General features: G+C 43.7%; 1 protein-coding gene and 2 pseudogenes across 2 annotated transcripts; all 3 read right to left on the bottom strand.

Moving 5' to 3' along the window:
* The window catches only part of LOC132576011 (heterogeneous nuclear ribonucleoprotein A3-like), a 1,589-nt pseudogene extending 111 nt beyond the window's left edge, over positions 1–1,478 (bottom strand).
* Positions 1,479–59,637: 58,159 nt separating this feature from the next.
* On the bottom strand, positions 59,638–452,371 carry GALNT14 (polypeptide N-acetylgalactosaminyltransferase 14). Of its 2 annotated transcripts, none has more exons than XM_060245496.1 (15): positions 452,243–452,371; positions 263,143–263,312; positions 178,633–178,731; positions 147,044–147,111; positions 146,661–146,726; positions 128,707–128,828; positions 105,891–105,978; positions 105,284–105,368; positions 93,467–93,570; positions 89,910–90,036; positions 84,930–85,022; positions 83,578–83,661; positions 77,874–78,018; positions 63,640–63,759; positions 59,638–62,253 (listed from the first exon to the last, which is right to left on the bottom strand). In XM_060245496.1, the coding sequence occupies exons 1-15, from the start codon at positions 452,366–452,368 to the stop codon at positions 62,095–62,097; spliced, it is 1,656 nt and encodes a 551-aa protein (XP_060101479.1). In that variant the 5' UTR covers positions 452,369–452,371; the 3' UTR covers positions 59,638–62,094. The 2 variants fall into 2 exon arrangements, with proteins under 2 accessions (XP_060101479.1, XP_060101470.1); XM_060245487.1 differs by having other exon boundaries at positions 263,143–263,315.
* LOC132585204 (haloacid dehalogenase-like hydrolase domain-containing 5) lies at positions 303,761–342,184 on the bottom strand (annotated as a pseudogene).
* Positions 452,372–518,614: the final 66,243 nt, after the last annotated feature.

Here is a 518,614-nt window from a genome sequence, read left to right on the forward strand (position 1 = left end):
AAACACCTCACAATCATCAATTGTCACAAAAGCAAACCCTCTTTTCTTTCCACTCTATCATCCATTACTTGCATACTTTTGATCAGACCATATTTTTCAAAATAGTTCCTTAAACTATATTCCTCCAGGTCTCCAGTTCCCCCTACAATTTTTTTCCCCAGTTAGGTGGGCACCAGGTTTCACAGAAGCTTCCCTAGAAGCTGCTTTCTTTAGTCTCACCACCCAGTCATCCACCTTATGTAGTTGAGCTGCCAGTGCAGCATTTGCCTCCACCTGGCAAGAATAGGTCACAAACCCAAACCCATGGGAAAATTTTGTCCGTGGATCTCTCACTACCACATAGTCAGTGAGTGTGCCCCAAGTTTCAAAGTGTTCCCTCAAGCTGTCACCTGTAGTCTCAAAGTTCAAACCACCAACAGTTTCCTCAGCTGTTCTGGTTCCTGAGAACCTTGTCTCTGTGAAGAGCTGTGTTGCACTCTGCAGCTTTTCTCTCCTCTGTACAGTCCACTTTGAGAGAGTGTTTTGACTCAGTTGCTTTCTTCTGCCATTGAAGTTCACATTCCACCAAATCCTCCCCTATAAACATAGCCATAGGCATGTTTTCATACACAGCAACCTTCCATGTTCAATTCTACTCCTCATACTGGATGGGTATCCTGGCCACTGGGAGGGTAACTCCTTCAGCTTCATGAATGCACAGCACCTTTCTTCCTTCATCTGGGATGAAATATTTGGGTCCACAAGAGAACAATGGACAGAGGTCAAAAGGGAAGCAGTGTCTCGCCAGGCTGTAGCACCATGCCCATCCACAGTCACTTCCTTACAGTGACACTGAGGAATACACTCAGGGTCCGGTTCAGAAGAAGTGAGTCCAGGGCCCATAGGCATCATGTGGAATACCACAGTAGTGGTGGACTTTGGGCACTGACTCCAGATATTCCCCAACTCATTGCAGGAATAATAATGCACATTAGAGCTTTCACCTCATCTATAGTCTTAGCATCAGCTACTTCAATCCATAGGTCATAGGCCTTCCCCAGCCTATACATTAATTTTGGGTAGGACTCTTTGGGTCAGGTTTCACTTCCTTGAACCTCTTGCAGGCTCTTTCCTTGGAGAACCCCACCCTCTCATGTACTCTCTGTTTAAACAGCTTGTATTCTGACCACCTTCCATCTGCACAGACAATGAAACCAGAACTCCACTTAGTTGGGGTTTCAACTTCTCCATATACAGTTCTGGGGGAAGCTTGTAGTCCATGCAAACTTGCTTAAAGCTTTGTAGGATTGCTTCAATGTCCTCCCCTTCCTTGTATAAAGGGTACTTTCATCTATCCCCTTGTACAGCAGCATCTAGAGAAAGCAGCCCTTAATTTGCAGTTGAAAACGCAAGGCCTCTTCACTCAGGAATGCCATCTCTCTGTCTGGTGTTTTCTCCTCAGACGTGTAGAATGTAAATTCAGATTTGCACTTGCGCATGGACAGAGTGCCAGATAGATTTCCATTAATCCTGATCATAGAACTCATTTGCACTAACCTGCCTTGCACTACTGTTACCTATTACCTTTAAAGTATTATATTTGCAGAACTTGCCTTAAAGTGTATAGTACCTTTTTCCTATGGATTTCTTTCCTATGGAAGAAAAATAGGCCTCTATTAGAGTCTTTGCTAAGCATAATAATATAAAGGAAGCACATTGCATATCACAAAGCACATTTCTCTAGCAAGAGAACATTATCAAAGTTCTGTTGGCATCCTTTGATAAGGAAAGCTTTTCTCCCTGCCTCAAGGAAGGACCCCCAAGCCTGAAAGGAGCCATCACTCCCATGCAGTAGAGACTGTACTTACTGACACATTCTCTGGAACCAAACCAGAAACCTTGCGGATGCTGGATGCCAGGAAGACGGGAGATTGGGAGTAAAAAACAAAGAAATCCCCAAGGAATTACCTCACCCTGGTAAAGATGGGTTTCTTTAAGCCAATGAGATACCACAAAAGACTAAGAGCGAGGATTTGTAACCAATCAACTAGACCTGCTTTGTTATCAGAAACTGTATAGATATGCTATGTTTTGTAAAGATGGGTTTGAGAAAAAACGCAGGAAGGATGGTGGTACAGAAAGAATATGGCTTTTTCCTCCTGCCACTGGTGGTAATAAAGGAATCTCTGGATCAACTCACTTGGAACTCTGGCTGTTGAGTCTCTTAAATTGGGCTGGAGGGACTCAAGGATTTTTTTTTCCAAATTCCAAAATTGGGAAGGTAAGTCAAGTCCACTGAGCACTCTGCCTCTGTACTGGGTCCAAAATTTAGTCCATCCCACTGCTAAGGCCACCATGTCACACAGCAGGGGCCTAGCAGGGGCTTCTACTGGCTGCCACCACTCTGGTAAGGGTCTGCATTTTAGGGCCCAGAGCACCCAACCACCCTTGTCTTCCTTATTAATAAATACCTCTTAACTGTGACCAAGGAGATGTGAGAACCAAGGCGGTGGTATAATGCCATACAGTCCACCTTCCAATCATTAATCATTAATGATTTGGAGTTGGGCATAAGCAGTGAAGTGCCTAAGTTTGGGAATGACACTAAATTGTTCAGGGTGGTGAGAGCAAGGGAGGATTGTGAGGCACTCCAAAATGATCTGTCAAGGATGAGCGAGTGGGTGTCAACATGGCAACTGAGGTTCAGTGTGGCCAAGTGCAAAGCAATGCACATTGAGGCCAAAAATCCTAACAATAAATATAAGTTGATTGCGTGTGAACTGGTGGAGACTGATCAAGAGAGAGATCTTGGGGTCGTGGTACATAACTCATTGAAAACGTTGAGACATTGTGTGACTGCAATAAAAAAAAGGCCAACGCTATGCTGGGAATTATTAGGAAGGGAATTGAAAACAAATCCGCCAATATCATAATAACCTTGTATAAACCGATGGTGCGGCCTCATTCAGAATACTGTGTACAATTCAGGTCACTGCACCTCAAGGTATTATAGCATTGGAAAAAAGTGCAGAAAAGGGCAACTAGAATAACTAAAGGGTTGGAACACTTTGCATATGAAGAAAGCTTAAAATGCTTGGGGCTCTTTAGCTTGGAGAAACATTGACTGAGGGGTGACATGAAAGAGGTTTACAAGATTATGTATGGGATAGAGAAGGTAGAGAAAGAAGTACTTTTCTCCCTTTCTCACAACACAAGAACTTGTGGATATTCAATGAAATTGCTGAGCAATTGGGTTAGAACTGATCAAAGGAAGTACTTCTTCACCCCAAGGGTGATTAACACATGGCGAACAAACATGTGGACAAAGGGGACCTGATAGATATTGTTTACCTTGACTTCCAGAAAGCTTTTGATAAAGTTCCTCATCAAAGGCTCCTTAGTAAGCTCGAGAGTCATGGAGTAAAAGGACAGGTCCTCTTGTGGATCAAAAACTGGCTAATTAATAGGAAGCAGAGAGTGAGTATAAATGGGCAGTCTTCGCAGTGAAGGATGGTAAGCAGTGGAGTGCCGCAGGGCTCTGTACTGGGTCCCATGCTCTTTAACTTGTTCATAAATGATTTGGAGTTGGGAGTAAGCAGTGAAGTGGTCAAGTTTGCAGATGACACTAAATTGTTCAGGGTGGTGAGAACCAGAGAGGATTGTGAGGCACTCCAAAGGGATCTGTTGAGGCTGGGTGAGTGGGCGTCAACGTGGCAGATGAGGCTCAATGTGGCCAAGTGCAAAGTAATGCACATTGGGGCCAAGAATCCCAGCTACAAATACAAGTTGATGGGTTGTGAACTGGCAGAGACTGATCCAGAGAAAGATCTTGGGGTCGTGGTAGATAACTCACTGAAAATGTCAAGACAGTGTGCGATTGCAATAAAAAAGGCCAATGTCATGCTGGGAATTATTAGGAAGGGAATTGAAAACAAATCAGCCAGTATCATAATGCCCCTGTATAAATCGATGGTGCGGTCTCATTTGGAATACTGTGTGCAATTCTGGTCACCACACCTAAAAAAGGATATTATAGCATTGGAAAAAGTGCAGAAAAGGGCAACTAGAATGATTAAAGGTTTGGAACACTTTCCCTATGAAGAAAGGTTAAAACGCTTGAGGCTCTTTAGCTTGGAGAAACCTCGACTGCGGGGTGACATGATAGAGGTTTACAAGATTATGCATGGGATGGAGAAGGTAGAGAAAGAAGTACTTTTCTCCCTTTCTCACAATACAAGAACTCATGGGCATTCAATGAAATTGCTGAGCAGTTGGGTTAGAATGGATAAAAGGAGGTACTTCTTTACCCAAAGGGTGATTAACATATGGAATTCACTGCCACAGGGGGTGGTAGCAGCTACAAGCATAGCCAGCTTCAAGAGGGGTTTAGATAAAAATATGGAGCAGAGGTCCATCAGTGGCTATTAGCCACAGTGTGTGTGTATATATATATATATATATATATATATATATATATATATATATATATATATATATATATATATATGTATATATATATATATTGGCCACTTTGTGACACAGGGTGTTGGACTGGATGGGCTATTGGCCTGATCCAACATGGCTTCTCTTATGTTCTTATGGAATTCACAGCTGCAGGAGGTGTATATATATATTGGCCACTTTGTGACACAGGGTGTTGGACTGGATGGGCTATTGGCCTGATCCAACATGGCTTCTCTTATGTTCTTATGGAATTCACAGCTGCAGGAGGTGGTGGCAGCTGCAAGCATAGACAGCTTCAAGAGGGGATTGGATAAACATATGGCGCAGCGGTCTATCAATGGCTATTAGCCACAGGGAATAGATGGAACTCTCTATCTTGGGCAATGATGCTCTGTATTCTTGGTGCTTGGGGGGAAACAGTGGGAGGGGTTCTAGTGTCCTGGCCTCACTAATGGACCTCCTGATGGCACCTGGTGTTTTTTTTTGGCCACTGTGTGACACATAGTGTTGGGCTGGATGGGCCACTGGCCTGATCCAATATGGCTTCTCTTACGTTCTTATGTTCCAGAACTGCCACTTTCTTCAGGGGAACTGATCTCTGTCACCTGGGGATCACATGTAATCCCAGGAGATCTCCAGCTGCCCCCTGGAGGCTGGCAACCCTAACCTCAGGCCATGAATAGCTTTTACAGTAAGCACCAGCACCTTGAATTAGACTCAGAAACAAATAAGCAGCCAGTGAAGAGACATCAGGAGGACTGTTGTAATGTGGCCATGATGGGCAGACCCAGATCACTGCATTATGCATATGTGTCAGCTGCAGCTATCTTGCCAAATGCCGTGTTGAAAATGTCTCCGTTTTTTTTTTTTTTTTAAAAACCCTCAAAAGCCTGCTCATTTTGAATTGCATGTTGTCATATGAAGTGTTAAAGTTGATGTGCAATTGATGTTGTAAACATGGTAAGTTTGAATGTCAATCACATTTTTCTGAAGGTTGCAGCATCCCTGATGTCAGAGTCTTTGTGCTGCTCCTTGTTCCGTGATATTTAGGTATCCAGATTGTAACAACAGTCTTATTCCTTTTTGTTGCACAATGGGAGCTGAAGATCTGTACTAGAGAATATAATTGAATTCTCCTTCGCATCAACAAGGCGGAGATTTTCTGCTATTCTCCCTACCCCCCCCCCCACAGCACCGTAATGTGGTGTTATTGAAAAGACCCTTTAAAAAGCATATTTCCTTCTCCTCCTCAATGTAATTTACTATATTTGTTACATTGTACTGAATCTAAGCTCCTGTAGCCATTAACCAGAGAGTCAAGCTGTAATGTGTTTTCTCTGATACATGTTTTAATGAGTGACGGGAAATGGTATTGAGAAGGAAATGCAACAGCCCGAGATGGATCCGGTTCCAGGAACAAATAATTACCTTCCTCATCTCTGGCAGAGCTTTCTGCTTTCCTTACAGCCTGCTAGCAAAGCACACAGAGTATTCTTATTAAGAATGAAGACACAATGAATTCACTTTCGACAGGCAGTCCAAATGGCTTTTATTTTGAATAGCTTTTTCTTTGCTGTTTGCAGGAAGAGAAGGACACAAGAGCATGCACATTGGATCAAACTGATAGTCTGTCCAATAAACAGCTTGGCTACAGCAGTGTTCAGATAAGATGATTCAGGATGTTTCAACAAAACTTCACACTGCCTGGGTCTTCCATTCTACTTTGTCCTTTCTTGGCCTCAGGCAATGTAGGCTATCCAGGTTGTTCTAAGCATTAAAAAAATGCACCTAATAGCTACTGGCTTTCCTGCTTTCAACATATTTTTATATGCTACAGCTGATACTTCCATCTGGTGGCAAAGACTTCTTCAAGTCCATTATCAAGGTCCTTACCCCTGCCCATGATGAAATAAAAAGTTCCACTTTCCTTTGTAAATGTTGAGTTCACATTCTGTGAAGGCTCAGATGTTGAACTCAAACCATCATTACAGGTAGTCTGCAACCAGCTCTCCAGTTTCTTCTAAATCCCAAACTGCAGAGTTTGGGGCAAGAAAGCCATTACAATATAATGAATGGGAGCTCAGAGACAGAATGGATGGTGGGCTTTGTACACATAGTCAATGAAGACTGTTCAGCATGAAAGGAACCAAAATGTTCTAGCTTTTTCCTTACCCTCCTTGGTGAATTTGCAGATAGAGTCAAGGGTGGGGAGAAGAAGACATTGGAAGAAGAAGACATTGGATTTATATTCTGCCCTTCACTCAAGAGTCTCAGAGCACCTCACAATCTCATTTATCTCCCTCCCCCACAACAGACACCCTGTGAGGTGGGTGGGGCTGAGAGGACTCTCTTCTCTGGACTTCCTTTGCTCTCTTCTCTGGACTTCCTTTGCCCAGTTCTTCCCAGATTGCTGCAGGGCTTGGAAGAGTCACTGTGGCAGTTCAAGTAAGTTTCCCCCACATTTTTTATTTCTATTTCTTCCCCCCATTTCTTTATTTTCCTTTTTTCCATTTCTTCCCCACATTTCTCTTTCTCTCTCTCTCTCTCTCTCTCTCTCCTGAGTGGTGGGTTTTGTGAAGGACGACTGGTGGGGGATGTGGGTGCCTTGGGCCTGGTGGGAGCAGCTGCAGTTTCTGCAAGAAGAGAGGGAGGGAGGGGTGGCAGTGGTAGGGGGTGGGAGCCAGCTACCACCAGTTCAACTTGCACTTGATTATCCCAGATGGTGCGGCCTAATATGCTAATATTAGGGGGTGTGGCCTAATATGCTAATGTGTTCCTGTTGGCCCGCAAATGATGTTATAAATTTCTAAATGGCCCTTGGCAGAAAAAAGTTTCCCTACCCCTGCCCTAACCAATGACAAAATGCACAGTTCTCCTGCATTTTCTGTTTTAGCACATAGGATTAAAGTTCAGAAGAATTGTGTCTCTCATAGGCTGTGATTACATATGCTAAATAATGCTATTTCAATCCACTTTCAATGCAGTTTTCAACTGGATTTTACTGTGTGAACTGGCAAAATCCAGTTTGAAAGTGCACTGAAAGTGGATTGAAACTGCATCCTCAGTGTCCTTGGAGAGTCAGCTAGGATTGCCAGGTCTGACTCAGGACATATTAAGGGACTTCAGAGGTGGAGCCAGGACCACTTTGGGGGTGCAGCCAGGAGGAAGGTTGTGATAAGCAAAATTGAACTCCAAAGGACTGCGCTCCTTTAAAATGCCTTCCTTTCATTGGAAAATGGAGGATGGGGGCACCTTGTTTGGGGCTCATAGAATTGGACCCCCAGGTCCAATCTTTTTTGAAACTTGGTGGGGGGTTTTGAGGAAAAGTACCAGATGCTATGCTGAAAATCTGGTGCCTCTACCTCAAAAAAGAGCCACCCAGGCCCCAGATACCCACAGATTGATTCTCCATAATACCCTATAGGGACTGGTTTCCATAGGGTATAATGGAGTTCTTAGCGAACATCCCCCCCCCCCCCATTTCTGATAACCCTGAAGCCAGGGGAGGGCTTCCAAACCAGGGGATCCTCTGGTCCCAACTGGAGATTGACAAGCCTAAGAGTCACTGATCTATGCAAATGAGGGTGATTTTTTTCTCTTCTTTTTCTGGATTGAATAGGCTCTGGTTGGCACCTCACGTGAGGAAGCTGTGGGGCTCACTTTAAGGCCTCTTCCTGCATCTACCTTTCAGTATTTCCTCAGAGAAGAGAGTCTGGGCCTAAAGAGATGACTGCCTTCTGGTAAGTATTTTATCATTGTGACCAGATTTTAAAAGGCTGTGCTGCCAAATTACATAAAATAGTTCATATAGAATCAATAAAAGCAAATGGTCAAACTATAAAAATAAAAGCCTTGGTAATTATCCTTATGGCAATCTACTGTGTGGATTTTTGGAAAACTATGAGGCAGTTCTATATTCAACACATCACATGTAGCAGGAGCCGCACATTTCTGGTATGAAACGATTTTACTCTGGCACCAAAGCAGAACTTAGCAAGGCATAAGCTTTCAAAATGACCAAGTTAAGTTATTTTCATACAGACCATTTTTATTCACACCCCAAAACAAACAAGGCAAGCCCCCAGGCTTATCTATTCAACATTCCCCCACCCCCTTGCTTTCCTTCCAGTATTTTTTCACTCCTGTCCCTTTGCTTATCAGCTTTGCAAGAAGCTTCTCAGAGAGGCCTGTCTGTTATCCAGTACACATCTGTGAATCCACACCCATTGAAGGCTGTCTGCTTCTAGCAAATAGCTGCTTCAAACTTTGCATTAGACATTCTCTTTTGAAGGCAAAAGCATATTTTTATTTTTTTTTATTATAGGGGTATTCATTAATTATTCAGAGGCTACCCCTTCACACACATACCCTCTTTTTCTGTTTCTCTCAGGTTTTTGAAGCATTAGGCTGCTGATTCAGTTAGGGTTGCCAGGTCCAACTCAGGAAATATCTGGGAACTTTGGGAGTGGAGCTAGGAGACTGGGGGTGGAGCCAGGAGACTTTCTCATCCCAAATAAATAAATAAATATACAGCAGTGCAGTTCCCCTGATACAGTCTTCTTTTCCTCCTAAACATTTTTGCCTTTGTTGTTCCCTAGCAGCTGCACTTCCACTAAATTAGACTGAACACACACACACACAAAGCAGCCAAAATAGTCTGCATGCCCAAACTTTTGTGATCTCCCTGGAGCAATGGTGTAGATAGCTTTACTCACCAGAGTTGTTGAATGTAACAATCTGCTGTATTTCAACCAACTTAAAGAAAGAAAGGTCTAGGGGGGTGGAATTTTCCTCTATTCCATAATCAGGTTCTAGTAACTCTTTACTATCCCAAACAGCTTTTGAAAGGAATGCAAAAGGAACAGAGGGACTAGCTGTCTCACTTACTCTCTCACATACTGGCTCTGCCTCCTCACCCCACTCCCTTGCAGCTTCTGTCTCACTGCGATTTAAAGGCACCCACACACCTTCCAAAGCAGAAGCAATTTGTAAGCTTCTAACCCTGCCTGAGATCTAAAGACACATCATGGCTGTTGAAGAGCACTTCCCCTTGCCAGCCAGCTGGCTGGCGGCAGGGAGAAGCCTCCAAAACTGAAGAATCCCCCACCTAGACCTGGGGACTGGCAAGCCTAAATTCAGTTAACAATAGAAAACTGAGTCAGATTAAGGTTGCCAGCCTCCAGGTGGAATCTGCAATCTCCTGGAAGTACAACTGATCTCCAGACTATAGACTTCAGTTCTTCTGAAGAAAATAGCTCTTTTGGAGGTGCCATTATACAGCACAAAACTCCCTTCATTCCCCAAACCCCACTCTCCTCAGGTTCTACCTCCAAATCTCAAGGAGTTTCACAAACCTTACACTTAACAGATATATAGACTTCTCTGAGCAAATTAATATAAAGGCCCTCCAAAACTGCAGATGGTGTGTCTTCCACTCTAAACATGATCAAGGTTCTTTATGTTTAGGTTGCTTATTGGCTTGTTTATTAGTTTGCTCCTCTCAGCGTCCCCACTGGCTCGCAATAGATTTTTTTTTTAATTTCAGAGAGTTTTTCATGTTTTATAATCTTCAAAGATATTACAAAGCTGTAAAAACAATGAATGCAGATGAGGAAACAAAGCAAATGCATATAAAAAGAGATCTACTTGAAGAGAACAGGGTCAAAGTACTGAATGTTGAATAAAAAGTGAACTTTCTCCAGGAAGCTTCTTGTTATAAATTATTCACCTCATGCTATTATTGCAGAAAAAGGAAAAGGTGTTACATCCCATTACTTCTCTCCTGATCCGTCCATGTATAATACAATTTGACTTTGTTCTAGAGGTCATTTTGAAGAGGCTATCCTAGAGGCAGACTGCATATAATGAATCCTCAATACTATTTTTCTCTAAAGAAAAATACTTTGGGCGAGAAAGATAATTTTTGAGCAACAAAGCATAGGGGAGGAGTGTTTAATCTTCCCCTACCAATCATTTCCTCACTCCAAAGTACCTTCCTTGTCCCAAGTATTGCCCTGTTCCTTATGAAATCCCAGAGGGTGAACAAAAACACAAAAGCCAGTATAGTACTGTGATTAGAACGCCAGACTAGCATCTGGTTAAAATCCTTTAACCTTGGCTAAAATTCTCACTCTGTCATGAAGGTGACTGAGAGCTAGTAAGGTTCTCCAGCCAACCCTACCTCATAAGATTGTTTTGGGAACAAAGATGGGGGAAGGAGACCTATGTTCACCATCCTGAGTTTCGTAGAGGAAGACTGAGATAAAGATGTGCAAGAATGTGAGACCCTGAGAGATCAGAAGCAGTCTGGAAGGTCTTGGGAGCTGCCTTGTTGGCTGGACAGAGAGGCATCTGTTCTCAAAGGAGAGCTAAGGAAGTAAGTGGATCTGTTCTAAAGGATGAAAGCCATAGGAAAGTAGCCAAAGCTGGAAAGCATAGTTAATTCAGTATATTTTGTTGCTTGCCAGATTCTTTTCATTCTTCCTGTCTTAGATGGACGCAAACAGCCAAATCACCAACTGGTCTGAATATGTTGTGTATAGCAGAAAAACAAGTACGGTTTTGTGAAGACTTTTACTGAAGCTGTGACCTGTTTGGTTGCCTTAATGTTCTCTTTTGGGAGGCAGCAAAGGCTAAAGCACTTTTCAAATATGCTCCTGCTGATTGCCCTTAGTTATGGTCTTTAAGCTCAATTTGTCTGTTGTTTGTGTGCATTAGGCAGCTGATATAATGCCTTTGTTGCCTGATGGGCTCTCCCTATTCTCAGGTGGGCGATCAGCCATCTCTCAGCATCTGCTCCCTTCCTTCATTAGGCTACAAACAGGAATCATCATGCACCAGATTTCCTACAAATCCAACTGAGACAAAATCAACTTTCCAGTGACAAGGTGCCTCATTGTCCAGCCAACACTGGCTGTAGTTTCAAGCACAAATATACACACACACAAACACATACATTTTTGCTGCTTATTTACAACCTTTAGCTTTATCTACTTCTCTTCATCACTTGCCATGTTGGGGCCCATTCACACAACCAAATTAGCATGTTGAATGCAGGCTGAGTCAGGGCCAGATTAACAAGGCCAAGTAGGCACTGGCCTATGGGCCCCCACGCATTTAGGGGCCCCAGACTCCCCCCCACTTGCAGCCCTCTTAGCCTGCACATGCAGCCAGCAACTGAGCCACTCTTTGCCCAACTTGCCTGGTGTGGCTGCTGCTGCTGTCATCGCCAAGTTGGCCTCTCTCTGCCTCTCCCTCGCAGCTTTGTCAAAGGGGCTTTTGAGAAGATGCCTGCAGGATGCAGTGGGGACTGTGGGTGGCAGGGCGGGTGCTCTAACTCTGAGATAATTTGCAAGGGGCCCAAAAAAATTTCGACTGTGTAGAGGCCTCCGCAAGGATTAATCCGGCTCTGGGCTGAGTGTATCCCTGTAGAGTTGGTAAAGGTTTCAAGGGTCATTGGACTGCTTTAGCACTATCTAGTTCATAACTCAACTTATATTTACTCTTTTTTGTGGGGGGGAAATCACTGAGGAATCTCAGATGCCTTCAAGACTAAAAAGGGTTTATTCTAGAACAAGATGTTGTGGATTGCAAAACTGGGAAACAGTACAATTTGATATAGATTGCAAGCTTGGTGCCCAAATCACACATGCACCATTTGTGACAGACTGTACTTTAAATCTTAGTAATCTTAGAAATGCTGGGTAAACTGGTAATGGACTGTGAAGGGTTAATTCCTCAAAGAGCCAGACAGTTTTGAGTGACAGGCTGCTCCAAGAGATCTGATTGGTTAGCATCAGTTGAGCAGAGAAAAACTTGAGAGCTGAATGCTGAGGAGAGGGCAGTCTGAATCCAGCCCTGACTGAGAAGAGTCTAATACTGACTCTTCTAATACTAATCCTAAATACACTTTTCTGGGAGTTATTTCTGAAATTTAAGAAGCTTCAGGTGCCATTTCAGTTTACAGGGGGGTCTTAGCCCTTCCCGTAGGTTTCTAGGCTGAGCCAACAGCAAGATTTCATACTGTTACAGGGTGGGACAGTCATAGCTCTTCACAAAAGAAGAAATTTTAACAAATAGTGCTGCTCAGTAAGAAAGGGAGAGAGAAAAACCAAAGGGAAAATCTTGCATCTGAGGGCAGAAAGTGGGCATGGTCATCATATTTCACCATAATGCATCCTTTCAGCATATATTCACTCAACTCACCCATTTGTTTTGTGGATCGACCACTGATGCACAGTTAATGCCTTCTCACTTGAGGCTTACCTGGTGCCTACTTCACTGTCTTTCAGGCACTCGGCCCAAACATGTATTTTTACCCAGGCTTATGATGTCACTTGCGATGCAGTTTATACTTAGAGGTTTTATCGCACCATTTAAAAAAAACAAAAACCTGTCTGCTTTTTAAAAAATGGTCTGATTCTGTGTCATGGATAGTTTTACACCATGTCCAATGACTTGTTTTTGTATTGTTACACTGGTTTAATGGTAAAAAGCCTCAAGCAGGCTTATTCTGATGAGACAGCATGGAAATATGCTTTCAATTGATTAGCCAGTCAATTAATTAATTAAGAGTGCCTTGAAAGCTTAGAAAGTTCATAGTTTGAAAAGAAATCCAACAGGTGTGAATTTACTTCCTTATTGTCAGAGCAGTGATCAATTTAGCCCAGTTGTTTATTTCAATGGGCTGTAAAAGCAGAAGTCTTTTCCCAGCCCTCCAATCCAATCAGAGGTGCCAATAAAGGAACCTGCAAAGCATACACTTTACCACTACATGAAGGACCCACCTTGACTCTACCTTGCAGGTGGAATCCAAGGTGCCAGGATGATAAGAACATAAGAGAAGCCTTGTTAGATCAGGCCAATGGCCCATCCACTCCAACACTCTGTGTCACACAACTCTAACAATGCCATCCAAAGTAGAGATATATCCTATAATTCTGTTTAAGATTGCATTTTACATCATTTAGGCTTTGTGTACATTTAAGAAAACTTCTCTCCATTTGCTTTCACAAAATCTCATCAGTGTGCTGGCAGTGTTTTGTTGTACATTAAATTTGTGCACCACATACCTTCAATGAACACACACTGTTGCTTTTTGTGATTTGCTCAGCCTGTTCCTGAGAGCATGGAAATTGCTGGTGGGTATATCTCCAATGTGTATATGGTTTTATCCATGCAATTAAGAATGTACATCTACTTACCCATTGCTGCTCCTTCTGAGAAGCAGCAAGCAGGGCTATTTTGAGCAGAAATGCACAGGAATGCAGTTCTGGTTGGTTTGGTATCAGGGGGTGTGGCCTAATACACAAATGAGTTCCTGCTGGGCTTTTTCTACAAAAAAGGCTGTGAAAACAAGTAACTGTGACCCAACTCTTCAGATGTTTGTTGTTGTGGCCCTGCTTCTTCTCTTGCATCTGACTGGCCTTCTGTTTCAGACACAAGACTGCTTGCACAGTGGCTTTTCAACTTGCTGTTAAATTTCATAGCTTATTTGACAGGCATTCCTCTTAGTCTGCTTCTATCCTTCCCATCAAGGGTTAATTAACGAGAAAGGAATCTGTGTCTGACTTACACCAATGAGATGACTACTGTGTTGCAGAGCTGCAACAGTGTTTGACCCCAGCCAATGACATTCCAAATCCTCAACCATCTCATCAGTCCAGCATCTGCTTTATTTGTGCATTTCTTCCCTGCATTGGCAGAGCACTGCCGGGCTCCGGGGCATATAACTCATGTTGTAGTCAGTGCGTGTCACAGATGGAGTGTTTTCACTGGGGTTCAATGTAATTGCTAACATTTATCACTTTAATAGCCTAATGAAGGTGAGATGTAATTAGAAAGGGTGTCAACTGGAATATGGAGTTTGTTCTGCAATTATCCGTACAGCGGGTAACCACTGTCACAGAACAATGGCAGTTATACAGCCTGCAATGAGTGGCATAAATGTTCATCACTGGCTGACTTAACGTGACAACTTAAGTTCCATAATTGCTGCTTTTCTTTGGAAACACTTCAAAGCAAACATGAAACGACAAGCCCTTTCCTAGGATGTGTTCCAATATGCTGAAAGCATGCCTTTACAATGGTGGTGACATCATCCCACCAAATGGCACGCTGAGTGGCGGCGGAGGCAATGTTGCTTGAATTGGGTGTTTGTGTAAGCAAGCTTCTAATGAATTCAACACTTGCAATAAGAAGAATTCTCAGCGGAACAATTGCTGGCACAAAGAAATCTTTAGTCTAATGGCTTGTAGCTCCATAATTTGCAGACTGCAATTAAAATGTTTGCAAATGAAAGGAGTATTCCACTGGTGGAACCTTTGGATTTAAACACAACGGCAGCACATATTACTAAGTGTTCTGGGAAGATTTCTCTAGACAGCTGGCTGGTTGACCCTTATTTAAGGGAGAACATCAAGGGAATTGAGACAATTGCCACCAGATAATGGTCTCCTGCCACTGGATGAATGCAGAGGTTTGCTGCCTCATGGAAGCAGTACAGCAGAATGCCGATTGTGGTCTGATTGGGTTTCAGGAATGGCTCTGTCTGCATTTAAACAATTAACAAAGAACTGAATCAAAGAACACTTTTGAAATTTTCCTTTTGCTGTTAAAAATGCCAACTTTCTCTCCCCCCTCCCCACCCAGTTCTTATACCTTTAACAGCAGCTTACCCTGAATACACTAGCCTTTACTCCACACCAAGGAAAACTTTGCCTGTTGAGCAGCATCTATAAGGAGAGGACCAGGCCAGTCTGGCTGTTGAAATGCTTGAGTTTCCAGATGCCCAAATGCACTTTTAAGGTATTCCAAATGAAAACATTAGCATTCTTCCTTTAGAAGAGTACATGAGGATGAATGCTGGGGATGTTGCTTTTTTATGAACACAGGAACTGTGCCTTCAACAGCTGTATGACAACCAGAAATGCTACAGAGATAAATTTCTAGTGCAATCCTAAGCATACTTTATACCACTGAACTTCACAGGTATAACTGTTGAGGAATGCACTGTTAATATTAATCAGCTGAATTTAAAAGGATAGAGCCTCTGTTCATAGAAAAGTTTGCAGCTCTAAAGAATGCATGATGACTTTTTCTCTGCTCCTGCCTTTTGGGGTTACCTACAGTGAAACAAATTTAAAGTCTCTTTATCTTCCACCCCAACCCCTGTCCTTTATTCCTTGACTTTTATTGTCTGTTTATCACTTTCCTGGTGATGTTTGTAATACTAAACTTTGCTGAAAGGGTTTTGGGTTAGAATGCTGCCAGTGCCAATGGTGGTTTTACTGTTGGTCTGTCGCAGATTGTTCACAATGTTTTTTTTAGTTTCAACACTGTCTCAAGAGCAAATTTGCTCAGAGAGCGGTATATAAATATTTCAACAGAATAGGTTGATTGTATAAGGCTTCCCACAGAATTAGCACTGTGGGTGGTGACTCTATGGGAAAGGTTCTTATGATCCTCTCTAGGGTTGCCAGCCCCCAGGTGACCCTGGAAGATCTCCAGCTATTACAGTTGCTCTCCAGATGACCAAGATCAGTTCCCCTGGAGAAAAGATCTCTGCTTTGAAGGGTGGACTATGGCATTATACCATGCTGAGGTCCTTCTGATCCCCAAACCTCACTGTCCATCTCCAAAATTTCCAGTTATTTCCCAACCCAGAACGGGCCTCTCTGATCGCTAAGCCTCCCTGATCACAAGTCTGCAGATTTCTGAACATGGTAGGAATGATCCAAAATAGAGTTGCCAAGTCAAATTCAAGAAATATCTGGGGACTTTGGGGATGGAGCCAGGAGACATTGGGGGTGGAGCCAGGAGCAAGGGTGTGACAAGCATAATTGAATTCCAGGCGGAGAGACAGCAAAGAGAGTTGCTGTGCTCCCCCCCATTTAAACACCACGGCGGGATGTTTAAATGGGGAGGAAGATCCCCCCACCTTTGCTGTCTTCCCGCCAGTTGGAGAGACAGCAAAGAGAGTTGTCATGCTCCCCCCCCCATTTAAACACCATGGTGGGGTGTTTAAATGGGGGGGGGAGGAAGTTGACCCACCTTTGCTGTCTCCCTGCCAGGCAGAGAGACAGCAAAGAGAACTCCTGGGCTTCCCCTTCCTTTCCGGGTGTTTAAATGAGGGGGGAGGCAGATCGCCCACCTTTTCTGGCACCTTTAAAAAAAAAAAAAAGCCAAGCACAATATCCCACGGTACTGTGCTTACGTGAGTGTGGAATGCCATCTCAAAAAATGAGGTCCAGTTGAGACCTCTGATCAACCAACGACGGGACCAACACTGCTTAGAACTGAAGAATGGAGGGATGTCTGATCAGGAAATTCGTTGTAAAAAAGCTGCGGGGTATAATAGCAACGGGTTAAGGATGGATTTAATGGTGAGTGTGACCGCGGCCAAGGAGTGTTTTTTCCAACTATGTTTTATTTCTTCTGTTCACTTTTTGAAATGCCTATAAATAAATATTTTGTTTGTTATAATCTTGAGTCCCTCTGTGCCACATAGCTCCCCCAACTGCTTGGAATGCTAGGAGTGGGTTGGAGAATCCTTACGGTGGAGAGAAGTAGTGAAAGCTGGTTGCCAACTCTCCAGGGGAGCCCCAAAGTTCCATGGGAAGTTCTGAGCAGGGTTCCTAGTAAGTCCAGAGGGAGGTTAGGAGTCTGTCCCGCCTAACTAGAATCCCAGACAGGGACAGTGGTGGTAGTGAATACCCTGAGGCAGCAAAGTGGAACAGGCCTTTCAGGTCACTATACCGGGAAGGGCTAGGCAGGGCCGGGGCCAGCTAGCAGACACAGGACCGGTCTACCATAATTTCATTTTTAGAATTCTATCTCATTATTTCCCATTGGTTGCAGCAGAAGACCCTATATCCTTCAGGGTCCCAGTATCTCACACATAGATGTAATTCTAGTGGCTACAGCCTACAGTCAATCAAAAAAGCCCAGAGACTCTCTTCTTCCTTCCCCTAAGGAACACTGTGCTTCTCTATGCCCTTATTAGGACAATGCTGCCTGTCTTGTAAAAGTGAAACCAATGGAAGCAGAGACTAATAACAAAACAAAAAACCCCCAGAAAGGAATAAAACAAAACAAAAATCATGGTTTCCCCCCCCCCCCATTAGGCTTCCTGAATTTGCAGCCTCCTCCCCCGCTCTCCAAAAAACTGGAAGCGGGGGTGGGGGGGTGGGAAGAACATGCGTGTAGGCATCATGTAGTTGTAGAGCTCCTGATCCATTTGTAAAATGCTTTCCTTTAAGGCTGCGCAGGAAACAGGAAGGGCTTCATTGGAAAGGGTCAGTAATAGTTTACATGGAGAACAGCCCCTCCCTTTCTTTTGCTTTCATTTTCGCAGCAAGTAGAGTTCTGCAGGAAGAAGATCTAGTAAGTATTTGTGTGTGTGAGAGAGGGAGGGGGCAGGAGATTCCCTGGTTTGGAGGCCCTCCCCCCCTTTAGAAAGCGTGGTGGGGGAGGGAAATGTCTACTGGGCACTCTGTTATTCCCTATGGAGAACGATAATAGGGAATTGATCCGTGGGTATTGGAGGCTCTGGGGGGGGCTATTTTTTGAGGTAGAGGCACCAAATTTTTAGTATAGCATCTAGTGCCTCTCCCCAAAATACCCCCCAAGTTTCAAAATGATTGGACCAGAAGTCCAATTCTATGAGCTTCAAAATATGGTGCCCCTATCCTTCATTATTTCATATGGAAGAAAGGCATTTAAAAAGGTGTGCTGTCCCTTTAAATGTGATGGCCAGAACTCCCTTGGAGTTCAATTATGCTTGTCACACCCTCGTTCCTGGCTCCACCCCCAATGTCTCCTGGCTCCACCCCCAAAGTCCCCAGTTTTTTCTTGAATCAGACTTGGCAACCCTACGCGGACCAGAGGTTCCCCATCCCTGGGTTAAGGTGTTACAGCATAGTAAAATTAATCTCTAATGGCAGATGAGGAATTTACTGAACTAGCTGACTTCTATTAGACCACAATGTGGAGTTCACCCCTCCCAACTTCATCTCACTTAATCCCTTTCACCAAGGTTTCCCAAATTGGTGCCGATGGGCAACCCTACCCCCCATAAAGGCTGTTTAGATGGGGGATCTGTTTATATATACATTATAATAATGATAAAATACCCCATTTTTGTAATTATTGTAATTAATAAGTAAAGACATGCACACATCTTCTAATCAGTGATTGGCTAACTTCATGCACTTTTGCATCTGAGGAACAAACAGGCCTTTGAGGCAGGTATCTTAAATTCTCTTTAAAACAGGGAGCATATCAGTGAGGCATGCTTCAATCTGGGTCTCAACTCCCATTATTTACAAACTGGCTCTCCTCATCTTGTGGTCTTCATAAATAGTTCCTACATAATGGGACAGTGGTTTGTCCCATGGTTGTATTCAAAACCTAAATGGATCTTTACAATCTCATAATCTTGTGGATCTTTACAGTCTATTAATCAAGCCATTACATTGTTAAGCAGTTCTAATGTGACTTTAGCATCTCATGGTTATTGTCTATATTGTTAATTATCCTTCTGGAACTGCACACTCATACAGAGATTGCATTCCATACAGAGCTAAAGCTCACAGAAGATAATCTAGGGTATCATGAGAGCTGTAGTTTCCAACCTCTGCTTTAAAAAAGTGCTACAACTCGTTGCATGTTCCTTATAGTACACTGGCCTATGGCTTACTGCTCACATTAGAGGTGGAATCAGTGCTCTGTGACCATGAGTAAAGATTGCAGACTAGATACGTTCAGCACAAAGCATCCAGTCTGCAACTTTTAATGAAACTTGAGACACCTTCATGGAACTCTATATTGCACTGAAGTGGCAAAAAAACATTTGGGCTGTGCTCTATGCTGGGAGTAGACTAAGTTGGATTCTTCTCTTTAGATTGTTTAGAAAACAAAGTTTATTAAAATATAACTTCAAAGAATTCTAGAGTTGGAAGGAATTCTACAGACCATCTAGTCCAAACTTCTAAGTTGCAGTGGCCCTTCAGGGCCTGAAACAGAGGTCTTTCAGATTACTTCCTACCTGTTCCTTTTAACTGGAGATGCTAGGGAATGGTCATGTAACCAACGCAAAGCAGATGCTCTGCCTGTAAGCCACAGACCTTCTCATGAGAGCTTCAGTGGGTGGTCCTTGCTCTTCAGTGTCCCTGACAATCCTAACAGAGTCACCACCCAGCATTCTTATGGTTCCAAGATCCACCTTCAGTGATCATACCTTCACTTTAATAAGTCAGTGTACAAAAGCAGAAATCTGTTCACATTTCTGATGCTGGTGTTGTATTTTACTTCGTGCCTAAGCCTAACTATTATCCTTCATTACCACATATCAGGGCTTTTTTTGAGCAGGAATGCAGTTCCGGCTGGCTAGGCATCGTGGGTTGTAGTCTAATATGCAAATGAATTCCTGCTGGGCTTTTTCTACCAAAAAGCCCTGCCACATATCAACAAAATTGCCATAACTTAGCAGCAGAAAGTTGTTCATCATTTTATGTTCTATTGCTCATTATGATGGTTGGATTTGTGTGCAGATAGAGGATTTGTCTATTACAGGGGTCTTTGGAGTTGTGATGCAGATGTCTAGGTCTGATATCTGCATAGAGGCATACTGCACACATACCCTTGGCATCCCTGACTGTGACAGCAATGTCTGCACATTAGGGTTGCCAAGTCCAATTCAAGAAATATCTGGGGACTTTGGGGGTGTAGCCAGGAGCCTTTGCAGGTGGAGTCAGGAGCAAGGGTGTGGCAAGCACAACTGAACTCCAAAGGGAGTTCTGGCACCACCTTTAAAGGGACTGTGCTCCTTTTAAATGCCTTCCCTCCATTTGGAATAATAAAGGATACAGGCACCTTCTTAGAGGGCTCATAGAATTGTACCTCCCAGTCCAATCTTTTTGAATTTTGGGGGGTATTTTAAGGAGAGTCACCAGATACTATGCTGAAAATTTGGTGCCTCTACCTCAAAAAACAGCCCCCTAGAGCCCCAGATACCCACAGATCAATTTTCCGTTATCCCCTATGGGAATCGATCTCCATAGGGAATAATGGAGTACCCAGCAGACATCCCCCCCTGCTTTCTGATGACCCTGAAGTGGGGGGAGGGCCTCCAAACCAGGGGATCCCCTGCTCCCATCTGGGGATTGGCAGCCCTACTGCAAATCCATCCACTCCCCATAGGAGCAGGTAGCAGCAGTTCACAGTGAAATGACAAAAAGAGTGTTCTTGGATTCCACTGGGTCAGGGATTAAGCATTGTGACCAGTCCTCCTGGAGTTTACGGTAGGCCCTGTACTAAAACCTCTATAAGCTCTTGGAGGATTGGCTACATCAGGGGGGTGTAGCCTAATATGCAAAGGAGTTCCTGCTACAAAAAAGCCCTGCATGTAGACCATTAGTTGCAGTGGTTTCAAGGCAAACCATGTGATTCTGCAGTTTATTTGTGCTGTGTTCTCTCACATTGATTTTGGAAGAGAAGTCATGACAATGTGACAACGCTACCAGAAGACTAAATGTTTGTTCTGAAGGTGTGCATTTGTGTCAAGGGATTGGGGATACGTTGCCATTGCTGGGTAGTGAATTGGCAGCATGAGTGATAGTGTTTACTTAAACTGGAAGGCCATGTAATGACAGTGATGGTTTGTGGGAAAGTGATATGAATAGTAATTGCCACAATTAAACTATAATGATATAATTAATGTAAAGATTATGCATGGCTCAACTCCAAGCTACCAAAGTGCAAGAGGTTTTGTTGATCATTGCCTAGACTGCAATTATTTTTGTTGACGTAGCATCAGATCTTTCTTTATCACCTGCTTGTGATATAAGCTTTACAAGAACTCAGGGAACATTAGAGAAACAAGTGTTCACCAGTGATAATAAACAGGCACTGAAACACAGGGGGGAAAATACCAAAACAGGAAAAGGCAATCTATCCAAGTGAAAATGAGACTTGCTTCACAAGCATTGGGTAATTCCTATACACCGAGGGTGGGGAACATCCATCCTGAGGGCCGTTTATGGCCCTCAAGACCACTTGGTCTGGCCCTCGGGGATTGCTGGGCTGAGTGAGCCATGTGGCGGCCTCCCTGGGGCCCGGCTGGCCAGTGAGGATCATGAGGCGGAGCTGCACTGTGCAGCAGCCTCCCTGGGGGCCAGCTGGCCAGCAGGGATCCCTTTATTTCCCTTTCTTCCCTACATTTCTTTATTTCTCTTTCTTCTTCCCTTTATATTCCTTTCTTTCCATTTCTCCCCCCCCCCATTTCTTTATTTCCTTTTATTCTACTTTCTTTCCCTCTTTCTTTATTTTCCTTTATTACCCATCTGCCACCAGTTAAATTTGCAATTGTTTATCCCAGATGGTGTGGCCTAATATGCTAATGAGTGTATGACCTAATATGCTAATATTATAGGATGTGGTCTAATATGCTAATGAGTTCCTGCTGGGCTTTTTCTACCCAAAAAAGCCCTGAACCCAGGCATATATGGAACCTAGGGTGCGTGTGTGTGTGCCAAATTAGGCTTCCCCGCGTGACTTCAAATAGAAAAACACTTATTTGCATTAATTTTGCCAGCCTGAATTATTCTCCCTTGACAGAGCACTGTTTTTTAAGCTGATAATTTTGTATGGCCTGCGAATGATGTTATAAATATCCAAATGGTCCTTGGCAGAAAAAAGGTTCCTCACCCCTGCTATACAGAAATCAGCTACATAGCCTGCTTATGTGATTCACCATATGTAATCATCATATATGTGGATACTCCACCCCACCCGCTTGAATATGTGCTGGGATCTGTAAAGTTTCTGGCTTTCAGCATGTGGGGTGGGTACTGCATACATATATGGCACAAAAAACCCTGCTTATATCATCAGTTATCACAGATGTTTGGTCAGTAGGCTGTTTCAAGCTATTGGCATTCAAGTAAAAAATGTCTCATCTCCTTATGAAGCAGCCCTAAAAATGTCCAAAGGATAAAGAGAATAACATCAAGTTTTTCCAATTCTTTAAAATTTAATTCACTGACCCACTTGTGCATCCCTGAATCAATGCAACTCAGCACTACCATATATCCCTGAAATGCTACCTGAAATGGCCACATCTTGGTAAATAAATACCTTTGTTGTCTAGTGGGCAATATCTTGATCTTGGAAATAGCTGACTGTAAAATCCACGTCTGCCATAGAATCATTACTGTATGACCTTTATAAATACTAAAACTACAATGGTGATTTTCTTTGCAAAATTACCATGATAATAAAATGGAATTAAAATTGGTGTTTGTATTGCTTGATTTTGGAAACCTTCCTGACTGGGTAAAAGCATCTGGAGTTAGTGGCTGGATTGTACAAGAGGGCTACTGTCCAAGAAACAAAGAAACCAATTCCCTTTGCAATGAGGACAAGAAGGAAAAGGCTTCCATTTTATATCTAATCCTGAACATGGCCCCAGAATGTGGATGTAAAATTTTGCGCAGTGGAACAGCCCATGCTCCCAGGAGATGCTTCTGCAAGGAGATGCTTTCTAAAATCTTTTTCATCTTTTTAAAGCTACCCACCCACCCAAAACACAGAAGCAATTTTAAAAAGATCTCACAAGACTATATAGTAATCCCATATGGGGGCTGTTAAGCAATGACAAAACATTATAAAAAGTCTGGAGCCTCAGCAGAGTGTAATGTTTACCATACTGAAGGGCTTATGTTCTTTCCAGTGTATTTACATTCAGCCAATCAGTTAGAACCACAAGCCCTTCAGCAAATGAAATATTATTCTCTTTATGATGCAGGGGCTTCAACAATGTTGTTTAGGGTTGCCTAGCAAGATCTTACAACATAGCCTCATTATATCTCAGCAGCCATGATGTTATCTAGTAAAAGGCAAAGAAAAAGAAGTAGAGACAAAAGAAAAGGAGGGGCCACTGCCAATGTGGTCTTAGGGATTTTGGGGTCCTGGCCAAAAGTCAGGAATGGCCCTATCCTCTATATTCCTGCCCAGCTCACTCTGAACAAGAATAAAGTGCCCAATTTCCACAATCAGGGCCAGTTCTAGGCTGGGGAAGGGAATTCCCAGGGCATCCTCCCTCCCTGTCCTTTGATCCCACCCACTCATCTGGCTCCCACCTGCCTGTATGACTTTCCCCTCCCATGCTCACAGACACCTGCACCATCTGCAGCCCTGGGAGTGCATGCAGTTGGGAACATTGTGGGGGTGGAGCACTAGCAAGCAAGGGAGGGTCAGTAGCAGCAGACGTTCTCTGAAGCCCTGGGCCTTGGCAGCTGCCCCATCTTAGGATGAGCTGATGCTGGCCCTGGGCTTCTGGGTAAAGGGGGAAGAGTAACACTTGCTTTTTCCCACATGCTGTTGCTTATCACAGTGCACCCCTCCCCCCTTACAAGTCCTATGCTCATACCTTTACTATTTGTATAGAAGTGAAGATTTTGGTAGATAATGGAGGGCAGGTTGAGAAGAAATGAATACCTAGAAAAGCCCTTTCATCTTGGCAAAATGGAGCTCTCCTATTGGTTGGGGGTCCGCTGCATCAATCTCTAGCTTGTCAAACCATCAATCAATAGAACTTGTGTGCATTTGGTTGAGTCCACTCCTCTTTCCTGCCCAAGTGGCTATTGCTAGCCAACTAAGCTGATTCTGTCAGCAAAAGGCAACCAACCTTGGTTCTAGCAGTTTCTGGTTCTCCCTACTTTCCCATTGACTAAGCCACCTGTCATACTGCTTCACAGAGGAGAGAAAAAAACTATTCCCTCAATTGGCTAAGGAAGGAGGAGGGAAGCTACCAGACAAAGGCTTCCCTTGATTGGCTGAGGGAGGGAGAAGGCAGTAAAGAGCCAGATAAAGCCTTCTTTCAATTGGCTGAGGGCTCCTCCCCCTCCTCCTCTGGAGGTGAAACAGACAGAGAGACTCATTGAGAATCCATTGAGCTCAATCCTGACTAGGGCTGCCAGTTCCAGGTGAGTGGGAAATTCACTAACATTCCTCAGAGACCATAGCAGTCACCTCTTTCCTGTCACTTCCTTCCTCCCTCCTCCCCTCAGCCTGGGGGAGCTGCTAGCCAGAGGCTGTTGCTAGGCAACCAAAGTTGTTTCTGTCAGTAAAGGAAGAGCCCTCAGCTGCATAGAATGCCATAGAGTCCACCCTCCAAAGCAGTTATTTTCTCCAGGGGGGTAGAGATCTATTGTCTGGAGTTCAGTTGTGATACCAGGAGATTTTTAGGCTCCACCTGGAGGTTGGCTACCCTAGACCTGGAAGCAACCTTTGGGTAGCTTGATGCCACCTGACTGACATGACGTAACTAAGCCTGGCTGCTTGCTCTTGTTCAGAAGCAGCCCTCACTATGATAGCCAGTATTACTTAGCAATTGCCAACTCCAGGTTGGCAAATTCCTGGAGATTTGAGGGGTGGAGCCTGGAGTGGGTAGGGTTTGAGGAGGGGTGGGACCTCAGACAGCTCCAATGCCCTAGACTGCATCCTCCAAATCAGCCATTTCCTTCTGGGGAACTACTGTTGCCAAGATCCAGGTGAGTGCTGGAGATTACTCAGAATTACAACTACACTCCAGATTGCAGAGATCAACTCCCCTTGAGGGGGGAGGGGAGTGAATGCTTTCACTTGGATGGGTGGGAAGATAGCAAGAGTGGGGAGGCACTTGCCCAGATCCTCTTTCTAGAGCCTGTTGTCTTTTTCTTCACAATAGGCCTTATTCCTATTTTACTCTGTTAAAGTAAATGGATGCAAGTGTTGCTAGAAACCAAAACAGGAGGAACTTCTCATGGCTCTGTTTCCTCCACTTTTCCAGCTTTTGTGACTTTCCCCTTTCTTGCTGGCAACACAGACATACAGAAATGTTAGAAAAAGCCCCAGATTCCACAAACAGGCTGCATCACACATCTGCTGAATCAGAGTTTGGAATGAGGGAAGCTTCATATCCAAGGACAGGAGCAAAAGTAGAGGAAGGTGGATGCAGAGATATGGGCAACTGAAGTGTGTGTGTGACTGAATGCCCCTCAAGCCTTACTTCCAAGGTTGCAAGAAGCCTTCCTGGCTGCTCCCACTGAGCCTGCCACTCTTAATGCTCCTGTTTAACTTCACAATGTTTGAAAACCAGCCTGCCATCATTCAAAACATCCCTTAGCATCTTGGTATTGAAGACAGGTAGAAGTGATGGCTCACAGAGCTTCATAGATCATCCAGGCAAGGGAATTGTAGGAGTCAAAAGCCAGTGCTGGCTGCCCATTTCATCAGAGCTCTCATGAATCTTGTCAGTTTGGGGTCATTCAGGCATCCTAACTTGTGAGATTGTCTTGCTGTACAGAGGACAGGTGCAACCTCCGTTCAGCAGAATGAAGACTGATGATGGTAGTGAATTCATCAGTTCACTTGGGATAAGAATCCAGGAATTTTTTCCCTTTAACTCTTTTTGTAAAGAGAAACTGTAATACAATGGTTGAAAGACTGAGTTGTGAGCTGAAATGTTCTTGTTTAAAGTCCTGCTTCTGTCATTAACTTGGAGCAGACCTACATTTTGCATGGCAATATATTAGTGTACCCACAACCAATGCATAAAATGTATATGCCATATTCACATCCTTAAGCACTGTACACATGTATATTGGATCCCTGATGTACCCGGGCATTTGAAGAAGAATTGCAGATTTATACCCTGCCCTTCTCTCTGAATCAGAGACTCAGAGTGGCTTACAATCTCCTATATCTTCTCCCCCACAACAGACACCCTGTGAGGTGGGTGGGGCTGAGAGGGCTCTCACAGCAGCTGCCCTTTCAAGGACAACCTCTGCCAGAGCTATGGCTAACCCAAGGCCATTCCATCAGGTGCAAGTGGAGGATGGGGAATCAAATCCTGTTCTCCCAGATAAGAGTTCATGCACTTAACAACTACACCAAACTGGCTCACCATTTAAAGATGCTAGCATTTGCTGTATGAAACACTATTGTAACATGGATGTTCCTTAGGGTTGAAAGCAATAGGTTGGGAAATTCCTGGAGATTTGGGGGTGAAACATGGGGAGGGTGAAGTTTAGGACACAGAGGAACCTAAGCAGGGTATAGTGCCATACAGACTACCCTCCAAAGCCATTTTCCTCAGGGGAGCTGATCTCTGTTGTCTGGAGATCAGTTGTAATTCCAGGAGATCTCCAGACCCCACTTGGAGGTTGGCATTCTTAGTGCTCCTGAAGCAGTCATGTCTGCCCCCTGTACTAGGACTGAAAGGGCCTCAAATCACCATCTACCATGGAATTCATTGGACAGTGCCTTGAGCTAGTATCCAACCTACCTCACAGGGCTGTTTTGAGGGAAAAATTGAGAAGAGAGAACTGTGTATGCTGTGCTTTGGAGGAAGGGCAAGATATCTCTCTTGAGATGCTCAGGAGAAAGGCATGAATGCAAATATTTTAAGTAAATTAATTAACATGTGATAGATTGGTAGTGCAATCTTAAGAAAATTCAATCCACATTGAATGGACTTGAGTAGAATTCTAGTTAAGACTGTTCTCTTAAGTGTGGAGCAACTCTGCGTTCATAGGGAAGGGAGCCTTAAAGCACATACTAAGGAGTGATTTTCAAACTTTAGCAACCCAGAAATCCCAATTTTGACTTTTAAAAATACTTGTGGATTCTCAAAACATCTTCATCAGCACCCATTATGCACTGTGTGGAGGAATGCCTTGTCTCCTGGGAAGCTGACAACAAGCAGGGTTTCCCTGTGCATTTTATCAGATTTTTCCCTCACTAGTCAGAGGAGGAAGTCGAATGGCTGGCACATCAGCTCATCATAGAGAGCTAATAGATGCTTGAGATGTTATTTGCCTTTGACCGAACCCCAAATGAAACCCCAACAGTCCAACAAAGAGGGACCTGGGATTTGTGTTCTTGTAACACCATCTTGGCCACATAAACATACATTGTTAAATGTCTGAGGAGAAGTAATGACTTTCCATTTAAACTATGGAGCATTCTGCTTAATAATAAATATGCTCTTGACATTGTTAAATGATAGCTAGGTTCTAATAAACCCCATGTTGATCTGTGTGTTGGTTAGAGTGGGTAATTCATCTTCCAGGGCTGCTAAAACTGTAGCTAGGCTTATAACGACAACATGAATCAGGCATCTCAAATCAGCTTCCCTCCTGCTGGTTTGCTCATTTTCTAAACCATCAGAAAATATTGGCCATTTTATTTAGTTAGTTATTGCTTCCCATTATTAGTTAACTTCGTGGCTCATATGGGTAAGGAGGGACTGTTGAGATGTATTATTGAGAAAGCCCAGTGCCTGTTTTCAAAGCTGGATGCAGCAATACACACAAAATGTACACAGTGCAAAAGCAATGAGAGGATGTGTGTATGTTTGTGTGTGTTGGGGGAAAGAACTAGGATTTTTAGGTCTACTCCACCTCTTGTTACATTTTCCTCTTCACTATTTCCCAGTAATGTTTCAACTGAAAGCAAAGAGGCCTTCTCTTCCTCGTCTCATGGAGTCCAGGCACCAAAGGAAAGAGACGCACTTACCTTTTGTAAGGTGCACCCTTAGGGAGTGGCTGTGGTTTAATACCAGAACACATACTTTGCAAATAGAAGATCCTAGGTGCAGTCCCCAGAACTTCCACTTAAAATAATCAGGTAATAGGTGATATGAGCCCCATGGCGCAGAATGGTAAAGCTGCAGTACTACAGTCGGAGCCCTCTGCTCATGACCTGAGTTCGATCCCAGCAGAAGCTGGTTCAGGTAGCTGGCTCCAGGTTGACTCAGCCTTCCATCCTTCTGAGGTCGGTAAAATGAGTACCCAGCTTGCTGGGGGGAAAGTGTAGATGACTGGGGAAGGCAATGGCAAACCACCCTGTAAAAAGTCTGCCATGAAAACGTTGTGAAAGCAATGTCACCCCAGAGTCGAAAACGACTGGTGCTTGCACAGGGGACTACCTTTACTTTTTACCTTTAGTAGGTGATATGAAACATAATGGAACTTAAGCGGATAACGGCAACTTATACCAGCACAGAGGATCAACATGTTAGTGGGAGAGCCAGTTTGGTATAGTGGTTAAGTGTGCGGACTCTTATCTGGGAGAACCGGGTTTGATTCCCCACTCCTCCGCTTGTACCTGCTAGCATGGCCTTGGGTCAGCCATAGCTCTGGCAGAGGTTGTCCTTGAAAGGGCAGCTGCTGTGAGAGCCCTCTCCAGCCCCACCCACCTCACAGGGTGTCTGTTGTGGGGGAGGAAGGTAAAGGAGATTGTGAGCCGCTCTGAGACTCTTTGGAGTGGAGGGCGGGATATAAATCCAATATCTTCATCTTCTTCTATATCCAGGGATTGTTTTGTAGAAAAATAGGTGGTGGAGCTCATCCAAGGGATTGTTATGAAGCTGCACATACTATTCAATGGACAAGGAGGTGGAACTCTCAGAAGGAGGAGGTGGAACTCTCAGAAAGGTGCAGGATCTGTGCTCCTGTGAGCTCCCACTGAATCTGAGGCCTGAGTATACCATACAAAATGCATGTATTACAGAAATCTACAAGTGATGTAAGAGGGAGTAAAAGGCAGGAGGAAGTGATGTGAGGTGGGAAATTTAAAAATTAGCTTTGAATTTTGATGGGATGAAGTGACCCCACAGGAAGTGGGTAGTTTGAGGAGCTGATCTTTGACTTGGAGGAAAGAAAAGGTTTAATCTTTACAGCCCCATATGCTTTTGCTAATCAAAAACAGGCTCTCTATGCTGTTATTACCCCAAAAGATTCCTATCTTTTGCCCATCTTTTTTCTTTAAAGGGCTATAGTAGCAGTTTCAGTTAGCAAAACTATGGCATTATAGAAGGAACAAACTTCCTCTTCCTTGCATTTGTTGCCTTAATCTGCATCAGGGAAGTGCTCAGTTGTAATCTAGTGCAAAGGGACGCTGGAAAGCTCTATTTGTGAGTCTCTCAATGAATTGTCTGTTTTGAGCCTGTTTCTAAAGACTTTGAAATGAGGACTGAAACCCGGAGAATGCCAAATCTAGTGACATGTGCTAACAACAAGGCACCCTGCAAAATGCAAAAAAACAGAACATAGGGCTGTCCAAATGCATCCCTAATATTCAGGTCCCTTAAACTACAGACAAAATTCTCCATGTTTCAGCATCCTTTTTTGATTTACTAAGCACACCCCAGTGTTATACTACCAGGCATCCTGAGTATTATAACAAGATTGTGAAATATGATACCCACATTTTGAAGTGGAGCAAATAGGCTTGCCAAGTTTCAGTGCTATCTCATGGATGGGTAGAGATCAGATCAGCTGTAAGAATTTCCTTTTTATTGTACCACTTGTTATTCATGGTAGGGCAAAAATAGTTTCAAAGGTGATCCCAGGTATATCTCCTTGCATTGAATGTACTCTATACAAACCAAATTGGTTTTTGCTTTGGATGGCTCTTGCAGAAGAAAATCAATTTTGGGTTACAATGCCTTTGATCTTTCAAGCTAAAGATCCATTGCAAATGTGCTAAGTGGTTAGGATATAAAGCTATACAGCATAGATGGAATGTGTAAAGCAGGCATTCGGATCAAGGCTTAGCTTTGAATCTGTTTAACAAACAGCTGCAAATCTCGTCAGCCATTCTTCATGCAGGGTCCCAAATGAATATTGTCCTGACTTGTTTTTTTTAATCAAGTGACAGTAGCCATGACGGCAGTTGAAGAAAGCCTGGGCTTCTGTTTATAAACTGTTCTTTTTCCAGTATATGAGGTACCCCATAGGACTTCCAAACAGGCCCGTAGCCAGAAAATTCCAGATGAGTGGCTCCACGGGGAAAAAAATTGGATGGAGGGCCCCCCGGCGGCCCTTGCTCTGGCCCCGATCTCTGTGCCAGCTCTGGTGACCCTGCCCCCACTCCACGCAGCACCTCCCCCTCCCTCCCAACTCACCAAAACAGGGAAGAACAGGCTTCAGGGACTCTTTCAAGACCGCCCCTGTTGGTCACGTAACTGGCAGGAAAAGCCGCTCCGAGGCCAGTGATTCTGAGGCTGGCTTTCCAGCATGCTCAGAACATTCAGCGCTGGGGTGGCCAGCACTGAACTTGCTGATCACTTAGGAAAGCCAGTGTATGAACTGCTGGCCTCGGTGCGACTTTTCCCGTCAGTCATGTGACCATCTTGAAAGAGTCCCTGAAGCCCACTCTTCCCTGTTTTGCAGCATTGGTGAGTTGGGAGGGAGAGGAAGGGAGGCGCCCACGGAGTGGGGTGGGGGCCACCAAAGTGGTGTGGAGAGAGCAGGAGGCTGGGGAATGGAGAGGCCATAAAGGTCCAAGGGGGGGTTGGGTGGGGGGCTGTGTCCCCCGGGCCTTCCATGGCTACGGGTCTGCTTCCAAAGCTGTTTTTTTTTTTAATCCCAGAGTCTTTCAGCAACTTCTTGAATGCATCCAAGTAAAACAAAATATTTGAGGAACTTTTCAAGAAATAGCCCACCTTTTACCTGGCTTCCATGAAACACTACACTTAAATGTGGATAATGATTCACACAAGCATATGTTTGCATTTCAAGTTGTCATATGTACCAGGAAATTTGTGGGCCAAAATGATCGGGTGAATTTAGTTGATTACTTCTGACTGAATGTAGACAAAAGCCATGCTTCTTTGTTGCTCCTACTGCCAGTAGGCTACTGGATGAATCCGTAGTCTTTGGTATAGTAGATCATCCCATCCTATTGAGGCATTTGGCAGCAGAAGTAGGTATCAGGAGACATATCTTGGACTGGTTTAAATTGTTCCTCATGGATTGGACTCAAAGGGTTGCCACTGGAAACAAGTTATATTCAGTGAGGGAGTTTTGTGGGGTCCAACAGGGTGTTATTCAGCCTGTATGTAAAGCCTTTAGGAGAAATCATCCATAGTTTTGTAAAAACATTTTTTTATTATTCTACAACATTATATCACTATTTCATTTACTTCTCTCAAATAAAAGTCAATATGTTGCATCACATTTTCCACCTCCCCTCCTCCCTTTCAAGACTTCCCCAGTGTTACTTACAATATAAAAGCAATAAAGGTAATTTAACATTAAAAAAACTATTTAAAAAGAAAAAAGGAACTTATACTTCTTTATGATTATTACCTCATTCGATTAATGATCCAATATATTACTAAATTAAGTCATATTGTCTATCTTATTATAATCTTTTAAGAAAGAACAAAATATTTTCTCATACTCTCATTTTAACTGTCATTCTTTTCCCAGTAAATTAAAAATAGCTAATAAACAAGTTATCCATTATCAAGTATCACCAAGTGTCCTTTCACTCTCCAATGTTCTTCCACATAGTTCTGAAACTTTCGCCATTCATTATTAAATTTTTCCATATCAAGTTCCTTTAGTGTTTTTGTTAATTTGTCCATTTCACTCCAGTGCATAATTTTCATAACCCAGTCCCATTTTTCTAGAATTTTATTTTGCTTCCACAACTGCGCATACAATGTCCGTGCAGCTGAAAGCATGTACCAAAGTAATGTTCTGTCTTGCTTCGGAAAATTTTCTATTTGTAATCCCTACAAAAAGATTTCTGGTGCCTTCTTCACTTTGTATCCCAAAATCTTTGACATTTCTTGTTGGATCATTTGCCAATATTGTACAGCCCTTTCACAAGTCCACCAAATATGCTAGAAGGACCCTTCATGTTTTTTACATTTCCAACATCGATCAGACATCTAATTATTTGTTTTCGACAGTTTTTTGGTGTCATATACCATCTATACAACATTTTGTAACAATTTTCTTTTATGTTATTACATGTCGATATTTTCATAGAGTTTTTCCACAAATATTCCCATTGTTCCATCTGAATTTCCTTGTTTATATTAATTACCCACTTTATCATTTGAGATTTTACCACCTTCCTCTGTAGACCATTTCAGTAACAGTTTATATACTCTTGAGATCAATTTTACGTCCTCACCAAACAGCATTTTATGTTTGTTTTTGTCTTATTCCTTCATTCCTAATATCCTGCTTCAGCAGACTTTTAATTTGTAACCATTGAAACCAATTAAATTTATAATCCAATTCTTCCACTGATTTTAATTCTGCTTTGCCTCCTTGTATTTTAACAATTGTTTACATGGTAGCCATTTCTCTTCCTCATTATCCGAATATAACTTCATTACTTCCATTGGCACAATCCACAGCGTTTTCTTCTCATCATATTTTTGGTATTTCAACCAAGTTTTAAGCAAACTACTTCTTACATAATGATGTGAGAAAAAAAACCATCCATTTTACTTTTCCCATAGCACAAATATGCATGCCAACCAAAAACCTTTCCATAGCCTTCTAATGTTAATAATTTTCTGTTTAATAACACTATCCAATCCTTAATCCATACCAAACAAATTGCATCATGATATAGTCTTAAATCTGGTACTTGGAAGCCTCCCTTTTCTTTAGCGTCTGTCAGGATCTTCATCTTAATTCTTGGTTTCTTACCAGCCCATATAAATTCCGAAAGTTTCCTCTGCCATTTATGAAATTGCTTATCTTCTTTCACCAATAGTGAATCATCCATAGTTTTAGAATTGAATGTCATTGATTTTTAAACAGAGGCTAGATGGCCATCTGAAAGCAATGCTGATTTTGTGAACTTAGGCAGATCATAAGGGGAGGGCAGGAAGGGTTGCATCAGTGTTTAGTTCTCATGGCCCCTTCCTACACACTCAGGGAAATGCTGATCACCACTTTGGGATCAGGAAACAATTTTCTCCAGGTCAGTTTGGCCAGGGATCCTGGAGTTTTTGTTTCTTTGTCATCTCCTGGGCATGGAGCAGGGGTCACTGGGGTGTCGAGGGAGGTAGTTGTAGGTTTCTTGCATTCTGCAGGGGGTTGGGCTGGATGACCCTGGAGGTCCATCCAACTCTATGATTCTAATATGTGGGTGACACCCAACTTTATATATCTGTATCCAACTCCCCAGATGATGTGATAGAAATCTTGAGCCACTGCCTGACTTCAAATTGAACTTGAACTCAGACAAGACAGAAATTGTGGTGCCTGGGAAGGCATTGTTCGACAAGGTTCATCTGACCCCTAGCTGACCTGATTAACAGCCCAGGAAGCCATTCTGGATCCACCATTGCTGCTGGTGAAGCAAGCGAATGCAGCTGCAGAAAACACTTTCTTCCAACTCAGTCGAGCCTGCAAGATGTCCCCCTACCTTAAAATGGCTGATCTGGCCACGTGGATCCACGCCACAGTAATATTGAGACTATCTACTGCAATGCACACTATAGAGGTCTCCCCTTGAAGCCAACTCAAAAACTCCAGTTGGTGCAGAATGCCACAGCTCAAGCTTATTATCAGAACCTAGGTGGAGCATTAATATTTCTCCCAATGTGCTGTCACTCTATTGGCTACTCTTCCGTTACCAGGCTCAGTTCAAGGCAGGGTTGCCAATGCCCAAGTGGGGGCAGGGGAGGCCCTCTCCCCACTTCAGGATTATCAGAAAGTCTGTGTGTGGAAGAGAAATGTCTTCTGGGCACTCTGTTATACCCTATGGAGACCAGTTCCCATAGGGTATAATGGAGAATTAATCCATGGGAATCTAGGGCTCGGGATGGGGGCTAGTTTTTGAGATATAGGCACCACATTTTCAGCATAGCGTCTGGTGCCTCTCCTCAAAACATCCCCCCACCCAAGTTTCAAAACGATTGGACCAAGGGGTCGAGTTCTATGAGCCCCAAAAGAAGATGCCCCATCCTCCATTTTTTTCCATTTGAGGGAAAGCATTTAAAAGGTGTGTGGTTCCTTTAAATTGGGATGCAGAACTCCCTTCAGAGTTCAATTGTGCTTGTCACATCCTTGTTCCTGGCTCCACCTCCAAATTCCCCAGATATTCCTTGAGTCAGAAATAGAGCTGGGGTTTAAAAGACACTATCTTGCTATAAACACTCCTTGGGGAGGGGGAGATTTTAAAATTCTGCTCCCAACCAATCAAAATTTTCTGCCAAGCAAAGCTGGATTATGTGGTCTGTGTGTATTGTGCAGATTGGGCAAGTTTGCATCGTCTCACATGTTACAGAACTTATTCTGTGGTTTGTGCTGTTTTGTATACTTTATTTTGGTATTGCTAGAACATGGAGCTATGCAGGTCTCTGAAGCTCTGTCTTCAGGGCTGCCATCTACAAATTCTGAGGTGGGTCAGCTGCCAAGGCCCAAGGCTTCTGGCAGGGACCATTGCCACCAACTCCCTGCAAATATGCCTCCCCTGCCACTCACCTGTCAGTTTCCCCCACCCACTCTCCTGTGAGTTCTCTACAACCAGCCCTGCCTGCTGCAATATCCTCAGGGAAGAACACATGGGTCCCCCACAGCAGCCACACACATTGGGGTCAGGACATGTGAGCACGCATTATTCCCTCTAAGATGAGTTAGTGTGAGCTGGCTTACAGTTTTTTAGCCTCCAATGCACATACTTTTGTCTTAGCTCAGGAAAAATGGCCCCAGAGCAAACTAATTTATGCAGTGGCTCACAGGCTCAATGCCAGTAGCTCAAGAATGCCCATTGCTCACAAGACTCCATAGCTTAGAGGGAGCAGTGCAGGTGGCTGAGAGCAAGGTCAGCAGGATCAGTGGAAGAATGCACAGGCAAGTGGGAGCATCCTCGTGGGAGGGTGATGAGGGAGGCAGAGTTTAAGCCCTCTCTGACCACCTACTCCCCCAATAGGGTTCCCAAGTCCAATTAAAGAAAAATCTGGGGACTTTGGGGGCGGAGCCAGGAGACTTTGGGGGTGGAGCCAGGAGACATTGGGGTGGAGCCAGGAACAAGGCTGTGACAAGCATAATTGAACTCCAAGGGAGTTCTGGCCATCACATTTAAAGGGACAGCACACCTTTTTAAATGCCTTTATTCCATAGGAAATAATTAAGGATAGGGGCACCATCTTTTGGGGCTCATAGAATTGGACCCTCTGGTCCAATCGTTTTGAAACTTGGGGGGTATTTTGGGGAGAGGCACTAGATGGTGCCTCTACCTCAAAAAATAGCCCCCCTAGAGCCCCCTATACCCACGGATCAATTCCCTATTATTCCCTATGGGAATAATAGAGTGTCCAGTAGACATTTCCCTCCCCCCATGCTTTCTAAAGGGGGAGAGGGCCTCCAAACCAGGGAATCTCCTGCCCCCTCCCTCTCACACACACACAAATACTTACTAGATCTTCTTTCGGAGAACTCTACTTGCTGTGAAAACGAAAAAAAAGGGAGGGGCTGTTCTCCGAAGCCCTTCCTGTTTCCTGCCCAGCCTTAAAGGGGCACACATTTTACAAACGACTCAGGAGCTCTACAACAATATGAAGCCTACACGTATGTTCTCCCCCCCCACCCCGCTTCCCGATTTTTAAAGAGCGGGGGATGAGGCTGCGAACCCAGGAGTCCCCCGCCAGGGTGGGGGGGGGGGTTGGGAAGCCTATCCCCCAAACCTTGAGCCAGGCCTGTCTGCCTCCAACTATCAAAACATTCACTCAGCCATCTCGAGGGTTGCCAGGTCTTACCTGGCTTCCAGCAGGAGAAGTTTCTCTCTCTTGCAAAGCACATGGGGCATGATGACATCATCTGGAAGTGACATCATCACACTGGGCATGTCATACAGGGAATGCTTTGGCATTTGGGTAAAAAACTCTATGGTGTCAAATTTTACCCAAATACTAGAGCGTTCCCCATGCAACATGCCTATGGGATGATGTCACTTCCGGGTGCTGTCATTGTATTGCACTAGGCACATGAGGCATTGATGGAGCTCTTTGAGGGCAGGGATTCCCGCCCCCCCACAGCAAGCTTCAAGCTGGTGGGTTGGGGGTCCCAAAACCAGGGGAACTCCCGCCCCAGTGGGAGACTGGGAATCCTAACCTTCTCTGTGAGATATCAGCAGGTAGCTAATGTCACCCCATCTTAAAAAAGGGTTCCAAAGGAGATCCAGGAAATTACAGGCCAGTCAGTCTGATGTCCATACCAGGTAAGTTGGTGGAAACCTTTACTAAAGAGAGAATTAGTAGGCACATTAATGAACAAAAGCTATTGAGGAAGATTCAGCATGGGTTCTGTAAGGGAAGATCTTGTCTCACTAACCTGTTAGAGCTCTTTGAGTGGGTGAACAAACATGAGGACAAGGGGGACCCAATAGATGTTGTTTACCTTGACTTCAAGAAAGGTAATGTTCCTCATCAAAGGCTCTTAAGTAAGCTCAATAGACATGGGGTAAAAGGACAAGTCCTCTTATGGATCAAAAACTGGCTAATTAATAGGAAACAGCGAGTGAGTATAAATGGGCAATTTTCACAGTGGAGGGTGGTAAGCAGTGGAGTTCTGCAGGGCTCAGTACTGGGTCCTATACTTTTAAACTTCTTCATTAGTGATTTGGAGTTGGAAGTATGCAGCGAAGTAGCTAAGTTTGTGGATGACACTGAATTGTTCAGGGTGGTGAGAACAGAGGTCCATCAGAGCAGAGGTCCACCAGTGGCTATTAGCCACAGCATATTGTTGGAACTCTCTGTCTGGGGAAGTTATGGTCTGTATTCTTGATGCTTGGGAGGGGGGCCCAGTGGGAAGGCTTCTAGTGTTCTGACCTCCTGATGGTGCTTGGGCTTTTTTGCCACTGTGTGACACAGAGTGTTGGACTGGATGGGCCATTGGCCTGATCCAACATGGCTTATGTTCTTATGTTCTTTCAAGCATGCCGTGCAAACATAAGGGCTAGGGAAAAAAATTAAGAGGGAAGGAAAAAAAAGCTGATATTTATAGGAAGGTGAATTCTGAAATGTTTTCTGTATTCCTACAGAACAGGATACAATATACAAATCCTGGTTATAAATCTTGCTAGAGATTTAACCGTGGCGGAATGCACACACAAATAGAGCATGCCAAATGTGACCCTGTGGATAAGAAAAGTTGTATCTTGGGTACTGAGACAATCTGCCACTAGGTCTTCTGACAGTCACCCTGACACTAATGTAACAGAGCCATTAGGAAGGAGTTTCATGTTTTCCCAGCTGTTTGTACTCCCACTTTTTAAAATGCCACCAAGCAGTACATTTTAGGGTTTGGTTGAGGCATCCAGGATGATCTTAGCCCTGCCCCGGACACTGTTGGCACTGTTGATATTGCTAAAATACCATCTACAACCTTATGTAGTCCAGTTGTGATACTGGAAACGAATGCTTTCAGCGGGAAACCCTGTTTTAAATAAATTTTATACTGGAATAGGGCATCCTATTCCAGCTATCATTCCATCAGTTGGCCTCCCTTGTAGTGGCATTGTGTCTTACTACAGTGCTATCCTGCTATTGCTACCATCATTTAATCTGGGCCTATAATTGTTTGTCCTGTATGATGTGCCCTTCCTGCCTGTGGTGCACTTTATTAATTGTTTTCATTGTTTCTACTTGTTTAATTTTAATATAGTGTTTTAACTCTGAATTGTAGGTTTTAATTGTTATTACTGTATATTGTGATCTGCCCTGAGCCCGTTTACGGGAAAAGGTGGAATATAAGCCTACTAAATAAATAAATAAATAATGTTGTGATCCACCCTGAGCCCATTTGCAGGGAGGTGAAATATAAATTTAAATATAAATAATTAAATTGCCAGATCTGTGTTGGAAAATCCCTGGAGACTTTGGGTTTGGGGAGCAGAGGAGCCCCAGCACGGTACAATGCCATAGAGTCCACCTTTCTAGGCTTCCCAGGTCCCAGCAGAGATCCCCTGGTTTTACAGGCTTCCCCCTGCCCCAAGCCAGCTGGCCAGCAGGAGGAAGGCCCGCCCCCCACAGTCACCATCTACCTGTAGATCTCCGGCAGCTTTAGAAACCTGCGAATAGGTTCCGTTTTAAAATGTATGCATGTACCTTTAAATAAGAGCAGGAAACAGAAAGTACTTCATTGGGAAGGGTCAGAAGCAGTTCGCTTCTTCAAAACAGAGTCCGTTTATTTTGCTTTTGTCTCAGAGTAAGTAAGTGTGTGTTAGGGCTGCCAATCCCCAGTTGGGGGCAGGGGATCCCTGATTTGGAGCCCCCCCCGCTTCAGAGTCATCAGAACCGGGGGGGGGGGGAGGGAAATATCTACTCGGCACTTCATTATTCCCTATGGAGACATTCCCATGGGAAATAATGGAGAATTGATCCACGGGTATCTGGGGGGGCTGTTTTTTGAAGTAGATGCACCAACTTTTCAGTATAGCATCCAGTGCCTCTCCCCAAAATACCCCCCAAGTTTCAAAAAGATTGGATCAGGGGGCCCAGTTCTGTGAGCCCCAGAAGAAGGTGCCCCTATCCTTCATTATTGCCTATAAAAGGAAGGCATTTAAAAAGGTGTGTGGTCCTTTTAAAAATGATGGCCAGAACTCTCTTGGAGTTCAATTATGCTTGTCACACCCTTGCTTCTGGCTCCACCCCAATGTCTCCTGACTCCATCCCCAAAGTCTCATGGCTCCACCCCCAAAGTCCCCAGATATTTCTTGAATTGGACTTGGCAACCCTACTTTCCAAGCAGCCATTTTCTTCAGGGGAACTGATCTCTGCTAGCTGGAGATCAATTGTAAAAGCTGGAGATCTCCAGGACCCACCTGGCAATTCTAAATTGTTATGCTCAGCTTGTTATAGGCTGTAACAAAGCAAAATCTGCTTTTGCAGTTTATCTAGCAAAGAACATTATGAAAGGTACTGACCTCTGCGTATGGGGACAGAAGCAAGTCATGGGGTTGTTAAGGGACTAGACCACCAAGGCCCCAGCAGAACATTCAGTGACTCACATGCCGTGTTATGTCCCTATCAGTGGCTAGTGATAGATATTGTAGTCATCAGCCTCCCACATGTGTGTCTATTCCTCCAGTTCTTATGCTGGATCTGCAGCAGTTTAAAAGGGAGTGCAGCCAGTAGAGGAATCAAACTTAAGTTTGGTACCATACTTATGGATGCATTTGGGAGATGTAATAAGGGCATGAAAAGGGAGTCAGAAATTGGTACTGAAACTTAGAATCATAGAGTTCGAAGGGACCTCCAGGGTCATCTAGTCCAACCCCCTGCACAATTCAGGAAACTCACAATCACCTCCCCCTAAATTCACAGGATCTTCAGTGCTGTCAGATGGCCATCTAGCCTCTGTTTAAAAACCTCCAAGGAAGGAGAGCCCACCACCTCCGGAGGAAGCCTGTTCCACTGAGGAATTGTTCTAATTGTCAGGAAGTTCTTCCTAATGTTGAGCCAGAAATTCTTTTGATTTAATTTCAACCCATTGGTTCTGGTCCTACCTTCTGGGGCCACAGAAAACAATTCCACAGCATCCTCTAGATGACAGCCTTTCAAATACTTGAAGATGGTGATCATATCACCTCTCAGCCGCCTCCCCTTCTACCTAAACATCCCAGCTCCTTCAACCTTTCCTCATAGGATTTGGTCTCCAGACCCCTTACCATCTTCGTCGCCCTCCTCTGGACCTGTTCCAGCTTGTCTATATCCTTCTTAAAATGTGGTGCCCAAAACTGAACACAATACTCCAAGTGAGGTCTTACCAGAGCAGAGTAAAGCGATACCATCACATCACGTGATCTGGACACTATACTTCTGTTGATACAGCCCAAAATTGCATTTGCCTTTTTAGCCACCGCATCACACTGTTGACTCTAGGGGTCCGCTAAGACCCCTAGATCCTTTTTGCACATACTACTGCTAAGACAAGTCTCCCCCATCAATTAACCATGCATTGGATTTTTCCTACCTAAATGCAGAACTTTACATTTATCCTTGTTAAAATTCATTTTATCGGTTTTCCAGCCTGTCAAGGTCATTCTGTATCCTGTTTCTGTCTTCTGTGTTTGCAACCCCTCCCAATTTTGTATCATCTGCAAAGTTAATAAGCATTCCCTCTATTCCTTCATCCAAATCATTGATAAAGATGTTGAACAAAACAGGTCCTAGGACAGATCCTTGAGGCTTAATTTGGTAATTTGCTTAGAAGGGGTTTCCTTTATGATAACCATGTTTTAAATATATGTAGATTATATGGAAAGCCATCTCTGTGTTCATGCTTGGAAACGTCTGTTAATACTAGTGATGTCACTGAAATTCAAAACTGGAAGGACTTGTAATAGTGAACCTAAGAGATCATGCCTTCTGTTGCCTGAGCTTATTATGAGCTAAGCCAAAAAGCTAGTGTTTTGAACTGAGCCTAAGCTCGCATTGAGCTCAGCCTCAAACACATGCCATTGCTGCAGCCTTTTGACACATACACACACACTGTAGCTTACCTGACTTTCAGTGACAACCAGGGGAGTTGTGGGATACTATCTGTGGAACCTCCATTACTTCTTGGGATGCTGAAATAACAATTTCCCATGTACCACAGATGATGGAACATACTGATTTCCAGGCTGTTTGAGTGCTTAATAAGGACATTAAATTCCTTGGAAATGACACTTGTTAGGGCTCAAAAAGGATGCAGCTCCCCACAGTCACAATGGCATTCCAGGTACAAGAAGGTCTAAGACATGAAGGTTTTTTTCAGGACACCGGTAAGTGAGGAAAGTGAGCAAGTGGACAAGTGAGGTAGTGCTCAGGTTTTTTTGGTGAAGGGTATATGCAAGATCTACAATTCTGCAGGGCCTGTAAAATGGAGCTATTCCACCAGGCCTTCAGTTGAAGTTGCGTATTATTATTGTTATTATTATTATTATTTTGCCTAATCCCGGCTGGTGCCAAACTCTAGGCAATGTACACCAGCAAAGATACATATAAAATCAGTAAAAACAGTTAGTTAAAACAAATTGCAACCCAATGACATCCTTTATAACGTGCTACAGTTCTGCTTTCTAGGCATTGGGAGCAGGGAATCTGCCCTTGAGAGGAGGGGGGGGTGCCAGCCCAGCCTCCATCGCTGTTCTCAGGCAAAAGTCTGCTTTACAGGCTCTTCAGAACTATAGAAGATCCCACAGGGCCCTGGTATCTCCTGGCAGAGAGTTCCACCAGATCATGGCCAGACCTCTTTAGGGCCATGGATCACCAGTAGACTTTGACCTGTAGAGCGTAATGCTCTTCCAGGGACATAGCAGGGGCCCCTCCTGTTCAAACTCCCTGCCAAACTGCTTTTTAACTGTTGTGAGTAGGGACTGGTAAACCTGAAATGCTCAGATCTGACCATATTATCAGAATATTAACAAACTTAGAAATAGAGCTGGGATGGCATTGGGCTGCCATCTTGAAGCGTCATCTTTTTGTTTCTTGATTGAAAATTGTATGTTTTTAGAATTTTAATGTGATTGTTATAATCTGGCCTTGGATTCAGCAGGAGCTCACAGGAGTGCAGCTACTGAACCTTTCTGACAGTTTCACCTCCTTTTTCCTACCTTGTCCATTGAATAGTAGGTGCAGCTGCATAACAATCCCTGGATGAGCTCCACCACCTTTTTTTCTACAAAACAACCCCTGGTTATAATTGTATGTTGTAACCCACCTTGAACCCATTTGAGGGCGGGATAGAAATTAAATTAATAAATGGGACTTCCGGGGGCTGGAAAATGGAGAGCTGAACTGTCTCTCATAAGGGAGGCAGCTGGAACCTCTGTGTGGGGGGTAGAGAAGGCAATCTAATGCCTACTACCTACTTTTCTCATCCAGAGAATAGTCCAAGACACGCTTGGGAAACTTGGAGGAGATTTACTTTGGCAGAAAGGGAGCTCCAGAGGGGGCTCCTTTGAAGCTTTGAAGATTCTCCGGCAACGAGTGATTTACATCGTCTGCAGAGGGTCTCCAGAGTCATTAAATTGACTTAAACTCACCAGGATCCAGCACCGCTATACTACAAATAACATCTGGATTACTATCAGGACGGTGTCTACTTGGATAGCCACTGCAGAAGGTATTGATTTTTATCTTTCACTCTGGGACTAAAATAAGGATTTTACAAAGGATTTACAAAAATAATTAAAAGGTGGAAAAAAGACTATAGCATACTTATATAAAGAAGAGGAGGAGGGGTGAATTTGGAACTATTTAATATTAAAGAACAGAGTTTAAAAGTGAAAAAACAGGAATGTTTTGAATACTTGAGATTTCTGAAAAACACCCCCATTGTCATAGTATTGCTGGTCAGTAGAATTCCACAGGAAGTGACATTTTGTACCATTGCGTGATTTGACTACCAGCGAGAATGGGACTTGGAGGCAAGAAAAGCAGGAAGTAACCATTGGAAGGTCAAATTGCAAGTCAGCCAGCCTACTCTAGGACTGAAAAACCATAGAAAAACATCGGCGGCCATTAAAAGAAGGGCAATATATATATATATTTAAAAGTGCTTGGGACTTTGAAAATTGGTGGAATTGGTATATTTGGACATTATAAAGTTAATCCTACTGGACAGTACTGTTGAAAGCAACTATAGAGGCCTAAAAGGAAAAAAAAGTTTTGAAAAAAAAGTGAAATATTAATATCTTGGCTTGGGGGGGGGCCTAGAGCAGCAATTTTAGGCTCATTGGAAAGAGCAAGTGCTGCTCTTTTAAATCTGATACATAGTTTTCAATTTGTTGAAATCAAATTTTCGAGCATTTTTTTAATGTCAGATCACAAGCCAATACGTACAAGGGCCATCTCAATGGAAAAGATGCAGGAGCGGTTAGAGGCTATGAAAGCAAGGCTGATGAAAGGAATGAAGGAGCTCAAGAAAGAAATTAAAAAGGACATTGAAGCTAGTACAGTAGCTCTAGAGAAAAAAATTGAAGACCTTAAAATGAAACTGTAGTAACATCAAAAAAAGTGGATGAGGTGGAGAAAAAAGTAAAAGAATATGATTCCACCTTAAAAAGTGTGCAAGAGAAAGCTGTATTGCAGGACTGTAAATTGATGGAAAACCTGGTACGTCTGAAAGGGGTACCTGAAAATGAACATGATCTGAAGGACTATATAATAAAAATTATTGTGGATTTTTGAAAGATGATTTAGAAACATCAAAATACCAATATGACTATGTGTATAGAGTCAACTCCCTTTATGCCAAGAAGAATAAATTACCAAGAGACGTAGTAGTAAAATTTGTGACACGGGACATGGTGGAAAGAATTATAGCCAAAAGCTTTGAAAAGAACTTTGTGGTGGAAGGCAGCGTAGTGAGGATTATGAGAGAGCTGCCAAAGAAAGTACTGTCTGATAGAAAGACTTATAAAACATTAACAGGAAAACTACGGGACAATGATATAAGGTATAGATGGATTTTACCAGAAGGTTTGAGTTTTGAACTCCAAGGGATTACAATTACAAGTGTACAAGAACTGAGAAGATTTTTGGAAGAACATAAAGAATTTGGCGACATAGCTTAAAGAAGAAAACATAATGGATTACAAATTATTATCTTGGAATGTAAATGGACTAAATTCACCTCAAAAAAGAAAAGCAACATTTCAGTGGATTACAAAACAAAAATGCAACATAATTTGTCTACAAGAAGTTCACATTAAACAAATGGACTATAAATTTTTATGGAATAAGCAATTGGGTTTGGAATTTCATTCATTGGCTAAACAAAAAAAGAGAGGTATACTTTTTTTATATTAAACAAGAATTGGAGCCAAAAGAAATTTTTAAAGACAATGATGGGAGATATTTAGCAGTGGAAGTAACATTAAATACAAAAAACCCACTGCTGCTGGGACTATATGCACCAAATGATGCGAAAGACTCTTTTTTTTAAAGAAATAATGCAACAGCTTGATCAAGAGTCATATGAACAAACTATGATAATGGGAGATTTTAATGGTACAATTAAAAATATATTGGATAGATCGGGGAAGAAAAAAATAAGGAAGGGAAACTGCCAAAATCTTTCTTAGACATTCAAAATGAAATAAAGAAAAAGGAATGAAATTAAGGAAAAGACTCAGGAAGAAAAAAATATTAGGGAGATTACAATGCTACAGACACAATTGGGACATTCGTTAAACAAAGAAGTAGAGTGGAACCTGAAAAGACTGCAACAGAAATCTTTTGAAGGAGCAAATAAACCTGGTAAATATTTGGCTTGGCAATTGAAAAAAAAAGAAAAGAGAAGTTAAAATTATAAGCAAAATAAAGGTTGATGGAAAAGAAATTGTAGATCAAGAAGGAATAAAAAGGGATTTTTGAAAATACTATGCCAAATTGTTTTTAAAAATCGAAAATAAATAAAGAGAAGTTGGAGGTATATTTGCAAAGAATTAATGTGACTTCTCTGACAGAAAACATGGGAAAAGTTTTAAATGATCCAATAGAAAAAAATGGAAATTGAAGCAGCAATAAATGTAATGAAAATGGGGAAAGCACCTGGTCCAGATGGATTTACAGCAAAATTTTATAAAGTCCTCAGAGAAGGGTTAACATCCAAACTGCATAAATTGATGAATATTATAAGAATGGAGGGGGAAGTACCAAATACATGGGAAGAAGCGGTAATTTCTTTGATTCCAAAGGAAGATAGAGATGTCACTGATGTAAAAAATTATAGACCAATTTCATTGTTAAATGTGGATTATAAAATATATACAAGAATACTAGCAGAAAGGCTTAAACAATTTTTGATGAAGTTTATTAAAGAAGAGCAATCAGGATTTCTTCCAAGGAGACAAATAAGAGATAATGTTAGAACTGTTGTAAATATTGTAGAATATTATGAAAGACATCCTGAACAAGAAGTGGCGCTATTCTTTGCGGATGCAGAGAAAGCTTTTGATAATTTAAATTGAGACTTTATATTTGCGGTGATGGAAAATTGAGATTGGGAGAGAATTTTATTAGAATTGTGAGAGCAATATATACTGAACAATGGGCAGGACTTTGTATTAATACAGATTTAATGGAGTATATGATGATCAGCAAAGGAACAAGACAAGCTTGCCCTCTATCTCCATTGTTGTTTATAATGACTTTAGAAATTTTGCTGATGCAAATACAGGAAGATAAAGAGATGGACTGAAATTGAAGGGATTTTGCTATAAATATAGAGCATTTGCTGATGATGTTATGCTTATAAATGAAAGTAAAATACAAGAGTATAGAGAATTGGCTGGATTTTATATAAATAAAGAGAAATCAAAAATTTTGTGTAAAAATATGAGAATTGAAAAACAGAAAGAATTACAGAGCTCAATGGAGTGTGAAGTTACGTCTAAAGTAAAATATCTAGGTGTGGAAATTACCATGAGAAATATTGACTTATATAAAAATAATTATGAAAAGTTATGGCATAAAGTGGAAGAAGATATGTTAAAATGGAATAGACTCAATTTGTCATTATTGGGAAGAATAGCCGCAATAAAAATGAATTTTTTACAGAGAATAATGTACTTGTTTCAAACTATTCCAATTGTGAAGAACAATAAACAATTTAGTAAATGGCAAACGAAGATTTTGGAATTTGTGTAGGCTGGAAAGAAACCAAGAATTAAAATGAAAGTGTTAACAGATGCTAAAGAAAGAGGTGGATTTCAACTACCAGATTTAAACTATATCATGAGGCGGTGTGCTTGGTGTGGATAAAAGAATGGATAATGTTGTTAAATAAAAAACTTTTAGCATTAGAAGGACATGGAAACAAATTTGGGTGGCATGCATATATGTATTATGGTAAAAGTAAAATGGACGGCTTCTTCTTACACCATTATATAAGGAGAAATCTGTTAAATATGTGGATAAAATATTAAAAAATATGATGAGAGAAAGCCGTTGTGGATAGTGCCAACGGAAGTAATAAAAATATATGCTGAAGGTGAAGGAAAGTGGCTATCATATGGTCAAATATTGAAAATCCAAGGTGGTAAAATCGAATCAAAGATGGAAGAATTAAGAAACAAATATGATTGGTTTCAAATTCAACAAATTAAGAACTTGGTGGAAAGTGACATTAAAAGTGAAGGAATAAGAAAAGAGCAAATCGAATTGGAAAAAGTTCTGCTTGGAGACAATAAAAAGTTGATTTCAAACTATATAAATTATTATTGAAATGGTCTACTGAAGATGATGTAGTCAAATCTCAAATGATAAAATGGGCAATTAATGTTAATAAAGAAATAAAGATAAAAACATGGGAATATTTTTGGAAGAACTCTGAAAATTTCGACATGTTATAGTATCAAAGAAAACTGTTATAAAATGATGTATAGATGGTATATGACTCCTAAAAAGCTAGCAAAAATGAACAACAAGATGCCAGATAGATGTTGGAAATGTAAAAAGCATGAAGGTTCTTTCTACCATATGTGGTGGACTTGTGAAAGAGCGAAACAGTTTTGGCAAATGATTCAACAAGAAATTTCTAGAATCTTGGGATATGAATTTAAGAGAACTCCAGAGACTTTCCTATTGGGATTACAAATGGAGAAATTTCCAAAAGAAAATAGAACTGTTATTTGGTACTTGCTTTCAGCTGCTAGGACATTATATGCGCAGTTATGGAAGCAAGATAAAATACCAGAAAAATGGGATTGGATTGTAAAAGTAATGTCATGGAGTGAAATGGACAAACTGACAAGAATCTTGAGAGACTATGAGTTAGAGGGATTTAAAAGGGATTGGGATAAATTTAGAAAGTACATAGAAAAAGAATGGAAAATAAAAGGACACTGGGTGATTTTTGAGACTACCACTTAGGTTTCAGAAGAAGAAAGAAGATGAATTATAACAACTGGGTGGGACTTTATAAAGAATAAGAAATGGTGTTTTTTTAACTTCGTTGCAAAATTTTATATATACATTTTCTTTTTATTTCTTATTATTAAGATTCTTTTAAAGTTAAAGATACCTTTTGATATTAGAAGTTTGGGTAACTGACACCGGTGGAAGTCAAGATTTGGGAGGAGGAGGGGAGGGGAAAGTGTAATGTATGGGGAAGGTAGTAAGTGTTAATATGGCATTAGAACTGGATATAATTACCATATATTACCAAATAAAATTGTGTTTAATACAAGAAATTAAATTAATAAATAAAATAAATAAAAATAATGTTTCCAGAACTCATCACACATCCATTGAATATGCAATGAAGTCCAAATGGGCTCAAAGACAGTATCAATTATTTCAACTTGTTTTATCCATTCTGAAGTTGGGTAGAAGGGGTATCAATCATATGTAGATACCGCTACAGAAAATGTTTAGATGAAATTTAAATTCAGCTATAGTTTTAATGAGGAAGCAGAAATCTTGGAACAGCATATCTGTTCCTCTAAAAAGACTACCATCAATTTTCTGGAGCACATTTGTTTGATTTTGTACAACTGAAGAATGCTATAAAGTACAATACGAAAACCCCTCCTATGCCCCTGTTAGAAAAAAAAATCAGCCCATAGCCATAAATGTACTAATGAATAATTTGGAGGGGGAGCCTGTTGGAGGCAGAGCTTCCCAAGAACCTGAAAAGCAGTCTTTCTAACTCTATTGATGGTGTTTTTGATTTTGAAATTAACAAAGGTGACACTAACACACTACAAAACTCCTTAGCTCAGTGGAACACAAGTCATTGAAATTTTAGGAGAATTACTGCTAAGTTAGCTAGTGGGAAAAGCTATTTGAGGAAATAAAACTGACATGGGAATGAGCAAAATGAAACTCACTAGTGAATACAGATGATCAGCCTAACCCAGGCCCATAGCCAGAAAATTTTAGGTGGGGGGGGCAAAGGAATACAATTTCAAGTGGAGGGGCCCGCCGCTCTCACAGCCCTTGCTCTCACTGCCCCCGCTCTTAGCACTGCCACTGCTCTGGTAGCCCCCGCCCCCTCCATGCAGTGAAGCACCAGCTCCTGGGACTCTTTCAAGATGCTTTTTTAGCTGAATGTGCCGAGAGCGCCAGAAAGCCAGCAGAAGAGCTGCTGGCCTCCTCGCTGCTTTTCTTGCAGATCAGATGATTGGGGGTGGGTGGGGGGAGGTGGCCTTGAAAGAGTTCTGGGAGCTGGCGCTTCTGTTGGTGGGTGGGTGGGAGGGGGAGGCACCATGGAGGTGGGCTGGGGGCTGCCAGAGCAGTGGGGAGATTGGGGAGATCGGGCTGCCAGAGCGGTGGCCACAGAGAGAGCGGGGGCCACGAGAGCGGCAGGGAGAGCCAGGGCATACAAGTGGAAGGGTGGTTTGGGTGGAGCGGCTGGGCCCCCCCGCCCTCCCCATGGCTATGGGCCTGGACTAATCTATCAAGAAAGTTGGCTTGTCAATGTAACAGTGATCAGAAAAACCCCACTGCCCAGAGTGAATGAGTGGATGAACGCATGGCCACTAAAAACGTAAGGGGGGAAAAAAAGAAACCCAAACTGCACTACAGGGATGGCATGCAACAACTATGTGAACTCACCAAAGCACCCACCAAAGCACAAAGATACAGGTACAGCACACGGGAGTGTGATTGGGATTTGGCCACTCCATTTTGGGGCGGTACAGTTTGGGACACCTCCGATGTGCACAAAGCCACCCGTCTATACCCAGCCAGGGAGAGGCTCTCCTGTCAGTCTCACCAATCAAAGAAGCTTATCTGGTGGGGACATTAGAGGGCCTTTTTGGTGGCAGTCCCATGGTTATGGAACAACCTTCCCACATGGTACATTATGGTTTACCTGCCCACATAATTTCAACCTTCACAAGGCAGCTGAAGAATTTTATTTAGAACTGCATTTGACTAATTTAGTTTTTATTTATTGGCAGTCCTAATAGTCATTTTAAACTGTCATCTTGTATGATGCTTCTCTAATTTCCCATAAGTCAAAAACTTTAAATGGATGGTTAAAGTCCAAGGAAGAAACCATCTAAATGTTATTTTCCCTAATTCGTATCTTAAAAGGATCAGCAAGATATACCGTATTTTTTGCTCCATAAGACGCACCTAGTTTTTAGAGCTGTTTGTGTGAATTTAGAGGCATTTGTGTGAATTTTTTGCAGTATTCGCTCCTTAAGACGCACACACTTTTCCCTCCACTTTTTTGGGGGGGAAAAGTGAGTCTTATGGTGCAAAAAATACGGTATTTTTTAAAAACTCCCTTTGATAGGATACAATGATATGTGATGAACTAAGATCTATGGGGTTTTTGTGTGATCTATTCTCTATAGGAAATGAGAAAGAGGTTTAGAAATGGAATAATTTTGAAAAATGGGACTCATAAACCATAGATCTCTTCTGACATATTTAAACAAAACCTGAAGAAAAAAGGGGGTGGGGGTAGGAAAGATAAGCTAATACATTTTCATTGACTATAGATGGAAAAAAATGTTAGGTTATAATTTCAACACTTTCAAATTATTTACTCACAGGTGACCGATGATCATTGCAAAAATTCCCAGCATAGATAAATGTTTACACAGAGCCTGCTAAGAGAACAGGGGGGCAGGGTATTGTATGTCAGCAGTGATTAATCCTATCAGTCGCTCTGATTTCTTAATCCTCTTTTTAGTAGGGGTAAATGAAAGAAACATTGATATGTGCTTCTTATGAATGAGACAGATTTTTATGCTTTGTGCCTGTAAAGAAACAGGAGTTGTTATGGAAGCTATTTGTTTACCTAGTAAAGATCCATGCATTGGCCTGATGTGGAATTTTAATGTTTGTTTTGGAACAAATTGGTTTGAAATTGGCTTAACGTTGTAAGTGGTAATGGTCAAAAGAGATATAAAACACTAAGGAACTTAGGGCATTATTATATTAATAAATTTGATCAATTATTTAAATTTATTTTTAGATCTCAATCAAATGTTTGTGATGCAGTAGAATTAAAAATTTAGAGGCCTTAATGTTTCCCTCAATTAGAAGTGATGGTGACATTGAGTACATTTTAATCTCCCAGCCTTTAAAACAGTTTTATAGAAGAAAGCTTCCTTTTTAAGGACAGGCCAAACAGTGAACATCAGTCCCATATTTAGGTACCCCTGGAGAGAAATCAATTCTGTCTAAGGAATATGGCAGATAATACTGTACAAGTATGCGCAAACAGTTAAATGGAAATGCTAAGTTGTGGAATAAGATGTCAGAAGTGTTCAATGAACCCAGAACTAGCACATATGAAGCTATAAATGGACTCCTACAGCAATGAAGTTTCTGTACAAGGAATTTATTGTGTAAGAAGGTACAAGAAAGATAAATTTTAACTCCAGCTCCAGCATTGCCACACATGAAAAGACTGAAGAGAAATTCCTGACTGTGGAGTCTGGAGATTGCAAGAGGTCAGAATTTCTGAAAAGTGGCAATTCAAACATCAATCAGTTGGAGAAGCATTAATGTTGTCAAATGTCTGATGGCATTAATCATTTTAATCATTATAATGTAAAAACCTTCTCTTGGAGTCCACTGAATGTAAAATCACCAGCTGTTTTGCAAAAGGACATTTATCTTATTATATAACAATAGGGTTGCCAAGTCCCCCACAGCCTCCAGTGGGGGACTTCTTCGTACCATAGAGTTTTCCTTTCCAAATTGCTAAAGCGTCTGGGAAAACTCTATAGAGTTTTCCCAGAAATGCCTAGAGTGGCCGACGTGCTGCATTGCCGGTGCAATGACATCACTTCCAATATGGGCCAGCAGGTTGGTAACCTCCAGGGTGGGAGAACCCCTGCCTGGCCTGGGCGGTTGGCAGCCCTATTAACAGTAACTTTTCAAAGTTATATTTAGGTGGGTAGCCATGTGGCTCTGAAGCTACAGAACAAAGTTTGTGGCCAGAGGCACCTTCAGTCCATACATATAGGCAGAGACTCACACTCTACCTAGATGTATGGACCGATAAATTCCATTTCATTGCATGCACACAAAAAGCTCAAACCTTGAATAAAGCTTTGTTGGTCTTAAAGGTGCCACTGGACTCAAACTTTTTTCAAAGTCAGACTAATTCTTAGCATTGTACTTTTTTATTGCATGTTTAAAGTTTCTATGGTGAAAATATAGAAATCAGGGAATAAACGTATTCTGAAGAAAAAACAGGTCCCTGCCCCCCCTTTATTGTGTGAAAACAGTAATACCTTGGAGTATCCATAGGTTTTGATATCCAGAAAACATTAAACTTAGATTAAAATTAATGAAAATTTTGAAGAACTTTCCAAAGGAGTTGCAGATAAGTTTTTTCTATTGTATGCCATGGAATGTATTGAACAATATAATTGTAAATGTCATAGGGCAGATCCAAAGGCCTGTAAGCAGAACTCTAGTAATAGATCAATCTTTTTTTTGCCTTCCTTGTCCCTCTGCAGCCCCTTATGCATTCTTAAAAGAAAAGAACTGTAGAGAGTCATGGAGTTTTTAGAAACACTGTGGAATATAGTTTATAGATCTGCAGTGGGAAGGGGAATAGGTGAAAATTGCCTCTCTTGTTGTATTAGAGAAAATGCCCTTCTGCTTCTGGAAGGAGAATCTTGGATCTAACCCGTAATGTTCTGAAAAAGCTGGCAAAGTAACACATGGCCAGCAGGGGGAACCTCCCCCGACGTTGTTGGTGCAATGAAGTCACCTGGAAGTGATGTCATTGCGCTGGTGATGTTGCACGGCGGCCGCTCTAGTTATTTCCGGGAAAACTCTATGGTTTTCTCGGATGCTCTAGCCATTTGAGTGGGAAAACTCTATGGTACAATAGGTACCATAGAAGAGAGTCCTCCGCTGGAGGCTGCGAGGAACCTGGCAACCTGTAATGCAGAGTGTAACTTGTAACACTGCACCCCACCCAACAAAAAGGAAAAAAAAATGCTGTTTGCTACCTTCATGTTTGAGAGAAGATGAATGGGGCATCATAAAGGAGTCTCAGTTAACTTCCCACATTTAGAAAAGATTCTCTTACATGTTTATCTCCTATTTTGTCATGTTTACTGCACAAACTTGTTCCCTCTTAATTAAATCCATGCAGCTATTTAGAGCGACACAAGCAGCATGGACAGACTGGTGCGTGAACCTCATCTCTGAGTCGTGTGACCATTACTACAAGGTACTGCCCTCAAAATCTCCCTATTTCTTCTCAAGAAAGATGTACCTTAGATAAATCCAATTTCATGAAAATGTATGTAGTTTCCTGCTTTGTTAACTCTGTTGAAATAGTTGCAAAATGTTACTTCTTGTTTAAGCTTCAATATGGGTCTATAGAATACTACCAATTCAGAAATGTCCCTCCACTTTTTCTTCCATGGTGGTGGTATCGAAGAGAATGTAGGCATTTATTGCACACATTTATATGGGGCACAACTGTAACATCAAATAAAAATTCTATACTAATCAGAACATAATAATCAGAAGGTAGTCTTTGTCAAGCATGGTGAAATTCCATTGATAATTGATTGTTTAGGGGTCCTGCCTAACCTGGTCTGTGAAGTATCATGGAGGATCCTACTTTGCTAGCTTGTTATTCTTTCCCTTCCCCCCGTCTTGCTTTATGGCTCATAATTAGAAGTAGTGAGAACTGAAACCAAGTAATCAGCACCTTCCCATACATTCCTGTAAGGGAGTAAGAGACATCTGGGGAAAGCAAGGACGGTCCTGATAACGCTATGGGAATGTAGACATTTATGATAGTTTATGTGTGAATGCTACCCCGCAACCCCATCCCTTGGAATCCCTTTGAAGTAGGCCTTAAAAGTATTGTATCAATGTGTGTTCAGCATTACTCTCAAGAACCTGTTACCAAAGTATCGGTCTATCAATAAACATAGTCTTTGTATCAACTTCGACTCGTCATTGAACTCGCATGCTTGACAGTCTTGATGGCTAATGATTCACTGTAGTTATTCTAATAGTGCATTTCAGTTCTTGTAAATGTATTAAGCTGTTCACCATACTCCTGTGTTCTTTGCTTACTTTACATCTATTTTGTAAAGGGCCATTAGAAACATACAACTTTGTATAGAAATTGAAAAATGCTCCTACCAGTTCTTGTATGTAAAACCAATTTTATTGTTTTTTTGCAATATACCAGTTCTTCATCAGGTATGCTCATACCCTGAATTTGTTGCTTAGCTACTAAATAACTTTTCTTTTGTTAACTAATTCTTTGAGTGCTTTTTATCCGCTTTGTTTTGAAATACATTTTTAACATGCTTACACAGACCTTGTAGCCTTATATGCATTAATCAAATTCAGCTGTTTTCTATATCTTGTTAAGCCATCTTGTAGCCTAATATGCATTTTCAGTTTGGTTATTATGTGCTTCAGTTTTTTCCCCCCAGTAGTAATTCTAACATTCTAGTTTTATGTCACTTGTTTTTATAAAGTATTTGTAAAATGATCTGTTATAAGCAGAGTGTTAAAGGGGAGGATTCAGGAAAAGAATAGGTGAATATTCATGTAAACTATTGTGATAGCTTTTGGGTCTCTTTCTTAACGTTCATCTTGCAGAAATAATCATTTTGATTTTTAATTCTTATTATATTCGATACTCTGAAGAGTTTTTTTAAGCCGGTGGAAACTCCTGCATAATCTAAATAGAATGGATAATGACTTCCATTCCATTATCTGAGATGTATGGAGGAGGGTATTACTTTAAACCTTCACAAACCCAGGGCCATATGATGCCAAGGGTATACAGAGGATCCATCTTAATTTGACAAGGAGTCATGATCCACAGTATTGGGAAATAAGTGCAATAAAATGCTGGATCACAATAAGGGAACCAGTGTGGCCTGCCTTGTAACTCCATGAGACTTCCCCCCTCCCACCCCATCCAGATGTCTACATAAGGTTGCCAATCCCCAGGTGGGGGCAGGGGATCCCCCGATTTGGAAGCCCTCCTCCCGCTTCAGGGTAATCAGAAAGTGGGGGGAGGGGAGGGAAATGTCTGCTGAATACTCATGATTCCCTATGGAGACCTATTCTCATAGAAAATAATGGAGAATTTATCCACAGGTATCTGGGGCTCTGGGGGCCCTGTTTTTTGAGGTAGTGGCACCAAATTTTCAGTATAGTATCCAGTGGCTCTCCCCAAAATACTCCCTAAGTTTCAAAAAAGATTGGACTAGGGGGTCTAATTCTATGAGCCCCCAAAGAAGGTACCCCTATCCTTCATTATTTCCTATGGAAGGAAGGCATTTAAAAGATGTGCAGTCCCTTGAAATGTGATGGCCAAAACAAGTTCAATTATGCTTGTCACTCCCTTGCTCCTGGCTCCACCCCCAAAGTCCCCAGATATTTCTTGAATTGGACTTGGCAACCCTATGTCTACATCTCACCTAGATGGCTTCTGCATCCCATCAGTGGTACATATACCACTATCCAAGAACCACTGGATTAGAGTAAAATGTGTAATTTCTTGAACCAGTATTGCAAACGGTTCACCTGTCAGCTAAACTTTAGAATGATCACATTGTATGAAGAACTGTAGGCTCTAATCCTTAATGGGGACCATAAATATAAGCTAAAATGACCATTTTACTATATATATAAAACATTGCTTTGCACTGGATACAGTTACAAAACAGTGAAAGGAAATCTTTTCCCACAAAATACCTAATGGAACATCCAGCCATGCTGGACAAAGTATTGTGAAACTCTTTTATCTGGCTATGAGCTTACTATGGATGTACTTGTTACTGTAGATGCTTATTTATGAAAAGCTTAAGAAATGATACAAGTTTTGACAGAAATTTCCAGTGGATATGGAAATCCTTTAAGAACACTGGCAAGAATTATTAAAATCACAACACTTTACATGCTACTTGATAATTCTTCACAGGAAATTGTATTTTTATAGCATATTAGTTTGTTTAGATTAATTCGTTACTATTATGCACAGATATATATATATACTTATGTTCCACCTGTACTTTATAATAATAAAAATTTTATTTTACTTTATGTTAGTTTAATGATTTTAATTGCTTTGTAAATGCTTTCAATCATAAATAAACTTCTTTTAAAACTTTTTTTAAAGGAAAAAAAATGTTGTCATAGGCTTTAATGGCCAAAGTTCATTAGTTGTAGATTTTCCAGACTGTATGGCTGTGGTCTTGGCATAGTAGCTGCTGGTGAAACATCAGGTACTACTATGCCAAGACCACGGCCATACAGCCTGGAAAATCTACAACAACTAATGAAAAAAAAGATGTTAATTTCGCAGTGGTATCTCTTTCTAAAGGTAGATCATGATCAGCAAGAGTACTTCTAACAACTGATATTTCTGTCTTTGAGGAAGGCTTTTACAAGGTTGCATTTCTAGAATACAACTTTTAACTTATTTGGCTGATAGGTTTACTAGGATTCCTTATTTGTGTGCATGTGGCCATATGTTAGGGGAGAATATAGTCTGCTACATCTATGCCCTCTGTTTAAACTGCCTCTAGAGAAATTTTAATCCGTATTAAAATTTGCTGGGTAGATCTGCTGGGTCAATGCATTGTAGTAAGAGCTGCTAATTTTTGTTTGACAAATGTGTAACTCCTAAGATAGCTTTGTTCACTAAGCAGCTGAAGAAATTAGAAGTACATTCAATTTCTGGCAGTTTCATAGCATGCCAATAAGATTAGGTTACTGCTAGCTTGCAAATATTTCTGTGCTTTTTGCACTATGTGCCTAGAGATTTCTTTTTAATGATTTAAACTAGCCATCTTAGCCCATTTCCCCCATGATATTACTTGAGCCATGTAGATAAATCGTTTGTGGTACCATTTTTTACAGTAATCTATAGTTTTAAGAAAATAAATACAACTTTAAGTGTTTAGTGGGATATTTTTAACATATTTTTCAGTTTTATAATATTTCCCGATGGAAATCTGAGAAACAGAACCTACTGCTGTGAAATAACTTATAGGAGTTCCTTCAGAATGCAAATTATTGAGGCTCACAACGTAGAAGCTGTATTACATTAGTAAACTATGCACCTTTGCCACTTTTGGAAGCACAAAAAGATGCTAAAAAATATTCATGTAAATTATAATCTGATCCAATCCAGGCCTTTAAAATATTTCTAGTATGCTGGCAGAAAAAGGAAGTACTTAGCATTTCTGCACTTGGAGCTATTATACTCAAGGAGAACAGGAATCTTTAGTGTTGAAAACAGTCAGCTTTTTGTCCCAGAATACACTCAAGGAAATCTCAAGAATTTTGGACATTGTGTTCAAACTAAGACCACTGAAGCCACTTCCACAGGAATATCAAATTACATTTTGAAGAAAACTGAACCTGTCTGAAAATTTTTAAATTGTGAGTCCCTTGATATGCCAGGTTTAGCCTTGCCCATTTGGCCAAAAAATATACTAAACCATCTGAAAGTAAACTTTATGTGGCTTTTATCCATTTAAAAAGGACCTTAGACTGCATCCTCTATGCTAGATTGTGGGAAAAATTAGCAATTATCTCTATGGCTAATTCACAAATTATATCAAAATTATCAAATTACAGGTGAGATATAGAAATAATGGCCAATTGACCAAAGGGATCAAAGTACGTATAGGTGTTTGACAAAGTTGCCTTTTGCTGCCCTTTCTCTTTAACCTCTATTTAAATAACATTGATAGTCGAACAAAGCAGGAGTCAAGTTGCACCTTTAAGACCAACCAATTTTTATTTAGAACGTAAGCTTTCGTGTGCTCTCTTAAGCACACTTCATCAGACGATGGGATCAGGTATTATGTGGCCGTGTGATCAGTTAGTTTATCCTCTTTATCAACAAAGTGCTTGTATTTCAGCTCACAATACCTAATCCCCTCGTCTGATGAAGTGTGCTTAAGAGAGCACACAAAAGCTTACGTTCTGAATAAAAATTGGTTGGTCTTAAAGGTGCAACTTGGACTCCTGCTTTGTTCTACTGCTTCAGACCAACACGACTGCTCACCTGGATCTATTAAAAGTCAACTTTCTGGTTAATTTTTCCATCCACCTTACCTGTCCCAAAGACCTGTCTCATATCTAAATGATGATGATGATGTCATGCTGTTATTTCGGTCTTTTGTTGTCTTAAGACTCTTACTGAACCCTTTCGCATCTTATTGCTCCCAGGAGTCCTGAGATATAAACTATCAAAAGATCAAAGTTGTTGTTTTCCATAAAGGTGTTCCATCATGCCATTTATCTTGGTCTACGAATGGCCATTTGATTGATCAGGTGAACAGCTTCTGCTATCTTGGTGTCCTTTTTTCTTATAATTTGTCCTGGTCAAGTCATATCGCAGGCACAGGGCTTAGTAAGGAGAGGTCTTATGGAGTTCCACAAAAACAACACCACACATCTTTTTTGAATAAAATCAGGCCACAGTTTTTATTGATTACAAACCAGGGAGCATTGGCGAAGCATGGGGGTGAATCCAAGGAAATCGAATGACCTGCCTGCCGTTCGATCAAGCCGTCCCACAGCCCGCTTGCTGGGGAAAACCTGGGAGTGACAAATATCATTGGTAACACATGGGTGGATGCCTCTGAGTGGTACCCACTTGCCACCTGGGTGAGCCTGGGCATGGCCCCCCGAGCTGGGCCACCCGCATGGTGGCTCACACCCCAGATCCCTTAAGGGAGTCCCCATAAAGGGAGGAGGTGGGCACGCAGGCCCGTCTTCCCCGAATGGATCCGCCCCGATGTGCAAAAAAACCGCCAGTTGTGACAAAAAGAAACCACCAGAACCTGAAAAAGAGGGTGTGTGGGTGGGGATCCCACAAAAATCGCACTGCTAAACCCACCAGCAGTGCAGCTTTAAATAATCTTGGGCAGGCTCCACGTCAACATTACGTGGCACCCGCCAAAATTCAAACTGACCAGCCAGGCTGGCCTCCCCAGATGACGCAGGGCCAGCAGCATGGTCGCCTGAGGCTCCTGCTGTTCTCCTGCTGGAATGAGGGGAGGGGGACCTCCTCCAGCCCTCCCCTGCCCACACAGCAATCCAGCCCCTTCAGGTGAGTCTTGGCCGCATTTGCTACTGCTAAGAAATTAGCATCAGTGCACCCATCAGCATTCCTGAGATTCTTTTGGACTTCAGGAGGTAATTATGTACCTGCTGCTATCAGGATTTTTTTTTTTTAGGTTAAAGTAGTTCCTTCATTACTGTATGGTGTACCATTGACCATAGCCAAGGTCAGTGATAAGTATGACTCTTGTTTAAACTCCTTTCTATGTTCACTGTCTAATTTGCCAATGTTAATTGCTGGTCCAACCATCCATTTGCAATTTGGATAGCATCAATGTTCTTCAGACTGAATTTTTTTTATTATCTAGAGGGGTACTATCTGCACCATCTTGTTAATGATGGCTTTTGAAGCTCATGGCTAAAATTAGTCAGTGATATGCTACAGAAGTTGTTCTTCTTTGAGCTCTTTAACCAAATGGAACATTCCTCTTGCTTGTAAGCTGATTAAATCTAGCACGCAACACTTCGATAAATGGAGCACTGGCTGTAGAGCCTGAAGGATATGTTCCCTGTATTATTTGGGTGTTTCAACTCCAAAGACTCTACCTGCTTACTGTAAGTTTTTAACAGTTCCCAAATTTAGAATAGTATTCTCTAACTAGCAGGTAGGTTCTCAGGGATTCCATTCTCTGAGTGGCTTTGTGATTGCAAATCCAGGAATTTAGATACCATTTGGCACTTTTTCATCGATTGCAAAAAATATAACACAGCCCATGATAAGTGGATCACAATTTACACCTACAAATGGAGTCCTGCAGTAAAGCAAGACATCGTAGCTAAGCTATTAGCTGATACTAAATCAAATGTGACTGTCATAGTTGCAAAATTTTTGTCCATGGCATTTAATGGTATTACCTTTTACTGTAAATCTTTTACTTGTAATTCTGTACCTTTGTGTGTTCCCATGTTTGTCAGTATACTACTTTCCCCCCTCTTTTCCCCTGTTTTGTTTATGACCTGTTGGTCTATGAGCACTAATAAAATAAAGGAATGGAATGCCAGAGCCCTGGATGGCCCAGCTTAGCCCAATCTCATCAGATCTCAGAAGCTAAGTAGGGTCAGACCTCATTAGTACTTGGATAGGAAACCACCAAGATAATCCAGGGTGGCTAAGCAGAGGCTGCAACGACAAACCACTTCTGAACCTCTCTTGCCTTGCAAACTCTATAGGGTTTCCATAAGTCAGCTGCAACTTGATGGCACTTTACATGCACATAGAGCCTTGTCCATTGTGAATAAGGATACAAAAGGAAAAAGGAGATTGTCAGTAGAGGCACTCATGTCTTGCAATTAAAACTCTCATAAATTTCTGTATCATGAAAAAAGAACAAAGAACACACAAGAGTCAAGCATTCAGGTAGCAAAATATTGTTTTATGATGTATGTGAAAATTTCCCCTATTCCAATGTCTTAAAACAGTGAGACACATTACAGTTATAGAGGATCACCCAGAGATTTCAAGCTCATCCATGACCCTCTCAGACACAAAAAGCAACAGTGTTATCAGCCCTCTCAAACAGAATCAAGACTCGAACAGAATCAAGACTATAGTGATGACTGTACTCAACAAGTCTGGTTTGTAATTCATCAGTGACTATTGGATTGCTTTCCCACATGTCCAGCATTGGGCTGATTTGTAATTTGAAGACCAGTATTAACATGGTCATGTATTCCAGACTATTCAAATCTTTAAGACAGATGAAGTAATTCCAGAATTCTGTACTAGAGATGGGCATAAACCAGGAAAATCAAGATTCATTTCAGTTTAGGGGCTACACAAAGCATGAACCTTCATGAACCTTCCTGTTTATTGAACCAGTTCATTTCATGAGGTTTGTGATGTGGTAGAACAGCTGTCCTGCAGGCTAGAGATACCAAACTCACAGCAAGTCTCCAGCTGACTCTCTTCTACCTGCCCTCTGAGACTGGTGAAGGCAGCATTTAGAGGGGCCAAGTTACAGCCCCCCAAGCAAGTGCCCCCAGGAAAGTGCTAATCACAAAGTTCAATGGGAGGGTCCTCATCCAAGGAACCAATGAAGCTAAGTCCCTCTGCTCAGTGTGAGCAGAAGGCAGGTGCCTCAAAGACCCGAGAAAGCACCAAATATCCACAACATTATGGTCCACACTGAGGAATGAATTACAATTCCCTTCCCTCTCTTTAACTGCCACATGGTGTGCCAGTTGCTGATGGAAAAGAACAGCTGTGTATGAGCTGGAAATATAATGGAAGCTCACTTATTGGTGGCCAGCGCCACCCATCAAGCTTTGGAGAGCCACTATTGGTGTTTCCAAGACTGCAGAAGTCCTGTTGCTTTGACAATTGTAACTGATCTGCACTAGAGTGTTTGCTGTGGATGCCACCAACATCCACCACCACAAACCACCCAAATCTCCAAAAATCATACGGAGGATCATGGAAGGTTCATTGCAGGAAAGACTGTGCAGATCTCGGCTAACAGACTAGGCAATTTTCATTGCAAATTTAGGCTCGTGTTTCAGTTCTACCCATCCCTGTACCATTCTGTACCACTACTGATTGCTCCAAGGTACAAGACTTTCATTTTTTGTAGTGCTTTATGAAACTGTGAAACCTGCTTGATCAGAGACCTCCATGGCATAGAGAAAACAAATGTCTTATCTCCACAGGGAATGATAGCTTTATAATGCTGCTTCCAAGTGTGAACAGCTTTTGCTGGTACCCAACCATGGTCATCTCAAGTGCTTAGTCTTAGCAGTACAGTTGTGTGATGGAGACTTCAACAGCTCTACAGTACCATAGCCAGTACTGCCACCTGGCAATGATAGGCTACTTGCCAAAGCTTAGAAGCTGTCAAGAAGACTACTGAGCAGTATAATTTTTTACTGCACAGAGTACCTGGGATGATTAGAAGCAATGTCTCTGTTTTCAATATTCCTGGGTGCTTTGTATAAAGCAAATAAACCACATTTCCCAGAGTGCTCAGCATGTCAACTTTCAATGCAGGGAGAGTATGATAATGACCTAGTTTCACACTAGGCTTGGGGCTCTGTGCAAAGAAAGAGTGCATTTTAGGAGAGGACACTGATGGTTTCTTTCCCAAGATTGCCCAAAATTTAGGAGAAAGGTTCATGCAGCTGAGAGCATGGTGTAAATATTACCTTCTCCATGTGTATAGATTCTGACCACATCTCTCAGACTGCAACATATGCATTCTTATTTTCTTACTCTCCTGCCAGACATAAACAGTATCTAGCACACAAGTACATCGATCACAAACAAATCATAATGTGCAATATAGCTTAGATCTGACACTCTTCCAGAGATGTGCTCAGTTACATCAATCAAAAGTGCAAGATTAGTTGGCCTTTTCAGCTAATTCCCAACATGTTCATTTCTGTGCTCCTATAACAACTAGATAAACTCTCCTTCCCACCCACCTCCCAATTATTAACCAAGGCTGTCCCACCACCTTTGCAATGACAAAAATAAATACCGCATTTACTGATTTCAGCAGTTTTCCCTTCTCAAAAATGAGAAGCCTTTCCTGCTTCAACCACAGATGAGGGATGTTATTGAAGGAAATGTTCAGATTGTGTTGTTCTTAACCATATGGGTGTACAGCCCCACTGGACCCAATTACTGCCATGGCTCTCAGAGCCAGCACTTACGTGCTTTATTTAACCTAGGCACAGCTGCGTGTCCTTATTCTTTGGCTTGTGCCCTATTATAAGGCAAGCTCTACCCCACCCCCAAAGCTTGTACAACAGCTTTGGCTGTTCTTCACAAAACTCCTGTTTGGCTCAATTCACCATCATCTTGGCAGGCATGGTCACGACATCACCATCTCCCACCGTTGACTCATGGCTGTGCTCTCACAAGGGTTAATTACAACTTCTCTCATGTTCTCATTGGTGTCCCCCACCATTTCAGTGTCCAGGCAGTAACGTGTAGCCATGTGCTCAATGTGAGAACTGACTTTACTCCATCGCTTTAGGAGAGAAAATATAAATGCAAAAAGATCAGATCTAGCATGACCCATGAAAACCCTGACTTAACCAGTGGAATTAAGGCTCTTGTGGGTTATAGTGCATGAGGGAATGGTCTAGCCAGCACCACATCTATTGTCTTGTTCATGTTTCCCATTCCAGGCTATTAACAGTTTGTTTTTAGCAGAACTGGAACTCATGGTAGCCCCTTAACAAGGAAAACCCTGTTTGTTGTGATCTTGGGAGAAATAGAGGAACAACTCATTAAACTAATGGGGGATTCTGAGTGCTTAGCATGTACAGGCTGCTGAGTAACTTCCAAGGACCATCTTATTAATTGGTGTCATGATCAAAAAAGAGTGATTCCTAGAAATATCATTTGACTGGCTGAATGAGAAAGCATGTGTCAGTTTCTATGATGCAGTGTAGATCTGTTGCTTAGACCAGTGTTATGATGTCCTAGACATTTGCTCCTGCATTGTCATACCTCGAGCAGTCAAGGTACTACTTTGTTTTTCTAAAATGACTATGGTTGCTCAACAAATAATATTTTTAATAAAAAAGAAAGTAGATGGTATAGAATTGAAGACAAAAGAGTCTCCCTAGGGTTTTTTTTAATATTCCAGACTTCCAACTTGTGTCTACATGTACACATTGTTAAGGATATTGCAGAAGATGAGTGGAAAGCCCACCCATTAGCTATTGCTATGCTGCAAGCTAGCCAACAGTGATGTGTCTCCAAACCTATCTATTACCATACACGAGGACACTAAGGAATAAGCAAAGATACAAAGAGAGGTGCTGTTGATGTTTATACCTGTGGATGGATCATCCATAGGTATAATTAGAACCCCAGTTTTACTGTCTGATTACTACACCCAACTCTAGTCCAACCTCAGTTTAGGTAAGGAAACTGGAAATATTCATGTAGTGTGGTGGCCTTACATTGATTTTAAAAATTTTTTGATGTTGCTTTAAAAGCTTATCCCTGATTTTGTTCTACCTTGTTTAAGTATCAGCAAATCTATGTAATCTCTGAGTAGATTGCAGGCAAATCTGGATTTCATTAAGTACCCTTAATCTCCCATTCACTAGCTTTAGTGGGCGTGTTCCAAGTAAACACAACTCATTTCTGCCCATTTCCTGAGAAATGTGTGGACACAGGCAAACAGTCATTTTGCAGGCTCTTCTCTGCTAAAAGTATGAAGTGTCTGTTGACTAGGGAAAAGGACCAATGTTCCAGTGGACACCCGCCCCTTTATTGATACATATTTAGGGCTTTAGTGAAATCACTGAGAAAAAATAACTTTTCACTGATGTTACAGTGTATTGGAAAGTTGTAATCTCTCTGTTTCCAAGACTGTTAGAGAAAGAACATTCATCCTTACCTGCTTTCCATCCCCTTCTTTACAAGGTAAGAGCACCACCTGGGAACCTGGAAAGAGAGTTTGTACGGACAAGCATAGCTGACTGTGACGGACTTGCTGGTTGTAAGTATATATCCATTCCTGAAATAAAAGAGAAGACATCAGTCTCATTAATTCCATTTTCCTCTTCTAACTCAGTCATCTTCCATTGTCTCCTCTGCATTTTAGCAAGCTCAGATTTCCCCTTATAATCACTTCTTCAGCATCTTCTTCCTTGTTATTTTGCCTATGCTCAATGAATAATTTCTGAGCTTTTCTAACTTGGGTTTTTCTCATTGCATTCAGCTCAATAAGTTCTGACTCCTGATCACTTCTCTATGGGCCAAGTAACATGAGTCTCATAATGCTTGTTTTTAACAATGGCCAACAGTAATTGTACATCAAAGAATTCAGGTTTTCACGGCTGGTAACATCATTAGGGTTTGTAGAATCTTTCGGGATCAAGTGCCGTGTTCTACTGGAGAAAGTTTTCCTTCCAGACATTTCGTTCTCAGCTGCGGAGAACATCCTCAGGGCGTTGCAGCTGGAGCAGGCGCTCAGACCTTCTTGGCTGCTGTGCATTGCCCACTCAATGCACAGCAGCCAAGAAGGTCTGAGCGCCTGCTCCGGCTGCAACGCCACTGAGGATGTTCTCCGCAGCTGAGAACGAAACGTCTGGAAGGAAAACTTTCTCCAGTAGAACACGGCACTTGATCCCGAAAGATTCTACAAACCCTAATGATAGTAATTGTACATGTGATGAGCCAACAATCTCAGGAGGTTTGAATTATTTTTTTATGCACTCCTAATTCTTCTTGGTCTTTCTAGCACTTGTGACAATTAGCAATTGTCACAATGGTTGCTTCCTCTTCAACTTACTTTTCACATTATGTTGGCCTCTATTTGTTCTACTTTCTACTACTTAGTTTTATATGACTCTTTTTTCTGTTTCCTTATGCTCCAAATATGGTCCTTGCAAGATTCAGTCCATTCTCTCTTTGGATCAGGTTTGTCTCTCCTTATTCTAAACACACAGTATGAGCTACTGCTGCTTAAGCTGAGGGCTCCCAAATCTAGTTTTCCATTGCATGATTTCCTCACCTTGTCCAATCACTCTGCCTTCAATGCTTTTTGCTGTCATTTCCTCATTGATTTAACTATGTGCAAATGTCAGAGCATTGTGGAAGAGAGTCGAGTGACATTCTTATGGATAGGGCAACACTAGGAAGACAATTACTAGAAAGAAGGTAGTGAGAAGGTCAACATGTCTCCAACTGAACATCTATGACAGCTCTGGGATCTTGATTGGATGATCACTGTCAGAATCTAGGATGCAAACCTAGATGCTGCTGTTGCCACTGTAAGTGAACAAGAGTAGGAACTCCCAGTATGGAAATCCAAGTAACTGTATATGTAGGCACAGAGAAGGAATGTGGCCTAATTTAAAAAATCCAGGCATATTAACATAAACACATGCAAGCTGTAGCTGACACTTTCCACACTCTGATTTATAATTATATTTGAGATGCTGATGGCCTATTCTCTGTAATTATAATGATAGGAGCAACGACGAAATCACTTGTATGTCCATAATGCCTGACATCCCTGCGGAGGAATGCATTTTTTCCTGGAGGGAGGCTGGCAAACAGCAGAAGTCTTCCCTGTGAGTTTTACCAGTTTTTTCTGTCTAGTCAGAGGAGGAAGTCCATTCCCTGGCACATCAGCTCACCTTTATACAGATGCTAACGGATGTAGACAAAGGAATGGTCAGCCATCCCCTTGCTCTCTCCTGGCAGGGAATAGTTGGGGATGTCAAATTCTAGAGGGGCCTGATGCTTGAGGAAGTAACTCTTGACCTGGCCTGATTTGTTAAAGCTGCCTTGCAAGGGGAAGGTGGTCTCTTTTTTCCTGAGGATACTTGACTGAGGAGGATGCTGTGCTCTGGTCTGCAAGCAGGCAGCCACTGTACATGTGGTTGGCCTGGGAGAGCTGCGGCAAGCTTTGAAGGTAATGAGTCATAAGTCACAGACCTTGCCCTATATTTTACCATCAGATAGGGTATATGTCTAGAGCAGGGACATACTGAAGCTCAAATACTTTGGCCACCAAATGAGAAGGGAGCACTCCCTGGAGAAGATCCTGATGCTAGGAAAGACAGAAGGCAAAAGAAGAAGGGGATGGCAAAAGATGAGATGGCTGGACAGTGTTACTGATGTAAAAAACATGAATTTGAGCAGACTTTGAGGAGGATGGTGGAAGACAGTAGGGCCTGACGTGACTTTGTCCATGGGGTCGCAAAGGGTTTGACTCGACTGTGCAACTGAACAACAACAAAGCAGGGACAGAGGATTTGCATTTCTTACCACGTTCTTTTGGTCTAGTACTGTGCTAAAAGTATGCTTGTAAACATTTAATAAATATTTTATAACGTTTAATTATCACAGTGGTTCTCCATACCACACAGACCTATACTCAGAAATGCTATTTTAAAAGGGAGCCCTAGAAGGACGGGGGGGGGGGGGGAGGCAAGCTGTTGGCAACTGGCAATTCCCCTAGGGGCACCCAGGGCATTAATCTTTCCCCATGGTAGACACTGAGAGAAGGCCTCTGAGCTTGGAAGGAGAGCTGAGGGCCCTGATCCCTTCAGTGGGAAATTGCTATATATTGATCAGCTGGTGGCAGCAGCTTCTGGAGAAAGGAAAAGCTCTTCCAGGGAGTTAGGAACCCTCTAGGACGGCAGGGCAGAATGGGGCTTGTAGGTCAGAGCAAGGAGGTTCTGCCACAGTAACACATTCAGAATCTGGTGCACCATTTTATAACTGCCAGACACTGTCTGTTTCCAGGCCCAACACAAAGTGCTGGCTTGAGGCCTTATATTGGATCCTGCTCTGCCTCCCTCCTTTTTCAGAAGTAAGATGGGTGGAAATTAGGAGCAGCATGCCTGGTGAAGATACAGTTTTCTCTCAGGCTTTAGGGTGAAGTTTATCCTTTTTTTCTATCCTCCTTCCTCCAAATGGTTGCTTTATACTTCTGCTGTATGCCTTCTTCAAGTTTTAATTTGGATTGCAATTCAAATTCTTTTTAAGTCTGCTGACAGCTTGTTTGAATGAATGTAGGTGCCTGAAATGTTTGGGTTTTTTACACCGTTTCATATTTTGGAAAATAAATTTTTATCTTTGGCTTTTCTTGTATTTTTAAATATTTTAAATCCTTTGTTACCAACAGAGAAACCAGTTCTCTGGTTGGAGGGTAAGATATAAATGGTTAAAATAAATAAATACATGGCTGTATTGCACATTAGAGAATTGGAAATGGGTCAAGCATTGATCTTTGTAGAATGTCTTATAACCATGGAGAAGGAGCATGTGCAGATCAGACAACCACTCTGAGGACTTCTATTTGACACTGCCCGCCCCCCCCGCCCCCCACACACACACTCTGCTTGAAGATCATAAGAAAAGCCCTTCTGGATCAGGTCAAGGTCCACTTAGTCCAACATTCTGTTTCCCATGATGGAGCTCCAAATGCCCCAGGGAGGTTTAATGGAGCAAGACCGATGATGTAGCTAGCTATCATTCAGGCAGACTACATTATCTGCTCTGCATCTCAATTTTTAAAAACTTAATGTATTTGGAATTATTGTTTTGCTACCTTTTCAGACTCCTGCCTGAGGCAACTTATAATTAAAAACCACAGCATAAAATAAAAGCCACTAGATATAAGCAGCATGAAAACTATTCATGCTTCGGCGGGGAGGGCGGGATATAAATAAAATTGATATGATATGATATAAAACACAGCAGACCATGAAAAAGCTGAGAAGATGACCCCCTAAGTAAGAGCCAGTGTAAAAAAAGACGTATTTAAGCCAGGCACCTGAAAAAAGTAAAGCAGGTGCCAAGTGGGCCTCAAGGGGGAAGATGCTCCAGAGACAAGATGCCACCACAGAAAATGCCTTGTCTCTAATTGTCACCTGCCTTACCTCTGAAGATTGGGGCACCGAGAGCAGGGCTTGAGAGGCAGATCTTAACTAGCAGGCTGGAGACTGGAGGCGACAGTCCTTCAAGTATCCTAACCTCAAGCCATTTAGGGACTTAAAGGGCTAGAGCCAGCATTTTGAATTGTGCCTGGAAACAGATGAGTAGCCAGTGAGGATCATTCAGCACAGGAGTGATATGATTCCTCTTCCCAACCCCTGACAGTAACCTGGCTGCTGCATTTTGGACCAAGTGAAGTTTCCAAAACCATTTTCAAAGTCAGCTCCATGTGGAATGTATTCAGCATGGATCACTATGGTCAGATCCCTGCACCACTACAAATATCTCCAAAGGAATGACTCAATTCAGTGGGATTTGTGTGTGAGAGGGAGAACTTAGTATCTTCATCATGCACATAATCCATTCAGGTTGACAAAAAAAAGAAGAAGCAGACACAGGGATGATTTGTTTGTTTTTACAAGCACCAAAAGCACTTGAATGGAATCGCCATATTGAATGTGTAAAGAAGTTGTTTCAGCTTCTGGATCCTGAATGACTATAGCTATAAAGTTTCCATCTTGTATCTGTCATAATAATAGTGGAGTGAACAGAGTAGAGGTAAAACAAGGTCACAGTGGTGGAGGCTGCTCCCCCCCCCCCACTTCCTTTAGTAAATGACATCCATGTTCTGAAGATTTCTGTATTTTTATCAGAGACTTGCCATCTGTTTTCCATCTGATTAAATGGCAGAGGAGGGAAGGGGTGCCTCAGCAGCCTTACGAAAGTCAGCCAAAGATGATACTTTACATTATTTCTTGAATTCACTATGACGCTGAGGAGCAGTGACAGGTGTCACCTTGAATGATGTTAAAGCTTTGAGAAATAGTCCCAGGCCTCCAACAGCGTTAATGTAGCTGGGATTTCAATGGGAAATCGTTAGCATATGAATTGAGTCACCATTTGGAGCATGAACAGCTGAACTCCCTCCCCTACAACCCTTATATTTTTCTCTACGGCCTTTCCTACCACACAGAGACTTCCAATACTTTTCACAAGAATTCTGCTTGTCTTCCAGCAAGGTGCAATTTTATTTGCTGCTTCACTACTTGACTACTACGCACATGAAAGGCTTCCTGAATTCCCTTTTATGTGCTAAGAATAGTAAGAAACAAATGCAGAATCTGTATCCCACTAAAGAGGCATTTTGTAAGGAAAATTTCTGGGACATGAGATGCATTCTTTAAGCAATGTACAAAATGGTTCTAGAGAGGCAAAAAGATGGATCATACATTGGTGTTGGGTGGCTGAACCATGAAAATATAAAATATTGTGCTAGCAAAATATCCATGCTGTGCATGGATGCATTAATTGCATGCACATCCCTTCAGGAACTGTGGCAGCGGAGGCTGATTCATCCAGTGCTGGAGATGATGAGCAGGCTTAGTCCCTATCACTACTCTGTTCCAAGTGCAACATTTCACTTTTCTTAGATAGGCATTCATTAACATGAGTAAATGGTTGCACTAGAGTGAACCTGATGCCTTCAGCAAGGGAAGATTCAACCTCCCCCCTCCAAGTGTTGACATTGCTGGCTGGATGTGAGCACCTGCAATGATGCCTTGCAGTACCACAGTAGCCACTCAAATTGACTTGTTCCTGAGTCATTTCAACTTCTTATCTTGCCCTTGTGATCTCACTTTGCCTTACAAATGAGCTGGCCCTCAGTTCAGCAGGGACCCTGTTGCTAAGAAAGCATTCCTCCTCAGTGTGGTCTTTCAATGTTGGTTAATTCTGTATTTCCTACCATTCAAAGTGGAACTTGTAGTCCATACCCTAAAGGAGGCACTGCTAGATGCTGGCTAACATGTTTCTATGTTCAGAAATGAACTTTTATGGTAATTCACCAGTAAACTATCACTAATGAAATTAGATCCATGACCCACTAGGAGCAATAGTTATGAAAGAGTGAGCTGGGTCTCCCTGTAACTAGGACAGTGAGATGCTGGCCTGTGGGGGCGACTATGCAGCTTCAAGACTGCTTTGAACGAACAAATTGGGACATCTTTGAACATCCAGACCTAGAGTGTTATACAGATACAGTTTTGGGGTATATGGCCCACTGTATTGATACTGTTACAACAAACAAGTGTATTCGAACCTATCCAAATCAAAAGCCATGGATGACTGGCACTGTTAGGTTTCTCTTGCATAGGAGATATAAGGCTTTTAAGTCTGGGGATGCCTCACTTTACAGTGTGGCCAGAGCAAATTTGAAGCGGGGTATTAAACAGGCCAAAGCTGCATATAAGGGCAGGATAGAAGAATGGCTTTCTCAGAATACTTTGAGACAAGCCTGGCAGGGGATTCAGCAGTTAACTAATTTCAAGGCGCTAAAGGCTAGTACGAATGGAAAGCAGGAGCTGGCAGAGGAGTTAAATACTTTTTATGCCCGGTTTGAAGTGGATCAAAAGGAAGCGGAATTACTAGTAACATCATCATTGGGGACCGAGCAAGGTGCTCCTTTCGTTGTGAGGGAGCACGATGTTAGGTGTATAATGAAGGCAGTAAATTCTAGAAAGGCTGCAGGTCCCGATAATATCCCTGGTTGTGTGGTAAAGGAATGTGCAGGGCAGTTAGCCGGGGTGTGGACTGAGATTTTCAATCGTTCTTTGTCACAATCCATTGTTCCCACTTGTTTGAAGGCTTCCCTTATTGTCCCAATACCAAAGAGGACGCCAGCAAAGGTTTTAAATGACTATAGGCCAGTGGCCTTGACTTCTGTGATAATGAAGTGTTTTGAACAATTAGTTCGAAAATATATTATTTCCTGCCTTCCTGTTATTTTTGATGAATATCAGTTTGCTTACAGGAAAAATAGATCTACTGAGGATGCTGTTAATACTGTTCTTTATACTGCTTTATCGCATTTGGATAAAAAGGGGACGTATGTTAGAATGTTGTTTGCAGATTTTAGTTCTGCTTTTAATACAATATCACCCCATAGATTGTTGTCTAAGCTTAAAGATTTGAAGCTGTCGGACTCTATATGTGAGTGGATTTTGAATTTTTTGTCAGGTCGTTCACAAAGGGTTAAAATGGATGGATATATTTCCTCCGTGAAGATCTTAAATACTGGCACCCCTCAGGGATGTGTCTTGAGTCCACTTCTTTTCACTATTTACACATCTGATTGTGTTTCCAGCAGTCTGAGTAACAAAATCATTAAGTATGCAGATGATACAACGTTGGTAGGGCTCATCTCTGAGGATGATGAGTCTGCGTACAGGAGGGAAGTTCAACAGCTGTCCCTTTGGTGTAAAGTAAATAATCTTATTTTAAATATAAATAAGACGAAGGAAATTATAGTGGATTACAGGAAGAGTAGTTTGGACACCCAGCCATTGTTTATTGATGGTGTTATGGTAGAACAGGTGACAGAATGGAAGTTTCTGGGAATTACCATGAAACAGGATCTAACATGGGGGGCAAATACTTTAGCTCTAGAGAAAAAGGCCCAGCAACGACTATACTACTTAAGACTCTTAAGATCACTACAACTGTCAGGGAGTCTGCTGGTTGCCTTTTATCGTAGTTCCATTGAGAGCATTTTATCTTATTGCCTCTGCGCGTGGTTTGGGAGCTGCACGGAAGCAGAGAGAAGGGTGCTCCAAAGAGTGACGAGAAGAGCACAAAAGATTTGTGGATGTTCTCTCCCCTCATTGGTGGATCTGTATAATATGGCATGCAAAAGGAAGATACAAATGATCCTAAGGGACCATACACATCTGGGCCATTTGCTTTTTGAGATCTTACCGTCAGGTAGACGATATAGAGTGTTGAAGGCTAGGACAAACAGATTTAAGGACAGTTTCTATCCAAGTGCTGTGGTTAGGTTAAATGCAGGGTTATGAAGGATTATCTGTTTTAGATGTATTTAATGGTTTAAATGGTTTAAATGGTTTTATGAATGTTTAATGGTTTTATGAATGTTTATTTAATGGTTTAAATGGTTTTAATGGTTTTATGAATGTTTATCCGTTTTAGATGTATTTAAATGGTTTTAATGGTTTAAATGGTTTAATGGTTTCAGATGTATTTAAATGGTTTATGAATATGTGTGTTTGATGTGTTGGTATGTTTGTGGAAGAGCACCTCATTTCGTTGCTCTCTTTTTGTTGAGAACAATGACAATAAATTCATCTATCTATCTATCTATCTATCTATCTATCTATCTATCTATCTATCTATCTATCTATCTATCTATCTATCTATCTATCTATCTATCTGTCTGTCTGTCAGAAGAACAGGCTGTTTTAGCAAAGGGCTGGGGCTCACTCATAGAGCATCTGCTTTGCATGCAGATAACCCCAGTTGCAGTTGAAAGAATCAGGTGATGTGAAAGAATCTCAAGAGGGGCTGCCACTCAGACAATACTGACAATAATAAAGTCTGACTCAGTAGAAGACAGATTCATGTGCTCAAATGCCTTGACTAAACCAGTAGGCAGAGTTCCACCTATTTGTGGGCATTAAAGCAGAATGATAGTTCAGGGGTAGAGCAATCATTTGCTTCTACATTCCCTAGGATGCCTCCAGATCTATAAGCTCTTCATGGCAATTTCCAGTTGACCAAATTGCCCCCAAGCTCATGACCAGTCTAACAATTTGCCTTAGCTACATTACGGGAGGTTCAAACCACTGTCCCCTTGCCTTAGTGGAGGTGCTCAGTTTGTCAAAGTAGGAAAATCCTCTGGGAGAAAGCTGCCACATCAGAGCATCTGGATGTATTTTCCACAATGGCAAGACCAAAATGATGCACTAGCAAACAGCCAAGCTGGTGATTCACCCAGTCACAAGATATTTTGAGAGGCAACAGGGGCTGCAGCCCTGCTGTCGATTTCTTTTCTTCTTCTTTTCCAATTTCCAGAGAGTGATAGCCACTTTCTCTGCACACAGTCATTTCGATGCCGTTGCTGCTGCTGCTGCTGCTGATGTACTCAAGTGTATCCAGGCCTAAGAGGCTTCTGATTTCTTTTCTAAAGCTTGTCAGCTTTCTTGGAACTGCTAATGATTAATGGGTTTATTAAATGAATCCCAGAGTCAGAAATCCATTCCAAGAAGGTTACTGCAAAGTTTAATATCAACTGATGCTCTGTTCTAACAGAAAGCCAATGCACCAGCCAAATGGTGACATCTTCATTAGACAAAACCAGGGCAAAATTACGATCAATTATTTACCCTCAGATGCATTTCTTTGGTGAAGAGCTAAATCAATCAATTCCTTTCGCAAACGAGACATAAACAAGACCGGAAAATGCCAAGCTTCTGATTTGCAGCAGCACTGCAGAGGCCGCACACTCAGTTTCAGAGGGGCGCAGGGGGGTGGGTCACAGATCACTTAGCATGGCTCCTGTGTGCTGTGTACAGAGAAGGCTCCAAAAGGAGCTCCTCCCAGCCTCTCTCTCTAGAAAAAAATGTTAGCATAATCTAGGCCTGTGTGCAGCTATGAAAGTAATGGGCACGAGGAAGCCAAGTGTCTTCTTTCTCTGTTACTAAATCAATCTCAAGGGCAAAGCATCCCAAAATGAAATTTTGAGAGAGTTACATTTATCACAGACAATAAAATGTTGGGTTTTTTAAATAAATCTGCGAATGTAAATATAAAATAGTTATAGTAAAATTACATCTGGGAACTGGAGGCAACTGTGAGGCTGTGACTAAGTGGTAGAGCTGCTTTGCATACAAAAGGTCACAGGTTCAGCTCTCAGCTTCTCATGTGAAGAAGAAATTGGATCTATACCCCACCCTTCACTTGGCATCTCAGAGAGGCTTACAGGCTCCTTTCCTTCCTCTTCCCTCAACAGGTAGGTGGGGATGAAAGGACTCTTTTAAAAACTGCTCTTGCAATCACTCAGCAGGTGCTTGTAGAGGAGTGGGGAATCAAACCCGGTTCTCCCAGATCAGAGTCCGTGTACTTAACCACTACACCAAACTGGCAAACCAAAAGGCTGTAGTAGCTGCTGATGTAAAAGACTTGAGATGCTGGAGAATTGCTGCCAGTCAGAACAGTCAATACTGACCTTGATAGATCAATGGTCTGATTTAGTATAGAAGAATGTGCCACTGAGTCTCAGCCAAGTCATGGCAACCCAGGCAAGAGACGAGCAAAGGTAGTTTGCCATTTCCTTCCTCCATATAGTGACCCCAGTCTTTCTCAGTGGTCTCCCATCCAAGTACTGATTGTGACCAACCCTGCTTAGTTCCCAAGCTGTGAAGACCCAATGCTAAGTTGGGCTATTTGGGCTGCTCAGAGGACGTCGGAACAAGTTTGCGTGCAGTTTTGAAGGAGAAATGCTTTGCAACTGAGCACAGAAAAAAAAATGAGGCCCATCTGGTGACAATCAGCAGACATATGCATTGCAGTTCATGTCACTGTACCTCCAGTGTCAACCTATTGATACAGCAGGGCCCTGTTCAGACGCACAGTATAATCAGATGTCGCTGCTGTTTCCTTCTGGATTTAAAGTGGCTGCTAAGACAGCAACATCTGCCTCCCGGTATTAACTTGTGGTAGACCACCCCCCAATCCTTCTCGGAACTGGATTATTTTGTTACCTGCTCCTTTGCAGTGTTTTTTGAGTTCTCTGGTTTCACCTCATAGTTTTCTCCATCTGGATAGTTCTGCTACGATATTAACCAACTTCCGGATGTCTGAAGGCTGTCCCAGAGCAAAAGGAGCCTCAGACATCTTGTTTATGGTCGCCATTTTTTTTTACTACTTAGCGATATGTGCATAACCACATGTTTTAATATATGTGCATATGCACATGTGCACATATGTGTGCATGTGCATAGTGCACTCATGCGCATAATGCACACATGCGCATAATAGTGGAGAAAAAAGAACTGCATAGTGCCGTCGTGTGGACGACAGAAGACAGTTTCACCATGGAGTTATTTGAATTGCAGTATGGCAGTCTGATCGATAATATCCGTAACAAAGATATTCGGAACAGAACTGGGTCAGTTTAACACGGACTCAACACGCTGTGTGAACAGGACCCAGATGTGAGGAATCATAGGTTGTTCATGGGCTGACCCGTGCATGTGGGAAAAGCAGCAATGGCATTTAGAAAGACTCCACACTGCAGAAAGTATTCTGTGATTCTACGCGATAACAGGGCACTGACTTCTTTAAATCAAGGTGAATGGCATCAGGCAAGCTAAAGATGTGCAAGGGGAAGGAGGGCAATGTGACGTCGCAGCCTGTGCTGTGGGTTTCCTCTGGGTCAATGGCTATATCCATCCAAATCAGTAAGGTAATTGGCACTCCAGGTCAGGATATGTACCAAAGTCACCTTAAGGGCCCAAACTCCAAAGACAGAGCCCACATAACTTTCATAAACATTGTAAAAATGATACCGTGGGTTGGTGCTTGATGGCATGTGCAAATGAGTATTAAGGACTGAGGGTTTAGTGGGTTTCCCTATTAACTGGACCATTTGTGCATTTTAAAAATATATATTTACCTGCCTAGAGCCCCTGGTGAAAAGAAAAAATGAAATAAATACAATCTAAATAAATAAGCACTTTTTTTTTTACTGTGAACACAGTTTTTACTGAAAGCAATGGAAGTTTGCTGAAATGAGTTATTTGTGGGTGCCGATGAGGTAACATTAGTAACACTGGTTTATTGGAATTTCTGTTTGCCCATAAATCTGGTTTGTTGTTCTCATTTCCTGGATAAAGCTTGCTATACAGGAAAAGCAGTATTTTGTCCATATCCACAGATACCTAAAAGAATCATTTACATCTTGAGGCGGTATAATTTGGAAATGAAGATGTCATGGCTCGAAACCACAGGCAGAGAGAGAGAAGGGTTGTGGTTCTGAGTATTGGCTGACATATAGCTGAATGCTCAGTACCATCCCTTCAAAATTGTAATTGTTTTTCAGGGAGGGGCAGAACACCTTTTTGTTATAAATGGTACCTAATTGTTAATTTAGTTCAGAGAATACACTCTGATTGACACTGCATATTTTTTCCCCTTTAGCAGTTGGGGAGGCCTCATTAAGCTCTTTCTCCTTTACCAGGCAATTTAATATTGAATGAATGCAGAGCAGGAACTAAAATAAATCACTGCAATTCTGCGCTGTTGTTGAACTAGAGAAAAGAGTAAATAGGTCTGAAATATGAGAGGAAATGATAGTTCTCATTTGATTTTTCTGATCCTTGAAGAAGAATAGTATGACTGTTGCTTGCATCCTGGGCACAGACAGATGCACAGTGAAGGTAATGGAGTGCTTTATGTGTGTGCAATATGGGGGACCTAGTGGAAGGATGGAGCTGCTTTGATACTAGGGATGCTGCGAGTATCTCTGATATGGTAGTCCCAAAGCAAGAGCTCCACATTTGCTGTTTAGATAAGTTCACTGATCAGGGAGTAAGTTTGCAAATGTTATAAGTAGTGCCACTATATGGTGCAAGACTCTTGCCCACATTTTTAGAAGTGGTTCTAGTTTAAAAATTGCTAGGTCCTGGAAAATGCCATGAACCAAACAGGGTGTTTTTAATGGCGGGAAGTGGGGTGGGAGAGACATACAGCAGCTTGCAGTATTACCATGTGGGGAATTCTTTCACATGACCATAGGGGCAATGAATTCTGAAGGAAAATCCAAAGCCAAAAATGCAGGTGATAGATTGCTTACTTGAATATTCACCCACATAAAACCTTTTGGCATAGAGAAGGCTAGGCATGTTTTTGTGGGCAAGGCTCTGTTTTTTTGTCTTACATGGGAAAACATTCGAAGAGTGCAATCCTGAAACCGTGTTTTCAAATATCCCATCTGAAATACACCCGGTGTCTTTTTTGCAACTCCAGTTTGGCCATGGCTCTGGCAATGCACTTGATGACTACTGATGGTATAGATGTGCCTTCTCTGTGTTACTGGGAGAATGTCTGCATGGCTCCAGTTTTGAAAATGCTATCATATATGAATAGTTATGATGGCAACCTTGAAATGACCTTTCAGGCAGCTGGTCCCACAAATTACAAAATAGCTAATTCACTATGCTCAACAACTTCCTCCTGAGAAACAAAAAACTGATCCAGCCAACAGGCAATTATAGAAGGTCACTTCTGAATAGTAGTTGAACTCAGAAGTGGAAGGCTGGCAATTTCCTCAGTCCTGAGAGATGTGTTCTCACATTGCAGCATATATGCTGAAGCGGCTCTACACAAATCTGTTAGTCCTCTGAGACCTTCCTTGCACTGGGTACTATCTTTTGGAGACAAGATCTAATGTTGCAAAAGGCAGGGCTTTTTCTGCAGTGGCACTGAATGATTCCATCTTCTACCTTAACTACTTGGCTTTTGGTGCTGTGGAGATTTCTTATACACCTCAGTAGCTGAACTTCACAGGCTGCCTGATCTTTCCTGAGTTCAATCCAAAGGGCCAATTTTGGCCTTTAAACCCCCCAAAGTCTGGGACGGCCTCCTCCCACTTGAGTCTGCCTATGCCACTTTTAGTATCTTCATAACTGGCTCTGCTTCCTATATCTCACCTTCAGAGGGCCTTTTCTTTTGTGGCAACAATCCCCTCCCATGGACTTCACCTGGCATGATACCTGGTAATCTTTCAAATATGTTGTTCTTCACAAAGAATTTTTATGCTGGCCCATGTTGCTTTTATTGGTGTGTTGAGATAGTGTTTTACTGTTTTGTTGAATTGCTGTGTTTACTGTGGAAACCAAGTGAGTTTGATTTGGGAGACTGTACTATGGAAAATATATATTTTTATTATTTTCCAAAGAATTTTTGTTTGTTATTGAATCTGCAGATTGGCCTTGCTTCTGGCAATACGCTTGGTGACTCCTGATGGTATGAATGCACCTTTTCTGTGTTACTGTTTTGTTATTGCCTTCATTTTGCAGATGTCTGTTTTGTTTTAACTCTTGTATATCTTACATAATAATTGGATTTGATGTTTTTATGATATTTCACTGACTGTGTTCAGTCAGAAAAGCCAAGTGCAAGTTTTGCAAATCCATTCCACCTTAGCCATGAAATCAAGTCAGTGAATCTTAGCATGTCACTTTCTCAGCCTCCACTTATCCATTGGTAGAATGGGCTTAACTCACAGAATTTCATGATGATTGTGATAAGGACTTTTTAAAATGCCCCAACAAAAGATTAATAATATCCTTTATATTTGTTGCACTGTGCCATCCTAAAGGTTACCTGTGCCACTGCAGCTGTGGTCTTGCTGATAATGCAGGGATTCAAGATTACAACTGGGAACTGCTGTCCCTCAGACTTCTGGGCTTCCAGGCATCTCTGTCTTTGTCGTATTATCCCAGACTGGTAGAGTGATTCCTCAGGGATTCTAGAAAGAGAGACTCAGAATAAGGATAGCCAGTTTTTATTTGGTATAAACTGCTACCTACAATAATCTTATGTAGGAGAGAGGAGCATAAATGTGATGTACTGTAGTGGACAGAAAAGTTGAATTTGGACTGGGAAAATCTGGGTTTAGCTGTGAGAAAGTGCTGACTGATTTTACACTACTTTCTCTCAGCTTATTTGATTCTTATTCTACCCTTCCTACAAGGTGAACAGGGTAGAATACATGTATAATATAGTGCAGCGGTCCCCAACCGCTGGGCCCTGGATCGGTACCGGTCCATGGCCTGTCAGCAACTGGGCCACCAGCCTTGCTCCTCTCACTGTGGTGCCCTGCAGCCTTCCTGCCCACCCCCCCCCCCCGCGGTGCCTTCTCCTCCCTCTGTTTTTACAATGTTAAGCCGGGGAAAGTGCCTTGCAGGCTCTTTAAAAGCTCACCCCCCCCCCCTCAGCAGTCAGCTGATCCACGGTGAAACCACGGCAGCAGCAGCGAGCGACCGCTGAACAAGCTGTGCTGCCCTTGCCTCCAGAGGCAAGGGCAGCGCCGCTTGTTCAGTGGTTCACTCACCACTGCTGCTGTGGTGTGTGTGTGTGAGCTTTTAAACAGCCCCGAAGGCGCTTTCTCTGGCTTAAGATGGTAAAAACGGATGGAGGAGGAGGTGCTGCGGGGAGGGCAGCGAGGTTGTGCAGTACGGGAGGGAGGCCAAATTCAGTTCCCCCACCCTGGTGGCCCTGGGGCTATGGTGGGTGGGCCACCAGGCCCTGGTGCCAAAAAGGGTGAGGACCACTGATATAGTGGGTTCAACACAAGGAAGAGGCGAGATGGAAGTGATCATAGCTTTTTATTGCAGTACAGCATAGTATATGGCTGCACTCTGAGACTGCCAAACTGGGCCCACAGGGCCAACTATATACAACTCAGGGTTCCCACACAAGCACGTTATTGGATCATTCAAACCAGCAGGGGACCCTTGATTGGAGCAGGGCAGCAGGGATTTGGATCCTGCTGCTCATTGTTCCCAAGTCTCCAAGCTCCATCCTTCTGGCTCCAATGAGCCCAGCAGGAACACCCATCACTTCACTTTGGTCGGCATACATAACAACATGCTTTTTTCCCTCCATCCATTTTATCCTCACAGTAGCCCTTGTGAGGCAGCTTAGGCTGAAAGAGTGTGATTGTTCCAAGGTCACCCAGTTCATTCAAGGCTTTGTATCCTGGCTAGTACTCAAAACACTGTACCACAACAACACTGGTTTACCCCTTACTTCTTAGAGGAATTGTGAGGATAAATGGAGAGACCATCCCGAGCTCCTTGAAGGGTCTAGAACTGCATCGAATAAGTCAGCAGAATGCACTCAACATTAGATAATATTCTAATCCTCCCTCTCCCCCTGGTTTCCTATAGGCTGGGAAAATAGAATCACAGAATCATAGAGTTGGAAGGGGCCAAACATATCATATAGACCAACCTCCTACTCAATTCAGGAACAGCATAAAGCAGTGGTGGCTAACCTATGGCATGTGTGCCAGAGGGGGCACTCAGAGCCCTCTCTGTGGGCATGTGCATTCCCTCGCGCCCCCGCACACGAGGCTCGGCTCCCCCTCCTGCAGCCCCCGCCTTCCCTCCCTCCCCAGAGCTGTAATGCAGCCATGCTCCATGGCCCCCCCTTCTCCTCAGAGGTGCGATGAGCTGCGCCGCGCCGAAGCTGGACCCTACCGGCTTTGATGTGGCCGAGCGCCTTCTAATTCTTCGAAGCCCATGCAGGAGGTTTCGTTCCCCCTCACTTCCAGCTTCAAAGAGTTAGAAGGCGTGCCAGCCGCATCGAAGCTGGTAGGGTCCAGCTTCGGTGCAGCGCAGCGCACCTCTGAGGAGGGGTGCCACAGAGTGCAGCTGCATTGCAGCTCAGGGAAGGGAAGGAAGGTGGGGCCAGCGGCAGGGGGGCTGCAGAGGGGGAAGCTGAGCCTCGTGCATGGGGGGAGGGCGAGGGAGGGTGCATGCCCACAGAGAGGGCTGTGAGTGGCTTGGTTTGGAGAGGGACTTAGAGAAACAAATGCTTTCTCCAAGATGGCCGATGGGGCAGTGGGGGCTTCAAAAGCCACACAATAGTTGCGAAAGAACCATCTGTAGCTCCCGAGCCACGGTTTGGCCACCCCTGCTCCAGGTGGTAGTTGGAGGTTGCTGGCTTTTACAATTGATCTCCAGGTGATGGAGGTCAGTTCACCTGGAGAAAATATCTGCTTTGGAAGGTAGACCCTGTAGAATTATACCCTTCTGAGCATGGGGCAGAACAGGGTTGCCATCCCCCAGGTGGTGGCTGGAAACCTCCTGGGATTACAACGAATCTCCAGGTGATAAGAGATCAGTTTTCCTGGAGAAGATGGCTGCTTTGGAAGGTGGACTCTATGGAGTCATATCTCACTGAAGCTCCTCCTTTCCCCATACTCAAACTCCTTCCCCCAAATCTCCAGGTATTTCCCAACCCAAACCTGGCAACCCTAACTGGGCCTCCTTCAGAGAGACAACAGGGCACTCCAACCTTTTTGAGCTCGTGGGCACCTTTGGAATTCTGACATGGGGGGGGGGGTGCAACCACAATGCAGCCCCCAAGCACAACACACAGAGGAAAATTCCTTGCAGGTGTTCCTGCAGTTTTAGGGAGGGGGTTAGATGGGACCCACAGGGGCAGGGGTGGCCAAACTTGCTTAACATAAGAGCCACATAGAATAATGTCAGATGTGTTAGAGCCACCAGACACAGACGTCAGATGTCTGAGAGCTGGAAGGAAGTAAGGAAGGAAAATAGATGGTGGGAGGGAGAAGGGAGGGAGAGGTGGAAAGAAAGCAACTTGAACTTTAAATGCATTCTCCAAGCCACTGGCTGGCTTGGCTTGAAGAAGTGGTTTAAAGAGACAAATGCCTTCTCTGGTGGGGGCTTCAAGAGCCACATTATGTGTGTGAAAGAGCCACATGTGGCTCCTGAGCCACAGTTTGGCCACCCCTGCACTAGAGAGATGGGTATAAGGCAGCTTCACATTTTCATGTGGCCAAGACCTGATTGCGTTTCATATTTTAAAATTGCTGTGGCATGGTCCAAGCCGAAGGGAAGAAGAGAGCATGACGGGGATGGGGGGAAGAAGAGATCAGGAATCAAGCACGGTTTTTTGAAGGGATGTGGGTTTATTACAGGAAATGTTGGATCCCACTAATCCGGCAGAAACAGCAGCCGGGATCGCCTCTGATTTAGGAGTGGAAAGGGAGGAACTGTAGGCTTCCTTGCTTTCAAATATGATGCTTCTGATAGCAGTATCTGAGCAGAGCTCTTTCAAACTACAGGGACTGTAAGGGAAATTGTTGATAAGCTGTTTTTGAACTGTTGCACTGCTGTTCTGGTTTTCCAGAGCATCCCTGACAAGTGTTTGTCCAGCCGCTGCTTAAAGACTGCCAGTGAGGGGGTTGATTGCACTGCTGAACAACTCTTACTATTAAAAGGTTTTTCCTATGCCAGTCCTCTACTCTGCTGCCAGCAGGAACAGCTCCCTGCCCTCCTCTAAGTGGCAGCCCTTCTAATAATTCAAAAGAGCAATCATGTCTCCCCCTTCAACCTCCTCTTCTCCAGACTGAATATCCCCAAGTCCCTTAGCCTTTTCTCATTGGGCTTGCTCTTCATGGATACTCGAAAGTAATCTACAGTGAGCACTGTGGCACCTACTCTCTACATATGCACAGGATTGCAGTTTTAGTTTCAAGAAACAAGATATTGGATTTATATCCCGCCCTTCACTCAGGGCCTCAGAGCAGCTCACAATCTCCTTTATATTCCTCCCCCACAACAGACACTCTGTGAGGTAGGTAGGGGCTGAGAGAAGCTCTCCCAGAAGCTGCCCTTTCAAGGACAGCTCTGTGATAGCTATGGCTGACCCAAAGCCATTCCAGCAGCTGAAAGTGGAGGAGTGGGGAATTAAACCTGGTTCTCCCAGATAAGAGTCCACGCACTTAACCTCTACACCAAACTGACCCTTCTTTCTCACATCAAACTTTCTAGTTAATACAATTCAGACTATCCCTGAAGTTTCCAAGGGTAGCCATGCTGATCCATAGTAGAACAACTAGATTTGAGCCCAGGAGCACCTTAGAGACCAACAAGATTTGGGGAGGGGACACAAGCTTTCCAGCATTAGAGCTCCCGCAATGAAATAAAAGGAGCTTTGACTCTCAAAAATCTTGTTCTCTAAGGTGCTGCTGGACTCAGATTCAGCCATATAAATCAGTGGACTCCTTTCATCAACTTAATTTATTAACTAACATCACGTATCCCCTGCCTTCTTCCCTCAAAAGGACACTGTAGTGGTTTGACACACTCTCCCCTTCTCTTTTATTCTCACAATGAACCTATGAGGTGGGTTAACTCAGAGTATATTACTGGTCCAAGGTTTCCCAGCAAGCTGCCAGGGTAGAGTGGGCATATGAATCAGGACCTCCCAGATCTGATTTGGACACCCTAACCACCAGCTCCTACTAAACACACTATATTTTAATGCATTCTTTTTTCCTAGTGGCAAACTAGAATGATGTTTATAATGTATGTTACACGTTCAAAAGTAAATTAGGTGGACAGGAACACCTCTGGGAAAGGCATGTTCTCAGTTTAACCCAGACTTGTAAGCAACAGAGCAATGAACAGCCTCCATTTATTACCTCATGACACTCTCACCATCATTCTCCCATTCTGACATGTTACTATTTTGTTGGTTTCTAAGCAAATGCTATCCAGACCAAATGTTCTTTCAGTGTGTTAATTTCACTATGAATTGTTTTTTCTAAACTAAAACTTCAGTATTCAGGTTAAATTGCCATGTTGGCACTTTGCAATAAATAAGTGAGTTTTGGGTTGCAGTTTGGGCATTTGGTCTCTAAAAGGTTCGCCATCACTGGCCTAAAGCATCCCTGACAAGTGTTTTTCCAGCTGCTGCTTGAAGACTGCTGGTGAGGGGGAGCTCATCACTTCTCTAGGTGGTCAATTCCATTGCTGGACTACTCTTACTGTACCCCCCCCCCCCCCAATATCCAGCCAGTAACTTTCCACCTGTGATTTAAAACCCATTATTGCGAGTCGTCTCCTCTGCTACCAATGGGAACAGTTCCCTGCCTTCTCCTCTGAGTGACAGCCTTTCAAGTACTTAAAGAGAGCTAATCATGCCTCACCTCAGTCTGCTCTTCTCCAGACTGAAATGTTTCATAGACATTGTTCCTGGTATGCATGAGGAGCTTCTATTTTGAGAAACCCTGAGAGCGGAGTTTCATGACAATTCATGAGGCAAATGAGTCACCACATGGTAAAATTTGCACACTGAAATAACAGCTAAAGGAAAAAAAAGTGTTTAAAAATGTGGTGACTTTAATCACAAAAGAAAGCTTGATTAAGACCTTATTATTAAATGCATCTTAAGGAAGAAATCTTGGTGATTTATCATTTTTTTAAAAAAGAGATGTTTCTGAAATTCTATTATTTAAGTGGCATATCACATGAAAAACTGGTAGTACCTAAGTTCTGGATAAACATTTTCCAAATACCACTTGAAGGAATGACATTTCAAGGCCTTTCTCAGCTCTACTCTGCTCTGGATGCTGTAGAAAATAAAATATTTTTGAAATATAATTATGACAGCACATAGTGTTAAATCTTGAAACAGATTCAAGTCATGCCATAAATCTAGTCAGTGGCAAAACTTCATGGTAATTAGGAGTCCTTTAGTTCTGCCACTGACTCAGTGGGTGACTTTCAACAAGTTGCTTTGAAATCAACTGTCAAAGACCAACAAATAATTGCACAACTTCCCCCCACCACTATAATTCCACTTGAAGGATGGTGCCAAAATGACATGTCTGCTATGGATAGGTTCATAGCATATAATGAGTTAATGTGCTTGTGCAAGCAGCTTCCATGTTCATTTCCTTGCTGGATGAGGATTTCCCACAAATAGGTGCTGAGCACATGACTTGAAGCTCAATCCAATAACTGGGGCTGCAAGTACAAAACTAACAAGACTGGGGAGGGGGGGTCATTACACTGAATCCTCCTGACTCTTTCCAAACTGCTGAGTAGCACTATTGCTGATAGTTTTATCACAATATGCGCATGTGGTCAGGGAATAAACTTAGCAATACGTTGTTTTAAGAATCTCATTTAACAAACAACAAATGTTCTCCACAGCTATCAAGGTTACAAGGAGCAAGTAGGTCAAAACATAAAGTTGACCTTGATTTTGTTGTGACTATTCTTGTGTGTGTGTGTGTGTGTATATACACACACACACTATATAGAGGAATTTGGCAAGGGACAAAAAGCAAGCCGAGATAACAGACCAGGTGAAATTAGAATAAATTACTCCAGATTTTCTAGGGCAAAATAACTCTCTACTGCCCTAAGGCAAATATGGAAATAAGGATTTCAGCTGCCAGCTTCCTCTCCTTTATTTGTTGCGTTGCCCTGGGGCAGTCTGCATTCACACTGCCAGCTCATGGATTCAGGAAAGTAACTTCTCTCTTTCTTGGCCCAATAGGGTAGTCATTAAAGGAAGAGACATTCTTGGATACTGACCAGTGACATTTTTCTAGCAGAACAGGACACACATTCTTTTGTTTTTGATAAGAAAAGCCGGCATGGTTTTCTATAAGCTAGCTTTTTAATATAACAAGCAACTAAAGAGTTTATTTCTGTATACTTGCAGCATCTGCTTACTATTAACATCTAATTAACTGTTCCCACAGAAACAAAATGCAAGCAACCCAACAGCTGGACGATACTCCCATAAAACCATAATGAGGTTCCACTGCATCAAACAATTGAGTCGATCTCTTTGTGTTTTCCTTCACCGCCAGAGGGGGACACTTACTCTCCATATGGCCTCCCTTGAGCCGCAGGCCGGGCAGCATAATAGTACTGCTTATACTCATCCATCCACACTTCAGCTGTGCGCTTGGTGTTTCTAAAGAGAGATATTAAAAAATTGGGAGAAATCAAAGAAGCATGCATGAAAGAGTTTTAATTTGATCCCTTTGAGGAGGGAAAAAAGGTTGTAAGGAAGAAGGAACAGGGGAAAGAGAAATCCTCCACTCCCCCCACTCCATCATCTAGGATCCTAGGTGGTAAAAACATGAAATGCAGGACTGAACAGATGAGCACATATTTCCTCTCAAGAGAGGTAGATATCTTCTGTCAAGAAGCTAAGAAAAAACTGAGGTTGAATTGACTCTCTGGGTTTAAGAGCTGCTTTACATTTCATGCTTTGAAGCTGTACACTGGCGGTGTTTACATGTGCACCCAAACATTTAATACGTAAATTATACAGGTGTGCTCATCAGAGATCTGGGACTGGCTTCTCCTGTCTTTCAAGCATGTATGCAGCAGTCAAGGCCAGAAGATGTAGTGATAGCAACAAATAGCTTTTAAAAGGGATTAGACAGATTCATGGAGGATAGATTTATCAGTGGCTACTAGCCATGGTGATAGAGGGGAATCTCCACATTTAAAGGCACTCAACCTCTGAATCCCAGAGCCAGGAGGCAATATCAGGGCAAGGCCTCTGCCCCTCTACCCTGTTGCTGGCCCTCTAGAGGAACTGGTTGGCCACAGTGTGAGACAGGATACTGGACTAGATGAACCACTGATCTAATCCAGCAGGGCTCTTATGTTCTTAACCCTAGTTTTGCAGCTGTATGATTCTACTGTTTTAGCAGAAAAACAGGACAAAAATTGATTAACTGAGGGCCAAAATACTCATCTCTCACAAGAGTTTGCCATGCGACTTGCAGCCCTACTGCAGCTGTGAGTTTTCAGTGACAGCTCTATTTAGAAGCACCACAGGGACTCTGTTGTTAATAATAACTGAATTTCTAAGCCACCCTCCACTGAAGGGCTCAGGGTGGTATACATCATATACTTCTGAGACTGCAACACAGAGAGAGGAAGGACTCCTGTCTTCCACTCCTGCACCATTATCCCAGATGAAATGGCCCTGAGGTCTAGACCCCCTTGATGGGGCAAAGAACACCACCCTAGGCTGTTTCAGCTCATGAAAATGGTGCAAGGGGGAAGGCCAGAGCTCTTCCTCCCCTTTCTTAGACAATGTAGTGATTATGAGTAAGAAGTGGGTTACCTTCCATAAGATCATGTGGCATGGTTTATGTTTTTGAAGAACATATTTGTACTTATGTACTTATGCTGTTCCCAGTGATGTGCCAACAAAGCAAAGTCCATTGTCTAGTGAAGAGATACACAGATTATGGATGAACTCCACATCTTTCCAGAGTAAGATGAGACTTGCTTTTTTGATTTTGGTGCGAAAGTAACAACATGACTACCTGAAAGGGCCCATTATGGATATCTGCACACTCAGATTGCTGCTAATCCATTCTGTTTCTAGCACTGGCAAAAAGAGCTTGTTCTAACTCAAAACCTGCAAAAGTGAGCAAAGGCTGACAAATTTCCACATTGCTAGTTTAGTGGAAGCGTATGTGAAGAGCTGTATGTATAAACAGCCACTGGGAAGGAGTGAGGCTTACACCTATCTTTGGGTCCTTCAGGCAAGGCTATAAAATGAAGCTATTTAAAAGAGTTTATGGAGCAACAAGTGAGTCCCATGGTGCAGAGTGTTAAAGCTGCAGTACTGCAGTCCTAAACTCTGCTCACGACCTGAGTTCGATCCCCAGCAGAAGCTGGGTTTTCAGGTAGCCAGCTCGAGGTTGACTCAGCCTTCCATCCTTCTGAGGTCAGTAAAATGAGTACCCAGCTTGCTGGGGGGGGGAAGCGTAGATGACTGGGGAAGGCAATGGCAAACCACCCCATAAAAAGTCTGCCGTGAAAACGTTGTGAAAGCAATGTCACCCCAGAGTCAGAAATGACTGGTGCTTGCACAGGGGACTTTTTCTTTCCATGGAGCAACTTGATGCTTATAGATGCTGCAGTGATGGCAGCCAGCTGCCAATGCAAAAGCAGTACAGCTGGTCCATTCCCTATGGATACTCCACAGGTGGAAACAACATGTGCCCCCCTCCAAGAAAGCTCAGATGCCATCACAAGTTTGCCAGAGTCCATAGGAACCCCAACTACACCCACCAATCAAACAAGGTCACTGATGATGGCCCTGTAAGTAGCACACACAGGCACAGCCAATCGCAGCCCACTGACTTGGGCACTACCCTTAGACAATGTTCCCCCTCCAAAAAAGGAAAGACTCAGCAACAGCTCAACCCCAACAGAGGCAGGCAGTCTTAGTGCCCTTCTAGTCCATAGGGGAAGGGTACTCATATGGGAGCAGGATGCAGCAAAAGTGCACCACTTCAGGTTGAGCCTCTGGAGAGAGGGTATCTATTAGGATTCTGAAATGAGACAATAGTCCCGGTATAGACTTTGCTTTCTCCCTTAGAAGTTGGTGCTAAGTGCTCTTTCTGTTCCTTTCCTGATACTTGAAATGCAACATTGCACACTCCATGTGCAGGGCAAAGGCCTCTGAGAGAAAATCCAAAGCCACACACCCTATCTACCAAACACAGGACATCCTGGTTAGGGTTTATGTAGTGCTGGGGAGGGCAACTGGGTGCAGGGGAGGGGTTTGGCTGCAGCTGGGAGGGGATGATTAGATGCAACTCTAGTAGGCCTCCTGTGTTCTGCCAGGGCTTTGGGAAAGGACCATTCCTGTAGGGGAAGGGGAGAGGCCTTGGCATGCCCCACTGTATAGGTGCCTATGGACTATGCTGTGGGTTTTGATGGCATAACTTTTTGCTAGTTTTGGGTGGTGATACTAAGCTGGTATGGGTTAGGGAGTCGGCTAACTCCTGCCCTGCCTGAGTCCACCTGTTTCCCCCTTGGTACAGTGGCTTGCAGTAGTGTTGCTCCAATATGTTGCCACATTTGCACCCAGCTGGGGTGCAGTACCACCAGGACCCTCCACCAGTGCATCTCAGAAATATGTTGGCAGAGAAACTTTGTTGGTTCCATGTGTGCATCCAACCCCCATGCCCCCCCCATTTTGCTGTGAATTATGTGCTTTACAGATTTGAAAAGATGATATTTTTGTATTGTATTTATTGTTGTTATCCGCCTTGGGTCTTGAGTGTCAGGGCAGAAGCAGAGTAGTGCCAATAAATAAATAAATAAATATTCAAGGTTCAGTCCCTAGCATCCCCAAATAAAGACTCTAGGGTAGTAAGGATGAACACGAAATTTGCTTCTAAATCAAAATATATACTATTTTGATCAACTTGACCTGTAATTATCTGATTGGCCACAAGGTAGTTTCACAAGTCAGGATGCTAATTGCATGCCCCAGCCCCTGTTCTTGGCACCCTGTGGTAAAATTACAGGTCCCACCCTGACATCATATGGGTTACTAATCTCTCAGGACCAGTAGTTATAATTCCAAGACACTGACTTATTTCATAGCCCTAATATGCAACAAAAATAGTACATATCTCAAAAAGACAAATTAGTGTATCGGGGTCTGTACCTTTCTGTCAGCCTCTCAGATCTATTTCAGCTTTCACTTTTATGTCTCTTCTCACCTCTTTCCTAGAATACGTCAATACCATCTCGGTTGCTTCCCAGAATCTACCATGCCAGTTTCTTGCAAGAAGAATAGGTGATGTATGCCTTTTGCATTCAGAAGCATAAAAGCAACTCAGTTCTGGTGGTGTGTATTTTACAGCTTGTGCTAATAGATTTTCAGTGAGAAGTCTTCTTTATTCAGTCTAGCTTGGTCTTTTCCATCCCCTTTGCTTCTCCTTCCCTCTCCCCTTCTGTTCTTCAGATGATTTTTTTTAATTTAAGGCTTAAGCAAACAGTTCAAGAAGTCTGCATTTCCTTTTTTCCACACTTGGTTATCTGTCCACATTATGACTTGCAGCTGATCAGTGGGACCATTAAGTATTGCACTTATTCAGCACAATTCAAGTATTTTTAACATGTCTATATATGTCTGGGGTTTCCCTTCCACAATGGCTGTCTCACTGAATTCAACAAAAGCAGTATTTCCATGTGTCCTTCTTACCTTGCTCATTATGAGATGTCCTTGTATGGATGCACATCTTAAATATCTATTAATGCTTCCAGAGGACACTATGTCATTAAATACATTTCCTTACAGTAATTCTGCAAGAAGCTAACACAGTGCTGCTAAATTTTAAAATAAAAGTTTTATAGCAGTTGCACCAGCAATAGGAGTCACAATAATACATGTTTTTGATTGTGCATATTTTGATCATCTTCGCGCTGAATCATGGATTATTAGTGCACATTAGACTAAAGTATATATGTACAAAAACATCTGGGCCTTGAATAATTCTAAACGTAACAAGGATCCTTTTCCATGAATTGGCTTACTGGATTTACTTCATTTTTGTAACATTAAGTTGTGTAGTTGCAAAAAAAAAAAAAGGTACAACATATGGAAAGCATTTTTGAAGCAGTTGTTCTGACAGAACAAATGCACAAAGTGTTATTAAGTCTTACTTTTGCTCTGCTTTCTTTCTGTTCTTTTCCTTTTAAGAATGATTCTACTAGCTGTGCAGTGCTGGATCTTTTTGCAAAACCAACACTTCCTGGTACTAGTACAGTGAATGGAAGTGGTCTTGCTGGCAACTGGTACCATATGGAGGAGGTTACTGCCCATACTTACTTTCTGCTCCTCCTTAATGTGACTTCAAGGCCAGTGTATTATAAAAATACAAGGAAAATATGCATTTCCATATAGGATTCTGAGTTTGGAAACACAGACAATGCAATGTAGTAAATAATCTGTTTTGCTTGTGGCTTTCCACAGAATCTCTGTTGGTTTCAGTTAGTAGAGTGCAAAAACATGTAAATGAGAAAGACATACTTTATATAGGTGTTAGCATTTCCCTCAGGGAAGGTGTAGGGATGCTTCTTTCGGAAGACGTGCCCGACCCGACTACAGGGGATGATTTCCAAGCTTCCTCCGCACATCCACACCCGGAATGAAATTTCTGTAAGAGATTCTGTTTCAGCTTCTTAAAGTCATGCAGCAGGCTCTGTTCTGGCTTTATCTCATCTCTCGTGTTACCTTTTGCCACACCACATCAGGGAAACTCATTATCAGAATGGGCTTTCCTAAGCTCATTTGCAATCTCCTTGTAGGACAGTTTGATTTGTGATGTCACAGAGAAAGAGCCAGGGTGTAAGCAGGACTCTTTGTATAGAGCAGGGCTCACATCTCAGCAAGCATCTTTCTGTTTCTTATCATTATTCATCCAGAGTCTCCTAACGAAGGGTTTGAAAAATGCCAGAATATGGGCTGTATGCCAGCATTAAAAAAAAGTTCAAATATTTTGAGTCAAACTCAGCACCATTATTTTTACTTAATCCACACAGTATATATAGTCTACGAAAGTACACAAAGGAGTCAGGCTGTCAAGCTCAATGTAACTCAAGATTTCACATACTAATGCAATAGGGACTGCAGGCAGCATGTGTTGTTTTCTCTGGAGGCATCTCCCTCCAACAGATTCTGTTGGGGTAAGGCAGCCAATTGGTGGCAAAGCAACTTGGTGCCTTGGCAGCAACAACTGTGAAAAGGACTTCCTGGCACAACTCTTGCATTTGCTCTAGAACCCAAGCATAGCCTCTGTTTATCACATCACCAACTGCAAGAATCAAAGGAGAGCTTTTGTTGATTTGTTTGCTCCTGCTGGATTCCAACAGGCTCAGCCCTGATTACTCCCAAGCTTTGCCCATAGCTCCATCCAGGCATCAGCACTTTTTAAATAAAGAAACTGGCAACACTACCACACAGAGGGCATTTCTCTTGCCTTTGCAGTATGTGGCTTTGCTCACTTGCTCATGTTGTCTGGATCTCTTGCTCTAACAGCAAAGAGTTTGACCAGTTGTCCTTTGGGCTCATTCCAACTTTGCAAGTCAGTTTCTGTTATGAAAACAGAAGTAGCCCTTCAGATAGGAGAACTAGCCACACTGCTCCTTTAAGGAATGGATTATTTATTATGGTCAAAGACCAGCACAATGCTCCTTTCAGGATCCATCTCCTACCACAAAAGAACAACTGCTGAATTCTCCTGTTGATTTTGCACCAAACTACTCCCTGGCAGCTACAAGTGCTTTCAGTTATTTGTAACAGCTGTAAAAATGTAGTAAAGTGCTACTAGTGTCTACCAATCTTACACACAAAAACATATACCATGAATAAAGCTGTGATGTTTGTTCTGCTTCAGACCAACATGGCTAACCCCACCTGAATCTACCTACCACATAGAAACACTTTTCATACAAACAACTCACTGCCATTAATTAAGTCAGGAACAGTCAATGGCACAAGGAGACAGTGGGAACCAAGTGACACCTGCAATTCCACATCAGGTTCAAAAGCAAAAAGTTTCAATCATTCTGTGCTGCCTCATTGCTTGCTGCTATATCCCATATGTCTGCTCTTTATGTGTTTTTAGATTCTGCCCAGGGCTTTGAGCTAGTGCCATCCTATGCAGAGTTATACCCTTCTAAATCCATTGTCTTCAACAGACTTTGAAGGGTATAACTCTGCTTAGAACAGCTTTGCTAGTCTTCTTCATTGTTCACAGCTAGGCTATGAAGTTGGAAGAACCTCTGGACTAATTCACCTTTACAGAATCCATGTTTCCAGTCTATTTAATTACTTTTTTTTGTTTCAGGATAAGAGGAACTATTAAGGGACAAGGTATATTCCATAAGAAGGTCAAACAAACAGTTTCAAAACACAGCTCTTATACACGCACTATGATAAAAGGCTTCCAGGGGAAAAACAACAATGTCAGACAATGGATGGGATTATTGCAAAGCAGGAGCATCTGTTTCTATGGATCACTGGCAAAGCTGCTACATCTGCTAAGACACAGGATTATTTTTCCTTGCTAGCTACATTCCCTAGAGGTGTTGAAGTATTAAAAGCAGCTTAAGATCTGTCTCCCTGACATCCCAGTGCCTCCCTTGCTCTTTCAAGGCTGCAGACAACTCCCTCAGATTTACAGCCTCGTTACAGTCACAAATAATTTTTTTTAAAGGGAGAAACAGCAAAGGTTGAGTGAATCTTTCAGCATGATAGAGGAAAGGGCAATATCACTTCTTACGCTTCCTGCAAGAAAGTCTAAGAGGTGTCCCCAGGACTGAAACAGGGTAAGCTAGCCTTGCACAGAGAGCTACGTTTGAAAGATTTATGACAGGATTCATACTAAACCTCCTTCTGCCTCAACTTCTCCTTTCCCCTTATCTATAATTGTCCCTATAGGAATTCCCCTAAATGATTTTCTGTTCACATATATGAACAAAAGCTCATATTGAACAAACGTTGTTAATCTTTAAGGTGCTGCTAGACTGTTGTTTTATTTTGGAGAGACAGACCATGGTTGCACTTGTCATTAGTCATTGTTTATGTTTGTGTTATCTGGGACATTTCAAGGACAGCCACAATCAGCAAAGGACCTGTTACTGATAATGGTAATTTTAAGCCTTTCCCCCATCTCCAGCACTTCTCCTAGTCTTGGTATAACACAGAGAAATTTGCCCCACAGATACGTTTACATGACGTTGGGGTCATTCATGAATCAACAAAGCAAGGCACCTTTCCAGAGCTAATTCATGTATGACCTGTAAATCTGTTGCAAGGGAACAGATGGATGAGTGGCTACATTCAAACTTGGAAGATCATGAACAAGTACCACCTATCCAATATTCATTTGTGGTCCTGCTGAGATGTAATGCTCCCACATGCCATCCTCAAGGGGTTACAAAAAAGTATGCACTAACCTCTTAAAACAGAACACTGAGAACCCATAACAGATGCTTTAACTCTGCCCAAGTAATAGCCTCTCCCATGGCCATCATAAAGTCATCCTGCAGATGAACAGCTCTAATTCAGTCTCTGCTTGGTGACACACTAATACAATACACTGCACTAATTAGAGAGGTCTCAAAGGAAATCCCTACCAGACCTTTGGAATTAACTTTGATACGGCCCATTTCTCTTCTAAAATGCCTTCAGTGGCTGATGGCGCATCAGATCTGTGTATACCACATTTTTTTCACACAAAGTTTGTCTTTTTTTGTGAACAGATTGCCTGCCTGCCCTTTTTTGTCCTCTTAGAGAGTGTGAAGTTGATAATGGCATGGGGAGATGATAGTATATATGTCAACACATCATGAAGAAGTTGCAAGGAGGGATGGCAAAGACAGAAGGAGTCTTTAGAATGTTTGTAGCACTTTAATAAAGAACCTATCTTTGTTTGGCTAGATTTCTGTCAAATTAAAAAGTGGGATTTCTTGAGTGGTGGGCATTTAGCTCCACCAAGAGAATGCTGATAGACAGCCCTCACCCCTCCACCTCAAGTCTTCAAAAGAAAACTTGCTCATGGATGTAAAGTGACAATGGCTCACCAAAGTTCTCTCCACCCCAGATATCCATGGCAGGGTCATATTTCCCAAGATGGTTGAACCAGGCCTTATCAATCACAAAAAGTCCCCCTGCAATGATAGGAGTCCTGCATGGTTTGGAAAGAAAGAAGAAAGAAAGTTGCTCAGATATGGTACAGAAATATTAGCGCTGCACACTAACAATTCAATTAATATTTTTAAAACAAGTACATTTCTATTATCTATACACTAAAATCAAAATTGGCCAAATCTTTGAATACTTAAATCTGGTGACTGGAGTTGTGAACAGGCAAGACAAATCTTTCTACACACTTGAAAAAAGCCCCAGGTTTGCAGAAAAATGTGAAATTAAAATGCATTGGTTAAAAACTGCCAAAAATGATAAAAAGAGCATCTGTTGCTTTAAACAATGGATTCCCTCAAGGGCTATTGCTTGGGAACCACAGTATTCCAAACTTGGTTGTGTCAATAAAAGGCAGGGGGAGGGCCTTTTCCAGGACTATTTTGGTCTTTGAGGGAGGACTCCTTGGAGACAGGCTAGGATTTGCCAGTTCCAGGATGGGAAATTCCTGGATATTTTGTGGTGGAGTCTGTGGAAGGAAGGGTTTAGAGAAGGAAGAGGCCTCAGCCAGCTACAAAGACACAGAATCATCCCTCCAAAGCAAGCATTTTCTCCAAGGGAACAGATCTCTTGTCTGGAATTCAATTGTAATTCTGGGATATTTCCAGGTACCACTTGGAGGCTGACAACCCTAGGCCTGGAAGCAATCTCTGGGTGGCTTGATACCACCCTACTTGCATGATTCAAGTAGGTCTGGTTACTTATTACTGTTCTACAGCACCAGCCCTATGAAAGCCAGTGTGGTATAGTGGTTAGAGCTTCAGATAGGCTTGCCAGTCCCCAGGTCCCAGTGAGGGATCCCCCAGTTTTGTAGGCAGCTTATCCCCGCTGCCAGCCCGCTGCCCAGAGGGGACAAAGCCTTGCCTCAACAGTCACCATGTGCCCTTAAACCTCTGCAGGCTTAGAAGACACTTGCAACTGTTTGTGTTTTGAAATGTGTGCCTTTCAATCTAAGTAGCAGGAAGGCAAGGGCTGGGCAAGCAGGCAGAGCCACAAGTGTGTGAAGCTGTGAGAAAGGCAGAGAGCAGAGTTCTTCTGTTTTGCATTAACTTCAGAAGTCATTTCAATAGTAAAATGGATAGGAAAGAGCTAGAACCTGATTATGGGTTGGAGGAAAACACCACCCCCTAGGCTGTTCTCTTTTCCTGTTTGAAAAAAACTGGCTGAAATACAGCAGATTGTTACATTTAGCTACTCCTGTGAGCAATTTGTCCCAGTGAGATCACAAAAGTGTGGGCTTGCAAACTCTATTTATTTTGGCAGCTTTGTGAGTGTGTGTGCATGTCCCTTTAAAAAACACTTAACTTTTAACATATGTAGAAACTGGAATGCTTATGCCAAATTGGTACGGAAATTTGGCATAAGTGTTCCAGTTTCTACATATGTTATAAGTTAAGTGTTTTGTGTCTCCTTGCTGAGCACATACATATGAAATACTTCAATCTAATGGCAGACCTTAAGAAAATGGGAAGCCTTACTGAAGTTGCATGACCACAAGAGCTGAATACATTTAGACCCCTGAAAAAGGACAGTGGATTCTGAACCTGACTAATTGCCAAGTCTGCATTTTTTCACCTTAGGCGGGCGAGGCAGTTGGCCCCTTTCCTGGAGCACAACGATCTAGCAACGGTGATTCATGCCACGGTCACCTTGAGGTTGGACTACTGTAATGCCCTCTACATGGGGCTGCCCCTGTGCCAAACCCGGAAGTTGCAGTTAGTGCAGAATGCTGCTGCTCGGCTGTTATTAGGGCTCCCAAGACAGGAACACATTCAGCCGGGGCTTCGGGACCTGCACTGGCTGCCAACAATATACCGAGTCCAGTACAAGGTGCTGGTTATTACCTTTAAAACCCTATATGGCCTAGGACCTGCCTACCTTAGGGACCGTCTCTCCCCACATGTTCCCCAGAGAGTACTGAGATCGGGTTCTCAAAACCTGCTTGTAATCCCCGGGCCAAAGGAGGCCCGTCTGAAATCCACCAGGGACAGGGCCTTTTCGGTAACGGCACCTTGCTGGTGGAACCAGCTGCCGGAAGAGGTGCGGGCCCTGTGGGACCTTGGGCAGTTCCGCAGGGCTTGTAAGTCAGCCCTCTTCCGGCTGGCTTATAACTAACTGACATTGGAACTTCATGGAAGGTTGTAGTGTAGCATCTTGGCAGATCGCTGTTTCTCCCTTTCTCACAATACAAGAACTCATGGGCATTCGATGAAATTGCTGAGCAGACAGGTTAAAATGGATAAAAGGAAGTACTTCTTCACCCAAAGGGTGATTAACATGTGGAATTCACTGCCACAAGAGGTGGCGGCGGCCACAAGCATAGCCACCTTCAAGAGGGGTTTAGATAAAAATATGGAGCAGAGGTCCATCAGTGGCTATTAGCCACAGTGTGTGTGTGTGTGTGTGTGTGTATATATATATATAAAACATTTTTTTGCCACTGTGTGACACAGAGTGTTGCACTGGATGGGCCATTGGCCTGATCTAACATGGCTTCTCTTATGTTCTTATGTGCTTATATGTTTTATTATTTTACTGTTTTAAATTGTTGTAAATTAACGTGTCAAAATCAAAATTTGACTTCGTAAACCCAACAATTTTATCATCATTATATTTTGCCAGAATTTGGGTCATTACCCACCAGTCCGGGGAGAACCCTCTTTGTTCTAGGTCTACCTTCTTCCTTATTTTGTTATTCTCATCTAGTAAATCTGAGTATCTTAGAGACTTTCCCGGAGACCACAATTGTGGCCGAATTGATGCCTCCATTGGAGATATCCACCTGGGCGTTTTATCATAAATTTTCCTTTTTATTTTTATCCAGGTTTGCAGTAAAGATTGGCGAATTAAATGATTTTTAAAATAGTTTTGAGGTTTCTGGATATACCACATATTGGCGTGCCAGCCAGCTTGTAAATCAGCACCTTCTATTGCTAACACACGAGAGTCTTCTAACATTTCCCAATCTTTCAACCACCAGATTGAGCAAGCTGTGTGATAAATCTCAAAGTCGGGTAACCCAAGGCCTCCATTCTCTTTTTTATCAGCTAATATTTTCCAACCAATTAGGGGCTTCTTCCCCTGCCAAACATAATTTTTAGCCAATTGATTTAATTTCTTAAGGAAAGAGTCTTTCATAGCAAAGTTAGCCATTTGAAACAAAAATAAAACTTTGGGGAGAATATTCATTTTGAGTAATGACACTCTGCCCATGAATGAAAGCCTCAGATTAGCCCAGCTTTTAAATAAGGTCTCAATTTCTTTTAATAAGGGAACATAATTATTTTCATAAATAGCACTGCACTTGTCTGAGACGGCTATACCTAAATATCTTATTTTTCTCTCTCTTTTGAATCCTGAAATTCTTTCAAGATCAACAATAGCTTGTGCCGTCATATTTTTGGTTAGCAAAGACTGGAAAAACGATCAAGAAGGTTTATAATTACTTACTACAATTAAAATTGGAGGATGAAACGGTCAAAAACGTAATGGTAAAATGGTCAATGAACTTAAAGGGTAATATAATGTTGGAACAATGGGAGATGTTATGGAGGAATAACTATAAGATTATAAAACCTGTCAACTATCGGGAAAATTTTTTCAAACTCTTCCATAGGTGGCATATCACACCGGTGTTATTAAATAAAATCAACCATGATTTCCCACCCAATTGCTGGAAATGCGGAGTAAAGATAGGGACCTATTATCACTTATGGTGGACATGTAAGGTATCCAAAAAATATTGGAAAGGTATTCATAAGATATTGACTGATATACTGAAGGTTAACTTTCCGCTTAAACCGGAGTGTATGTTATTATCATTAGTCAGAGGGACGGTCCCCCGAGAGGATGAATTCATTGCAGTTTATATCATAACGGTGGCCAGAATATTACTGGCCCAAAACTGGAAATCCAAAGCCCCTCCAAAGAGGGAAGAACTAATTTATAAAATTATGCAGTTGGCTGAAACGGACATATTGGCTAATACAATACAAGGTAAATTGAAGGAGGATGCAATAAAAAGATGGGAAAAAGTATATTTATGGTTAGGGAAAAACTAAAGATAAGTTAGGATAATTGAAGCAGTATTATATTTATCTAATAATGTCAGTATTATTAAAATCAACGATGACTTTTCTTTGAAAAGGAATACAATAAGTTTAGTTTTGGGACTTTTATGCCACAGTAACACCCTAAACGGGAAGAAGGAATGTTGTTATAGGATGATGTTAATCCTATAATTCTTAATGTGGGTTGAGTGTGTTGTTCAAGATTTGCTGTATTCAATTGAGGTTTGTTTATGTATTTTTCATTTTTTGTTTTGTTATTATGCTTCAGGTATTATTGTTTTGTATCTATGTACTGTATGGATGAATAAAATAAATATAATTATAAAAAAAAAATAAAAAAAAATAAATTGTTGTAAATTGACGTATTTTTAAAGCCAAACTTTATGTTAGATTTTATATGTTGTAAGCTGCCCTGAGCCGCCTTGGCGTGAAGGGCGGAATATAAATTGAAATAAACTGAAACTGAAACTAATTGCCAACTATCCATAGGGTCATCTATAGAAATATTTATGTTTAGGTCATTGTACATCTTCCGATCTGTATATATGTTGTTTCTAGTATCACTTATTTGCCAGTGATACATGGTGAATTTTTGGGAAAATATGGATTTTTGATAAAATATTTTAAAACCTCCAGGTGGGGGCTGAAGGTCACCCAGAATTACAACTCTCCAGATGACAGAAATCAGTTCCTCTGCAGAAAATGACTATTTTTGAGGATGGACTGTATAGCATTCTATCTTGCTGAGGTCACTTCCCTGCCACAACCTCAACATCTCAAGGCACCACCCCGAAATCTTCAGGAGTATCTCAACTTGGAGCTGGCAACTGATCTTTGTATTTGGAAAATCCTTTGTGATTCCAGGCAGGGCGACAGCCAGAAAATTCCAGTTGGGGGGGGCCCATGGAATTTTTTTTTGATTGAGGGGCCCCCCTCTGGCGGCCCCCCTCTCTCTGTTGCCACTTCCCCCTCCAAGGCTCTGGTGGCCTTGCCCCCCTCCGCGCGGCACCTCCCACTCATGCACCAAGGGGGTGAAAAAGTAAAGAGTGGGCTCCTGCGGCTCTTGAAGGCGGCCCCCCCCCGCTGATCATGTGATCACTGGGAAAAGCTGCGCAGAAGCCAGTGGTGTCTACGCTGGGCCAGCGCTGAACTTGCTGATCATGCTGGAAAGTTGGCATAGACACCGCCGACTTCTGTGTGGCTTTTCCTGGTGATCATGATCGGTGGGGGTTGCCTTGCAAGAGCCCCAGGAGCCTGCTCTATACTTTTTTCCCCCCTTTGTACGTGAGTGGGTGGGAGGGGGGGATGCTGTGCGGAGGGGGACAGGGCCGCCAGAGTCACAGGGAGAAAAGTGGTGGCGGAGAGAGTGGGGGCCGGGAAAAGGAAGGGCCACAAAGGTCCGAAGGGGGGTTGGGGGGAGGGACAGCCCCCCCCCCCCCGTGGCTACAGGCCTGATTCCAGGAAATCTCCAGGTCTCACTTAGATGTTAGCAACCCTAGAAGGAGATAAGCAAGCAGGAAAAGGAGAGAGGCTATGGGTGGCTTTAAGGAAAGGGAAAGGAGTGGGGAAGGGAAAAATGAGATGACCCCTGCAAGTCCTTTTTGATTCCTGCTTGTTTCTAACAACCAAAGTCAGCCAAATGTGAGAATACTTGTGGGTAAAAAATCCTAAAATGATAAAAAGAGACATTGCAGATTTAAGAAACAGAAGCCTTCAGTTGCTGTTGCTAGACAACCATAGCATTCTTGGTTTCTGTCAATAGACTTTGTTTCTGTCAATATTAAGCAGGTGGGGGGGGGCAGGGTCCTTCTCAGGGCTCTTTTGGCCTTTGAGGGAAGACTCTTAGGGGCCAGGCCCACCTGGCAGCAACCACTGGGTGACTTGATACTACCCAACTTGCATGACTCCCCTAGACCTGGCTGCTAGCTACTGTTCTATGAAAGCCATTTTTCAAAGCCAGTGTGGTAGATCTTCAGAGTTGGGCCTGGGAGACCCAGGTTTGAAACTGCATCTTGCTGTGACTGTTCACTGGGTGATTTGGGGCCAGTCAAACACTTTTGGCCTAATCTACCTTTCTAGGTTGTTGTGATGATAAAAAGGAGAAGAGAAGAATAATATATGCTTTGGTCCCCACTGTGGAGAAATGTGGGATATAAATTAAGTAAATAAATAATGAACAAGTGGAGACCCCCCAAAAAATGTTGCATAATGTATTGTAGTTTGTTTTAAGTTGTAATTGCATTTTTTAAGTTACAATAGGATTTATAGTTAGATATATAATTGTTCTGTATGATACTGACAAGGGATCGTTGTTTCTGACAGAAAAGGGCAGAAATTCTTTCAACTGTTCTGAGAGGTGTCCTCTTAAGGGAGAAGGCAGCTTTATGGCAGCCTTCTGTGAAGGGAAGGGACAGTTGTGAAGGGAGCCCACTTTCCCATTTGTTTTCCCCTTTTTCTTTATCAAAACTGGAAACAGAGCCCTTTAGCCTTGCTCGGTTCCCTTGTGCATAGTCAGCCAGCTGACTGAAGTTGGCTTCAAAGAGGAGTTTGCCTGGGAATTACAATCACTTTATTTATGTGAGGTGAGATTTCAAAGATGGATGTACTGGGTATTGCAGGTCTTGAGATGCTACAGGTGTACTGTACCACTCTCTTTCTGAGTACCCTTGCTAAAAATAGCCATTTAAATGGCCACTGGTTTACCAATGAATCATCCTGAGGCACCTTTGCATGCTTAGTCTCTTGCTTTATCATAGAGAACTGTGTGGCTCCAGTCTTCTTCTGCCTGCAATGAGTCCACATTCACCCACACCACCACACAGTATTGTCTTTGGCAACTTATCTGTCAGGGTTACTAAAGTATGTTCTAAAAGGTGATGTGTATGCCCTGACCTAGATAGCCCAGGCAAGCCTCATCTCATCAGATCTCGGGAGCTAAATCAAGGTCGACTCTGAGTAATACTTGGATGGGAGACCTCCTTGCAATACCAAGTCGGGAGGACAAGGGCTGGCTTTATTCAGCCATCTCTCTGAATATCCTCCAGGCTCCAAGAAGAGGTCAGTCACCAGATGTCAACATGACTTCTGGGTGAAGGAAGTCACAAATACACACAAATACAAAAATACAAAATATTTAAAAAGTGGTGTGAACAAACTGACACTAGTTGGAGGAAATCCCGTCTCCTCTTTACCTGCCCCCTACCCCTAAGTCACTGTGCTTGCATTCATCAATGACACCCCAACTGTCGTTTTATAACTTCCCTCTGGTTTCTAATCAGTCAGAAGAGAGAAACAGTGGGATGGGAAGAAGCAATGGCCAAGTTCTTGAGGTGGTGGTGGGGGGGGGAGGGAAGCAGTTAAGAAGGCAGAGAGAATGGTTTTAAACTACAGTGGAACCTACAGCTACAGAGAATGGGGTGAGAATGAGTCTTCTCTTCCGCTTGCAAGGCCTTGCAGTTGCAGGCTCAAATGTCCTTTTAAAATGTTCCCCTTATATTTAGCCATTCATACTGAAGGAAAAACAGCATTGGAGATGGGTGAGTGGCAGCGAGGAATCCTCCCCAATCCCAGCTCCACTTCTGCTTTTGCTTCCTCTCCTCTTCCCACACCCATTATCTCTCTGTCTCTTTCTCACCCTCAGCCAGTCAGTCTTTCTCAAGCTGGTGGAGGGGGAGAAGCAGTTAGAAGCCTCCCCTCATGAGAAAGTTTTAAGAGGACAGCAGAGCTCACAGCAAAAGAGGAAGGAGTGAGAAGCTCAGATGTCCTTTTAAAACACCTCCCTAATTTAGCCATTCATAGTGCACCAGCAGTCCTCCCCAATCCCTGCTTCAGTTCTACTTTTGCTTCTTCCGAGTCTCTCTCTCTCTCTGGCTATCAACCAGTCTATCTCTCACTGTCAATGTGGCAGGGCCTGGAGTAGATTCCTGTGGCAGCCATTTCAAAAGGTATGGTGGGGTGGGAATTCAGCCCTCCCCAAGTTGTTTTTTTAAAAAAACTTTTTGGATTTTCCTACATACCCACAGAATCCCTTGAGTGAGTAGAAAAATCCATTGGGAGAGAGTGTGCCCTTTGTTTATGGAAATAAGTATCTGCAGGTAGAGGGGACTGTTGAACATTTAATATTTAGATAGAGCTGAAGATGGGAGGAAGATAAAAGGTGGGCTGATGAATGGCTCAGGAGGAAAGAATGAGGCAGGGAAGGGTGAGAGGATATGGGGGTTGCCAGTCCCCAGGTCCCAGTTCTATTTTGCCACTTTGTATTTTTAATAATTGATTATATGACAACCACTTTTCTTCGCCTATCTCAGCCGTTATTTTTATTACTTCAGCTGGCACTAACCATAACGGTCTTCTCTCATCTCCATATTTCTTGTATTTCATCCATGTATTTAATAAATTATTTCTTATATAATGGTGAGAGAAAAAACCGTCCATCTTCTTTTTTTCTTGTTTCAAGATGATGTATAGATGCTACATGACTCCTAAAAAATTGGCAAAGATGAATAATAAGATGCCAGACAGATGTTGGAAATGTAAAAAGCATGAAGGTTCTTTCTACCATATGTGGTGGACTTGTGAAAATGTTTTCACAGATGATTCAGCAAGAGATTTCTAAGATCTTGGGATATGAGTTTAATAACGTTGCAGAGACTTTTTTGTTGGGATTACAAATGGAAAAATTTCCAAAAGAAGATAGAACTTTAATCTGGTACTTGCTCTCAGCTGGGATTGGATTATAAAAGTTATGACATGGAGTGAAATGGACAAATTAACAAGAATATTAAGAGACTATGATTTGGAAGTTTTTAAGACAGAGTGGAAAAAGTTTAGAAGATATGTAGAAAAAGAGAGGAAAATAAAAGGACATTGGACAATTTTTGATAATGATTAACTTTAAAAAGAAGAAGAATATAAATTTTTGTTTTAATAGTTAAGGGTACCTTTAAATATTTGCTTTTTAAGTAAATAACACTGGTGGGGGTCAAGTAACGGGGGAGGGGTGGGTAGAAAATAATATATGGGGTAGATAAAAGAAGTTTTTAAAGATGTAAGATACAGATTTATTGCCATATGTTACCAATAAAATTGTTTTAATAGAACTTTCCATCTCCTGTTTTCATCCTTTAATTGACTATCAGTTGCTTTCAGCTTCTATGCTTTCTGGCCCATGCTCAGGCCAGTTTTTGTTTTTTATTTACACGTATATATAAGGTGTTTTAATGTTATACTGCTAACTGCCTTGAAAGAAAGGATATAAATAGGCTTAAACAAATGAACCTACTATCCAAGCAATCCTTACTCCTTGTCCTACACTCCTTTAGGACAGATGTCAACAAAAGAGGCAGAAATGTTTTGCATTTTTTCAAGAACATTTGTTATGCACTCCCATCATCCCTGAGAGGTAAGAAATCCAAGGGCTATAAGGCTCAGTTTCCATAGCATGCGAATGAAAGAGAGAAGGTGCTGTTCCAAGCAAAGTTGCACCCTTCTTACGACTACTGATGTTAATAGGCTTAGAAGTGTAGACCTCTGAAAGACAGGGCATTGGAAACTTATGGGGTTATTGTAATTTACTAATATACCGGCATAGTACACAGGAAGATAAAAGACTCTAGATTGCCACTGATACTGGTCTACAATTCCAAAGAGCAGCCATTGCTCCCACCCAGACACATGTCAGGATGTACCTAGCTCCATATACCTAAATTGAAACAGCAAATACTCCTTCTATCCCTCCCCCCAAATCTAATGGGATCAAAGACTGAAGCTATCAGGAACACTCAGCTCTTTGTTAAGTTCCTCATCAGCCATCCAGATTGTCACAGAAAGTGACAGTGATAGTCCTCTTAATGCTAATCAGGGTTGCCAAACATAACTGTACTTTTTTCTGAGAGTGAAATGATCGAGAGATAATTCTTTTTAGGCTGTCTAATACCTACATCCAGAAATCATCGCTCTTGCTCTCTGGACAAGTAAAGACTCAAACAACCCTTGGTATTTTTCTGCCAGTCATAACTCCTCCCCCCCCCCCCCCCCATAATGAGTAGCTACAGCACTCATCAGCACAACTCCTACGAGCTTGAAGTTCACAGCCCTGATTGCAGGCTTCCACATCAAAAATGCATTTAGCGCTTGGGGGTTATTTACATGGCATTATTTAGTCGGGGTTCTGTATCGAGTTTTATCCTGCTGGAAGCACCATCTCAAGGGGAAGGGGGAAGTCATACCTATTCAGAAAGACAAAGAAAGAGCTTTTAAGAAGCTTTTTGTAATCAGCTGGATCTGGATTTCAAAACAGAGTTATTTCCCCTCCCCATTTTCCTTCTGAACAACTAAGACGAAAAGCAAAAAAGTGGCATTGATTGAGATAGGATGCAAAGGAGACTGTTCCAAGCACCACCATTCACTTCATGGGCCATGCTTTGCTCTCAGCACCCTGGCTTATGTTTTAAAGAGGTTGAGTCCTGAGAAGGAGGATGTACTATGATAAAGCAAGGATGTGCTTGCACTCAATTAGCAAAAACAACTGGCAATTGGGGAGGGGGGGACAATGCCAAAGCCTCTGAATTTTGTAAAGTTCTGAGTTCCAGAGAGCATTTCTGAAGCTCTGTACTGCTTGGGTGGTCAATTTGCTTCTGGTTGGTTTCTGAACATGCTGGTAACCAACATTCTGTATTGGGTTGCATTTACATGTGAACATATACACGTTAACATGAACACACATCTCCTTCTGCACTATTCATGCTCCATGAGCTAAGAAGAGATACATGTAAAATTCTGGGGAGGTGGTGGTCTGAGATGTTGAGGGCAGCTGTTCTGCAACTGAGGATGAAAGTCTGGATTATGATCTTTTGGTATTTTCCAATTGTACTATTCTTACAACCTGTCACATGTCCATGGCCATGTTGAATCCACTCAGATGAATGACTCCAAGATACTTTTTACCATTACAGCCCTATTAGATTAGAAATGGTTGTTTCTCCAAAAGCTGCATGAAGCCTAAGAATACTTGATTTTCTATCATGCACCCCAGGTGCTGCCAATTAAAAGCCTATTAAGCCAGATTTTCAAAAAATGGAGAAATCTGACTCTCTGGGGCTTGTACAGCAGCAGCAGCCAGGTGGGGTGGGGGTGGGCGTGGGCTCAGGGATGGAAAGGGTACAAAGGGTGGAATCAAACTGGAATTATTGATTAATTAAATGATGCAAAAACAATAGCATCATGGAAGCCATAAACCTCCACAGATCTGAATAAATCTGGTCTGGGAGGTCAGAATACACTAAAGGTTATGGTCACTGATTTCCGTTCTGGGGTGTGGAGCTGGCCTCCCCACAAATTTTTAGCTTCTCAGTTATGCTGCCTTAATCAGATCATGACTGTATATATTTCGTTGTTTTCTGGTTAGTGACAAACCTAGTCACTATGGGCTACTTTAAAAAAACAGATAAACATATGCATTTACTTTGTAATCAAGTGAAGTCTCTGACTTTTCTGGGCTCTGGTCAGGCTCTTATCAGGCATATTTATCCAATATTCACTAAAGTGAAGTATCTTTCTGGTACTTCTACAATTCTTTCCAGAAACCTCCATGCCACTTTTCTTTTCATCTTCTTCATTCCTGTCACTTACTTGATGGGCTCTGTAGGGTCAGTGCGCTTTGCCTTCTGCTCTGGAGAAAGCTGTTCCCATTTAAAATGTAAGCTCCAATCAAATCCTAAATACAAAATCAACAGCAGGGACAGAAAAGTTAGAAGTGGTTATTAAAATCATGATTCATCATATAATCATTCAAATCACCCAGACCATATGACTGTTGGTCTATTTAAGAGATGATTGTAAACCCTGAAATTAGTTAAGGATTAAGAGATACTATTTTAATATCCAGTTTATGGTTTCTTTTGTATTCTTCTGCTGGTCCATATTTATCTGAAGATTTGCAATGCGCTAGCTCATAAAATATAATTGATTTATCTATTCTTCACCTCTGCTTTGTCATAGGCATCACTATCTGTTGAAGAAATTATTAATAGCCATTGATATGTAATAGCAGATTCCAAAGGGAGCTTAATCAATTCCAAGAACATCAAAATTCTCCTGACATTTAAGTAATCCTTTTCACCTAAGGGTAACATTTGAATTGTGCAGTTTCTTTGAGATTTCTTATTCCCCTTACAATACTGTAAGTAGCCCTCTTGGAAAGGTCACCTGTCCACATGCAAGTTGTTTTCAGACTCACCACCTCTCAGGTCTGAAGAAGCTGCCACATAAGCAAAAGTATCCAAGTTGATGATGTCAATAACAGGACTCACCACATGGACTGGATCCTGGTAACAACAAAAGCAATTTAGGTTTCCAAGGACCCTCAGGATAGTTCATACTCTACATATATTATGCTTCTATAACACTTCATGTCTTGTATTTGTGGACAATGGGATATTCCCCTAAGATAACAGTTCCAAGAAGAACCTAAGGCTGTTTCCTCTGTGTAAAGAGAGAGAATTCATTGCCTTAAAATACACTTAAGAACTGGGTGGTGGAAAGTGCCATTAAGTTGCAGCCAACATGGCAATCCCACAGGGTTTTCAGAGAAAGAGACATTCAGAGGTGGTTTGCCATCACCTGTTTCTGTGTAGTGACCCTGGTTTTCCTTGATGGTCTGCCATCCAAATACTAACCAGGGCAGAACCTGCTTTGTTTCCATGATTTGATGAGATTGGGCTAGCCTGAGCCATCCAGATCAGGGCACACTTAAAAATTAGCTGAAGAAAAATATTTTCCTCTTCTAATATATTGGTTATGTGTTACTGAACACGTTCCTACAACATTAGTGGGATCAATGACCTTTGATTCAATTTGGATCAGTGCCTGTTCATACAGTTTGAAACAACTTTAGTGATGCCTAGTCCTCAAAGACTGTCCCTCTGTTCTTACTTCTTTGATGGAGAGAGCAATCCTTTGCACTTCATAATTGCATAGGAGGCAGGGGAAATAATGCTAATGAATCAGGACAAGGGATGGGTGCAAACCAAACAACAAAGAAAAATTTGTCATGAACTTTGCCCTGTTGGTGGTTCATGAACAGAAGTTTGTGGAAGGTCTACCATCACAAATGGTGTGTGAATGGAGCAGAAAACAGGGTTTTGGGGGGCTGTTTTTTGGCTGTCTTGAGCAGTCTCTTTAAAGAGACTGACAAAACAGCCTGAAACAGCTTAGTGGGGAGCAAGCTGCTCTGGCTGCTAAGCTGTTTTTCTGGCTTCTGCAAACCCATTAAAAGGACTGTGGTCCCTCTCAGGAGGGTCTGTGGCGCCACAAACCAGTTTGGTTCATGGTTTTGTTAATGACTTGGACATTAACCACAAATAGAATCGTATTTTTGCCAGTTTGTATCAATCTCTAGTCAGGACAAGCTGAGTATCATGTTAGCAAAGGAGTTCAGATGCAGTTGGTTTGCTCATGTGAATCAGAGCACTACCGTTTTCGCACACAGCTTACCTCGCAGTCAAAATCCTGCTCCCTCCGCAGCATCTGGTCGGATTTCCCACCATCTGTGCCAGAGTTACAGGAAGTGCCGCAGCTTCTGCGTAGCAAACATAAACTGGGTTTTAGCGGTTTACGTTTGCTACGCAAAAGCCGTGGCACTTCCTGTAACTCTGGCACAGATGGTGCGGAATCCGACAGGACGCTGAAGAGGGAACAGGATTATGACTGCGAGGTTAGCTGTGTGCGAAAATGGTCCACATTGAGGAAAAATGTCTATGAGGTGCTAACACATAAGAAACACATTTTCCTGTCCACATGTACGCTTCTGCCTTCTGCAGAATTACACCCTTCAAAGCTCACTGACTTCAATGGATGTAGCAGAGTGTAATTCTACTTAGGATGGCATTTTCAAGTCTCCATAAACGTCCCAGTCAAATGTGTCAATTTATTTTTTAAATTTTTAAAATTGTGTTAGCAGTGTTGTCAGAGGGTTAGATGCATGCCCTACTAGGCCAACTGATTTTACTGTTGTAAAAGGAAAGCCTCTTCCACATGATTGAATGCTAGCCTCTTCGTGAAATCCACGTAGAAAGGATGTCATTTCCTGACCCACATGACTCTTTTCTAGAAGAGTTACTGGAGAAGTGTGGAATCCAGTTATGCAAAGGCTGCTCCAAAAATGTTCTGGTAATGCAAGAATCAGCCCACTGGAAATACTATCTGAAGAAAAACAGCAAATATGGGGAAAAAAACAGTATAAAGTGGAGTATGTGAATAAGTTTTAATGTCACAATTTCCTGGATTAATCAACTTTTCACCAACTCTGAACTCATTCCTAAACAACTGTTCTGCATACATAGAAAGTGTGGGTGTTATTTTTATTGCTGAGAACATTACAAATATTTTGCTGAATAATTTAACATCACCGTCTGAGCAAATTCTTCAGTTTGGAACCTGCTCCCTTATTAATGGCCACCGAATGTCAATGATAAAGCAATGATGGAGGCCAAAGAAAGAACCAGATTGCAACCCAAAAGAAACAATCATAAGGAAAGGAATATAAAATTACATAGTATAAAATCACTTATTTAAAAATGGCTATTTTTCCAGCATGGAGAAAACAGGGAAAGAGAACTGGAATATTTGTCTCTTGCAACTCAATTAACAATTTGTCATGGGTGGAGAGATTACTTGTACAACATATCTGGATGAGGGAGATTCTGACAGTTCTAAATGGTTCTTCACCTTCCCTCATCTTAAAAAAAATTCAAACTCCAATTACAGCTTAGCTTCCCCCCCCCCTCCCAACTTGCTTTTTACAGGAATACAGATGGAGGAACAGGATCCTAGACTTGGAAATCAGTTCTGACAGAGGAGAAAGGTATTCCTAAACAGGAAGTGGACTGCATTTAAAAGACACTAAAAATGGCTGAAGTAAATCTTCTATCATTTTCATGTGTGTTCACGAGTGTAGGTGCTTAATAATAAACTTTTATTTATAGAGTTTATTAAGAGGCAATGATGACCCCAAAACTAGGCTATGGAACTTGGACAGGAAATCTAATTCCCAGGAATGCTGGCATAATGCCCAAAAGGAAGGCACTCAGGGTCGGATGGGGATATTCCATGGACAAGACCAGGAGAAGACCAAACAAATGTATAAGGCTACCCCTTTGAGTATGAGGCCCAGGCAAGACTCAGTGGACCTCCTGCCCCACCCCACTCTGATGGGCCCTCTGGTTGCCTGTGTTGTTTTACAGTTTTTTCACCCCCTGTGCTTTAATATTCACTTTTAAATTAGCATATTTTTACAAGTTGGGGCCCCTACAAAGAATCAATGGAGGGTTTTGCAACAAAACGTTGTGAATTGTTTGTCTGAACAGCCAGTTTGGTGTAGCGGTTAAGTGTGCAGACTCTTATCTGGAAGAACCAGGTTTGATTCCCCACTCCTCCATTTGCAGCTGCTGGAATGGCCTTGGGTTAGCCATAGCAATCGCAGGAATTGTCCTTAAAAGGGCAGCTGCTGTGAGACCCCTCTCAGCCTCACTCACCTCATAGTGTGTTTGTTGTGGGAAGAGAAGATGTAAGAGATTGTAAGCTGCTCTGAGTCTCTGATTCAGAAAGAAGGGCGGGATATAAATCTGCAGTCTTCTCCCTTTGGGCCTCATCCCCAAATAAAGCTGAGTTTTTCAGCTTTGTTGCTTTAATAGTCAGGCTTCAGTTTCTGAAGCCAAAGTACAGTACCTTTAAAAACCAAGACGAAAAATTCAGCCATATAATGAAACTGTCTGATTGCACTGGAATTGAAGGTAGGAAAGGGGCTTGCTTCTCTAGTCAGCAGCCTCTGTCAACAGTGCTAGGTCTGGAGCAATTTCCCTAAGACACTGCAGATCTCAGAATCAGGCTGGAATCCTACCAAAGCTTCAGTCCTGGCTACATAATCCTTTGGGGAGATTTCTACCTAACACTGCTGAAGTAGACTTGGAGAGGGATAATCAGCTTGCTCTTGACCTCCTCTTTCCCACTAACATCAGCACTAAAGGGAATATTGCTTCCTTTCCCTCCTTGTCTTGTAGGCTGAATAAAAGCAAGCAGCAAACATTATTCAAAAGGACTTATTTTCATTCTGCTGTTTTGGTTCCATGTCAGTATGAAAGAGAGTTTAATCCCCCACCCTCACCCCATTTTTTGAGTGAAGAAGGGAAAATTTGTTTGGAAATCCCTTTCCCCAAATCTTGATGATACTTTCAGCTCTCAGTGGACTGACAAGTCAATTACCCCATTTCTGTTTTCCCTTCCCCCTTAACTCATGCTCATCTGTTCCCAATAGTCTGTGTCTTCTGACAGGCAATGAAAATGCCTAGTCCTCAAAGACCGTCTGCTGTTGTTGTTTTTTCTTCTTAATTTGCAAGTATTTTTCTATGTATCTAGGAGTCTCCCAAGCATGCAGGAATCTTTGTCTATGGATGACCCTGTTTTGCTGATAGGCATTTGGTCAATGAGTTTGTTACAATCTTCATTCCCAAATAAAGTAACTCCTCAGGGATACAATTATCTCTTAGCGGCCAGAAATAGCCAATTTACTGTTGCTTCCTTCCCACAGTTAACACTCAGTGCTTGAACATGAAAAGTGGGGTATAAATGAGGGAAATGAATAAATAAATGTCTTGTAAGAGAAGAGGGCAATGAATATGTTCAGTTTTCATCAGGCTGTTTTTGGGAGGTGCCTTCTCTTTCTTTTTTAATTTAAGAAAATTTATTTTTCTCCAACCTGAATGTAAGAAGCCTTCTTAATCAGACCTGTGGTCTCTTTGGACCAGCAACCAGTTTTCTTCAGCCTGTCTCCAGCCAGTCTCACCTTCAGCTCCTTGGTCTTGGAGACCTATCCTTGGCCTTCAGCCTGCCTACAGATGCCCACTCTCCCCTGGCATCTTCCCCAACCACCTCCTGGTGTCTCAAATGCAGGGCCACTGCCCAGTTGTCCTCCTGGGCCTCCTGAAATACAATAACTGCCCTGTTGTCTTCTGGGGCCTCAACTCAGCCCCTGTCACCTTGGCTTCACAAGGCTGTCTCTTCAGCTGAGCTGTACCCTTTGTGCTTGGCATGGACCTTTCCCAGCTTGGGTCCTCGACCCCAACTGTATGGCCCTCTTGCTGCCCCTACTGCCTGCTGGTCCCCTTCTTCAGGCCCCTGACCCTCTTTTGACAATGCAGCCAGTTGGAGTGGGCCCCATCCTCCCAATGACATCCCAGCACCCCTTCCAACCTAGCTATGCTTTCTTTCAATCAGACTGTTCGGAGTATCCTGATGCTGGCAGGACTCTGTTGGGCCACTCAGGCAGCCACACCCTAATCAAATATTCTCACTGTTTCAATGCTTTTTGTTGCATTGATTTCTTTCTTTCTTATGCCCCCTCCCCTTATTGACCTCACTGTCTTTGGTTTCATTTCACCTCATTGCTGATAATCCCATTGGCTGTGGCAGCACACATGATATTTTTAACAGACTTTGAATGAACAAATATCACAAAGTCATGTGAATAACCACAACCAATCAGATGATGTGGCAGTGTGGTAAAAGGGTGTAGGGACACCAAGGGCTGAGAAGAAATGGCACTGAGAGACAGCAACAGTTGCTGGGGGGAAGGGTACTGAATAGCAATGAAAAAAAGATTAACATGTTTATAAGCATCAAAAATCAGCTAAAACAAGAATTTCTGCCATTCACCCCAAAACTTCACATGAGTTTGTAAGCAGTTTTCAGCTCGGTCTTATAGAATGTCGCTGATAAACTGTACAAGGCACTTGAGCTTCATGCTTAAGAATGGATATAACCTGTATTTTAAGATGTCTGCTTTCCAAGCACTTGAATGCAATTTGTAGCTGTTGGGCTCAGTTAGATCTAAAGAATATTGCGTTCATGTAAAAAAGTATCAAAGTCAGGACTTGGGTCAGTTACCCTTCTCAGTACTAGTGTATTTTTTTTGGAGGGGGGGGGGTGCTCTCTAGAGTTGCCAAGTCCAATATCTGGGGACTTTGGGGGTGGAGGTGGAGCCAGGAGCAAGGTTGTGACAAGCATAATTGAACTCCAAAGGGAGTTCTGGCCATCACATTTAAAGGGACTGCACACCTTTTAAATGCCTTCCCTCCATTGGAGATAATGAAGGATAGGGGCACCTTCTTTTGAGGTCATAGAATTGGACCCCCTGGTCTAATCCTTTTGAAACTTGGAGGGTGTTTTGAAGAGAGGCATTGGATGCTATGCTACAAATTTTGTGGTCTATTTCCAAAAACAGCCCCCCCCAAAGCCCCAGATAACCGTGGATCAATTCTCCATTATACCCTATGGGAATCGGTCTCCATAGGGAATAATTGAGTGACCAGCAGATATTTCCCTCCCCACCCCACCCCAGCTTTCTGATGATCCTGAAGCAGGAGGAGGGCCTCCAAACTGGGGGATCCCATGTCTCCACCTGGGGATTAAGAACATAACATAAGAGAAGCCATGTTAGATCAGGCCAATGGCCCATCCAGTCCAACACTCTGTGTCACACAGTGGCAAAAATTTTTATATATATATATATATACACACACACTGTGGCTAATAGCCACTGATGGACCTCTGCTCCATATTTTTATCTGAACCCCTCTTGATGGTGGCTATGCTTGCGGCTGCCACCACCTCCTGTGGCAGTGAATTCCACATGTTAATCACCCTTTGGGTGAAGAAGTACTTCCTTTTATCCGTTTTAACCTGTCTGCTCAGCAATTTCATCGAATGCCCACGAGTTCTTGTATTGTGAGAAAGGGAGAAAAGTACTTCTTTCTCTACTTTCTCCATCCCATGCATTATCTTGTAAACCTCTATCATGTCACCCCGCAGTCGATGTTTCTCCAAGCTAAAGAGCCCTAAGCGTTTCAACCTTTCTTCATAGGGAAAGTGCTCCAGCCCTTTAATCATTCTAGTTGCCCTTTTCTGGACTTTCTCCAATGCTATAATATCCTTTTTGAGGTGCGGCGACCAGAACTGCAGGGATTAGTGACCCTAGGGCTCTCTTAAATCCTCATCCTTGTGTACCAGCCCATCCCACGCAGCCAGAGAAAGGAACAGCTTAGTGATCTGCAAGGAAAGGGGGAAATTGGCAAAAATTGGTACAACAATATTTTTATTTATTTATAAAAAATAAGTACTGGTCACAGTAATAGATTGTGCAACACTGTTCCTACAGAAAAGTCTTTTAAATGAAAAGCCTGTTCATTCACATAGATCTATTCTGCTGCACAGCAATAGTAGAGTCCCTAACTTTCTGTTACTCTTGTACTATTCTAGCCTCCAATAAAGAGTTTCAAAAAGATGTCTATCACTGAGTCTTAGAGCCAAATGAGAAGTTACTTTTTCATGAATTCACTATAGGAGCTTGCAGCCATACTGCTGCTCCAAGTCCCTGTGGCACTGTGTGTGTGTAAAAGACACAGACAGGCCCAATTCTGACCGGAGCTGTGGGGGCAGGTATTATTGTTGTAGTTTATTGTTGTTGTTGGATTTGTACCCCTCCCTTTACTTGTAGTCTCAGAGTGGCTTAATCTCCTTCCATTCCTCTGCCCTCAACAGACACTCTGTTTAATTTTTTTTTTATTTCTTATTTGTATTACTGTTTTATCTGGTTTGGTCATTGTTTGACCCTAACCTGTGAGCCGCCTTGAGCCTGCCTTCAGTGGGGAGGGCGGGATATAAATTAATTAAATAAATAAACGAGAGAGCTCTTTTGAGAAATGCTCTTGAGAGAACAGCTCTAAGAGAACTGTGACTGGCCCAAGGTCATTCAGCAGCTGCATGTGGAGAAGTGGGGGAATCAAACCTGGTTATCTCAGATAAAAGTCCACTACTCTCAACCACTACACCAAACTGGCTCTCCACCATTAGGAGGCTGAACATATTATTTGCAGCCTCCCAACAGAACAAATAGCACCCTCTCCTGCATCCCTGGAATCATTTTGGCTGCCTGAAACAGCTGAAATTATTCCAGGGAGGGAATGTGGGGAAGGCACTGTGCTCCTGTCCCAATCAGAATTGGACCTGTCTGTTTTTACACACAAGTTGCCATGGGGGAAGGCAATGGCAAACCACCCCATAAAAAGTCTGCCATGAAAATGTCATGATGCAACATCACCCCAGAGTCAGAAATGACTGGTGCTTGCAGAGGGGACTACCATTACTTTTTACCTTTTCTGCCATGGGGACTTGCAGGTACAGTATGGCTGCATTTACCTGTTGCCAACTAAAGAAAAAACTAGCACCTAGTGTGGCTTAGTTATCTTGTGAATCTACCATATTATGGTCATCTACAGAGGATGAATAATATGCAGAATTTGTAAGAGAGAAGGAAAAGTGAAAGAAAAAGATATGAAATAAGATAAGAGGGGCTTTGGGAATCCCCAATATTCAAATGTATTACTATGCAGCTAAAGTAGGTTGGATAACTAAATGGATGAATGAAGACAAAGATACAACATCAACTTTAGTGGACCAGTCTTTTACCCTTAAGAATCTAGATTTGGTTGAATAAAAGAGATTAAAATTATTATTATGCCAAGGACAATTTTGTTATTAATAGTTTAGAGAATGCCTGGACAAAGGTCAGATCAAAATTAGCTTCTGGAACATCAATGATGGCTTCTGCTATAAGATTTAACTATTTTAGTCTAGTTGCAAAGGAAGGGAATTTTAAAGTCTGGGGAATCTAGGGATGTCTGATTATAAATCCTTAATACCTAACTAGTAAATAGTTGTTGCATATGCAAAGATGTCAACTTTAAGCAATGGGCAAATTTTTTGGCCCCAGCTTCTACAGGTTAAAATATCTCTCTCTCTGTCTCTCTCTCTTTTAAGGAACACTACAGTGAAATAAAAACCCAATTGATAGGTTTTGAAAAAATAGCAATCATTGGTGAAAAAAATTCTCTAAGATATATAATTATTTATTGGATGCTGATAGTAAATGGCAGAAAAAAAACCTAACGCACTGAACAAAAGATCTGAAAGCCCTAATAAATTCCAATATTTGGGCATCAGTGTTAAGAAGTGATTTAAATTTTTCAATAAATCTTTCTCCCAAAGAAAATTTAATAAAAGTACTATATCAGTGGCACCTGTCACCCTAGAAATTGGCAAATATTTACCAAGGGGCTAATGGGGATTGCTGGGTATGTAGAGCTATCAATGCCAATTTTAAACACATCTGGTCAGAACGTAGTAGAGTGGTAGAATTCTGGAATATGATTGCTACACCTATCTCTAAAGGTATAAGTAAAAAGTTACCATTATATTCTTTTTTGTTGAATTACATAGATTTTATTTCTAAAGATGTTTATGAATTTGTTCTTAATGCTGCAACATCTGCAAGGTTAACATTTGCTCAAAATTGGAAGAATATCATTCCAAAGAAGGAAGATTGGCAAGAAAAATCAGCAGAGTGTATTTGCTTATGTAAACTAACCTGCTTATTACATGGCCAAGCGTCTGATAAATTTGGAAAAATTATTTTTTTTATTCAGAATGAGAAGTTAATTTTGAGCATGTATAATTGATGCTTATCACAGCTGTGTAATGTATGTTCTGTATTTCAAATTTTTGTCTATATCGAATATTTTTATTTTTTTAATAAGTAAGTATTTAAAGACAATAAACAATAAAAAGAGTGAAAAAGATGAGAGCGTTTTAGGCATGTCAATTATAGCTCATCTCCAGACTACAGAGATCAGTTCCCTTGGAGAAAATAGATGCTTTGGATGGTGGACTCTATGGCATTGTACCCCACTGAAGTCCCATTGAAATGAAAGGCTCCACTTCCAAATCTCCTGCACTTTCCCAACATGGAGCTGGCAGACCTCCCCCCATTTCCTGTTGGTGGTCAGAGAGGACCTGCCAGCCCTACAAGTTCCTACACTCTCCCTGCAGTAGGCTAGATTTTGAGCTTCAAAACAGTAACTATTTTTAGAGTGGGTGCCCTGTTAACCTTATTAGTCAACAATGTTAATATTATTACCATTTACATATTATACTGTTATGTTTACTACAATTTATTAATTTTCATAAAGAGCAACTCAAATTTTCCTGGGCCCACTTTCATATTGACACTGCATTTTCTCAGTTCTCCCTTCCCTTTTCCCTTTAAGGCTCTTTCCTTTTTTAAAAGAAATAACATTTAAAATCAAAATCTCTTTCCCTCTTTCTGTCTTTGCTTCTGATTTTTCTCTTGAGCTCATTCCAACCTTATTCAGTCTATTTTATTCCCCCCTCCCGCAACCTATTTTTCTCAGAATCCCCCCTCCCCCGCTGATCCCTTCCCTCAGATTCCTTTTTAGGAACCTGTTTACAGTCCTGTCCTACTTCAGATAGCCTCTAGACCCTGTGTCTTTAGCTTCCTTGCTCTAGCTCCCTGATCTCCTCTCCCTGGATGACACAGTATAATAATCAGTTTGCAGACAGATTAATTTAATCCTTAAATGAGGTGAATGGGCAGAATTCCTCTAATGAAATTCTACCGACTTCTTTTACAAGACCTAGGGCATCTAGACAAATGAGTCTGACATGAGCCTTTGAGCATGCCTTGACAAGTTTCAATATGGGGGAAAAGAAAGAAAATGTATCCCAGGTATTTTGTACAGCCACCTCTCATAAACTATCATGGTCAAGAAGAGGCAATGGACACTTCTCCCTTCAGGCAGGATTTCTGCAAAGCTATATAGCTTAATGTTCCACCTCCAACACCTCTCCTCAAAGAGGAAGAGAATAAAATGGCTGTCAGATGGAAGTGGAACATCGCCATCCACTGGCTCATTATCATGGCATTAGCAAATGCATTTTTTCAGGTGATGAAGATTGATTCTTTCTGTAAAAATGCCTTGGGCTTGATAATTACATTTTAGGGAAAAGTTATTTGGTTGAAACAAATTGGTAATGGTTTGAAATGCATTAGCTCCCTGGGCAAAAAACAAGACAGCGCACAGACGCACTCACCCATACATGCATCAAGGAAACTGACATTTCCTTCTGAGTGACATGTGGTTGCTTTGTGATTCTCTAACCTACTGATACTGCAGACTCCCTCATCTGACAGTTGTGGATTTTTTCAGCCAAGCACATTCCTTTCCATACCTAAATATACTCTATGAGATGCACAGGCTGCCTCAGATGTGTGTATGGGCTTGCCCCTCCTCTGAGAAGCCCATTCCAAAAGGAGGCATGCATACACAGTGTTGCCACCAAATAGTCAAACAAAGCAGGACTGTGGTCCAGTGAGGCAAGAGATTCTGGAATTCTCAAAATATTATTCTCGTATTTCTGAGCTTAGTGATGAGAATGAGTGATACTTTTTACCATTTCTCAACATCTGACAGCCAGTGATTTAAACTTGATAGATGGCTTTCTGAGGATATAAATGGAAGCAGGATGAAGAGTCATACACACGAAGTGGGGCTGGATATACCCAGCCTGGTAGCCAGTGTCACACATTTAGCCAGTCATACATGGATGGAATTCTACCAGAGGCTGGTTTTCTCCCGCGCTGTTTCTTCTGCTTAAAAGCTGACTGAAGTGATTTCCAGCTACTTTTACTAAGCTCTGAACAACAACTCCAAGTGCTGTATGTATGCTCTGCTGGATCACAGTCCAAATATTTAACACGGGCCACAGGGACCAGGTATAGTCTCCCAGTCTCCTGTGAGACTCACTAGGTAGTCTTCATGCCTCTTAAGACTCAGGCTAGCCTTCCTCATTGTGAGGACAAAATTCTTCTTGTGAGGACAAAAGGTCTTCTTGTGAGGACAAAACCTCCAAGGGCAAAGCTCAGGAACAAATACAATAAATATGATCTGGCAAACATTCATTATGATTTGAAATGGGGAAAACCAGTCATGATAAGCAGGAACTGAAAGTCCTTGAAAGAAACACCAACTAGCAAGAGGCTGGGAACACTCCACATCCCTACCTCTACACACAGACATATTTAGAAATGCCCTAATATTCCCTGTGCTCTGAAAACAAATTTTAGAGACACAATCTCATGCAGAGAAGAAGTGTCCTCCTGTCTCTTTTCCCCTCAACTCCCTTCCAGCTGCTATAGAGACATGGGGTAGCAACTCTTGGCCATGGGCACAAAGAGAGAAGAGTTTTCCTGCTTCCTGTTTCCTGTATTTGATATTAGACATGTTTCACTAAGTGACTGCACCTTCCAAAGGGAGGGGAAAAGGAAGCAGGGAGAGTCCTCTCTCTTGCCTCTTGTTGCCAAGCTGGCTCTGCTGCCTGCCTCTACAGTATCAGCAAAGAAGCAGGACTGAGAGGGACGAAGTAGGGCTGTGGGAATCCTAATGTTATCTCGATTATATCATCTAGAATGCTGTGGGATTCCAGGCATCTGCTTGAGTAGTCCAGTCCAGTCCAGTCATTTATTGTAATTAGCCATTGGCTGTTACAAATCTACAAAAATCTCAAGAAAAAGGAAAGTAAACTAGAAGTTAAAACATACAAAGTATCATGTAAGGTATAACAAGGGTATAACAATGGATGCAATACAATGGCAATAAAGATGCAGACATAAATCTAAAAGATGTAGATTTAAATCTAAAGATGTAGACATAAATTAAAAGTTATCCCTTCACATTGCCACCTTGGCATGTATTTTCTTTGCTGCAAGGGCAAAGACTGAAACTTTCTGGGAGATATAAGCATCAATATCAGATAAAAGAAATACTATTTTTTCCTCAACTGAATAAGCACTTAGGTCTGACAGAATTCCATCTAAAAATTTAGCCCTTGGACTGGTATAGAGTGAACAGAAAAGTAAATAGTGAGGTAAATCCTCAATTGCATGAGAACAGCATATGCATACACGTTGGGCCACTGGAGTTTGGTTAAAACAACCTTCCATGACTGCTGTTGGCATTGACTGGAATCGTAAGGAGGTAAAGTTCGCTCTAAGAACATGATTAGAAATGTTAACTAAGTATGGAGATCTTGTATGTTCCAGTTTAACTAATTTGTACCATGGCGCTCTTTTTGATTTTAATATTAAGGTACTCAGCATTGGGCTCAGGCTAGTTGCTGATTTATTAGCAAACAGCTTAGCTTGACTGAACCCAATTCTATGGTGAGCTCAAAGAGTTTGCCCATCACTAGGCACTATTGACTGAAGACAGGGATATATAAGCACTTATTATTACTTCCCACATATGAAGCTGCCCTATATCTAGTCAGACCTTTGGTCCATTGGCTCTGTATTGTCAGCATTGATTGGAAGATAGGCTTCAGGCAGAACCAAAAGGTCTTTCCACCACCTGCTACCAGTGCAACTGGAAAGGGCCCAGGGCCTGAACCTGGGGACTTCCACACAAAAGAACCAACCAAGCCACATGGAAATGGCACAAATGAGATTCAAGCTGGGCTCTTTCTACCATGGTCTGTTAACCATTATAGTTCACTGATTCATCTGGCTACTAACACACTATTATGTGCACCATGTGCATCTTGGTCTGGGGGTCATTCTAAGCAGTGGCTCTTGGGTGGGGTTCAGTTCCAACACCTCTCACTTAAGCTACTGCTTTCTGCATGAACTTTACAAATCTATCCTACACCCACCCCTTCTCCTCTGCCAGTTATTTTTTTTAATGGCATGCAGCTACAGACAAACAGATGCTCCCTCTACCTATGACAAAGAGGCAAACAAACTATCCCCATCAAGGCAGACCGAATGAAATGAGTTTTTACAGAGGGACTGTTTGCAGTGACTTCTCAGGGCTGAAGTCCCCAGTGGGACCCTAATTTATGTCCCTTGTCAAGACACTGAGCATTTATCATTCAAGATCCAACTCTGTAAGTGGAGGAGTGGTATGTAAATTAAACTCTACAACACAAGTACTGTCAAAGTAGAAAGGAGCTGTCACCTCACATAGGACCCTCAGAGAAAGATGCTTCAGCCACGTGTACTCTGCCAGGAGAAGGTTTTCCCCGACTGTCTTTGGGGTTTGATGGCCTGTGTTAATTTACCTTTCCATTGCACCCTCCATTGCTTACCCATACAAAGACACAAATATACTTTGTTTCTTGGATGCTTGCCATGTGTTAGAAATCTGGCTAAACAGCTGTTTGCTGAATGAAAAATGGAAAGTGACGTGTACTTTTGCAAGGGGAGCAGTTGCTGATTCAGATACATTTGGGGCCCGTTGCTCTTGTAATCTTTGAAACGTGTAAGCTTATTAAAGTACAAAAAATGGACCAGTCCTGCCAGCCACAAAATTAAGAGAAGAACATTAATCTTTTTCTTTCTTGCTTTCTTTTCCCCCCAATTTAGTAGGGAGAGAACAGCAGAGTAAATTAGTTGCCCTTCCGACACCAGCCTGAAGGTGGCAGCAGGAACATTTCATACAGTTCAGCAAACTCTGTCTGAAACAGGCATAAAAGATGGATGAGGTTTAGTCTGGAAATTAGACAGGGAATGGCTTTATATGAGAGACTACCCCCACCTGTAATATCTAAAATGAGGATATGGGAAGGGAAAGAAACAGCACATAAACACACATGCACATCATTATCGTCATCTAGCAGTTCAGCTGAACAACACTGAAAAGCTACGTATGTAAGACAACACATAATGGTGCATACCCACACAGCAGTTTTGAAGAGAGATGCATGCACATCTAATGCACATGTTCCCTTTATTTCATCAACCTACCTCTGCTTTGCACTTAACATCACTGGTGATGCCATTGCAAAAAACACAGCAGTAGCAAACATGAATTTGGCAATGAGCCTGAAAGTGTTGTCAGACACCCTTGGTAGCTTCCATACTATACAGAAGCACTAAAGTATGAACTAAAGTATGAACCTATGAACTGCCTTGTATCTGGTCAGACAACTGGTCTGTTTAGCTCAACATTTGCATTTCCTGACTGGCAGCAAATCTGCATGTTCTTAGCTAAAGACTTCTCTAGCACCTGCTGCCTGATGGTGACCTGATGGCACTTGTGACATCCCTTGGCACCTCTCATTTCAACCCAACATAGAACTGGAAGCTGCAGTCACAGAATATGCCACTCATCTATTCACCGGGGGGGGGGGGCAGCAGATTGCTCCACTTGCTCTTCCATTCTCCTACTCCAGCAGTTATGCAACCCCAGATGCTTCTTCCATCTTTTTGAAACCAAAATTAGCAATTGGGTCGTTTCTTGGTTAGAAGGGAGCGAGAAGCAAATTTAGCAACTGCGTTGTTTCTTGGTTAGAAGAGAGAGTGAGCAAAGCAAGAAAGGCATTTGAAGTGTCCCCAATACAGTGCAGAGTGCTGCTACTGAGAAATGGAAGCATGGAGCTACACAGAGCCAGCATGGTTAGTGTTAAAGAGTCAGACCAGGACCTGTGAGCTCTGGGTTCAAGTCCCCACTCTGCTAGGTTGGAAGGTTGCTGAGTGACATTGGGCCATTCCCACACTCTCAGTCTGCCTCACAGGGTTGTGGTTGTGAGGATAAAAAACAAGAACAACGTTGGAAGCCCTTTTGTGTCCCTACTGGGAAGAAAAGCAGGATATAACTACAAGTGGCATTCCAAGGGACATGCGGTGGTACAACCTGATGTAGCTGCGCCCAGATTTCTGTATCACCGGTATCAACCGGGGCGGTGGTTTGGCGTGTGACCTGCCAAGCACAAATACGGGTACCTGGTCTTTTTCTCAGGAAATACCACCGAGCCCAAGTGCCGCACCTCTGCCCATTAGGAAAGGAAATGTGCATTGGAAAGGAATGTGCTCGGTGGCCTACTTAACAGTGGCAGGGCATCACTGAAAAGAAATCATGGCACACGAAGTGTTAAATTTGGGATTCCCAACGGCAGGAGCCCGGAATCCAGGAAGCGACGAAGCGCCTCCAGCGGGGGCACCGGGATACTAGATTTCTTGTGAGCCATGATACCAGGATGGGGAGTCTATGACCTGCAGATTTATACAAGAAACCTCTCCAAGATCCTGCAGGAAGGACTCGAGAAAATGGCCTCCTCCTTGTTTTCTGTGCAAAAGGAGGTTGATAGTATCGCTAACGTAGTGCTGCAGAATAGAAGGGTTTTAGACCAGTTGCTTTCAGAACAAGGTGGAGCCTGTGCCTACATAGGAGAAGTGTGCTGCTTTTATATTAACGAATCTGGCCAAATCCTCTCAGGAGTAAAGACCCTGAGAAGCTTAGTAAAGGAAGCGCAAAGTACAGATACGGCCTTCAACTCTGGGTCAGGCTTGCTCACATGGTTAACAAGTTGGCTCCCAGATCTGTCTTGGCTATGGAAAGGATTCCTTGCTTTCCTTGGGTTGATTTTGGTATGTGTGATGGTTTGTGGATGTATTCGGTGCCTACCAGCTATGATGGCAGGCTGCGGCAAAGTACACACGGCACGTAAGCAGGAGCCTGTGTACGTAATGATGAAGTCAGTCCGACAACAGTATATTACTGGTCAGGCCCAGCCTGAAGGATCAGGCTAAGCCTGAAAGAGGGGAATGTGGCAGCAGGCCAGAAAGGAAATATTGAGGAGTATCTAGACCTATGGAAAAGGGATGTCTTAGGATACAAGGATCAATAAAGACAGGCCTACCCGGGCATGCCTGGACTTGCCTGGCTAATAGATTGTATTGCAGGGCTACAGGCTCATGAAGAAGGCTTGCTATGATAAAAGATTGTTGTGGCTGGGCACAGATGGTTTGAGGTTAGGGTTGCCTAGGAAACCAGTGGTCCATGATGGTTGAGCAAGAGACTAGTGCCACACTAAAGGAAACTAGTAGACGGCCAGGCACGGTACTTACAGCACCTTCAGCACTTATAGCACAACGCTTATGCAAATATAGCAGAGAACGTTGAAAGGAGTCAGAACGGGAAATGATTCTGCAAATGGTATATAAGGCCTGCGTGCCTCTGTGGTCTTTGCTCAGACGCCCACCTTGGTCTGAGCCCGCACGTGTGTATCCAAATAAAGCTTGGCTGTTTTCCTGACTTCGCCTCAAGCCTCCTTTGTCATAGCACCAGTTTCAATTGACAGAGCGGGCTTTTCCTGCTACACTGACCCGCCAGCACAGCCTTAGGAAGTCAGCTGGAGGTGCTTCAAGCCAGCCTCATGCTGAGGCCAGCCCAACTTCTTCACTTTTTAAACTGCAGTTCTGGCTGCAGCCACTAGGGGTGCAGGAAATCTCAGCATAGCAAAAAGCACCCTAGGATCTGCTCCTCATCTTGATCTCTAGGACAGATAAGACTTCTGTATCTCCAGATCATACATGGAAGTCTACACCAATATGAGAGCTGCTCATTAATTGCCATGCAGGTCTTTTTTCTCCAATAGTCTAGCCTTTCTCTTTGTACACAACTCAGCAGGATCTTGCCAAGCAGTAGTTAGGGTGCTGCAGCAAGATACAACAACCTTTCCCTTTCTTAATTTATCTCCCTCTTCTCCATGCCTTTCTCATTCATTTCCATCTCCCTTCACCTAATTTTTTCACGTCTCCCCTCCCCCCCTTTCATTTCTTGGTCTCAAGACCTTCTCTTCCATATTTTGCTTGGTGAAGGGTGTACTTAAGAGTACTATAGTAGGCAGTCTTCATTAATATTATGAACAGGAGGTGGGAAAGAGTTAATATTTCCCCATGATCTAACAAAGCAGTAAAAGGATGCTTCGCCTCTCCTCCACTCTTTACATGCATGATAATGGGACATTACTTTGTTTAGTGGTTATACATGTGGAACAGAAGTTACAACTCCCAGTTCAGGCACAGGATTGTTGATCATTATTGTACTGGTGGAAGAGCTGATAGCCATTTGTAAAAGCTATTTTGCTATATGACAAATGATGCCATTTAAAAATATAATTACATATTAGATGTATAACAAATACCATACCCAGTCTTTCTCCTCAGTGGAGACCCAAAGCTGCACTCCCTGCCCTCCATTTTATCCTCACATGAGGGCAGGACATGCTTCCTGTCTAGAATGGAGTTCTTTGCAAAGCTGCACTCCCCTGCCCTCCATTTTATCCTCACAACAGGCTTGTGAGGTAGGTCTGGCTGAGAGTGTGTCAGCCAGCAACCTTCCATGGCTGGGGTCTGAATATTAGAGATACATGACAGGTTGCTTAAAAGCTCTCTTATTACATGCTATTTGTCATGAAGATAACCTGGTTCAGGTATTCAAGTTCCCTTCATTTTTGGCCCTGTAACTTTCAAGAGTCAAGCTATCCAACTTCCTTTATATGACAAAGGAGTTTTGACTCTCAAAGGCTTCTACCCTGAAAATCTTGTTGAGCTCAAAGGTGCTGCTGGATTGGAATCTGGGAAAGGTGGGGAAGGGTATTCCTTCTGCATGGCCACAAAGAAAGCCCAGAGACATAAGAAAGTCTTAATTTATGGCATGTCACGAGCCATCCTCATCCAGTTTGGTGACAGAAAGTACTGGGTTTGCTGGGCATGGTACTTTGCACACTTTGCACTGGTTCTGCTGGGCTTCCAATCCACCCCCTATGCCTTGCTTGTACTGTGATTCTGTGTTTGATATCAGCTGGCACTGTACATTGCACTGGTTCTGCTGGGCTTGCAAAATGCTCCTCCTCAACTTCTACTGCAGAGATTCTCTGGTTAGTCTTTAGTCCTTTGGAAACAATGGAGGATAGGGGCACCTTCTTTGGAAGGGGGTGTTTCTTAACATTCAGTCTGGTGAAGTGTGCGATCACTATTTTGTGATGCTTTGGCTAGTGTTAGTAAAAGTTGGTGCAAAGGCTTCTAGTTCTCAAAAATGCCTTGGAGATGTTTGTGATGGCTGCCCTGAGCCCCTCAGGATACAAATTTGATAAAATAAAAAATAAAAATAAATGGTCAGCTCTTGGGCTTCAAAATGGAAAATAGAAGCATTCCAAGCGCCTGCTCAGAAAACAAGTGGTCTGCTGCTATCCCTTTGATGTGTAGATTGCTACTCTTATGGAAACTTCCTTCCAGCTTGAAACCTTCTCTCCACACTATCCTAGCCTTCTCCATCTTGGCACCATGAGGGCAGGACATGCTTCCTGTCTAGAATGGAGTTCTTTACAATAAAGGACTCATATTAACTTTACAAAAGGCTCCATGTGTAACTTTGTTTCTTGTCAACCCTTTCAAGAGTCAAGCTATCCAATGTCTCGCATATGACGGAGCTTAGACTCTCAAAGGCTTTTATCCTGAAAATCTTCAGCTTCTACCCTGAAAACACTCTGCTGCTTTATGTTCCTTGAATACTCTGTTAACACAAACAAGCCAGCACCCATTCCCAGTGTATTGAGATTAGCAACAGTCTTCTGAAATTTCAGTCACAGGCCTTTCCTGAATGTTTCCCAAATGTTGCAGAATGTGGACTTCACAACTCAGTTTAGGAGTCCTTCATTTACAGTTTATAATTTGTCAAATAAAGGGGTGGAGAGAGAATGGTTTGCAATGACTACTGCAGGGAGCAGGAAAGTATAGCTATTCCAGCTTCTTGCCTGTAGTGCCAAAGATATTTTGCCTGCACTCAGGAGACTTTCCACCAATCATCCCATGTTTGGAGACAGGTATCATCATGAAATTTTAGCCAAATGTGACTGTCACATTGATGAGGGTCAGTGCTATGGGAACAGACCACATTCCGCCATTCAGTGTGGCATAACGGAGGCCTCTTGCATTAAACAGGCTTGATAGTTCTTCTGCTTCTACCTCTCTTCTTCATTGCCTAAATGCTTCCCTTGGTGTTCTAGGCACATGGCTAAGAGTCATCAGAAACCCCTGCAGAAAAAGTGTCTGTGGGACTCCCTCACACCACCCATATCTAACCCCCCATGACATTGTTTGACTGACCCCATGGACCCCCACAATCTTGTCACCCCAAGTGCCTCCCACAGTAGCCCCATCTCTGTGCTCTTAGCCCCAAAACTTCCCTGCTTGCTCCCAATCTCCTACAACTCTTGTTCCATTTCTGGAGGAGCCATGGTAACAAAAGCAGATCTCTCACAAAGGTGCAGCCACAAGTATGGATATAGCACCTATTGCAAGCTTTTGTGCATGCTCCCATTTAATTGGATAAAATAGAGAAATTACAAATAAAAGAAGTCAGCACAAGTGACATTTTGCTTTTATGCTTCATTCAGGCTGTGCTGCTGCAGCTGCCACTGCACCCGTGTAATGAAATTCCTACGGCACCGCTACATATGGCATCTACATTCATCCATCACATCAGCTCTGAGCATGAGCTACATTCCCCACTGCTGCAAGGGAAATACAGGCTGAGCTGCCATTCTGCTGGCTGCAACTCATCAAACATCTCAGGCAGGAAAGGCGCTGTCACCACTGAGAGAGGGGGGGGGAGAGAGTGCCCTTTAGAAGAGCACAAGTGAGGAAGTGTGGTGCAGAAATGGAATCAAAGAAGGCCATGGGGCTTTTCCTGAGCAAACCCACTCCATCTTCACTCTCCTATGAAGCACACTTTCAGAGAAGTTACATTGACATGGAAGGAATCTGCTCGCAACTAAATATGCTTCCGATTTGGGGATAAGCATTATAAATGGTCTGGACTGACGACAGATAGCAAGGGATGCCATGTTAGGGCCAGAGATTCCAGCAATAGCAGGAAGATATAATGGTGGGTCAAGGTGGTGCAGGGGAAGGAGATGCTGAAATGCTCAGTCTCCTTCCTACCTTCATCCCATCCTGAGAGGTTATAGGGCTAGGAAGTCATACCCTTCTCTGACATTGTTATTGTGCAATGCCAGGTCTATTGATAATAAGACGACTTCTGGCCTCCAGAATTACCTGTTGTAACAAAATATAGACCTGGCATGTATGACCAAGACCTGGGTGAGAGAGGGCAAGACTGTTGCCCTGAACCAACTTACTCCCCCAAGGTTTTCAGTCCTTCACCAGTCCTGGACAAACGGGTGGGGGGGTATAGTGCAGCTCATTCAGGAGATTTTCTCCTTCAGGGCGGTTTCCATAACAAAAATTGGTAGTATTGAATATGTTGGCCTAGTGTGAGAAGCTGAGGAGAGTTTGGCTATCTGGCTGGTGTACTGACCACCTAACGCACCAGCAGATAACCTGCCTCACCTAATGGAGGCTGTGTGTGGCTGGGCATTGGAATACCCTAGGCTTCTAGTCCTGAGGGACTTTCATGTCTGTAACCTGGCTTCTTTTCAGCCTAAGGACTTAGTGTCATCCATAGAAGTGCTGGGACTCTCCTAGTTTGTATTGGCTCCCACACACCAGGCAGGCCACTCAATGGATCTTATTTTTGCCAAGGGGATTAGAGTGGATCTGGAATCCATAGAATTAATGCACCACAAACACCAAGTATGCTGCAATGGGCAAAATGTTGGACTAGGAATTTGGAGACACATGTTCAGATCCCCATTGTGCAATAGAACCGTGCTGGGTGACCTTGGGCAAGTCACCGTTCTTAAACTAACTTGTTTGCTGTGAGGATAAAATGGAGGTGAGAACAATGTAAGGTGCTTTGGGTCCCCACTGGGGAGAAAGGTGGGGTATGAGTAAGTAAACCCATAAATAAACCTGCTATAGAAACGATAATGATGACGACAATAATTAAATACTGTAGAAGTCAGCCATATTTTCTAGGGGAAAATTCCAATTCTCCATTATTTGAACATTATTGGGCTTTTTATTTATTAATTTTTTTTTGCTATACTGGAATAAATCTGTTATATTGTTAAACATAATATATGATATTGCTACAGTCATCAGCTGCCGAAAATAACAATACGAAGTAAACATTTGACCTATTCATTTTTGAGCACTGCCATGCCTGCTCTCCTAGTACAGCTCAACTCAGAACAAAAAGCACATTGCTGTGAAGAAGGGGTAGATGCGTGCTCCCATAGTACAAGTGGCAGAATGGGACCAAGAGGAGCAAAGAATAGTTGACAAAGGCAGGTATTCATGTGTCCCCTGTTCTCATGGAGAAGCCACGAGGTCATAATGCTAGGACTTTTCTGTAACTGAGAAAGACTATGCTAGGACTTTAATCTCATGTTTCTGTCTTGACTAGAACAAGAACGCCATTGTCTGCTGCAAAATAAAATCAGTAGGATTTAATTCCCATTAAATCAATTTATTAAAGCTTAATTTGCATGAAATTAAATTCAGCCCCTATTCAAAGAGCCATCACTCCCCTAAATCATTCAGCACAGGGAATTGAACATAGGCCTAATTAAAAACTTGGCTGGAGCCATGCCCGCCTATTTCCCTTGTACCACTCAGCAACTCTAAGAGAAGCCCTGGGGCTCTGCTAACTTAATTTGCACACTCAAGGGACAGGTCTTCCTTTGCTCACTCTGTAGTAGGGTCTTTCATACTGCACGGGTGGCCAACAGTAGCTCTCCAGATGTTTTTTGCTTACAACTTCCATCAGCCCCAGCCATCAGCCATGCTGGCTGGGGCTGATAGGAGTTGTAGGCAAAAAACATCTGGAGAGCTACCGTTGGCCACCCCTGTCATACTGGGTCTGATCTGTGACTTTGTTCACAGGACAGCTGAGATGGGGAGGGGGTTCATCTGTTCAGCCACTGACTTGCTTGAATAGATCTATTGCTGTGACTTCAGAAGTATACCTAGAAGAGGAAGCTTCCAGCCACAGGTATCAAGGAGGGAAGCAGAACAGCATTTTCTACCCTTACATGACAGTATTGTGTGTTTCTGATGGATGTTCTTTCCTTCTGTTTGATCTCCTGGTTTGTATCATTTCGATTTGAATCCAGCAGCTCCTTAGAGACCAGCAAGAGAGTCCCAATATGTGGATCTGAGTCCTGTTCAGGAATTCAGAGGGCTTGATTTGAGCCTTCCTGTGGATGGTATTTCTCAGAGGTTTCTACTGTAGTATTCTGTCTCAAAAGGCCACTTGCACTGTGACTTCCTCTGGCCTCTTGCAAGTCACTCCATTTAAAAAAGAAAGGAAGAAGAAAAAAAGCTCCATGTGGACAGAAGTAATGCACTTTGCTACCTGAGAAATAAATGGCCCTGCTGAGCCGCTTCACAGAACACTTACCTCTTTGATCCTCTGCAAAAGAGGCAGCAGCCAGTCCTTGTTCACCTCACAATGACTGTCTAAGAAAGTCAGAACTCCTGCCTGTGCCATGTCTGCTCCTCGAATGCGGGACCGGATCAAACCTGTGAAGATACACACAAACTCAAGAGCAAATCTGAGCAGAAAATTAGTTGCTTATCATGCCAGGGCACATCCTTTTCATCATGCCGGGGCACATCCTTTTCATTTTCAATCACTTTGTCAGGTCAAGTCAGGACCTCTTTCCATCTTGATTCATGCCTCTTTTGCTTGGCAAGATCACAAATGGACATAAGGAAAGAGCTTCTCTACAAGAACATTAATTCTGTGGCTAATACACCCAACTTTAATTCTTCTGGCTGACACTATGAAAGCAAGAGAGGAGAACGTTCATATGAGCATGGCAGGATGTAAGCAACTCCTCAAGTATAAAGTAATCAAATGCAAGCAGAGTTTGTCACAGACCTTTTTACCTAAAGCAACATTTTTAAAAAATGCAGAGGAAAAATCTCAGGATTTTCAAAGGAACCTAGACTGTTAATAAGACTAGTGATTTTTTAAAGAAATGTTTTCCACAGTTACTGCCAATTTCCTGAGAATGGTTTCAAAACAGCAGTGGCAACATTTCCTGATGAGGAAGCAGAAACCAAACAAAACTTCAATTGCTGTGCCTTGCCTGTTATCATTTCCTCAGATAGAGGAAATCTTTTAACATGTGTGTTTCAGGTATTATTCTTCACTATGGGTGATATTCTCATTGGGGATCAACCAAAGATGCTGGGAAAGAGAGGCTGAGCACAAACTTTAATTAATCAATAATCAATTTAGGTTAGCTGTTTAATTAGTGGGGAGTAATTTTAATTAGGAAGAGCAAATTGAATCACTGGGAAAGAGATCTAAGGGTTGCTTGTTTATTGTTCTGTTTCAGTGTATTCCTTTAATAGGGATGAGAAAAAAAGATATTTCATTTTTTTGAATGAGTGGCAACTTTGGTTAATCAAATTTTATGTTTTATCATACTTCCTTCAGTGCCATTTTTTTAAAAAAGATTTATTATTAACAGCCCACGGTCAGTATAGAAATATATAAATATCACAACAATCACACTAGGAAAATGATTATACAATAAAATGATTAAAACTTACTAAAATTAAATACATAGATTTACAGCTGTAGCAAAACAGTTATGCAATTCAGCTTCCCACAGTTCCTTGAGAAACATAAATGGAGCGCAATTTCATTGCTTTAGTACAGAATTTTGCAATTTTTTTACTAATCTCCGGGTTCTCATCAGAAAGAAATTTATTAACAATCTCTTCGTCGGAGATTTTGGAACCTTTTGATAATATTGGAGAAATAAACGTCAAACGAATATCATTATATATCAGGCAGTGAAGTAAAACATGTATTATTGTCTCTATTGCACCAACATTACAGGGACAAACTCTCTCAGCTTGAGGGATTTTATTATATCTACCCTCGACCACTGCTGATTGCAATACAGCTAACTTTGCAAGAGAAAAGGCCCTTCTCTGATTGGCATTCTCTAGGCTATATAGACAAGGGGACAGTTGAAGAAGGTTACGTCTTTGGGGAGCTCCCCAAAGACGTTACTTCCTTCAGTGCATAAAAAAGGAACCTATACCGACGACTTGGTTATATGGAAACTGACTGGCAAGTAGCCAACAAACCACCAACAGAAAAGGTGCAGATTTTCACTGTATTCTTCTCTCTCCTCCCCGCAATGTCCTTTTCCACCCCATAGTCCTGGAGTCAGGGGTCATTTCATAGCAGGAGCTCCTTTGCATATTAGGCCATACACCCCTGATGTAGCCAACCCTCCAAAAGCTTACAGGGCTCTTTTTTGTAAACTTTTGTAAATCCCCTGCCTGGGATTATACCCTGTCCGGTCCCCGCCTCCGGTGGCAGAAGCAATGTGCCCTCGGCCCCCACACTCACCAGGGGGACAAGGAAGCCAGTGGCTGTCTCGATGGCCCCAGGAACAGCCCTCTCGGAGGGCGGGGTAACAGTGGAGGTCTGCAAAGATGTGGGCAGAGGGAGCCACCCAGCAGGACCATGGGCCTGGCCCCAACCCAGGGCACCGCGTCAGGCAGCTTCCCCAGAGGCTCCGCCAGCTGGCAGGAGGAGCAAGGAGAACAGCAGGAGCAGCGGACACCAGGGGGAAGCGACCCAAGCCGCGGCAGGCCTGCAGGGCCTGCTGTAGCAGTCCACCAACAGCAGCCAGCCCTGGCAGGCACAGCAAGCCCCAGGGAAGGACGGGACATGCTGGGCATCTGCCCTTAAGTTGGAGGGCGGGGCCAGGGGTGGGAACCGCTCGGGGCAGGAGCAGGAAGGAGGGAGGGAGATAAAAGGGAAGCAGGGCGGCTGATCAGGAGGTCTGTGATGACGAGAGGGTAGGGCTGGAGCCTGGTGAGAGTGAGCCGTGCAGAGAGAGAGAGAGAGAGAGAGGCAGCCAGAGGGGCATCAGGGTGCGGTAACTCGGCCCACCACCCTCCCCTGAGATCTCCCAGCCACCTCAGGGTGGGGCCCCAGGGGCCGCAAGGCGATGGCAGCATGAAGGGTGCTACTTCCGGAGGAGGCGAGGCATGACAGACAGTTGTATATGTTGGGTGCTGCACTGAGAAGTAGTGAAGGGATGAAATCATCCCATCCTCTTTTCTGTGAGGGGAGCAGCACATAAAGGAAAAAATAATTTCCCCAGGATTGAAAGGGGCAGTGGGATTGGAGGAGGAACATAGTGAAAATCTATGTTTTACTGGTGGTTCATTGGAATATAATTGAGGAGAAATAGGAGAAAGTAGGAGAAAGTAACCTTAGGCAGATAAGATTATTTGTTCTGTACCTGGAGCGCAAGGACTTGGCAACAGTGATCCATGCGATGGTCACATAGAGACCAGACTACCGTAATAATGCCCTCTACATGCCAACGCGGGGATTCAAGGGTTGGCCTTACAGTGGCTTTCCTCTTTCCTCAAGGGTCGGGGACAAAGGGTGGCGATCAGGGGTGAACTGTCCCAGAGACACATGCTTGACTGCAGAGTGCCTCAAGGGGCGGTACTCTCCCCGATGTTGTTTAACATCTACATGCTCCCCCTTGCCCAGATTGCCCGAAGGTATGGGTTGGGTTGTCATCAGTATGCTGATGACACCCAGCTCTATCTGCTTATGGATGGCTGGCCTGCCTGTGCCCCAGAAAGTTTGGACCGGGCGTTACAGGCCGTGGCTTGGTGGCTCAGGCTGAGCAGGCTGAGGCTAAATCTGGTGAAGACAGAGGTCCTTTACTTGGGTCGTCGTGGTCCGGGAAGGGAAATCCCTCTACCAGTTTTTGATGGTGAACCACTGACAGCGGCGCACAAGGTCAAGAGTTTGGGGGTACTATTTGAGCCTTCCCTAACAATGGAGGCTCAAATAGCAGCCACTGCTAAGTCTGCATTTTTTCATCTTAGGCGGACGAGGCAGTTGGCACCTTTCCTGGAGCATGACGATCTGGCAACAGTGATTCATGCAACAGTCACCTCGAGGTTGGACTACTGTAATGCCTTCTACATGGGGCTGCCCCTGTGCTGAACCCGGAAGTTGCAGTTAGTGCAGAACGCCGCTGCCCGGCTGTTATTAGGGCTCCCAAGATGGGAGCACATCTGGCCAGGGCTCCGGGATCTGCACTGGCTGCCAATAATATACCGAGTCTGGTACAAGGTGCTGGTTATTACCTTTAAAGCCCTATATGGCCTAGGACCTGCCTACCTTAGGGACCGTCTCTCCCCACATGTTCCCCAGAGAGTACTGAGATCGGGCTCTCAAAATCTGCTTGTTATCCCCAGGCCAAAGGAGGCCTGTCTGAAATCCACCAGGGACAGGGCCTTTTCGGTAACGGCTCCTTGCTGGTGGAACCAGCTGCTGGAAGAGGTGAGGGCCCTGTGGGACCTTGGCCAGTTCCGCAGGGCCTGTAAGACAGCCCTTTTCCGGCTGGCCTATAACTAACTGGCATTGGAAACTTTATAGAAGGTTGTAGTGTAGTATTCTGACAGATCGCTGTTTTATTTGTTTTATCATTTTACTCTTTTAATTGTTATAAATTGATGTATTTTTAAAACCAAAATCTATGTTAGATCTTATGTTGTGAGCCACCCTGAGCCGCTTCGGTGGGAAGGGCGGGATATAAACTGAAATAAACTGAAACTGAAACTTCATGGGGTTGCCCTCGATTCAAATTCGGAGGCTGCAACTGGTGCAAAATGCAACAGTCAGGCTGTTAATGAAGCTACCTGTATAGAAACACATTCAGCCTGTGCTGGAAACATTACACTGGTTGCCTATGGCATTCCGGATTTGCTTCAAGGTGTAGGTTAGAACCTTTAAAGCCCTATATGGCCTGGGACTTGCCTACCTTCGGGACCGCCTCTCCCCATATGTACCCCAGAGAGCACTACGATCAGGGTCCCAAAATCTTAAGATCCCAGGACTGAAAGAAACTAGACTGTCCACCACCAGAGCCAGAGTGTTCTCAATAATAGCCCCCGCTTTGTGGAATGCCCTCCCTGAAAACATCAGGGCCCTGTGGGACCTGCCACAGTTCTGCAGGGCCTGTAAGACCAAACTGTTCAACCTCGCTTTCAGTGGTTAAGGGGAGGTGGCTATTATTCCACAGCACTGATAATTTCACTGAACCAATATAATTGAAACCAGATTATCAGAAAAAACAGAACATCAATGTGCATCTTGGACTTTTAATGACTGTAAAATGTATGGAATGATTTTATTGCATATTCTGTTTTAATATTTTATGTTGTTTTTAACTGTTGTTGGCCGCCCTGAGCCTGTAAGGGAAGGGCGGGATATACATTTGATATAAATAAATAAATAGATTTAAAAGTATAATGGGAGTAAGGTGACAATTATAATTCATGAAGCATGTTAAGGTAGATGCTAAGCTGATATAATTTAGTACACCTTCCAGTGATGTCAGGGGTGCGTGGCATATGCAAAGAGTTATGCAAATGAGTTGTGCTAATGAGCTCTGGAACCTCTTCTTCTACAAAATGACCCCTGCTCTCACTCCCTCCCCTCTTTTTTCTACCTCCCTTCTGTTCTTTCTCTCATTCTTCCTCTGTATCTCTGTCTTTCTGTCTTTTTATTTCATTCTGGCTGCGATCACACACACTAAGTAATGCACTTTCAATTAGGGTTGCTAGGTCGAATTCAAGAAATATCTGGAGACTTTGGGCATGGAGCCAGGATACTTTGGAGGTGGAGCCAGGAGGCATCAAGGTGGAGCCAAGAGGAAGGGTGTGACAAGCATAATTGAACTCCAGAGGGAGTTCTGGTCATCACATTTAAAGGGACCACACACCTTTTAAATGCCTTCTCTCCATTGGAAATAATGAAGAATAGGAGCACATTTTGGGGGGCTCAGAGAACTGGATCCCCGGATCCAATCTTTTTGAAACTTGGCCAGTTTTTGGAGGAGAGGCACCAGATGCTATGCTGCAAATGTGGTGCCTCTTAACTCAAAAAACTACTCCCCTAGAGCCCCAGATACCCACAGATCAGTTCTCCATTATACCCTGTGGGAATTGGTCTCCATAGGGAATAATAGAGTACCCAGCAGACATCCCCCCCACTTTCTGATGACCCTAAAGCAGGGGGAGGGCCTCCAAACTGGGGGATCCCCTGCCCCCACTTGGGAATTCAAATAAAAAATACACTGCTTACAAGCACTACAACACAACAGTAAGAATATTTTAGTGATAGCCAGACATAAACAGTTTTTACACAAATTTCAGAAATAAATTCCAAATATATATATGGACGACGGTGGGTCAATCCAAAGTGCACAGTTTCAAATCTTCATCAGGTCCAAGATGAATGAATAAATATATAGCCTTGGTATCACTCTGAAATGGGACCTTTAACCTGGACTCCAAAGAGTTTACAATCCTAATAATTATCACTTTTGGAGCAGGGTCAAAGCAGGCTCCAAAGAGCTTGTAATCTTATAAACAAGAACTTGTGTTTGTATGGGAATCGCCTCAAACATTCACACATAGCCGAAGCCTACACTAATTACACAGGGGAACTTTCTGTGTGGAGAATGTGTCGCAACTGTCTGCTCTCACCTTCAAGGCAAAGGCAGCCAGGCGGGGAGTCGGCGCAGCTTCCCTGAGCCAGGCTTCCCTCACAAAGGAGGCCCAACTCCAGCTACCCCATCCAGCTACTCTTGCCTTCAAGGCAAAAGCAGCAAGGTGGGCACGGCCGGCCCTAGACTATCTGGCGCCCTAGGCAAAACTAACTTCTGGCGCCCCCCCCCCCCATTAATTACTTTTTTAAAAACATGAATTGTGGGGAAAATGAAAAGCACAAAACTTGTACTTGATCCATGACCTGGATGGTCATAAGTAAAATTATAACAATCCCTTCTAACAATATTGTATAAACGAGCTATTATGTACAATATGGTGCAGTCTGGAACAAAAAATTAAAATAATAATAATATTATTCTATTATTAATAATAGAGTTCTGTGCTGCTTCACATGAGAGACATACAAAGACAGCCTGCTTCTGCCCCTCTCTTCTTCCAGTCTGCCCCTCTACCTTTTTCTCTCTGCCTCTCTTTTTCCCTCGCCCACACACCCCTTCTGCTTGCTTCTCCAGGGCTGCTTCTCCTCTTTTGGGGATCTTGCAAAAAGATCCAGATTAGGAATTAAAACACTTGGGTTGGTCCTAATATCTTGGGAGTGGAGTGATTTATGATGTCAAATGACAATAACACACATTGGTAATGAGACAGAAAAACTAGCCCTCAGTTCAGTGCAGGAGGATGCATTGACTTGAGTGTCACTGTTAACTGCAATTCAGTACTCTCTTTCTAATCTCCTTTTGAAATTCCTTTGTAAGAGCACTGCTAGGTCAGCAACTGAATATCGTGGTTCTAGTGTCAGACTTATGTCCATTTATTCTTTGCATCTTCTTGGACTGAATCCTCCTGGATGTAATTGAGACCTAGGTTTCCTGTCTCATTACCAAAGGTGGTATCTCTACACCGACTACCCCTGTGCATATCACATCTAATCCAATCATGCCTGCTATTGTCATTCACCTGTTGTTGCCATTCAACACCTAAAATTACCTTTATAAAGTTTATATCTTCGGTACCTAATGTTGCATTTTATGGCACATATGGCCCAGCCCAACAAAGTGACATTTATGTCAGATTTGTCCCTTATAACAAATGAGTTTGACACCTCTGCTTTAGGTTGATCCTGCATTGAGCAGGGGGGTGGACTAGATGTTCTATATGGTCCCTTCCAGATCTATGTTTCTATGACTCAGTCAAGGAAGCCACAGCCTTCAATCTGCAATCTAAGCAAGGCTGTTAATAATACAATGTTTTGGAGGTCATTAATTCATGGAGTACACGTGAGTTGGAAGTGACCTGACAGCACTTAACACACACACATACACTTTCAATCTGCTCCCAAAGTGGTGCATGCTTATGGGTGGAACAAGGATAGCAGTCCATCTAGGACACACCCTTTTATTCTGGTTTTATTTCTGCTGTACTAGTCACCACTATCAACATCAAAAACTAGACTGCAGTGGTTGGGGAGAAAGCACTACAGAGTGAATGGAAATCAGAACTCTAAATTTATAACATTTTAACTAGAGTCTGACTCAGAGAGGGAAAATAAGTGCCCTTCTCTGCCTTCACTCTTACCTTATAATACATTCTTGCAAACACCTGCGCTACACTCCTGAATCACTTAATGCAACACTGCTTTTAAGTGGAAGTTCCACAATCAGATCTCCCATTTAAAAAAAAAAAAGTTGGAAGCAGCATGAGGAGGGAATGGGGGGTGGGGCATTGGATCAACTCCATGGCACTGGGCAAAACATGGTTAACTCTGCATTGATCCTATACCATTTTCCTGATCTAAATTCCCCCTGAACCTGTTACACATTCCTTGGGAAAACCATACAGGAACCATAAAGGGCCTTCCACAATTTCATGTAGTTTGGCCTTTAATAAACACAATTATTGATTTTTATTTATTATTCCTGCAAACAAAGGTTAGAAAACATTAATTTAGACTGTGGGTTTGGGTGGAATACTGTGCCAAGAGGTTGCCAGTAATAGCCCCTGGAGCCTGCTGCGGTGATACACATCCTCTGTACATATCTATTTAATCTTTAAAATACAATTTAATTAAATGTATCAAAAAAAATTCCCAGAGAGGCGGCACGAGCCGATCTCGTCTGCTTTGTTAGAACAAACAGCTTTAAAAAGAAGACCCCAGGCTTTGTTTTGCCTGTTCTAATTTTCTGGCTAATAAGCTGCAGCTGAGACTCGCTGGATGTATTAATAGACCAATCTCTTCAAGAATGGGGGTGGGGGGTGAGAGAGAATCTATTTTAGTTCCGAGCCTTTCTGAACATCTTTATAGTATTTTCTCCCTTAGAGCCAGTTTGAACTCATAGTCATAGGCCTTGGGAGAATTAGATTATTTTCACACAACAGCCCATGTGCATGTCGAGCAGGCCTTGTGAATCTCTGTTGAAGAATCATGCATAGCAAAGCAGGTGCTTGCCTAGCTTGCCTGACCACTGTTTGGCTCAGCTTACTGCACACTGGCAGGCTTGCCCATCTAACATATCTACATCCTGGTCTTTGCCATCAGAACTCAAAGGGCTCACACAGGGCTTCTCCCCATTGACTTGTTATAACACCCCTGTGTGACAAACTAGGCAGAGTCTCATCTCACTGGGTCGGTGTCACTTAGTATGTTTAATAGCTGAGCAGGGATTTCAGCCCAGGCTTCTTTAGTTCATATCCATGACCCTTATTCACCCATAGTAAATAAATTATGGAATGATCCAAAGAAGCTAGAAAAAAAGTTTTGTGAATCAATCCTCTGTCCATGGTCCTGACTGCACTTGCATGGATTCCGGTGCTACAAAACGGAATGGGACTTAGGGGAAAAGTAGATTTGATGGCAACAGCAGATCAGTGTACCAGAAGTGGATCTCACAGAACGCTTCCATGTCCTGTGCTTTCCCTAAACTGCTTCTCCCTTACTGGAAGGGCTGAGGAGAAGCTATTTTTGTATGGGAATGACAGCACTTAGCAACCCCCTTCCATAACACATTTTAAAATGTCTCCCATTCCGCTCTGCTCAGCCTGATAAGCTCTGATTATGCTGCTCATTTAAAGGAAAGGTTATCTACACATCAAAAGTAGAACCAAGGGCCCAAATTCCTCTCAATTGTTGGTTTTATGTTTTCTGCCAGAAACTCAGCCATTATATGTAGGAGCCCAATTCATAACAGAAAATCCCATTTGTATATTTTGCCATAAAACAGGCACATCTAATACTCAGGTTCGAGTCCTCATATTAAGGGCTGGGATTTAATATCCAAGGAATGCCTGAAGGAAGGCAAGGGAGTTTGGTGTCATGTGCAGTATGGGTGATCCCCCAAATGATATGTAAGGGGCAGCACAGGGTAAGTTTTAATAAAGTTCCATTTTTGTGAGGTGGACCAGATTGACAGAATTTTGTGAGGTGGACCAGAGTGACAGAATTTGGTTACTGGTAAGGGTTGATTTCACAGTACACTAACCTACAGAAATGAATTTCCAGCTTCAGTAATAGAAATTTCAGGTAGGCAAACTAATAAAGGCTGAAAGAAAACTAGGCATGTCAACAGATTGAAAGTTTTCCTTTAAAGGAAACTCATTTAACTTTGGAGTGTTTAACTGATTAATTTACCAATTAAACCAACATTGCAGTGTCTGTAATACACACAAAATTTAGTTACCATTAATACAGAACACAAATTATTAGTTACTTTTGAAAAATAAATCACATTATTAAGCAAATACTCTTGGTCAAGAAATATTTTACAGTGTTGTTTGGCTATGAACTAATGGGAATGGAGGTGACAGTGAAGAATGCAGTGCCAGGACCTGCCCAAGTGTACATACACTGGTTTCCCAACAAGGTGAGCTGCTTTCCCCTTTGGGCTCCTGGAATTGGAGAAGGGGTACATGTGAGAGAGGAAGTATATTTGCAAGATGAAAAAAGTCTCATCTCACCATCACCAAAAACCTGGTTGAAAAGGACAAGCTGAAGTGTCCTAATGAGGGGAGATTATCTTTTTCTAGCACAATTCCATCTTAAAACTCATGTTACTTCAGTAAATGGAAGCCATTGTACCTTGATTGTCCCCTTCACCACCAGGACCCTGGGATTACATTGGAAGAAACTCTGCTGCAGCAGTTCCATCCCATATCAGTCAATCCTTGGGACGGAATCCTTAAGAAGAGCTGTTTTCTAACATTTCTAACATTCTGTTTCCTGATGACTTAGAAAGGAGTAGATCTCCCATACCTCACAAATAACATGGGTACTGAGACGGGGTCTTTCATTCCATCTGGTTACTGTGGAAGGAGGGTGCTGTGAGGGGAAGATCAGAACCTGCCAGGGCACAGGAGGATCCTTCTTTTGGTAGTGAAGCCTGGTTTGAATTCACCTTCCTATTGTAATTCCCCAGTGTAAATGTGGGTAGAAAATAAATAAACAAATTATCTAGAATCCCTCGTCTCATTGGTATACTTCAGCCTCTTATTCTTGTGCTACTTAGTTATTTATTCATAGATGATCTCCAAAGGCATCTGGACTGAGGCAGTTTGGCAGTGCTGCTATTGTTAGATCTGTCAGCTATGTTTGATACAGTTGACCATTAGCTTCTGACCCACAGCCTCACCAATGTGGGGATTCAGGGTTCTGCCCTTCAATAGCTTACCTATTTTCTCCAAGGTTGGTGACAAAGGGGGGCAATCGTCCTGGAGGCACCTACTGATATGTGGCATGCCTCAAGGAGCAGTTCTCTCTTTGATGTTGTTTAACATCTATATGCACCCCCTTGCTCAGACTGTCCAGATATGGGCTAGAGTGCCATCAGTATGCAGATGACACCCAGCTCTATCTATTGTTGGATGGCCAGTCTGGCTGAGCCCTGGAAAATCTGGACCTGGCATTGTAAGCTGTGGTGAAATGGCTTAGGCAGAATTGTCTGAAATTGAATCCAGTGAACACGGAGGTCCTGCACTTGAGTCACGGCTGTCTGGGAGGAAAGATACCCTTACCAGCCTTTGATGGGGCACCTTTGGTGCTAGTGCCTAAGGTTAAGAGTCTGGGGGTCCTCCTGGAGCCTTCACTGACAATGGAGGCCCAGGTGGCAGCCACTGCCAGATCAACCTTTTACCATCTTAGGCAGATAAGGCAGTTGGACTTATCCTCCCGAGAATACAGTGACTTGGCAACTGCAATCCATGATACAGTCACCTCTAGAATAGGCTACTGTAACATAACACCCTCTACATGGGGCTGCCCTTGTCTCAAAACCAGAAGCTGCAGCTGGTGCTGAATGCAGTGGTCAGGTTGCTATTAGAGCTTCCTATACAGGAGCATATTCAACCTGCACTGAAAACACTGTATTGGCTGCCTGTAGCATTCCGGATTTGTTTCGAGGTGCTGGTATTAACCTTTAAAGCCCTATATGGCCTGGGACCTGTCTACCTTCGGGACTGCCTTTCCCCACATGTACCCCAGAGAGCACTGCATTCAGGATCCCAAAACCTTTTAACAATCTTCAGGCCAAAGGAAGCCCAGCTGACTACCACCAGGGCTAGGACATTCTCTGTGGCAGCTCCCACACGGTGAAATGCACTATTGGATAACATCAGAGCCCTGTAGGATCTTTCACAGTTCCACAGAGCTTGCAAGACTGAACTATTCTACCTTGTGTTTAGTGATTAATGGGAGACAGCTGTCAAGTAGCCAAATAACTGACAACCTTGGCCAACATTGCTGTATTAACACCAATGACAAGATCCTGACAAGATCCTTGGATAGTATCAGTAGCACTATTGATTACTGATGATGTAATTTTAACTGTTTATTTTATGGTATAGCATTTTGTTGATTGTTTATGTTTTATGCTTTAATGTCGTGTTTTTACTGGTTGTTAGCTGCCTTGAGCCCATTACGAGGAGGCCGGAATAGAAATCTAATAAACAAATAAACAAACATTTTATTTGCTTCATTTCTACCTTGCCTTTCACCCCAATGGAACTCAGAGTAGTTTACACCATTATTTTCATCACAAAAACCCTGTGAAGTAGATCATGCTGAGTGTATGTGACTGACTAAAGTCACCTAGCAAGTTTCCAGGGTAGAATGGGGATTCAGACCTGGGTCTCCCAGATCCCAGTCTGACACTCTAATGCCTTACACACTGGTACTTTCAGTACTTTTCAAGAAGGAAGAAAAGGAACAAAGAAGCTGCTTTCTGCTGAGCCACACCATTGGTTCATCTCACTCAGCAGTCTTCACTGACTACCAATGACTCTCCAGGTTCTCAGTCAAAGAAATATCAGACCTTCTGCATATAAAGCAAAGCAGATATTCTATCACTGAGCCATAACCCTTCCTAAAAGATAGATGAGGGGAGGGCAGGTAGGGGGTGTGGAGGCAGACACTATCTCAATTGCTACCAGTTACTGACCATTAGTTTACTGCAATGCCATATGTCCATGTCATTTCAAAAGGAATGCCTCTAATCAGAACTAGATGGAAACCTGTAATTAATACTTGCTATTTTCCTGATGAATGTGGTTTTCACTTGCAAAAGAATAAATATCTTCAGGAATCAAGCCAAACCTAATAACGATTAAAATATATTCAAACTTCAGTTCAGAAGACAACATTATTTTTAAAGCCTCTGTATACCCAAATTAGAACTGAACAGAAAAACATAACTCAGGTTTTAATATTGGAATAAGATTCCACCTACATTCTGATGGAGCATTGGACTCAGATTTTACTATCCACTTCCAACTGCCCACTCCTGCTGTATAACCATTGTAAGCATGCAGCATCTCCTGGAAGGTTTTTTTTAATGTCATGTTTGCCTAGAATTCTTTACTTTTTTCAAGGAATTGTAAAATGCACAATAAAGCCCTTTGCTTTAAGATTGCTATCATCCATATAAAAACAAAACAAAAAGCTTGTAAAATTAGTGCCAAAAAGCAAGATGTGAGAATGATGGACTGGAATGCAGTTCTAGTAGCTCCCCCCTAGCAAAACAAAACCCTACTGCCATGAGCCAGCTTGGTACAGTGGTTACAGAGATGGATTAGCCAGGTTCAAGCCCTGCCAAAAAGCTAGGGATCTGACTAGATGACCTTGGTACAGTCACATTCTCTGATCCTAACCTACCTTACAGTGTTGTAAGTATAACACAAAAGAGGATGAGGAAGGGAAAACATGTATACCACTTCCTTCCTTAAAGGAAGGGTAGAATAAAAACATAACTGGGGGACAGGTGTTAGCAAAGGAGGGCAAAAATGTTTGCACACTTGCAGCGAGGAAGCTTTGCCTTCCATCAGATCTGACTACTTAATGTCACCACTAGACAAATCTGATTGGGTTCCCAGCACCATGATACCCTAACAAAAATTTCATTATCCTGAAATGGCTGGATTATATAGCCAGCTTCAAGAACTAATTTCGTTTAAAAAGGTGCTGAAACAACTGCTGAAAGGGAAAGAAAGAAAGAAAGAAAGAAAGAAAGAAAGAAAGAAAGAAAGAAAGAAAGAAAGAAAGAAAGAAAGAAAGAAAGAATCTTTCCCACATAAATGCTTGCTTGAGAGCATTCACTAAAATTGTTGGCCCTTCCAATGTTTGCACAGAATATTGCAAACTAGTGTCATTCAAAACCAGTGCAATTCAAAGTGACTTTTGATCCACCTTCAGAGATGAATTGCCTGAATCTTTGCTTCCCTAGCTTCATGAAGCCTCTGATGACATCCATCCCAGGTAAAGACAAGCCATTCAGAGCAATAAGAATTTACTGATTCTATTCTGTCTATGGAAGAAGGATAACTTATTTAAGCAAGGAAGTGGACTACAGACTTACATGCATGGCCTGCTTTTGAGCTCGTCACTGTCCAGCATCAAGCACAGATGTCATCATCATTACTGAGAACTTTAGTGTGGAGGTTTGTAATAGACTGCACTTTAAAAGGTCATAAGTGCTATGTAAACATATGAAGGATTGCGAAGGGTTAATGCCTCACATAGCTAGAGAGCCTTCAGTGATAGGAGGCTCAAAGGGATTGAATTGGTTAGTGTCAGTAGAGCAGAAAGACGTTGGAACTGACAGTTGAGGAGAATTTAATTCAATTTTTTTATTTATATTCTGCAAGTGGGCTCAGGGTGGCTTACAACAGTAAAACAAGAGAGTTAAAATAATATCATAAAAACAGACAATACAAAACAGGAGTAGCATAGTAAACAGTTTTAAAGACATAGGCAAAACCACTCAACAGCATGTCGCTGATGATTGAAAGCATGCCATAACATCATAATGGTGAAATGCTGGGGGAAGTGATGACTTTCAGAGGATGCCTGCTAGATTAATTAAAAGCCTGGTGGAAGAGCTCCATCTTACAGGCCCTGCAAAACCCTGATAAGTCCTGCAGGGATCGGATCTCCAGTGGGAGCTCATTCCACCAGGTAGGGGTCCGAACCAAAAAGGCCCTGGCCCTCGTTGAAAGCAGCTGGGCGTCCTTAGGACCAGGGACTATAAGAAGATGTTCAGCAGCCGACCTCAGAACTGAGGGAAGGGGTTCATATGGGGGGAGGCGGTCCTGAAGATATGCAGGCCCCTGGCTGTAAAGAGCCTTAAAGGTAAGGACCAACACCTAGAACTGGATCCGGTACTCAAGAGGAAGTCAATGCAGTTCGCGTGGCACTGGATGCATCCGTGCCTGCATAGGCCTCGTAGAACTGGGAGATTAACACTGACTGAGGACTGGGAAAGTTGGCAAGAAAGAGTGGAAGGATCAGTTAAGACCCCCTCTTTGGGCCAGGAAAAGGAATACATCTTCTAGTTAAAGAAGTGATCCCTGGTGTGTTTAGAGAAGGATTTTGGATACTTGGTAGTGTATTCCTGCCTTCTGAAACTTGAAGAGTCAGATAAACTCAAGAAAGTATACTAGAGTATTTAGAAAACAATGAAACAAAAGCCCCTCAGGCTGTGTGAAAAGTTTAAAACTCCAATTGCTGGATGTGAAAATATTAAACTCCTCAGAGTTCTTACTGATTTATCTCAGACATTTTATTCCTGATTTCACCTGACTTTCCCCCCTCTAAGGAGAATAAAATATTGTGTCTATTTTTGAACATTATAAAGCCTCTCACGTGCCATTTCAGAAGTTTAAGTTAAGAGGGTGATTCTGTCTCTTCCCTCAAGTTCCTTGGCTGAGCCAGCATAAAAATACAATAATGTGCCAGGGTGGGACAGTCATAGATCTTCCAGAAAGAAGAAAATAGCACAGCTTGCTTCTTCTGCAGCTAGGAGTTCTGTTTGGGCAATATCAATGGCTTTCAGTGTGTCACATGCAAATAGAAATACAAGCAGCACAGTAACCATCCTGCACTGCCACTGGAGTAAACCATGTGTGGAATGCAGTTATAGGTTCCAAGCCATTATGTGGGAGATCCATGATTGGATCTGCAGATCTTCTGGGAATGGGGCATTATTCAGAGAGGAGGTGGCACTGGAGGGGGAAAGGGTTCAATTCTTACTGCAGGCACCATTTCCTGACAAAAATGCCTCCAATCTGCTGTTAGCTGTAGCAGGGGAAGAAGGTGGCTACAACACTGGTATCTTCCCGGATAGCCCAGGCTAGACAATCTCATCAGATCTCAGAAACTAAGCAAGTTTCACCCTGGTTAGTACAGAAGACCACCAAGGAATACCAGAGTCATGACATGGAGGCAGGAAATGGCAAAACCAGCTCTGAACATCTTTGCCTTGAAAATCCTATAAGGCTGCCATAAATCAGCTGTATTTGGTGTAGTAGTTAAGTGTGCAGACTCTAATCTAGGAGAACCAGGTTTGATTCCCCACTCCTAAACATGCACCTGCTGAGTGACCTTGGGTCAGCCACAGTTCTTGAAAGAGTTGTTCTTGAAAGAGCCATTCTCAAAGGAACTCTCTAAGCCCCAATTACATCACAGATTGTCTGTTGTGGGGAGGGGAAGAAAAAGGAGATTGTAAGCTGCTCTGAGACTTCAAGTGAAGGGCAGAGTATAAATCCAATCTCTTCTTCTTCTACTTGGTGGCACTTTCTGTTGCCATCTTCCAGTGTCTCCTATGAGGCTAATAGAAATCTAGGAAACATTTATATTGGGAAAACGGCATGTGTGGTATGAGTTAATTGACTCGCCGTTCTTCGCTTGCCTCAGTTGCAATCCAAATCACTTCTCATGTGGCCTCTTTTTAACATTACAGAACAAGTTAGCAGTTGCAGTAGTGAATCCCTCATATAACTCAGAGAACTGGTAATGTTCAGCAGCCAACCTCAGAGAACTGGTAATATAGGAGACTCATATTAAGCAAAGCAGTGTGTATAATTTATGATAAATTGAAGCCCGAAAGAGGTCCGGCTGTCCTCAACAGGGGCCAAGACATCAGGGCCCTGTGGGATCTTTTACAGTACTGCAGGGCCTGTAAGACAGAGATGTTCCGCCAATACTTTGCATAAGAACAGTGATGATTACCATGCTGGCACATTCTTCTCCCCACCCCCACTGGGGGGGATCCCCCCTCCCACCCCTGATGTAAAGTCTAAACAATAGCACTTTAAATGAGACACCATCAGGGTTTTGTAATCTATTTTTAATGTAACTGATTTTATTGATATCAGGGGCTTTTTCATAGAAAAAGCCCAGCAGGAACTCATTTGCATATTAGGCCACACAGCCCTGACATCCCCATTGTTCCACACAGGGCTTTAAGCCCAGCAGGAATCATTTGCATATTAGGCGACACCCCTGACATCAATCCAGTTGGAACTACGTCCCTGTGCATTCCTGCTCAAAGAAAGCCCTGATTGATATTAATATATGTATTCTATTTTAATGTTGTACATCACCCAGAGTCTGTCACTAGCTGTGATGGGGCAATTCATCAAGTTTAAATAATAATAATAATTCAGCACAATGTATTAAGTGCAAAGTTTAAACAAAGCAATGGCATGTTCATCCAGATCCACATATCATAAAGTCTAGAGTGAGAAAGAGAACACATGGGTATCTTTGAGAAACCTCTCTCTCTCAAAAAGGAGAAGTGCAGAAAACAATCTGGAACCATCTGGGAGCAATGGGAAAGCAGAGCACAGAGCAGTTATCATAGCTCAGCAGTGGCAAGTGGGGGAGGAGGTGTTGCAATGGTGGTCACAGTGGTAGAGAAAGAGAATAGTATAAGATCCCTGCCAAATTATCAATCATGTTGGTATTAAAAACAATGACTCTGCATAGTTTTGCTTGTGACATTAGCCACTACAGTCACCCATTAACTTAGCCTTTCCTTGGCATGGAGCAGACTTCAGACTAGTTGATAATTTGGTTGCCCTTTATCTGCTGCACAGAAGGAAATGGCAGGAGCATCAGCATGCCTCTAAGATTCTAAGGAATATGCACAAATTAATCTAAGTATACAATACAGCTTTAAATTGGCTCTGAGGCAAAATTATCTAAGGAAGTGACATTTTGTTTTACATCCTTAACTCAGACAGGTCAGGAAAGTGTCTTAAAGGACATTATTTTTTATCATTTGACTCTTTATCATTTTTTAAAAAAACTATTCATGAAGAAATTGAGATGCAATTGTTATAAACTTTCCAAAAATGATGAAATACTCAAGAGTACACTGAGTTGCTGAAACACTGTTAACTCCTGAAACTTTTTCTGGGCCTGCTACAAGGCCTGCTACAACTACAGCACCCCAGCATGTTCTCTTCTTTTGCCATATCCTTTCTCCCCTCACTTGGCAACAAAACTCTTACCTTCTCTCTGCCTGTTGCGTAAACATTTCACTTTAGGTAGCTTGACCAGCAAACGGCAATCATCAGCTGTAGAAACACAAGCAGAGAGCTGCATACATTTTTATTACTTTCACAGGCTTTCAGGTCAGATAATTAGCAAGAGGAAAGTGGGATGAGTAATAGGGACAATATACACCTGAAAATGTTCAGTGTTCAGACCACCAGCTTGTGGACTTCAACAGAGACAGCAAATAAGCCTTAGAAGACAGCATCTCCTTCTGCTCTTAGCATCCTCAGTTTTTCAGTTTCATGAAGATCCTAGCAGCCATTGCTTTTTCTCTGCTCACACAAATACACCCTTTCCCCCTCTCCTTCCCATTTTCAAATGTAAGGCAGCCACTTACGATCATCACTGAAGTCATCCACCAAAATGATTTCATGGACCAGATGCACAGGGGTTCGGTTCAGAACACTAGAATCAAGAGAGAAAATAAATGCCAAAAGGAAAATTGAGTGTCCATGCATTTTCATACATGAAAGGCTGGGACAAGATCACCACAAGACAAATACTTCTAACTCCACACTGTCTGAGGTAATTCAATAGGATTTGCTAGACAATTGAAAGTTATCCACTAGTTTTGCCTCCCTTGGAATGCTTGGAGCTGGGCAGCCACCAGTTTTCTGGAAAATCACAGAAATTGCCAGAAATTGCCATGATCATCTAGGTCAAGTGAAGCAACAGATGCACTTCAGTTTCTTTTAGGGTATTACCATGGCAAAGGGGCAGTTCCTTCTAGCTAAATCTAGTCAAGAGAAGTCAGAACACTCATAGCTGACCAAACCATGAAGCTATGGATTGGGCAGCTAGAATTACTCTGTGTACCAGTGACATTTTAGAAAAAAACAGAGTCAATGTGAGTGGTTACTGTGTAAGAGAATTACAGAGGAAGCACAAATTCATCCAACGATATGGGTCACTCTCTCCTAATTTATATCATAGGAATGTCAGGATGACAAAAGGGAGGGACCATTCATTATCACTCTGAGTTCCCTGGAAGAAAGGCAGGATAAAAATGTAATATTAATGTTAACTAAAGAAAAAATATACAGAAAAGTTGCTTCATCAGTTTCCTGGGAGAATATTGCAATAGAGAGGGCTGACAGTGTTTTTGTTTTACAGGCACAAATTCATGCTCCTGCAGCTGCCACCATTGAGACAGAAGTGATATCAGAAAGCACATGAGAGAAACACTGCTGTTTATAAAAAAAATGACCTGTGTAACTAGTGGGAATGTCAGCATTAGGAAATGCCAGTTTCTGCAGATAGCAAGGTATTGTAGATGTCTTTAATGATAAGTTGCCAGAACTATTATAACTGTGAACACTTAAACTGCATACCAATGGATTGCCTAACTAAATAAAATAAATATTTCAGTATGGATGCCAGTATGAAGATATTCAACAAAGATAAGAGTTCCCCTTCTTTAAATAACACTGACAAACTGTTCATTGTCCAGAAAAAAAACCTTCAGTTTCTTGTTGAAATATGAGAAAGTTGCCATTTGCTACCTTTTGAGAACAAGGATTTCTTCAAGAAAAATTCAATGAAAAAAATATTGCAGTTGGCATTGGAAAGGCAAAATTCTGCATTGTTACATAGTATGCAGACCTAGCCAGGCTGAGCCATCTTTGGGCTGTTATAGGCAGCTAATGGCGATGTCTTTAAGGTTATCAACTTCAAGGTGATACCTGGAATTTTCGTCAAATTACAACTGATTTTCAGACTACCAAGATCAGCTCCCTTGGAAGAAATAGCAACTTTGGAGGACAGGAAAACAGAGGAACATCACATCCATTCTTAGTTGCTTCCTCTCCCCAAATTCTACCTTCTCCAAATTTCCAGGAATTTTCCAAGTCGAAATCAGCACCCCTAGATGTCACATGCTATGCAAAGCACATTCCAGCTGCCACAATCTACATGGCAACCAACCTGGCACCATGAAAAGTTAATGTGTTGTGCGTTTGTAAATGTATTTTTCCCAGTCAATAGTCAGTCTGCCTACTGGTCTGTCTGTCTGTCTGTCATCTCTGCTCATCTATCTATCTTTTCTGCTATCACCTTAAGCACAAGTTAGAACCATTTATTTTAGGAGACCTTACTCAGTATTATTTCTCCTATATTTTATTATTGTGCCTATGAATTTTGCTACTGAGAGGGTGACACAATCATTTGTATCCAACAGTAGACATGACACCTGGGCTTGCACATTTAGCAATTCCAAATTTTTAAGTAAAGGGGTGACTAAATTAGTCTTCCACTTGTTGAATATAGGGCATAATTGTATGTTTGAAAATTTCAGTTTTATCATATGAGCATCTCCATGTTCTATTAGCAGTACAGTTACAGGGATTCTTGGATGTTGCTTCTGGCCAGGCCATGGGAGACGGTACTGGTCGTCCTCATGGATGATCTCTTGAGACATCTGGATCAGGGTGGCTCGGCTGAGCTATTGTTGTTAGATCTGTCGGCTGCATTTGACACAGTTGACCACCAGCTTCTGTCCAGCTGCCTTGCTGACGTGGGGATTCAGGGTCTGTCCTTCAATAGTTTACCTCTTTTCTCCAAAGCCCGGGACAAAGGGTGGCTATAGGGGAGCAGTTGTCCCAGAGGCATCCTCTTGTTTGTGGGGTCCCTCAGGGGGCAGTCCTCTCCCCGATGTTGTTTAACATCTACATGCACCCCTCTGCCCAGATTGTCCAGAGATACAGGCTGGGTTGTCACCAGTATGCAGATGACACCCAGGTGTATCTATTGTTGGAAGGCCAGTCTGGCTGCGCCCTGGAAGATCTGGACCTGGTATTGCAAGCTGTAGTGAAATGGCTCAGGCAGAATCAATTTAAATTGAATCCAGTGAAGACACTGTGCCTGAGTCGCAGCAGCCTGGGTAGGAAATCCCCTTGCTGGCCTTTGATGACATGCTACTAGTGCCAGTGTCAAGGGTCAAGCGCTTAGGGGTGCTTCTGGAGCCTTCGCTGCCAATGGGGGCCCAGGTAGCAGCTACTGCCAAATGCACATTCTACCATCTTAGGCAGATAAGGCAGTTGGTTCCATACCTGGAGCGCGATGACTTGGCAACAGTGATCCATGCAACAGTCACCTTGAGAATAGACTACTGTAATGCCCTCTACGTGAGGCTGCCCTTGACTCAACTTCGGAGGCTGCAACTGGTGTAAAACGCAGCAGCCAGGTTGTTAATGGAGCTACCTGTATGGGAGCACATTCAGCCTGTGCTGAAAGCTGGTTGCCTGTGGCATTACACTGGTTGCCTGTGGCATTCCCGATTCGCTTCAAGGTGCTGGTTATAACCTTTAAAGCCCTATATGGCCTGGGACCTGTCTATCTTCAGGACCACCTTTCCCCATATGTACCCCAGAGAGCACTACGTTCAGCGTCTCAAACTCTCAAGATCCCCGGACTGAAAGAAGCTTGATTGATCAGCACTAGAGCCAGAGCGTTCTCAGTAATAGCCCTCACTTTGTGGAATGCCCTCCCAGAAAACATCAGGGCCCTGCGGGACCTGCCACAATTCTGCAGCCCTGTAAGACTGAACTATTCAAGCTCACCTTTAATGGTTAGGGGGAGGTGGCTATTACCTTCAGCACCAACAATCTCACTGAACTAATATAATGGAAATCAGAAGCTTGCCATCTTGGATTTTTAATATGTATGGAAATGTTTTTATGTACTTAATTTTAATATGTTTGTAAATTGCTAATGTTTTAAAGCTGTTGTTAGCTGCCCTGAGCCTGTTGGGGTAAGGCGAGATATAAATCTGATAAATAAAAAAAATAATAATAGAGTATGATACTCTACTATATCTGTCCTCCAAAATTGCCAAAGGAAAAGTATTCATTCCTGCCAGAGTAAGAGCTCTTCTTTTACTTTGTCAATTGATAAAACTATTTGGGCAGTTGTACTGGGAGTGCAATTTCCAAATAGAGTGATGAACATACTCTGCACACCCTAATAGACATACTTATAACATCCAACTTATAACATCCTTACACACTTTTTGTCTTATAATGTCTTTAGCTTCTGTATTTTTAATCATACCGTTTGTTATTCCTAGGCATTTCATTTTCTTTTCCAGTAGTTGATCCCATTCGCTATAATGTTTATCTGTCTGGATAAGTCCAAGTAGAGTAAATTCTGCTCCAGATTTAAAATCTTTACTTTGAAGAGAGTAGCTTCCATTGATAATTTGCCTAGTTTCGCTCTCAGTGCTATGCCCAAGACTGAAAGTGGTCAATAAGCATCAGAAAAAGTTGTAATGGATGGAATCCATTTTTTCAGAAGTGGTCTGAGTCCTAATGTCCACATTGTACAGGAATTGGTTAAGACTGAGGGAACAAATTCACCTCCCAATGAGTAGAAGTATTTTACAATTGTCCTCCCTACTCTCAAGGCCCTTTTTTTCCTAGATCCAAGTGTATTTTCCATGTAAGAGATGCTTCAAAGTGGATTCCCAGATATTTAAATTGATTGGCCTGTTCCATAAGTTGGCCTGCTATGTCCCATTTGAAGATATTTTCCTAGACATTATCACTGCATCATCAGCATACAGAAGAACTGGGACTTCGTGCTTAGATAAATGTGGAAGATTATATGCTTCCTTCAGGAGACAGGGTCTGAGATCATTTATATATAAATTGAACAACAGGGGTGCAAGTAAACATCCTTGCTTGACTCCTTTGTCTAGGATAAATGGCTCCAGTGGCTCTCCTAATTCCCGGCATCTAACCCAGGTGGAGAGGTGGTTGTAAAGAAAAAAAAGAAGAAGATATTGGATTTATATTCTGCCCTCCACTCCGAATCTCGGAGTGGCTCACAATCTCCTTTACCTTCCTCCCCCACAACAGACACCCTGTGAGGTAGGTGGGACTGAGAGAGCTCTCACAGAAGCTGCCCTTTCAAGGACAACTCTGCAAGAACTATGACTGACCCAAGGCTATTCCAGCAGCTGCTAGTGGAGGAGTGGGGAATCAAACTTGGTTCTCCCAGGCAAGAGTCTACACACTTAACCACTTCACTAAACTGGCTCTTTTGTTGGATTAAGTAAACGAGATGTGGTTCAATGCCATATTTCTTCAGTTTTTCCCATAGAAATCTGATCAAATGCTGATTTTAGGTCCATTTAGTTGCCAATATGCCTTCTCCAGAACTCATGTATTTATCAACCAAGAATTGGAGGGTATGGCAGTGGTTGATGTACTAGTTCCTTTTCTAAAACCAACCTGTTCAAATATGTTATTCCACCCAAGACCCTAACTTTTCAAGAAGCATTACAACATAGAGTTTTTCTATAGCGGACAGCAAGCTTACTGGATGGTAATTCATCAGATTCGTTGGATCCCCTTTTTATAGATCAGAACAATTATTGCAGTAAGCCAGACTTTGGGCAGTCAATAGTCTTAACCCTGCCTGTTTGTTTTTCTTCAGTTCTTGATTGCATTTACATACTTTCAAGATATCCATATTGTTTCAGACTACAGGTTGTCTTCTCAGGAATTGATGGTATGCACTTCCTGGCCTGGATATTCCTATCTTGCCTTCCCCTCAGGGTATATAACTAATAAACAACAACAACGAGGCATCTCTCAGTGCAACAGCATTGTGTATAAGATAGCCAGGAGATCCTTAAGATTGTCTGGCAGCCATAAGTTCTTTTAGAATTATGCACCACTAGGTGGTGAGCTAGACTTATTTTTAGAGCAAGGGATGATTCAGAGGTGGTTGCCATTGCCTGCCTCTGCATCATGACCCTGCTATTTCTTGGAGGTCACCTCCAAATACTAGCCAAGGCCAACCCTGCTTAGCTTCTGAGATCTGACAAGATCAGGCAAGCCTGAGCTATCCAGGTCAGGGCATACAACCGTTTAATTGTAATGATTGTTAGATATGCATCTAAAACAGGAATTTGTGAAGTGGCCAGGGAGTACTTGAGTTTTTGCACTGTTGATTTGATAAGGAAGAATGAGTTTATATGTTCTGCCCTGGAGGGTTATTACTGACCCCCCTCTCCCATTTTGCCTTTTTTTAAAAATGGGTTTTGAACATGCGGGCCACTGTAGGTTTCCAAATGCAGTTATTAAAGAAAAAAAAGAAAAAAAACAGCTGACTCTTCATCCTTCCTTACAGGCTCACATTTCCTCTCTCCTTTTTTCCTCTCTTGCATGTGTGCGCGCACACACACAGACACAGCATGAGGTTTAGATGTGCTGTTCCCACTTGTCAAATTTTCTTTTAATTATTATTATTAATAGGTTTGTTGGTTCTGAGGGCTTTCTGTTTTTTAAAGAAAGTTGAGTATAGGAGCTGAGTTCAGCAAATTACTGCAACTATGTCAGGAGATGGAGACAGGAGAGCAATATCACGCTTGGTAGAATATTTAACAGGCACTGATTGCCTGGAAACCAAAATGGGTAAAAATGGAAGGGAAACAAAAAAAATGTTAATGAACCAGTGGAATTAATTTAGGAATGATAATCTTGTGTCTGCATGCTTGTATGTTGAGCATGTGTACAACTGGAAGTGCTTTGATAGTGTTTGTGGTTTCCTAATCAGAAAGGTATGGCATTTAATCACTGGTATCAAAAGCATACTGACTGGGGCTTAGCTTTGTTTGTCGGGACATATGGAGGGATATACATACCATGGCTCTCTATACTTAAGATTGTCTGATGAGCAACACCATCAGAAGGACCACTAACAGATAAACAGAAGAAGGACCACTAACAGATAAACAGAAGAATTATGACATCAATATAAACTGATCCGCCTATGTTAACATTTTTGTATAGCACCAAATATTATTTGTTCAAGTTTTATTGTTTTTAAAATTACAACTGAAATTGTTGTTTTTAATTTGACTGTTAGCCACCCTGAGTCCACTTGTGAAGTGGGCAGGATATAAATCTAAGGTAAATAAATTAAATAAATAAATATACTCTAGTTATTCCAAAAACTGAGCCACCAGAAGATACAAGGATACTGCGAAGGACAACTTCAAGGAATAGATGAGAAGCTCAGGAGTTTACTGTACCAGCCATGCTGTCACGGAGAAATCTGTGCCATGAAGGCTTATTGGTGTTTAAAAACCAAGCTACACAAAGGAACACATCATAAGGCCAACAATAAGAATGCGATCCCTCACACTAATATCCAACACATATGTTTTAATATATACAAAAGGCCTGGATAGACTTCTAGGTCACATAAGAAGCCATGAAACTATGGAAATGAGATGGCAATATCTTAATACCCATCTATCATCTATCAATTCCTTTTATTTTGCTCCTTCTTCAAGGAGCTCAGGATAGGTTTCTGTGGTTCTTCCCCACCTAGTTTATACTCACAACAACCCTCTAAGGTGGGTTTGGGTCAGAAAGAGGAACGGGTCAAGAATTGATCAATAGTTGAGTAGACGTGTGAGCCCAGATCTTCCTCATCTGGCACTCTAAATGCTGCACACTTCTGGCTGATCATTACAGGAGGGATGAAAATACCAGCGGAAACTTCCTGTCTTGAACATACTTCTTCAAGGCTTCTAGGGCCACATATAATCATTCTCAGCTTTTATTTCACTCTCATCCCTATCAGGGAATGCGCTGCACATGCCTTTTGCATTGCATGAAAGGAGCAACAAAAAGATGGGGGGCAAGTTTCTGTTGCTGAATAGACTGAATACATTGGGGTAAATGAGATAATCCTAGATATTTTTCCAGAATAGTATGCTGGATATTTTATGCATTTCAGAAAGGTAGTTTTATTGTTGCATTTAAACATGCACAAACATGAAAACTTGTCAATTCTTCCCATCTCCAGATGGCATCTCATTTGACCTCTGAATCTCAAGTAACTTCCACAACATTGGGGTGCAGAGGGCGGTATGGACCACTGAATACAGCATTTACAGCACAGATCTCTCATTCTCTGAATGGAGCTGGCTGCTGTTCCTAAATATACCAAAGTAAGATTGGTGAAAGAGAACTTCATTGAGCCCTAGGGGAATTCACTATGGATTGCTTGCACATATCATGCATGTTCTAACCTCTTGGATATACAACAGCTCTCTTCGATGTTTCATAAAGCATTCTTAAAAATTCAGCTCTAACTTTCCAATTATGCAGATCTTTCATCAGCTTTGATTTTGTTTGTGTGTGGGTGGGCTCCTTCGTTTGGCTTTGATACACCTAAAACACCACATACTTGATATGCAGTCTTTGAAGCGTCTCAGCTTTTAAAAATAAATTACCAGTGTCTCTATCAAAAGGAATACTAAAGAGTCAAGAACCAAAATCTATGAGAAGAATTTTTATGGTCACCTGTGGCTGTCTTGATCAGCCCTCTCTCTGCAGAAAACAAAGCAAAAGAGTTTGACTCATATTATTTAGTTATGCTTTGACTGAAGCCAATTGAGAGCTTAGTAAACCCAACTGGAGTACTATGTATTCCATCTATTCATGGTGAGCCTATGCTGGAAAACATCTTTCAATCCCAAAATGGTTGTCATTTGCTTTATGCCACTGTCAACCCAGTCCTATTCTGCCATTTCAGTTATTGGTATGCAAGCATGAGGCATGTAGAGTATCTGGCTTAGATTCATCTGTCCTGAAGATCCTTAATTTTATCCCACAAAAACCTCTGTTCTCTTTACAACAAATGGCTTTTTGGATCCTAACAAAAGGGTTAACAGCTGCCATATCCAGGAACAGAAATAGGCAGAAATAACATGAAACAATCACATCAAGCATAAGAATATCATGTACAAAACCAAGATGAAACCAAATCAGACCACTGGTCCATCTAGATCAATACAATCTGAATAACTGCCAATGGTTCCCCAAGATCTCTGATGCCTTTCCTTGATCTGCTTATTGATGGGTTAACGCCCTCTGGATTTCTCAGAACTGATCTCAGAAACAAGAGTTGGCAAAACAGCCCCAATGCAAGGAGTACTCCTTCTGTAGGTAGGCAGCTGCTGCTGGTGACAGTGGTAATGGTGATTGTTGGCTAGCCAGTGGGCTAGCAATGTCTCTCCTTCCTGGTCTGAAGTGCTTAATGTGGAGCCCAAGAAGGGCTACCCTCTGTCCAGCAGCCCATAGTCACTGCCACATAGGAAGGGGAAAGGGTCAATTTTTCTGGCCTCAGATACACAAGCCCAGCCAGAACATAATTTCTCTTTCTCTCTCTTTTTGTATTTGCATGCATGTGTGTGCGTGCATACCTGGAAGTCATGGCAACCTCTGATGATTGACCCCTACTGGGGGCTTGGAGGATATTCAGAGAGGTGGCTGAATAAAGCCTGCCCCATCACCCAACTTCTGGTATTCCAAGGAGGTCTCCCATCCAAGTATTTGCCAGAGTTGACCCTGCTTAGTTTCTGAGATCTGATGAGATCGGGCTTGCCTGGGCTAACCAGATCAGGGCCCAGCCAGAACATAATTTGAAGGTATAATGCTTACTTTTGTATTGATGATGAGGCATTTTGAGTTACAGAAGTTCAGGGAATATTAGTTTCAGTGGCATCTCTAGCTCCGCTTTCAACTGTAGATGCCGAGGTTGGAAACTGAGGCCTCCTGCATGCAAATTGTATGGGCTATCACTAAGTAATGCTTTCTCCCCTTAGGTTCCAGAGTGGGAAGGAAGGTATTTATCCCATAACTCCGTGATCCAAACCAGTTTCTGCAAAACTTAACTGAAGCAGAACTGCTAACAGATTACATCTACATTGATGTATATAGACCATAATATTTCATGTGGTATTACACAGTAGACCAAGTCATTCAAGGCAGTGTTTCCCAACCTGTGGGTCACAAAGCCTGTGAAAGTGGATTTTGCAGTTCTATTGATTTATGCAGGCTCTTTTTAAAAAATAAACTGGGGCTTGTGGGTCACCATACCATAAAGGATGGAAACCATAGCCCTTAGGAGCTCAGATTGGTTCAAATGCTTAGGGAAAATGTGACAGGCCTCTGGAGAACCATTGCAGCATAAGATATAGGAATACAAGTCATAAACTTTCCCATGTCTCCTGTATAAAAAAACTCCTTGAATGTGCAAAGTGGATTAACAGTCAGGAACAAAGGTCATTCTCCCTACTGTGTTCCTTACTGTGTCTCTGGATTACATGTGTTGGGAGCACTGGATTTGGAAAAGCATCCAGTCCCATGACATCCAATATGCCTTCTGAAGGGATACATTCTTAGCCGAACTACACTATATCTTTTAGACGAATGCAGGGACTAGTAGCAGGTTAATTTCTGATAAACAGATGGACTAAACACTTGCACATTTCTGCTCAAAACAGAAACACTTTTAACAAAAGGAAGGCAAGAGTTTAGAGCACCTGCGGATACTGTGCAGTGTACATTAACGGTTTATGAAAGTGTTAATGCAGAATCTGCTGCATGAAGTGTTCTTGGGTGATGGACTACATGCCCCTGGTTTTCAGAAGGCTTTTAAGGGGTGCTATACCTAAATATTGTAATTTTTAGTGCCATGGTTTCATTCTTTTCACTATTGTGAAAGCTGCCCTGAGTGCACTAATAGTAATAGGGGTATAAAAATGTGGCAAATAAATAAATTTCTACGATACATTTCAGTGCCACCTAATTGCATTTGCCTGGCTTTTGATTCAGATTCTTGTCTTTATGAATGTTGCTTTGATCTGCTATGTGTTATCATCCCCCTTCTGATTGCTTAATTCCTGTTTTTTCAGTACTTCTTTTAGTATGCTTTTACTGTTCTTTTGCATTTTTGGAAGCCATCTTAAAGTTTTTTTTGAATGGGTTTTTACAAATGATTTGAAATAAACCAGTAAAGACAACATAAAAACAAAATATGATCAGTCTCACAAAATGCAGCAGTATATTTTCTCTTCATCCACTGAGAAACCCTCTGCATTCCTTGAGGGAAAAGGCCTTCTCTGGGATGGCCCCCACTCCTAAGGAAGCCTCATCTAATCACCTCTCACCTTTACGGAAGATCCTTCTTGTATGTGAGCTGCGGGGTACTTGTTTAACATTGTGAACTGCTTTGGGAGCACATTTTGGCTGAAAATATAAATGTGTGTGGGGAATTTTGGAAAGATGCTTGGATCCCTTCTCTTATAGGCACATAAAGCCTGTGTAAGGACAAAGGCACAAGCCCTTGGGTGCAAGCTGAAGGGCAAGAGCTGATAGGCTCGTTACACGGCCTGAGGTCTAGTCAGAGGGTATCAGACTAGCTCAGGATGTTCAGTATCCCTTTTGGTTTTGAGTCTTTCTTTAGACTGCATTTTATTTTGATTTATTTATATTGCACTGGGTTCACATTGGGGAGAAAAGAAAGATAAGAAATATCTAAAATATTACTAGTAATAATAATGGTAACAATAATAATTGAAGTACACAGGTCTCACTGAAATGCCTAAGAGCTGCACTTCAGCCAAGATTTACACAGAAGGAGATGTCAGTGGATCATGTCCTATGCCTTTATGGAATTTCATCAGCCCCTTAATATTACCTGATATTGAAAAGCAATTCCAGATGTTGGACTGTGTTTGTTTATTAAACTCATTTCTCTCCATAGCAACACATTAAGATCTGGGGTGGGGAAAGCCAACAATAACCTACAGTACCACAATGTCAGAGATTACAGATACTGAATCAGACAGAGACCAAGAGAAGAAAAAAATGCCAGCTGAAATGAAATGCTCTAACATCTCCAAATGGCTAATTATGTAGGAAAGGGGGAAAGAGAGATCGCACCAAGAATAACCATCAATGAGCGTTGATTACATGGAAGCTTCTGCATCTTTCTCTCACATACCCCACCAAGCTCTTTGAAATTCAAGAGTTCTCTTATGTGAACATCAAAAAGGTAAAAGCATGTGCAGGGTTACAGGCTTCCTCATTCAGAGAGATGATTAGCAAAAAATTTCTAAATTATGTGGCCATGGGTTAGGAGGAAAAAATAAAACAGAGGAAAGAAGTAGTCAGCAGAAAGCACTAATTATACAGTTTCAGCGTAACACCTGGCTTATTTTTGCACTTTTAATCAAAGTCATTTGAGCTGCAGTGCAGTACGGTTCCTGTAAAGTTCTTCAGTGCCTGGGGACTAGAAATACACGGGGAAAGGTCCCTGCTTTCAGCAAGCATGCTTATGAATAGGCATGATGCCTTTAGTAGCTTCACAGCCCAACCCTAAGCCTCCCAAAGCCAGGTCTGACTCCTAGTCAGTATACTATGTTCAATCAGCAGAGGGGGGAAATCTCTTTTTTTTTTTGTAAGAATTCTCACAGAGGTGCAAAGAGTGCAGCAACTACACTAGAATCCAAAGCAGTCCCACCAACTCCCAATAATCATTCAGCTGCATGCTGATAATGACCCCCCATGACTAGCAGAGATGGAATCAGCCGAGGAGCATACAATGATGCAGCCACATCCCCCTGTTGTTAGCCTGCCAGCATCAACATGAAAGTCATAAGGGGGGGAGGAATACAACATCCCATTATAAGGAGGACTGTGGCATCAACAGAGGCTGGAACAAACACATGCCACAGAGCTCCACAGAGGTGGTTCCAAGCCTCTCCCACAAGCACATCCCCTTTTGTCAGAGGCGCATGCAGGAAAAGTAACAGGTTCAATCTAGCCATATCACTCTCATGCCTCTGCAGCTCATTTGGCAGGTGGAACCCTGTAGAAGGGTTTGGATCACAGGGACGGGGTAAAGGGCTAAAGAGAACTAGCCTTTTTTTTGCAGACAAAAGAGATGCTGGCCCTAGGGCAAGAACATCCCGTCAGCTCCTCCAAGAGCTTAGTGGGGAAAAGCCCCCAAAGCAGTATACAAGAGCTGTAGATCCAATTAAGGAGGATGCTGGGAAGAAGACAGAGCACCTCATTTTCCAGCGTGAGGCTGTTCAGCTGAACTAGAACCTACATCTCACATGCTTGGCAGACAGTTCTCTAAACACATAACCAAATGGACACACAGGAAGAAAACCCCACAGCTTGATATCAACAGCTCCCACACAGACAAGATTAGGGAAGGCTGTTGCCACAGATGCAGGGACCCTGGGTTGGGAGGATCAGCCATAGAGCTTCTTTGCTGATCTGAAGGCTGGTGTGTCCCCTTGCTTACCCCTTTCCTGCTTCCTGAAGATCAGGAAAAGAAGGCATAGTTGCTCTCCCCTCCCAGAGAAAAATTCTCTACTAAGCAAATAAAAAAGGCCAGAAAAAGTTGCGGCAAAAGACAGAAAATGTAACAAAATTTGGAAAGTTATAATGAACATGTGGCCTCTAGGGCCATATGAATTTAATCCAATTTTGTTTTTGTTTTTTTGTTTTTTAAAAAAAACCATGCTTCCACCCATACTGCAATTACTTACAAAACATTTGACTGGAGTCTTTCTATCCATTTTGTCCCCATCCAAAGGGAGCGCACAAAATTCTTGACACAGGATCACATTTTCAGATTTCTATCTACTATTCAGATTAGATAGTCTACTGATGAAAACTGCCCTCACCCAGATTTCCAGTCTCCTAACCAGATACTTCCCGAAATCATGGATAGTCAGGGAAGTGAAAACAGCACAGAAGAAAACCTGAGAGGCCCCTGCAGTGCTAGAAGTCAGCATTGCATTCGGCAGCACCCATGACAGTCATTGGCTCATCCACTGCCTCCTTCTGTAAGCAGCGTGAGAAGAGGCAGCTGCTGAGCTGAAACTGATCATCACTGCTGCTGAAGGATCCAAGCCAAATAGCTCCTAAGGGGCTGGCAGAGCTTGCTTGTTCCTGGCCAACACTGGCTTTGGGAACTTCCCCTTTAAGGTAAATAGGCAGTGGGCCTCTGCCCTAATATAGATGTACACATTGTCGTTTACATGGCTCATGATGTCATGTAATTCAAACCAGCATGTAGGTATGGCTTCAGCAAAGGTGACAGCCTGAACATCTGTAGTTCACAGGTAAGATTCGTGAGCCCTACATACTTCCTCTTTCCTTACTTTTTAACTTTTTTAATGGACACGGACTATATGGCCTTTAAAACGCACCACCTCTATTTCAAAAGTTTATTGAGAAATACATGGAAATAGGGATTGCAACCCATTTTAAATACATTGAAAAGAGCTGCAAAATCATAACAATGCAGTTGAAACAATCTTTTCCATGTTGGTAAGCACATTCCAGATCATCCTTTGTTCTGTCATTAATTGTTCTTATGCTTTCATCTTGCTGCTTGCTCGAAACTCCATGCTGGCATGCCAAGCCTCTGTCTTTTTTCCCCCTTGCTATCCAGCTTGGCACCAGCCCCCCACCCCCAATTCTGCCCCAAGGCCAGCCAGTAATCCAACAGGGAGCTGGGCATTTTGCCTACAGTAGCATATACACCAGCTATTCCCAGCCTGATTGAATGCCAGTCAATAGGCCTTTTGAAGCTTCTGCTCTCCTGGATTAAAACAGAAACTTAAACTCCCTCCCCACTAGCCTCTTTCTAGATCTTCTTAAAGCACACAAGCCAAAATGAGAGAGAACACTTGACTGTTTGCAAATTGTATGTCCTGTAAGGATGTATTTTGCAGACCTCTCTATGCAAAGAGCTGTTATTCACATCTCACAGCAAGAGGTGAATGCTGGGCAGTGTTGCAGGTCAAGTAGAACCAAGGGTGGGTTCCTGGGGGGCATCCAAGTCCAAGGGAGAGAAACCAAGTTGAGAGTTCAGTCCAAGAGTTCAGAACCAAGCAAGCTGTTACCAAAGGCCTGCCCAAGAGGCATAGTCAAATAGTCCAAGGATTACTCTCAAACAGAAGTCTAGCAGAGCCAAAAGCCATAGTAGAAGCCAGTCCAAAGGTCACGTTGGCAAGGCAGGATCCAGGGCTGTGGTCAGAGACCCAGTGGTAGAATGACATTAATTCCACACCTACCAGCCTCCCTTGGCTGGCTTTTATATGCATGCGCCCAAAGGTCAAATTTGCAGCCATCTGCTCGGAAGTAATTCTGCAGCTGGTGTCAGGCCAGAAGGAGAGTAATCTGCCATCTACCCTGTAGTTCTGCTCCCTCAGGTGCTAAAAGGGTGCAGGTGATACTGGAGGGTTGGGAATGATCAAATTGATGTATTTGAGTTTTATATGTGGACCTTACAGCCATAACTTTCCTGAAATAAAAGTTTGAATCCAGTTGCATTTTTAAGATCAACCAAGTTTCATCCATGGTATATAAGCATCCATCTCTTGAATAAAACTGTGTTAATTAAAGGTGCCACTGGACTCAAACTTTGTTCTACTGTTTCAGACCAACATGGCTACCCACCTGGATATAATTTCCTGAGGTAAAATCAAATCACAATCAATAAAAATTTATTTATTATTTATTTCTCAGATTTATATCCCGCCCTCCCCGCCAAGAAGGCTCATATAAACAAGCAGTAATAGTAACACTGAAGTGCTAAAAACTCCAACAGAAAGCATTTGAAAACAATAAATTTTATCAGAAAAAAATACGAAAATACAAATATATCATTCAACAGCAGACAAAAATACAGCCAAGATTAACAAAACAATTCTGAGATTTTAAACAATTTTATTGATAGCATATGGTAACAATATCCATTTATATCATCTCTATCCCTAACCCATATGATATTTTTTCTAATCCCCCCTCCCTCCGTTACTAGACTCCCGCTAAAGTTATATACTTAAAGTTCACTTATAAAGGTACCTTTAACTATAATAATCTAAATTCATATTCTACCTTTTTCTAATACTTGTTATTAAATATTAACAAAACAATTCTATTAAGTTACTTCTTTGTAATATTTGTGATTTTTATATAGTACACTTTCCTGCATTGTGCAGGGGTTGGACTAGATGACCCCAGAGGTCCCTTCCAACTCTATTATTCTATTATCCCAAAGGGGTCAAGGTGACATATTTTCCCCCTTTATCCTTATAATATCCCCATGAACTATGGCAGACAGAAAGGCAGTGGCTAGATTAAAGTAAGTTTTGGGGCGAAGTATGGATTTGACGTCGACACTCTGAAATCTAAATTTAATACCCTAACTTCCCTCCCACACTGGCTGTCATGCCTGCCTCATAATGGCATAGATGGGGTTTTCCTTTCTAAACTTCAGAGATGGAAGAACATAAGATACCCCCAGCATAGTCTTCAAGCAATTTTCTGTGAATATTCCTTATCAAGTGATAGAGACTATTACTCCAAAGGCAATATGATTGTCTTTGTCTATAGTGCATGACAGGCCTCACTTGCGTGAATCATCTGTATATATTTCCTCTGTAGTCACTGTGATGGTGCAGGACATGACACCGCATAAACTGAAATTAGTACTCAGAGGGGGGAATGCTCTTACCTGGATGGCCCAGGCTAGCCCAATCTCATCAGATCTCACAAGTTACACAGGATTGGTTAGTATTTGGATGGGAGACCACCAATAAAAACCAAGGTTGCTATGCAGAGGCAAACCAGCTCTGAACACCTCTTGCCTTGAAACCTCTGGGGTCACCATAAATCAGCTGAGATTTGACAGAAATTTCCACAGTCACCACCAGAGGGAGTAGGAGTCCTCTGGCCCTCCTACCTACTGATGTGATCTCTGACCAGTTAGCAAGGAACCTATGCACAAAGGAAGTGTGTGTGCATAACCACCCTCCATGAAATTGGGAATGTAAAAAAAAAAGTGTTCCTGACCATGTGGAGGGAATCTATGCACATAGGCTCATGCCTGTTCCTCTTCCATATATGTTGATTTCAACATACTTTGTATTGTGTGTAGATAGCTTTTGCTCATGCCTGATCTCTGCTGTAGGATATTTTGGTCTCAATTATGTGGGGTTGATCTGGGATGGGATTGGATAAACCTCTTTTGAGGCAATGCAGTTTGACCTAGTAACCTTTGGCATTTTTCTACCTTTGAATTCCTCATATGTTTCATTTTAACATTTTGAAACATTATACCCAGCAATTCCACCCAAAGTGGCTTACAAAACAAGATGATTAAAATTAACAAAGAATTAAAATGTAACTCTTAACAGAACAATTATTCACAAATCCTGCAAATGACATGTATCAGGCTGTCAAAATCAAGACAGAACCAGGGTTTTTTTTTAGTATTAGGCTATTTAAAGGAGGAAGCCCCGTGGCGCAGAGTGGTAAAGCTGCAGTCCTGCAGTCCTAAGCTCTGTTCACAACCTGAGTTCGATCCCAGCGAAAGCTGGTTCAGGTAGCCGCCTCCAGGTTGACTCAGCCTTCCATCCTTCTGAGGTCGGTAAAATGAGTACCCAGCTTGCAGGGGGGAAAGTGTTGATGACTGGGGAAGGCAATGGCAAACCACCCCGTAAAAAGTCTGCCATGAAAACATTGTGAAAGCAATGTCACCCCAGAGTCAAAAACGACTGGTGCTTGCACAGGGGTGTGCTGAAAGAATAAATATATCTTTTCTTAACTCTTGAAATCTAAGAGAAGAAAGATTTGTGAGAAGTACTTTTGGCCTTTTCCTACCTTTGAATTCCTTAGATGTTTCATTTTTATCATTTTAAAATATTATACCCAGCAATTCTACCCAAACTGCCTTACAAAACAAGAAGATTAATATTAACAAAAATTTAAAATATTAGGAGTCCAGTAGTTGGGTTCAGGTAGCCAGTTCAAGATTGACTCAGCCTTCCATCCTTACGAGGTTGGTAAAATGAGTACCCAGATTGCTGGGAATAAAGTGTAGATGACTGGGGAAGGCAATCGCAAACCACCCTGTAAAATAAGTCTGCCAAGAAAACATCATGATGTGATGTCACCCCAGGGGTTGATAATGACTCAATGCTTGCACAGGGGACTGCCTTTACCTTTTTAGCAACTTAAAGACTAAGAAAATTAGAGTTGGTTGTGAGCTTTCATGAGTAACTCACAAAAGTTCATACCCTACCACAGATTTTGTAGGTTTTTAAGGTGTTCAATAAGTTCTTTTCTACTTCTACAGACAAACATGGCTACCCATCTTAAAAAATTAAAATGTCACTCTAACAGAACAATTATTCACAAATGTTACAAATGACATTTATCATACTGTCAAAATCCAAACAGAGCCAGTTTTTTTTTTAATGATAGACTATTTAAAGGAAGGTGTGCTGAAATAATAAATACATTTTCCTAAGTCTTGAAATCTAAGAAAAGTAAGATTTGTAGATCTTTCCTGAGGAAAAAGTTCATAACCATAGTTTTGCAATACAACGCTCCTGCCTTAAGTGGATGGAATATTTTATAGGAATGGCCACATCTCAGTAGCAATAATTAAACTTCACATGCTGGAGATCTCAGGTTCAATATCCAGCATTTCCAGTTGAAGGACAGCAAGAAAGTTTTCGATCTTGAAAAGCCATTGCCCATTCTGTTCTGGTAAGGCTGGCAGGCATGACTCCTGTACATACACTTAAGCCTTGGTCAGGACCCAAGACAACACTCATTGCAAACTCCTTTGGTGAAGACATTTCAATAAAGATCTGAACTACAAACCTGGGTATTCATAGAAGTCCTATGAACGTCAGAACCCTGACTTTATTAATGTGTTAGCAAGTCTTAGATATAATGATAATACTGTTCTTGAAGGACCAATGGTCTGAGTCAGCATGGCAGTCTCCAGATCTGAATGTCTAAGGTAGCCTATATGGAAGGAAGTACGAAGGGCTTCTCATGACTAGGTGATTTAGTGATCATCTGCAGGCATAGGATCTATAAGCCTATGTTTTTCTTCCTGGCTTAGAGAACAGCTTTAGTTTTGCAAGGGCCTTCCCTCATAATGATTAGACTTCTTCAGCATCATTTGTATGCTGAACGACAATTACAAAGGACAATGAGATGTTAAGCTCTCTTGGTCTGCATGGAGATTATGTTTTCAAGGACAACCTCTGAGTTTCTCTGGATGAGCTATGGAGAGGTCTGGGCACATGGCCATTTTTTCATTTGCTACTTCACTCTTGGCTAGGCTTTCCTACAGGGGATTGAGGAGATGCCTAATTTTCACTGCAGGCTTTCTAAAAGTAGCATTTAATCCCTATGTGCATCTTGAATCTACTAAGTACTGAATATGTTCTTTCCTGTAAAACATAAAGCTGCCTCATGGCCACTTTTTCCATATACATATACATTTCACTGTTGTGTCTGTATGTTGAAAAAATTACAATGGAAGCACTTCAAGTGCTGTGTGGGTGCCTGTTTTTTGTTAGTATACAGCAACTGCAGTAAACTGTTCTTAACCCAAAATTAGAATAACATGCACGAATTTAGCTTTATTGATTGTAATGAAGGCAATATTTGCCCATAAATAATATTTAAAGCACATGCAAAAAACCATGTCCCACATTCCCAGGCAATTAAAGCCTGGTGTGAATCAAGACAGGAGAATATAAAGTCAAGGCCAATATATATGGAAGTAAAGAAGACCACTTTTCTATTGCCCACAGACCAAGAGACAGAAGTTGGTCATCTAAGAAAGTGTGTAAGAATAAATCAGGAGGTTCAGGTGGACTAGCCCTACATGGATTCTTAAGGTACATCCAAGCAGCAATGATGGTGGCAAACCAGTGCTTTGATTGCTGCAATCCAGGCATACCAGTTAGTGCTATTGATAGAAATTGGCATCAAGAACCACTGACATCACAGTTAGAATGCTGATTTATACCAAGCCCAATGTCATTTACAGAAACATCTAAAATAGTATGTGGAAACCACTATTCTTTTGAGCACACAGCAAGTGCAGAAGAGTTCTGTTAAGATTGCCTGGACTCCGGTCTTCCGGTCTGAGTTTTCAACAGAGCTTCAGCCCTCTGAATAAGGGGGAAACTTAATCCTTTGTTCAGGGTAGTAAGGAACCCTTTTGGGGTTCCCTGCCCACATCTCTCAGTTAGAGATTTGACCAAGATGACGCAAGAATACCTGGAGCCGTGGATCTCAGCTTAAAATTGACAATGAAGGTTGTCTTTTTGAAGCTTGGCAGAGCCGGCAAGGAGGGGGTGCATCTTTCAACATCTACAAAGGACTAAGAGCCATATAATTGGCTTAAGCCTGTTTGGATCTCATTCTCTTATGGGACTGATATACATTTAAAAGAACAGGAAGACCGAAGGTGAAGGAACATAGCCGCTAAGGTACTTTGATCTTTATCTCCACTCCGGGACATTTCTAAGCTAGTCTAAATAACAGTAAGATTGCCTGGACTCCTCTTTTTTAGATTTTACATGTGCAATCCTGAAGAAATGCTTGAAGCCAAAGCCTATGCTTGTGTACTTGGAATTAAGTTGCATTTAGTTCAACAGGACTTACTTACTAATGAGTGTGCTTAATGTTCCTTCCTCAGTAACCCACAAGACATATGCTAAGCTGACATTTCCAGAGCTGAATTGCTTTATCTTTATAAGATGTTATTCTCTCCCATATCCTCCACTTCTCATTATCATCCATTTCCTATAGCACATGATGATGCAAAACCACTAGATTTTTTGAACTAGTACCAGTTTCTTCTCCTGTGCTGGATCCATTTCAAAATCCTCTCGCTGGTCTTTAATAACTGTAATAAACTAACTCTTAAAATTCACAGGTAAATCACCATGATTTCCTAGCTCTTGGGATCAGGAAAAGATCATGTCTTGACCAGTGTTCCCTCTAAGCTGAGTTAGCGTGAGCTAGCTCACAGATTTTTAGCCTCCAGCTCACACCTTTTTGTCTTAGCTCAGGAAGGAGGGCCCCGGAGCACACTAATTTATTCAGGAGCTCACAACTTTAATGCCAGTAGCTCAAAGTAGAATTTTTGCTGACGAGACTTTACAGTTTAGAGGGAACATTGCCCTTGACACTTCTAAATCCTAATGAATCATACATAGGTAGACTTGTAGAAGATGAAATGACGTTAAGACACTAGCCCAGTGTATGCAGTCCACAGAAAATGCTCTATTTAAGACTGATCCAAATTACAGCTGTTCTGTTCTCATGCCCCATAAGACATGTTAGTCAAAGTCCTATTTTAACTGGTGACGGAGATCTGGCAAAAGCCCTGGCAAACAAACAGGCTTTGACATGCCTATTAGAAATCTCCAACAAGGGGGCACCCTTCACATCTTCAAGGAGCCCATTCCACAGAATGGGAGCCATAGAGCAGGCAGTAGGCAATGCCAGGTGCTGCTCTAGGTGTGAAACAGCCTGCAGGTGGCAGCTTGAAGACCACAGTTGCTATTGATGAATATATGGAAACAGATAGTCCTTCAGATTTGTGCGCTGCCCCACAGTGATGCCAGATTTTGATTGAGCATAGAATTGAACATTTGATTTCTCATGAAGAGCTAGGGCCAGCTCCAAATTAAATTGCTCCATGTATTAAAGATGGTTGCCCACTAAATTAGGGGGGGGGGGGACCGGTTCATTAATATTGTGAGATAACACATGTGTTGTAGTATTATAGGGCCATAGCCATTACTCACAGGTCACTCAAAAGCCACAGGCACAAAGCCCTTCTCTTCCTTACATGTAGTACCGACTCTGCTTGGCTTCAGTAACAGTTAAACTGGGCTCAGGACTCACACTGAGGAGGAATCATCATGCAAGTATGAGTTAATAAGCTCCTTTCTACATCCTGGTCCTCTCTGCTGCAACTCTGCTGGTGAATATTAGAAAGGCAGCTATCTTTCAATTTTATAAATACTGGTCTCAATACACTATCACATACTGGCCCTTCTGGCATTTGAGAATCATGTGAATCTGTTCTACTAGTGTAGGCATTTTCCTGTGATGAAAGCAGCCTTTCAGTAACATAAGATGCTATTGCATCAATGGAAGGCTTCCTGCACCTCTGTTGGAGAAACAGATCCATAGGATCCAACCCCATAGCCTGGATCTGATGGAAGGAAGTTGTTTTGATGGAGCAGACTTTTCTTGCCTTCTCCCAGCCCCAAATGCCTTCTGAACTGTTGTTCCTGGAGAAAAGGAAATTCCCAGGAATAGAAAGATAGGGGCATGGGAGATCTGTAGCAGGTGGGAGAAGAATCAATTTAAATCTCTGTTTGCATTTCTTTTGCAGAAATCCTCCATGGGATTCAAGCCACAGCCTGGAAGTATCAAATGCTGGCTCATATCCAGCTTTAAGAGGAAAACAAACAACCTCCTGAAGGAAATCCTGCACCCAGCAAACAATAAATAAAACAAAAGTCACACAAAACCAGGTATGGCCTCACCTGAAGTTTGCACAAATGTTTCCTGATCTGGGGAAGTCAATAGGCTGCCTGGTTCAGTGGAGTTGTCCTGGAACTTGAGAGTCAACCATAATTCCAATGAGCATTTTTTGTAGAAAAAGCCCAGCAGGAACTCATTTGCATATTAGACCACACCCCTGACATCACCATTGTTTCACAGAGGGCTTTTTGGTAGAAAAGGCCCAGGCAGAGCTTATTTGCATATTAGGCCACACACCCCTGATGCCAAGCCAGCTGGAACTACGTTCCTGTGCATTCCTGCTCAGAAAAAGCCCTGGATCTTTCTAACTTGGTAGCTCCAAAATGTTTTATCATATTAGCATCAAGGGCTCCTGTCCCAGTACTAGCTTTTGGTGGCTCCTAATAGAAAGACCTTCCTACTTTCAGCAATACATGTCCATTTAGAAACTACACAGTGATTTTACTAGTGTTGCTTTTGTGAATTTAGCTGGTAACAACCAATACTCATCCTTCTAAGCTGTGGAGTCTTGTGAGCAAAAATTCCTTATGTGAGTTACTGGCATGAAAGTTGTGAGCTACTGCATAAATTAGTTTGCTCTGAGATCATTTTTCCTGAGCTAAGACAAAAATGTGTGAGCTGAAGGCTAAAAAAGGCTAAAAAGCTAGCTCACACTAACTCAGCTTAGAGGGAATAAAACTGGAACCAATAGTATGTAACAGAGGGTGAAGCAACTATACTCTGCTAATATAACCCTTCATTTCTCCAATTACTTTGTCATCTCCCCTCACCAGTCTTTTTGTACTTCATTATAATGCTGAGTACTCTGCATTAGTTTTAAATCAAGGGTCAAACAAAGTGTAACTTTGAACAGACCTCCCATGACTTTTTAAAGTATAAAAAGGTGAGAAAGTTCAGTTTAGGACTATTGAGCATGAGCAAAGCATACTTTTTTGCATCTCTCTGAGGAGCAAACAGTAGCTTGGGGAGGGGAATGGGTTTGCAAAAATGGTATGAGAAAAGGTTGAATCCTTCCTCCAACACACCGCAGCTCCCATCTGAATCCTCCTCCTCCATGGCTGCTGCTCTGTATTTAAAAAAAACCCACAGAACATTTGACCAGGGATCTTCCAAAATCACATTTTGCCCTGGAGAAAAAACTCCTTCGGGCCATTTTAAGGCTGCAGTCTTATACATTCTTGAAAATAAAGGACACAAAACTCAGTAGGACTGGCATGCATTAATACTAGCCTTTAAAAATTATTAAAATGACTTTCACTTCTATCCTGTAAACTTTAAAACGAGTAAATTCATTTCCCACATGGCCGTTTGAAAGGCATCAGTCCAGAGACTGTCTGTCCGTCTGTCTTTTTCTCTTTCACACACACACTCACAAACACACACCTGTTTTCAAACCCAGCTCACATTCCATCTGCATCTTAAGTCTTTGCAAGCTAATTTGCGCTGTCCTCTGACTGATCTATTTTTCCTACACTCAGCAAATGCTTGGGCTTAATTAAATCTAACAAATCTCTGTCCTATGATATCTATAACATCTTGGAACATTTTTTCTATGTTGGTAGAAATGAAACCATTTGATTAATAAAATGTGTGTTTCTATAGGGTTTTCAAGTGCTACACAGAAATGACTGTGATGAACATCCCAGAAGTGCTGTGATATTAGCAAGCATTACTTTCTGCTTATTAGAAACTGAACAGTAAATGAGAACTTGTTTTGCTCAGTAGCAATGCAGAAAAAGGAAGAGAATCCAGCCTCTCTTTTCTAAGTCTCTCTATTTGCCATCTCCTGTCAAGTTTATGCAGAAATATATGCTTGATCCTGAAGGGACTTAGCTAACAATGAAGTCAAGATTTTGACTATTCCTTAGGCACATCTACACATTTTTAAGAGGTCTCCTATCACACTGGATTTAAGTGGGATACTGTGCCATCTCTCACATGTCATACAGTAGTGTCCCATCCATACCTCCTGTGACAGTAAATCAATCAATCATTTTATTTATATCCCGCCCTCCCCGCCGAAGCAGGCTCAGCAAAACATGTACACGTGGCACTTATACTTCACAAGATCACAGTTCAGCCAAAGTCAAATGAAGTCAACATTTGATTAATACAATGTGTTACTAGCACCAAAACTGTTTAAAATTGTTTAAATTGTTTACTGTTTAATTTGTTTAATGTTTTAACTTAAATTTTAGAATTTATGAATTGTTTAAATGTTTTATTTCTGTGAGCCACCCTGAACCTGCTTCAGTAGGGAGGGCGGGATATAAATCCAATAAATAAATAAATTCATATCCAGCAAATACTATGCTTAATTTGACTGAGCTCTCCCTGGGAAGCCATGGAGGATTCAGTCATCTTAAATTGTGGATTTGCCTAGCAACCCAATGCAAAGGTTGTTTTTAAAAGGGATTATTTTTCATTGGAATCTCCATCTTAAACCTTTGTAAACTAATCTGCCCTGTCCTCTGACTGATCTATTTTTATTTTACTTTGGAATCTCCAATGTGCAAACAATGGGGGGAAAGACAGAAGCATACACCAAAAATACACAGGGCTGTTAATTCTACATGTACATTATGCATAGTCAGCATTCTGAGATTTTTTATAACAAAAAAGCAGTCATTTCTAATCTTTACACTGGCAATAATAGCCTTCAACATTTCAGCGACCACTTGTGAAATCACTATGGAGGCCAGGAAGATCACCAATGGACCAGAAAGTTGATCTTCATTGTCTTCAATAGCTCTTTGTTTTTCTTTAACTAAATGGTCAAAATAACCAAATATCCACATTATTTGTGTATTTAAAAAAAAAACTGATGCAGGATGTTGAAAATAAGGTCTAAGCCAAAAAAGGGGAACTTTCTGTAAACACTTCGGTCAGCAAAGAAAAGCACTTCCTCATCTTTCCGTAATTTTTCAGAGCAAAGTTTGATCATTCAGAGCAGGGACAATGCTTCCTTCAACACATTCACTTCACTCAGAACTGGCTTTGGTTGCCCTTGGTGACATTGTCACACAGCCAAATCTGACTAACTAGATAGCATCAGATCATCATTTATTACCTGATCAATTGATTTGCTTTAGGAAGCAGAAGTTCTAAACAAAGAACTAGGCTGAAGCAGACAGAGAGGGGGAACAGAGGCTGTAAAAAGCCACAAACTACAAAACCTTGGTATGTTAAAGGGTTCCCCCCCACCCCCAGGAAACTCTTAGAATCACAGAGTCATAGAGTTGGAAGGGACCTCTAGGGTCATCTAGTCCAACCCCCTGCACAATGCAGGAAACTCACAAATACCTTCCCCTTAATTCACTGCTTTTGGGGGATCTTCATTGCTGCCAGATGGTCATCTAGCCTCTGTTTAAAAACCTCCAAGGAAGGAGAGTCCACCACCTCCCGAGAAAGTCTGTTCCACTGAGGAATCGCTCTAACAGTCAGGAAGTTCTTCCTAATGTTGAGCCGGAAACTCTTTTGATTTAATTTCAATCCATTGGTTCTGATCCTACCTTCCGGGGCCACAGAAAACAATTCCACAGCATCCTCTATATGACAGTCCTTCAAGTACTTGAAGATGGTGATCATATCACCTCTCAGCCGCCTCCTCTCCAGGCTAAACATTCCCAGCTCCTTCAACCTTTCCTCATAGGACTTGGTCTCCAGACCCCTCACCATCTTCGTCGCCCTCCTCTGGATCTGTTCCAGCTTGTCTATATCCTTAAATTGTGGTGTCCAAAACTGAACACAATACTCCAGGTGAGGTCTTACCAGAGCAGAGTAAAGTGATACCATCACATCACATGATCTGGACACTATACTTCTGTTGATACAGCCCAAAATTGCATTTGCCTTTTTAGCCACCACATCACACTGCTGACTCATGTTCAGCATATGATCCACTAAGATCCCTAGATCCTTGCTAAGACACATCTCCCCCATTCTATAACCATGCATTGGATTTTTCCTACCTAAATGCAGAACTTTACATTTATCCCTGTTAAAATTCATTTTATTGGTTTTAGTCCAGTTTTCCAGCCTGTCAAGGTCATCCTGCATCCTGTTTCTGTCTTCTTCTGTGTTTGCAACCCCTCCCAATTTAGTATCATCTGCAAATTTAATAAGCATTCCCTCTATCCCTTCATCCAAATCATTGATAAAGATGTTGAACAAAACAGGTCCCAGAACAGATCCCTGAGGCACTACACTTGTCACTCCTCTCCAAGAGGATGAGGGACCATTTGCAAGCACTCTTTGGGTGCGATCAGTCAATCTGTCTTAGATCCTAAAACTACTACAAGATGAAATATCACATCACATAGGCTAAATTTTTCCTCTTGTAGTATCATTCAATAAAATAAAGAAGATTGCAGACTTTGGTCATTGGAGCATTTAGACCACAGAGTCAGGAAGAGTGGATGAAGCCGTACAAGTCCAATAGGGGGAGGGGAAGGTAGTAAGTTGCTAGCAGTAAGTTGCTAGCAGTAAAGTCAACAAGAAGGACATGAATGGTTTGATTCCCGTATCAAAGACATCACAAGTAGATTTACTGAACCAAGAAAACATCTTGTGAAGGTGAGGAAGAGTTGTGGCAGCAGGGAATTTCCCTGCCCAGAGAAGGATCAATGACTATGAATAAGGACAGCAGATAGATATATTAACATGGTCAGCTATGCAAATAATGTCTGACGTATCAGCAGTTGTAGAGCCAGATCATACTGAGCATGTTCCACAATTTCTGAACAGGGGCAGGTTGAGCTAGAATAGATTAACAAAGAAGGCAGGTAAAGAAAGGGACTGGGCTAAGGGGCTTTCTCATCAGCTCTAAAGAGGCAGCTGGCTCATCACCATGGGAGGAGATTATAGTGAGTAAAACCTCCTGCCCTTTAAGCAGAGGACACCAGAGGGAGTTAGAATTACATTCGTCATACAGTGCTATTAACTTGATGGTGATACAGTCAATCTATTAAAATGATGTAAATGTCTTTGTTTGTTTGCTTGTTTTGCTATCAAGGAGCAGCTGACATAGCAAGGGTTGTAGGGTTTTCAAGGATAGAGATGTTCAGAAGTGGTCTGTCATTGTCTGCCTCTGCATAGCAACCCTGGTATTCCTTGATGGTCTTCCATTCAAACTCCAGACAGTGGGGACTGTGGGGGTGCTTCCATAATTTGCCCATGACTTTCGCTCCAATGTAAAATTTTTGGCAACAAAATTGCAGGTGGACCAGATGTAAAACTAGTCTATTCCAGTGTATACATTTTCATTTCCCCCCTGAAATGTGGGGGGAAATGAAACTGGCATGCTAGTTTCTCAGAAATAAAAGTTAGATGCAGGTTTGAATGTTCTTCACAGACTCTTCATTACATTGCCTGGCACCAGACACAGATGAAAAGTTGCAGACGACACACAGAAAATAATATCCCAGAGGCTGGGTGTCTCTTAGAACCACCAACACCCCTCCCAAGTGCAAAACAGCTTGTGATTTCCAGAACTGGAATATCTGAAATGAATCATTTGTGAACAATCTGCAGCCCTGCAATTAATTGCTCTAGAAAGCGGTGGGATCGTTTTGAATAATGAATGAGCTTGCTAATTGCACGATCTGTTCACAGAGGATTTGCCAATGCAAAAAGGAGGGAAAGAGAACTAAATAACAGCAAAAAGAATCACAGAATACATCATTCTCTGAAAAATAGCTGTTGGGTATGGAAATCACCAGCAAGCATTCAGAAGAATAAAACAATATTCTAGAATAAATCAGGGGACTGTTTGAGGAAGGCATAAGGAAGAGGATTGTTGTTGTGTACCATGATGGACAAGTTTAACTGTTAAGAAACTTGTTCCATTATTTATTATTATTACTTTTGATTTCTATCCACCCTCTCCACAAGTGGAGATGTTTAGAGGGGGTTTGCCATTACCTGCCTCCATGACAGCCCTGCTTAGCTTCTGGGATCTGACAAGATCAGGCTAAGCTGGGGCTATGCAGGTGAGGGCCCCTCCTCTATACAACCAAATTATTTTCAGTAATATTCATGAAATAAAATGTATAGCAATAATGGCCAGAAAAGAAAGGCAGACAGTGAAAAATGTATCTACCTTTGTATATATACAATCATATTTAAAAAAATCAAATTCCAACTTGCTATTCAGTCATGAGAGCCAGCATGGTGTAGTGCTTAAAGTGCTGGACTAGGATCTGGGAAATCCAAGTTTGAACCCCCATTTGTGCCACAGAAGCTTCTTGGGTGACCTTTGGCAGTTGCATTACTCTTAGCCAAGCCATGATCTGGATGGCCCCCGAGTAGTCCAAGAGGCATCACCTTTGTCTCTTCTGGGAGCACCTGTGCAGAAGCAGTTGCTTCTGTTGCGAATGCTTGGCTTGGAACATTCCAGCATTTTTTGCAACTTAACGTTATTTTGTGATTCGTTAGTGGCATCACAGCTAGAAGCTATTGTAGGAACTCTCGTTTACTGATCTATCTAATCCTTGCATCCACTGCCAATTTAGTTCCTCAATGAGTAAAAACGTACTTTCTTGCAAGAACGTAATACGAATCTCCAATATCAGGATCTAGTACTAGCAAAGACCTCGCCGTATTATGCTCTCATCTCTTTTTATGACTTCGGAGGGGGGCGGGATTTGGACCCACAGACTGCTGGCCTTGCTTCTCCATTTGGAGAGGGGAAAATGTCTACTGCAATCACAGCCACACATCTAACCCAATTTTAGATGCCTCAGACACCATCCCCAGAGCTGCCAAGAGTCACCATGGGCCTTTGGACAAAGATTCCATCTGCCCCCCCCCTCCCTGTATGATCCTGATCCAAACCAATGAACAAATCACTGGGCTTGTGATTACCGTTAATCAAAAGAATTGGCCCTTCTGTCCATATTTATTTATTTATTTACTTTATTTATATCCCACCTTTCTCCCCAATGGGGACTGAAAGCAGCCTAACATCATTCTCCTCTCCCATTTTATCCTCATGACAATCCTGTGAGGCAGGTTAAGGTGAGACTGGCCCAAAAATCCTGCAGACTTCCATGGCAGAGTGGGGATTTGGACCTGGATTTCCCAGACATTAGTCTGACACTTTAACCAATACACCACTCAGGCAGGTGTAAGTTATCTGAGAATAAAGCTAGGAGACTCAAAGCTAGCCAACAGCTTCAGGATAAGTGTGGGAGTGCCATGGCAAAACCAGCAATGCATGGGAAAATCCTGGCCCAGGTGAGACAAACTACCACCACACCATGCTATTTGCAACTGAGGCTAGGGGTCTCTGTGGCAAGTAAGCATAACTCTCTACGGGTGTCTATTCTTGATCTGGTTGCCCTCTCTGGCCAGCACTGTCATCTGTGCTAGGAAATGGAATAAAAACTGCCATCTCTATGAAATATCGTGATGTGAGATGGCTAAGCTGGGCAATAGGTGATGTCATCTGAGTGCTGTTGAGTTGTCTGTTTATAGAATGTTTTTATTGTATTTTATTGTTTTATTATATGTTGTACTCCGCCCTGAGCCCTACGGGGAATAGGCAGAATAGAAATATGCTAAAATAAAATAAATAATGCTACATGTTTGAAAACTGGCCACTAACCCCAGAATGGTTATGTAAGTTATGGATCCAAAAATGAAGGGAACTGGAACACATTGAACCAGTTATGTTCATGACAGACAACATGTAATAAGCAGCCCAGGGCTTTTTTTGTAGCAGGAACTCCTTTGCATATTAGGCCACACACCCCTAATGTAGACAATCCTCCAAGAGTTTACAGGGTTCTTAATACAGGGGTGCATGGCCTAATAGACAAAGCAGTTCTTGCTACAAAAAAAGCCCTGAAGCAACCTATCCTGTGTCTCTAATGTTCAGATCCCCAGCCATGGAAGGTTGCGGGCTGACACACTTGCAGCCTGACCTACCTCACAAACCTGTTGTGAGGATAAAATGGAGGGCAGGGGAAACAGTGCAGCTTTGGGTCCTCACTGAGGAGAAAGACTGGGTATGGTATTTGTTATACATCTAATCTTAATGAATTTTTAAAAATGGCATCATTTGTTAAATAACAAAATAGTCCTTACAAACAGCTATCAGATTTTCCACCAGCACAATAATGATCAACAATCCTGTGCCTGAACTGGGAGTTGTAACTTCTGTTCCACATGTATAACCACTAAAACAAAGTAATGTCCCATTATCATGCATGTAAAGAGTGGAGGAGAGGGGAAGCATCCTTTTACTGCTTTGTTAGATCATTGAGAAATATTAACTCTTTCTCACCTTCTGTTCATAATATTAACAAAGAATGCCTAATATACTACTCTTAAGTACACCCTTCACCAAGCAAAATACAGATTAGAAGGTCTTGAGACCAAGAAGTGAAAGGGGGGTGGGTGGGAGGGGAGACATGGAAAAATTAGATGAAGGGAGATGGAAATGAATGAGAAAGGTGTGGAGAAGAGGGAGATAAATTAAGAGCAGGAAAGGTTGTTGTATCTTGCTGCAGCACCCTAACTACTGCTTGGCAAGATCCGGCTGAGTTATGTGCAAAGAGAAAGGCTAGGCTATTGGAGAAAAAAGACCTGCATAGCAATTAATGAGCAGCTCTCAGATTGGTGTAGGCTTCCTTGTGCAATCTGTTAAGCAAGTCTTGGAGATACAGCAGTCTATCTGTTTTAGATGATCCTAGAGATCAAGATGAGGAGCAGATCCTAGGGTGCTTTTGCTATGCTGAGATTCCCTGCATTCCTAGTTGCTTTAGCCAGTTTAAAAATCAAAGGAAGAAGTTGGGCTGGACTCAGCATGAGGCAGGCTTGAAGCACCTTCAGTTGACTTTCTAAAGCTGCACTGGGGATGGGCCGCAGCTCCTTCACCACACCTCCCTTGGTATGCCACTGCTAATAGCTCAGCATGACCCATTATCTACAAGTTTTGGTTAGTTCTGCTTGTCATGCTTACACTGAACCTTCCTTGATTACTTTTGATTCTATTTATATCCTACTCTGCCAGCTACCTACAGTTGGGAGTGGCCTGTACCCATTCAGAATGGATTGGCCATTGTTTCTCTTGGTAATGTCTACCCCACTCTAACCTTCTGTGGCTTGGAATATGAGTATGAATACATTTCCTATAGTCATACATTTTACAGATCTGATGTGGAATGAGCTCTGACTCAAAAAAATCTTATAATGGAATAAATGTTGTTAGTCTTTACAGTATCACTGTAGTTCTCTTTAGTTTTGTAACGTTTATCTTAGTTATTGTTTTAAAAGCACTGAAAGGTACTGAGGTCTTCTTAAGATAAGACAGGTTTGTTACTAGAGCAACATTTGAATTAAAATTTCAAGTCCCACATATAATCCCAGACAAAGTCTACATTAGCAGAGCTCCAATCTGGTCACTGTCATCTATCCTAAAATCAACAAAAAGAATTCAGACTTTTCCAACCAGATTCGTTTGAGGCAGAGGTCATGCTTGGAGCCTTATCTTAAAAGGAAAACAGTACAATTTTATCTCCTCTCTGCATGATAAGCATTAGAGAAAACTTCCAACCACTCTCAACATGTGATTTTCTTTTGTCAGTGGTTGGTATGTAGCCACTGTTAAACAGTAAGTGCCAGTGCAATCAGTTTTACTTGCATGTAGTTTCAGTCCAAACTTGAAGACTGGCATCTCTTCGACTCTCAACTGCAATATCCAATTCATCAGTCTTACCTTCTTATGGTTCTTAGTAGTGTTGACCTGGCTTCATTATGAAAGGTGATAATGATGCTAGTTGGTGGCAGATCTTTACGATAGTGCAAAGTAGTGCATCTGGAAGAGAGAGACAAAACAGATTACCGAAGTTACAGAAATTCAAGACACTGACACTGAACACTTGAAGCTACTTTATACCAAGTTGGACCATTGGTCTATAAGGGTCAATATTGTCTAGTTTGTCTAGCAACAGCTTTCTCAGGTCTCAAGTAGAGGTCTGTCATATCACCTTCCATTTAACTAGATTGAACTTGGGACTGAATCTGAGAACTCTTGCATGCAAAGCAGACATTCTACCACTATGCCATGGTACCTCTCCAATACAACAGGTTCCCTTTCTGATATGAATTAGGTTAGGTTAAAAATGAAAGACTGCCAGTGCAGTTTTAGAAGCTATCCAGAGATGTATCCAACCACACAGTTCCTTCAACAGTTCCTCCGTTTGTGGAAGAGGAGGCAAAAATTTATACACACAACCACCCTCCACACCTTACACACTGCTAATTGAGTCATCTCATTCCACTTTTTCTCTGTCCAGTCAAGCTGCTTATTCTTTGATGTTATTGCATTATTGTAAAAGACGAATAAATTGCCACTCATTTGCGGAACTAACAGCATGAATGGAAAGGGAAAGCAAGCTTTTCATAAATTCTGAATGTGCAAACTACACTTCCCTGACTTCCTCACACCATGATGTGCAAAGAGCTGTTGCATACCATTCAATAGGCTGGAGGACCTTTGTAAGCAAATCTTTAGGATTTTGCTATTCATCATAGAAACAGATTTCTCCTTGAGGCCTTAAAAATGAATTGGTTCCTTTTACAAAAGAGCAATCCTTTTTAAAAATCACTTTTGATATGTTGTACTGGCTCATCTCGGCTATATCTACATTACCTAAACACTTTACCACATATGGACCATGAATGGTTCAGACCCCCATCTGTTGTAGTCTTTGTTCCATTGACCCCAGTTTCTTCTCCTGTCTGTAGGGAGAGGCAGAGGTACAGATATTGCTACACATGATTGGAAAGCCACTCATAAACACACAGCACTTCTGCCTCCTCAATGCACCCAGAGAAAGAAGAGGAATGACACTGACATCTAAGAAGAAGCTGAACAACTCTACAATGTACTCCAGCTCATCCAGAGAGAGAGAGAGAGAAGAGGATTCAACTAGAAGAACTCAGGGAAAGCCTGCAGCCATTCCTGTGCAAGATGCTGAAACAAATCCCACAGAGATCCCCCATGTCAAAGGGTTTGGAGGTCATTGCAAAAATCCAACACTGCCATTTTAATCTAAAACACACTAGTTTTAGAATTAGCACTAGTTTTAGAATTACTACATTAGGTCCTTATTTGGTAAGGCTCCAAATCTGCAAGGCCCTCCATTTGTCTGTACATTTAGATAGCAAAGATAGCCATACTGGTGAAGGCTCAATATAGGACAGGCTCTCTGTTTAGGTGACACTGGTCACTTTACACAGATACACTCTGCCTTTGAATATAAGGATTCTGTTTTTTACTATTATTACTAACACTTATTGACAGATCCCACTGTCCAGAAGTTTGTTTGTAACTTTTAAAATGGTCTCTTTCGTTTATGAAGAAATGCAATGTCCTTTACTGTAATCAATACATTTTCTTAGTTTAGCTAGCTGTCTTTTTCCTTTCTTTCTACGATTATTTTTCATATCTATGACTATATTAGTGTCACCAACTCAAGCCAGATGGCCCCTCCAAATGGTGCCATCTAACTCATCAGTTCATAACTCAAATTCCCTTTCCTGTTCCTTCTCTACCAGAAAAAGACATTTTAGACAAGATTAAAAAGGGAGGCGTGTGACTGAAAGAAGGAGATAGCAGGAGCTTTAGCAAGAGTATAAGAGGGAAATAGACTGGAAGCTTGCTAGTAAACTTCTTCATTCATATCACCCTCCCACACTGGATGGTAGCAGTGACTAGGTCCAGAGGCACAAGATAAGTGAATGTTCAGCGGCAAGAAAGTGACCAACTCAAGGAAAGGAACCAAGGAGGGAACCTTGTCCAAGGGACTCTCAAATTCTGGAGCTTGACTAGCCTATTAAATTCACAGGAGTGGCTCTTCATTTACACATGTGAGTGGAAAGAAGACTCTGGCCATCCAGGTGACTTCCCACTTCAGGAGCTTTGCACTGGCAGCTTTATAGACCAGGTTCTTTCTTGCAAATTTTACATCTTTTGGAGCATCAGCCTCAAATACTGTTTTTTAATTGAACCAGATAGTTCCATCAATATTGACTTCTGCAGGACATAAGGAATTGCTGTGTGTCCCGTCCCGGCTGAGATGGGACTCTGGCGGGGGCCCCTCCCACACCCCCGGGCTGCGCTGGGATGTCGTCGGGAGCCCCCACCCACCCCCTGAGGCCCCAACCGACCTTCTGGCTGCCCAACGCGGTCTGCCCCTCCGAGATGCCAACCAGAGCTGAGAACTGATGGGCCTGCCCCCAAGCCCGGCCAATGTGGCCAAGCCTCAGCCACGGCTGAGGGAGGGAGAGAGAAGGAACGCAGCCCAGCTGAGAGGGCGGGGAAGGAAGGAGCCCTGAACTGCGGCGGCACCAGCCACTGCACCCAGAAGCAACCTCAACACCCCTGTCCACACACCTACCGCTGGAAGACCCCACCCCAGGGAGCCCTTCCTCGGCATCCCCGCTTATAAGCGGGGGCAGAGCTACCCGTGGGTGGGACCAGGGTGGTGGGGAGGGGATCAGGGGAGGGATAAAAGGCCGCAAGGCTGAGAGGTCAGGGAGGAAGCTGGCTGATGCGAGAAGCGGGCTGCCGAGACAGAGAGAGAGTGGAGCCCCAGCACAGCCGGGGAGGACACGAGTATAAACAGGTGAGGTAACCCGGCTCTGTCCTCCCACATTCTGAGACCTCTGGGACGCCTAGCTGGGCCCTGGCCCAAACCAGGTCACTAAGCGAGCAGCAGTCACAGCGGGGTGGGGGCCAGCAGGGGCGTGACACTGTGTGTTTATTCTCATATTTGATTTATTTTGTACATGATCTAAAAAATGTGTAAAGCAGGAGAAATAAAAGCAGACATCTCACAGGAGGCCTCTAATTGTTTCCCTTTTGTTCAACTATAATCTGATATAATAATGCACAGACAGGCAGCACAATATGCAGAATGGTGAAAGAAAAAAGAAATTATAGACAGAGCCTTAAAGTTTGGACACTATTTTAGGTAAGCCTTCTTGATGACTAAGGAATTGCCAAGACAGGCTTTGCTCAGATGTATTTGCAAAAAAGAGAACATTTTAATTGTCTCTAGTACCAACAGTCATATTAAGAATTCTCATTAGTCACCTTTCTTCTTAAAATCTCTTATTCTGTATCTAGAATTAGCTGCACTTTAGTACCTAATGGGAAACCTTCAATGGGATTTCATTAGCTTAGCTGGGTGAAGTCAAGGTGAAGTTATCAAAGCTTGGCCAGAATATGGGGGCTGACATTTTGTGCCCTCAGTTATTGCAGGTTTGGCTCTTTAGTGGAAGTTTAGTTCTACTTCCTCTACTACCACAGCAACCATTTTCTCACTGGCTGAAAATCTCAATTGTCTTGGGATTCAATTAGAAATACAATTTGTGGGTATAGAATGTTTTGAATGCCCTTTGAATGGCTCTGATGCATGCAGAGATAGAATCATAGAGTTGGAAGGAACTTCCAGGATCATCACGTCCAATCCCCTGCACAATGGAGGAAATTCACAAATACCCAGGGCCAGCCCTCCCACTAAGCAAACTAGGCAATTGCCTGGGGTGCTGGTCTTCTGGGAGTGACAAATTGGGTGCCCCCCATGTGACTTGGTGATGTTATCAGTGAGGGGGGGGGCACCAGAAGTTAGCCTTGCCTAGGGTGCCAGATAGCATAGGGCTAGCCCAGCAAATATCTCTCCACCCCATCACCAGTGACCCCTGCTCCATGCCCAGATTATGGCAAAAACAAAACAAAACAAAAAACCCTCCAGGATCCCTGGCCATACTGAAGTGGAGAAAACTGGTGCCTGACCCGAAAGTCATGAACAGCATTTCCCCGGGCATGTAAGAAAGGGCCGCAAGAACTAATGCAACCCATCCTGCCCTCCTTCTCATGATCTGCCTAATTCACAGAATCAGAATTGATGTCAGATGGCATCTAGCCTCTGCTTAAAATCCTCCAAAGAAGCAGAGCCCACAACCTAGTAAGTAAGTAAAGTAAGTAAAAGTAAGTAAAATTTTATTTATATCCCGCCCTCCCCCGCCAAGCAGGCTCAGGGCGGCTAACAACAGCAAAATAACAATACATTTAACAAAACATTAAATTAACCCCAAACCGATTAATACATTAGTTAAAACAGTTACTAAGTCTAAAAACATTAAGTTAAATCTGACAGTACCGTTATTAATCGACGCTATGCCTGTCAATTTGTGTAATGATGGCGGATCTCCAGACTGGACCATTTTGATGTTTCTTTGTGGACTTGGTCAGCCGTTCATGAATGCCTGTTTGAAAAGGGTGGTCTTGCAGGCCCTGCAGAACTGATCAAGGTTCCGCAGGGCCCGCACCTCCTCTGGGAGTTGATTCCACAAACATGGGGCCGCGGTAGAGAAGGCCCGTGCATAGGTAGTCCGAAGTTTAACTTCTTTTGGCCCAGGGGTGGTCAATCTGTTTTTACCTACTGACCTCAGTGCTCTCTGGGGCTCATACGGGGAGAGACGGCCCCTCAGGTAGGTCGGTCCTCGGCCATATAGGGCTTTAAAGGTAATCACCAGCACTTTGTACTGGACCCGGTATACAATCGGCAGCCAGTGCAGTTCGCGTAGCCCCGGCCGTATATGCTCCCATCTTGGGAGGCCAAGCAGCAGCCTGGCCGCCGCGTTCTGCACTAGCTGCAATCTCCGCGTCCGGCACAGAGGCAGCCCCATGTAGAGGGCGTTACAGTAGTCCAATCTTGAGGTGACCGTCGCATGGATCACCGTTGCTAGGTCCCGGTGCTCTAGGAAAGGGGCCAACTGCCTCGCCCACTTCAGATGAAAAAATGCTGACTTGGCAGTGGCTGTTATCTGGGCCTCCATTGATAATGAAGGCTCCAGTAAAACACCCAAGCTCTTTACGCGCTGCGCCGCCTTCAGCGGCGCACCGTCAAAGGTCGGGAGAGATATTTCCTTCCCCAGAGCGCCACGACCCACACAGAGAACCTCTGTCTTCGCTGGGTTCAGCTTCAGCCCACTCAGCCTAAGCCATGTTGCAACAGCCTGTAGGGCCTGATCTAGGCTCCCCGGGGCAGAGGCGGACCGGCCGTCCATTAGCAGATAGAGCTGGGTGTCATCTGCATATTGATGGCAACCCAACCCAAACCTCCGGACAATCTGGGCAAGGGGGCGCATATAGATGTTAAATAACATCGGGGAGAGAACTGCTCCCTGAGGCACCCCACAATCTAGTGTGCGCCTCTGGGATCGTTCACCCCCAATTGCCACCCTTTGTCCCCAACCCATGAGGAAGGAGGAAAGCCATTGTAAGGCCAACCCCCTAACCCCTATGTCGGCGAGGCGGTGGATCAGCAGCTGATGGTCGACTGTGTCGAATGCAGCCGACAGATCTAATAACATCAGCACTGCCACACCGCCTCGATCCAGTTGCCGTTGGAGGTCATCTACTAAGGTGACCAGGATCGTCTCTGTCCCGTGGCCTGGCCGAAAACCAGACTGGCACGGTCTAGGACAGAAGCGTCATCTAGAAACCTCTGTAGCTGCAACGCCACTGCCCTCTCGATAATTTTACCTAAGAATGGTAAATTAGACACTGGTCGGTAATTTGCCAATTCAGCCGGGTCTGCTGTAGGTTTTTTCAAGAGGGGGTGGACCAAGGCCTCTTTCAGAGGTGTTGGAAAACGCCCCTCTGAGAGGGATCTATTTATGATGTCCCATAAAGGACATCTAAGCTCCCTCTGGCAAGATTTAATCAGCCAAGAGGGGCAAGGGTCCAAATTGCATGTTGTTGGGCGGGCAGCAGAGAGGATTCCATCGACTTCCTCCAGGCTGAGTGGGTCAAAGTGGCCCAGCGTAAAATCCGAAGACAGCTGCGGGGCCTCAATTTCACTCACTGTATCTAATGCAATAGGCAGGTCTTGGCGGAGCGACGAGATTTTATCTGCAAAATATTTCGCAAATGCCTCACAGCCTATCTCTAATTCTCTAACGTTTGGTTTGCCTTGTGGCAATGTTATTAGATCCCCAATTACTCTAAACAATTGTGCTGGGCGCGAATTTGCAGATGCAATCTTGGCTGCAAAGTATTCTTTCTTTGCAGCCTTGACTGCCATCTCATATGACTTCATAAACGTTCTATAGGATGTTCTCGTCGCTTCGTCCCGAGTATGCCTCCACCGCCTCTCTAGTCGTCTGAGCCCTTGTTTCAGCTGGCGTAGCTCCAAGGTATACCATGGGGCCAGCCTCACACGAGGGCGCAGAAAGTGCCGGGGTGCAATTTCATCGATAGCCCTGGATAGTTGGCCCTGCCAAACTTCCACCAGGTCATCGAGGGAATTGCTAGTGGGCCAGGGATCCCTCAGGGCTGTTTGGAACCGTTCCGGGTCCATCAAGCCCCGAGGGCGAGCCAAAATAGGCTCTCCGCCCATACAGGGTTGAGGCGACATCTCCATACCGGCCTTAAGGGCTAGGTGATCCGACCATGGAACCGCTTCCACCGCGATATCGTTCACCAAAATCCCGGACGCAAAGATCAGGTCTAATGTGTGCCCGGCCTGATGCGTGGGAGTTGTGACAAATTGAGAGAGCCCCAGTGTCGCCATGGAAGACACTAGATCCATCGCCTGAGTAGAGGCCGTGTCATCGGCATGGACATTGAAGTCGCCCAGGACCATGAGCCCCGGGTACTCCAACGCCCAGCCCGCCACTGCCTCCAATAGTGATGGTAAGGCGCTGGCTGGTGCGTTGGGCGTACGGTACACCAGCCAGACCGCCAACCCCTCTCCAACATCCCACGTCAGACCGGCACATTCGATGCCGTTGATCTCTGGGGCCGGGAGAGCCCGAAAGGAGTAACCCTCCCGTATGAACAACGCCACCCCTCCCCCCCGCCTGTTATTCCGTGACTGGTGAAAGACCGAGTAACCTGGGGGGGTCATCTGGGAGAGAGCTACTGTCTCTCAGTCCCGCACCCAGGTCTCGGTCACGCAAGCCAGGTCCACTTCCTGTTGGAGCAGAAACTCCTTGAGGATCGAGGTCTTATTATTGATGGACCTGGCGTTGCATAACACCAGTGACGGAGACGAGCATTTCCTCTTGGCCCTACTACCTACCACCGTTGGGATGGGAAGTAGACTGGAAGGTGGCCGAGCACCATTTTGTCTCTGTCTCCTTCCCTTGTATATCTGTTTATTCCCACCGTCATATCTTCCCCTCCCCAGGAGCACTGGGATCCCCTGGGCCAACATCTGCACCATCTACCGAGAAGCCTGTTCCACTGAGGAACCACTCTGTCAGGAAGTTCTTCCTACTGTTTAGTTGGAAATTTTTTTGATCTAATTTCAACTTGTTGGTTCTGGGGCAACAGAAACCAACCCTGCACATATGACAGCCCTTCAAGTACTTGAAGATGGTGATCATATCACCTCTCAGTCATCTCTCCAGGCTAAACGTACCCAGCTCCTGCAACCTTTCCTCACCATTTTTGTTGGCCTCTGGACACATTTCAGCTTGTCTATATCCTTCTTAAATTGTGATGCCCAGAACTGAACACAATATTCTAGGTGAGGTCTAACCAGAGCAGAGTAAAGTGATCTGGACACTATAATTTTGATACAGCCCAAAATCACATTTGCCTTTTAGCTACCATAACACACACCTGATTCATGTTCAATGTATTACCTACTAAGACCCCCAGATCCTTTTTGCACATACTACTGCCAAGACAAGTCTCCCTATCCTGTAACTATGCACTTGGTTTTTCCTACCTAAAAGTAGAGCTTTACATTTACCTCCATTGAAATTCTTTTTGTTTTAGCCCAGTTTTCCAACCTGTCAAGATCCTCCTGTATCCTGACTCTTCTACCATATTTGCTACCCCTCCCAATTTACTGTCATCAGCATTTCCTCTATTCCTTCATCTTCATTTATAAAGATGTTGAACAAAACAGGTCCCAGGACAGATCCCTATTTGTCACTTCTCTCCAAGAGGATGAGGAACCAGTAACAAGCATTCTTTGGGTGCAATCTGTCAACCAGTTACAGATCCACTTAACAATAATAGGATCCAAACCACATTTTACCAATGTGCAAGGCAGTAACTTTCTTGGGGGGAAAAAGATAAGGTTAGTCTGACATGACTTGTTCTTGAGAAACCCATGCTGACTCTTAGTAATCACATCCATCCTTTGTAAATGCTCAAGGACTGACTATTTGGTCTAAAAAACCTTTTCCAAGTATAGACATCAAGCTGATTGGTCGATAGTTACTCAGATCCCCCTTTCCCCCTTCTTGAAGATAGTGACAGCATCTGCCCTCCTCTAATCTTCACTCACTTCACCAGTTCTCCAAAAGTTCTCAAAAATAATGGGCAGAGGCTCAGAAATTACATGCATGAGTTCTGGCTCAGCTTCCTCTCCTCTTCAGTGGGCCTATGTGGAGTCACCCAGCCTGTCAAATAGGTTCCCCAGTTGCTGCTGCTGTCTTATCCAACTCCTTAGCCTGGTCTCCATCATGCATTCCCAGCCACCTCAGGTGAGCCAAGCCATGGTGAAGCTGCATGGTTGCCAACTTCAAGGCTGTGCCTGGAGACCTCCCAAAACTACAACTAATCTCCATCCTGCAGAGAACAGATCCCTTTGAGAAAATGGCTGTTTTTTGGGAGTGCCCTCTATGGCATTATAACCTGCTGAGTTTCCTTCCATCCCCAGGCTCCACTTCCAAATCTCCAGGAATTTCCCAACCTAAAATTGGCAACCCTATAGAGTGGTGAGTTCAGCTTTCTAAGAGGAGTTGCTTGTGTGATCTGGGCTTCTGCCCCCATGAGTGGTAGTGCTGGTTGCTGTGGGGCTGAGGAGCTCCAAGGTAGAAAGTGAAAAGGCGGTGGGGAGATCTCTCCAAGGCAGTCCAGATCATCTGGGATGGGTATTGTCACTAGCAGGACTGTCACAAGTTGACTGCACTCTGAAGCAATGACAGTGGCTTCAGTACAATCCTAATGCTTTATGGACTTACTCAAGCTACAATTATAACACACCTTTATATGTCTGGGTTCTCACATTGCTTCATTTCCATAGGCACAATAGACAGAAACTGCTTTTTGTACTTCAAAATCTATTATCCAACGATCCTCTAGCCCTAATACTCATACTTGTGAAGTTGCATAAAATTACTACTAGTAGTGCTGGTGACAAACCAGAGCTGTGTGCTTCAAAATTGAATTCTCCTGAATTCAGAATTCCTGGATCCAATAAAAGCTGATCCAAAAGCACTCAGAATTTTAGACTGGCTCATAACAGACTGTCAACCACTTCCTGCCAGTGCCACCTCAGCAAACTTACTATTGCATAACGGAGGCAGTGAAGAAGTTTGGCTAGTGACTGTTGAGGCTCTATAGGCTGGATATTACCAAGCATCCTCAGCAGTGTCCACTGCAGCACAGATGAAATTCCTAGTGCCTCTCTTTGGAAACAACATGAATCCTGTAGCAATCCTAAGCATGCTCAGGAATATTAAGGGCTTAAGGATGAAGCCCACAAGGAATCTGTTGTTGGCCAGGATGACACTAATAGTCCGCCACAACTTTGCAAGGGCAAGTTTGGTTGGGAAAGGGGGAGGGTCAAGAGTGTTGGATTTAAATTCCCTTGGACTTGGTCCATGAAAAAGCTCAGAAAGATCCTGAACATTAACCCATTTTTTTTGGGGGGGGGGGTTACCGTAAGATGAGCCAGGTGGTTCTCATCCATTGATAGCTACTAAACATCCTCATAATAATGCTACTGAAAATTCCCAGAAATTCAGGACACATATATGCCCATGTAACTATATATGTTTCCCCTCCTCAGGTAAAATTCTCCGGTGTGAGAGGCCCAGGTTTCATCACACAAGAGACAGTTTCTAAGGCTCTTTTACACATAATATAACATCTTAATTGTCATGTATTCCACCCCACCCCCCTCCAAAGGAATCCTAGGAACTGTAGTTTGCCAAGGTGGTAGTAATCTGTAAGAGACTCCTGGATTCTGCCCTCCTTTAATCACAGAAATGCCTAGAAAGAAAGAATATCTGTTAAAACAGTTTACAGGCATACTATGGATATGCTCCAAAAATGTTATGAATAAATAAATAAACTATGCTGAAATTGTTTCAAAGCCTGTGAGCAAATTAAAATAAAAAAATGGAATCAAAAGGCTAATTTTCAACTGTAAGCAGCAAATGACAATATTAGAAACCTGAGCTATTACATCCTAAGTCTTCGGCCTTTTGTATTAACAGTTTTATTAAATAACTTATACATTACATATAATGCAACATGGCATGAAGATAGCACTAGAAAAAGAGTTGCAGGGGAAATAAATAATTCAATGGGAAGGAGGAAAGGGGGAAAATAACATCTGGGGAAAGGGGATTCAAAAGCATAGTAAAGGGAAAGTTCTGTAGTAAAACACTCATAATGCCCTTCAATTCTGTAAAATAAATGAAGCTAGAAACAAGAAAAAGTTTCTGGTCCAACTGCTACTTTCCGCAGGCTTAGCCACCAGCATTTGGACAATTGCTCACTTGCTACTATTGAGATGTCATAATGTGCTAAGCATTCCCAGATGTGCATCTCCCCATCCTCTTGGCACATGTCATCCAAAGCTTTCAAAAAAGCAAAAGTGTTTTTGGCAGGATGATGAATGAAGGCAAAGGATCCCAGGCCACTAATACGTACATTATTATAACAGTTGGGGGGGAGGGGCAGCTGTAGCATCACTGGATACATATTAAAGGCTTAGTATGTGCTCATTTGTATCCCATGACATTTTCTCTGAAACCATAAAATGTACACTGTAGAATAACACTGTAGGGAGATGTAATTGATCTGAGATTGTACAACATATTCATGTGCTGTACACATGCAATAAAAGGAGATAAAAAGATATGCAACCACTTCACTTATTACAGTGCCTAAGTGGATCAAAACAAAGGCTGAAAAACTTGTCTGGTCCCCTCTGATGAAAAGATGCCAGATTCAAATTCAATCAATCAATCAATATCTTTATTACATTAGCAAAAGTATTGCCATAGCAACCAACCAAATACAGCAATAAGATGAAAGGGAACGAAGAGAAAACACAAGGCAGCATCCAGTACCTCATTCCATACTACGATAAAAAATCATACAATCCTAAAATATCTAGAATAAAATGTCAATAAAAATTTTAAAACCTAAAAATCTATACATTCTAAACTTTTAGAACCTTAACAATCTAAATTTAAAATTTAAAACAGATTCAAATTCAGTTGACATCTGTTTTCCGGAAAACTTTCCGTGTCCCCTTTGTAAATATTTGTTGTCATTTTTATATACCCACAGAAAAATTCTGTCTTAGGATCACTGGGTAAGGCTGCCTTTGCTATCAGGGTACACTGGTAGGCCAATATAGCCTTTTGCCAGAAGTATGTTATCACTAGGAGATAAATATCAGAGTTAAGCAGAAAGGTGCCATATTGATACAAGAGCAGAGCTCTGGAGGTCTTCTTCAGGGCTCCTTCCTCTCCTCCCCCATCAAATTCATCCAGTATTCACCACATCTCTCTCTCTCTCTCTCTCTCTCTCTCTGTCTCTCCCTTCACACACGCACACATACATAGATATAGATATATAGATAGAAACCAAGCAGTTCTTCAGCACTCACAGGCACTAGCTGCTCAGAGCTGGTTCTACAATGGGCCAGCTGAGGTGAACGGTGGCAGATTTAGGGGGATGAGAACTTCCCATCCATCCAACATCCCATCACCTGTCTGCCCACCCACCCACTCATCTACCTGACTACCCCCCCCCCATCTGATTGGATGAGGAAACTATTCCTGCAGACTCAGAGGAACACAAAATAAAGTCCCCCCTCCCCAAAAGTATTTATATGATTCCACTGAAAATATTTCTCTGTGATTGCACTTTATTTACCCCAAAGGAGAAAACCCTGGCTATAAATAACCCCTCTAAAATACACAAAACAGAAACATGTTACCGAATGGAAGATTGGAAGCTCTTATCGTGAAGCTTCCTTCTCGGTGGTCCTGGAGTGGGACGATCCGAAACTGTTGGGAGTAGGCTCCTCCTCCGGAAACAGGGTCGTTGATTGTTTGATCTGGCCTGGGGGAGGGGCCTCTCCGTTGGAAACTCTCCAGTCCAAACGGCCCTGTTACAAGACAGGACGTGTTCGTCGTGCATCGGAGCACAGTGATCCGCAGAACGAGGTCTCCTTGTGAGAACAGTTTCGGACCATCCCACTCCCAGGGACCACCGGAGAACACACTCGCTCACTGATGTTTTCCCCAGCAATCCCTGTCCTTGGTCCTGCAAAACAAATAGACAAGGAGGCTTCCTATGAAACTCTGCCATTCTCTTTAAATAGAGTATGGCCCATCTAACATCCAGTGAGCGAAGCTCTCTTTTGGTTTCCAAAGAAAGATTGGGGAAGAACACAGGCCCTTAGATCCAGGATGGGACTGAGCCCTCCATCCCTTTTTGGACCACAAATATCCTGGACAGAAACCCTTCTCTTTTTGTTGTTCAGTTACACAGTCAAGTTCAACTCTTTGTGACCTCATGGACCAAGTCATGCCAGGCTCTCCTATCTTCCACCATCCTTTAAAGTCTGCTCAAATTCGTGTTACATCAGTAACACTGTCCAGCCATCTCATCTTTTGCCATCCCCTTCTTCTTTTGCCTTCTGTCTTCCCCAGCTATCGTACACCCTTGACTGAAGAACGGTACACTCCTTCTGTCTGGGATGGTCATCCCCTTCCACCGAGTGCGCAACTTTGAGAGGGATGCACATGAGCTAGTATGTCCGGTAACATGTTTCTGTTGTGTATAATATTTTAGAGGGGTTATCTTATAGCCAGGGTTGTCTCTTTTGGGGTAAATAAAGTGCAATCACAGAGAAATATTTTCAGTAGAATCATATAAATACTTTTTGGGGGGGGGGGGCTTCAGTTTGACAGGAATGTTAGTGGCTGTGCATATGGAGCTATGAGGGAGGTAGGGGACACCCACCTAGCCAGCCAGATCCGCCGAATCAACCCTGGCGATCCCTGGGTGACAGATGTCACAGCCAGATCGCCCTCATATCCAGCTCTCACAGCCATACATTACTACTGGGAATACCATCGCTTTGACAATATGGACTTTTGTTGGCAGGGTGATGTCTCTACTTTTTATTATACTGCCTAGGTTCACCATAGCTGACCTCCCAAGGATCAAATGTCTTTTAATTTCATGGCTACAGTTACCATCTGCAGTGATCTTGGATCCCAGGAATGTGGTCTTTCATTACTTCCATGTCTTCCCCTTCTATCTGCCATGGTATGATGGGGCTGGATGTCATGATCTTAACTTTTTTTGATGTTAAGTTTCAATCCTACTTTTGTGCTCTCTCTTTCACCCTCAACAAAAGGTTCTTTAGGTCCTCTTCACTTTCTGCATATGTGAGGTTGCTGACATTTTCCCTGGAAATCTTAATTCTGGCTTGTGCTTCATCCAGGCCGGCATTCTGCATGATGTACTCTGCATATAAATTAAATAAGCAGAGTGACAATATACATCCTTGTCGAACTCCTTTTCCTATTCTAAACCAATCAGTTGTTCCATATCCTGTTCTGACAATTGCTTCTTGACCCTTATACAGGTTTCTCAGGAGACATGTGAGGTGGTCTGGTACTCCCATCTCTTTAAGGACTTGCCACAGTTTGTTGTGATCCACACAATCTGGGATGGGTCAATTTCCCCTTACCTGTAACTGTTGTTTATTGAGCATCTTCTGTGCAAGCATACATGGGGAGGGAGTCCAATGCTTGGCATAAAGCAGGGGGGAGGGAGTCCAATGCTTGGCATAAACCAGCCTGAGATGGATCGACTACATCCCTAGGGGCAGAACAGAGTGGGGGGGGGGAGAAAACTCTAATTTATATTCAAACTGGAAAATCCATAGGACCTAAGAGTCAGAGGTCAGGCCTCAGTGAAGGGGGCCAGTCTCTCAGCAAAGGTGACTATGCTCAGTCACTGCACCTTGTTCAATTGTGTGGGTTCCCCCAGGGGCACTTGTTGGGCTGGAAGCCAGGACCTGTTTGGCCCCTTACACTTGTGATACCTCTGTTGGGAATTATATGATTTGTATTGAGGATACTGAGCTCCTGAAGTGGGGGTATGTCTGTAGTCCCTCTGATAAGGGTGCCAGTAGTGTCTGCCACAAGGGCATTCCTTGCATGCAGAGGAACCCTGTTGGGCCCCCCCTAGTGACCTGGCAATTGGTTTTTCTTAATAGTGGTCAAAGTCTTGTCAGTCCTGGCCAAAAAGAGCATAGCTCCATTGAATGATAAGTCCTCTATCTTCAGTCTCATATAATTAGGCAAATTTGTAGTGTGCAGCCAAGCATGATGGCAGAGGTTGATCACAGTTCCCATAGCCCCAGCTGCAGCATCTGCAAAATGTTGGCTGGTGTTAATCTGCTGTTTTAAGAGAAGCACAGCCTTGGTCCACTGGACCTTGGCTAGAGGACACGTCTCGAGTAGGAGCTCAGTGAAGGGTAGCATACACCCCCCCAAAAAGAGTTGGTATCCAGTCATGATTACTTTGTAGTTGGCTACCATGACTACCCAAAAACGCAGAAACGTACACCTTGCAGTCTAATGCATCCAACGTGCAGCCTTCTTTGTCTTTAGGGGTAGTGTGATATGATTGCTCTTGGGGTGCATCTCTTCCACACCAAGTGAAGAGGGATGAGGATGCATGGTGAAGCAGTTGAAGGGCTCTTTCTTGACCCATTGCTCCATTCACTTGGCATGAGCTGTGTAGAGGTCTGGCACTGCCAAGGTTGCTGAGTGATATCATCCAGGCCCTCTCAAATGCGGAAGACAATGATGTTGGGTGAGTCTGAATAAAGCTTGCTTAGGATCTTATCTTTGGGCTTGTGGTCGGTAGTCAAGATCACTATTTCAAGAGACTGTGCTGTCTGAAACATCTGCTCACTATACATTTTACAGTCCTCAGTGGGCAAAGGGGCTGATGTGTCAGCAACTTGTTTATCAGGGCTTGGATCAAAAGCCTCAGAATTGAAAGCCCTCTCTAATTGTATATCATGGGTGACGATGACGACCAGGCAGGACCCTCATCCAAGCTAGCAACTGAACCTGTAGATGGCCCCTCTGATGCTGCTGAGGTAGACAGCTTGCCGCCAGCATTCCCTGCACCTGACCTAGCAGCAGAGGAAGAGGAGGAAGCACAGCTGCAAGCAGGGAGCCCAAATGACTCACCCCCACAGGTAGTGCAGTTGAGGGAGCAACTCCACCAAGACTTAGTGGCCTAGCGGAGGGATGCACTCCTATGAGAAAGGCAGTTGCTGAGTCCTGAGTTTTAATGGGAGCCGCTTGCTAATTCGGGCATCGATGGAGGCCCATTTCGCCCCCTGCTCAGGGCTGGGCTCTTCATGGAAGCAACAAGTCACTTTTGGCATGACTCGCATCCACCTTGCTCTTGCACCCTTGCTTGTACTCTTCGGATTTCTGACTCCAGATGACCTTGCTTTCCACCCTCTGACTTGGCATTCTGACTCGGCTTTGGTTTAAACTCTCTGGCTTGAACCTGGACTGGACATGGACTCTGATCTCACCTGCACCCAGCCCAAGACATTGTACATTGGTTACCAGAGAGGCAGTCTGGACCATAGTTGTACTCAGACAGGCCTGAGCATCTGTGTTAGTCCCAGTCCCACTCTGTTGAATGATGGAGGGACATACGGTATGGGCCTGTGAACCACCTCACATGAGGAGGACAAGGAGACCAGGATGCAAAGTACTTTGTTCCAGCAGAAGGAACCAGTTGGCCACATGATAGCTCTTGATCAAACTCATCCTCCAAGAGGGAGCCTGGTGGAGAGACAGGACCGAAGGTTGAATAGGACCCTGAATGGAGAAACCAGGTTCCAAAGAGAAGACTGTAGGGACAGCAAAGGACTTAGGCTTGTCCCTGTCCTTCCCCTTCCTGATTTTCTTAGCCAGTGGTTCCAAAGAAGACTGCTTGCAGGATGGTAAAGGTGACAAATTTTGAGGTGGAGCCAAGGGGCAGAGCCAAGTGAGAAGAGCACGGTTGTTCCGAGGGCTTGTCCTTAGTCTGAGATGTCAAGGGTTCTGAAGCCTTGAGGGTTTTCTCACAGAGGTAGCTTTAAGCTTGATAGCCATGTCTCCTCAGACCTTGGGGGTAAATTTTAGACAAGCCTTACATGAGGAGGTAAAGTAATCCTCCCTGAGACAGAAGCACAGATTGTGGTAGTTGGTCTGTGTCATCTTAGCACCACAGCAGGTACATTTCCTGAAGAGAGCATTCCATGCCATTTTAGGGACAGAAGAGGAGAGGAACCAGATCCAGCCTTAGGAATGCAGGAGACAGTGAAGACATGACCTACTTCATTGGCAGCAGAAAAGGAATAGAGGATGAGTGACATTGCTTTATGGGAGGACATGGCTGTGGGCAGAGACAAGCTTTTGGCTCCTGTGCACAGTGCCATCTTGAGGCGAAAAACCGTATACCTACCATTCAGCAGGCCTACACATGCACAGTCCCCATGTGTGCCTACACAAAAGATCGAAGATGGAAGATAGCCTTCACTACAGCTTGCACAGATATCAAATGACATCTGGCAAGATTATGATCACTGCAACTAGTATGCTCAAAAATCAATCTTGCCATGCCCCTTTTCTATTGAATCAGTCACCCATACTCTTGAATCTCTGATACAATTACAATTTTAAATGAGTAGCATTTTGAGTTTGTGTTCTGCTTTTGTCAATGACATTCATCGTCCAGCTCGGCAGATGGCCAATAGCCTCAGCTGGTACATGCTCAGAACTTACTGCACTGCTAGCAAAGTCACATATTCCCCAAGGTCAGGGGCTGAGGACACATAATTTTTAAAACAACCTGTATTTCCAATTTATGTTTTGTTTTTGCATCTGTACAGTTGGTGACATTCATCATCATGCTAGGCAGCCAGACAGTAACCACTGTTGGCACACACAGGGAATTATGAGGCATGGTGAAATGACACCTAACACAACATACAGATAATATGCAAAGGATTTGTAATCCAGTTCAGAACACTGTAGAACATTCAATAAGAAGGCAATGTTTTATTTGAAACATTCAAGTTCATTGCTCACAATTTCCATTCAAGCGGCAAGTTCCACTCAAATTGGAGGAGAACTCACTCACTGCTATGGAAGACACAAGGCAATGCCAATTCAGAAAACAGAGACTGTATAATTCAGTTAAAAATTATGTGGCTTGGAATATTTTTTTAATTAAAATATTTTCTCCTCAAAAAGGCTCCCAAATTGTTTATTTTAAGAAGTTGAAATATAATAACAGTAAAACATAGGCCAAACAAAATAGGGGACAGATCATCCCAAACAACCATCCTAAAAGGAGGGGCAGGCTTACAGATCCTTCTAAAACGTGAACGGGTAGATGTCTTTCTAACATTCTTGGGAAAGCTATTCAGTGTTCACTAGAGGAGCAGGAGAAGGAAGTGGAGATTGGATTTATACCCCAACCTTCATTTGGAGTCTCAGAGCAGCTTGCAATCTCCTTTCCCTTGCTCTCCCCACAACAAGCACCCTGTGAGGTAGGTGAGGCTGAAAGAACAGCTCTGAGAGAATCATAGAGTTGGAAGGGACCTCTAGGGTCATCTAGTCCAACCCCTTGCATAATGCAGGAAACTCACAAACACCTCCCCCTAAATTCACAGGATCTTCATTGCTGTCAGATGGTCATTTAGCCTCTGTTTAAAAACCTCCAAGGAAGGAGAGCCCACCACCTCCTGAGGAAGCCTGTTCCACTGAGAAACTGCTCTAATGGTCAGGAAGTTCTTCCTGATGTTGAGTTGGAAATTCTTTTGATTTAATTTCAACCCATTGGTTCTGGTCCTACCCTCTGGGGCCACAGAAAACAATTCCACATCCTCCTCCATATGACAGCCCTTCAAGTACTTGAAGATGGTGATCATATCACCTCTCAGCCGCCTCCTCTCCAGGCTAATCATGCCCAGCTCCTTCAACCTTTCTTCATAGGACTTGGTCTCCAGACCCCTCACCAGTTGAAGAAGACTTCAGAAATGTAAAGTTTCCTTGGCAGAGCAGAAAAAAGAACCATCATTTCTGATGTAAGGGTGACATTCAGTGATAATCCTTCAAAATCTTGAACTATGATCTACTATGATTTGGTGACACTCTTTGGTGATTCGGCAAATATTGTCAAGCTAATTTGATCAATTACTAGCTTAAAAAAGAAGGCTAAAGTGCTCTTTTACACTTCTTTCCAACAACACCGTCCATTAAACATCCTGCCACTTGAAAAAAGGCAGATTTCAGCTTAAGCTGTTGACAAGTGTTTTTTTGGCATTTGCTTGGATAATAAAACCACAGCTTGGAAAACATTAAATTCAGCATGTCCAGAATTATTCTGTGTGACAATTACATCTGGGGTAATTTCAATTTAATACCTCACTGCGAGTGAAAATTGCAGCATGCAGCCCTAAAATTGCTGTAATAATGAAAATAAAGCCACTAAGAGCTGCCTGCACTACCTCGGGCTGTCACTGGATAAATGTTTTTGCTGCTTATGGTATTTCATAGGTCACCAAATTGCCAGCACATTTTTTTAACAAAACCAATAACAGTTCTCCCTCCCTGTCTCTCCTCTCCTCCCACTTCAAATTATTCTTTATGTATAAATATATGAATGCATAGCTGAAAGATCCTGGAACTCCATGGGTTGGATCCCAGTAAGTATTTTACTAGAGGGAAGATTTCTACCAACATGGTATGACTTGCTATCCAAATGTCCCCCTGAATGCAGCTTGTGGGAAGGAGCATTTCCATTAATGGAAACACTCAATGGGATCCAACATCATGTTTTGGATTCTTGTACTAGCAAAAGTAACAAATATTGCTGAGATTCTTGTATTGTTGGATCTCAGCATGGGGATGGGAGGCTTGGAAAAGACAGCTGTACTAGTAACAAGGAACTAGAAAGCAGATTGCCAGTGCTAATGCCCAGAGCAATTTTTCCACAGAACCAATAATAATAACGGTCCATTCATGCAAAGACTTCTAATGCCCCACCTGGAGAAAATCGTATTGAATCCAAACAATTTGAAAAACAGTTTACTAGTTCAAGTATGGTTTATTCATAGCTCCCTTTGGAAAATGATTTCCTTCCTGAGAAAGTGCCATTTAAAAATACACCTTCCTTAGTCATGAGATGCCCTAAGCAGATACATGTATAATTCTAATGCATGAATCAGGATTTTACAGATGTTGGCTGTGGCAATTTGGCCAAACAGAGACCAGAGGATGCCACACTTTATAAGATGCCACACTTCCTGATGCATGGAATGCAATGGCTTACATGAAGAAATTCTTGGGCAGAAAGGCATGTAAGGCAGCCTAAACCTTCCTTAAAACAAGATGTGGACTATAGAGGCTTGCATTCATAACTCTGTTATCCGGAACAGCAACATTTACCCCTCTTACTGAGCTTCTTTTCCTCATGGATTGTACTTAATATACCAGACTACATACTCCTTAGCACATTTTAGGGGGGGGTGTGTGTGTGTTAAAGATAGATACAGAGAGAGGGAGGGGATCACTTCTGAGAGTTTAAAAAGAGGCAGGAGAGCATAAAGCTAGAACCGTTTAAGCAGAAATTCCATGGAAGTGTATTTCCAGATTCATATTGAGGCATCAAAAATGAAAGAAATCCATGCCCCAAACAGATGTATCCTTACATAACTCAATTTTTCAGGTATTAAAAATATATATCTCATTTAGCAAAGAAAGAATTAATATAAATTCCAAGGTTAACTGTCTTGGGTGCCGATATAATGTCCGAGGAGGGAGATGTTTAGGAAGATTTATATTATTTTAGATCGGTCTGCCTGCTTACCATATGTTATTTGATTCCTCCTTGGCAGAGCCACAAAGTAGAAGACTACTTATTTGTTGCAAGCACGAGATGCACAGTACATCCTGGATACAATGCATGCATCCTGGCATGCTAGTGTCCTCATTATGGCATTATTGTTTTACTTCTTTGGAGGATAATTCCATTTCTTACAAAGCCAAATCATATTGTTATTGCATCTATCTCTATACCTCACTCCCTAGACCCATTGTCATATTTCCTTACTAGGTGGGGTGGTAACATAGTTTGGATCAGGATTCTTTTCCCCCATCCCTGCCCAATATGGAGCATGACTGGGAAGTAATGTGATGATCAGGGAAGGCCTACTCCCCAAGCTGAAGAACATGGCCATCCCTGGCTTTATGTAACTCTTTCCCACTTTAAGCACCTTGCCACATTAACAGTCACTGTAGCAAAGGATTGTTTTGAAGCAAAAAAATTCCTATTCTAAGAAATCAAGCACCCATTCTTTAAATACAAACTGCCATATCACAATTTTCTAAAGCCTTCCATGGGATAAAACAGCACTCCAGGTGAGGCAATGCACCCACTTGGCCTTTCCCAGCTACAGCCATGATACCTTCCAGAGTTCATAGCCCCTGTAGTACCGAGTCCCCAGATTCTCACCCGTTGACTTTTCTTAAGAGATAATTGTCATTCTCCCTCCCTCCCCTTCCCCACTTTTCTCTTTCCTGCTCATTATTCCTTTCTGCTTCAACAACGCTTGCTTGCCAGCAGCTCAGCCTTGAATTTTTAACATTCTCTGTGCACGCCCAACTCTCCTTCACCCAGCCAGAATCACACAGAGTGTTTTGTGCTTATTCATTCCAAACAGACAGCTCAGTCTGTAGTGCCACACCAGAAACTCCCTTTCAGGCTCTTAGAGGAATCTCAGGTATGCAGCAGAATTGCTTTCCAGCCAATGATCCTCCATGTGTCAGCAGAAGATAATACAAAAGAAAGGCACTTAAGGGATATATCATTAACATCCTTTCTAAGCAATCAATGGACGTGCTCTCAGTTATTTCAGGGTTAAAACAAAAATGTATTATTCTAAGTCCCAATGGAGACAGCAGCACTTATTTCAATAGACCTTGGTCTCAATGGCCCAGTGGAATGCTCTGAAGAGAATGGAACCAGCTTGCTGAGCAGAGAGATTGTAAAAACTAGAGCCCATTTGGCTTATTTTGAAATATAGAGCAGTTTTGTCCTGATTTGCAAAGCATGAGCATCAGTAACAACTTAATCCACAGCCCTGATAAAACGAAGTGACACCAGAGATGTAGGGAATACTATCTGTGTATCTTTAATATATATAAGGAGTCATCCTTCTTTTTTCCATTCACTGTTGAAAACATCATGCATGCCCCTCAGGAAATCATTGTGCATACCACACAGAATCACAATTTGTCCTGGAATCCTTCTGGGAACTCAGTGTGACAAAAAGTGACACACACTGATCAGGCATTTGTAGACTTCTTTGGTTATGTATAGCTGTTAATAGGCGGCAAGCAGATTTATGCTCACCCGCAGAGCCAACTGGACCCGGAGCGGCTTCAGGAGGCTCTGTGGGATCCAATGCCCCCTGGCGAATCGCTAGATGAGTTAGTGGAGGACTGGTATTCCCGGCTCTCCACAGCCATCGATGGTATCGCATCCTGGTGCCCTCTTTGCTGCCGCACCGATGTGGCTCCTTGGTATACCTTGAAGCTGCAGAGGATGAAGCGGCAGCTTAGATGGCTAGAATGAGTGCGGCAGAGATCTTAAGACGAGTCTAGAACTTCTTATAGAGCATTTATGAAGGTCTACGAGAAGGCAATGAAGTCCGCTAAGAGAGATTTCTATGCAGCCTCCATTGCATCTGCGAAATCGCACCCAGCTCAATTGTTTAGAACGATTCGATCACTGACTACAGTGCCGACAGGCAATCAAAAGTTTAGGGAATTGGATATCGGCTGTGAGGCTTTTGTGACCTATTTCGCAGACAAAGTCTCCACTCTCTACCACAATTGATGCAGTACAGGAACTGGAAGGCTGTTGTCCGTCTTCAGGTCCCATGTTGGACCACTTCACTCATCTCTCTCAGGAGGATGTGGCACAGGAGTTGTCACCAGTATGCAGATGACACCCAGTTCTATCTGTTGATGGACGACCACTCAGACTCCACCCCAGACCATCTAACCAGGGTGTTGGAAGCCATTGCTGGTTGGTTGCAACTGAGCCAGCTGAAGCTTAATCCAACCAAGACAGAGGTCCTGTACATGAGCTGTGGGGGGCTAAGATCGGACATCCAGCTCCCCACCCTGGATGACACATCTCTTGTGCCAGCTCAGAAGGTGAGGAGTCTGGGTGTGATACTGGATGCCTCCCTCTCTATGGAGGCCCAGATCACAGCTGTTGCACGACCGGCCTTTTACCACCTTTGGCAGGCTAAGCAACTAGCGCCCTATCTGGGTCCTCGGGACCTAGCTACAGTGATCCATGCAACAGTCACTTCCAGGCTGGACTACTGTAACTCACTCTACATAGTCTTGCCCTTGAGGTTGATCCAGATGTGCAGAATGTGACAGCACGATTGCTGACTAAATCGCCTGTACGGGCGAGCAGTCGGCCGAAGCTGCGCAGTTTGCACTGGCTGCCAATCAAGTACCAGATCTGAGTCAAGGTTTTACTACTGATGTTTAAAGCCTTGTGTGGCCTGGAACCAGCATACCTGGGGGACTGTCTCTCCCCATATGAGCCCCGGAGGTCACTACAATCGGCCAGCCAACATCTTTTGACCATCCCTGGCCCAAGGGACGTCCGGCTTGCCTCGACCAAGGCCAGGGCTTTTTTGGAGCTGGCCCCAGCCTGGTGGAACCAGCTCTCTATAAAGGTTGGGGCTCTACAAGATCTGTTGCCATTCCGGAGGGCCTGTAAGACGGAGCTGTTCCGCCAGGTCTATGGCTAAGGCAGACGGACGTCCTTATCTTATTGTACCATCAAACTGGCCTCCCAGCAATGTTGCTTAAATGAGGCCGATACAGTTTATATCCTTGGACACCTAAAGCTGTACTTAACTTTTATGTCCACACCATTCCATGCTGCTTTAAATTAATTCTAAGCTAATGGCTCAACTAGTTGAAATTTTAATCTGTTTTTAACTGTTTGATTGTTTTATTATTACTTGTTTGACTGTTGGTTTGATTGTTTTATTATTACTTGTTTGACTGTTGGTTTGATTGTTTTATTGTGTTGGAACCCACCCTGAGCCCATTATGAGAAAGGGCGGGATATAAATAAACAAACAAACAAGCAAGCAAGCAAGCAAGCATGACATCTAGGTGACATATATCCTAAAAACTGAAATAAACTAGTACTCAAGAACTTCTCAAAACACCTCCCCCCACACACAAATACCGTATTTTCGGTCCATAAGGCGCTCCGGACCATAAGACGCACCTTCCTCCTGGGGGGCGATCCGCTGCCTCCGCCTCCGATCCCGGCGCTTCCCCCGTGCCTCCTGCCTGGCTCCAGCTTCTTCCAGCAAGCGCTGGAATCGCTCCACGCTGCCCCCACCGCAAACCCAGCACTTCGCGAGCGCCGGCTGTGGAAAGGGCAGCATGCTTCCTCCGTGCCTGTCTGCCTGGCTCCAGCTCCGACGCTTACAGCAAGCGCCAGGATCGCTTCCTCTGCCCTCCGTTCCCAGCACTTGCTTTAAGCATCAGAGCTGGAGCCAGGCAGACAGGCACGGAGGAAGCACGCTGCACCCTCTACAGCCGGCGCTCGCGAAGCGCTGGGTTTGCGGAGGGGGTGGGTGCTTCCTCCGTGCCTGCCTGCCTGGCTCCAGCTGTGATGCTTAAAGCAAGCGCTGGGATCAGAGGGCAGAGGGAGCGATCCTGGCGCTTGCTGTAAGCGTCAGAGCTGGAGCCAGGCAGACAGGCACGGAGGAAGCACGCTGCCCTCTCCGCAGCCGGCGCTCGCGAAGCGCTGGTTTTGCGGTGGGGGCAGCGTGGAGTGATCCCAGCGCTTGCTGGAAGAAGCTGGAGCCAGGCAGGCAGGCGCGGGGGAAGCACCGGGATCAGAGGCAAAGGCAATGGATCCCCCCCCCCCCGAGGAAGGTACCTTCGCTCCATAAGACGCACACACTTTCCCCCCCACTTTTTTTTGGGGGGGAGTGCATCTTATGGTCCAAAAAATACGATAAATAAATAATAAACAAAGAATCTCATAACACAGATATACTCAAGACCCGCTGAAGCGGCCACATGTAGAAAAAGTAAACATATATAACAATATAAATGTGCTTCTGGAAATACATTGATTGAAGACTCCAGAAACAACCTCTTCCTCCCCTTTCTGGATCAACACTAGCCCTTATTTAAATGTGACTCTGGCTGAGAAAAAGCATGCAGGCAGCCATGGCAGTTTGTACTCACACAGGAGCTTGATAGGACTGTGTGCTACCCACACAAAATAACTATGCATGCTTAGTAACCATGTCAGAGATTGGTAATCCAGGCAGATGTTGTGCTGTTATACTAAGCTCACATAGGCGTCTTGCATGAGCAACAGTCTACTTTAACCAAGATGCTGCAAATGCAAAGTCCTACCTATGCTTCAGGTAGTATTACATCTGAGAACCAGCATAGCGCAGAAGTTAAGAGCAGTGGACTCTAATCTGGAGAATATGGAATATAACCAAGTTAAACTTTTTGTTAAATTAAGAATCATGGATGTTGAAAGGCAACATGATTTGAACCAAATAAGGCGATATTTGCCAGGAAGTTCTGGAGAACTGGATTTGATTTCCCACTCCTCCACATGAAGCCTGCTGGGTGATCTTGGGCCAGTCATAGTTCTCCCAGCACTCTCTCAGCTCCACAGATCTCACAAGGTGCCTGTTGTGGGGAGAGGAAGGGAAGGTGATTGTAAGCTGCTTTGAGATTCCCCTTAAAATAGACAAAAATGGGATATGAAAACTGACTCTTTTTCTAGATCAAGGTTCGCATGTGGAAACTAAGGAAGAAGCATCTTAGATTTATTAGAACAGGGAAGACTAAATTCTGAAGACAGATGGAAAGGGGAACAGGCCACGAGCTGGAGATGTATTTCTTTCTCATAGCTGGACAAACTCTATAGAAAACATAGTAGCATCTAGCACGAAAGGCTTTGAAGGTACGGAGGACACATATGTCCAGTCATAAACTTTGTTGTGACCATACAAGTGAACTTGTAGGTTAAAAAAAAATGGGTGGGGGTTGGTTGGTATTTTTGTATATTTTTCCATGTGTTTGTGTGTGTCTGCACCTGGAACTCATGTTGACCTCTGGTGACTGACCCCTACTGGAGGCCTGGAGGATATTCAGGGATGTGGCTGAATAAATCCTGCCCCACCTCCTGACTGGGTATTTCAAGGACAGTCTCCTATCCAAGAACTAACCACAATCAACCCTGCTAGCTTCCAAGATCTGATAAGATTGGGCTTGCCTGGGCTATCCAGGTCAGGCCAACTTGTAGGTAAATTTTTAACATTTCCTGATTAAATGTAATAGTACCTGCTGTGATCAGATTTGTACCTGCTATTTATTTATTTTTTATTTATTAGTTAGATTTATTTCATGCTAACATGAAAGACAAGACAAATTTGCATGCATAGTGAATTGAAGTAGTGGTTTCCCAGGCAGTATTTATGACCCAAAAAAGATAGGGATTGAAACATGCTGATTTAACCTAGGATGCATGCCATCACCTTTCACCTTCTTGGAAGCCAGACGGTGGTTCCTGCAACTTTTGGATGGTGGACACTGTAGTGTTCTAATTCAGCATTGTTTGTATTTTTGTGGACTTTGGTTTGTATGAATTCTAATAAATTCTTTACTGTGATATTTGGAATTTGCTGACTTTGGAATTGATATGAATTTTTGACCATTACTTACAGATAATAAGAGACAATAAGAAGCTGGTTGATTACATTATTTAATACATTTGTGTTGATAAATTGGTTCACAGTGTTACTATTGTTTTGTTTATCAATCCCTGGCACCTCCAGTTTAAGGAAAGGATCAAGTGATATGTCAGAGACCCTGAAGAAACTGCCAATCAGAGTAGGTAATATTGACTTTTAATAGACAAATGATCTTACTCAGCATAAGGCAGCTTCATGTACATATGCATGCAGGGACACAGCAGATATTTGCTGCATCGTATCCATGTATAAGATATAATCACAGTAGCTTGGAGCCTTCAGTTAATGGCTGTGGAAGATAAGTAATTGTCTCGAGTTGGAAGTATTGCTAAGAAAACTTCAATGAACCCAGCTGGGTTTCTGTCTAGCACTAAAGGTTGCAGTCAGACATAGGGGCAAGCTGCAGTTAAACAGTACTGAGGTATTAACAAAGATCGTGTACTCTGATCAAAGCAGGAATGTTTTAATCAAGCTCCATGCAAAAAGATAAGAAAAAGATGGAATGTGTAAGCATGCATCTTTGTTCATTCCCCAATGTAGTTTAATTGCAGCCTGCATCAACAAAACACTGCCAACTCACAATTCTGTTACATAAGGACTTTGCAGAAGCAAAGCCTTTTGAGTACAGAAATCCATACACAATCTATAAAAATGTATTCTAGCCTATCCGATAAATTGAATAGACTAATAAATAAACAGGTATCAAGAGAACATTAGAGCATAAGCATATGTTACACTTCATACTGCACTCTGCTTAGTCTTTCTATATAGTGACATGCCGTCCTATCCCATAAATCCCAAATGTCAACATACAGCAGCTGCACAAGCTGATTGGCAGAATCAACTATATCATAGCCTGGCTAGCGCTTTATCTAGCCATCTGCAGGTCCTGTGTTCAAGGTCAGACAGAGTTTTTCATTTGCCTGCAAACTTGCCATGCATGGAAGATCATGCTATTCAAGAACTCTGGAAGCAAAATGGCCTTGTGCCTTTTTAACAGCTTCCAGTCAGGACTGCACCATATATATCTGTTTTTTAAAATACGGTAAGCACAATCTAGGGAGTCATAGTATATCTGCTCTTTTAACATTTACTAAATGCTAACAGTGGACCAACCATCTAAGTTTTAAACTTGGCGGAAAGGTAATGTGAAAGCATAACAGACATACATTCTGGAATAACTTCTGCTGTCTTACTGTGCGCAAGTCTGGAAACAGGCCTGAGGCTGGAGATACTTAATCATATTTTTTTCAAAGCGCTGAAGGTGGTATGATGGAAATGTCAGTACCTGTGGCGTGCATACTTATCCTACTATTATCACCCTCTTTGGGTCAAATTAGATGAAGTGCTGGGAGTTTTGTATATTTTCTTGTAAAATACCCTGCATGGGAGTCAGATTTGGGTTTCTACTGTGGGACTAGGGAAGAGTAGTTTTCTCCATGGATCACTGTCCTAACTTGAGGCTCCCCAGCAGCTCTTTGACCACTGGCCAAACATACAGGACTCTATTAGGCTGTTGGAGTCTTTGCCATGGTTGGAGCAAATGACAGTTCCACAAGGTTATTTCAGGTCAGGCAGTGCAGAGGGAAACTTAAATCCTGCTCCCCCCATGCCACTGATTTAATATGAATCAGGCCCCCACATGGCTACTATTTAAAGAAACATACTTGGGAGCTCCAAATTATCAGGGCCAAAACAGACATGATGAAGATCATAGATCTCTGCCTATAAAAACAAATTGTGTGTGAGCGAAAAAGCTATTAGGATCAGGGTCATGCAGAATGGGAAGAAGGATTTAACCTTTCAACACCACCCTTCCCCATCAGTGTTACTAATCAATACTGGGTTCTCTGTGCTGTTATTAGCATTGTCAAGGGGGAAAAGAGTTTTTTTAAAGGTAACCTTTTTCCTCTTTAAAATGCAAATAACAGCTTAGAATAGCCAAGCCTGCTTAAGGGTTAAACTTCCACTTCTCTTATGGTTCTGATTTGAATTATGGCAGCTTGTACAAGTTACCCTTTTACAGAGGGATGGAGATATGAGATCGCTGTCATATCTGTTTTGTCTCCCAGTCTGCAGTTGCTTTCAACATTTCAAAAACTTGCAAAAACTGTTTGACCAGATGAAACAACAAAAGTATGTACACTACAAGCAGTGATAATGCAATCATGTTATTTTCAGTGCTCCTATCTTCAGCTTAAAGAGTAGAAAGCTACCACTTCTCTTGCTTCTGTAGGTGGTATATGAATCACATGACAATCCATCCTTAATGCTTTCTTGGTAGTTGCCACATGACAGTTAACAGATCAGTGTTCATTAAAGGCTACTTTTGAAAGGTATCTGCTTTTGATTTCCTGTGCCTTATTGATGAATTCCAACGTTTATATTTTATATTAACATCCTGTTCTTCCCTCAGGAAGCTTAGAGCAGTGCACATGAGATTTTCATCTGTTTCACCCCTTCAGAAAACATCCAAAAATGGTTGACAGATAGTGATGGGCCCTCCATGGTTTCTAAACCCTGCTGGACCATAGATCTTATTGGGTGATTCCATGGTCATCCAGGGCTTTTTTTGAGCAGAAATGCATAGGAACACAGTTCCAGCCAAATTGGCATTGGGGTGTGTGGCTGAATATGCAAATGAGTTCCTGCTGGGCTTTTTCAACAACAACAAAAAAGCCTTGTGGTCACTCAATAAGCTCCATGGTCCCACAAGGATTAGAAACTTGATTTCTTGGACAGTAGAGGACTGGTTTCTCTGTTCAATGGCAGTGATTATGAGCTCTTGCAAAAACCATAGCCATTGTGGTCGAGTGGAGGAGAAACCATGCTTCAATGAGTGATCAGTGACCAATAATATGCATATCTGAGACAATGTACAAAGGATAATACCCCATTACTAGAATCAAATAACTGTACATTTTACAGACTATAGCAGGGGTGGCCAAACTGCAGCTCAGGAGCCACATGTGGAGCTTTCACACATATTATATGGCTCTCAAAGCCCCCATCACCCTGTCAGAAGCTTGGAGAAGGCATTTCTCTCTTTAAATCACTTCTCCAAGCCAGGCCAGTTGGCAGCTTGGAGAAAGTTAAAGTTGCTTTCTTTTCACCTCTCCCTCCCTCCCCATCTATTGTCCTTCCTTCCTTCCTTCCTTCCTTCCTTCCTTCCTTCCTTCCTTCCTTCCTTCCTTCCTTCCTTCCTTCCTTCCTTCCTTCCTTCCTTCCTTCCTTCCTTCCTTGTCTTGCAGCTCTCAAACACCTGACATTCATGTCTTGTGGCTCTCAAGCATCTGACATTTATTCTATGTGGCTCTTATGTTAAGCAAGTCTGGCCCCTGGACTATAGTTTTTCGCATAGTAACATGCCAGATTAACTGTACTCACAAGTTCTGAAACTCTGTTAGACCAAAAACACACACACATGCCCAAGAAGTCATTCTAGCACCAAATGGGAAAACAGTTAAACAGCTATGGGTTTAACTTCAAAAGAATAATGAAGTGCCAAAATCCAGAGCTTGCAGTATGTGAATGATAACAAAGGACAGAAGAACCAATTGGTATGATCCTACTGAAGGGCAGATTGGCCATTAAGGCCACTGGGAAGAATCTCAGTAGACAGATGCACTAGGGTCTGCCCCTCCACTGAGTCCACCCAGACTGGGGTGGCTAACTCCTCTGTAACCCCAGTCCTCAAAGTGGTGCAGGCATGAGGAAGCAGGGCTCACTGCCACAAAGGATGGGTCCTCCTGGCTCATCCTCACCACAGCAAGGAACAGGAAGAATCCACCCCACTCAGTCTCATTGTAGCAAAGGATGAGATGGGATGAGTCTTGCCTGCTGTAACCCTGCCTGGCTGCCTACCATGGCTAGGCATTTCCTGCTTGGAGTTCACTCCCTTTTTGGGGGTCAAGAGCTAGGGTGAGCTGGGGGTGTGGCACCTTAACAGTGCTCTCTCCCCAAATTCTGCCCTGGATCATACTGAACACTTCATAAGATTGATAAAAGGACAAGTTTATGATTGTTGCTTAAAACTCTCAGAGTATATTGCCATTGCTCTCTGAGAACTTCACAGAACATCAAAATGCTGTATCATGTAGTATATGTAGATGCCCCTCTCTCATATCTGCAGGTTGGATGAGAATAGATCAATAAATTCCAACCTGTAGTAATGACATACTGTAAGTTGCTAGTGTGTTGTAAGAAATGAAGTAATTTATATAATTAAAGTTTCTTATGAGTCCAAAGTATTCATTCCTAGAGAAGGTCACCTGATGCTTTTCTGCATGATTTATTTATTTATATACCTTTAAATTAATACGTTTTAATCTCAGTCTTGCTCCAGGGAGATCAGGGTGGTGTACATCTCTTTCATCTCCATTTTATCTTCCTTCTGTGTATGCGTCATGCCCTGGGCCTAGGGAATGAGGCCTAAAGGGCCTGGAGAAGCCTGCCCCAGAGTTGCTAGTGGGCTTACATCTCCTAGGATCCCTTCTGTCCCTCTGATTATGTGGGCAGAAAATTTGGAGGGGAAACTTGCCCAATGGAGAATAGAGGGGTGGGACCTGGGAGGAAAGGATAAGAGGCCTAGCTAGAGAAGGAGTGATGTTCTCTCTGGAAAGGCTGAGCTGGGAAGAAGCTGCAGCTAAGAGAGTTCCTGCATCCAAATTGGCGTGAGTTGCTTTGAAATCAGAAGGAGGGAACGTTTAGTTAGTTGCTTCAGGGCTTTTATTTTCTTTTTTACCACCTTTACTCCCCCCCCCCCCCTTTCACTTGTTGCACTAATAACTAAAACTCACTTGTTTGTTCTTGAGCACTTACAATAAACTTATTGTTATACTGTCTGGGTCATTATGTCTCTTTGGTCATGAATAAAAGGTAGTTGCTAAGAAAGAAGACACAGGGGTTGGTGGGTGATCTGGGTCTTCAGACCTGTACCAGAGTGGTGGCAGCCTGTAGAGGCCCTTTCTGGTCCCCTGCTTGTGACAGTATGACTCATAATTAAACGCTTCCCACTTTTTACCAAAAGCTGTAGTTTTTCCTGATGTCTGAATGGTATGGAATCATGGTTTTCAGGGAGGAAAGCAAACCACAGTTGGTAGTAACAACAAAACAACAAGCAATGGTTTGCCAAAAAGGCAAAAGTGATTAATTAACTGATCACTCATAAGAGCAGGAAGGAAAGGAGCACACAATCTGAGGAATTCCTCCAGTGTTATTCACATAAATGACAAAGCACCAGCTTGTTTTCAAGTCTGATCCATGCCAATGTGTCAGAATGAACTGAAACTTTAATTTAAGCTACGTTCCCTTTCTCCCCACTTCTCAGATGATGGCTATCTTAAAAATTAATCAAATGAATTATTTGAAAAAGGAAAGTATGCACTGGGAAGAAAAACAGCCCTCTGCATGGGCTGATGCAACGTGATGACTGTGAACCTTAAGATGTCTCAGAGATGATGCATTTGTAATGTACTAAAAATCCACAACCTTTTTTTTTTTTTTGCTTTGGAAAAGAGGGGGAGGAAGGCCCATTAAAAAATGGAGAAGAGAATAGCAGGGCTGCATTTAAGAAGAAGATTAACAGGATTGTGTGCCTTGATTGTCAAAGTGGCTCATGAATAATTCAAAACTGAGGGCCCTTCACAAGGATGCCAGGGCTGCTCTCTCAAGTTCTTCTCACCATCCAAGGCCAAAAGGAAAAAATGGAACTAGACTGGCTGGGAGAGAGAGAATGTTTCCTTCAGCACAAACCTAAAGGCTTTAGCCAGATACTGTGTCAGCTTCACCAGGTATGAAGCAATTAGTTTTCTATAATCCCTCCAAATTTAAGCCAAAAAAATTATTGAGAACAAACACTGTAATTGTGCCTTTACCTGTCAGTTGTTCTTTGATAGCCATTTGGAATGGCACTTTGGAACCCTTAAAAGCCTTCCACATAAAAAGAAATGTACGTGGATTTGGCGGGGATACTAGTCCCCAGCTGGGCTTTGCAGTTTTCAAATGTTAGTCAGGGGGGAAACAGAAGTCCAACACATCTGTACCCAGCCATTTGTTCAAAATCAAAATATCAAGCCTGCAAGCAAAGTAACTCAAACATCCTGTGATAACAGTCTGGCTGGTAACATAGCTCAGCACAAAAATATGACTCTATCGACCAAAAATATTGGTTGAGGCCATCCTATTTCTGCAAGGAGATGATAACAATGACAAAAGAGACAATTCACATAAGATTTTAGGCCAACTTTTTTTACTCATGGGAATCTTATCGTTTATGTACAGAGGAATATTTGAACTAATAGATCTCAGCAGTTTCAGAGACTCATATAGTGTTTTGTACCAGATCACCATGCCCCTGCGTAAATATAGCAGCCCAAAATAAATTATAAAAAGTTCACAGATACAATCTGAACCGAATATTCTGGTGAGCCATTATTTGGAGGTGGTAGTTTGCCCCACTTTGACAAAAAAATCTGCAGAGTACAGGCATGACATCTCAATAATCAAAGCCTTCAAAAAAAAAAAAACGCAAACACCTTGGCTTCATATTGGTAGAGAAAAGCAACGTACCATTATTTGAATTAATAAATGTCAAGTGCCTAGACTTACAAGTGTGAAAATGTTTGAAAAGATGCATACATCCTGCAAAAAGCTCCAACGGGATTGTTTTCTTGTCCTACCCTACCCTACCCTACCCCCCCCATGGGCTGTCACTATCCCCCAACTACCTACCACATTTTAGTATATTTGTGACTCTGATACTAATGGCATCCAATGAGTGTGATGCTGTAATGGTTGTAATTAAACTACGTCCCCTCACCTTCTATACTCTTTATCTTGGGGACTCTTTTAATACCCTACATATGGCAAAAAGACAGATGGAAATGTGGCAACAAAGTGTTCATTCTCTTAAAGAAGGGTCCATGAATACAGAATAAAGTAGGAGAACCAAACTGTCTCTCTTTCCATTGCAGGCTAATACAAGCACTGGGAAGGTGGTGGCCCATGCCTCAGTGTCCAAACATATACTTAGCAGGCACAAGGTCCCAGGTCCAATCCGTAGCATCTCCCATTAAAATATCTTATAGTACAATCCTAAACAGTTACACTCTTTTACAACCATTGGAGTTAATGGACTTAGAAGGATGTAATTCTGTTTAGGATTGCATTGTTGGACAACTAGGTTCTCACCTCTTAAAGCATCTTTAAGTCTTGAAGAATGAGAAAGAGCTTTGTCTAGCCCTTGGACAGCCAACGCAAGTTGAAGTACATAGCCTGGAGCTGAAAAGCCAAATGTCTGACTGGGTCCCCATAGTCTGCACATGTAACAGCAATACTTTGGCAGCTGCATTGGCTTTTGGTCAGCTTCCAGTGTGAATTCAAAGTGCTGGCTTTGACCTGTAAAGCCCTAATTGGTCTGAGATTGTCCTATCTGTTGGACTGACTCTTCTGGTATGGCCCCTCTCATCTCCTTAGGTCACCATTTCAGGGCTTTCTACAGGTGCCTGGCCTGCAAACTGCCCACTTGTCAGCCACCAGAGCAAGGGCATTTTCAGTGATTGCTCCTTCTCTCTGGAAACAGCTCCCCAATGAAGTTGGTACTCTGCAGGATTTTTCAGCATTCTGTTGAGCATGTAAGGTTTGTTTGTTTCAGCAGCCTTTGGCCAATATTATGAACCAAGAAGATGGTTGGTTGTTTTGATTCTCCAAGTAATTTGTGATTTTATTATTAAGAACATAAGAGAAGCCATGTTGGATCAGGCCAATGGCCAAATGCAGTCCAACACTCTGTGTCACACAGTGGCCAAAAAAACCAAGTGCCATTGGGAGGTCCACCAGTGGGGCTGGAAGCCCTCCCACTGTGCCCCCCAAGCACCAAGAATACAAAGCATCACTGCCCCAGACAGAGAATTCCAACAATACATATTTTAATTGGTTTTATTATTCTATTTATTGTTTTCATTTGTTTATTGTATTTCTAAATGTTGTATGCTGCCGCGAGTCCCCTGTGGAGAGAGGGTGTGTGGCATTAAATTAATTAATTAATTAATAAGGACTAGATGAGATAAGGCTTTAGGAGATAAGGGAGCAGATCTTCCTAGCACAGGGGTGAGTGGGAAGAAGTGCTTTAATGCTCAAATGGTTTCACCAATTAAAACCAAAGTCTCTTCACCCCACCCCGTTATTAGGACACCTACTTTTCTCTCTTTTGCCCATTTCCAGGACTTCTATCAGCATTTAGTTTTGACTGGTGAAATCAGGTGAGGATGGAAGGATGACACCTTCTCCCTCTCTTTTATGTAATATAATACAAAGTGGATCCTGTGCAGCTGCTGTTTGTGTTTTTAAAATACTGGGAAGATGTGATGACGGTTCTACAGCTACTTAGGCACAAATCAGCTTCAGGTGTAAGCTCCTCCTGGTTGCAATAGTACACGGTATTATAAACTGGCCCAGAGTGTTGACAATATTTGTAGCTAGATGACTGTACTTAAGGGGGTGAAAGGCTGATTTTACTAACAGCAGAAACCTGGAAAGTTGTGTGAATTAAAACAATGAGTTGCTTTTAATGCAATGGGTTGATTTCATTCCAGGCATCCAGACTTTCATCTGACATGAAAGCTAAGACCAATGCAAACCTTACATAAACAATTTCACTCTCATGGAATTACTCGAGTCATGTTATTAAAGCAATCGAAGATGCATAATAACTCTGAGACAAATGATCGATATGGTGAAGCAATCAGACCCGGAGTAATTCTGTGGGGGGAAAATGATCAATAGCACCAGAACAACTGAAATGCTCATTGTGATGAAGTAATAGAAAGCCTACAAAACAATCAAAAGATATTAATACAGTTTAGTTACCTCAATCTGCCAGTTCTTTTGCCTGTGGGGAAGGACATCAGTAACTTTCATTTCAGGTCATCTCTCTTCACATAGAAGCCAGCTCAAGCGATGGGCTCAAAAAAGGAGGACATGAAATGGCCATTCTGATTTCTTTTTTTATTTTTTATGCTGTCATCATCATCAGTCTTGATTTGACTAATTTTCTGTGCTGTCATTAAGATTCTTTCATATTTGTATGCCATTTCTACATTATTCATATGGACACAACATTTATACAATCTATGCCATTTTATATATGTAATAAACAGAAAAGGTAACATTGAAAATAGATTGATTTTATTATTTATTATTTATTTATTTAGTAGGCTTATATTCCACCTTTTCCCGTAAACGGGCTCAAGGCAGACCACAACATATAAAAATAACAATTAAAACCTACATATCAAAGTTAAAACACCAAATTAAAATTAACAGTAAAAACAGTAAATAAAACGCACCACCAGCAGACAGAGCACAACATATCAATAACCAGCTGTAGGCCCACCTTAAACGATGGTAATAACAATAGGACTGTAATAAAGTATGATGTCACCACAAGGGAGGCCAAATGATGGAATAATAGAACACCCACTGCCTCAGCCATAGGCCCAGCAGAACAGCTCCATCTTGCAGGCTCTACAAAATGGCAGCAATTTAGGTAGGGCCCAGATCTCCACAGGGAGCTGATTCTACCAGGCAGGGGCCAGGGCTGAAAAGGCCCTGGCCCTGGTTGAGGCAAGTCAACGGACGGGAGGGACGGTGGCTCAGTGGTAGAGCATCTGCTTGGGAAGCAGAAGGTCCCAGGTTCAATCCCTGGCATCTCCAAAAAAGGGTCCAGGCACATAGGTGTGAAAATCCTCAGCTTGAGACCCTGGAGAGCCGCTGCCAGTCTGAGTAGACAATACTGACTTTGATGGACCAAGGGTCTGATTCAGTATAAGGCAGCTTCATATGTCCAAGTCAGACATCCTTAGGGCCAGGAGTGGTCAGGAGGTGTTGTGTAGCCGATTGCAACGACCTCTGGGGTGTATATGGGGAAAGGCGGTCCCTCAGATATGTTGGTCCCAGACCACGTAAGGCTTTAAATGTCAGTACCAAAACCTTGAAGCGGATCCAGTACACAATAGGTAGTGAGTGCAGTTGGCATAGCACGGGCTAAATGCTTGCCTGTAAAGGCAATGCAGTTAACAGCCATGCTGCTGCATTCTTCACTAGCTGGAGTTTCCGGATCAGCCTCAAGGCTGTGTAGAATGAGTTACAGTTATCCAGCCTGGAAGTGACCGTTGCATGGATCACAGTAGCTAAATCCTGGGGGGATAGGTAGGGCGCAAGCTGCCTGGCCTGCTGAAGGTGGTGAAAGGCAGATCAAGCAACTGCTGTGACCTGGGCCTCCATGGTAAGTGAGGCTTCCAATATCACTCCCAGACTCCTCACCTTCTGAACTGGTGCAAGAGATGCACCATCCAAGGTTGGGACTTGTGGCCTAATATGTAAATGAGTTCCTGCTGGGGGGGTGGTTTCTACAAAAAAGCCCTGGCCTGATCTATATCTCTTTGAAATTCAGGCACAGCTCAATGTGTGCTGATCTGGTCCCCCTTCGGTGTAGCCCTAACCACTAACACCCCTTATCCCTCTCTGATCCAAATTTAACTGGTAGTAGTGAGGCCTCATTGCTCTGAAAATGGGGAAATCATTTATTTAGCTTATTTATAATCCACCTTTCTCCATGACACTCAAGGTGGATTACAAAGTACTGCAAAAGTATGATAATATGGGGTAGGAAATTGAATGAATAATTTAATAGAACTAGGGGTACACGAAGGAGGAAAGGAAAGATCCCCTGTGCAAGCACCAGTCGTTTCCGACTCTGGGGTGATAATCTGTACATAGAAGATAAGATGTACAATGAGTTGAGTTGCCAAATCAAAGGGAGGATTTGAGGGGCATTGCAGGAGGGGACAGGGGCTTCCCAATGCGATTACATCCTATAGAAGTGATGTCATCATGTCCAGGAAGTCAGCACTGCACACACCTGAATTGCAAGCAGCAAATTTGCCAGTTGGAGTTTAGGTGCAGGTGGCCCCAGCTTGAAAAAACATTTAAAGGGAATCTTCCCTTTAGGGTTTTGTTTTGTTTTTGCAACTGGGAGCTGCATGCCTGAAGTCCAAAGTGGTGAATTCGCCACTTGCAGTTCAGGCACCAACAATTCCCACTTGTACAAACCACTTAAAGGGAACATTTCCTTTAAATTGCTTTTTGCAAATGGGTGCCATGCCTGAACTCCAAAGCGGCAGATTCAGCTCCAGCACCAAGGCATAAGGAGATGCAGGGGGGAGGACATGGGAGGTGGCCCTTGGCAATGGTGTGACATCACTTCTAGGAGGGAAAAACCCTGATGAGGTGCCACACCTCTCTAAGAATTGCCAAAAACTCTATAGTAAAACCATAACATTTTCAGTGATTCCTAGAGAGATCAGGCTTTAGTTCCAGTTTTCCCCATTAGTCACATAAACCTATTTCTCTGAAGTGGCAGTGGGAAACAAGCACTGGGGGGGGTGGGGTAAGCCTATCCCAATGCTCTAGAACCAGGAATATAAAACATTAAATTGCCTGAATGAAGGATTACCAAGGTACAAGGCCAGTATCTACACCACACTCCCATATGATGGTGCTCTTCTGGACAATTCTGTCCTACTACAGATAAATTCTGTACAAGAATGCCCTGCTAAACATTTTGGTTTTGAAGAATGATAGTACTGTGGTAGCCTTTCTAACCTAATCAGGCTATCAATTCCACAAGGTGGAAGCTACCACAAGGAATGTACATGAGTGGGTAGAGGTGTTCTCCCTTGTTCCTAGGATTCCTGGATGATGTTCCATATGCTCACAGCAGTGACCAAGTCCCAGTGTAGGTCCTGTTGACCCCAGATATATTTGGACAAGAAAAGGGGATGTAGGATGGTTTGATGCAGGAACCAGATGGCCCTGTCATCTTCCCAATTACATAACTGAGTGTACACAATACAGTCAAGTGTAGAGATAGCCTGAGCTAAAAAGTCCAATCCTTCACTCAGAGTGGCTTACAATCTCCTTCCCTTCCCCTCGGCTGAGAGAACTCTCAGAGAACTGCTCTTGAGAGAACAGCTCTGTGCGAACTGTGGCTGACCCAAAGTCACCCAGCAGCTGCATGTGGAGTGGGAATCAAACCTGGTTCTCTCAAATTAGAGTTCACACACATAACCACTACACCAAACTGGCTCAATGTACTCATAAAGCATAAAACATCCAATGAACAATACAATAGGACTAGAATTATAGAATTAGAAGACAATGCAAACAACAAACTGCCTCAGGTTTGTGACTATTGTGGCAGACTGCAAACAGGTACAGGACTGTGAACTGGGGAGACTGACAAAGAGAGATATCTTGGGGTCATGGTAGATAACTCACTGAAAATGTTGAGACAGTGTGTGACTGTAATAAAAAAGGCCAATGCCATGCTGGGAATTATTAGGAAGGAAATTGAAAACAAATCAGCCAGTATCATAACGCCCCTGTATAAACTGATGGCGCACGCCTCATTTGGAATATTGTGTACAATTCTGGTCACCGCACCTCAAAAAAGATATTATAGCATTCAGAAAAGTGCAGAAAGGGCAACAAGAATGATTAAAGGATTGGAACACTTTCCCCATGAAGAAAGGTTAAAACACTTGGGGCTCTTCAGCTTGGAGAAATGTCGACTGAGGGGTGACATGACAGAGGTTTACAAGATTATGCACGGGATAGAGAAGGTAGAGAAAGAAGTACTTTTCTCCCTTTCTCACAGAATAAGAAATCATGGACATTCAATGAAATTGCTGAGCAGTTGGGTTAGAACTGATAAAAGGAAGTACTTCTTCACCCAAAGGGTGATTAACACTTGGAATTCAGTGCCACAGGAGGTGGTGGCAGCTGCAAACATAGACAGCTTCAAGAGGGGATTGGATAAGCATATGGAGCAGAGGTCCATCAGTGGCTATTAGCCACAGTGTACTGTTGGAACTCCCTGTCTGGGGCAGTAATGCTCTGTATTTTTGGTGCTTGGGGGGGTACAGTGGGAGGGCTTCTAGTGTCCTGGCCCCACTGATGGACCTCCCGATGGTGCCTGGGTTTTTTGGCCACTGTGTGACACAGTGTTTGACTGGATGAGTCATTGGCTTGATCCAACATGGCTTCTCTTATGTTCTTATGAAGGGTTAATTCCTAACAAAGCCAGAGAGTTTTGAGTGACAGGCTGTTCCAAGAGATTTCATTGGTTAGCATCAGCTGAGAAGAAGGAGACTTTAGAGTTGAATGCTGAGGAAGAGAATTCATTCAGAATTCAACTCTGACTGTGAGCAGTTTAACAGACTGGAGAACTGGGCAAAGTTGGCAAGGACACATTGGTAGTTAGATGGAGACCACTATTCAATCCAAAGGAAGGTAATAGATTTTCTGTGGAGAGGAGGGTTTCCCTACCCAGTCAAACAGGGAGTTCACTCTGAAGAGTCTGGTGTGGTAGGGTAAGAAACAGCCTTTAGAGACTTTAAGAGTCAGTTTAAAAAAAAAACTCAAGATGTGTACTGGTGTTTCAAGATAAGGGGTTTGGGTACTGAAAAGAGTGTGCCAGTCTTCTGGAAACCAACAGAGAATACTCAAAGAAATTGTACTGGAATGCTTGGGGGAAACACTGGAACAAAAGCCTCTAAACATAAAGATTTAGGTCAATGTGAAAAGCTTAAGAAATTCTCATTAGCCTGAAACATAAGAATTAAAGTCTGTGCATATACTCGTTTCACCTCAAAAATTTTCAGCCCCTGATTTTACCTGGCCTATAAATCAAAATATTTTGTTATTTTTGAATTTCAAAATGCTTCGTGCCATTTAAGTTGTTTAAGTTAAAGCAGGATCATGACCCTTCCCTCATGTTCCTGGGCTGAGCTAACAGTCAAAATATCATACTGTGACAGAGTGAGACAGCCAGAATTCTTCAGCAAAGAAAACAGATTACTAGGGTGGCTCAGGGAGGGAAATAAAAATGGAGGGAAAATTTTGCCTCTGAGGAAGGAAAGTAGATGAGGCTGTCATAACTATAAACAAGAAAGTGGGGTTATAGTGGTAGAAGTAGGATTACAGTAGTATCTTCAAGACCGCCTCCTCTGGTATGTCCCCCCAAAAGCTCTACACTCTGCTGGAAACAATCCACTGGTGATTCCTAGCCCTAAAGATGTCCAGCTGTCCTTGACCAGAGCCAGGGCTTTTTAAAATGGAAAATATCTTTGCAAAAATGTTAGACGATACAGATTGTAAACCTGTTGTCAAAGCTCATCTTTTTAAAATATGGTGCTTTATAAATAATGCATGATACCTCAACAATCATTTCCCTGCATGTAACAGGAAGGGGATGGCTGATTCCACCTGTCTTGCCACAGACCTCTGATTCCCTCTCATGCTGTTCACGAGCTCTCCTGTCCCCTAGTAGCATAGTTTTGGGGAGCATTTGGAGCTGCAGTAAGAGGAGAAATCAGAGAAGTTGCACATTCCACTGACAGATATCCTTCCACCAGCAGAGAATTTGGGCAGGGGATCCAAGACAGCGTTATTACATATTTCTACCTTTCTTAGCCCAGACTTTGGAAAGTGAAAATAGGTGGATATTTAGTACAGACCTAGCATAAAATCATTCACAATTGTCTGGAAAAAATTATATCCCCCATTTGTCTTGCTTTCATAAAATATTCCTCCTTTCTAGTTAAATATATGTAGAGCTTGGCAAAGAAATTTACAAACACTTCCACACATGGCCTTTGCCTTGGGCAGATGAATATATGTGTTCCCAGGTCCATGGCCTTTCTATCCACCTGGTTAATCCATTTCTTTTCAAGATTCCTTAATTCAGGTCTTTCTAATCCTATCCAAATGAGTTTTATCTTTTAGTGAAGCAGCTTGCTCAGATGGCAAAGCTGGTGCTGGTTCATTGTTCTTTTCTCCTTTCCTTATTAAATCTTCAGTTCTTTATTTCTCCTCTTGACATGGACAAGTACAAAGATCACCAAGCTGCAGCTCAAGTAGATTCTCAACATGAACTTTATCTGTAGGTGACTTGTGTCATGGAAATGAAGCTAATTAACCAGAGCCCTCACTTTGCTTAAAAATATTTTAACCCATGCATTCACCTAGCAGAATAATTAGCTTTGGCAGCATCACTTTTGGCATCTTGCAAAAAAGACCAAGTGAGGGATTAGATAGTGGAAATACATACATGGTAATTAATGTGAAGTCGGTAAGTGTTCATTCAAGTAAACAGTAGGTCAGTTGATATTTTTGAATGTAAATAGATACACAAGGGAAAATCATTTCAGGAACACATTGCACTCTCACCTCAGATACTTTAGAATACTTTGGCATGGATCCAGCAGAGATTGATTGATTGATTGATTGATTGATATCCTGCTCTTCCTGTGAGGCAGCTCAGTGTGGGTTACAAATCACATAAATTGTGATAATAAAACAATACCACAATTATCACATTAAATCAGGAAAATTAAAAGTTGAGATGGTAGTAAAAAACAGCATAAGGCATTGCCTTGGTAGCAACACTATGATGTACCCTTCTGAGCAGTGCCAATAATGTTGGCCACTGGCCACAAGGCCATGGCTACCAGTAGGGGAGGCCAAGAGATGGAGGGATTTGGATGCCTGCTGCCTCAGTTAAAAGATAAAAGCCTGGCAGAACAGTTCTATCTTACAGGCCCTGCAGGATTGAAGTAGATCCCACAGGGCCCTGATCTCAGCTGATAGCTTGTTCCACCAGGCTGGGGTCACGGCTGAAAATGCCCTGGACCTGGTTGAGGCTAGTTGGATGTCCTTCGGGCCAGGGACAACCAGAAGGCTTTGATCCATTGAGCACAGGGCTCTATGGGGCACATATGGGGAGAGCTGGTCCCTGAAATATGCAGGTTCCTGGCCGCATAGGGCTTTGAAAGTCAGCACTAAAACCCTGAACTGGATCCAGTACTCTATAAGCAGCCAGTGCAGTTGGTGGAGCACTGGCTGAATGCAAGCCTGCACCGGTGTCACAGTCAGCACCTGTGACACCACATTCTGCACCAGCTGCAGTTTCTGGGTCAAGTTCAAGGGCAGCCCCACATAGAGCGAGTTACAATAATTCCATTTGGAAGTGACCATTGCATGGATCACTGTAGTTAGGTCCCAGGAAGTGAGATAGGGAACTAGTTGCTTGACCAGCTGAAGATGATAAAAGGCTAACCCAACAACAGTGGCAATTTGGGCCTCCATGGAAAGAGAGTAGTTCAGGATAACTCCTAGACCAGAGGTGCCACACATGCAGCCCAGGGGCCAAATCAGGCCCTTGGAGGGCTCCTATCAGGCCCCCAAACAACTGGCCATCATCGGCTTCCTTCTTCCTCTTTCTTGCTTCCTTCTGCATCACAGCTTGCTTCGCGAAGCTTGTTCAGTCACACGGGGCTACAGAATAAAGCCTCTATTTTCTCTATTGGCTGAGACTCCTCCCTTTGGGATGAAGGGGGGAAGGATAACTTGCTCTAGCTCTTTCCTTCCTTCCCCAGGGGACCAGGAGGGGGAGAAGCCTCAGCCAACAGAAGGAAGAGAGGCTTGGCTCAGTAGCTCTGCTGTGCAATTGAGAGAGCCTGGATTACATGGGAGAGATACAAAGAAAGTAGCTTTAAAACAAACAAGTGCTAATGTTTTAAGCATGTTTTACTTTTAAATATTTTTTTAAAAAATCATTGTGTATGTGTCCTTTATAAAGTTTATATCTCTGCTACCTGTAGGGTTGCCAAGTCCAATTCAAGAAATATCTGGGGACTTTGGGGATGGAGCCAGGAGACACTGGGCTGCCATTGGGTTGGGGGTGGAGCCAGGAGCAAGGTTGTGACAAACATGATTGAACTCTAAAGGGAGTTCTGGTCAACACATTTAAAGGGACTGCAGTGCACACCTTTAAATGCCTTCCCACCATTGGAAATACTGAAGGATAGAGGCACCTTCTTTGGGGGCTCATAGAATTGGACCCCCTAGTCCAATATTTTTGAAACTTGGAGGGTGTTTTGAGGAGAGGGATTGGATGCTGTGCTGAAAATTTGGTGCATCTAACTCAAAAAATAGCCCCCCCCGAGCCCCAGATACCCATGGATCAATTCTCCATTATTCCCTATGGGAATTGGTCTCCATAGGGAATAATGGACAGCCCAGCAGACATTTCCTCCCCGCCCCCCACTTTCTGATGACCCTGAAGTGGGGGGAGAGCCTCCAAACCAGGGAATCCTCTGCCCCCACCTGGGGATTGGCAACCCTAGCTACCTGACATTTCATTGTATGACACACATGGCCCGGCCTGGCAAGGTCTCATTTATGTCAATTCCAGCCCTCATATCAAACGAGTTTGACACCCCTGCTCTAAACTCTTCACCCTTCGTGCTGACATCAAAGGTGTCCCATCGAGGGTTGGGAGCCAGATTTCCACATAGCAAGATTACCCCCTATCCTCCCACTGTAGTTTGATGTCTGCCCCCCCCCCCAAAAAAATTCTGCAACTGGGGGAAATGGGACCCCCAGGAACAATATGAAGGGAGTTAGAGGACTGTAGTGGCAGAAGGGAAGGGGGGGAAATCACCTTTCCCTTATCTTCCATAGAAATTCTTCTGTCGGATCCAAGCCATTGTCTGTGTTTACAAAGACACCTTGAAATCAAGGCCATTGCTGAATTCAGGTAATCATTTTTTCTAGATAGAGGGGTTCATTTGACAATCTTTTGCAAAAACAAGCAAACCAAAAGTGACAGCAGCTGATGCCACAATAAATCTGTTTGTGTTTAAGATGTTACTGTACTTTTTTTTACAATAATTAGTTTAGTAAATGGCCCCTATGGGACAATTCAGTAGACAAGCATAATTCCAGAAATAAACATACTAATTCAAATACACTGAATATGCTATTTAAACAAACACTAGAATTGTGATTCTTAATGGGGGCAATCTACAAATCTTGGGAAGGGGCAGCAAATGGGGGGCATTCAGGGTTTTAGGCAGCACCTTTTTTCCCCACTTGCAATTTGTAATGTACTCAGAGATGAGACATACTGAAGGCAACATGCTTTATTGGATGGTACATCACAGGAGTGGGCAATGTGGGCCAGGACCCGCTTTATATACACTTTATCCCGGAACAGCCCACTAACTGGCCAGTCCAATCCTGGCCAGTCAAACTTCCCGCCACAGAACGTGATTGGCGAGGTCCTTTCGCGCGCTGCGCTGGGCGACCTGGGGACTTCCCCTGGTCGCCTCTGCTGCATGGCCGCGTGGTGCTTTATTTCAGCACAAGACGCTACACTCCTCCCCCCCTAGTTTAAGGTACATAGTCCTGTAAGTAGGCTGGAGCCCTGCGCTCCTGGGTCGATCGTCTTGGGGCCGCTTGTGGCATCGGAGCGGTCCCCGTGGAGGGGGTCTCCTCCTGTGGATCCATCTCTGGAGGAGGACAGGCTGGTTCTGCTTGCAGATCAGGGTCGGCCGGTCTCGGGGGATCGTATGTTGGTAGGGTCGACCCTCGCGATGCCGCTGCTGGTGTGTCAGTTGTTGGTTCTCCCCCGCTATCCGCTTCTCCCGCCCCGATCGGTTCCTCAGGCAAGGTGCGGCGGCGCATCTGATCAATGTGCCTCCGTAGGATCTGGCCCCCCTCGGTCGCTACCTCATAGGATCGAGACCCCGTCACTCTCAGCACCCTGCCGGCTACCCACTCTGGACCGTTCGCGAAGTTCTTCGCGTACACTGGGTCCCCCGGAAAGAACCCCCGTGTTGCTTCCCTGATTTCGGGGGAACTGCGGACGTCCGTAGCCCTGTCCAGGTGTAGCCTGTCCAACCGGGTTGTTAGCTTCCTACCCATAAGAAGTTCCGCAGGGCTTGACCCTGTTACTGTGTTGGGGGTGATCCTGTTGTGGAACAGGAAGGCAGCAAGGCGGTGGTCCCAGTCCCCTTGTATGATGCAACCCAGAGCCCCTTTGGTAGTGCGCACCATGCGTTCAGCCTGACCGTTGGTGGCCGGATGAAAGGGGGTGGACCTTATGTGTTGTATGAGGTACCGGCTGATAAACTCCCTAAATTCCTGTGAGGTAAATGCGGTCCCGTTGTCCGTGACCAGGGTATCGGGAATCCCGTGTGTGCAAAAGACCCTCCTCATAGCTTTGACTGCTGCTGCCGTGGAGGTGGATGCAACGGGGATCACCTCTAGCCATTTCGTGTAGGAGTCGACCAGGATGTAGAATATCTGCCCCTGGTACGGCCTGGCGAAATCTAAGTGGAGGCAGGACCATGGCCACCGGTTGGACTCCCAGCGGTGGACTGGTGCGCTGGGCGGATCGGGTCTAGACTCCTGACATGGTTGGCACCGTCACACCCACCCCTCTATCTCCTCATCCATGCCTGGCCATCACACGTAGCTGCGGGCCAGCGCTGTCATCCTTACTATCCCCGGGTGGGTTTTGTGTAAGGCATCTAGAACCAGTTTGCGCAACTGGGGGGGGGGGAACCACCACTCTACTTCCCCAGAGTATGCATCCCTTATAAGAGGATAGCTCGTCTCTACGAGATGCAAAGGGCCTGAACTCACTGTCCAGCTTGCCCGTCGGCCACCCCTTACCCACCCAGTCCAGAACCCGTGCGAGGGTGCGGTCCCTGCTTGTGGCCCGAGCCACCTCCGCTGTGTGGAGAGGTCGCTCGGACAGGTACTCCAGGAGCATCACCATGTGGGCTGGGGCGGGATCCGGGTCTGTTGAGGGAAGCGGCAGGCAGCTAAGTGCGTCCGCATGGCCCATGGCTTTGCTCGGGCGGGGTACCAAAGTGTGGGTGTACGAGTTTAAGAATTGGTTCCACCTCAGGACCCGCTGCGACACGATTTGTGGGGTCTGCCGGTCAGGGGCGAGGAGGCCCAGGAGAGGCTTATGGTCCGTGGCGATGGTGAAACGCCTACCGTATAGGTAATCATTGAATTTGTGCACCCCCGCCACGATAGCCAAAGCCTCCTTATCGATCTGAGCATAGTTGCGCTCAGCCAGGGTTAGAGTTCTTGAGTAATGCGCCACCGGAACCTCCCTCCCGTCCGGGAGTTGGTGCCCCAGGACTGCACCCACCCCGTACGGGGAAGCATTGCAAGCCAGAATTAGCCGTAGGGCTTCGTCGAAATGGTGGAGCAACGCGTTCGAGACAAGGAGGTCTTTTACCGCCTGAAATGCAGCGGCTTGTCTCTTCCCCCAAACCCACGGGGCCTGTTTGTCTAGCAGCCTGTGGAGTGGTTACGCTATGGCCGCTTTGTGGGGCAAGAACAAATGATAGAAGTTCAACAACCCCAAGAAACTTTGGAACTCTGCCTTGCATGTGGGGGCAGGGGCTTGGACGATAGCTCTGGTCTTGTCTTCCATCGGATGGATCCCTGCTGCATCTACGGCAAACCCCAGGAACTCCACCCGCGGTACCCCCAGCAAGCATTTTTCTTTTTTGACTTTAAGCCCCGCCGCTTGGAAACGGCGGAGTACTTTTCTCAGGCGGCTGCTGAACTCCTCTGTGTCCGGGGCAGCGATTAAAACGTCATCAAAAAACGGTTGCACTCCGGGGATCCCTTTAAGGAGAGAGTCCATTATGCTCTGAAAGATCCCCAGAGCTACGCTAACCCCAAACTGCAGCCTCCGTACCCTGAAAGCCCCCCGGTGAGTCACGATGGTCTGAGACTCGGCGGTTTTGGCGTCGACCGGTAATTGCTGGTATGCTTGTGCCAAATCCAGCTTCCCAAAAATTTTGGACCCTGCTAAGGCCGCCAGTACGTGGCTGACCACTGGAACGGGGTAGGGGTTGTCTTGGAGTGCTTTGTTGATTGTGCACTTGTAATCTGCACAAATCCTCACGTCCCCATTAGGCTTTACCGGTGTGACTATGGGGGTTTCCCAGGCCGCATAGGCCACTGGTTCTAAGACTCCCTGGGCTGTGAGGCGGTCCAGCTCCGCCTCGATCTTTGGTTTTAAGGCGAACGGGACCCGCCTCGCCTTGAGCCGGATCGGTCTGACCAGAGGATTGAGCGGCAGGGTGATGGGCGGTCCCTTGTAACTCCCCAGGGACCCATCGAAAACGGCTGGGAATTCCCGGCAGACGTCCTCAAAGCTACCCGCCTGCACTTGTAAGTAAGTAAGTAAGTAAGTAAAATTTTATTTATATCCCGCCCTCCCCCGCCAAGCAGGCTCAGGGCGGCTAACAACAGCAAAATAACAATACATTTAACAAAACATTAAATTAACCCCAAACCGATTAATACATTAGTTAAAACAGTTACTAAGTCTAAAAACATTAAGTTAAATCTGACAGTACCGTTATTAATCGACGCTATGCCTGTCAACTTGTTCTACCCCCACTAACTGGATCCCTAGTGGTTGGAACCAGGCCAGCCCTAGTAAGGTGGTGAGCTGGCGCTTGACCACCAGAATGTCCAGAGGACCCCTAAATTTCCCTCTCTCCACCTGTACCCAGGCCCAGCCCACAATGTGTACAGGGTTTTTTTGGAAGTCCCTCAGAACAAAGTCCACCGGCCTCAGTTGGAGGCAGCGGCGGGGGCACAGTTTCTTAAGGGTTTCCTCTGAAATTATGGAAATGGAGGAACCCGAGTCCACTTCCTGAGGCATGGGTTGCCCTCGATGAGGACCGTCAATTTGACCTTGTCGGGGGCGGAGAGGGGCAAGTTCAACACCTGCAGGCTGGTTGACGCCGTTGTGTGAGCCTCAGTGGAGTCGTGATGCGCTGACGGTTGCCGACGGCTGTTCTTGGCCCAGCAAGCCCGAGCGATGTGGCCTATCTTCCCACAACTGCGGCAGTCCATGTTGCAGTAAGGACAGTCCCTCCTCTTGTGGGGGTCGCCGCAGCTGGTGCACTTGATGGTGGAGGGTCTCTCTGTCGCTCGTTGCCTCGTGGGGGCTCTTGGGTCTGTTCCTTGTGGCCACCGGAGCTGGAAAGCCTCTTCGTCCTCCCGGTCGCCCGGCGCCATTTCTTCATGGTGGACTGCCTCTCCACGTGGGTGGCTGTATGCTTTTGTGGCCCTCTCGAAGGCTGTCACCTCGTTGAAGGCTTGTTGGAGGGTGAGCTCTTCCTTGGCGAAAAGCTTCTGTTGCAGCCTTCGTCTCGGAGGCCCCAGATAAATCGGTCCCTCAGGGCCTCCTCCCGCTTGTCGAACTCGCAGTTCCCTGCGATCTGGCGGAGAGCGGCCAGGTAGACTGCAGCCGTTTCCCCGGGCTTCTGATCCCTCTTGTGGAAGAGGAATCTGCGGGCAACGATGGACGGTTGGGGTGAGAAATGCCCTGTGAGTCTGATGACCTCCCCGTATGTCCTCTTGGTGAGGTTCACTGGGGCAGAGAGACCTCGTGCAATCTCGAAGGTTGCCTCTCCGCAGACGCTCAGCAGGACGTCCCTCATTCGGTTGTCGTCTGTGATCATGTTGGCCCGCAGGTAGCATTCGACCCGCTCGGTATAGGTCTCCCACCTCTCGGGGTGGTCTGGGTTGAACTCAGCAAGATGGCCCATCGTTACACTAGAGTTCGCCATCATGGCGGCGGGCGTCACAGTTTCTTGCGGTTCTGCGCCTTCCTCGTCTCCAGCCAGGTCAGCTGTTTTCCCTTGAGAAAGCCTTCCTAGCCGGATCCCATCTTCGTCGCCAGTGTAATGTACTCAGAGACGAGACGTGCTGAAGGCAACATGCTTTATTGGATGGTACATCACAGGAGTGGGCAACGCGGGCCAGGACCCGCTTTATATACACTTTATCCCGGAACAGCCCACTAACTGGCCAGTCCAATCCTGGCCAGTCAAACTTCCCGCCACAGATTGTGATTGGCGGGGTCCTTTCGCGCGCTGCGCTGGGCGACCTGGGGACTTCCCCTGGTCGCCTCTGCTGCATGGCCGCGTGGTGCTTTATTTCAGCACAAGATGCTACACAATTGCTTATGACAATTAATGGAAGAGAATAGCTTTGTACTACACATCCCACACTGAGGATAAAATCCCAGATGCTAGTTTTCTCCACCATGCTCTTAAAAATAAACCTGCCCAGTCTGAAGTGTTTATTTCCTTCCCCCCCACACGCACACACTTTGGGGGGAAGGAAATAATGTTATATACTTGGAGGAAAGTAGTAAATCAAAAGACCCACAGCAGTAGAGTTTGCCGGTTACAACAAAAAGGTAAAAGCCATAAAACACGGAAAGAACATGGGAAGAAAATGCAGGCCAAACCATAAAGTTTGAGACAAAAGGGCAGCCACAAACAATGGCACCGGAGTCAGCATACTAGAGTGGAAATCCAGTTCTCAGGATACTTCTAACCAGCAGATCTGATCCTCTCCTCAACACGCTGATTTTCCCTCAACCCCTTCATAAACACCAGAAAGGGTGAAATAGAAAACAGTTCTGTACATTTAACAGTTACAAAGAAGTGCAGATTGGAACATGAGGGAGCTAGTGAAGCTGTTCCTTTTGAAGTTGTATTTATTTATTCACTGAACTATACCTTGTCTTTCTCTTGTGGCTCAAAGTGGCTCACAATTCCAAAAATCAAAAACATACAACATAAAATTCCATTTACCACATCTACTAAGATTAAACTTCTTTTAAAAGTCTGAAATTGCCTCCTAAAAACGTCTAAAGATGGCATCTGCCCTCCTCATGGTCCACAAGTTGGAGTCACTGTAAAGAAGAACAGGGTCCAATAGACATCAAGAGGGCCACCTGAAGCTAGGAAACAACTAAAGGGTGGTAACTGGAGATCTCCTACCCTCTGCTCTCATTGCCTGCTGCTGCCCTGAGCCGCAGTGGGAGAATTTTTAAAACAAACCTGCAGCATTGCATACAGCATCACTTTGTTTCCAATCGTTTTTTTAAGTAACATAGGGTAGCTCTTGAGAATCACCAGAAGCTCAGTGATTTTACCCTAGACTTTCTACTGATTCCTAGAGCTACTGGTGTCACTTCTGTGTTGTTATTTTTAACCAAAAGTGATGTGGCATTGTAGCTGGCATTGCAGGGGGGGGGGGGATTATCTAGGTGGTGACCAGAAAAACCATAATTGGCACACAGAGATATATGGGGAGTGACTTCCTGTCAGACAAGTCGGTCCCAAACTATTCTCTCTTCCATCTGTTATTAAAGATGAGAGTTCTTTACATCATGTAGTAAACAGTAGAGGAATCGTTCCAGGTTACAAATCGTTCTGAAGCAGTATGTTTTTACCTCTGCTATCAAAAATGATATGAAATGTAACTCAAGCAAAACAAAATGAAAGGCAAGAGTATTTCCCCCCTCAGTCTATAATTCCAGCTTCCTGAGAAGTGCAGTCTCAGAGGAAAACCTAGTTTGTAAAGCAAAGTACAGTCAAGCACCTTTTCGAGACCATGATTTGGTCTCAGCCTGGGAGGCTGGCTTCTTAGCAATTTGAAATTGCAAGTGATTCCCATGGTTAAGAAGCAGAGTAGGGATCAATAGCAAGAAAAGCAGACAGGCAGGGATGTGTGCAGGGACTAGAGATAAGGTTAACTGCATGAAGCCACTTGAATGGGAGCAAAGAAGTCCTGACACAGGCACAGCTGGAAGAATCAGCACAGCAAACACTCTACCCAAGAGGTTTATACTGCACTGGCCAATCAGAAAGTTATGCTGAAGGCCAAGATGCAAATATAGCCCTTTTTCACATTATATTGATATCTTTGGCCTCCTGGTTACATGAAAGCTCCTGCCTTAAAAGCAGGTTATGATACCTGTCATACTAACACTGTATAATTTCTTTTGCTGCACATAAAACCAGGAGACTACATCTGTTCTTGCTGCTCAAAATAAACCATGAAGAAAAGCTGGAATATGCTGGCAAAAGAGGGCCTCAGGAGATAAGGCAACACCTGGCTGCTCTGATTCTACAGCATGAAGCACCCTGAGGAAAAGATAGGACAAGTATTAAAATAAGAATACCAGTGGACACCTGTGTGCTTTCCACTAGCCAGCATGGTTTTCCCTTTTGATAACCTGTATTCTGAAGGCACTGACACCTTTTTTGATTAGATCTAGAATTGTTGCCTGAAGGACATACCTTTTTCCTGCTTTGACAAGATGAAACCCTAGTGATGAGATCACAGGCATTAGACCACGATGACAGATTATGGAAAAGAGGCCATAGAAAGCACATGGGAATCCATCTGATGAAAAAGAAATATGTTCAAGCTACTGAGGGGTTTGCAAACTTTTAAGATAGTGTCGTGATTACTGTTGAAACTTCATAAATCTTTGATCCACACACACAAAAGACAGCAATGTCACTTGCAACAGCAATGTAAAGATTGCTGTCTGCTCTCAGATTACATGCCTGAACCAAAATGTGGAAAGCCTAAAGGGGCTTGGCCTCTTGGGTCTTCTGATGAATGTGGGAAAGAAGTGCCAGGATCAAAAAGCAGCCATTGCCACTGTTACCCTGATCACCTGTCTCAATTGGGGTGGGAAATTAATAGGAGACAAGGATGGCGAGAGAGGGTACAGAGGAATATTTTAACCTATATAAACTAAGTTTAGTTCCAAGAGGCAAATTCTCAAATAACTAAGAACAATTTAAAGAAAAATAGTTGCTTTATTTGGGAAGTACTAATCAAATACAGCACATACATACAAAACAATCAGATAAACACACTGAATCAAGCTTATAGAAACATAAAGAGATTTCAAAGTGATAATTTGTGCAGATGTGTAGAAGTCCTTGAGGCCAGGTTGGGGATGGCCTGCATACCATGACCCAGAGACCCAAATATGATATTTGGGGGTGAGACTGTATAGGCATCCAAGAGTAACACACTAACTTGGAGTAGGGTCAGAGAAGACACCTTAGAGAAGATACCCTTTATACCTTAGAGAAGATACTCTGGGGAGAGGTCTGTGAGCCTAAGACAAACAGTGTGAGGTTTCCCCATCTTAAACAAAAGGTGTTATGGTACCCTGATGAGGCATATCCTGGATGTATCTGCTAGGCTGATTACTGATATGAAAGTTAATGTTTTCTTGGTGACCAGGACACTAGTTCAGGAAGATGATATATCTACTTTTCAGAGAGAAATTTCTTTACATTTAAAGTGATTTAGCCAAGGAGAAAGCCATAAAGTGTTTTACAGAAAGGTGAGACTTACACTTTTAGGAGACAGAGGAAGTTTCAGAAAAGCAAATCTACATACTGGGACATGCAGGAATGCATGTCACTTACCTGGTATGTGTGTGTGGGGGGGGGAGTACCCTTAGAGAAGACAAATGTTTTGCTTTCTAGCAGCCTTCCAGGGTCTATGTTTAGGACAGCTCTCTATTTTTGTCCTTTTCTTAGGACTGTGCACAGACTTGGAGGACTCTTGGTGATTCAGAAGTGGGGGGCTTATACATTCAGTTATAATAGGTCACCCTTATATGCAGGTCACAATGGTGGGATTACATTGCAACTGCTTCTCATTGCTTCTGGGAGGAAGCAGCAAAACATCTTCTCTGGATAGCCAGCATAAGCTGTTGAAGGGATCAGTCTTTTCACTCATCTAGGTAATAAGGACACCATTGCCTATTCTAGTATGCAAGAAGAAGGCTGGATCAGAACTCTTCTCTCTGATATACTCGCTTTCTATGCTCATGTTCTTTTTTTAATAAAGGAGACAACTCAGTCATACAGTTCCCTCACCTATGTTCTGAATTGCCACACACACACACACACACACACACACAAAAAGCCATATAGTTTTCTGTCTCCATTAAGAACTGCAACTTTTTCATGGAAGTCATATTCCCACCTCTAGTCAATTAGAGTGCAAAATGGATTTCAAAGAAAGTCATTTGTTCTAGAATATTTTGAATAACAAAATAGTTATAAATGGATCTGAGAATTCAGATACCATAAACCCTTACTTACTTCAACCAAATCTAGCTGTTTGCTAATGAACTTATATATTTGATTATAGTCAACCCAGGTCAGTTATTTTTGGACACTATTATCTAAAACTAACAATTATTTTATCAGAGATACATTTTTTCACAGTGCCAGGCCATTCAGGAAACAGACATGAAATTTAAGAGACTATTCAAATTTCCAGATAATATAGCCTGACACACAAAAATTGATTATAAATACTGATTTCTCACTAGTGTTGCTCCACCTCCAGGCTTCTGTTTTCCCTGGCAGAAGTGATCAATTTCCCACCAGTTGCTCTGAGGGTGTATTTTGATGTGCAGCTACCTCGAGTTCGCCTTGTGGCTTTGGGATGCTGTCTTTTAAGGATTAAGAAACTGTGAGGGAAACTGAAGGGAGCCATGCATCAAAATGCGCCTGCGGAGTAATTGGTGGGAATTGACTGATTGCACTGGGGAAAACAGAAGCCTGGGGGCAGAGCAATGCTAAGGTGAAAAATCACATACCAAATACCTTCTCAATTCAGCCTACAAACAGGGCCGGTGTATCCATTAGGCAGCCTTATGAGGCTGCCTGGGGCACAGCCTGGGGAGAGGGTGCTGGTTTCAGCCCCCCCCCTACTCTCATCTCCATGTCGAGGGAAATATGTGAGCCCAGTGGTGCGGTGTGGCCCTTCACCTCAGAGCACAGTGCTGTCAGAGCCCCATCACTCCATCTCCTGACTTCCAGAAGCTTCTGGAAGCCAGGAGGTGGAGCAACAGCGGCACAGCAGCAGGCACACACAGTCTGAGATGCAGAAGGTGTGCCACTTCACCAGGCTCACAGTGGAGGGAAGGTGTGGGCTGTGGGGTGAGGGGATGGAGCCTTGCCTGGGGTGCCAGCCTTGCACTGACACCCATGTGCTAGTGGTGCCTGCAAAGGAAGTATTTAAAGGTCCATTTTCTTGGTCTTACATGTCAGAGCTTACATGACTAACTCATTTCTGCCTACAGCAGCACTTCGGCCAATTAAAAATAAAATGTCATTAGAATATTCCAACCTAAAACATCAGCTTCATAAAAACATTTTTTTCTTGTAATATCCAATTAAAGAGTATCCACTACTCAGGGTTAACTCTGTATGGCTAGATGGGCAGTTCTTTATAGCATTTATATAGTTATCACACAGCAATTTATTCTCCAAGTACTACATACACACACACACACACACAGTAAGAGTTGTTCAACAGTGGAATCAGCTACAAAGGGAGGTGCTGAGCTCCCCTTCACTAGCAGTCTTTAAGCAGGGACTGGACAAACACTAGTCAGAGATGCTTTAGGCTGATCCTGCCTTGGGCAGGGAGTTGGACTAGATGGCCTGTATGGACCCTTCCAACTCTGTGATTCTAATTCCATATGGGAGCTTCCCTGCCTCCAGGAGAAAGGCAACAGAGACCAGAAGGACACATGCAGTCTTGAAATCCAGGGTGGAGGAATAGGTTCAAACCATGTATCTAGTTGCCATGGTTGTAGAAACAAGTGTATGTGGCTGAACCATTTCTGTACAGATATGGTGGTCATCTACAACTAAAATCAAGCTCCTCCTCACCAGAGGCTCCGGCCTTGTGGCTCTTAGCCTGGGGGCCCTGTAGGACAGTGAGTAGCTCAAGTAGTCTCAAGAGACAGTTTGGCAGTGGAGTTTTCAAGGAAGTTAAGATAAACAGAACTAATTTTGAAACTGATTGTAGCAGCATGGCTGGTGAGGGAGTTGAGGCAGAGGCTAGATGGCCATCTGACAGCAATGCAGATCCTGTGCATTTAGGGGAAGGTATTCATGAATTTCCTGTATTGTGCAGAGGGTTGGACTAGGTGACCCTGGAGGTCCCTTCCAACTCTATGATTCTATGTAAAGTTTGTGGGATATTTGTATTCTTACCTGAGGGTAACAGTGATTACACTTGCAGCAAGATATGGGGACTTGAGGTATGCTTGTCCACACTGCACTGTTAAGGGAAAGTGAGGATTTCACGGGTCATTTTCGCACTCACCTTAATCAGCAGCGACGACCCTCTTCACCGCGCAGGATCTGCGCGGATTTCGCACTAATTGCCGCGGAGCACCCAGAAGAGCCGGAAAGTCCCGGCGCTTTTGCGGCACAAATGGAAACCGCCAAAAACCAGTTTCTGTTTGCGCCGCAAAAGCGCTGGGACTTTCCAGCTCTTCTGGGTGCTCCGCGGCAATTAGTGTGAAATCCGCGCAGATCCTGTGCGGTGAAGAGGGTCGTCGCTGCTGATTAAGGTGAGTGCGAAAATGACCACGGATAGAACACATGAAGTACTCGAAAGGACAACAGGGGGAAGAGGAAAAGATATCTATCTCAACAAATGGAAAAAAACCCAACACAGGAGGAGGGCATGTGGAAAAATATAACCCGCAGGAGCAAGGAAATCAGGAGATGCTCTGAATCTCTGCTGATAAGCAATCAGTTCCAGGGTCTCCTTTCAGATACTGTCTCTGAACCACAAGAACAAAAACTACTTCCCCAGCCTCCACAAAGTTTGAAGGAAGTTTCTCAGGACCCTGTGGATGAGAAGACTCGAGCTTCTACTCTCCAATATATGAAGAGGCATGTGCTGGTAATTGGGGACTCCCTACTCAGAAGGGTAGAGTCCAAAGTGCACTGGCCAAACTTGTCGTCTCGAGAGGTATGCTGTCTACCAGGTGCACGCATCCAGGATATGACAGAAAGGGTAGGAAGATTCGTCAAGCCCATGGCTTAGGATGGGAATGAAGAACACTGCAAATAAATAACTGTCTATGTAGGTGGTGTCATCAGGAAAGGTTTGGATTTTTGGACCACGGCTTATGCTTTCGAGATGAAGCTCTTCTATCGGGAGATGTTTGCACCTGACAAAGGTAGGGGAAAAAGATGTTTGGTAAGAGCCTTGCTAACCTAATAAGGAGAGCTTTAAACTAAATTGTATGGGGGGGCGGGGAGACAATAATTCAAAGTCTCGTATGATGGCAATAACTGGATATAAGAATGCTGAAGTTTTGTGAGAAGTGGCACATACGTTAGGTAACATTAACTCGCAAGTACATAAGGAAACTAAAACATAAAACATAGATTCTGATGTCTCTACACTAATGCAGAGAGTATGGGAAATAAACAGGAGGAACTGGAAGTCCTAATATGGGAAGGGGTCTATGACCTAATAGGCATTACTGAAACTTGATGGGATGACACTCACAACTGAAATGTTAGGACTGAGCGGTACAACTTATTTAAAAGGCACAGACAAAAAAGGAAGGGCAGAGGCATAGCATTATATGTGAAGGAGGTATATACTTGTGAGGAAATACATGAATCTTAGCATGGCAGTTCAGTTAAGAGTCTATGGGTAAAAATAAAAGGAGTAAGAAATAACAGTATTATTATGGTGGTGGTCTGCTATAGACCACTAAGCCAGGCAGATGAAATACTCCTACAACAGATTGCAAATTCCTCAAAAAGAAGGGATGCAGTGATCATGGGAGATTTCAATTACCCAGGTATCTGCTGGAAGTCCAATTCTGCTAAAATGAAAGGTCAAATAAATTCCCGACTTGTCTTGCTGAGAACTTCATTTTCTTGAAACTGGAGAAGGAAACAAGGGGATCTGCTATCTTGGACTTGATTCTCATCAACAAGGAAAAACTGGTTGATGAGGTAGAAGTAGTGGGAACCCTGGATTGTAGTGACAATGTGATTTTGGTATTTGCAGTTGTGAGGAAGGGAAAATCTGTACATAGTCTGACATCCAGGCTGGACTTCAGGAAATCAAATGTTGACAAACTTTGAGTGATGCTCGGTAAAATCTCATAGTCAGAAATACTTAAGGCAAAGGGAACTGAAGAGGGGTAGAAATTCCTTAAAAAACTGGATTGCCAAAAGATTGGAGGCATGCAAATGTTGTCCTTATCTTCAAGAAGAGGGAAAAGGAGGATCCGGGTCACTACTGATGTCTATACCTGGTAAAGATTTAGAGTAAATTATCAGCTAGTCAGTCCTGGAACATTTAGAGAAGCTGGCTGTGATTACTAAGAGCCAGCATGGATTTCTCAAGAACAAGTCAAGTTATCTTCTTTTTTGAGAAAGAGACTACCTTGCTGGATCAGGGGGCATGCTGTAGACATAGTTTATCTTGATTTCAGTAAGGCTTTTGATAAGGTTCCATGTATTATTCTTACTGACAAGTTGGTAAAATGTGGTTTGGATCCTGTTACTGTTAGATGGATCTGTAATTAGGAGCAAGTCAGTCCTGAACCTCTTCTTTAACCAGTTGCAAAAGCCTTCTGGATTTGGTGGCAAAATGCTCTCAATTCATATATTAATTTAGGAGTAAGCCAGTCCTGAATGTCTTCTTTTACCAGATGCAAAAGCCTTCTGGATTTTTCTGGCTAAATATTCTCTGCATTATATTTATATTAGGAGCAAGCTGTTCCTGATTGACGGCAAAATGCTCTCACTGCCATTTATGTGTTCAGTTTAACTCTTAACAAATTTTTATGGTCCAACAAAAAGGCTAGAATATCTCATAGAACACTGATCCGACGGTTGGCTAGAGGTGGTATGGATTTTGTGGACTTACAAAACTACTATGTTGCTACAATCCTTATTCAAGCTATTGCTATATTACTTCATAGGGATAATTTAGATTGGGAACAAATAGAATCCTCATACTTAACCCTGTATGATAAAGAAGATTTGTTATGGAATGCAAAACTTAAGGCACAAACTAAGTGGACTGAAAATCTGTTCCTGAATTCCTCTTTCTCGCGATTTGGCAAAGATATAAAGATAGGCTGGTGTTGGATATCAGTATATACTTCGTTCTTAAACCAGGATTGGTTCTCATTAGGCCAGGACCATAATTTTATCAAACATTGGAGAGTGACAAGTTGTAACCGTCTTATCAACTTGCTGCAAAAAAATGAGTTTTTAGACAAGTAATTTTTACAGAAGAAAACAGGTTTGGAAATTCACTGGTTTCAATACCTGCAAATTAAGCACATGTTTTTTCCCCCTCAAATTCAAGTAATGCGTACTCGCATTAGTGAAGTTAGATGCTGTTTGTGAAGTTAGATACTGTTTGTGACTTTTGATAGCAAGAAAAGATCCATATATTCAACAAAAGTTTTTAATTACTGTGATCAAGAATAGGGATAAACAAAGATATAACCATACACAGACATACATAGACATTTTCTACTTATATCCTGCAGGTATTGGCAGGAGTGTTCCTCAGATATTAGCACACACAGCAAGATTCCCTTGATGAGAGGAATGAGCAATCACATGTTCAAGATCTGAATTGCTAAAATGGTCTATGACCAGAGTTATGAAAGGTGATAATGATGATGGCTGTTTGCTTTAAAAACTCATTGGGAGAAATCATCACAGACATATTTACATGCCATATTTAGATGCACAACTCTTAGGCCTTTGGTTCCTTCTTTCCTGCAAAAAATGGAGCGGACACATAGTGCAATCTCACTAAGCTGTTTTTGGTTCCTAAAGTGTATTCAAAGGAGCTAAAAATACCTGAAATCCTTTCTGAATGTTACTTTCAGATGCAAGCAATTGCAGAGCTTTGCTGGAGGGATGTTATGCGATTGCTTAGAGGATGGCTAGTGTCTCAAGAATAATAGTCATGCCTCACCACTGTGCTATTGTGTCCTGGCTGAGCTGAAATTAAGGCAACCTAGGAACACAGGGGTTTTTGGCGGTTTCCATTTCCAACACTGGTTTTTGGCGGTTTCCATTTGCGCCGCAAAAGCGCCGGGACTTTCCGGCTCTTCTGGGTGCTCCGCGGCAATTAGTGCGAAATCTGCGCAGATCCTGCACGGTGAAGAGGGTCGTCGCTGCTGATTAAGGTGAGTGCGAAAACGACCAGGGCAAAGCATCTCTATTAAACTGTGTCCACTTCTAGGAAAAAGTTTGAGCTTTACTGTTATAAAAGTCAAATACAAGAAATTAATCTTATTACTTCTTACCTCCTTACCCAATTTATTAACTAAGCAGCCAGTTTCTTTTAGTAGTATAATGTACATTTTCTCTCAATCTTAGGCAAAATCTATATTTCTAACATAAACATGGTAAGAAACTTACATCTTTGACCGTGGCACATGACCCAGCATGGCTCCTTCTGCATGCCAATCTGAACGCAACCCTGCATTCTTTGACATGATTATTTCCTACCAAATCAAATGCTGCTGCAGTCAGAAACACTCTAAGGCAAGGGTGGCAGTTATAGGATATAAAACTGTGCATTCGGAGAGCATAAAATAAACAAATGATCAATGCTGTTAGATTGGGATTACAGAATTAGAGAACAATGCAAAGAACAAACTACTTAAACAAGGTATACTATAAGCAATAGGAAAAGTGGATTACAAAGAAGAAGACAATGCAGTAAAAGCATGTGATAACAATCATTACAATAACAATGATTGTGTAACAATAATTACAGTAGACAAGGTGACCTCATGGGCTGTTCTATTCTACTACTGTTCTTTTTAAAACTGCCCTCTTTGTCCTTTGGCAAAACTGTAGCATACAGTAAGTACTCTCCCAATACTGAGCAACTAAACACATTGACCAACTGGTAGTGTGTTCGGTACAAACCTTTAGTCATTATGCTGAACACCCTAAATCAGTTGTACTCTTTGGCACGACACCTGTGGCTCTTCAGAGCACCATTTCTAAAAATGGTACCCTTCCCATTTTTCGGAAAAGGGGTCAAGATTGTTGCCCCATGGAGCAATGGTTGGCAGGCAGTTCCCACTTAGCACAGACAGAGGTTCTAACCACCCAGTCTTGCAATTCTGGAGTTCAACTTGAAGGATACTTCTAACACAAGGAAGTGTTTTATCTTTTAACAACCAGCCTAATGAAGAGTTCTGAAGAACCTGAAAGCTTGCACATTATTTGGTGTCATAAATCTGACCTGCAAGTCCTTCCTTTCACTCCAAATGCACAGGGGCTGCCTAAGGTTCAGTGAGAGTAGTGAGAAGACAAGCCTACATGCTCAACGTTACTCTAGTAATTAGAAACATTATAGTAATTCATTTAATAAATATTCATATCTTACAGCATGTGTGTTTGGGATGCCGCACAATAGTTATGTTACTCTTTTTATTAATGGCAATTGGAACTGTGGGTCTCCATAAGTCATGAAGTACCACTGCCCTAAATGCTGTAAAAAGCCTTTCCCCATTAGCTTTGTAAAATTTTCCCCGCTGATCTCTTTCAACTTGTTCAGTTGCCCAGTGTTTTGAGAAAAACAGTAAATATTTAATAAATTCTACCCTGTTTACTTTACACAGATTCTACCCAACATACACAGAATGCTTCAAAAATAAAATACTGATATCAATAACAATAATAATTTTATCACAATGTGAAATATTCCTAGCAATGAACAACACATATGAGATGTGCCGTAATATTTGTGAAAGGTCACCTTTTTCACTTGTCCTGTGAGTAGGTGAAACTTCTAAAACAGTTTAATCTATTGGTGAATGTCTTCTTTTTTCTAAGGAACAGTTTTATCATGCAATTTATTAAAAACATGGACATGCTCCAAAGGTAGAACATATCCCAAACACTGATAAGACAATGACGTTGCAAACTCAGAGAACACTAAATTTATATTTTAGATGAACAAGATGAGAATCACAGAAAACACTGTCAGCTTGGTACTACTAGAGTGTACCAAGCTGACACCAAGTGACGTCACTTCCGGCACCAAGCTGTACCAAGTGACGTCACTTCCGGTGACGTCACTTCCGGTGATGTCATGCCACCGCCGGAAACAGGAAGTGACATCACTTCCGGTGACATCATTTTCCCGCGCCACCTGCCGGAAGCAGGAAGTGACATCACTTCCTGTGACATCATTTCCCCCAAATGACATCATTTCCCCCAAATGCCACTGCCGGAAACAGGAAGTGACTTCACAGCACTTCCTGTGACGTCCCCAAAAATCCCCCAAATATCACCGCCGGAAACACCAAGATTATTTATAGAGAGGGAAAGGGGGAAATAAAGTTAAATAAAACTCCTTTTTTACTTTTTTCAAAGTGAGAAGACTACAGAGAACGGGTTCCACGCTGAGAAGCCAGTCAGATTCCAGTGAGATTCCAGCGAGACTGTGCTGCATAATGCAGCCTATTTATTTTGTCCTGTTTGCTCTGTTGGCTCTATCTGCGCCACCTTCATCACTTTCGGGGTGTGGATCCCCCAGTGGGGTGGTCTCCCGACTCCCTCCGCCGGCTGTTTCTGATAGCCCTGCGCCCCCTCTTTCATTTGATATGTGTCCCGTGCGGGTGCCACCCTCCCGCCGGGAGATGCCGCAAAATGAGCCCCCTTGAGGCTTATGGCGGCAGGGCTCGGGGGAAGCGAGCTAGACTGCTGTTCTTTTGAGGGGTTATAGAGTGTTTCGAGCCTGTCCCTGTGGCATCAGTCCCATCGTTGTGGGACCCAGGGGGCCGGCGCAGCGGCCCGCCGAAGCAGCCTGTCACTAATAACACAGGTCGAGATGCAGGACAGGAACCCGGAAGTGACCGACAGGCCCCGCGCATGCGCACAGCCCACCACACCGCCGTGCGCACGCGCAGGGACGCTGGCTCCCTCACTCGCCGCCTTCCCCGCGCACGCGCGGCCCGCCGGCTCCCCGCTGGCTAAACCGGGACTTCTAATGGTCCCGGTATAGCCAGCCCGGGAGGCGGGAATTGGGGGCCAGAACCGGGACTTTCCCGGGTGACCGGGACGGTCTGGCCACCCTAGGTACTACTAGCTATGGCCTGCAGAAAAATGCAATCTAGAAAAATAACAAGAAAGAAGAAACTCGAAATCCCCAGTGTATAACCAAAGATCCAGAGGAGTTAGCTGTGTTAGTCTGTTGCTGCAAAATAGTAAGGAGTCCAGTAGCACCTTTAAGACTAACAAATTTTATTGTAGCATAAGCTTTCAAGAAACACAGCTCTCTTTGTCAGATGCATGGAAGATATGTAGAAACTGGTCAAGATATATCCAAAGTCCCTATTCAATTCAAGTCTGACTGAGTCAAATTTACATATAAACTCCAATTCAACAGCTTCCTGTTGGGATTTGTTTTTGAAATGTTTCTGTTGAATTATGGTGACCTTTAAGTCCCTGCTGGAATATCCTGGTAGACTGAAGTGTTCTCCTACTGGTTTCTGGATATTAATCAAAGAAGGACAGCCTGGGCCCAACCAGAGAAATAGCAGACCCAACGTTCTTGTTTCCTGCCTCCTTGTGAGAAGGAACACCATGCTTAATTGCCAGTTTCCCAAGAAGAACTGCATACATGTGTGGGTAAGGACATTCTGCCCTCTGCCACTGGTTAGGAGACCAAGGGCTAATGAATACGTTTTAAAAAATTAATATTGCATTTAACAAATTGTTTATAAACTGCTTTGAAGATTATTTGATAGAATGGTATAAATCTGTAAAACTAACAAATGAATAAGCAAACAATATCAGACCATATGAGATAGTACAAGGTCCATGAACAAATCTCCAGTGTATTTTTAAATAATTCAACAAAAACCAAGGGGGTTGCCTGCTTGTATCATGGTTGCAAGTGAAAGGGGTTGGCCCCAAGTCATTTTTCTAACCTCAGATCCACACACACTCCATAACTGCTATTTTATCCACTGGGAAAAACATACAGGTTACCTTATGTTGCCTATATGTCTCCACTCCAAAAGGGCAAATAGCTCCAAAAGGTCACATGAGGTCAAAAAAGATGGGGTTCAGAATGCTTTTGCCCAGCTTCAGCTGGTGCATCAACTGCATATGTTCCTGGGTCAGTCATAGCTAGCTAGCCACATTGATCCATGACTTAGTTACATCTAGACTAGAATGCTGCAATGCACTCTTCTTGTGGCTACCCTTGAAGAGTGTTTAGAGGCTGCAGCTAATGCAGAATGCTGCAGCTAGACTGCTGGTCAGAGATAGCTATCAGAAGCCTGTGACCCCAATATTACAGCAGCTACTCTGATGATCCAATCCTGACACCAATTCAAGGTGATGGTTTTTACCTTTAAAGCCCTATATGGCTTGGGACTAGGGTATCTGAAAGACCACCTTCTTCTGTACATTTCTGCTCAGGAACAATGACCACAGCAAGAGGCCCTCCTTACCATCCAGTCAATCAAAGAAGCCTGTTTGGTGAGTACACAAATGAGGGCTTTTTCAGATTATGGAACAACCTCCCACAGGAGGTCTGCTTCACCTCCTCCCTTTAGAAGACAGTTGAAATACAGTTTTATTCAGGACTTCATTAGCAGTCCTAAGCTGTGATTTTAAATTTTGGCTCTTACGTTCACAATGTATTTTATTGTATATGTTTTATTTATTCTGTAAACCACCCTGAACTCCTTAATGGAGAAGGGCAACTAATAAATGTTTAAAATAAATAAATAATACACTTTAAAAGGATGTGGATAGAAAGAGCCACACTCCTTCCACCTCACAATCAAAAGTAGGCATTTATCCCCATCCCCCCCCCTCTCTCTTTTTTTTAAACGCAAGCAAACTGGAAATCCATTTTCAAATATTTCAGTGTTTTGTCTAGAATTTTCTTTTTATATCCATGGTTGCATGATAGGTGTCAATTTACAAAAAGACACATTCCTGCATGTGGTTTGAGGGAGGGGGAGTTTAATGGTAAAAGCACAGCTTCTGATGAAGTTAAAAGGATCATGAAGAGCAACTGCCAGTCAGAATAGACAATACTGACCTTGAAAGACCAGTGGACTGACTCAGTATAAGGCAGCGTCATGCGTTCTAAAGGGAGTTAGAATACTCAGCTGATGCTAGTGGTCACCTGCAATCTCCAAAGTGTTTTCAAAATAGGCAGGAATGCTTTGGGGAGGTTTTCTGTTTGTATATAAGTGTGATAAAGGTGCCAATTAAGGAAAAAAGGAAAGCCTCTCAAGAATCCATGCCTTGAGATGGTATTTCTTTCTAACAATTATGGAGACAGCTCCCTAGCTAAAGGGGTGTAAATGAGTTCAGTCTGAACAGCCGTATCTTTATTTATATTATGGGCTGTCATGCATGAGCCAAAATGAAATCCGCTTGAATCCTGGGTTGCAAGGAGCATTTGCAGGGTTGACAGTTTGAACGGTTCCAAAGGAGGAAGAATACCTGTGCATTTCAAAGCTGAATTACATTATAAACCTGTCACATTTTCATTGCCATCATCCTTCCTGTGACTGACCCTTCAAAAAAATTTTCCTCTTTGAGGAGTAAGTGGAAGCAATTAGATTTAAACGTCATCCCTTGCCAATGAATTCTCCACTGTTCCTCTTCCTGCCTTGTCTTCTTCCTCCAAATCTAGTTACCTTTCTAGTGCCTTTCCCAACAAAATCCACTTAGAGAGGAATCAAAATGAACCATCACCCTTATAAATGTGAAACTAGCGCAACACCAAAATATATTCTTGTCATCAAAGGAATTCTGGCTTCATAACGTTTCCTTATGACTGCTTTGGTTAATCCTATCTGCTCTACCTCAAGAGGATGCCACAGAATCATTAATTTCTGAAAAATGACCTTGTGTAGAATGTTGCTTACCAAACACACAGAGAACCTTACTGTGGCTCAGTCCTGCCGCTCCAAAAAGGTTAATTCTAACAGATGCTAGGATATTAAATAAATATGAATGAAGAAAACAAGACAATCAAAGCAACCAGTAGAGATCTAATTGTTTTCACTTATCTCCAAAGCAGCAACATTCTTATAGTTACATGGCCATAAAACAGTTTCGTGAAATATACATGGGGTTACAGGACTCAGTTCCTATCATAACAAAAAAACATGTTCCAGCCTTGCAGAACCAGGATCCTCTCAGACTCTCAGGAAGCAGCATGTAATAAACTGCATTGCAAGGAAGGAAGGAAGTAAAAGGACATCACGGTCACATGACAGAAAGGGACTTCCCTAGCCTAAAAGGGAATCCTCTCCACCAAGTGACCTCACTTCACCATGCCGCTGATCCCTTCAGTAGGCATACAAAAAGAGGCAGGAGGTGTGTTGCCCCTACGCTCTATGGATGAGCAGTAGCTCTAAATCTTCCCAAAAGGCAGTAAATTTGGGTGGCTCTATAGAGGCCTCTGTCCCAGCAAAGGAGGCTCTGCAACCCACCTACATGCCCCAACCCATGGCTTAAAGACAACTAGTCTAAGCAATAGGGTATTGGGCCTGGGCAGGCAAGCATCAGGTGGCAGCAGAAGGGTTAACCATTCAGCCAGCATTAACTTACATTTCCACATTCCAAAACTACCAGATCTTAATTGTCTGGGTGATTTGGGCACTGTTTTCTAAGCAAAATAATCTTTGGTCCTGGGGACTGTGTTTAGTAAGTTTCAGCCTGTATTCCAGAACCTCCAGATCCTGGTTCTTAAACTTCAGTTTTTATCCGTTTGCTCTGCCACAAAGCTTCTGGACACTAGTCTCTATGTCTGCTGGTGATCAAACAACTACTTTAAAAAAATTAATTCAAGTTATGGACCCACCAATCCAATTCTCCAGTCAACTCAGAATAGTGTTACTATGAAGTGTGGCCTGAAGAAAAAATCATGCCTTTAATAGAGGTATAATAGGGTGTTATTTGCTTTCATGCCATGAATAGCTTTAACTGCCCATTTTCACACATTAATCTTATTAAAGGAACAGAATATATTTCTCCAAGCATGGTGACAACTGCAACTTTGGATCACAGTGTTTTGGACTTTGTTTTTGTTTTTTTCCTGTAAGGCATGAATACAAACACGTGGCTTCAAGGCACTGTTCAGCCGAAGGCCTGATTGTGGGCATCAGACAAATTATGACACATTCCTAACACCTCACCTATAGAAATGACCAGCCTTCCATGTGGATTGGCTCTGAAGAAGACTGGGATAAAAGCTGTCAATAAAATCATGCTATGGGCATGATTTGGGTGTGAAGTTTCCTAGGTCCAAAGCTTACAATAGCTAATTCCACTTGGAACAAATCAGCAATATGTCTAATGTAGGGAGTTCTCCTAGTGCAGCCCATGATTTACAATGCAAACCTAAGCAGAGTTACATCCTTCTAAGACCATTGACTTCAATGGACTTAGAAGGGTTATTTCTGTTTAGAAAGACACTGCCAGCCCCCAGTTCAGTCTCTTGCATCTCCAGTTGAGCTCATCTAGCAGATCTGGAGAAGCCTCCTTCCTATCTGAGACCATGGAAAGTTGTAGCCAGTCTCAAATTCAATTTAGGTGATAGGTCTAATGGTCTGACTCAGGGAGTTACATATGTTCATATTAAAAGTTACATTGTACAAAAAAAGTGTTAGAGATACTATAAATAATCATTTTGAAATATCAACTTTTTGGATAACATTATCTGAAATATGCAGATTTTCTTTTCCTAGTTTCCTTTTAAATCTTCTTTGCACGTCTTATAAAAACTGGCATGCCAAGACCAGCATGTCACCAGAATAAACTAGCAACACTGGCAGAAATTGTGTATCTATAAAATCAATGGACCGTTTGGAAGGTGGAGGTCAGCAGTGCTAACATATGGAGCAAAAAAGCCATGGAACTCTGGCATGTCTGAACTCACTGGGAGGTGTCTGCTACAGATGGCAGAAGCCCAAAAGCAACCATGAAGAATTCCTTTGGCTTTGAGCAATTTATTCCACTCACAGTTACATTTCCAACCTGCCAAGTTGCCAAGCTGGAGTATATGACTTTACTCCAAACATCTTGCATGCATGCACAAAGAGATAGGGAGGGAGGGAGGGAGAGTGCACATGGGGCATCCAGTGGTGATTTATACAGTAATTTTGGCTCCCAGTTATTACTGCTTTTGATAAAAGTGTTATTTTATTACAGCAGAATCTGAAAGACAGTCATATGAAATCTTTTCTGCATTACTAACATGTAGTATTGCTAACAGCAAACAACAAGAAGCTTTACAGAAAGAACCACTTCAAGGCTGGGTACAGGCAGGCAGCTTCCGGTGCACCAGAGGCGCCCCAAACTGGAGCAGACAAAGAGAGATCAGATGCTCCTCCTGTGCAAGGTGCCTGTATCTTGCACAAGGGGCGCTTCAGCAAAGTCAGACGGTTGTTGCACACCAACCCCTTAGTGTGGTTTGAGCTTCTTTTGTTCCATACATTTTTTTAGTGGCCATGCACTCATGCACCCATGCACCTAGGGCAGCTTTTTTTTACTGGTGAGCACCTAGAGTAGTATGGCAGCTTCATGCTCCCAATCCGCCTCGTTTGGTCACCGGTGTTAAGAAGCCCAGAAAGGCAGTTGGCATGCGGCAAAAGAATTTGCTACCAATTTGCAAGTGGTAGCTTTCTGAGCTGCCTCAAAGCCACAGGAAGGCGGGGTGAGTATGGGAGCCGGACAGGAGGCAGATGTGCACGTTTCAACTTGATTTTTAATCCATCAGCGAGCCGTCCCTGTATTGGCTTAAACTGCTGGTCTGGACTAGGGATGTGCAAAAAAAAAAAAATTCGGAATTACACGGATTCGGAAGTACACGGGGAAAAAAAATTCGGATTCCCCATGCACTACTGAATACCGTATTCGGAATAGCCGCATATACGGTAGATGCACGGCTATTACCGAATATACGGCCCTATTATACCCTATGGGACATTGAAATCAATGGCAAATAGGGTATATTTGAAGCCGCCTGGAGGGGGGGGGTTGAGGGAGAGCCCCCAAATTTGCAGGGGACCTGCAGGGGACTCTCCCCTCCAACCCCCCCAAGTCCCAAAAAGATTGGGCCAGGGGATCCCTATTCCATCATTATACCCTATGGGCCATTGAAATCAATGGCAAATAGGGTATAATTGAAGCTGCCTGGAGGGGAGGGGGTTTGAGGGAGAGCCCCCAAATTTGCAGGAGACCTGCAGGGGACTCTCCCCTCCAACCCCCCCAAGTCCCAAAAAGATTGGGCCAGGGGGTCCCTGTCTTTGGGCTCCCCAAAAGGCCCATTGCCAACAATGATGGGGAAAGCCCAATTAGCCACTTCCTCCACTACAATTGCTGTGGGGAAAGTGGCTCTGGCCAGAGGGGGGTTTGAGGGAGAGGCCCCAAAACTGCAGGGCAGCTTCAGGGGACTCCCCAGCATGCAACCCCCCTGGCCCCAAAAGACAGCACCCATCTGTGGGCACCCCAAAAGGAACACTGCTCCCAATGGTGAGAAAAAACCAATTAGAGCCACTTCCTCACTGCAATTGTCATAGGAAAAGTGGCTCTGGGGAGCAGGAGGTTTTGAGGAGAGCCCCCCAAACTGCTGTGCAGCTTCAGGGCACTGTCCCACACAAAACCCACAAGGCCAAAAAAAAAAAATTGGACCAGGGGGTCCAATTCCTGGGGCACCCAAAGCCAAACCTAACTTCACACCAGAGAATCTCTGTAGGCCCCAAATGCACTACATCCCTCTATCTAATCTATGAACCCTGCAGGCCTGGCACCAATATAAACCCAGTTGCCAACATCACTGCCACACAAAACACAATCTGCTCAAGGTCTGCTCTGCAGACCTGGCTGCAGCAAACCCAGATGCCAGCTCACACCCTCACCAACCCCCACACCAACCAGAGGCAATTTAAAAAACCAAAACAAAACCAGCAGAATCACAAAAGGCCAAGTGTTAAAAAAGTGGCCTTTTCACCAACAAGAAAAGGGGGACAAAAGTGGCCTTTTAAACAATGGAAATTAGGCCAAACAGCACCCCCCCCCCAAGAACCCAAAGAAAAGAGTAACAGCAGCAGCACAACACAGCAGCAACAAATCAAACACTGAATACTTTTAAAACAGTAAAAAATTAACTTTTAACAATACAGGAACTTTGCCACCCCCTCCCCTCCCCAAAAACCCTTCACCCTAACCCCAAGAAATCCAAGCCACCCAAATCAGGAGAAGTAAAAGGACACTGTACTTTTAAAAGTCCTCTCACTAAATTAAGATATGGGCAAATTGGCAAACCCCCCCACCCCAGGCCCCCTCCCCAAGCAGAAACCCCCAAATAAGCTACCCCACCACCACCCAAATCTGGATAAGTAAAGGGACTCTAAGTCTTTAAAAAAAGTCCTTTTACCAACAATAAATAAAAACAAGAACCTAAAGAGTGTCTTACCTTGTCTTCTCTAGTCCAGGGAAGTCTGAGTGAGAGAGCTGCAGCTTAAGCGAAGGGCCAGCCAGCCATTGCCAGCCCTTTGCACAATCTCTCACACACAGCATGGAGGAGTCAGCCAGGAAGGGAAGACTCCTTAGAAAGCCCTTCAAAGCATGCATTTGCAATGCATTTTGCAAATGCATGCTTTGGATTGGCTGCTGGGGCTCCTCTTCCCCCTCCCCCCCCCTCCCTGATCCCAGGGAGGTTAAGGCAGAGGCGGGAAGAGGCCACTGAAGGTGCCAAAGCAGCTCCTTTGAAGCTCCAGAAGCTAATTGCCGCCTTTTGAATTGACAGCTGTGTGCTTACGAATAGCTATTCGTAACTACACAGCGAGCCTATTCGGCTGCCGTATAATGGGTGCTTATGGAAGTCGGCTGCAGGCTATTCCGTATGCGGCTGAATCAGCACTGATTCGGCTGTAAATACGGCTCGGCCGAACCGAATGCACATCCCTAGTCTGGACCCAACCAGAAAAAGGCAAACATCTGGATATCAACATTAAACATTCTAATGAACATAGTGATGTCTTTGTCACATAGAATAGTTGCTCAGATCTTATCTGAAGATGCATCATGATTTCTGCTCAGCCAATGAATATCAGATCCATCTACAAGCTGGTCACCAATAGTGCAATCTAAAACAGATGTATACCTTTCAACAGTCTTACGGGGATGTAACTCTGCTTAAGGTACTATACTGCAAATTTCTTTCATCTTAAGCTTGCACACACACCACAAATGCATACTAATGCATTACTTATTGAATGTCCCATTTTGTTGATTGTATTGACTCACTATGCGTAATCCACCTTCAGTCCCTATAAGAAAGGCGGACTATAAATAACTTAAATAAATCAAAATTAAAACAAATAAAATTCAGTTGTTTGGAAGAAGTACCCTGTAAACCAGAAGTATATATGTTCATGATACATGACATTACAGCAGGGACTTCAATAATTGTGCCAATCTCATTTGTGTGTAACCTCCAGATCCTCATTATAAACTCAAAGATACATGCATGCATGCAGTGATACAGTTGCAGTAAGGAAATAAAACTTTTATCAAAGTTTTTAAAAGATATTTCTCTCAAACACAATTCTCTATCTCACTATCATACTCAGGGCTTTTTTAGAGCAGGAACGCAGTTCTGGCTGGCTTGGTGTCAAGGGTTGTGGCCTAATGTGCAAATGAGTTCCTGCTGGGCTTTTTCTACAAAAAAAGCCCGGATCATGCCCATGTATCACACTTGGAACTCCTGCTAGTAAGGTTTCTAGCACAAAGAGTTAGACAGCAGCATATAACTGACTGAAGTGTTAATAGGCTTGCCAATCCCCAGGTCCCAGCAGGGGTTCTCCTGCTTTCCCAGGCTCCTTCCTGCCCCCAGCCAGCTGGCCGGCGGGGGGGAAGCTCTGCCCCCACAGCCACCACGTGACTTTCCACCTCTGGAGGCTTCAGTCTGATTGAAAGGCTTCCTCTTGGAATGGTGTGTCTGTGTTACTTTGAAGACGTTGGCAGCAACTTCTGTAGAGTAGAGATGCCAATCGCTCACTTCAGAGTTGCCAGAAACGGGGAGGGGGGGTGAGGGAAATGTCTGCTGGGCACTTCATTATTCCCTATGTGGAGATTGATTCTCATATGGTATAATAGGGAATTGATCTGGAGGTATCGAAGGCTCTGGGGGGGCTGTTTTTGGGGGTAGAGGCACCAAATTTTCAGTATAGCATCTAGTGCCTCTCCTCAAAATAACCACCAAGTTTCAAAACGATTGGATCAGGGGGTCCAATTCTATGAGCCCCCAAAAAAGGTGCCCCTATCCTTCTTTATTTCCTATGCAAGGAAGGCATTTAAAAAGGTGTGCTGTCCCTTTAAATGTGATGGCCAGAACCCCCTTGGAGTTCAATTATGCTTGTCACATCCTTGCTCCTGGCTCCGCCCCCAATGTCTCCTGGCTCCACCCCCAAAGTTCCCAGATATTTCTTGAATTGGACTTGGCAACCCTAAGTGTTAAATAAGTTTGGAAGACAGAGAGACAAGGCTAGAGCCTTTCTAAGAGGAAAAGCAGTGATAAAAATCTAAGCCCCATGTCAAAGAAATGTCTCATTTTCTGTCCCACAAGCCTTGCTTGGCAGGTATCCCCTGTGTGTTTTCCTGAACTGTGAGAGGGGAAGCAAACTTCCATGAGTGGAGAGATGGCCTGTATCCAGCCAGCTGAGTATTAACTGAAGCCTCAGAGCCAAAATACATTATACAAAACCCATGAGTCAGAATATGGTTCCTCACCTGACGCATGGTTCAGCAGGGATTCATATTCAAGGAGGGATTCACTTTTTAAAAGCTCTGTTTCTCTGTTTGGCTGCAAATGAGGAGCAGGTGATGGAGGGGCTTCAGGCTTCCTTCCCTGCAGAATTCTCACCACTATAATTGATGCTAGAGGAGGCCTGTTTTCCCCTTCCTCTGGCTTTACATGCCCTGGAGTAGGCACAAGGCACCAGTGGAAGGGGTAAACAGGCCCCCTGGTGCTGTTTCCAGTGGCAAAAATGCTGTGAGAGGGAAGCCCAAAGCCCTTGCCTCCCTGACTCCTCCTCTGCTGCCAAACAGAGAAACTGAGAGCTTCTAAAAGGTATGTCCCTACCTGAACGTGTGAGTCAAATGAGGAGCCCATGTCCCAACTTGTAAATTTTATATTGTGTATTTTGGCTCTGATGGATATGCTATGAATACAACAGCTGGAAAACTAGTCTTGTACATCTGGTACATAAGATCACTAGGTTAGGTTTCCCACCCCTCAACATGGATTAAGATCTTCCCCACTGTGGAAGTCATCATCAATACAATTTGCCTGGAAAGCACAGGTTTTCTCCCTTCCACATCATTATTTACTTTCTCTTCCACTTGTCCTATCATATTCTTATGTTCTCATAAATTGATTTTTATTATTACTCTTATATGTATTTCAGTCAGCAAATGTTTGTTCAGTCAATATTATTTATTACTAGCAGTTGTTTAAATAAACCATTTAATTTTTCTGTTCTACATTATTGCCAGGCTATGTGCAAATTTAAGGGGTGGCAGTAAAGTATTACTCAGGTGGCTGAAGGTACAGAACTATGATCCTACCTAGATACAAAGCAATCTTCATGGTGAATGAGTGGCTCTCCAGTATCTTTAGGAAGCTATACATTAATCATTGTGTCCACATTTCTATCTCATCCTGTCTTGCAGAGGGTAGCACACATGCTTCTCACCTTCTCTGGGTTATCGTCACAAGAACCCTGTGTCCTAGGTTAAACAGAGTAAGAATTCTTCCACAATTGCTAATAATAATAATAATAATCTGTTTTAACTATTGGTGGTCCCCTTCTTATGAATTTTTTGATCTGCACAGTGGACCACTCATTAGATTAGTGATCAAAGATCCTCTCTCTCTCTTTCTCTCTCTCTCTTCCAATTCCTTATATGCTGATAGTGCATGAATGTATTGTAAGAGCTTTCTGCGCTCATCAAAACTTTGCCAAAGAGTTAGAAACAGAGAAAACATTTAGAAAATTTCACTGACATGCAATTGCTTTCTTTCAATAAGCTGCAGGTGTGAAAGTTGTTTTCCAAAGTGAAAATATAGTTTTCCCCTAATGCAAATATAAATAGTTAAAACACAGAATTATTGGAATACAAGGTGGAAATGACCTATTCCAGGAGTGTTGAACTCATTTGTTATGAGGGCCAGATCTGACATAAACGAGACCTTGTTGGGTCAGGCCATGTGTGCCATGTGACCTAGGATTGCTAAGTCCAATTCAAGAAATATCTGTCACGTTCTTAGGGTGCAGGCAGGCAGGAGTCCAAAGCCAGTCCAAGGTCAAAGTCCAGGAAGTCAAGCAGGAGCCAAGTCACCAATGCAGAACCACAAACCGGAATCAGAAGTCAATGTCTAAAAGCCAAAAGGTCAGGGTGCCAAGGAAATCAAGCAGGTCAGGATCAGGAAGGAGCATGGATGCAAGCCAGAGAATAGACTTGTTGCTTCCACAAGGTTACCATATCCTGGGTGGGAGCTATATGAGAGTCTCAATCAGCCTGCTCCCTGGGTGGCAGTGATTCTACTAGAATTCAGGGCTGAGAGATCTGAAGCATCGACATGCCTCATGTCTTCTCTCTGAAAGTTCTTTCCGGAGCCTGCTTCAAATTCTTGAGATGGGAGGAGGAGAGCTTGGAGGAGATTGATCGTCAACAGCTGACACTGGTGCCTGGAGAGTGACTGATGGGCCAGCTGCTGTTTGTTCAGCTGAGGAACTGGCTGGCAAATCTTCCAGGTCTGTTAACTCTTCCAGCTCCTCCTCGTCAGGGCTCATGACACTATCTGGGGACTTTGGAAGTGGAGCCAGGTGATTTTGGGGGTGGAGCCGTAAGCAAATTTGTGACAAGCACAACTGAACTCCAAAGGGAGTTCTGGCCATCACATTTAAAGGAACCCACACCTTTTAAATGCCTTCCCTACATTAGAAATAATGAAGGATAAGGGCACCTTCTTTCGGGGCTCATAGAATTGGACCCCCCAGTCCAATCTTTTTGAAATATGGAGAGCATTTTGAGGAAAGTAATCAGATACTATGCTGAAAATCTGGTGCCTCTACCTCAAAAAACAGCCCCTCCAGAGTCCCAGCTACCCCCAGATCAATTCTCCATTATACCCTATGAGAATTGACCTCCGTAGGGAATACTAAAGTGCCCAGCAAACATTTCCCTCCCCCCCCCCACGTTTCTGATGACTCTGAAGTGGGGGGTTGGCATCTCTACTCACGAGCTGCTGAACTTGCAACTTCTTCAAAGTAACACAGAGCAACCAAAGGTTCAAGTTTACCTTTCCTATGCAAACGACCTCGGAAAAGATTGTGCAACCAACAGAGGGTCTGGCCTGCTTTCACAGCCACTGGGAGCAGTTATGTTCTTCTGCCTGCTCCCCCTACCACCATTCAGCTTTAAAGACACAAACACACCATCTCAAGGGGAAGCCTTTCCAAGTGGAGTCTGAAGCCTCCAGAAGTGGAAAGGCACCTGGTGGCTGTGGGGGCGGGGGTTCCCCCACCGGCCAGCTGACCATAGGCAGGAAGGAGCCTGGGAAAGCAGAAGAACCCCCACTGGGACCTGGGGATTGGCAAGCCTACTCATTCAGTCATAGTGAGTGCCTCCTGCAAAGTCGAGGTTTTTCTGTTCCTCCTTGTTTTAAAGAGTGCTCCATCATTTCTGTTTGAAGAACACATCAGCAATCTAATAAATCTCACACTTAGGCCATTTCCCCTAAAAGTTCCTTTGCTTTGTTTTTCATTCTTTATCCATCCTCTTAGACCAACATTAGACAATTCCTCTTCCAGCTTTAAGGTTTTCAATATTTGTTGATGGCATATTATTTCAAACAAGTTCTTTTTTGTCTTTCTCCATATATTTTCCAGTTTCAAATATGTATCCTTTTCAGAGAGATGAATCCATCACTCTTTGTGCAGTAGAACTTACAGTCTGACTTCCTAGGGAATGCACCAGTGTTCTAAGCATAGGAAAGAGGCTGGACAGCAACAACACATGGCGGATACTGATGGGAGAAGTTTGCAAAGAATTTTTCTTTCTTATTTTTGCTATGTGGTGAAATGGTTAGCATATTGGACTATGACCCAGAAGAAACAGGTTTGGATCCCCTGTCTGCCATGGAAGCTTGCTGGGTGATCTTGGAGTAGTCATTCTCTCTCAGCCTCGCCCACATCACAGGGTTCTTCTTGTGAAGATAAAATGGAAGAGGGGAGAACAATGCTGTAAAATGCTTTGAATCCTCATTGGGGAGAAAAGCAGAACATAAAGTCATGTTTGTTGTTCTAACAGTTGATGCACAATCAACATGTGTGTGTTGTGTTTAGCCCCAGCAGGTCAGGTGTGTGTTTAGCCCCAGCAGGGCTAAAATCCAAAGTGAGCATTCTCTGAGAGGGAGCAACTAATTTAGAGTACCATACATTTAGACTGTTGAGTCCCAATATAAAGATCCCCATGTAATTTACTCTACCAATGACTACTGTTTCTACTGTTATGAAATATTTTTGCCATCCCACAGCCTGTTATAGACAATTAGTTTGAATACTTCTGAATCATTTTTGGATTTTGCCACTTGGCTGTGCATATTCTTTTTCTGGGCATTGATGAATATGTGAAATACTTTGGTTAACAATAAAGAGTATTAAGGAAACTTACAGTTTATCTCTTTTTATATATTTTTTAATTTAAAGAAAACAGATCGCTCAGTTTGCTTGCAGTCTTTCATCTGGTTGCTGATCCATGAAAGGACCTTTCATCTCTTGATCTATGACTTGCTTGTTGCTCTAATAGCAGTTGCTGCAATTTTTTTCTCAAAGAGTAAAAGAATAGCAGCACAACACAGTTATGGGTTTTTAAAATATCTGTAGTGGTACACTAATTTGAATCACATATGGGGGGGAAATAATCTCACCTAGTTTGTGCCTATTGCTTTTCAAGTACCTCTGGTGAGGGACTGTGTCAAAGAGTTTGCTGTAATTAGGATTCATTTACTTAAATGGGACATATATACGGAAAATGTTTCCAGTGGCTTGCGTCTTCTGTATCTAAATCACTACATTCCCCAAACTCTATTTTCTACCAATGGCATGAAATCAAGACAAAATTAAACCCTTTAAAATCTGTATTGTACTGTCCTTATGGCAGTGATGCCTCTGATTCATAGCAAATAACAATACAAAAATTAATATAAGTCAACTGAGAAAATGGAATTAGATCACAGTTCATGAGTCGTGGAACAGATAGCCCAATTGCACAATCCACATAGGTAAATCCTTCTCAAACGCTCCTAGCTGAACTTCTTATAGATGGCTATCCTCTGTTCATGAAGACATAGTACAGACATTCATCAATCAGTCTTAGTTCCAGCTAATGGGCAAACCAGTACTGAAGCACCTCATTTCATCAAAACTTTATCCAAGTTGGATCTAAAATAACTTTCCAAAATCCAGAATTACTCCATAATAAAAAAACTCTAGTTATTCTGTATTCTTCCAGTTGGCTACAAACTTATAACAAGTACAACACAATCAATTACAAATTTACAATAATCATTTACAAACTAATGTTTGCCCTGTGTGTCATCTGAGCTGTGTGTTTTCAGGGAGAGTTGATGACCCAGCCTCCTTTGTACTATGGCGGGCTCCTCCAAATGGGTAGCAGAGAAAGCATACCCTGTCTGGAGGGATCCTTTGGAGAGCTGTTTGGAGCTGCAGATGGAAGTGTTCAATAAGAGATAGGTATAAAGTGCTGTCTTCAGTCTAAACAAGCTAGCTGTGGTGTAAAGGCTAAACCTGCACATGCTGGTTATTGACCTCTACCTACTTGAGCTTGCATCTTGCCAAAAGCCTGGATTGGACTGTGAATTCTGATCTTACTCCATACCTGAACTATTTGTCTGCTGGACTTCTCCTCCACAGATCCTGAACTTTGGTTCAACCTTGATATTGTTTTGTTACATCTTACAGACTCATTGCCTATCTCTGACCCTCCTGTCTTATCTTTAGACTTACCTGCCTACTTGACTACATGGCTCCACACCAACCGCCAGACAGCATTTAAGAGCCTCCCACTGACATCAGTGGTTATTAAAACCACTTCTCTGTAATGTTTCATGGTGTCATGTTTTGATATTTGATGCATACTCATGGTTTTCGTTTGTTATATCTGTATCGCACTTCTTAACTCAATAAAGCATTCTTAAGTTTAAAAAAAAAACCCACTTAACTTTGTCTAGACCAGGGGTGTCAAACTCATTTCTTATGAGGGCTAGATCTGACATAAATGAGACCTTGAGGGGCCGGGCCATGACAGGCCAGGCCATATGTGTACCTATTTAAGATTAGGTAGCAGAGATATAAATTTTATAAAGAACACAGACAAACACGGCCGGTGTCAAACCTTCCCTTTCTGGGTAAGGTCATAGAGCGGGCGGTGGCGATTCAGCTGCAGGGATTCCTGGAGGATACTTCTGCACTGGATCCATTCCAGTCTGGCTTTAGGCCAGGTCACAGGACGGAGAGAGTTCTGGTCGCTCTCATAGATGACCTTATGCGACATCTGGATCAGGGCGGCTCTGCGGTGCTGTCAGCCGCTTTTGACACGGTTGACCATCAGCTACTGACTAGCCACCTTGCCGACGTGGGGATTCGGGGATCTGCCTTACAGTGGCTGACCTCCTTTCTCCAAGATCGGGGACAAAGGGTGGTGATAGGGGAGGAAGCATCCCAGAGGCACTCTCTTAGTTGTGGGGTGCTGCAGGGAGCGGTCCTATCCCCGATGCTATTTAACATCTATATGCGCCACCTTGCCCAGATTGTCAGGAGGTACGGACTGGGTTGCCACCAATATGCAGATGACACCCAGCTCTATCTATTGATGGGTGGCCAGTCTGACTGTACCCCGGAAAATCCAGACCTGGCGTTACAAGCCGTGGCTTCTTGGCTCAGGCTGAGTCGGCTGAAATTGAATCCGACGAAGACGGAGGTTCTCTACCTGGGTCGGGGCGGTCCGGGGAGAGAGATCCAGCTACCAGCTCTTGACGGGGTACCACTGATACCGGTCCCTAAGGTCAAGAGCTTAGGAGTGCTTCTTGAGTCCTCCCTTACAATGGAGGCTCAGGTGGCAGCCACTGTTAGATCTGCTTTCTTTCATCTTCGGCAAGCGCGGCAGCTGGCTCCTTACCTGGAGCGCAACGACTTAGCGACGGTAATCCATGCTACGGTCACCTCAAGAATAGATCACTGTAATGCTCTCTACATGGGACTACCCTCGACGCTAACCCGGAGACTACAACTAGTGCAGAATGCTGCGGCACGGCTGTTAATGGGGCTGCTGCGACGGGAGCACATTCAGCCAGTGCTGAGAGAGCTGCACTGGTTGCCTGTTGTGTTCCGAGTTCGCTTCAAGGTGTTGGTATTAACCTTTAAAGCCCTCTATGGTCAGGGACCTGCCTATCTACGGACCGCCTTTCCCCATATATCCCCCAGAGAGCACTGCGATCAGGGACAAAAAATCTGTTGTCTACCCCTGGCCCAAAAGAAGCCAAGCTATGTATAACGAGATCCAGGGCTTTTTCGGTGGCAGCACCAGAACTTTGGAACACCCTCCCAGAAGCTATAAGGGCCCTGCGGGATTTGTCTGCGTTCTGCAGGGCCTGTAAGACCGAATTGTTCAAACAGGCTTTTGCGGTTTGATTGAAAAAAAAAAGGCTGCCACCGGACATCCTACAGAATGTTGGCGATCTTGGTCGAGAAGTCAATACCGCCATACTGGACTGAAATAGCGCTATAGAATGGTTTTAAAGTTAATATATGTAAATTATGGTTTTATATGTTTTATTGGATTGATTGTTTTTATAATGTTTTTAGCCGCCCTGAGTCCGCTTGCGGAGAGAGCGGGATATAAATGGGAAGTAATAAATAAATAAATAATAAACACAAATATATATATTTTTAAAAAAATTAAAACATGCTTAAAACATTAGCACTCATTGGACTTAAAGTTGCTTGCTTTGTATTTTTACCTAGGGATCCAGGGAACTGGGCAAAGGAAGCTCTGGCTCCTTCTTTCCTTCCTTCCCCAGGGGACCAGGAGAGGGAGGAGCCTCAACCAATAGAAGGAAGAGAGGCTTGGCTCAGTAGCTCTGCTGTGTGATTGAAAGAACCTGGTAAAGCAAGCTCTCTCTCTTTCCCCTTCCTCCCCAAGGGAGGAGCCTCAGCCAATAGAGAAAATAGAGGTTTTGCTCTGTAGCTCCTGTGTGATTGAGCAAGCCTGGCAAAGCAAGCTGTAATGCATAAGGAAGCAAGAGAGAGAGAGAAGGAAGCAGATGACAGCCAGCTGCTTAGGGCCTGATAGGAGCCCTCTGATTCGGCCCCCAAACTGCATGTTTGACACCCCTGGTCTAGACCATGGCCCATATGTCTGCCTCTGCTGTCAGACTCACTGGCCAGCAGCTGCCAGGATCAAATCTGGAAATGTTATCAAATATGGCTGGTACACTGGCTGAAAACCAATGTGATATTACAGATGCAAGATCAACGACAGGTTACCTACTAGGCTCAGACATTCAGTAATTTCATATTACATTTCCTATCCCCAGTGAACCATCTGGACTAGGTGCCATATTATTGTTTAATTTATTCAATCTTGATTTTGAAAAACACTCTTTTCTAGAGACACCTCATTTCAGGTCACTTTGTTCATGTCTTGCCAATCATATCCAGTGATTAAGTGTCAGGGTGACCAGCTATATTAAGATTTGTCTTCTTAGACCTGTTTTGGGGTCAAAAGATGATATCACTCAAGCAGAGTAAAGAGGAATGTCTTGCGGGAAAATGAGCCAATAATTATAATCCATGGTCTCTTCTTGTTTCATCTAGAAGACTTTGGGATCTGTGCAGATCTGGGAAGCTGAGAGCAGCAGGGAAGTGGTGGGGGGCACCTGGCAGCACCACAGTAGGTCAGGTGGTGCCCGAGGAGGCTGCCTACCTGACCTACTCCCACACGCCAACCTGACCTACTCCCACACGCCAACTCCCACACGCCATCCTTTTAATGTGAGTGTGGGTATCATGATCTGAGGCCTAGAGGGCAGAGAGAAGCCTGCCTAAGAGTTGCTAGAGGGCCTACATTCCTCAAAATCCTTTCTGTCCCTCTGATTGGGTGAAGAAGTTTGGGAGGAAAAACTAGCCCAAGAGGGGTAGGACCTGGGAGGAAAGCATAAAAGGCCAGGGCACAGACAGGGTGCGTTCTCTCTGGAAAAGGCTGCAGAGAGAAGGCAGCAGAAGGGATCCCTTACTCAGGGGGTGAGTTTTGGCAATAGAGGCAGGGAACATCTAGTCAGATGTGTCAGAGTTTTTATTTTCACCAACCTTTACTGTATATATATTTCACTGTTTCACTAAAAGTTTTTATTACCCAACTATTGTTTGAGCCCTGTAAATAAATTGTTGTTGTTTAACTGCTTGGGTCCTCACATGTCCTTGGTCACAGTTAACATTTTTACTAAAAGGAAGACACAGCTGTGGTTGGGTGCTCTGGGCCCTCCCATGCAGACCCTTACCATGTGGCAGCCAGTAGCAGGCCTTGCTGGTCCCCTGCTATGTGACAGGGTCATGCAGAAGCTGAAATTTTCCTACTTCCAAAGTCTGTATTGACATTTTCCATCAATACAACAGACAACTCTGGGCAACCCAATGACCACAATCCCACTCTCCCTTCCAAAGTGACACAGTGGCACGGGCTGTTTGTGAAGTGCACTGTTGGTGCACAGCATATTTGCTGAATATTGTCAAACAGCTGTGCAATGGTGGAACATTTTTTTCCTTGGAAAGTACTTCCACTCCTCTTCATTACCTCTGTTTTTCCCTTTCTACACCTCCAGACAAGCCTACCAGATGCCTGTTATACTTGTCTTTCAAGGTATGCCCCCGTCCACAATGGTCATTCAGCTACTTAACTAATGGTACATTCTCCATGCTATTGTACTGTCATCTTCAATAAATCAGAAACCAGTTATGGCATTATGGAAAAAAGAGAGAGCACTGTGTTCAGTGCTCTCTCTCTTCCCCCCCCCCCAATGAAAATTCTTTCCAAATTTGATTTCAAGCTCCACAGACACACACACACACACACACAAAGACAACAAAGTGACCCAGAACAAGAAAGAGAGACAGAATGAAATGAGAGCACACTTAAATCTTCATTCTTCAATACGGCAGATGGTAAATTTTCTATTTTTTATTTCTCAATAGAAAGGACATATTCTTTCCTCAACTGTTAACTGACACCAATCAAGGCTGTCACCTTCCATTTGAAGGAAACAGCATCTGGCAACAGTAGGGTCATGAATAAAATAATTTCAGCAGCACTCAGTTAAGCTACAATTCTATATTGTCTAGCATACAACAGCTCCTGTCAAGACATTCACACTAATCTGAGGGAAAGATATGGAGTGGATTTGGATCACATGTTTGGTTTTAATACACCAACCATTTAGAAATGTCTTAACTGATGTCTCCTAAGGTTAATGTAAGGCTTGGCTTAAATTAAAACCTATTATCTCTTCCAAGTTTCTTACTCAAATGCCTGTTTAGGAGAAGGAGCTGAGGCCATGCTAAGACTTCTGAGATGAAATTATTTGCCAGGTAAACCTACCTGTCTGAACTCCTTCAATTATATGTGAGATGAGCACCTGATCAGATCACCTTGAGGTTCCCTGGTGAAGTTCATCTCAAGTTATCGCATTGTGCCAAGGAACTTAGTGCATGCAAGGTTACTGCTTGGTCATGGCAGTTTGTGGCAGATTTTGCGCAGTCCAACTCAATAGTCTCATTTTCAGAAAAGATGCAGTTTCCTTCAAGATTGTGGTGGTTTGACCAAATTGTGTAAAATGCTGAACCATTTGCAGTTTTTTCCATCTTTGCCCCTAAGCAGTCCAATGCACCCTTTAAATGACCAACATTATATAAGGCTGCATTGCCTGTGTTTTGTACCTGTGCAGTTAGCAGCTTCAATTCAAGAAGCAATTGTAAAATTAGCTGGGCTCATGGGCAGACAACAAAGGCACAAGCACACACTAAGTAGTAAGCCTTAACCCAAAAACTCTTTTTCCCCACCCTATTTTATTACATGCCTTTTAAAAATCATAGACAGTCACAAAAGCGCATGAGTGATGAATGGCAGCAGAGGCAAGCAACTGTACAATTGCACAAATCTGACACATCCAAAATTGCTCAGATGCACTCAAACAGACCACTGCAAGCCTTGAGCCAAATCTGCAGGTGTTTGAACATTACTAGCTCTAACTATTTCTGTTCGAGAAGACAAGACTACCTGCTTCCATATTTAGAGTTTTTGAGAAGCCTTATGGTTTCTTAATGACCACTGACTCTAAGTCCAAATGGAATATGCCATGGATTATGGTGGAATGGAAAGTGCCCTCAAGTTGCACCCAACTTATGGTGACCCCTGTAGGGTTTTCAAGGCAAGAGACATTCAGAGATAGTTTGCCACTGCCTGCCTGTCTCTGCTGAACAACCCTGAGTTCCCTTGGTGGTCTCTCATTCAAATGTGAACCATCACCAACCCTGCTTAGTTTCTGAGATCCAGGATGATCAGGCTAGCCTGGGCCATCCAGGTCAGGGATGGTATATGAGTGAAGCTCATTTTCTGTGCTGTGATTTGATCTCTTTTACTACAAGGTTCTTTTCCATCCTCTTGATGGCTTATTGCAATAGAAAGGATTGTGCAGGCAGCCCTGATTAGTGTCCCTGCTAACTCTGGCTGGCCGAGGGCCGTATCACAGTTCTAGAAATAAGTTAATGAACAAGTAAAGGAAAATACCACACATCCTATCAGTTCTGGCCAGCAATTAGTTGCCCTCTGGTCAACAAATGGACATCATCTGACCCAACACCCACAGATTCTTTACACTCCTGCTGCTTTCTCACTGCTGATGTATACTGTTAAGGCTCAATGGAATTCATATTTATTTAATTTTTGAACTGGGTAAGTTGCCTTTTGGTATAACAGAAATTCAAGGCAGCTCAAAGTAACAATAAATCAAAGTAATTACAATATTTAAAACATTAGTAAAGAATAAAAAATCATGAAGACATAATATGAAATAAATCTAGCACATTCACAGCACATATAGAAAAAATAACAAAGACAAGGGGTGAGAGCAGAAGCATGAACAAATAGGAGAAAATTTGCTCTGTGGTCTAACAAATGAAAAATATAACACCAAAAAACATATCAGCAGAGAAAGCTCCATAGATGAGGCACTACCACACAAAGGGGAAATTTCTATGGCAGATGCCTGCCCAACTCATGAAGGCAGAAAATCTGCAAAAGGATCTCCAAAAGAAAGAAACAGGAGTAGTGAAGGGAAGCAAGTGGAGCTGAAAAAAATGTAACTACAACTAAACTAAATCATGCACCTTTCAAATAATAAGATCTAAAGTAACATTAACAGAATTAGTAGGGTCCTATATTTAGACATGGATGCTTAGGTTCAAATCCCTCTTTAACCAAGGAAATCTCTTGGTGGTTTTAGATGACATTGTCTGCCTCATGCAGCCTCAATTCCACATTTTTAGGATATGAATAGCCTACTTCACAATTCTGTTGTGTAAATTAATATAGGCTGGTATTGTTTCTACACTAGTGGAATTTCTTGTATCAGAAGAAGCAACACTGATGGAGCAGAAACTGAAGGGGGAGAAAAATCCTTATTCCCCTCCTCACTGCGGCCTTTGGAGCCTTGTGGCTTTTTGACCATGCCAATCCCATAATCAAGAACTAGGGACAGACACAAGCTGGCTGATGAACTAAAGATCATCACAAATGTTGGCCTGTTCATGAAGTAATGCTCATGAACTGAAGAACTGCCATGAACTTTCATGAATTTTGATGCAGGTCATGGTGGTTCATGTGAACCAATCTCCCCGTTCATACGGGCTCGTGGCTCAGTTTGTGGTTCAGCCATGAACCAAACAGCAGAATTGTGGTTCAGGTCCAACCTTACCTACGACATCAGAGTTTTAGACATCTCAGTGAGCCCCTGGAGCATAAGTACTGTGATTTTGCTTATAACACAAAGGATCTAAAGTTCAGCCACGAACCAGGAACCAAACATGCTTCATGCTTAAAACATGGCAAAAACATGGTTCATGCCCATTCCTACCTACAGCATCAGAGTTTGGGAAATCTCAGTGAGCCCCTGAAGCATAAGTACTGTGATTCTACTTACAGACTCATAAGATCTAAAGTAACATCAAGAAAAAATGTAGCTACAACTAAGCTAAATCATGCACTTTTCAAATAATTCAATCCTTGGCTTTCCCAGCTCCAAACAAAGATAACCATCAAATTCATTTTTATCCCACCTTCCTCCAGGAATAGGTTTGCCAACCTCCAGCTGGTGGCTGGAGATCTCCGGGGATTACAACTGATCTCCAGATGACACAAAAAAATTAAAGACCAGGAAGCTCCCACTAGAAACTGGAGTATTCAAATCACATTACACTGATTAAGGCATAGTTAGGTCCTTTTCATGTTATCACTGCACATTCCATGTCAAAAAAAGAAGAAGAAAGAATATGGAACCTGTGGTGTCTAGTGTCACGAATGGCACGATCACTGGGAATCCTCTCACTTTCCCTTTGGTTGAAAGCATACAGCCGATATGGATCCTCTCCACCCTTCCATTTCCGGGCACTCAGGTACTTTCTTTCTTCAAACTGATCCCAGAGGTCATCCCAATCAATATCAGAGCCCTGCTGATGCACAAACAGGGACGCTTATCAGAACAATAATAACAGGACATTATTGATATATTCCTCTGACATGCCATATCTTCCCATAGGGCAGAATGAGGTGGTAGAATCCTGTCTTAGCAGAATGTCCAATCATGTCAGATTGCAAGTGGGAGACACCATTTTAGCAGGCCATTGCATTTAAAATAAAGGGGAAGCAGTTTGGATTTATAATAAAAATAAATTAAAATAAGAATTTAACTACCAAAGCTGGGGGTGAGCAAGGATAGAATCTTTCACCCTTTACTAGATTGATTGTTTTACTTTGTGCTAGTTGTTTTGGGCTTTGTTTTTTTTTTTAATTGCAAGGAGGTATTAAGATGGGCAGCATTAAAAACTGTATCACTGATCTAAAGTCTGAAATGCTACAGTCCACTCTACTGCCTCAAAAGGTTGTCACTTCATTCTTGCTACATTTGTAGATCTGGGTTTGTGTGTAGCCAGCAATAAGCATTAGCATTAGCCAACAATAAGCATACATTTCTTGTAATATTTCTATATGTATTTGCAAAATTTGTATTCAGTCTTTCAGCCCCTACAAGAAGAAAAGAAGAAGAGATTGGATTTATACCCCACCCTTCACTTGGAGTCTCAGAGCGGCTTAAATCTCCTTCTCTTCCTCTCCCCACAACAGATACCCTGTGAGGTGGAGGGGGGGGGGGCTGACAGAACTCTTTGAGAACTGCTCTTGAAAGAACAGCTCTGTGAGAACTGTAAATGACCCAAGGTCACTTCGCAACTGCATGTAGAGAAGTGGAGGATCAAACCTGGTTCTCTAGATTAGAGTCTGCCACTCTGAACCACAACATCAAACAACGGCCACCAAGGTATGTAACAAAACATACATGATGAAATCACATTTTGAAACCATTAAAATTACCCCCCCTAAAAGAACATAATTAAAACAATTTTAAAGCAGAATTTAAAATACATTAAAACATTGGGCAGGAAAGAGGGATCATTGAGGGAATGCCAAACAACACAAAAAAAGTCTTCAGCACTGATGTAAGATTGCAATAGATGGTAAATCTCCCTGCAAAAAGAGATCCAGCACTTTGGCGTCCTGGCCCAGAAGACCCTCTTCTGGACTGCCACCTGCCGAATCTCAGAAGGCAGGGAAATCTGATGTAGGGCCTCCAAAAATTACCTTGTTTTCTGGAAAGACTGCCCAGCTGAAAATATAAATACATGGTGGTAACAAAGCCATCCCAAGTAGAGTTACCTCCTTCTAAGGGGACAGAGTTACCCCTTTCTAATATGGGCATAAATCTTCTTAGAACAGCACTGCAAATCTGGTATTCCACTCTGGCTCATTGGGAAACCCAGAGATTCGTATTCTCTGTCTTTTGGTGAATGTTATTGGTTCGTTTATATCTCCTCTTATCCCATAGTCAAAACAGTTTATATCTATAATCTATAATCAACAGTCATTAAAATTATGATCTATAATCAACAGTCATTAAAATTATGAAACAATTAAAATATACCAATAATTAATAAATACAGTCTGAAAATTCAGATGCTCAAATTGAAACTGACACTACAAATGGAGATAGATGTTTTTTTAAAAAAACCTTGCGGGGAAGGGGGGGAAATTCTTTTTGGAAAGCTTCTCTTTACCTATACTTCTTCTAGAATTGTAGAGTGATGAACATGCTTTATCACAGAGCAGGAATTTTTAAAATGTTATTTGCTTGTTTGTTTCAATGTATATTCCTCCACCCCGCAAGCGGGCTCAGAGTGGATCACAACCAAGTTTTAAAAGTGCCAAATAAGCTGCAGGTGGTTAAAACAATTAACAGCAGCATAACTTAAAAATAGGGTTGCCAATCCCCAGTTGGGGGCAGTGGATCCCCCAGTTTGGAGGCCCTCCCCCCACTTCAGGGTTATCAGAAAGTGGGGGGAGGGAAATGTCTGCTGGGCACTTCATTATACCCTATGGAGACCAATTCCCATAGGATATAATGGAGAACTAATCCATGAGTATCTGCGGGGGGGGGCTTTTTTTAGATAGAGGCACCAAATTTTCAGCATGGCATCCAGTGCCTCTCTTCAAAATACCCCCCAAGTTTCAAAAAGATTAGATCAGGGGCCCATTTCTCTGAGCCCCAAAAGAAGATGCCCTTATCCTTTATTATTTCCAAATGGAGGGAAGGTGTGCAATCCCTTTAAATGTGATGCCCAGAATTTCCTTCAGAGTTCAATAGTGGCTCATGGCTCCACCCCCAAAGTTCCCAAATATTTCTTGAGTTGGACCCAGCAACCCTACTTTTAAAATACCGTATTATTTATCCGTATACATGGTTTCCAGTTGGCACCACTAGGTCTATAGGACCTTCTAATCTGGGCCTTGTAAAATGGTAGCTTCAGCAGGGGAGGCCAGGTGTTTTGTTGGATGCCCACTGCCTCAGCCAAAGGCCTGGTGGAACAGATCCATTTTACAGGCTCTGTAAAATGGTAATAAATGCCTTAGGGCCATGATCTCAACTGGGAGCATGTTCCACCAGGCCAGGACAGAAAAAGCCCTGCTCTTGGTCGAGGCAGACATCCCTTGGGCTAGGGACAACCAGCAGATCTTGGTCCACAGAGTGCAAGGCTCTATGGGGCGCATATGGGAAGAGGCAGTTCTTCAGGTAAGTCAGTTCCAGGCCGACATACCTATTAGATATGTAGGGCAATTTAAGTGGGCTCCGATTGTCTTGTTGGACATTAATGACTGTGATTTAAAAACTTGCTCATAGTCAGGGCTGCCAAATGGTCTTGGAATAAAATTCTGCACAATCAAGTTATTTGAAGCAATAACAAATTTGGCAGCAGTTAGACCTTTCATGCTATGGAGTACATGTGTTCAGGCATATTTGGAATATGACATATAAAATCTACGGAGATGGTAACATTAAGATGTAGACTTGAAAGTAACTTAAAGATGTACAACTTGAAGATCTGGAGAGCAATCCTAAACAAGTTGTGATAGCAACAAGTATTCACAACAATATTATAGCAGCCTTTCATTGTGTAAAGATATACAAGGTTTTTTCTGGATTAAGTGGAAAATAAAAGGATGCAGCCTGGGAATTGTAGCTTTAGTTATGCTTTTATCTATCACCCATTGAAGCCATAGCCACATGTTCCCAGTCTAAAGCAACAGCCTTTTACAGCTACTCACCACTCTCTCATTCGCTGAAGAGTTAACCTGTCCTTTCGTTCTACTGCACACAACTGCTTTGTCTCTATTCTATGGAAGTGAATACAATGAGTCCTTGATAAAATCACATCATTACAGAAGCACAACCTCTTTGATCTCAACCTGCATGTAGTACAGAAAGATGCAAAATGTGTACAATCATTTTGACAAGCGAAAAAATTGTGATCTTATCCAATAATTGATCTTTTTTACTGTTAACTCTGTATCAAAGTCCCTTTTGCTTGCTAATGGCACAAAATGAAGCTTTTGGAACAGGCAATTTTACCTCATAATTGATTTTATTCATATATGACAGCACATTTTCTGTAATAATAGGAAGGGGAGGAGGGTGTGATGGCTCCAGAAAATGAATGCCCCATGCCCATGTATCAGCTTCATTGATGGGACTTTTTCAAACTAGCCCTCTAATGTCTACTATTACTTTGCATGTCGAGTGTAAAGAAGTCACAGACAAGTTCTAAAAAGCCAGCTCATAATACAGTTTCAGGAAATTTGTCTCCACCCCTTTTCTAAGCACCTCTAGCACAGCAACAGAGTCAAGGCCATTCAGAAAATCTACAACACAGTATACAATAAAAGCAGGATCTCTGATATCTAGACACTTTAAGACTTTTTTAAAAATCCAGTACATCTGTATGTCATTCTACCAAAGCCACACCAACCATTTATCAAAGCATGATCCCCCAAAACTTTTCCCACAATGAACTGAATGGAATGCCACATAACTCTGTTCTTTTGTAACTTTCATTTCTTTCCATGAGGTGCATTTAGGCTTGCCAGCTGACCAGTTTTCTACTGGGATGATAGGTTTCCTCCCTGCTTAGCCATTTGCCAGGTAAGATTTTTTTATACAGGCAAGTTTTAAAAACTGTTTGGTGCTTTTTAAGGCAAGGCAATTGGCTATGTTGAACCAGTAAATTCTTCACAGCAGTACACTCACAGCCAAGTTTGACTTGTATGTTCAGCCCAGGGTTCTCTGTGCCTCAAAAGCAGGTTCTCTAAACACTGTAGTTGTCTCTGGCTGCCTTTTCTGCTTTTCCTTCCTTCGTCAGGGCTTTTTTTTTGAGCCGGAACGCACAGGAACGCAGTTCTGGCTGGCTTGATGTCAGGGTGTGTGGCCTAATATGCAAATGAGTTCCTGTTGGGCTTTTTCTATGGAAAAAAAACCTGTGTGAAATCATGATGATGTCAGGGAGCATGGCCTAATAGGCAAATTAGTTCCTGCTGGGCTTTTTCTACAAAAAAGCCCTGTCCTTCATGATATCTCTTCAGACAGGGACAGTGAGACAAAGAGCTGTGTTATCTTAGATAAATCAGTATGTTCTGTTGGCTCTGTGTCTTCATCCTTTTTCTCTGCCCTTTGACCCCCTCAGCTCTACCCATGGGTAAATAAGCTTCCCTTTCATACCACTAAGCTCTTCCAGGTCATCAGGAACAGGGTTGGGGGGCATTTCAGGTTTCCATGTGAGGGGGGGGAGGGGAAATTCTGATCTGCAGGGCCCTTGCTCTCACAGAACTCATACTCTGGATCCAGCTCTATATGCACACCTCAGTTCCTGGGTTGTTACACTCTAGTGAAACCAAGAAATGGGTCCTAGGATAGACTATATTCACAGAAGCAAATCTGGTTCTTAATGTGCCCAACTGAGTTCTGTGGGAGAGAGTAAATGGACTACAGCCACTTTCACCAGAGGCAGGTTTTGCCACAATACATCTGACATCCCCAAGTGTGTATGTTTCTCCACAGGACTGAATGGTGGTCTCTTATTATCATGTGAATGAACAAAACTTAGTCATCAACCTAGATCTGTAGAGACTAATCCAGAGACTCTACAGTGGAGTCTGGTATGCCTCTCTCTCTCTCAGCTTGACTTCGCTAACGAAGATTTAAGAAGGGTGCAGTAGTCCACGTCTGCTGCAGGCTCGCTGGTGGCTGACAAGACCAATGCGGGACAGGCAGATCCGGCCACAGTGGCTGCAGGGAAAAGTCTGATTTGGGGTCGGTGCTGTAGCAGTGCGATTCTTCCTCAATCTCCTTTTGTCCTCAAGACCAGCTATGCGTGCGTTCTCAAAGGAAGAGACAGCCTGGTGGATGGTGTGCCTCCATGCTTTGCGATCTGAGGCTAGGTCAGACCACTACTGATGGTTGATGCAACAGGTGCCAAGGGATTTCTTCAAGGAGTCCTTGTACCTCTTCTTTGGTGCCCCTCTATTTCGATGGCCAGTGGAAAGTTCGCCATACAGAGCAATCTTGGGAAGGCGGTGGTTTTCCATCCTAGAAATATGCCCTGCCCAGCGCAGCTGCGTCTTCAACAGCAGTGCCTCGATGCTTGTAACCTCCACCCGCTTGAGGACTTCAGTGTTGGTCACAAAGTCACTCCAGTGGATGTTGAGGATGGTGCGAAGGCAGCGCTGATGAAAGCGCTCAAGGAGTCGCAGGTGATGACGGTATAAAACCCACGATTCGGAGCTGTAGATGAGAGTTGTCATCACAACCGCTTTGTAAACATTGATCTTTGTGCCTTTTATCAGATGCTTGTTGCTTTTTTCAGATGCTTGTATGCCTCTGTACAACACGCAAACACACACACCCTGCCCATCACCAGCATTTCAAATACGTTATTGACCCTAGCTATTATTTTATATCTGTTATCTAGTGCTAACCATAAGATATTCTTGCCAGTTTTTAAATGCGGAAACAGAGCACTAATAGGAAAAAAAGGGATTTGATCTATGATCCTAATTGATAGCTTTAGTGTTAGTCCTGTTTTGACTGCATATCTTTATTGCCAGTAATTATGCTGAAGTCAGAGGCGCTCTGGCTTATTCCCAATTCTCAAAGCAAGTTGGCAGTTGCTGGCAATTGGAAAAATCACCTTTTGACTTGTAGATGGAGTCTATTTGGCAGTGGAAATGAATATGGGCTGCTCACAAAGTCATTTTTACTCATCTCATCATTGTTTATAGCTTCCCATAGTATTGTCCAAAAGGAAAACAATCCTCGCTTTTTGAACAACTACTGAGCTTTTGCAGATATAAAGTATGCGGGCATTTCCTAAACCCATTCATTCATTCCTAAGGCCACACCCACCTATCAGGCTGTTTGCATGCTGAAGGATATATGCAACAAATCTGCAAGTTGGTGATAAGAGCCAATATCATACAGTGCAATCAATACTGTTGATGTTTTTTAAAGGCATCTTGTAAAACATAATTTATTAGTGCAGTGAAAGACCAGGAGAAGCAGTGGCAGATGCATCCTGGAACAACTTAAGGTCCAGAAATTTACAAGGGCTGAAGGCATCCCTTAAGAACCCATGCTTTGTCAAAGTGACTCTTAAAACATTTTTTCTATAACAGCGGTCATGATCCAACTGAAGTTAAGCACTTTCCTTTCCATTTCTTTAAGCAGTACAGTTTAAATGCCTGCTTAACTCTGACCCACTGAAAAAAGGAGCTTAAAGGTACTCAGCTTTGCCACAATTATGTTAATGTTAGATTTGTAATGTTTTATGGCAACAGAAACATTTCCACTCGGTACATTATTGGGAAGATGTAAACTTTGGTTAAAAGGTTCTTTGCTGAAAAGCAAAGTAGTAATTTTTAAATTATAAATTAGTATTATTTATTTATTTTATTTGACTTATGACTTACTCTCCCCTGCTAGTGCAAGGGTCACAGTGAGTAACAACACCTTTGTAATAACAAAACATAAATTAACTATTAAAACCAGGGCTTTTTTTCCCAGCAGGAAAACACAGGAATGCAGTTCCAGCTGGCTTGCTGAAAGGGGTGTGTGGCCTAGTATGTAAATGAGTTCCTGCTCGGCTTTTTCTACAAAAAAGCTCTGTATGAAACAATGGTGATGTTAGGGGTGTGACCTAATAAGCAAATGAGTTCCTGCTTAAAACAGTTCTTAAAATGTTAATCACAACAAACAGATGGTATATAACAATGCATATAACCTAATGGGGTTGGGGGGGGATTGATTACAAAAGAATTGAGGACAGGCAAAGAAGAGAAGAGAACAGAAGGGCCCAATTGGATGGAGCTGTCGTTCTTATCCATCAGAAAGCTTCAGCCATAAGCCTGGTGGAACAGATGTTTTGCAAGCCCTGTGGAACTGTAACATGCCTCACAGGGCTGGATCTCAGCTGGAATTGTGTTCCACCAGGCTGGGGCTAGGGCCAAGAAAGCTCTGGCTCTAGTCAAAGTTAATCAAATGCTTCTTGGTCCGGGTCCAAGAATCACCAATTGATCTTTATCAATTAAGCATAATGCTCTTGGGAGAGGGTGTACCAGGAGAGGCAGCCCCAAAGGTATGTTGATTCCAGAGTCTGTGTAGGACTTACTTTTAGCAAACTTCTATCTGGGACTTTATTTTGAGCAAACATATAGTTTTAAAAGCTTGTAAGCAAAATAGCAGTTGGAGCAAAAGCATCAGTAAAGCAGAACAATGACAAGTCCAAATGCAACTTTTCCCATTTCCAAAGTATGTGTCAGTGAGAGCCTTTCTGTAACATCCAAATGATTAAAAGGCAAAACAACTTTCAATGCTAACCAAACTATCACATCTGGAAGTGTTTTAGCATAACCTCCTTCCTCACTTGCTGATGTTCTAAATCTGCATTTTTTATTGCAAGGAGAATGTTCAACCAGGTGTCTCTTTTGTTGCAGTTTCAGTAAGAAAGCCCAGCAAATCCTGCAGCACAAAATGGTTTTCATTGCCTCAAGGTACCAATATGGATTAAAGAGCAGTGCTTTGGAGCAGAAGGACTTGCCATGATGCAGGAGACTGAAAAGCTGCTGTGGCAGGTGACTTTACAACTGCCCTCATAATTTTCATTCCAGGTAACAGATAGCTGACTTGTTCCTAGATTTTTGATTAAGAAAAAGAAATAAGATTGTGAAGTGAAATGGGGATGGCTCTTTGCTCATTCTGGGCAGCACATCAGTTATGGATTATTGGATAAGATCTTCATTAGAACACTTCCACCATGTATTATCTCTTCTAACTCTCAAGTAGAATTCTGCCTTGGGAGTTCTTTAACTGATGTGCAGAAATCTAAATTTAATTTATTACAATCTAACTCACTTTAGATTCCAAATTACTCTGCACTAGAGAAGGATTGAGTCAATACTCCACTCGCCTTTCTATTTATCTTCTACAAGACTCCTCTCTCCCATGTATAATATTCATTTTCTCTGGTGGATTGGTAATAATTTTTTTTTTAATCCGAAATTAGGCTGTTTTTCTTTCAGTGCTGCCACTTAATGGCTAGTATGAAACACAGTAAGTTAATAATAAAGAATCAGAGAAAATGAAAGAAGCTACCACAGAAGAAGGGAAGAGCAATCCCTTATTCATTCCATGGCAAAAAAAGAGCTCATCAACTTTAGTAGTTGTTAAAATAATCTTCTATAATTATCTTTTCTTCATTGGGGGTTCACACTTTTGTACCATTAACTGGAACATGAGTACACTTTTTCTCAGTTTAAACCAATAGTTTTAATTTCAAGCCCTGATCCTGCAACAATATATACACAAGAATGGGACACTTGCAGGGCAAGCTGAAAGCAGAAGCTGCTCTCATTTCCGTCAAACCATTCTTTGAGAAGGAGAAGAGAATTTCTGATTGTGCAGAGCTTTGTGTATGCATTGGAGCTCTGTGGAAACTTGAATGGTAGCCTCAATCTGCCTATGAGACTTCTAATCAATCCAGCATCAAAGGCATACATGGGTCAAATGATTCTCTGAATCAAGGGCCTCTTTTTAAAAAGGCATTAACAATTAAGATACTTGTTTATTTATTCATCAATAAAAATATCAAAGTATTCAAAACCATAAAGATCTAAAAAACACAGGAGCTCACAGCGTACAGTTCTGGTTCTGGGACACTTCTAATTTTTAACTACTAAAAATAGAGATGTTCAGAATATCACTGCATTTAAGACACAGCTCATATGCTTTGGGCTATCTTTAGAAATAAATCTGGTGCCATCCTCTGCTCAGAGGAGATCATTACAGACATCTATATTTACCCCAGTAGAGGGTGACAACACCTGCAAGAGTAAGAAGACTCTTCACTAATGTGAACCCTCCTGGATACCAATGCCACCTCCAAAAATCTGGAAAAGCTGCATGCAGCAAAAAATATATGATGGAAAGCAGATCTGCAGCTGCTACTAGAGGCTCTGTTGTGTGTGTAAAGTGCCATCAAGTTGCAGACCCCAGTGAGGACTTACAAGGCAAGGGAGAAGCAGAGATGGTTTGCCATTGCCTTACTCTACAGTCTTCCTTGGTGGTCTCCCTACTATGTACTGACCCTGCTTAGCTTCTAAGATCTGATAAGATCGGGCTATATAACATGCTGCCTTCCTTCCCAGAGGCTCTGTTGCATACAACTTAAAGTCAAAACCAATCTATTCGTACTAGAGGCCAGGGTGGGATTTTCTGCATACCTCAAAAACCTCTATGAAGCTTAAGGGGGCACACACAGCTGAAGTAAATGAGTAAATGTATCACTCTTCAAATTAACATCTCTTCTGCCAGGTATATTCTGCTACACTGCACTCACCCATTCCCAGATGGTGTCAGCAGAGACAATGACCAATTGTGCACTCACCTTACGCCACTCTCACGTTCAACTTCTCAGTGGGGCTTCATTCCGATTTCACACTATCTGTCCCGGGGCTGCAGCAAGCGTCGGCGTTTTTGCGCAGCAAACAGAAATTCGTTTTTAGTGGTTTCTGTTTGCTGCGTGAAAATGCTGACACTTACTACAGCCCTGGGGCACATAGTGTGAAATTGGAAGGAAGCCCCGCTGAGAAGACTAACATGAGACCGGCATAAGGTAAGTGGGAAATCCGTCACCATATCTGATCAGGGCTTTTTTTGTAGAAAAAGTCCAGCAGAAACTTATTTGCATATTAGGTCACACCCCTGACACCAAAACAGCCAGAATGTGTTCCTGTGCACTCCTGATCATAAAAAGCCCTGTGTCTGATGAACTTTACATTACTTCAAATTGTCTTAGACAAGAAACTACAAGGCTGTGCCCTCATAACTATGGGGCAATTACATGTTACAATGTCCTTGTGTTTACTGAGGGACAACAAGAAGAAGACTTTGTATCAAGAGAGAAGAGAGCATTGTGTATCCCAGGAGTTATTGTGGCTCTTCTCTGCTTGCAACTATGGTGTGTCAGGAAAAGCAGCTTCAGAATTCCCATGCACTATTTTCAGATCCTCAAATTGCCCAGCAGAGCTATGATTGGCTTTGTTGAATAATCATGTTACATACAGGGCTGCACATAATGTTTATAACACAAACAACAGAAACTCCATGGAGCAGTCTGAGGACAAGAAATCAGCACAGGAAGATAGACTGAAGTGCTTCTCACAGTGTACCATGGTCATGTGCAGGAAAGGGTGGCATTCATTGGGACAAAACTCCCAACACATGTCTGATACAATGTCTTAATAGTATTCTCTAACACAAAACTGCCGTTACTTGTCTGATGCAATGTCTTCTGTTATTCTTTTTGTAAAATAAAGACTGACCCTACATCAATGGGAGCGACAAATTCCTTCCCCTCCCCCCATCCACGGCCATGGGCCAGTTCAAAAAAATACGTTATTTATGTGGATGAGAATAGCCTTGACTTTACATTTATGCCAGGAAATGTAACATGATCTGAGCAACAATGGCTACATAGTCAGCCACATTTTTGGAGGATTCTGAGCATGTATCCAACTTGTCTCCAGATAAGCAAGACTTGCAGTACCCTTGCTCTCTACACATGCAGGGTGTTTGAAAAAAAAAACAGCAAAAAATGGCAGCTTTACAGGGCCCATGATCAGACCGTGACTCACCTGAGATTTTTGACCTACCTATCTATCTATCTATCTATCTATCTATCTATCTATCTATCTATCTATCTATCTATCTATCTATCTATCTATCTATCTATCTATCTATCTAAAAGATCTGTAACTGGAATGCTTACTGCTAGAAAAATAATCAACTCAAGGGACACCTCAGACTGTTCATTGTGCAGTATGGAGGCATGTGAGCTGCACTCATCTGAGAAACAGTCAATACATTGAGAAACAACATACCTGAATCCTTTGGGAATCAATTAGACAAAACCTCATACGGACAGCATAGAATTGTAAAGAAACAAATCCACAACAGGAGCTTATGTTGTTTCATCAGAGATTAATTTGATGGAGGGTGTCCAGTTCCCTTCCCTGACCCTTTTTTCCCTCTCCGATTAATTACAACTCAGATACCATCTCAGGAGAGAGATGTGCACCTGGAGGAATGAAAATACACAGTCTTTTACCTCATGTGCATAAGGCTGGAAATCCAAAATATTTCAAAATGAGGCTGTCCCTTATTATAGATTTGACATCTCCAAACTGACAACACACTCAGGTAACAGCTGTCTCCTCCTTTACCAATTCACTAAGTAGCTTCTTTGGAAACACCTGTGGCTGCAAATATAAACAAGAAAGGAAAGGAAAGCCTCTTACTGTGACAGCACATTAAAAATTGAAACTCTCTAAGCTCAGAGACGTACTTCTGTGTCTGCCTCTTAAATCAAGGCTTGGCAAATGAAAGGGGTGGAGGGGGAAGAGGAATAGAGAAAGCAGGTCATTAGCAGTAAAGACTACCATTTTCCACCAATTGTTAATGTTTTGTTTATATGGATTTCTATGAATATGACATTTTAATGGCACAATAATTGTGTGATTACAGTGCAACAAGGACTGCTAGAGCAAGAAAAGAGCAGCTCAGACTGATGCCTGCTGAGGGTTCTTCAGTTCCCCCTGAAGCCCGCCGAAAGATAACCACAGGATTTTCATTCAGGGCTGTCAAGCCTACCAATACCCATAAGCCACATTCACCCCACAATATCACCATATACGTGGTGTTACAGGCAGCAGGTCAACCCCTTTTCTTCCCTCACATTTTCATCTTGATGGGCTAAGAAGCCCCATAAAACACCAAGCCTGCTATTAATACAATTTCAGTTTCCTTTATTTTAGCATTTTGTTTGGGGGTTTCTAAAGATATGACAGCTTGGAAATATGGAAACTAGATAGAGGTGTCACCAATATGTGTGTGTGTGGGAGGACATATTTCAGTCAAACACTGTGGTTGCTGTTGGATTCATGGTTATTTGGTGATGATGAAAAAAAATCCTATGATCAAAAGTTTTTTTTTGTTGATGCTGTTTGTTTTTTTGTATTATGATTTCATGTGTCTCAGATAGCTTTGGGCATTAAAATCCATTAGTACTCCTCAGAGTCTCAGACCCTTGCAATGTAGGGTTGCCAGGTTCAATTGACTTTGGGGGGGGGGGGGAAATGGGATGGACTTTCTGGGAATATGGGGGGGGGGGGGGAGAAAGCATGATATAATGACATCATGTGGAAGTGGCATCATCACATTGGTGATGCTGTGGTATTTGGGGCAAAACTGTATGGTTACTATAGAGTTTTGCCCAAAATACTAGAGTGCCACAGTGCAGCAGCACCAACATGATGACATTACTTCAGTGCAGCATCATTATGCTGTGCTTGGGAGTGATGAGTGTGACATCATTATGTCATGTTTGGGAGAAGGCCCAAAACTCAAGGGATCCCCTGCCCCCAACTGGAGAATGGCATCCCTATTGCAATGTGAACCTAGGAAACAAGATTTGCTTGTTGTTGTTTACCACAAGTATAGTTTGGTCTAGTGGTTAAAAGCAGCAGACTCTAATCCTGAGAACAGGGTTCAATTCCCTACTTCTCCAAATGAAGCCAGCTGGGTGACCTTGGGTCAGTCAAATTCCTCTAAGCCCCCCAAAAATAAACCTAGCATCCACAAAAAGAGCTAGAGTGTCAAGCTGCCAGACAATCTTCAGATCTCCTGGCTATACTACACTCAGTGCCTTACAATAATTAATTAATTAACCACAAGTACAGTGCCAACATTCTGTAATGAATATGATACATTTTCTCCACTAAAGGACAAGTAACTCTCAGTTTTATAAGAATCTCAGTGGTATACTGACCCTTTTATCTAATCAGAGGCACATAAAAACTGGGCTGGGAGAAAGTGCAACACAAATGTTTGAAGAAGCTGGGATTATCATAGCCACAGGCTGTACTTCTGGTAACAGGACCTGGAGACACCTGAGAAGGATAAGGTGGAGCAGAGGTCACACACAGAGAAAGGAAAATAGCATTGCCTGCAAACAGTGAGAGACAGTCCACACAAGTAAGGTAACTGGCTCTAGCCAGCCAGGACACAGTAAACAAAGTCAACTGTTCACCATCACCTTATTCCTCAGCAAATGTGACCTAAGGGAAACTAACAGAAACAATTACTCTAGAGTGCTCTCCTTTTTGCAGGTTTCTAATGGTGCTAGCAGCACCAGCTGGGTCCATCATTAATGGCTTTCATAGAAAAGTCTGCACTTTGGGTATGGCTTGGTTGTAGATCCTTTGCTTAAGGAGACAGTTTTTGACTCTTCTGCAATCGCCTTCAGGGTCAGTACTGGTCCAACCAGTGATCTCATAACCAGAATGCTTTATTATCTTAAAAGAATGATAAATGCAGATTTAGGAGTAGGCTGCTCCCTTTACATATTTCCTGTCTTTTATATATACTTTGTGGAGCAATGAAGAATGGAATACATGCCAAGAACATATTTTAGTGTAAGCAACATTTTGGTTTTTTTCATTTTTTAAAAAGCATTGTCACTGTGCTCTAGCCACAGGGTGGCAGAAATTGCCTGATTCAGTTAACAAATATTTGGTCATTTTATTTATTTTTTAAAAAAACCTTTTCTGCAATCTACCTGTTGCGCCACAAATGTTTATGTTTGACAGTAATCCATGTGATGGTCACCTCCAGATTAGACCACTTTAACTTGCTCTATGTTGGCCTGTCCTTGGGACTGACTCAAAATCTCCAATAGGTCCAGAATGCGGCAGCACAAGTCCTGACCGAAACGCTACAGATAGCACGTATTCAACCCATACTGCACCAGTTACACTGGCTCCTGGTGAACTATCAAGTCAGGTTTAAGCAGGCCTCGGATTCAGTGGGATCTCACAGAAGCGCGACTCCTGAACCTTTCTGAGAGTTCTACCTTGTCCATTGAACAGTAGGTGCATAACAGCAGCTGCATAACAATCCATGGATGAGCTCCACCACCTATTTTTCTACAAAACAACCCCTGGGTTTAAGTTTTTGGTTTTGACCTTTATGGCCTTGAGTGGTCTGCGACTAACATATCTATGGGACCATCTTCTCCAGTACATCTCTGTAAGAACCTTGCACTCCACTGGTAACACTCTGGTGATAGGGGAGGACTGGCTATCCTTGGCCAGGGCTAGGACCTGCTCAGTCCTGGCCACAACCTGGTGGAACTCTCTGCCAGATGATATCAGGGCCCTGAAGGCCTGTATTCTGCAAGGCCTGTAAAGCAGAGATATTCCACCAGGCTTTTGATTGAGAGCAGCAATGATTTATCATCTGGTTGGCACCTCCCTTTTTTCCTACCCCCCAGATGCTTTGTAAGTTTCCTTCTCCCCTCAGCAGGATGTCCTGGAAGTCCAGGATTTAAAGAAAACCTATAGGGCGTCATCTGAGTTTTTACAATTTTAGCTAATTTGTGTGTTGTTATTAATTTTAAGTATTTTAACAGTGTTGTAAATCACCCAGAGTCTGGCCCAAGCAAGGATGGGGCAATTAATTAAGTGCAACCTATTATTATTATTATTATTATTATTATTATTATTAATGTCACCTAAGATATACATTTTAGGGTTGTCAGATTGACTTAGGAAATATCTGGGGAATTTGGGAGTGGAACCAGGAGACATTTGGGGTGGAGCCAGGAACAAATTTGTGACAACCATGACTCTGAAGGAAGTTCTGGCCATCACATTTAAAGGGGCCATGTGCCTTTTATATGCCTTCCATTCATTGGAAATAATGGAGGATGGGGCCACCTTCTTTGAGGGTCATATAATTGGGCCTCCTTTTTGAAACACGGGGAAGGTGTTGAGGAGAGGCACTAGATACTATGCTAAAAATTTGGTGCCTCTATCTCAAAAAACAGCCTCTCCCAGAGCCTCAGATAACCAGGAATTGATTCTCCATTATACCTGCAGAGGGCCGGATTTGACAGATTATTTATTACAATTATTTGTTACGAGGGCCGGATCTGACATAAATGGGACTTTGCAGAGATGGGCCTTGCGTGTCATATATAATGCCAGATAGTGGAGATATACACTTTATAAAGGACACAGGCAAACACAAAATAAATAAATATATATAGATGGGGAAATAGTGGGATTTAGCAATGCATTTTTTAAAATAAAACATCAAGAAAAAGCACAAGGATCAGAGAATAAACTAAAAATATAGAATGCTCAGAGCCTAGGAAAATATGAAATGGCTGGGCACTGTAAGCTTCCCTCCCCCACTCCCCAGTCTACTCAGATTGGCAATGGCTCTCAGGTGTAATATTCCTCTTTGGCTGTGGTCTTCACGTTAGAGTATTCATTAGGTACCAGTTCTCAGGTCCATTCAGCAGAGACAAGCTGGCTCAAAGCATCAACCCTTTATTTGCAAGGACACATCTCCAGGAAGCAATAGCTTCAACTGGCCATAGGAATGCTGGAAAGTAAAACTTAGCTCTGTTAAAGTCTCTGGGCCCAGGGAGAAAATCTGGGCACAGAGACATTAATGGAAAATCCATTCTGCATTTTCTTTGCAGCTTTCAAAGGCCAGAAGAGCTTCCTGCTGCAGCTGGAAAAGACAAAGCAGAAAGCACTGGGAACTTTGGGCAGCCTTGGAACTTCAAAGGGTGAGGACAGGAGAGGGGAGACCAATCTCCACAGGGAATAATGGAGTGCCTAGTGGACATTCAAACCCACCCACCCCCACTTTCTGATAACCCTGAAGTGAGGGAAAGGCCTCCAAACAAGTGGATACCCTGTCCACAAATGGGAATTTGTGAACTTATCTCCATATCAAAAATCCTTCTACTTATGCCAAACTAATATAGAATCATAGAGTTGGAAGGTACCCCATGGTCATATAGTCCAACCCCCTGCACAATGCAGGAAATTCACAACCCCCCTAAATTCACAGAATCAGCATTGCTGTCAGAAGGCCATCTAGCCTCTGTTTAAAAACTTCCAAGAAAGGAGAGCCCACCACCTCCCGAGGAAGTCTGTTCCACTGAGGAATCACTCTGTCAGGAAGTTCTTCCTAATGCTCAGCCGAAAACTCTTCTGATTTAATTTCAACCAGTTGGTTCTGGTCCTACCTTCTGGGGCCACAAAAACAATTCTGCACAATCCTCTATATGACAGCCCTTCAAGTTCTTGAAGATGGTGATTTATATCACCTCTCAGCTGTCTCCTCTCCAGGCTAAACATACCCAGCTCATTCAATCTTTCCTCAAAGGAATTGGACTCCAGACCCCGCACCATCTCTATTGCCCTCCTTTGGACTTGTTCCAGCTTATCTATATCCCTCTTTAAATGTAGTGCGCAAAACTGAACACAATACTCCAGGTGAGATCATACCACCAGAGTAGAGTAAAGCAATACCATCTCTTCATGTGATCTGGACACTATATTTCTGTTAATACTGCCCAAAGCTGCATTTGCCTTTTTTAGCCACTGCATCACACTGTTGATTCATGTTCAGGATATGTCAGGCAGCTGGCCAAGCCTTCTCCCTAGTATGCAAGAATTGAATGTGCAAGGTACAGTTTAAACATGGGGTATGTTTAGTTTCCAGAGGCAGAAATAAAATGTGTTCTAACCAGAAAGCTGGCAGAAAATCTATCACATTAATTTAATTCAATTTTTTTACCTGTATTCTAATTTTATACTTTTAACTGTAATTTTATTCCAAGTTCTATTTCCTTGATTGAAATCATTTAAAATCTGATATTATGAATACAAACAAAAATTCAGACATTTCAGTTTAGGCCAGTCTGAGAAGTACAATGAATTTAGAAGTGAGACCTGAAGAGACTTTCAAGACATTTAAGAAATGTTTGACTAATGTTTAATTTTGCACTGTGGTTTAGTACAAAAGAAAATAATACTGAGTGAATATTCTGAAATTTGGGCTTCCAAGATCAGAAACTAAGAAGTAGCACCTCCATTTGGCACCATGAGTTTTATTCACAAGTGTCAACATATTCCTGGCTGTGGTGTGAATGCCAGCTATCTGGAAAACATTCTGCCAGTCACCAGAAGTATTAAAATTCCACATCTTCCAAACATATCCAGGAAAGTAAACTGCTTGTCTTTCTTTAGATAAGCTAATTACCAGGTGAAATGAAATCCAGCAAATTGTATAAATATATGTGCCACTGAAGCAGAGAAATAACGAGGTCCACATAGACTTACTGGTTTGAAGCAAGGTTTACTTTATGGTACCAAAAGCAGAACGCAGTCAGGCATGGACCCCCAAAATGACAGAGTTAAAATCATTCTACATACAGCCAGTTTTATTCACACCGAAAACAAGCAGGCAGGCACATAAGCTTATCTGATTCAACATTTCCCACCCCCTTCCAATTCCTTCTAGTACTTTTCCATTCCTCCCGTCCCCTTCCTTTATCAGCTCCCTCACTTTTCCTTATTGCTTCCTCCAGCACTGCTTCCAGCCTCTACCTTTTCCTTGTCTCCCAATCACTTACCTACTTACCTTCTAATTTTTGTTTCATTCCCTGGCAGCTCCTGGCCCCTCACTCTCCCACACATTTCTCTTCCCCCATCTCCAGCCTTATCTTTTTAAACTTTCTGCTCCTCTCCTCCAACTTTACCTTCCCTCTCTCCTCCCTTTTCCTTTTTTTAAATCCATCTCCCCCCTCCCCACACACCCCTTCCCATGCCAACGCTAGCTCACTAGCTCATTCTCAGGAGGGCAAAGCCATTTTAAAACTGTGATCCTCTACCCCCATGATAAAGAAAAAGAACTGAGTATTCAGTGGTCTGATACCCTTGAGTTGTGCCAGCAACAAAAGATGGTGTGTGTCACTATAATCTAATATCTAATTCTGAGCATGGCCACAAAGTGCAGATCAATAAATCCTCATAATAAGGCCATGTATAGAGGAGGGGCATGTTTCTACAGACCTGAAGAAAACCCCAAGTTTGCATAAAAACACAAAATATTAAAAAGATGGGGGAGGTTTGAAGTTTTCCATAAATAGAATGGAAACTGAGATCCTATGGAATCTTGTGAGATCTCAGAAGCAACTGTAGGGTTGCCTAGCAACCACGGTACTAGATCATCAGCCTAGGTGATTCCAGCAGCAGAGGCTGCAACAGGAACACAAAGTGTTGAGTTATGACTAAGAGACCCCTAGTTTCAGTTATACACAGACATCTTAATCACCCATTTGGTTGCCAGGGTGCCTGGAGCTTTGACTCTCACACATCTGCTCTAAAAAGTGGACTTTGCCCACGGGTTTTAAGTCTTATGTGGATACTATAAGCCTCAGCTTTGCAGCAGCATTCTACATCTTTGGATGGGTGTTTGTCAGAACCACAGATGAGTTTCCAGCCGCTCCCTGTGTGCACAAAAGACCATTAAAGCACCATAATCTTAAGTCTAATGTAATTTTAATGATTTTAAGGATGATTTTATAACTGAAATTGTATATGAATCTAAAACTGGAATTTATAATTGATTATTGCACATGGTTTTATTGTACACTTGTATTTACATGTTGTGAGTCGTCCTGAGCCTGCTTGCGGGGAGGGCGGGATACAAATAAAAAGTTATTATTATTATATTATCACAATCTCGGCTGTTGCAGTGGAAGAAGCCACGCCACCACGAACTGTACAGGCAAACAGTTTCCAGCCTGTTTCCATGAACCAAAGGCTAACATCGCCAGAATCCATCTTGTTTCTCTGACTCCATTACAGCAAAGCAAGAGACTCACGTATCCAACAGCTGCTTCAACTTCTGCATAAGGCAATCAATCTTATGTTAAGTACCAATCCCGCCAGATTGCCTAAGCTTTTGTCCAACGAAACCCAAGACAAAGGATGGTGCCAGTAAAGATGTAAAGGAGAGGAAGAACATCTTCATCTAGAGCCAGAGTTCTTTGTAGATCACGTATCACCTTAGGTAACGATCTGGCCCCCTATTGTGTCCTTTAGGTATATGTAAATAGCTTGTTAATCACTTCCATCCCAACACCCTCTCCCATTCTTTCCCTTAATGGTTATCCTGGAGCCTCCCCCTTTTTGCCCATTGTTACCTGGAAGCCCAATCAGGTAACCAGGACCAGGTCCGCTCCTTGGTCAGATGAGGGTATCCAATCAGGTGCCCCTAATAAACTGGTCATTGGCTATCACATAAGTCCAGCCCTTATGGTCATTGCGGGGCCTCCCCTTTTTCTGAGGTCATGTACCAGCTGACCACCTGTAATCCGCCCCTGCACCTCCTACCCCCTAAGGGCTCGAGGTAGTCCTTATAACTCTGACCCAACTCCCCACACATGTGCATCTACAGTACCCCATCTCCCACTGTTAGATATGCCCCAGATTCCTGATCAGTTGAGGGCCCATCCCCCTTTTTGTTGCCATTGGAGCCTTCCTTGAAGACTATGATAGGTAATTATCACCCTGTTTGTCAATCCGTTTATGTACCCCTGTCTATTTCTATCTTATTTTCATTAGGACTGTAGGTGTGCTGTGTGACCTTATACTCTTGTATGTTTGTCTTTATTTCATAATAAACCTTTTTACATTGTCTCATTATTGGGTAAATTCCAAAGCAGACACCTTCTGCATAAACAGGATTTTGATCTCATTAAAAGGCAGATTGCCCGCCGCTCCAAATTCCCCAAAATCCTATTTTTAGGGCAGTTTGCTTAACAAAGTGGGGCAAAATAGAGAAAAGACAAGGAAGACAGAGTATAGATAGGGTTGCCAGGTCCAATTCAAGAAATATCTGGGGACTTTGGGGGTAGAGCCAGGAGCAAGGTTGTGACAAGCATAATTGAACATAAGGGAATTCTGGCCATCACATTTAGAGGGACCGCACAACTTTTAAATGTCTTCCCTCCATTGGAAATAATGAAGGATGGAGAACCTACTTTGGGGTCTTATAGAATTGGACCTCCTGGTCAAATCTTTTCAAAACCTGGAGGGTGTTTTGAGGACAGTCACTGGATGCTATGCTGAAAATCTGGTGTCTCTACCTCAAAAAACAACTCTGCTAGAGCCCCAGATGCCCACAGATAAATTCTCTATTATACTCTATGAGAATGGGTCTCCATAGGGAATAATGAAATACCCAGCAGACTTTTCCCTCCCCCCTCCAAGTCGTGTCTTACTTCCGAGTACTGCTGAGTCGCATCTTACTTCCTATGCCTTGCTGTACTAAGGGAATAACTGCTTCCGAGTACTGCTGAGTCGCGTTTTACTTCCTAAGCCTTGCTGTACCAATGGAATAACTGCTGGAGTGCGGTTCTCTGTGTAAAACTTCAAACACTAGATTATAAACTTCTGGGAGCTTGGTTCTCCATATAAAACTTTTCCTTTGGAACTTCTGCCTGCACCTTGCATTTGAGGAATATTGGACATTTATTTGTTTGTGAGTGGTTTTGGGTGAAGGCGTATGTTTATTTTGTATTTGCACTGTATATGCATTATGTGACAAATCATTTGAATTTTTGGAATGTTAATGAATGAATATTATTTGTACATAAGTCTGAGGCTGGTTTTCGCGGAGGTACTATACCTTCTTCCCTGCCTCACCTGGGGATTGGCAACCCTAAGTATAGAAAACAGGGATGGTGGTAGAGAAAAGCCATGGGGAAATAAGAGATGGGAGTGGGGAGGGAGAGGGAGAGGGAGAGAGGTGGGGGAGAGGAAGAGAAACAAGACAGATGAGAAAAGGTGATGAAGTGGCAAATACAGGGGAAGGCTAAAGCCCAAAGAAAAGAGAAAGAAGAGAATAGCTGGGGTTGAAGAAAAGCCTTCAAAGAAAAAAAGAGTGAAAAATACAGGGAGAGGGAAGAAAAGCATAGAAAAAGAGAAGGAAATGGGAGTGGGGGAGAAAGCCTGAAAAGGGAAAGAAAGTACCTAAGTGCCAGCACAGAGGGCTAGAACTTCCCTCCTCTGTGAGTTTCATGGGTTCCCAGCTCACTGTATCTAACTAGGAATAAGGCCCATTGTGAAGGAAAATACAACAGATTCTAGAAAGAGGCTCTGGGCAAGTGCCCCCCTTGCTGTCTTCTCACCCATCCAAGTGAGAGCACTCACTCCCCCCACACAAGCCTCAAAGGGAGCTGATCTCTGCCATCTGGAGAGCAATTATACTTCTGAGTGAACTCCAGCCCTCACCTGGAGATTGGCAACAGTGATTTCCTAAGAGGAAATGGCTGGTTTGGTGGGTGGAGCCTATGGCATTGTACCTTTCTGAGGTCCCAACCCTCCTCAAATCCACTGTCTCCAGGCTCCACCCATCAAATCTCCAGGAATTTGCAAACCACTAAATCACACTGGCTGTCCTGGGGAACTGCTGCTGAGCAGGAGCAAGCAGGCAGGCTTAATTAAGTCATGCCAGTCAGGTGGCATCAAGTCACCCATAAGGTGCTGCCAGGCCTAGGGTAGCAAACCTCCAAGAGGAGCATGAAGATCTCCTGGGATCACAGCTGAATTCTGACAGATCTGTCTTCCCATCCTGGAGAAAAGAACAGCTTTGGAGGGTGGACTGTATGCCATTCTATTCACCTGAGGCCTCTCCCTTTACTGATAGAAGTTGGTTGCCTAGCAACAGCCTCTGGCTAGGAGCAAGGCTGAGGACGGAGAGAGAATAACAAGAGCGAGCCATGGCCTCTGAGGAAATGCTCCCAGCTGGGCCAGGCCTCGCCACCTAGTGGTATTATGGTGGCAGCAGCTCCACAGATATTTCTGCAGCCTTCAGAAGCTGTGTGTGCTGGGAGGTCATCTGTGTGGGACATTGATGGGGCAGAGATCTGTTGCCAGTGACATTTTTGTGAAGCCGGTTAACAGAGAGGACACAGAGAAGACTTGGAGATGTGTCTGTCTCTGAGGTAAGACTGTTTTGGTGGTTTCTTCAACATTCCCAGGCCTGCAATAGGTGGGGCAGGGGCAGGGTAGTCAGCCAATGGAAGGCCAGAGCTGCTGAGTGAGCCATGATGGACCAATTATTTGTTGTATGTATGGAATGCACCCATAAGCCAGTAGGAGAGCTCCATTTGGCCACCACCATAGGGGAATTATTATTATAGATTCTAAACTGCCTATAGTTTGGTGCCAGTAGAGAAATGTCCTGAATAGCAGGCAGCAGAACGTTCTAGTATTCCTCACCCTCTTATTCTAGAATTATCAGGAATAAAACCTTCAATTCAACAAACAGGGCCAGTGGAACCCCGTAGTCTAGGTAGGCAGCCACCTAGGGCTGCCTTCCCTGCAGCCGTGCTTGCCCTTGCCACTGCTTACCTCTCCACCACCCTACCCTGTCTCGCCATCCAGCCTGGCAGTCTGTGAGCTGGTAGTGGTGGTGGGGAAGGGGTTGAGAGGGGGCAGTGGGGTGGGGTGGCGGCAGGTGCACCACAGCAAGGAAGGGCCAGCTCCAAGCACCTGTGGAAGCAGAGACCCAGGAAGGTTGAGCAGGGGTGGGGCAGCATATGTGCTCAGAGGCGCTTGGAGCCAGCCCTCCCTTTCCATACATCGCACCATGGCCGTGCTCACCCAGGCAATGGGGAAGGGGCTGAGCAGGGGCAGTGGGGTGGCTCATGCACTTGGAGGCACTCAGAGCTGGCCCTCCCTTGCTGTCTAGGGTTCCAAAAACCTTGGTGCTGATGCTGTCAACAAAGAGTGTCATGCCAGGGAGATTCCACACACACACACCCCCATTCTGATTATGAGAGTAACACAGAAGTTAGTGATGATTATGATAATGAAGCACAAGAATAGCTAGTGGAGGCAGTATAGGATTAAAATGTGTAGATCAAAGGTATAAAATGTCTGGCCCATGGGCCAGAACTGGCCTGCCCAGGGCTTTGATCAGGCCCATGGGGTTCCTTTCTCCCCACTCCTCCCCCTCCTGTCCTCACACTTTAAAGCTCCAAGGCTGCCGGAACTCCCTGCTCTTTCTGCCTTTGTCTTTGCTGGCTTCATCAGGAAGCAAAGCTGCAAAGAAAATCCAGAGTGGATTTTCCGCTAAGGTTTCTGTGCCCGAATGAACAGAGCCCAGAGACCTTAATGGACAATCCATTCCACATTTTCCTTGCAACTTTGTGCTGCAATGTGTTTCAATGGAGTGGAGATCAGTTTCTGTGAGATTTTGTCAAGTAACACTCAAATAGATGTCTACTTATGAAAGCAAAGATGAAGCTTTATTGACATACTACTAGTTCAAAACTTCCTATATGAAGACTTTGCCAGAAGAGAAACTGAAACTTACAGACTACATAAAATGCATTCCCAAAACCACAGGCCCCACCTCCCAAGCCTTCGAAGACATAACTCTTCCCTGTTCATCAGGAACCCATCTCCTTATCTTATTCCCAGGCTCTGAATGGTACAGAGCAAGGGAGAGGGAGGCCCAGCCATTAACACTCTCTTTGTGATAAACATAACATAACTAGTTCCCACAACAATATATGGTATGGACAATACATGGCATGACAGTGACAGGAAAAGCAAAGGAAAGCAAAACATGATAGGAGACACTACATGGATCCTGACTAGGGTTGCCAAGACTGACTCAAAAAATATCTGGGGACTTTGGGGGTAGAGCCAGGAGACATTAGGGGTGGAGCCAAAGTCAGGCACGATTGAACTCTGAAGGGAGTTCTGGCAATCACATTTAAAGGAACCGCACACCTTTTAAATGCCTTCCCTCCATTTGAAAATAATGGATGGGGACACCTTCTTTTGGGGCTCATAGAATTGGAACCCCTTGTCCAATCTTTTTGAAACTTGGAGGGTGTTTTGAGGAGAGGCACCAGATGCTATGCTAGAAATTTAGTGACTCCACCTCAAAAATCAGCCACCGCAGATATCCACAGATCAAGTCTCCATTATACTCTATGGGAATCAGTCTCCATAGAGTATAATAGTTGTTGTTCAGTTGCACAGTCAAGTCTGACTCTTTGCGACTCCATGGACAAAGTCACGCCAGGCCCTCCTGTCTTCTACCATCCTCCGAAGTCTGCTCAAATACATGTTAGTTAAATCAGAAACAATGTCCAGCCATCTCATCTTTTGCCGTCCCTTTCTTCTTTTGTCTTCTGTCTTTCCCAGCATCAGGATCTTCTCCAGTGAATGCTCCCTTCTCATTTGGTGGCCAAAGTATTTGAGCTTCAGTATAATAGAATGCCCAGCAAATATCCCCCCCTACTTTCTGATGATCCTCCACACCAGGGGATCCCCTGTCCCCAACTGGGGATTAGCAACCCTAAAACAGTTTCACTTTTCAGCATTAATATAGCCAGATGAAGCTCATGTTTCCTGGAGTTGTGTCCTTGCAAATAAAGGTTGATGCCTGGAGTCAGTTTGTCTCTGCTCAATGAACCTGAGAACTGGTGCCAAGTGAATATTGTAACCTGGGAACCCACAAACAAAGGGAGATATTACAATGGAGAGCCATTGCCAATCTGAGTAGACCTGGGCGGGGGGGGGGGGGGGGGCTCCCTTCTCAGTTACGCACTACATCATGTCAGCTTGCAATGCCATTTCATTGTTTTCCCAGTCTCGGAGCATTTTATATTTTAAGTTTCTGCTGGATCCTTATGCTTTTTGTAGTTTTATTTTTTAAAACTTGCATTGCCAAGTCACATTATTCCCCTACCTTTCCATTTTAAACAAAATATTGTAAGAGTTTTAAGCATGTAAATATTTTAAGTTAAAACATATCTTTAATTGCGTTTGTCTGTGTCCTTTATAAAGTTTTTATCTCCACTACCTCACATTACATTTTATGACACACATGGCCTGTCTCCACAAAGTCCCACTTGTGTCAGATCCAGCCCTTGAAACAAATGAGTTTGACACCCCTGTAGATGGTTGGTAGGGATAGGTGGATGGATAGGTAGGTAAGGAATAGCTAACATGTAGAAAATGAAAAATGTAGGAAGTATTATATTAAAGGCCTGATGCTCAACTAAATTTGCCAGGTTATCACATTCAAATAGGAATGGTGGTCCAAAGTCCAATCCTTCCAATTCCCTCAGCAACCCATTGTCAAAACCTATTCCCGCAGTTATCATGCCCTCCCTACCTCTCTTTTCCCTCTATTGTCATGTTCTGTCTGGGGACAAGGTATCCTGCCCCAGCAAGCCCTTTCCCCCACCACTCAGCTAAGTGGGGGGTGTTGGTGGATTTCTTTTGTACCCCCCAGCAACAGAAAACCAAAACCTGCAGTTACCAAAACAACCTGCAGTTATCAGAAGGCTAATACATACTCACTAATAAGTTTTAAGACCTCATAGATAAACTTTATTAGACACAGAGTTTCTCAAAGCAAAACAGTTTATTAGACTCCAAGTTCCTGCTTTAGACGGGAGGCTTAAAATATAGGGATAGAAAAGCAAACAGTTGAATAAACTTAGTACATTTAAGAAAACAATTACACAGTTAGAATTCAGTTAAGCATAAAGCACAGTTCTAAAATAAAGCAGAGAGCATAATGAAAACTGTAAGTCCCAAAACAACAGGTCTACATTTTCCCATTTAAAATCTAAGTCCCAATTCCCATTTGTTTGAGCTATGCTCTGTGTTCTATGTTTGAGGTCTCAAACAGAAATTAACAAGGCAGTAGACAAGTGCACCTTTAAGACCAACTAAGTTTTATTCAGAATGTAAGCTTTTGTATGCTCTTGTTAATTTCTGGGCTAGACTGGCAAAGAGGTCCCTGACTCTCATCCAGTCAGCGGCTTCTGTTCAAAAGTGCAGGGCTTTCAAAAGAAAACTTTATCACTTATCTCTATTTTCATCTAATGTCATGAATTCCAGAAAACTACAGCTGCAATCTAATATAAATACTTTCCAAATGAAAACATTGCCCTCAGTTCACTTTTACCTTTAACCTACTTATAGAACAGCTAGTTCTCTTGCTTCCTGTCATACCAAATTAGGACCATACCATATAAGGAGATTCCTGTCCTCAAAAGACTTTCAACTTTACCTTAGGTTATTTTTCTATTCTGCTGACCTGTTAGCAATATGAATGCATGATAGTGTTGAATGGCTTAGAATTGAAGAGCTCTTACTGCCCATTTCATAAGAGCATGGCTACTTTCAGAAAGAGTTCTTGCAGCCAATTTCATAAAGAGTATGCTTAAGATCATAAAGAGGGCCAACTTAAAATAAATTCTGCCATGGGGTGGGAGGGGGAAAGAGATCGGATTTATACCCCACCCTTCACTCAGAGTCCCAGAGCAGCTTACATTCTACTTGTCCTTCCTCTCCCCTGTGAGGTAGGTGGGGTTGAGAGAGCTCTTTCAAGAACTGTGACTGACACCAGGTCACTCAGCAGGTGCATGTGAAGAAATGGAGAATCAATCTCTGTTCTCCCAGATTAGAGTCTGAGCACTAAACCGCTACATCAAACTGGCTCTCTGAAAAAAACTGGAGAAAACAGGGAATGATAGCCTGCATCCTGATGCACTAACATCACTTCCCATGCAGTCAGAAGTTATGTCAATGTGGCGATAGGGGCTCTCTAGCATCCAGGCAAACCTTTATGGCTAAACCACAGAGTTTTCCGCAAATGCTAGAGTGTCCCTGGCAACATGCTGATGTCACTTCCTGTTGCACAATGACATCAGCATGTTACCAGCCATGTCTGTACATTGCCAGCAAGGGCCCACTGCTTCAGTGAGTGCTCTGCAGACTTACATCACTGTGCTGTCAACCCTATTGATGCCATAGATCATTAAACTGGATTTGGGTCAGGTACCATGAACTGTTGACTTCAACCAACAGTGCAATCCTAAACAGAGTTACATCCTTCAAAGTTTACTGAAGTTACTAAATTCAATATAAGTAACCCTATCTTGTATAGCACAATATAGGAATTGTGTCCAGATTTATTTAATTCTACATCTGGACACTTCTTTTAGCATAGAATCCAGCAATTCATGGCACCTGGCTTTTCAGAACACTGAACTTTGGTTCTCCAACAATTTGATAGCTGGAACAGCCACATTATTTCAGTAGGATCTTGATGTATATCTGAAATGTCAGATTAAAGGGGGGGGGGGGGGGTAATGTAAAAATCTGTAATCTGCCAGGAAACACACTTAGTGGAAATTGCAGTCATAGGCAATTAATACCCATACACAAACTGAAAAGAACTTGGTGGTTTCTTTTTGTCCAGAAGTGAAAGGCTGAAGGCTGTCTGAAAAAGAGACAGCACAAAGGCCATAAACAGGTTCTGGAAAAGGCTTCTATATCCCTTGAAAGGTGATTACATGCCTGCTACTCCTGTCCAACAATCGAACTCACACTGAAGAAGGAGCTGCTAGGCTCCCAAGTGTTTTCCCTTCTCAGTTACACACTACGTCTTGTCAGCTGCATTGACAGAAACCAAGCACTGAATTCTAAATCATGCTAAGAGAAAGCTCAGTCAACTCTAAACAAGTAAAATGTTATCACAGAGAGTTAAGAGAGACAAAGAGCCTCTAAGAATGGGTCATCATTATAAGGGTCCTACAGGAACCCATATCTGCATCAGAACCAGTACTAAAGGAGACTAGTCATGACACAAATAACCTCCAGGGAAAGGCTAGATACACTACCTCTCATTCACACAGTACCTTTCTTTGAGACAGACAATAAATTGGCTCAGGTGCCATTCCCTTTACATGCTCTGTGTAATACAAAGTCACATGTAGACACTTATCTCCTTTATGTGCCTTTCTCAGGTCATCACAAAAGTATATTCTGCCTTTGTAGAATCATTCCTAATTGGTATGACTGAAGCATAGCAAAATGACCATAAACATATCAGCAAAGCAACAGCATCATCAAACCACCATATATCCTGGCCATCTGGCACAGACATTCTCTGGGGATTGAGGTTTCCTGAGGTGTTTTACTGCCTTGCTGCACATTCTTGGGCAAGTGCCCACCCTCCCTTTTGTTCTTTATGCTTTGTTTGTAGGTTGTCTGTTTGTGAGTGTTGTTGTTTTCTATTGAAGAATACTGGAGGCAGGAGATAATCTTTTGAAAAGAAGCATAACTAGGCAATTTACACAAATGAGATTTAAATATTTTCCACGGGGCTGGCCTTGATTATTGAGTTGCTCCATTCAAGGCACTGATGCCATTTGAAAGTGCATATGCCTTCGAACAAAGAAGATTCAGCCCACCTTCCACCCCCCCCCTTCCCCGGCACAGCCCCATGTGCCAGAATATTCATGATATGAAGGAAGCAGGCAACAGACAGCTAGTTTAAGGTTGTCATCTTACTTGCATATGAAATCTCTGGACAACAGGACTCACAAATGTATGATGGCGCTTTGTTCCATACAAAGGGAACAGCAGAGATATTATTATCTAGTACAGTGCCCATCAATTTGATAGACCACGCTGACATAGCCGGGCTTCACTAGAGGGCCTCCTCCCCCCTGGTATGGCTCAGCTTGCCTCTCAACAGATAGCAACAGCACTGTTCAAGACAACACAGGGCCTACAGGGAGCAGACAGAGTCTGTCTCTTTCAACTGTGAGGCTACCTCCAACACTGTCATGTGACGGAGGAAACAAAAAGCTCTTGCCAAGCTAGGCTCCTGTTTTGGAAATCAGTAAGTCTGTAAGAATTATAAACAGTATAACAGGGCAGGCTGGGAACAGGCTAGGTCTTACCCAGTCAGATGAGTTTGAGCTAGTTATTGGTTGACTCATGTCCTTTTATAACTGCACTTTTCACTTGACAATCTGTTCTCCTTCTCACAGTATTCAAAGTCAGGGTACAAGACAGATTAAAGTAAAACACTCTCTTTAGTTACAAGGTCATTTAGAGCTATTCAATGTTACCATTTTCCAGGGGCTTGTGTTTAGTCATTGGCTCAAGTATTGAACTGCATAATTAATCCTTAAATTTACTTTTCTACAAGGGAGAACCTAGCTCCATAATGTAACAAGGTGAGGCGGGGAGCAGCCTCTGACACTGCCGCCCTTCTTGACCCTGCTTACTCAGCACTCTCACTGCTGCCTTTTCTTCACCTTGCACCATCACACAGGCACCAGCTGGTGCTCCTCCTGTCCTCGCTCCTCCAGGCATCTTGCAAGAGCTTAGAAAGCCCCACTGGACGGACATATGCCGCTTGCCGCATATTATTTAAAGACACCCAGAGAACAAGAATGAAAGAAGTGTTAAGCTGTTTCAGGTAGAGGTAGTAGACTGATGTAGTGTAAGCCAGGGGTTGAGTGGAAATCCAGGGCAGCAGCCAAGGTCAGTGTTTATATTTATTTCCACCTTTTTTCCCCACTGAGGGTCCAAAGGTAGCTTACAACACCCTATAGGATTTAGCCCTTTTGGGGGGGGGTTCCAACTGAGAACACCAGGATTCCATGGAATAGTTCCAAATAGTTTGAACATCATTAGGAGTTAAGGATTTTACAGTTATAATGTCAAATTTATCTTTTTATAACCAGTGCTGTAGCTCACCCTCTGCCTGTTCACAGGAAGGGCAGGATAGAAATTGAACCAATTAAAAATAATAAAATAAATCCTGCCTTTCTCCAGTTTATCTTCACAGCAACAACTAGGGATGCCAGCCTCTAGGTAGCACCTGAGGATCACCTGGAATTATAGCTCATCTTCAGACTACAGATCAGTTCCCTTTGAAAAAATGGCATGGTACCCCACTGAGATCCCTGCACTCTCCAAGCTCTGCCCCCAAATCTCTAGCAGTTTCCCCACCTTGATCTGGCAACCATTCCCCTCCCTCCCATCCCCTGCTGGTGGACCTAGAAACTCTAGCTACAACCCTGTGAGATAGACCAATGTGAGAAAGAGAGTGACTGGCTCAAAATTACACAGCAAGCATCCATGGCACTGTGGGGATTCAAACGTGGTTCTACCAGATCCCAGTCCAAAACTCTCAGCACTACTCCTTGCTATATAAAACCAGGGGTCTCAGACAGCACCCCTCATTGAGCCACTAGTGACAAGGAATTCTGCAACAGTGTACATTGTTTTATGCTTACTTAAAGCTTTCTTCAGCAATGAACCAGAATCAGGGGAGGAAATATAAAACAAAAGTTTTCTCTCTTCTATGTGCATGCAAGGTGTTTTGTGTTAAATGCTTCAGAATGTGGCACATTAATAAGTCTGCCTAAAGGTACCATTAGTACCAGTGGTACAGGTGTTGAGCGCATGTTTGAACACTTTTCTGGGGAAGGGGCTCAGAATCAGATGCTTCTTCTGAGGTTGCCACTGTTGGCCTCCAGCTGAGACCAAATGAGGAAAGACACATTGAATATATAAGGCAGGCTTCATTTCCCACTTCATCATGCTCCTTCTGCTCTGATGATGTCAGGAAACAGATTTAAAAAGCCAGAATGATACCCAGAGAAAACCTGTTATAAGACAGGCCCAAAAAAGACAATAACAGAGCACAACTAGTGGTCACACACAACAGTTCAACATATCATCAACAACTTACAACCTCTATTGGATAGTGACAGCTCTCTTTCAAAAGTACTGGTGGGTAAACCTTTCCTTGCACACAGACAGCCCCCTAATCTCAAACAACTCCTCACCCACAACAATACAACATCTCATCTGAGCATGGACACCGGTACGAGAACTTGCAATAAACCCAAGTGCCAACTTTTCTGCCACATACACCCAGACAACACAATCACTGGACCTAACAGTGTTAACTACACCATCTCAGGCTCATTCACTTGTTCATCTTCCAACATTATATATGCCACTAAATGCCAACAATGCCCTTCAATTCTCTACATAGGGCAAACAGGACAAATCCTATGCCAAAGGATAAATGGACACAAATCTGACATCAGGAATTACAGAACTGAGAAACCTGTGGGAGAACACTTTAACCTTCCAGAGTATTCAATCGGTAACCTCAAAGTAGCTGTTTTACTGCAAAGGAACTTCAAGAACAGAATTTAGAGAGAAACTGCTGAATTACAAATTATTATGAAACTTGGAACAAACACCTCCCCAGGACTAAACAGGGATACTGGGGAGGGGGGGGGGGTTAATCTCATTACATATGCTAAACCCGCTGTCACAGAGAATAGTTATACATCCACAGTATTCCAACATATTTCTCTTTTAGAATAGTGTATCAGAATAATGTTTTGTATTGACATATTCAAAATAGGGATATTGGTTGTTTATCTCATTACATATATTTAACCCATTATCACTATATTTTATTGTATTCTTTTTTTTTCTAATGGCAAACTAGAATGATGTTCACATGTTAAAAAGTAAATTAGATGCACAAGAATATCACTATCCAATGTATTTCTCTTTCAGCTGTATTGACATACTCAAATAGGGATATTGGCTGTTTATCTCATTACATATACTAAACCCGTCTTCCACTATATTTTAATGTATTTTTCTTCTAACGGCAAACTATATGTATGCTACGTGTTAAAAGGTAAATTAGCTGGATGGGAAAAACTTCTGAGAAAGAAATGCTCTCATTTTGGTCCAGGTTTATAACAATAGAGTGATTAACAGACATTCTCACATTTTGACATGATACTGTTTTATTGGTTTCTCACGCTCATGTTACCCAGATCAAAGGTTTGCTCAATTTGTTAATTTTACTATTCTGTCACTGAATCTCAGAGAGATCTGAGAGAGAGCAGAGCAGCTCTGAGATAAGCTGAGACAGCTGAGTTGTGGTAGCTGGGGAACTGCTGTTTGTTTGGTTGAGTGGGCTGAAGGTGATTGAAAGTGATTGGTGCTGACTGATTAGGAGTGGCTGTGCTCCTCACCCTCTTTGCATTTTAAGCTGCGCCTTGCCAAAGGCTGAGAACATCTCAGAGAGGTCTGAGAGAGAGCAGAGCAGCTCTGAGATAAGCTGAGACAACTGAGTTATGGTAGCTGGGGAACTGCTGTTTGTTTGGTTGAGTGGGCTGAAGGTGAAGGTGATTGAAAGTGATTGGTGATGATTGATTAGGAGTGGCTGTGCTCCCCACCCTCTTTACATTTTAAGCTGTGCCTTGCCAAAGGCTGAGCACATCTCAGAGAGGTCTGAGAGAGAGCAGAGCAGCTCTGAGAAAGGCTGAGACAGCTGAGTTGTGGTAGCTGGGGAACTGCTGTTTGTTTGGTTGGGTGGGTTGAAGGTGAAGGTGATTGAAAGTGATTGGTGCTGATTGATTAGGAGTGGCTGTGCTCCCCACCCTCTTTGCATTTTAAGCTGCGCCTTACCAAAGATGCGAGCCTTTGGCGCAAGCCGAAGGGCTCTTGGCCTGTGGCTCTTAGCCTGGGGGCTCTGTAAGGACCAGTAACCCAGATCCTGAATTTCCATGTTCTCCCAATAAGGTAAGTTGACCCTCTAGAAGCGGAGCCACTTAAACAAACAGGATTTAAAGAGGACTGTATATATTTTTTTAAAAAAAGGCTATCATGAAGGTAGAATGCCAGCAGGGGGGTGGGGGCTTTCCAGTGTTTTGCACTGAGTGTCACATGTATGACTATCTGCCCACAGGACAGAAGTCATGGATATGTGCTCGATGCAAGGAGCTCCTGGTCCTCAGGTAACGAGTTCGTACCCTTGAGGCCAAGGTGACTGCCCTGGAGAAGCAGAGACGGTCAGTTAGGCACTCGGGGAAGACTCTCAGGGGCGTATTAGATGAGCCCCGCTCTGAACATGGCAGCCCCATTGCTGCCAGGCAGCGTGAGGGTCAAGAGGGAACAGGGCACCGTGCTGAGGATAAGGGGAATGCGCCCTCAGAAAGGACCTCTTCTCCAGTTGGTGAACAGGAATCTTTTCGTGCCAAGGAACCATCCCTGGGCAGGGTGAGAGAGGGGGGGGTCTTGGGAGTTGGTGATTCGATCCTTAGGCAAGTAGACAGCTGGGTGGCAAAACCGCATACTGACTGTATGGTGACTTGCCTGCCTGGTGCGAAGGTAGCGGACATTACACGTGTAGTAGATAGGCTGATAGTGCTGGGGAGGAACCAGTGGTCCTGGTGCATGTTGACACCAGCGATGTGGGGAAATGCAGTCATGAGGTCCTGGAGGAAAAATTTAGGCTGCTAGGTGGGAGACTTAAGGCCAAGACCTCCAAGGTAGCCTTCTCGGAAGTGCTACCTGTTCCACGTGCAGGGCAGGAGAGAAAGGCACAAATCAGAAGTCTCAATGTGTGGATGAGACGATGGTGTAAGGAGGAAGGGTTTAAGTTTGTTAGGCATGGGGATGCTTTCTGGAACAAGCAGGAGCTGTACAAAAGAGACGGTCTCCACTTGTCCCCAGATGGAACCAGGCTGCTGGCGCTTAAAATAAAAAACGTGGCAGAGCAGTTTTTAAACTAAATCTTAGGGGAAAACCGACAGGAGATGAAATGTCTCTGGTTCGGGAGGACTCATCTCAAAGAGATGAAGGGTTAGCTGTTACTCTTCTACCGAGTAATAGATCAGAGTTGTCCACTGTGATGGTGACGAACAGTATGGACTGTCTGCCAAAGTCTCGAGGCAGCAGGAGGAAGACGGTGGGCCTAGCTTACCTGAGAAATTATAGATGTTTGTATGCAAATGCTAGAAGTGTTCGAAGTAAAATTGGTGAATTGGAATGCTTAGTGTTGGGAGAAAACGTAGACATTGTGAAAATTTCAGAAGCTTGGTGGAATGAGGAGAGTCAGTGGGACACGGTGATTCCTGGATATAAGTTATATAGGAAGGATAGGGAGGGAAGGGTTGGAGATGGGGTGGCTCTGTATGTCAGAGAGGGTATACGGTCCAGTAAGACTGAGGTCAGAGAATTAGATTCCCTTCTAGGAATGCTTTGGGTTGAAATAGAGGGCCCAAAAGGAAATTTAACTATGGGAGTTTGTTATCGCCCACCAAATCAAAAGAGAGAGGACGATTATAATATGATGGAGGAGGAGAAGAAAACAATGACAGTGACGACATTGGGTTTATACCCTGCTGTTCACTCAGAGTCTCAGAGCAGCTTACAATCTCCTTTCCCTTCCCCTCCCCACAACAGACACTCTGTGAGGTAGATGGTGCCGAGACAGCTCTCCAAGAATTGCTCTTGAGAGGAGCAGCTCTGAGAGAGTTATGACTGACCCAAGGTCATTCCAGCAGGTGTATGTGGAGTCAAACCCAGTTCTCCCAGATAAGACTCCATGCACAACCGCAAACTGGCTGGGAAGAGTATGTATGCATGTGTTCCTTCATATGCATGTGGTGGTAGAAAGAGTGTCAAATCCTAGGAGTGCTTTTTGGGAACAAGCCCCATTGAATAGACCTAAGTAGGTTCTGAGCAGACCTGCTGTCATGAGCCCTGACGAGGAGGAACTGGAAGGGTTAACAGACCTGGAAGAGTTGCCAGCCAGTTCCTCAGCTGAACAAACAGCAGCTGGCCCATCAATCACTCTCCAGGCACCAGTGTCAGCTGTTGACGATCAATCTCCTCCAAACTCTTCTCCTCCCATCTCAAGAGTTCGAAGCAGGCTCCGGAAAGAACTTTCAGAGCGAAGACATGAGGCACGTCGATGCTTCAGATCTCTCAGCCCTGAGTTCTAGCAGAGTCACCGCCACCCAGGGAGCAGGCTGATTGAGACTCTCATATAGCTCCCACCCAGGATCTAGTAACCTTGTGGAAGCAACAAGTCTATTCTCTGGCTTGCATCCACGCTTCTTCCTGAACCTGACCTGCTTGATTTCCTTGGCACCCTGACCTTTTGGCTTTTGGACACTGACTTCTGATTCCAGTTTGTGATTCTGCATTGGTGACTTGGCTCCTGCTTGACTTCCTGGACTTTGACCTTGGACTGGCTTTGGACTCCTGCCTGCCTACACCCTGAGAACATGACACCTGCTTAGGATTGCTGTATATGTTTCTTGAATGATAACTGGTCAAAGAACTAGTATTTCCTATATGAGGAAAAATCCCTGACTGATAAAAAGTGTATGGCTTTGTTCCATGTTAGATAGATTGGTTAGAACTAAATGGGGAAAAACATGGATGGGAGTAGACCTGTGTTGTATTACTGACTGAGCTATAAGACAAGATGTGACTTTAAAATTTTCCAGGTGTGAAACAAGCAAAAATTGTATGAATAGAAAATGCCCATGATGATAAAAATAATAATATCCACTGTGCCTGAATCCCAATGCACACAATTCCTGGTATTTTGGTTTTCTCCTGTCAGCAGCTTGGTTTATGCTGACCTCTAAATATTCAGCTCATTATACAGTATAATGTATAAATAAAACAGAAACAGGCATCCGTATTCTCCAGGAGGGTATAATAATCTGCTTCCTTTCCTTTTAATTATACAGGATTTGTCATCTTGTGTCAGAAAGCACTCTTACGGGCTAATTTATTGTTTCACAGAATTAGATACTGGGAACTGGCATGTACATAGAGGTTCAAAGTAGTGTGGCAGAAATAATGGCATATTTATAGTCAATACGGTGGCATGATACTTCCTAGCACCTGCTGTTCTTGAGTGTGGCACCCAGTAGTATTTGGGATTCCACTTGTTGTTTGTGTCCACCCCCCAAAAGATGTTCATGAAATAGAATCAGAATTGAAGAATATATACATATAGAACCTTGATTTTTTTAGGAGTAGATTCACTTTCTCTACATATAGTTTCAAATGGGTCCACAAATTCCAAAAATACTCAGCTTCACAATGTATAATTTCTAAAAGATGGAGTTTGCAGGCTAGATGGTCTCGCCATGTTATGATTTCTTACTTTGGTGGGGCTCCCGGTGTATTAAAAGATTATGGTTCATCAGACCCATAAATCAGTTTTGAGGGAAGGAACAGTGTTACCTTGCCCAGACATTAAAATAGTTGTGGGTTGGTGGCATTTAGATGTTATCAGTTCATTTGTACAGTTGGAACTGGGCTGAAATTGAATTGAAAGTGAAATGTAAAATCCACCTCTGGATACATGTTTCAAGTACAATCTCAGGCCACGATAAATTGATTTTATCAAGCCTTCTTGGTATGGAAGGGGGGCGTTGTTAAGCAAAGACTTTCCTGTTTGAGATGGAGAAAGGATGTTTATGTAGAAGGAGAGTGTGTGGAGATGGCTGTCCTTAGCAGTAGGGTGCATGTTCTAGGGGCAGGCAGAGATGTCAGCAGTGTAGGAGGGGCTAACACCCAATGTCACAAAAAGCAAATACTGGCAATAGAGGCAAGGTAAACAGGTCTAATTGAATGTGTACTGGCTGTGGCCTCTTTCCCCCATTTCCTGCACCTGCCAGCACACAGCCCCGAAGAAAGAGCAATGGAATATTATGAGCTTTGATCCTAAGCCTGTGAATTAACATCTCGACTTCAGACTGACCCTGTACAAATTGGAACTCCAGAAGTGGCATTCATCCCAGTTCCTGGGAATTGCTGTAAGCTTAGTGCTGCCTTGCTATCCCCCCTTGAGGAAACTCTGGAAATGAAATGCAGCCTTTTGTCAAAGGAAAGAATTTGTCATCTTTACATCCCTGGGCTGTAGCCTCTCCTGCTCCAGATTGCATATAAATCCCCCCATTTTGATGGCTAGCCTTGGCCATCCATTAAAAAATTAAAGCTTTCCTGCCCTTGCTGCAGGAGCATCAATAATCCCTTAGGGCTTTCTTCATTTCTTCACACTGCCACTGGGAGCTTTGCATATTTATAAAACTGGAGAGGGCTTCAGATGCTATATATTGTTTACTGCAGGTGCTGATAGAAGATATGCAAAGAGCAGGTTGCTGCCAAACTCGGTTTAGCACCGTCTCTGCTGGCTCAGCTAAGGTAGAAGATCCTCTTTACTGCTCTTACATGGTTCAAGTCAGGATGAGATCCCTAGTACTCTGATACAGGCTGCTTCAGGAAGCAGACTGTTTGGTCTGTGGGGCTGCTTTTGAGTTGCTGATAGTATCAAACATGTGCATTGATAGGCATGTAATGTACTGCATCATCTTAATCATGTGACATCACGCTGATAAGCAGTTAGTCAGCCGAATGACTGGGTTAGAAGTCTGGCTAGTATTTTCTTGACCCAATTGGCCTCTTGAAGGCTGCCTTCTCCCCCTACCCCATTGCCAGTCCACTAGACTGCTAAGACCCACTGTGGGCCCCCAAACAAAGATTCCATCTGGGCCACCCTCAGATAACCCTGATGCAAACCAAATAGCATAACAAAACATATCACTTGCCTGGCTGTTACCACACATCTGTAACAATAAGTCTGCATGCCCATCTGTCTGTTCATTTGTAGTAGGCATAATTCATCAGAAAATAAAACTAGAAATCTCAAAATTGGCCACAACCTTCAAGATGATAATGGGAATTCCAGGGCCCAAAATGAAGGGAGTCCTGGCCTGTTACCTCTAGACACTCTTCTTCCATGTTATTTGCAATGGAAGCTAACCATGTGTAGCAATTAAACTGCCAGACTAGGATGTGGGTAACCCAGGTTCAAATCCCTATCCTGCCATGGAAGCTTGCTAAGTGACCTTGGATCCATCACACACACTCTGCCTAACCCATCTCACAGGGTTGTTGTGAAGATAAAATGGAGGAGAGGAGAACAATGTAAGCTGCTTTGGGTTCCCCTTTGGAGAAAGTCGGGATATAAGTAAATAAATAAGCTCTAAATTCTGTTCTTAGGCAGATTAACATTTATTATCATGTATGTAAAGGGGAGGGGAACATCTTTTGTTAAATTATGGGGAAATATTAATCCCCCTCTTCTGTTCATAATATTAACAAAGGTTTGCTGCTATACTTCACTTTCTATTCATTTGCCTCCCCTCACCCGGCAAGATCAGAGCATGCTGCGCCTTGGCCCTGCTGGCCACGACGCGGTGTGCATCTTATCTTTCGAAGGACGTGGTTCCGGAAAGGAGGGGGGAGAAGCTTCCAGCATGTTCTTTGAAATATAAGATACAGGCCACATTGCGACCAAGTCATGGCATGCTCTGATCGTGCCGGGGTGGGGGGAGAGGCGACCGGAAGGGAAGGGCCCTTAGGTGCCCTTGGACCGACACTGATCCTAGCAATAACTACGCCCTGTCCTGGCTGGTCTTGCCTTGCTTCGATGCTGGTTTGGCTGATGTGTTTGGCTAATCTGAGAAGCAAGGGTTTACCTCAGCCCTGTAAACCCTTTGCAGAAAAGCTAAGCCAGCAGAATCATAATGCTCTTTACTGTGGTCTTTCTTTCCTGTGCCTCTAGAGGGTGCAGTCAGATCTGCGTTAGTATTTTTAAAAATGCCTTTTGTGATAAGGGCGTGTGGCAGGTTGCAGGGGCCCTCCACCTGATTTGAGTCTCCCTGGTTTGCTCCTCTTGGCAGCCCTGCCAACCCAGAGACAGCAAGGAATGAAGAAGGGGTAGAAATTGTGACTGAGGGTGACATGATAGAGGTTTACAAGATTATGCATGGGATAGAGAAGGTAGAGAAAGAAGTGCTTTTCTCCCTTTCTCACAATACTAGAAAGCATGGACATTCAATAAAATTGCTGAGCAGTTGGGTTAGAACTGATAAAAAAGGAAGTACTTCTTCACCCAAAGAGTGATTGACACATGGAATTCACTGCCACATGAGGTGGTGGTGGCTACAAGCATAGACAGCTTCAAGAGGGGATTGGATAAACATATGGAGCAGAGGTCCTTCAGTGGCTATTAGCCACAGTGTTTGTTGGAACTCTCTGTCTGGGGCAGTGATGCTCTGTATTCTTGGTGCTTGGGGGGGCACAGTGGGAGGGCTTCTAGTAGTCCTGGCCCCACTGGTGGACCTCCTCATGGCATTTTGTTTTTTTGGCCACTGTGTGACACAGAGTGTTGGACTGGATGGGCCATTGGGCTGATCCAACATGGCTTCTCATATGTTCTCTTATTGTGGCAGGTGGGATTGCTAATATATCCTCAGGCAGGTGTTACCTGGTACCTTAGTGCACCACCTCTAGCGCACATGCTTTCCAGCTAAACTAGTTTTCATCAGAATCTGATATATTAGCATTGAATCAAGTGTAAAGTACTGTTAATGCCACATTTGCAATTTCTGATTGAACAGTATTTATGTCCATTTAACCTTTTGTACTCCAAATTTTCTGTTCTTTTACTAAACCTCATCCCTTTCAGTCTGCTTTATCCTGTATATCTCACTTAGATCTTAAAACCTTGGATGTAGGAGACTGTGTCAGATCTATGTTCTGTAGAGTAGTTAGCATTCTTTTGATATTAGAGTGCTTGGTAGTATTAGAGATACACAGTTTGGATTTAGAAATATGCAAAATTCACTAAATGACATCATATTTAGAATATTCACAATATTTCTAAATCTTAATTTTGTAGTCCTGGAAATTTATTAATTGGGAGAGTTTATATGCTGCCTTTCCAGTGAGCTGTTCAAGGTGGTAATTTGCAATATTAAAAACAAGGGTGGAAAATAGCTTAAACCAGCATTCACCATCTTAAAATTAAAAACCACAACTAAGTCAGGTTAGAAGAAGGCCATAAATACAGCTTTAAAAGATGGAACTCCTCAGTTAAAGGCCTGGATAAAAATGAGGTTTTGGGCCTTGGAACCCTGTTGCCTTCTATAGAAAGTGGGTTAGGCTGCTTGGCAACAAGGCTGATATAGCAAGGAAATAAGCATGAGAGCAAAGCTTGTGACTGATGTCTGTCTGCACTTATGGAATACCAAAGATGGAACAGAAAGCATTTTTACATTCATTATTTCCTAACAGAAAAGTAGGCATAGCTACTTTATAATCTCCCTTCTCTTCTTTTGACGACATAGTTTTGATTAATGCTTTGCATGCTGAAACACTTCTCCTTAGATCCTTAATTTAATTTAATTTGATTTTTGGATTTATATCCCGCCCTATCCTGCAAGTGGGCTCAGGGTGGCTTATAACGCACCCTAATGAGTCTCTCATTGACTAAGATTAGGGTCTGGGTTCAGGTTTTGCTTTTTTTATTATTTTTACAATCCCATCAAAAAAACAAAAGTGGAGAATTTTCCTTTACTTTGGCTTGGGTTAAAGAACAAACTGAGCTCTACCTTTGTATCCCCAAATGAGTTGCAAACAGCAGGCGCATCACTCCCTTTTCTAGTTCCCTTTGTGAAAGACAAGTTCGATTTTATCATCTATGTCATGCACAATGTGAGAAGCCTCTACTAGGCTTGGGTCAAAGTGGAAGTCCTGGTGCCCATGGAATACTGTCTCCATCGTGCTCATCTTACAGTCAGTGGGCACATCTCCATGGTGACTGTAGACCCCAGTGCAGACTAGAATAGACTGGCAGCTTGGCACGCAGCTGAGCGAGACAGTGGGATCTTTCTTCACCTCAGGGCATTCTTCGCCCTAGGTATTGGCAGCCATCACAATCACATTTACTTCAGCCTGAGCTTGGAGGTAACAGTTGTAGAGGTTTGCCCTGTAAACATCAGCCATTGGGTTGTCCCCAACAGCATACAGATGACGCAGAGGGAATTTCTACCACGACTCTCCATCTGCTGCTTGATAAAATGTTCAGTGTAGCAGTAAGTAACAATGCTGGGTTTGCCAATCAGGGCCTTGTACTTTAGTTCCTTTCCCATCATTTTCTTGTAGATGCTCTCCGGGCACACAAGGAAAGTGCCATGACCGAATCTTGGCATTTTGGCTTCTGCCATTCACAAGAGATCCATGTTGCAGACCAGGATAGGCAGATGTGGGTATGGCACAGTATAGAGCTCAACCACTGGATTCCCATTGCTGAGGATCATGTCAGTAATAAGCTGCAGGCATGTTTCCCACCGGATTGGCTCCCCAAACAGGATTACCCCCTCTATGGTGGGGAAATCGGTAGTGGGAGGAGGCAGTTCTTTTGGACTTCAGCTTTGATCAACTATATCAAGCAAAGGAAATGCCTTCCTTACATCTTCAATGGTAACAGCATGCTGGAATCCCAGGTCCCTGGCATTCTGTGCCACAGAATACCAGCATGCACTTGTCATGGAACTTGTGGAAAAGATGCAAAGGGCTGTGACAGAGGATCACACATTCAGGAGAAATATGGGTCTCCCCAGAGGCTCTTCCTGCAGGACAGCTGCAGCTGGCAACCCCGTGGTGGCGGCTGAAGTTAGCCCTGCTTCATCCCCCAAGCTCGGGCAACCATCTCTGGAGTGCTGTGCTGCTCTGCTTTTCGAAGTGCCATTCTACATATGATTTAGGTTAGCCAATCCCCACTTGGGGGCAGGGGATCCCTTGTTTTGGATGCCCACCCCCTCACTTAGGGGTTATCAGAACGCTAAGGTGAGGGGTGTTGAGTGACCTAGGCATTATACTCTATGGAAATCAGTCCCCATAGGATATAATGGAGAATCGATCTGTGGGTATCTGGGGCTCTGGAGGGGTTGTTTTTTGAGGCAGATAGATACACCAAATTTTCAGCATAGCATCTGGTGTCTCTCCTCAGAAAACCCTTCAAGTTTCAAAAATATTGGACCAAGGGGTTCAATTCTGTAAGCCCCCAATAATGGAAATAACGGTCCCTTTCAATGTGATGGCCAGAACTCCCTTCAGAGTTCAATCATGCTTGTCACAACCTTGCTCCTGGCTTCACTTCCAAAATCCCCAGATATTTTCTGAGTTGGACCTGGCAACCCTAATATGATTCCCTCTTTCCTATAGTGTTTGTATTTACTTAGGAATAAGGTTTAAGATAAGTAGATTTGTAGTTCAGATTGCAGATGAATAAGGAATTTTTATATTTACTTTTAGGCCCTTTTGATATATAATAGGCACAATATATTAGGCTTTTGAATAGCTGTTTCTGTGCTTTCTTCTCTTTGTGGGAAATGATAAGGGACTAAGAGAAACCTTTAAAATGTTGTCTTGTTTTTAGTAGGACATGGCTGTTTCTTATTGACTTTAGTGGGCTTTGGAAGAGTGAGACATTCAGAATGTTTAAAGTTTCAAATCTGAAGGGATGCAATTTTGAATCCAAATTTTGGTGTTGCTCACATCCCTAGGCAATGTTTTCAGCAATACTGGTTGCTGGATGCAATTCATTGCTTCTAAGTCTTCCTCTTCTTTTGGGTTTGGATCCCATGGTACTGGAGCAGCATTCAAGGATTCCTGCCTTTCACAATATAAATTATGGGTATAATATTGGGCTGCATTATTCGTTTAGAGTTGTTTTATCTGCAATGTATTGGCCAGTTAACCATTTTTACAACAAACTTGCAGATAAATCCGAAAGTTAATTTTTACCCCAGCTTGCCTACCTATTGTATTTAAAAGAAAAATAAAACAGCCAGCTTCTGAAAAGGTTTCCTTGTTATGAGCATACTTTAAGTCTTGCTTATCACTAGCGATCAGATGAGTAATTATTTACAATCAGAAAAGTGGGAACAGGCCGAGTATAAAGAATGCTTTGGTTATTTTATGCCTTTTTTTCTGAATCTGGTTGACAAAAGAGAAAAAACAATGAGGTGAATGTTTGCTTAAACATTCTTCCTGTGAACTCATGTGGCATACTGCTTTAATCCAGAGCTGGTATCTTGAAAAAGCCTTTTCTGTATCATCAAGAAGGCAAGATCAAGAGTAATTTCTAGCAGTCAGTTGTGTCAAACCGAAAGCCTTCCCCAAGTGGAAGGAAGATGCCAGTTTCCCCATATGGTGACATACTGGAGGGATCTTTCTGACACTCATTCTCTTTGATTTCTGTCCTAATTTGCTGTACTGTTTGCTTTGCCAGCCTTGAGACCAGGGTATATGCACCATTACAAGCTGAGTTCTCCAAGAGTGAGATTATGAATAAAACCGCCTTAAAATCTAAACTGCTAATTGCAGTAAAGGGAAGAAAATACCCCCAAGTAGTAACCTGGAGTTAGGCTTATTTGGAGAGTGCCAAACTATCACCAGAGCATACAAGTGGGCAGCCGTGTTGGTCTGAAGCAGCAGAACAAAGTAGGAGTCAAGTTTGACCTTTAAGGCCAACAAAGTTTTATTCAGAATGTAAGCTTTCATGTGCTCTAAGCACCCTTCATCAGATGAGGAATCAGGTACAGTGAGCAGAGCTACATATAACTGATAGGAGTGGCTTAGAATGCAAAATGGTACAAATTTAAGATCATAAGAACATAAGAGAAGCCATGTTGGATCAGGCCAATGGCCCATCCAGTCTAACACTCTGTGTCACACAGTGGCCAATTTTTTTATTATTATTATTTATACATATACATACACACACACTGCGGCTAATAGCCACTGATGGACCTCTGCTCCATATTTTTATCCAATCCACTCTTGAAGCTGGCTATGCTTGTAGCCGCCATCACCTCCTGTGGCAGTGAATTCCACATGTTAATTACCCTTTGGGTGAAGAAGTACTTCCTTATATCCATTTTAACCTGACTGCTCAGCAATTTCATCGAATGCCCATGGGTTCTTGTATTGTGAAAAAGGGAGAAAAGGACTTCTTTCTCTACTTTCTCCATCCCATGCATTATCTTGTAAGCCTCTATCATGTCACCCCACAGGCAACGTTTCTCCAAGCTAAAGAGCCCCAAGCGTTTCAACCTTTCTTCATAGGGAAAGTGTTCCAACCCTTTAATCATTCTAGTTGCCCTTTTCTGGACTTTCTCCAATGCTATAATATCCTTTTTGAGGTGCGGCGACCAGAACTGCACACAGTACTCCAAATGAGACAGCACCATCGATTTATACAGGGGCATTATGATACTGGCTGATTTGTTATCAAATCCCTTCCTAATAATTCCCAGCATGGCATTGGCCTATTTATTGCAATCGCACACTGTCTTGACATTTTCAGTGAGTTATCTACCACAACCCCAAGATCTCTCTCTCTTGGTCAGTCTTCCAGTTCACACCCCATCAACTTGTATTTGTAGCTGGGATACTTGGCCCCAATGTGCATTACTTTGCACTTCGCCACATTGAACCTCATCTGCCACGTTGACACCCACTCACCCAGCCTCAACAGATCCCTTTGAAGTGCCTCACAATCCTCTCTGCTTCTCACCACCCTGAACAATTTAGTGTCATCTGCAAACTTGGCCACTTCACTGCTCACTCCCAACTCCAAATCATTTATGAACAAGTTAAAGAGCAAGGGACCCAGTACTGAGCCCTGCGGAACCCCACTGCTTACCGTCCTCCACTGCAAAGACTGCCCATTTATACTCACTCTCTGCTTCCTATTAATCAGCCAGTTTTTAATCCACAAGAGGACCTGTCCTTTTACTCCATGACTCTCGAGCTTTCTAAGGAGCCTTTGATGAGGAACTTTATCAAAAGCTTTCTGGAAGTCAAGGTAAACAACATCTATCAGGTCTCCTTTGTCCACATGTTTGTTCACCCCCTCAAAGAAATGTAACAGGTTAGTGAGGCAAGATCTTCCCTTCTAGAACCCATGCTGAGTCTTCCTCAAAAACTCGTATTCATCAATGCGCCTACTCTTTCTGTCCTTGATAATGGTTTCTACCAACTTTCCCAGTATTGAAGTCAGGTTGACTGGACTGTAATTTCCCAGATCTCCTTTGGAACCCTTTTTAAAGATGGGGGTGACATTTGCTACCTTCCAGTCCTCAGGAATGGAGGCAATTTCAATGAAAGATTACATATTTTTGTCAGGAGATCCACAAGTTCAACTTTGAGTTCTTTCAGAACTCTTGGATGTATGCCATCCGGACCTGGTGACTTATTAGTTTTTAATTCGTCTATCAGTTGTAGGACCTCCTGTCTTGTCACCTCAATCTGACTCAGGCCTTTCAACATCCCTTCCAAAATTAGTGGTTCTGGAGCGGGCAAACACTTCTGATCTTCCACAGTGAAGACGGAGGCAAAAAATGCATTCAGCTTCTCAGCCATTTCCCTATCCTCCTTCAGTAATCCTTTGACCCCTTGGTCATCCAAGGGCCCCACTGCCTCCCTGGCTGGTTTCCTGCTTCTAATATATTTGAAGAAATTGTTATTGTTGGTCATTATGTTTTTTGCAATATGCTCCTCATAGTCCCTTTTCGCCTGCCTGATCACAGTCTTGCATATGATTTGCCACAGCCTGTGTTCCCTTTTATTAATCTCACTTGGACTGGTTTTCCACCGCTTAAAGGAGTCCTTCTTACTTTTTACAGCTTCCATTACTTTGTTTGTTAACCATGCAGGCCTTTTCTTATACCTGTTTGTGCCTTTCCTAAATTGTGGTATATATTTTATCTGAGCTTCTAGGATTGTAATTTTAAATAGCCTCCAAGCTTCCCCAAGGGTTTTGACTGTATTTACCTTTCCTTTTAGTTTCCTCTTCACATGCCTCCTCATCTCAGAGAATTTACCCCTTTTAAAGTTAAACGTGGTTGTGCCGGTCTTTTGGGGCAACTCCCTATTTATACAAATGGTGAAATCAGTAACGTTATGGTCACTGCTCCCAAGTGGTGCTATCGCTATTACATCTCTCACCAAGTCTTGGGCATTACTTAAGACCAAATCCAGGATCGCCCCATCCCTGGTAGGTTCTGAGACCATCTGCTCCATAGCACAGTCATTGAGAGCATCAAGAAGCTCAAGCTCTTTCTCTCGACCAGAACACATATTGACCTAATCAATCTGCGGGTAGTTAAAATCACCTATTACGACACAGTTTTTACGTTTAGCCCCCATCTTTAATCCTTCCATCATATTATAATCGTCCTCTCTCTTTTGATTTGGTGGGCGATAACAAACTCCCATAGTTAAATTTCCTTTTGGGCCCTCTATTTCAACCCAAAGCATTTCTAGAAGGGAATCTAATTCTCTGACCTCAGTCTTACTGGACCGTATACCCTCTCTGACATACAGAGCCACCCCAACTCCAACCCTTCCCTCCCTATTCTTCCTATATAACTTTTATCCAGGAATCACCGTGTCCCACTGATTCTCCTCATTCCACCAAGCTTCTGAAATTTTCACAATGTCTACGTTTTCTCCCAACACTAAACATTCCAATTCACCAATTTTACTTCGAACACTTCTAGCATTTGCATACAAACATCTATAATTTCCCAGGTAAGCTAGGCCCGCCGCCTTCCTCCTGCCGCCTCGAGACTTTGGCAGACAGTCCATACTGTTCGTCACCATCACAGTGGACAACTCTGATCTATTACCCGGTAGAAGAGTAAAAGCTAACCCTTCATCTCTTTGAGATGAGTCCTCCCGAACCAGAGACATTTCATCTCCTGTCGGCTTTCCCCTAAGATTTAGTTTAAAAACTGCTCTGCCACGTTTTTTATTTTAAGCGCCACAGCCTGGTTCCATCTGGGGACAAGTGGAGACCGTCTCTTTTGTACAGCTCCTGCTTGTTCCAGAAAGCATCCCCGTGCCTAACAAACTTAAACCCTTCCTCCTTACACCATTGTCTCATCCACACATTGAGACTTCTGATTTGAGCCTTTCTCTCCTGCCCTGCACGTGGAACAGGTAGCACTTCCGAGAAGGCTACCTTGGAGGTCTTGGCCCTAAGTCTCCCACCTAGCAGCCTAAATTTTTCCTCCAGGACCTCATGACTGCATTTCCCCACATCATTGGTGTCAACATGCACCAGGACCACTGGTTCCTCCCCAGCACTATCAGCCTATCTACTACACGTGTAATGTCCGCTACCTTCGCACCAGGCAGGCAAGTCACCATACAGTCAGTACGCGGTTTTGCCACCCAGCTGTCTACTTGCCTAAGGATTGAATCAACAACTCCCAAGACCCCCCCCTCTCTCCCTGCCCAGGGATGGTTCCTTGGCGTGAAAAGATTCCTGTTCACCAACTGAAGAAGAGGTCCTTTCTGAGGGCACATTCCCCTTACCCTCAGCATGGTGCCCTGTTCCCTCTCGACCCTCATGCTCCCTGGCAGTAATGGGGCTGCCATGTTCAGAGTGGGGCTCATCTAATATATCCCCGAGAGTCTTCCCCGAGTGCCTAACTGACTATCTCTGCTTCTCTAGGTCAGTCACCTCGGCCTCAAGGGTACGAACTCATTCCTTGAAGACCAGGAGCTCCTTGCATCAAGCACACACCCAAGACTTCTGTCCTATGGGCAGACAATCATACATGTGACACTCAATGCAAAACACTGGAAAGCTCCCACCCCCCTGCTGGCATTCTATCTTCATGATAACTTTTTTAAAATATACAGTCCCCTTTTAAATCCTGTTTATTTATGTCGCTCCCCTTCTGGAGGTCAACTTACCTTATTGGAGCTCAAGGAAATTAGGGATCTGGGTTCCTGGTCCTTTCAGAACTCCCTGGCTCACGCCTCTGGCAAGGCACAGCTTAACAATGCAAAGAGGGTGGGGAACACAGCCACTCCTAATCAATCAGCAACAATCACCTTCACCCCACTCAACCAAACAAACAGCAGTTCCACAGCAACCACAGAATTTTCAGCAGTCACACAAACTCAGAAATTCTCAGCAACTTCCCCAGCTGCTCACCCTTATATCAGTTATTCTCTGCTCCATCTCAGAGCTTCTCTGCTCTCTCTCAGAACTCTCTCATTTCATTGCCTTTGGCACACCCCTCTTACCAACCCCTGCTTTTATTTTGACCTGGAGAATTTCAGTCTCTGCCTGGATGGGCTCCCTGAAGTGTTAGGATATGGCAGAATGCATGTTAGCTGCGTCAATTGCCTCATTAGCTGGAGCACCGCAGGCAGCCCCTCTGCTGCCTAATTCGAGAACTTAACGCCATCTTCAGATGGCTCACTGCACTCCTGCAAGGCAATGGAACAGCAGGCAGGCAAGCCCAAAAGATGCTCCCCTTAAGGATGGAAGCAATTAAAACAGCTCATGAATTGGAAACAGGAAGCCACTGCTTGCCTAAGATCATCCCATCTGGCTTAGGTCTATTCACTAATATCCTCAGAGGTCAAACACATCTGCAAACTTCATAAAGGAGGCAAACCTCTGCATACCACTATACTCTTGTTTTTTCTGCCTTCCATAAGGTTCCCCATTCCATCTGCTTTCTTTTTTCTGAGCCTTGTGTATACAGGGGAGAATGGTCTAAAAGTTCAAGTCATAAATAAATACAATTAAATAAGAGGTGCTGTAGACATCAAGGACAAATCAGCCTCCCCAATAATATGAAGGTGCTTTTTACCTGTTTATGTCCTGGTGTGGTCAGATCTTCAGAGGGGACACTTTGAAAGCCAAAAGTCTTATGGTTTAAAAATGGTTCAGTAGAAGGCTAAATCTGTCCACTCTCAGAATATCTCTCAAGAAAGATCAAACCATTAAAAGCAAACTGGATTTGTAAGGATTAATACTGAGAGGGAAGAAGATTTTAGCAGAAAAAAAACAGAAAAGGAAAGCAGAAACAGGTAGGAAAGAACTTAGACCTACACATCCTGCTTTATAGTAAGGTTTGTCTCTTGATGTCCAAAGGCACAATCCCAAAGTTCTCCTGCACAAATTACACTGAGTTTAATGGAGACTGCCCAAGAACATGTATTCCACTTACAAATGCTTTTCCCCCCCTAAAACCTGAAGATTATGGTCACCCTATGATGTATACCCAGACAACATAAAATATGTCTTAAGAAGTTAGTGCCTTTCAACTTGAGGAACTAATTTTCACAGAGTGAAACCAAAGAATGGAGTACTAGTAGTAGATCAAACTCAGCATATACAATAGACTAGAGCACCTATTTAACAGATAAACCATTTCAAGCACAGGAATGTCATAAAGTGGGGAAAACACTGAAAATTGACATATCCAGACAATCTTATGAAGAGAAAGCGAACAATCATATTTAATACATGATAGAAGACTGGAATTCCCAGTGCTCTGAAGCCATCAATGAAATTGCTCCCTGGCATCCTCTTTGTTCCTGTCCCATGATATACAATGAAGCTCAGGAAGATGAAGCGATAACTTAGATAGCTAGAGCAAGTGTACTGCCAATCTTACAATGAAGCATCAAGAACATCTTATAGGGCATTTATGAAAACCTATGAAAAACTAAACCCACTATATTTTAATGTATTTTTTCTAATGGCAAACTAGAATGATGTATATATTTATGTTATATGTTATAAGGTAAATTAGTTGGAAAGGAAAAACTTTTGGGAAAGAAATGCCCTCATTTTGACCCAGGCTTATTAGCAATAGAATAAGTAACAGACATTCTCACATTCTGACATGTTACCGTTTTATTGGTTTCCCACGCTAATGTAACCCAGATCAAAGGTTTTCTGAATTTGTTAATTTTATTATTCTGCTATTTTGTACCACTTTGCATTCTAAACCCCACAAGCTATATGTAGCTCTGCTTACTGTACCTCATTCCTCTTCTGAAGAAGTGTGCATGCACACGACAGCTTACATTTTAAATAAAAATTTGTGGGTATAAAGGTGCTACTTGACTCCTGCTTTGTTCTATGAGATGGCAGTGAAAGCTGAGAGATTTTTCTGCAACTCCCATTGCATCTGCTGGTTCTTGCCCAGCACAATTATTTAGGGTAATTTGGTCCTTAACCTCCCTCTCAGGGAGAACCCAAAATATTCAGCCCTTAGCTGTGAGGCATTTGTGAGTTTTTTAGACAAAGTTTTGTCTCTTCACTATGACCTGCCTACCATAGCTGATACAGTAAGGGAACTTGAGGCCCCTTGACTGTCTTCAGACTCAGTGTTTGACACCTTCAGCTGACTCTCTCAGGCTGATGCTGACAGGCTCCTGGGTGCTGTTAGGACAACCACGTGTCTCCTTGACCCATGCACATCATGGCTGGTGAAGGCCAGCACTGATGGAATATGAGGCCCCCTGATGGACATTCCGTAATTCTTTCTGTAATTCTGGGGTCTATCCAGGGGGATTAAAGGAGGTTGTGGTAACATCGTTCTTTAAAAAGGCATTGTTAGATCCAGTGGATCTGGCCAAATACTGCTCAGTTTCAAATTTATCGTTTCTGGGCAAGGTAATTGAGAGAGTGGTGGCCAAGCAGATCCAGAGTTTTCTGGAGGAAATGTCAGCCTTAGGCCTATTCCAGTCTGGTTTCCACCCTGGCCATGGGATGGAGATGGTGCTGGTCACCCTCATAGATGATCTCCACAAACAGCTGGATCAAGGTGGGTCAGCATTGCTGTTCTTAGTAGACCTGATGACAGCATTCAACATGGTTGATCACAACCTGTTGGCCCACTGCCTTGCTGATGCAGGAGTTTGTGGAATAGCCTTGAAGTGGCTAACTTCCTTCCTCCAGGGTCAAGGACAGAGGATAGAGCTGGGAGAGAGGGTGTTGCCTCACCAAGGGCCAATTCCCTGTCCTATATTATTCAACATCTACAGCATGTCACAGAAATGAGTACACTCCCTCACATTTTGTAAATATTTAAGTATATCTTTTCATGTGACAACAGTGAAGAAATGACACTTGGCTACAATGTAAAGTAGTGAGTCTACAGCTTGTATAACAGTGTAAATGTGCTGTCCCCTCAAAATAAAGCAACACACAGCCATTAAGGTCTAAACTGCTGGCAACAAAAGTGAGTACACCCCTAAGTGATAATGTCCAAATGGGGCCCAAGTAGCTGTTTTCTCTCCCTGGTGTCATGTGACTCGTTAGTGGTACAAGGTATCAGGTGTGAAGAGGGAGCAGGTTATCGCTCTCACTCCCTCATACTGGTCACTGAAAGTTCCACATGGCACCTCATGGCAAAGAACTCTCTGAGGATCTGAAAAAATGAATCGTTGCTCTACATAAAGATTGTCTAGGCTATAAGATTGCCAAGACCCTGAAACTGAGCTGCAGAACGGTTGCCAAGACCATACAGCGGTTTAGCAGGACAGGTTCCACTCAGAACAGGCCTCGCCATGGTTGACCAAAGAAGTTGAGTGCCCATGCTCAGCGTCATATCCAGAGGTTGGCTTTGGGAAATAGATGTATGAGTGCTGCCAGCACTGCTACAGAGATTGAAGGGATGGGGGGTCTGCCTGTCAGTGCTCAGACCATATGCCGCATGCTGCATCAAATTGGTCTGCAGGGCTGTCATCCCAGAAGAAAGCCTCTTCTAAAGATGATGCACAAGAAAGCCCACAAACAGTTTGCTGCAGACAAGCAGACTAAAGACATGGATTTCTGGAACCATGTCCTGTGGTCTGATGAGACCAAAATAAACTTATTTGGTTCAGATGATGTCAAGCGTGTGTGGTGGCAACCAGGTGAGGAGTACAAAGACAAGTGTGTCTTGCCTACAGTCAAGCATGGTGGTGGGAATGTCATGGTCTGGGGCTGCATGAGTGCTACTGGAACTGGGGAGTTACAGTTCATTGAGGGAACCATGAATGCCAACATGAACTGTGACATACTGAAGCAGAGCATGATCCCCTCCCTTCAGAGACTGGGCCACAGGGCAGTATTCCAACATGATAACGACCCCAAACACACCTCCAAAATGACCACTGTCTTGCTAAAGAAGCTGAGGGGAAAGGTGATGGACTGGCCAAGCATGTCTCAAGACCTAAATCCTATTGAGCATCTGTGGGGCATCCTGAAATGGAAGGTGGAGGCGCGCAAGGTCTCTAACATCCACCAGCTACGTGACATCGTAATGGAGGAGTGGAAGAGGACTCCAGTGGCAACCTGTGAAGCTCTGGTGAACTCTATGCCCAAGAGGGTTAAAGCAGTGCTGGAAAATAATGGTGGCCACACAAAATATTGACACTTTGAGCCCCATTTGGACATTATCACTTAGGGGTGTACTCACTTTTGTTGTCAGCAGTTTAGACATTAATGGCTGAGTGTTGCGTAATTTTGAGGGGACAGCACATTTACACTGTTATACAAGCTGTAGACTCACTACTTTACATTGTAGCCAAGTGTCATTTCTTCAATGTTGTCACATGAAAAGATATACTTAAATATTTACAAAATGTGAGGGGGTGTACTCATTCCTGTGACATACTGTATATGCACCTTTTCACCCAGCTGTTATAGAGTTTCAGGATGGCTTATCACCAATACACTGATGACACCCAGCTGTATCTGTTGATGGATGGACGGCCAACTGCTGCCCCATTCAATTTGGCCCTGGCACTGGAAGCCATGGCTGGATGGCTGAGGCAGAGCTGGCTGAGATTGAATCCTTCCAAGATGAAGGTCATGTGGCTGGGGGGAACAATCCGATGTTGGGGTGCCAACTCCCTGCAATTAATAGCAAGCCACTGATATCGCCATGACCATCAAGAGCTTGGCCATGCTCCTGGACCTTGACCATCAAGAGCTTGAGCATGCTCCTTGGGCATGTTCCTCCTTATCAGTGGAAGCCCAGGTAGCAAACATTGCTCAACTCACATTTTTCCAACTTTGTCAGATCAGGCACCATGCCCCCTTCCTCTCTAGCCCTGACCTGGCTACTGTGATCCACACAATAGTCACCTCAGGGTTGGATTAGTGTAACTCACTCTACGTAGAGCTACCCTTGAAGATGACCCGGAAATTACAGTTTATCCAGAATGCAGTGGCATGGGTATTTACAAATATCCCAATGACATCCCACATTCAACCTGTGCTTCATCAGCAAGTTGAGTAACAGATCCGCTTCAAGGTTCTGACCTTTAAAGCCCTTAACAGTCTGGGACCAACGTACCTGCAAGACAACCTCCCTCAGTATGCCCCCTGTAGAACTTTAAACTCAGGAGACCAAAATTTACTAGTGATCCCTGGCCCAAAAGACATCCAGCTGTCCTCTACTAGAGATAGGACCTTCTTGGCCCTTGCTCTGACCTGGTGGAACTCTCTGCCTAGTGACATCCATGCCCTGTGGGACTTAGTACAATTCCTCAGGGTGCATAAAACAGAGATGTTCCACCAGGCCTATGGTTGAAGACAGCAATGGCCTTGTAAATTGGATTCTGCCAAGACCTTCTCCATGCCCAGTCTATGATTCACCCTATGGAGAGAGAGGAATTTTTATGCCATCAACTATCTGGAGGATGTTATTGTTTTGTCTGTTATTGTTACCTATTTTAGCTTTAGTTATTGTATATTTTAGCTACTTTATGCTCTGACAAATGATGTCCACCTCCCTGAGCCATTTGGGGGAAGGTAGTCTATACATTTAATAAATAATAATAATGCTTCTGGAAACTTCAGGTGCAAGCTCAGGAGGAAGAGATCTAGTTGTTAATGTGCTTTGCAGCCTTGACAATATGATGCAGTCTTTTCACAGCTGTCCAGGCAGTAGTAATCTATCTGGTAATTGCTCTGATGGGAGATCTTTACCCAGCTCCAAAAGTTAAAGCAGCTATCATTTCCCATGATGGCTGCCCTACCAAGCCAAGCAAGAACAAGGGGGCAACTGTTAACAGCAGCACATTAACTTGACACATAGCTGACAGCTAGCAGACAGGCGCCTTGCTATTTTGAGCCTTTGCATCTCAAATGAGTCCACTGCTGGCTCTAAGAAAGGTCTTTGGATAATGGGAAAGCAACTGAGAACAGGAATAGTCAAGATACCCACAGCTGGGAGAGGTCAACAGTCTTCAAGGCTGTCACAGAACCTGCAGGCAAGAAGATAGCTGGTAGAGTGCACAAATTAGCATGCCAGGTATCTTACTTATTTCTCGCTTTGGTCTCTTGGTGTCTTCATTTGAAGGAGAGGAAAAGGATTACTACACAGGATGTATGTTGTACAGATCAGGGGAGCAGCCGCAGGAGGGAAACACTGTTCTGTATCCAACCACACATTGTGAAGATTTAAGAGCACTGACGTTTTCGGAAGAGAAGACAGTGATTTCTACCAATTCCTCCCTCATACTATTGTCCACCATTTTGCCACTTGTGATGTTCAAGAAGAAGAAGAGCAGTTGGTTTTATACCTCACCCTTCACTACCCAAAGGAGACCAAGTCCCATGGGGAAATGTTGAAGGAGCTGGATAAGTTTAGCCTGAAGAGGAGATGACTGAGAGGTGATATGATAACCATCTTCAAGTACTTGATGGGCTGTCATAAGAGAGGATGGTGCAGAGTTGTTTTCTGTTGCCCCAGAAGGTCAAACCAGAACCAACAGGTTGAGATTAAATCAAAAGAGTTAAACAGTAAGAAGAACTTCCTAACAGAATGGTCCCTCGGTGGAATATGTTTCCTCAGGAGGTGCTTGGCTCTCCTTCCTTGGAGATTTTTAAACAGAGGCTAGATGGATATCTGACACCAATGTTGATACTGTGAAATGAATTAGGCAGATCATAAGAGGCAGGGCAGAAAAGTTGCATCACTGCTTAGTTCTTCTTGTCCTTTCTTACACGCAGCAATTTTTCTCCAGGCCACTTTAACAAGGGATCCTGGAGGTTTTTGCCAGCTTCTGGGCATGGATCAGGGGTCACTGGGGATGTATGTGTGTGGAGGAGATATTTGTGAAATTCCTGTATTGTGCTGGGAGTTGAACTAGATGATCCTGGAGGTCCCTTCTGACTCTACGATTCTATGATTCCTGGAGTGGCTTACTATCATCTACCCCTACAAGGTAGGTGGGGGCTGCGAGACCTCTGAGAGAGCTGTGACTAAGCTAAGATCAACCAGCTGGCTGCATGTGGAGGAGTAGGGAATCAAAGGGTTCTCCAGATTAGAGTTCACCACTCTTAACTACTACACCACACTACACCACTCTCTCCAAGGGTCCAGTACCACCAGGAACAACATTTCAGGGGCTCAGCAGAAACCTGGGGTGGGGGAAAGAATAATCAGAAATCTTCCAAAAACAAGTGTTCTTAAGTTTCCAGGCTGGATACAATCCTGTCACTAGCTCTGCAATCCTAAACAGAGTTACACCCATGTAAGTCCATTGAAGTCTGTAGGGTTAAAGGTAGGGTTGCCAAGTCCAATTAAAGAAAAATCTGGGGACTTTGGGGGCGGAGCCAGGAGACTTTGGGGGTGGAGCCAGGAGACATTGGGGGTGGAGCCAGGAACAAGGATGTGACAAGCATAATTGAACTCCAAGAGAGTTCTGGCCATCACATTTAAAGGGACAGCTCACCTTTTTAAATGCCTTTCTTCCATAGGAAATAATTAAGGATAGGGGCACCATCTTTTGGGGCTCATAGAATTGGACCCTCTGGTCCAATCGTTTTGAAACTTGGGGGGTATTTTGGGGAGAGGCACTAGATGCTATACTAAAAATTTGGTGCCTCTACCTCAAAAAATAGCCCTCCCAGAGCCCCCAATACCCACGGATCAATTCCCTATTATTCCCTATGAGAATTGTTTTCCATAGGGAATAATAGAGTGCCTAGTAGACATTTCCCTCCCCCCCACACGCTTTCTAAAGGGGTGGAGGGCCTCCATACCAGGGAATCCCCCCTCCCTGCCCCCTCCCTCTCTCACACACACAAATACTTACTGTACTTGGTCTTCTTCCCTCTGCCTGCTGTGAAAACGAAAGCAAAGAAAGGGAGGGGCCGTTCTCCGAAGCCCTTCCTGTTTCCTCCTTCCTGCCCAGCCTTAAAGGGGCAGACATTTTACAAACTGCTACACCAACATGAACCCTACAGGTATGTTCTCCCCCCACCCACCCCCCGCTTCCTGATTTCTGGAGACCGGGGGATGAAGCTGCGAACCCAGAAGTCTCCCACCAAAGCGGGGGGGTTGGGAAGCCTAGTTAAAGGGTATAACTTTGCTTAAGGTTTCAATATAGGCCCTTCAATTTTCTTTCTTTCGTTATGAGTCTAGAGACCAATACGGGACAGATTCTTCTCAAACATTAGCAAAATTAGCCTCTGCTACTTCCAACACATAAGATGGCAACCACAGCATTGCTCTAAATGTGCAGGGCTTCAAAAGAGCTAATTGTCAGAATTTTGAGGCAGTCACAGCTACCACATCTGCTAGCAGATTAACTGCCACCTTGGCCCTTGAGCCAACCTGAGAAAACACCAGCATATCAAAATGACATCATGCAGGAGAAGAAGATGGAAACTGACCAAGGACAATGCTCAGTCTCACTCAGCCTGATCAACATGGATGCCCATTTTCTTGCTTCCCTCCCCAACTATGATCCTACCTTTACTAACTCCACATCCAGAAACAGTGTTTTTTAGGAAAATTAATTTTGTTTGTACCCTAAATATTTAGGGTAAGCTTTATAAAATATAAGATTATTGTTTTATAGAAATGTGTTAATTCATGCTGGATATTGCACATAGCATGCAACCCAAATATAGCATCCAGAGCACAATCTGGAGTCATGGGAACTGCAACTTTAATTGAATGTAAGCAAGCATCAGGTCCTCACAAGGGTAGAGAACAGTATGGAAATCAGCTGAGAGTCAGCTTCTGATCTCCTGTTCCAGGAAAGTTCTCACTGAATACCAACCTTGTTAAAGAAACAGAGTTAAAAATAGCAGGGCAGCTGCAAACCTGTTCAGCAACTGCTGGTGTGCCAAAGCAAAAAGATAAGCTTGGCTTATGTGTAATTGTGGCAGTCAAAAATTGTATGTTCAGCTGGTAATATGGTAACAGTGAAGTTCTCAGCATCATCAGGCTTGCATCCACCAGAGTGTTTCCACTGACAAAAGCATGTCATTCTTGCCTTACCTATTCAGCAGCAGCCAAAAAATGCCCCCTAAAGAGACTTATCCAAGGTCTACAGCGAGGGACAAGAAAATAACGTTGTGTTCCACTGAAAGAAATCCTTCCACCCACAGAAACACTCTAGAGGATCCAAGGCCTAGTTTTTACTAGAAGGGACCAGGGAACTGGAGTGGGGAGGATGAAGGGGGGGTTGTTAATGCTATTTGTACTTTCATATCCATCATAAATGCTAAATTGCTAGCAGTACATTCACCTCTCCTCCTTCTCCAGGAGGAGATACTGGATGGAAAACGGTAGTGACAGCAGGAACTGATCTAAACCTTTGATCTTTTGCTAGCTACTGCTGTCACTTTCCAAGGTTCCAGGTCTGAAAAGATCGTGACTGACAGCTCAGAAGATACAGCAGGCATAACTGAGAGAGAAAAAAATGTGTCAGCCTGTACCCTTCCCTATCTCTGCTCAGTAATGAAAAATGAAATCAGTCTTTGTAAGAGACATAACCTAGCCAAGGACCCAGTAACAAGGCCATATCATTAACTTATTTCCAGTACTGCATTGCTAGTCCCACTCAATTCAACAGTGAAACACAATACATTTAATTAACATTTAATTCTTATGAGAACCAAAAGGTGAGAGTATCACCTGAAATGTAGGGAAGTGCCAGAAACCCAGCCAAACACCCTGTATTAGATAGTTTGCTTCTTGTTTATTCTCCAGTATAGCAACACCATGTGTGTGTTTGTGGCACTTTCCTCATAGCAAAAGGCATGCCAGTACAGTGCAGCAGCAATGGGACTTCATGGCAAGTTTCTTCCATTGTTTCCTACCCCAATCCTAATAGTGGCCATTCCCTGCACTACTGAAGACTTTTCAGGGGGGTTTCAAAGTCAGCAATTGAATATTGTTATATAACGTTTGCCACAGATTCTCTGAATTTCCAGTTCTCATTAAGTAAATGAGTCCCTAGCCCTTTTCATTGCAGAGATATGCCTTTTCCCTTATACCTCCACAACAGACATTGCCAGGATCTCTTTAAAAAAATGAAATCTGGGAATACAGAAAACCATTATTGTTGTAACATTATATTGTTATATATATATTTTTAAAGCCCCCTACACATGTTGGGGAGAATAGCTGCTACCATAGGGGAAATGTCTGCCAGGTGGGTACAACCAAGAAACTTTAAATTTCCTGCCCACTTGACAGCCATCCGTGCTTTCCTATGATCTTTTCCAAAACTTTAAAGCAAAGCATGTTTGGGAAAGTTCACTGAAAAGTCAAGGAAAGTCTGATAGATGTAGAAATGCACCATGATGCTGTAGGGGATCAGGAACATAGAGCAAATTACCCAGAAAATGGCTTCTGTGTGTGCATAGATAAAGCCTATGTACACACACATGCACAAAGGGAAGAGGACAGATAAAGGTAGGTTGGCTGGTGGATGAGAAGGAGAGAAGGAAACAAGAGTAGGAGAGGTGAGATACTATGGGGTTTTTCAGGGAACAGAGAGGGGAAAATGATATGCCCCTGCAGGTTCCTAGTTTGTCTAACCTAGATGTGATCAGAGAATGAGTAGCTGTGGCTATATCATGTTTATCCAAGAAAATTCAGGTTGAGGTGTGTGTTTTTTTAGTTGAGACTTAGTACATACATTTGTCTATATACCTTTGCTGTTTTCCCATATGCTCTGCTAATTTTGTGATCAGACTGTGCAGGCTGTGGCTCAGTTGAGGAGTCTCTGGTTTGAATGCAGAAGGTCCCAGGTTCAGTCCCTGGTATCACCAGTTGAAAAAGAACTAGGCAGTAAATGATATAAAAGACTTCTACTCGACAGCTGCTAGAGAGCTGCTGCCAGTTTGAGTATGCAATAGTCACCAGAGGTCTGATTCAGTATATGGCAGCTTCATTTGAGTGTTCAAGCAATGCGATCTACACAATGCTACTCATTTAAATTGTTCATCTGACGGCACAGGTGCTAAAACAGAATGAATGGCAAGTGATTCTGAGTTTGAGTTGCCTTGATGACCTGACCATGACTCCTGCAGATACTGCTTCAGTAAATGAGACAATATAGTTCTTGACCTGGGCCAAAGCAGCTGCAAACTTCAATGACAAAGCTGCTACTGTATAACTGCAAACAGCTCGGCACAGTACTCTGCTCAAGATGAACTTCATCAGGGAACTCTGAGGCAGTTCAATTAGGAACTCATCCCATGTGTAATTGAGGGAATTTTTACAAGGTACCTCTGCCTGTTCGTGGAAAGTCCTTAGAAAGCCTAGTTATCAACACCAGCCGTAGTGTTGTGACATCATCCTATTCAGTGGATGGACCCATGTGACTAATTCAGAAAGCAAGAAAACCACCAGCCAGGAGAAATGAACAAGTACAAATACTAACAGTAAAAAAAAGAAAGAAAAGAAAATAGGCATTTGCACAAATAATGTAGTTTTCAGAATAAAATCTGGCGCACTGAAAATGCTAGTTTAAGTCTAAAATCAAAACTGGTGAATATTTGAAACCACCCTTAAAGTAAGACATTAAAAGTTAACAAAATATATAAAGTAGCTGTACATTAAAGTTACTTCCTATTTAGCTCCTTTCCAACGTTTAAAACTGAGTGTGAATTGCACATTACTACTGCAAGTCAAATCTTCAAAACAATGTTTCCTTCTTGGAACTTGCTTTTATCAGGTTCTTCTGCCTGCCATAAGAACAATTCTTAGCTCACTAAATCACATAATTCACTGCAGAAATATGAGGGAACTTGCCAAGTGAGAGAATGTCACTGGGTGACCTAAAGACACTTGGCTCTATTACACAATTCTGTACAAGTGTAGAATCATCCCTGCGGGGAGATAAGAGATCATGCTGGGAAAATCATAGCATCTGCTTTAGCAAAGACTCACACTACTGCAAGCACCACATGTCTTCCTGGAGAGTCTGAATTTAAAAATGCCTTCCTTCCTCAAAGGAACAAGGCAACGTGCCCCACCCACTCACTCCACCCTCACATTTAGACAGCAAGCAGAACATCTATAAGATTTTCTAGGGAAATAAATGGTGACTTTTCAATGTAACAGCTAGGAAGACTGCTTAAGCTGCTCATCATCTGTTAGGGCAAAATGAGTTCCCAAAAGTGTACTCTAGTACAAGAGGATGTCCTATGCTACCCTGATCTCATCAGATCTCGGAAGCTAACCAGGGACGGTCCCGGTAAGTTTTTGGATGGGAAACCACCAAGGAATCCCAGAGTTCCTATGCAGAGGCAGGTAGTGGCAAACCACCTCTGCATGTTTATTGTCCTGAAAAAACCCTATGGGGTCACAATATGTCAGCTGTGACTTGACAGCACTTCACACACACACACACATTAAAGAATTATACTCTGTAAAGGAAAGGTAATCAAAGCTAAATCAGCTTGTCTTTTTATCCCTCTCAGGGTATCATGTACAACTAGGAGACATTTAGGAAGGGCATTGTTACCCAGGAAACAGGGATTACATATGGAGGCATCACTTCACATCTACCTTATCAAACCTGACAGAGAGAGACAGACTTTTAAGAAATTATGTCAACTTTATGCACTATAAAAAGGAACAGAAAAGGCAAGAGACAGAAAAGCAGATGAGAATGAGGAAGAAGAGTTTGGACCAAGTGTCTGATTCAGTATAAGGCAGCTTCATATGTTCTTCATATGTTCAAGAGTGGGTTCAAAAAGCAACTTGGTGAGAAAAAGGAGGGAACAAGGCTTTCATTCAGTGCAAGAAGGAAAAACAGGAGACAGTTTGGCAATGTTAGAAAGTGCCAACCCAATGTGCTGCAGTGGTGAAAAAGGCAAACTGTAAATTAGGGATTATTAAAAAAGGGATTGAGAATAATATATTCATAATGCAATATTGTAATGCCCTGGCCTGTAGAGATATATGATATGGCCTCATTTGGAATTCTGTGTACAGTTCTGTCATCATATATCAAAAGGGACATGACAGAGGTCAGAAAAGTACAGAGGAGGGCAACCAAGATGATTGGGGGGTTGGAGCATATTCCTTATGAGGAAAGACTGAAGAGTTTGGGACTTTTCAGTTTAGAAAAGACATAACTAAGGGGGAACATAATAGAACAGGGGTGTCAAACTCATTTGTTATCAGGGCTGGAACTGACACAAATGAGACCTTGTTGGGCCAGACCAGCCTATGTCAGGCCAGGCCATGTGTGTACCTATTTAAGATTAGGTTGCAGAGATATAAACTTTTCAAGACACAGACAAACATGACTGAAGATTTTTTTTTTTTAAGCTTAAAACATTAGGGTCGTTTTCGCACTCACCTCCAGCCGGCGCGACCCCCCTCTTCACCGCGCAGGATCTGCGCGGATTTCGCACTAAATGCCGCAGAGCAGCCTTTTGCGCCGGAAACTCCCGTCGCAAAAGCCGCTCAAACGTAAATCGCCAAAAAGCAGTTTGGCGTTTGCGCGGCTTTTGCGACGGGAGTTTCCGGCGCAAAAGGCTGCTCCGCGGCATTTAGTGCGAAATCCGCGCAGATTCTGCGCGGTGAAGAGGGGGGTCGCGCCGGCTGGAGGTGAGTGCGAAAACGACCTAGCACTTGTTGGTCGTAAAGGTGCGTTCTTTGTATCTCTTCCATGGGATCCAGGGAATTGGGCAAAGGAAGCTCTGGCTCTTTCCCTCCCTGCCCAGGGGACCAGGAAGGGGAGGAGCCTCCACCAATGGAGAAAATCAAGGTTTTGCTCTGTAGCTCCTGCACGATTGAGCAAGCCTTGCAAAGCAAGCTGAGATGCAGAAGGAAGCAAGAGAGAGGGAGAAGGGAACAGACAAGAGCCAGTTGATCGGGGGGGGGGGCGGGGGCTGATAGAAGCCCTCCAGGGGCCTGATTTGGCCCCTGGGCTGCATGCTTGACACCCCTGCGATAGAAGTTTATAAAATTATGCATGATGTAAAGAGTGTTGACAAAGAGAACTTTTTTTCCCTCTTCCAAAATACAGGAACTTCAGAGCATCCAATGAAGCTGATGGGTGGTAGGTTCAGGATGGACAAAAGGAAATACTAGCTGTTTTAGTGCAAAGGAACTTCAAGAACAGAATGGAGAGAGAAACTGTTGAATTACAAATTATTATGAAACTTGGAACAAACAACTCACCAGGACTGAACAGGATATTGGTTTTATCTCATTACATATGCTAAACCCACTGTCACAGAGTATAATTATACATTCACAGTATTCTAATGTATTTCTTTTTTAGAATAGTGTATCAGAATAATTTTTTTTTGTATTGACATGCTCAAATAAAGGATAATGGCTGTTTATCTCATTGCATATACTTAACCTATTTTCACTATATCTTACTGTATTCTTTTTTTTCTAATGCCAAACTAGAATGATGTTTACATGTTAAAAAGTAAATTAGGTGGAAAAGAACATCACTATCCAATGTATTTCTCTTTTAGCTATATTGACATACTCAAATAGGGATATTGGCTGTTTATCTCATTACATATACTAAACCCGTCTTCCACTATATTTTAATGTATTTTTCTTCTAATGGCAAACTATATGTATTTTACATGTCAAAAGGTAAATTAGTTGGGTAGGAAAAACTTCTGTGAAAGAAATGCCCTCTTTTTGGCCCATGCTTATAAACAATAGAGTGATTAGCAAACATTCTCACATTTTGACATGTTACTGTTTTATTGGTTTCTCAAGCTCATGCTACCCAGATCAAAGGTTTGCTCAATTTGTTAATTTTGCTATTCTGCTATTAGATTTTAAATTTGTACCATTTTGCATTCTATACCACTGCCTACCAGCTATATGTAGCTCTGCTCACTGTACCTGATTCCTTGTCTGAGGAAGTGTGCATGCACATGAAAGCTTACATTCTGAATAAAACTTTGTTGGTCTTAAAGGTACACTTGACTTCTACTTTGTTCTACTGCTTCAGACCAACACAGCTGCCTACCTGGCTCTAACTACTTTACACATATTTTCTAGTATGTACACCATGTATTCGGAAATAATAAGTATAATCCCTCACACCTTGGTGTTGGTATCTCCAGAAGAAAAAGAAGAGATTGGATTTATATCCTGCCATCCACTCAGAGTCTGCATTATATTAATGGGCATACAGTGAAACTGATGTTACTCTGTGATTTTCTAATAGGCCTTTTACAAAGCAATTCCTTGAATCTATTTTGAAAGCCTCAAAAATAAATTGGATGTCCTTAGAGAGTAATATGGCTCCCTTCTTGCTTATTTATTTATTTATTTATTCTATAACTTATACCCCGCCCTTCCCATAAAATGGCTCAGGGCGGCTCACAGCAAACGATAAAACAATAAAACAAAGTACAGAATTATTACAATTAAAAAGTCAAAGCATTTAAAAACCTAAAAACCTTAAATTCTTAACATTAAAACTATTCAATATAATTCCCTGAAGTCTAATAAGCTACATTTATCCAGTCAGGCGTAGGCTAACCGGAAGAGGGTTGTCTTACAGGCCCTGCGGAACTGAGTAAGATCCCGCAGGGCCCTCACCTCTTCCGGTAGCTGGTTCCACCATGTAGGGGCCATTGTAGAAAAGGCCCTGTCTCTAGTTGTCTTGAGACGGACTTCCTTAGGCCCGGGGATGGTGAGAAGGTTTTGAGTCCCAGACCTCAGTACTCTCTGGGGAACATGTGGAGAGAGACGGTCCCTCAGGTAGGCAGGTCCCAGGCCATATAGGGCTTTAAAGGTAATGACCAGCACCTTGTACCGGACTCGGTATGTTATTGGGAGCCAGTGCAAAGCCCGAAGACCCGGCCGAATGTGCCCCCACCTTGGGAGGCCCAATAACAGCCGGGCCGCGGCATTCTGCACCAGCTGCAATTTCCGGGTCCGGCACAGGGGCAGCCCCATGTAGAGGGCGTTACAGTAATCCAACCTCGAGGTGACCGCAGCGTGGATCACTGTTGCTAGGTCGTCGCGGTCCAGGAAGGGGGCCAACTGCCTTGCCCATCTAAGATGAAAAAACGCGGACTTGGCAGTGGCCGCTATCTGAGCCTCCATCTTTAGGGACGGCTCCAGTAGCACCCCCAGGCTCTTGACCCTGTCCGCCGCCATCAGCGGCGCACCGTCAAAAGCTGGCAGGGGGATTTCCCCCCCCCCCCCGGTCCTCGACGGCCCAAACAAAGGACCTCTGTCTTCGCCGGATTCAGTCTCAGTCCACTCAGTCTGAGCCACTCAGCCACGGCCTGTAGTGCCCGATCTAGATTTTCTGGGGCGCAGACCGGTCGGCCGTCTATAAGTAGATAGAGCTGGGTGTCATCAGCATACTGGTGACACCCCAGCCCATACCTTCGGGCAATCTGGGCAAGAGATCGCATATAGATGTTAAATAACATCAAGGAAAGAACCGCTCCCTGGGGCACTCCACAATTAAGTGTGTGCCTCCGGGATAGTTTCCCCCCAATTGCGACCCTTTGTCCCCGACCTTCGAGGAAAGAGGAAAGCCACTGCAAGGCCAGCCCCTGAATCCCCGCGTCGGCGAGGCAGCAAGTCAGTAACCGATGGTCGACCGTATCAAACGCCGCCATAGGTCCAACAGCATCAGCACTGCCGAGCCACCCCGATCCAGATGCCATTGAAGGTCATCTACCAGGGCAACCAACACCGTCTCCGTCCCGTGACCTGGGCGAAAGCCGGACTGGAGTGGGTCAAGGATGAAAGCGTCCTCCAGGAAAGTCTGTAGCTGCCTCGCCACTGCCCTCTCAATAAGTTTGCCCAGAAAGGGCAAATTTGAGACCGGCCTATAGTGTGCCAATTGGGCCGGATCTAACAATGGTTTTTTTAGGAGGGGACAGACCACAGCCTCTTTAAGCGGCGCTGGAAAAAGCCCTTCCGTCAGGGATCTGTTTATGATAGCCCGTATAGGATATCTGAGATCCCCCTTGCAAGATTTAATAAGCCAGGAAGGGCATGGGTCCAATTTACAAGTTGTTGGGCGGGCAGATAAGAGGATCCTGTCAACTTCCTCCGGGCTGAGGGGGCTGAAACCGTCCAGAATATAATCCGAAGATCTGCTTGGAGCCTCAGTTGCGTTAACTGTCTCAAAGATGATGGGGAGGTCGAGGCGGAGTGATGCGATCTTGTCCGCAAAATAGTTAGCAAAAGCCTCACAGCCTATCTCCAATTCAATAGAATTTGGTCTGCCCTGGGGCAGCGTAGTAAGATCCCGAATTATATCAAACAATTGTGCCAGGCGCGAAGTTGCGGACACAATCTGAGCTTGTATGTATGTATGTATGTATGTATGTATTTATTTATTTATTTATTTTATTCCATTTGTATCCCACCCTCCTTGTCAAGGCAGGCTCAGGGCGGCTTTTGAGGTTTCTGCCATTTAATATTGGTATTCAAATCTAATATAGTTTAACACCTTGCTAGAATCATATTTCATATGTGTTTCTTGTAACAAGAATATGTCAGGACTTGGTTTCAATATGGTGCAAGTTAATATTTTCTGTTTGACCTTAAGACCACATACATTAATCAATATGACTTTGAAGTTACCTGCCATATTTAAGGATTTAACTGCCAACTAACTTCTTTAATTAGCTTCTTTGATATTTAAATGTAGAAAATATACAGCACTCTAAATAAGGCTACCTTTCTAAAACTCAATTAATTCCAATGACCAATCAATTTAGCAAACTTTTTCATATAATCTTGACTTTCTATTGCTCAGTAGCTAGAATACCTTTTGATCAATTACTTACAATGTAGTATCTCAAGCATTACGTAATTTCCTATCCCTTTAAATAGTTTCTACTTCATTCAAATAAGTAGGGTAAACAACACTTTAAACTTTCCCTGGATCTCGCTAAGTTTCTATATGTTACTGACCTTGACAGGAAGAAACTTAATGTTGCTTGTATTTGAACGAAGCTGCGATCTGATTGTATAATGCTGTCCTTAGTTATATGTTGCTTATATCAGATAATTTTAATTTTAATATTATTTTGATGGCTGTACACAGTTATTAGATAGTTATGTCATGTTTTAGCTCGGTGTTGTGCTGTACTGTTGTTGTTGTGTTGTTGTTGTCGATTGGCCTAGAGCCGCAATAAACTGACTGACTGACTGACTGACACTTTAAACAGGGCTTTTTATAAAATCAGCAATTTCATTCAATTGTTAAGGAATCAATTTTAATAAAGATTCCGACTTCCGGTTTGGATTTCATGGAGAATTGACGAGCTTTCCAGTGGGGGAGCTCACCAGACCCTCTATTGTGGACAGAAAAAGTGTTTTAATACCTGCTGTCTACATCATCTAGGCAAGATGATGGCCAAGATATGCTTAAAGTTCTGAGGAGAGGTACTTTGGCTATCGAGAAATCCCAGGGGGGGGGTTCTTTTTGGTTTTGAAGAGTCTCCGGAGAAGGACCGCTTCCAACGTCTATAGAGGGTATCTGGGGTCGTTAAATCGACATAAATTCAATGTGTGCCAAGCTTCTTAAGGGCTAATTAATCGTGGATGAGAAACAGACCAGTGTATTTGATGTCAGGACTTCAAAGGTGAAGAGATTTTTATCTGTTGCTCTGGGACTAAATTGGGAAATATTTGGAAGGCAAATGAAGGTCTGGACACATAAACAACTTGTAATAATAAAGAAGGAGGAGGAGGGGGGAATTTTGGACTGAGTAAAACAGATATAAGGCTTAAAAAAGGCAAAAGCTGATATTGTTTGGAATTTTTGTGGTCACTCCCCCCAAGAGTGGAAGAACTGCAGATCAACAAGTCATTACAGGAAATGACGTCTGGGAACATCTTGAGACTTCACAACCATAGATAACGAGACTTTGTGACAAGTGTGGGTGGAAGAGGCCATCAAGGGAAGGGAAAACTACAGGTTTTTTAAGCCCCTCTAGGACTAAACCATAGAGAAACATCGAGCACCATTTTGGGAAATTATAACTTTTTAAAAATTAATATCTGGACCCAAGGGCATAGGAAGACGGCAATTTGGGGCTTTTCTGAAAGGGCATGCCCTAATTTATAAGACTAGACCATTTAAAAAGAACTTGGTGACTTCAATTGTAAAGCCTATATTTATAATGGGAAGGCAGTAATGTCAGCCCAAAAACCATTACAGACAAGAACCAAGACACTAGAAGAGGGCAAAAAGGCTGATAAAAAAGAACAGATGGATGCCATGGAAGCTAGATTGTCTAAACTGATTAAAGATTCTATAAGTGATTGTAAGAAGGAATTTTAAAAAGATACAGAAGTTCTCAGTAGAGTTTAAATCAGTATCCAAAAAAATCCAAGAGGTGGAAGAGAGAGTGAAAGACCATGATGAAAGAATGAATACAGTGGATTCCACTATTAAAAAACTGCAGGACAAAGCAGTACTACAGGACTGCAAATCATTGGAAAATCAGATACATTTGAGAGGTGTGCCTGAAAAGGATGGTGATTTAAGGAAATACATAATAAGGATTATTGCTGAATATGTTGGAGATGATCCTGAGGAGACTAATTACTTTTATGACTAAATTTACAGGGTCAATTCAGAATATGCAAGGAAAAATAAACTACCAAGAGATGTGGTAGTGAGATGTGTAACAAGAGACTTGGTGGAAAGGATTCTAAGTAAACAGTATGAAGGCAAGCTGATTGTGGAAGGCAGTGATGTTGGAATTATGAAAGAATCACCAAGGAAAGTCTTAAGTGATAGAAGATTATATAAAAAATTGACTGAGCAATTGAGAGAGAGTCAAATGAGATATAGATGGATTCTCACAGAAGAAATGGTTTTTGAATACAAGGGGAAGAGGATTACCATTACAAGCACTCAGGAGATGGAGACATTTTTGGTGGAGAATAAAGAATGTGAAGGTTCAGATTAAAAAAAAACCCATGATGGATTCCAAATTATTATCTTGGAATGTAAATGGACTTAATTCACCACAAAAAAGAAAGGCAACTTTTCATAGGATTGGGAAGCAAAAATGTAACATAATTTGTCTACAAGAAGTACATCTTAAATGATTGGATTACAAATATTTGTGGAATAAGCAATTTGATATGGAATTATTTTTCATTGGCTACGGAGAAAAAAAGAGGCGCTTTTTTTTAATGTAAAACAGGAATTGGAACCAAAATTCATTTTTAAAGTTGATGATGGTAGATATATTGCAGTGCAAGTGATGATGAACCACAAGAAGACTTTGCTATTGGGACTGTATGCTTCTAATGGAGCAAAAGATTCTTTTTTTAAGGACATTATGCAGCAACTTGATCAAGAGACATATGAGCAAATCATGTTAATGGGAGACTTTAATGGTACAGTTAAAAATATTTTGGACAGATCTGGGAAGAAGAATAATGAAGGTAAACTACCAAAGTCTTTTTTTTTAATTAGCCAAGCAAGAAAATCTTGTAGACATTTGGAGGGAGAAAAATCCTACAGTTAGAGACTATACCTTCTTCTCAGCTCGACATAACTCTTTCTCAAGGATTGATATGTTATGGAGTACAAAAAATTTGGGACTTACAACAGAAAAAATAGAAATTTTTCCGAAAATAAGAGCAGATCATAATCCAATAATGTGGTCTGCGGAACCTACCAAAAAGACTTTAAGATGGCGAATAAATGAAGATTTACTGCAGAAAGATGGGGTAGTAGAATCTCTGCAAAAAGAGACTAAAGCCTTTTTCCAAGTAAATGAAAATGAAGACGTTCAATATTAAACCGTGTGGGATGCTTATAAAGCGGTGATGAGAGGTATTTTAATCTCATTGAATAATAAAGACAGAAAAGCTAAAGAGAAACAAATGATAGACATACAGAAGGAGATTAAGAAGAAGGAGAGGGAGCTTATAAAGAGACCGGGGAAAAAGAAGATTTTAAAAGAAATTGGAATTCTACAGGACCAACTAAGACAGTTGTTAAATAAAGAAGTAGAATGGAACTTAAAAAGGCTTCAACAAAAATCTTTTGAGAGTGCAAATAAAGCTGGAAAATTCTTGGCCTGGCAAATGAAAAGAAAAAGGAAAAATAAAATTGTTAATAAAATTAGTTTGGGCAACAAAGAAATTGTTGACCAGGAAGGAATCAAAAGAGTTTTATAAGTATTATGCAAATTTGTATAAAAGTCATGTGGGGGGGGGGGGGAAGAGAAAATCGATGCGTATTTACAGGAAATTAATGTTAAACCCCTAACGGACAATATGAAAAAGATCGTAAACGACCCAATTGGTAAGGAAGAAATTGAAGCGGCAATTAACTCAATGAAGCCAGGGAAGGCTCTGGGTCCTGACGGTTTTACAGCAAAATATTATAAAGTTCTTAAACTCTACTTCCAAAACTTCAGAAATTGATGAATATTATAAGAATAGATGGGAAGATACCTAATACTTGGAAGGAAACAGTAATCTCGTTGATACCAAAAGAAGACAGAGATGTGACTAATGTAAAAAACAATAGACCAATTTCATTGCTAAATAATGACTACAAAATATATGCTAGAATTTTAGCAGAATGCCTGAAGCAGCATTTGAAAAGTTTTCTTAAAGAGGAACAAGCAGGGTTTCTCCCCAGAAGGCAATTAAGAGAAAATATCAGCACTGTAATAGATATAATAGAATATTATGAAAAACATCCTGAAAAAGAAGTAGCTTTGCTTTTTGCTGATGCAGAGAAAGCTTTTGACTATCTTCATTGGGACTTTATGTTTGCAGTAATGGAGAAATTGGGATTGGGTGAAGACTTTGTTAGAATGGTAAAGGCAATATATACTGACCAACAAGCAAGACTTTGTATAAATGCAGATTTGACAGAGAAAATAGCAATTTGTAAAGGAACAAGACAAGGGTGCCCTCTATATCAAGACTATATCATGATGCAGTTTGTTTGGTATGGATTAAGGATTGGATAGTGTTATTAAACAGAAAATTATTAACATTAGAAGGCCATGGAAAGGTTTTTGGTTGGCATGCTTATTTGTGCTATGGGAAAAGTAAAATGGATGGTTTTTTCTCACATCATTATGTAAAAAGTAGTTTGCTTAAAACTTGGTTGAAATACCAAAAATATGGAGATGAGAGGAAACCGCTGTGGATTGTGCCAACAGAAGTAATAAAGTTATATACGGATGTTGAGGAAGAGAAATGGTTACCATGTAAAACAATTATTAAAAATACAAGGAGGCAAAGCAGAATTAAAATCAGTGGAAGAATTGGATTATAAATTTAATTGGTTTCAATGGTTACAAATTAAAAGTCTGCTGAAGCAGGATATTAGGAATGAAGGAATAAGACAAGAACAAACAGAAATGGAGAAAATACTGTTTGGTGAGGACGTAAAATTGATCTCAGGAGTATATAAACTGTTACTGAAATGGTCTACAGAGGAAGAAGTGGTAAAATCTCAAATGATAAAGTGGGCAATTAATATAAACAAGGAAATTCAGATGGAACAATGGGAATATTTGTGGAAGAACTCTATGAAAATATCGACATGTAATAACATAAAAGAAAATTGTTACAAAATGTTGTATAGTTGGTATATGACACCAAAAAAAACTGTCGAAAACAAATAATCAGATGTCTGATCAATGTTGGAAATTTAAAAAACATGAAGGGTCCTTCTACCATATGTCGTGGACTTGTGAAAGGGCTGTACAATATTGGCAAATGATCCAGCAAGAAATGTCAAAGATTTTGGAATACAAAGGGAAGAAGGCATCAGAAATCTTTTTGTTGGGATTACAAATAGAAAATTTTCCGAAGCAAGACAGAACATTACTTTGGTACATGCTTTCAGCTGCACGGACATTGTACGTGCAGTTGTGGAAGCAAAATAAAATTCCAGAAAAATGGGATTGGGTTATGAAAACTATGCACTGGAGTGAAATGGACAAATTAACAAGAACACTAAAGGAACTTGATATGGAAAATTTAATAATGAATGGCGAAAGTTTCAGAATTATGTAGAAGAACACTGGAGAGTGAAAGGACACTTGGTGATATTTGATAATGGATAACTTGTTTATTAGCTATTTTTAATTTACTGAGACAAGAATGATAGTTAAAATGAGAGTATGAGAAAATATTTTGTTCTTTCTTAAAAGATTATAATAAGATAGATAATATGACTTAATTTAGTAATATATTGGATCATTAATTGAATGAGGTAATAATCATAAAGAAGTATAAGTTCCTTTTTTCTTTTTAAAGTTTTTTTTTAATGTTAAATTACCGTTATTGCTTTTATATTGTAAGTAACACTGGGGAAGTCTTGAAAGGGAGGAGGGGAGGTGGAAAATGTGATGCAACATATTGACTTTTATTTGAGAGAAGTAAATGAAATAGTGATATAATATGTTGTAGAATAATAAAAATTGTTTTTACAAAAATTTTTTTAATAAGGATTCCTATAATAACCTCCTTTACAAACCTTTACGAATAACAGTGTCCTCTGGGTAGTTAATTGTGTCTTAAAATTATCACAGCTATTTAAAAACTATGCACTTTAATTAACTGAAGTGTTCAGCTGGGTAAACCATGTGATTTTTTTTTCATGTGTGACTGGATTGGATCTGGAAGGTGTGAGGGAGAGTTCTCATTGAAAATCCCTGTCTGAGGATGTGGTGGAACCAGCCTGTTTTGACACACAGACCTGGTTCCACCAGCCCCCTCCATGGCTTGTGCCACTTCCAGGAGGGTGCTATTCCACTTGCTTCCACCAGGTTATGCTGCCAGCACTGTCCTGCTTGGCTCTTCCTGACAGGAAGGACAGACTCCTGGCACCTCTTCTCAAACTGAGGCTCCTGCTACCTAGCACTGGGTTAACGCTGGAACCAAATTCCTTCCGGGGGGGGGGGGGGATGCAGGCTGGAAGATTAACAATGTGTGCCTTAACTGCTTGCCGTTCCCCTTACTGGGACTCCCCTCGTAGCATGATCTAAGGCGGTTGTGGGGACTATGTGGTCAGCATTTAAAATATTAAAATATTTATTAAAAAGAGAAAAAGATTACAAGCATACTTTTAGCACAGCAACCAGACGAACAAAGAAAATTGCTTCCTCTGTTCGTGATTCTAAAACTTACTCTACTAGATGTTGAAGTAGAGCAGGCAATTCCAAGCTTAGTAAATTACAAAATGTTCTAACAATATCTCATTACTTCAAGCTAGGGTTGCCAAGTCCAATTTAAGAAATATCTGGGTACTTTGGAGGTGGAGCCAGGAGAGTTTGGGGGTGGAGCCAGGAGACATTAGGGGTGGAGCCAAGATCAAGGCTGTGACAAGCATAATTGAACTCCAAAGGGAGTTCTGGCCATCACATTTAAAGGGACGGCACACCTTTTCAATGCCTTCCTTCCATAGGAAATAATGAAGGATAGGGGCTCATAGAATTGGACCCCCTGGTCCAATATTTTTGAAACTTGGGGAGTATTTTGGGGAGAGGCACTAGATGCTATACTGAAAATTTGGTGCCTCTACCTCAAAAAACAGCCCCCCCCCAGAGCCCCAGATACCCGCGGATCAATTCTCCGTTATTTTCTATGGGAATAAATCTCCCTAGGGAATAATAGAGTTCCCAGCAGACATTTCCCTCCCCTCCCCTCACTTTCTGACAACCCTGAAGCGGGGGGAGGGCCTCCAAACCGAGGGATCCCCTGCCCCCACCTGGGGATTGGCAACCCTACTTCAGGCTTCTTGCCTGCAGCCATGTAGCCAGACAGCCAGGCCCAGCTGCATATTCAAGATGGCCATTGCCTGCTGACTGAGCTCAGCAGTCTGTTCTCTTCCAAGGACTGCCACCAAGAGACCCTCCCTCCTGGGAGCGAGCACTTTTATGAAACCCAACTCCACTCATTTTACATCACTCTCCTCTTTTGACCTGATCTGCCCAGGTGCATCCTGGAATCACATAGGTGTATTCTGGGAGCCCTCCTTGAGGGCATTCTGGGAAGTCTCCTAAAGATTCCTAACACCAAATACTTTAGTTCTTTTGCAAGCCCAGTCATTTGCATAACTATGGCTGGTACGTGAACTAGCTTTCTGCCCTTCCAGAGAGCAGAGATGAAGAATAACACCTTCAAAACTCAGAATGGAGGAGGAGGAAAGGCATTCTGTTACAGAGACCTGGTGACTCTCAGAAGCTCTGCAGAAAAGGAACCAAGGAAATTCATGGCTTAATACAATAACTATTAAGGTATTTTTAGATTCGGAACTTCTCACCATAAGAACAGCTAAAGCTAACATGTTGAAATGGGGCTTCATTTTTTTTGGCTCAGAGCAGTGGCAACTTCTAAAAGCATAATAGAAAACTAAAGGATACTGAACATTATCTATATTTGAACTCTACTAATGAAGATGTTTGGGAGACATTCCCTACAAAAGCAAGCATAATGTAATATTGGTCACATGGTATGTGAACTTTTGTTTCCCATGTAGCATGCAGGCAACCTGGTACCAGACAGGACCATATGGTTCATAAGAACGGCATGCACTGATTTAGTGCTCCCCATCTCTGATAAAAATGCCTTTTACAGATGCATCCAAGCCATAGACAGTTTGGCCACATGATAAATACACCATGTTGCTCAAAAGAAGTACATCAGCACACATATCCGTAAATATGAATAATACTAGAGACAGAATTCAAAGTTGAACATGTGGATCTCCTGACAAAAATATGTAATCTTTCACTGAAATCTGCCTCCGTTCCTGAGGACTGGAAGGTAGCAAATGTCACCCCCATCTTTAAAAAGGGTTCCAGCGGAGATCCGGGAAATTACAGGCCAGTCAGTCTGACTTCAATACCGGGAAAGTTGGTAGAAACCATTATCAAGGACAGAATGAGTAGGCACATTGATGAACACAAGTTATTGAGGAAGACTCAGCATGGGTTCAGTAAGGGAAGATCTTGCTCACTAAGCTGTTATAGTTCTTTGAGGGGGTGAACAAACATGTGGACAAAGGAGACCCAACAGATGTTGTTTACCTTGACTTCCAGAAAGCTTTTGAAAGGCTCTCCTGCGGGTGTACCAGGAGAGGTGGTCCTGAAGGTACATAGGTCCAGGGCCGTTAAGGGCCTTCATGGTCAACATCAGCACCGTGAACTGGCTCTGGTATTCCACTGGAAGCCAGTACAGCTCCCATAGCACAGGAGAGATGTGAGCTGCACACAAGATGCCTGTAAGGACCTGAGCCGCTGCATTCTGCACCAGCTGGAGTTTCTGGGTCAGCCTCAAGGATAGGCCCGCATAGAGCAAGTTACAATAATCCAGCCTAGAGATGACTGTTGCATGGATTACAGTGACTAAGTCAGACCAAGACAGGTAGGGGGGCAGCTGTCTGACTTGACATAGTTGGCAAAATGACAGCCTGGCAATAAAATAAAATAGGTGACATGGGCCTCCATTGTCAGGGAGGCATCCAGAGTTACCCCCAGACTCCAGATGGTAGGTACTGATTTCAGTGGCACACCATCAAGAGCCAGGAGCTGGCATCCCACATCAGCATCTCCATGGCCCAGCCACAGAACATCCATCTTAGAAGCTCAATGTTGTATCTCATATTTTGAGGTGGCCCCATCTCCCGGGTCAGGGCATAGGCCTTCCAGCTGAACAGCATGGACAAGTATGCAGTGATGTTGCTTTTTCAAATACAGCTTCAATGGGATAAGAAAGGTTTTCAGTCTTCATGGTTGTCAGCCCAGCGCATTTAACAAGACATTTTGTAGGACTGCATTGTTGGAACTGTTCCCAGCACAATTGATTAACAGCACAACCGCTAACAGGTGCAGCATATTAAGACATCCAGTCTGACCCTTCCAAAAATTATAATTTAACATGAAATGTTTAAATTCTGCTTTAGAAAAGCATGTAGTTAACCTCTGGACTCCTGCACTGAATGATCTGCCTTACACATAAGAATTTAACAACACACCTAAGAAACACTACATGCAAAGAATGATGGTCTTGAAACCAAAACTAAAACACTTAGAAAAGACTCTTGGAGCAGGACCAACTTTATAGTTCTACAAAGACTGAATGCAGCACAATCTCACAATCTCAGTAACTATGTGAACCTCGGGGCTAGAATATATTGGCCGCCATAATAGATCAGATATGTAGTCCAGCACCCTGTCGTAGCAGCATCAAGAACAATGCCTTCAAGATGCTCATGAGCAGGGCATCATCTGGAAACCAGTAACACAGAGAGTCTTTTTAAAATTACCATGGCTAACTGGCACTGAGAAACCTTTTGTGACCCTGTCTACATAATTTTTAAAATTGTATATGGTAGTTGCCACCACAAGATCCTATAACAATGAATTCCACAAGTCAATTACATAATGCCTGAAATACCTGAAATGGCCTGAAAATATCACTGGATGATCCTGAGTTTTACATGTTTCACTGGAATACTTTCTCTCCATTCATTCTCTCCACATGAGTCAGCTATTTAAATACATGAATACATGAATCTGCCTTATGCCATATCAGACCCTTGATCTGTCTGGATCTGTATTGTCTACTGGAAGTAGAGTTGCCAGGTCTTACCTGGCTGCTGGCGGGGGGACTGATGGAGGAACTACTGGTGGGGGGACTGGCCAACACCCAGAAGTGACATAATCATGCTGGGCACGTCACACAGGGGATGCTCTAGCATTTTGGTAAAAAACTCTATGGTGCCCTAGAGGGTTTTATTACCCAAAAGCTAAAGCATCCCCACATGACATGTCTGGCATGATTACATCACTTCCAGGTGATGTCATCATGCCAGGCACATCAGGCACCAATGGAGCTCTTTGAGGACAGGGCTTCCCCCGCCGTCCAATGCTGTGCCAGCAGGTCAGAGGCCCCAAAATTGGGGGAAAACCCATCCCCAGTGGGAGGCTGGAAACCTTAGGTGCTGGGAATTTAAACAGGCTTCTGGATGACAAGCAGATGCTCTGCTATTGAACCACAGTACAGAACTTACATTATTAGAGCTGTTCTAGATTATCGGCATGGCTCATAACATAATCCTTTCGAAGATGAAAAATTGGGTTTTCAGAATCCTATAGAATTCCAGATTTTGGCTTTTGGTAATATCCTTTCACCACAGTCAGACCCTCAGAATGCCAGGTTATCATTCGCAGGCAGACACTGGAAACACCTAGTCCTCTCTGTGTTCAAAACCACCATGCTTCCTCAAGGTAGAATTTCCTCATGCATTCACCAGGCCCTTCCAGGCAATCACTTCTACTGTCAACATGCACTGTGTTCTTTGATAAACCTGAAGAAGCCATTTACATTTTGCACTCCCTCTAAATCTGAAGAGCATACTGCTGCTGGTTATGGCCCTTCTAACTATTTTTACACAATTTCTTTCAAAGAAAGCATGTTGTTTCCATTAGCAGCTGTAAAATATTTATCAAAAACTAAGTGTTCTAGTCTGAGAGTGCTGGGGGAGGGGGAAACAAGAGACAGTCCTATAGCTGAAATAGCAAAAGGTGAACTTTGGCTTTAATCAGTTACACTGTACAGTTTGTTTACAGCCCTTTCACTACATACCCAATTCACCAGTGGATTGTTCAGCTTGCAAATAGTCCATTGCATCAAGGAACAGGAAGGCTCACTCATATACATTGTTCTATAGAGAAAGTCAAAGAGACTTGTTCAGACTACAAAGAGACACTCGTCTGGCCTCTCAGCTAGGCTGTATATTCACTAGAAAATCATCATTGAGAAGAGAAGCACTAGTCAATGGCACCCTTTTCAGTAGAAGATATCCTGCAAGCTTTATATGCTGAAGTGTTCTATCTGAAGGCCCAGTCATCTTATAATATTGGTTGACTTATTAACCAGCTGGAAATTGTTGTGAACTATTTTGTCTGACGGTTTTAATGGACTGTTTTTATTGGTTTTAATGCTCTTGTTTTAACTGTTTAATTTTGCCATAATTCACCCTGAGCCCATTCACAGGGTCGGGTGAAATATAAATTTACCAAATAAATTTTAAAAATAAATATTTCCAGCTGCTTTGCTTAGCTAACTGATCATGCTGCCAATTTTCATACTTAAAAAAGGTGAAGAGATATTTCAAATGTAAAGAAGAAATAAGTTAAAATATTTTAAAAATGCAAGCAGAAGAAAGGATTCTGATGGCCTCTACTTTACAAGTTCATTAAGAAAAGTAAACTCTTTCTTCACAATGAGCCCCCAAGTCTGACAGATGATACAAATGCTTCTTGGCCTCAAACAGTCTTGCTATTGCAGCACTAGCTTCTAGTCCAGTCAAGAGGAGGAATTAAACTCACATATCTTTCATCATAAACAACTTTACAATCCAACCTATGCAGAATTATTCCAGTTTGAACTCACTGAAATCAATCCTTTACATGGGATTGCACTATTAGACCTTTCCCTGCAGTGCTCAGTCACAGATTTTCTCTTTACATCAACTCCTTGGTTCACTACCTTGTTTCATATAAATGCACCTTTTATTAGCCTGTCAAAAGCTGTTTAGACCCAATATGTCTTGGAAGTCTTTGCACAACCTCCCAACAATTTTTAGCAATGGAACAGTCACCAGATCTCAACAGTTCTGCATAGACCTAAACAAGCACACATCATTTCTGACTGTACATCTTGCCAAGCATTAAATCTCAGTTTAATACAAATGTCATTGGCTCCTTATCCACAAAACCTGCATTAAACACTAGAAATGGATATAGCAGTGGGGCAAGAGTTACAGAAGCCCTGTAGTATTAACAAATCACCATAGTAGCATCAGCAAGAACTTTATTTTATTAATTTTTATTAAAATATTTCTATCCTAGCTTGCTCTCCCCTTGAGAAACATCCCAAAGCAGTTTACAGCAGCTGTCAAATGCCACATTAGCCACTAACCATTTCTTTTCCTTCATCTGCAGATGACTCCTGAAAACCAGACAGTGTATTTCAAGATGGAGAAGACAGTTAATGTCTTTGCTAGTATATCTTGCCCTGGTGGCTAACTCCTAGTATTTCATACTTTATATATCATGTTTGTATCCCACCTTGGCCCCTAATCTAGATAGCCTAGGTTAGCCTGATATAATCAAATCTCAGAAGCTAAGAAGGGTCAGCCCTGGCTGGTATTTGGATGAGAGACCACTATGAAATACCAGGGTGGTAACGTGGAGGCAGGCAATGGCAAACCATCTCTGAACATCTCTTGCCTTGAAAACCCCATGGGGTTACCATAAGTCAGCTGTGAGTTGACTGCACATTCTACCACCTTCCTACCTTGACCCAAAGGTAGCAGTATTTTGTCAAGCATCCTGTTTCCAGTTTCACGAATAAAAACTGCTCATCTCAGATCAACCACCTTAAAGCCATGGGGGGGATTTATCTACTTCATTTTATCCCACCTTTCTCCTGAATGCGTAGCCAAACCAGCATAATCAAAAGGCAAGGAGATAAAATTAAGTTAAAAGCCTGTGGACAATAAGGATGGATGCAAGTGTGAAATTCATTTTATTTTTTCACAAGTAGTGTCATTCTTCGGGGGGTGCTCAAAGAAGGCAATCAGAGGTACCATTTCAAGCATTTTCTTAACCAAGAAGAGTTGGTTTTATACCCCACCCCTCACTATCTGAAGGAGTCTCAGAGCAGCTTACAATCACCTTCCCTTCCTCTCCCCCCAACATGCACCCTGTGAGGTAGGTGGGGCTGAGAGAACTCTGATAGAACTGTGATTGGCCCAAGGTCACTCACCTGGCTTCATGTGGAAGAGTGGGGAATCAAAACCGGTTCTCCAGAATAGAGTCTGCCATTCTCAACCACTACACCAAGTTGGCTCTCCAGTTTAATAGTCCGTACCAGCCCATATCGGTCTACTTGCTCTCCTAGATGAATACCTGCTTGATACTCTCATATAACACAGGGTTTCAGAGGATAGCCATATTGACCTGCAGTAAAAAAGCTAGATTCAAGTCCAGTGGCACACTAAACCAACAGGACCTTGGAGTTACAAGCTTTTGAGAGTCAATGTGTCAAGAGTCACTTCATTTTGTTCCTCTTGTCATATGTATTCAATTGTACAATGCTATTCTGTGCTTCAATGCTATGCTATGCTTGCTATGCCTTTGATATAACTGTAACTTGCTGTTACAGTTTGGCTACGCATTCAGGAGAAAGGTGGGATAAAAGGAAGTAGATAAATCCCCCCCATGGCTTTAAGGTGGTTGATCTGAGATGAGCAGTTTTTATTCATGAAACTGGAAACAGGATGCTTGACAAAATACTGCTATCTTTGGGTCAAGGTAGGAAGGTGGTAGAATGTGCAGTCAACTCACAGCTGACTTATGGTAACCCCATGGGGTTTTCAAGGCAAGAGATGTTCAGAGATGGCTTGCCATTGCCTGCCTCCACGTTACCACCGTGGTATTTCATAGTGGTCTCTCATCCAAATCTGGAGGGAGGATGGCATGTCTGGGAATTGGCTAGTTGCTATGTAACCAAGGTCAAAGAGCTGGAGGAGATGTGAACCATGAACTGATAGTGGGCACCTGTGGTGATGAGAGCTTAGCAAAAACCCCGTGCAAAAACACCCCTTTTGCTTGGCGTGCTTTGGCTTGAATTATAATGGTCAGGGCAAAGGTTTATAAGTTGGAGGGACTGACAGAGAGGTCACTTCCAACAATGTGTGTGTAGGCCCATTAAGCTGGAATAAAGATCTTGAACTTCAATAGTCTTTTCCTTGATTCTGGGTCTGACATTTTGTCGGAACTCCCTATCACCCTGGCCTAGCCTAACCCCAGACTCACGATGGCTGGTGAACAGGACCAGGCTACGAGGATTACTAAAACGGATGGTGAGGAAGAACCGAAGTTCAAAGGGCCGCGGGTCACCCCGGTCACTGTAACGGCGTGGAGAAAAGACTGGGGCTCCATGGATTTCTGGGAGAGTATTATTGGAGATCTGAGATAGGAACCCTAGCAGCACCACCGACTTTTGGGGCTGCAATGCTCCTACCACCCGTGGGGATTCCAGGGCAACGAAAGTCAAGGAGAGGACCCCCAGACTGGCGGGCCTGGAGATGCAACTGTGGAGTGGATGCAAGAAGCTTTAGCCACTCAAAGCACCCAACTCTGGGAGGAAATACAAGCCATGCACACCTTCATGTTCCAAGAGATGCAGAACCTCGCCCGGCAAGTGTGAGCGATGGGGGAGCGGATCGCAGCTGCACTCCCCCTGCAACCAGCCCGAGGGAAGGGAAAGACTGCTGATTCCCGCTGGGGAGGGGAGCCCCTGCCGGAGGCAAACAACCCGCGGGTGGTGACTGGGTGCCCCCAACTTCAACCTGAGCCAGAGGAGCCGGTGGCGGTGCCAGGGGGCCCCCAAGTAAGTGAAGCAAGATTTGACGGGGACCTATTGGAACTAGCCTACTTCATTGTGACAGTACGAGGGCACCTCAGCATCTGGGCCTGTAAGTTCCCGACAGAACAGTCACGAGTAGTGTACATTGGCAACTGTCTCCGGGGTCCGGCAGCCCAGTGGTATGTAACCCTATTCAAGAGGCGATCACCTGCGCTGAACTTGGCCACGGACCTCCTGAGGGCTCTATGACGCCACTTGGAAGACCCTCTACAGGAGACTAATGCAATAGCGGCCCTACAAGACCTAAAGCAGGGCGCTGGGTCGGTCCAAGAGTACCTCAATGAGTTCAGGGCACTGAATTATAAGGTCCAGCGATGGGACAACAGGGCCAGGATTGAGCAATTCAAAAGGGGCCTCAACTCTCATATATATAGAGAGAGGCCCTGAAGCTGGGGGAACCGCAAGATCTGGTCAGGTGGACCCAGCTAGCTTGCGAAATAGAGGATCGCAACAAGTTGATCGCCCTCCATAAGAAGCAACAAGGGGGCCCCCCAAAAGAAGCTTGGGAGAAGACACCCTGACCCAATCTACCCAAGCACACCCCTGAACAGCTTTCGCGTGAAGAGCATGACCAGAGAGCCAAAGCAAAGTTGTGCTTCAAGTGTGGGGGGGGGGGAATCACATCGCCAGTGAATGCCCCAGCAAGCCGAAGGAGCCACAGACCTCCACACCCCTGAAGCCAGAGGCTAAGAAGAAAATCGGCAGCGCCAGAGCCCCAATGGCCAAGGCCATATCAGCAGTGCTGCAGTTCTGGGAACCGATCCCCGAGGAATCCGAGGAGGACGATGGAGGGGCCCAGCTGCCAGGAAACAACCCAGACCTGCTGTGAGGAGCACACAACAGCAGGTCAGAGCCACGGCCGCGCCACTATGGGTGAGATTATCCGGGACTTTGTATTATGTATCCATAACACTAGTAAACCCTGTTACGAAATGATTTTCCTGCATCAGGGCCCTACTGGACTCAGGATGCTCCAAAGACTTATTATCCCTGAGTTTGGTGGAAGCGTTAGGATTAAAAATGGTGCCCCTTCAAGAATCCTATGTGTTTGAGCAAATGGATGGGAGTCCAATGAAGGGGAGCCATATAGGATGGGGACTGACGTGTGTGCCTTGGGGGTGGGGGAACATTGGGAACCTGGCACATTCATTATCGTCCCAGCCGCAAAGTTTCAAGCCATCCTCAGCCTGGAGTGGCTGGCCACCCACGGCCCGCTTCTCCAGTGGCACGGGAGTGCAATTTACTTCTTGGATCCGGTGTGCGAGAGTCACCAGTGGAATAAAAAATGGGAGCCACACAACTCTCCCCAACTCAAGAAACTTTGCGTCACCAGAGTTGAAGTGCCCAGTTTGCCCGAGTATCAAGACTTGCAAAAGGTGTTTGACACCCAGGAGGCGGATGGGCTTCCCCCCACACACCCACTGACTGTGCCATTGAACTGCTGGAGGGGGAGCCACTACCCAAAGCCAAGTTATATTCAATGAGTCGCAGGGACAGAGAGGAGTTACAGAGATTCCTGGAACTCAACCTGCTTAGGGGGTTCATCCGGCCCACCAAGTCCCTACATGCTGCTCTGGTGCTATTCAGAAAGAAAAAGGATGGTTGTTTACGGCTTTGCACTGACTTCCGCAGCTTGAACGAAATTTCCATGAGTAATACGTGCCCCTTCCCCCTTACACAGGATCTCTTAGGGGAGATGTCCCAAGGGAAAATATTCACTAAACTTGACCTCAGAGATGCTTACTTCCAGGTGCACATCAAGGAGGGGGATGAGTGGAAAACAGCCTTCAGCACACCACTGGGTCAATATGAGTACTTGGTCATGCTGTTCGGCCTTAAGGGGGCTCCAGGGGTATTCATGAACTTAATCAATGAAGTATTGCACAAATACCTATATAAGAGCATGGTCTGTTACCTGATGACGTTTTGATATACTCGCAAGACCTGCCCTCACACATCCAATTGGTAAGGGAGGTTCTGCAAACACTGTACGAGCACAAGTTATTTGCCAAATTGTCCAAGTGTGAGTTCCACAAGATAGAGCTCGACTTTTTGGGGTACCGCATTTCCACGGGGGCCCTGGAATTGTATCCTACCAAAGTACAAGTAGTAGTGGAGTGGGAGCCCCCTTGAACCCGTAAACAGCTCCAGAGTTTCCTCGGGTTTGCAAATTTGTATAGGGGGTCCATCAATAACTTTGCAGAGATCACCCAACCCCTCACAGAACTGCTGAAAACCAAAGGGAAGGGGCCGCAAGCCACTAAGGTTAACTCTAGCCTCCTGTGGACGGGGGAGTGCCAAAAGGCATTTGATGAACTTAAGGCCTGGTTTACATCTGAGCCCTGCCTAATACACCCCGATGAAAACAAAAGGTTTGTGGTGCACTGTGACGCGAGCGACGTCACCCACGCAGCCGTGTTACTCCAGGAGAGGCCAGATGGCCAGTTGCACTCCTGCGCATACTTGTCTCAAAAGTTCAGTCCGGCTGAACATAACTGATCAGTATTGGACAAGGAAGCCTCTGCCATCAAACTGGCCCTAGAAAAGTGGAGACACTACCTGGAAGGAGTGCAGGAACCATTTGAACTCTGGACAGATCATAAAAACTTGGCCGCCCTCATTGCCACCCACAACCTCAACAATAAACTACGGTGGGCGGGGCTGTTCCAGCGGTTCAATTTCAAGCTGGGGCACATCCCCGGAAAACTGAACTTTTTGGTGGATGCGCTGTCCCGCCTCCTTCAACAAGATAGCAAGAGGGAGGAAGTTATTGACTCATTGTTCATGCCTTCCCAACTAAGCACATTGGTAACCATGCATGCACAAAGCTGGAAGGAAAGGGAGCCCCCTGACGGGTTCCTAACTGAACTGAAACAAGCTTTCCTCGACAGTCCCCCAGAGGAGGATTTACAATTAACAAAAGTGGAGGATGGGTTTTGGCGCCGAGGGGAGAAACTCTACATACCCCCCTCTTTACATAAGTGAGTGATCCAGAGGCCGCACGACTCCAAACTGGGGGGGGGCATTTTGGGTTTGTAAAGACAGTGCATTTGATTCAAAGACAATTCTGGTGGCCAGGTCTGCATGAGGATGTGGGAGAATATACAACAGGGCCACCTGTATCATGGCAAAAAAGGGGGGGTGCCGCCGGGGCACTTACAACCTCTTTCCCCTGCCTCGCGCCCCTGGGAATGCATATCTTCATAACTGACTTGCCTCCCTAGATGGGAAAGACAGTGATCTGGGTGGTGGTGGACACTTTTTCTAAGCAGGCTCACTTCATGCCTTGTAAGCAACTCCCCACGGCCAAGCAGCTGGCTCAGTTGTTTATCCAGCACATCTTTCGGCTACACGCTTTCCCTGCTAAGGTGGTCTCTGACTGCGGCCCACAATTCATTGCCAAATTTTGGTCACACCTCTGTGAACTAGCGGGAATGGAGCAAGGGTTCAGCTCCGCCTACCACCCACAGACGGACAGACAGACGGAACGCACCAACGCAGTGCTTGAACAGTTCTTACGTTGCTATACGTCCTTCCAACAGGACAACTGGGTGACTCTGCTGCCCTTTGCAGAGTATGCTTACAACAACAGCATGCATAGCGCCACCAAAGTGAGCCCCTTCCAAGCGGTGTATGGATATGAAAGCAAAACTTGACCCCCCCCCTCATCAGCCCCCATAGACTTTACCAAATGGTGGCAAGGGATAGCAGGAGATTGGACGGTTATTAGTAAACAACTACAGAGGCCGCAAGAAGCCTACAAAGCCCAATATGATAAAAAACACTCTGAACTTTGGGACTTAGCAGTGGGAGAAAAGGTGTACATGTCGACCAAGCACTTGCCTAATGCACAAAATTGTAAAAAGTTGGGGATGAAATATTTGGGACCTTTCCCAATCAAAAGGATTATAAATAAGGTAACTGTGGAACTGGAACTGCCAAAAAATCTTAAAACATGTCCACCCTTGTTTCCACGCCAGCTACGTGAAGAAGGACCCTGGACCCTCGCTTTGGCACCCCCATACGAAGCCACCATCCCCGACTCTGGTTCGTGGTCAGATTCATCATGAAGTGCAGGAAATCCTTGATGCCAAGATCAAACGTGGTGAACTGTTTTATCTCATCAAATGGACTCACTTTCCATTAAGTCAAACCGAATGGGTCAGTTCCAAAGATGATAACTGTAAAGCTTTAATTAAATACTTTTACAACAAACATCCTACTAAGCCCGGGGGAAGGGTGTCTTGGGGGGGCAGAATGTCAAGAGTCACTCCATTTTGTTCCTCTTGTCATATGTATTCAATTGTACAATGCTATTCTGTGCTTCAATGATATGCTGTGCTTGCTATGCCTTTGATATAACTGCAACTTGCTGCTTATCTGGAGGGAGGGTGGCATGTCTGGGAATTGGCTAGTTGCTATGTAACCAAGGTCAACGAGCTGGAGGAGATGCGAACCATGAACTGATAGTGGTGAGAGCTTAGCAAAAACCCTACACAAAACCCCCACTTTTGCTTGGCGCGCTTTGGCTTGAATTATAACAGTCAGGGCAAAGGTTTATAAGTTGGAGGGACTGACAGAGAGATCAGTTCCAACAATGTGTGTGTAGGCCCATGAAGCTGGAATAAAGATCTTGAACTTAAATTGTCTTTTCCTTGACTCTGGGTCTGACACAATGCTCCTTTCAAATCTAGCTACACAACACAGAGGCCATCTATGTAAAATTCCAAGACTGAATATTGTCATTTATCATGTATCAGGAGGAAGAGACACTGTTGGGATGACAGGAGTTACTACATGGGCTCATTCAGAGAGAGACTGTTCTTTAACAAGGGAAACAAAAATCTTTGACCAAAATAATATCAATATATGAATAAAGTAAATATAGTGTCAGCCATGTTGATGAGTACACAGCTGTGATTTAACCAGATGTTTCACCCCATTCCGCTTACAGCACCACCACAACTCTGAATGGTAAGAAATTACCACCATCAGCATGGACTGACAAATGAAGCCTCAGCAATTACAGGATGTGGTTAAGAAATGACTAATAAATAATACATGTGTTTGGTCCCCTCCCTAACATCAGCCCTTTCATTTATAGGCTAACAAGCTGCAACCTCAGCCCTACAAAATAGGTGTGTTGAGTTGCCTTCACAGTAAGAAGCCATTTCTTTCTAGCAGTCTGAAACAAAATCCTATTTCTTTGATTGCTCTCTGTTCTGACTGTTGGAACAGCCCTTACCTAGGAGCAGGCTGACAAATGGTAATTTGGTGTGCAGGGGGGGTAGCCCCACTTACTTGTTATATGTAGTTACTTGTGTGTGCATGTGTGTGAAAACTCAAAAGTAATGAGGAGAAGCAAGGAAAGGGGGTGGGGGGAGAATAGATTTATAATCCAGAAACCATTGGCAGACAGCAAGTTAAAATTCAAGTAGACTTGGCAGATTCGCTTTAACATCCCTATTATCTGTCTCACTAATTGACCACAAAAAGCCAAGGAGGATTATTCAGCAGAAATCTCATTACTCAAAAAAAAGCCAGGCTCCAGTTTCTACCAAAGCTGCTGCAGCAAGAGAATCCGAACAAGTTATTCTGCTGAGTAGAGATCGGAAGCAAAGCCACAAGATGGGCAGCAGAGGATATATCGTTTCCAGCAAGACTCAGTGATTCTATTTTAAACTGGCTGGTGTGGTTTTGCACTTGATGTGCAGAGGAAACGCCTGATCAAGCTGCTAGACATATGGGGACTTTCTTAGCATATTTGTCTTTAAAGTTTGGAGCTTTGGTAGAGAGAGACCAAGAACTTTCTATATCCAAGAAACTGACAGCTATGTTAAGCCAGTGTACAGTAGACTTAGCGGAATCAAATTACCTTGGTCTTGGGGTGGTACAGGGTTGCAAACAAGTACAGGATTTTTCTAAGGTTATGTTTACAGCCCACTGACAGCAACCTATTTATGAAGATGAAGTGGCATAGGAGGTGTTGTAGTTTAGTGGAAGGACTTTTGCTTTGCATGTAGACGGTCTGAGGTTCAATCCTAGCCATCTCCAATTAAAATGGCCAAGCAGTATAGATGATGTGAAAGACTTCCACCTGGATTGCTGCTGCCAGTTGTATGAGTGGACAATACTGACCTTGATGGATCAATGGATCTGATTCAGTATAAAGCAGCTTCATGTGTGTTCATATGTCACTTTACAAAGTTACGTATTTAGGGAAGCCGTAGGCTGATAGTTACTGAGAGTTTTGAAACCTGTTTCGGGTGCCATTATTATAGCTTTTTGTGACTGTTGTACTGCACTGTAATCCTCTATTTTGATTGTTTTTTGTAAACCACTCTGGACAAGAAATAAAAGAGCCTATGCATTTTTTCCAGCTAAATAAAGTGATTCCTGGTTTCTTGTTAACCAAAATGACCTATTAATGGCATTTTGTTCTTTCATATCTTGAGCCAGAAGCCCTGCCAATCCATCATAACTGCTTAGACTGCATTAACATTTCCCAGGACTCTCACAATTGGAAGTCTGCTGACCAAGCATCAAAATACTCTTATTATCAAATATTTTCTCTACATGACCCTTGAGGAAGCACTGAATTAATCCTTAATATAAAGAGGGATCAAGTTGGCCCTGAAAAGTATGGGGTGGGGGAGAGACTGATAAAACTTTGCTTCCAATCTTCTATAATTTCATACTCCATGTATTCTTCAACATGAATAAGGTCAATTGCCCAGTGATGTCTCATCCACCCTCATAAGTCTTTTGCAAATCGCAAAAAAAAGGGGGATCATTTTTACCTCCCACTTGCACTGAACAGGAAAGTGACATCCATTTATAGGCTGAAAGTGCCAACATGATATTTTCTTTTATTTTCCCACCAAAGTCTACGCTGCTATGCTATCCATGTAATCCCCGCAGGAGATTAAAGTATAAGGGTTTGTTTGTTTGTTTCATTGCGTATGCTGTTATGTTCAATGAAGCGCCTTAGGTTTGTTTTTCCAATAACTTATTTTGGGGTCTATTCGACCCCCACACCACACTAGTAAAGTAAAGATGAATTTAATAAATACTATTGTGCAGATCAACAGGAGAATATTAAATTATGTCCTTTATAGCCTGTCTGCTTTCCAACAACCATGCTCTTGCTTCCAAATCCACATGATCATTACTGCCCTGCCTGCCTCCTCTGGGTTTTAGGGCATGATGTGCACTTGCACATTTCCACAGGTTGACACTGAAGTGTATTCACAGCAGGGCCTACACTGACCCACATTGTCTTCTTACGGCCCACTCTCTTGCCATATCATATCATCATATCATCCCATTATCATTTGCACCATAGTCGCTACAATTGGGCACAGCGTCAGTGTGAAATTACATTGTGTCTTATTGCACATGATGATAAAATGGAAAGTTTTCCACCATTATGAACCATACTAAGCAGAAATTATTTGTATTCAAAAACAGATGTGGCCTACAGGCAAAATTTTGTGTTCCTTTTTTCAGACACGATGGACTGAATCTAGCAGATTTCCAAGTTTGCCCAAGCAGGAACATACTAAAAGGACAGCATGGGCAGCTTGCACTATTTTGTACTTAACAGTGCTATCCCTAAACAGAGTTATATCCTTCCATATCTATTTACAGTCAATGGGCTTAGAAGAGTGTAGCTGCTTAGGATGACACTATATCCCTATTTGCATTTCCACTTGTTCAAGACATTGTGCAAATTATTAGCAGGATCAACAGGTAATAGGATATATTCTTCTACTTCTTGAGCAAGAGAAACTGTACTAAATGTGTAACTGCTTCTATTCATCCATTGCTGGAACCAACCCAATAACTCCATGTCTACACACACTGTAACAGTTCTTGGGTGGGCAGCAAAAACATGCAACTTAGATCTTTAAAAAAAATGCTATGACATATCCTTTAATGGCAGGAGATCCAGAGAATATATAACTCCATCACTCCAGTTATTAGCAAAGACATAACAATGACCCACAGAGTTTTCTTCTACTGAAAAAAAAGGAATGAAAGGCTGAGCCCAGCAGCCAAGAAAGACAGCTGTGTCTGAAATATTTTCAGAATGGATACAGAAAGTCTGGACTGAATGTGGTGTGGTCAAGACTAGCTCCTAAACTGACACGCATCAAAAATTATTTCAAACACTCTCTCAATTGTTTTTTCACTAATGTTGAGTCAATATTTGACCAGGTAAGTTACTGAAAATTCAATTGGCTCATAAAGAATGGAGGGTGCTAAGGAGAAAAAAATAAATATTCTTATAATGGTGTCATGTGAAGTATCCTTCCACTCGGATTTCTCTATAAATCTCACACTAACAAGGGATGTGTCATGCTCGTCTATACCTGCTGCTTACTGGACTAAGAATACGGTATGATGCAAACTTTCTTACACCCTCCAAGATAAAGATCTCTATGGTCATCTTTACCTTGGAGGTTCAATGAATCATACTTAAATTGACTAATGCATATGAAATAAAGCTGATGAAGACTGTCAATTTGAAACATTGGACAGATTTGTGAGCAGTGTCCAGCGAATGGCATTTTTCTGACAGCTTCTACGAAGGATTTTCTGGCATCAGGTAACTGACTTGCAAGGCTCTAAAACAGGCAACTTTAAAAAACTGACAGTGGCTAAAAAAACCCATTCAAGTATGTGACTTGCAGGGCTTCAGAATAGGGCGAGCTCTAAGAAATGACAATGGCCAAAGTCCATTGACAGAATGTTAACTAAGCAAGTCAAGGTGTTTATAGATGTATTAGTTCTGTGCATTGTATTGGAATTATTGTATTTGGAATTGTCTCATGATATGTTGATGCTTGATGCAAATTATTATTTGGAACTTAAATATAATATTTATTTGCATATATCTTTGCATATATATTCTTTAGTGCTACACACTTCATTTTGGTAGATTAGAACCTTGTGTCAAATGGCTACCAGCAGAGAGAGAAGTTGCTTCGAACATTGATGGAACATCAGAATCTGCATGCTGCTGATTTTTGGCACTACACCACTGTTTAAAAGTGGAAGCAGTAGAACCCACTCTTTCCTCCCTTCCAAGGAAGAGATTTCCAAGGAAATTAATCATGACAATAGAACTATAAAGGTTTATTTATCATGGAATCATTTACTTTTTCCTTACTCAGCAAATCTTAAATGTAAGTAAATCGCAAGCAGGTTGTTTTTTTTAATTTAACACAAGAGCAGTTGAGGGGGAAGCCACGAAATCAGCATGGGATATGTTAACATTCTTCTTTAAAGGGAAAGTATTTTAAGTAGGAACAAACACCGAATACAAAACATAACATCATTTGAACGCTTCACATTTAGCTGTTCCCTCCCATGCGAATGGATCATAACAGTATTTTGTTGTGACCCCTGCTCCATGCCCAGAAGACAGCAAAAACCTTCAGGATCGTATGTCAAACTGGCCTGGAGAAAAATTGCTGACTGACCTCAAAGTGTCAATCAGCATTTCCCTGGGTGTAACAAGGAGCCACGCCACACGAACTAAGCGCTAATGCAACTCTTCCTGCCCTCCTCATTATCTGCCTAATTCACAGAATCAGCATTGCTGTCAGATGGCCATCTAGCCTCTGTTTAAAAACCTCCAAGAAAGGAGAGCCCACCACCTCCCAAGGAAACCTGTTCTACTGAGAAACTGCTCTGTCAGGAAATTCTTCCTAATGTTTAGCTACAAACTCTTTTGATTTGTTTCAACCTGTTCGTTCTGGTCTGATCTTCTGGGATAACACAAAACAATTCTACCCCATCCTCTATAATTTAGGGTTTTCCAAACTCTCCCCCCCCCCCTCTGGTGGCCCAGTTATTTTTACACTTCTTCTTCGTGGCCCACTAAACTTTGAGGTTGGAGCCGGGAGACAGGAAATTATGTACAAACAAGCCTAAAACTCTTGCAATATTTTGTTTAGGAAAGGTAGGAGAATAGTGGGATTCTGCAATGCAATTTTTAAAATAAAACATCAAGAAAAAGCACAAGGATCACACAGCAGAAAACTAAACATTAAATGGCAGCATGGGAAAACCTGAAATGGCAGGGCATTTCAAGCTTCTCTCCTAAGAAAGAAAGAAAGAAAGAAAGAAAGAAAGAAAGAAAGAAAGAAAGAAAGAAAGAAAGAAAGAAAGAAAGAAAGAAAGAAAGAAAGAAAGAAAGAAAGAAAGAAGCTGGGAAAACATGAGCTAGCAGGGCATTTCAAGCTTCCTACCCCCCATTCCCCACCAGTGGCCAGGAGGACACACTGGCAACCCTAATTCCACACCAAATTTTTACAATCCTTACCCCATATAAGTCTTCTGTTTTACTGAGAACTGCCAGTTTTGTGAGTCTGTGAACCGGCTCATGATAACTGGTAAACCTGGACCTCCTTACTCCTAAAATGGCACTGAGCAGGATACAATTCATCCACAAGTAATTCCAAGAGAAATGTAATTAGATGCAACTCTGTGCCATTAAATATGCTATCTCTACTGAGGTATCCCCTAAAGGTCTACCAGAAGTGCAAAAGGAACACCAACATTATAGCTATATGGAGGAGAAAAATACCCCTAGACCCCAACAGACCACAGGCAGTGAATGAGAACTTTACAAGTTATCCTTTATACACTTATACAAGACACAAAGTAAAGTCATGTATAATATTTCTGGTAGTTTTCCCAGGGATCTACCAGCCCTCCAAATTATTATTAAGAAAAGATGGCTACATAAAATTAATTGAAGCAAATCTGGACTTTTATTCATTTTATGCATATTATTCAAATCATATTTTTTCCAGTATAATTTTCAAGTGGCTGGAATGTAGAACTGCAAGTTTAAGGTTAATGGTCCATAAAAAGTGGAACCAAAAAAGTGACAGGTATAAACTCAGGTAGCTGCCATTAGTAATCTTTAACAGTGGTATGGTTAATGGCTGGCAAATGTTTTACACACAGTTAAAATTTCTCTCAGTGAAAGCTGATTCGATTTGCTCTGAATGGATTTGCCATCCCCTGTTATAATCAAATGTGTGTAATCTGTCCCCTGCTTTTACTGATGTCACTTTAAATATATATGTTGAAATGAACAAGTACGTGTGTTGGTTCTTTGAGGCAGGGAAAGAAAGAAGGTTTAGCCTAAAACACAAATTTAAAAGAAAATAACTTGGTGAGGTGCTACCCATTGACAACAAAAGAAAACAGGCCATACTTAAATCTGCAAGTGCTTAGACCTTCTGAAATACCAGTTGGTGTGTTTATATAAGTTAGAACATTTTTTGATTCAAGTTATGTTATCTCTTTGAGAAATCCAGGAAATGATGTGAAATGCAGATTTTAATTTTGTGTGTACTTTCCCACTAGACTGAGGTTTGGATCATTTTTCTTCCTTTCCAATACTTGTTCTAACAGCAACATATGGAAGAAAGTGAATGAGAACTATAAAACCTGCCATATATTTAAATCTGGAAAAGAACCTGAAGATGTAATTCCTACTGCTTGTTCAAGAGGCTTCCTTGTTGCACTAAATGGATATTGTCTTCTATAAAAATCCTAAATTCTTGAATTAAATATCTCAACATAGGATGTTGCTCAATGTTCTTCTTGTTCCAATACAGCAATTTTATGGACAGAATGATTTTTGTCCATGGAGTGTGACTGTGATAATTGACAGACAGGTGGTGGTGGGAGGGAGCTGACAGCTAGAGAGACTGACCACTTCTGAGGAGACAGCAAGGAGAAAAGCCTTGTCAAACCAGATAGAAATGACTTTACAGCCAGTAGTGAAATCATGTCATCTCTTATCCATGTCTCTATTAGGCAAGCTGGGCTTTGAGGGGTTTGGGGGTCTGGAACCTAAGGCCCAGGTTGGTTAATGCCTTTTTTGCCACACCTGGAGGTGTACAAGGGTGTGTGCGGAATTGTAGGAGAAGCTGTGCTGAAAGATCAGCAAACCACTTTAAACATATACCCATCTTCAAACCTCTGGCAGAGGCAGGGCTCATTTGCGCATATGTCCAGGATTTGTAAATCTCAACAGAGAGCCAGGAGTAGTAAAATTTAGAAGAGAAGACGACAAGATTGGATGGATACCCTGCCCTTCACTCAGAGTCTCTTTTCCCTTCCTCTCCCCACAACAGACACACTGTGAGCAATGCTGCCTCTAAGCTGTGTTAGTGTGAGCTAGCTTCAGCCCTGTAGCCAGGATTTGAAGAATTGGGGGGCCCTGATTTTTTCAGGGGGCACATAGTGGCTCCAACCTCCATGGCCTTCTCTCCTACCACTGCTGAGGAGGAAAGCTGCCAGCTCGCTGTCATACAGCCTCCCCCCTCCCCACAGCTGCCCCAAGGTGATCCCTTTCCACCCTCTTCCAGCAGCTCTGGTGGGGAGCCACTCAGAGGTTTAGATACATGCCACACGGCCTCCTGCCCTTACCTGTAGCATGATCCAGGGATTGAACCTGGGACCTTCTGCTTACCAAGCAGATGCTCTACCACTGAGCTAACGTCCCTCCCCAGTAACTCACAACTTTAATGCCAGTAGCTCACAAAGTAGAATATTTGCTCACAAGACTCCACAGTTTAGAGGGAACATTGCCTGTGAGGTAGACAGGGCTGAGAGAGCTCTTTTGAGAACTGCTTTTGGGAGAACAGCTCTGCTGAGAACTTGTGGCTGATCCAAGGTCACACCAACAGCTGCATGTGGAGGAGTGGGGAATCAACCCTGGTTCTTCCAGATTATAGTCCATGCTCCTAACCACTACACCAAATTTAAAGGGGGGGGGGTTCCCCCTGTGGATCATACAGAGCAATTCTATGCATATCTACTTGGAAGAAATTCCCATTGTAGGGCTTATCCAAAGTAAGTGTGCATTGCAACCTTAAAAAGCAAACATTTGTTCAGGCACACCCCCAAATTACAAAGCTATTTCCCAAAAAATTGAAAAAAGGGGGACTTGTGTACATCTCTCTTGAACATGGAAGACACAAAATGTACTCCTGAATTAAAATATATCTTTAACAGTAATTTGCTATGAGTCTGCAAATGGGATGTTCATAAAACTCTTATTCAAAGCAAAGAGTTAAATACATCCATAACATCCAGGGGGGGATTATTTGGTAAAACCCTGGAGAAAAGTAATGCCTGAACACTCTGTGTGTGTGTGTGTGTGTGTGTGTGAGTGAGAGAGAGAGAGAGAGAGAATGTGTGTGTGCGTGAATGTGAGGGAAAATAAATGAATGACTTAAAGCGTGGGGGATGGAGATATATTATATCGCACTTCTCTCACACAAGGTAAGCTACTAATTGGCCACTTTCCTTTTTTCTGCCTCAAAACTCCTTCTCACAGTTCTGAGTTCCTTTCAATAGGCAGTCAGCACGGGTGGAAGCCATCAGAACCTTCTATCAATAACCTCCCAGGATGCCACCAGGAGAAGGGTAGGCAAGAGAATCAGCTTGAACTTTGAGCACAAAGCAGTAGCAGGAGATGCACACTCTTAAAATACGGCCTGGCAAATAAAAGCAGGGAAATATTCAGTGTCACACACATTAGAGGGATTTATTAGACCATGTCAAGGTCTGGACAAGATGGGGAATGCATAAAATGCTAATGCCTGTGGCTTCTCTGCATGCAATCTGACTGCAGATGTGCTTAAACGCATGATTGCCTGGTGCTTCTTGTACAGTTTCTGGGATCTGATCACATGAACATGGGAAGCAGGGGATCAAAAGTCTGGATTGAGATCAATGCTAGGTATATTTCTTTAACTGTGGTTTCTAGGCTTGAGGCAGGCCTTCTAATTAGTCACACATATTTAGGTATGGAAAGGTTGTGAGGGCTCAGCCACTGAAGAAGATGACTAGCACAAGATCCCATACTAGACAACTGTCATTCTACCAGTGCCACTTTCCAAGCCCTATCAAACTGGCGGCTGTTTAGGAAAGATGTCAGCAAAATCCCAGTATCTGTCTGGCACTTGTAAAATACCACATGACCAACCCAGTTCAATCTTCAGAGTAATTTGTGTGGTTAGCCTGAGCATACAGTATGTCACAGAAGTGAGTACACCCCCTCACATTTTGTAAATATTTAAGTATATCTTTTCATGTGACAACACTGAAGAAATGACACTTGGCTACAAGGTACAGTAGTGAGTCTCAGCTTGTATAACAGTGTAAATATGCTGTCCCCTCAAAATTACGCAACACACAGCCATTAATGTCTAAACTGCTGGCAATAAAAGTGAGTACACCCCTAAGTGATAATGTCCAAATGGGGCCCAAGTAGCCATTTTCCCTCTCTCATGTCATGTGACTCGTTAGTGGTACAAGGTATCATGTGTGAAGGGGGAGCAGGTTATCGCTCTCACTCCCTCATGGCCTAGGCTATAAGAAGATTGCCAAGACCCTGAAACTGAGCTGCAGCACAGTGGCCAAGACCATACAGTGGTTTAACAGGACAGGTTCCACTCAGAACAGGCCTCGCCATGATCGACCAAAGAGGTTGAGTGCCCGTGCTCAGCCTCATATCCAGAGGTTGGCTTTGGGAAATACACATATGAGTGCTGCCAGCATTGCTACAGAGGTTGAAGGGGTGGGGCATCAGCCTGTCAGTGCTCAGACCATACGCCACACGCTGCATCAAATTGGTCTGCAGGTCTGTCGTCCCAGAAGGAAGCCTCTTCTAAAGATGATGCACAAGAAAGCCCACAAACAGTTTGCTGCAGACAAGCAGACTTAGGACATGGATTTCTGGAACCATGTCCTGTGGTCCGATGAGACCAAGATAAACTATTTGGTTCAGATGGTGTCAAGCGTGTGTGGTGGCAACCAGGTGAGGAGTACAAAGACAAGTGTGTCTTGCCTACAGTCAAGCATGATGGTGGGAATGTCATGGTCTGGGGTTGCATGAGTGTTGCCGGCACTGGGGAGCTATAGTTAATTGAGGGAACCATGAATGCCAACATGTACTGTAACGTACTGAAGCAGAGCATGATTCCCTCCCTTTGTAGACTGGGCCACAGGGCAGTATTCCAACATGATAACGACCCCAAACACACCTCCAAAACGACCACTGCCTTGCTAAAGAAGCTGAGGGTAAAGGTAATGGACTGGCCAAGCATGTCTCAAGACCGAAACCTTATTGAGCATCTGTGGGGCATCCTGAAACAGAAGGTGGAGGTACGCAAGGTCTCTAACATCCACCAACTACGTGACGTGGAAGAGGACTCCAGTGGCAACCTGTGAAGCTCTGGTGAACTCTATGCCCAAGAGGGTTATGGCAGTGCTGGAAAATAATGGTGGCCACACAAAACATTGACACTTCGGGTCCCATTTGGACATTATCACTTAGGGGTGTACTCACTTTTGTTGCCAGCAGTTTAGACATTAATGGCTGTGTGTTGCGTAATTTTGAGGGGACAGCACATTTACACTGTTATACAAGCTGTAGACTCACTACTTTACATTGTAGTCAAGTGTCATTTCTTCACTGTTATCACATGAAAAGATATACTTAAATATTTACAAAATGTGAGGGGGTGTACTCACTTCTGTGACATACTGTATCTCAAAATGAAAACGTAACACAAGAATGAGTGATGTGAGAGAGAGAAATTCAGCTTGTCCTCTGCTTATCTTGTGATTTTATCTCCTTTCTGGAAAATTATGTCAAGGCTTCAGACAGATGCAACTTTAGTTGTACTAAGAGTCTTGTCCACTCCAGGGTATTAAAGATCCTGCAGCATGGGATTAATAGTGTCAGGCAATCTCAAGTGCTGGCATGTGGATTCAATTTATGATTTTGAAGCCGATGCTCCCGGTTTTACACTTCTCTTCCCCTTCAAACATTCAGCACCCCAGTTAGAAGCTGCAAGATGGAGGCTCTCTAATTATTAAGTTCTGCCCCACCTTTGCCCTCATACTATCCTATCATACAAACACATTCATTACTTGATGACAGGCAGCATCTCGTGAAGGTCGGAATGCATAAAAAGGCCATCACAAAAACAACATCATGGATAGAATTTTCATATAATAACAAAGGTTAATGAAATTATGCAATATGAGGCAAAAACAGAAGACAGAGAAGCTCCCCACAATTCAAGGTCATCTAATAAACTGACTAACAGGACTTTGCGGCTCTTCCAGGTGGTCCGCAGCAATTGGTGCGAAATCCGCGCAGATCCTGCGCGGTGAAGAGGGACGTCGCTGCCGATTAAGGTCAGTGTGAAAACGCCCAATGTCCATGAGGCTTCATTTTTAAAAAGACTTCCACTGCCACTCAGGGCAGTAATGGGCAGTGGGGCCCTGAGGGCATGGAATCCCCCATGTCCACCAGGGGCTTATCAGCTATATGCCACAGTTCCACCAGGAGCTTATCAGCTGTATGCCACAGTTGCATCCTGAATCTATGGGGCCGAACTCATCTGACAAATGGGTCTCCAGGACGTGGATATTTCTCTGGTAAGGATACTCCCCTACAGCCTCAGAATTCAGGATGAGGGCAGTTCAGGCACCAGAGTCCCTTTCTCCCATCATGGACCTTCTCCTCTGGTTGGTTTCTCCTTTTCTCTCAGCATGAGCCTGCCAGGATGGTCTGTGAAAGTTTCGTGGTGTTCTTCCCTGGTCAGGGTTTCCTATTATCTTTAAATATCTATCATTTTCCCTATCTCCCCAGCCTCTGCCAGCCCTCCCACCTCAGGTGGTTGGGGGCTAATTTGGCCAGAAGCTGCCATAAGACTGGCCAGGAATTCCTCATCCCACTGCGCACAGCACACTTGGAACGGAGGGGTCTGGTTTTGCCTCCTTTGGAGGCCTTTTCCAAGCCCCTGAAGATGCATTTTTCCCTGGTGGCCTCCCATGTCTGCTCCCAATAAAGGTAGCTGATTCCTCAGGTGGGCTTTCCCTTTGATCCTCATTAAAGTGAGGTGCTTCCTGGGTTCTCTGGCCCAGTGTCTTTCACCTTCTCCTAGGGGGTATGTCCCTCTCCTGTTGCCAGTAGCCCCCCAGGGTTGCTGGACTTTGTCAGGGCATCATAGTCTGGGTCCGACATCAGATCCTGGACAACCACATTCTAAGTTTCCCAGAAATATCTGGGAGACAGAATGCTAATATTAGATGGGCCCATTGACACTAAATTAGATGGATCCAGAAGGGCTTCTTTTATATTGTCTGTACATTGAATTACCATTTCAATGAGTTTACTCCCATCACAAATGGACAGTGTATTTGTCAACTAAGCTACATCCACAATCACAGAATCAGGTCCCTTGGTTCATTACCTTGCTAAGAAATGTGGGTACAGTGATCTTGATAGACCAGAGCTGATGTGAGATCACAAATTCCCAAGCATTGTCATATGGGAAAGGAAAGGTCCCCTGTGCAAGCACCAGTTGTTTCCAACTCTGGGGTGATGTTGCTTTCACAACGTTTTCACGGCAGACTTTTTACGGGGTGGTTTGCCATTGCCTTCCCCAGTCATCTACGCTTTCCCCCCAAGCAAGCTGGGTACTCATTTTACCAACCTCAGAAGGATGGAAGGCTGAGTCAACCTCGAGCCAGCTACCTGAAAACCCAGCTTCCACCGGAGATCGAACTCAGTCGTGAGCAGAGCTTAGGACTGCAGTACTGCAGCTTTAACACTCTGCGCCACAGGGCTCTGATGGTCATATGAGGCCTTTGTAATTCTAGAAAACATATCTAGTCATACAATAAAATGTCTTTGCCATGATGTGGTCAGAGGCTGTCTTTTGTTGCAAAGTTAAAGACAGACCAACATGCTATCCTATAACATGTACAGTGGTCAATGGATTTTCTTAGAACTAGATTGAGCACCAGTTAAGCACTGAATTAAAAGAAATAAACATATTACAATCAACAAGCACAGTTAAGAAATAAAGAGAAGCAGAAGGAGGTTGCAAAGGAAAAACAGGAAAAGGCTTTTGAAGAAAATACTGCCTTAACAGCTAGGGAGGGTCATTTCACAATGGGAATGAAGGGTAGTGGACCAACACCCCATTATTCTTCTGCCCTTTACTATAGTCTGGCACCAAGTGCTTTTATCAGATGCCAGTGTCAGAACTTAAGAACTCCAGGCAGATCCCATACTTAGTTTCCAAGCTAGGATTTTATTAGAGAGAACTAAGAACTGTTAGATACAAGGTACAAGATAACAGTGATGGCGAGAGCCAGCACTGGCCCAGTTTTATATAGTAAAACAAACAACCCACAATGCTTTAATTCACACCGTTACAGGCACATCTGTCTTCCCACCAGTGCTATCAGCAAAGACGTTGCCTCCTTACTCTGAAGGCCACACGATTCGGCTTCAAAGGGTGTCAGTGTGAGAAAGTACAGAGATACAACATTATTCAGTCTACAGCCCCCAAATACTTTGGATACCATCGGGGCAGGGTTAACTACTACTCAGGCACTTCAGGTTAAGAAAGGTTACAATATGGGGTCGGTCTGGTTCAACGCTCAGGTCCCCTCTACGCATACTTGCCAACCATCAATTATACTGGTTCTACATTAAGCTAGCAATAATAAAGTTACAAGTTCTGACATACTGCCCCCCCTAAGCGCCCTCCCCCGGGGGGTGGCGGCTTGGGCTTGTGCGGGTACAGCAGGTGAAACTTTTTTAACAATTGCGGCGCAGCTACGTTCTGAGATTCGACCCATTCATCACAGCTCGGGGGGAAGTGCTTCCACCTGATTAAGTAATACAGTTTCCCCCGTTTGACTTTGGAGTCCAGGATTTCGTGGACTTCATGGTGACTCTGACCCCTCACTGTCGTCGGAGGGGGCGGCGGAGCCCTGGGATGGAAGGACGTGGCACCAGGGTCTTTCCGGAGTAAGCTGCAATGAAAAACAGGATGGATTTTGCTTAGAGACTTGGGCAGCTCGAGTTCTGCAGTCACCTTATTGATTACTCGTTTGATCCTAAAGGGCCCCAGAAACTTCAACGCAAGTTTGCGGCAGGGCTGAGGAAGGGGGAGGTTTTTTGTGGACAAAAAGACAGTGTCTCCCACTCTCAATTCCCATTCAGGAGAGTGTTTTTTATCAAACTGTTTTTTGTAAGCCTTTTTCGCCTCCTCCAGGTTCTCCTGAATTCCCTTCCAGCTCTCCCGAAGGCCCTCCCACCATTGTTGGCACGATGTGGGTTCTGAGGGGGTGGCAGGGAGGGGAAGCGTTGGGAAAGGCTTGCCCTCATAGCCATTTATGATTTGGAAAGGAGAGGTTTTAGTAGAGCTGTGAAGGCTGTTGTTGTAGCCGTATTCAGCGAATGGGAGTAGGTCCACCCAGTTGGACTGTTGGAAGTTAATGAAACAGCGGAGGTACTGTTCTAGAAGGCTATTAACCCTCTCCGTCTGTCCGTCCGACTGGGGGTGGTAGGCTGAGCTGAGGCCCTGCTCAATACCCGCAAGTTTGCAAAACTCCCGCCAGAAGTTGGCAACGAACTGCGTCCCGCGGTCGCTAATGACCTTGTCTGGGAACGAGTGTAGGCGTACAATGTGTGTAAAGAAAAGTTGGGCAAGTTTTTTAGCCGTGGGGAGCTGCTTGCAGGGGATGAAGTGGGCTTGTTTGGAGAATGTATCGACCACTACCAAAACAACAGTTTTGCCCTGCGACGGCGGGAGCTCCACAATGAAATCCATAGACACTACCGACCAAGGCCGGGTGGCTGTTGGGAGGGGCACTAGGTGGCCGGGAGGTTTACCCCCTCTACGCTTAGCCATCAGACAGGTGGGACATGAGAGGACGAATTCGGAGACGTCTCTTTTGAGCCTAGGCCACCAAAACTGTCGGGTAATGAGGTTAAGGGTTTTGACATAGCCGAAATGGCCCGCCAGGCGGCTGGAATGACAATGCTCTAAAATCTGCTTGCGGAGGGAGGAGGGCACATAAATCTTTTCGTTGTGCAACAGGAGGCCGTCCTCGCTTTTACGGAGGTTCGGTGGTTGGTCTGCTTCCCGAGCAGTCTCCGTAACTAACTGAGACAAGAGGTCCGGCTCCGGGGGGCCGATCCTCTTCCCGGAGCGGGTGGTGACCCCCCCCGCGATGGCCGAAGGGGGGATAAGGGAGTCCACCACCTCCTCGCGGAGGCTCTCGTGCTGTGGCAGGCGGGAGAGGGCGTCCGCCAAGAAATTCTTGGTACCTGGGATGTGTTTCAGTACAAAGTCGAATTTGGCGAAAAACCCAGCCCACCGGATTTGTTTTGCAGTCATTTTGCGGCGCCCGGTCAATGCCTCGAGATTTTTGTGGTCAGTCCAGATTTCAAATGGGACTCTGGCCCCTTCAAGCCAGGAGCGCCAGGTTTTCAAGGCAAACATGACTGCAAAAGCCTCCTTGTCCCACACTGACCAATTTTTCTGCTCGTTCGAGAACTTTCGTGAAATGTAGGCGCAGGGGCGCAGAACCCCGTTGTCCCCCCTTTGCATTAATATGGCTCCGACAGCGGCGTCGGAAGCATCACATTGAACCACGAAAGGTTTTAACTCGTCAGGGTGGGCCAACACGGGCTCCGAGGTGAAGAGGCGTTTCAATTCTGTAAAGGCTTTTTGACACTCGGGCGTCCACGTTAGGCGCGCGCCCGGCTTTTTTGCCTCTGCCCCCTTCCCCTTTGTTTTAAGGAGCTCCGTAAGGGGTAACATGATGGTGGCGAACCCCTTTATGAAGTCGCGGTAAAAATTTGCGAACCCGAGAAAACTTTGGAGCTGTTTGCGGGTTCGTGGGGGCTCCCAGTCTAGCACCGCTTGAACCTTTGCTGGGTCCATTGACAACCCTTCCCCCGATACTCGGAAGCCCAGATAGTCTAGTTCAGTCTTGTGAAATTCACATTTTGATAGTTTGGCATACAACTTGTGCTTGCACAGGGTGCTCAACACTTTTCTGACTAGTGGTACATGTGACTTGAGATCTGGCGAATAGATAATGATGTCATCAAGGTACACCACCACCCCCTTAAACAGGAACTCTCGCAGAACCTCGTTGATAAAGTTCATGAATACCCCAGGGGCCCCCTGTAGCCCGAAAGGCATAACCAAGTACTCAAATTGTCCTAGCGGGGTATTGAACGCAGTCTTCCACTCGTCCCCCTCCCTGATGCGGACTCGGAAGTACGCGTCTCGGAGGTCGAGTTTTGTGAATATTTTCCCTGTGGCCACAGTATTCAATAGGTCCTTAATCAATGGGATCGGGTAGGCATTAGACATCGAAATCCCGTTTATCGAGCGAAAATCTGTGCAAAGTCTAAGCGACCCATCCTTTTTCTTTCTGAAGAGGACGGGGGCGGCATGGGGGGCTGTTGCCGGTCGTATGAACCCCCGCTTCAGGTTTTTGTCCAAAAATTTGCGGAGTTCCGCTTTCTCCGCCCAACCCATGGAGTACAGTTTCGCTTTTGGTAGTTGTTGCCCCGGGATCAGTTCGATTGCACAGTCCGTGGGGCGGTGAGGTGGTAACTCATCCGCCTCCTTCTCACTAAAGGCCAGTTTTAAGTCCCGGTATTCTTTGGGGATCGAGGCGACCTCCTCGAGGGTGAGGCAGGCTCGCTCATTCCGGGGAGGCGGATGCGGCCCCCATTCGGGGCGCCAATGGTGGTGTTCGCACCTCCAGTCCGGGAATCGGACGATCTGCTCCTCCCACCTTATGTCTGGCTGGTGGCGGGCGAGCCAACCCGAGCCCATCACCACATCAAACGAGCAAGAGGGGGCAATTACAAAAGTTTCGATCCCCCAATGCTCTTCGGTCCCAACGGGGACCGCCTGCGTTTCTAGCTTACATGGCTCTCCCCTCATGGGCCCCCCGTCCATCTGCTGGAAAAGCATGGGTAGCGGGAGGGGGGACGTGGCTAATCCCAGCGCCTCTACTAGGCGGGGGGTGATTAAGTCCCGGTTGCACCCCGAGTCGATTAGTGCTCGGGCATGCATGAACCGTTTTAGGTTCGGGTTGAGAAGGGTTACGGCCATAAACAATAAACCCCCAGTGGCTCTCACCGTGAGGAGTGCCGGCTGTTGCTGGACCTGCTTCGCGGCACCCATTAAAGCAGGTCGTTGTCGTTTCCCGCCGACTCGGTGTCGTCCGACTCCCCGGTCGATTCTTCCACGGTTTCTGGTTCGGCGGTAAAATCCTCGTCAGTCGCCAAGGTGGTGGCGACGGAGCCCCGTCCGGGCTCTTTCGGCCGATTACTCTTTTTCTTCTTGGGCCCCGATGCGGTTGGCCTGGCTGTCGGCGGGGTGGACCCCGCTTTGGCTGGGCAGTTAGAGGCGAGGTGGTCCGGGTCGCCGCACCGGTAACACTTTCGGGCAGTGGTGGGGGTCGAGGTTGTCGGGGCCCGTCGCCCCTCCGCCTTGGTGGGTGTGGATTTCAACCCCTTCTTCGCCAGTTGCTGTCGGCGAAGCCCCACGTGCTGGATGTTGGTCTCGACCTCTCCGGCTAGCTGAATCCACCCGACCAAGGTGTCGGGTCGCCCGTGGCTGTAGCAGCGGTCGAGGACGTTCGGGTTCAGCCCGTTACAAAAAGCAGTATATTTCATAATCTCGTTCCACCCTCTCACTGCCGCGCAGTAGCCCAGGAACTCCGTGGCATACTCGCGAATGGATCGGTTGCCTTGTTCGATGCGCTGGAGGGCTGCGATGGCTTTCTCCTCGCGGAGCGGGTCGCCGTACTGGCGGAGCATGGCGTGCAGGAACCCCGCTACGGTTGCTAGCTCGGGCTTCCTCGCGGTGAACAGCCCGACGTACCATTTGCGGGCTGGACCTCTCAGTCGGGACGCAATGTGGTACACTCGGCTGGCTTCGGTCGGGTAGTCCGCACCCCAGTGGGTAAAGAACGTGTCGCACTGTATGGTGAAGTACTCCACGTCCTCTGGGCTCCCGTCGAATGTAATTTTCAGCTCCCTCCCCCCCCCTGCGGCCGGGGGTGCCGCGGGTTGGGGCACCGGGGCCGGCAGGGCCGGTAGGGCTGGTGCAGCTGGGGCCGGCGGCGCCGGCGGTGCGGGCACGGGGACCGCCGGGGGCGCCGGAACTGGCGGCGCCGGAGGTGCTGGGACCGGCGGCGCGGGGGCCCCCGGGGCCGGAGGCGCCACTGGTTGTGGGGCCGGTGGGGCTGGAGCGGGCACCACCGGCGGCGCGGGGGCCAGCGGGGCCGGTGGGGCCACGGGCGGTTGCCCCAGCGGCAGCCCTCCCACGGGGATCCCCAGGACCGCCGTCTGCAAGGTGCGGAGCTGGTCGTAGATCGCGCCTAGGTTCTGTTGCATCTCCTCGGCCATCATAACTCGGGAGGCGTGTACGTCGTTGTGAATTTCCCGTACATAGTCGAACAGGTCGTTGCGGAGGCTCCGGACCGGGTCGTCCCCGCCTCGCGGTTCTGGACCTTCGCCCTGGTCGTCGTCTCCGTCCCCGCTTGCCCCGTCGCCCAGCATACTTCTGTACCGCTGCTCCGCCGCGTCGATCGCCGCCGTGGACTTCCGCGGGCTCCAGGATCGGGGTGCGGCGAACGCGTCCACCGAGAAAGGTGCGGGTACCTTAATCTTGCGCCTCACCCCCGTCACCTTCGGGTCGAGCGGCGGGTCCTCCGTTGGAGTGGTGGGCTCTCCGTTGTCTGGAACCTTTGCAGCCATCGGGCCGGGTTTCCAGTTCAGATAAGCTCCGAAACAATGGGATCACTGTTATAATGTCAGAACTTAAGAACTCCAGGCAGATCCCATACTTAGTTTCCAAGCTAGGATTTTATTAGAGAGAACTAAGAACTGTTAGATACAAGGTACAAGATAACAGTGATGGCGAGAGCCAGCACTGGCCCAGTTTTATATAGTAAAACAAACAACCCACAATGCTTTAATTCACACCGTTACAGGCACATCTGTCTTCCCACCAGTGCTATCAGCAAAGACGTTGCCTCCTTACTCTGAAGGCCACACGATTCGGCTTCAAAGGGTGTCAGTGTGAGAAAGTACAGAGATACAACATTATTCAGTCTACAGCCCCCAAATACTTTGGATACCATCGGGGCAGGGTTAACTACTACTCAGGCACTTCAGGTTAAGAAAGGTTACAATATGGGGTCGGTCTGGTTCAACGCTCAGGTCCCCTCTACGCATACTTGCCAACCATCAATTATACTGGTTCTACATTAAGCTAGCAATAATAAAGTTACAAGTTCTGACAGCCAGTACTTGACATCTCTTTTGCCTCTAGACTGGCAGGGAGCACTTCTTAGACAGCCATATTTGTTCCAGGGTCCCTCCACTGACTTAGTGTCAGCATCTACTGGTGGTCAGAACATAATATCATTTCAATCTCCCTTCACGGTGTGAGAAATAGACATCCTCAAATCAGGTATGAAGAAGCCCAATGGAAAGACAGCCTGTGGAATGTGACCCCATCAGTCACCTTCCTGTCTGTGACTTAATAGAATGCCTGCATCTCGCTGGTTCTCAAACCTTCACAAGCACTGAATTCATTTATAAAATCATCACTAAAGCCAGCTCAGTCCATCAGCAAATGGTGAGGCAGTAACCCTAAGATGTACAGAAGCTGCTAAACAATACAGTATCTCACATCTTCCTTGACATTCACTGCAAATTGGGAAGTGACTGAGTTCTATTTGGCACCCTTCTCCTTCGTCTCTTATTTTATCACACACTGTGAAGCATAGACTAAACTCCTACAGAGGGAATAGCAAGGTGGTGTTGGTGTGTATTCTTCAACAGTGCAGGGAGTATTTGTTGATTGGTGCTTGTGTAAAAGACAGGGACAGAGAAATGGGGGAGAGGGAGCCCACAGAAAGTATTCTAAGAAGATGTCTGCACAGAAGCATAATGATTATTTTAGGGGGTTATAGCTTGCATGTGATTTTTTTTTTTTTGCTACCTGGGGTATTTAGGGAAGGCAGAATATATATTTTATGTATATATTTAATTCATTTTCAGCTCTCAGATGTGTTCTGTAAGCATATGTAAGCATCTGCAAGCCGTACAACCTACAAGAATCCCTAACAGGAGTGCAACATCTGGTACACAACATTTATTTATTAAAATGTTTATGCCCCACCTTTCCCCAGGGCTAAAGGCAGTTTACAATACTGCATAATATAAAAAGTAAAACAAGAACAACACACCAAATTGCACCCAGAGCTAATTAAGCCTAATAAAACCTAATAAAGTGTGCCATAAAATGCAACAAAATGCCTGCAACCTATATTCCATTAAATGTCTTGGTGAATAAAACAGAATTGATGCCACCTTTTCTTTCAACTCTGCTTCCAGTGGCTTTTAGTTCTCAGGCACTGACCTAAAGTGTCGGAAACATCCTAAACGACCCTGATTGAGCTAAGCACTTCTATCACTCCAGTTATGGCCACTGTCTTGTTCATCCTGGGTCAGGGTCGCATATATGTGCTCAACCTTGATGATGTATTATTAAGTCATAACTTGCATTTGTCACAGATACAACATCACATACCATCAAGACCACTACTCCTGTAAAGAATGTCAGGCCAAGCACAATGGGGAAAAGCAGGAGGCAGTTTCTTTCTGGTAGCTGGTACGGTAGTTTGTCATTGGATTAATTTAGCCTGGGTTTGGCCAGTAAGCTCACTCCAATTTATATAAAAACAAATAAAGCTTTATTTACAAAACAGAACAAGACAAACAGCATTCAAGTAGGAGGGAAAGGTATACAGTTCAGCAAGGAATGCAAACAAAACAAAAAACCTGGCTGGGTCCACTTACTCACTACTGTTCCTATCAGGTGTCCAGCTCTGGTGTCTGAGCGGGCATTCCAAATGAGCAGAGTCACGGGCAGCATAACAGGGTGGAAGTTGAAGAGAGTAGTAATTTTCTCTGTGCTTCTCTTCTCAATCTACTTCTCCAGCTCACTAAACATTCTTATGCTAGTTATGCTGTCAGCCACTTGGCAAACTAGGCAGTTGCCTAGGGTGCCAGTGGACTGGGGGTGCCGAACTGGGCACTCCTCACATGACTTGGTGCGGCAGCTACCCAGTGGCTGACTCTCCGGGTCCCCCTGCACCTCTGATGAGACTCCTGAGAGATGTGGGGGCTTTCTCCCTGCCTTTGCTCACCCACAACACAAAACCAAGGAGAGGATCTCCCTCCCCCTTTTATTCTATGGAGGGATTGGGCCACCACTGCTGTACAATGCCAGAGAATGGGATTTAAACTTTAAACCCCTTCTCTGGTGCAGCGCTGCAGAGGGGCAAGCAATGTTAGTTTTGCCTAGGGCGCAAAATGCTCTGGGCCGGCCCTGCTGTCAGCCCATTAACATCTGACCAGTTGGAAAGCTGTTTGACCAATTAGGAAACTGTAACTAGGGTAGATCTCTAGATTGCTAGCTGTCAAACAATTTAGCTGGACTGTCAAACACTTCAGTAACAGTTCACAGCTGCTGCCAGTTAAATACTTTTACCATTCTAAGCAACAGTCCTGATAACACACTGACTTGGAGGCAATGACTTTTATAAGAACTTAAGAGTAGCCATATTGAATCAGGCCAATGGCCTATCCAGTCCAACACTCTGGTCCTGTTCACACAGTGTGTTGAGTCCATGTTAAACTGACCCAGTTCTGTTCCGAATATCTTTGTTCCAGATATTATCGATCAGACTGTCATACTGCAATTCGAATCACTCCACAGTAAAACCGTCTTCTGCCGTCCACACGACGGCACCATGCAGTTACTTTTTTTGTTTCCTCCATTATTATGTGCATTATTATGTGCGCATGCACACATTATGCACATATGCGCACGCGCATAGGTGGAAAATATTTATGCGCATATTGCTAAGTAGTAAAAAAAATGGCAACAGTAAACCAAATGTCAGAAGCACCTTTTGCTCTGGGACAGCCTTCAGACATCCGGAAGTTGGTTAATATCGCAGCAGAACTATCCAGACGGAGAAAACTACGAGGTGAAACTGGACAACTCAAAAAACACCGCAAAGGAGCAGGTAACAAAACAATCCAGTTTGGAGAAGGATTGGAGGAGGGAGACCATGACTGACTACCGGGAGGCAGATGTTGCTGTCTGATCAGTCACTTTTAATCCGGTAGAGAACAGCAGTGACAACGGATTAAACTGTGCGTCTGAACAGGCCCTGTGTGTCACACAGTAGCCAAAAAAACAGGTGCCATCAGGAGGTTCACCAGTGAGGCCAGGACACTAGAAGCAAGGCTGGATCTACCCATATTTTGAGCAGGGGCAAAATTAAAAATGGTGCCCCCCACTCAAAAATGGGGGGCTGCCTACTGCCAGGCAAGGCACCCCACCCCCACTAAGCAGCCCCAGTCTTCCACGTCCCCCCCGGCACCCACCCATTTTTTCTTTCCCAGGTCTGTGTACAGACCCAAAGGAAAAAGGGGGGGCAGCGCAAATGCCTCCAGGATGCTGTCAATTTCTTCTCCCTGGGTCTGTGCACACAGACCCAGGGAGGAGAGGAGGAGCAGTGTTTGCACCATCCTCAGCTTTAAGGAAGGCACAAACACCACCGGGACACCCTGGCTTTCTCCTCCCTGGGTCTGTGCACACAGACCCAAGGAGGAGAAAGGTGGGGGGGGGGGAGAGAGGGAATGCCCTGGCTTTCTCCTCCCTGGGTCTGTGCAAACAGACCCAAGGAGGAGAAAGGGGGGAGAGCAGTGTTTGCACCGGCCTCGGCTTCAAGGACGGTGCAAACCCTGCTGGGATGCCCTTGCTTTCTCCTCCCAAGGTCTGTGCACACAGACCGAGGGAGGAGAAAGGGACTGGGGCAGCGTTTGTGCCATCCTCCGTTCCAAGGACAGTGCAAACACCACCAGGATGCCCTTACTTTCTCTTCCCCCGGTCTGTGTGCACAGAACGGGAGAGGTGAAAGGTGCAGGGGCAGAGTTTGCACCCTCCTCAGCTCTGAGAAGGGTGCAAACACCACCCGGATGCCCCTACTTTCTCCTCCCCCGGCCTGTGCACACAGACCGGGGAAGGAGAAAAGTGTTGGTGGGGTGGCCAATTTGGTGGCCTCCGTGACAGCGCCCAGGGCAATCACTCCCTCTTGCCTCCCGAAATCCGGCCTTGACTAGAAGCCCTCCCACTGTCCCCCCATAAGCACCAAAAATACAGAGCATCACTTGCCCCAGACAGAGAGTTCCGACAATGCGTTGTGGCTAATAGCCACTGATGGACCTCTGCTCCATATGTTTATCCAATCCCCTCTTGAAGCTGGCTATGCTTGTGGCTGCCACCACCTCCTGTGGCAGTGAATTCCATGTGTTAATCACCCTTTGGGTGAAGAAGTACGTCCTTTTATCCATTCTAACCCAACTGCTCAGCAATTTCATTGAGTGCCCAAGAGTGCTTATATTGTGAGAAAGGAAGAAAAGCAACTCTTTCTCTGTCTTCTCTGTCCCATGCATAATCTTGTAAACTCTGTCATGTCACCCCTCAGTCGTCTCATTCTTCTGCTTCGCTGTCTCATCACTCTTTCCGTTTCTCCCCAAACCATCACCCTCACTCTCTTTTTCTGCCTCCCACCCCATCTCCCTCTGTTTCTGCCCTCCATCATCTTCCTGGCCTCCCGCCTGCTTTTTCTCCCCCACACAGCAGAACTGATGGCAGCAGCACTCCCAGCTGCCCATCTGCTTCCCCCAGCTGAGGTCCCTCCCCTCCTCAAACCCCACCCTCCCCAGGATCCACCCCTCAAATCTCCAGGAATGTCCCAACCTGGAGTTGGCAACCCTATCACCTTCTCACCAAACAGCCAACCTACTGCTATCTGACTCTGTCTTCAGCTTTCAATCTCCCCCACAGCCCCTACCTAGGAAAAAGAGAGTTTCTCCGCAGTGGGGACCAGTGGCTTACATTATTCTCTCTTCCTTTTTATCTGCACAATAACCTGGTGAGGGAGGTTAGACTGAAAGTATGTGTGTCAAGCATGCATATTTCTTAGTGCCATGATGGTTTCTTAGACAGAGAGCAGGCCGCTAGTATCCACCGCCCCCCCTCCTTTTTACGATGTTTGTGCAAGCAGTAAATCTATCTTGCCCAAGGATGTTTACGTTACAGCCTGGCTGTGAGGTACCTCTCCCCCAGATTCACACAGTTCTTATTAGGTCTAGAAGAAGTGTGAGAAAGGGAGATGTTTTTAATAGCCTAAATTCCTTAGTAATAAAAGAGATACTATGTAGTAACCTTTGAACCCGTGACTCAAATTGCATCTGTATACGATCCTTTGAAGTAACCCTATATAGTAACTATGTAAACATGTATACGCCATTACTTCCAAGGATTCTGTCCTTGGTAAAGCTTATGAGTTTCTACAATAAAGCAACTTTTGATTTAACAACAAAAAGACTAATTATTGAGAAGTATCGATGTGTGACATTTTGGGAGTAATCTGACTTGGGGACGTAACCGAACTGGAAACTTTCTAACCCTATGGCGGAGAGAGCTCCAGATAATGGAGAGGCCCCCAGCAATCCAGAACGGCCAACTGGTGACCCAGTACCAGCCCTAAGCAACCTCCGTGGGATATAATCAATGCCTGGAGAGTGGCAGGATGGGAGTCCCCGCTGCACATACAGCGACTATTCATCACCCCCAAAGTGTGGGGGCCCAGAAGATCCACCAGCTTGATGGACGAAGCACCAGCTTGATGGACCTTCCCAACCTTTGTCAGTCCTGGCCCAAGGATCCCTCCCTCAAAGACCAAAGTAGGTCCAGAAAAGGCCCTATCCTCTCCCCCTGCCTTTTACTGACAGAGCCACGGATTACTGTGGTTGCCTAGCAACAGCCTCTGAGGAAATCTGTTTTTTCAAAGCTACAGGTACTCTTGTTTATCATTTTCTTGGGTTTTTAAAAAACTCCCCAGTGTTTGGGAGGAGTTAGATTTCACATTTTTCTAAAAACTTGGGGCCCTTTTCAGGTTTGCCCATTTACAGCTCCAGTCAGTGGATTTAAGTATCCAAATGTTTGGCAACTTGGCTATTAGAATATAAGATAATTGAACTCAGTCTTTAACTGAAGAAATATGTGTGCATACAAAAGCTTATACCCAGAATAAAACTTTGTTGGTCTTAAAGGTGCCACTGAACTCAAACTTTGTTCTGCTTCTTCAGATCAATATGGCTACCCACCTGAATCTATCAATCCTTAACTGATTCTGGATACTGAATGTCCTGAACTGGTACCTGAAGGCAATAATGGACTTAATTAAAACTAATACACTGAAGTCAGCCTGCTAAAATGAAGGGGCTACTGGTTCATCATGCTCTTGCTGAGCCAAGTGTAGTGTATCGGGATAACGTAATAACACAAGGACATAAGCTAACCAGCGCGGCCCTGCGCAGAGCGACCGGGCTGTCCCCGGGCATCTCAGCGCAGGGCGCGAACACCCCGCCAATCACCAGATGTGGCGGGAAGTTCAACAGGCCAGGATTGGACTGGCCTGTCTGGTAGGAGGTTCCGGGCATTGTATATAAGCGGGACCCGGCCCGCGTGCTCCCTCTCTTGTAACGTGCCTACATTAAAGCATGTTGCCCTACCTACGTCTCCTGTCTCAGTACGTTACACCAAGATATGGGTGTCAGAGTAATCTGTATATAGTCCCTCTTGAAATAAAAGTTGTTCAGTTCAAGAGTGTTTGGATCTACAGATAGATGTCCAAGTTTCATCAATGACGCACAGTGATTTCTATCAGCTTTAGCTGGTTTGCCAAGTTTGGCCACTTATTTGAGAAGCAAGATCTGCCTATCGTGATCCTCACCTGTAGGTTACTGCGATGCTTTCCTTTAAGAGCTTCCTCTGCAGACAATACAAAAATGTCAATTGGCTCAAAATACAGCAGCAAGGATGTTGATATGCATCAGTTATAGCCAACATATCTCACAGATGCTTAAAGAATTTCACCAGCCACTGATTCATTTCTGAGGTTATTTCAAAGTATGGGTTTTTAAAAATCTAAACAGTCTTGGCCCAGGATACGCATTCCCATAAGTCCCTACACAAGCTTTAAATAATCTTCTCAGGCCGTTTCTCCTTCAAATGCAAAGGCAATGGCCACAAAGGACAAGGCTTTCTCTGTTGTGGCACCTCATATATGGAATGCCCTGCCTAACTCTCTGCCAGACACTGAAATGTCACCATGACTGTATTGTTTTTAATTGGGGTTTTTTGTTGATTTGTAGAGCTTATTGTATTGTTTCATTTTTGGAAACCATTTCAATTTTCTTAGTATTAGGCTTGCCAATTCCAGATTGGGAAATTCCTAGAGATTTCAGGGTGGAGCTTGGGGAAGGACCTCAGGGGTTATTAATATGCTACAGCCTGCCCTCCAAAGCATCCATTTCCCCCCCGGAGAACTGATGTCTGTAGTCTGCAGATGGATTGTAATTCTGGGACATCTCCAGACCCCACCTGGAGGTCAGCAAACCTTGGCAGTATAAAAAACATTTAAAGCAAAACAACAAAACCATCTTTGATTATTAGCATATGTAGAACCCCAAACACAACTAATTTCAGTAGTTTGTACATTCAGCTATCAACCACAGAGTGCAGGAGTAGACTGGGAAGTGAAAATGATGCTAGAGCCTGGAGCAAGCCACATTGAGTGGCCCCCAAAGTGCAGCAGGGATCACTCGCCTCAGCAGTGCTCACCTGTTGCTTCCTCCTGAAAACTGATAAAGTGGGAAAAGACAGCTGGTGAACTGACACCAATTAGCATTGCTGATGAAGGGCCTGAGCCAAGGGGCCCCTGAGGCTCCTGGTTACTCTTATGTCTGGCCATCAACAACCCTCTAAGAGCAGTGACTCACCAGAAAATGTCCCTGTAAATTAAATGGCCAATCCAGCCCTAACTGACTGCATCGGAATCAAATGATGCATACATATGTGCAAACCCATCCTACATGGGTCTCTTGTTCTGCCTCAAGACTGTTGATCAAGATAGATTTTTGTTTTTGAAACCATCCTCTGCTCCACACGTATTTCTTGGAGTTTTATCTGATCTCCCTCAGTTCACATTACAGTTGCCATTTGTCTCCCTAGTGCCAATGGGCTGATTTACTGCTTCTATCAGCAGAACTCCAGAAGGAGCCAAGAGGGGCAATAACACATCAGTTTGTGCCAAAAATGGGGGGGGGGCAGTAAAAGGGGGACAGGGTTAAAAAGTAAGCTGGGCAGTCACATTAGATGATCAGCAGGATATGATTTAATAAACAGATAGTAAGTAAAAAAAATAGCTGGACTTTATTACTATCCAACAATTTAGCTTAATGTCTGTGGGTAAAAACGGAAAAAGACAAACCTATTAAAAATGCCACAAGCTCCAAGTCCTACATACCTACACACACCAATCAGCAACTGTTCTTCTGAGAGGATTATTTCAGTTCAAGGTATTCTTTCTCTGTCCCAGTCTTCCCTGCACTTGGCATCTTTCTAGTCACTGGATTAAAGCTCCGTTGACGAGTGGCATCTTATTTGCAGGGACATCCCATCACATCAACTGTGTAAGGCACTGACTAAAAGGATTTGTAGAGAATGAGGAGAAAAGTAACTTTAGTTGCTGTGAATTGGAGTAAAAGGAAATATGCCTGTTTGCAAAGACAGTAGCCCAGATAGGCCACTGTCAGAAACAGGACAGCTATCACACCAGTCAGTTAAGAACATAAGAACATAAGAGAAGCCATGTTGGATCAGGCCAACGGCCCATCCAGTCCAACACTCTGTGTCGCACAGTGGCAAAATTTTTTATATATACACACACACTGTGGCTAATAGCCACTGATGGACCTCTGCTCCATATTTTTATCTTTGACATTTGACAAAATTATTGACACATCTGTACAATTAAGAGAAAGCATAGATGTGACCTCCTTGTTTGTAACTGTATCTTATTTATTCCTCTCACCTGCTGTCCTCCCCACTGTCCCCTCAGCTTTGTATTGAAAGGGCTCCCACTCCATGAGGCTCTATGGTTAGGCTAGGGATATTGTTAGGCTAGAGCAGGGTTTCCCAAACTTTTCTTTCCCATGGCCCGGTTATTTTTACACTTCACCTTCATGACCCACTAAAATCTGGGGGTGGAGCCGGGAGACAAGAATTATGTCATTTCCTGTGGTATCAAGGGCCAAGTGATGTCACTTCTGGGGCACACTGGACCAAAACTCCACCTTTTCCTGTGATGTCACTTCCAGAATGTCCACCAGTGGGGCCAGGGCACTAGAAGCCCTCCCACTGTTGCTTCCCTCCCTTCCCAGCGCCAAGAATACAGACAGAGCATCACTTGCAGGGAAAGAAAGAAGGGGGGGGGCAAAGAAAAAAAAGCCTTCCTCACCATCAGATGACCTCAGCCAGCAACAATTTTGCCCAGGGGTCATTTGGTAAAAAAAAATAGCTACTGGAATGCCCACTCCCCACCCCTCCCGGCTGAAAAAAACATATACACCCTTCTTTGCCACCCAGGCCTCTCAGGGAAATCTCCACAAAAGAACATACTGCAAGGCACAGGAAAGCTCATACCTTGAAGAACACTTCATGAGTCTAAAGTGCCAGTGGACACCAGCTTTTCTCTCAAACACTGGGAGGGAGGGAGAAGGAAGGAGAGGCAGCCCAGCTCCACTCTGCACGACACAGAGACGGGGGAAGGAAGGAAGCCAAACAGAGCTCAGACTTTGCAGCCTGTGTCAGTCTTCAAGACTAGCTTTTCTCTGCACAACAGAGAGATGGGGGAAGGACGGAAGCCAAACGGAGCTCAGGCTTTGCAGCCTGTGTCAGTCTTCAAGGCTAGCTTTTCTCTGCACAACAGAGAGATGGGGGAAGGAAGGAAGCCAAATGGAGCGCAGGCTTTGCAGCCTGTATCAGTCTTCAAGGCTAGCTTTTATCTGCACAACACAGAGACAGGGGAAGGAAGGAAGCAGAGTGGAGGTCATGCTTTGCTGGGGGCAGAGCTAGCTTTGCTGGGCGCGGGACAAGCTTTGGCATTTCTCTATGTTAGCTAGTTTGCTACATGCAAGGATTTTTTTTTTTACAAAAAATCATATGAAACCTGCCTGCACCCTGCAGAGGTACACTCCACAGAGAAGTGTACCATCTCATCTGATATATATAGAACTAGGTTCGCCAAGATAGATAGGTAAAGGTAGTTCCCTGTGCAAGCACTGGGTAGTTACCAACCCATGGGGTGATGTCACATCATGACATTTTCTTGGCAGACTTTTTATGAGGTGGTTTGCCACTGCCTTCTCCATCTGGGTTTTACCAACCTCGGAAGGCTAAGCCTTGAGCCAGCTACCTGGACCCAGCTTCCACCGGGATCGAACTTAGGTCGTGAGTAGAGCTTGAACTGAAGTACTGCATCTTACCACTCTGTGCCATGGGACTCCATGATAGATAGGCAAACATAATTTTCAAAGTTCATAGTTGGCATAGCTCTCAGTACCACAATGACAAATGCCAGAAACTAGCCATCATTTTCATGCCTTAAGAGGAAAGCTAGGACATAAAGATCTAAAGAAATAATGCTTTTAAAAATGTCAATTGTACTGGGATTAGATTAGGGTGTTATGCCCCAGTAAAACAGAGGTCCCTACTGTGATTTATCAGAGACAACCCTATGTTGAAAGCACCATCTGTGCCCCTTCAGATTCTTTGCAGTCCTGAACATTATTCTTTTTTCTCCCACCAACCTGCACAAAAGGAAATATACTCTTACCATGTGGATATGTGGAACAAGACTAGCAACAGGTCTTTAGAGCCCACTTTTGATTTTGTAGCTTTGGATAAAGTTCAGTGTTCAGTGATCAGCACTTCCAGTAGGCAAGACAAAGCCAGAACTGCTAGACTGACTCCAGGTTGTGTGTGTGTGCACGCGTGCATGTGCGCATGTGCATGAAGTGTTGTCAAGTCATAGATGACTAATGGTGACCCCAGAAAGGGCTTTCAAGGCAAGTGAGAAGCAGAGGTGGTTTGCCATTTCCTTCTTCTGCAGTCTTCCTTGGTGGTCTCGCTTCCAAGTACCAACTCTGCTTATTTTCCAAGATCTATACCATGCCATCTTCCCTCCCCCAGTGGAGGTCTCTACTACATCCTTTTCCAGTCAACTGCAGTGCACAGGGCCTCGGAAGACAAACTACTGGCACAAGCTATTCATTTTTTAAAATTTAAAATACTTGCATACTGCCTTTCCACAACAAGTCCCCAAGTCCTTTTACAATAGGACAGAAGGACAGAAGTCTTGGGTGTGTGCTCGATGCAAGGAGCTCCTGGTCCTCAGGGAACGAGTTCGTACCCTTGAGGCCGAGGTGACTGCCCTGGAGAAGCAGAGACGGTCAGTTAGGCACTTGGGGAAGACTCTCGGGGGCGTATTAGATGAGCCCCGCTCTGAACGTAGCAGCCCCGTTGCTGCCAGAGAGCGTGAGGGTCGAGAGGGAACAGGGCACCGTGCTGAGGATAAGGGGAATGCGCCCTCAGAAGGGACCTCTTCTTCGGTCGGTGAGCGGGAATCCTTTCGCGCCAAGGAACCATCCCTGAGCAGGGGGAGAGGGGGGGTATTGGTAGTTGGTGATTCGATCATTAGGCAAGTAGACAGCCGGGTGGCGAAACCGCGTACTGACCGTATGGTGACTTGCCTGCCTGGTGCGAAGGTAGCGGACATTACGCGTGTAGTAGATAGACTGATAGACAGTGCTGGGGAGGAGCCTGTGGTCGTGGTGCATGTTGGCACCAACGATGTGGGGAAATGCAGTCGTGAGGTCCTGGAGGAAAAATTTAGGCTGCTAGGCGGGAGACTTAAGGCCAGGACCTCCAAGGTAGCCTTCTCGGAAGTGCTACCTGTTCCACGTGCAGGGCAGGAGAGACAGGCACAAATTAGAAGTCTCAATGTGTGGATGAGACGATGGTGTAAGGAGGAAGGGTTTAAGTTTGTTAGGCACTGGGATGCTTTCTGGAACAAGCGGGAGCTGTACAAAAGAGACGGTCTCCACTTGTCCCCGGATGGAACCAGGCTGCTGGCGCTTAAAATCAAAAAGGTGGCAGAGCAGTTTTTAAACTAAATCTTGGGGGAAAGCCGACAGGAGATGAAATGTCTCTGGTTCGGGAGGACTCGTCTCAAAGAGATGAAGGGTTAGCTGCTATTTTTCTACCGGGTAACGGACCGGAGTTGTCCACTGTGAAGGTGACAAACAATATGGACTGTCTGCCAGTGTCTCGAGGCGGCAGGAGGAAGGTGGCGGGCCTAGCTCGCCTGGGAAATTATAGATGTTTGTATGCAAATGCTAGAAGTGTTCAAAGTAAAATTGGTGAATTGGAATGTTTAGTGCTGGGAGAAAACATAGACATTGTGGGAATTTCAGAAACTTGGTGGAATGAGGAGAATCAGTGGGACACGGTGATTCCTGGATATAAGCTATATCGGAAGGATAGGGAGGGAAGGGTTGGAGGTGGGGTGGCTCTGTATGTCAGAGAGGATATACGGTCCAGTAAGGCTGAGATCAGAGAATTAGATTCACTTTTAGAAATGCTTTGGGTTGAAATAGAGGGCCCAAAAGGAAATTTAACTATGGGAGTTTGTTATCGCCCACCAAATCAAAAGAGAGAGGACGATTATAATATGATGGAAGGCTTAAAGATAGCGGCTAAACGTAAAAACTGTGTTGTAATAGGTGATTTTAACTACCCGCAGATTGATTGGGTCAATATGTGTTCTGGTCGAGAGAAAGAGATTGAGTTTCTTGATGCTCTCAATGACTGTGCTATGGAGCAGATGGTCTCAGAACCTACCAGGGGTGGGGCGATCCTGGATTTGGTCATAAGTAATGCCCAAGACTTGGTGAGAGATGTAAAAGTGATTGCGCCGCTTGGGAGCAGTGACCATAATGTTATTGATTTCACCGTTTGTATAAATAGGGAGTTGTCCAAAAAGACCACCACAACCACGTTTAACTTTAAAAGGGGTAAATACACTGAGATGAGGAGGCATGTGAGGAAGAAACTGAAAGGAAAGGTACATACGGTCAAAACCCTTGAGAAAGCTTGGACGCTATTTAAAACTATAATCCTAGAAGCTCAGATAAAATACATACCACAAGTTAGGAAAGGCACAAACAGGCATAAGAAAAGGCCTGCGTGGTTAACAAACAAAGTAATGGAAGCTGTAAAAGGTAAGAAGGACTCCTTTAAGCGGTGGAAAACCAGTCCAAGTGAGATTAGTAAAAGGGAACACAGGCTGTGGCAAATCAAATGCAAGACTGTGATCAGGCAGGCAAAAAGGGACTATGAGGAGCATATTGCAAAAAACATAAAGACCAACAATAAAACTTTCTTCAAATATATTAGAAGTAGGAAACCAGCCAGGGAGGCAGTGGGGCCCTTGGATGACCATGGGGTAAAAGGATTACTGAAGGAGGATAGGGAAATGGCTGAAAAGCTAAATGAATTTTTTGCCTCCGTCTTCACTGTAGAAGACGAGAACTTTTTGCCCGCCCCAGAACCACTAATTTTGGAAGGGGTGTTGAAAGACCTGAGTCAGATTGAGGTGACAAATGAGGAGGTCCTACAACTGATAGACAAATTAAAAACTAATAAGTCACCGGGTCCGGATGGCATACATCCGAGAGTTCTGAAGGAACTCAAAGTTGAACTTGTGGATCTTCTAACAAAAATCTGTAATCTTTCATTGAAATCTGCCTCCATTCCTGAGGACTGGAAGGTAGCAAATGTCACCCCCATCTTTAAAAAAGGTTCCAGAGGAGATCCGGGAAACTACAGGCCAGTCAGTCTGACTTCAATACCGGGAAAGTTGGTAGAAACCATTATCAAGGACAGAATGAGTAGGCACATTGATGAACACGGGTTATTGAGGAAGACTCAGCATGGGTTCTGCAAGGGAAGATCTTGCCTCACTAACCTGTTGCATTTCTTTGAGGGGGTGAACAAACATGTGGACAAAGGAGACCCGATAGATGTTGTTTACCTTGACTTCCAGAAAGCTTTTGATAAAGTTCCTCATCAAAGGCTCCTTAGAAAGCTTGAGAATCATGGAGTAAAAGGACAGGTCCTCTTGTGGATCAAAAACCGGCTGAGTAATAGGAAGCAGAGAGTGAGTATAAATGGGCAGTCTTCGCAGTGGAGGACGGTAAGCAGTGGGGTGCCGCAGGGCTCGGTACTGGGTCCCATGCTTTTTAACTTGTTCATAAATGATTTAGAGTTCGGAGTGAGCAGTGAAGTGGCCAAGTTTGCGGATGACACTAAATTGTTCAGGGTGGTGAGAACCAGAGAGGATTGTGAGGAACTCCAAAGGGATCTGTTGAGGCTGGGTGAGTGGGCGTCAACGTGGCAGATGCGGTTCAATGTGGCCAAGTGCAAAGTAATGCACATTGGGGCTAAGAATCCCAGCTACAAATACAAGTTGATGGGGTGTGAACTGGCAGAGACTGATCAAGAGAGAGATCTTGGGGTCATGATAGATAACTCACTGAAAGTGTCAAGACAGTGTGCGTTTGCAATAAAAAAGGCCAATGCCATGCTGGGAATTATTAGGAAGGGAATTGAAAACAAATCAGCCAGTATCATAATGCCCCTGTATAAATCGATGGTGCGGTCTCATTTGGAGTACTGTGTGCAGTTCTGGTCGCCGCACCTCAAAAAGGATATTATAGCTTTAGAGAAGGTGCAGAGAAGGGCAACTAGAATGATTAAAGGGCTGGAGCACTTTCCCTATGAAGAAAGGTTGAAACGCTTGGGACTCTTTAGCTTGGAGAAACGTCGACTGCGGGGTGACATGATAGAGGTTTACAAGATAATGCATGGAATGGAGAAAGTAGAGAAAGAAGTACTTTTCTCCCTTTCTCACAATACAAGAACTCGTGGGCATTCGATGAAATTGCTGAGCAGACAGGTTAAGACGGATAAAAGGAAGTACTTCTTCACCCAAAGGGTGATTAACATGTGGAATTCACTGCCACAGGAGGTGGTGGCGGCCACAAGTATAGCCACCTTCAAGAGGGGTTTAGATAAAAATATGGAGCACAGGTCCATCAGTGGCTATTAGCCACAGTGTATGGAGCACAGGTCCATCAGTGGCTATTAGCCACAGTGTATGTGTGTATATAACATTTTTTGCCACTGTGTGACACAGAGTGTTGGACTTGATGGGCCGTTGGCCTGATCCAACATGGCTTCTCTTATGTTCTTAAGATTTGGACTAGAAATTTCCAGGGATTTTTCCAGGAAGGAAGAGAAGGCGTGAGTTAACCCTGCTCTCCTACCTGATTTGTCTCACATGTATTGTGGCTGACCAATAACAGGCAGACGGTATATGTAGCAGCAGCCTGGCTGTGCAAATGAACTTGGCACTGCATCCCAAGCATTTTTCATGGAAGCAGGAAAGGAAAAAAGTAGCTGACTAACCGAGGTTTACAGACTATGGTCTGTTATGTATGTCTGGCAGACTGGTGAGGGTTTGTACAGCAAACTCTGGTATAAACAAACCAATTTATCGTGATGTCTAGATGCAGCAGTCACTTTACTACTTAGCACATCCAAATAATTGTCGAGTGCATCCTTGTTTGACTCCCTTTTCTGTTTTATAATACATGATGCCTATGTATATGTGCAGTTTGCCCTCACTGTTGTCCCTACGAAACTGTCCCAGTTTTCTTTTTTGACCTTGTAGAGCTAGATGGGACTACTCTCTCTAGTCAGAACATATGTCCTCTTTTCGCCATATAGGTCCTGTAGCCCTGCCCAGAAGTAGTAAGTTGGGGTGTCTGGCCTGCTGTCAGTTAATGGTGCGTTACAGAGGTGTATGTAATGGAATCCCAAAATTATACATGGAAATCACTGTAACAGGTTGTTACATTTGTTTCCCAGAACAGTATTAGCAACCTGTGATTCTTACTGAAATGGAACATCCCTACTGAACCCCGCCCCCTGAGTTTTCAAGTTCAGGTATTTACCAAGTTGGCAATGGCATTCTTCCAACTTATTGGATCCTTGCGAGGGAGGAGCACAGAGTGGTTCTAGCCAATCACCTTCAGTGACTGTTGCCCAGAACCTCGAGATTCCATTTGAGATATGAGCTGTGCCTATAGTGTGGAAATTGAGTTCCATTTTTCAGCTGTATAACTGATCAAGAATTGTTTTGAAGCATCTTGTATACCTGGGAAGGATGTATTGGCTGTAGAAATTTCTGTGGGATGTCCTCTGTCTTCTCTTTGGACTTCAGGCGGTCTTTTGGACACTAATATGAAGGAGCACAGAGGAGTCTCTTGTTGGATTCATGTTTACCATTGAAGAATGTTTCCTGAATTGTGATATTTATTTCTTACTACTTGTATCTGAATTGTGACTACAAATTCTATTTCATTATCTGTATTTACTATGATTATGTTGCAGTAGACTGATGTCTACTGGTACTTGTGAATTTTTTGATGGTCTACCCTTGTGTTTTCCATCTTGTATTCAAATACTTGGGGTCCCTATGGTTTGGCAGAGCCTGGAATTGGCTATCCATTAAAAAAAAATTGTGTCTGCAGTGCATGTGCTTGGAAACTCACGTCAGGGTCCAGTAAAAATGAGCCCCATTGTTGAATATACGTGAAATTCAGGGGATCTTGAGAGGAGAGGGAGGATTGTGTTCTGTGCAGATTTGGTGGTGTTATGATCTATGACTGCTGCCCCAGACCCTGGATTTGGTTGACCTTTGAAACGAACAGTGTTAGCAGGGGATGTACTACAAGGAATGAAAGGAATGTCCATTAGGGGATATGCCTGAAGGTCCCTATGATATTATAGGAATCAGGTGCAAGAGCACCATTGAAATACATTACAGGATAGAAAAGTTGCAATGATAGTATAGAAAGGATTTTGAGAAATCTGCTCTGGGCCTGTAATGACAGCCCCTAGAGTCAAGTGAAGATCCCTGGGACCAGATAAATTGCTCTAGGACTGGAATGACAGCCCTCAGGGTGGAATATTTGCCCCTGGGAGTTTGGGTTGCCCAATAGCAGGTGGACGTTAATGGAGAGAGCACAAATTCCAGTCCCAGGGGCTGTCATTCCACTTTGGGAGCTGTCATTCCCATTGCAGTGCTGAAGAAAACTGGTGCTGTTCTCATTAGGGCCTGAATCGTCTGTCGTCTGGACAGCAGTTCAAAAGATACCTCTTGAAAACTGGAACAAGCATATCATGACCAGCCTTTCTGATGCATACTTCTGCTTACTCTCACTCATAGCATGCTGGATGCTTTCAGATTTGCTGAATTTACTTTGGTTTAAAAGACCTAGCGTATCTCTCTGCTATGTAAATATGTTCAATGACTGTAAGCATCTCTGGACACAGCATACTGTGGTCAGGAAAATATCTGCAAGTTGGAAAGGTCGCTACAAAACCATACATCAGTTCAGTCCAGTGAAAATGCCCTACTAACCCTGCAAACATCCCACAAACTCATCCTTTCAGTGATGGTCCTTTTTTCCCATCAAAGGGAAGAGAGACGGGTCTTTAGAAGACATGATGTACAAATGGTGGGTGGAGCTGTCATTTGGTAAAACTGGTGGATATTTAATTTTCCTGTTGTTGTGACTGGCCAGCAATTTGGTCCTTTTCACAAATTGTGCTTGTTTTGTTTTGCCTTGGTCTCTCCCGCCCCCCCCCGGGGGGGGGGGACACAGTGTGGGTTTTTTTGTAATGGGATTTGTTTGCTGAACAACAGTCTCCAAAGTCTCACCTTACCAGTGACTTCTGCTACTCTGTCAACTGTGACAGACAGCATTTGAGAACTGTTTGGGAACTGGGTCCCAAAGCCGCTGCCAGTCTGAGAAGACAATACTGACTTTGATGGACCAAGTGTCTGATTCAGTATAAGGCAGCTTCATATGTTCATATGTTCAATAGTACAATCCAATCCAAACAACGTACATATATAAGTATAAAAATAAAACAAAATCATTTTCCTGTCAACCAATTAAATCATAATATGGGCCAGCAAGCAAAACAACACAAGGGTGGAGGTACAAAAACTGTCCATCAATCTGTTGAAAGCCAGATGAAATGTTAAAGTCTTGGAGATGCACCCAAAAGCACTTAGTGATAGAGCAAGGTGCAGAAGGGGGAACATTCCATAGTCAGAGAACTACTGAAAAGGCCATATCCTTCATGGCCACCCTCCTCACGCAGAAGGGCAAGGTTATTTTAAAAAGGCCTCTGCTGAGTAGCACAGTATTTAATTCATTTTCATTTTATTCAATTTATATCCCGCCCTCCCCACCGAGGCGGCTCAGGGCGGCTCACAACATAAAATTCTAACAATAAGATCAATGAATATTAAAATACATTAAATAGTTTACAGCAGTTAAAACAAGAAAACGATCTATCAATGCGCTATCCTACAACCTTCCTTTGGGGTTTTCAGGTACTGGTCAGTTATATGCCAACCAGAAGAGGACTGTCTTACAGGCCCTGCGGAACTGCCCAAGGTCCCGCTGGGCCCTCACCTCTTCCGGTACCTAGTTCCACCAGCAAGGGGCTGTAATCGAAAAGGCCCTGTCCCTGATTGACTTCAGATGGTCCTCCTTCAGCCCGGGGATTGTTAGTAGATTTTGAGAACCAGATCTAAGCACTCTCTGGAGAACATGTGGGGAGAGACGGTCCCTAAGGTAGGCAGGTCCTAGGCCATATAGGGCTTTAAAGGTAATAAGCAGCACCTTGTACCAAACCCGGTATATTATTGGCAGCCAGCTACCAGTGCAGTCCCCGGAGCCCCGGCTGAATGTGCTCCCACCTGGGGAGTCCTAATAACAGCCGGGCAGGCAGCATTCTGCACTAGCTGCAACTTCCAGGTTCGGCACAGGGGCAGCCCCATGTAGAGGGAATTACAGTAGTCCAACCTTGAGGTGACCGTTGCATGGATCACTGTTGCCAGATCATCAAGTTCCAGGAAAGGGGCCAGCTGCCTTGCCCGCCTAAGATGAAAGAATGCGGACTTAGCAGTGGCTGCTATTTGGGCCTCCATTGTCAGGGCAGGCTCCAACAGTACCCCCAAGCTCTTGACCCTGTGTGCCATTGTCAGTGGCACACCATCAAAGGCTGGTAGGGGAATTTCCCTTCCCGGACCACGTCGACCCAAGCAAAGGACCTCTGTCTTCGCTGGGTTTAGTTTCAATCTACTCAGCCTGAGCCATCTAGCCACAGCTTGTAATGCTAGGTCCAAATTTTCTGGGGCACAGGCAGACTGGCCGTCCATGAATAGATAGAGCTGGGTGTCATCAGCATATTGGTGACAACCCAACCCATACTTCCGGGCAATCTGGGCAAGGGGGCGCATGTAGATGTTGAACAACATCGGGGAAAGCACCGCCCCCTGAGGCACCCCGCAATCAAGCGTGTGCCTCTGGGACAGATCACTCCCAATTGCCACCCTTTGTCCCCGACCATCGAGAAAAGAGGAAAGCCATTGTAAGGCCAGCCCCTGAATCCCCATGTCGGCGAGACAGCAAGTCAGCAACCAATGGTCAACCGTATCGAACGCTGCCGATAGGTCTAACAACATCAGTACCGCCGAGCCGCCTCGGTCCAGATGCTGCTGAAGGTCATCCACCAGAGCAACCAGCACTGTCTCCGTCCCGTGACCCGGGTGAAAGTCGGACTGATGGGGATTGAGAACGGAAGCATCCTCCAGAAAACTCTGTAACTGCAATGCCACTGCCCTCTCAATGACTTTACCCAAAAAGGGTAAATTTGAGACTGGCCAATAGTGTGCCAATTTGGCCGGATCTAGCATTGATTTTTTCAGGAGAGGGCAGACCACCGCCTCTTTAAGAGGTGCTGGAAAATGCCCTTCCATCAGGGATCTATTCATGATATCCCGTACAGGATATCTGAGCTCTCTCTGGCAAGCTTTCATAAGCCAGGAGGGGCAAGGGTCCAGATCACAAGTTGTAGGGCACGCAGACAAGAGGATCCTGTCAACTTCCTCCAGGCTGAGAACATTGAAACAGTCCAGAACATGATCCGAAGACAGGCACGGAGCCTCGGGTTCGCATACTGTCTCCAATATGGCGGGGAGGTCGCAGTGGAGTGACGCGATCTTATCTGCAAAGAAATTCGCAAAAGCCTCACAGCCGATCTCCAGTTCCTTAGAATTGGTCTGCCTTGTGGCAGAGTTGTAAGAGCCTGAATTGTACTGAACAATTGTGCCGGGCACAAAATTGCAGACGCAATCTTAGCCGTAAAGTATGTTTTAAACTCTCTATAAGATGTTCTAGTCGCTTCGTCTCAAGTACTCTGCCATTGCCTCTCTAGTTGTCCGAGTCCTCGCTTTAATTGCCGCAACTCCTGGTTGTACCAAGGTGCCGGCTTTGGACGAGGGCGCAGAGGACACCTAGGTGCTATTTCATCAATGGCTCTGGAGAGTCTGTCATTCCAAGACTCCACCAGGTCATCCAAGGAATTGCCAGGAGGCCAGGTATCCCGTAGAGCCGTATGGAACCATTCCGGGTCCATCCGGCTTCGTGGGCGAGCTAAAATACGCTTGCCGCCTAAACGGGCTTGGGGTGGGACATCCACAAGAGCCTTAAGGGCATAGTGGTCCGACCATGGCACTGCTTCAGCAGTAATATCATCCACTAAAACTCCTGCCGCGAAGACCAAGTCTAACGTGCCCCGCCTGGTGAGTGTTATAACAACTTGGGAGAGTCCTAGCGTCACCATGGATGACACTAGGTCCATCGTCTGACTGGAGGTCGTGTCATCGGCATAGACACTGAAGTCACCCAGGATCAAAAGCCTTGGGTACTCCAATGCCCAGCCTGTTGCGGCCTCCACCAGGGACGGTAAGGCGCCAGCTGGTGCATTAGGCAGTTGGTACACCAGCCAGATCACCAACCCCTCCCCAACGTCCCACGCCAGACCAGCACATTCAATGCCCTTGATCTCCGGGGCCGGGAGAGCATCTAGGCAGGAATATGTCTGTCCTTGAAACTGATACTTATCTTCCCTTCTCTTATGTTCACTGACTATAGTCCTCAGATGCACAAAGTGATAACATGAAAAATCACTGGCATCTCCAGTTAAACAACAACAAAAAAGACCTCCACTTGAGACCCCTGGAGAGCAATTGCCCATCAGAATTTTGGCATGCTTTGACATAGGCTTCCAGTAATTGCTGGAAGTGACATTGCACCCTAGGAAGCCCACTTTTTAAAAATTTTCTCTCACTGGTCCTCAGCAGGTCAGCAGACAACAAAAAGGGGAACAAGAGGTCTCCCTAATTTAATGCCATACTGGCTTCATCTCTTGGCTGACATGGACAAGGCATTCTGTAAACTGTGGTTCCCTTCTCCAGTGTAAATTGCTTCAAGAATAACAGTGGCTGAGACCAGGAGCTCATGTGGATGTCAGGAATGCATAACTTCATCCAATTTCCAGCACCCCAAAACTGAGCATTCCAAAAAACAAATTCAAGAAAACCTATCCTTCTCTTAGAATCAGGCAGCAATTTATTCCCACTTTTCTTACCTAGCTGGAGCTTTTCACTATCACCTAATTCAGCCTCAATCTACTAATGAATGCTCTGACAGAACAAGGAGTTCAAGATCAATTGAAATTCACTGAACCCTGTGAAGAGCCTTCTGGTATAGTTTAAAAGTGAGACTCCCCCACAACTCCCTCTGTGGTGTTCTTACTAACAGAAACTGACGGGGGAATGATTAACTGACAAGTTCATTAATGCTCACCTATTTTGGATTCCCTCCCTGAGATTCTTCAGGGAAAGAAAACAAATAGTGTGAAGTAAGAATCGAAAGGAAGCCTAAGCAAGGGAGACCCCCACAAAACACCACCTGGTAACTCTATAGAACACAAAAGTAAAAAGCGACTAGTCCTACAAGTTTTGCTATTTTAACAGGACTGGCTCCCACTCCAAGATGGAAGACATCAGAAAGGAAAAGGGGCAACAAGGTGAAGGCATCAATCAGTAAAAGCAGATACAGATAAGGGCCAAAACCAAGAATTAGGAAAACTATGACAGTTCAAAAAAGTGTGTGTATGAAAAGAGGGTGTTTCTAGAACATTTTTCTGTAAGAGAGGAAGGTAGATTGATACACAGGGCACAAATATGTTCCTCAGAGAGCAAAGAAAATGAGGACATTACTGTCAGGGATACAAAGGCTGCATTCAGTTCCTCTGATCTGAGATAGTCCGAATCAATAGAAACCTTCCATCTGTACTTATGGGCTTGCTATCTCTATCAATAGTATACAGAGAAGGTGTAAACTACTTCAGAAATGACCAGGCTAAATAAGGGAGTACAAGATTTTTTAAAAAATGGAACTGACAGGACACCAAAACTATTTAAGTATGATGCATCAGAGCTGGCTAAGTTAGCTTTGCAATTGTATACCAAACCCATTTCCCACCATGATGGCACAATCTGAGCCATTCTGGATTTGCTCCTCTTTGCAACCAACAAGGGCTTTTTTTGTAGCAGGAACTCTTTTGCATATTATGTTACACCTCCCTGATGTAGCCAATCCTCCAGGAGCTTCCAGTAGGCCCTGTACAAAGAGCCCTGTAAGCTCTTGGAGGATTGGCTACATCAGGTGTGTGCAGCCTAATATGCAAGGGAGTTCCTGCTACAAAAAAAAAAAAGCCCTGCAACCCACACCTGGAACCAAATGGAGGAATTCAGCACACGCATGGGCAGAAGCCACTTGCCTTTTAGATGACTGCTGCCAACTTTCATATTTCATTTATATATAATTAATGTGATTTGCATTAAAATATCACTAACATTATAGATGTGTGGTGCAGCTGGTGCATACAAAGCACTTATTGTAATATGATTTATTTCCAAGAAATCTGTATATGCTTTGTTGACAGAACTGAGGTCTCCATTCGGCTCTCTTTGAAAACTCCAGCTATGAACAACAAATTCAATGTACTCACAAATGTACCTGGAATCAAATAAAACAGGTTCATGGTCCTGCTGTATACTTCTGTATACTTCTCACTTTAGCTCTAACTTTTGAACCAACTTGCAACCCAAACACAAACTGGCGTGATAATATGATGGTATGGGTATCTTCCAGTGCTTCAAAAGACTTGGTTTGGTGGTATGCTGTGATTCTGGCTTTAAGAGGGATTACAATTGCCAACTCTGAGATGGGCAAATCCTGGATATTTGGGGATAGAGCTTCAGAAAGACAGGGTTTGGTGAAGGGAGGGAGCTCAGTAGGATAGAATGCCACAGAGTCCTGCCTTGCAAAGCAGCCATTTTTTTCCAGGAGAACTGATCCCTGTAGAATGGAGATTAGTTGTAATTCAGGGAAATCTCTAGCCACCACCTAGAAAGTTGGCAACCCTAGAGAAGGAGGAGGAGCTGAGAGAGCTCTCCCAGAACTGCTCTTGAGCAGAACAGCTCTGTGAGAACTTGTGACTGACTCAAGGATAAGTCCACCCATGGCTAGTAGCCATAACAACTAAGGAATCCCAGGGAACCTCAAGGATAGGTCCACCTATGGCTAGTAGCCATGATGATTAAGGAACCCCAGTATTCAGAGGCTTATTGCCAGTGGTAGGAGGCAACATCTGAAGACTTCAGCCCACTTGTTGCCCCTTTAGGGCAACTGGATAAGATGGACAATTGGTCTGATCTAGCAGAACTCTATTATGAGAAGACAAGACTGACTGGAAAAGATAATAAGGCTAGGAAAAGTAGAAGGAGAAAAGAGCAGGTCCCAGCATAGGATGGATTGACTCAATAAAGGAAGCCACACCACAAGACTCTTATGATCCCTAGTCTGAAGTTCAACAGTTAATTAATTGGAGGCTGACCTACTTCAACAGCAGCAGAGGGGGATTCAGGAGCTTTGCCCACTCAGCTATATTGTGTTGCCCCAGTTCCAACCTCACTTATCCATGGGTTGCCAACTTGCCTCTATGGTTTTCTTGTGTACACCTGATGCTTCCATAGCTTTCTGCATCAGTGTCTTAGCTTGTGTTGCTGGAGGTGGACCAAGGTCACTCTGGCTGGCACAAGAATCTGGATCTGAATCTGCAGAGTCTCCTGTATACTGTAAAATTCCTGGTTCTCACCACCCAACCTTTGCCCTTCCTGGAGGCAAAGCTCACCGAATTGACAGCAGCAGTGCCAAAGTGTGTGGTATACACATTACATGCTTGTTTTTCAACCCCACTGCATACTTTCCAAGAAGCAGTCTGAATGCCATCTGTTGGAGTTATAGTGATTATAGTTTTATGCTGGACTTTTTTATATATATATAATCAATGTTTGTAATGGGAAGGGAGGGATAAAGGTACCTCTCCACCCCCTCTTGGGGGGGATCCTCCCACCCCTGATGTGATGTAATGACTGAATAAGAGCACTTTAAAGACGCCATCAGGGTTTGTAATTTTTAACATAATTGATTTTATATACCGGTATATGTATTTTTAAACATTGTACATTGCCCTGAGCCTGGCACTAGCCAGGATAGGGCAATTCATCAAATGTCATAAATAATAATAATAATAATAATATATTGATATAAAAATACAAGCGTACATACATACATGGGTCAAACTCATTTTGCAGATTTCTGTCATACTTAAATTACATTCTTCCTCCCAGAAGGGCAATGTCAAGAGTGCGTAAAGCCGATGATATCACTGAAGTCAACCAACAGGATTCCTTTCCATCTTTCACATCCCTAAGACACTTTGCAACTATTTTAAAGGCTTTTTATATTAGCCCTGTCTTTTAGTTTTTTATTATTTCTCCACACACACACACCCATTCAATTTTCCTTCTAAATTCTAAAATCCATAAAAAGTTTTTAAAAACTCCCATCCTGTTCAACAAGAGCATTAACAATTTAAAAGTTTTTTTAAAAAATGTTTTTAATAAAGTAAAAGATGAATGCATATCCATATAAAGACACATGCGGCTCTCTTTAAAAGAAATGTAATAATGCAAGATTATTTGCTACCCCATACCAACGTGCTGCTATTTCAATATCATTTCTCCTTGCTAAAAAAAAAAATATTATTATTGCATTTTTATCCCACATTTGCTGTGAAGAGCTCAGTACAGAACATGTAGTTCTACTTCACAACAATAAAAAAGAGGAGCAAAGTCATGGAAAATAGACCCATAAACAGTTAGTAGCCATGATGGCTAAAGGGAACATCTATATACTGGTTGGGGCTTGGAGTTCACCCAGAATTACAACTAAACTCCAAACCACAGAGATCAGTGCCCCTGGTAGAAATGCTAGCTTCAGAGGGATGTTTCTATGGCATCACATCGATGAGGTCCCTCCCCAACCCAAACTCCACCATCCCCAGTCCTCACCCCTAAATTTCCAGGAATTTGCCAAGTCAGAGTTGACTGCCCTTGATCTCTGTGTTCCTGCATGTGGGCTTTCTAAGGCATTTGGTTGGCCACTGTGAGACACAAAGCTAGACAATGGGCCACTGGGCTTCAAGGCTCTTAAGTTAACAACTCAGTCAGTAAATGCAGATAACAACTACCTCAAGGTCACCCACTGAGGTTTGTGACTGATTAGGGAACCACATCTGGCTCTCCCCTGTCTGTCCAGTGCTGTAGCCACTGCACCTCACTGGTTCTCTCATTGGTTTTCATACAGCAGAGTTTTGTTATCACTAGCCAGTATTTCCTGTATTGAGTTTAAAGGCACTAAAAAGGCTTTGTCCTGGGGCTGCCAGTCTACCATTCAGATCTCCTGCTGGCTGCGAGGGCAGCCCTACTGGCAACCCTACTTTGTCTGCATGAGGCAAGGTTCCTTATTTACTTGCTTACAATTAAATGGTTGCACATGGGTAGGAACTAGAGATACTTTAACAATAAGGGTAAAATTCCTCCCATTGATCTAACAAATAGAATATACTATGCTTGCATGGTTACACCATCCTTTCTCCAAGTTCAGGGTGGCATATGTGACTACCCACCATTTTATCCCCACAACCAGGGCCGGCCCTTCCACTAGGTAAATCAGAGTGTAGGGCACCTTAGGGCTGGCCCTGCCCACAACCATCCTGCAAGCTATTTCAAGCTGAGAGGCCATGACTGGCTCAAACTACCATAGTGATCTTCGTGGCAGAGGAAGAATCTGAACCCAGGCCTCCCAGATCCAGTCCAACACTCTAACCATTGTACAATATTGCTGTTTGTATAATCTCAGACAATTAGGGCTTTTCTTTCAAAAACACCAGTCAGTCATGCCTTGGTTTCATTCACCTGTCCTATTCTAAACTCTTGCCATTGTATGGTGCTTCCTTCAGCATCTCATGAAATATTGCACCCTTATTACAGTCCACCTGCTATTTCCTTTCCAAGAAGCATGACTGAAGGTCATCTCTGTATTTCCCTAGATTTTAAAGAGGTGGGTAAGAACAGAAAGGGAGGGACCCATGTGAAATTCCAGGGTATTACCTGCAATTTAATAATCAATTTAACCATGTGTCGGGCAGCAGCAGAGATTGGAGGAGTAAATAGGTTCTCTATCAGCATGAATATTAGAAGCTCTTAATAGCCCTTATAATCACATTGTAGCTCCTAAGCACAGCCAGCCATAGCTTCCTCTGGCACTAACTCTGATGTCAGCTTCCAGAGTTGGGCACTGCTTCCTAATAAAGACTCATCAAAAAAGCCCATCTGCACAAAATAAATGGACTCTGAACAAAGTACATCACATGATACAGTAAACTTCCTAAGTTCTGATCCAACAAAACACTTATAGCCCATTTGAACTTCAAGAGCCTCCCTGCCACTTTATACAGAATAACGAACAGGGACATGTCCAGATTTCACGGCCACCTTGATTCAAATATTCTAGGTTCTAACATAGGTTCCCCCTGTTTGGGACAAAATTACAATGATCTTTTTCTGAACAATGACCACAACCACCTGTTTTTGCATCAGTTCTGAATAAATAGCATAAGCAGCACATAACATATGAATGATGTAAAGAAATAAAGAAATCAGGGATACAGGCAATGAAAATGGGTAGAAAAAATGACTTTTTATAAAAGGGTATATTTGTATACCCTACAAACATACATGGGATGAATACTGTTTTCTGCACAAAAAGAATCCATGAATTATATCTCTCCAGCAAGATGAATCAAAATATTTCCCTCCCTACAGCCTAGGTGCACCTCCTCCATTTTCTCTTAAACAGATTTGCAAGAGTTCTGATAAGCAATTTCCCCTCCACACACACACACACACCATTTCCCTTCCCTCATCACAAATGAAATTGAGGGAGAGGAGGCAGGAACCCTATCATGCAATGCTCATTCCGCTTCAGGTGAGCAAACTCACAGCTTGGAGAAGTGTTAATTAGAGTCAATTAGATTCCTGATTAACCTTCTTTGGCATTTAAATGACTGGCACAGTTCACGCTGTCCTTGCAAGGTGGCAATTTTGATTCTGTACAAATATTTATTTATTTATCTACTTAACACAATGGTGATATGTAATATTCATGAAGAGAGATTTATTTACTGTTTAGGTATCTTCAAGATACTAACCAGGATGGTGTGCTTTAAAGGCAGTGATGAGACCACTCTTTAAAAAACCTCTTTGGATCCCACTAATTCTACCAACTACAGCCCAGTTTCAAACCTTCTGTTTCTGGGCAAGGCAGCTGAGAGAGCAGCAGAGGAACAGCTCCAAGACCTTCTGGAAGATTTCTCTATTCTGAATCCATTCCAGTCCAGTTGCTGCCCTGGTTACGGGATGGAGACAACACTGGTCACCGTCACAGATGATCTCCATAGACATCTGGATCAAGGCAAATCAGCACTGCTGTTATTACTTGATCTAAAAGCAGTGTTTGACATGGTCAGTTATGATCTTACAACCCAGCATCTTGCTGATGTTGGGATATATGGGAAGGCCTTGCAGTGCCTGGTCTCATTTCTTCATAGTCAAAGACAGAAGGTGGCGCAGAGCTGACTGAAATTAAATCCATCAAAGACGGAGGTCCTCTGCCTGAGCTATCTTGGAAAATCAGGTTTGATTCCCAACTCCTTCACATGCACCTGCTGGAGTGACCTTGGATCAGTTATAATTCTCTCAGAGCTGTTCTCCTCAAGAACAGTTCTCAGAGAGCTCTCTCAGTCCAACCTACCTCACAGAGTGTCCATTGTGGGGAGGGAAAGGGAAGGAGATTGTAAGCCACTCTGAGACACCAAGTGAAGGGCAGGTATAAATTCTATTTCTTCTCTCTTCTTCCCCCAAAGAGCACTATGCTCTATGGTGATCTCAGGTCCAAAAGAGATCCACATAGCCTCAACCAGAGCCAGAGCTTTTTCCTCTTCAGCACCAGTCTGGTGAAACATTCTCTTGAAATCCGGGCTCTGCAGGACTTAATGCCATTCCACAGGGCCCGTAAAATGGAGCTGTTCCACCAACTTTATGGTTGAGGCAGCAATAATTACATCTGCATTGGTCTCCCCTACTCCTCTCTACTGGTGTTTTCTTTGTCCACCCACTGGCCTTAGTATTTTACTATCTGCAGTACACATGTATGAGCCTGCCTTGTCAAGATGGGTGGGATAGAAATCCCAGAAATAAATAAACAAACAAACAAACAAATAGTACCTTCTGAGACTAGCTGCTAACTGTGCTACAGACTGCCATTGTGTGGTTAGTATTAATTCGTTTTTTAACAAAGGTTTTAATGATGTTATAATGTTTAATTCATGTTTAAATTATTGTTTATATATGTTGTTGTAACCTGCCCTGAGACAGCTGTTCAGGGGAAGAAGGGTTGAAATCTAATAAATAAGTAAAAGATGTACCACAGAATGTAGGAAAGATTCTTTCCAAACCCACTTCCATCAAAACCAGTGGTCTTCAACCCTTTTTGACCTAGGACTCACAGGGAGCGTTGGACCCACTGAGCTGCAAGCACATGGCAGGAAGCTGTATGGAAACAGACACATGTGAATAGTTGCTAGCTCCAGGTTGGGAAATTCCTGGAGATTTAGAGGTAGAGCTTTGGAAGTTGGGGCACAGGGAGGAGAGAGACCTCAGATGGAGATAATGCCATATAGTCCTCTCTCCAAAGCAGCTATTTTCTCCAGGGAAACTGATCTTTGTAATCTGGGGATACACAGTAATTCCAGGAGATCTCCAGGTACCACCTCTATGTGACAAAGGCAACCCTCTATGTGACAAAGGCATGTGCACAGTTATTTCACCAGGGTCAAGTCTAGGATGGAGAACAACAGCAGGCAAAGAGATGTGAGAACATAAAACACCAGCCAGTTACTAAGAGGTACACCACAATAACAAGCTAACCAAGGACTGGGTCTCGAGAGCAACTGCTTCTACCACTGACTTTTCTGGATTTTTGAACAACTGAATAAAGCTCACCAATTGGCATAAGCATACATACTGACGCTTCCAACATTTGACTATACACATACTTGCCATCCCATTCCACCAAGGCAGTGGTGTGCTTTCTTTAGTGTGGTGAAAATTACGAGAAAAAGGTTGCTTCATCAGATTACATTTTCACATAGCAGCATTTCTTGTGAACAGTTGCCCTTTGACTCTTTGCAGCTCATTTCCATAATGTGTGGAATTACAAGTAGCCCTTTCAGGAAAGAGCTCTGAACCAGAAGGTTCTCCACCAGAACACCATGTTATAATGTATGCCAAGATACCCATATCCAAAATGGGCCAGCTGCAGCCCACACGCTGCGCTCTTTGCTTCAGATGCAGTTCTTCATTTTTAATGGAGCCACATACAATCTGTTCAGCCAGCACTCCTTCTTGCTAACTGCACTGTTATGAGCTCCTAAAATCAATGCCAAGGAGATGTAAGCAGACCCAACACTGTCCTCACCCCCACCATAATTATGACCTTGCAAAAATTTCTATTTGCTTTCTGACTTATTTGGGCTTTGTGACTTGTGTGCCAAAATAGCAATTCAGATTGCACTCTTGAGGCCCAATACTGTCTACTGAGAATTTTTAAAAATACATATATTTTCCCCTTGTAGCCAATGGGCTGAGAAATCCAGTCTAGAGGTGACCTTCCCACTCTTGACGGTGCACTGCTAATACCAGTGCAAACTGTCAAGAGTTTGGGCATGGTCTTGGCTACCTCCTTATCCATAGAGATCCAGATCACAAGTATTGCTAGGCACCTGACCCCTTTCCTGTCTCACCGAGACCTAGCCACAGTAATCCATGCAATGGTCACCTCTAGATTGGATTATTGTAACTCGCTCTACCCTTGAGACTGATCGAGAAACTCCAACTGGGACATCAGACTGCCTATATTCAATCTGTGGTGTGCCAGCTGCAATGCCTCCCAGTGGAGTACTGGGTCAGGTTCAAGGTTCTGGTTCTGATCTTTAAGGCCTTGAGCAGTCTGGGACCTACATATCTTTGGGACTGCCTCCTCTGGTATGTCCCCTGAAGAGCTTTATGCTCTGCTGGAAATAATCTACTGGTGATCCCTAGCCCTAAGGATGTCCAGCTGTCCTCGACCAGAGCCAAAGCGTTTTCAGCCCTGGCTCCTACTTGGTGGAACTCTCTGCCAAATAACATTTGTGCCTTGTGGAACCTTATACAGTTCCACAGGGCATGTAAGGCAAAGTTGTTCTACCAGGCTTTGGTTGAGGACAGCAATGGGTACCACCTTATCTGGCACTCCCCACCCCCCACCCCAGTTGCTCTCTCCCACTTGTGAGACACTAATACACACTGTATTTAGTTGGTGCACCCATCTAATTTTTTTCTAATGTTTTAATTTTTTTTACATTTTAACTTGACTGTTTTCATTCCAATTTCTATTGTACAACTTCATCTGAGAATTCACGCCTGACACAATTGTTTAGTACAATTTGGACATTTACAACCCTGCCACAAGGCAGACCAAATTTTAGGGAATTGGATATCAGCTGTGAGGCTTTTGCGACTTTTTTCGCAGATAAGATCTCATCGCTCCGTCATGACCAACCCTGCAGCACTTGAAACAGTATGTGAACTTGAGGCTCCGTGCCTGTTTTTCGGACCAGCTTTGGATCGTTTTACAACACTCAGCCTGGAGGAAGTTGACAGAAGCCCAACGACATGTGATCTGGATCCTTGTCCACCTTGGCTGATTAAAGGTTGCTGGATGGAGCTGCAACATCCTATATGGGATATCGCAAATAGATCCCTCTCGGAAGGGCTTTTTCTCACACCCTTTAAAGAGGCAGTGGTCCACCCTCTCTTGAAAAAATTGGATCTGGCTAAATTGGCACATTATTGGCCGGTCTCGAATTTACCCTTTTTTGGGTAAAATTATTAAGAGGGCAGTAGCGCTACAGTTACTGAGTTTTCTGGAGGACGTTTCCATCCTAGGTTCCCATCAGTCCGGCTTCTACCCAGGTCATGGGACAGAGACAGTACTGGTCGCCCTGGTGGATGATCTCCAGCGGCATCTGGATTGAGGCGGTTCGGCGTTACTGATGTTGTTAGATCTGTCGGCTGTATTTGATACAGTCAACCATCAGCTGCTGACCCACCGTCTCACTAATGCAGGGATTCAGGGGTTGGCCTTGCAATGGTTCTCCTCTTTCCTTCAAGGTTGGGGACAAAGGGTGGTGATCGGGGGACAGTCATCCCAGAAACACTCGCTTAATTGCGGTGTGCCTCACGGGGCGATGCTCTCCCCGATCTGTTTAACATCTATATGCGCCCCCTTGCCCAGATTGCCCGGAGGTATGGGCTGAATTGCCATCAGTATGTTGATGACACCCAGCTCTATCTACTGATGGATGGCTGGTCTGCCTGTGCCCCAGAAAATCTGGACCTGACGTTGCAAGCCATGGCAGGATGGCCTAGGCTGAGTCAACTGAAGCTGAATCCAACGAAGACAGAGGTTCTTTGCCTGAGTTGTGGTGGTCCGGGTAGGGAAATTTCCCTACCAGCTTTTGACAATGGCACCCAGGGTCAGAAGCTTGGGGGTGCTACTAGAGCCATCCTTGACAATGGAGGTCCAGATAGCAGCCACTGCTAAATCCGCCTTTTTCATCTTAGGCGGGTTAGACAGCTGGTCCCCTTTCTTGAGCGTGATGACCTGGCAACCGTGATCCATGCTACAGTCTCCTCGAGACTGGACTACTGTAATTCCCTCTACATGGGGATGCCCTTGTCTCAAATCTGGAAACTGCAGTTGGTGCAGAACATGGCAGAACACGGCAGCTAGGCTGTCATTGGGGCTCTCCAGGTGGGAGCACTTACAGCTGGTCATTACCTTTAAAGCCATTACCTTTAAAGCTGAGGACCTGCCTAACTTAGGGACCATCTCTCCCCACACGTTCCCCAGAGGGTACTTAGATCTGGTACGCAAAATCAATTATTGATCCCTGGGCCAAGGGAGGCAAGATTGAAATCCACCAGAGAAACAGCTTTCTCAATTGCTGCCCCCCCTCCATTGGTGGAACCAACTGCCGGAGGAGGTTAGGGCCTTGTGGGACCTCACCCAGTTCCACAAGGCCTGCAAGACAACGCTATTCCAGCTAGCCTATAACTGATTCTGGATCCGCCAATATAGTAGCAAAAAGGACATCTAATAATAAGTATTGAACACCATCAGAAATAAAATGACATCAAATGATATCAGCACCATATTGTTTAATTGTTTTAACTGTCTTGTTTAATTAATTGTTGAACAGATAAATTGTCTATTCATAACTATGTTGCTGAATTGTTTTATTGTAATTTTATTGATTGTGAGCCGCCCTGAGCCTGCCTCGGCAGTGAGGGCAGGATATAAATCTAACCTAATCTAATCTTAACCGCTCTGAACTCAAGGAAGGGCAGTATATAAATTCAAAATATAAATAAACAAACTTTAGTCCATTCAGGAACCAAACATGTGCCTCTGAACCAATAATTCCACCATAAATATCAACCTTGGATAATTTAAGTGACAGAAGAGAAAGTAAATTCTTTAAAAGGCAGCCTCACCGTCAAAGTCTTGGAGACAAGCCCACCACAGAGATCTCTCACACAAGAAATAAAGGGAAGCTGTGTGGGAGCACAGTAGCACAGCTGATCCCTCACAGTTAGTCCCTTCCTTCTATTCATATCTCTTAGGTGTGGACTGCACGTCATATGATTATCAATTTGTAGGTCTATTGAGAAAATGCTAAATGCATGTGGATTGCACAATGATGGATTATCAAGAAAGCATATTATTGAAGTAATTTTTTAAAAAAAAATCTATAAATTGGGGATTGTGGAAATAATAATTCTGCAAATGCATGCAATAGAAACCCTGCATGCTTTTCTAGGTCCTCAGCAACACCTGTTTTCTCAATAAGAAAAGATGAGAAGGATATAATGCCCTTTCACTGGTTGGAACTGAATGTCTGAAACGACAAAAAAAGCATTGCAACGTGTTATTTTGTTTAAAATTATATCTAGATGAAACTCCTATGGAGAGGAAAAACCTTTTCCATTTCCTCTTTATGATAAAAAGACAGATCACATTGCATATAATGGCATACTGTAAGTATGTGCGTTTCATTTACAGAATACCCCTTGCCATGTACAGAAAGCCAAATTCTGACAGGCAATCCTGTTGCAATGTAAAAAAAAAAGTGTTTACCCAATATGGGGTGGGGGGGGATTAGAGGCCATAAGAACATTATCCATATCATGGTATTCAACATAACAACAGCACAATAAGGATTTTTTTTAAAAAATAGGAAATTGTTAGGGGTTTCAATTGTTCACTCCTTTTAGAAGTAAGGTTCTACAAAGCATGACATAGGAAAGGCATGACTGGATCTCCAAAATTATTTTTACTTTGCTTCAAAAGCATCCATGGGGGAAGTGGTGCTTAACCATTCCCACTCATGTCATTTTCTCCCCCTCCTCTCTCACATACAAAGCATCCTAGTTTTAATATCTGAAAAATATGCAGGCACCCCCCAGATGGCTCAGGAAAATTACATTAGGGAAAGGGATTTTTAAAAACCTCCCCTAGCTCCACTTCCCCAGTCAGATTAACGTATACAGTGGCTGGTTTGAAATAATGAAAAGCCTGCTGGGAGACCTGACCACAGATTTCCTGTATCTTATTTGTTTTGGTTCTCAGATAAGTAAGCTCTATGATGTCTTTAGGTTTTTAAAAATAATGGTATGGATATACCAGTTGACCCAGTATACCTTCCTATGCCCCATCATGATCTGCTCAATAGCCCAAAGGGTGCCATCTTAGAAATATTTCCCATGTGCCTACAGGATTGTGCAGAGAGGAGCCCTCAATGAAAGTATTGATCTGGTATGCTGCAGTGGTGAAAAGGGCAAACTCTGTGTTCATGATTATTAGGGACTGAAAATAAAATGGCCAATATTAAAATGTCACTATATAGATTGATGGTATGGTCTCATATGGAATACTATATGCAATTCTGGTCACTTCACCTCAAAAAGAACATTACAGAGCTGGGAAAAAATATAGAAGAGGGCAACCAGAGGACTGGAGCATCATCCCTATGAGGAAGACTGAAGAGTCTGGGACGTTTCAGTTTAGAAGAAAGATGGCTAAAGAGGGACATGACAGAGGTTTATAAAATTATGCACAGGGTGGAGAGAGTTGACAAAGAGAATTTCTTCCCTCTCCCAAAATATTAGAACTTGATGGCATCCAATTAAGCTGATGGGCAGTAGATTCACAACAGACAAAGGGAAATACTTTGTTACAAGACAAGTGATTAAAATGTAAAATTCACTGCCAGAGGATGTAGGGATGGCCACAGGCATAGAAAAGCTTTAAAAGGGGATTAGGTAGATTCATGGAGAATAGGTCTATCAGTAGCTATTAGTTATGGTGACTAAAGGGGACCTCCATGTTCAGAGGCAGTAAACTTCTGAATACTAGTTGTGAAGGACTAAGCTCTATGCTATCTGCAGTTCGTTCACCAAGTGCTCAATCACACCAAATGCTCAACCTGGCACAGTCCCAGTCTTTACTTAGTTAGTTAGTTAATCTATTTGATTTATATCCAGCCCTCTCTGTCGAAGCAGGCTCAGGGCGGCTCACAATTCATGATAAAAACAACAACAATATAGAAACATTAGACTAAAATGACACTTAGATGCTATTTCAGTACAAAAATAAATAGGCAGCATTCAGCTCTATATTTAGAGCTGCTGCTGGCTAGGTCCAATTCCCCTCCAATTGGAAGGTTGCAGGGGGGTCTGTTGGCACTCAAGGTCATGGTCCGAGGAACTGCGGTTGTCTCTCTGCACTTTGAGGTCTCCAGGAGCTTCTGCTTCCAGCCTCAAACCCCTGGCAGCCTTCTCTTTTGTCTTGCCTCTCCTGCTTAAATCCTTCCTTTCCCCATTTGCTGCCTCCCAGCTCAGCTGCCTCTCCTTATCTCTTAACTGCAGCTGAGAAGCTGCTGTACCTGAAGCCTTCAGGGGCTTACTCTGCTGAAGGCCCACTGCCTACTTACACTAGTGTCAGGAGTCAACATCAGGGGAAGGCAATAGGCATCAGCCTCTATGCCCTGTTGTTGGACCTCCAGAGGAATTTGTAAATATGCGTCAATTTTTCCCTTATCCACGTTCTGACATTTAAACAACTTGGCATAATATTTATAAAATTCTCTTTTAATTCCTTCCTGGTCAATGTAAAGGTACAAGACAAGGTTGTCCACTTTCTCCACTGTTGTTTATAATGACTCTTGAAATATTACTGATGCAGATCCAAGAAGATAAAGAAATAGAAGGATTAAAAATAAAAGGATTTATTTACAAATACAGAGCATTTGCAGATGATATGTTTATAAATGAAAACCCCATACAAGTCACACCTTTGTTGTTAGCCAAAATACAAGAATATGGGGAGTTGGTGGGACTATGTATTAATAAAGAAAAATCAAAACTTCTATGTAAAAATATGCAAATAAATAAGCAACAAGAATTGCAGAGACTAATGGGCTGTGAAGTTACCTCCAAGTTAAAATATTTATATTAATAAAGAAAAAAGAAAATATTTATATTAATAAAGAAAAGCAAAACTTCTATGTAAAAATATGCAAATAAATAAGCAACAAGAATTGCAGAGACTAACGGGCTGTGAAGTTACCTCCAAGGTAAAATATTTGGGTGTGGAGATATCAATGAAGAATATTGATCTGTTTAAAAATAATTATGAGAAGCTATGGCATAAAATGGATGAAGATATGTTAAAATGGAATAATTTGTCATTGCTGGGTAGAATAGCTGCAATTAAAATGAATATTCTACCAAGAATAATGTGTTTGTTTCAATCTATTCCCATTGTGAAAGATAGTAAACAATTTGATAAATGGCAAAGAAAAATTTCAGAATTTGTGTGGGCTGGGAAGAAACCAAAGATCAAAATGAAATTTTGATAGATGCAAAAGAAAGAGGTGGATTTCAACTACTGAATTTATATCAGGAAGCAGTTTGTTTAGTATGGATAAAAGAATGGATAACGTTGTTAAACAAAATACTCTTAGTGCTGGAAGGTCATGGAAATAATTTGGCTGGCACACATATTTGTATTATGGAAAAAAAAGATGGTTTTTTCTCTCACCATTTTTTCTCTCACCATTATATAAAAAATAATTTGTTAAATACATGGATGAAATATAAGAAATATGGAGATGAGAGAAGACCGTTATGGATAGTGCCAGCTGAAGTAATAAAAATAACGGCTGAGATAGGTGAAGAAAAGTGGTTGTCATATAATCAATTATTTAAAATACAAAGTGGTAAAATAGAATTGAAAACTGCTGAAGAGTTGAATAATAAATATGATTGGTTTTAAATGCAACAAATAAAGAGTTTGATGGATAATGATATCAAAACTGAAGGAATAAGAAAAAAACAAACAGAAATGGAAAAAGTTCTGCTTGGAGATAATGAAAAATTAATTTTAAAAATATATAAATTCCTTTTAAAATGGTCTACGGAAGATGAAGTAGTAAAATCTCAAATGATTAAATGGGCAATTAATGTAAAAAAAGAAATACATATGGAAACTTGGGAATACCTGTGGAAGAATTCTATGAAGCTTTCAACGTGTCATAGTATTAAAGAGAACTGTTTTAAAATGATGTACAGATAGTATATGACTCCTAAAAATTGTCAAAGATGAACAATAAGATGCCAGATAGATGTTGGAAATGTAAAAAACATGAAGGTTCTTTCTACCATATGTGGTGGACTTGTGAAAGAGCAAAAAAGTGTTGGCAAATGATTCAGCAAGAAATTTCTAAGATCTTGGGATATGAATTTAAGAACGTTGCAGAGACTTTTCTGTTGGGATTACAAATGGAAAAATTTCCAAAAGAAGATAGAACTGTAATTTGGTACTTGCTTTCAGCTGCTAGGACATTATATGCTCAGTTGTGGAAGCAAGAAAAAATACCAGAGAAATGGGATTGGATTATAAAAGTAATGACATGGAGTGAAATGGACAAATTAACAAGAATATTAAGTGACTATGATTTAGAAGATTTTAAGACGGAGTGGGAAAAGTTTAGAAGATATGTAGAAAAGAGTGGAAAGTAAAAGGACATTGGACAATTTTTGATAATGATTAAGTTTTAGAAAGAAGAAGAATATAATTTTTTGTTTTAAAAGTTTAGGGTACCTTTAAGTATTAGCATTTTAAGTAAATAACACAGGCGGGGGGTCAAGTAACGGGGGGAGGGGTGGGTAGAAAGTAATATATGGGATAGATAAAAGAAGTTATTGAAGATGTAAGAAATAGATTTATTACCATATGTTACCAATAAAATTGTTTTAAGCACAATTCTTTCCTGGTCAACAATGTCCTTACCTTCCAATACAATTTTGTTAATGACTTTATTCTCCCTTTTTTTTTTCATTTGCCAGGCCAGGTATTTTTCAGGCTTATTTGCTCCTTCAAAAGATTTCTGTTGAAGTCTTTTTAAATTCCATTCCACTTCTTTGTTTAACAAATGTCTCAATTGACTTTGTAATATTGTAATCTCCCTTATAATTTTCTTTTTTCCCAGGTCTCCCTTCTCCTTTTTTCCAGTCTCTTTCTGAATGTCCAGCATTTGTTTGTCTTTGGCTCTTTTATCTTTATTATTCAGTGTAATTAGGATGCCCCTCATTACCGCTTTGCATTTCATGTGCCCTGCTGAATAGATTATCAGTGTGGACAGTTTGGACCACATAAGTACATGAAGCTGCCTTATACTGAATCAAACCATTGGTCCATTAAAGTCAGTATTTTTACTCAGATTGGCAGCAGCTCTCCAGAGTCTCAGGCAGAGGTTTTTCACATAAATAAAACAAATCGCCTACCACCTGACCCTTCTAACCAGAGAAACTGAGGAATGGGGATTGAACTGGGGACCTTTTACAGACCAATGCTTTTACAAGTAGATGCCACTGAGCCTCAGTCCTGTCACTGCAACTGATTGCCTGTTTTTTAGCGGCAGAGTATCTGCTTAGCATACAGAAGGTCCCAGGTTCAATCCCCAGCATCTCTGGCTAAGAGGCCTCTACCTAACACCCTGGAGAGCTGCTGCCAGTCTGAGCAGATAGATCCAGGTGGGCAGCCGTGTTGGTCTGAAGCAGTAGAACAAAGCAGATTCAAGTAGCACCTTTAAGACCAACAAAGTTTTATTCAGAATGTAAGCTTTTGTGTGCTCTAATCACACTTCATCAGACAATAGTAGGATGTCTGTCTGATGGGTCCTACTGTCAATAGGATCCTACTGTCCGATGAAGTGTGCTTAGAGCACATGAAAGCTTACATTCTGAATAAAACTTCATTGGTCTTAAAGGTGCTACTTGAGTAGACAATACTGACCTTGATGGACCAAGTCTGATTCAGGATAAGGCTGATTCATGTACTCAAAGTACCACACAATGGGGCTGTGACAAAGAACATTCTGGCCTGAGTAGCAGCTGACCTTAACTCTCTTAGGGAGGGATCAGAAAACAAGCCTTGAGAGGGGAGTCATAAGGTCCCTTCACACTCATTCAGTTTTCTTAAACAATGGTTTGGTGTGCTGTTGTTTAGCACACATGCTGGTGGTTGCATACCCCTGAACGAGATGTATAGAAATGAAGCATTGCAATGATAGCCCAAATAAATTACTGTACTAGTACACATATAAAGTGATTTTTTTTGGATATTCAAACACAATGTCCTGTTTCAACAAGCCAATATTATTATCCCAACGTGACAAGGGATGAAGGCTGAAGGATGGAGAGGGCAGCTTACCAAAAGCAACCATGAGCAGACAATTAATGTGCTATGCAGGGCAACCAGTGCTTTTTTGGTAGTTATATTTGCAGCCTGTGTATCTCAATAATGTGTTATGAAGTGTGTTTGTAATTGTCTGATGCAAACTGGTCCTTGAAAAGGAAATGGTGTGTATCTAAGTGCAGGCGAGGCTATTTAAAGCTAGGACAGTGCAGCTCCTCTTGCTGGGATCAAATTAGTCCTATCGGACTTCTGTGACTTAAAGAGAAAAGATTAAGAATAATCCATCTCAATTTTCTTGGCTCTGAAAGAGTATTTAGAAAATAGAAGGCGATTTCAAAGACAGTTTGTTTTTGTAAAGCACAACACTTCCCTTTTCCCAGTACCATCATTGCTTTCTCTTCAAACCACTTTTCAGTCAGATTTGCTGACATCTCAGATAATAAAACTGAAGAGGAAGTGTGAAAGAGAAACTCTTCACTCCCATTTCAAAACAGAAGGAAAAATGACAACAACAACAATTCAACCACTTTTCAGGACTTGATGCAATTTAAAAGGAGTCTCATTTCCAGATCTGCCATTCTGAAAGCCTTTCTGCAGTCCTGCCTCTTTCAACAACCGAGGGCTGGTTCAGAGTACTGGTAGCCAATAGGAGGCTCACAGCCAGACTTTCCATGGAGTAATTACATCTTCCCCACACCATGGCCCTACCACACTTCAATCAACATGTGGTCCCCCCCCCCCCCCAAAAAAAAATATTTTAACTTGAACAGAGAAGACACCATGTCTCCCTGTGTATTTCATGCCTATTTTACTGCACAGCTATCTCTGCTGTCCTGCCAATTTCCCTCTGGAGAATTTCTGTCAGGAAGCACATTAATTTCTCAGCCTCTTCTGTCCCATTACAACTTCATGCCATCTCTGCACTTCTGCCCTGCATATGTGAAGTGATTTTCCTGCTAGATGGTGTTGTCTTTATTATACAGCCAGACCCAAACATGAAAGGATCAGATAGATCTGTCCCTGGTGTCTGACAAATAGAGCGATCCCTAAGAAACAGGGCATATCTGGTACAGGGAATCAGGATTCCCAGGCAGTTATACCAGACCTTGTCTAGCTGGGAGGCAACAATCTGTCTGTCCTTGTTAACCCACTGCTGATGAATTAGGCAAACATGATGCTCATGTTTAGTACATATCCAACATGCACACAGTAACCACATATTGCTTTGAAGGTGGTAATTTAGGGTTTATTCTAATTCCCTGTTTCACTTTCCACTTGCATATTTCTTAATCATTGTTATGCCCACATCAGCTGTGCCAAAGAAAATGATTTAAATAAAAAAATTCACCCTCAAATGCTAACAGTTTTCCAGTCTCAGTTGGTTCTCTGTCAGTAAATAACAGGGTCACAGCAACCTGGCTCAAACAGAGGCTGTGAGGTCAAACAAAATATGGGTCAAACATAAATTAATATGCCTATTAAATGCGATACATCAATGGTCAATTAAAATTAAAAGCTCATTTCCAAGTTCTGGCTGTTCAGAGGGTGTCAGACCAGATTACAGAGAGCTGGATTTGTTTCATGGGCTGGTGCCTTTAGTTGTTGCCGATGTCACTGTTGTTGCTCTGTAGCTTCTTGCCAAGTTTCCTCTCTGCAGCTCTCTCAGTCTCTTGCACTAAGTTTCAAGCAGAGACTCGGGGCAATAGCCTGTCTCCTCTGAAGTGAATGGCAAAACTCCCACTGATGTCAAAGGAGCCAGCAGTTCTCCCAAACATATTAGTTTTGCCAGGATTTGATTTATCACCACCCAGAAGCTCTTTTCAGTCAATGCTCCATGCAACAATTCACACAGAGTTTAAGGAGCCAGCTCTCTCAGCACCTGGCTACTAACACCCATACACATATCAGATCATGGCCTTATACTGGATCATATACTGAGATTGCATGTAATGTTTACTCACCAAGTTCCAATCAGAATTTTAACACATTCCAAATCCAATCCAGTGTGAAAGCTTTTCAGTCAGGAAGCCTAAAAGGACTGAGTCGATGTGAAAAAGGTTAATAGCCAGCCAGTGTGGTATACTCAAAGATCTGGGAGACCCTGTTGTGGCATGGGAGCTTGCTGGGTAAGCCTGGGCCAGTCACACACTCTTAACCAAACCTACATTACAGGGTTGTTGTAAGGGCAAAATGGAGGAGAGGAGAACAATATAAGCAGCTTTGGGTTCCCACTGGGGAGAAGGCAGCATGTAATGAAGCAAATAAATAACAAAAGCAAATGTCATTAAGTTGCTGAAGCAACTGAGGCAAGGTCTGGGCCTTTGATCAAGTGCTAGAAACACAGCTATATGCACATAAATGGAAAATGCAAGCACACAGTGCAGGCAAATAAAGAAATGTCTAATGTGCTCATGATATGGATAATTACAGTTACATGACTATAACTGTCATTGTATCACAGACATGTGGTGGGATAAGATGGATCCTTTGCATTGAGAGAGACTGTTCATTCATTAAGTTTCACTGATGCAAGATGAGATTCTTTCAGTGGAGATGCATTTCATTTACTGTGAATGGATTATTTCACTGCCAATAGTGAAGTCTGCCTATTAGTTTGCCAGCAGCAAAACTCTGCAGACTTTGTCTGCTAGTAACTGGCAAGATACCAGTGTGCACTGTACAATTCTGTTTACTAAACCTTATAAGAGTGTCAATAAGCCCTACTAATGTATCTCCTGTAAGGAAGAAGAATCTGGAAAAGTGTTGTGTACTGGACTCAAGTGAAGACTGTTTTAGGAGTTCCTGCCAGGCTCATTGGAGCCATACAAACTGAGCTTGGGGACGTGGGAACAAAGGGCAGCAGGATCCAAATCCCTGCTGCCCTGCACCAATCCGAGACCCCTGGCTGGTTTGAATGAACCAATAACGTGCTGACGCTGGAACCCAGTGTGGTATATAGTTGGCCCTGTTGGCCCAGTCCTTTAGTCTAGTTGCCTCACTAACCTGTTACATTTCTTTGAGGGGGTGAACAAACATGTGGACAAAGGAGACCCAATAGATGTTGTTCACCTTGACTTTTAGAAAGCTTTTGATAAAGTTCCTCATCAAAGGCTCCTTAGAAAGCTTGAGAGTCATGGAGTAAAAGGACAGGTCCTCTTGTGGATCAAAAACTGGCTTAGTAATAGGAAGCAGAGAGTCAGTATAAATGGGCAGTCTTCACAGTGGAGGACGGTAAGCAGTGGGGTGCCGCAGGGCTCAGTACTGGGTCCCATGCTCTTTAACTTGTTCATAAATGATTTGGAGTTGGGAGTGAGCAGTGAAGTGGCCAAGTCTGCAGATGACACTAAATTGTTCAGGGTGGTGAGAACCAGAGGATTGTGAGGCACTCCAAAGGGATCTGTTGAGGCTGGGTGAGTGGGGGTCAACATGGCAGATGAGGTTCAGTGTGGCCAAGTGCAAAGTAATGCACATTGGGGCCAAGAATCCCAGCTACAAATACAAGTTTTTTTTCTTTTTAAACAATTTTATTGATATCATATGGTAACAATTTTCATTAATAACTTCTTTTCATCTATCCCATATGCTTCTTTCTAATCACCCCTCCCCCCGTTACTTGACGCCCGCCAGTGTTATTTACTCAAAATACTAACACATTAAAAGGTACCCTTAATTCCTAAGAACTAAAATTAATATTTTTCTTTCTTCTAAAGTTTAATCATTATAAAAAAATGGTCCAAAGTCCTTTTACTTTCCACTCGTCTTCTACATAACTTCTAAATTTTTTCCACTCCCTTTTAAAATCTTCTAAATCATAGTCTCTTAAAGTTCTTGTTAATTTGTCCATCTCACTCCATGTCATAACTTTTACAATCCAATCCTTTTTTTCTGGGGGTTTTTTTTTTGCTTCCATAACTGCGCATATAGTGTCCGAGCAACTGAAAGCAAGTACCAAATTATAGTTCTATCTTCTTTTGGAAATGTTTCCATTTGTAATCCCAACAGAAAAGTCTCTGCAGCTTTCTTGAATTCATATCCCAAGATCCTAGAAATTTCTTGTTGGATCAACTGCCAATACTTTTTTGCTCTTTCACAAGTCCACCACATATGGTAGAAAGAACCTTCATGTTTTTTTACATTTCCAACATCTGTCTGGCATCTTGTTATTCATCTTTGCCAATTTTTTAGGAGTCATATACCATCTATACATCATTTTAAAACAGTTCTCTTTAATACTCTGACATGCTGAAAGTTTCATAGAGTTCTTCCATAAATATTCCGATGTATCATCTGTATTTCTTTATTTACATTTATTGCCCATTTAATCATTTGAGATTTCACTACTTCATCTTCTGTAGACCATTTTAAAAGTAACTTAAAAGTTTTTGAAATTAATTTTTCATTATCTCCAAGCAGAACTTTTTCCATTTCTGTTTGCTCTCGTCTTATTCCTTCAGTTTTAATATCATTTTCCACCAAACTCTTTATTTGTTGCATTTGAAACCAATTGTATTTGTTATTCAACTCCACAGCAGTTTTCAATTCTATTTTGCCACTTTGTATTTTTAATAGTTGATTGTATGACAGCCATTTTTCCTCACCTGTCTCATCTGTTATTTTTATCACTTCTGCTGGCACTATCCATAATGGTTTTCTTTCATCACCATATTTCTTATATTTCATCCAGGTATTCAACAAATTATTTCTTATATAATGGTGAGAGAAAAAACTATCCATCTTTTTCTTCCCATAATACATATAAGCGTGCCAGCCGAATTTATCAGCTACAAATACAAGTTGATGGGGTGTGAACTGGCAGAGACCGACCAAGAGAGAGATCTTGGGGTCTTAGTAGATAACTCATTGAAAATGTCAAGACAGTGTGCGATTGCAATAAAGAAGGCCAACACCATGCTGGGAATTATTAGGAAGGGAATTGATAACAAATCAGCCAGTATCATAATGCCCCTGTATAAATCGATGGTGCAGTCTCATTTGGAGTACTGTGAGCAGTTCTGGTCGCCGCACCTCAAAAAGGATATTATAGCATTGGAGAAAGTCCAGAAAAGGGCAACTAGAATGATTAAAGGGTTGGAACACTTTCCCTATGAAGAAAGGTTGAAACGCTTGGGACTCTTTAGCTTGGAGAAACGTCGTCTGCGGGGTGACATGATATAGGTTTACAAGATAATGCATGGGATGGAGAAAGTAGAGAAAGAAGTACTTTTCTCCCTTTCTCACAATACAAGAACTCGTGGGCATTCGATGAAATTGCTGAGCAGTCAGGTTAAAACGGATAAAAGGAAGTACTTCTTCACCCAAAGGGTGATTAACATGTGGAATTCACTGCCATAGGAGGTGGTGGCAGCTACAAGCATAGCCAGCTTCAAGAGGGGATTGGATAAAAATATGGAGCAGAGGTCCATCAGTGGCTATTAGCCACAGTGCGTATATATATATATAGATATAATTTTTTTGCCACTGTATGACACAGAGTGTTGGACTGGATGGGCCATTGGCCTGATCCAACATGGCTTCTCTTATGTTCTTATGTCTTTGTAATGCAGTCCCTACCATGCTGTATCTAATAAAGAGCTTGTTATCACTGCCACCTCAATTCATCAATGTATAGAACCCACTATATTATAAAAAGAATCAACAGACTGGTCTGCCACTGAGCTGCTGAGGAGTGCTGACTGATGCTGTGTTCCACTGATGGAGAAGAATAGACAACTTTAAATCATATTTGGTACAGAAAGGCCAGGGTTATGGCTCAGTGTTGGAAGACATAAATGGCAGGCAGAGAATCGCGGGTTCAGTCCCTGGAATCTCCAGTTAAAGATAGTAGGAAAGACACTTTGCTATCTGAGAGCCAAGCAAAGCTGACAACACCAAACTAGAGGGGTTCACTTTGGATTTGTCTTTAACTTGCGGTTCAGAAACTATCTACTGATTTTCCTAATAGAGTTGTCATTGCTGATGAATAGTCAGAATCCAAAGTATATGCATATATCCATAACTATATTGTTTTAGAGGTTCATACATGTATTTATGCACATATATTTCTCTCGGCTTGACTTCGCAAACGAAGATTTAAGAAGGGTACAGTAGTCCATGTCTGCTGCAGGCTTGCTGGTGGCTGACAAGACCAATGCGGGACAGGCAGATCCGGCCACAGTGGCTGCAGGGAAAAGTCTGATTTGGGGTTGGTGCTGTAGCAGTGCGATTCTTCCTCAATCTCCTTTTGTCCTCAAGACCAGCTATGCGTGCTTTCTCAAAGGAAGAGACAGCCTGGTGGATGGTGTGCCTCCATGCTTTGCGATCTGAGGCTAGGTCAGACCACTGGTGATGGTTGATGTGACAGGTGCCAAGGGATTTCTTCAAGGAGTCCTTGTACCTCTTCTTTGGTGCCCCTCTATTTTGATGGCCGGTGGAAAGTTCGCCATACAGAGCAATCTTGGGAAGGCGGTGGTTTTCCATCCTAGAAATATGCCCTGCCCAGCGCAGCTGTGTCTTCAACAGCAGCGCTTCGATGCTTGTAACCTCCGCCCTCTTGAGGACTTCAGTGTTGGTCACAAAGTCACTCCAGTGGATGTTGAGGATGGTGCGAAGGCAGCACTGATGAAAGCGCTCAAGGAGTCGCAGGTGATGACGGTATAAAACCCACGATTCGGAGCCGTAGATGAGGGTTGTCATCACAACCGCTTTGTAAACATTGATCTTTGTTCCTTTTTTCAGATGCTTGTTGCTCCACACTCTTTTGTGCAATCGGCCAAATGCACGGTTTGCCTTTGCCAGCCTGTTGTCAATCTCCTTGTCGATCTTGGCATCAGAGGAGATGATGCACCCCAGGTAGCTGAACTGCTGGACTGTCTTCAGAACTGATTCACCCACAGTGATGCAGGGAAGGTGATAATCTTCCTGGGGTGCAGGCTGGTGGAGAACTTCTGTCTTCTTCAGACTAACTTCTAGGCCGAATAGCTTGGCAGCCTCTGCAAAACAGGACGTCATATGCTGCAGAGCTGATACCGAGTGGGAGACGAGTACAGCATCATCAGCAAACAGTAGCTCTCGGATAAGTTTTTCCATTGTCTTGGAGTGAGCCTTTAGTCGCCTCAGGTTGAACAGGCTGCCATCAGTGCGATAGCGGATGTAGACACCATCGTCATCATTTAGATCTACTGCGGCTCTTTGAAGCATCATTCTAAAGAAGATCGTAAAGAGAGTTGGTGCAAGAATGCAGCCTTGCTTTACACCTGTGCCTATTGGGAAAGGCTCCGAGAGGTCGTTGCAGTGTCTGACTTGGCCTCGCTGGTCTTCATGTAGCTGGTAGATGATCATGTAGATGATTATGCTGAGGAACCTTGGGGGACATCCTAAACGTTCCAAGATTTGCCACAGGCCTTTCCTGCTAAGGGTATCGAAAGCTTTGGTAAGGTCGACAAAAGTCACATATAGACCCTTGTTCTGTTCCCTGCATTTCTCTTGGAGCTGCCTGAGAACAAATACCATGTCCGTGGTGCTCCTGTTAGCTCTGAAGCTGCACTGGCTCTCTGGGAGGAGTTCTTCTGCAATGGTGGGCACCAGTCTGTTCAGGAGTATTCTGGCAAGGATTTTGCCTGCGATGGAGAGCAGGGTTATCCCCCAGTAGTTGGAACAGTCTGACTTTTCCCCTTTGTTCTTGTGTAGAGTGATGATGATTGCATCGCGAAAGTCCTGTGGTAGTTTGCCTTGTTCCCAGCAGGTGACAAGTACTTTGTGAAGTGTGCTATGTAGTACTGTGCCCCCATGCTTCCAGATCTCTGGTGGGATTCCATCAACTCCCGCTGCCTTGCCACTTTTCAGTTGCTTGATGGCTTTAACAGTCTCTTCTAGGGTGGGGATCTCATCCAACTCTGTTTTCACTGGTTGAAGTGGGGTGAGGTGGATTGCTGAATCTTGAACTACGCGGTTGGCACTGAAGAGAACGACCCTTGGCACTTACCGTGAGGGGTCCTTCTCCTAGGAGGAAAGGAGGACATCTTGGGTGCTTTCCCACCGTCCAATCAGGGAGGCAGGAATCAAAACTTCCTCTTCCTGCGGCTGTGGGGAACCACCCATCTTCAGTTCGGGTGACTCCGAGCAGCAGTATAAACAGTAACTATATCTATAAAACAAAAAACTTTTAACAAGAAAAGAACAACTATTAGTCCGTCGGTATCCATAAATAAGTTGGACGACCGACGAGAAAATAAACTTTACCGATAAGAAACTAAGGCCAGGCCCGAAGGCAGTTAGATATTGGTAGAGGTGTCGGTAGACGACAATGGAGAGATAAGCTGCCCAAGGTAGGGCGATAGACGGGAGGGCAAGATGTCCTCCTTTCCTCCTAGGAGAAGGACCCCTCACGGTAAGTGCCAAGGGTCGTTCTCCCTAGGAGGCGGAGGACATCTTGGGTGCTCCTAGAGCAGTAGGTTACTTAGGGAGGGATCGCCCTACTCAGGTAGCACATGTTGTAAGATTCGTCTACCGAAGGCCGCGTCCGCCGACGCGTAAGAGTTCAGCTTGTAGTGTCGCACGAAGGTGGAGATTGACGACCACGAAGCTGCCTTGCACACTTCCTCGACTGAGGCGTTCTTGCTGAAGGCTGCGTTAGCGGATGCGCTTCTGGTCGAGTGTGCCGTGATCCCAGGTGGAACCTCGAGGTGCAAGGTCTTGTACGCCTCTGCTATGCACTGTTTGATGGCATAGCTAATGGCCGACTTGGACATCTTTTGCCCCATTCTGGGTGCAGAAATATTGATGAACATGGCATCTGAATTACGCAGTGGTTCTGTTCTAATCAGGTAGATTTTGATCGCCCTGCGCACGTCCAGGGTGTGCCAGGTTCGTTCCTTGGGGTGCCTGGGATCTGGGCAAAAGGATGGTAAGTTGATCTCTTGATTTTGGTGGAATCTGGATGACACCTTTGGTTGGAAGGTAGGATCTGGGTAGAGGACCACTTTATCCTTGTGGAACACGCATAGCTCCTTCCTAGCCGATAGAGCTCCGATCTCGGAGACCCTTCTGGCCGATGTTATTGCTACCAGGAATATTGTCTTCATGCGAAGCATCTTTAATGGCACGTGCATGAGCGGTTCGAAAGGTGGGCCTGTTAGGGCTGACAGTACTGGGTTCAGCCTCCAGGTCGGGAACCGATGAGTCTGTGGTGGGGAGCTTAAGGAAGCCCCTCTAAGGAACCGGCGGATGTGTGGGTGAGATGACAAGGATACGCCATCCACCTGCTGGAGTACTGACGTTAGTGCTGCGATCTGGCGTTTGAGTGTGGCTGGCTTCAGGCCGGACTGTAGGCCGTCCTGGAGGAATTGTAGCACTCTGGGGACAGTAGGATGTAATGGATCCACGCTCTTTCTCCGGCACCACCTGTGGAAGGCTTTCCAAGACATGTTGTAGATCCGCGTAGTGGATTCTTTTCTGGATGCCAGGATGGTATTTGTCACTTCGCTGGTGTACCCTAGGTCTAGTAACGATCTCCTCTCAACCTCCACGCGGTCAATCTCAGCCATTCTGGGTGGGGGTGCCACACTGGTCCCTGCAGCAGCATGTCCGGCCAGGTTGGTAGGTAAAGGGGTTCCTCCGCCGACATCTGCTGGATTGAAGAGAACCAGGGACGCCGAGGCCACCAAGGTGCAACCAGGATGACCTCTGCCCCCAGTGTCCTGATCTTTCTGAGTAATTTTGGGATGACCGGGATTGGAGGGAAGGCATACAGGAGTCCTTGCGGCCAAGGGGAGGTTGATTGGGAGGCTCGATTCCCTGGCCGTCCACTGGCCCTGTGTGGGGATCTCGTTGAGGGTTGCCCCCCAACCGGAGAGGCTGGCGTCTGAAAACAGTTGCAGCTCCCCCTCTATGAGGAATACTCTCCCCTGACGTAGGTTGCTGGCCTTGGTCCACCACCTGAGGCTCTCCTTCACCGCCGGGGGCAGTGTCAGGGATATGGAGCGCCTCTCCATGATTTGAAGTTGATGGGGATGAAGGAACATCTGGAGCTGTCTGGTGTGGTGTCGACCCCACTGTAGCGCTTCGAGATTTGAGATGAGGAGGCCCACGAGCCTGGCTAGAGTCAGTAGTGTTGATGATGACGCCTGGATCACCTGTTGTGCCAACGTCATTGTCTTTAAGATCTTGTCCTCTGGGAGAAAGATGGTTTTGAGGTTTGTGTCGACTATCATGCCCAGGTGTTCTAATCTCTGGGTCGGTCGTAGGTGGCTCTTGGTTGCATTGATCAGGAAGCCGTGTCTTTGGAGGCAGCTGACTGTGCTCTGTATGTCCTGTTCTGCTTTCTCCCTTGACGATGACCTTATGAACAGGTCGTCGAGGTACGGGTGCACGTGTATGCCCTTCTGTCTGAGGTGTGCAATCAGATTCACCAACACCTTGGTGAACACCCGTGGGGCTGTCGCAAGTCTGAAAGGTAGGGCTCTGAATTGGTAGTGAGAGCCATTTACGCAGAAACGCAGGAATTTGCGGTGTGAGGGTAGGATCGGAATATGCAGGTAAGCCTCTGTCAGATCCAGCGATGACATGTAGTCCCTGTGGTTCAGGGCCTCTGTTATGGACTTGATGGATTCCATTCTGAAGTGTCGTAGTTTGATGTTTCTGTTCAGGAATTTTAAGTCCAAAATTGCCCTCCAGTCCCCGTTCCTCTTGGGAACTGTGAAGAAGATGGAGTAGACACCTTGATATTTCTGCTTCGGAGGGACTTGTTCTATTGCCGCTGAATCCAGAAGGTGGCGTATTGCCTTGAGGGTGATGTCCCTCCGCTCCGGGTTTGAGCGGAGTGGGGAAATGATGAAGCGATCTGGGGGTGTACACCTGAACTCTATCGGGTAACCCCGGGATACAATCTCTAGAGTCCAAGAGTCCGCCTGCGATTCCACCCAAGCCTGATGAAAGTGTAGCAGGCGGCCCCCTACTGGGATGTGGTCCCAGTCATGCCTGGTTGGGCTTGGGGCCCTTCTGGAATCTGCCCGATCTATCGGGCTGGTTCCTCTGAAATCGGTTGTGGGGGGGGGTTCTTCTGGAAACCCTGCTTAGGTTGGCTCCAGGTTGATTTCTTGTACTCCTGCTTCGGTTTGTGGAAGTTGGATGGGGTCCGAAAGGAATTGCAGCTGAACCCTCGCCTGTCGGTGCGCCTCAGGAATTTAGGCATGGCCTTCTTATCTCGCGTCTCCACGAGGATCTTTTCCAGTGTGTCACCGAATAGCTTCTTACCCTGAAAGGGATATCCTGAAACGATCGACTTGGAATGGACGTCGGCTGGCCAGGTTCTAAGCCAAAGCCCCCTTCTGGCTACCGCGTTAGCTGCCATCGCCCTGGCGGAGAAGGTAAGAGCGTCTAAGGAGGCATCTGCTGAGAACTCAGCCGCCCGCATGAGTCTGCTGGTGCCCTCCAGGGTCCTTCTATCTGCCTCCGGCAAGAGCTGAGACAGACGTCTGATCCACACTATCGCCGCCCTAGAGACTATAGAGTTGGCGGCAGCAGCTTTGATTGCCAGGGCCGTAGCCTCATGGCTCCTCTTCAGGGCCAGGTCAATCTTCCTGTCCCAGTTGTCCCTAATTGACCCCTGGCCATCTTCTGCTAGTAGGCCATGGGACTGTAGAGCTGCCACAGGTGCATCTACTAACGGGACCTGTAGCATGTCATTAGCAAAGGCAGGTAGTTCATAAAGCTTCTTAATAGAGTTGGGAACCTGCCTGCTGGTACTTGGTTTTGCCCATTCGGCTCTTAGCTGGCGCTCAAAGAACTCTGGGAAAGGGAAGATCCTGTTAGAGGATCGGTGCCTAGGGAAGAACTCTGAGTTCCCCTTGGGTTTGTTCCTGGGGTTAGTCAGGGGGTTGGTAGCCTCCTGGTCCTCTGGAGACCCTTGGAGGTCCAGTGCGGCCAGCACCTTGGGTAAGAGGGATTGAAACTCCTCTGCCCTGAAGAAGCGTGAGGAGGGTTCTGGTGCAGACGTACCCTCTATCTCCTCATCCGAAATGAATTCGCCCTCCTCCCTTTCCCCCTCTTCTGATTCTTCTGACTGATCCCCATACTGGGATCTCTCTCCCACTAGGAAGTCATTGACCAGGGAGCCCCTTGCGGCCCTAGAGTGGAGGCCGTGCTCCCTAGGCCTTTTGGGTGAGGGTGATCTGGAGGAAGGGGATGGGCTAGGGTGTCTTGGCCTCTTAAGAGTGGCAGCCTTAACTGCAGCCCCCACAGTCTGTTTAATTGAGTCTAGAAAATCAGCAAATAAAGAAGATCCCATCATGGGTACGTTACCCAAGCCCATCTGGGGCTGAAAGGTCTGTGCAGCCTTCCGTTGTGGTTGATCTTCGAAGGAATCGAAGTCTCCCGCCTGGAGGTTGGTATTGCTGCACTCCGCGCCGCGGCTTGTAACACAGCCCGGGGCCGCCGGCGCGTCGCTCCTCTTCGGTGCGGGGGAAGGAGGGGGGGGAACAGAAGAGGAAGCCAGAATCGGGCTGGAGAAAATTAAAGGCGCAGAGGGGGCTGTAAAGGTTGAAGTAAAGGCTGGAGTTCAAGTTGAGGTAAGGAACAGCTCAAGGAGCAAAGAAGTAAAAGGGGAAAGAGGAAGAAAGGATTTTTTTTTTTAAGGCAATCAAAGGGATAGAACCTATCCTAAGCACATGCTCTCCCTGTCGAGGCAGGAAAAGAACTGAAGATGGGTGGTTCCCCACAGCCGCAGGAAGAGGAAGTTTTGATTCCTGCCTCCCTGATTGGACGGTGGGAAAGCACCCAAGATGTCCTCCGCCTCCTAGGGAGAACCTGAAAATACTCCGACCACCGGTTCAGTATGGATGCCTTGTCTGTGAGGAGCACTTGGCCGTCTGCACTACGCAAGGGACTCTGAGCCTGATATGATGGGCCATATACTGCCTTCAGGGCTTCGTAGAACCCTCTTAAATCACCAGTGTCTGCACACAGCTGGGTTCTCTCTGCAAGCTTGGTCCACCACTCGTTCTGAATGTCTCAAAGCTTGCGCTGGAGGTTGCTACATGCAGCGCGAAAGAGTGCTTTTTTCCCGGGACAGGAGGGCTGAGCAAGATGTGCTTGGTAGGCAGATCTCTTTTTTGCTAGTAATTCTTGGATCTCTTGATTGTTCTCGTCAAACCAGTCCTTGTTCTTCCTTGTGGAGAACCCGAGGACTTCTTCAGAGATCAACAGGAGGGTAGTAACTAACATATATTTACACCTGTACTAATCCACATATTACAATACCAGTATTCACTAACCCTCATAAATATTCATTGTAGTAAAAAGGTTTATGTAGAATAGTACTGGTAACAAAGGTGGCCACAGTAGAATGTAAGCCACTGTGGGAAGCAAGGGCCAAATCTAGTCTCCCTAGGAACATAAGATAGGTACCAACAAAAAATGTCTGCAAGTTGGAATGCAACCTTGGAGAAGAGTAACGCCAGAGTCTGGAAACTAATTTAAAGACTTCTTAGTGGGAGACGATTAGGAGGGAGAAATTATGGGCAGTTAACCTATAACCTATATTTGGACTGTAACTTTCTTTTTATACCCGTCTGGCAAGACAAGTAGTCTTGCGTATACAAGTGTTTGCCACCTGTTTCCCCAGGATCCATTTTCTACATTTCAAAGAAATATAAATATAAACTTAGATCCTGTGATGTACTAGCAGAAACATAAATGGACTTAATACACTTCTACCTGTGTAAGATCTACAAGACTGAAAAATGTCCTTGCTATATCATATAGCACCCAGAGATTGCTTGCACAATGTCTTGCATCCACAGAAAAATGTCTCAGGATAAACTACATTTGTTGTTGGGACTCCCAAAACGGGAACATATACAGCCGGGGCTACGTGGACTGCACTGGCTGCCGATTATATACCGGGTCCAGTACAAAGTGTTGGTCGTTACCTTTAAAGCCTTATATGGCCGAGGACCTGTCTACCTGAGGGACCGTCTTTCCCCATACGAACCCCAGAGAGCACTGAGGTCAACCGGGAAAAACCTAATGACTGTCCCTGGGCCGAAGGAAATTAAATATCAGAGTACCAGAGCACGGGCCTTTTCGATCGCGGCCCCTACCCTGTGGAACCGACTCCCAGAGGAGGTGCGGGCCCTGCGGAACCTTGAACAGTTCCGCAGGGCCTGCAAGACCACCCTTTTTAAATTAGCATACTCGGACTGCTAGGAAAAACGGTAACCAAGGGTCCGCCAATGCGGTCTAAAGATCTATACCGCATCACAACTGTATTATTGGATTGGTTTTAAGTTAATATTTTAATGTTTTATTGCTCTATATTGTAATTTTAAGGTTTTACTTGTTATTGTATGATTGTAGAATGTTGTTAGCCGCCCTGAGCCTGCCGTGGTGGGGGAGGGCGGGATATAAATGAAATAAATAAATAAAATAATAATAATAATAATACATTTAACTTAGCACAAGGGGGCAGCACTGGGTTTTTCTCACACCTCTGCTTGTCTGAGGACCCTGGTGCATGTATAAATCTCTCAAAGGATTCAAGCCAGTCCTTTACAATATTAGTGTTCAAAATAAATATATCACTATATGAGTTATATTCACTAATAACAGTGATGAATAATATCCTGCTGAATTGGCAATATTCCCCCCCTCTCCTTGTGCCTGCAAAACATCTAGGCAGGGTCTAAGCTAGGGGCAAGAGAAGGAGAAGTTCTTCAGGAATAAGAGGACAAAGAAAGGCCAGGAGGTCTGAAATCTAAATGCTGACAAGGAAATTTTGTCTGTTTGTTAGGCCTTCTTCTGCCACTGCAGTACCATAACCTGGCAAGCCTGTGGGAGCAACAAAGGCCAAAGTGCAGGAAAAGACTTAATTTCACACATCGATTTGAACTAACCAGCCAGTCACTTGGTTGTAGGCTTTGACTATTGTAAGCACAGCTGATGTAAAGTAGTGCCCCACTGTGGGGGCTTTAAACAAAGAGATTATATTTTCTTCCATTAAAGCTCAACAGCAAGCACAAAGAATAAATAGAAATGCACATCAGCTGACAGGCAATCAATGATCACATATGGTCTGTTGGGAGGGAGGTGCCGACATCCCCCGCCACACTGAACTCAGTCTGATGCCAATCAGACATACAGTTCCTAACAAAGTCACTGGCTCTGTTGATTGTTGTGTTTATTTGCCTACCCACACACAGGACCTTTCCTTATACAATTCAATAGGAGCAAAAAATCAGACTGTTGTGTGAGATAAAGAATTAAATCTACATAAGGCTGTTGAAGCCCATGCATTTAAGTCTATTTCTCAGGGCAGGATTAGTCATATGGGGTAGAAAAGGCCCTGAGAAACCTGGGAATGGTTGTGTGTTACTTTGCAGGTATGTCCACTTGAATGTTTACATACCAGCATTGCACATCCTCTCCTGCTATTACCCTACACAAAGTTCTGAACATTACCATGTGACTCAGACGTGGTGGTTCAGCCCATCTGATGTGAAATCCATACAAGGAGAGTCATAAGGCATTATCTTATATTGAAGGATCTGACCACTGTTATTCATGCCTTGCTGACATCCAGACAGCATGACTGTAACATGCGCTCTATAAGCAGCTCAGAAACAGCAACTGATCCGAAAATAAAGGCAATCGGCTCTGAACACTTCACTATAAGGCACTGGTTCCTGATTGGTTCCCAGATCAAGTATATTTTTGGTCCACTTTGAACCAGATCCGCTAAGGATCCCTTCCCCCAAACCTACCTGTGCATTAAGATCATCCCAGAAGCCTTCCTTCCTGTTCACTCACTGTTGGGAGGTACAGTGGGTGGTTACACAAGGTCAGCCTTTCATTATCACTGTGGAATTCTTCCTAGAATGCCTCATTTTGCTTGAGCTTTGATGGTTTTTCAGAGACCTTAAGGGATAAGTGGTGACAAATTTTAAGCTGAGTATTGCCACTGATTTTCTTTGTTATTGATCAATTGCATCTATATTAGTGCTCCTCTAAATTTCAATTTTTTTCCTACTTGTGAAAGAAACAGTCCCCCACCCCACTCCCACATTTGCATCTTTAGGCTGGAGTACAGAAGTAGAAGCCCTGACCTGGATAGCCCAGGATAGCCCAATCTTGTCAGATCTCTTAGAAACTAAACAGAGCTAGCCCTACTATTTGCATGGGAGACTACCAAGGAAAGCCGGGGTTGTTACACAGAGGAAGGCAATGGCAAACCACCTCTGAACATCTCTTGCCTTGAAAACTCCACAGGGTCACCTTGAAAGTACTTTATACACACACATTTATCTTGTGACAGTGTTTGTTACATACCGTGGTTTTTAATTTATTGCATGTGTGGATCCAAAGGGCAGGCTACAAGTGAACTTTCCCTACTCTCCTACCCAAGGGCCACCTAATTAGTTGACAGAAGCTGAGTGCCAAGCTATGATGTGTAGTGTTTTACTGAAACAGGCAGCCATGAATCTATTTTTGCTCTCTTTTTATTACATGTAGGTACTTACCAAGTGGCACCACATTCTGTGTTTCCTTACTTTTAATCTACATATCTGTCATGCCTTTGTTTAATCCCTCCTCCACAGAGCTTGGGAAGACACACATAATTCTCCCCCTTTACCAAACACCCCTGTAAAGTACACGATGCTGAGAGAGAGACAGAACATGCTATACTAGGAAAAGCGGGAATGCTATGAGTGAGGAATGCAAATAGTACATGGATGCACAAAGGAAGTGGTGGTGCTTCAAATTATAAGGATAGAAAGTGTATCCATTTTAAAAAACAAAACAATGTTGCCACAGTATTATTAACAAACCTTTAAACATGCACAGTGATGTCTATTAACAAATATGATGTACAGAGTCTTAGAAATGAATGGAATAAAGAGCTAGGTCACCTTATTTTGCCAAAGCAATATATATGGCTTAAATTCTATACCTACTCTCTCTATGGATCCTAAGTTGAGACTTATTCAGCAAAGGATGTTCAGATTACACTGGGCACTACAGCAACCTTTTAGCAAAGGACTGAGTAAAGTGTCTAATTGTTGGTGTAATTTTCAGTGCACATTCCTTTCACATATGCCTTGGACCTGTCCAGTCATTCAGTTTTCCTGGAAAGAAATTACTACACATATCAATTTTGTATTCAAATGTTCACTGATTTTTAGAGGGGGGGGGTTGTGTGTATGTGTGTGTGTGTTTGTGTGTGTGTGTTTGCACCTGGAATATTGACCTTTGGTAACTGACCCCTACTGAGGTCCTGGAGGGTATTTAGAGAGGTGGCTGAATAAAGTCTGCCTCTGTCCTTTTGACTTGGTATTTCAAGGAGGTCTCCCTTCCAAGTACTAACCAAAGTCATTGATTTTTGAGGATTCTTATGTACTTTTAAACTATCTGTCCATCTTTTAGACACTAATCGACAGTTAACGGATATGGCCCCTACATGCCTTTACTACAGATTCATTTTACAATACTGAAAAGATAAAAGCTCACTCTGGTAAATCAATGGATCAAGGACCATAGAACTCTATCAACATGGCATATTAGGGATCCCACCCACCCCCAGTCCAGGTAGGCGATCCCCCGATTTAGGGAGAGCTTCCCAGCTGCTGGCTGACAGGGAAAAATCCCACCCCAAAATGACATTTTTCAGGCCACTTGCAGCAAAACTTTTTGGGCCACTTCCAGAGTGTCATTTGGGGGTGAAATGTCCCTACCCAACCCCCAGAATACCTCTCAAAGGCCCCTGCCAAGGTAAGGGGACCTGGCAAACCTAGGCATAAAGACAGCAATTGTATGTAATCTTATTTTTAGAAAGGTGGAAATCATTTATATAAACTTATGCATAGATTTGCTTCCAGTGTTATAATTTTGTCTTGTATTTATGTATTTGTTTTCTTTTTTTTCCTTTAAAAAAATCTTACTTAATTGCTGGATTTTAAGTTTTTTTCCTGCTTTGTTATTTTTCTGGGTTTTTTAAAAAAAAATTAAATTAAAAACTGTTGGACATGTGGCTCACAAATTACTCATCTTTGAGATCCATTATGGATCGTTATTATTAATTATAATAATGATATAGCCAAAAAATATCTGTATTAGGGTTGCCAGGTCTGACTCAGAAAATATTGGGGACTTTGGGGGTGGGTGGAACTCAGAAAATGGCCTGAGGCCTCCTTTTGTTGTGACAAGCATGACTGAAGTGAAGGTTTTGACAAACATGACTAAACTCTGAAGGGAGTTCTGGCCATCATATTTAAAGGAACTGTGTTCCTTTTAAATGCCTTCCCTTCATTGAAAATAATGGAGGTTGCAGCAAGCTTCTTTTAAAGCTCATAGAATTGGACCCCCTGGTCCAACCTTTTTGAAACTTGGGGGTGGGTTGAGGAAAGGTACCAGATACTATGCTGAAAATTTGGTGCCTCTGCCTCAAAAAACAGCCCCCCAGAGCCCCAGATACCCACAAATCAATTCTCTATTGTACCCTATGAAGGTCAGTCTCCATAGGGTATAATGGAGTGCCCAGCGGACATTCAAAACCACCCGCCCCTTTCTGATAACCCTGAAGCCAGGGGAGGGCCTCCAAACCAGGGGATTCCCCTGCCCCCAGCTGGGGATTGGCAACTCTAAATTCCATGTATCTTTTTTGACATTCTGATTAATTTGCTGCAGCTGTAGGGATTTATTGTTATTTGCACAAAGAAGGGAATGGAATTTTTCAGATGTTATTCATATCCCAACAGAAGAGTGGCAGAACAGTTAAATGTCTGTGTGGCCAAACTAAAAATAACTAGAGAACAGGCCTTCTCTATAAAAGCACCCCAATGGTGGAACCAACTGCCGGAAGAGGTACGGGCCCTACGGGACATTAACCAATTCCGTAGGGCGTGCAAAACCGCCCTCTTCTGGCTAGCCTTCCAAGATGGAACCTGAAATGAACACCATGCCATCACTACCATCAGTAATCGAGATAGCAATATGATGAGATTATTTTAGATTGATTTTAGACTTTTATATTATGTAAATTTAATGGTAAATTTTAAATGTTATAGAAATGTATAACTGTTTTATTGTTTAACATGGCTCTTGCCACATTCTGTAAGCCGCCCTGAGCCTGCCTTGGCGAGGAGGGCGGAGTATAAATAAATTATTATTATTATTATTATTGGCTTGGATCTAGGTCTGAGTTTAGAACTCACTACAGCCATAAAATCAATCAACAGGAGGCCTCAGGCCATTTTCTGAGTTCCAAGCACACAGTCTGGAACTTAAGTTTTTGAGACAGCTGTTGTGCAAACTATATAAAGATGATAATAAAACATCTTGTACTTTTTAAAAAATAAGGATAAAATGTTAAACTGATTAATAAAGAAAATATGTTTTAAAAATGCAAAGACCAGACGTTCCATTTTTAAAAGGGCAGGTAACAGACTTTTGCCTAACAGGAGGAACAGCAGGGATTCCATTGCTTATTATAAGAAGTGATGCACTCAGTCTAAGAACCCAAAGACCCCTTATACCTCTTCATAGTCCAGTCTATTGACAATTAGATGTTGCACTGCCTTTCAACTTGGGAAAAATCCATAAATCCAGCACAGCACAAAACAGAGCAAACACACGCTTGTCTTCAAAAAGCTTTGCAGGTAAGTACCCAAGTTCCTCAAATGTGAAATGTGATTTAAGCCTGACAGTGTGCATCACTTTTTGAAAGACCCTGGAGGATGCCCATGTTCATGCCCTTTCTTTGCTAATTTCACTTTCTTTACTGAGAAGAGGAAAATACAGAAGAAAGAACTCTTAAAAGTGCTGAAGCAAAGTGCTGCAGCTGGGAAGATTTTTTTTGCTTTTCTTTTTTAAAAAAAACCTCCTGCAATAGGGCAATGTAGCATTTGGTGCAATAAAACCAATTACGGGGCTGTAGCTGCTGCACAATGAATGGCAGGGGGAGGAAGAAATATTGTGCATGAACTGTAGTTTATGGTGCAAGGGGAATTACGCAGAAGGTGCAGTGTATTGAGTATTAATTGAAACAGGTTAAGTACAAAATATCCCCAAAGTGTTGTTTGTTTCTTGCAGGCCCTTCTTATCTAAGAGGGTGATGGAGGAGAGGAGAGTGTCAACCAGATGTTGCTTGGGAGGATTTGCAATCAATCCATTTCCCATGCCATGCAAAAGACTACTTTCTCCCTCTTTCCCCTCTCTTCCAGCTAAGTGCTTTCATTTTGCAAGCAGCACTTAACTCGTTTGCTTACTAAGCAGCAATTAAATATATCCCACCCCCCCTACAAACCATGCCACTTTCGGTTCAGGAGCTGCTACAGGAGTCTTAACAGGAAATCACTAAGCACATGAGCTCATCAAGAGATAGAGCAGGACTTATTTGAAAGTCATGGTGGGGCCATGGTATACCAGAGCATTTCATGTTGTGTGAGCTCACATCTGTCAGACCAATCAGTGCCACACTGTCACCTCAGAGACACCTTCCCCATCTGCCTAATTTCATGCATGGAAGATGTCGTGGTATGTTCAGCCATGTTGTTTCATGTCACATGGCCCTTGTGAGGACAGTATAAATTTTGTAAAATAAATAAATACAAAATTACTCAAAATGGAGAGACAACTGGTGATCTTTCAAGTGCCATTAACATGGAACACAGAGACGAATTCACTTTAAGCTGCAGGGAATTTGAAAGGGGCACTCTTTGGGACAAAGCACAGCCTGGAAAAGGTCCCTAACTTGGTAGCCACATTATCCTTAGAACATAAACACTTCCAGATTAAGGATCACACTTGGTAATAGCTGCAAATATGCACTGAAAATAACCGCTGTGTGCCAAGCGTTCCTTCTCCTAACTCATTATTATGATACCCAGGGCTTTTGGGGGAGAAAAAGCCCAGAAGGAACTCATTTGCATATTAGGTCACACCCCCTGATGTCACCATTGTTTCACACAGGGCTTTTTAATAGAAAAGGCCCAGCAGGAACTTATTTGCATATTAGGCCACACTCCCTGACAGCAAGCCAGCCGGAACTGTGTTCCTGTCCGTTCCTGCTCAAAAAAAGCCCTGATGATACCATGTTGTTTTGTGTCTTTTTCCTACCACAGCAGTGGGATTAAGCACCACCACTGGACAGTGAACAGAGTGACAGGATAAAACTGGGTTCAAATTCCCACTCAGATGAGAAGCTCACTGAATGACTTTGCATCAGTTACTCTGAATGCGATCATATGAGAGATTTGACCCAACCTAGCCATGCCTCCTATTCAGATTTAATGTGAACGATCACATCTGCGCCCTGGGTCCCACCCGTACCTACCTCATCCTAGGACAGGCTGGAACCAGAATAAATAGTTCCCAGTAGAAAACCTCTAAAACATATGCAGGGCACATTTTCTGGCTGTCTGAACATCTGGAGCACACGATGCACCCACCCTGCACATGCATGAGCAGTCTGAAAGCTCCACTTGCACATGTGCAGCCCATGCCTCTCCTGGTAGCAGGGTGGGGCTGTGTGAATGCCACGACATGGACCAAAGAGAGTCGTTTTTTTCAGAGCCAGGATACTGCCCCACCAAGTCTCTCATGTGATCACACCCCCTCTCTCAGCATATTGTACTTTACAGGGCAGTTGTGAGGCTAGTATAATTATGAGCCAAATATATATATCGAAAGCCAAACATAAACCACACCAAAGACCAGGCACAAGAAAGACCCTTAAACTCTCACTGTTTGTTCATGGCCCTTTAGTCTGAAGACTTTAATCTTCCAATGTGGACCTGAACCAAGTCAAGTACTTTTAGTTTGGCAGATCCAACAGGATTTAACATCAATGGGAAATGCCTGCGCATGATTAAGTTTTCTCCCCCAGGGCAGATAAAGACAGAAAGGAACAAGGGGAAGGCAGCACACTGAAAAGCAATACCTTTGCTGCTTCCTTTCCTTCAATCATAATTTTGGATGGATATGGTTTTAATCCAGCACCATCAAGTAGTTTTGAACAGAGACGGCAGAGTTTGAGATCCTTTCTGACCTTTTAATATCACGGCTAAAAATCAAACCATTCTTCCCCCATCCCCACCCCCATGCCATTTCTTCTGAAGGAGCCAAATGAACAGGAACTTCCAATTGCTACTAAGATTTACAGGAGTTCATCTAAGCAACTGCTGTTCTCTCCCCTCCCCTTAACCACCCCCCCCCTTTTGTTACAAGTGCAAAACAATGTCTGGTCCCTGAACACCCTATGCTCATCGCTTTGTAACACAAATAGGCCTTGTTCAATCAATATTTATGCCCCTATCACTCACAGCTGCAACATGAAGCCATAATGAAGCGTAATGGGGTAAAATTCATTCCTTGTAATTACCAATGAAAAATTAACAGAGTTTTCATTTACAGCCTATTGTTTTTCAGATATTGCAAAGAGATAGCTGATGCACAGTCAATAGATTAATTAAACAACCCTGAGTAATGCAGGCTGTACACAATTTGTCTTGAGCATTTCATTATCCCAGCTGACAAAGTTGCTTGACCAAACCTGAGTACTAAATGGTGATAGAATGTGGGGGCCTGGTTTGTATGCTGCAAAAGTAAAATAGTTTGGCAGTGGACCTTGGACTTAAGGGGAGACTTTAGTTACAGTTAAAGTTTAGCTGCAGATGATCATCATGAGCATAGCAGAGAATACAGTGTCCTATTTGGCAGATTTCTTCACCGGTAGTCCACGAGTCAGAACCTTCGTTGGACTTTTCAAAAACACAGTGAAACATAAAATTCAAATGAAGGGATTTGATCCAAGACACAGGTATGCATTGTTACTTTCTTACTGCTGCGAGCACTCAACAGTATTCTCCTGCCCTTAATGCCTGCAAGACTTGTATCATTGAACAACATGGTCTGGCCACAAAAATCAACAAAAACATTTCCAACACAGAATCAGGCCTCGTCTAACCAACAAAGTGGTGTTGATATTGGAATAGGCAACTAAATTAATGCACCAAGAAATTAATTTTCAGAGCCCAGACCATCGGTTTAATCTGTGTTAAATGCCTACGCTCGACTGGTTGCTACAAAAACTACAGCAACTGAAATAAGTAAAAAGATCATCAGCCAGGTTCTGTTCACATTACAGAAACTTTTGTGCTGGTATTTAATGCATCCTCTTAAGATTTTTCAGAAAACTAGCAAAGTCAGTACACAAGCCTGTGATCTGACTTGAAGAACTTGGTTCAAACCAGGCCTGACCAAAAAAGAAGCTAGCACCTTTTGAAAGATTAGTTTTAATCTAATGTAACCAGAAAATGAGCTTAGTCTTCAGGTTCAGCTTAATGTGGAACTGGAGTGTTGTGAGAAGAGGGGATGAGAAACTATCCGACCCTTCCTACTCATCCCATTTTAAAGATGCAGATCTCTTTGCCCCATTTGCTTTTGTCCTACTGTGGAAAACTTATAGGCACATGTATATTTTCATTAGAAGGAGATAAAAGCAGTTGGGAACAAGAGATGCTCCACCCCTAGCTCCCATTTCCCACTGCCATTTCAAAAATAAACAAAAAAAATTAGCAGTTGGCCAGATGGTGCAACATTACTTCTGGGGAAAATTTGGAAGTGAAATCAATCCTCTAGGAATCACAGAAAACTCTACGGAAAAGACAGAAGTCATATCATGATGTCACCAACAGCAGTCCCTCCATGTTCCTGCCCTAGGGTTGCCAAGGCCAATTCAAGAAATATCTGGGAACTTTGGGGGTGGAGCCAGGAGACTTTGGGGGTGGAGCCAGGAGACATTAGGAGTGGAGCCAAGATCAAGGCTGTGACAAGCATCACTGAACTCCAAAGGGAATTCTGGCCATCACATTTAAAGGGACAGCACACCTATTCAATTCCTTCCTTCCATAGGAAATAATGAAGAATAGGGGCATCTTCTTTTGGGGCTCATAGAATTGGACCCCCTGGTCCAATCTTTATGAAACTTGGGGGGTATTTTGGGGAGAGGCACTAGATGCTATACTGAAATTTTGGTGCCTCTACCTCAAAAAACAGCCTCCCACCCCCCACCCCCCCACATCTCCAGGAATTCCCTTCACCCAGCTGGCAACCCCCTCCCCCCAAGAGGGAATATTCTCCTCCGAGCCCTTCTCCCCCCCCCCGCCCAACTGTAGAAATCTTTGTCATGTCCTGCAGGCCAGCCAGTGAGGGCATGTAGGCAGTTCCCTAGAACTACAAAGAATTCCCAAAGTCCAGATTCCCGGAGGGGGGGGGGGCTTAGGTCCGGCCGAGGAGGACTTTTGTTCTCCACCTGAAGCAAACCCCACCCCCCCACACCCCGCGCATTTCTAGGCATTTCCCATCTTGGCTGGAGCTGACCTCCCCGGCCCCCCACCGCCCTTTACCGAGGCTCTCCAAATGGGCCGGTGCACCGCACCTTCCCTCTTCAGCGCAACAAGAGCCTTCCAGCCGCAGGGCCAGCCCGGCTGCGTGCCGCCTTCCCAGCCGGACTCCACTCCGCTCCCGGCGCCTTGGCTCTCTCCGGTCCCCACCCCCCCCCCGGCCTGGCTGAGCAGCGAAGGCTGCAGGGAGGCCACCACTTGGTCCCCGCGCGGCCTGACCGGCGCTCCTCCAGCCACTGAAGGCGAGGGCAAGGCAGGAGGCAGGGCCCCAGGGAAGCGCTGCGGCTCGCCTCTAGCAGCAGCGGCGGGCAGCCAGCCGGGAGTGAGGCGCACCCGCCGCCGCCGCCTCTGGAGCCGCTGGCTGGGCTGCCCTCAAGGGTGGGAAGGGAAGGGGCGAAAAGCTGCTGGGGGGGGAAGGGCCGCCATTCCCCCCCCTAGGGTTGCCAAGTCCAATTTCGGAAATATCTGGGGACTTTGGGGGTGGAGCCAGGAGACACTGGGGTGGAGCTAGGGGGAGGGGGGACGGCTGCCGCCGCCTGTTCTCCGCTCACCGTAGCTGCTCCTCCGAGATAGGCTCAGGCTGAGCCCATCTCGGAGGAGCAGCTAAAATGAAGCCGAGAAGAGGCGGCCCTGCTCTTCCGGCAGTTTCTGCAGGAAACACCACTGGGCAACTGGGCCTCCGAGGAGGGTGTGGGGCTGCAGAAGCCGCCCGCCCCGTCTCGGGGAAGCCGCGAAGGCAGCAGAGAAGGGAGGGCGGCAAGGACAACCCACCGGCCTCGGCAGCTCCATCCCCCCGGCCTCCCTCCCTCCCGTGCCACGGCGGGGCAGGGCAGGGCGCTTACTCACCTGGGGTTGCTGAGACTTGGGGGGGCGGCGGCGGCTGTGCTGCTAGAGGCAGCTGACCACGCGGTCGGTGTAAAGGACGGGCTTGAGGGTGCGCGAGCGCTACGGGCGCAACGGGCGGGGCGTGGAGACCTTCTGCTACGGCTGGCCGCAGTGCTCGCGCACCCTCAAGCCCGTCCTTTACACCGACCGCGTGGTCAGCCGCCTCCAGCAGCACAGCAGCCGATGAGGAGCACATGGATCGCGAGCGCAGGCGGCCCCCTCAACCCCCGCTGGTGATGCTGTTCACCCCCAGCATCCTCCCCGGCAGCCCCCGACGCCGCCAGCAGCAGCAGCAGGAGGACGCCGCTTCTCCCCCCGCTTCCGTTTGGGGGGGGGAGCGGGGGAAGAGGCTCGGAAACCTGGGGTCCCCCGCTAAAGCGGGAGGGTTGGGACCCCTACCCCCCCCCCCCCGCTTTCCAGATTTTTGGCCAGCGGGGGGAGAAGGTTCCATACCGGGGGTTCCCAGGCCAAGCGGGGGATTTGGGATGCCTATCCTGCCCCCTCACATCTCCCAATGGTTGGCAGGTCCATGTCTGGCTATCCTGGGGGGAGGGGGTCAGAACCATTCCCCTTACACACATGATAATCTGGATTCCTCCCCTTTAAACTGGAGCCCAGGGGCTGTAAAGTGTAACATTTAGAAGTTTCTTATTTATTAATCATTCATAACCTGCCTATTTTATTCTCAAAACATCCCTGTGAGATAGCTTAGGCTGAGAGTGTGTGACCAGCCCAAAGTCACTCAGCATCTTCCATGGCACAATGGAGATTTGAACTTGAGCCAACCAGATCCTAGTCCAAAACTCTAACCACTACACCAAAATTACAAAAATTTACTTAACATGCATTTTTATGATTTTCACAGGCTATTAGTTTACCTAAGGTACACTGCTGTGGAGAGAGAGAAAATACCTTTGGCTTTTCTTTCCCTGGCAAGGACAAAATGCCAAGGACAACATGGCCTGTCTTTTTTCCCCTGTTGACTTTTCAAAACACCAATCCCATAGCCACATAAGGCCAAAAGAAAGGCCACAAGTGAAGTTCATGAGGCAAGAGGACAAATTAAAAAGAAAGTTTCCATATTCTCTACTGTATGTGGATGATCTGGATGACATTTCTTAGCCATGTACCTTTTTGGAGTTGTTTGGACAAATCCTGCTCCCCCCCACCCTCCACCCCCACACACAGCAGAAGAGGCTTCATCTCAGTCTGAAGCTCAGCTGCAACAGCAAACCGTTCTGAAAAGTCAATTGCAGTGGACTCTGTGGGGACTCCTGCTGGGGCCTGAAAGGCTTCTGTGAGTTTTGTTTCCTTGGCAGTGGGCCAGCAGAGCCCATTGACACAAATTTGCATTTTGGGGGGATAACAGGAATGAAAATAACTCCTCATATTCTCAGTATGATAAATATGTTTATTTTGGGAGTAGGTAATTAACTGACGTGGCAATTAAGCAAAGCATATGGGGCACAGAATATTCAGTATATCCAGTATACTCAGCCTGATCAAGACAGTGCCACCATTTTGAAGTTTCCTTGCCTCTGACCATTGTCTGTGCATCAGCTGCTTTTGCCTTGAAAACGCTGAGCAGCAAAACAATTCTATTCCAGGCACATACAAGCAACACAAATTTACGGGGTCACGTGCCAAAGGAACATGGCCATTTGTCCAATGCTCTGGTAAGGTCAGAAAACCAGTACATGGAAGACAGCATCACAAAGATTCACTACAAGACCAAAACTGAGTAGAGGGACTCCTTAACAGATCATCACTCTGGTCACACATGAGCTTTTTAGCATTTCAGAAAGCACTGAACCTGCTTATAAAATAGTTAAAAGACTGGAACAGACTCTCAGCAGAGAGGAAGATTTTGCATGCAGCTCTGAAAAGACCAGCTGTTCTATGCTGGTTCTTTGGCTGCCCAGCTGGCTAGCTGGGTGTGCCAAGCTAGAGGTTTGCCCAAGTCAGGCTGGTCTGACCTAGCACAGATTTGAGTTCTTGTAGTGTTGGCTATGAGCTCTTCATGGGCTGTTATAAAGTGAGGCAGGTCAGATTACATGGGATTTTGCCTGTAGTGACTAACAATCCAATGTTAATTCTTATATTTTCTTATTGTATTGAGAGTCGTATGTGATGTGCCTATATAATTCCTCTTTAAGATAGCTCCATCCTTTTTGTGGCAGCTGCTCTGTTGAGGACAGGGCAGGTTGCTGCTTCCCACCAGCCTGTTCTGTCCTCTCTACAGCTGCTGCTTCACTAAGGACGTGGAAGGGAAAGTCAGAAAGTTTGGTTTAGCTCACCATCTGTTCACTGGACATGAACAGGAAGCCACCTGTCCGTCAATAAGTTTGCCATTGATGAGCAGTTAAAGTCCATTTGTCAGGTAACTTTCAAAGTATTCAGTGCAGAACAATTGGCAATGTTTCATATATGCACATTCACACAGACCCCAGTGGCATTCCTATGTAACCCCTGCCTTGCCTTCAGAGGCCAGTTGTTATTGTATGTCCCTCAGCAACTAAATAGTCAGCCAGCCAAACATTGCAGGCATTTACTTATTTACTTCACTTATATCCCACTATTCTGCCCAATTGTTTCTTCCTCTCCTCCATCTTATCCTCGTAAGAACTCGGTCAGGTAGGTGAGGCTAAGAACTTGTGACAGGCTTACGGTCACTCAGCAAGCTTCCATGGCAGAGTACAGATTTCATCCTGCATCTCCCAACACTCTCACCACACCACAGTAGCCTTCAAGTAAACATTTTTAAATGCAAGTCATTTGATATTCATATAAATTTGTGTTATCAACATTATTTCACATGTGCTCATTTTCACACAGCCTTATGGAAGGCATAGGTCTCCCCTCACATCATTTAGCAGATCTAACCAACCATGACACCAGGAAGAGAGTACACGAAAGCTTATGTTCTAAATAAAAATTGATTGGTCTTAAAGGTGCAACTTGACTCCTGCTTTTTTCACTGCACAGTCAGACTTGTCATGCTCCTCGAGAAGGTGTGGTTAGTGTAGGCTTAATTCCAAGACGGATGTCTGGCTGAAATATGTATGATGACTACAATGTATGTATGACTGTTCAATATGCTTGTCGCAAAATGCATGGCATCTCTATGGGAATGCTCACTTGGTCCTGTTAACAAGTGCTGCAGTCAGCCCTCAGGCAGCCTTCAGACCCTAGCAACTGCCCCGCCTTGCCACCTACTGACATCAGATTTGTTCCTGAATCAGGCAACAGAAGAAGGAAGGTCCAAGCTCTTCAGCTTGGAGTGTTAATGACTGAGGCTACTGCTAATTTAGATTTCAGGCCACAAGGAAGTAAAGTGGCTTAACATATAGGGCACCTGTGGATTACCTGTGGCACATCAAACTTAACACTATCATTCCAGCTATATACAGTATACCAGGGCCTCAATAAAACTTCTAGTTTTGCAATCTACAGACAGTGTTATTTCTTAAAACTGATCTAACTCACTTTTCACCCAAAATTTCCACAGCAGTTTACTGGCTAAAAATCCAACAACAAAATAGGGCAATAAAACGGGACAAACATATTTTCAAACATTTCAAATTGAAAACCACTATCAAATTAAAATGGTCATGGCAGCCTGTAAGGCTACAGCACCAGACTTGATGGGTCATAAATTATGGAGACCTGATGGTGAAGAGAAGAAACCATAAGACATGATGGAATGACTTGGATGTCCTCTGTGGTTATGGAAAACTGGATCTGAGGAGTCCAAGGGCTAAAAATACCTCATGCCAATGACACACTGCTTTTTAATTTGGTTGCACACAGGGTTTTATTTGTTTGGTTTTTGTGGCAAATACTAAAGACTCTGCAACTTCCAAGAAGCTCTGCATAAGTTCATCTGCCACTGCAGCTGAACATTAACAATTCCTCTTTCAATTTAAGTAGGACTAACATGATAGCCAGAGGACATGGTGAGTACATTGCTTTCTTTAAATTCACTTCTTTAAAAATAACATCCACAAAGAGGCATTGCTCTTTTAGAGAACAGTAAACAATGTTCCATACTTCTTAGATTGGATTAGTGAGACACTGCTAGGCTAGTCATGCTTTTCATGTTCAGCAGACAAGCTACACCAGGCCACAAAACCGCATCCACCCTTGGGGCATGGATGTTCATGCTCCTTCTGCTTAGATCAAGAGCAGGCACAGCATGAAATGAGGCCTAGGGGAGGACCCACAGCTGTGAGGCACCCTGCAAGCTAGAGGACAGACAATTTTGGGCTGGTCTTCTCCCATTTCCTATTATGTCTCACCCCCTGCCACTTAACAAGGAAAAATGTTAGAAGACAGGAGAAGGATGGAGCAGCTTCCTTTTCCCTGTCCGCTACCTCTTCAACCTCAATTGGTGCCTTCACACTCTGTTGCCCACAGATGAATACCCTTGGTATTTTTGAAAATTAAGATTACAGCCTGTTTTGGACATCACTTCAGGATGACATACTGTTGCTGGGCCTCCATATGCCCTTGCTCCACATTCCTCTCTCCTCTTCTCATATGAAGAATCCCAGATTCTCAACCAGGGCTTCATTCAGACTTAGAACTCCAGTTGAAGAAGGGAGAAAGTAACTCCAGCTAGCCCAGGCATCTGGAATAGCATATCATGCATGTCCAGAACCAGGAATCTCTGTGTGAGAAGGGAGTGGGCAGGTACACACGCAAATCCAGCAACAAGTTTGTACAGATGTTGGCTTAATATCAATTGAAAATGATGTCCAAATACAGCCTATGAAGTAATCTGTACTTTTCCATTTGACACACTCCCCCTTGCATTTTGCAGAGCCAATGATGCCAATAAGAAAGTCCTGAAAAATGACTTGTAAGTACAAAAAATTGTAAAGGCCTAGTAGTTCAGGCACTCAAAGATTTCTCACTAGCACCTAGAAACTGGAAGGATTTATGTAAGACTGGCACCTAAAAATCTGTTGCTTTCTTCTAAAAATTGGTTACAGGTATCTTACCAGTTATCTGGTAAGAATAGTTATTTTCAACTATTTTTTCCCAGTCCTGCCTGCTATGATGGAGCAACATATGGGGCATGAGCTACAGAATACAAAAATCCAATTGGCTAGTTACATGTCTGCCTGAGAACCTATCATATTCACATATAAGCAGGTTCTTGTCTTCTAATACTACCCAGGTGATAGCTCATCCAGCTGCTAAAGTTTGCCATTCTTGCAAAAAACTCAGAAAGTAAGGGACCAATGTGGCAGGTGGTCAGACCAGACAGCTATAAAAATATGACCTGGTTACCCAAGAGCCCTGAGGCTACAGACACAAGCTAAATCTGTATGTGACAATAGTACGGTTACCCAAAAGCCCAGTTTACAGCATCTATCTTCGCTTATTTCCTCTTTCCAGTGACCACCCACCCACTGGTGATAGTCTCAGCCTAGGCTTTGGGAATGGGATTTGTCGGCTAAATGCAGCCTGAAAAGCCAACTGTGTGCATTCCTAACGCACTAATCTGGGAATTTGCTTGTGATTAATCCAGCATATCATTATTGCCTCAGCGTAATTACATTATTAATTTTGCTGTGTTTTGTTTTGTAATTGAGAAGGAAGCTAAACAGTTATTTGTGCTGCTTTGGAGCCCCCTACTCCCACCCCACTCCTCTCCCCACCAGCAGTGAGAATAGGTTGCAGAAAGTCAGGATTCTTGAATTTTCTGCTGCTGAATTTTACCCCAACGTAATGATATCTGAGGCCATTTCCCATGTCCATTTCTTAGAGCAAGGCCGTCTCTCATTCTTATGTGACCCTTAACACTACATGCTCACAGGCATATTAATCTACATCATTTCTGTGACCAAAAGAGATCACACTGAGAAATAATGAACCAAAATGACATTGATTTAAATGGCCTAAATATGATGTGGGAAAGTCAAGGGAATTTCCCCCCAGAACCTACTAGTGTAATGTGTGAACAAGCCCTTAGGCAAAGGAGCAATGGATTGCTTTTCAGAGTGACAGAGAAATGTTAACTCTCTCTGTGTGTGTATGTGTGTGTGTGTATGTATATGTATGTGTGTATATATATATATATATATATATATATATATGTCAATAAGAACTGCAGACATGTTATAAAACCATTAATCTCTCTTACCTTCAGGGTACTCCCATTCTCCTCACATACCTAGAATAGTGGGAGTGGGGTGGGTGGCATTATATAGAAGTTAAGTAGTGCTTCCACAGCAGCTGCAGATTACTACTAGAAGCTCAGTAGATCAGACATACAAAACTGCTGTAGTAGTTACAGTCCCTCATAAGCTATCCAGCAGACAGAATTAGTTTGGCCTCATGCTAATTCCTTGCTGGCTAACTGGCTCACCTGATTAGGTGCATGCTCGACACTAGCAGCCAAACACACCATTCTGATAGATTCATTCCCTGAGAGATCTCAAGGATTCCAAAAGTAAAAGGTAAGAACGCTTTCTCAGCTGTACAATTAGGATTCGATCCATTCTTTTGCAAAATGCAAGGGGCTATGGCAATAGCTGTCTGGACAACAGCATCAGACAGGCCAGGGAATTTGCCCTATATAAACAACTTGTCTAAGCAGATCTGAGTACCCTGAGGGGTAAGGAGAGTAGACTAGATTTTGTGGCACAGCAGTGTTTTATTTTATTTAAATATTTATGTCCTGCCGTTTTTGACCCAATTGGTCCTCCAGGCAGTAGAAAATAATACAATCTATCACACACACACCATACAGGTTCCAATAATATTGGGTGAGAATATTGCTTAAAACAAAACACCCAGTAAGCAGTCTGGTGTCCCACAAGAGGCTGCGCTTGCTGCTTGGAAGGTACATAACACAGCAACAGCAGCAGGAGAATATGGTAAGAAACTTGCTGACTGGATGGCTGGAGTGGTTGTGGCGGGGGGGGGGGGGTAAAGAACAGATGAGTGAAACTGAAACGAATGAGGCTAAGGAAATATTGAAGATGACAGATTAGGTAATTTGAGGAGAGACAGAAGCAGAGATTAAGGAAACTCTCAGAGCAAAGAAGATTAGATTAAGCATAGGAAAGAGGTGAGCCCAGGTTAAAAAAGCAAACAAGCAGGTTTTCTAATCTTCAGCTCTAGCTCACCAGAATCCTAAAAACAGAAATCATATGAATAATCAAATTATAACCAGGAGTGTTTTAGTGTTAACCACCTTTTGCTTGCAGGAGAACCAAGATGGCTGAGAGTATGGAATCTAAAAGTCTGGTATAGAACAACATAAATGGTTATATGCTGCACCATTTTCATTAGAGCCAGGTGAAGCAGTGGGGTGCCGAAAGGGCTCAGTACTGAGTCCCATGCTCTTTAACTTGTTCATTAATGATCTGGAATTGGGAGTAAGCAGTGAAATGGTCAAGTCTGCAGATGACATGAAATTGTTCAGGGTGGTGAGAACCAGAGAGGATTGTGAGGCACTCCAAAGGGATCTGTTGAGGCTGGGTGAGTGAGCGTCAATGTGGCAGATGAGGTTCAATGTGGCCAAGTGCAAAGTAATGCACATTGGGGCCAAGAATCCCAGCTACAAATACAAGTTGATGCATTGTGAACTGGCAGAGACTGACCAAGAGAGAGATCTTGGGGTCGTGGTAGATAACTCACTGAAAATGTCAAGACAGTGGGTGATTGCAATAAAAAAGGCCAACTCCATGCTGGGAATTATTAGGAAGGGAATTTAAAACAAATCAGCCAGTATCATAATGCCCCTGTATAAATCAATGGTGCGATCTCATTTGGAATACTTTGTACAATTCTGGTCACCACACCTCAAAAAGGATATTATAGCATTGGGAAAAGTGCAGAAAAGGGCAACTAGAATGATTAAATGTTTGGAACACTTTCCCCATGAAGAAAGGTTAAAACGCTTGGGGCTCTTTAGCTTGGAGAAACGTCGCCTGTGGGGTGACATGATAGAGGTTTACAAGATAATGCACAGGATGGAGAAAGCAGAGAAAGAAGTCCTTTTCTCCCTTTCTCACAATACAAGAACTCATGGGCATTCAATGAAATTGCTGAGCAGTCAGGTTAAAATGGATAAAAGGAAGTACTTCTTCGCCCAAAGGGTGATTAACATGTGGAATTCATTGCCACACACACACACAAATATATATACACACACACACAAATATTGGCCACTGTGTGACACAGTGTGTTGGACTGGATGGGCCATTGGCCTGATCCAACATGGCTTCTCTTATGTTCTTATGTTCCCAGCTCCTTCTGCCTTCTCTTTGCAGAGGCTAAAGCTGAAAGCAAAGCTGCAAAGAAAATGCGGAATGGATTTCCCACTCCGGCTTCTGGACAGAGCAGAGATGAACAGAAAATCCACTCCACATTTTCTTTGCAACTCTGTCTACGTGTTTCAATGGAAAGGAACTTCCCAGCATTCCTGTGGCCAGCTGAAGCTCCTGGAGTTGTGCCCTTGGAAACCAAGCGTTGATGCCTTGAGCCAGCTTTGTCTCTTCTCAGTGGAGAATTAATGCCTAGTGAGTACTCTAACTTGGGAACCCGCAGCCAGAGGGAGATATGACACTGGAGAGCCATTGCTAACCTGAGTAGACCCGGTGGGGGGGCACGTGAGGAGTTTGTAATGCCTTGCCATTTCATGTTTTTCCAGGCTGAGAGAATTTTATTTTTTAAAGTTTTTGTTATAATCTTTGTGCTTTTTCTTGATGTTTTATTTTTAAAATTGAAGTGCAAAGTCCCACTACCCCCCTTTCCATTTTAAACAAAGTATTGCAAGAGTTTTAAGCATGTTTGTATTTTAAGTTTAAATTGATATATTTAATTGTGTTTGGCCTGTGTCCTCTATAAAGTCTATATCTCTGCTATCTGGCATTACATTTTAGGACATGCATGGCTCAGCCCCACAAAGTTCCATTTATGTCAGGTCCAGCCCTCTTAACAAATGAGTTTGACACCTCAGCCTTAAACCTCAGTGCCAGTGACTGCAGCCACACTGTACTGGCAGAGGCCATCGATATCCCAAACTCTCAGACCCAATTTGCAAGCCAGCTGAAACTCAGCTTCCACGCAGCTTCTCCCAGGAGCTCATCGGTGTGCTGCTTACTCCCCTGAACATGAGCTCTTTCAACTATATCAATGAACAATGTGAAACACTAAGAGCTTTGTTGGCATGGTGGAAAGCGAAATCTCATTAGGCTTCAGAAGTAGACTGTTCAGATGCCACATGGGGTGGTATCATCAGCTGAGTAATTCTCTACCAGAGGCCTCATTTCAGAGATGGGCTTTTGAGTTTTCTCTTAATGAGGCTGAAGTAGATATTCCTAATATTTCATAGCCAAGGTCTTGGAGAGGGAGGAAAGTTTCAACAGCATGAAATGGTTATAAGAGTTGCTTCTTCAACATATTTATAGGCTGTGGACAAAGAACACTCCACTAACTAATATAAAATCTCACCTCCACCATTGAGACCATAGGGAAAATATTATGCTCTCAGCCTTCTGATTCTTCCCAACAGCACTATGGGGTTAATCCTTGACCACTTAACAAGATTGTAGATTACTAATATGTGTAGTGCTGTGAAAATTTAAAATTTGCCACAAAGAGGCTAAGTATTTTTATTACTAAATTGGAAGAAATTTCCAATGGTAGCCAAGAAGGTATTTATGCTTGGGGGAGGAAAGTTGCCTGTACTAATATAATTAGCTCAGCCAAGAAATTGCCTGAAGAACTGGGATCGGGTTTCTTCAGAGAATTCACAGTTCTTAAAACTAGAAAGAGCTAGCCAACCTTTCAACACCAACAATCTACAATATGAAAGAGTCCATTGCAAGACATGAAACTATCACAGAACTTCAGTGAGGTTAAATGATTATTTATCTCAGTAGTCTGTTAAGCAATAATCAATTTAGGGAAACCTGCATACATATGTTTGGTTCACACATGCATGAATATCACTCACAAACTGATTTATGTCAAATATACACAGCCCACTACAGTCTATTCTGCAATAACTGGAATTGGCTCACATTTCCCAGCCCACCTGTCAGAGATCCTTTGGCTTGAACCAACAAAGTATGTGTGTGAATGATCCATTACATGTATGGAAGCACTATGGTACTATATCTTATTCTCCACCTTTCTTGTTACATTTCCATCCCACCCATCCTCTGAGAAACTTAGGTTAGCAAATATGGGCTCACCACACACACACATGCACACACACAGGTGGGTTCATCCTCGCTGTAGCGATGTGGGTTAGGTTGAGAGAGAGAGAGAGTGGCCCAGAATATTTAATGGCAGAATGGAATCAGAACCCAGGTCTGCCCACCAATTGTAGCCTGATATTTTAATCACTTCACTGTCTTGCATCACTGTATCTCCTCACATCACTTCATTCATCACTTTTTACACATTCAGCTGTCAGCCAACAAGCACAGAGAAACCAAATGAAATATCTGAATGTGTAAAGCAGGCTTAGATGACTTGGGACGCAGGATGCATCAGCTGGCTCAGCTGGAAAACCTGATGTGCGCAAATGACACCTAGCAATAGAGAAGCTCTTTCTGTGGTGTTAGATCTGTGATTGCTCATTTACACACACAAGTCATAGCTTGCAACTGACAAGATAAAAAAAGCATGTGTGAAGTATGCCATAGCGACTTCTGCTGTTCCTCTTTGGGATGACAGATAAGCATAAATTAAAAAGTAGAGTTCTACTAGCCATGACCATTCTTACAAAGGACCCAGAAAAGTCGAGAAGAGTTGAGACTGGAAAAAATCCTATATAAATAACCAGGCTGAGCCTCTGGGCCAAAAATCCCTATTTCCTCAACAGGGCAGCCAAGGCCATTCTCACAGCAGGGAGCAAGTGACAGGATCTGTCCTGAATACAGCTGATTTACACGGACATTACCTTTACAGATTTCATTTGCAGAGCATCATTCTGACTAAGTCTTATTTGATCAGAGTTTTATTCACCATAAACCAGCTAATCTAGCTATATAATTGGTATTCTATTATTTGTTACTTAGTTCCCCATTTACACATCTACCTACCTGCTCATTGTATTAACTCCCGTACTTATTCTCCTAGCAGAGCACTGCACCATGCTGCCCAATCTTTCCTTCTGTGGTGCAGATTTATTAACTGTGGTGCAGCTGCTTAAAAAAAAAACCTGGGATCCCACAAGAATCATTAACTGAAGTGACATAATGGTCTTTGCAAGCAGGATGAGCACATAATAATTCATATTAATTGTCAAAAGTTTCAAAAAAGTGAGAAATCAAATACATTTTTTTTAAAAGCCAGAAAACTTTGATTTGATGGATCTCCAGGGAACTGAACTGTTTTGATGGAAAATTCAGAGTAAATGAAAGAGAAGCTATTTTAAGCAGGCAGGTTGATGGAGTTGACAGTATCATGGCCTGTGTGTATCTTAGAGGTTTAGGACTCAATCCTGCATCTGTTGGAGGACGGGCTTGTTGATTTGACTGAGTGCTGAACCAGGCCTGTAATGAGTTCAGCAGGAAAGAGGAGATCAGGGGAAAACTAAATCTCTAACTGTTCAGTGGATGTTCTAAGGGAACTGTAAAATGAAGAATCAATTCTAAAGCAAGTGTTAAAGGGGAAGAAAAAGGTTCATCTGAAGGATAATACAGTATATCATGCCCATCAAGCGAGTTTTATTTTACAGTTGCAAAGGGTGCATTTCTAACACATGCCTCTTTACACAGAGGGATTGCAATGGCAATGGAGGTGATTTCATTCTAAACCCCTCTTGTCAGTGTCTCCTTCTCTTAAAATATGACCAAAATTGCATGTGCTAGCCCAGAGGATTTTTTTAGCATTTTAAAACAATTCCATCTTTGCATTCCCCTAACCAAACAATAAGAACAGTGACTCACACCCCACAAAGACTCAGCAGGTTTTTAAGATAAGCTAAGCCCTTTAAGGGACTAGAGTTGATAGACAGAGTGCCTGAAGAACTATGGACGGGAGGTTCATGACATTGTACAGAAAGCAGCAACCAGCACCATCCCAAAGAAAAAGAAATGCAAGAAAGCAAAGTGGCTGTCTGATGAGGCTTTACAAATAGCTGAGGAAAGAAGGAAAGCGAAAGGCAAAGGTGAAAAGGAAAAATTCCCCCAACTGAATGCAGATTTTCAGAGAACAGCAAGGAGATATAAGGAGGCCTTCCTGAAGGAACAATGCAAAGCGATAGAGGAAAATAATAGAAAGGGAAGGACAAGAGATCTTTTCTGGAGTAGAAAATTGGAGAAATCAAAGGAACATTTTGTGCAAAGATGGCCGTGATAAAGGACAAAAACAGTAGGGACCTAACAGAAGCTGACGAGGTCAGGAAGAGGTGGCAAGAATACACAGAAGAATTATACAAGAAGGATCTCAATGTCCTTGACAACAATGACAGTGAAATCGCTGACCTTGAGCCAGACATTCTGGAGTGTGAAGTTAAATGGGCCTTAGAAAGCATTACTAACGTCTATTTGTTTCATTGACTACGCTAAAGCCTTTGATTGTGTGGATCACAACAAACTTTGGCAAGTCCTTAAAGAGATGGGAGTACCAGACCACCTCACATGTCTCCTGAGAAACCTGTATAAGGGTCAAGAAGCAATTGTCAGAATGGGATATGGAACAATTGATTGGTTTAGAATAGGAAAAGGAGTTAGACAAGGATGTCTACTGTCACCCTGCTTATTTAATTTATATGCAGAGTACATCATGTGGAATGCTGGCCTGGATGAAGCACAAGCTGGAATTAAGACTGCCGGGAAAAACATCAACAACCTCAGATATGCAGATGACGCCACTGTAATGGCAGAAAGTGAGGAGGACCTAAAGAACCTCTTGTTGAGGGTGAAAGAGGAGAGCACAAAAGTAGGCTTGAAACTCAACATCAAAAAAGCTAAGATCATGGCATCCGGCCTCATCACACCTTGGCAAATTGAAGGGGAAGATATGGAAGCAGTGACAGACTTCACATTTCTGGGGTCCAAGATCACTGCAGATGGTGACTGTAGCCATGAAATTAAAAGACGTTTGCTCCTTGGGAGGACAGCTATGGGGAACCTAGGCAGTATAATGAAAAGCAGAGACATCACCCTGCCAACAAAAGTCCATATAGTCAAAGTGATGGTATCCCCAGTAGTAATGTATGGCTGTGAGAGCTGGACCATAAGGAAGGCCAAACGAAGAAGAATAGATGCTTTTGAGTTGTGGTGCTGGAGAAGAATCTTGAGAGTCCCTTAGACTGCAAGAAGATCAAATCAGTCAGTCCTAAGGGCAATCAACCCAGACTGTTCCCTGGAAAGTCAGATGCTGAAGCTGAAGTTCAAATACCTTGGCCACCAAATGAGAAGGGAGCACTCACTGGAGAAGATCCTGATGCTGGGAAAGGCAGAAGGCAAAAGAAGAAGGGGATGGCAAAAGGTGAGATGGCTGGGCAGTGTTGCTGATGTAACAAACACAAATTTGAGCAGACTTTGGAGGATGGTGGAAGACAGGAGGGCCTGGCATGACTTTGTCCATGGGGTCACAAAGGGCGTTTTCGCACTGACCTTAATCGGCAGCGACGTCGCTCTTCACCACGCAGGATCTGCACGGATTTCGCACCAATTGCTGCAGAGCACTCGGAAGAGCCGCAAAGTCCCGTGGCTTTTGCGGCGCAAATGGAAACCGCCAAAAACCAGTTTCCATTTGCGCCGCAAAAGCCGCGGGACTTTGCGGCTCTTCCGGGTGCTCCGCAGCAATTGGTGCGAAATCCGCGCAGATCCTGCGTGGTGAAGAGGGACATCGCTGCCAATTAAGATCAGTGCGAAAACGCCCAAAGAGTCGGACTCAACTGTGCGACTGAACAACAACAAAAGCCCTTTATTAAATAAAAACTTATGTTTTCAAGAGTGAAGGTGAGCAAGGGAATGCAAACATTTTGGACTAAAATTTCAGACTTCACAAAACCACGAAATGTAATCTAAAATTATGAGTTTTGTGTCACTGATCCACTAAATTTAGCAGACTACAGAATATAAAGAAAATTCGTACTCAGGAGTTGTGACGAATTCAGGAACTTAGCCTGAGTAGCTGGGGAACAGGCTTGCAGCGATTGGCTGGAACGTTGCCCGAGCAACTAAAAAGTATCCATATGAGGTTTTGATTAGCAGTAAATCACCTCAGGTTGGGAGTCTTACCCAGGGAGTCTTTGAGAGAAGTCTTCAGAGAAGGAGTCTGAAGTGAAGACAGTGGGCTTAGGCCAGGCAGTTGTAAAACCAACTGGATGAGGGGCTGAGAGCAGCCAGAGAGGTTGGGCTCCTTGTGGGAGACAGAGTGGTGTAGTCTCTGTCTGAAAGAGTTTTTTTCAGACGGTTTGAAACTCTCTGAGGGAGATTTTCCCAGCACATCAGGCAATCTCCATGTACAAACTAGATCACACAAAGATACACTGAGGGGAGAACTGGATTCTGGTGGTCATCAGGGTTACCCAAGACTCAGACCAGAGGACTAGCTGTGGGGCTGAGACGCATCGGTATTGAGGGGTGCGAGTCCTGGAACGTAGCTAGTGTGAGAGGGTCTGTGAGGAGAATATACTGACACCAGTCACGAGTTCTCTGTGTGTGTATGGAAGAGTGATTGAAGTTTGTTATTTTTATGATTTGGCATTACCAAAGTTAGGGTTAAACATCTGAAGTAACAGCATTCTGACTGCCCAGAAGACACAGACTGTCTGAAGTAGAATCTAGTAGGATTCTGAAACCTGCCTGGTTTAGTGTTATTTTAAAGATCTCCTGCCGAAGGATTTGTTATATTTTACCTCGGCCTGATAATTCTCTGTGAACAATAATTGATTTATTCTGCTAACTGATTTGCCTTGTGAATATTGAACAGTTATAATAAATATTATTTGATCCCTCTTCCTAGCCTTTTGTTATCTAATAAATATTTTTGTGGTTTTTTAATTTTAAAACCGCCTGGTGCCTATTATTTTGGGGTCTGACAGGATTTCTGTGAGTGTGACTGAGGGAAGGTGACTGGGGAGAAATTTAAAGTGGTTGCCCTCCCGAGAAGCCTCTGACTTGATCTTTCACAGGAGTCTTCTCCAAAACCAGAAGTCCTGGTGGAGAATTAGGGTTCTGATCAATGTATTTTAATGGAACATTTCTAGCTTTATACCAGAGTACCACAAATCAAAATCTGGTCCCATTCATTATTTTCTGGACATTGAACACACTGAACACAGAAAGCCGTCTTATACAGCGTCAGACCATTGCTCTGCCAAGGTCAATATTATGTACACTGATCGGCAGCAGTTCTCCAGGGTCTCAGGCAAATGTCTTTCCCATCATCTTCCATTTGATCTTTTAACTGGAAATACCAAGTACTGCACTGGAGAACTTCTGCATGTTAACGTAGCTGCTCTACCTCTGAGCCATTGTGGGTTATAAGCAAGCAGTAAATGTTGGTTTTAATATGTGTGGCACATCCACTCTGCCACTCCTGGGGCCACATGAGGTAGGAAGAAACAGCTCAGCTGGAAATGCCCTCCACAAGGAGGTTTTATATTTAAATAAAGATCATTTGTATTACATTTTGATTCATGCCAACTTACTTGAGGGAGGTGCTTTTTTGTTGAAAAGTAAGTTTAAAAATATTGAGAGAATGAAACATTATGACGAGTAAAGTAAATTACTTAGAAACCTACTCTTCCAGGAATGTTCTCCACTCATGTCTCTAAGACTGGCTCCATGCATTGGTGAACAAAGCACTTTCATAATCATTCACTTCCAGAATTCTCCACACAAGAAAATCCAAAAGTTGTACAATTATGTAGCGTAATAACCAATGACTGAGGGGAGGGAGTCTAAAATAGGACTGTTTTTTGGGGTACAGAAGTACCCAATAATGTTACAGGAGTATGATGTTTCTTTGGGTTCACCTGTGCCATTTCCCCCTCTCATCCCAGAGTGGTTCCTACAACATACATCTCACAGTGCAGAACTAAACCATGAAAATGATCCAACCAATACATTCTTCACAGGTGCCAGATCTGTGACTGTACACATGCTCATAGTTTGCATCATGGTGGAGAGACAATCCTGCTACTCCCAATTTCAGTCTCAGGCTGAGGGGCAGAACACTCTACTCTCCCCTTTTTCTACTGTTCAATAGCATCTATCCTTCCAAATAGATACTTAATTTAATCCTACCTCCCAGACGCTTCACACATTAATGTTTTCCTACATAGCAGTCACTTTTGTGTAAAAAACTGCATGACTTCTGACTGTGAAGTGTAAAATATATATGCATGACAGAGTGAAAAGACCACAACTGCTAAAATCCTTTCTTCTACATGACCATAATAGGCACAGGAACTCTGCCCTTTTCTGCACCTATGGACCAGCCATCACCACATACAGAGAGCCCACGAGGCCAGAGCACTGAAGGAGGTCTGGGTAAAATTTCCACTGAGTCCTCTCTCTTCTTCAGCAGGACCTTTTAAAGGATACAATGGGACTGGGGTAGGTACTAGGAACCCAGTGTACTCTTCAGTGATAACTGGCTGCATAGATACAGAAGTCATTTGCAGCCCTGTCAGTCCAAAAGTAAAAGCCAAGAAGCAAAAAAATGCAATCCATGTAATAAGGCCAGGCCAATAAGGCATAACAGTGTGCAGCTTTTAAGTTCATCAGAACTCTTTATTAGGTCAGACATTGCAAAATAAAAAAACAGAGGAATAACAGCAGATTTGTCAAGTCATGATTTTAAGATCTTGTCATAATGGTATATGTTAGATCTTCTGTGAGGCAAAGAAGAATCAGGCCTCCAATTGCAAAACCCATAAAAGAAAAACAAAAAAAAATTAAACAAGAAGTCTATCCAAACTTTCCTCTTTACCCAGCCGTAAGAGGGTAGGTGAGGAGACACTCTCTCTCTTTATATAACCATTTTCAACATCAGTATGAAAATGTTATTTGAAGTTGCTGGTGTACATTTCATACCATAATTCAACAATAGAGCACTTCCATTAGGCACTTTTTTGAAATGCTACCCAGGAATGATCAATACAACTACGGTATCTAGTTTATATTCACATGTATATTTCAAGGCTCAAGGCAGCTTGGCAGTACATACCTCTGTCTCTGCATTTGTGACTTTCACCAATAATAATAAACGAAATGCCCAACATTGGAATGGCAAGCTTGCACACTTCCCTGGAGAATGCACTGCACACTGTATAATGTGCACATAGAGACACACATTCACACATCTGCAAGATCCCCACCAGTGATGATAACTGCACAATTCTATTCCAGATTTGGTTCCTCGGTCACACTAAAGTGTGACCAAACACTGAAAACTGGACATCCTATTATTGAAACTTTAGACCAGAAAATTCACAAGAGCTTTTAAACTGTAACAAAGGAAGAACCCCAAGTGTGTCATGTTCACTCTAACCGGAAGGATGTAAGAGGCAATGAAAAGTAAAAGTTTGTCATGGCTGGAACTGAAATAAAGGAGGGATCAACAAGTTCTTCCAGGGCTTTGGCACCTACCAAAAAACCAAAAACAAACTTCAGCCAACAACACTACAAATAATCTGAAGACTTGTCAGCAGCTACTTTTTGCACAAGCCTCAAATGCACAAATGTATCAACAATTTAACTAGCTTTAAGCAGACCTGGATTAGTGCATGCCCCACAGAAACCCATCAGCTGGCCATCAAACTGAAAGGCTGATTCTGTCCCCGCCCCCCCACCCCCCCCACCCTGCCCAGGGAACAGCTCAGTGAAGTTCAATTGCACTGAAGGAGCATGCTCAAAATCATTTTTAAAAACCCACTGCCAATAAGACTCACCAGAAGAACCTCAAAAAGCATCACCAGCCAAAGAAATACAGACTAGGTTTTTTCTCAAAGTTACACTCACTAGTAAAAATTCATGGGCTGAGGCTCAGTGATAGAATATCTGCTTTGCCTGCAGAAGATCCCAATTCAATCCCTGGCATCTCCAGTTAAAAGACTGATAAGTAACATGGAAGACCTCTCTGCCTGACACTCTGAAGAGCTACTGTCAGTTGCAGCATAGACAATACTGACCTTGATGGACTGATAGCTCAATGACAAGGAAGCTTTATGCGTGCTTTCTTAACACGTCAGTTTGTACCAAACAGAAAGATGGCAGGAATGCCCTTAGTATAGTCTAGGTCAGGGGTGGCCAATGCTGGCTCTCCAGATGCTTTCTGCCTACAACTCCCATCAGCCCTAGCCAGCATGGCCAATGGCTGGGGCTGATGGGAGTTGTAGGCAGAAAGCATCTGGAGAGCTACCGTTGGCCACCCCTGGTCTAGGTCAAGCCTCAGCTTAAGCCATGACAGTCTCATTTAGGAGTAATGCCATTAAATGGGTTTATATTAGAAAGTAATACATTCTGAGAGAGATGCACATAAATACATTTATTTCACCAGTCCAAACAGCACTGTGTATTTGACTGAAACATTTTAAAGACAATAGGAGTCTTTTCATACATGAAATAAATGAAAGCATCTCTGAGCCTGTCTGGCATTATTTCTATGCACATGTGAATGCTGTGAATGGAGCCAAAAACAGAAGAGAGACTTTTTAAACTGAACTGGTGTTTGAGAAGAAGAGCTTCGACTTTAGAAACTCCTGTTGGTCTCTAAGGTGCTACTGGACTCAAATCTAATCATTTGTAATGTGTCACTTGTGAACTTCTCCCCCCCCCCCCCACCCTTCCAAGGCAGAAAACGGAAGCGCCAATCTGAAATCAAAGGTATGCTCTCACTAGTGAGAGTCTTACATTCAAATTGCAGACCTGGGAAATGCAAAAACCAATTTAAACTTCACTCATTTACCCATCCAAGGCACCAACAGGTGCTATTAGGCTGTGAAGGTATTAAGGTCCTTTTCACCAGTGGTGCATCAAATAAGTCTATTTCTGCATTTCTCAGGTTTTACTTAAATGCAAAACCCACACTGGATAAATGTACTACTCTCTGAAAAGGATCTCTTTTCCCTTTTCTAACCCCCTCAGTTAGACTTTAGAAGTGGTTTCATTTCAAACGTTTACAAAAAGGCTTCAGCATCACCAGTAAAAACCAACCTTAAGTTGAGAGGAAGAAAAATGCAATCTCCATGTACACTTCAAACAAGTGCTTCACTTCAAGGGAGAGAATGCATGCTTCTTGGATGAGGTTTCTGGCTGCCTCCCATCCCAAACACTCTTTATCTGAGCTTTCACGCTGCCAGAAGCATAGCTTGGGGTCCAGTTTTGCAAGGGCGTATGTATATTCATCTGCCAGTTCCTTCGCTCCCCGAAAGCCTGCCTGAACACCAGCCAGATCATCCCTAGGAATATATGGCCACATTTCAACTTGGAAACTGACACGCAGAGAGGAGAAGCCTGTAATTCACCACACGGGCATATAGATATTGCACACACCTCCTAGCTTGCCACGCCGGTAAGTGAAACGTAAATATATATATATAGCTATCTCTCAGTCAGCACCCTCCTGGAGGCGAGCGGAGTGGAGAGAGCGGCGTGCCTGCCACTGACACTCGGAATGAGCCGCCAGCGGTTGCTGTTGCAAGCCCCGCCGGCTCCCTCCGGCGCTTTCACGCTCGGTTTCAAGAGCCCTCTTTCTCTCGTGTGTGCGAAGCCGGACGAGACTGCGCGCCGCTTCGCCGGGAAACTGTTGCAAAGAAGTTGGAGCCCCCGGGGGCTCCACTTGAGCGGGAGGTTCCCAGGCAGGTGCTCGTTGCGCTCTTGGTTTGCTCCATCCCAACCAACTTGTCGGTCTTTCCCTCTCTCTCTCTCTCTCCCGCAGAGCTTCGAACAGGCTCCGGGTAAGGCGGGAGTTGCTGGCACGCCCGCAGCCTTATCCCAGAAGTAAGGGGGGCATCATGGGCTTACCTTGGGGGTGTGCCCCTCGGGTCCCACCACTTCCAACTTCTTCCTGGTCCCGAAGAAGAGGAGGAGAGCCGCGATCCACAGAATCCCCAAGACAGACAAAGCCAGCCGTCGACTCAAGCGCCTCATGGTGGGGCGAAAGAAGCAGCTCTGCTCTCGGAGGCGGGAGGGGCCGGGCTACCGGTGTGAGGAGTCCCAGCGAGCCCCCGCGCGGGGCAGGGCGAAGTGAGCCAGCCTGCCGGCAGCCCAGCAAAAGGGGCAGCAGGAGGAGGAGGAGGAGGCGGGGCGGGGCTGGGGGTGGGGACGGCGGCGGAGTCCCGGGCCGAAGAGGCGGGAGGGGGCGGGGCCCAGAGGCCGTGGGGGGAGGGGGGCTCTGCCTGCTGCCCCGCGAGGAGAAGCGGCGCCTCTCGCACAGCGGCTCTCCTCCGTGGCAGCAGGAAGGATCCGCGGGAAGACGACGGAGGCGGCGGTTATGCCAGCCCCGCTCCCTGGCGAAACCGAGCCGCCGAGATCCTTCTCTCCCCGCCGCCCAGCGGCTGCTGCCGACCTCCCCCCCCCCGCCCGGGTCAAGCCCGCTCGCCGCTGGGAAGAGCGCTCGGGCGAGCCGCTTCCTACCCCGGCTGGGTTCGCCCTTGCCGCCGCGCTCTGGCTGCTCCCTCCAGGCCGGGGAGGCTCCGGCGGGGATTGGGGGCAAAGCGAGGCTTCGATCCCGGCTTCGGGCGCTGCGCGCGTTGGGGGGCGGCGGCGGCGGCGGCGGAGTGCCCGGCTAGCAGCAGCGGGTGGCTGAGCCGAGCCCGGCAACTTTCCAGCGGGGCGGGAGGGGGCCCGCGAGTCCTGCGCCTGTTTAGCCACAGAGGGCACCGGGGCTGGGCGGCGCCTGAGAGTCCGGCGAAAAGACGCTGCCTGGACAGTTGGGAGGCAGGCAGGCCCCTTGAACTCCGCCAGACTTCCGAAGAAACCTGCCCGGCACGGCACGCCTCTTTACTCTTGCTTCAGTTCCTTACTGGGTTCCGTCTCAACGCCGTTTGGCCTGGCCAAGAGCTTTGGCGCCAAAGCCGCTCCCCCCCCCTCTTCCTCCTTAGCTCAGCTTCTGATATGAGAATGATGCGCTGTTTTTCAAGTACAGTATCTAATATTTTTGTTTGTGAGGTGACATGTTAATACTTTTACAAACTGAGCACAGCAGAATCACTTCTGTCTAATTTGGTACCCCAGGCAACTCCCTAGTTCACCTCAGGTGAACCCTGTCCGGTTCCATCATTTATTGCACACAGACATGAGGGCGGCACCTGTGTATGAGCCACATGCCTTGCAAATGCCCTCCCAGCTACACAATTCCTGGTATTAGAGTGGGAATTTCAGGAGGTGCTGCAAGCACAGAAATTGCAGTTAGGTGGCCTGGGAGTGTGACCATGGAGTAACATCCACCCAGCCCCTTATATCCGGTGGAGGTGTGACCCAGCTGGATTGACTATGCAGCCCCCTCCCCCAATGTCTTTTCAAAGTCAATCCTACTTACCCACAGGGTAAGTGTGCATATGATATCAGGACTGGTGTCATAAACCTGTTTCCTGTTATTATTGATAACTTTGTTTAGTGGCAAAGAAGCCCATACAACTGTTATCAGCCCACATAAATGTTTACTTTCACACCTGCCCACACATACAAGGGTAAGTTATTTGTGGCACATCAAGGGGGGTGGGATCTCTCTTCCATTTCACAACTTCCCCCTGCTTATTTGCCTAGAGGAAATTCTGACTTTACAGCCATAAACAAGAATATCTGTACAAGGCAATAGATGTTATCCTCCCTTTTTTAAAAAACCCCAGACATTATAAAGCCAAGTAAGATGAAAAAATATTATACTGAAATCACATCTCTTTGGGGACAATCAATGGGATTCTTTTAACCGCTTGTCATTTTATGGGTCTGGAGAGTTTTCTCACAGAACACAATAGTTATGTGGTAGAAAATTCTCCTTTCTCCATAGCAAAGCACTACTTTGCTTGCTGGTATCCCCACCACCAGCTTTCTCGATTGCCCTGGAGGCTCTTCCCACATTCTACCAGTTGCCTGTGACAATCCAGATCATCACAACTATAGTACACACAAGAGGGTCATGCTATAAGTAATGCTGAAATTCTCTGAGTGGAACACTTAACCTGCTTGGAGAGGGAAGTGAACTGGGATTGCCATTTGAGGCTGTTCTTAAGGAGGTAACACCACTTTCCTCAAGATTGTCCATATCCATGGCCTTGTTCTGTTGCTTTGGGGTTGCTACATTACTATTAGATAAAGTAATGATTGCTTCAACCACCCCATATCACATGACAACAATTCTGTGCCATTTTGAACATAAGCCTAGAATGTTTTTGCAAGTGACCATGATTTGATGGTCAAGAACCATACTGAAAGTTCCAAACCTGGGGCTCCACAGGAAGATGTTGTAGTCCTACCCAGCATCCACAATTCTAGGAACAGAATATTACACAGTGGGCTCCCGAGAGGAATTGCAAGGGGTGGAGAGAAACCATTGTGAAATCCCTTCAACCCAAACCTACTTTTAGGCATTTGGACAGGCCACTTTCTCTAACACTCTGTCTCAAATATCTTCAGGCAACAAGAATTCTCTTCCCTATAGTTGAGGAGGGGTATTTACAGTGCTTCAGCATTTACAGTGCTACAACCAAAATAATCAAGAATCTTGTAGCACCCTAAAGACTAACAACTAAGCCATGTTACATTTGTTTGTCTCTAAAATGCCACCATACTCTTCTCAATATTTGTCTTGTATAACTAGGGTATCCCCAAGTATGCAGAATCTCCAGTATTGTTTATTTTCCTTTCACAGATTCTCAGCAGCTCTCACCCTTCCATGTCTCCTGGAGTATGTTCAGTCCTCATCAGACTTCAGATTGGTTTCTCTGTTTGTTTGATTAACGTGCAATGTTAGATCTCTGGATGACCTTTTTCTGTTTCTTTGGGGTTGGTCCAAGCCTACATTACTATTAGATAAAGTAATGATTGCTTCAACCACTCCATATCATATGACAACAATTCTGTGCCATTTTGAACAGAAGCCTAGAATGTTTTTGCAAGTGACCATCCCACTATGCAGCAAAATGCCATGCTCTTTAGTTTGCTTTCTAAGTACATTGAGGGTTATTAATGGGGCCTTTTTTGAGTTGTTGGTGAAGGTACATATTTTCTTAGAATTTATGGCAAGGAAGTTGACAGCTCACAAGACTGAAACACAGCATGCTTCATGAAAAGGGTGGGCAAACTATGGGCAAAGTGATTCAGACAGTTTGTGCAGAGCTGTCAAATGTTACAGTGCACGCACACACACACACCAACTCTGCAAATGTTATCCACAAGGAGGGAAGAGGGCAAGATTATTCTGCTCAAACACATTTTTAGAATTTGTAAATTAATACATGCCTAGAGAGAGATCCGTTTCTGAATTCAAGGACCCTAAAACACTTCACAGAAGTATTAAACACCATTGACACACAAAGGTGGGGTCAGTTTTGTATTCCATCTCTTGGTTGAAGAGAAACAACTGTTTAACATTTCAGATAACTGTTGAAGACATGGTACTATGAAGATTAATTTGTCCGATTGAAACAGCAGGGGGAAATTCAGGTAGGTGGAATTTAATTACTGGATTTGGAAGCGAAGATGTGAGCTTCTAGTGCTGTCATGAGCACTTAAAAATATAATCTTCAGCACTGAGCAGATCTGTTTCAAGCAAACAAGGTTCTGTATCAAAAGGTGTTAATAATGCTAGATTGGATACATGGAGAACAGGAGTTTTGTTCCTGCAAACTATGCCTTGTGGGTGACAACAGCTTCAGACAACATGAACATGGCAGGCACATCTGTCATGTCTTTCTGCAACATATGAAAGCCATACCTGTGTATATCTTACTACTTGTGGACTACATGTATGCTGCAGGAAAACTGCAGTTAGCTCTTGGCTAACACAGTGTTCATATAGTCAGAAAATTATAAGTATGATTCTAGTGTGTTACAAAAAACTTCCTGTGTCAAACCAGTGGTCCATTTAGTCTAGCATCCTGTTTCACATGGCACCTAACTAGTTGCCCTGGAGGGCCAACAAACAGGGCATAGAGATCAAGGCCTTCCTCTTATAAAGCCTGCTAGCAGTGGTATACATGTGTACAGTGTCCACTCATTTGAGTAGTGCATGAAGCAGTTTCAAGAGGAACCAATGAGACTGGAAAGCTAAGTGATTTGTGGGCTCCTCAGACACCTGAAAGGGTATTACCATTTCCATGGTAATAAATTACTATTCTGGCCACAAATCTTCTTTGCCTGGCATCTGGAATTAAAACATATGCTAGGTTTCATTACTATGAATGGAAGTTTGTTATGGAATTCCATAACAGCAAGATTTATTCACCCTGCCTTTCTCCTCAGTGGGCCCCCCAAAGCAACTTTAAGTATTAGTTTTATCCTCAAAACAACCCAGGTGTGGTAGGTTAGGTTGAGAGTGTGTGACTAGCCCAAGGTCACCTATGAAGGCTCCAGGGCAGAATGGGGATTGGAACCTGGGTCTCCCAATGCTAGTCTGGACTACACTGGTTCCCTTACTCTCAAGACTCTACTTCAGGGGTGTTGAATTCATTTGTTAGGAGGGCTAGGTCTGACATAAATGAAACCAGGCTGGGCCATGTGTGTCATAAAATGTACTGCCAGGTAGTGGAGATATAAACTTTATAAAGGACACAGACAAATACAATTAAAGCTTCTCAAAAAACTTAAAACATGCTTTAGCACTCTTGCAATATTCTGTTTATATAATAGTTTCTGTAACTGACACCTCTTGTTTTGAATTATTGCATCAAAATCTGGAGACAATGTCTGTGCTGTAGCAATATTGAGTATGTTGTTCAGGTGTGTGTCTGTAAGTTGCAAACCTCCTTTTGATTTATTGACATTCATTACAGAAATCTCATGGTCAATGCTTTGAGACCCAGGGGAAAACATAAAATGGCTTGGCATTGTGAGTTTTTGTACATGTTGCTTCATGTGCTGGTCAGTCAATGGAGAAAATAGCGGCTTTGCTTTGTAGCTTCTGTGCGATTGAGCATGCCTGGCAAAGCAAGCTGTGATGCAGAAGGAAGCTAGAGAGAGAGAAGGAAGCAGATGACAGTGAGTTCCTCTTGGGCCTGATCCGGCCCTTGGGTCACACATTTGACATCCCTATTCTACTTGATTTGCAATGCAGTCCTCTGCAAACTTTCTTCTGTCTGAGCACATGGGAGTCAATAGGCTTGGACTGCAATAACTTTGTCTAGAACTGCACTGTTAGTGTACCACCTTCCTGTAGCAGAAAATGACACCACCTAGCATCCCTCATCCCAATATTCCTTTCCGAGCTACTGCAGGCATCTATCATCTAAGCCTTCCCTCACAGGAGAAAACAGAGAGAACATTAGGAAATGGAGCAGATGTGAGTCATTGATGGTAGTACAAAAACTAGAAACAAAAGTCCATAAATATGGAAACCAGTGCATAAAATAACATCTGGAGAAAGTTGGAAATAGGAGTCAGAGCTCTAAAGTCCAATGTGCACATTGTAAGTACTCTCCAGTGCATTTCTTTTTGAATTGTTTCCTCCAGTTGTTTTTTGCCACTTGCTCATTAACTATATTTGCATTTCCCCCCATTCTTGGTCTTTTTTAAAAAAAAAATTATTCCATTTTCCTGCACAATCTGTGTTTCTGGCTGAATGTGTTTAGAGAGAAGCCTCCAATCTTTTAAAAAAGTTCATTAGCAATCACAAAAAGAAACAGTGTGTCTTGTTTTTGTTGTATCCATGTGGCTTGCCTCAGAAGAGAGAGAGAGGGGCGTAAATGGGACTGAGTGGCATACCAACAACAATCAGGCAAATGACAGAAAGAACTGTTTAAGGTTTTCTTTGCACAATGGTACAAGATCTGCACATGGATGAGACCAGTGAAATCCCAGGAGTTGCATCAAGTGAAACTGTTGATTCCTTCACTCACCTGCTAAAGAATCACAGCAGCAGTATTGTGTGAGAAAATGGTTGGTGAGGTAGGTTTGGCTGAGAGTGATTGAGTGCCCCAGAGTCATAAAGTGATTTTCATGACTTGTGGGGCCTCCTGAGCACTCCAGCTGCTGAGACTGTGCTGTAGCAGTCAGACTGCTGGATTACAGTTAGGAAGTTTACCAGTCAGTATAGTATCTGGTATTTCAAATTGGGGATCTTACAAAAAAGTGCAAAATCTATAGTTCCTGTGCAGAAATAGTGACGCTTCCTTGCCTTCCTAGCCAACCTAGCAGGTATCATGTCCCAAATGTTGACCCTATGAGTGACATCACTATAAAGCTCCTGCTGTTAGGGGACAAAAGACACTGTAATCTTCACTCTGTAGTGATAATGAAGGGAATGTGACCATGGTGAGTATTGTATGGGATTCCTTCATGTTGAAGTAGGAGTCTCCAGAATCTCATCTCTAGGCTACAAAGATCAGTTCTGGAGAAAATGGCTGCTTTGGACTCTATGGCATTGTATCCCACTGAGGTCCCTGTCCTCCCCAAGCTGCACCCCAAAATTTTCAGGAGTTTCCTAGCCTGAATGATGTATATAAGTTCCCATGGATGAAGGTGCAAAGGACTTTTTCTCCAATTCACTCTGTTTACAGTGGAACCTTAAACACAGTTACACCCTTCTAGGGCCATTGAATTCAGTGGATTTAGAAAAGTGTAACTCTGCTTAGGATGGTACTGTTAGTAACCTAATGTGCTATTTTCCCATAACTTTTCAAAAACTACATCGCTTACTAGCCTCTTTAAACTTCTGGAACATGTTGCTAAATCACTGTTTTGTCAGGGCAGATCGCTCTTGACTTTGTGCATTTAAAAGGGCCCTTCCTCTATGAGCAGCATATGTGGTTCCTCCCCCCCCCCTTGTTTCCTCACAACAACTGTGTAAGGAAGTTGGGATCTGAAAGAGTAATTAGACCCAAATCACTCAGCTTCATAACAGAACAAAGATTTGAATCCAAACCTGGCACACTAAGCACTGCAGCTTGTTAGCTTTAAAATCCAACAGGTGCATATAGAGCCAGAGTGATAATATTTCACCCATTTCATTCGTGTCCGTTTTGTAGCTGTTAACAGCTCAGGCGCCTGGCCATGATTTTTTAAAAAAGGTTTGCAACCCTGAGGGCACCCTGTTTTCGTTGAGACTCCTCATTTTATTTGGGATTATTGGAGTTAATCAGGAGGTATATTAATGTTGTGTGGGGATCTATCACTGTCAGCATATCTGCTGCAGTTTGGCCATATCTGTCTAGCAAGAACAGCCATTTACCTCACCACATAACATTCAGATGTTTTTGCCCTGAGGTAATCTATCCTTCTTTGAATCAGACAGTACTTTATTTTGGAGATAAAATTGCTTTCAGAATACCAGAGCTGTATGCATCCTGCATCATCCCCATCGTAAAGTACCTGAGGGAGATTTGTCAGTCTTGTACAGAACCATCTCTGGTGAAAATAAGACCCCTGTGAAAATATTTCTAGTAAAAAGAATAATGCTACAGCTTGATGTCCTTGTTTATATAGCACAGTGGAATAATTCTTTTCCCCAAAGTATTGCTGGGTCTGCAAATGAAGCTCCCACAGTCTAACTTCAGAATTGTTACCTCATCAAAATCTGCAGTCTTTAAAACTTTGGCAAGGCTTGGGTCACATGGGAAGAGATCACCACTTGTATACCTGCTGTGTATGTCAAAGGCCCCAAGTCTGATCCTACTTAAAAGCAGCTTCGGCAGCAGGAGTGGGTAAAATTTCTGCTGGGGATCCTGAAGAACAGCAGCCAATCAGGTAGGCCTGCTCTGACTCTAGAATACTGTAGGCCCCTTATAATGGACAAATATCTACTCATTATCAGTTTTTTTCACTTTTTTCTAGGCAGCTTGCTGTAGCTTTCTGCTTCTGCCTTTCATATTTTAGGCGCTCTCCTACAAAGGCTTCTATTCGTTCTTAGCTTTATGCTGTCATAATAATTTAAATTAATTGCACATCTGCCAAAGCATGTTCAAAATCACAAGCCATGTTGGATCAGGCCAATGGCCCATCCAGTCCAACACTGTGTCACACAGTGGCCAAAATATTTTATATATATATATATATTTATCCAGTTCCCTCTTGAAGCTGGCTATGCTTGTAGCCGCCACCACCTCCTGTGGCAGTGAATTCCACATGTTAATCACCCTTTGGGTGAAGAAGTACTTCCTTTTATCCATTTTAACCTGACTGCTCAGCAATTTCATTGAAATTGCTCAAAGCTTCTGTTGCACAAGTGATGCAAACACAAGGGCTTTCTCTAGTTGTCAGATGAAGCCTCAAGTAGGTACCTGGTGATTGTTATGGGGGGGGTGCATTCCCATATATACATAGCAGGGAGAAAGGGGGGTAGATAAATGTAGGTTAAAAGGCCATGAAATACAAGAAGAATCACATGTGACAATTCAGTGCAATGTTCAAACAAATCTCAGATAAACCAGGTGACCATTCACAACAGATTTAATTGTCAATAGCCAGTTAACTTTGTTCTGCCAAGCAAATTAACACCTATAGTGGTTTGGACAAGGATCAACTGTGCTTAATCCCTGATTGATGCAGTCAGCCCTATAGATAAATTCTAATCCAGTAATTTCTTGCCAATGCCTCCCTCTGAAGTTCCTTTGTTGAAGAAGAACAGCACATTACAAGGCAGTAATTTGTTAGCAATTCAAACTTTACTGAGAAGGTTGCACCAACACCTTTATCTTTTGAATAGCTGCTTGGAATAAATTGCATTTGGTTTGGTTAGGCTGTAATCCTATGCACAATTTTGGAAGAAAACATCCCACTGAATTAAGTGGGTTTAGTCCATAACTCTGGGCTGCATATCAGAGGTCAAAAAGCAAGAAAGCTTAAGAAATTAGAAGGTGTTTGTAACTTGTATATTGCAACCGAAGGATAGATTAAAATCTTGTTCTCTTTAGAGAACAAACCTTTATTGAAAGTTATAAAATATATGAAAAAAAGAGAAAGCAGCAAGGTGAATACAGTAGAAATTAAATTACAGGTAAGATAATAAATACAGCTTGTCTGACAAAAATGCAATTAAAGGATGCTGCCTTGCTTCTTTGAGAAACAACTCCCTCTGCTGAGAAAAAGAAATATTGACAAGGTCCCAGCAATTTCAATAAATATCCAACGATTATTCCCAGAAATGGGAAATAGCCTCCTCTAGTTAAATGTATGTAAAACTCCTGAAAAATACAATCATCCTTGTATGTGTGAAATTAGGATCTGGAAGAGGGTATGGCTGGAAGGGTTGTAACACCTTTGTAGCCAGAAAAATTTTGGTGGAGGGGCACCAGTGGGGCGTGATGTCACTTTTGATGAGAAACAAAATGAAAAGGGTGCATGCACCATATGAATCACTTAAGAACCTGAGGAAGAAGAAACATGCTCCAAAAACAGTTGCTTACTGTAATGTCCTTTCTGTTCAAAATACAAATTGCCACAGTTGCTCAAAGAGCCAGGGTAGTGGTTAAGTGCACAGACTCTAATTTGGAAGAACTGGATTTGATTCCCCACTGTTTTGCAGGAAGCCTGCTGAGTGACCTTGGGACAGTCACTGTTCTTGAAAGAGCTGCTCTCTCAAGAGCAGTTTCTCAAAAGAGCTCCCTCAGCCCTATCTACATCACAGGTTCTCTCAGAACTCTCCCAGCCCCATCTACCTTACAAGGTGACTGTTGTGGGGAGAGGAAATACAGTTGCCAAACCTTACTAGGACTACTATCCAGCGGGGGTACTATCTCATGCTGTCCTGGAAGACTAATGTATCAGCAGGCCTAGTAGCATCAGTACACTCTTCATGTTAAGTGCAACCATCTAGTGTCCTGAATTCTGCGTTGCTGTCTTTCCCTGCATTCCTTGTAGCTGTGTTTACACCAATGATGTGATCTGCAGTAAATAATAGGTGATAATTTAATTATCTGCTTATTTCTGCTAGGTAAGATGACGGTAAACCTACAGAGGCCACCTGATAAGTTGGCAGCCCTAGATTCTGGGGCCCTGACCTGGGCAATCCGTCTGGAGACTGTGCCAGTGCAAGCTGTTTATTTCACATGTAAAAAGAATAAGTGATGCCAGGATAGCTGTAAGGTTTTGCCCACAAACTATCATAAGACTCCCTGAGTATATGCAGAAGAAGCTTTATTGATAGATCAGATAGCAACCATTATCAGCATGCTATTCACAAGACTGTGTCTTGCCAGACTAATGTAGGTGGGCAGCTTCCCAATAATTATACCTCATGAAATAACAGCTCCCCATTTTCCAGCACCCAAAAAAGTCATTTGAATTAATTATTGTAGTCTTTTCTCAGGCCTCAGTGTTGCTTTTGTCAAGGTCACATTCCACAGGCTCATCCCAGTTCAGTTGGTCCATATCAGTGTTGCCTGGAGAGACCAGATTAGAGCCGTCTCCCTGCACTCCCTTTCTACTTACAACTGGGAACATCCTACTATACACAGAGTATTTAATGTTTAAGAAATACAATGGAGGTTAGTAGTCATGAATTCAGTTAGATACAATTACATCTACAAAATGATGAGTTGTTAATGAGTAAAGCTAATCATACCAGCCAATACATAATAGTGCCATCCCCAGCTATACTTGTCAAGGGCCTGTTCCTGACGTTAGCACAGTCAAGGAGGAAAAGAAGAAGAGGAGTTGATTTGTATGCTCTGCTTTTCTCTACCCTAAGAACTCTCAAAGCAGCTTACAATAGCCTTCCTCTCATCTCCCCACAACAGTCACCTTGTGAGGTAGATGGGGCTTAGAGAGTTCTGTGAGAACTGTGACTGACCCAAAGTCACCCAGCTGGTTTCATGTGGAGGAATGGGGAATCAAACCTCTACACCAGTGATTCCCAACCTTTTTGGCACCAGGGACCGGTTTTGTGGAAGACAATTCTTTCACGGACTGGTGTGGATTTTTTGCCACCACAGGCTGCCCCCCCATGTCCCTGTCCCCAATGGGGGTCTTTAAATGAGGGGTAGGTGAAGGTCGCTGCCACAATACCCCTTCTGCCCACTTGGGACCCAGACAGATGAAAGAGATGGTGCTTTGGAGCTAGGCCGCGCTGCCTCTTTAGTCCGCCCAGGTTCCAGGCAGGCAAAAGGGGCGGCGAGGCTTCTCTGCCTCTTTTGGGGAAAGAGTTGGCAGGGCTGCTCTGTCTCATTTTGCGGCCCAGTTGCTAACAGGCCATGAACCTGTCCCAGTCCACGGACTGGGGGTTGTGGACCCCTGCTCAACACCATGCTGGCTGTGGAGGACCTGGTTCACAAAAGTGCCCAGGTAGGTTGTCCTTGAGGTTTAATGCCAGAGGAGCCATGAGGGAAATTATCCCTCAGGTTCAGTTTTAATAAAAGCAGCTTTGCCCCCTGCACTCTGGAACAGTGAGTTTTTTAGTCATCTTCACTAAAGCCAGATCACTGCAAAGTGTTCTAGGTTCAAGTTTTGTTTATGTCAAGTTGCCAGCTCAGCTGGTTATGCACCTTAGAACAAATATTCCTCTGCATTGCCTGTAAATCATAGGTGAACATGGACTGAGATGAGCAAGCAGTGCTTTCAGGAAGAATTCACCACTATGATCTTTTGTGAGTGAGGAGCTATTTACAGGTTTCAAAGGGAGGCCAGGTTTCCCCAGTATACTGCTGGAAAACTATCTGCTCCCAAGCAGCAGCATGATGACGGAAGAGATGTATTGAGTGGTACCCAGCATAATTTTGGGATGACTAACTGGTAGGGTTGCTGACTTTTATACTGGTCCTTCAAGCTTTGCCTTTAATATCAGTTTGATCAGCAGCAAATGTCAGTTAATGTTCTTTACCTCCATGCCATGTAACACTTCAACTGCCTACTTCCATGCCCTGTTAAAGGGACAGGACACTGGCCAGCTGACAACCTGACTCACTGGGATGGTTTTATTCACACTCAGCTGCTTCTGATTCTCATAGTGAAGTCAACTCTAATGGCCATGGAGAAATGCTTTGCCTCCTGGAGAGCTGGCAAGCCAACTTTAAAAGGTTGTCTTTGAACTCAGAGACAAGCAGAAAGGGTGGGGGAATTTAGCTTTTGGCATTACAGCAGCATCTGGACTACCTCTTAAGAGATGCTAAGAGCTACTTGATGAGATAATGGGCATCCTTCTCCTTCAGACAGGAAACAGAGTGGGGAGGTTCTTTGGGCTAGAGCAGCCCCAGAGACCATCTCCAGGAATGAGCTGGAGATTTCCCAGAATGCATGGGGGCTTCCCAGAATGCCTACCAGAAAAGAGGCTTCCTGGGGACAACAGGAAAAGATTATGCTTGTAAACCTGGGCGGACCAGGTAACAAGGGGTGGAGAGTGATGTAAAGTGGGTGGAGTCAGAGGATTAACAAAAGTGCTTGCTCTGAAGAGTAGGGGGTCTCTTCTCTTTGGAAGCTGGGACTGGAAGACAACAGACTGCTACTCTTCAGCTAGTAGCCGTATTTGACCATGTGGCTAGGCCTGGCTGAATGCAGGAAGCTAGAAGCAATTAGGTATCATTAGCAGATTTGGAAACTTATTAAGCTTAGATGTGCCTGCTCTGCTTAAACATCTGGTAGGGCAAGTTTTTAAACCAGGGACAGAAGGAGGCATTTCAAACCAACTTTTATTTGATCTTCTGGTTGCTGATCATGTGCTGTACTAAGATTATGCTTGTGACTTTTCATTTCTGTTTAAAATAAACTTTTTACTATTTTGAAGGCTGGCAGTAAAGCTCTGTACCACATAAGTCCCCAACTGCCTTAGACCACACTACTGTAAGAGGGGAGTCCCAGGAAGGGGAAAGGTATGTAGTTGGCAAGGGTGCCAATCCTCCAGGGGTCTCCCAAAGAAGGACTTTGGTCTCTGTGATAACCAAGTGCTGGGTAGCGGAGGACCTTGAGGCCAGGTCTCAGAACTGGAAAGGAGGATTGGGAGTCCTCTCAGTCAGGAACCCCTAAACCAAGCAGGTGGTGGCAGGAAGAAGAATAGCTCCCTCCAGGAGTTGGCAACTCAAGAGGGAGCTGATGGAACTGGGTCTGAGCATCAAATCAGGCCAGTTCCATCACAGCCCCATTTAGCAAACTGGCTTTGTGTTTGTTTTCTACCCCACCCCTGCCCTGCCCTGCCCTGCCCTGTATGGATTAGATTACTTGCTTGAGCTACATGGAGCTATTTGCTTTTCTGGCACTGCTAGACATTGAACTTCTTTGTTTGGGGGGAACTTCACCTGCTAAATTTCAGGTGGGTGGGCATATTGTGCCCTGCTGTAAAAAGAAAAAGGAAATACCAACCATCAGTGGTTGAACAACAGAGGTCTTTATCCCCTTCTGTTTCTACAGGTTCTACTGGACTGAATCTAGAGGTTCTCTTTCTATGCTTCTCTTATTCCTGCAGTAGGGGAAAAATTACACTATTATTCTATTTATGTTATGAATTGAGAACTACTTTTTTGTGTATGTAGACTGAGACAAGCCGCCTACGAATAAATTTAGCAAATGGACATGTATGCTGCAGAGATAGGAGGAGGAGGAAAATCCATTAACTTGCTGCCTGGCTAATTATATTTTAAGCCAGGCTGACTGAATACTGTGAAAGCAGAGATCAAGTTCCCTTCAGCCACTTTAGTGCAACCCCCTTGAAGCTGAATTATTTGCATCAACAGGACGGAGGATAATTTGGTCCACTGACACTAGACTTAAAAGCCAGAATGAGGACTTGAGAAATAACTTCAGAAGAAGTTTGGTGTGTGCTGTATTTAAATGCCGTAGCATTGGGTTTATTTGTTTCCAGTAACCGGCATAGCTCAGGTTAATCTATGTAATGGAAGCACAGTAGAAAAGGTGCTTCTCATTAAAGAGGGACCGCTAGGAGGCACTTAACTCTTCCCTCACTGACCATTATCCCTCAATCCCTGGATGCTTTTATTTGTGTTTCTTCAGATTAGATACTTTGGGCTGCCAACAGGCCTGGTGAAAAGTGTACTGTCCCTTTAACAGGATTAATGCGTAGAAATGAATGTTATAATGGGAATTTAGAAAGATTCTCCCAGTTCCATAAAGAACTGGCCCCAGCTGCATGTGAAGGAACTTAACAGCTTTATATACATACAAGTTGGAACCCACAAGGACTTGTGAGAAGCATCTCATTTCCCCCTTCACTACTATTTCCTCTTTCCCTTTCATGAAAACTTCCATAGCTTCTCCCCTTTTCCTGTTTCTTTCTCTCCTTCTTGGGTTGCCAAACTCCATGTGGGACCTGGAGACCTCCTAGGATCACAATGGAGCTCTCCCTTAGGGTTGCCAACTTCAGGCTGGGAAATTTCTGGATATTTAGGAGTGGAGTCTTGGGAGGTTGAGCTTTAGAGAAGGAAAGAATCTCAGCAGGGTATAATGTCATACAGTCCACCTTCCAAAACAACCATTTTCTCTAGAGGAACTGATCTCTGTTATCTGGAGAACAGTTGTAATTGTGGGTGATCTTCAGCCCTCACCTGGAGGCTGGCAACCCTAGTTCCCCAGAGGGATTGGCTACTTTGGAGGGTGGAGTATATGGCATTATTTGTACCCCTCTGAGGTTTCTCTCCTCAAACCGCACCCTCCCCAGTCTTCACCCCTCAAATCTCTAGGAATTTCCTAACCATATCTCCTTCCCACCCAACAGCCAACCTACCATTACCTGCTCCTCTGTCTTCAGGGCACTGCCCAGCAGCCTCTGCTTAGGAAAACTCTGCCTAGTTGTGTGATGCTGGCCACTGGACCAGGCTCACTTGCATGGTAAGGAACCCTCGAGGACTTGTGGGGTGGCACCGCATTTTCCCCCTGTATTCCCTTCCTCACACTATTTCCTCTTTCTGTTCACCATATGCTCTCCTCTTCTCAGCTATTTACTAATCTACCTTTTATCTGCCTCCCATCAGCTGTACTTATTATTTATTTTTTTCATTTGTATCTCACCTTTTTCCACAGTGGGAACTAGGGTTGCCAGTCCCCAGGTCCCAGCAGGAGGTCCCCCGGTTTTAGGAATGTCCCCTGGCCACAGAGCAGCTGGCCAATGGGGGAAACCCCTCCCTTAAACAAGGATGTCACTGTGTGATGTCCCCGCCCACCCCTGAAATGCCCCCCAGATTCCCCTGCCAGACTGGTGATGGGACCTGACAATCCTAGTGGGGACCAAAGCAGCTCATATTATTCTCCTCTCCTTTTTACCCACAAAACAACCTGTGAGGTAACTATTTACCACAATGGTCATCTGAAGCTTTTTCCAGCATGAAGGTAGGGTTGCCAGGCCTAGCAACTGGTAGAGGCATGAGGGATGGGGGTGTAGAGTCACATGGACTGTAATGTTGGTTTCTGAAAAACAAAAAACAGCTTCCAGAGATTCGTAGGGCTACCCAACATCATGGTGCACGTAACAGCAATTTGTAAACATTTTTCTCCCATCGCAACACAGAGCGGTGTTGGGCAATGAAGGCTGTCATCAGGAGACTTCCCTTCACAGCAGGAGGCCTTGCAAGCCTACATGGAAGTTAATGACATCCCTTTCAGCCACCATTAAAGGAACAGCCCATCTCTTTTTTCCAGGCTGCAGGCAATCCTATTTACCCCTTTGATTGAATCAACAGGAACCAACTTGTTCATGTTTATAAGACTGCGCATGCTGCCGTTGAACACATCAGTTTCCTGCACATAACAATCCATCAAACTGATCTATACATTCAGAATAAGTATACTGTGTCATCCTCTTGGGACTGTACTACTTCAGATGTAGGGTTGCCAACTCTGGGTTGGGAACTTCCTAGATATCTGAGGGTGGAGCTTAGGGAACGGGAGGAGGGGTTTGGAGAGAAGCAGAAACTAATCAGGTCCTAATGCTATACAATCCACCCTCCAAAACATCCGTTTCCTCCAGAGGAACTGAACTCTGCAGTCTGGAGATTGGCTGTAATTCTTGGAGAACTTTTAAAACTGGTTCCCTCTAGTTGTCCCTTTAATATCAGTTTCATTGGCAGCAAATAGTAGGTGATGTTATTTACCTTTAGGGCTGCCAACTGTGGCTGGTACATACATAGCCCTCTCCCCACTGCAGGAATGAGATGGTGGGGAGAGGTATGCTTTTATGTGATGTCATGTCTGGTGCAATCATGAAGTTTGGGATAAATTCTAGAGCACTCCATGTAATGACATTGCTTCCAGTTTTGGCCAGAAGTGGTGGCATGCTGCCTGTACACTCCTCACAATTTGAACTATTTTATCCTGCCAGTCTGGGAAGCACCAGGGGAATGGGCAAGTGGTGGGAAACCTGGCCTGCCTATTTACCTCCATGCTATGAGAAGCTTCAACTGCCCATGTCCACACATTGAGCTGTATTAAAGGGAGAGAACATTCATCTTTGCCAGCTGGCAACTGTAGTGGGGGACTGAATGTTTAAATTCTTGTACTCTCACACTTTTTTTAAAAAAGGCCTTCTACAGAAGTGTTATGCTGGTAAAACTCTCCCTATAATGCACTCTACCTATAGAAGATAAGATTTATATTGAAGGCAATGTTTTTGCTACTCCCAAACAGGCCACACTTTGCTGTAACAGTGGCTACTGTTTATAGCAGCCATTTTGGGCAGCAAGGAGGATTTGCACCAATGCATCTGGTATCAGAAGAACACAACATTCCATTAAAGATCTGAAAAGAAGCAACTTATTATCTCTGACAGTCCAAGTTTCTCTTTCTGGAAGTACTCTCCTTCAGTAATGCTGAGCAAAGCTTGCGCAAAGTAATTTGACAAAAGCAATGTCTGCCTATAAAGATCAGTTTGGAAACATGGTTAATTTGGGAATAGAATTTCATTCTGTTGGTCCCTGGACTATCTTGAAATGCTGTGTGGAAATACCAGAGTGTTGTGAGAAGAAAAGTGGGGAAAGCATCCTGAGCAGCTTGCTGTGGCACATGTGCTGTGGCACATGTTCTGTACTGACAGGCAGGAAATGATCTGCCCTCCTTTGGCCAGAGGGCTGAGAATGCCACAGAAGCTAGTGTAGAGTGATCAGTCAGGAATCCACAAACAGGAGCTGCAGCTTTAACCTTCCTAGAAGCTTAGCACATAGTGAAAAGCATTCCTCTCCTCTCCTACTCCCTCTGCACATCTCAGAGCAGGAAGGTGGGGCACTTTCACCATACTAGGAATCTCAGGGGACAATGGTAGCTGTACAGCTCTGATAGAGAATAAAAATGCAACAAAAATCTCCCCCTCTAACCTTTCTCTTCTAAGTACTTGCTGGAGGAGAAGTGTTCATTTATTTCCCAGCTTTGTTGCTTCAGAGGAAGGTCTCTAGTAATGCACAAGCTAGTTTTCTCATCAACGAACCTCTACAAGCTTCCTGATCACCCATAGTTTAAAACCCCCTGGTACATATTTGACAGTGCTTGCTTGATGGTTGTCATGCAGTAACATTTCATAGGATGTACTATTAACAGTTGGCACATAATGGGATTGTTCCCCTTATAGTATTTGGTAGATAACATAAATGATAACTGATGAGGGTTGATATTTGAATCCTACCAAGGAATTCCAACAAGTAAAAAACTTTCAGATTCTGCATATATAATTGCACATTCAAAATTGGATTTAAAATTATTTATTTCATTATCACCTCACATTTATATCCCACCCTCTCCACAAGTGGACTCATGGCAGCTAACAAGTCGAATGACATCTAAAAGCAAGTACAACACTAAAATTATTGAAATTATTAAGATATAAACACAATGGTGCTAATCAAAGAATAAAACAAGTGAATTTCTTTAGCAGGCAAAAGTCCAAAACAGTTCTTTCGGTATTTCACCACAACCGTCGGTGGTCCTTGGAAATGTTACACAGTTGCTGGTAGACGATTTTACTCAATCACTGGTAGATGTGGCAGTCTTCTCTCATCTTAGATGTTATGGGCAAGTTGAAACAATTCTATTTTGCAGGCCCTGTAGAATTGGGAAAGATCCCACAGGGCCCTGATAGCCTCTGGGAGGCGGTTTCCACAGCACCAGCGCTGCCACAGAAAAGGCCCTGGCAGAACTCAGCCTGGCCTCCTTTGGTCTGCAGATGGAGAGGAGATTTTGAGCTTCTGAATGCAGTGCTCTTGGGGGAATGTGTGGGGAAAGGCAGTCCCATAGATAGGCAGGGCCTCAGCCATGTAGGGCTTTAAAGCCAGCACCTTGAAATGGATTTGGAATGCAACAGGCAGCCAGTGCAGCACTTTTAGCACAGGTTGAATGTGCTTCTGTCAAGGAAGCCCCATTAACAGTCTTGTCACAGCATTCTGCACCAGCTGCAGCTTCTGGATCTGAGTCAAGGGCAGCCCCATGTAGAGGGCTTTCCAAAAAATCTGCTGACAAAATTCTAATTTTTGCAAATTTTCATTTTGGCTGTGATGGAAAGAGTTCTCTGAGGCTGCTGGTGGAAAGTGCCATCAACCTGTCTTGATTTATGGTGAACCCATGTGGTTCTCAAGGCAAGAGACAAATTGAGGTGGTTTGTCATTGCCTGTCTCTGTGTAGCACCCCTGGACTTCCCTAGTGGACTTCCAAGATTTGATGGCATCAGGCTAGTGTGCACCTTTCTGCTCAGAATGAGGTCTCTGAGGTGCGAAAATGTGAAAACTGGCTTGACAAATCACTTCTCTATCCTGACATTTCTTACATTTTGCTGTATAACTTTAAAGCCATAACTGTGTGGTATTGTTCCTTTAATATGTTGGAATATTATTAAGATTGTGTGAATATTATATCACCCTACATGATTATAAAACTCTGTGAGTGGTAAAGAAAGATCTAAGATTTCTATTATTCAGTTCCACTTGCCTGTTCCCTCCACAATGCCATAATTTGCTGCATTCAGGCAAATGTGGATTTTTCTGAGACTTTTGACTAAATTTCTATATTATATTTTCATGGGAGTAGCACCAAATAGCACAGGGATCCCAAGAGAACCCCTTTGCCAAATGTCAAGCTCTTAATATAAATGATGAAGGTTTCAAAGCTGTTAAATAATTCATTGGATTTTTCCCCCTTACAACATTGGCAGGCCCTTTTATTATTCCTTCCTGCTAGTTCTTCTTGAATCCTTTTTTGCTCAAGTACAAGACAAAATTCAATCGCAAGTGAAGACAAAGCATGACAAATAAAAATACAAAAGGTTTTCCAGAACTTTAAGCCGCAAACAGAACATTCCAAGGTTACAAGTCACTGCAACATTATAGATTGTATTTGTAAAAATACAAAAGGTTTTCCAGAACTTTAAGCAGCAAACAAAACATTCCAAGGTTACGAGTCACTGCAACATTATAGATGCGATGGCTTTATCAGCCACAGTCTATTATCAGAGATATAGGCAGGGCTTTTTTTCTGAGGGAACACGGTGGAACAGAGTTTCAGAACCTCTTAATGGAAACAAAATTCTCAAAAAATGTTTAAAAGTTCATGAGAAGCACCCATATATTTCTCCTTCATTTCCCTCTTGAGAGTTCCGATACCTCTTTTTCCAGGGGGGGAAAAAGCCCTGGCTGTAAACAAAGAATGTGCCTGGATTCCTTTTGGAAGAGGCTTCTACACAGTGTCTTATAAGGCCTAGTCTTCAAAGAAAAGTTGTACAATGACAGAAAAGCTGAGACAAAAAGCTGTGAATATTATGCACATGTTTAGAAGAACAAACATATAGCAGAGGACTGACATCCTCAGAAGGACCTGACGGGTACTAAGTAAAGTGAAAGTGAACTGATATCTAAAGATTCAATTCCAAATTTTCTATATTTCTATATTTACTTATTTCATTTATACTACTGGGATCCAAAGTGATCTACATCATTCTCCTTTCCATCAATATATATCTTTGTGGTCTTCTTGAATAATTTTCAGTTGAAGACAAACTCAACCTCCTCCCAGCCATTGTGTATGACAGGGAACTGCCTTGTCAAAACTCCTATCATACCAGCAGCTTTGTATACAAATAACGATTAGTTCATGCTCTCATGACACAACATTCATTGGCACATTTCTGAGTGGAAATAATCACATAGAGCTGTTTTTTCTTTGACAAACATTTTTGCTAGTTCCTGTGGCTTTAACTTTCTCCCTGCAGAACAAAGTCTGAGTCCAGTGGCATAAGAACATAAGAACATAAGAGAAGCCATGTTAGATCAGGCCAATGGCCCATCCAGTTCAACATTCTGTGTCACACAGCGGCCAAATATATATATATATATATATATATATATATATATATATATATATATACATATACACACACACACACACTGTGGCTAATAGCCACTGATGGACCTCTGCTCCATATTTTTATCTAACCCCTTCTTGAAGGTGGCTATGCTTGTGGACGCCACCACCTCCTGTGGCAGTGAATTCCACATGTTAATCACCCTTTGGGTGAAAAAGTACTTCCTTTTATCCGTTTTAACCTGTCTGCTCAGCAATTTCATCGAATGCCCACGAGTTCTTGTATTGTGAGAAAGGGAGAAAAGTACTTCTTTCTCTACTTTCTCCATCCCATGCATTATCTTGTAAACTTCTATCATGTCACCCCTCAGTCGACGTTTCTCCAAGCTAAAGAGCCCTAAGCGTTTCAACCTTTCTTCATAGGGAAGGTGTTCCAGCCCTTTAATCATTTTAGTTGCCCTTTTCTGAACTTTCTCCAATGCTATAATATCCTTTTTGAGGTGCGGCGACCAGAACTGCACACAGTACTCCAAATGAGACCGCACCATCGATTTATACAGAGGCATTATGATACTGGCTGATTTGTTTTCAATTCCCTTCCTAATAATTCCCAGCATGGCGTTGGCCTTTTTTATTGCAAACGCACACTGTCTTGACATTTTCAGTGAATTATCTACCATGACCCCAAGATCTCTCTCTTGGTCTGTCTCTGCCAGTTCACAACCCATCAACTTGTATTTGTAGCTGGGATTCTTGGCCCCAATGTGCATTACTTTGCACTTGGCCACATAGAACCGCATCTGCCACGTTGACGCCCACTCACCCAGCCTCAACAGATCCCTTTGGAGTTCCTCACAATCCTCTCTGGTTCTCACCACCCTGAACAATTTAGTGTCATCCGCAAATTTGGCCACTTCACTGCTCACTCCCAACTCTAAATCATTTATGAACAAGTTAAAGAGGATGGGACCCAGTACCGAGCCCTGCGGCACCCCACTGCTTACCGTCCTCCACTGCGAAGACTGCCCATTTATACTCACTCTCTGCTTCCTATTACTCAGCCAGTTTTTGATCCACAAGAGGACCTGTCCTTTTACTCCATGACTCTCATGGCACCTTTACGATTAACAAAGGAGGCACCTCCATGGCACCTTTACGATTAACAAAGGAGGCACCTCCATGGCACCTTTACGATTAACAAAGTTTTATTCAAGATATGAACTTGCATGTGCATGCACACTTCTTCAAATACAATACATATAGAAGAAGATGATGATATTGGATTTATATCCTGCCCTATACTCTGAGTCTCCAAACTCCTTTACCTCCCCCCTCCAACAGACACCCTGTGAGGTAGGTGGGGCTGAAAGAGCTCTTACAGCAGCTGCCCATTCAAGGATAACTCCTACAGGAGCTATGACTGACCCAAGGCCATTCCAGCAGCTGCAAGTGGAGGAGTGGGGAATCAAACCCGGTTCTCCCAGATAAGAGTCCGCACACTTAACCACTACATATAGGTAGAGGATGAGCAGTTAATTAACATACAACATAATGAAGATGTTTAACCATTAGTTTGGGTTCAGTTCTGTGGGTGAGGGGGAACAAAATGAAGGAAATATGTCTAAATTGGAGCTACCTTGAATAAAACTCTGTTGGTCTTAAAGGTGTCACTGGACTCAAATGTTGTTCTGCTGCGAACCAGTTTGGTGTAGTGGTTAAGTGTGCGGACTCTTATCTGGGAGAACCGGGTTTGATTCCCCACTCCTCCACTTGCACCTGCTGGAATGGCCTTGGGTCAGCCATAGCTCTGGCAGAGGTTGTCCTTGAAAGGGCAGCTGCTGTGAGAGCCCTCTCCAGCCCCACCCACCTCACAGGGTGTCTGTTGTGGGGGAGGAAGGTAAAGGAGATTGTGAGCCACTCTGAGACTCTTTGGAGTGGAGGGCGGGATATAAATCCAATATCTTCTTCATCTTCTTCTGCTTCAGACCAACATGGCTGCCCACCTGAATTTCTCCCTAGTTTCTCCCTACAGTTTCAGTTAAGTCGATCATGTCACATGGGGAAATATCTCCATATTACCACCAGTGATTGCTCTAATCTGAGTTAGTGTGAGCTAGCTCACAGTTTTTTTGCTCACAAGATTCCATAGCTTAGAGGGAGCATTTACTACCACATTTGCATATTTTAAAAACATTCTCTAACTTAAAAGTTCATTAAAATATTTAATCTATTACATTTATTGGCACAATATGACAATCTGTTAGTCAGAAAAAACCCAGAAGATTGAATTGTGACAGTCTTTCAATCTTGCCTGATTGTTTTGTTCAAAAAACTTATTGGCATTTCAGTCTTTCCTTATATCTGTTTCCCTGATTATAGAAATGGCAAAAATGACAAATGTATGCTGAGGAAAACATTCAAGAAGTCATTTATAATGTCTCCAAAGGTGCATCAAAGTCTGGCTTGGCAGCTTCTGCAACTTTGAATTCTTTCTCCCATAAATGTCAATATCTTCAGTTAACATCTGTGTAGGAAAGGAAGAGCCTCTGCCTGAGATTTTGCTACCAGCACTCATCTCCTGGTGGATCAAAAGTCTAACTCAATATGAGGCACTTTACGGTGTTCCGCTGTTCTGAATGACACAGGTCAGACACAGGCATGCACTTAAGAAGCCTTCAGTGTCAGCTAGTTTTCCTGTATCAGATAATTTAAATCCTGGCCAGAGGTACATCTCAATGTTTAGGCTCATTAAGGGTTTAACACACAAGTAACTCTGTGAAAAAAAAAATGGTGCGACCGAATTGTCCGGCGGTATAACCGGATGGGCAGGCTGGGCCCACCAACCTCGCCAGCCTAAGAGAAGGAAAACTCTAACATCAAACCCGGGCAGATAGAGCTCGTTAATGTAACACCTACCACCTGGAGGACTCGCTGCTGGCATCCCGGCTTACTGGGCCATGGCAGATGACCCCCAGGTGAAAGGGTGGAGCCAGTACCGCGCACACTGCGCTTCACCTAAAAAATGCCTCTGCGCAGGCCTGAAGGGCATATCCACATACACAACCCACAACGCATCAAGTCCTGCAGCGATGGGCAAGGGGCGAAACGGCAGGTGGAAGGTGCCACTGGAAGCCGCAGTCCCGATCCTGCATTTAGGCGGTTCAGGGTATTGGTCGCCTGATGCTAACCCGGAGACGAAAGCATCTTTCGGCAGCACCCTGAACGACCAAGCAGCCTTATCTAGGGACAGCACTGCTTGCTCCACACAGAGAGGGGCCTAGAAAAGGTGGCCTAAACAAAGCTCGTCTCCTCCACCCCAGTTGGCTAGCCGCGGTCAACGGGCATCCTTACTTGCGGTAAAAAAATAACAACAAAGAAAAGGCATGCACCTGCCTCACAAAGTGTGCAAAGACTAAAGCTTGCATGTTGGAACATCAGAACCATGCTCGACACAGTAGACAGTGGTCGCCGTGAACGACGCTCTGCTCTAGTTGCCCACGAACTTCTCAGGTTGAATATCGACATAGCAGCTCTCAGTGAGGTCCGTTTCCCTGAGGAAGGTAGTCTTCAAGAACACGGTGCTGGCTATACCCTCTACTGGTCAGGTAAGTCAAAGGCTGAGAGCCACCTTTCTGGCGTTGGCTTCATGGTCAGGAACTCCATTGCCTCCCAACTCGAAAACCTGCCAACAGGTCACTCAGATCGCATCATGTCCATGCGCCTCCCACTTCAAAACAAGCAGCATGCAACACTCTTCAGTGTGTATGCCCCAACCCTTCAAGCAGATCCTGCAGAAAAGAACAAGTTCTATGCTGATCTACACAACCTCGTACGGAAGACCCCTACAGAGGACAAGGTGATCATCCTTGGCGACTTCAATGCCAGAGTAGGTAAAGACTCGGAAGCCTGGAAAGGAGTACTTGGCAAACACGGCATTGGCAACTGCAATGACAACGGGCGCCTCCTGCTAGAATTCTGCACGGAGCACCAGCTCACCATCACCAACACTATCTTCCAGCAGAAGAACAGTCTGAAGACAACCTGGATGCACCCACGGTCCAAGCACTGGCACCTTATCGACTACATTCTGGTGCGCCAGAGAGACCTTCGAGATGTCTTACACACCCGAGTAATGCCCAGTGCGGAATGTCATACGGATCATCGTCTTGTACGCTGCAATCTCCGTCTTCACTTTAAACCCACACCCAGGAGAGGAGGTATCCCTCGGAGGAAGTTTCAGGTTGGCAGTCTCCAGTCGGCCGAAGTTAAAGCTGCCTTCCAGGCAAAACTCCAGTCAAGAATTGAGGACCCCAGTTGCCCCACAGACCCTTCTCCAGAAGCACTCTGGGAACACCTAAAAACTACCGTCCTGCAGATCTCTGAAGAAGTCCTTGGGTTCTCCACAAGGAAGAACAAGGACTGGTTTGATGAGAACAATCAAGAGATCCAAGATTTACTGGCGAAAAAGAGATCTGCCTACCAAGCACATCTTGCTCAGCCCTCCTGTCCTGGGAAAAAAGCAACCTTTCGCGCTGCATGTAGCAACCTCCAGCGCAAGCTTCGAGACATTCAGAACGATTGGTGGACCAAGCTTGCAGAGAGAACCCAGCTGTGTGCAGACACTGGTGATTTAAGAGGGTTCTACGAAGCCCTGAAGGCAGTATATGGTCCATCATATCAGGCTCAGAGTCCCTTGCGTAGTGCAGATGGCCAAGTGCTCCTCACAGACAAGGCATCCATACTGAACCGGTGGTCAGAGTATTTTCAGGTTCTCTTCAGTGCCAACCGCGTAGTTCAAGATTCAGCAATCCACCTCACCCCACTTCAACCAGTGAAAACAGAGTTGGATGAGATCCCCACCCTAGAAGAGACTGTTAAAGCCATCAAGCAACTGAAAAGTGGCAAGGCAGCGGGAGTTGATGGAATCCCACCAGAGATCTGGAAGCATGAGGGCACAGTACTACATAGCTCACTTCACAAAGCACTTGTCACCTGCTGGGAACAAGGCAAATTACCACAGGACTTTCGCGATGCAATCATCATCACCCTATACAAGAACAAAGGGGAAAAGTCAGACTGCTCCAACTACCGGGGGATAACCCTGCTCTCCATCGCAGGCAGAATCCTTGCCAGAATACTCCTGAACAGACTGGTGCCCACCATTGCAGAAGAACTCCTCCCAGAGAGCCAGTGCGGCTTCAGAGCTAACAGGAGCACCACCGACATGGTATTTGTTCTCAGGCAGCTCCAAGAGAAATGCAGGGAACAGAACAAGGCTCTGTATGTGACTTTTGTTGACCTTACCAAAGCCTTCGATACCGTTAGCAGGAAAGGCCTGTGGCAAATCTTGGAACGTTTAGGATGTCCCCCAAGGTTCCTCAGCATGATCATCCAGCTACACGAAGACCAGTGAGGCCAAGTCAGACACTGCAACGACCTCTCGGAGCCCTTCCCAATAGGCACAGGTGTAAAGCAAGGCTGCGTTCTCGCGCCAACTCTCTTTACGATCTTCTTTAGCATGATGCTTCAAAGAGCTGCAGTAGATCTAGATGATGACGATGGTGTCTACATCCGCTATCGCACTGATGGCAGCCTGTTCAACCTGAGGCGACTAAAGGCCCACTCCAAGACAATGGAAAAACTCATCCGAGAGCTACTATTTGCTGATGATGCTGCACTCGTCTCCCACTCGGTATCAGCTCTGCAGCATATGACGTCCTGCTTTGCAGAGGCTGCCAAGCTATTCGGCCTAGAAGTTAGTCTGAAGAAGACAGAAGTTCTCCACCAGCCTGCACCCCAGGAAGATTATCACCCTCCCTGCATCACTGTGGGTGAATCAGTTCTGAAGACAGTCCAGCAGTTCAGCTACCTGGAGTGCATCATCTCCTCAGATGCCAAGATCGACAAGGAGATTGACAACAGGCTGGCAAAGGCAAACCGTGCATTTGGCCGACTGCACAAAAGAGTGTGGAGCAACAAGCATCTGAAAAAAGGCACAAAGATCAATGTTTACAAAGCGGTTGTGATGACAACCCTCATCTACGGCTCCGAATCGTGGGTTTTATACCGTCAACACCTGCAACTCCTCGAGCGCTTTCATCAGCGCTGCCTTCGCACCATCCTCAACATCCACTGGAGTGACTTTGTGACCAACACTGAAGTCCTCAAGCGGGCGGAGGTTACCAGTATCGAGGCACTGCTGCTGAAGACGCAGCTGCTCTGGGCAGGGCATATTTCTAGGATGGAAAACCACCGCCTTCCCAAGATTGCCCTGAATGGCGAACTCTCCACCGGCCATCGAAATAGAGGGGCACCAAAGAAGAGGTACAAGGACTCCTTGAAGAAATCCCTTGGCACCTGTCGCATCAACCATCACCAGTGGTCTGACCTAGCCTCAGATCGCAAAGCATGGAGACACACCATCCACCAGGCTGTCTCTTCCTTTGAGAACGCACGCATAGCTGGTCTTGAGGACAAAAGGAGATTGAGGAAGAATCACACTGCTACAGCACCAACCCTAAATCAGACTTTTCCCTGCAGCCACTGTGGCCGGACCTGCCTGTCCCGCATTGGTCTTGTCAGCCACCAGCGAGCCTGCAGCAGACGTGGACTATTGCACCCTTCCTAAATCTTCGTTCGCGAAGCCAAGCCGAGAGAGAGAGACAAGTAAAGACTATTAGAGAATATCTGCTTCCGTTTTAAGCTTTTATTAAAGCATAACTATTGCATTCTTAATATTAACTAAATCAACAGAAAATTATACCATCCAATATTGTTACATAGATGATTACAGAGAGCAATTACAGAGGTCCATAAAAGTATCTCACCACCAAAGTAAGCAGGTCACAGGCAAGGAGTCCCTTCTGAAAAGAAGCTCTCAACCAATTTAACTTCCTCTATTTATAGGATTTTAACATCTCTTAATAATAGCTAACTGTCCCACTTGATAAGGGAGCACATTCATGGCCAACTCATTACCTTATAACTTCAAACACCATACAGTGTTATCTATACTTGAAATGTCTTCTTAAAATATATTAAAACTCTTAGTTCATACTCCTTTTTATCTTAACAAAGTCTATTCAAAAACACTGGTTACAAGTTTCTCATACATATGAATGTCTTTTGGTCCTCAGCCATAACACTCATATTTGAATCATATCTTCACTTCTGTGAAGTTGGACATTCTCAGATGGTCTCTGTATCTCAGCCTTAATAAGCAATATCTATCAATATGTGTTAGATGGCTTCTAATCTACACAAGGCTATATAATTGTGTAGCTACTTTTGTTTCTTCTCTCTCTCCTATTCTATTCTGGGTCTCTAAACGCCCTTTTGGCATTCTTTGTTCGCATTCACAGAGACATTTTCTGGCAACAAGCCAAACAACTTTTCTCCTGTATTTCTGGCTATATCCACAACACAATATTTTTTTACCTCAGTCATCTGTTAGTTATCAGCACTCAAACAACCCACTTCCACTAGCTACCCTGATTCAGAAAACGTATTTTTTAAAGAATCAACAGAAATGCTTTCACATTGTTTTATGGTATTTCGGTTGATCGTAATTAAAGGTGTTACATGATCTGTACCTTTGGACCTTTTCTGTCTACCAACATGGCTACCTACAATGATTGATATATTATCCTGTGAGTCTTCTTTGCTAAAAGTACTTTCAGTAATGCATTATTTAAGGCTGATACAAACCCATTCCTTTTAGCAATCCTGTATCTTTGCCTTCACTCTACTCTGGTAATGTGGCCTACTGTAGTGTTGTTGTCATGCAATATCGTCTGAAATTTCTGAGACTTCACTAGAAGGAGATTCTTGCAAACAGGGGTGTGCATTCCAAAATAATGTATAACCAAAAGCTTGCATCTGTAAAGTAGATAAGGTACCTTGACAAATGCTGGGATAATTGACAGATGGTGCCTAGGAAGCATGGAGTTTGGGGAAGATGTGGAGTCACTTTTGGGTGACACTCTAAGCTGGTTTACCTAGTCTCCATGGTCTATAGACACTAAGGGAGATTCCTAGAGCATCATTATATGAAGGCAATTTTTTTCTCCTCAGTTCCTTGCAGGTTGGAAATTGGGGCTGGGGACAGGTAATTCCCTACCCCATGTGGTTCAATGGGTGCCCTAGAAGTAGAGTATTTTGATTTTAGTTTAATTTCCCTTGTCTATTGTAAGGTTAACAGAACTTCATACCTGCTTCACATCTGATCTGAGGCTCAGAATTTCAGTTGGAGTCAGAGATTCAAATAGGGTATTTGAAAGCACTTTCTATTTCCACTAGAGCTGTCATGTTGCTTCTGCTCACCCTGCATTAGTGTTAAAAATCATCAGAGAGAGAAAGGGACGAGCTCCTGTGGGCTCCCCCCACCCCAATCCTGGGCAGCTTAGAGGGAGAATTTTGAATGGATTTCTCCATTAACTATTGAAAATCTTCTTTAATTAAACTACTGGCCCTTTTATCTCCAGTGAACTTTCCTTGATGACATCTCTTTTCAATTAATAGCTGAAACTGTGAGAAAATGCAAGGCCTTCATTTAAAAAAAATCAACACAAGGAGCTGAGAAAGAGGTTCCTTAATCATTTCCATTAGCTAAAGATTGGTGCTGTTCTCCCAAGTGTATAATGATAAGGACCTATCTGCACTCAAGGGTTAATGAACTGGATTTTTTTAGACTTCTCCAAATTTGTCTCTTACTCTCAATCTACCTCATGTATTACTAATTAAAGATTTGGTGTAGCAAAACTCCTACTGTGGAGAGCCACTGTAAGCCACTTAAATGTTATTGATGCTCTCTGTTAACGGCTTAAGAGATGATGAGGTCTTCTGCACTGTTGAGGAAATCCTACCCAATGGTCTTTTAAGGGAATCATTTTTCATCTTTACTTGCTCTGACCTAATCATATATGGCTTTTACAGACACAGCTGTTCATCCCTAGGTCCCTAGTGTTTCTGTTGATGGCAGCACTTCGAGTGCTTACTTTTCACCACCTCAACATTCTCAAACCATGTCCAGATGCTGTGGGGACAGTAAAAATCTCTAGAGCATCTAAGAAAATCAGAAGGGCCCTACTAAATAAGATCTGATGTCTCTCTCCTCTGATTGCATCCTCCCATAATGTCCAGCTCACTTGTTAAGATCCTTCTCATAAGCCAGCCTAGTTCCTTCTGCTCCTGACTGCAGAACTGAGGCTGATGGTGACTAGAGACAGGTCTTTTTCAATGTGACACCAGGCCTTTGGAATGGCTTCCCCCTTCAGGCTCACCTGGTGACTTCTACCTTATTTCTGTTAAGTTCCAGGCCAAACTGTGTATCTTTATCCAAACTTCCAACAAAAGGAATCTATCTTCTATAGTCATTTTATGGACTTGTCTGAGGCTGAGGACCATTTTATCAGTCTCATTACCATTTATTGTTTATTTTCTGCTCTTTTGCTCTGGCATGTTTTTATTGATCTGTTTTTATTGACTAGGCTTGCTTTTATGGGTTTACCTATAATATTTTAGTTGTAAGCCGCCTTGAACACATTTTGAAGATGCAGTATTGTAGCAGTCTTTCATACAGAAGACCATGATATAGCAAGGAGATAGTAAATCTTTACTGAACCCCATGACTTCCCTCTATTTGTCCACTTTCACTCCATCCCAGGTTTAAGGTTTGCACTGCCAATTCCCAGCCAATTAATGCATAGTTAGAGATAACACTGAAAGTAGGAAGGAGCCTGCCTGTGGGAAAGCATCCCACGGACAGGAGCTGGTGCTTGCATGTAATAAGGCCACATGAACTTTTAAAAAGCTAGGCAAGCCTTGAGATTTTTGGGGAACTGAGCAGGACTGCCATCTTCCCACCAGGAGTAAAAATAAATGTTTAAAAATCGCCAATTGCTTGATGGTGTTATGTCACTTCTGGAGAAAACCTGGATATGACATCAAGTCCTCTTTAGAGATCACTGGAAACGCTATGGTTTTTCCTGAGAGTTTTGTAGAGTTGCCAACTTCCAGGTGGGACTTGGATATCTCAAAGCATTACAACTGATCTCCAGATGACAGCAATTAGTTCACCTGGAGAAAATGGCTGCTTTGAAGGGTGGGCTGTATGGCATTATACCACATCAAAGATCCTCCCCTCCTCAAACTACATTATCCCCAGGTTCTACCTCCAAATCTCCAGGAATTTCCTGACCCAGAGTTAGCAACCCTAGTTTTTGCAGTTCCAAGAGAGGCATAACATCAATTCTTGGTGTTCCCCAGAAGTGACATTACACCATTGGCCAATGGTCTTTTAAGCATTTTTTCTCCCACTGCTGTTCTGATGGGAAATGGGTGCTGGGGCAGGAGATTCTCCACTCCCATGGGGGGGGGGAGCTGGTAACCCTGCTGGCAACCCTAGTGGCAAGCAATTTGCCATGCAGAGGGACATCTCAAGAGCACTGACAGGGATACCCAGTCCTCTGAGAGGGATGTAATAAGGTATTCTTTGCTTGAGTGATATAACTACCACCACCCTGCTTATAACATCTTGTAAAATCTTAACAAACACCATTTGTTTTCTTCTTAGTATTGTATGAACCTAAAATCAGGTCCTGACTCTAAAGTGGGACAGGCATATAAATATTTTAAGTAAAAAATAACTTGTTGAGCATTCTGTTTTCATTTGCAGTCAGTCAGATGCCTCTGGAAAGCTGACAAGCTTGGTCTGAAGGAAAGTTTTATTTATTTATTTTTCATTTATTTGTAACATTTCTATGCTGCCTTTGCACCCAATTCCAGGTTCCCAAGGTGGCAACCATTAAAATGTTTCAGACATTAATAAACATTTAAAATACATATACATAAAATATACAAAACAATTAAATTAAACAAATACATTAATGGTATAAATGCATAAAAACACCCAGTGAGGGGGACCAATAAGAATTATAATGGGAACATCAAGCAAAGCAAAAAAACCCTCTTTACCTACTTGTAGAGGACAACAATAGACGAAACAGAGCAACGAGAGTTCAAAGTTCTACTGTTCTACCACCATTACTCTTTGAACTGCAAAGGTACACTGTCTCTGAATATAGAATTTACAGGGCTCTTCTTACAGGGTCTACTGTAAGCTCTTGGAGGACTGGCTACATCAGGGGTGTGTGGCTTAATATGCAAAGGAATTCCTGCTACCAAAAAAGCCCTGTGAGGAGGTAAAAGATTATGTTAAGTGAAACTACCTGATGCATACTACTTTGTGGAGTCTTCAGACTGCAGGTGGCACTTGGGAAGTGTGTGTTTAACTGAATTGTTAAATAATAATAATAATAATAATAATAATAATAATAATAATAATAATAATAATAATAATAATAATAATAATAATAATGCCATCATTTTGTAAAAGAAACCAGCATATCAGACTAGGTAAGAATGCTTCTCTTTGATCTTCTCATTTACTGTGGAAAGATGGGGGGTTTGATGTGTGTGTGTGTTTTTTTAAGACAAGCATTCACTTCCTTACATGTTTTCTGAAGTTGTACAACTCTAGTTATATCATGTGGAGGGTATGGCCATGTTAAGAGGGAAATGTCAATTTCTTATAAAGAGCAGGTTTAAAATTAATAATTCCTTTCACTCTGTTTCAGACTTTCTTACTAAAAAACCCAAATATTGTGAGCTGAAAAATTCTGCAGACTTTTTTGCCTCCTTATCTGTAGAAGCAAATGTGAGGACTACTCTACTGTTTAAATACAATAAAACAAACATCCCTTTTGAGTCCCTTCTTGAAAAGTACCTGTTCTGATGGAGATCAATGCATAGAATGCTCTCTCATGTGAAAGACTAACACAGAACACCACACATCAAAGAGAAAGCTGGGCTTCCATTAGGGTTTGCAATGAATGCTCCCATATGTCAAATGTGTGCTGCCTGCAGAAATCAGCACGAGAGCCCAAGGGGTTCTAACTGTCTCTCATTCTTAGGAGTAAACAACAGTGTGTCAACTCATCACCCTCATCTTTACCAAACAGATTGATAAACAAATATTTGCCAGGGCTGAAAGATTCCAATTTCTTGACTAACAGATTTTCAATGCCATCCTAAGCAAAGTTATACCCTTCCAAGTCCATAAAAGTCAATGAGTTTAGAAGGGTATGACTCTGCTTAGAATGATATTGTTTGACTTTGAGAGAGCCAGCTTGGTGTAGTAGAGTGATGGTGTAGTAGAGTGAAGAACCAGGTTTAATTCCCCACTTCTCTCACTTGAAGCCAGCTGGGTGTCCTTGGGCAAGTCACAGCACTCTCAGCCTAAAAATAAGCATTGCTCATTACCTTGTGGTGTTAAAAAAGAGCTACACCTTCAGGCAGCCAAACAATCCTTCAGAATCTCCTGGCTATTCCACACACAATGCCATACATTAATGTATTTTTAGTTTGACTTTGATACTGAAATGAGAAAAATGACATTTAAAAAAAACTGTCATGAAATAAAATTAACTTGACAATGTGGATTTTGGATGCTTCATATTTTGATAAACCATTTCATAAATATTTTGCAGCTTTTAAAATTACTTTTTTCCCTGAAGAAATTTAGTCTCAGTAACAAAAATTAAACTGACTCACAATATTATAGAGGGGGAAGTGCAATTTCTTATTAATTAAGAAACCACTTTCTCGTAGAGTAGGATGAGTTGAAAGCTTAACAATCAGTTACTGCCCAGAAACCTGTCTTGCTGAGGCAAACAAAGCTGTAGAAATTGACTGGGTCTTGTACTGTGGTTTCTGCAGCTGGACTGATCAAGGGATGCAAACCAAACAGGTGAGAATAGGCAATCAGAATTCTGGCAGTGCTCATCAGGACTCTGAAACAATTTCCACAGAACAAGCAATAATCCTCTCACCAGCAACAATCCAGGCAGGAAGTGAGCAGAAAGCAGGTAGATTTGTCTTAATTGTGCTGAGAGAGTTACAAAGGCCATTCTAGCCAAAAGGAGATTATCCCATTTAGAAGGGAGGGAGGGTGAGTTTCACCTGGATGTTTTCTTTACAAGATATCACAGCAGAAGAAACTGTGCTGTAGAGTTGCCTTCTGATCTCTTTCCAATGAATGAGCAGGCAGGTGGGTAATGCATATGCATGAGAACATAATTAGGAACGGTAAGACTTAGAAGGATTTTAAGCTCTCCTCACAATTTCCAAACTTCAAATGGTTTTAATCACCTTCCAGTGAATGAGAGGGTTTTTATGGAATAAGTCCAAACTGCAAGTTGGAATATGAATGTCACAGAAGCATCTGATTATATTTGTAGGGCTGTTTCAATCCACAGATGCCCTGGAAAAGGAAGACTACTCCCACAAGCAGTATTTGGGCAGTATTTTCTCTGTGTATGGTGCTCCCATGCTCAAAGAGGGAGACAAAGAGGTTGCTGCTAAAACACTTCAGGATGAAATTTGAGGTTCACACAGATGTGTTTCAAAATGGGGGAGAGACTACTTATAAAAATTTACTGAGCCATCTCACCATTGCTGCTGAATGTTCATCCTTGAAGTGCTGTTTGTGTAGAGTGGAGGCTACCAAGACCCCTTGGATCCTAGGACTTTGGACTTGTGCAAGTCCCGTGATGGAATGAGTTCCACTGAGCCTAAGGAGCTTTTTTCCAATTTCAGTGGCTCTTCCTCCCAAGGAATAGCCACTTAATTTGGAAGGAGGCTTCAAACTGGAGCCCAAATGAAAGGTGGGCTACAAACATTTTAATAAACAAACTTTTCTCAGTGAATTTGTAGGCTAGGCTAGAATCCACCCTACTATGTACATAGTAAACATGTGTATAAACATGCTAAGCCTTTAAAAGAAGCAAGTAAACCTATCCCTAAAAGCCTAAACCTATCCCTAAAACAGAAGATTTGTATCACTTACCGTGAAGCTTCCTTCTCGGTGGACTGGCAGTGGGTTGGTCCGAATACTGGGTATAGGCTCCTCCTCATCACAGGGTCGGGTCTTCCAATCCATCCAGAGGGGGGGAGTGGCCTATACTTTCCAGATCTCTCCAGTCATTTCCAAGCCGCATCTCCCCCTATAGGAAATAACTTCCAAATCCTCCCCATTAAACATACTCTACTACTGAGTACACAAGGAGAACAACTTTATTAAGCTCAACAGCACCATACAGAAATGGATAATTGAACTAAAGGGTTACAAACCACAGTACCTTAACTTACCCCAAAGGAAGGAGTAAGCTCCAGAATGCAGCTCCAACACCCAGGAAGCCTCTCAACCACCAATGGGCGGGCCGGACCAACCCACTGCCAGTCCACCGAGAAGGAAGCTTCACGGTAAATGATACAAATCTTCCATTCTCCGGTGGTCTGGTCAGTGGGTCGGTCCGACTACTGGGACGTACCAAAGCTGTACATCCCTGGTCGGGACTGGCTTCCCTGTTTAGAGTGCATGCTGCAGCACACGCCTCCCAAAGGCAGCCTCTGCCGATGCCCACATCTACCTTAATAGTGTTTGATAAAGGTATGCACAGACCTCCATGTTGCTGCCTTACACACAGCTTCCAAGGAAGGAAAAGACCTATACACTGTCGATGTAGCAGCACCTTTCAAAGAGTGAGCTGTGATCCCATCCAGAGGGATTTGACCTTGGGCCTTGTAAGCCAGCAAAATGCATTCCCGCAGCCATCTACTAAGAGAGGAAGTGGAAACCTGTTGCCCCTGTGACCCTTTACTGAAAGACACAAATAAAGAGTCAGACTTTCTCCAGTCTTTTGTACGATCAATATAAAAACTAAGTGCCCTCTTAACATATAGACAGTGCAACTCCCTTTCCCTAGGAGGATTGGGATTGGGGCAAAGATTCGGAAGCACTAACTCCTGAGATCTATGAAAAATAGAGTTAACTTTTGGAATAAAGGATGGGTGTGGTCTAAGCACAACTTTATCATTATGAAAGACAGAGTTCCTTATCAACCGAAAGGGCCCGTAACTCAGACACCCTACGTGCCGTAGTGATTCCCACTAGGAAGAGTGATTTCAAGGTCAATTCTTTGACCCCACACGATGTCATAGGCTCAAAGGGGTGTCTACACAAGGCCCTCAACACCACATTCAGTTTCCATGAAGGGAACCTATGAACCTGGGGCAGTTTGAGAAGTGCAGTACCCCTCAAAAAACGTTTAATATGCGGATGCATGGACAAAGCCTTACGCCCCTGCACCTCTTGGATAGCAGAAATGGCAGCCACTTGACGCCGCAGCGTGCTAGTGGAAAGCCCCTTGTCTGCCCCCTCCTGTAGGAAACATAGAACACCTTGAACATTCACCTTCAATGGGTCCCACCCCTGCTGGGCAGACCACAAAGCGAAACCCTTCCAAGTGGTGTTATACACTCTGTTAGTGGAGAGTCTACGAGACGCCAACATAGTGTCCACCACCCTCTTAGCATAACCTAGGCCTTCAAGTTGTGACTCCTCAACCTCCAAACTGTTAACTTTAACAATTCTTGCTGAGGATGTGACATGTTGCCCTGAGTCAGGAGATCGTCCCTCCTCGGCAGCCGCCAAGGGGGCTGGACTGAAAGCCTCAGCAGCTCCTGAAACCATGCCCGTCTCAGCCAGAAAGGAGCCACAAGCACCATCTCTGCCCTTAGATCCACTACTCTCTGAATCACCCTGGGCAATAGCTGATTGGGCGGAAAGGCATACAGTAACCCTGTCGGCCACTCGGCTTCTACGTTTTTGGCAAAAAACCTGTCCACCTGCCGATTCTCTGCTGTGGCAAACAGGTCCACCGATACTGGACCGTATCTGTCCACTATCTGACTGAAGGTCTCTCTGTGCAGCATCCACTCCGTCTGATCCAGAAAACGTCTGCTGAGCCAGTCCGCTAGCAGATTGTCCTTCCCAGGAACATGAACCGCCTTGATCGACAGAAGATTGGCTTCCGCCCACTCAAACAGTACCTTCGCCTCGGTGTGAAGAGACTTCACCCTGGTTCCCACTTGTCGATTTACATATGCCTTGGCTGTTGAGTTGTCCATCTTGACCAGGACATGACGGCCTGTCAAGACTGCCTGTAAACCCAACAAACCCAGAAAAATCACTCTGAGCTCTAAGAAGTTGATACTGTGCTTCATTTCGTGGGGTTCCCATTGTCCCTGAATCATTTCCTCCTGTGAGTGGGCCCCCCAGCCCCACAGACTGGCATCAGTGGTCACACATACTCTCTGGGGTTCGCGGAGTGGATGTCCCGGAAGGAAACGGACTGGATCCAGCCACCATTGCAACTGGGTTGTCACCTCTAGTGGAAGTGTCACCAGTTTGTGAAGTCTGTTCCCTATGATGTCCTGGAAAGGCCTGAGAAAAAACTGGAGGGGTCGAGTGTGGAACCTGGCCCAAAACAGTAAATCCTGACATGAGACCATCATTCCTAGCAACTGTGCTAGGGACATAACCAATACCCTGCAGAACCCCTTGTAACAGAGAGCAGAACTTCTCCCTCCTCTCTAACATCAGAAATACTCTGTCCATGGTAGTATCTATCTCTACCCCCAAGTGCACTAACCTCTGTGAAGGAAGAAGATTGCTCTTCTCTACATTTACTATGAAACCGTGACGACATAACATGGTCACAGTCTGTTGAATGTCCTCCAGACATTGCTGGTAAGACCCGCCATTACTAGAATATTGTCCAGATAAGGAAATAGGGCCACCCCCTGCAGTCTCAGCTCTGCCACCAGTGTTACCAAGATCTTCGTAAACACACAAGGAGAAGACTTCAGGCCAAATGGTAGGAATATTGGAAGTGCTTCCCCCCATAGGAGAAGTGCAGAAACTTTCAGTGTGTTTCCCAAATGGGAACATGTAAATAAGCCTTGGATAGATCCAAGGAGGCCAGAAAGTCCTGTGGCTGAATGGCTAGTAACACTGACCTTAAGGTCTCCATCTTGAAAAGTTTTGTTTGCACAAACTTGTTGAGCCATTTCAGATCCAGAATGCTTCTGAACTCCCCATTCTTCCTTGGCACTAAAAAAATTACTGAATAAACCCCAGACCCCTTTTGGAATGTCGGGACTAACTCCACAGCCTCGATACCCACCAGATGCTGAATGGCCGACAACATAGCTCTGTGAGCGGCCACATCCCGCTTCCGTGAGACCCAATGAAAGTGACTGGGAGGGAGTGAAACTCTATAGCTAGGGTGACCATAATGTCTGAAGGCCAGCCAGGGACACCTTGGGGGGGGGGTGGAAGGTAGGGGTGCGTGCGCACGGAGCACGCGCGCCGCCGGAAACAGGAAGTGACGTCACTTCCGGTGACGTCACTTCCGGTGACGTCATGCCACCGCTGGAAACAGGAAGTGACACCACTTCCTGTGACATCATTTCCCTGCGTCACCTGCCGGAAACGGGAAGTGACATCACTTCCTGTGACAACACTTCCCCCAAATGACATCATTTCCCCCAAATGCCACTGCCGGAAACAGGAAGTGACTTCACAGCACTTCCTGTGACGTCCCCAAAAATCCCCCAAATATCACCGCCGGAAACAATTTTGTTCTCAAATCCTGTATATACTTCATCAGTATATGGGATAAGGCACTTTCTCAACTGTGCTGCATAATGCAGCCTATTTATTTTGTCCTGTTTGCTCTGTTGGCTCTATCTGCGCCACCTTCATCACTTTCGGTGTGTGGATCCCCCAGTGGGGTGGTCTTGCGACTCCCTCCGCCGGCTGTTTCATTTGATATGTGTCCCGTGCGGGTGCCACCCTCCCGCCAGGAGATGCCGCAAAATGAGCCCCCTTGAGGCTTATGGCGGCAGGGCTCGGGGGAAGCGAGCTAGACTGCTGTTCTTTTGAGGGGTTATAGAGTGTTTCGAGCCCCTCCCTGTGGCATCGGTCCCATCATTGTGGGACCCAGGGGGCCGGCGCAGCAGCACGCCGAAGCAGCCTGTCACAGGTCGAGATGCAGGACAGGAACCCGGAAGTGACCAACAGGCTGCTTCAGCGTGCCGCTGCGCCGGCCCCCTGGGCCCCACAACGATGGGACCGATGCCACAGGGACGGGCTCGAAACACTCTATGACCCCTCAAAAGAACAGCAGTCTAGCTCGCTTCCCCCGAGCCCTGCCGCCATAAGCCTCAAGGGGGCTCATTTTGCGGCATCTCCCGGCGGGAGGGTGGCATCCGCACGGGACACATATCAAATGAAAGAGGGGGCGCAGGGCTATCAGAAACAGCTGGCGGAGGGAGTCGCGAGACCACCCCACTGGGGGATCCACACCCCGAAAGTGATGAAGGTGGCGCAGATAGAGCCAACAGAGCAAACAGGACAAAATAAATAGGCTGCATTATGCAGCACAGTTGAGAAAGTGCCTTATCCCATATACTGATGAAGTAAATACAGGATCTGAGAACAAAATTGCACCAGAAGACACAAACACAAAGCTCCCTTACACTGAATCAGTGCTTGGGTCCACCAAAGTCAGTATTGTCTACTCCAGTCACAAACACAAAGCTCCCTTACACTGAATCAGTGCTTGGGTCCACCAAAGTCAGTATTGTCCACTCCAGTCACAAACACAAAGCTCCCTTACACTGAATCAGTGTTTGGGTCCACCAAAGTCAGTATTGTCCACTCCAGTCACAAACACAAAGCTCCCTTACACTGAATCAGTGCTTGGGTCCACCAAAGTCAGTATTGTCCACTCCAGTCACAAACACAAAGCTCCCTTACACTGAATCAGTGCTTGGGTCCACCAAAGTCAGTATTGTCACATAAGAACATAAGAGAAGCCCTGTTGGATCAGGCCAGTGGCCCATCCAGTCCAACACTCTGCGTCACATAAGAACATAAGAGAAGCCCTGTTGGATCAGGCCAGTGGCCCATCCAGTCCAACACACTGTGTCACATAAGAACATAAGAGAAGCCCTGTTGGATCAGGCCAGTGGCCCATCCAGTCCAACACTCTGAGTCACATAAGAACATAAGAGAAGCCCTGTTGGATCAGGCCAGTGGCCCATCCAGTCCAACACACTGTGTCACATAAGAACATAAGAGAAGCCCTGTTGGATCAGGCCAGTGGCCCATCCAGTCCAACACACTGTGTCACATAAGAACATAAGAGAAGCCCTGTTGGATCAGGCCAGTGGCCCATCCAGTCCAACACACTGTGTCACATAAGAACATAAGAGAAGCCCTGTTGGATCAGGCCAGTGGCCCATCCAGTCCAACACTCTGCGTCACATAAGAACATAAGAGAAGCCCTGTTGGATCAGGCCAGTGGCCCATCCAGTCCAACACACTGTGTCACATAAGAGAAGCCCTGTTGGATCAGGCCAGTGGCCCATCCAGTCCAACACACTGTGTCACATAAGAACATAAGAGAAGCCCTGTTGGATCAGGCCAGTGGCCCATCCAGTCCAACACACTGTGTCACATAAGAACATAAGAGAAGCCCTGTTGGATCAGGCCAGTGGCCCATTCAGTCAGGAAGGGAGGAGGGAGGGAGGGAAGGGAGGGAAGGAAGGAAGAAAGGAAGAAAGGAAGGAAGGGAGGAGGGAGGGAAGGGAAGGGAGGGAGGGAGGGAAGGAAGGAAGGAAGGAAGGAAGGAAGGAAGGAAGGAAGGAAGGAAGGAAGGAAGGGAGGGAGGGAGGGAGGGAGGGAGGGAAGGAAGGAAGGAAGGAAGGAAGGAAGGAAGGAAGGAAGGAAGGAAGGAAGGAAGGAAGGAAGGAAGGAAGGAGGGAGGGAGGGAGGGAGGGAGGGAGGGAGGGAGGGAGGAGGGAGGGAGGGAGGGAAGGAAAGAAGGAAGGCCACCCGCCCCCCCGCTAGCCGCCCCCCCCCCGCTTTTGGCTTACCTGGATCCAGGGCGGTGGCGGCCTCTCCTCCGGGCTGCTGGCGGGGCTGGCGGCGGCTGCGGAGGCCGGAGAGGCCGGCGCTGGTCTCTGGAGGCCTCCAGGGACCAGCGCTGGCCTGTCCACGCTGCCTCCGCTGGTCTCTGGAGGCCTCCAGGGACCAGCGCAGGCCTCTCCACGATGCCTCCGCTGGCCTCTGGAGGCCTCCAGGGACCAGCGCCGGCCTCTCCACGGAGCCTCCGCTGGCCTCTGGAGGCCTCCAGGGACCAGCGCCGGCCTCTCCACGGAGCCTCCGCTGGCCTCTGGAGGCCTCCAGGGACCAGCGCCGGCCTCTCCACGGAGCCTCCGCTGGCCTCTGGAGGCCTCCAGGGACCAGCGCCGGCCTCTCCACGCTGCCGGCGCTGGCCTCTGGACGCCTCCAGGGACCAGCGCCGGCCTCTCCGCTGCCAGCGCTGGCCTCTGGAGGCATCCAGGGACTAGCGCCGGCCTCTCCACGCTGCCGGCGCTGGCCTCTGGAGGCCTCCAGGGACCAGCGCCGGCCTCTCCGGACCCCGCGCGCGGGCGGGGAGTGAGGCAGCCAGCGTCCCTGCGCGTGTGCACACCGCTGTGCGCACGTGCAGGGACGCTGGCTGCCTAACTCCCCACCTTCCCGGCCGGCGCGCGCGGCCCGCTGGCTATACCGGGACTTTGTAATGGTCCCGGTATAGGCAGCCCGGGAGCCGGGAATTGGTGGCCAGAACCGGGAAAGTCCCGGGAGACCGGGACGGTCTGGCCACCCTATCTATAGCGTAGCCCTGGGTCACGACCTCCAACACTCATTGGTCTTGAATAGATTGATGCCAGGTGTCTGCGAACAGAGAGAGATGACCCCCTATTCTCCCAGTTGCCTGGTGAACAGCATAGTCATTGAGACCCCCCTTTCTTTGAGAGGGGCTTAGAATTCTGGTCTGACTTTCCAGAATAGTAAGGTTTAGATTCATGCCCTTTCTGCTGCCACTTCCCTCTAAAGGAACGAAAGGGTCCTGGTCTGGAAGGCTTCTTGGAGTCTTGAAAGGAAGGGAAAGACTTCCTCTGTTTCACCTCTTTACCCATAGAGGGTAGGACCTTCTTTTTATTTCTGTTCTCAATGAGGTACCTATCTAAGCCCTCACCAAACAACAAGGCCCCTTTAAAGGGTACCACTGCCACCCTTGCCTGGGCCTCAGCGTCCACCTCCCAATTTCGAAGCCAAATGTTGCGCCTAGCTGCCACACCACAGGCCATGGCTCTAGCCGCTTGCTGCATAGTATCTAATGAACCATCTGCCACAAAGGCAGCAGATAAGGCAATCTTTTTCAGCTCGTCCTTGAACTCCTTAGGAGCTCCACTATCTGCTGCTGCTAAATTGTTAGCCCAAGTACACATTGCCCTAGCAAACAATGAGGATGTCGTGGCCGCCTTAATGGCCCAGGCTGACGCCTCAAATTCCTTGTGCAAGGCCTGCTCTATTATTCTATCACATGGATCCTTAGGTAAGCCATCTGCATCCATAGGTAGTACCGAATTAGAGATAAGACTAGTTACAGGGTCATCTACCACTGGTAGCTTTAATATCTTAGTGGCCTGCAGAATTAGGGAATAGAGCTTAGAAAACACTTGCTGGGTGGCCTTGGGCTTAGCCGGCTGTTCCCACTCAGTTTTAACCATGGCAAAAAAGGGAGCTGGCAAAGGAATCCGTTTGAGAACTACTCAGTTTCGGCATCATCTCCCCTGAGCCTGTGGGAAGGTCAGGATCAAGCTCTTCCTTTTCTCTTGGAGTTGCCACAAAGTTAAGGGTTCTTAAAACCATAGGGAGCAACCTTGAATAATATTTGAGGGGGGAAAGCCTGGATTGCACTGTAGCAGCCTGTTCCTCCTCTACTGAGAGCTCCCCTTCCTCCCTGTCTGACTGCTGATCAGAGCACTCTGACTCCTCAGCCGAGCTAGGCAGAGGCAAATCTAAGCCTAGATGAAGTCTGCCCTTAGGTCGCCATTCAAGAGTCACTAGGGCTGGTATCTCTGCCTCTTTTCCTTCACTCCTGTTTCCTTCTCAGTGTCGAGGAAGCAGGGGAGTCCAGATGTTGATGGATGTCCTGCCCCAGCTCTTTTAACATTTCCTGCTTAAGCCACTGAAGCAAGTTTGCCTTGGCATCGTCCCCTGAGAGATCGGGGTTCTGAGCCTCTTGAGCCTTCTGAGAGGCCAGTGTCCCTGAGAGAAGACGTAGGTCGAACTCACTGAGGAAATTGCTCTTTGAACTAGCTGCCATTTCGTTGCCTCCACGCTTCACTGAAAACAAAAGTGAAAGTAGAGGCAGTAAGATATAAAAGGCGGGAAGAGCATAAAATGGAAGGCAACATGCCTTCGCTGCACCCCCTGCCGGTCCTTAAGGCATCTTCTACCCTTCCCTCGGTCCCTCCAACGGCCACCGTGAAGGGTTTCTCCCCTCTGGGATGCATCTTACCACAACGCAGCTTTGGGCTCCAGACAGTCTTGCCTGCTCCGTGCCTCTTCCCAGGGCTCTCAGTCGGGCTTCCCGACCATGCAAGTTCCCTTCCCACTGCCGGGTGACTTACCGCGCTGCAGTTTCCGGGCTCACTCGGCTTCTGTGCCGCTTTTCTCCCACTCTGTTCCTGTCGCGTCAGCGAGGGAACGGAGCTCCACAGGGCTCTACCGCCTCCGGCGACTGGGTCTATGCACGAGTAGCCCACGTTGGCTTGCCCCTATGCCGGTTTTGTTGGGGACCAACCCCTATGCTCCTGACCTTCATTCTTCTTCTTCATCCGGATCCCCGCGCTTTCTTAAGAGCGCTCAGGGAAAAAGCCGTCCTGCTTCATGCAGGGCTGGAACGAACTGGAGAGATCTGGGAGGTATAGGCCACTCCCCCCCCTCCAGATCGATTGGAAGACCCGACCCTGTGATGATGATGAGGAGTCTATATCCAGTAGTCGGACTGACCCACTGACCAGACCACCGGAGAAGCTTTAATTGCTGCAGGAATGAACTGACCCCCAAAGAAATGATGGGTAGCTCCTAAAAGAGTGGACTACGGGGAAAGGGTGACTTCTTTGTGAGCCCTCTCTGAGAAGTAAGCTTGATAGAGAATGTCTAGATGACAAAACTGGGATCCCTGTTCCACTGGCCAAATACCCTCACCAATACAATTATTCTGAAACACCTTCAGCGACCTGCATAGATCCACTGGGGATCTGAATAAAAGGATAGCTGCATAAAGTAGTATTGGGATCTGACAGGTAGCTAGGACAAGGGCATGAGAATTCATCAATCATAGTGCCCCAACAAGGCCATTAATTAGGTGATTGAATAGGAGAGGGGCCAACAGGCTTCACTCCCCAAGAGAAAGGGATTTTTTTTGGTCAATTGCTCCTTGAGACCATAACATCATGGCCAGTAGGACTATCATATAATTATTGTATTAGCTCTAAAAGACTACAATCAATAGAAGATCCATACAGATTGAGCTAAACTGAAATAAAGGAGCCCTTTCTGAGTCAGAACAGGGGGGCCATGTGGTGAAAATGGTCACACATATTAAAGAGGCAATTGTCACTCTAGGAGAGGCCAACTCCATCCATGTGTGTCATGTGATTCTCCTTTTTTGTAATCAGGAAGAAGCTAAAGATTGTACTGCCCACAGCATTGCAAATAAATAGATTCTCTCTTGTAACACACCTACAGCAGTAATTTTCAAGAGAAGCAATCTGTTGTGATATGTTCAGTGTGATCCTCCTCCCTAGCAATTTGCCAAGAGATGCAAGGACTGTGTTGCACATTGCTCTGTAGAGATCCCCTCCTTTGCAATGGCTATTTCATCCATTAATTGACACCCCAGTGTCCAGTGGGATCCTTCCTCCTCTCTTAATGGGGAGTGTTTTGCATGAGGAAGAGGGAAGAATCCATTTCCCACTGAAAGGTGATGCTTTTCTCTAGAGAAAAGATGCTCTTTGAGACAAACCTTTGCACTCCCCAGGAGATCACTTTTCAATGCAAAAAAAAGCCCTGCATAAGTCCAATGGAATTTTGGCACTGATCTAGTTATGGATTTTGGCTCTGATCTAGTAATGAAAAACCATGGCAGCACATGTAAGGCAGCCAGGGGTCATTTCGTAGAAAAATAGATGGTGGAGCTCATCCAGGGATTGTTATGCAGCTGCACCAACTATGCAATGGGCAAGGTGGGAAGGAGGAGGGGGAACCCTCAGAAAGGTTCAGGAGCTGTGCTCCTGTGAGCTCCTACTGAATCCGAGGCCTGAGGGCAGCCAATATCATGCTGAAGAGGTGAGTTTTCTGCAGTCATTTCTGTGTAGGCAAAGAGATTTCACAGAAGAATTTCTCCAGGGGATTTCAGGCCTTTTCAGTGCATGCACAGCACAGCAGGGCAATTGCACAGCAGGGTTTCTTTAGTATCATGCTTCCATTTGTTGTACCAACCACAACCATTTTTTTTCCACCTTGTATGCTGAGACACATTTCTAAATTGAACTTGTATATATGCCCTTTCATACACATGCCTCTTAGCATGGGAGGGCACCTCACAGAGAGAAAATAAACCCTAAAAGCATGGCCAAAGCATCCTCAAGTCACAACATTTGCAACATGAGCTCATAGGCCTGTTTAGCAAAAGATTTTTATGGACCGCAAGCTACTCTAGGTAAATGTATTTGGTAAATATGTGTGGTAAATTATACAGAACATTATTCTCTGCAGAGCAGCACTAGGAAAGACGATTTGCATTGGAAATGTGGACCATTCATGTAAATGAATGTATTATTTGTTTATAAAAACAGATTAAGACTTGTCTAAAGACCTAGAACTCAACCATATGTAAAAACAGAGAGACAGCCCCTTACATCTTCAATGTGCTCTGCAAGCGTTTTCTAATTAAACTGGGTATGCTTGAAAGGAAGAAAGGGAAAGGCACAATGTCTATCCAATTTGCATCTTGCTGATTGTGGAGATTTGGGGAAGCTCCACCGCACTGTGAGAAATCACAGATCTCCAGTCTCATTGCAGTTTTCATCTTTCCAAAAAGTGATCACCACTACTTCTGTGTTTTTAATCCAACTGTCTTGAAAATCCCTGAAGTCAGTTGCAAAGTAAAGTACAACATGTCAGTGATTACCACTTTGGGAACAGTAATTACAGATCTCTCTGAGGTCCTATCATACATGCCTCTGTATTGTCTCTTTTCAGGAGTTTGCAATAGCATTCTTGAAGCTACCACAACTATGAAGGGACCAATTCAACACACACAAAATTTGCCAGACACTGCTGTTTCCACATTGCAGCATTTCAAACAGCAATCACTGTCAAGGCGAGACTGAGATTAGGGGTCTTCAATCCATAGGAAGAGCCCTGCTGGATCAGACCTGGTGGATCAGTCCATCTAGTCCAGCATCCTGTTTTACACAGGGGCCAAACTGTTGCTCTGGAGGGCCAAAAAACAGGCAGAGGGACAAAGGCCTTCCCTTGATGTTGTCTCTTAGCACTGGTACTCAGAGCTTTGCTTTCTGTGTATATGTACCCTGCCTTAAATCACCATGACACTGTAGAGCTGATGTGTCTTCACTATGTGACTGAAGGTAAGCTGTGGCAGCCATTGTGTGGCTGGCTCCACCACCTATAGCAGCCATTGTGTAGACACCACCTATATAGACCTCTTCTCCATCTGACTAATTCCATTTTAAAGTTGTCTGCAATCTTTAACAACACCACACCCACTAGCAGTGAATCCCACAATTTAAAAACTTGTTTAATTAATCCAGACCTGGTGTGAGTACTCCATCTCACGTGAATACTTAGGACTGGGGCTTGAAGTGCAGAGTGCAGAAGTTAGGCTGTTATCATTTGTACCAGGTATGGCCAAGCCAAACGTTTAATATTTTCTACCAATCATATGTGGTGTTAAGTCAAGGCACATTGCATCCCTTATTAAGTTAACTCTCTGCCTTATAACATGAAGCTCTTAGGTCAAGTCTTAGGAGGGTCCCAATCTTTTTGAGCCCATGGGCACTTTTGTCATTCTGATATGAGCACAGCCACATGTGGCTCCATTGGCTGGCACAAGAGGCAGAACCAGCCACACAATGGCTGCTATAGGTGGTGGAGCCAGCCATGCAATGGCTGCCACAGCTTACCTTCAGTCACATAGTGAAGATGCTTTTGTTGCAGCAGCAGTGCTACTAAAGCATTTTTTTAAAAAATCTGCACACATCAGCTCTCCAAAGGCCAATAAAAAGCTTGCAGGGCAGAAACTGTACCTTGCCCTAACTAGTTTCTTAAAACCGTTGGTGAGCCCAAGGACACCAGGTCTTTCAGACAGGGTCATGTGACCACATAAACATTTTAACATGTTTGTCTGGAATCATTTGGCTAATCATGCGTCTATGATAACCTGAAATTTTCCTAATCCTCAGTTTATCTTGAAAACTTGTATATTTTCTAAACGAATAAAGGCCCCAAGTATCCAGTTTACAAAAAAAAAAATCTCTCTCTCTCATACACACGCATGCATGCAGACATACAACCTAATTTGCACAACCGTTGCACATGTCCCAGTCACATGCTCACAACAAATTTTCAAGGTAGGCTGGGCTGAGAGACAGGTCACCCAGCAAGTTTCATGGCAGCGTGGAGATATGAAACTCAAAACTCTCAGAGCCTAGTCTGATACCTTAACCACTGCATGTATACAGCACTACTTAGAAAAAAAATTTAAGTATGCAAATATGCAAAGGCTCATCCTTCCTATTTAAAACAATAGTGAAAGGAAAATAAATAATCCAAAATAATCAAATTTTCACTAACATTCAGTTCCTACACTTTAACAAAAACAAATCATATTTCAAGGAAAGGAACCCATTTTCTGTGAGTTATTTCAGGAAGAAACCTATTATTACACAGAGAATTAATGAGAAATAGCTAGAGGCATTTTCTCCCCTCTCTGACAGATCCCTTGAGGCAAAGAGGACTCTTGTTTCTGAAGGCCTTATGTCTGTCTCACTGTGGGTTATATACCTCTGCTCAGAGGCCCAAGTTAAGGGTCAGTTTCTTAAACAGATCCTCATAATGTAAAGGGCTGAATTTATGACTGAGCTGAAGAGTGAAACTAAAAGAATTTAAGAAATTATTTGTCTTTTGTTGATCATGGTATCTGGTAAACTGGCCAGCATTCCCAGGATTTCTTTATTTTAAATTTTATTAATGAAACATATTTCCATGTGATCACAGTTATATAACAAAAATTGAATTTATCCACATCAACAGAGAGTTTTTTTGAAAAACATATAATGCAATTTTATCATGTAAACATTTTATATAATAAAAGGAATAACCAGATTGGCTCCAGTAAGCAGGGCTCTTTTTCTAGCAGGAGCTCCTCTGTATATTAGGCCACACACCCTTGATGTAGCCAATCCTTCTGGAGCTTACAGTAGGCCCTGTACTAAGAGCCCTCTAAAGCTCTTGGAGGATTGGCTACATCAGGGAGGTGTGGCCTAATATGCAGAGGAGCGCCTGCTAGAAAAAGAGCCCTGCCAGTAGCTAATACACGGGACCTATTAATTATTTTCCTTTGGTGCTGTGAGAAAATGACCCCTCTGTCGTGCACATGGTTGCCAGGGCGCCTGGAGAAGTGATCTTGCACCCGCCTGGCCAGTGAGTGCGAGTAGAACTATCCAGGAACTACCTAGGACTCATGTGTACCAACCACCAACTATATACGTGCTTGAGACAGGCACAGAGTGTCTGCAGATGCACACGGACGTTTCCCCGCTACCGCGTGGAGTCCGCCATGGCGAGGAGGAGGCTACGCCGCCAAGGAGCTGTCCGGGCGAACGGTGTTGAAGCCACTGTGTTTCGCTAACACCACATGTAGCCATCTTCCTGCCTGGTTGGGCTTCATTCCTTCTTAGTGGGAACCTCACGTACACACTTTGAGTCATTCCTAGCCCGCAAGCAACCTATCTAGTTTATGAATGGATTAATGGCCCAACTGTTGATCCTAATTGCTAAGTAATATCCTGAACAACAGTCCTCACCCAGGAGATGATGAGAAAGAGGAAGGATCTCTCCTGCTACCTCCAAGCCCTTTTGTCTACACCGGAATACCTAGGTCCATATCTGATTTCCTATTGTCACCTTTCCAGTTAATCCCATCTCCTCCCAATCACCCAACCATTTCCATACTGATATCACCGGAGCCACCCCAGGCCCTGTCGCAACTTGGAAGTTTCCAGGGTGCCCAGGATGAAGGTGATGTTCATTGGTTGAAGCATACACCCAATCAGGTGTCGCCATGGACTCACCATTGGTCCAGCCGATGTCCAGCCTTCTTGGTCATCAGCGGAACCTCCCATTACCACTCCCAGTCACCTCCCATCCCCTCAGGACTGAGGTGACTCTATATAACCTGTGGACTAGCTACCCACAGGTGTGCTCTCTATTCAGCAACCCCCATATCCCGCTGTATAGATCCATCCCCGATTCCTGATCAGTTTCGGGTCCATTCCCCATTCCCTCATTCGTCGCCATCGGAGTCTTCCTTGGAGTCTGCGAGAGGTAGTATCACCCTGTATGTCCATCCTTTTATGTTCCCCTATCGATCTCTCTATATTTCTTTAGGCCTGTGTGAATGTGTGATTGTTTTTGTACCTTGTGTGAAAGAACTATTGTTTCAAATAAATTACAATTGATTTTATTAAATTAGAGTCCAGTTTATTGAGCATTGACTATCTGAATGGTTGAGCCTGGTATACACAGATAACAAAGATTCCTATTGGGCCAGCTGACTCTCAATCTAATTCCCCAATCTCATTTTGAGAGCAGTTACCCTAACAGTGCTGTCATATAAAATAGGCTAATTTTGTTACTTCAGTATTTTTAATAATAGCTCTATACTTGTAGATGTTGGATGGTCTTTCCATATGCTTACCAATTCAGTGAGTGTTCTTGATTGTGTGTATGTAAAGTGTCATTATGTCACTTCTGACCTCTGATGACCCCATAAATTAATGTTCTCCAAAATGCCCTATCATTCAGGTCTTGCAAACTAAAGGCCGTGATTTCCTTTATAGAGTCAATCCATCTCATGTTGGGTCTTCCTCTTTTCCTGCTGCCTTCAACTTTTCCTGGCAGTATTATCTTTTCCAGCAACTCTTTGTCTTCTTATAATATGGCCAGCCTCAGTTCAGTTGTTTTAGCTTTTAGGGGGAGTTCAGGTGTGATTTGATCTAGAATCCACTTATTTGTTGTTTTGGTGGTCCCTAAAATTCTCCTCCAACATCACATTTCAAATGAATCAACTGTCTTCCTGCCAACTTTCTTCATTGTCCATCTTCCACACATATATAGTAATGGGAGATACTATGGCAAGAATTACCTTGATCTTATTCACATATTGACTTGATCTTATTCAAATATTACATCAAGAAAGTAATAAGATTAATTGGATGCATGTTGTCTATTATATCTGTTATCATTTAATATACTTTCCCCAAAAGACTGGATTTTGATGTTCTATCACCACCAAAGGGAGTGGCTGGAAATTTATTTATTTGGAGGTTTTCTCTCCTGCTTTTTTGCTCTCATCAGGGTCACCAAGGTGGTTAACAACATAAAATCACATCTTAGAAACCATTTAAACCTACCAAAATATCCATAATTAAAACAAATAAAACTGAAGCTAAAAATACACATATAACAAAAATATAAAAACAACAATTAAAATAAAATGCAAGGGTAATGAAGGGAATGCCAAACAAAACAAAAATGTCTTTACCTACTGGCAGAAGGCAGTAAAGACAGGTTGCTTACCTGTAACTGTAGATCTTCGAGTGGTCATCTGTGCATTCACACTCATGCGATAGAGTGCCTACGCCGATCCCCGAATCGGTACCTAAAAAGCCCGGGATTTTTTCGCGCTCGGCACCATTGGGCATGCGCAGGTGTCCCAATGCGCATGCTCACCAGCACCAGAGCAAGGATCCCGCCAGTTCCTTCCTGACCGCTGGAAGCCCCTACTGGAGGGAGACCATTAGCAGTGGGGAAGGAGGGCGGGTAGTGCGAATGCACAGATGACCACTCGAAGATCTACAGTTACAGGTAAGCAACCTGTCTATCTTCTTCATGGTCTCTGTGCTTCACACTCATGGGAGATTAGCAAGCAAGACATATCTGGAGGCAGGAAGACGGTCAACCGGAAGAAACAGCTTGCAGCACCGCAGCTCCCAAACAAGTCCTCTGCTGAGCGTAGTGCTTCATAAAGGTATACGGAGAGGACCAGGTGGCAGCCTTGCAAACATCCATCAGGGAAATGCCTTTCAGGAACGCCACCGACATCGCCATCGCTCTTGTAGAGTGTCTGTGAATAGGCCCAGGTAGCGGCTTCTTTGCCAACAAATAACACAGTTTAATAGTCTCAGTGAGCCATTTCGAAAGCCGCTGAGATGATATCCTGGAACCTAACTTAGGAGCAGCATAAGAAACAAAAAGCTGCTGGTCCTTATGAAAACTCTTGGAGAGACTTAAATAAAACAATAAAACACGTTTCACATCTAGAGCATGCAACCTACGTTCCTCATCCGAGGAAGATGTAGGATGAAAAGTGGGCAACCAAACTTCTAAGTTGAGGTGGAACTGAGAAACCACCTTGGGGAGAAAAGAAATATCAGGAGCTAATGACACTCCAGCCTCCTGAAAAACTAGTTATAGGTAGTCACAACGCATAGCCGTGAGCTCCCCTGCACGGTGTGGTGATGTGATGGCTACCAAAAAAGCAGTCTTCCAAGATAGAAGCTGTAATGAACATGTGGCCATCGGCTCAAAAGGACGTCGAGTCAGCCTGTCCAACACTAAAGTCAAATCCCACAACTGTGGGGGTGATCTCGATGGAGGATGAACCCTAAGCAAACCCTTCAAAAACCTCTTAGAATGAGGGTGTGCAAAAACAGAGTGCCCCTCAACTGGTTCATGGAACGCAGAAATTGCTGCCAAATAAACCTTGATGGAAGAAAAACCGCCAGCATCCACCAGAGATAACAAAAACTCAAAAATTACCGATAATCCCACCCTTTGGGGTGAAACTGAGGGATCAACTAAGAACTGCAGAAACCTCCTCCACTTCCTATCATAGGAAGCGTGGGTAGAAAGTTTCCTGATGTTCAAGAAAACATGTTGGACTCTGCTAGAGAACTCACAGGGTCGATGAACCATGCTGTCAGCTTCAGGTGGGGCACGTTGTGATGGAGTACATGACTGTCCTGAGCTGACAGAAGGTCTGGTTCCGCCAGAAACTGGTAGAAGACCCATTTCGACAGTTGGAGCAGGATTGGGAACCAGTTCTGGCAAGGCCACTAGGGAGTCACCAGGATACAGCATGGTCTTTCTCTTGCGATCTTGTTGACCACCCTCGTCAGTAGTGGCAGAGGTGGGAACAGATAAAGGAACCAACCTTCCCACGGGAACAGCAGACCATCTCCCAACGACTCTGGATCTGAGCCCCCTCTGGAGCAAAACAGAGGACACTTCCGGTTTTTGGCTGTGGCAAAGGCATCCACCTGAGGATACCCCCAGAGCTGAAACATGGGTTGAAGGAAGCACCACTGTAACTCCCACTTGTGCGGGGAAGCTGCAGCCCTGCTGAGAGAGTCTGCTTGCAAGTTGAGGGCCCCTGGAAGATGTGCTGCCTTCACAAAGATGTCGTGGTCCAGGCACTTCGACCACAGATCCAGCACCAGTGCACAAAGCCATCGAGAGACTGTCCCTCCCTGTCTGTTGATGTAACACAGGGCAGTGGTATTGTCTGTTAGAAGAGCAACAATCTTCCTCGCCACCATGGGGTGGAAAGACCGAAGAGCAAAGTGAACTGCCAGCAGTTCCAAGTAATTTATGTGGTAGTGAGTCAATTTCAAAGGCCAAGGACCCCCCACATACAGATCGTCCATGTGGGCCCCCCAACCCCATAAAGACGCATCTGTCATGATAGTCACAGTTGGTGCAGGTAGATGGAAGGGAGCTCCCTGACAAATGTTGTCCTTTGACTTCCACCATTGCAGTGTTTGAAGTGTCACAGGTGGAATTACAAACCTCTTTTGAGGTGAGTCCCGTAACGGGCGAAACTGACGAAGAAACCAAAGCTGTAGGCCTCTCATCCTCAGCTTCGCAAAGAGCAGCACGCTTGTAGTCGCCGCCATCAGCCCCAGCATCTGCTGCAGCTGCTGCGCTGTGCCCCACTTTTGACTCTGCAGAAATTCGACAAGGTTGATAATGTCCATCGCTCTCTGCTGAGGCAGAAATGTGCGATGAAGGTTTGTATCCAGCAAAGCCCCTATGAACTGAACTGTCCTTGATAGAGTAAGGTGTGATTTCTCCAAATTGACCAAATTGACCTGCAGACCCAAGGTGTCGAGAAGACGAAGAGTGATGGCAATGTGGGATGACAAACTCTTTTTCGACTCCGCCACAAGGAGCCAGTCGTCGATGTATGGAAAGACAACTATCCCTTGAAGCCGGAGATGGGCAGCCACAATGCTCATCATCTTCGTGAACATCCGAGGTGCAGTGGACAGACCGAATGGAAGAGCCTTGAACTGGAAGTGCTGAGAACCTACTGCAAACCGAACGAAAATGTCTGAACACAGGATGGATGCTGACGTGGAAGTATGCATCCCTGAGGTCCAGCGTTGCCATCCAATCCCCTTGGTTGATGAGGAGCAAAATTGTTTGCAGAGTGGACATTCTGAACTTCTGGTACAAAATAAATTTGTTTGGATTCCGAAGATCCATGATTGGTCTTAGACCCCCATTCCGCTTGGGAACCTGGAAGTAACGAGAGTAGAAGCCTCCCATCCTGGCCTCCATCGGGACCCTCTCTATGGCTTGTTTCTGTAACAGGTTGCTGACCTCCGCCAGCAGAGGTGGGGAAGGGGGAGTGGTAATTATCACAGATTGGTTCGGAATCTGAGCAAAATCTATTTTGTAGCCTTCCGCTATGATGGAAAGTGCCCACCTGTCCGTAGTGATGGAATCTCAGGCTGACAGGAATGGGCGGAGGTGGATAGACGAAGAGGAAGAAGGGACGGTGACGCATTCTGCCAGAAAGTCAAAGGCCCTGCTTTTGAGGGCGAGTGCCCTTGGACTGTGCTGAAGCGTAACGGTTTCTGTTGTTCCCCCTGTATGGGGACCTACTCTCAGGTTGAGCAGAGCGAGGTCTCCACTGCTGTTCCGGGGAGAACTTTTGGTACAGCTTCTTTGCCCAAGGTTTGTGCCACTGTTTCTGTTTTGCAGCTCTGGAAGATGCCGGTACGCCCAGGTTACTGGAAGTTTTTATACTTTTATCCATTTCCTGGAGCGCATTGTCGGTGGTAGAGCTGAACAGGCCTTCGCCCTCGAAGGGCAGATTTTCAATGAAGGCCCTGGTGTCCTACTGGAGGGCCGTGGATCTGAGCCAGGAGTGGCGACGGAGGCAGATAGCAGAAGTGATGGTCCTTGCTGAGACATCGACCATGTGCTTTGCTGTAGCCAGTTGTTGTATGGCTACAGCAAAGCCTTCCTTCTGCAACTTCTTTGCAGCCGACCTCTTCTCCTCACTCAGGGAAGACAGGAGGGGGGTAAGTTGTTCCCACACTGAGTATTGGTATCTAGCCATGCATGCGGCATAGTTAGATACCATTACTCCCAGCGCCCCAGCAGAGTAGAACTTCCTCCCGACATTATCCAGCTTCTTTCCCTCCTTGTCTGGTGGAGAGGAGTGCGTCTTGCGGGCCTTCGACGAGGAGGAAACGACCACCGAATTGGGCTTTGGGTGTGTGAAAAGGAACTCAGCCCAGGACTTTTGGACACGGTACATATGGTCCAACCTTCTTGATGATATGGGTGTAGAAGCAGGCTTCGCCCAGGGCTCCTTCACTGCCTGTAGGATGACCTTCGTCATCGGCAGGGCAACCGCTGTAGACGTATCCCACTGCATGATGTCAAACACGGTATCGTCTACAACGGTTTGCAGCTGTGTCACTGGAAGCGAGAGGGAGAGTGCCATCCTCTTCACCAGGTCCCCGTACGACTTCAGATCGTCTGATGGTGAGCTGGGAAGATCCTCAGCTGTAAGAGACACCGGCGAAGGTTCCAAAGCCCGGTCCGGATCGTCGGTACCGACCTCGAAGTCTGACGATGAAGACTCTCTGCATAGAGAGTGTTCTGAGAGCACCGGTGTTGACTCTCTGATGGGTGACCGGATCGACACCGATGACTGAGGTTGGACTTCCTTCATCACTACGCCGCGTCTGTCAGGCGGGATGGAGATCGATGCCGAAGGACGCTGTCTAGAGTGTTGAGACAGCCTGGACATATGGGATGCCTTGGACTGCTGGTCCCAGTCTGCGAACTCACGAGAAGGGTACAATTGGTACGGTGGGTAGGGATAGGTGTAAGGAGGCCATTGGCGCTGCTCCCATAGTGGAAGCGGTGGGAAGCGACGAGCTACTGTAGTTGGTTCCAGCGCTCTCTGACCTTTCACCTGGCATCTCGGTCCTGATCGCCGAAACCTCAGCCGATGTGACCGTAGGGGCTGCGGCCTCCCCCATCAGTACTGACAGGCCCAATGCCATCATTTGAGGATGAAGTGCCGATTCGACCAACACCGCCAAAAGCCTTGCCGCTCGATTCTTACGAGTTTGCTTGGAGAAACTCAGACAGTGTGTGCAAGAGTCGACGCGATGTCCCTCGCCCAGACAGAGGAGACAGAGGGAATGGCCGTCAGGGGGGGCAATCTTCGTCCCACAGGAGCGGCACCTCTTTAAAAACCCCAATATCTTTCCATAGACGCCCAGGAAAAACCCCACCCAGGAAAGTCTCTGAGGGGGAAAACACGGGGGGGGGGGAGAACTGAGCCCCGAAGGGCAAGCCCAACAAACTTTTTTTTAAACAACACTAACTATCTAACAACTAACTAACTAACTACACTAAGAAAATAACAAACGGGCTATATACAACAGGAAAAAAGCAATCTAAGATTACTTTACCAACCGGGGACACAAAAGGAGATCCTCTCAGCGCAGCGGTCAGAAAGGAACTGGCGGTATCCTCGCTCTGGCACCAGCGAGCATGCGCATTGGGACGCCTGCGCATGCCCGTTGGTGCTGAGCGTGAAAAAATTCCAAGCTTTTCAGGTACCTATTCGGGGATTGGCGCAGGTGCTGTATCCCATGAGTGTGAAGCACAGAGACCACGAAGAAGATCAGAACAGGGCAGAAGTCTCCCTGGGGAGTTTTGGTGCCACAGGGTTGCCACCTGTCTAATCTCAGGAGAAGGAGACAGCTAAAGCAGCCTTGGAGATATCCACAGTGGTTGAGTAGGTTCATAAGGAAGTAACCTTTCAGTCATGTTGGTCTCAAACAGCAAAGTGGAAGCCAGTAGAGATGGAAGAAGAATGGAGTGATATAATCTCTACAACCCACTCTAGTCAACATCCTAGCTGCAGCATTCTGTACCAGCTGAAGATTCCTAACCCTCTTCAAGAGCAGCCTCACAATCCAGCATTTAATAGTTGTATTGGTGATCTGAGTTAACTTTGTCAGAGTTATATAAAAACTAAGCCACAACACAGTAAGGCATTCTCTAAATCAGGGGTGTCAAACTCATTAGTTATGAGAGCCGAATCTGACATAAATGGGACTTTGTTGGCCTGGGCCACCTGAGAAAAACATAAAATGGCTCGGCATTGTGAACTTTGCAAGCCTGCACAACCTCTCTGAAACAAATACCTGCCTTTCCTTCCAGCCAGGGCTCTGGCAGCCCAATGCACTGAAGAAGATCCAAAGAGGTGGCCCAATCAGGTTTAAATGTTTCCTTTTGCATTTTCGCTCTAAGACAATACCATCACGACTGTTTGCCCAGTCCACCAAATTAACTGCTCTGGGCATTCAGGTACAGAGACATTTCAAAACCACCTAGCCCCCAAATTTGCTACAATAAAATCTGAAAGATCCATTCAAGATTTAAATGCAAGGTCAACAGGGACCCAAAAGGCGCCTATCAACCCTCGGGATCCGCTGATGATCCTAGACCTGCCTATTCTCTCCAAATTACAACAGCCATTGAGGGTGTCAGGACAGCAGCCCCCTACTGATATCTCTGTCCCTAAGATCCCAGAAACATTAAATTAAAGGAGTCAGATCCACATGGAGACTGCGGATTCCCCAGGTGCAGAGGATGTGATAGAGGCAAGGCTTCTCACCTCCTTTAGGACGTTACCAACTCAAGAACAAGACTGTATACTTGGTCGTATGGAGCTCTTGGTATCCACCCTGAAGGGTTTAAGACAGTCCCTGGCAGAAAAAATGAACCTAATGGACCCCCCCCCCTCTGCAATAGATGGTTCTCTAGTGCCAGCGCCATTGAGATGCATTCCACTGGAACCAATCATAACAATCAAGAAAAGGGGCAACAACACCAATTTGATTATCCCTCCAGATAACCCAATCTTGCATACGATCTTAGATGAACCTACTGGAGTCAAAGGAATCACTGACCCTGTTTCCCTGACAGAAGCTTCAAACGTATGACGGCCAATTCAGCGTAAAATAGAGAAGCCAAACCATCTTAAAATAATCTCCTGGAACATAGCTGGCTGGGCCCGCCTGAGAAACCTAGATCATTCCTCACTTTAAGACATATGACATTTTATTTCTTCAAGAGACCTGGACAGCTGGGGAGCTTTTATTGGATGGTTACTATGGTTTTACTAACAAGGCTACCCCGGTGAAGGCACTGGGAGGCTCAAAGGGGGATTGGGAATTCTAATCTCCTCAACAATTAAAGGTAAATGCGTACATTTAAATAATGCAAACCCATGGACATTGGCAGTTCTCCTTCATTTTAACACAGAGACTATTTTATTAATCAACGTCTACTTACCTCCCCATCAAAGACAATCAGACATTCTTGCAATTTGGAATGATTTCGAATCTCATTTAGAGGATCTTCTGAATGATACTCCAGCTGATATGATCCTAATGGGAGGGGACTTTAATGCTCGACTAGGCCCTCATGATGAGATCCTTATTGGAAAGTTTGGATTTCCTACTTTCATCAATGAGGCGAGTTGCCATCCCACTCTCCTTCAACGCCTTTCAAAAGACCCCAGGGTAAATTTTGCAGGGGCTTGCTTAGCAAGGATGGCTAGAAGGTTTGACCTCTCCATATTGAATGGCTCCACAGTAGGTGATTATCCTGGGGAGATCACCTTTCTAGCCGGCACTAGATGCAGTACTATCGACTATTTTCTAGCCAGCCCAAGATTACTTTCAAAGGTTCTTCACCTACAAGTTCTACCCGAACTAGAAAGCGATCATCTTCCACTATTACTCACTCTAGCTCCTTTAGTTCCAGAGACTTTTCATAGTATTACAATGGGCCCACATTTGGTTCCAGTCTGACAAATGAGATGCCGCGCCAAGTGGTCCGATCAGTTGGCACAAACAGTGAGGGGAGCCCTGGAGAAGGAGGATGCTTGCTCCAATAGAAAATTAATTACGGATACTCCCCATGACTTGAACCCTCTGATCCCCTTCGACCATCTCCTCCAACTCATAAAACCATTACTGGTTCAAGATGCTTCTGTTCAACATCGTAGATTCAAAAATGTCTCCAAGACCTGGTTCGATAAAGAATGCAAGCAAGCAAGAAGAGATCTAAAATCAGCGTATCATGCGTATAAGAACTCCGAGGGCCTTGATTCTCTGTGTGCACAATACCATCTTTCATGTTCTAAGAAGTTATACAAACAACTGAATGCGACAAAGAAGCGTGAGGCCATGAAAGTGCTGTGGAATAGCATTATACAGTCATCCAAGGAGAAGATCTTGACAGGGTTTTGGAAATTGATCTCGAGCCACTCCTGCAGAGACATCTCCCCCATTGACTCATTTCTCAACCCCAAGAATTGGGAATCTTTTTTCAAGTGCTGTACTCTGATCCCCACCATTCTGTAGTTCCCTAGATTCATGAGGCCCTTTCAGACCTGCCACCTTGGCCTCCGGTGACGGCTGGAGAAGTTAGATCTTTGATCAGTAAACTCAAGAGAGGCAAAGCTCCAGGCCCTGATTTTATTCCCCCAGATCTATTGAAAGATAATATAGACTGGTGATCCTCTCTCTTGGCCCCATTGTTTACATATATAGATTTGACAGGGGATTTACCTGAGGCCTGGAGAGAGGCTATCATCATTCCTTTTTTTAAGTCCGGGCAGAAGGATAATCCAGCCAATTATAGGCCAATCAGCCTCTTGAGTATTCTGGGCAAACTATACGCTAGCCATCTTCTAGAGAAATTACAGTGCTGGCTGATTCAAGAAAGGTATTTGGTAGATGAGCAGGCTGGGTTTAGGGAAGGACGATCCACGTTGGGACATAATTTGATTCTATCACATTTGATAGAAAAATACGCAACCAGCAGAACGGTTTCTCTTTATGCAGCCTTTATTGACTTAAAATCTGCTTTTGACTCCATTCCCAGAGGGAAATTATGGGAGAAGTTAAGTGCCACCTCAATTGACAGGAGACTTTCCAGGCATTATATACCAATACGTCTATTAGGGTCAGGTGCAATAAGCAAGGTCTCCTTACTGACCCTATTCCAACTTTAAAAGGAGTCAAGCAAGGCTGCGTGCTGGCCCCTTCCCTTTTTGCCATCTTTATATGATCAGCAACCTCCATCTAGTCGATACTCATCCCCCCTACCTGGCAGATAGGCAACTGGTAGCCTTACTCTTTGCAGATGACACAATCTTGCTGTCTAGAACACCAGTAGGCCTTAGAAGGGCATTAGCTCAATTTGGTCTTTATTGTGATCATAACCTCTTAGAGATTAATTATCCAGGCTAAGGAGATGGAGTATAAATGGCCATAGTCTACAACAGGTAACAATTTACAAATATTTAGGGGTCATGATTCAGTCCTCAGGGTCAAAGAAGGCTCACCACGAATATGCTTCCAATTCTGGTCGTAAATCGACCCAGGCCACCATTAGGTTTTTTCTCATGAAAGGGGGGCATTTTATACCAGTTGCATTAAAACTCTACTTGGCCAAAACAATACCCCAACTCACTTATGGAACTATGTTGGGTCCATCCTTATCAAGCTTTAATCCCCTTGAGAAAATTTAGTCCAAATTCTTGAGAGCCATTTTCCACTTTCCAACCTGCGTTTCCAATGCAGTACTACGCTTGGAAACTGGCTTGCTAAGGATAGAGGCTAGGGTGAGCCTACTTTCAATCACCACTTGGCTTAATCTCAGCCATTGCCCCACGAATATCACATCGTTGATTTTAAAGGATAGTTATTGTTCCTCTTGGGTTAGAGCCATCCATCAGAAATTGTCTACGCTTGGCTTTTCACCCGAATCTCTCCAGATAATGGCCATAGTCAAACAGAGACTACAAGACATTGAGAGACAGAATGATATTGCCAAGGTCCTGGATTATCTAGCTCCCCCTCAAAGGAGATATGTTTTAGCTCCAGCCCCCTATCTCTCAACTCTAACAATACCATCCCACAGAAGGGCCTTTTCTATGGCCCGTTGCAATATCTTTCCTTCAGCAGTCGTTGAGGGCCACTTTAGAAAGGTGCCTATGGCTGAGCGGGTTTGTCCTTGTGGTGCAGATAAAGTTGAAACGATTGACCATGTTTTGTTTGGGTGTGGCCTATACCCTGGCATACAAGCCAGGTACATTTATTCTTTGTTGGAGGGATGTCTCGGGTTTTCTGATTTCAGAATCAGAAATACGCTGTTATCAGATTTTAACCCCCAATTCACAATTAATTGTGCCAAATTTATGGTGGCAGCTAGGAGAATTCATGAGGATTATGTAAAGAAGGGGTCTTGAATGGACTGTTTTTTTGAATATTTCCAAGCTTGTATTTTATCTTTTCTTAAATGCCTGAGTACTCTGTATACCATCACAAATGCTACTGAAACTGATATAAATACAGAGACCATGCATAAAGTTGCCAAATTTTGTTCCCATGCAATCAAATTGCATTTTTACAATGTTGAGGTAACAGATTGTAATTTTAACCAGTGTATTCTAGTTAATATTTTTCTGGAGCTGTATAATTTTTAATTTTTTTATTATATGTACTATATTTATTAAGCTAGAAGATGTTTGACCACTACTGTATTATTTGTCATATCTCATTATTCATACTAATGTCCTATATTTTATTTTCACATTTATTTTTAAAATATCTTACGTTTCACTTATTTAGGTCCATCTTGATTTTTACAATTTTTATGTGGTTGTTGTTGGCCTGCATTGTACTGTGTATTTGGTCATGGACCGTAATAAAGCAAACTGAACTGAACTGATCCAAAGAGGTGGGTGGGGAAGTGTTTGGAAATGGCTGGAAAGTACAGGTACCACATGCTCTGCATCTCCAGCCACACGCAGCCAGCAGAAAGGGGCAAAAAGTTCCCAGAGTAGACAGAAGACAGGCAATTAGGTAGGCAGGCAGCCTCTGACTGATACTAAAACAGGGGGAGGGGCATGTGCCCGAGTATCTCCCAAAAGGCTCCCACAAAACTAATTAATCCCACAGAAGGAAGGCAGCAGGGAAGATTAAAAGACACACACTAGGATGGAAAAAGATTTCTCTCCCTCTTGCTCACTGCTACACACACACACACACAAACACTGGGAAGAGCCATGTGGCTCCACACCTGCTGCTCCCCCTGCTGGCAGCTCAGATTAAAGCCCTTGGTGGGCTGGTTCTGGCCCAAGGGCTGTATATTTGACATCCCTGCTCTAGATTGCCAACACTTGTAGTTGGGAGGAGAGTCATAGAACTATACAAAGCAGAAGATTCTTTTGATTACCAAAATGTTCCCCACCCCCATGGAACTTACTGAATGCAAATCATTATTAATCTGTTCAAGTAGAATCTGATCTCTAATAACAAATATTTGTCCACACAGTTCAATCAGAAAATGTCCAATTTACAAACTGCTGGTAAGTACGTTATTACATATAGCTCATGAAACTGCTCCCACCAAGATATTACCAAAGATGTCAACAGCTTTCTTAAACTTTTACGTGTAGAGCAAAGCTATATCATTACTCTGAAATCTTTGATCCCAGTGAGAGGTGTGCTACCAGTCTTTTTGTGGTTAGACACTTCAGTACCCTGGACAGATACTAGCATGTTCCCCCACAGCTAATATTTTGAGCCCCATTTTTATAGCCAAATAATTTCCATATCCATCTCTCCTTTCATTCCCTGGATCCTTGCCCCCTAAACAAAATAACAATAAATTGAGAATCTGGATCCTGGAAGAATAAAGTACGAAAGACCTATGTTTCGGGTTTACAAAATTTCCTGCGGATATAATTTGGGTTGTACTCCTGAAGAATTCAGACTCCCTCTCATCATATAGTACATTTATACTTGGCCATATTCTAAAATATGGGCTACTATTATTTGGGTCATATGAATCTGCCTAATACCAAGTCAGACTATTGATCCATATAGCTCAATATTGCCTATTCTGTCTGACAGTGGCTCTCTCTCAGGCAGAAAAAGGTCTTCCATAACAGTTCCTACCTGATATCCTTTGAATTAGATATGCCAAGAACTGAGCACTGGGCTTCCTGCATACAAAACATGTGCTCTGCCACTGAACCACAACTCCTCCCTCTTGTGGAAGGACAATAATAATCCCTCCCTACTACAAATGGAACCTGGATCATGGCATCTCATTTATTCCTAAAGCTTTAGAGCTCCCAGTTATTCAACCACCCTTTGGTGTAGTTGTTAAGAGCGGTGGTCTCTAATCTGAAGAATTGGGTTTGATTCTTCGCTCTTCCACATGCAGCCAGCTGGGTGACCTTGGCTCAGTCACAAGTTCTCAGCAGAGCTATTCTCACAAGAGCAGTTTCTGTCAGAACTCTCTCAGCCCCACCCACCTCACAGGGTGTCTGTTGTGGGGAGAGGAAGGGAAGGAGATTGCAAGCCACTCTGAGACTTGGACTGAAGTGCAGGACATAAATCCAACTCTTCTTCCACCTCTTCCTCTGCTTCAACTACCTTTGTTTTGTGAAGGGCTTTCATTTGTCCATTTTCATACTGTGAGTCAGTTTCACCAGGTGACAGCTCAGAAGTATGTCTATTTCTTTGTGAGATCTACTGTTTGGTAGTGAAACTCTGATTGGGTAACAAACTAGAGTGCTGCTACAGAAGTTCGCTGTCTCCACATAATGTAGTAGAAACATACTGAGTTTTGCATTAAATGGTGAAATACAGATGGCAAAATGTAGACAGTTATATCTTTTTCAGAGTTCAGATCTCATCTTCTCCATTAGCTTTGGCATTTTCCCCCCTGAACATATCCAGTAGCTGCAATTGCCTCATTGCTAGGCACACATAGCACCAAGGTTTACATTCCAAGCAGCATTAATTTGTGGTACTGTCTTTGCTGGAAGCAGGCAGTTAATTTATATTTTGCAGGGTTGGATTTCCACCCTTTATCTGAGGACTGTCAGCTTCTTACATTACACAGGTGACCTGAGGAAAACAAAGATCTGCCAAGATTGGATGAGAACAGAATGGAGACATTCATTTCCCCAGCATAGGTGGTGTAACAAATCAATCTTGACTCTGCTGATAAATTGAACTTCAAGCTTGGCAAGGTTCCTTTTTAGGTGCAATCCAGTGTGAGACACAGCAGGAAGCCGTCATTTTTTAGCATTTCATTTTCCAAAACAAAAACAACCCCACTCCCTGCTCGATAGGAAAATCAGTTCTTTTCTACTCATGGCTCATCTTGTGTAAAAAATGTCTCCCCAAAATTAAAGAAGCAGATAGAGTGGACTAGGTTCAGAAGCTTATCTGAACCTTTCGGACTAGAGCAGATTTAAAAAAAAAACTTTCAAATTCCAGGAAAGATAAATCACACTGCAATCTTCCAGTATTCAAACAAACGAACCCAAACCAACCCCTTATTCTCTGGGGACTAGTTACATTGCCCTATTGCAGCAAAAATAATGTGCTTTCAGTAGATATTCAAGGAAACAGAGAACAAGAATAAACAAGAGTATTCCAGTGCCTTAAGCATGAACAAGTTTTTATTCTGCTTTATTCTAGCACAAGACTCCTATTTAGTTTATTGTTTTGGTCCTGCAGATATGGTCAGGGCTGAGGTGGTGTCTTCCCATGTAATCCTAAACAGAGTTACACCCTTTGGAGCCCAGTGAAGTAAATGGATTTAGAATGTTAATTCTGTTTAGGATTGCCATGCTGATACTCCAAAAATGTTTAAAAGTTCATGAGAGCCTCCCATGTGTTTCTCCTTTGTTTTGCTCTTGAAAGTTCTGGCACCTCTTTTTTCAGAAACCTCCCCCCCCCCCACGACTTTCTGCAGTTTTATAGTTTTTTACTGATTTATTTCATTGCTATTTTTAGTCGTATCTTAATGGCTTTCTGCAGAATACGATGGGTTGCTATGGGGGACTTTATCAAGGCAGGTTATAACCTCACTAAATAGAAAAATGGTTGCACCCAGGATGCACAGATGCATGTAACCAGTTCTTTTGCATTCTGAGATAACCCAGTGGAAGTGCAGTTGAATAACTTCTTGTTTCAGTTCATAATAAAGGAGCGTTAGTTTCCCTCCTCTATTCATAGTTTTGCTTTGCCTTATCTTTTTTCCATATCAGATAGTACAATATTTCTCTGAAAAGGATTCTCATCCACCCTACCAACTTGCCAGTGATATCTCTTCTGCTTCCTTTCACCCAGCTGTTGTTGCAGCCACACTCGATGTAACGATGAGCATCCTTCTGGCGGCATTCTTTAGAAACTTTTTACATTTTCTACCATGCATGTCGAAATTGAGTAATCGTATATCTTCAGAATTATGTGAGAAGCATTCCTCTGTTAGAGATATCAAAGCTTAAAAAACATTCAGGTAAGCACTATTGCCAAAACAATTTTATTGTGATCCACCGAATGGACCCAGAATTGCACATGTTTAGGCGTAATGATTCCAGCAAAACACCTTTTTACAATTTCAGAAAAGCAACTTGCAAATGCTCAGAGCTATTTAGCAGGGCCGGATCTGGGGAGGGGGGGCAGAGAAGGGTGCTTGCCCTGGGCGCCGATGGAGGGGGGTGCCAAATTGGGTATGGAGTCCATTGTATTCTGTGGGACCATAAGACAGAATGGCCCATAAGGGAGCACCATTTTTTAATTTTGCCCCCCCCCCCCAAAAAAAAAACATGTAGATCCGGTCCTGCTGTTTAGTGTTACCAAAGATGAGATACACAGTAGAGAGAGATTCTGTGGCATGAGTGAGTAGTCAGTAGCTACATAATACTGCTGAAATTCTAGTGCCTTCCATTAAAAGAGATAGTGGCAAATATATATTAAAATCTGTTACAGAAAACAATTCAGTTTGTTACAGAAAAAAATTGTTACAGAAAACAAGCACTGAGCACCATATTACCTTGGCTACAGCCATTTTTAAATGGGGCATTATTCATAATTGCAACTATAACTTGTGCATGATACTCAAAACTGCATGAGGGGAGGAGTATCGCACTTGCAGAATGAAATTCCAGCGCCACTGGATCCTTTTTGTTTCTGACATTTCCTAGGCTTCTCTAGCTGTGAAGAATTTCTGTCTATTGCTGTCATGCACAACTGCATGGGCTGATGGGGATTTTCTGGCCATTAAAGTGTAGGTCTCGATCCTGCAGTTAATGTAACACGTGCAGGTCACTACGCTGTATTAATTATTTTCTCACTACATGTAATAGCGTTACAAAGGTTTGCATTTTGGAAAGTAACAAAGTCTCCTCACTGTTTCTTCATCACGTTCTTATATACCTACTTTTATTGTCTATCTACCTTATTCTTAACTTAAGGGGGAGGAGGATAGCAGTTAATTTTAAAAAGCAATATTGTATAAAATTAATTTTTTTAAAAAGTAATAAATAAATACCATATATAAATAGTCCAGCTATTTAACTTCAGCTACCAATACTAGTCAAAACAAATAAGAATAGCACAGTACTGCCTAACACTTTAGGGTTGCTCTTTCTTTCTCCTTGCAGGGGGGTCTGATGCTGTTAAAAGCTGCTTTCCCACATGGAGACAGAGCAAAGAGTTCTAGCACTTAATAGGCAAAGGGTTTCAATTCTGTTCAAAGCTCCTCTTACAAGGCTTCCAAAATATGTTTTAGCTCAGGGCTAGAGGGTCAGCCTTCAACTGAGAGAATTATCTTGTCCCTTATTGTTTCTACCAAATTAATGTGTGTTAACATGAGGACGGAGGCGCACCACCAAGTTGACCTTCAACAGCAATACTGAGGTAAAGCAGATCATCCACAAAATCAGATGGCAAGGATGCAATTTGATGGTGAGCATCTGGCAATAGGATTTTTTTTTTTAAAAAAAACTTTTAAGTTCTGAAAGTGCAACATGTGACACTTAGAGAATACAATGGAGATATGAGGCCTTTCCATCAAGATTGTCGCTTAATAACTGACAAGGCAAACATTTGCTATGTCACACATGCTAAAACAGAGAATAACTTTAACATGTGTGTATTTTTGAACCAACCAGTGGCTTGTCAAGAGAACCTCCTAGTTACCTGAATTTGGGACGGTTCACACATTACATATCGTATTAGCTATCAATTGTGTTCTCCACAGGGAATTCCAGCAAATCAGTATTCACTGACTAGCATCTGTATATGATAGATGTGACTAAAAATGTGCCTTTTGCATTTTCAGATGTACACTTATAGCAACAATGCGCATCCAAAAATGTACCACATGATGTTCCCCTTTATGAAATAAACCCACATAAGCAGCAACTCTTGATTATCCCACTACTAGGACATTTTTAGTTAGTATTGTTATGCTTTAAATAACCACCGTTTTTCTATGATTTATCATTTGCAGATCATTTCACCAGTGATTATAAGACAATTGCGTGTGTTTGCTTATTTGCTGTCCTTTAGAGAAGCTGTAACTGTGTTCCTTCTACTCTAACAGCTGGTTTTCAGCAAAGGACCTTGACATAATGAATGACTTACATCATTTCCTACTCCCCACCCCTCCAGTTGGTAGATCTGTAACTCAGATCCAGTGGTTCATGT

Source organism: Heteronotia binoei, chromosome 1 (genome assembly GCF_032191835.1).
Source record: "Heteronotia binoei isolate CCM8104 ecotype False Entrance Well chromosome 1, APGP_CSIRO_Hbin_v1, whole genome shotgun sequence".
Taxonomy (NCBI): domain Eukaryota; kingdom Metazoa; phylum Chordata; class Lepidosauria; order Squamata; family Gekkonidae; genus Heteronotia; species Heteronotia binoei.

Bases quoted from the DNA above. Each gene is read 5' to 3' on its own strand.
- GALNT14 (XM_060245487.1), bottom strand. From the start codon at position 452,368: ATGAGGCGCTTGAGTCGACGGCTGGCTTTGTCTGTCTTGGGGATTCTG. The intron at 147,112-178,632 runs GTAAGACTGATG...TCTTGATTCTAG, and splicing joins CTACTAAGAACCATAAGAAG to TGTTCTGAACCGAACCCCTG. The intron at 93,571-105,283 runs GTAAGTGACAGG...CAAACCATGCAG, and splicing joins GACCCTACAGAGCCCATCAA to GACTCCTATCATTGCAGGGG.